This window comes from Tinamus guttatus, unplaced genomic scaffold (assembly GCF_059628265.1).
Source record: "Tinamus guttatus ecotype Peru unplaced genomic scaffold, ASM5962826v1 Tinamus_guttatus_pri_ptg000227l, whole genome shotgun sequence".
In the NCBI taxonomy this organism is placed as follows: domain Eukaryota; kingdom Metazoa; phylum Chordata; class Aves; order Tinamiformes; family Tinamidae; genus Tinamus; species Tinamus guttatus.
In genome coordinates this window covers 1,395-566,177 of record NW_028288761.1, presented here as the reverse complement: position 1 = coordinate 566,177, position 564,783 = coordinate 1,395, and the positions used below count along the sequence as shown (strand labels likewise).

General features: G+C 47.2%; 21 protein-coding genes across 30 annotated transcripts; 8 read left to right on the top strand and 13 right to left on the bottom strand.

Moving 5' to 3' along the window:
• The first annotated feature begins 17,184 nt into the window (after positions 1 to 17,184).
• PTMA (prothymosin alpha) lies at positions 17,185 to 25,916 on the top strand. 4 transcript variants are annotated; one of them, XM_088525484.1, is made up of 5 exons: positions 17,185 to 17,361; positions 21,106 to 21,177; positions 21,885 to 21,978; positions 24,523 to 24,596; positions 25,050 to 25,916. In XM_088525484.1, exons 1-5 carry the CDS (start codon positions 17,185 to 17,187, stop codon positions 25,095 to 25,097), a joined length of 465 nt encoding a protein of 154 aa, XP_088381610.1. In that variant the 3' UTR covers positions 25,098 to 25,916. The 4 variants fall into 4 exon arrangements, with proteins under 4 accessions (XP_088381610.1, XP_088381613.1, XP_088381612.1 ...); XM_088525487.1 differs by having other exon boundaries at positions 17,231 to 17,361; positions 21,885 to 21,972; XM_088525486.1 differs by having other exon boundaries at positions 17,231 to 17,361; positions 21,882 to 21,972.
• A 9,452-nt stretch (positions 25,917 to 35,368) lies between these two features.
• Positions 35,369 to 69,983, bottom strand: PDE6D (phosphodiesterase 6D). Its single transcript, XM_088525483.1, has 5 exons — positions 69,814 to 69,983; positions 42,702 to 42,790; positions 38,946 to 39,071; positions 38,027 to 38,132; positions 35,369 to 35,987 (listed from the first exon to the last, which is right to left on the bottom strand). The coding sequence occupies exons 1-5, from the start codon at positions 69,861 to 69,863 to the stop codon at positions 35,906 to 35,908; spliced, it is 453 nt and encodes a 150-aa protein (XP_088381609.1). The 5' UTR covers positions 69,864 to 69,983; the 3' UTR covers positions 35,369 to 35,905.
• A 6,642-nt stretch (positions 69,984 to 76,625) lies between these two features.
• Positions 76,626 to 86,877, top strand: COPS7B (COP9 signalosome subunit 7B). Its single transcript, XM_088525521.1, has 7 exons — positions 76,626 to 76,715; positions 78,748 to 78,924; positions 80,095 to 80,170; positions 81,908 to 81,996; positions 82,616 to 82,818; positions 83,959 to 84,064; positions 85,512 to 86,877. Exons 2-7 carry the CDS (start codon positions 78,763 to 78,765, stop codon positions 85,668 to 85,670), a joined length of 795 nt encoding a protein of 264 aa, XP_088381647.1. The 5' UTR covers positions 76,626 to 76,715; positions 78,748 to 78,762; the 3' UTR covers positions 85,671 to 86,877.
• Positions 86,878 to 95,739: 8,862 nt separating this feature from the next.
• On the bottom strand, positions 95,740 to 99,945 carry NPPC (natriuretic peptide C). The gene is made up of 3 exons (XM_088525596.1): positions 99,830 to 99,945; positions 98,183 to 98,475; positions 95,740 to 96,137 (listed from the first exon to the last, which is right to left on the bottom strand). Exons 1-2 carry the CDS (start codon positions 99,920 to 99,922, stop codon positions 98,197 to 98,199), a joined length of 372 nt encoding a protein of 123 aa, XP_088381722.1. The 5' UTR covers positions 99,923 to 99,945; the 3' UTR covers positions 95,740 to 96,137; positions 98,183 to 98,196.
• Positions 99,946 to 112,153: 12,208 nt separating this feature from the next.
• DIS3L2 (DIS3 like 3'-5' exoribonuclease 2) lies at positions 112,154 to 298,925 on the top strand. The gene is made up of 22 exons (XM_088525501.1): positions 112,154 to 112,219; positions 114,579 to 115,304; positions 131,225 to 131,383; positions 131,685 to 131,827; positions 136,463 to 136,516; positions 140,642 to 140,743; positions 170,004 to 170,238; positions 183,153 to 183,259; positions 184,448 to 184,695; positions 191,912 to 192,085; positions 206,705 to 206,784; positions 223,805 to 223,917; positions 231,074 to 231,181; positions 236,292 to 236,525; positions 261,197 to 261,276; positions 288,063 to 288,246; positions 289,578 to 289,664; positions 293,792 to 293,939; positions 294,245 to 294,375; positions 294,529 to 294,633; positions 295,423 to 295,524; positions 298,555 to 298,925. The coding sequence occupies exons 2-22, from the start codon at positions 114,599 to 114,601 to the stop codon at positions 298,651 to 298,653; spliced, it is 3,399 nt and encodes a 1,132-aa protein (XP_088381627.1). The 5' UTR covers positions 112,154 to 112,219; positions 114,579 to 114,598; the 3' UTR covers positions 298,654 to 298,925.
• Positions 298,926 to 300,673: 1,748 nt separating this feature from the next.
• On the top strand, positions 300,674 to 304,478 carry LOC104575126 (intestinal-type alkaline phosphatase). The gene is made up of 11 exons (XM_088525517.1): positions 300,674 to 300,746; positions 301,409 to 301,525; positions 302,099 to 302,214; positions 302,288 to 302,462; positions 302,549 to 302,721; positions 302,862 to 302,996; positions 303,084 to 303,150; positions 303,258 to 303,356; positions 303,565 to 303,756; positions 303,903 to 304,019; positions 304,192 to 304,478. The coding sequence occupies exons 1-11, from the start codon at positions 300,674 to 300,676 to the stop codon at positions 304,476 to 304,478; spliced, it is 1,551 nt and encodes a 516-aa protein (XP_088381643.1).
• Positions 304,479 to 305,353: 875 nt separating this feature from the next.
• LOC104575125 (intestinal-type alkaline phosphatase) lies at positions 305,354 to 308,299 on the top strand. The gene is made up of 11 exons (XM_010222452.2): positions 305,354 to 305,423; positions 305,790 to 305,906; positions 306,019 to 306,134; positions 306,250 to 306,424; positions 306,529 to 306,701; positions 306,784 to 306,918; positions 307,005 to 307,077; positions 307,185 to 307,319; positions 307,442 to 307,633; positions 307,835 to 307,948; positions 308,034 to 308,299. The coding sequence occupies exons 1-11, from the start codon at positions 305,354 to 305,356 to the stop codon at positions 308,297 to 308,299; spliced, it is 1,566 nt and encodes a 521-aa protein (XP_010220754.2).
• Positions 308,300 to 309,185: 886 nt separating this feature from the next.
• On the bottom strand, positions 309,186 to 318,252 carry ECEL1 (endothelin converting enzyme like 1). Its single transcript, XM_088525584.1, is given in 20 exon segments — positions 309,186 to 309,307; positions 309,543 to 309,619; positions 309,770 to 309,865; positions 309,958 to 310,023; positions 310,297 to 310,421; positions 310,517 to 310,584; positions 310,701 to 310,752; positions 310,943 to 311,001; positions 311,196 to 311,299; positions 311,804 to 311,878; positions 312,016 to 312,114; positions 312,351 to 312,573; positions 313,086 to 313,210; positions 313,557 to 313,649; positions 314,144 to 314,254; positions 314,351 to 314,419; positions 315,766 to 316,316; positions 316,319 to 316,382; positions 316,384 to 316,507; positions 318,248 to 318,252. Coding segments are annotated over 20 exon segments (2,286 nt in total). The 3' UTR covers positions 309,186 to 309,207.
• Positions 318,253 to 323,090: 4,838 nt separating this feature from the next.
• Positions 323,091 to 334,413, bottom strand: SLC12A9 (solute carrier family 12 member 9). The gene is made up of 13 exons (XM_088525503.1): positions 334,215 to 334,413; positions 331,557 to 331,691; positions 331,236 to 331,373; positions 330,676 to 330,975; positions 330,290 to 330,397; positions 330,047 to 330,158; positions 329,788 to 329,945; positions 329,154 to 329,236; positions 328,099 to 328,223; positions 325,452 to 325,644; positions 325,110 to 325,284; positions 324,149 to 324,295; positions 323,091 to 324,033 (listed from the first exon to the last, which is right to left on the bottom strand). Exons 1-13 carry the CDS (start codon positions 334,411 to 334,413, stop codon positions 323,204 to 323,206), a joined length of 2,703 nt encoding a protein of 900 aa, XP_088381629.1. The 3' UTR covers positions 323,091 to 323,203.
• Positions 334,414 to 337,138: 2,725 nt separating this feature from the next.
• On the top strand, positions 337,139 to 349,212 carry LOC104575121 (uncharacterized). The gene is made up of 29 exons (XM_088525594.1): positions 337,139 to 337,310; positions 337,828 to 337,989; positions 338,518 to 338,718; positions 339,499 to 339,552; positions 339,830 to 340,019; positions 340,102 to 340,210; positions 340,290 to 340,449; positions 340,591 to 340,733; positions 340,815 to 340,974; positions 341,083 to 341,271; positions 341,367 to 341,528; positions 341,626 to 341,698; positions 341,956 to 342,118; positions 342,576 to 342,741; positions 342,823 to 342,915; positions 343,225 to 343,331; positions 343,522 to 343,572; positions 344,874 to 345,009; positions 345,581 to 345,726; positions 345,903 to 345,947; positions 346,112 to 346,221; positions 346,397 to 346,552; positions 346,722 to 346,837; positions 347,181 to 347,381; positions 347,890 to 348,001; positions 348,149 to 348,263; positions 348,492 to 348,693; positions 348,804 to 348,922; positions 349,030 to 349,212. Exons 1-29 carry the CDS (start codon positions 337,139 to 337,141, stop codon positions 349,210 to 349,212), a joined length of 3,996 nt encoding a protein of 1,331 aa, XP_088381720.1.
• An 889-nt stretch (positions 349,213 to 350,101) lies between these two features.
• Positions 350,102 to 354,654, top strand: LOC104575119 (acetylcholine receptor subunit gamma). Its single transcript, XM_010222445.2, has 12 exons — positions 350,102 to 350,144; positions 350,584 to 350,723; positions 350,962 to 351,006; positions 351,215 to 351,324; positions 351,427 to 351,582; positions 351,799 to 351,896; positions 352,700 to 352,903; positions 353,212 to 353,326; positions 353,508 to 353,622; positions 353,921 to 354,128; positions 354,219 to 354,352; positions 354,471 to 354,654. The coding sequence occupies exons 1-12, from the start codon at positions 350,102 to 350,104 to the stop codon at positions 354,633 to 354,635; spliced, it is 1,533 nt and encodes a 510-aa protein (XP_010220747.1). The 3' UTR covers positions 354,636 to 354,654.
• A 2,637-nt stretch (positions 354,655 to 357,291) lies between these two features.
• On the bottom strand, positions 357,292 to 375,205 carry EIF4E2 (eukaryotic translation initiation factor 4E family member 2). Of its 2 annotated transcripts, XM_010222443.2 has the most exons (8): positions 375,092 to 375,205; positions 374,274 to 374,388; positions 372,961 to 373,095; positions 370,768 to 370,872; positions 368,042 to 368,194; positions 367,814 to 367,950; positions 360,330 to 360,408; positions 357,292 to 357,776 (listed from the first exon to the last, which is right to left on the bottom strand). In XM_010222443.2, exons 1-7 carry the CDS (start codon positions 375,109 to 375,111, stop codon positions 360,363 to 360,365), a joined length of 711 nt encoding a protein of 236 aa, XP_010220745.1. In that variant the 5' UTR covers positions 375,112 to 375,205; the 3' UTR covers positions 357,292 to 357,776; positions 360,330 to 360,362. The 2 variants fall into 2 exon arrangements, with proteins under 2 accessions (XP_010220745.1, XP_010220746.1); XM_010222444.2 differs by lacking the exon at positions 360,330 to 360,408.
• An 11,605-nt stretch (positions 375,206 to 386,810) lies between these two features.
• Positions 386,811 to 397,107, bottom strand: LOC104575115 (cytochrome P450 2J6). 2 transcript variants are annotated; one of them, XM_088525481.1, is made up of 9 exons: positions 396,937 to 397,107; positions 395,449 to 395,611; positions 394,349 to 394,498; positions 392,838 to 392,998; positions 392,165 to 392,354; positions 390,640 to 390,792; positions 388,836 to 389,023; positions 387,530 to 387,671; positions 386,811 to 386,992 (listed from the first exon to the last, which is right to left on the bottom strand). In XM_088525481.1, the coding sequence occupies exons 1-9, from the start codon at positions 397,105 to 397,107 to the stop codon at positions 386,814 to 386,816; spliced, it is 1,497 nt and encodes a 498-aa protein (XP_088381607.1). In that variant the 3' UTR covers positions 386,811 to 386,813. The 2 variants fall into 2 exon arrangements, with proteins under 2 accessions (XP_088381607.1, XP_010220743.2); XM_010222441.2 differs by having other exon boundaries at positions 390,640 to 390,781; positions 392,178 to 392,354.
• Positions 397,108 to 411,342: 14,235 nt separating this feature from the next.
• On the bottom strand, positions 411,343 to 424,400 carry LOC104575117 (cytochrome P450 2J2). 2 transcript variants are annotated; one of them, XM_088525593.1, is made up of 9 exons: positions 424,230 to 424,400; positions 422,705 to 422,867; positions 420,558 to 420,707; positions 419,404 to 419,564; positions 416,873 to 417,049; positions 415,451 to 415,616; positions 413,096 to 413,283; positions 412,271 to 412,412; positions 411,343 to 411,570 (listed from the first exon to the last, which is right to left on the bottom strand). In XM_088525593.1, the coding sequence occupies exons 1-9, from the start codon at positions 424,398 to 424,400 to the stop codon at positions 411,392 to 411,394; spliced, it is 1,497 nt and encodes a 498-aa protein (XP_088381719.1). In that variant the 3' UTR covers positions 411,343 to 411,391. The 2 variants fall into 2 exon arrangements, with proteins under 2 accessions (XP_088381719.1, XP_010220744.2); XM_010222442.2 differs by having other exon boundaries at positions 415,451 to 415,592.
• Positions 424,401 to 430,093: 5,693 nt separating this feature from the next.
• Positions 430,094 to 437,734, bottom strand: LOC104575114 (cytochrome P450 2J6). The gene is made up of 9 exons (XM_010222440.2): positions 437,564 to 437,734; positions 435,736 to 435,898; positions 434,826 to 434,975; positions 433,781 to 433,941; positions 432,810 to 432,986; positions 432,221 to 432,362; positions 431,002 to 431,189; positions 430,565 to 430,706; positions 430,094 to 430,272 (listed from the first exon to the last, which is right to left on the bottom strand). The coding sequence occupies exons 1-9, from the start codon at positions 437,732 to 437,734 to the stop codon at positions 430,094 to 430,096; spliced, it is 1,473 nt and encodes a 490-aa protein (XP_010220742.2).
• A 5,508-nt stretch (positions 437,735 to 443,242) lies between these two features.
• LOC104575120 (cytochrome P450 2J6) lies at positions 443,243 to 453,489 on the bottom strand (the record flags this gene model as incomplete). The annotated part of the gene is made up of 10 exons (XM_088525583.1): positions 443,243 to 443,421; positions 444,567 to 444,708; positions 445,578 to 445,765; positions 447,059 to 447,200; positions 447,319 to 447,495; positions 448,146 to 448,306; positions 448,717 to 448,866; positions 449,216 to 449,378; positions 450,719 to 450,832; positions 453,463 to 453,489. Coding segments are annotated over 10 exons (1,443 nt in total), but the record flags the coding sequence as incomplete, so codon positions are not given.
• Positions 453,416 to 461,202, bottom strand: LOC148594563 (cytochrome P450 2J6-like). Its single transcript, XM_088525480.1, has 9 exons — positions 461,032 to 461,202; positions 459,474 to 459,636; positions 458,655 to 458,804; positions 458,239 to 458,399; positions 456,674 to 456,850; positions 455,687 to 455,828; positions 454,744 to 454,931; positions 454,013 to 454,154; positions 453,416 to 453,713 (listed from the first exon to the last, which is right to left on the bottom strand). The coding sequence occupies exons 1-9, from the start codon at positions 461,200 to 461,202 to the stop codon at positions 453,535 to 453,537; spliced, it is 1,473 nt and encodes a 490-aa protein (XP_088381606.1). The 3' UTR covers positions 453,416 to 453,534.
• A 7,951-nt stretch (positions 461,203 to 469,153) lies between these two features.
• LOC104578244 (cytochrome P450 2J2) lies at positions 469,154 to 478,060 on the top strand. 3 transcript variants are annotated; one of them, XM_088525592.1, is made up of 10 exons: positions 469,154 to 469,344; positions 470,363 to 470,525; positions 470,982 to 471,131; positions 472,337 to 472,338; positions 472,734 to 472,925; positions 474,500 to 474,673; positions 474,875 to 475,016; positions 475,627 to 475,814; positions 476,287 to 476,428; positions 477,638 to 478,060. In XM_088525592.1, the coding sequence occupies exons 1-10, from the start codon at positions 469,174 to 469,176 to the stop codon at positions 477,814 to 477,816; spliced, it is 1,503 nt and encodes a 500-aa protein (XP_088381718.1). In that variant the 5' UTR covers positions 469,154 to 469,173; the 3' UTR covers positions 477,817 to 478,060. The 3 variants fall into 3 exon arrangements, with proteins under 3 accessions (XP_088381718.1, XP_010224100.2, XP_088381717.1); XM_010225798.2 differs by lacking the exon at positions 472,337 to 472,338 and having other exon boundaries at positions 472,765 to 472,925; XM_088525591.1 differs by lacking the exon at positions 472,337 to 472,338 and having other exon boundaries at positions 472,765 to 472,925; positions 474,851 to 475,016.
• A 701-nt stretch (positions 478,061 to 478,761) lies between these two features.
• Positions 478,762 to 492,275, bottom strand: CAPN10 (calpain 10). Its single transcript, XM_088525478.1, has 13 exons — positions 492,199 to 492,275; positions 491,901 to 492,108; positions 490,569 to 490,700; positions 490,130 to 490,326; positions 488,665 to 488,882; positions 488,182 to 488,323; positions 486,988 to 487,154; positions 486,367 to 486,650; positions 485,701 to 485,903; positions 483,370 to 483,625; positions 482,114 to 482,313; positions 481,500 to 481,545; positions 478,762 to 479,765 (listed from the first exon to the last, which is right to left on the bottom strand). Exons 2-13 carry the CDS (start codon positions 492,042 to 492,044, stop codon positions 479,736 to 479,738), a joined length of 2,019 nt encoding a protein of 672 aa, XP_088381604.1. The 5' UTR covers positions 492,045 to 492,108; positions 492,199 to 492,275; the 3' UTR covers positions 478,762 to 479,735.
• A 6,196-nt stretch (positions 492,276 to 498,471) lies between these two features.
• Positions 498,472 to 516,284, bottom strand: RNPEPL1 (arginyl aminopeptidase like 1). The gene is made up of 11 exons (XM_088525477.1): positions 515,574 to 516,284; positions 508,822 to 508,962; positions 508,014 to 508,165; positions 507,449 to 507,565; positions 506,522 to 506,757; positions 504,377 to 504,490; positions 503,604 to 503,716; positions 502,535 to 502,643; positions 500,957 to 501,184; positions 500,617 to 500,759; positions 498,472 to 499,933 (listed from the first exon to the last, which is right to left on the bottom strand). Exons 1-11 carry the CDS (start codon positions 516,282 to 516,284, stop codon positions 499,661 to 499,663), a joined length of 2,337 nt encoding a protein of 778 aa, XP_088381603.1. The 3' UTR covers positions 498,472 to 499,660.
• Positions 516,285 to 519,966: 3,682 nt separating this feature from the next.
• LOC104578238 (ATP-binding cassette sub-family C member 5) lies at positions 519,967 to 564,565 on the bottom strand. 2 transcript variants are annotated; one of them, XM_088525476.1, is made up of 30 exons: positions 564,395 to 564,565; positions 551,322 to 551,479; positions 550,922 to 551,077; positions 550,024 to 550,171; positions 545,171 to 545,404; positions 544,883 to 545,056; positions 543,379 to 543,526; positions 542,735 to 542,883; positions 541,964 to 542,071; positions 540,319 to 540,669; positions 539,550 to 539,621; positions 539,278 to 539,402; positions 538,617 to 538,689; positions 537,896 to 538,099; positions 537,105 to 537,248; positions 535,427 to 535,529; positions 534,700 to 534,884; positions 532,186 to 532,332; positions 531,681 to 531,810; positions 531,116 to 531,269; positions 530,844 to 530,972; positions 529,369 to 529,555; positions 528,560 to 528,649; positions 526,993 to 527,182; positions 526,177 to 526,336; positions 525,650 to 525,728; positions 525,172 to 525,285; positions 523,994 to 524,158; positions 522,686 to 522,769; positions 519,967 to 520,055 (listed from the first exon to the last, which is right to left on the bottom strand). In XM_088525476.1, exons 1-30 carry the CDS (start codon positions 564,521 to 564,523, stop codon positions 519,996 to 519,998), a joined length of 4,350 nt encoding a protein of 1,449 aa, XP_088381602.1. In that variant the 5' UTR covers positions 564,524 to 564,565; the 3' UTR covers positions 519,967 to 519,995. The 2 variants fall into 2 exon arrangements, with proteins under 2 accessions (XP_088381602.1, XP_010224091.1); XM_010225789.2 differs by lacking the exon at positions 519,967 to 520,055 and having other exon boundaries at positions 522,050 to 522,769.
• Positions 564,566 to 564,783: the final 218 nt, after the last annotated feature.

Sequence of the window (564,783 nt, the reverse complement as noted above, 5' to 3'; positions counted from 1 at the left end):
TGTGCTAGTGGTTCTCCTAGCTTGGAGAGTAGCTGGTAACAGTCTAGAGGACTGGGCTTACAGTGCAAGAGAAGGGTGCTGAGGAGAAAAAAGCAGTTCAAAAGCAACGTTAGGAATAAAATGAGCCCACGTGGCAAAGGACGTGATTGGAAGAGAGCTTGGTTGCGTATATGCCAGGGTTAGATTTGTGCTTAACAAGACAAAGTAACTGGAAACCCTCACTGATGGGGAAAAAAATGATGCCACTGGTAGGAGTAAAAGCCCTTGGTATGATTCACATGAGCGGAACAATAACCTCTATGGCTGCAGCCTGTTTAAGGACAGTATGCATGAGAGTTGCGTGGGAGGGAGCACTTTATTAACGGGATGTTTCCTTGGTTTAGAATTATTGATAACTGGAAAGTGCAAGATCTGGAACACACATGGACTGATGTGCTAACGTCAACACTTGAGAGCGATCCTGCCTGAGAGTCTGTATACCAAGGAAATGAACTGCAGAGCAAGAACTGTTAATTATTCCTTAAGCATTGGCATGCAAACAGGGGAACTGGGATGAAACCCCCTTGGCTGCCCTAAGGAATTCACTTTGGTGAAGAACATCCTGAAGATCTGACACATCTGCTAACCAAAAAAAAAAAAAAAAAGAGAGAATGAACATTGCTGAAACTGTAGGTAATAATCTAACATCAAAGGAATCACACAGGACACAAAATTATGTGACTTTAGCCCTTGTTATGACAGATCCAGATGAATTAATCACTGGACTGGAAGTTGGTGGTTGCCTAGGGACTAGTTAGCATGACCTGATTCCATTCTTTCTGGGAAAAAAAAAAAGGACAGTTCTAACTCGCTTGCATGTTAGCACATGTGATGCTTCATAGGGTTAATTTTCCAAAGCTGAGAGAAGGTAGGAGAGAAACCGGTTAGGAGGGATAATTTAGAAAAATGTGAAAAAAAAATATTGTGAGATCTTTAGAAATAGTTTTTGGTAGCTGGCAGGTCACAGTGCAAATCAAGAGGAAACGGGTTTGGCTAAAAGCCCATTCTGATTCAGTGGCAAATTGGAAGGCAAAGAGCTACAAATCACAACTGGAGGGGAATGAAGACACAATAAATAAATAAATAAATAAATCAGTCAGTATAAATGGCAACTTAAGAAATTAATCAGGGAAGCTAAAAAAAAAACAAGGATAAACACATGGCAGACAGGGGTAAGGACAACAGGAGAGACAACAGGTAGAAGAACAACAAAAGAAATGACAGCATTGGTACGGTCTCCACCTAACACCACGGAGATGATAAAGCTAATGGTGATGTGTAAAAGTTGTTGTGTTCAGCAAGTATTTCCATTTGGAGAGCAGGAGGGGGGATACACTCATATCAGATGAGATATCATCCAGACCACTGGAATCTTGGAAAGATATTAGAGCACATACAAAAGTAAACTCACAAGCCCAGAAGAGTCCTTAGAGAGCTGGCAGAGGTGTCCTGCCTTACTGATCTTTATTTGTAAGAAGATCAGAGAAATGCTAATGTTTTGCCAGAATTTCTAACAAAAGCAAACAAGATCATTGGATAATTCAGGCTTATTAACCTGGCATCATGCGAAATAATGGAGGAGAATCTGAGTTTGAATACAGAACTAACAGGCAGGAATATAAATAATGAATTGGCCTGCTTTTGCGGCAACAGTTTGACATAACCAAAGCACTGCTGGGTTTAGTGGTGAAGGTCACTATGTGACCATAACATCCTCTTTCAAACTTTTCTCCTGAGGACTCTGTCCCATAGAAATGTGTTTCGTACAAGTGCCAACCACAGACAGGCCTCAAAAATAGTTAGCTCTGTTGACAAACTGGAGTCTTTCCTGGGGGCCTCCCCTGGAAGGTTCATGTTCCTCAATCCTCCTGCTTGTTGGCTTGCTCCTTCGAAGAACTCAACCCATTGAGACCAAATGTCTTAGCAAGCCAAATGGAAGGTGCAACGAAGAGTCTGTGGACTGCACATAGAGTCCGAGAAGATGGAAAGTGTCAGAGCAAACAAGCATGTTAACAAGAGCTCTGACCATGGCATGGGACTAAAAGGGAATCGTGCATATCCACAATTCTTGCATATATGAATGGAAGAGAGATGAGACACGGTATCTCCTCCAGCTATGACACGATACTGAAATTCTGTCTATGGTTCTGTTTTGTGTGTGTGTGTGTGTTTTTGTTGGTGGTGGTTATTTGTTTTGTTTTGTTTTAAAAGGGTTTAAACATTGGAGAAGAGGTAGAAAAAGACCACCACAAGGAAGCATGAGCATGAGAGAGAGCAAGCGAACACAGGCCTAGTCTGGTTAACTAAGAGAAACAGAGATTAAGAGGTATATGACCGTTTTCCTAAGGCCACAGGAAAGCTAATTTCTGTTGTTGTAGGTAACACTGAACACTTACATGGGAGAAACCAACCAGATACAAACTCTATAGGCTGCTGCTTCCATGAAGGACGCGTTTTAACAAAGTAAAACCTCGGGCCGTTTCTCATCGTGTTCCCAATCTCTCCGGCTTGGCAGAAGAAAGATACATCACAGGTGTCAGAGACCTCACCCTGGGAAACAAAACCCTCAGACACACCCTTTGATCCCCTACAGCAATCCAAACGTACATATTCATCTCAACATACCCCAAGCAGGTATCCCACAACACATATTTGGGATACCTACCTCTACTGGTTAACATTATATTCATATCAGTTCTGCATTGGTAGAAGCATTAGAGCCACTTAATGTATCATTATCGGTTCTTGATCTCACAAGTGTCTTATAGCAGTTGGTTTTAACACAGACTGACTTTCGATGCCTGATGCTAAAGTATCCTTATTGCTCCATCTACACCAATTTTAATCTATCACCCTTATACATTGAGAGATTTAGTGTTTTATTGCTCCATTAACACAATCATATTCCTTAGTCGTCATCAGAGGTCCTACGACTCTTTCCTTCACACCAAATGACAAAACCCTTAACTAGGCCTCTCAGGAGCCTAATTGATTCCATCTCAATGCTAAATGCTTTAATATAGGCAACAAACCAATGGCTAAATTCCAAAGCCAGATAAACCCACATTAGAAATGATTATGCTTCCTCAACAAGGAGCATGGTTAATCATTAGAACCAAACAGTAAATGAGAGATTGAGAATCTACATTTTTATCTCCAGATCAAGACTTGGTTCCTTTCTGGAAGAGCTGTTGCTGTCATTTCCCAGATTTGGCATCCGTTGTAGGAGAAAGTGGGCAAAAGAAGTGTTGTAAAAGAAGCCACATGGAGGGATGGCCATTCTTTCTGGCCTGATTTTTCCAAACACAGCCTATCTCCATCTCCTGTTCCAAGAGCTGGAGCTCAGTAACTGGGAGCCCCTAAACAAAGGTCAGGGCAACAGATCACCCACCCTGCCCTACTCTGTATCTTCAAGGGATCCTTTAATATATAGTGTAAAACAGCTAAGGGCAGAGAGCCAAAGCAGGGCTAGCCCCAGCCCAGAGCCAGCTGCGGCTTGGGAGCCTGTCTGGTATGCAGAGCTGTGGCACATGTCTGAAATTGCCCCAATCCCGAAAAACTGAGCAGGTTGTCAGAACAGGGTCTTCCTTGGGTGTACTACCTGGAGGTGCTTGTTGCTTCTCAAAATCCTGGCCTCCAGTGCTGTGCTGTGTTCTGAAGGGCTGTCTCCTTCATCCTTGATGGTAACGTTCTCAGATGGTTATATTAGGAGTGGTAAAATTGCACCTTCAGCTATTGTCTTGAGGGATTCCTCAGTAGAGCTTTGCAGCAGCTGGCAGATTTCTTCTTGTCCCTCTGGATGCATCCACATCTCTGCCATCCGCCTGCTTTAGCACTATTTCTGGCTGCACCTCAGCAGCACAATACCCCAGGCACGAGGGCTGTTGCCCTCAGGAGACACCAGGGAGTATTCGGTGTTGTTATGTTCATCTCCAGCTCTCCAGCGACCCATGTGGAGTACATCAAACTTTTCCAATGCTCTCCATGCCAGCACCTAAGGCTTGAAGGGCTGATGAGAGTGATGAGAATGAATGTTTTGTCCTTGAGGCTGTTATGTAAATGATGACCCAATCTTCAAAATGGGAGTGAGCTTCCAAAAGAGTGGATTTTCAATGTCTTTACTGAAGTGAATTCAAGCTCTGCAAGCTTCCTGTTGGGTTCTCCATGGCATGGAACAATAGTAGGGTCTAAAAGCCAAGGTGAGGACCATCATCTCTTCCTACTGCAGGAAATCTTTCAGGGCAGCCATAATGTCCATCTTCCTACGGGGTCTAGAACCTCCTCAGGGACCACCACAGAATGGTGGAAATTACTTCTCCAAGTGCAATGGGCTGCTCCCAATTTCCCTGCTACCCCGTTGGTGCACAAGAAGTGTTTCCTGAGTCATTTTCTGCAGCATAAGCACAGAGCAGGAGGCATTTCTGTGAAACGCACGCAAGCGTTACCAACACATGCGCCTTTTCCATGGGCTGTCCGTGGCCGAGGAGCTGGTGGGAGAACGAACGTGTGACGGATAGAGGTTGTGTTGCTCTGCTCTGAGAGCCTGGCTGGTTGCTGGAAAGGAGACCCTGGATGGGAGCGCGCGCTGCGTGGGCGCGTGTGCATCTGTGGGTGCCTGAGAGCAAAGCTGCCCCACATGCCTGGAGCTGCAGTCCCACACTTCTAATCAGCACCAAATGTGCATGTGCGTAAAGCGCACGGAGGGAAAGCCTTTGTCAGGCAACAGCTACTCCCGCTGTGGAAACAGCCTGGCTATTGTCTGAGAACCATTTTCGCCTTAAAGTTTACTACTTTTACTACTAGTCTGGCCCGGAAGGCTTTATTGTTCCGAATGAAGCTGGGAGTTTTTTTCTCTAAAGCAAACAAACCAGAAGCGTCTGAAAACCTGCATATATGTGCGTGTGCTTGCAGGGCTCCGTGTGTGGGTGCCCGTGTGTGTGCGAGCGCGCGGAGGGTGGAGCGGCGCGCAGCTCCGCGCGCGGGCCGGGCCGGGGGGCTGCGTCTGCAGCGGCGCTCGCCCGCAGCTGCACGCTCCCTCCTGCCGTTACGAGGCTCAGGGGGAAGCTCGACACTTCTGCAAACAGAGGCCTCTCTCAGAAACGCCGCCAGCCACTTCAGGGGCAGGTTTTCAAAGGGGCTCGGCGCCCGTTGCGGCGCTGAGAAGAAGCAGGCTGCTTTTCCAGGGAGCTCAGCACCAGCAAATCTCCACCTCCCCTGCGAGGCGTGGAAGGAGCCAAGCTCTTTGGAGGGTCTGCCTGCCATCCAGGGCGGCGGTTTGGTGATCAACATCTGCCCACGAAGCGGTGGGTGCCGAGCGGCTCCGTGAGGGCACCGCTTGGACCTACCCTGGGAGAATCACCCGTCTAACCGCCGCGGTTGGTCTCTGGAGCACCCCGGTCAGGAAGAAGGTATCTGCACCCCAGGGAGCTGAGAAAGGTGCTGTCAGCGCTCAGGCACCCTGGAAGGGAAGTTTTCTTCACCGATGCTTATAGCAAAGCTCCCCCAGGCTTCAGGGGAGATGCAAACCGACCTCAGCAGCCACAGGATCAAAACATTCCTCTTTTCGTCTCTTGATGTTAGGCCTCTGTGGACAGCAGGGGAGGTGACTGACAGCTTGTTGCCTTTGGGACTCTCTTGCAGCTTCTTGCTGAGACCTCAGCCCTGCTGTGCAAGGGAGGGGGAGGCACCAGGCACCGTCTAAGGGCAGCTCAGAGCTGAGAAGAGTCCTGGGGCCACAGCTGCCTGGTGGGCATTTCCCCTTTGCCAGGTTCCTGTCCTCAGGGTGCTTTTCCCAGGGCTGGTATCAGCCTGCCCCTGCCCACGGCAGGCAGAGACACTCAACTCTATTTATCTGGTGGTCCAGGTTGGCAACAGAAGCTGAAACGGGGCCTCTGCTGCTGCTTGAGGCCCTGCTGTGGCTCGCAGAGCCGGGGAGCCGAAGCAGCTTGTCCGCTGCAGCACACAGTGTTTCTGCAGGTGAGTAGGCCTTTGAGAGGCCGGGATAATGGCTAATAGTGCTGTTTTCCTCGGCTCTGCTTTGCTTCAAGTGAATTACCAGGACCTTGCTGGGAATTATCCTGCCATTACCCGGCGCTCTGGGGAGCTGCCAGTGATTTACTTAACAGCAAACAACACAAAGAGCCGGACACGGCGGGAGCTACACAGCCCAACAAGCTGAGGAACGTGCAAGTGGAAGGAAAACGCTGTAATAGCAGCCGGGGCACAGGGCTGATCGCAGGGCTCCAGCCGGGGATGCTGGTCAGAGATCGGTGCTTGTTTCCCTGCAGCCCAGCAGGCGCGAGGCTGAGTGCGCCCTGCCAGCGCTTGGCTTCTTTGGCCTCTGCCAAGCAAGGGGCTGCACTTGGGGATGACGAGGAGACTCCGAGCGTGAGGACAGCGGAGGGACAGAGCCCAGGCAGCTCTCCTGCTCTCACAGCTAAACGCAGCCCCAGGGCTGAGTGTCCCCTCCAGCAACCCGCGCTAGGCCCGTGTGGCCACCACGCACCGAGCGCCCTGCCAAGAGGGCCGCGCACCCTCTGCCGAGCGCTGCGCAGCCCTCCGGCGCGGCCGCCGTCCCCCCGCACGCACACAGAGCCCGTTGTGCTCTGGCCCGGCCCGCTCCCCGCACAGCTCTGCACAAACACACCCTCCTCTTGACACTTCGCAGGCGCCGGGCGAAGGAGGGGCTCTGTGGAGCGCTCAAAAGTTGTTCCTGCGCTGGGAGCAACCACATTACTCACGAGTCTCTTTTTAGTGTGTGTACGCGTTTCCCCCCTTCCATCTCCAGTCCATTAGCTACTATGGAAACAACATGTCATTGCCCGGAGGTGGAGTTCAGCCACAGCCAAAACAGCCACAGATAAATTCCTGCACCCGAATTCACATCCTGGGGCAAACGCAGAGCAGCTCAGCTGGGGAACCCGACGGGAGTGCGGGTGGTGTTAAAGTAGCAGACCTAGGCCTGGGCTTGCTGCTTGAGAGACATGTGGGCCGAGGGAAGCGCTGGAGGGACCCTGCTGTCCCAGTGGGGTGGAAATGGCCGGGCTGAGGAAGGCCGGGGTGATTTACTCTTCCGGAGCCCAACCGAGGGTGTGCTAGTCGCGTGGAGATAAACAGCCCGTCTGCAGGGCCTCGGCTGCCTCATTTCCGCTCGCGTCCTGCAGCGCCCACTGCCTGGCCTGTGATTTATCTGCTGGGGAGGGGGGAAGCTGCCCCGCAGCGCAGGGAGCGTGGCCGGACGGCGGGAGGGAGAACGGATGCCCGGGCAGGGGACCCTGCTTCTCCCCAGCACGGGCAGGGCCTGCTCAGGCGAGCGGGAGGCAGCACAGGGAGCTGCTGTCAGGCACAGGAGGCCTCGGAAGGACTTAGCGCCCTTTGAAGTTCATCAGTGCGGGCTAACTTCAAAGCACCCGGCGCCTTCCTGCCTCCCTGCCTTCCCCCATCCCCTCCTCCTGGCAGGTTCCCAGCGCATCGCCCGCACGGAGCCCTCGCTGCTCAGTGGCTGCGGTGCTGAGTCCCCCCTGGGGTGTCCCGGGGGAGGCTCGGTCCCTGAGGGGACTGCGCGCGCCAGGGGTGGCAGGGCAATGGACTCGCCACGCTCACGTGTGCGGAGCCTCCCAGCAGCTCCTTCCACTCCCGCTTCCCGCCTCGCCCATCCAAAGCGAGCGGCCACCACAGCTGTGAGCCGGGACCCAGCGCGGCAGATTTTAGTTGCCGCAGAGATGTGCAGCCTGAACACCACCTCCCCGTCCCTCCTGGCGCAGACGTGGAGAGGCTGAGCTCTGCCGAATCTGCGCAGAGCTTAGCTGCCTGCTTTAGATAAGCTCTTCATTCCCGCTGCAGGGGAGCCGTGGGGAGCGGAGCACCGCGGGGCGCGCGCAGCCCAGACGGTGACCCCGTACCCCGAGTGACCTTCATCTGCGGGAGACACCGCCACGTCCCAGCGCCCGCCTGCCTCTCCCTGCTCATCTCTGCTGGTCCCAAATGACTCCAGGGCTCCCAAGGGAATGGAGGGCATTTATTTGCACCATGACCCTTGTCAGAGAGCAGCTCGCAACACTAGAGCTGTGGTCATCCCTCTCAGCTCCAGGCCACACTTGGAGCAATCAGGCTCCAGGACCCTCACGTGCCCTTTCCAAAACGCCCTCCCTGAGGCCTTGCGTCCCTGTGGCAGGGGAGGCTCAGCTCCAGGGGGAGGTGCAGTTCCAGTGTGGATGCTCCTTGCTGAGCGTCCCCAGGGACACTGGGGAGAAGGAGGGCGGTGGGGATGGGGGCACATCCTGCCTCCGTGCTTTCATGGCAGGAGTGAGGCTCTAAGAGACAGAGCAAGAAAACCTGTTAGTCCCAGGGGCAGCCTGGGAGCAATCCACTGACTTTCGAATTAAAGCAGTGACCTGCGTAAGTGACTGCCTGGATCGGGGCCAGCAGGAGCAACCTCTGGCCATGAAACTCTCTGGTAAGAGCCAGGGAGAGACTGGAGACGAGCGAGGATCCCTTTCCTCGCAGGCAGAGAAAGTGCCCGTTGGGAAGGCTTGTCTGCAAAGCATCAAGTGCTGTGTAGGAATTAGAAATAATGGAAACAAGAAACAATGGAACAAACTTTGTGAGGAGGAGGAGAAAATGCAGGTTTCTAGAGCAGGGATTTTCAGCCTGTGCTGGTCAGCAGGTCTCCAAAAATACTCTGCCTGAGATGCAAGTTCCTTTGTAGCAAACTGATAGCACCTGGCGAGACACTTGCTGACCCAAGTTGCCCTTCCTGAAAAGCCGCCCCCAGAGCCGTGGGGATGCCCCGCCACACAAGCAGTGTGTGCAGGGCAGCGCGGGGCGGTGATGGCCCCTCCTCTCGGTGCCCGGGGTGCCGTCTCCACCGCGCAGCGACCCAGCCGGGCCACAGCCTACACCATAGCACCATCTGCCTACGGGCCCCGTCTTTGCTGGCTCGACTCTCCCAGGCGCTCGCCAGCCAACCTGGGAAGGTTTGGAAAGCCCGATTGAGTCCCCCTGCAAACCGCAGGGCGTTTGCAAGAGCAACGCTTGCCCCGTGCCACTGAAGAGGGGATGGGAGATGCAGCTGAGAGTTGTCCTCAGGGGTGAGCAACGCTAACGGAGCGGCTGAACTTGCAGCAGGCAGCTGCTCTGGGAGTGCCAATGAGCGTGTGCCCCCTGCCTAGCCACCACCGGCAGGAATATTCGGGATCTATCTCCTCCCACACTAGATCTGCTTGAGATTGGTCCCATGGGTTTGCAATGCTTAGAGGGGATCGGGCAGGGAGAAGGGAGGAAGACTCAGGTGCTTACATAGGAAAGTAGATGGAAAGTGCCTAGAAAAAAAAGGAAAGTGGAAATATAGAAAGTAGCTAGGAAAATGCTGGGGGAGGTGGGGATGGACAGGAAAGAAGAATTAAGAAGAGAACAGTCCTACTGCCAGAAGGGCAGCCCCTCTCCAAGATGCTGTTACCACGGGTGTCTCCACTGATGTCTTATGGTGCAATAGGATGTGTGAGCATCCCAGCTTGGCTGGGGACCATCCTGAGATACAGATTTGTTCCCACTACCCAGATCACATCTTTGTACTGGATTTTAGAAATGATCCCCAAGACAGTCCCTTCCAGGGAGGGTTTTTCCCTGGGTCCCTGTTATGAGCTGCAGGCACCGGGACACGGCGTCCCCTCAGCTCTGCAGCTGAGCTGTGTGACAGGGACACAAACCCACCTTGGCCCTGTGTGTGCCACATTCCCGCTCAGATTCCCTTCGCCTGTGGTCACTCCAGCATAAGGAACATCCTCAAAACATACAGATCAGAGGAGTCTCCTCTCCTCTAGCATCCACACAGCCAAATGATTTGGATGAAAATTACCTGTTCCTCCTGAAATAAAAAGCAGTAATATTAGTTTTCAGCCCAATCCGCTCCCTGATCTGACTCACAGTGCGAGGCAGCTGCCAGGAAAGAGCAAGGGCACTCACTGGGGAAGGCTGGACATCTCCTTTGGCAGCAGCACAGATTTCGATCAGCTTGAAGCAATCGTGAAATTGCAGCCTGAACTTCCAGTGACTCACCCAGAGAAAGGAAACTTCCTGGCTTGTGTGTTCTAGCATTTCTGGAAAAACTGCTATATTTGGCATGGAAAATAGGAAGGATTCCTCTGGCCGCTTGAGATGGGAGCAACAGAAATGACTCAATGGGCAGTTTAAGAAGCGAACAAGGATGCGCTTTAAATTATTCATTGTGATTCTCCACATTGTGTGTTTTGCCCACTACAGGCTCAGCAGCCTCTGCACATAGGATGATGCAGACTCCACCGTGACGATGTTGTGTGATTTATTACTCCGAGAGCAACCCCATGAATGCACATTTGCTGTACGTTATTGACTCCGGATGTTATAGGTTGCTTCCCATCTGTTTACCAACAAATACTGCTCCTAAAGGTACGGCATTGTGCTTATCGCTACGCGTTGACCCCGCGTGGAAAATCTGCCAATTTCTATTTTCGTGACATCAGTAGCTAGAAATGCGTTTCTTGCCAGCTTCAAACACTTTCAACTGTTTCATCTACTACGCTAGAAAAAAAAAAAAAAAGGAAAAGGAAGCTGGGGAGGACTCTTTCAGTGGATCTGAAATGGAGTATTTTCTTTTTTTTTCTCTCTCTCTCTCTTTTTTTTTTTTTTAATATTTATCCAAATGGTTATTCAAATAGCTTGTTCATTAAACTCCTGAGCTGGTAAATGAAAATCGCCCTTAACACACACCGTTACAGCATCACAAGGAAAAAATAAAATAGATGTGCACAAATCCCAAGAAAAATATCAATAACTTTTTATGAAGAAAAGAAAAAAAAAGTAAAAAGAGAGAGCTGCAAACATTTTCCGTCGGATAAAATGCCATCCAACTCCTGGTTGGTGTGAATTAAATTAAATATTCAATTTGGTCACGCACCACTTTTATCGCCAGATTAAATATCGACAAACAAATATGTGTCGCTCGGGAAGATGCTTCGCGCTGCAGCCTGGCAAATCCAGAGGCAGCCCGTGCTCGGAACGCTCCTTCCCGCGCGGCGCTGCTGAGGACGCCGTGCGCGGAGGGCCAGGACGTGCCCCGGCCGCTCGCCTCGCGGCACCGCGGTGCCCGCGTGGAGCGACGAGCGGCTCCGCGCGGCGCCCGCCGGAGCGGAGTGACCGGGAAGCGATTCCCTCCCATCAGCCAAGATGCTGCAGCTCGGGGGCTTCCAGAACAGGCAGCGGGAAATTCAGCAGTGCTGAATTTCGTCCCATTTCTGTGCTGCCTCCCACGCGGCAGCGCTCTCATCCCCCTGCCCCTCGTGCCGAGTCCTCCACGAGGCCCCGCAGCGCAGAGAGCCGCTGGGTCTACCAGGGAGCACGGGCCTGTCTGAGGCTCTGCCTCGCTTCCCGAATGGTGCCCCTCGAGAGCCGGGAGCTGCTGGAGGCTTCTGGGCCATCAATTATTTAATTGGCCCGGCCATGTGGTCTCCAGCTCCGTGCCAAATGGCCCTGCACAGGGGAAGCGGGGTTGGGCGGAGGGATGAGGGGCTGGGCAGACGGAGGGACACGGAGGGACGTGGAGACGGGCCCTGGACGTGAGCCGCACGCTTGAGCCAAGCGCCTCGGCCGTCTCCTCTCCCCCTGCTGCACATCAGGGAGGGAGCAGAGGGATCCTCTGGGATTCCCTGGGATGACCCTGGAGAAGCCACTTCCGCACTCTGTGCCTTCCCTTCCTCACCTGGAAAACAGGGTCAAGGATTTCTCAACGGGAATGGAAGGAGGAGTGAGCGTCGGCAGGGCCAAGTTCCTGCCCTACCAGCACACAGATCCCTTCACAGCGAAATAAAACTGCGGCCAGAGAGTCTCCCCCCGACCGGGATGCAGCGACACTCCGGGGGTGTCTGTAGCAGATCCATGAGGGGGAACGGTACCTTCTGGCACCCTTGGGACCCAGCCTCACTGTGGCAGCGTCTCGAGCTAAAGTAGCTGAGCGTGGCGCGGCGGGCGGCTGCTCCGGGCCGGGAGGGACAAGCCGGGACACGTGGGAAGGCTGGAGCCGGGTAGGTGCGTCGCTCTTACCCAATAAATAACACAAGCCCTAAAGCAGCCCATGGTAATTACAGGGGCCCCGCGCAGATTAAAAACGGAGGAGAAGGAGAAAAGAAGGAAATCGAGGTTCTGCCTTTCCAAGGAGGTAGACAGAGCTCCACGGGGAAAGCGATAGAGAGGAGCGGTGATTTATATCTCACCAGTGGAATTCTTTTTTTCCAGGGCTGCCCCAGGCTCCGAACTGCCGCCAGGTTCAGCAGAGTTTCTAATCTGAATATTCATAAGCCAGTAATTAATTCCCTTAGATAACGATCCAGATTTGGGGTTGGTTTCGTGAGTGTGTGTGTGCGTGTCTGCCTGCTCCCAGGTGCGCAGATGTGGCAAGGAGGGACGAGACGAGCGAGTTGGGACTCTCCGCATGGCTGTCCGAGGGGGACCGCAGCCCAGGGCTCCCTGTGGCCAGCAGGGCCGGCTCGGGGGCGCTGGGCGGCCCTTTGGGGTGTCCCACCCTGCAGTGGTGGCAGGGCCATGCTGGGGACAGGGTGTGACCGGGGCCATGCGGCTGGAGAGGCCACGGCAGGCAGCGATCCCTGCCCCGCTGCACGTCCAGCTCCGTGCAGACCCAGGGGACGAGGTTTCCCTCTTCCCAAAGGCGCTGCTGGGACCTCATGTTTGCAAAGCACTGGGGGAGGCAGGGAGGGAGGGAAGAAACTCTGGCCTCGTCCCTTTCTTCTCACTTTCTTTCACTTCTTTAAAATCTCTGTGCATCACGTTTAGCACTGGGGCAGGAGCCCGGAGGAGTGAAACCGCATCCCTGGCCCGAGGCCCAGGCCCGAGAGAGGTGCGGGTGCGTCACCTCCCTTGCCCTGCAGCTGATCCACAGAGCTGCTCACTCACATTCGCAGTCACCACCGATGTTCAAATGCAGGGGGGAAACGGAAAACTGATTAAAAAGGAAAGAGAAACAACTGCTTTGAGGCTTTACCAAGCTCCCACCCAGAGGCAGGCACCTCCTTCCCCTGCCCAGGGAGGACGTGCACACAAGTCAGCAAATGTCGTGGATGTCAAGGGACCACGGCGCCAGCGCACGCAGGGGTGCAGGGACCTGGAGAGGTCCCGCTCCCCTTCCACACACTGTGATCACCGGGATAACCCTCCCGAGGAAGCCGTCCCGTCCCGAGGGTGTCAGCGCTGCGCCCGCTGACGCGACCTGCTCCAGCGCCGGCAGCGGCGGGAAGAGCCCCGAAACGTGCCGGCTGGCTGCGTCCCACCGAAGGGTTCTGCAGAGTCCTCCCAGGCGGCCAGTGCCGGCCCGGGGAACGTCAGTGAGTCAGAGTGCTGTTTTGCAACGCCGGCGCACCGCGTGTGGGAGCAGGGATGGCCGCGAGCTGAGAGCGGGGCCCGCCTGGGCCTTTTGCAATCCGCGGAGGGAAGGCGCTGTGTCTCCAGCCCTTAATTAAACACCCCACGGAGACCTGCTGCCCTGCATTGACGTGGTCTGCGAGCATGGACGGAGGAGCCTCAGGATGTGGGGAGAAGGCCGGCTCATCTCCCCGCCGGTGTCGGACCTTCCTCCCCGAGCTGGGCGGCTGCTGCTTTCCAGCTCTCTGCCTCCTGCTGCAGGACCCCGGCCTCACGAAGCCGCCTTTCGAACCCGCACTCTCCCGCATGAGCCACCTTGGCCACCTCCACACAGCCCTCTGAGCACACGTGAAGCTCATCGCCACCCCTGCTACCATCGCTAAAACCACCCCCTGTGCCATCCCCTTTTCCCCCTAGCTGCTTCCTCCTGCTCCCGCAGTCCCCACGTGCGCCCCCGCTCACAGGGGAGCAGAAGGTGACACAGGCAGGATGTCATCCCCGCTGGCTGCACATCCCGCATCACCAGCCTGACCTAGAAACGCGGACGCGTCTCGTGCGCTGGAGCCCGGGGATGCTGCAGGCTCATCCCTCCGCTTTCCCCGGCGCGCCTGAGTGACAGTTGCCCCTCCCCTGCCTCTCCGAAGAGCGTAATGAGAATTTCCTCCGAGGAGCAGCTTGCCGAGATGAAATAATCGCCCGAGCAGCAGGATCTTCACCGGGGATTAGAGCGACTGCTGCTCGCTGAGCTAGGGAAACGGCTGACGGGCAGCGAGAACTCCTGCCACCTCCTCCAGCAGCCGCTTTGCCGAAGCGATTCCCTCCCGCGGACGGAGCGGGGCAGAGCCCCGCGGTCTGGGCACAGCACAGTCCTGGAAACTTCTGTCTCCGTGTGCAGGCACTTTCGCAAACTGCCCTTCCACTCTGCTCCTCCTCGCTGCTCCCCGCGGAGCCGCTCTCCCTGCTCGCGCTGGCGGCAGGGGTGGAGAAGAGGTAAAGGAGCAGCTGCCTTTTACAGGCAACAGTTTTTTTTGCTGTTTCTTTTTGGACCGCTGAGGCATAAAATGTGAAGCTCTGTCTGCTCCGCTCCGCCTTGCCCGTGCAGGCACACGCCAGCCGGGTTATCCCACTCAACGGAGGGACTGCAGCAAACCAGCTCCGTGTGGATTTCCTACTCCAAGTGGTTTAAGGAAGTTTTGCTTTCGCTCCAAGCCCAGTTGTTTTCTTTTCCTCTCTGACCCTTTCCCTCTCTCTCTATTTGGTGGGATTCTGGTGTGACCATCCCTTGAGGATTCCCATTTTTCTTCTCCAAATATCCCACATCTTTTTTTTTTTTCTTTTTTTCTAAGTCTTTTCCTCTATCCGAGCATTCTCGAAACGTGGGAATCTCAGCCCCAAAAGAACATTCCATGTTTGTGAAGACACACATTAAACCAGGCTGCCGCAGAAGCCCTTTATTTCACGCTCGGCTTTTGGGGCTGGGTCTCTTTCCCGTTTCGGATGCGCTCAGCAGCCGCCAGTCCCCGCTGCAGCCATGGCAGAGGGCGCTCCCGCCGCCAGCCCCGCCAGCGACCTGCCCCAAACCCGCTGTTTACGGCGCGCTCGTATCGGCGAGCAGAAACCAACGGCCCCGTCTCCAGCACGGGAAGCGCCGCCAGCGGCCACCCGAAACCTGCCGCGCGGTCCTGCCCCGGAGCACGTGCACGGGCTCCGCCGCGCGGCTCTGCTTCCCAGCGCCCCGCGGACAGAGCAGGGCCGGGCACCGAAGGCGAGAACCGCCCGTCCCCGTGGCCCGCGGCGCCAACGCTCGCTCGCCACAGGCCCCCGCGAGGCGGGCGCCGTTGGGCCGAGAGCGGCGCTGACGCATAGCGAGAGTTTCCCGTCCCGCCGAGCGCTCGCAGCCGCCAAACAGGCGAGGGGCCGAGGGCGGCGCAAGACGCCCGCCCCGAGGCCGCGCAGAGGGGGTCAGTGACCGACGCAGGGTCACGGGGGCCATGGCCACCCCTCGCCTGCGCACGGCGGGGCAGGATGGGGGCCAAGGTGGCCGGTGTCTGTGGCGGGACCCGGCCCTGCTGTGTGGGGGGACACACGCATGGCCGGGGGAACGCGCTTTGCTCAGAGGGGGTCACAACACCCAGAGGGCGCCTGCCCCTCAGGGCTGGCAGGGAGAGGGCCACCTCGCTGCCACCACGCGCGGAGGCACAGGGTGGGCACAGGGTGGGCACAGCCTCCCAGCAGCTCTCCCAGAGGGAAGCCGGGGCTCCGAGGCCCGGTGCGAGGGGGCGGGAAGCGCCCCTGTCCGCCGCAGCCCCCCGGGGCCTCGCGCCCCCTCGACGGACCCCGTCCCTCGCATTGGGCTCCCCCCGGCTCCGCTCCAAGATTCCTCCTCCCACCCGCTCCGGGTTTTCAAAACCACTCTGTGCTAGACGGACAGGCGCCCCGGCCAATAAGACGCCGCAAAGCGTCAGCACAGCGTTCGCTCGGCCCTGCTGACCAATCCGCATCGCTCGGTCCCTATATCCCGCCCTCCGAGGACAGGCTCTGTGGGCCGCTGTCTTGGTTTGGCAGCCATGTTGAGTGTGGCAGAGGGGGGCTGACGTCTCTGGAGAGTGCTTTTTAGTGTTCTTTAGCCCTTTCCATGGCGCACTTGGCACCGGGAGTCGCTTTCACGTGGTATCATGGTGCCTACAGGGCCGGTAGGGGTTGCGGAGTGGCTCCTGGCTGTTCACAGTGCCGCACGGTTGCCCCGCGAAAAGCTGCCGGCGCCATCTTGAGCGTGGCAGAACCCCCCTCGCCCGGCACCGCGGTGCCCCCGTTGCCCCGCGGCCGGGGGGGACAGGGACGGCCCCGGTGCCCCGGGACGGGCCGAGGCGAGGGCAGGGGGTGGCGCGGCCCCGAGTAGCGACGGGCTGCGGAGGGGGCGCGTGAGAAAACTAACTGTGCCCGCCAGCCATGAGCCCGCGAAAGGTGTGTGAGCAAGGGGGCATGGCGCGGGGGGGCGAGCTGAGGCACTGAAGCGTGTTTTTTTTTTTTTTTTTTTAAGTGCAAAATGAGCAAATTCGTGGGAAACCCCGCATTTCTGCACGTCGGCCGTTCGCCGCGGTAGGCGCTGCTCGCCGCCCCTCCCCCGCTCCCCGCGGTTGTTGTTGTGGCGAAGTTTGCGCGACGGTGACAATAAGCGACACGGGGGAGGGCTGTAATTGGGGGTGACCCCAGGGGCAGCGGGGAGCGCGGGGTCTCCTCCGGTGCCGCCTGCGTGAACCGGCATCGCTGCCCGCGGGTGGCGGCCCCGCGTGGGGGCTGCTGCCTTCCCCCGCAAACCCCGATTCTGGCGCATTAGCTCCTTCCGTTGTGTTTTGCTTTGTTTTAATTATTGTTATTATTGTTAGTATCATTCGGCGCTTCACGAGCACGCGGGCTGCGCGCGGTGTGTGGGGGGAAGGCTACGCCGCCTGCGCCCTCCCGCCGCTTCACAATGCGCCGCGGCCCCTGCGTTTGGCCCGGGGCGTGCGGGGCGGGGCGGGAAGGAGGAGGAGGAGGAGGAAAGAGCGAGGGAGGAGAAAAGGGGAGGAGAGCGCCCGCCGCGCCGCGCTCCCCCCTCCCCGCCGGCGTCGCGCGGCCGCGCTGAGGCCGGGCGCGAACTCATCGCCGCAGTGGCGGCGTCGCCTGCCGCTTTAAGCGGCCGTGCCCATTGTTTGCGGCGCGGCCAATGGGCGCGCGCGGCCGCGGCGCGCGCGGCCAATGGGCGCGGCGCGGGGCAGCGCGCGCGCCGCCCCCGGCTCTATAAGAGGCCCCGCGGCGCCGCGTGAGTCCCCACTGGCTCGCGCAAAGCCATCTTGGCATTGTTCTGCCCGCCGCCGCAGCCCCGCCGCCATGTCCGACACGGCCGTGGACACCAGCTCCGAGATCTCCACCAAGGTGAGCGGCCGCCCCCTCGCCCCGCCGCCCCCGCGCGCTTGTGTCCTTTTTTATTTTTTTCTGCAAAATTTTGCATTTTTTGCATTTTTTCTTTTTTTTTCCTTTTTTCTTTTTTTTTTTCCTCCCTGCGCACCTTGTCCCCCCCTTCGAAGTTCTGCAGCCGCCGTGGTTTTGGGGGGCGGGAGTGGCTGGGGGGAGCCCGTCGCGGTGCCGCCGCTTCGCGCGCGCCGAGCCCGCGCCAGCCCGCGCCGCTCCTTTGTCTGCAGCGTGCGGGAAACGTGCTCGGCGCCCGCCGTGCCGGCCGAGGCGGCGGCTCCGCGGCCGTCCCGCCGCCGAGGGCACGGCGAGCACGGCGGCGCCCCGGCCCCCGCTGCCCGCGCGGGGACGGCGCCGGCGCTCGGCGCGGCGCTCGCTCATTCAACGCGTCCCGCGAGCTTGACAGCCCCGTCCAACTTGGGTCCCGCTCGCGCTCGGCGCCGCTGCGGGGGTGGGGGGTGTCCCGGGCACGCGGCGGGGGAGGGGGGGGTGAGTGGGTTGTTGTTGCGGAGTTGCCCCCCGAAAGGAGCGGGGTGTCGATTTGCTGTTGTCGAGTTGCCCCCGGCGGAGGGGGGGTAGTTGCTGTTGTGGAGAAGCCCCTCCGGGAAGCGGTTGCTGTTTCGGAGATGCCCCCGAGGTGCGGAAGGAGCCGGGGGGGGAGGGGGCAGTAGTGGCGGGGCTGCCCCGACGGGGCTGCCGCGGAGCCGCGCGGGCGCCGGGGCTCCGTTCCCGGGCTCGGCTCCTGGCTGCCAAATAACTTGGCGAGTCGGTGCCGGGCAGCGGCGAGGCGGGGGCGGAGCGGGGAAGGAAGGCGCGGGGCGGGGGGGGGGGGGTCTCTCCCGGGAGCCCCGGTGCGGGTCCCCGCGGCCGCCTTTGTCTGCGCGCGGGAGCCGCTGCCTGGGGCCGCGCCGCGCTCCCCGCGGGGCTGACGGTGCCGCCGCCTCCTGCCGCGGCCGGGAAAGTTGCGCGAGGAGCCGCGTGGGGCCCGCGGGGGCCTCCCCGGCCCGCGCCGCCGGGCACCGGGTCATGTCCGCGGGGGAGGGGGCAGGCAAAACGCCGAGGAGTAGCGTTTAAAAAAAAATAATACCGTTTCTAGGTGATTTCGATTTCACTTCTGTTTCCCGCTCCCGGTACCGCGCGCCCCCTGCTTCCCTCGGTGCCTCCGTCGCGGAGCCGGCGCTCGGCTCCCCGGCGCTCCCGCGCTCGCGGCGCGGGCTGCTCGATGCCCGTGTGCCCCGCAGGGAGCCAGGCCAAGTTAACCTTCCGCTGCCCTTTGCCGCGTGCGCGGGGACGGGGGCTGCTCCGCGGGGGTCTCGCGCGCCGGCACCAAGGTGACCCCCCTCCCAGCTCCCGCCGATCCCGGGGCGGCAGCGGGGCCGTTCCCGCCGCCGCACGGCGGGATGGAGGCTGCAGCGCCGCCCGCCCCGGGCGCGGGGTCCCGCCCGCCCTGCCCGGCCCGGGCGGCGGCTCCGCGCTCAGCGCCGCCCCCGGCCGCCGCCGCGGGGCGCCCACCACGTGCGGCGCTGCCCGCGCCGCGCCGCCCCCTGGGAGCCGTAGTCCGCCGCGCCGCGGGACTACACTTCCCGGCAGCCCGCGGGGCGCCGGCGCGGCGCGCTGGCGGGCGGCCAATGGGAGCGCGCGCGGAGTGGCGCGCGGTTTGAAAGGCGGGAGGGCGCGTGGCGGCGCGCGCGGGGGCCCCCTGGCGGCGGCGCGCGCGGCCCTTCCCGCCGCCGTCCCGGGCTGCCCGTGCCCGGGCGCGCTCCGGGATGCGGGAGCCGCGGCCGCAGGGCTGCGGCGGAGCCCCGGGAGCAGCGCGGGGCAGAAGGTGGCGCTTTCCGGGTGGCTCGTGGATGACTAAACGGCATTGCTATTTTATGGACAAACAGCCTCGCCACACCTATAATTAGAGGCTCTGTCAAAGCACTAGAGCTAAAGCAGTCCTGCTACATGGATTCCTCATTTAGAGGCTGCTTGTGGCTGTTTGTATTGGATGGGTTCTGGCAAACAAGAGAAGCTCTGGTCCTTTCTGCAGCGCAGCTGCTAGCACAGGCTTCATAGCCTGGCATTTTGATTGGAATTAAGCTGAGAGTATCTTGAGTGGGTCAGGAAGGGTCAGGTGTGGACCCTTGCCCAGCTGAAATGCTTCAGAGTGGATTGTTTCTTAACCAGAATAGTTGGTTGTGTTTTGTGCACCGGGAGGTGCACAAAGTCAGGGAGATGTGGAAACTCTGACTGCGTTGGCTTGTGTTGTTTAACTTGGGAAGTGCTCAGCTCCCCTCGTGCTGGAGTGCGGAACGCGAGGCGTTCCGTGCAGCCCGGGAGGTTAAAATGCTCCCAAGCAGCCTCTGGGAGGCCCAGGAGCAGGAGTTGGTGACAGCAGAAAACGCGTGAAGCTGAGCGGCGCGGGGAAGGCGCTTGGGATGTGTATGTGAGCAGCGGGAGCCGCAGAGCGTGCGTTTTTGCGTTAGTCCGATCTCACAGGGTGCAGGTTTAACTTGATGAGGTTGGATCAACAGGTGTAATAACCCAAAAACTTGCTTTAGCGGCAGCCTCCTGTCAGGGCGGCATGGATGCCGCGAGTAACGGTGCCTCTGCGTGTGCCTGCTTGTTTTCCTGGCGCCTGTGTAGGCGCTTGAAACAGCCTAGCGGTCTGAAACGCCCGTGCTGCCAGTCTGCATGGTCTGTCGGAGCCTCTTCTCCAACGGAGAGGCGGCCGCGTTACCTGCGCGCTCGGCGGGAGCGAACGTGGCCGCTCGCTGCGGGGCAGCCGAGCACGGGGGGATGAGGCAGAGCACGGAGCCGCCAGAAGCTCCTGAACCCCTCGTGGTGGCTGCTGCGGCCGCTCTGCGGCTGTTCCGCCGGCCCCGCGGAAGGAAGGGCCCCTCTGCTTTCCTTGGCTGGGGCGATGCTTCTTGTGCTGGAGGAACTTGCTCCAGCTGATGGAGGAACAGAAGGGGAGGCGGATGCGAGCGGAGATGCCAGTGTTAAATCTGACTGTTCTGTATGCGGGAACATCAAGTTGGATCCGCTCAGCCTGTGTGCCGAGCGACTTGGCATGGCGCTTTGACAGTGATCAATAGCAGAAGCTGCTGCTCTTGTTCTGCGCTGCTCACGGTGGAGGTTTGAACCGAGCTAGCCGGGCATAGCTCTTGGAGCAGTGTAAAAATAGACTTCTTCCTCCGCCCCATCCTGTTGCACTCTGAGCTGTGAGCTGGATCCCGGAGTCTCATCTCCACTGCTGCAGGAAAGGCACGGTGTGTAATGTTTGCCGTATGATTTTCCTCAGGCAGAGCAGAGACTGCAGCCTCTGCTAATGATTTCCTGGGATTTGTTCCTGCCGCGAGGGCACGGAGCAGCTGGGGATGTCCGTGGGCACCAGCGGCGGTGCGGGAGCCGCACGGGCTGTGCCAGGTGGGAACTGGCCGGTTCCGTGCTGGGGAGCTTGGAGGTGAAACGGAGCCACCTCTCCTTAGAGAGCCTCTCTGGCGACCTTAACGTGGACCAAGATCCGCCCCGCGCGCTTCCATTCCCAAGGAGGAGCCAGGCCGGGGCGAGCGAATCGCAGAGCAAATAGGTGTGAAGAGAAAGGAGCCCTGGTCTCTCTTGGACTGTATTTCTCACCTGATCTGCAGCTTCTGTAACCCGGGGGTGTGAACGGATCCAAACGCCTGAACGGCCAGTGACTCTCTGCTTTTGTGCTCCCTCCAGGATCTAAAAGAGAAGAAGGAAGTTGTTGAAGAGACGGAAAATGGCAGAGATGCACCGGCCAACGGCAACGCTGTGAGTACTGCTTGATGTGCAGGGAGAGACAGCCCTTATCCAGCACCTTCTTATTTCCCCCTTCTCGCTGCTCCTCCCGTGAGCCTCTTTCCTGGCCCTGTCTGCGGGGGAACCCTGGCGAGTGGCGCTGTCACCACATGCAGAGCCATTGAACCTTTGGCGTGACACGCTCTGCAGAAGCTTCCAAGCCTGCAGGACACTTCCATGGGTGCAAAAAGGCAGGACTGGGCTTGGATCTCTCAAACCTTTCCAGAAGCTGTGTCACATCATGTGTGCACTGCTACTTCTTTCCTAGGCACTGGAATTGAAGAGGGAAGGGCTTGAGAGGAAAAAAAATCTGCTAGATACAGTGTTACAATCTGCTGAGGAGGGAAACACATTGTATACAAATAAATCATGTTGGTTTCCCATTTCTAACCTGGCAGGGGAAATTCATTTTACTGCAGTTTAACGTGTCACGAGAGTCTTTGCCGTCTGACTTGTGTTCAGAGCTGCAGCTCCCAAATTCCTGTCGACTTGAGATATTTAATTCCTGGGCTCTCTGTAGTGCAGAGGCAGAAGGGAAGTGAAATGCAGACCTGGGGCTTAGTGGGTAGGATTTTGCTTTAGGAAGGGAAAGTGGTGACAAACCCTTCTGCTGAACGTCTCTTCCCCCTCCTCCCTTCCCCAGTGCATTTTTTTAAGTGATGTTTTGTTTTGCCAAGGAGAACGAGGAAAACGGAGAGCAGGAGGCTGACAATGAAGTAGACGAAGAGGAGGAAGAAGGTGGCGAGGAAGAGGACGAGGAGGAAGAGGGTGATGGTAACTTTTCCTTGTTTCCCCGTCGCGTTGCTGCGAGCGGAGAGCAGCATCTCCCCCTCGCGGCTGCTCCGGGGCGGCTCCCGGAGCCTCCTCGTGCCCCTAGGAGTGAAGTCAGCCCTTGGCTCTGTTCCAGCAGGTGAAGGGCAGGGCCCTCCCGGCCCGCCGGCCCCGCGCTGCTCAGTAAGCGCATTAGTCTGGCCGTGCGCGCCGTGAAAACTGCCCTTGACTCCACGATGGCAGCGGCTGCCGTGAGCGCTGAGCCCAGGCTGCCGGGGCGGCCAGGGAGAGCCGCGTCCTGCCGAGCCCGTCTGGCTGGCGAGGAGCAGCCCGTCCGCCCGGCCCTCCCCTCTGCCTGCGTGCTGGGTGGAAGCAGGCAGAGGAACCTGTAGGTTTTTCTCAATCATCAGACAATGAAGGTTCAAAACGAGCCAGGGTGTCCCAGGTCTCCCCTCCCTTTCCCATTTCCTGATCTAACCCAGCCTGGAAGCAGGTTTTGGCAGCCATGACCAGAAATCCAGCAGTGACTTGCCAAATAGCTTCTCTTCTTGCCCTCCCCACTATTTTTTTTCCCCCAAGATCTGCCTGGATGAGTAACATTGTTTATTTTTATCACACATTAAGTCTGGGAGAAAACCATTCTTGTTAGGCTTGAATGAACTTGGGGCCTCAATTAGCTGTTACTGGGTTAATCCCTTGTGAATTTTGGGTTAAGTGCTGACCTACTAACCTGTTGAGTAGTTTTGGGAGACGGGGTAGGGCAGACGGGGATGGAAGTGTAATGAGCTTTAGACCAGCACCTTTTCCACCAGAGAATGGAAGGAGTGTAAGCAGGGAAGCCAGGCTGCTCCACTCTTTCCTTAGCAGCTGGCTGTCCTTGGTGCCCTTCGGGTAGGAACTGGTTCACTAGAGAGACTGGGAATTGTGGCCCCGTTTGTACTCTGGATTTTAATCCCTGAGGACAGGGAGCACTGCTGCCGTGCGCTGCCCTGAACCCACCTGCCTTCCACCATCTCCCGGGAGGAAGAATTTTCCTCTCTGTTCCCTGTGGCACAGGGGCTGCACGTGTGTGTGGGGAGGTGTTGCTGGACGCTGCCGTGCCGGGCAGCGCTCGTCCCACGGTGCCAGCCCTGCCCTTCCTGCTGCTGGGAGGCTCTTCAGCTCCCTGGGGTCTGCCCGGGCTCCTGCCTGTCCAGACTGAGCATGCCAGGTGATCCATGCCTGAAGCTGCACTGGAAAAGCTGCACACAGCAGGGGAGGGATGTAAAGGCAGCGAGTGCAGCTTGCGTCAGCTTTCTGCAGCACTGGAACAAACTCCCGTGCTGAGTTTGACAGCAGAGGGGAGCTAAGGGTATATTTTTCTCACCCTTTTCCCCATCCCATCTCATTATTTGCTTTGCTTAAAGCAGCTCAAAGAACTAAAAATGCCCCCAATCAGCTTGGTGCTGTCACCTGACTCGCTGGCCAGCCCCAGGCACGCGGTGGCCAGCAGGGTGTTGATCCGGCGCCGGGAGCTTATCCCGCCGTTCCAGCGCACGGGCCGCGTTGCGCCCAGGATGCGCTGGCGAGAGGAGGAGAAGGGAAGGGAGGATGGGCTGACCTTAATCCCCCGGCTGTCTATACGTGTGGCTCGTGGTGGTTTAAAGCCAGCTTACTGGCCTTAGCACTGTAAGTTTTAGCAGGGTCTCCTGTTACGCAAGGACTTCTCTGCAGCCGAGGCGACGTTCCTGCAGGGCCTCTGATCTTGCCTCTGACCCTCCCCAAAACTGGCCACATGTGAAATACTCAGTCGTTCTGATCCACTGGCCTATTTGAGCTCAAAGTGGGTCAAAGCCCAGAGCTCACTGCTCATCCTCTCTCTTATTTCAGTAAGATAAGTTGGTAGCATTTGTTCGCTGTTCTGATAATTAGAAAGTGTTCTGACTCAGAACTAATGCGTTCTGGCTCTCTTAACTCATTAAAGATGGACTAATAGCTGCGAAGGGAAGCAGAAGTAATCTGGAGCAGTTAGGCGGAGCAGCTACTAGAAAGAGTTTCCCTTTTCTTTTTTTTTTTTTCCCTCCTCTCTCTCCTCCTCTTGCGATGTGATTTCAGTGCTCAGTGAAGGTGCAGGCTTTGCCGTCTGCTGCGTGCGCAGTCGGTGTATATGAATGTGACATGAGCCAGGCTCGATGGAGTTAAATTCTCCTTTTCCCGCCAAAGGGAGGCCCCCTTGACTATCCCGCAGTTGACTGAGGATCAGCTTGACTTGACAGATGCCCTGAAAACCTCTGGCTTCTCCGACCCTGGCTGCCCTGCTAAGAGATTGCTGGAAAGGGACCTGGATGCTGCAGTGTGGGGCTGGGCTAGGCTCTAGACCGGAGGAGAGGTGCCTGATGCCAAGACCTCGGAGCGCCGAGGGAAGCGCTGTGGGTCAGGCTGCTGTTGGAGGGGGCCCTTCCCTGAGCGTTCCGCTGTGCGGCCCTCACCCGCTCCCAAAGTCTCTGCCATCTAGTGTGGTGCTGCCCTGGAGGCTTCATGTTCTTCCCTTTCGCCTGTTCCCTGCAGGTGAGGAAGAGGACGGCGATGAAGATGACGAAGCTGAGGGAGCCACAGGCAAACGGGCAGCGGAGGATGACGAGGTGGGCAGGCCCGCGAGGCGCTCGGAGCCGCCCGTGTCCTGGGGGGCTGGAGATGCCGGGCTGGGCATTGGGACCCCAGTGCGCTCGCCGCGCGCTTCCTGCTCCCGGCACCTTTCGGAGCCCGGCCCTCGGGATACGGCCCAGTTCCATTTATACCCTGGCCTGCTTAGCGGGGTGTCCAGGCAGCCCCACGGGCACCTCGATGCCTCCTGAGCTGACTTTGGTGTTGGGGAAGAGTTGGTTGTGCAGCAGGTCCGTGTCACGATGTGGCTGTGGGAGCAGCCACCCGGGCAGGGAAAACCCGCCCCAGGCTTGCGGGTGCCGGTGCCTTCCCCCCGGAGACGCAATTCCCAGCCCCTGGGTGAGGGATGTGGCGGGAGCCGAGCCCCTCGAGCAGGGGCTGCCCCAGCAGCCGTTCCTGCCCTCTCCCTAACGCCTTTGCTCTCCCCTTAGGACGACGACGTCGATCCCAAGAAGCAGAAAACCGATGAAGATGACTAGGCAGCAAATTATTATTATTTTTTTTTTTAAATAAGGAGGAAAACAACAAAAAAGGCCAGCGCATCCTCTTCACCCTTGGGACCCCTCCCTCCCTTCCCCATCCACCACACAGACACACACGCACCCCCCTTCCTCCCCCTCTGCCGTGGTCATCCTCACCAAGTAGAGTGAAGCCTCGACCCCTGCCCCCGGCGCGGCGCTGCCATGTAACGAACATACGAAACGATTCGCCCGTTAGCGGGGAGAGAAACCCCCCTTCCCCCACAGACCCCTCCCCACCCAAGCACCAAAACTTCAAGGCCCTGCTTTCTTTCTTAAAAGTACTTTAAAGGAGAATTTGTTTGTATTTTTTATTTACATTTTATATTTTTGTACATATTGTTAGGAGGTCCGCCATTTTTAAGTGATCTCGGATTGACCAAAAGGGGGGCTTTGAAGTGTATATCTCTCTTGTTACCTATTTCTGACTTTACTTGTGGTGTGACCAGGCCCAAACCATTATCTCAAAGGAGAATAAAAAAACCTTGTAAAAAAAAAAAAAAAAAGACAAAAATGCAAAAAAAAAAAAATTACAATCTTATTCTGAGCATTCCAGTAACTTTTTTTGTGTATGTACTTTAGCTGTACCATAGATTGTGGTTTGTATGAGGTGGCAAGGCCAAAGATAAAAAGTTTTTTTTCTTTTTTCTTTTTTTTTTCTGTCTATGAAGTTGCTGTTTATTTTTATTTTTTCTTTTTTTTTGGCCTGTTTGATGTATGTGTGAAACAATGTTGTCCAACAATAAACCGGAATTTTATTTTGCTGAGTTGTCCTAACAACGCTGCCTCCCAACTGCTGCTTTTTGTTTTAGTTTTCGTTTGTTTTCCTTTTTGTTTCTTTCTCCCCTTCTTTCTTTCTTTCCTTCCTTCCTTTCTTTGGCTTGGATGGGGGAGAGAGTGAGAGGGGCGGCAGGGGGGAGTGCAGGGGCTCAGGGCTTGGCTGTTTTCTGTAGCTCGGGCTGCCTCGTCCTGGTGCTGCTCGGCTGAAGGCGCCGGGAGCTGCTGCCTGTGGGGAGGGCGGCCCCGGCTCCAGGGCAGTCTCAAACTCACCCACTTTCTCCTGTGCCCTGCGGGACAGGTTAGTGAAGCTGCTGCAAGTGTGGCCTGTGTGCGTGAGCACAGCCGGGTGCCCCTCGTGCTCGCGTGTTTCTGCTCTACGGGGCTTCTGTGAAGTTAAAACTTGCTGGAGGTCGTAGGAGAAACACTCCCCCTTGCTCCAACCGGGCTGTTGAAGAGGGCATGAGAGCTCCAGCCCCCAACCTTCCTTGCAGTGCTGGGTGAGTGACTGCAGCTGTGGGGCAGGGGGTGCTGAGCTGTGCGCAGGAGCTTCCCCTTCCTCAGGGAGTCGCTGCTGTCGGCAGCACAGACCTTGTTTACAGCAGTGCTGGGTTCAACAGGGATGTGGAGCAGCGGGGAGGATTGGTCCCTGAGGGACGCTCGCGCGGTGCGCAAGTCAGCAGGGGCTTTCTTGGTGGCACCGCAGGAAGAAGGGTGGGTGGTTCATTCTTCTTTAACAAATCCCAACCTAAAATGTTGTCTAGACCTCTGCTGCTTTGCTCCTCACCTTCCTCCTCCAACTAATTTTTCCTCCCTCCTCTAGGGTGCTGGAGCCAAGAACAGCTCGGCCTGCTTGGCCAGGTGTGCGGAGGCCTTGCAAGAACCAGCCTCATGTCTGCTCCTCTGAACCCTCCGCGGCCGGCGCGGCCTGAGCGATTCCCCTTTCCGTGCTGGCCCGGGCTGTGACAAACCCCTGCCAGATGCTCTCATTTCCTGCGCTCGCACTTCAATCCTGGCAGTCAGGGGCGAGATAGTGGGGATGGTTTTTGTTAGGAAAACAAGAAACTGCAGTGTGTTTAACGCACTGGCTGCTGCATGGGCTCAGAGCTCATCCCCCGGCCAAGCCTGCTTTCATTCTGTATTTACACCGGTGTCAAATCAGATCTGGGCCCTTGTCCTTAATTATCCAACTTAACGGTAGTGCGAGCTGATAGCTTATCGGATTTACAGCCCTGCTTCTTGGGCCTCGCACACCGTGCTTGTCACCTGGGCGGCGCGAGGGTGCCGAGCAGGGCTGCGGGCGAGCGGTAGATTTGATAAGCGGGAGCTGTGATGTTCCCGGAAGGATGTGACAAGAAGGGCACGGCCCGCAGCTCCGCCAAGTGCCACCGTCTCAGCGCTGTGGGACAGATGCGGGTGGTTGAGGGAGGCAGCAGGACGTGCGTGGCTCCGCCGGGCGCGCGCTGCGCTTCCCGGCTCCGCAGCAGGAATGAGGCCCTGGAGACGGGGCCGTGGCCCAGGTGGCCGTTGCTGCTGAAGGAAGAGGCAGACACAGCCCGGCCCAGGGGACGCCAGCCCTGGCGCTGCGCGGGGCTGCTCTCCCGTGCCCAGGCAACTGTCTCCATGCGGTGGCCCCTTCGCTCTTGCTGTGCTCCATGAGCAGGCAGAGCAGCTGTGCCCAGGCCCGCGGCGGCGCGAGCCCGGCCTCCCCACAGCCTCCTGCACCCTGGGGTTTAGCTCCTCGATGCCATCCCACGGCCTTGCTGTGCCCCGCAAGACGATGGACTCCCCCAGCGCGTTGTTAAAGCTGCTGCTTGCAAATTTGCAAGGTAAATCTCTCATAAATAAGTTTCCGCAGCTGCAGACGGTGAGGGCAGGCTGTGCGTGTGCAGCCAGCACGGGGCTCCTGGCACCGGGCTTCGTCCTGAGGCAGGAGGGGCAGCTCTGGGGGGAGAGGTGGCCTTGTTGCCCCTCACACTGTGCAGCCAGAGCCTGTCCCCGCCTCAGAGGACCCTGGGGTGCTGCTAGGAGCTGCGGTCGGGGCAGGATCCATCTTGGGACAGCGTTGGGCTGAAACCAGAGGCTCTTCCTGCCCCCCTCCCCCCATTGACAATTTAAGGGCAAAGGAAGCTCCCCAAGGAGGCCGGGGCGGGATTGGGAAGGAGCCCGCATCCCCATCCTGCCCCACTCCCAGGTTCCCTGGGGCACTGCCAGCCCCTGGGCCTCCTCTGTGGGAGCCTGGCTGGCCACGGGGGGCGCTGAGCACGGGCGCAGCTCGGTGCATGGCCTGCCCTAGAACCTCCCCCCCACCGCTGCACTGCTGGCCCCAGCCAATCCTCACACAGCAGCACAGCCTCCCAGCCAATCCTGTGCTGCCACTTGGCCTTCCCCTGCTAATCCCCCATTGTTCCCGCCTGCTGCCCTCCACCAATTGCAATCAAGCAGCACCTGGCCCTAGCCAATCTGAAGGCACCACCTGGCTCCCCAACCAACCAACCAGGTGCTGCCATCTGTCTTTGCTGCCAGCCAATCCCATGTTGCCCTTTGTTGCAGCAGCCCACCAATCCCAGGTGGAGTGGGGCTGGTCCCAGCCAATCCAGCTCCACCATCTGTCAGCAGCCCTGGCCAATCAGAGGCAGCCACACCCAGCTGGAGGGTATAAAAGACCGGCCGGGTGAGGGGAGCTCAGGCTGTGGCTTGGGGCTGCTCTGGGGCTGTGTGTGCTGAGCTGGGCAGCCTGGAGCTGCTGCCTCGCAGAGGGGCTCTTGGCTGCTCATCTCACCCCAGCTGATGTCCCACAAAGCTCCTGGGTGCCATCTGCAGCCAGGGAGCTGGGAGGGAGCTCCTGCCTCCGCTATGGATGTACAGAGCTTCCCATCTCCTCTGGGGCTGCCTAGCCAACATCCGTGTTGAAGGTCCACGAAGAAGCTCAAAGCCTTCAGTAAATGTAACCAATTCTTGGGTGTAGGAACCTGTTTAAGTTGCTTTATCTTTTCTGTGGTAGCTGAGGTGTCTGCAAGAATAACTGCCCTCCAGAAGAGCTGCTGTGATCAAGGCCCTAGAGGAGCTGCACATGCAGCAGAGCTTGATGGTGGCTCTTTGCATCAACTGGTGCCCTGGGGCTGCAAAATGCCTTCTGTGTAAATGCGAAGTGCAGACAGGATCTGTGAGCAAGTACTTGGCTGCTGTCTGGGGCTGGGAACTGTGAATTGGAGATCTCCCTCACCTGGAGAAGGCTTGCAAGAGCCAGCCAAAGAGGCTACTGAGGATGTGTCAGAAGTGACTTCAAGTGTGAGCCAGCCTGGTACCCGGAATTGCCTGCTAGCACATGGGGAGCCTGATGCTCAGAAGAAACCATTGAAGCTCATGACCACAGAGCCTGATGCTCAGAAGAAACCCTGCTCGGCAGGGTGCTTCTCCAGGGCTGCACGAAGCCCCTCGCAGGGGCTGGTGATGAGCGTTGTGCAGCTGGACTGCTGCCCCAGCTCTGGAGATGAGGAGCGCCTGGCCTCATGCCCTTCCTGGGAAGGGTGTGACAGGCTTCTTGCAATCTCTGAAGAGCAGGGTATTTGCCTGTAACCTGCAGGGCAGAGTGTTACTAATGCTGACTCTGCCCCTCGCCTTGGCCTGACTGGTACCGTGTCCAACTGATTCTGTTTTGGGCTTCTGATGAAACGTGTCACAGATGTCAACATAGGGCCGCTGGAGATGTTCTGGGATGGACTCTGGCTGTTGACTACTGAAGACTGCCCAGCTAGCCCCCAATCTCAGGGGTCAGGAGAGCTGTTGGGAATGCCCTATGAGGTTATAGGGAGCGTAGTCTGCTGATGGACAAGGGTGACAGCTTCTCTTGGCTTGCTGTGACTCTGTGTGACCCAGCGGAGTCTGTCCCCAGCACTCTGTGGCTGGGCCTCAGCAGGAGCATCACAGTAGTCCGATGTGTGGCTGAACAAGGGGTGAACTGAGAATGACCTCCATGTGGTCCGCCTAAGGTGAAATCCTGATGAAGTCTTGATATTAATCAGTAGCAGTGTAACTAGCTGGAGGCCCCAGCTCACCTGGACAGGCTCTTCCTGAGCCTGTGTGTGTTGTGGACTGAGCCTGTGGGCAGCTGGACTTGGCCTGAGTGAGCTGGATATCACAAATCCTGACTTCCTGCCTGTAGTAAGTGAGGCTCAAGCTGCTAAAACGTGTCCTGTCCTGCACCAGCTGTGGTTTTTGAAACATTGCTAAACTGTTCTTGTTGTGTCTTGACAACCTCCATGTGACTAGAAGGACCTTGAGGCGCTGGCAGAGAACCTGCCCGTAGGACTTTGCCTTCAGACTAGACATGGGCTGGTGCTGCTGGGATGAACAGTGCCTGTGTAGAGTCTGACAAGTGAAACAGCTTTCCAGGCACCGCTCTTGAAGATCATAAAAGCAGAAACACTTCTGGGATGTTGCTGTTGGCAAAAATAAGAGAGGGAAAGAAAGGGGCTCGTTTAGCTCCCTCACAGCCAGCTCAGCGGGTGAGCTGCCCCTGGGGGAGCAGACTGCTGCGATGTGCAAGTGGGCTGAGGAAATCTGGACGGTTTGGCTAAGGTGCACCTAGTTAATGGGTTGCACTTTGCACTTGCCTGATGAAGTGTCTGGGGCAGGCAGGAAAGCCTAGCCCAAGCAGAAGAGCAGATGTGGGCGAGACGGGTCCCATCTCCTTGCCGGGTGCCTTGAGGCCTGTCCTGTGTCTCCCAAAGGCTGTGCAAGCTCTGCACAGGTTGGGGTGGCTCTGGTCACCGTCCTTGGCACCGTCCTGTTCCTTGCCAAGATGAGGTCTTTGTGGTCTGAAACGCAGCTAGGTGCCAGTTCCCACTGCTGGTGTTCTGTGGGGTCTCCATCTCAATACTTTGTCCCTCTTGAGTACCAGTCTTGCAGCCTGTGCCTGTATTTCCTCTTGCTTGGATGTTGGACGGTGTCCGGCCCTGTGCGGGTGGCTGCTGTCCTCGTTGTGCTTGGCTGGGCTGCCCCTGTTCCGAGGGCAGGGGGAAGCAGGGACGTTTCCTTAGCTTTGCAAGACCTTGGAGGGCTGTGGTTCCTGCTGCTCAGGCTGGAGAGCCCCTCGGTGCCAGCGAGGGGGGCTGGATGGGGGAAGAGGCTCCGAGTCTGCTCTGCAGGGCCCCGCTACATGGGACACAGGAAGAGGCTTGTAAAGAAGCAGCGAGTCCCGGCGCTTCGGTGCAGACAGGGGTCTGGAAAGCTTCTTGCGGCGCTTTGCTGAGAAATGTATGAGGCTTGTGTGTGCAAGTCTGTCTGCTGCCTCCGCTGCGCCCACCCTGGCCGTGCTGGGCGGGAGCCGAAGTCACACAGATAAGGTCCTGCAAAGTTTGTGGAAACAGGAGACTGGGGAGGAAAGAGACTCAGTGCTGCAGCTGGAGGATGTAAAGCTTAGCTGTATCAGCCCCTAGAGAATCCTCAGGAACAGTGACCCCAGGCTGCACATCCACATGGATGAGCCTTTGCACTCAGTTTTTCCAGCCCCACGGACAGCTCTGTTGCCCCCCAGCCCCGTGGGGGGCTGTGGGTTCCTCTGCCTGCAGTGGGTGCCAGGGCTCCCTGGTCTCTGAGGGCTCCTCTGCAGCCGGGTGCTGCTCCTGGCCGTGTAGCCAGTGGTCTCTGGGGAGCTGGAACCTGCTGTGCGTCAGCCTGGGGAGACGGGGTCCCTGGAAGCACCAGTGTGAACCTGCAGCGCGAGCTGTGCTGGCAGCGCCGCGTCCCAGGGGACAGGGCAGCCCGTGCCGGGGGTGCTGGTTTCTTGCACATGCTCTAGGCTGGTCCCTCGCTCTCAGCCTGGGCCAAGTCGCCTCCCTGAGCCCTGCTTTCTCCTTCCCCCCAGCATGGGGGAGCTTAACTCTGCAGCAGGGAGCACCCCTATTCCCAAAGGATGCAGCTCTGTGCCCAAAAATACTCCTGGCAGCTCTGCCTGCCCCTAGCCCCCATGCATCCTGGCCAGTCCCTGGGGAGCAGCTGGTGGCCGGTCCCATCCTGGGCAGGTTGGGGACCTACCTGGGGTGCAGAAGGCCCGTGTGAGCTCTCCTTGCGGCGGCCTGGTGGCTCTTTGTGGTCCCCACAGCGGTGACGCCTGCAGAGAGCCCCGTCCCCTCCGTGTCCTGCAGGCCGGGGGATCTTGCTGTATTGCAGCACCATCTAGTGCTGCTGGCCGGGGAAGCCGGGCGCCCTGCCAGGCTGCGCCGTGGTGGAACAGCTCTCCTCCCGCGGCCCAGTTTGAGGCCGGCCACAGTCCCCGGGGTGCGGAGGCCGCAGCGCCCGTGAACCCCGAGCCTGGCTCTGCCTCCCTCCTCCTGGAAATCACTCTGCTTTTCTGACCGGTCAGGTAAATCCGCTCTGCCAGTCCTGCACTGGCTGGCAGGGATTTTGCCTTGGCCAGGATGTTGTTCCTGGGGCTCCTTCCTGCACCCCCTGTGTTTTATCGGTGCTGTTTTGCTGTGGTCAGTATGAGAGACCCCATCCTGCTGGTGCCCTTGGCACCCTGGGGCAATGGCAGCCCCATTGCCGCACTGTCGCGCCGGGTGGCCTCTTTCCTTGCCCCTCGCGTCTCCAGCTCGTCCCCTCCTGGCTCACAGTGCCCGTGCACCCGCGCCCCCTGGTCCTGGAGCGTGAGGAGGCCGGAGCGGCCCCGTTTGGGCCCAGATTGGGGCCCCTCTTGGGGTGCTCTGGAGAGGAGCCGTGGGAGCTTGGCAGGAGCAGCCCTGCTCCCTCCTGAGTCATCTCGTGGAGCCCTCGGAGGGGGCTGTGTTTGCAGGCTGAGTCACGGGGAGAGGTGGAAGCGAGCACGGCGTGGGAAGGGAGCCTGGGGCCGGGGGGAGGCTGGTGCTGCTGGGACGATATGGAGGGGCTAGGGAATGCGGGAGCTCCCACGGGTGCATGTCCCTGTGTGCCAAAGCCCCGTGCCTTTGCTTGCTGCCCCTCGGTGTCCTTGCCCCTGACCTCGGGCATCTCTCCCCTGCTTTGTGCCCCGCTGTGGGGTGTGTGGTTGTTCTATCTGTTGCCCAGGATGTACCTAGCGCGTGTTAGGTGCAAGGTGGGTTCAGGCGGGACCGGCGAAGCCTCTCGATCCCCAGGAGCTGGGTGAGAGCAGGGCCTCCGGGGCTGGTTCTGCACCGGCTCTGCTGCTGCCTGTGGGTGCCCATGGGGACACCCAGGGTCCTGGCATCCAAGCCAGCTGGTGCCTGGCTTGGCAGCGCCGGGAGAACTGATGCCTGCCCTGCCACATCCTTCCGGGACTCCTGCCATCCCGAAGGGCCGGGGACAGCCAGGCCTCGCTGCAGCCGCGGGGCCGGGAAAGGCAGCAGGGCTGAAGGAGCAGGGGCAGAGCGGGCACCTGCACTGCAGCCTGGCCTCCTGCCCGCTGCCCACCCATGGCGGCGGCCGCAAGAGTAGCGAAGCAGCAGCGTAACGTGGCCCCGGGCTGTTTGCTCGCCTTTTGTTCCCGGTAACCTTCACGATTCAGGTAATTAGCTGCGTTAGGGAGGCTCTGCTGCACCGCTGTTGGGCAGGGCAGATTGGGCAGCTCGCCAGCCGCACCGGGACGCGTGTTCCCAGCGGGGCGTTTGCCGCGGGTGACGCTGGAGAGTCACCCCTCGCTGGTGCCAAGGAGCCAGCTCCTTTGCCTGGGCACAATGCAGAGATGGGGTGCATGGATGGACCCAAAACCAAAGCCCCTGACCGCAGGCAGTGAGAAACCCGTGGCCCGTGGCTGTGAGTTGGTGTCTTGGGTGCTGACGGGGCTGATCGTGGCAGCACCGACCCAGCCCGTGTCCTGGAGGGGCGCTGGGCCCGCGGGCCGCTCCAGCCGCCGCCGGGTGTCCCCGCGCCGCCGCCGGCCGGCTCCCCGCAGCCGAAATGGCCGCGCGGCCTGCGCGAGGCTCGGGAGCGGCCGCGGGCTCGTGTGGGCGCGGGGGCCCGGGCGGGCTGCGGCCATCCCGGCGGGAGCCGCTGGGGGGCGGCCGCTCCCCGCGCCACCGCGGGGCCCGCGGCCGGGGGCGACCGGGGCTGCCCGCTTGGGGGCAGCGGGGAGGCCGCGGGGCCTGCGCTGGCCTCCCGCGGCGCAGCGGGGCCGCCCTAGCCCGGCACCTGCAGCAGCGGGGTCACCCCTCCTGCCACAGGCCCTGCCCCGAAGGGTTGGGAGGTGACTTCGAGTCACTGGGGGCTGCAGAGTGGCCAGGCAAGTCCCTTGGGCACGTGGGTCTCCTCCTGGAGGTCCCTCTGGCCCAGGTCACGGCGCTGCCCTGAGCCCCGTGCCCGGCTGTGCTGGGTGTCGCGGGAGCCCAGCGGAGCTCCCGCCGCTGAGTCCGTGCGGAGACCTTGGCCCGACAGCGGGCTGGGCCGCGGCGCCCTCCGAGGAGGGCATCACCCTGCAGCGCCTCCGGTGCCAACAAGGTTAATTAGGTGCAAGAATCCAGAGCTTGTTTGCACAAAAAAAAAAAAAAAAAAAAAAAAAAGCCCTCAGACGAGGCTCAGCTGCTGCTGCTACAAACTGTGCGTGTGTCGCTGTTATTAAGCTCAGGTGCTCCCTGCCATGGGGTTGTAGCTCAGCTTGTCACAAGGAAATGCGGCTCCCATGCGTGTGGCTGAGGGTAAGTGCTCGTGTGCCCTGCTGCAGTCGCAGTTATAAATATCAAAATGCGGCTGTGCGTTTATGTAGTGTAAACGCTGCCGTGGGATAAGACAGCTTAGACCGCAAGTGAATGGGGCTCTGGTACTTATGCCTGGCTTGCAAACCTTTTATATCCTTTCTTTTTTACGTGTCAGAAATGTCTGAGCCTAGGATCTAAAATGATGCATTTAATTTCCCTGTGATTTCTCAGAGACATTCAAGCCCAGCCACAGGACAGGCTGAGCAAGGTGTCAAGTGATCATAAAGCTGCCCATGATATTTAAGAGCAGAAGCTAGAGGTGCTCGGTTCCCGAGGTTGGTATCTATTAACGCTAATTCAAAATGGCCCAACGGGGTAGTGCGGCTGCGAGGTGTGAGGAACCCCTCTGTGGCAGCAGAGTTGCCTCCACATGTCACTAGCGCCACACACACATGCGGATGGGGCACCAGCAATGTCCACCCAACAGGTTTCGTGTAGGCCAGCTCGGCACAACCGGTGCGGGCAGACAGGACAGCCCAGGTTTTGCAGAGCTTTGCGTGTCTCCTGGAACGAGGAAGAGCAGAACAGTGCTCAGCGCTGGCCAAGAAACCAGCTCAGCAGTTTGTTCTGTTCGAGCAGAACAAACTGTCCTGAGGGACTAAAGGACAGAAGTGAAGCCCAGGACAAACCTTGCCCATGGTCACAGAAGTCAGGAAGTTTAGCAAAGACAGAGGGGAGAAGCGAGGCTGTGGCCTGGCGCTGCCGAGGCTGTGTGTGATGTGGGGCACTCTGGTAACAGGGAGAAAAGAACTAACATCTCTTGCCTTCTTTGGACAGTAGGAATGTTTTAATTGAGAAATTGGTTTTAATTACATCAGGTGATATCACAGTCTATTTTACAAGTTCAGGGTAAGAGGACGTGTGGACCAGTTACACAGAAACCCAGTGAAAGGATGAAAAACTAAACCATGAGAAATGAAAAGGTTAACTTAATTCCCAAAAAACCAAAACGCACTGAGAGTTGGTGTGAGTGGAAATGGGAGGTTATACCGAGATCCAGAGAAGTACAAAGGATGAGACTAACATAATTTACAGTATTGGTTCTGCATGACCATTGTTTGCCCGTTTTCAGAGACAGTCTTTATTCCCCAACCCTTCGCTGAGCAGATGGCCATGTCTCTGAGGGTTTGGTCTGGTCTTGTCAGAGGAGAAAGCAAAATAACGGATGGGCAAAGTCACAACCCGCGTTGAGCTGGTCCCCAGGGTCACCGCCTACAGGAAGTGTCTTCCACTGGATAGTCAGGGGGTTCTGCACCAAGAACTGCATGGAGGAAAACTAAAACAGCCCCAAAAAGCCCCATCTCAAACGTAGAAAAGTCTCACTCTGGAAGTGCTTACGAGGAGGTCATCATCATAGAACTTGGTTTCTATAATAACATTACCACTGTGGAAGGAAAAGAGAAAGAAAAGATATTAGAAGAATGCGAAAAACATTAGAAGATGCTCATTTCAATGCTCTCACCAGCCTGGGCTTGCATCTTACACCCCCACAAGATTAGTTTTAGTTTGGAGGCGCTTGCAGTGAGTGCTACATCCCCATCCCAGGCCCCTGGCTCTGAAGGATCACTCCGCTGAATTCCTGCACGGAGCAGTTCTGCCCCTTCTCTAGGCTCTGTACCAGGCAAAGAGCTGTCACAAACATTACACTTCTGAAGTATGATCTGAACTTGTCTAAATAACTTGGTTTTTGGAAATCAAACTGGCAGCTCTGCTGTGGCTCTAGATGTTTGTAACACTGAGCCTGGAAGAGTGTGAGGTTTTTGCTACAGACTGGATATGCTTAAACTCAGCTGTCAGGGAATGTTCTTATTTGATGTTCCCAGTCGTTCTGGGAACCCTCTCTGCAGAGCACCTTGTTTAGCACCAAATGCCACATCTCCATCTTCTCCTGCTGTTGAGGAAACACGCAGACAAACATGAGGTCCTCGGGAGTATCAGAAGGTGAGCGACTCTACAAGGCTCAGCAGCTGAAAGCCGGTATCTCTGGGCTACAGAAATGCTTTGGGTTTCTTTGGGCTGGTGATTTTACTGAATAGCTCTCAAACAATATTTTAGGAGACCTCCAAGAATCAGAGATATGGGCTGCCTAGCAGAAATGTACAGACATCAGGGAAAGAGTGGGAAACTGGAAAAGCCTCATGGTCACTTGTCACCTTCAGAGAGCCCAGTCCAGAAAACTGTTTGACTTCCTTGAGATGCTGAAGGACAGCTTGTCAGATGTCGTTGTCTTTCTTTATTCTGATTCCTAAATTCGGCGCTGCCTGTGCCAACAAAAAGCCGCCAGCTCCAGGAGCCATGGGTGCATGGAGCATCTCCGAGGTTCTGCCCGGTGCACTACTCCAACGCCAACGCGCCCTTCTGAGTCTGCCATTTCCTTGGCACGTGCTGTGCATAGAAATCAGGGATAATTCCCTTCCCGGAGCCTTCTCTGGGCCTGGCTTTTCTCCAGCCATGGGGGCTGGAGAGGGAGGTCTTCCAGAGGACACAGCGACCTTGCAGTGGGGCTGGCTGCTCTCTAACTGCTTTGTGTTGGCAGGAGGAGGCCTGTTCCCTTCTGCCTCTGCTGGCACCGTGCTCCTCGTGTGCCTGCCAGCACCCATCCAGCACCACAGCAGCCACAGCGGGGAGGTGGCTTTTTGTGAACGCGGATTCCCGGAGCCTCCAGCAAGGAGCTTTTCCCCTTCCTCCTGCCACGCTCGTGTGTGGCAGCTCTCCCTGGGCAGCGCCCGCCAGGCACTGCTCATCGAAGGGCTGCAGACAGGTCACCTTCCCAAAGCCCTTGTGCGACCGCAGCCCGGGCTGGATGTATCAGAGGAAGGTGTGTGAGTCCCGTTACAGATGACTGTAAAATAACCTCTTTTCTAGTTGTTAGGGTTTTTTTTTTAATCCCCACATACAATACCATACAACTAAACGCTTATCTTATACCTCAGTGTAAAAGATACAAACATGGCAAAAGGGTACAGTGATGAAACAAACACTGGAGCAACTTCAGTGAGGGACACATCACCTGAATAACACCCACCTTCAACAAGATTCACTTATCAGTAGCTGGATTTGAAATTGGCCCAAATACTGTTTTTTTTTTTTTTTTTTTTTGCCTGGATGTGAAGGGCACTGGCTGCAAAACATATTTAAATCCTTTCACAGATCACTTTTCAAAAAAAAAAAACCCAGCTCTGACAAAGGATCGGTTCCAGTTTCTCCAATTTTCTACTGCTGTATGAATGCAAATCGCACCTATGGGAAGGAAGGTAATAAGGCTGCCTTAGCCCCTTTCATCTCTCAAGAGCTGGCACTAGTGGGCTTGAATCAGTGTTGGTAGCAGCTCCCTCTCCTCATTCCCACCGTGGCCCGCAAGGAAGTGTCATGCACTGCGTTTTCTTTGCCTGCTCTCAGATTCTCTAGCCCCAAGACACTCACGTTAAAACGTTAGCTGGCATCATCTGTGATTCAGGTGCTGCCTCTATCAAGGACTGCCAAGTGTTTGTGGAGTTAGGAATCACAAAACCGAATTCAAAGAACCATTCTGCAAAGTAAAAAGAACATCCAGAGGCACATGAAAGGGGGGAAATCTGCAAATGGGCCTTTTGCTTTTCACGTGACAGGCAGGAGAACTCCCTGAACTGCCCTGCTGGGCTGCCGATATTTTACATTTGAATTATTTGGTACAGCTTAAACTGTACTGAACCCTGCCTTCTTCCTAAAGCAGATGCTCCCTTTCTAAAATGCAGTAGTCATGCAACCTCCTTAGCACTGAGCAGAAACCTCACCACGCTTAATCTGAGACAGGGAAATCACATTCCCCCTCTTGTAGACATCCCCCAGATCTAGCTTAGACTAAGTGTACAACCGGTTGCCCAAAATACAAGAAGCTCCATGTTTTATTTCCTCCCCTCCCTGTAATTAAGAGTGCAGTGGAGGGGCTCAGATATGTGGCTCTGGAGCCAATGTATCTCAGTGGAATGAGCCACTCGGTGGCACAAGGAGAGGAGAGCAGCGCCCGGGCATCTCCCGCGGGCTGGATGAGCACGAGGTGCCCGAGGAAGACGCACGAATCCCCGTAACGGGCGCCTCTAAAATAGCCTCTCTCCTAGCCCCAGGCAGCCTGTGGTGGCTGTATGCCCTGCAGCATGATTACCCAGATTTTTCCTTACATAACTAAGTGTTAATACACTTATGAAATGCTTTGCCTAATACTGTGGCCCATTAGTCCTGACGAGCGCTTCAGTGCTACTCTGAAAAATTAAAATGACCACGTTTAACTCATCCTAGTCCCCGCAATCCCCGCGTCCCGGGGCATTCCCTGCGCTGCGGGCCTGCACGCACAGCACACACATACCTTCTAGACACTGCCCTTTGAAATAAACTTTCTGTTCCAGTCGGAATTTTTCCATTTGTTCTGCTGAAGAGAAGTTTAACTCCCGAGACACTGCTTTGCATTTCAGGATTTTTTTAGGAACTCGAGCTGTCAAACAGATAAACAACCATTATTTTAGGCACAGTAAAGCCAACATTGCTGCTTCATGGGCTTTTATACTATACTTTGAAATAAGGATTGGTGCCAGTCCAAGAGCATGGCAGGAGAAACACAGGCCCAAAGGAGTCCCTCTGCTTCTCTTTACGCTGGTGAAAACTGAGGTGCAAACACATTAAGTACCTTGTCCAAAGCCAGGAATGAAACTTGTGACAGAACCAGGAGTACAACACTGGGCTTTCAAACTCCTGGTTCATAGCCATTTTCTTACTAAAACCCACAATCCCTCAAGTCAAAGGATGTGACTTAGATTTCTACACCAGGAAGTGTGCTGAGGGTCAGCGCAGCCCAGAGCCTGCTGTGTAGATCCACTGTGGAAACTCTTATCAATTCCGCTTCCATTCTAGACTGCACATCCCAATGAAACCACAAATGGGTATTCCTCAGAGCAGCAGCAGTTCTGATCATCTCATATATTCCCCAGGAGTCATCCTGGAAAGTGTCTGTTCCCCAACATCCAGCCCTGAATAGGCAATACAGTTGATACCGGGCTATAGAGTTGAAGAGAGTAAAAATCAAATCAAATCAAATCAAATCAAATCAAATCAAATAAGATAAGATATTTAAGTACCAAAGTTCTCTAATTGTTTTTAGTCTTTCTTTCTGTACAGAATTCTACCCGGCAGCATCCTTTACTGCCCTCACACGTACAGACTGTAGCCTGCTATGAATAAACTTCCCCTTTGTAGCTAAGTGTACAAGGACTTGTTAAAACTATTCCACAATTTAGTAATCACATTTCTTTCACCCCCAAGACAGACTACTGAGAAAGCTTATGCTAATACTGTGAAACTGCAAAATAAAAGGTTATTTTTAATACAAGTAGGATCATGAAGTCTTTAAAGCCCTGATCTGAGAGATTTTAACAGTTATTTAAGCCATGAATTATTATTTCAACTTCACTTTACTTTTTTACCTCTTTTGCTTCAAAAAGATACAAGAGGGTAAAGTCTGATTCTCACTGGTTCGGACATAGACTTTATCCTACACATAGTACTGTTTATTGTTAATCGGGGCATACACTATACCTGCAATTGATTTAAGCATGTATATAACTAGCACACATTCACTCAGGTAGGAATTCGGATTAGATTAGAAAGTGATGAATGGAACATTTATTATTTACCAAACGACTGGTTTGGGGCCAAACTGCACTTGGCTAGAAAACAAAATTTAATTAAAATTTCAATATCATTATGTTTTTAGATAGTTAAACAAATCTACCTTAAACATTTGGGTCAAGAAAGAAAAAAGCCCGTTTATCCTAACACATGTTGTGTTTAAAACTATCTGTTTTCTTATTCAATGGAAGGACTATTTGTGTTTCGTGAATGAGAGCTCACTGTGCTGACTAGAAACAAGCCAGATCCAGCTGCAAGTGTGGGATCTCAGCAGCCCAATTCTAGTTTTGTGTATTGGAAAAAAGCAAACTTTACTGTATTGCATTTCCCAGACTGCCTGCCAGTTTTGAACGCACTGTTACTGAATTGGAAAAACTGGATATGTCCTGCTATCAAAAAGCTGCCTGGGCTCACAGTAAATTTGAGTTTCAGGTGCTTAGGCAGTGATTTGTAACAACTTCCAGTGTCCTGGCTTTCAACCTTCATCTGCAATCCAATACCATGGGAATACTCTTTTTATTTAGTGTAAGTGGTAACAGTAAGTTTAGATATTTGTAGAATATCATGATTTGAAATTTGAGAATTCATTTTTGTAAAGAAACTGGTGCTTATATCAAATAGAAATCTTGCTTAAGTGGAGAATATTTCATTCACTCTCCTGTCACTTGGTGCTTGCTGTTTGCTGTGTCCCAGCTGTACTTTGCCAGAGCAGAGCACAGACCTGGCCCTCTGCAAGGTCCTTGGGACGCCGCGGTGCCCGTCCTGACCCTGCTGCCCTGTCTGCCTTCGCTGGCTCTGCTGCAGAATCTCATTTCCTCACCCCTCCTTTGAATTCATGATCAGATTATTCTCCTTTTTGGAAACCTCTCCCCTTTCCCTGCCTATTTATTCAGAATAATCCATCCATCTCAGTCTTCTTATTGTGCTATGCTGTACATGAATGTCTTTCCTTCTCTCTCCCAGGGAAGACCATCCTCCCCTTAATCTTCTCAGTGGCCCTTCCTAATAGCTCTTCTCTGCATCTCTTGCAGTTTGCAGACACACATCTTGAAGATGGATGACCAGGCCGGCACACCAGGTAAGTTCTTTGTACAGTGGCATTAATCTCATGCCAAAGTATGTTATAATTAATTCCCCAGGCTCCTTTGATGGAGGTGAGGGTTCCTGTTTTATATGGAGCAAAACCTGAGACACGGGGAGGTTATACGATTTCCTAGAGTGAGAACGATGGCAGGTGGGAAACAGGGCAAAACGAACACTCATGAGACACAGCTCCAACCATTCCCTCTGTCCCAAAACACCTTCCTGTAGTTCGTGTCAAACCAAGGCCGTGTAACTGTCTGTTGAGACAGAGTGAAGAGCATTCAGAGACTATATCTGCCTCCAAGGAGCTTTTATAACACAAGATCTGGGAAGAATGGGATTATTTCTTGATTCAGGCCTGATTCCTCATTCCTCCGAGTTCTCTTTTTAGCTGCTTGGGACACTGATGCCCAGAATTATACACTGATTTCAGGATAGTAAAGCAACTAGCCCACAGTTTAAGAAATGAGGTATCACACTCATTAATTACCTCATTTCCTTTGGAAGTCGTGTTTCAATGCCTCTAGTACAGTCTTATTTGAAAGTGCTGGAATGTCTTCCTTAAATGCAGGCACCAGTGGGCACAGTAACACCTGTTAAGGCACAGGGACAGAGCTGTTTCCTGTTGGGCAGCACCGGTGCGAGACGGGGAGCGCGGATTAGCCAGGCCGAAGGAGACAAAGCTCGGAAAATGCTCTGCAGCATCGCCCAGACACAGCTCTGCCTTCCTCCCCCTCTGACCTGCACCCTCCATTTCCAGCATCAGGTCACTCTTGAGCTGAAACAACTTATTGGGCCCAATAATTAACTCTTTTCAGAACGCAGCTGATTTTGCCTGTGCCTTACACTAGCTCTGAAGCCAGGTACCTTGCTGGAAGACTCCTGGGCTCACAGTGTTCTGCCGCAGATCCCTGTATGTTCTCTGGGAACACAAGGATCTTTATAAGCCATTTGCCTCCTTCAGACACAGCAGATTTTCCAGCTTACAGAAGATGTATGACCTGGTACTGCAAGGCAGAACTCAGGCCTTGATGTTTGACCAAAAATACATCAATGTCACCAACGTAATTAAATGATCAAGTTCACTCCAGGTGCTGGAGATTGGCTGTGTGCTATGTGATACTCAACTACCAGAAAAGCCTTCACGGTTAATTCAGTGAGGTCGCACTCCACCGAGCCAGAGCGGAGCTGGTGGCAGGGGACATTGCCTAGCGCAGTGTTTGGTCACCAACAGGAAGGGCAGCGTGGGCAGACGTAGGAGGGGAACGGGCCTCCCGCGTGTTCCCCAGGGCACGCCGGGCAGTTTGTCCTTCACCGCGGGCCGCTCCACCCAGCCCCCAGCACGGCCACACGGTACCTTCGTGCTCCACTCCGGGTACAGACAGATCTTCTGTTCCTTGCCAGAGGATTTTCCCTGTTTCTGCATCTCGGAGGTTCATCCAATTTCTGATTGGGAAGCAGTTAAGGAAAACAAGCCATCCGCATCCCTAAGTACCGAGCTTACAATTCTTTGCTAAGCCCTGAAATAGGCCACTCCAGCAGAGTTACAGCAATCTTCCAATTCTCAGGAGACCGAGATGCTTTTATTCCTAGAAAATAAATGAACAAACCAGTCCTTGACCAGGATGAATGCGGCAAGAGTTGTATACTCACAGATTCAGTTTCCCCTTTAGACTGAAGCTTGCTAACCTCATTTCTCATTTCCCACTGCTTCTAAAGGATAAAGGCAATGCCATCATGCTGCGGTCAGGCAAGAACTTACTAACAGCAACAGATACTTCTACACAAACACTGTTCTCCATTCCCCCTTCCCGAGAGGAAAAGGAAAAAAAGAGGTACTTCCTATATGACGTGAGAAAAGGGGTAATACCAGATTGAACTTTCCTAATTTACAAAAAAAAGTAAGATCAATGGTTGTTCTGTGGTTGTTGACCTGGTAACTCCCCTCGCTGGGACTCTGCAGAGCACTCAGGTGAAACTCCCTTCTCCCTGTCGCCAAGCGGGGCCGTGCCGGCTTTCCACATGCCTGGCTCAGTGAATTAGGCATGAAAGTTCCGAAGCCTGAAACACTCCGATTTTCAAAGGCGCAATTAGTGATGATCTTAAGCATTCCTTTGAAAAATCCCTCCCGTTACATGACTCCGATATCTACACGTCAGAACAAGGAGTCTGCACAGCTGCCGGTACCCTCTGGAACAGGCTCCTTCAGGAAGGCCCGGGCCCCGCAGCAGCTCCAGCCCAAGCTTAGCGCGCTCGGAGCAGTCCCCAGTATAAGCACAGGCATCTAAATAAAGCAGGATCTGCGAGATCAAGGGCACACGAATCGGCTCCTTTCTGCCAGCAAGGCTCCACAGGCCTCTCTTGCTTGTGGCAGCACAACCTTTGTGCTCAGTAACTTCCAAATTTCCACAACAAGAGAAGCAGCAGAGTCTAAAAGGACAGGGGAAAAACAGTGCAGAGCTTTCAGTGCAGCCTGGCAGGAAGCCCCTTGGACAAAACCCTGGAAATTCTGTGGGAGAGGGAGAGGCAGCAGCTGCTCAAGGACCTGACGACAGGGAAGGCAGAGGAAGAGGCAGCATGGACCTTGACAAAGGTATAAATAGGAGCTGTCAGAGATGTGCATGTATAATTCATTCTCTAACATTCCTAGCTTCCATGCAGACTCACACAGACTCTTCACATTGATCAATTTTCTTCCAAAGCTTCAGGAAAGAAACAGATGCTTTAGCAAATTTTGTTTTACGTGCTAACATGTGTTGTAGAATGATGCCTGTAGAGGAGCGAAGGGAAGGTGGCTGCTTCCAACTGCTGAGAGGAGCCTTTCCCTGCTGAGGGCCAGCCAGGCTTCCCAAGTGTCCCGAGAGAGCAAGGGGAGAAGGGAGGATGCGGGCCCAGGGCATGTTTAGTGAGACGTGGCCCTGCGGCTTCCAAACCTGGCAACAACTGGGAGTGCAGCAAAGGACCATGTGTTACCTCTGCGTCCCGCCTAGCACATGGAAACTGCTCCCCAACTTTGGGACAGACTGGAAATCCACAGCTATGAAGACTTGTGCTGATGGCAAGAAAGGGGCCTCCCATGAACGTCAGGACCCCAAACCTCTTCCTGACCTCGGCTAGAAGGTGTCAGCAGAGCAGCGGGAGCTGCGGCTGCCGGCAGGCGCTAGCGGGGGACAAGGAGCATCAGGACAGCAGGACCCTGCCCAGGGCCACGCACCCCGGCGGCTGCGCGCTGGGACCAGCCAAGCCCCAAGCCAACCATCCCAGCCCTCATTTAAAATGGCAACGAACCCAGCGTTTTTAGACACATCTTCCCACAGACACACATACACACTAGCCACGGTGAAGCTATTTGCATAGAAAGCGGCGCACCATCTATCAAGTGCCACGTACGAGAGAAAAGTAACAAATGAGACAATCTGAGCATCTCACAAATTCATTGATCTTCACAACCCCCCAGTGCAAACACCCTTGACTATTAGCAGTACAGTCATTCAGTAAATTGGGCACTTGTTTGTCAAAAATCTTTATTAACTTCAGAAAAGAGGCTCTCCAGAGTATGTACTTGCTATTTGTTCACGAGGAGCTCCCGGGCCGGCCGCAGCCGCGCAGCGCCCACGCTGCTTCCCGCCGGGGCTGAGCTGTGCTGAACACACTATCCAGAACGGCAAAGCCAGGATGGATCCGGTTCCCAAGTGCTCTACCCATCCTCTAACTAACAACCACCTTGCTTTTTTCCATCCTTCTCTCCGTCCTTCCTTTCCCTCTCCTCCTTCACCCTTTCCTTTATTTCTTTTGAATCTTTAAAAAGAAACAGAAATCTGAAAACAATTTCCTAAATCAAAATTTAGATCATTTATAGAACTTACTCTAATGTAATTAAAAAAAAGAGCAAAACCCATCACTAGTGATTTTTCCTTTCTGGCAAGGGAATACCTGACAAAGCAGCAGCTGTGCTGCTTACCTAGTTAGCAGCTTATCACACTATTTCTGTCAATTTGGATAGAAAGGCTGGTACTAGGACATACATTAGCACAAAGAAAATGGAGATCTTGAACCAAACCCACACACAGAGTTATCTTCTAATGTGTTTAATTGGTTTAAGATTCTTCCATCCCAGCATGGGAGATATTGTTACTAAAAATAAAAAGTGCTCCATCTTCTGCGCCGCAGCGGAGACCTGCCGGCAGGATGAAGAGGGCATTTTAAGTACTACTGAACAGGAGAAAGTTCATTCATATGGATTTAACACCATTATTCTTTGTGAAGATGCTCACGTAGAGTCACCTAGCAGGGGTGGCTAAGGAAAGCAGCAGAGAGCCAGGGAGTTGTAAGTTTGTGAAGTTAAGATGAATTTAAAAGGGAATAACAAGAGTGTATCTCTAATTCAGTTTCTCATTCTAAATCACAAGAACAGTCTTTCACCATTAAATTTTAATTCTCCTGGCTTTGGGGGATTTTTTTTTTTTTAATGGGAAACAACGCCTGACTTAAGACTCAATAGATCAAATACACTTCAATCCTGAAGGCAAGGAAGGATTAGGCAGAAGAGCAGAAGGAAGGGTGTACTGTTGATCTATTTATATGCCACCACCTATTGGGTCAGCAAAGTCTTACATAAAAGCTTTGTAGTAGCTGGAATTTGACTTGCTTTATATACATGACATGAATTAGCTTCCTTGCAGACCTACTTTGCTTAGCCCGATGAAGGAGAGAGTTCTGTATTTCCAAATCCAAGTTTTTTTTGTCCTGAATGCTTCTGATCTCGGGGCAAAAATTCTTTCTTTTTTCCATATCTGTCATAGACATCACTTCCTTCAAACAATTCAAAATATACAAGCTTATCTCTAAATGTTTTAGCATTGCAAAAATTCTCAGTGTATTACCACACTGGTAATTACGAATAGCCTTGAAGGATGAGGATGAGTACAAACAAAATGAATCATTTAAAGTGGCATGGAGCTAAAGAAGTTTTGCCTCGATCTCCCTGACTACTCTTTGTGCTTTGTAATGTTTAGCATTTTGACTATTCTAAAGGCTGCAGCAAATGATAAGTGTCATTTCTGCCATTAAAGATCAGTCCATTTTCATTTTGTTCCTTGCTGTCTAAACCATTCCAAAACCTCAGGAAGTTCTGAACTCTTATCTTTCATAAAAGCAAGCCTAATGCTCATAACCACTCCTGGAAGGGAAAATCTTTCATCATCTTTCCCAGCTTTTTTGTACTTGAAGTGCATCATTAAGAACAGTTCATACATGTCAAGTGCAAACAGGATCTCGAAAACTGGGAGGAAATAAGAATTTTCCTATGGGATGACTGACAAAGAGAAGGTGGAGCTGAAAGCCCTGAGCAACTCAGACCTACATATTTGTGGCAGATCCAGGGAAGCTTCTGAATTATCCAACTTTCTTTCTGGATTTGCCATTGTCTCTTGCGAAAAGCAGGTACAACCAGGCGCTCATGACATGCGTGCTACTGCTAAGTAAAGATCAACCTTTGGGGGGTATTTATATCAGATATATATTTTCCCAGAACATCTGCATCTCAGCTATATAATTTATATCAACAGTTGGAGGAGCGAGAACCAAAAGAAGCTATGCAAAATAACTAGAAAAATGACAGAATTAAGGAGTAGACCACCCAAAGGGCCCTATGAGTCTACCCCACTCATGTTATTCATCCTCTAATCTTCCCAATCTCTAATCTCACTTTTTATTACAACTCCCAAATCCCTCTTCAACAGAACTCTTAATCATGTGCTTACATTTAAGCATGTGCATCCATACTCTGAAGAATCAGGCCCTTGAATTCACTTTGTTTGCACACAAGAGAAATGCTGCTGTCTTTAGTGTTTAATAAACCTCAACGATAAATGTCTTGGCAGTGTGTTTAGCAAACAGGCGTCTTTCCTCCTTGCTTAAGGCTGAAATTCTGTATAAAATCGTATTTAAATGAACTAAATGAGTGCCCATCCATTTTGTCTAATAATAAAAGCACAGGAAGAAAACAAAAACTGGAAGCTATTCCTCAAAGGTTACTGGCACCCACAGAGCACTGTCACCTTCTCCTGCTTGTGGAGAGCAGCTACTCTCTTGGGTTTGCTCCAGCCTAGGCAGGCTGCATGGCAGCTCTTACAGAAGCACACAGATATTTTTTAAACTTTGCTATTATAAATGAACTTCTCTGGAGCTGTGCACAAAATACTGGTCACTGTGCTTCTCCAAAGAGTGTGAGGTGCTGGGGACTAGAAAGGTGCTCCACTAAATCCTCAAATGGAAGGCAGCCAATTATTGCTTCAAAGCACTCCTGACACGCCACTGTCACTCAAAGAGAGGCTGCTTTTAAACTCTCCTGCACAGAACAAATTGCTGTGCAACAGAAGCCAGGGAAATCCAAAGATTAATGAGAAACACACGATAAAATGCAGCAAAGATCCACTGCAACCAACAAAGTAATTTCACAGCAAGTTATGTATTTGGAGGGATATATTTAAGAGCTATTGCATCACAGCCAAAACTCCAACATGATATCAAGCACTTAGTAAACATTCTACTATTCTTATTTTTACCTTTCCCCTTACACCTTTGCCTGCAGGTGCTGCCTATATGGATCTTATATTGCCACAATAAATTTTTACCTAACATCTGGCAGTTCTGGATTAAGCCATTCTCAGACCATCCTTGGAAGGACAGCCACACATATTACTGAACACTATGTCAACCTTCCATGAATTTTAATAGAAAGTTATGCTAATAGGGCTGAAGTTAATATTATCACATTATATTGTGTTAAGTGACTTCCAATCATTTTGGCTCTGCGGACAGGCTGCTCCTGTTGTCAAGCTATAGTATGTCAAGCTATAGCACTCACTGCTGTATGTCATATTCTTCCTGTGAGAACATAACAAAGAAACTCTTTATATCTTGAGTGACTTTTTTGAAGATGAGCTATGTTTCCACCATGAAAGCTTTTCCAGATGAACTTCTTTATATATGTAATGTTAGTAGCACTCACCTTGATGCAGACTGTGAAAGGCTACAGCAAGAAGGCAGCGCAGGTCACGCTGCAGCCAGATCAGCTCCAAAGGGATGCTGAGCGCGCCGGAGAACGCCAGCTAACTCGGCATGCCTTGGAAATGCAGTAAAGTCAAATTTAATGTTTGCCACTAACATTTTTAAAACACAGTGGATTACCCAGTTTAACATCTGTGCCTTACAAATGATTTAGGTTCAATAATAAAATGATTATTCACTGTTTTCACCAAAATGGGTAAGTTAAGAAACCCCTCTATAGCACAGTGTGATGTCATCTAACAGAGTAAGGCTCAGTGTTTGCTTCCTATTAGTCTACCCCTAATTGTTACTCCTACTCATTTACTGCTTGAAACTGTTCAGAGTGATTTTTCTCCCAATTTAAAATATTTAAAACAGATTTAGTGATGCCTGTAGCAGGCAAAACAAAAGCAAGTATTCTCACAAAAACGATGGTGAGCTCCTCTCTCAGAAGCATCCAGCATGGGCAGCAGGATGGGAGAATGCTTTTTTTGCAATACTGTTAATTAAGCCAGGTTTCCATTTCACTGACTTTTCCCTTCTTCCTCAAATCAAAGGAGCAAGAAAGGGCTGCGGATTTTTACGGAAAGAGTTACAGACCTAGCGAGGTGAGGCTGAGAGACATCAGGAGGGAAAAGAGCCAACAGGAATACGTTCCAGGGGTTGAACAAATTATTAGAAAACCAACATTGTTTACAGGAGCATCTCAAAAGCATGAACTGCACAAAGATGAGCACATCTCTTTTCCAATACGGTAACACTTACTTTCTCCCCATCTTCTCTGCATTTTAAATTGACCTCAAAAATTAGCATGTTAGAAAAGCTCGAACTCATGCTAAGCAACCTTGGAGTTTTAACATAATTAATGTCATCAGTAATGCTCAGAGTTTGCAGAAACAGCAGGTGAATCAAGAGGAATGACGCGTGCGCTTGGGAAAAGAACGTGCCCTTTAAATTCATACAGCTTTATGAGAGGTTTGAGGTGTAGCTAAGGAGAAAACTAACACCATAGACACAAGGAAAACTACACCAACTATAAGGGACCCCTGGCAGAAGATGCTGTGCACAGAAAGGGGAAGCTGCTTGCTGGATAGTTTTGGAAGCCACCCCAAAGAGTAGCACGATGAAAAATGCAATTAAAACCCAAATATTCCTGCTATCCAAATCTGTTTGGAAAGAGATTTTTTTTCAAAAAAACTTTCAAAATTAGGTAGAATGCTTTAACCCCTTAATAATTTGGAGGAAAAAAAGAAAGTGTGTGATTCAGTTTGCCCACTCTTTAATTTTAGTATATCAAACCATTTTCCTCTTTGCGAGTGAACTCTCAAAGTGATTCAGCGGTTGAAACAACTTCATTTTGTCTGAACTACTTTAGAGCATTCAATCACTTCAGGAGAGCTGAACTGTTATGATAATATTTCAAGGCTTTTAGCAATAAGTGAACTATAGGGACCTTCACTGAAATAATCTATCAGGGGGTTCTGGTGAACAACTTCATTTTCATAGATGAGGCTGTAACCAGAAGCCCTCAGAGGAATCTACCTCCCTGTAAATCATTAGGGCCTATTGTTCTTTGCACAGCTGAAACACGGGGTGTCATGATAGTCATGCAAAGAAATCAGCGTTAATGGAATGAGGTATTTTGAATGCTGATATGCCCCTTTATTTGATACCACTATTTGATTGCTTTAAAATGTGATTGATATTAGTTTGCTTACAAAAGAAAGATTGGCTTGATTTCATTTGTGGGTTTTTTTTGTAATACTCTAGTACTAGATTTTTTTTACATCTTAAAAGGATCTTCACATTTCCCCATGCTGACAGAGCACCCACTTAAGCAGAAAAACAAAGAAATCTTTGACAGAATATTTAAATGGGATAAATATGGCTAGTGTTTTAATATAGTCTCACTTCAATGGCCTGAAGTGTGGAAAAAAAGCTCGAAAGGTTTAGAAAAGGCAGTTCTACCTAGCACTGTTTGTGGCCAGTCAATGCCTGTGTTCCCCAAAACCCTTTGCAGTAATTTCTGTGTTGCATGAAGTGCTGTTTAGGGAAGGTGGCAGCGCTGACTGTCAGCAGGTTCTGCATCCTCCGAACTCCACGCAACGTCTCGGGCAGGAGGTCCCTCTGCTAGAATGAGCAAGGGACAACGGGAAAAGCCTGGAGCACTTCCCGCTGCCAGCGCTTCCGTAGTGTCTACACACTCTCTCCCTATTAATGTTTTTTTTTCCTCCTTTACCACGTCTCCTCTTACAGAGCTCTCTACTCTCTATCCAAGCTCTCTATCCAAGACTATTGATTGCCACGAAACTACTTCTGAAAATCCACAGGTTTAACAGGTTCAGGTAGTTTAGAAGAAGATGTGTCTTACTGGAGGTATTAACATATCATGTAATTCTTAGAACAGATCTGCAGACTGGAAATTGGGGACAGGTTTTGGCATGAAGTCATCCTCGGTGCTTCCACCTCGTGCAGCTCTGCGCTCTCAGCATCCCCTACCTTGGGCCACCCCAGACAGAAGCTGAATCACCCCATTTAGCTAGTCTAAAAGAATGGAATAGACAGAGGGCTACAGCTGAGGGACCAATACATTAACCTTGTAATCATCATTATAAGTACATAGTTCCTACTTATATAATTATATACAGCTATATAATTAATATCATATAATTAAAATTAGTCATACAACTATACTTAATTATACCTAAGCACAGCTGTAACAACTGCACAACTGGGTAGCAAACACGGAGTGCCCTCCCTCCGTGGGGTTCCTGCTTTCCAGTGGTTTCCCATTCGCCCTTAGCCAGAGTGGGGCAGCTGGGAACGGCTGCCGGGCCTTGCTGGTGGCACTGGGGACAGGAAGGCCGAGGGGCTGCAGAATTAGAAGGACTTTTTAGTGTGTAAAATGGCACCCTAAAGCAGCATAAAAAATAGACATGCAGACAGGGCTAGCAGAATGTTTCTAGCTAGAAAAATGAGTAAACATATAAAATATATCAACAGTGTTCTTATTCATTAAGACAATTTTAAAAGAGCAGAAACATAAGATAAGAGGGTTGCAGAGGAAAACATTGCATTTGTTCCTTTGCTTGGGCTATTTTAATTCAAATAGAATCCTGGTGAAAATGCTTGATTTTCCTTTAAACACTTCTCTTTTTTTCTTTTGAACTTGGCGGTACTTGGGGTACTTTTGAACTTGGGGTGCTTTCATCAAGCATGTTTTGAGTTCAGACATATTGAAGTTCTTCAATAAAGTCCATCAGTGGTCATGTTTAATACCACAAGCTGGATTTTTTTTATTAATTTGTGACAAAACTAAGAGAAAAAAACTCATCTTTCCTTCCCTAAAATCTAGGGATGCCCTTAATACTCAGTTTCTAACATATTTTTATCTTCCACAAAATTTCTTTGGGTATAAAAGGGAGCCCAATGAATGACTGAAGACACAGCACTTTTTAAATGTATTCAAACTGTCCTCAAAATGGCCAGCTCCAGGAACTGTAATACTAATTTTGCAAAATGCACTCAGCAGTTAATCTGCAAGGATGAAAGCTTAGGATAAAACACTAGGGCTGTTCATTTCTGGCAGGCACCAGTTTGTACAAAATCACCATCCATTTTGTACAGAATGACAGTCAGAGACTGCCATGCAAAGCACTCTTTAAGAGCTGAACCAATACAAACACCATCTGCTTAAGGAAGGCCAGAGAGCCCCAGATCACCTTCTCCCTGCCAGCCCTGCCAAAATGAGATACCCTGAACGCGGCCAGTCGGGGATGCTGAGGGTGAGGGGCTGCAGCCTTCAGTGCAGAGTTCCTTGTTTCAGACAAAAGGCCAAGTTTTGACACTGTTCAGTTAAAATATTAAAAATAAACTCTCCGTCTGAGGCAGAGTTTGGCAAAATGCATGCCCTCTGTTACAGGGACCCACGAATGATGCCGTAACACTGGGATATTCCATTACGCGACTGTATTTTGGAACAAGCTGTTCCCATCTCCCATGAGGACTCCTGGAGTCCGAGCGCAAGCAGGAAGCCACTCCAGGGAAGTGTCCACTAAGCTGCATCTTGCCTTGTTTGCTTTTGGTGTTACGTTCTCCCAGGATCTGTTGGGATCACAGCCCTAAAATAAAATACTTCTGCAAAAAAAGAGCAAGCAGTTCCACTCACTGACAAGTTTCTCATTTAACGTGGCTTTCCTTGAAAAAGTTTCCAGTAGTTCCAGCCTACCCTATCCAGCTGGGAATGGGAAAATAACTTGGAACTCAGATTTTCACTCGTACTGTTTTAATGCAATCTATTAAGGCATTAAGGAATTAAGTTCCTCATTTTAGTGGGAAAATTTCCAACTCTAGATATCTATTGTAAACTGAACACCTAAATATAGTACTGCATGCAGAAGCATGTATATTTGTCCCAATGGAATTCCTCTATTTGTCCAGAATGTCTGAAAATATGTGAGCCTGATCAGATCAGGTAGCTCCACACAGGGCAATTATAACCAGACACAGCAGATGTGTTAGCAAAGATGCAACTGCAGCTGCTCTCCTGGCACCCGGAATACAGGCTGACGATGACACGGCGGCCCTGCACAGATCTGAGCGCTCGAGCTCCCTATTGAACCTCTCCTGTCAAATCTTTGGGGGACACTGCCCTTGCTTTCTCACTGTCCACCGGGTAACTTCTTATACAAATATCGGCTATGTTGTTGCACAAATTCATAAAAAAAAATAGAAAAGTCTCAAACAAGCCACCAAAAGGAGAACTGAAATTCCTGCTTGAAGTCAGAAGACCTATAGGAAAGGCAGTTTGTGTGGAGAGCATTTTAGTTCAGCTGAGATGAGCTGCTTGGCTTCCTAACACTTGTTCTATTTATTCCTCTACTACAATCTTCTCAGTGTGACGTCTTTAACGAGGAGATCACAACATCCTCTGTGCTGGCCAGGGAGATGAAGCACCACACACACACGCAGCACGAAAGCAAGAGTCCCACAGATGTAACTCCAAACCTAAGCATGCAGCTTTGCCATAAAGATCCGATGCTTAAATGACTGAATAATGTAAATCTACCATTAATATTGACTGCTGTTATGTGTTGGCATTACGAGATAAAACAAATGATTTCCTTTTAAAATATGCTTCTTTATCTCTCTATAAAAGATGTCTGCTGATTTTCCCTAGGGATCCTTGTGATCCTGGAAGATATGAATTTAACGGTGAGGTTGATAATGCCCAGCTGGCACTTGGACCACAAGCTACAGAACAAGAAGTTTGAGGGTTTTTTTTTTTTTTAAATTCATAATGATCAATGCATACATTGATCCCTACTAGAATGACTAGTGATATACAAGCAGAACATAGTCCAGCTATTTTTGAACCAAGCAGTACCAGAATTTCGAGTATTTCCTTTCAAGATTCATTGATGAAACACGGAGCCCAAGAACACAACGGAAGCAGTTAACCTCTCATTTCATGCTCACATTGGGGGAAGAAGCAGGGAGAGAGAAACGCAGATCACAGCTGAAACAAGACAGAATTTATCTCTTGTCAGTAGTCTGGCTTCACTACAAAGCAAGTTCACAGAGCACCAAGGTCTTTCTTTTTGTTTTTGTTTTTAATAGAAAAACGGACTAAACATTTTACCTAGAACTGCAGAGTTGAATGGTCAGATGTGCAGCATCAGAACCACCTACGTTTCAACAAGACTGTTTTAATTGCTTATTTTCTACTCATTGTAAGGCAAAGATGCCATGCAGGATGCATCTCCCCTGGTAAGGCAATCAGAACATGAGCCTGCAATTACTGTAATATTTTGCATAAAGGCTTCCCTTACATTTGTTAATTCAAAAGAGCTCTAATTTTGGTAACGACTATTTTACTATGTTGTCATACTCAAATCTGGAAAAATTCATCTGGATTCTTTGTGCCTGTATTTCAGGATAGTAAATAGGGCCTTCAGTCTTTAGAGGACCTTTGTTTACTCCATTTCCAAGGATACAGCAGGCATGGTATGTTAGCATCCCTGAAAGTCCAGCAGTTCAACAACATATGAAGAACATGGTTCTTCATATTACCATTCCTTGGGACTACTCCTTGGGCCCAAAGATAAGCACCATGTGGTTCACACGTACAGGACACATGTACCATCTCTGTTTGAAAAGCCTCCCATTAATCACTTCTGTATTACTATAAATTAGCATTAAACAGGTGATTAGAGCATTCTCTAAGGAAACAGCCCTGCTAGGCTGGTTACTGCCCTCAGATGTATAGTGTTTGTTCAAGAATTTTACTGTAATCTCTTTTGGGAAAAAATATTCCACACAGAGCAAACACATATTCCACCCTTTCAGTAGAATTATTTTTATTCAGGCTTCAGGAAAAAAAAAAAAAAGAAGTTTTTATAGCAGCTGCACACCTCCAACTTCTGCAAACTAAGAGGAAGATGCACACAAGTACTTTTAGACTGAACTGCACATCCCTTAAATATCCCTTAAACACTGTTCTGGGGGAACTAGAGGAAGGGGAAGTAAACTTCCTTCCATGAAACTGTTCCCACACAGATGCACATACCAAGAGAAGATAAAAGAAAGAGCTAATTTACCACAGCAGCAGCCTTCTCTAAAGTACCCTACTGATAGAGTGCAGAGAACAGAGGAACATGGTAACATGTAAGTGAGATAGTGGAAATCTGCACAGGAAGATCATCGGTTGTTTGCAGCAGTTGAGTCTTTATTCTTCCCTGAATAAACTGAACGGATGTCTTGGCCATTCAGGCTCTAAATTTTAAAAAGGGCTAATTGCAATCTCTTTGCAAACCCACTTCAGTTCAATGATGGAAAAGAGGTAGCAAATAATTTCCTGGATACTTGTTACCCTGTGTTATCTATAAATTTCAGATCAGATTTCATACTTGGTCTTTCAATACCAATAGAAATATTTCTTCCTGTTAAATGTTTGGGTTAATAGAGTAAGTTGATTCACTCTGTTAAAATAAAACTAAAGGAATTCTACTTGCTGAAGCCTTATCAAGAAGTAATGCTTCCATGAGTAAGAAAACAAGCAATCAAACAACAACAAAAGATTTCCAAAGCAATCTAAAAAAAGCTCTCACAGAATTCCTGAGATTCCAGAATTCCTTAAAATGTAACTTCTACAATCTTTCTAACAGCTTCTGTAGTAACATTATTCTCTGTAACCACTGTTATTAAAAAAAAAAAAAAAAAAAGAAAGAAAGAAAAAGAAGAAGCCTTCTTCAGTCATTCTATCCGGCCTAAAGCATTTCTTCAGATATGTAAGAAAAACTAGATCGTATGTGCACATATAGAAAAATTATTGAGATATTTTTTTCTTTTGAAGCTCAGCACTATGTCCACGAAGATATGCAAAGCTGATAAAAATTACTATACACAGAAAAAAATATATATTAGCTTATTGGCAAAGCAATCATAGCCAATGTTACTGAACACTAATTTCTTCTCAGCAGCCAGCAACAGAAAGAAATCTGAACCCAGGGCAGTGAATAGAGAGGTTCAGAGATCAGCTGCATGGGATCAGGGCTGTTAAGGCCCCTCTAGCACTTATAAGAACTTTTATTCTGCCTAATCAATCTTCCTCATAATTCAGATACTCATTACATCCCCAAAGGAACAGACGGGCAAGTGCTCTGTGCCTGCTTTTGTGGAGTAATTCACTTGGCACCTGTGATTTTGTTTGGACATAACGAAGTCTGTAACGGGATGGCCCATCTATAACAGATGGCACTGATGCTGTGAGCTTACAGAACTGCTTCTGTACACCCTTGGAGCTCTGCTAGGCAAGCTTGTCTTCTCCAGAGTACGAGACGGACCTGTTATTGAGCATGGTATGTTGTGTGTCCTCTGGTAGCAGCTAGAAATGCACTTGTCCCTTCTCTGCAGATCATGTGGGAAAGGAGAGATCTGTGGCTACTTCCTGCACAGAAGAGAAAGAAGATAAATAGAAAGATCCACAACTTCGCTCTGAGCTCCAAAAGACTCTGGCTCCCTGGACTCCTTGATATTCCACAATATACTCCCAGGCAATGGGAACTCCACACCAAGTTGGAGGTAACAGTGGGCAATGAGATGTTCTGAGAAAAAAAAAAAAAAGAGCACAGTAAATTGTGTATGAGTCAATGCCTAGGGCCATATTATCAAGAACTGTGACACAGATTGGCAAATATCAGATCGAACATCTGTAAGAGGCTGTAATTTCTGAAAATCTTCTACAGTGGCCTAGTACAGACCTAAGGGCAGAGATTCTGTAAATTTGAAAGATTTTTCACAGCTGGTTAGTTGTCCAAAAGCTGGACGAGGCTACAAGTATATATAAGACTTACTGGAGAGCTATTCTGTTCTGAACTAGCCCTTCAAACACTCCTCCATGCACAGGAGGGCAGATGTCCCTAACGCTGGAATACAGCAGCTATTGTGAAAGCCTTGAGCTTTGTGGGGCCATGAGCAAGTTTAAAGGGAGAACACTCAGGCAGTAGTGTGCATTCCTCCAGGAGTTTTACAGAACTGTCTATAACTTCCATACTACTTACATAACTGGTGAATGTCTAACACGTGGAAGGCAGCATCTGTCACACCAAGAGCTGTTCACCCACTTCTTTCACATGAGGGACAGATCATTGTCCTGCCTTGGAAAATCCTGCCTTAGAAAATCCTGCCTTGGACTGTCTATTTCTGTTGTGGTTCATGTCTCAGAGTATTGTTCTTCCAAGGGATCAGCAAAGAGCATGAATAAAACTGCCTTCAAAAGTATCCTGCACTTGTGCTGCTGAGAACAGACCACAGACCAGAGGGGAATTCAGTTATTGGCAAGTGAGGTGTCAGCCTTTAAAGAACAAAGCAAAATAACACCGTCGAGCAAGCCTGCTTATAAACCTGTCTTTATGGGCAAATCTGCAGCCCTGCCAGCACAGAGCCATGTCAAGAATCAGTGAGACCCGTGAAAGAGGAGGGAGTCATTTGTGCAGAGGATTGCAGGGATTTTCTCTTGGCAGTGGAACCTTTCCCCTCTCAGTCAGCACTCCAAAGCCAAAAGTCATTACGACTGATAGCTTCTACCTTCCAGGAAATGAACTTGTGAGTTTTATTCTTTTTGTTAATAGGCAGGTGTTCACACCACCAAGATGAACAGAAGCACTTACAGATTGTCGCTGGCAATTTCAGAGAGGGTAAGAATGAAAGCTCAAGCACTGAATTTCTCTTGCGTGCAGACAGATTCTATCTAAACTCTCCTTGCTCTCTGGAGTGAGAATTTCTGCTCCTCAGAACCTTATCAACACAACACTATTTTTTAAACAGTACTTTCCACCCACAACTGAATTAACTAGGGATTTGTAAATGCAGAGGAATTAATTCAGATTAAAGCAGAGGGTGAATTTTGAGTTGTGCAAACCATCCCTTATTTAACCCTTCCCTAAATATTCTTATTCTCCACTAAGTGTGTCAGATTCCAGAACAGCTTGATCTGCTTTTAAGACTTCTGCTGATTCAGAGCAGGACCCACTCACCCCAAAATGAAGGTATTCACAGAGGCAGAAACAACTGCATAAGGGTAAATTTTAGGCAGATAAACCCTCAGGTTCTACCTACATTAGAGCTTTTTGTGGCAGTGTAGCTACTTTTTTGACACTTGGGAAAAGATGCACAGACAGTGCTGTAACTCAGTGCTGCTGCATATTTACACAGTGTAGCTACATCGGTGCAAAATTTCCTGGCACAGACAAGCTCCATATTGCCCAAGCCAGTTGGCATAAATACGGTGTGCATTTCCTCAGGGTGGGATTACAGCCCTACAAGCTATTCAGGAAAATAGGCCAGGCAATCAAACCTCCCTTTGCAGGTGTGCTCATGTGTCTTCTCTCACAAGTAATGCTTAAAAAAATGACAGAAAGAAAATAAACCTTGAAAAGATACTCTTTACGTAGCTTTCAAAGCAAATGCCAATTGCAGCCTGCAGGGAAAAGGTGAAAGGAGTGTCACCCTTGTGGTACAGCTGTTAATTAGTCTACAAGGATTTGTGTTTATAACAAGAGTAAAAACTATCTAGTGCAACAGAAGTAACAGCGCCTGAACAGTTTTCCATCTTATAGCCATACTAAGCATATCTGCAACATAAAAGTGACACTGGAATTGCTAGGGAGGAGGAAACTTATTTTTACCAAAGGCAGTTTACAGAGTGAACTCCAGGAAGACCTCAGCACCTTAGCACTGCTGTGGAATATCTCACACAAGGCATATCCCTCACCGTTCCAATCCGGTGTAACCTGGAGCACATTTAGAGATCACAGGAGGTTCTCTGGGAAAACAATACAATATTCCTGGAATCTAGTTAAGGAATCACAAGGGGATTTGGTCTTAATGAGATTTTACAGTAAAATAGTACTTAGCCCTGGCACCAATACTCTTCCCCTAAAGAAGGAAATAAATATCCAAATCAGCCAGAGAAAGTGCTATGAGAAGCACCTCCATAAAGTCCACGCTAACAAATGCTCAGCCTCCTACTTGCTGACATGGTACAGCAGGGAAACGACCCTTTTCCTGGCATTAGTTTAGACTGTACCTCTGATATACAATCCATGAGGACAGTAATGGCTTGAATTTTCTTGAACTACAAATGCATATGCTTTCTAAGTTAGGCCTTGTGTGTTTGAGAAATAGACACACTTAAGCCATGCAAGTAAGTACAGCCCTTACAGCCAGAGGCCCCATGACTAAAAACAAAAATCATCTTCACAGCCAGTCAAAAACTGGCAAAATTGACTATGAACACTCTCTACACCCCGTCACGGTTGTAAGTAAAGCTATGAATAGCTAGGTTAATGTTAGCCCTCAACTCAAAGGACAAGACCACAGTGAGAGCTGGAGGTTCTCCAAGTGCGCATAGAAAAGGAGGCCACAGACTGGAGCTACTACAGGTCTCTCTGGAGCACAACACAAGCCACCGCAAGTACCATTTTGTGGTATCTTTTAGGGAATTATCTTTCCTTCCTCTGCTGACATGGCACTGCTATTTCTCAAAGCAATGAACAATTTCCACTGACGTGATATGAGGCTGCTATACAAATGAGAGTTTGACAACTCGTTTCAGTAAACATGGTATTAAAACACAGGATATAAAATCAATAACTGCTACACGGGACACAAGTAAGCACTTTAACAAAATGAAAGCAGTCCATTAGCCTAATGGCAAGGCTACATGGTGCAATATAGATTCAACAATTCTTGGTCTTCCACTTGCAACTGACAGCACTAAGATTTCCCACAGAAAACAAGTTCATTATCCTGTCTCTTCTGAGGAGGGGAGGAAAACTTGGAGCATATGGGCCAAGCAGAGAGTAAAACTGATTTGCAAATACAGGCAGAAGGAATGACTGATCTTTTAATCTTGCAAATGGACCAGAGGCCACAGAAAACAGCCAAAGAAGGAAAGAATAAAGAGGAATTTACAGAGACAGAGACAGAACTCCCAAGAACAAGGGCTCCATGTGCTTTTTTTAGGAACCTGCTAAAACAGAAGTGCTTAAATCTGCAATCTGGATCAGCAATTTGACTATTTAACCACTCCACAATTTTACGCTGTGCTAAGTAGTCAAAATAGCAGTTTAGAAAAGCACTCTAGCAAAACCACGCTATTGTAAGTAAAACTTAACTTTAATTCTAAACTGGTTTAGAGTTGCTAAATTATTAATATTTGGTTCTGGATAACGTACATAGGAGATCTACAGATATACTACTATACTTATACGCAACTCCTCAGTATGTCCCTAGGGGATCTCTCCAAGAGGGAGATTCAGTACCCAGGCCAAGCACCTGTCCTAGCACCTACTGGAATTCAGGTCAAAAATATTATTGTAGCAATACTGAAATTTCTCTGAATTGACAAAAAATCATGAACTGTATTACTTTCAAGTAATTACTATGACTTTCATTATTAAAGAAACCTAACATTATGTTTACAGTGTGATTTGCATTTTAATTTCCTATTTCAACAAGCTTGTAACTACACATTAAATTCTCAGATACTGATTGCTTGAGATCTTATTTTGAAAAAGTTTGATAAAAGTGTATTGATGTACCTTTCAGCTGAAACAATGAAATACATTATGTCTGCTGTGAAGGATAACATGTATAAATAATATAATCAGCTGGAGCTCACAGTTCTTTCAGGTTACTAATTTTTACTGACAATTGAACTTAAATTAATGTGAAAAATCTCACAGCATAGTTATTAAGAGGCTAGATTTACACATATGTGGTACAAATATAATGATTTTTGAAGTATTAGTTTGATGTTTCAAACTAATTTATATTAAAGAGAATGATAAAGCTTTGAGGTTACATGCACAAAACTCAGAAAATGCTGTAATTAACATTATCTGCAGTGCATTTACTGCATTTATTGTTACAGAAAGGGCAAAGCTGGGATCTGTGTATAAAACACAACTAAGTAATGATACTTCCAGTACTTCAAGAGGAAAGTACGGAGTCAATGTTTTGCCAATGAAACAAATGCAAAAAGCCTTTGTGGTGACCTGTGTGAAACGTTTTCACCTGCCTCTGACAGGAGAGTATTTAAATGAGGGTGAGAGGCCTAGCAAAGAGGACAGGATGGAGTTGCTGCAGGAGGTGGATGTGGCCAGGCTGTCTGCCTGCCTCAGGGCACTGCTGAGGTGAGCATGGATTTAGCTGTGGGAGCAGTCCTGCAGTCCAGGCTATTTTAAAAACAGGAAAGCTCTTAATTCTTAAATTTTGAGGCTTTTGGAGTCTAGAACTATTGAGCTTATTCTAATGGTGGGCTAAAAGCTAGTGGTAGGGCTAGTTTTTTCTTTTTCTTGAAGCAGCTACATGTTTTTTCATATGTGTTTAAAGTCAAAATTATAATGATGTAATGTGGTTTCTGTTGAAGGAGTTACAAGGGGGAAGCACATAAAATAACTCTTTCCTGGAGCTGTTTAAATACTGCATTTTTATGGCAACAGTGTAATTGTAATGATTCCTTATGGATTAACTCAGATGCTGTGAACAGCCCCAACTGGAATACATTTAGTATAAACTAGATTCAGCAACATGTTATTTTAAAACATTTGCTCTAGACAAGGGAAAAAAGCTGACATGTGCTTTTCAAGGTTGCTCATGACCCAAATGCTTCCTGTGTTTGTCCCATGAGAGCTATGGGATACCATGTCTCTAAAAATGCTTGCTACATGTTTCCAGGTTTTGCCTGTGACTTTGCCTGGGGCAGTAACTTGCCACACAGCACTAATGCTAGAGATCTGATGTGCAGAGCAAGTCTGAAGAATAGATGACTGCCTTACTGAAGTTGTAAGAAATGTGTTTTTGAGAAACTGTGTTACTATTGTGTGGCAATGCGCTGTTAGCATGTCCACCTAACAGTAGCAACCTGATTCCAGAGACTTGGTGCTGCAATAGTAACTAAGCATGCTAATACAAGGTGAGAAATAGGGAAGTGAGTGCTAGAAAAAGTGGCACAAGGCTGCACTGAGGAAAACCTTAACCTGATGCAAGGCCGAGGCTGTGAACAAGACACCTGACACAGCAGCTGGCTGACAGCAGTGCTGCTGTTCACAGCTCTCCCCAGCTGCCTGTTACTTTCTCCCTCAAATCTAACAGCTGAGCTGTTTGTAAAACTGCTAACCTGATCTACTTGACTACCACAGGTCTCTGCTCCTTAACCTACTGCTTAAGCTGTTTAAGCTACTGTGCCTCATCCTGACAAACAGGAGGTGCTCAGTGCTCAGCTGGGCAGCTCCGCTCGCAAATGCGAGAGGGTAACAAGCAGCTATTTCTAAGAAAAGAAACCCTCAGCCAGCCCTGCTGCTGCTGTGGAGGTACCTGCATCACAAAGAGCAAGGACAGGTATTTTCCAGGTGTCCTCCTTCTTTCAAGAGCAACGAAGCCATATTATTCCTCTCCTTAAACATCACCTTAAGGCTAATAAGGTTTAAAGAAAGGGGGAAGGAGTCCTTCCAATTACATTCATCTTGGACACTTTTTATAAGAGAAAAGCTGTAATTTGCACTGTGACTAGCAGATATGAGTCTTTTTAATGTACTAAAGAGCCTCCCCTATAGATTTCTAAATTGGAATCAATGTCTACAGTATCTCCATAAAGGGCCCCTATATGATAGGTTGGTAGATCTTTGTCCTAGCATCCAAATTCCAGAGGGGCTGGCCTGGTCCATCATGTAGGGATAAACTTGGATAAGAAGTACTTCTTTCTGTAATTTTGCTCAAATGTTTCCCTGCAAGAAGGGTATGAGCACTGCAGAGCTAGCAATGGGCCTTGTTAACAGATGAATGGAGAAAAGGATCTTTCCTAGGGGGGCTTTAAGAGTGTGTGGGGGTGTGTGTTTGTGTTTTTTTTTTTTTTTTTCCCCTACCCAGAATTTGTATTTGAGGTAATGCAGATAAGACTTTTCCTTCACTGTCTCCTGGAATAGAATTTCCTTTGCCTTTGTAAGCCAGACTTCAGAAATTAACTCCCTGCTTGCCCAGCAGGCTGTCCCTGATTAAAGTTTCTGACACTTAATAAAACATCAAATGTTTTCTTTATTTTGTTTTGAGTACATGTAACCTTCAGTTAGGAAAGGCTTAAAGCCCTCTGAAGTGGGGAGGAGAGAAGCAGACAATCTGCTCGGGTGGGGTGTACATTAATTTAAAGTGAAAGGGCAAGATCCCCTACTACCTCGATAGCATATATGGGGGGTGAGGGAAGAGCAATACCTGCTGTTCTCAGGACCAGCAAACCTCTGACTTGGGCAGAGCAGATGAAGCTCATGTACACATGCAGCGTATGGACTGGTCCATATAAAGACTCCTCAATAAAATCGAGAGAAGGAAAATCCTTGCCACTTCCATTCTATCTAATGCAAGACAATATTGCTCCAAGCTAGTTAATCCTTTCAATATTAAATCTATCCATTCCTATAATCTGATGCTTTTGTGCTTGGTTATCCTAAAAGCTGAGTGAATGTAAAAATGACACTTTTTCTTGCTCTTGCCTTTTACCTAAGCCTGTCTTCTGGAAGAATGTCTTTGGATAGCCTAGTCACAAATGTAATCAAATCAAAGGTTTACTCATGCCTAAATCTTCTGAAGACTTAAAGGAAACCATATTTTGGATCAGTGAAATGTGGTATAAGAAAAACATGATAATGGAACTTCATGTTCATAATTTAGAGTGAAAACTCTGGCAGTCAAACAAGCATTTTGCAATATGCAGCTGGGCCCCTGATTGCTAATGCTCTTCTAGAGTTCTTCAGTAATGGTATGTGTCCTCAGGACAGCCTTCCTCCCAGTAGTCTTCCTGGGATGCAAAGTCAAATAGATGTGACACCTTAACACTGAATAAGTGATGGTTTTCTAAACTATTGTTTCTTTGAACTATTGAACTAATTTTGAGCAAAACTATTGTTTTAATGATTTTGTGATGTTCTGGGAGTGATGTTACCCATGTGGAACCTCCTTTTATTGTGGGTGTTCCTGAATCTGTCTTGGAAGATGAAATGGCAGAGTCCAATGCTTTTTTTGTATTGTTCATTCTGCAGCTTGTTGCACATAAGTATAAACACTGCTGCTCCTTAGGTGTGTGAATGTATGCAACAAGTCACCTCTCCTGCCGCTTACAGAACTAACACTTGATGACACTTAGCTACACTGACATGCAGAGGAAAAACCACAATTAAATACAGGATGATCTGTTTAGGTTCCACCTCCAAGCTCTCTGCTTCTTGCCTACCTATGGGAGACTAGCAATGAATCCCCCTACTTCTACAGAGTTTGATTATCTAGACATAAACGAAACATTAGCTTATCTTTAAAGGATGGTGTGGACTCAAATTCAAAATTGCCTTGGAATTTGCCAGCTTGCAGACCAGGAAACAGAAGAGGCTCATGTATCACATGATATAAGTTGAAGGCAGAATTCAAAATATAATAGCCTGCTACCTTGCTAACTCCATGTGGAATCACACACTCCTGTTCTTTCCAGATTGGCTTGAACTCAGAGATGCCTTAACCCATCACTGGTAGCCATGACTTTTGTCAATTACAGTGAATGGGAGTGAGGGTGGAGCAGGAAGTCTTAACGATCAAAGAACCAGGCAGAGTGACTTTCTAAAAAAGAAAAAGCTGACCTGAAATTAGTTCTTGCATTATTGACAAATAGGCCTTATTATCTAGAATAAGAAATGTGGAGAGTTTTTTCATCTACTCTACTAGAGTCACAGTTTATCAAACTGCAGAATAAACCAGTGAGCACTAGAAATGATTCTAATATGGTAAAGATATCTTGACCATGATTACACTTGAATGACAAATACAACCTGGCTGGAGCTGCTATATGAAACATATGCCTCTCTGAAACAGACCTTCTGATGCTGAAGCTATGGGAACTTGCCCTCTTCGGTTGGAGCAGCTGGAAAGCATTGACAACTCTTGTATCTGTAAAGCACTTTGCCACTTTGTTATCAATAACTTCAATGCAAGTTCAAGAGCAACGGAAGACCAAGCTTCCAGATGGCAAAAATGACAAGCTGTATATCTTGCAGAGGAAAAACCTTTCCAGTTTCTAAGAAGAAAGCAGTAAAAAAAAAAAAAAAAAAGTGTGTGTGGGGGCAGGGAGAGGTGCTGAGCACAAACTTCTTGTTTTCTATAGGCTTTCTCTGAATTATCATGCAAACTAGCTGGGAGTTTAGGAGAGTTTTGGCTCTCTAGAAGATGTTTCCCACCTTCTAGGGAGCCTGTTCCCTCTGCTAGCTGTCTGGTGTCTCCTTTTATCCAAGGAGACTGGTGACTCATCTTTATTAAACTGCAGGAAGTCTTAAACTAAGATCTGAGGACAAGCACTCAAACCTCAGATCAAAGTATTTTAAAGGGCAATTAAAGCTGCTACCTTGCTTTGTAAATAAGGCAATAAATGACCATTTTTAGTTAAGCAGTTAAAAATCTACTGACCTAATAAATTGGTTGGAGACTCAGCTTTATGGAACTCTTGTTTGGCTTTAACTTCTGAATGCTGCATAAAATCAGGCCAAAACCCTGGGGACTGTTCTAGGGACTGACAGGCAAGACTTCCGTTGGTTAGACATCTCTGTGTGCATAGGGCAGAGGCAGGGTAAAAAGGGAGGAAAGAAATGTCATTGTTTGCAAAACAATACAATGTTCATGGAAGTTGCTAATAGTTTCTGGTATAATTATTCCTCATTTCAGCTCTTGGAAGGAGGGAGAGAGATAAATGAGTTACTCTGCTAGAGTCATTTTCTACACAGAAAAACAATGGCAAGGACATTGGAGAAAGTGTTGGGAGACAGGAGGATGTCATACAGGGAACTTCAGGGATTTTAAGAACGAAAAGCTCTGCCTACAAATACTGTAGAGTATGAGCTATAGCTGTGGGCTAATACTGATCATAAACATATTTCAGATCAGGTTTGTGATGGAGTTATGAATGTTGTGTTGTTGTGCTCAAGTTCAGCATATCAACCTGTTTTAGGAGACTTCTCAATTAGCACTGTATAGTTCAAGCTGTGTAGCTTGAGATAGAGGTCTACATACTACTGTACCCTGTACTAAGAAATGTCTACGGGGCAAATAACACTGTGGAGGTCCAGTTCTGATGAGATTCCTCTGTACAGAGGTAAAATAGGTTAAAGCTTATACTTAGATTTAGAACTGTGAAAAATGGGTGTGCTTACTCATCTTGGAAGGCTAGGCCTAGTACCTTAACTATGCTATGAGGCTTGAGTAGCTCTTTAGCTTTTAGTTTACTGGGGTTTTCTTCCTATTCAGGTTCCTTATGCATTTCTTCCTGTAATGCTTCTGCCAGAACTGTGGTCCCTCAAGAGCTGGACATGATTTAGCTGTTGCAGCCCAAGACCTGGTATTTCTAATCTACACACTAAATCTTTAAGAAAGCAAAGCACATGCTTTCTGACTGCTGGCGAACTGGGGTAAATATAGAAGTTTTCTGCAGGCTCCTTATTCTAGTGAACATAATGCAATAAAACAACTGTTACTTTATATTGGAACAAAGATATAAAAGCAACTCTCAAATTACTTTCCAATGGCTTTTTCAATCCCCTGGGTAACTCCTCAATACTGGATTTTGACTATTCCAGGGAAACATTCAATGTTACTCTTCAATGAAAAAAGATGTTAAACATGCATTTAATGGTAGTACACACGCAGTACACTCATTGTGAAGATAAAATGGTAGAATGGAACCTAAGAATGTTAAATATAAAAGTAGGTTAAAAAAATCTGTTCTTAAATTGACAGAACAACTGTCTCTGGAAACAAGCAAAGTTAAGCCTCCTGCAGTACAGGCCCAGTTGTGCATAAATACCTGCAGAAATTAACTTGCATAGTATTCCAGAGGAATAAGCTGCCACCTGAACTGACATTGCTTACAGATGAATAACCAGCCTGCATTCACAGAATACTAAGCTATCATAGATACTGTGTCTTCTTCCTAGTAGAAGCTGTACTGCTTAGAGTGCCTCCAAAACAGAATTCATGAACATACTGTAAGTATTTTTTTAACAAATACAGACCACAAGAAATGACAAGCTATAAAAGTTGCTGGCTAGCTGCTTTCCATCTGTTGCTATGCAGCAAACTTACAAATTGAATAATGACAGCATCCTAACTGATGCCATAACAATTCTTAAGATGAGTATAATATCCTTGCAAACGCTAAATACTTCTAGCTTTCTTCATCTTAGGAAATAGTAAAATTTGAGAAGGGAGAAAGTGTTTCTGGTTTGGATTTAAGGACACTAGCCACAACATGTTTCTGTACTTGTGTCACAGAGGAAGGAAGGAGTATCTATGTACTGAAGTCAGGGGGTGGACTGCAGATATAATCCAATTTCCACAGCACATGTCCCAGTCAGCTGGAAAGCTGGTAGTCACCCTCTTGGGAGCCACATGCATGCTGAACTTGTTTGAGGCAAACCTAAACTACCCTGAATTTTCACAGGAAGAGACTTTTAGGTGTTAAAATAGGCAAGTATTTCAGAGATCTGCTCCTTCAGTGACACCCTCTAACCTACCTACTGACCTAACTACACAAGGAATGTAGTACATTCATACCCTAGGTACCACTGTGCTAGTTTCTTGTGCTATAGCAAGCACAGCTTCAGGTGCCAAGTTTTCAAGGTTTGCTTAAGTTGGAGTTAAATCCTCCTCCCTGTGCCAGGAGGAAGAATTGAAGTACTCCAAATTTACAGCTTTTGAGGACATGTTCCTTCCTTTCTATCTTAAGCAAATTAAGATAGCAGATATAGCAGTAAAGTGGGCAGAAAAATAAAGCATTTATTTAAAAGGTAATATTGTTTGCAATACGTATTTGCTCTTAGAAAAGGAAATGGAAGTCTGAGTGGATGGCTGTCTTGCAGCGAGCATGGTCAGATCTGGGCATGAGTAGTTTCCTGTGTGGATGGTGCAGTGTCTCAAGGCTTTCTTCTCTCATAAATGAGGAATGTGTGTTCAGCCACACTTCTTTTTGGCTTATTAAAGACATATCAAGACTGTTCTTTGACTATTTTAATTTCATATAAAAATTCCAAGTTTTTCTGTTGCTGTTTTTTTGTTGTTGTTGTTGTTGCTTTGGAGAAAAGCTTTCCTGTTCTTTAGTCTTACAGTTTTTATGCTGTCAGGTCTTTATGATAGACCATAATCTTCAGCTATCATTCTAGTATGTTCTTAGAGAAACATGATCCAGATTTTTATTGCCTAAAAACATACTGTCATTTGTTTCCCAAGGGATGATAATACTGATTTTCAATAATCACATAAAGGAAGACTGAACTTGAGGTTTTTCAGCCTGGAAGTGCAGAATATTTCCATTAAAGGCTTTTGCCTACACTATAGCTGAATGAGAACGTTTACCTTAGGTTTGTCTGACATAACATCTCAAAGGTTTAAACAAAATAAAAGCCCAACACTTTGTATTTAAGCCAACGAACTACAGAATTAGTTATTCCACCCAAAGCTATACAAAGCCAAACTTAAATTTTGAAAACCACATACAAATACATACATACAGCAGTCAGAAGTTTGTTCTCTAAGCTTAACTTTCCAACTGCTCTTCATTTCTACCAACCTGCTAGGCTGATCTTGCTGGGAGCTTATTATTTAGCTAACTGTATCTCAAGGCTGGTCAAGCATTTTTGACAACTAAAATATTACATAATAAAGCAATTATTAAAAGAATTATAAATATTGCTACTGTATCTACACAATATTGCTACTGTAGCTGCACTACTAGGCTAGGGGAGGGGACAGTGATTCAAAAGTTGAGAAGTGAGAAACATTTTATTATACTTTGATAGCAGCTATCTGGCTAAATCAAACCTAGAGCATCTTGGATGCTGCTACAGATGGCATTCAGATTACAAACAGCTCGCTGACAAAAATAGCAGAAACATCAGTATTAGTCAAAGACAGCACTTCTGTCCTTTTCAGTTTAAGTGATTTTACCCTATTTGTAAAAAAAATCAGACTGGGAAGTCTGCATCTTTCTTCTACGCTTAGCATATGTTACAATAAAATACAGTAACTGCATTTTAGAATGGTGGTATAGCCCACGTGTGGTTTGTGCACGAACCTTTGCACTGAGCCTTTCTCTATCAAAATCCTGGGTTGGAGGGTGTGTGCAGAGTCTCATCTCTCTTCCAAGCTCAAATCTGCCTCACTTGTTCAGGATTATATCTACATCCAAATAATATATGTGGGTGTAGGAGGAGAAGGTTTTTTGAAAGCTGCAGCGCTCAAGTTGCAGGACAGACAGCACAGCCAGGCATCGGCCCCTGTAGTACGTTAGCAGCAGCACAAAAAGACACCTGACAGCCAACAAAACACGTGCCAGTACCTGGCGAGGAGAAACGCCCCGGGACGGAGCTGCTGCTGGGCTCGAAGGCGGGAGCTTCCTTGGGAACGCAGGAAACGAGGCGGCTGCGGCTCCGGGAAAGGCAGCGGCTCCTGGGGGGACCCGGCCCCTCGGGGGCTCCCGCTGCTCCTCAGCAGCCTCCCGTGGACGGCGCCGGGTCCCGAAGCCCAGCCGGACCCCGCGGCGAAGGAGGAGGCGGGGAGGGGTCTCCATCCCTCCCTGCGCTCCCATGGGATGCAGTGTCCCCCCATCCCCGCCCCGCGGGGACCCCTGCGCTCCTCCGCGCGGCGGGAGGGGCGGGCGCCGCCGGGAACAGCCACGCCGTGCGTGGGGGGGGGGGCGGTCTCCATGACAACCGCCCGCCCCGGGTGGGGCCTCGCCGCCGCCCTCGGGCGAACCCCGCGCGCCGCCTCCGCCGCCTCCCCCCACCACGGCAGCCCGGGCCCGCCCGCCCCGCGGCCCCCCGTCGGGCGGATACAGCTTGAAGCCCCTGAGGATCTCCTTGGCCCGCTCGTCCGTGGCCGACATGGTGGCGCCGCGCCGCGCCGCGGGCGGACGGGGCTGCGCCGGGCTCGCCTGGCTCCGCGGGCCTGGGCGGGAAGGCGGCGGTGACAGCGGCGCCTCAGGACCCCCCCTCCCCTCCCCCCGCGCTCCCCTCGCACCCGCCACTGGCCGGCGCAGCCAACCCGGGCGGCCCGGCGGCGCCCCGCCCCCCGCCTCCCCGCCGCGGCCAATGAGCAACGGGCGGCGCGGCGGCGCCCCGCCCCCTGCCGCCGGAATGACGGCACGGGTGGCCAATCGGACGGCGCCTCCCCACCCCGTCCCGCCTTCCCCTCCATTCAAGGGCGACTGCGCAGCGGTCGCTAAGGCGCGGCGCCCCTGCCGGCCCTGACGTCGCCGCGGGACGGGAGTCGCCGCAGGACAAACCTGGCGCGGCCGGCGGCGTCCGCGCGGGGGCGCCCTCTGGCGGCGGGCGGCGGGGCGCCCTCTGGCGGCGGGAGGCCGAGGCCTGAGGCGCGTGAGGGGCGGGCGGCAGCGGCCCGTGAGGGGCGGAGGCGGGAGGAGCCACCCGCGGCTGCCCCGGTGTCCCGTAGCTAAGGGCAAAGCGGCAGAGCGGGGCTGGAAGGGGCCGCTCAGCCCCGGCAGAACCCCCCGTGTGCTCTGGTCAGCTCTCAGGTCCGCTGAGCTCTGGAACTGGATGTTATCAGTGCGAATCTGCAGGCTGGGAGGAAAAGTGAGGTCTGAAGAGCTCTGGAAGAGAGAAAATCCCCCTGCTTGAGAATAAACCCTGTCTGTGATTGCTGCTTTCACCCAGGGGTGCTGTCTGACACAAGTTAAATTGAGCTCAAGTCATGGATTAAGTTTGTAGATTTGTAGACCTGGCTGATTGTGTTACACCACTGCTCCCACTGCCTCTGTTTTAACCTGTGGAGCGACGGCTCTTCTGTATGTACCAAGACTGGAACCAAAAGGACCAGCATTATGGAGAAAGTTTAACATGAATGGACCACAAAAGCAGCCTTCTCTGTACTGCAGAGATCTGGCCTTTGTGTGCAATAAAGTGGATACTGGGAGAAAGTCCCTGGCTAATCAGCACATCCCAGAAGCCAGACTATTCTTTAATATGAGCATGACAAATTAACTCCTCCATTAACAACCCAAGCAGAGCTAATACAAAACATTAATAAACCATGAGGAAAATAAACGCAGCAGTTGTAATCTGGCCCTCCTCAAAGCGCCTCAGAGCAGGACCGGCTCATAATCACCGTGCCATCAACACATTTATGGCTCTGCTTGCTTCAAAATCACCCCCTGTACAAATGAGGAGAACATGAACATTAATAAAGGTCACATTTAATGCATAAAGACAAGGCCACTGGCAGTATAACCAATAAGTGATCTTAATAATAAAAATAGGTAGCATTTATTTTCCTGACGTATGTGATCCATGCTCAGTTCCACACCATCAGTTTAAAAGTGTATGAACAGATCATTTTGAATCTGGGCAGCAAGCCAGGGGCACGCTATGCTAATATATATCTATCTTTTATTAAGGGTCCTTCCTGGGTTCCAGATAGCGGGCAATTACATACCCTATCTAAGGAAGAGTGATTAACGCTCCATGAGGAGAAAAGACTGGTATGGAGAAAAGGTGAGCAAGGGAAAAGGCAGATGTGAAGAAGGCCAAAGCAAATGGTTAGGTGTTCATGAAGAGGCTGCTAGGTGGAAGTAGGACCTGCTGGATTAGGGAAGACATCAGGAGCTCAATCCTGCCTCTACGCAGACTGCAGGGAGATGAAAGAGCCAGTGAACAGATCTCAGAGCTAGGAGATCCTGCAGCATTAAAGGACTTCTTGGCCATGTAGGGCTGATACAGCGTTGTCAACAAATCCCTGTTGTTCACAGGGGAGCTGTGAGGAGACAGGAGAACAGGGGTAGGGGGGTTTCTGAAATATAGTGTCGGTGCATTTTCTGATCAAATCCTGGAGTTCCCAAATTCACCTTGCAGTGCAGGGAGGTAGATGCACTTTCTGCATTGCTCACATCTGAACTCCCCCACATCACAAACCGCTGAAACGTTGAGCTCTTGGGACTGCTCTGGGCATGAGTAGCAGTGAAACATGGGACACTAAGGCAGTGACAGAAACCCTGGGATCTCTCTCCTCTCAAAATCCTTCGGTTGCATTCGCGCAATAACACCCTTGAGCACATCACCTCTCCAACTCACTTGCAAGAGGGTTGCTGCAAGTCTCACCATCCCTTTGTGCCACCTTCACACTGAAAACTTCCCCCTTTTCCCTGTCTCTGGAGCACAAGTTGCTGGCAGGTGTCACAGTCTCTGAGCTATCGTTGCAGGTGAGAAGATGCCTCCAGCTGCTTTCTGCTTCCCCAGAACGCAGGCGCTGCTGCTCCCCAAGGTGCACGTAAATGAAGTGCTGTTCTGCCAGCTCAGCATGGCTGGGAGATGGTTTCATAAACTGGGACCTCATCCCATGCCACTCCTGATGGAAGAGGTTGCACAGCTGCTTCATCTCTAGCATGGCCATGGCTGCAATATTTTATTTCATTTCACTTTAAGTTGGGAAGTAAAATTATTACAGATGCCTTAGAATCAAATCCTAATCCTGTTGGATAAATCTAGCCTAATTTATGACTTCTTAATACAAAGTGTTTTATTTGGGTTACTGGTAAACTCCCATGTTGACCTAACACATCTCTCTCCACAAGTTTTTAATTAAATCCACCTTATTGAAATGAATGAAATGTGAGACAAAGAACAAAAACCATAAAAACGCGTTTACTGCTTTTAGCCCTCCTTTTGGAGATGGCCGGTGGAAATTTTCTTGCCAGTGACACCTCGGTACTGGGATTCAGGAGGGGACTCTATAAATGTGTCCTGGAACACAGCGATGTGCATGCAAAGAAGGGGCAGAGCTGGTGCTGTCTGCCTGGCAGGATCAGCAGCTGGAGAAGAGCTCTGTAAAGCCTTGAGGAACAAGACACTCAACCCTACGTGATGGCAGCTGCAAGACAGAGGGAGTCCCTGTGCTGCTAATCACGCTCTTCCAGCTGTCTGTCCCTCACAGGTGACTTTGCAGCCTCAGGCATCGCTTTCTGAGGGAAACCGTGTTCTCAGAGCCTCCCCCTGGGGCTCCATGACCCCACTGCATGGGGAGATTACCCTGGATTATAGTCTCTTTGCTCAGGCAGGACTGGGAAATAAGGTGAATTATCTGCTGCCTAAAAGGGACGTGATTGCAGAATCACAAGGGGAAGAGATGGGGTGAGTCAAGAGATAATGCCAACATTAAAAGATAAAATGGATTAACATCTCCCGGCATGCAGAAAGCTGCGTGGGTGTAGGCGAGAGCTTGCAATAGCAGTTTAAAGGGGGATGAGACAGCTGGGCATCCCCTTGTCTCTTAAAAAAAAAAAAAAAAAAAAAAAAAAAGGAAACGCATCTCCAAAGCCGAGGTTAGCTGCGATGTCCTCCAGAGCCAGGCTCAGCAGTCAGGAGGCAGCAGCATGGCCTAAGCGCCAGTCCCCTGGCTGACCTAAAAGGGGCTAATGCAGCAGGACTTGGTAGAAGCTGATTGATTTTTACCTACAGGCTCCAACTAGATGTTGCAAAAAATGATCCATGGGAAATAGCTCGCAATCATGTATTTCCATTCCTATTTCAGTCCTGGATTTGAGCTTGAACAGCTCTCGAGACAAATGCTGGTGTGCCCTGCTCTCCAGGGTAACTGTATCTGCGGGGTAATGGGAACTGTGGTGGAGGGCCTGTTTAGGATGTGATTAAGGAGGTAATTCTCTCTCCCTGTGCAGATGAGATATAAGTGTGGCTTAAGCAAATTACTGAATGGCTTGTTATAGCCCTGGCTGAGTTCCCTTGCTGTGCAAGGCCTAGTCTTTTCACATCCAATTTGCTGCGAAGACCAGAGTGTCTCAGCAGCAACCCAGCACCTGCAGCTCTCTGCTCATGTGACACCCCTTCCCTCGACGGTGCCACCCCAGGGACCGGCTGTAGCAAACTCGGGGACAAAGGCGAAGCCCCATTGCCTTCCTAATAGTTTCTGATGTTCATTCCTTGAAAGTTCCTCCCTCCTGGCCAACGCCAGTTTAGTTTGATTTTCAGGGACTGGCTGACTTAAAGCTAGGAACACCTTGCCCTTAGCTAAAGAACTGTTAACAGAAGCATCCTGTATTCTCAGAGTAGCAGATTAGGGTACAGAGCTTGGGAAGGACCCCCTAAAAGCCCTCTTGTTCCTGCTGCTTTCCCACCTCCTCAGAGTCTTTTGGCTCCTGGTCCTGAGAGGACTTCAATGGCCCCCATCATGGACTGTGCTCTATTGAGTGGTTTATTGCTTATGGGGACCCCTTTGCTAGAGAATCTCCAACCACTTCTAGCGCCTCATGATCCTTCACTGCATTTCTTGGCATTTTTCCATTCCCATCCCAGGAGGACTGGCCAGAGGAGCAGTCAATGGCTCAGCTGGCAGCCTCCATTGTCCGTCTGTTCGGTTGTTTATTGCCATTAATAGCCCCATTTCAGTTTCTCAGGCATTATCTGTTTCTTGCCATAAAATGGAAGATTTAATCCGTTCTGAAGGCTGTAGCATATGCAAGGATTCAAAAGATGAATGGAACCTGTAAGGGTAATATAGACCCAAACTGTCACGCCATCGAAACAAAGCACGCACTAAAAACGTAGCTTTGAAATGTTACCCCTTTGCACAGGTCATTTGGCAGCGCAAATACCCCGAGACGCTGCTGCAGTGTCATATCCCAAATGACTGCTGTGCCCTCAAGAGAGATGGAAACTTTGCTTGCTTTTAATTAAACTGTTTTCCAGGAAATGACAGAGCCTGAGAGAGAACAGCTGCTCTAGGGGATTGCTGTGTCATGGCTAAATGAGACCCACTGCCCGCAGACAGAGCACAAGGGACGTTTTGCTACTGCCAGGGATGCCACAAGTCTAGCCAGGCTCTGCCCACCTCAGTAAATGAGCGTGCACCAGCCAATGCACATTAATTGCAGTCTACAGACAGATGTCATTACACAAATGAGATGATGAGAAGCTAGGCATGGCAGCCAGCCACAGGGCACCTAAAGCGCAGTAACCTGCGCCACGTCCTGCCTGTGGCAGTGCCAGGATCTGCTCTCCCAGACAAAGCAGGAGTGGGAGAGCCAGGGATGCGGATGGGGAAATGGGAGGCGCAGAGGGAAGGGAGTTTAGTGCCTGAGATTTGGGTTCTCATATGGAGATGTGAGATTTGCCACAGAGAAAGGGGGTTTAATTGGCTTTCAGGAAGGGACAGGCAGGTGTAGGTGCACAGGCCACAGTAATTCTGGGTGTGACCCTGCATTGTCATGAGCAGGCCATGCAGGCCGGGACTCCAGCTGGCAAAACAGGCAACGGACTGTTTGCAGCCCCCAGCTGTAAATCCTCATTTGGGGCTTCCCACTTGATCATTGAAGGCCCAGCAGGTCTCCTTGCAATCATTAATCCAACCATCCCACCCTCAGTTTCCACCCTCTCCCCCACCACAGAGCATTACATCAAATCCTGTCCATCGTGTCCAGCTGTCTTCAGAAAAAGGGCTCGAGCACAAAAGAGAAGTGCCGGTTGCAAAGAGTCTCTAAGGGTCAAGGCAAGGACAACTGGCTAAAAGCATTATCTTGAAATTCTCTTGCTGTCTGGGGCTTGGAAATTTACTCCCAATCCCTCAGGGTAGACCAGGGAAATTAAATAGATTGATATCATGCTTCCTGCTTTTCACTGTCACCCAAATCCACAAGTTCCTTTTTGATCCCATTGCTGTAACCCTCTCTCACACCTCACTCATCTGTCATCTACCTTATTGTAATCTTTGCCTCCCAGACTGGTTGGCATTTTATCCAGCCCGCATTTTGGAAAGATGACAGATTATCTGGGGTCAGGATAGGGACATGTTTGTAATTTTGGAGCCCTCAGCTACAAGAAGAACTGGATTATGAATTGCTTTTCCCTGCAGCCTCCTAGGTGGAGAATGAGACTAAGCGGTCTCAGAGCTTGGCACAGCAGTGTGTGTTCCTTAAAACACAGGCTTCCAAGTGATTACATGTATTACCGGGGTAAATGTTAAGATCTGAATCAGCAGATCCCTTCTCCCAGTAGATCTTTCTCTTGAAGCACTAGAGTTCAGTTTGATGTCAGTCTCCATATTTGAATGAAAACTGACCTTCTGCTTTTAGATAGTTCTTACTATTTAAAGCTGTGTTTATTTTACCATGCAATTGTCCTGAAGAAGCAGTAGGCACTGCCCATTGCACTTATTAAATGCACTCCAGGCCGAGGTGGTGCCCCCATCAGAATCAGATTTAAAATTGTCTTGTAGCTGCAGTTCCTCCCCGTCTGGAGAAAGTCATCCCGCCTTGCTGCACCACGACGGATTTGTAGAGCCAAAAACACAGGAAGGGGATGAGCAGCAGCCTGTGGATGCAAACCCCAAGATGGGGATTTGCAGAGGGGCCTGTTGCTCCTACACGGTATGAGCGGGGGACCTCGTCCCCTCAGGCCCCGCCATTTGCCCCCTGCCACCATTTCCCCTCACCCCCCCGCCTTTGCCCCCGCTGCCGCTCGGGGCAGCGAGCAGGGCCGGGGGGTACCGACCCCCGCAGCCCTCGCCCCGGCCGCCCGCGGCGTGGAGCGGGGCCGGGGCCTCCCGCGCCCGGGAGGCGGCGGCGGGGCCGGAACGCTCGGCGCGCGGAAGCGCGTTCCGGGGGAAGGGGCCGGGCGCGGGACACCGGCGCCGCCATCATGGCGGCCTGAGGCGCGGCGGGGCGGGCGCCGGGAGCCGCAGGGCGGGAGGAAGGCGGCGAGGCCGGCGCGGGCAGGTAACGGCGGGCAGGGCGCGGAGCGGAGCGGCCGCCCCCTCCTTCGCTGCTCCGCGCACCGCGCCCTTCCCCGCGCCGGCAGCGGCTCCCCAGCCCTGAGGCGAGCGGGACGGGGGCGGGACGGCGCCGCGGCGGGAGCGCGCGGACACCGGCCCCAGGGAAGACGGGAGGGCCGGGGCCCCCCTTACCTGCGGGGGCCTGGCCGCCCTCTGCCCGGAGCTGCCTCCTCTGGTGCCGCTTCCTCCCTTAGGGCACCTCAAAGCAGAGAGAAGTAGGGCTGGCGTGGGGGATTGGGGCAGTTCATCCCTCTGCAGGGATTTTTGCAGCCTTTGGGCAAGCTCCTTCTTTAACGTGTCTTCCACCACTTTTTTGTCAGGGTGAGTCGGTTGGGGAGAGCAGAGGGGCAGCCCAGCAGCAGCAGCGTTGCACGTGAGCGCAGCAGTGATGCGGCCGCCTGAGCGAGCGCTCGGGGCCAGCAGCAGAGTTGCATTCCTCTCTTAATAAGGCATGGATAAACCCACGGGCCTTTTGTGGTCTTATGCACCAGTCTGTGGTTTCAAACAGGGAGACAGGACAGCAGCCTGAAATCTGAAATTGCCAACTCTGGATTAAATTCCCTGTTTTGTCACTTCATGCGCAATCCTGAGCAAATGTGTTTGTCCTGCATGTTTGTTTCCCTGTCTGTGCATGGGGAGAAGAGCAACGATGTGCTGCTGGGTGTATTAGAATGTCCAACAAAGTGTTACTGTATTGCAGGGATTTCTCAGGTGGAAATTGTCAGGCTGCACATGTGCCTTTACTGAAAAGATGCACCAAGAGATTTTAAGCTGAGAACCTTGAAATCTGTGCAAAAAGATTGTGCAAAATATTGCTTTCTGAGGTTGACACCATTTATAACTAGAGATGTGGAGTAAAGCCTGTTTTCAGGAGCTGGCTAAAAGCTGAAGCCATCTCTATTGTTTTCAAAAGTTTTAATTTGTCCAGGTATGCCAAAACAATGTAAACACCAGTGTGACTGTACAGCCCTCTAAAAGGTCAGCCACAGTCCCGGCAGTCAGCCAGAGTGACACATAGGTTCTCCGGTGTCCAACTTCTTCACCAGAGTAAAGGCTAGATACCAAACTTGAAAATTATCCAATATAATCATAACGTGAAGGAACCCATGTCTGGTAAGGTTTCTGTTTGGTGCGTGAATAACATGCTTTGGAAATCGTATCTTAGCTGTTTTTAAAAAATAACTTACATTGTTGAAATTATTAACAAGGAGTGTTTTACATTGCAAATGCAAAGTGTTGGTGCTGGGAGCCAACATGCACATCAAAAATGTCAGGCAACAGCTGAAGACAAAGGCCTGTCTTCACAAGCACTTAAATAGAGCCTTTGTAGAAAGGGTATTTTTATCACTTAAGCTTCCTGGTTAACCCAAAATGCTTTAACTGTGCAAAGTAGACCAGTTAGGTGTTTACCCACCAGAGCTACTCTTCTTCTTTTAGGCTAAGAATAGCAGTTTTATGTTCACATGTGGTCTGTAGCTAACCTTAAAGAGAAAGGTGCAATATGTGGGCCTACAAGGAGGATAAATTCTATGCAGAGTTTGAGTGACTTTCTGTTTCAGTGTTATGGAATAAGTTTTGAGAAGGAGGAAGACTTAGCTCGCCTCTAGTAGTCATAATAAAAAATATCTTTGCAGTTCTCATTATTTGCCAACATCAGTAGAATAAAAAGCCTGAAAATGGTGCAAAAGTTAAACCCTTCTCCCACTAGCAGGAATGGATCCTGGAGGGAACTGACCAGACAGTCTACAAGAATTTTGCCCAAATATTGTTCCTGCTCCACAAATAAATTGTTCCTGCTCCACAAATAAATAGCAATTTAGTCTGCTGGGGTTTTTGGCTTGCCCTCTGAATTCCAAAGAAAAACATGGCAAAACTAATGCTAAAATGTTACTACATTGAGTACATACATTCATATATCTTCCAATCCACTGTCAGATAGGATTAATTAATACTATATATATATATTTTTTTAACAGATTCAAAAACCTAGAATGGCAGGAGAACAGAAGCCATCCTGCAATCTTCTTGAACAGTTTATTTTACTAGCCAAAGGCACAAGTGGCTCAGCTCTGACTGCTCTTATAAACCAAGTGCTGGAGGCTCCTGGGGTTTATGTCTTTGGAGAGCTGCTGGAGTTAACAAATGTGCAAGAGGTAAGAGAGGAATTTGTCTCCTAATGCCCCTTCTGCGCTCCCAGAAATTTCCACAGACACCCTGTGTTTGTAAAATTGTTGTTTCAGGAAGAGTCTGATGTGACTTACCTGGGTTCTGAGATACCTGTGTCATACAAGGGTCCTACAGAAATTTGGAGGGATCTGATGAATATGAGATTGGCATTGCTTTTGTTTGTATATATTTAGATATTAAAAAGATAACTCTATAAAGTTTTGCTATCCTATGTGATTCCTCTCAAAGTCCTGGCAGCAGCATAGTAACAATTTCAAGAAGGCATTTAGCCAGCCAGCAACAACAACAACAAAAAATCTTTCTGCTCCTTCATTGTCCTGGAAAGCATAACCTTGATGCTCTCCAAAACTCTTTGTGAACAGATGTCTAGTGTATCAGGCCTGCGTGGTAACCAAGCCCAAACCCTTTCAAACCAAGATGCAAAACAAGTTCCAGAGCTTTTAAAGAAAATGTCTTGCCAGTAATCCCCTTTACTACAGTGAGGGAAACCACTCCAGCTGCAGAGATACTCAACCTAACGTGGCATAGAGCAAGTTCAGCTCTCCACATGGGCTCATAGGTGTGTCTAAAAATGCCCCTATGGTTATGGATCGGTGAGTAGCAAGCGATACTTAAAAAACAACAACATCTCAACAAAATTCACTCATTAATGCTGAATTTTTTTCCACAGCGTATTTTTCTGTGAGAGCAGAGCTGTTAGTTTCAAATTTAAAATGTTCCAGCTTGTTTTGCTATCAAGTCTTCTGTCGCTCTGCAGGTAGCTGTCTTAGCTTTCCCAGTAAGACCATGGGTGCTTAACTGGCCGACACAGGTATCTGCTGGCCTGTCATGTGATGAGAAGAGCTGGTGTCCTGCAGGCCAAAATTAAGAGTTGCTTTATTTTATATATATATTTTTTTACCTCCCGAGATGCTATATAAACTAATTGACAGTCCAGGCTGCATTTAAACTCTGGTACATGGTTGCATCATCTTGAGTCTGAAACTGCTGGGAAAGGGTCTGCTTCTCTAAGATCTGGATGTAGTTCCTTTTCTAAGTGTTACTTGTTATTTGTAGACCTAAAATGTGCTCTGCAGAAGCCATCTACCACTTAATATTGTGTTAAATGGAATTTCTTCCATTTTCTTTCCATCCAGCTTGCTGAAGGGCCTAATGCTGCTTATTTCCAGTTGCTGAATCTGTTTGCATATGGAACATATCCAGACTATGTAGGTAAGAGCCTGTCTGGTGGTTGCAGATGATGAGACCCGATTGCACTTTATAACTGTCAGAGGCAGTTCTGGGTTTTTTATGGTACTTGGTGTGGTGAGATGAAAAGGTCGAAGCACAAAATGTGCTTGGAAGGAGAGCTGTTTGCCACTCCCTGGATCATAGGTGCTTTTCATTTACGGAAACGTGGAGGAAGGGCTATAGTCAGGCTAGAGACTGTTGGTATTCTATTAGTTTGGCTTGGTTTGCAGTGCTGAGCTGAGCTGATTTGTACTAGTATTCAGTGAAGTTCATAGGCTACTTACCTCTGTACAGAGCAGTTGCAGGCATCTGCTTTGAAATTTAGATGATGCTGGCTATGGAAGTTGCTGAAAACTTTAACCAAGTTCTTCTGTGTTATTTCTAAAATCCTACGTGGTTTTAGAATAAGCTTTTATTTTGTGAGTCTTTTACTGAAGCAAAATGAAAAAATGCTTAACCAGAATATAAATTGGAATAATGACTTTTATACAGCTTCAAAGGGGTGGTGTGTGAATCATCCAACTGTCTGTCTGACGGTACCCTGTTATTTGTGCCCATGCTTCCATTTTGCATTCTACAATGCAGTACTTATTTTTGGATAGCAGCCTGAATTCAAAGTATGACAGAGTGTGACAAATAATTCCATCATAAGCTATGCTAGTTATGACTGTGGTGGATGAGTTATCTAGTTCCTCTAAGCAAAACTGGCATCAATAAGTGCAAGAGTTGGAAGCTTCATTGGCAGTGGAGCAGTGAGTCTCATTAATTCTGTAGCTGATGAGAGGGTGTTTGCTTTGCACGGGTTTTACATCCCAGCGTGTGACCGTGCAGTTCTTCCTTTACAATTTCTTGTGTAGTGTGTTTTGTTGTGGCTGCTACCGTTCACCACACAGCACCCCAGACAAAGTTCACACGGCAGTTTTGCCTGCCCAGAGAAATCCACTTCTAATACATCATGTCTGTGTATGGAATGAGCACTCTGCTTCTGAAGAGGGAGAGGGAGGAGTTGAGGAGGAGTGGGAAAAAAAGAAAGGAAGAAAAGTAGACAAAATGTAGAGCATTGAATGAGATGGGAAGGGTGGGAGAGCTTGAATGTCCCCGAAACACTCATTTTCATTAAAGCAGATACTTTGAAGAGTATCTTTGCTTTGGAAAGCAGCCAGTCGTCATTCTGCTTTTAAATATTCATGAGGCACGTGGCTGTAATACAGTGACAGTGAGGCCATATAACTGTCTAGATTAATAATTTCTCCTGTTCTCCTCGGCCTGCCAATTAACACTTTCAACCCTAAATTCTATAGCTCTTCAGAGAAATAAAGCCAACTGTATTTTACAACCGGAACAGCAGAGAGGAAAGGTTTTATTCTGTCAGCTCACTAATGAAGTAAAAATGTCTTGGTGATAGGAACAAAGCATTGACCAACTGCTTTGGCAGGATGCTACTTGTGTAGATGTGAATTACATTCTAATTCCAGAACCAGAATTACTAACAAAATGGTGAGGAATGAAATTGTCAACTTGCTTTTTAATTTTTTTTCTCTCTCTCCAATGCGTATGGTGATCTGTCATCAGTGGCAGCTCACTCTGCTCATCAGCACCCGCAGTAGCTGGGGAAGTGCAGCCTTTCAGGATTGTGTGTAGTTTATTTGCCTACGGTTCTGCAGTCTGAATTACTTAATTCCTGAAGTTATTAATCTTGTTTTTCTTTCACTTTAACAGCAAGCAAAGATAACCTGCCTGAATTGACAGTGACTCAGAAAAACAAGTTGAAACACTTGACGATTGTAAGCCTAGCTTCTAGAATGAAGGTAAAGTACATCCTGACTGATAACAGATATATTTTTTTAAATTATTATTTTAATTGACATGTATTCTATAGTACTGTAGTTGTATCAAATTGCAAGAGTACCCTCAAAGAACCCTGCAGCTAGGAAAGTCCCTGTAATACATAGTTTTCTATCCTGGTGCATTTGGGACACAAACTTAATGGACTTTCATGGATGAGAAGGGTGGGTGTTTAAACAACCATGAAAATTGTTTAGTAGAACCTGGGGCACTTTGTGTGACTTGTTTCACTGCTGGGGATGGAGAATCTTTGAAACACTGTTTTTTCTTTTTCTTTTTTTTTTTCTTTTCTGGAGGACATAATTGGCACTCCCAAATTTATTTGACAATTCCAGTACCTCTTGCCTCCAGAATATACTGTGCCAAAGCTTCAGGAATTACCTAAATTGTGTCAGAATATGATGTAACGTAATACTGCATGGTGGTTCTGCTGTAATCAATCACTGCAGTGCTTGCAGGCTGCAGTGTAGAATACAAAAAACATCTGGCCATTGAGCTTCTGCAACCCTACCTACTTCTGTTTGAGACTTAGCTGTTCTGCCTCTAGGATTGATAACTTATTTTTGGACTTGCTACTTCTAGTGTATTCCCTACTCTGTGTTGCTGAAGGACCTGGACATGAGGAATCTGAGGGAGCTGGAAGATCTCATTATTGAAGCGGTTTATACAGACATTATCCAGGGGAAGCTGGATCAGCGCAACCAGGTGCTAGAGGTCGATTTTTGTATCGGCAGAGACATTCAGAAGAAGGACATCAGTAACATTGTCAAAACACTCCAGGAATGGTGAGGCAAGCTTCTCCAGCTTGCTTATTCCCTGTGCATAGTCTATGCTGCCTTTTTCTGACTCCTCAAAAGTTTCAATTACTGGCTCAATTTTAGCATAGCCCATTAATCAACAGTCTTACGCTGTGAGCAGGCCCTTGGTAATCTTGCTCAGCAGACACTTTCTCAAAGATCCCATCTAGGATTCATTCTGTGTTCATGTATCAAACCAAGTCGTACTAGCTCTTAATGTTTTGCTGTCACTTTGTTTTTTACCTGGCAGAACTGTAGCTAGGAATGAAGGGCTTTACCAAACAGTCGTGCCAAACTGGAATCTTAGTGATATGGTATGAGGCCCTTCCCGCCTCTTTTGTCACACTTAATAACAAAACAGAACCGGCTGTTAGTTTTCTGCTTTTTCGCTGTGATGGGAACTTATGGGCATATCTGATACTATCATAGTTCCCTGAAGCTGAAGTCTCTTCAAATGTGAAGTTCCAGATGCCTTTTTTTGCCTCTTTCCTTTGTCCTCCAAATGCAGTTTGCCTGCAGCCAGCATATTTGGGTTGTGGTATTATATTTTTTTTTCCCTGGAGGAAAAAAAAACCTTTTTCCAGGAAGCTTCCAGCCAGGAAGCTGCTTCTCACCTTTTGGTAGGATTTCCTTCCCATCTAGACAAATTCCCTTCTTTGGTGTAGAGCCTGGGGCAGGTTCTGAGCTAACTAAGGATTTTTTGCCTAGTTGCTATGGTAATGGATGCATGAAAAGTCACTAAACTGCATTGAAAATGGGCTGTTCTGAGGAGGAGACAAGTTTTTTTGCTTCTCTACTGCAGCTCCCTCAATCTTCTTTTTGGAGGGAGGGCTGTAGCAGCTTCCAGGGCCCTAAAGCATTGTCTGGAAGATAGCAATGAAGCCTCTGCAGACTCCCTTTCTGTCCTTTTCAGTTATGACCTTTGTGTTGGAGGAGGCTTGTTTTATGTCTTACTCAGCAAGCAGGGGGCAATTCTTTCAATGTGACCTTTTTTTTTTTTTTTTTGGCCTAATTTTAAATTTTATTAACTCTTGAAAAATGTCTTACACTTCTCTCTTAGGAGGTAATTCTGATTTAAAAGGAGACTGAAAGCTTTTCATGAATGTTATTTGACACTGTATTTTGCAGGTGCGATGGTTGTGAAGCGGTTCTTTTAGGAATTGAGCAGCAAGTACTTAGAGCCAACCAATACAAAGAGAACCACCACCGAACTCAGCAACAGGTCGAGATAGAGGTGGGTATAGTGTCATTTGGGGCTGCTTTTTGCTTTTGATTTAAAAAAAAAAGTGCTTACTGAAAAAAATAACCTGGTAAAACCTGATTAATGACCATGGCTTCTCTGAAGGAGGCCAGCAGTCATGCAAGTCAACTGTGCTCTGTGTGTGTTTGGGTAGAAAAAAAAAACACATGTCCTCCCATGTTCTAGTTCTAAATCTGCATCAAATCTGACCAGTGAGTAAGTAGTGTTGAAATTTTCTTTATAAAAGTGGGCCAGATGGGCGCGCTAGCTGTTGTTCCCTGAATGATTCATTAAGGAACAAGCTCTTTTAACACAGAGCTAGGATTCTGTTCCTTTTGTGTAATGAGGGAAGGATAAATCAGTTTGCTTTTGTTTTAAATCTGAGAGTGTAATTAAAAATCTCTCGAGTCTTATTGCAAAAAGTGCCCTTAGCAGTTTTCTTCAGGGTCTTCCTTTTGGTGTTGAGCATCCAGAAAGGGCCCTCAACAACCTGTCTTGGGAAGCATGTCCTGGGAATGCTCCTGCTCCCTGTTCCTCTCTCAGTTGCTCAGTAGATGGCAGCATCAGCACACGAGTTCAGCCCGGCACGTGGGGGCTTGCTTGGGAAGAACAGATCTTGGCTAATACAGCTGTAAAGGTGAAAATGGTCCTCCAGAGACACTTGTTCAGGGCTAATTTCTTGCAGAGTGCTGCCTCCCTGCAGGTTTACATTTGCCTTTTGAAGCAATTTGTGCTCGACGGCTTGATTGGCATCCATAGCTCATTTGTTTTGCCAGATGCCTTTGGCCTGGAGTTACCACACCTGATTTCTAGACTTGTTTTGACCCATGGGATTTTTGTTTTATTTGTTTGCTCGTATACTGATTTGTATTTCTGGTCAGCTCTGCAGGGCTCTGGGGCAGGATACGATGCTATGCTGTATCTCTCCTCAAGCAGAGCAGCAGAAACACTACCTTCCATGGGCTAATTCCTGTTCCTACTTCTAGCAGATATCTGTGACTCAACCAGCCAGGCCAAGTGTCATTTTCCCTTTTCCTTTCTGACAACTGTCCTAAGTGCCAGCCTGCTTCTTTCCTTCTCCTCTGTCCTTGCTGCTTCTGGCCAGTGTCACAGTCAGATGGCTGCTTTCAGCACCAAAGCAGTAGTAGGTCCTTCCAACCAGCTGTGTTGTGCCAGTATCTCCTAGAAGGTGTAAGTAACCTCCAGTTGATTCTAGCCCAGGTCCAGTATGGAATATTAAAAACTCTGACCCTAAGTAAGGATAAAATGTTGCCTTTAATAACATTGAATGTAGAGCAGTGAGACTGTTTCTGGTGGGACAGTTTATTGTAGAACCTGCACTCTGTGCTCCAGAGGTTTTTCAATGTTTTTATGAATGGAGCTTCTACTGCAAGGGGAGGAGGAAGAAGGAGGTGCTCATTCACTGTCTCTTCTTGGCCAGGTCACAAACATAAAGAAAACATTAAAAGCCACAGCCTCGTCGTCGGCACAGGAGATGGAGCAGCAGCTGGTAGAGCGAGAGTGCCCTCCACATGCAGAACAAAGGCAGCCCACAAAGAAGATGTCCAAAGTCAAAGGGCTGGTCTCCAGCCGTCACTAGAATATACCACCTGAATGTCATTCAGCTGGAATGGCAGCCGGAACAGCAGAAAAGGGCCTGTGTCTCCTTTTTCAGTGGGTCCTGGGCCAGTCCCTTCCAGGCTGGCAAATAAAAGCCCAGTTTGAGTACAGCTCCCAGCTAGCAGCACCTGGCTAAGTTACACTGTGCAGGCCCTATTTGTTTCCAGGATGTTTTCCTGGTCCTTTGAAGAGGGACTTCTAAAGAGAAGGACTAACCAAAGGGGCAGAAAAAGGAATCTGTGGACAGTTTTACTCCCTCCCAGCCACTCTCACTGCTGCTCAACTTTGAGGAAGCTGCTCTACTAAGTCAGATCTTGGGAGAAGTTCTATAGCACGTGCCTGAATTCCAGGGCTGAAATGTGGCTGCCAAAGCCAGGCTGGGAGCGAGGAAGCCATCGACACAGATCTCTCCATTCCCAAAGGGAGCACAGAAAGGTTTCTAGGCCAGGAACTGCTTTACATGGAAGTCTTCAGCCTTTCCGCTACCCCTGTCTATTTTAAACTGGGGTGAAATTCACACTACCTCGCTCTGTGAAGATGAGATCCAGTGCTGGGCTGTTTACTTAACTGTCTGTTTACTGCCCTTACTAAGCCCTTTAATCTCTCACAGATTTAAAGCACTGCTTTGCATCTCTGAGGCATCAGCGCAAGGAGGAGGAAGCGGCTGCTCTCTCAAGCCTCCCTTCTTACAGGTAGATAGGGGCCTCGTGGCAGTGGGTTCCTTCGGAGTGTGATGTGATCTCTCAGAGCTGCTGCGAGCTGTTCCCCCACGAGCACCGCTAAAGGGTAACGCGTTCGCTTTTCCTCGGATGCTGACGACAGTGGGCTGCGTCGGAGAAGGGTCCGGTGAGCGCGTGGCAGCCTGGTGGCCCAGGACCCACTGGCAGGGGTCGCAGCAGCATCCCCTTGCTGAAGCAACGGACTTGATTAGTCTCTCTGAATTTTGAACACTTTCAGGTTGTATTTTCCTCCCCCTTTTTTTGTACATTGTTGTGATTCTAAAGCATTTCAGCCTTTGTTTTGTTTTTGTTTTTTTTTTTATTTGTTACAGACTAACTTCAGATGATTTACACCTAGTTTGGCAAGGTGTGGATTTTTTTTTAAGGGGGGATGGGATTGGCATTGAAACAGCAATTGACAAAAAGCACATTTTTGAAAAAAAAATTAAAAATGCCAATTTAATGTCAGAGCCTGGAGTCTTGGCTTCGGGATCGCTTTAGTCTTGTAGTGCAGGAGCGCTTGTGTGCATAAGTGTTCCTTGGGTTTTGGTGTTTGGTGTCAGCGTCTGCTCGCATCTCCTTGCCGTGTCTGCGGGGCAGCCAGGTGCTCTGCCCAGTTTGTCAGGAGCTCCTCCTTGTCCAAGTTTGTGCAGAAGGGTCTGGGGCAAAGCCACAGCTGAGCCAGATCTCCTGAGCAAAAACACCTTCACTGCCTAATTTGGGAGATTTGAAGTTCAGTTCTTAGGACAAGTAGATTCTTTACTTTGGGTCTAACAGTGCCGTTTTGCAGCTTGGCCCCTCCATTTAACTTTACAGTGTAAAGAGAAGGGCTTTCCATGAGCAGGAAGGGGAGCTCTCTAAGCAGGGGACCGTGGTTAAGCTCCGTTTCCAAAGCCAGCTGGGACCTGCATGTACCTTGTGCAGCGCGCGTGCCTTCCTCTGGCTGCTACCAGGGCTCTTTGCCACCTGTGTGTGTTCAGGCCCTGGCTGTGGGCCTCGTGTGTCACCTTGTGAAAGGGGACAACTCGCTCTCCTCCTGTCGTGCAGACACACCAGCTTTGAATCCTAAGGCAGATCGAAATACCTCCCAGCCAGTTGCCTCTGGGTCAAGTCTCTTGATTTCTGATTCTTCCCCAGCTCGTTGTGCCCTAAAAGTGCTAGCTCAAAAGTTCTAATGACGGATGTCAAGTGACTAAGCCCAAAGCATGAAGCCCTCTCCTGCATCTCAAGGGGTTTCCTTCCCAAGCAGCACTTGGCTTACTTTGTACTTGCTTCTCCCAGTGCTTAGCTGACAAGCTCTCAGGAGGTGCAGATGGGCTTCATGTACCCGCGTCTGATAGACCAGTGTGATGAAGATGGACTGAGTTCTTTTGTGGCTTCTTGGGTGGGTTCTGCAGTGTGCTGGTCATCCAGCTCCTCACAAGATTTGACTAGTGAGAAAAGGTTCTCTGGTCATCACTGAACTTTATTGTCGCCCTCCCCTTTCTAATGTCAGTGCCACAAAGAGGCAGGAGCAATGCAAATGCCTTTGGAAATAGGTTTTACCCCCCCAGCAAGCCGCAGCCTGCTGGGGAATTTGGTGTGAATTTGGCATCCTTGGTGTTTGTTCCCTGCCTGCTAAGGGAGCCACGTTAGTTTGCTGAAGCTTCTTTAATATGTTGGAAGTTCTTAAGTTTGTTCTTATGTTCTTGGTGTTCCTGAAGCCTGGCTGTGGGAGGAGGGCTTATTTGCACTTTGCTGTGCATTGCCTTTGATCAGCAAAGAAACAAGGGAGGAGACAGCTCTTTGAACAAAGATCTGTCCCATGCTTGACGGTGCGAGAGATGGGGAAGGATAGAGGAGGGATGGGGTGTCGGAGAGAGCCAAGTTGTTCTGCGTGCGCCGCTTTCCTGGCGCGCTGGCCGCGTCTCCGTGTCGCAAAAGGAAGGGGGTGTCTTTGCAACGAGCTGGTCTGAAATGAGTCATTAACAGATGACACGCAGAGAGTACCTGGGGGAGGCAAACAGCTCCGCAGCAGCTGGTTAATGAACCTGCCTGGAAGGAAAGAGTTAGAAGCTGTTCCAGGAATGGAGCAGAAGGCAGAGTTGCTAATGGGGAGGATGCGGGGAGGTGCCGGGCTGTATGAGGAGGACAACAGATAAAGACCGTGCTGATCCCCTTGGCTGCAGGGAGGGCAGCAACTCGGAGCAGTTACGTGAATGAGGGGCTGCTGGGGGTTGAATCACAGACAGTTTGGAGGGGAGTCTTTGGAGAGCCGAGTCCTGCAGTGAGAGGGAGATGGAAGCAGGGCTGGATTTGCTGCAGTCCAGTGTGTTGCATGTGCCTCCTGGGGACAGCTAACAGTGCCCGTCTGAGCCCTGCTGGCTGCTGCTGCCTGCTGTGGGGAGAGCACCCTGCTCTGTGCAGCGATGGGCTCCTCTCGCTGCACCTCCCCTGGAGGCTGCAGCACGATGGAGTTCAAGCTCTCCTGCTTGCCTGGTCCACCCGGAGGGAGGCAGAGTCGATGGGGCTGCCTTCCCTGTGCTCTTGGGGGCTTGATTATCCAGCCTCATATTCTGCAGCTCTGCTTGTACGAGTGCTTGTTTAATATGGAGCTGAGCACTGAGCTGGAAAATGGAAGAGAGGATCTGGGCTGATTGCAGTGCTGGTAGACTGCCCTAGCCCTAAAGCTCTGCCTCGTGCTAACAAATGTCGCTGGCATTCCTGCTGCGGCTCAGCTTATACCAGCTAACATTAGGCAATTCTGGAACATAGCAAAGCAATGCTGGTGACATTTTTTTTTCTTTTAAAGAAAGCAATTCCGGCTCAAAACCAGCCCCCGCTTTAGATAATTTTATTGGTAGCTCAGTGTCCTGTTGGGAGCAGGAAGGATTTGCTGACAGCCCCTTCTTGGTTCACATTTGAGAGCCATCCTGTGAGCAGCCCCGTGCAGACCTGTGAGTGCCCCTGGATGCCCGTGGAGCTTCGTGCAGGCTTGGAGGTCTGCCCTGCTAGGGCCACAGTTGCAGTGAGTGCCCGTTCTCAGACTGACAGCCAAGGGGCACAGAGCCGACGGCTGACTGCGAGGTCTCTCCATAGATCAGGGACAGGGACAGGGGCTGCAGAGCTGCTTTCTGGAGTCACTGTGGGGAGAGGGAAGCTTTCCTTCGTACAACGGAGCGGTGGTAGGAGATGGCTGCTCTCCTGCCAGCCCTGTGAAGTGAATTTTATTGAATAACATTAAGTTCCTGAAAGAATGGAAAATGATACAGCATGTTTTTTTTTTCTTCAGCATTTTGCTTATCTTCACGTGGTGGGGGGAGTGCATTGAAACATGCGCTCAGAAAAAGGGAAGCTGAATTTATTCCCTGCAGGGAGTGCAGAAGTGAGAGGACCGTCAGCTTGGATAGCTCTATTAGAATGTGACAAATTGCTTGGATACATCAGACTTGCAGAAGTTCAGTTCTTCCAGGTTTATGAGTACTCTCTCAGCTGTCTAGAGAGGCCTCGGGTATTAAAAAACAAAGTGAGCCCATTTTTGTCCTGGAGTAAAACAATAAAAGTACATGTATTTGTAGGTTTGTGCGTGCTTTTTTGTTTTGTTTTGTTTTTTTATTTTGTGAGCCTTTTGCAAAAGTTGCAATGAGACTCTTTATATTCTGAAGATGGGGAAATAGATTAAATAACATTCCTGATGGTTATGTAGACCCAGTTAGTTAGGCCACTGAGAACTAGTCTCATATAATGTTTGATGTTGTTTATTTCCCTCACCAAGCGCTCTACAGCATCTGACCTAATACAAAGAAAGCAGCTAATGGAACTGTTTAACTTATTTTTACGCAGTTTGAGACAGAGTAACCCACAGACATCAGGAAGGGTTAGTTAAAGTTTAAAGTGATCCTGCTTCCTATTTGTAACCTCAACCTTTTATTTTCATTGTGGAATTTTAACCTAACAGTCTGATTGAATTTACCAGCATTTTTTTTCCTAGAAATATGTCATTGTTTCACCCTGCTCTGTGGCAGAGGTCAGTGTCTCTCGGGGCCTGTTGACATTTTGCTGATATTTCGCCGGTTGTGGCCCCGTCACAGAGGGAGGAGGTGGAAGCTGCAGAGCTGTGCTGTTAACGGAGCAGGTATTTACCCCCCAGCCTGCCTGGCTGCCCCTGCTTCTTAGCAGCTTGGTGCTGGTGTCCCCATCTCTGATCAACGACCCAGGCAAAGGACTAGGTAGAGCAGATAGATACATATATATACACACACACGCACACACACACACACACATATATATATATTTGTATATATGTATCTTTGTGTGTATATATATATACACACACACACACACACACATATATATATACACACACACACACACACAGATACACACTATATTTGTGTAGTCTCCAAATATGCAGGCACATGTGCTTCATTTCCCACAATATATAGATCTCAAGAGGTGACTTGATGTATCTGTTACAGGCTGCAAGTTACCTGAGTGTGATAGCAGCGATCATGGCTTTTCCACCTCAGGAAAAGGGAAGATGCTCCTGCACTAGTGACTGAACATGCACACTGCAAGTGCTGGATAGTAAAGGGCTGCCACAAGGTCATTTAGAAGTCCTGAGATGTGCGTTCCTGCAGGGCTCAGAACGGTTGGTACCAGTAGACCTTGCTTGATGTAGTTCAGTGGTCGATAGGAGACCCTTCCACAGGTCTACGTCTCCTGTAGAAACTTGTGAATCTCAATATTGGGATATTTTTCCAATGCCCCCACACAGATATCTGTTTCAAAAAGAGCTGGTTGCATTGGCGAGGGGAACTTTGCACTTTCAGGGATTTCCCTCTGAGGTTTCTGAGCTTCCCTGGAAGCAGGGCGGGATCCTCATGGGCGTGCAGTCTGGAGCGGTGCTGCCCGGCGCTCCAGACTCTTCCCGAAGCTGTTATCCTGCCAGCCCTGGTGTTGCAGTCCCTGTCTCATGATCGGCAGAGTCCTGAGGCCGCCTTGCTCTGATGCAGTAAGTAACATCTTGGCGTTTCGTTGTCACCTTCACAGCTGTTAGAGAGCCCCAGTTCCTACGGGTCACCTGCCAGCTGTGATTCATTTTGCGTCACAGGGAGATGACACCTCTCCAGACTGGCAGACGAGGCAGGTGGGTACGCGCTGCTCCTCAGAGCTGTTCTGCATCTAGGGGACGAAGGCCACTGCCTGGTTTAGCAAAATGGAGATCAAGGACAAGGACACCGTGTGGTGCCGTAAACACGGGGCGAAGCACAGGGCTGTGTCCTCGTCCCGCTCTGCTACAGATGCGGAGAGTAACCTTGGGCACATCAGCCCGTTGTCACCTGAGTTTTCCAGGACAGCATCTTTCATGTCTGATGGCTGTGGCAGAGGTTTTTGACGTGCTTTGGTCTCCTGGCTGGGCAGAGGTTTGTTATGGAATTAATTAAGGAAGATGCAGCGCATGTGTATGGGAGGGGAGAACCTGAAAGCTTTTTAAGCTTTTTGGAAGTCTTCTTCCTCAGGTGAACCATACCCTGCTTTTCCCCCGGTACAAATAAGTTGGCCCATGGTGGGAATATAAATCTGGAGTATTATGGGTAATATGCCAGGTTAATTATGGAGGGGGCAGGAAAATAGCCTGTGCTGTTTTCAGCAATATCAAAGGGATGCTACCTAATGATTTTCCTATTAGCTCTTTTCCCAGCTTGCCGGAGTCGCTGCAGAAGTGTCATTTACAAAGGCAGTTTGCAACTCATTACGTGGGATTCTCACTGAAGTTCTGCTCCGCAGACTGTGGGCTTTTGCTGCGTGCCCCAACCTAATGAATTGCCTGATTTCGTTAGCGCTGCCGTCCCTGCTGACAAGGTTAGCTGCTGACTGACAGGAAGGGGCCCGCATTCAATTCCCTTCTTGCCTGCCTCTTGTGCTTGTGGCAGGAGAAGGCTCCCTCTGGAAGCTGCCCTGTGATCCCTTCCCTTTGTTTTTGCTGCGTTCAGAGGGAAGCAGTTGGTGCTTGGAGAAGTCCTAGAGCAAGTGACAGGGGCTTGTGTGCTGCTGCCCCCGGCAGTCCCTGCTTGGGGTCTCAAGTCCCTTTCCAGCTGGAAAATTCCACTGCTCTCTTCTTTCAGGGCTCTGGGCTTTTTTTTCTCGTCATTCGTTGGGGACCTGCTGTCACCTGAGCTGGGTTTTGTAACCCCTCAGTAATAAGTACAGTGGAAAAGCTACATTAATAATATGGGGGGAAAAGCATGTAACTTGGGCTGGGAAAACAGCTGATTTCCAGTGTTGTACAAGGCAGTTGTGTGTCCTGTTGTGGGAGCTCCAAGGTCTGGCCTGGCCTCCCCAGGCTTTGTAAGGCACTGGGACAACAGCCCTAGGGAAAACACCGTGCCCTTTCTCACTAGAGTGCACTGTGCTCTTCCAGGTTAAGGACTTCCAGCTCATCTTGCACTGTGAATGGCCCCTGAAGAGGGGAAATCAAGGCTGTTGCTCCCCATGCCATAAGTGCTCCCACTTGGAAGCTGGATGTGGTGCTGCTCATTTGCTTGCAGGTTGGATGGGTGTTACAGTTTGGTTCTCCAGCCCCGCTGGGTTCCAGCTGTGTGTTTGCATGTGTGTCCACCCCTGCTAAATGCCATCCCTGCCTTTGAGAAGTCAGGTTGCACTTTCGGAGGTACCACTCAGCTCCACACTTTGCTTGCTGGGTTGGCGAGGGGGGTTTCTCATGCTGGGCCTGGATCCTTTTGCTGGATTTAGCCTGGCTGATGCACAGAGGAGGCAGAGAGCTGAGCTGGACTTGCTGCCGCTACAGGTGATGCCTCCTCCCCTTCCAACTGCATCCTTGTGTCCCCTCTCTTTCCTCCTGGGCTTGTTTCCTACAGTGCCCCTGTCAAGACGACCTAATTGTGGCCTTATCAGACGCTTGCTGTGCACTAATGAGCTGCCTCCCTTCCCCGCTCTGGCCTGTGTGCCAGGCTGAGGGGGGTGCCTGGTGTCGCTCGGGGAGCTGCCCTTGGCTTCCAGCCCCTGGAAACAGCTTCCTGCTGATCCCGCTGGCTGGGCCACGCGGGCGCTGAGCTGGAGCTGGTCGTTAAGGCTTCCCAAGCGCTCGTGCAGCCCTGGCTGCTGCCTGCTCTCTCGTACATCGTGCTGGCACGGGCAGAGTGGATGTTCCCGTCCCGCAGGTGGGAAAGCAGCTTGCTGAGGGACAGGGCGACTTTAGGCAGAAAGGAAGTGGCAAAGCAAGGAGCCAAGCTGGTTCCCTTCTGCACGGGGAGCTCCTAGTGCGCTCTCTCCTGCTGCCCAGCTAGCACCCTGCTGGCATGCAGCTCTGCCTTTTCCTTTAGACTTGCTCCTCCCCAGGAAGCCCACGGGAGAGGAGGAACCCGCACCTCAGACTGTGCTCTGCAGAGGAGCAAAGGGAACCCAGGCCCCATGTGACGCCACGCTCCGATCCCTCCGAGGTCTCCCAGCCTGAGCTCAGGGTGCTGTGCCCTGCATAGGCTGACAATTTGGTGGTACAAATTCCTAGGATCAAAAGCTCCATCTGCTCTGGGCTCCAGGGCCCCTATCACCAGGCAGATGGCTTCATTCCAGCTCTGCTTTTGCAAGAGAAAGCTAAAGCTGAAAGGAAATCTGCTGTGGTCCCAGCCTGATGCCAGGGAACAAGACCCTGAAGGGGGACCAACAGCAGCATCTGCTTGCGCTGCTGTTCAGAGCTGGAGTGCAAGGCTGTGACACCAGGTGGTTCCTTACGGTCTCCCAGGTACTCTGGATGATGCTCGACAATCTCCCCTGGGCATTTCTTAAGGTGCATAGTCCCTCCTTTCCTCTAAAGCTGTGCAGAGCAAGTAAGGTGAGCTTTGTGGGTGTTAAATCTGCCTTACAAGCACTTAGGTCCCTGGCAGTGGATTGTCTTTACTTGGGGACATCTCTGGAGGGCGCCCTTGACTCTGAGGCAGGGCACTAGGCTGCCCTTCCAGCCCCTCCAGCCCTGCCTTTGGGGATCTCGAATTTGGTCCATCAGCTGCTGCTTCCCGTCCAGCTGGGCTCTCTGGGCCCTGTGAGGTAGGAGCCTGTTGCTGGTGGAGGGTTGTCCTTACGAGACTAGACATGTCCCGGGCACCCTTTAACGTGATGCTTGAGCTGCTGCGTGTCAGCAGGGATCCTCTTCCTCTGCAAACCTGGTGTCCTCCAACGCCTGCGAGAGGCTGCCTGGAGGCTCCTGGTGTCCTGGTGGTTGCTAAGGGAGGGAATCTCTTGGCCTCCAGGTCTTGGTGACCTTCTTTTTGCCCTAGTGCAGGCACTGGCACCCTGCGGTATGTAAAACTCGTCGTTTCCCAGCCCACCACAATGGTCAGGGTGTTATTTGTGGCTCTCCTCGTGGCTCTGCTGGGCACTTGCCACTCTTCTAAGGCCTCTTTGAAGAACGAGGCCAAAGAACCTTCATACAGGAGTTTTGCTTGTTTGCTTGCTCCCCGCCCCCTTGCTTGCTGTTTCCTTTAGAGTTGCGAGTCATTTTAATGATTTATTTCATGCACTTTACATAGAAAGAAGCTGTAGCAACAGCCGTGTTCATGAATCCTTACCAGGCAGCTCGCAGTATATTTTGATCTATGTATTGTCCCAGGCACAGTTAAATAAATCTCTCTGCTGGAGAAAAGAGAGACTTTACAGTTTAGCGATGACTGGTAGCAGAGTGGGAATATCAAGGATATATTTAACAAGCCGCTGGATCCTAGACAAACAGCTCCTGCAGCCCAGGGCTCTGCTCCTGCTGGCGCAGCCGGGGCCGGTGCCGGTGCCTTTGCTTTCGGCAGGGACCGCGTCTCCGTGCGCGCTCACGCAGCACCCAGTGACACGGCTATTTCTACGGACTGAAATTTGGACCCAAACCCGCAGACTGGGAGCGGTTAAAACACTCCCAGGCCGAACGCTGCTCTTGTCACATCGCTCTCGATCCGGATTTGGGCCGTTGCGCGCGATGGGCCTGTTTCCCTGCGCGCGCTTCAGGACGTGGGCGATGCACGAGGTGGCCCGGGCTCCCGCAGGGAATTCGGGCCGTTCCACACGGTCGGCAGCCACGCTCAGCGCTGGGCAGGCTTCGCTCCCTCCAAACACCACGGGGTTGGACACAAGTTTCCTTTGCATTAGGGATCAAAGCTTAAAGTATCAGCTGTCCTTTCTCTTGCTCTTGACTTTTCTAAAACATCTGAGCAACTTCTTCTTTAACTTTGTTAAAATCAATCAATCTGACATTTAAATTGTAAGTGAATTTGATAAATAAAGACAGGTTACAAAATGCCACACAATATTTTTTTTTTTAACTTTTCAACTACTTAGGACAAAAAATGTTACAATGCTTGACTTTTCATTTAGTTACATAAATAATTTTTTTATAAATATCTCTTTATAAACAATATATAAATAGCTTTACAACATAAATACATTTATGCATGACATGAATTTACAAACAGCAACGTTATACAGCTGGCTTCATCAGTCTCTTGGAAAAGCACTGTCCCTTGTCTTGGTGAGTGTTTGTATATATAATATATATAAGATAGAGAGCGCTTTTTAAAAAAATAACAAAACCAAAACAGCTGGTGCCATGACTCCTCGTACCGAAAAGAAAAACACAGCCACATCTTTTGTCCATTTCGGGAGGGGGTCTCTGCTCTTCTAGGCGTTGCCTGGGGGATGGCCCTGCACGGCCACGGTGGGAAAAAATGGACTACTGCTCCAACGCCCTGCAAGGAGCAAGAACAAAGTGCCCGTTAGTACTTGCCATGCAGCACCCGTCGCATGTCCCGCGCTGAAACCCCCGCATTAGAATAACCCGGGCGTGGGGGGAGATTTTGCAGTCAGCAGAGGACTCCTCCAAGCCTCTTGCTCATGCTAGTGCTAGAAAGGAGCTAACCGGCTGCTTTCCAGCTCACTGGAAATGGCAGAGATGGAGGGAAGCTGCCTGCTCTGCGCAGTCCTGAGTGTGGCAGGAATCCTGAGGGTCTCGACAGAGCTTCGCTGTTCATCCTGTGCCCCTCTGCCTTAGCCAGACTTTCCACCTGTCTAAAGCTTTGCAGGCCGGAAGGGACTGGATTCAGATGCTGAACGTGGGAGCTCGAAGGGAGCGTGACCCCGGGATCGTTCCACCCCGTCCAGCCCCAAGGTCTCCAGCCCTCGTGCCCGGTAAGGAAGCAGCCGAGGGACCGGGCTGTGGCTGGGGAGGGTCGGACCTGGCCGGGACGGGAGCTAGGCAGGGATGCAGTAAGAATAGGGAAGCATTTTTCCTCATGAGAATTTAATGCAAGAGGATGGTTGTGAGCTGCATCCACAGGACGTGTTTGCCTTTCAGAGCCCTGGGCCGGGTGCTTCCTTGGGAATACTGAGGAGCAGCTGGACAAGGGTCAACGGCAGCAGAGAACCAGCGCCAGCCCCTCCGGGCAGAGCCATGGACCGCGCTAATGTCCTGCACACCCGGCTCTTCCCGCTGCGCTCTCCAGCACACCGGCAGCCCTGGATCCGCTCCTCTCCATGCCCGTCGTGCTGCGGCCCCACAGGAGCCCATTTCTTACAGCGCGGCAGGACCCTGCCAGCTAAGGCCACAGCAAGAGCGTTCACCGCCCTGGGCTGCATGGGGCTGAGGGAGTTTTTGCATAAAACCTGCTGCCAGGGCCAAGGCCCGGGCACAGCTGGCACAGGAGGAGCTGCTGTGTTTCTCCCGCGCTGGTCCCTGTGGGGAAGTGACACTTTCCTTTCTCATCAGTCCCTAAACACCCTGCTGGTAGAGCGCTGTGGGAGAACGCACAGCTCCTCAAGACTTGGTCAGGTGCAGAGGCTGGGTGAGCACAGCACTTTTTTAGGTGTCCTGACATGAGGAGACACCTGAGCAACTTACACGAATATATATATATATATATATTTCTTTTCAGATAAATGATTCAGAGAATGGCTGAGACAGGTGCCTTGCTAATCCTCCTGCCCCAGCAGTGGATTCTTCCCCACTAACTGCCCAGTTACGAGGTCCTGGGTCACCTGTGCCTGACAAGCGTGCGGTGCTCAGCGCAATGGCAGCGTAGGGCTGCGCTGGGGGCCCCTTCTGCAGCCTTCCTGGGGTCTGTGGGTCCAGTTCATGGGGAAAGGGAGCCCTGGGGCCTCCAAGCATCATCGCTTGAGGAAGCTGTTAACTAAGGCAGCGCTTCCAGCGTGTCCTGGGTTGTAGGGGAAGCAGCAGGGGCATCAGCAGGAGGGCATCATTGCAGTTAAGGCCAACGCTGGGGCCCTCCTCTTGGCCAACCAGCGCTCACCAAGGAGGACTCTCTCAGCTGGAAACTCGTTATCTCCAGCCCTGCTGCGCAGCGTCTCCTGCCCGGCAGTGCGGCCGTGGGACATGCCGGCCCCATGCGCCCTGCGGCCGCGCCGGCGTGGAGCTGCTGGCACGGCAGGGATGAGGGCAGATGCTGATGGGAGGCTGCTGCTGGGCAGCGTGCTGGGGAGGTCTTGCTCTGTGCACAGTCTATGCTGCATCTATAGTCTATATGCTGCATCTATAGTCTATATGCTGCGTCTTTAGGGCAGCAGTGGCACTGTGTATAATTACCCCTCACCTTCGGTTTAAAGTGGCTATTTTTAAAGTGGATCTGTGAGATCTCCCCGTGTTACAGGGGACGTGTTTCCGTGTCTTACAGCGGACACGGCCCGTGTGTTTCCGCACGGTGCGCGCCGCAGGGTCGCGGCCGAGCCCCGCGCCGCTCCGCGCCTCCCGCCCGCCCGCCCGCCGCGCGCCCGCACTCACCGCCAGGGGGCGGCCTAGCAGCCGAGGCCGCTCATGGCGCCGATGCGGTCGAGCTTGAGGCCGAAGCAGCCCTTGCCCAGGCCCTTCTTGTGGAGGCCCTTGTGGCGGCGGGCGGGCGGGTCCTGCAGCAGGCGCGTCCAGCCCGCCCGCGGCCGCGCCTCGCCGCGCGCCTCCCGCGCCTCCCGCGGGCCCTGCCCGCCGCCGCCGCCGCGGCCCTTCTCCTTGTCGCGCTCGGCGCCCGCCGCCTCAGGCGACGCCGCCGCCGCTGCCGCCGCCGCTGCGCCGCGGGAGCCCTGCGGGGGAAGAGTGTCAGGGGCCGGCGCCACCACCCCGGCCCCGCGGCGGGTCCCCTTCCCGCCGCTGCCCCCGGTTCGGGTCCCTGCGCCCCCCCAGCGGGCCCCGGGACGGGGGTCTCTACACCCCCCAGTGCTGGGGTCGGTGTCCCCCATTGCACCCCCTGCACAGCATCCCCCCCGTGCTGCGCTTGCCCCCGCATAGGGTCAGTGCCCCCCATAGCACCCCCTGGGTTCGGGGGTCGCTTCTGCCCCCCAGCGGGGGTCAGGACATCCCACCCCCTAACGCCCTCCCCGGCAATGGCTCCCACCACCCCAACCTGCGCACCCTCTACCCGCCTCTCCGAACCAGGACGTCCCACCCGATGCTCCTTGTCCTAGGGCAATTAATGCCCCCCTTCAGGGTCAGGGCATGCCCCTGGGGGTCGCTGCAGCCTCTGTGGGGACTTTCAGGCCCCTTGAGGCTGGCGGGACCCATTGCCGCCCCCAGCCCCGCGCCGGGGGTCGCTGCGCGCGGCCCGGCGGTGACGGACGCCGAGGTCACTGCCCCCGTGCCGGGGTCGCTGACCCTGCGTGGGGCCTCGCTGACCCTGCGTGGGGCCCCCAGTCCTGCAGTTCTGGCTCCCAATTACTGCCCTCCCGCTCGTCACTGCCCCCTTTAACCTCCCAGTCCCATCTCTCTCGGGCTGCAAGCCCTGGGGCCGCTCATCCTCATTTATCTGCCCTTCTCCCTAGCCTGCTCCCCAGGTCCCTATAGAGACCCCCCTCGCTGTCCCACGGATCCTACCCCAGCGCTGTCCAGGGCTCCCTCCCCGGTCCCTGACCCTGCGCCACTGCCAGGCCCCCGGGGCAGTGCCCCCCGTGGCCTCCGGTTCATCCCTCCTTCCCGCGTGGAGCTGCCTTGACACCCGTCCCTGTGGGGCACCCTAGCAGGGGGTGCCCCTTCCCGGGGGGATCCCCCGAGTGCCGCTGCCTGGGGCTGGGTTCCCCGGAGGGGTCCGGCCTCGCACCCAGTGCTCCGTGCACCTGCTCCAGCCCCGCTCCTTCCCGGAGCTCCCGGCGCTCCGGAGAGCCCCGGGGCAAAGCCGCAGAGCAGACGGCTTCCCTGCCTGGCCCCGATGCCGGGGTGAGGGGCGCTCGGCATCCTCCCCCAGCGTGTCCCCGGCCGCGCACCCTGCAGCGGTGCCTGGGACGGGGCGCAGGAGCAGGGGGTCCCCTGGCACCCGCGGAGCTGCAGGGCGGGATGCTTTGCTCTGCCGTGCCCTGCTCGCTGGGGAGGACGGTGTCCCCCCGTGTCCCGCAGCCCCGGGGAGCCCCGGGCGCGAGCGGAGCGGCGGGACGCAGCCCCCCTTACCTTCTGCGGGAGCTGGGACGCCGGCTTCGCCTCCAGCCGCACGGAGAGCAGCGCAAGTAAAAGTCCACCAGCCAGCAAGGGTGAGATCTGCATCCTGCGCGGCAGGGCGAGCGGGGGGCAGCGGCGAGCGGGCGGGAGCCGCGAGAGGCCGGCACCGGCGGCGACTCAAAGTTCGGAGCGGAGCCCCGAGGTGCCTCCTGCCGCCCGCGATGCGCCGAGCTAGTGAACTTGGGCTTTCTGCTTCATTCATTTTATAACCCAACCTGCTTGGTGATGTCATCTAAACAACCAGGTCCAACCCGGCCTCCCACTTCACAATAGCAGGATTTAAGACGGGGGGGGTCGTTCTCCCCTGGCAGGAACAAATGACACATCAGCCCCCGGCGACCGGCTTGGGGAGGTGGAGGGGAAAGACCTAGAAAGAGGGGGGCATTCGGGTGCCTCCCCCTCCACGCCCAGCCCCTCTGCAAGCTGCCCGCCCTCCCCCGGCCCGGCCGAGCTGCCCCCGGCGCCTCTGCCCCCCGCTGTCCCCAGTGACCCCCCGGTGAGGACTACGGGCCAGCCCGGAGCTGGTTCCAGCAGGCGGGGGGCGGGGGGTGCTCTGGGGGGCCTGGAGTCCAAAAGAGAGAAATGAGGGCAAAACACGCTCTTCTGGACACCCAGGGTTAAACCACAATGTGCCCAACCATCACCCCCCAACTTCTCTGGCGAGTCCCCCTTTTCTCTGGGGTGGGGGGACACACTGCCCTCCCCAGCAGTGACTTTGGGGCTTGGGGACGCGAGGGATGCCGGGGGCAGTGGTGCTGCCGTGGGACGCACAGGTGAATCCCTCGGCTTGTGGGGGGGACCAGGGTCCCGGCCAGGATCGGGGTGCTGGATGTTGCCTGGAGGAGGGGGCCCCACAGCTGCTGCCATCCCCCTTTGGTGCCACATGGTCCCTGCTGGGGACAGGAGTGCAGGGGATGAGCCCGCCGGGCTGCAGCGCGGAGGGAGCAGCGCGGCCTCGGGCGCTCCCACCTGTTGTGGGAGCTGGCGACTGGGTGCGGGAGCGGGTTTAATCCTGGAGGAGCCCAGCACCTTGCAGGGGCTCCGGGGCCGCGGGCTCCCCGGGCGCTCGTCCCTTCCCGATTTGGGGACAGGATTTGTGCCCTGCACCAGCCAGGAGCAGCTCTGGGGCTCCAGAGGGGCTGGCGGGAGCTGCCCCTGCTGTGGGTCTGGGGCTCTTGGGGTCCTGGGCATTTCTGCTTGGGAGCAGGGAGGTGTTTCCTGCCCCGCAGCCCGGGCTGCTGGGCATGGGACACTTTGAAGAAGATCGTCTATTTAGCTCCACGTGAACAGGAGCTGGAAAGAGAAGGTCTCGGTGGTTTTTCCATTGTGCCTGCCAGGTGGAGACAATTTGGGCTTTTTGGAGTGCAAAGTTGGGCTTGGGCATTTGTCTGTGTGTAGGCAGATTGAGGCGACGGAGTTAATATATAGCTGAGCCCCAGCGCCAGGTAACTGTGGGTGCCCGCAAAGAGCACAGGGGCCCCCTCACCTCTCTCCTGGGCTGAGCTCTCCCCTGCTCAGAGCTCAGCCCTGCAAAGCCTGGCCTGGAAGGAGGGACAACTTTCCAAGGGCTCCGCAGCACTGCCCCGTCCCCGAGGAGGAAAGGGCTGCACCCCTGGACCCCTCTGCACCCCAGGGATGGCAGTGCCAGCAGCCTGGATGTCACCAGCAGCAGGGGCAGCTCTGTGGCCGGCGGCTGGGCCGGGCTCCTGCTGCCACCCAGCCCGTGCTGGCCCAGGCGCTGCGGGCAGCGGGACAGCGCGCGGAAGGGAAGGGGACAAGGTGCGCGCCCGAAGGGCACATACTTGGGCACATCCGGGGAGGAGAGCGCGGAGCGGGGATCGCGGCAGGCGCCCGGGAACCGCTGGGACACGGCGCAGGGAGCCGGCGGCCGCTCCGCGCTGGCAGCTCCTCCCGGGAGGATTAGAGCATCGCCACAAATCCCACAGCATGGTCAGGTCTCAGCCAGCGCCTGCCCACACGAGGCTCGCGTCGCGCGCTCTTCTGGGGTTTTTGCAAGCGTGGTTTTCATTAGTGTGTTTTCTTTGTCACACTGTGTGGAGCCTCAGTTTTGTGGGGGGGGGAACTGCTCTTTATAAATCCAATTAGTGTTGTTATTCAAATTACCCTGCCTTTTCTGCTGGAACGCGCTGGAGTCGGAGCCGGCACACACAAAGCCATCCCCTTAACTAAAACCAGATCAAATCCACCAGAGCTGTTTCACGGTGACAGGGAGGAGAAGGGGCAGGCGGGAAGGGGCAACAGCTGGTGATTCCTTTGCTTTGTGGCATGAGGGGGGAGCTTGGAAACCTTTACCCCTTGAAGGGCTTGGCAGGATGTTTGTCCAAACTGAGAAGTGGCAGCCTCAGCTCACGTGTGGAAGTACCTGCGTGTGGAGGAGTGGAAGGGACCGGGTCACTGAGGAGGCTGCATCCACTGCTGACTCCCCTGGGCTCCCTCTGTAGCTGTGGAGAGCGAGGAGGGCCCGGGGCGCCTGGGGACGGCTCCCGCTCTCTGGAGGAGCCTCTTGCCTCTGTCCCACTGATGGGGGGACGGACGGAGACTGGCGGCCCCGCTGTGACGCACCAGAGACCCAGGTGGAGCCAAGAACTCTGGGGGAGAGGGGGCATCTCAGGGCTTTTCTGACCCAGGGAAATTGCAGGGTCACCCCGAGGTCTGACGGCTCCTGCTGGGACGGGTTGCTGGGCATCACCCAGAACCAGGACGTTTTGCCTCGCTCTGGAGCGTGCCAGGGTGGGATGGCAAGCTGCAAGTGCTGGAAACTGCCTCCAAGCAGAAAACAGCCCTGCCATAGGGCTAAAAATGGGGAAAACCGAACTGGCAAGTCTTGCCAAAGTAGGGCGAGCCCCTGAGAACGGGGCTGCCTTGGGAGCCGGGGCAGTTGTGAAAACAGCATGAGGTGATTCTGTGGAAAGGGTTTATCACAAGGAAGGGGTGAGCAATCCTTGGGGGCGGGGGTGGATCTTACTGGGTAACACTGGGACTCCAGCTCCTCCTGCTGAAGCTGAGAGCCAAGTTTCAGGCATCTTCCTGAGAATGACTCCCCCAAAGGTTCAAAACCTGACTGATGTCTTCCCACCTCAACCTGTTTAAAAGCAGGACAAAAACATGCTCACAGCAGCAGCAGCAAACAGCCATCCCCCTTTTTTCCCCACTTGCTCTTCATTAGTGTGCGTGTTTCTATATAGATTTGGCTAAATCATTGCCCAGGTTTAAGTTTTTTCTGCTAGAGTGGAAGCTGACTGTAGTATGAGGATTTCTAGCTGATGCCACGTGATAAGACCGTTTGTTTCTTTGCATAAAGGGACATCAGGACAGTGTGTGGACATGATGGAGGCACTGGAACAGCACGCATTTCCCTGCAAGCAATGGCCAACATTAAAAGCCATCAGTTAAGCGGGTTTCAAGCACTATCCCAAAGCCCAGAGGTGCTAATAACAGAGTCTTTGGGACAAACTCTTGAAACTTTGCTGCACGTTAATCTGCATGGGAAGCAAGCCATAGGAAGCAGTTTTCAGCTGCGAGGCTTTTTGGCCCCATCGAGCGTTTGCCCTGAAATCCCTTGAGGAGGCAGGTGCCCAGGGTCTGGGCTGCAGAACTGGGTACGAGGAGGGGAGCAGCCAAATCTCCATCAGCCTTTGATGCTCCTGGAGTGAGCGAATGAAAGTACCCTGAGGTGCTGCAGAAGTGTAAAGAGGGGCTTGGCGGCAGGTGGACGCAGAAAGGCACCAGGGGTTGTTGGGCTCCCTGTACATCAGTGAATGGGTTTTACCCATTTGAAACCCATCCATGTGCAGCGAATGGGTTTTACCCTAGAGGAATGTGCCAAGGTGGGCAGAGGCATCAAGAGGAAGGGAAGGGAGCAGCAAACCTTGCAGGCACGCGCTGATGGGGAACACAGCAGGCACAAGGAGGTAGGAGCTAATTCCTCTCCAGCACAGGCACTAGGTACCAGCCCCTGGGAGCACAGTATGCGGGTCCTGGTCTTTGCCAGGAGAATGCTGTTCAGGGCTGGAGGTCACACGGCAGCGTTTTATTACAAACCTCATCAAGGTGGGACTAGATGGGAAGCAAAGTGTGCTGGGGGATCTCGGTGGGGCAGGGAGCCGGGGGCCAGGGCCTGCACGCTGCCATGACTGTGCTCTTTGGGAGCAGGAAGGTGCCAGCAGGGGTAGGGAGATGATTAACTGCTCTAGGAGATACAAGATTTTCTCTCTGAGAGGTTGTTTTTCAAATTTTGTCCTGTTTCGGTTTTGCAGTGCCTTTCCGTGTGCCGTGATGGCAGCAGGTTCAATGAAAAGCAGGGCTGTGTGGGGATTTCAGACTCAGCTGCAAGGCCAAACAAGCGGCCCCCGCCATGCATGGTGGTGGCAGTGAGCAGGGTGACACGAGCTGTGACAGATCCGTGTGGTTCCAGTGCCCAGGCAGGATGCAGTGGGCAGTGCACCTCGGGAAGAACCTCTCTCGGGTGCTTTTCTGCAGAACGATCTTGTTGCCCCCAGCTGGCCTTCTTCTCCCATCCCAAGGGCAGGAATAACCAGGCAGAGGGCTCACGTGCACCTTCGAGGAGCGCTGAATCTGCACACCAAGGTGGATGGTGAGCGGGCAGCATCGCCCGGCTCTCCGCAGTGCTCCCAGTTCACGTTGCACAGGGTGCCCTGCTTCACCTAGGAGCCCAAGTCCCTGCCTCCGAAATGCTGAGGGCGGCTTTCGGCCTGTTTGAACATCCCTGGTGTTTGTTTTGGATGTTTCTGCTGCATGAGGTATTACAGGAAGCCGTAAGTGATTTTACACTTTCCCCTGTCTCCTTTTGGGTCTAGAAGAGGGCACGGGTCCAGGACACACACGTGTCCGACATCTCCTGTTCCCAGAAGGGGGCTGTGATGGGGATGAGGCCCTGCAGGATTGCCCTGAGTGGCCAGGCTGGGCATGGAGCTGCAGCTGTGTTGTTGGGAATATGGGAGAGACATCCCTGTCCCTTCCCACTGCCCCAGGGCAGCACATCTAGGAGCCAAGGAGGAAGTCCCAGGGAGAAGCACCCAGGACCTTTGCTAGCAGGGCAACAGCATCTGGGCAGGGGGCAGAGACACGTGGTCAGGTGCTGCTCAGTGGCGCCAGTGCATTTACCTCCAGGGGTCCTAAGAAATAACCTATTAAAGTTCATTTCTCATAAGTGAGTCCTGTGGTGAGTGGTGACTGCTGTCCATAGGTCCAAATGGGCTGGTTGGAGGCCATGGAGCTGCTCATGACAAGGGAGCCCCACGGAAGGCTTGTCCTCGTGCCTTCCTGGGCACTCATCTCCAGCTGATGCTGTGGCCTGTGGCATTTTGTCTGGCTACCTGGGGGGATCCAGCCTGCTCCTGATTTCTGGGTGTTTCTTTTCCTTGGGGCTGAGCTGGAATGGCTGCGCTCCAGGGCTGAGTTGCCTCACTGGGTTGGCTGGAGTGGGAACATGACATTTTAGGTTTTTGTTGAACACAGAGAAAATTAAGCAATTATAATTCACTGGTGAGTACATGCTGTGAGTCTAGCTCTGTGTCAGTCCACAGAGGATATGAATTGCATTGCCTCCAGCTGTCGGCGGCTTTGGCTCCTTAGCTAGAGTAGGAGCAGGTCATTGGGATTTTCCAAGCTACATGCTCTGTTGTTCCTCTTTGTTCCCAGATGGTTCCCCCCAAAGTGGGGCTCTAACAGCATCTCCTCTGCCCGGAGGTCCCAATATCAGCCCATTTGTGGCTCTGAACATCCCCGTTGCAAGAGCTATTGCCCGAAGAGATGACCCGGAGAGGCCAAAGCACAGGTTGTTGCCACCATGTTTGTCACCCCAGAGGCTGAGGGAGATGTGTCTTGTGCCGGGCACCCAGGGAAGGGGCCTGCAGACCCTGCAGCGCCCACAGGGGATGCTGGTCCCTCCCTTGTGGCCCCGGGGCGGTCGGTGCCGTCACGCGCTGCGTGTGCATCCTGCGCGGGGAGCAGGCTGCCGCTAGCCCCGCGGCTCCCGGCTTGGCAGGAGCCGCTGCCACCTGGTTGGGCTGCGGGAAGCGGCCTCGCTCTTGAAGAAACAGCTCCCTGCCAGCTCTGCTCCCGGCAAGCCCTGCCAGGCCCTGCTCTCCCTCCACAGGATTTCCAGGGAAGCCGGTACAGGGCCATGGGAAGCCCCTTTTGGCCCGATTCCTCTGGCGCGAAGCCTTTGGGGTTCCCCAGCCGTTCCTCAGAGCACTGCGGGTCTGGGGGGATGTGAGGGACGCGGGAAGTCCTGCGAGGGGAGAGCGCTTTGCTGGCGGCCAAACCAGAGGCCTCTCAGGGACTCCGAGTCCCTGGGAATGGGTCCTCCCGGGTTGTGCACCCGCTGAGGCCAAAGCTGGGCTTCTCGTGTTTCCCTTGACAGGGGCTTGCATGGACGTCGGGTGCGAGTGGCCTCAGGTGGCCGCACGCAGCGCCCTGGCTGGGGTGACGGGAAGGCGCCAGCTTGGCCAGGCCGTGACTGGCGGCCGGGTGGATTTACGTGCCCTGGCCAGGGCAGATAACGGTTCACTTGGGCCTCGGCCGTGCCTGGGAAAGGCCAGGGAGCACTGACGGCCGCGGCGGTGCCCGCCGCCCCGCACGGCGGCCCGTGTGGACGTGCGGGGCTCCACAGCCCTCAGCCCTCGCGAGCAGACGGAATAACAATGCGCGCCCGCTCGCACAGAATGGCCACTGTTTGCTTGAGATACAGCGGCGCAGGGCTTTCACATGAGGTAATACTGATAAGTTACGCTCTCATTCAGCGCTCCGCCTGCCAGCAGGCAGCAGGGCCGGCGGCTGCCCCCGCTCGCCTTCGCTGCGCCGCCGCCATGGGCCCTGCCCGAGCGCGACCCGCGGCCGCCCCACAGCGCTCGCTCCCCCGGCCGGGCAGCTGAGCGGGCGCTTCCCCGTGTGCGGGGCAGGGGATGGGGTGGTGGGGACGTGGGGGGCTCTGCAAGGGGGGCTGCGAGGATGGGGCAGCTGCAGCAGTGTGGGCTGGTGGCCCCCACTGGCCTCAGAAGTGCCTTTGCTGCTTCCCTGTGAGCATCAGACCAGGCTGGAACTCACTGCCTGTGCCCTGCGCCTGCTCTGGGCCCCCGGGAGGTTCCCCACAGCTCTGCACCTGCAGGGCAGCTCCCTGGCTCCACAGGAGCTGTGGAAACCTCCCCCAAATTCCTGGTGGGGTCTCCGTGTGCCCCATCCTCGCGGGAGCCGACAGCTTTCTCTCCCCACGCTGCCTGGAGCACCACTGGGAGGCTTGGCCCTTTGCTGGCTCTGGGGAGAGGGACTAAAGGAAACCAAGGGCCACGTGGAAGAGAGATTTGAGCAGCCAGAGCCAGGGAGGATTTCAGGGGAAGAGATTTGAATATAACTGGGAGAAGAATCCAGGAGTCCTCAGGTAGAGCTGGAGGCAGCAAGGCATCGAACCCGCTGCCCCGACACCCTGCCCTAGCATCCCATCTCTTTCCTCCTCTGTCTCCTTCACGTCTTTCTCGGCCTGTTTATTCCTCCCTGGTGCTTGTCCTTTCTCTTTGCTGGACAAACAGCCAGATCAGGTGTCTCCCCCTGCCCAAGGCAGAACTGCCGGCCTTGCTCCAGGCACTGTTTTGTCTGAAGGAGATGGGAACCCATCAGTCCTGATCCTTTGTGGTAATATTTCCCAATGCAGAGGTATGGAGGGCTCGGGAGAAAACTGGAGAAGCTGAAGGACAGGTGGGGCAAGACCACTTTTGTTGTGACATAACGAGCAGATAGGGATCTGTCTTGGAAAGAGATGTTTTTGACTTATTTATGGTAATAAATCTACCTCCCTCTCCTCAACCTCCCGAGCATGCCTCGTTTCTTTAGGTCAAGGTCTCAGACAGCTCTCCATGCCTGAGCAATGTCAAAACAGGCAAGATTCTGGCATAATTTTATGGGAGATGCTGCAACTGAAACATTTTCAAGAGTGTTTGGAGGTCCAGAGCAAGCCTATGGCCAGGCTCTGCTCTGCTTTTGAGTATGTCTGCACTGTGTGGTCTAGCTTCTGACACCAGAGAGTTGCAGGCAGAGCACCACTGCTCTCAATCCCCACTTGGCTTCCTGCAACCCAAAATATTTCATATCCATGAAAGATGACATCAGGATTTGCAAGGGAGACTTCTGTCTCACACGCCGTAGTGTCTGCACCCATTGGATAGGCAGACTGGAGGCAGACAGGCTCCTAAGGGGAATTACTCTGCTCTCATCCACAGGGTTCCCCTTTTTTAGTCATCTTGGGGTGGTTCCATCCACTTGGCCAGCCACTCCTCATGAGCACTGATGTAAACGAATTCAGGGCAGGCCCCTGCTCCTCAGAAAACCCACAAGAAGCAGAAGAGCCAAAGCCTTCGTAAGCAGGGAGCTTCCATCCAGCGAGCCCCACAACGCTCTCGCCTTGGCCGAGGTGCTGCAACACGTTCCAGCCATGAGTGTTGGGAGCAGCTACCAGTCACTGCCTGAGGGAAGACAGTGAGATAATCCCGAGCTGTGGGAAAGCAAGCCGGGACACTAGACTGGGCTTGCTGCTACAGGACCCTGGGGAAAGAGAGACGGGGCAAAAAATCTACTCATGGACCTGCTCCCTTCCGGAAAGCTCACGAGCTGCTCTCGAGGTTTGCGAGAACGGCAAGGAGGTGAGTGATCTGTTCTGCTCTGCAGCCATGAGGACGGTGTGGATGGAAGATAGCATGGAAGACAAGCAAGCCTGAAGTAGTGCAGGCTTCCCCGCAAGGCCAGGGGGGAATTCGATTTGGTGAGATCCTGTGTTGGTGCCCAACGCACCGGTGCGTCTGCTTGTGCCCCCTTTCATAAGGTGTGAAGGGAGGTATGTGCCATGCAGGGTCTGCTGTGGGCCCACTGGCCCTGGGAAGGTGGCACCTACTTGTGCTGTCTCTTGTCCCTCTTAGCCAGCGAGGGGCTCAGCCCAGGATGGGGCACAAACACAGTCCCTACCCCATGGACCAGGCCAAATTTACAAGCCCTCAGCCGCTGCTGGGAGAGGGGATCTGGGCAGCGCGCTGCAAATCCGCGGGGGCTGTGCCGGCTCCTTGTGCAGCACAGGCCCAGCTGGAGGCAGGGGGTGAGGATGCTGGCGGCGTCCAGCCGCGCGGCCGCATCCCTCCCACCGCGCGTGATATCACCGCTCAGCCGTGGGCGCGAGCAGCGACGCCGACAGACACCGAACCCTCCGCTCCCCCCGCCCCAGACTGTCATCTCCGGTGGGACGAACATGGAGCGCTGAAGCCCTTGCAGCTGGTGGTACCACCTGGTGAACCAGGGAGCCTGGCCAAGGCTCGGCTGCATCCCCACGGGGGATGAGGGAGAGCGGAGACGCAGCGTGACTCAGCGGCGAGGAGAGGCGAGAGGAGCTGCCTGCTCCCACCTGGCTTGCGCAGCCGGGGGCGGTGGGCTCGGGGCTCGGAGTCCTCCCTGTCCCATCTCCGGCTCTCTGGGCTGGATGAGCTCCTCGCATCTCCCTGTGGGGACCGAGGGACGGCACAGGCCAGCCTGGTGCAGCTGGGGAGGTGCAACTGGAGCACATGCCAATCGCTTTGCTTAGGTGGTGGCTGCGAGAGTGGGAGGAGAGGGAAGAGGCTGCCCCTTCCACTGAAAGGGTGATCCCATACTCTCCCCAGAGCCTGCTCCGGCCGGGAATGCGCATGCCCTCTGTCCTCGGAGCCGAGGAAACCAGCTGTTTGCAACGGCAGCTCTGCTCGCGCGGAGGAGGGACGATGGCTCTCACTGCCCGGCTTGTGCAGAGGCTGCTGCTCCCTGCGTGCCGGGCGCGGGGGCTGCTGCCCCCTCAGCCCTCTCTCTCCTCCAGGGGATGGTTGAGGCTGCCAGAGTGAGGGTGCCTGGCAGGGTGGGCGCCTCTCTCAGCCCGGTGCAGGCAGTGGTGCCGGCAGGCAGGACCGCGGGCTTCACCTGGCTCTGCGCGGTTCACGCGGTGCCATTGCTGGGGTGTCCAGTGAGTGGGATCCCAGTGGGCTTTTGAAGGCGGGTGGGTGGCGTATTCCCCTTGCTTCCCATGGGAAAACCCCTGTGCGGTGCTTGCCTGGCCCCGGGGCTGCAGCCAGAGCGGTGTGTGTGCAGCACGGGCTGGGAAGCCTGTCCCCACAGCCGCTGCGAGCGGGCAGCCGCCGGGGAGAAGCTGTGTGTGCTGTGAGCCTGGGCTGCAGGGGCCGCAGCCCCAACCCACAGTGTGTCCACGAGAGGAAGCCCATGCAGATCTCACCCACGGAAGCCGCATTGCAGCGAGGCGCATCGCTCACACTGGCAGAGCTCACACCAGAGGATTCCCATCCAGCCTGTGGGGCTCCAAGATCCTCCCAGAGCAGCGCGTGAGACCAGGACAAACCTTCAGAGAGAGGGAAGTGCGATGGCTGCAGCTAGTGCTGTTGGCCTCCCTTGGTCCCTACTGTATTGAAAAGTGAACTTTTGAGGCTGGTGCTCCTTGAGAGTGAAACATCCCTGGCTCCGGCAGGACAACCACAGCCCAGCTGGGAGCTGCCTCCGGGGCTCTGTGGGTGGCTTTGCATGGGGGGTAGCCCGCTGGAGCTTGGCTGCTGTGGGGAGCTTCACCTCCAGCTTTTCATCTCCAGCTTTCTCGACATGGCTTCAGGGAGGGCTCGGCAGCGCCAGCTGGCAGGAGGGTCTCGGGGTAAGTGCGTGTCCAGGAGGAACAGGGCTGGCAGCCGCAGGTGATGCAGAGCAGACACCACGGAGAGCCCTGTGGCACCCATGGGCAATGCCCGCCGGGCGCTGCGGGCACAGGCCTGCTCGATGCAGGGCACCACACACCCACCCGGAGCCAAGGGGCAGCCACTTGGACCCACATTCCTGCTGAATGAAAGGCTGGACGCCGCACACCTTCCCCGCCAGAGCCCTGCTAGGCCCCTTCAAACCCTTCCTCCATGTCCTGGGGGCTGCCCCAGGCACAGAGCTCAGAAGAGGCTGATTTGTTTTTTCCCAGCAGTGGCGCCATGAAGCTGGTTTCTTGCGCCCCAGTTTCTCTTCTGGCTGAAATTCTTTGGCAAATCCAGGCTGAATCTGCAGAAAACAACAGGACGACCAAACCACCTATTCCCAGCCAGCTAAGGCCTGGATCTGCCTCTGCTATAAATCCCTGTGGGAGGCTTGCAGCCACAGACAGGGAAGGGAGTAAAAGACCCAGCTTGGGAGTCCTGTTGCTTGCTTTAATGTCACCCTGTCATGTGAAGGCTCTGACTTATCCCAGCAGAAATCAGGCTGCTGCCACTCAAAACTGTGACTGTCATTTGCTTGGATGATACAGCGCGGATGGGCTGAACGGGTTCAGCGGGTTGAATGGCCTCACTGCAGGGGAGCAGGAAAGCCAATGGCTCAGCAAGCAGGGGCCGGGAGCCCGTCCTGCCCTCCTTTGCAAGGACAGTGGGGCCATGTGCTCCGGGAGGCTTTGGGAAGCACTGCCTTTGGAGGCACAGACGCCCTCAGAGCTCTGAGGGTCTCTGAGGTATTGAAACACCAATTTTGCCTCTTTATAACCTCAAATTATAATCTCAGATCATCTGAAACTGCGGGGTTTTGCTCTTGCCTTCCTGACTGGAAGCTCTGACTGGAGCAGGCGCCTCTGGCAGGGGGCTGGACCAGAAGCACGGCCGAGGCTTCAGCGGGCACCGTAACGTGTGGGATGGGGAGCTCGGCCGTGTGCCCGCCGCGGCACCGGCCATGCTCTGCCCCCCGTGCTGCCCCGGCCCTGCGGGTGCCAAGGCTCGCTGCCCACTGCGTGGAGCGAGAGACGGGGTGCAGGGCAGGTGCCTGCCTGCACGTGGACTCCAGCTCCAGCCCCGGGGACTGTGCAGCGCCTGCCGCGGCTGCGGGGCTCATCCACGGGCCCTGCCTGCAGGTGAGAGAGGGGCTGGGGCACCCTGACCCCCTCTTGGACACCCTGACCCCCCTCACGGTCACGAACCCTTTGGGGACATCGTGCTGCCACCATGGGCAACCTGACACCCTATGGGGGCTCCCTCGTGGCCCCTTTCCCTCAGCAGAGGCCCCCAGGCCTGGGGCTGTGCGAGGGGCCGCCGGGGCTGCCGGGGCTCCCGCGGGGCTGGGGGCACCGGGGCGGGTTCAGCCCCATCTCGGCCCGCGGGTGCGACGGGTCGGGAACCCGCGCCAGCGCCGCCGGCTCGGGAGAGAGCGCTTCGCACCTGAGGCCTTCTGGGCCCTGCCGCGGCCCGTAGCCCGCCCCTGACCCGGAAGCGGACGGGGTGCGTTGGGACATTTAAACGGCGCGGAGCGGCGCGCGGAGCGGCCGGGCCGGTGAGTGGCGGGGCTGGGCGGGGGGGCCGGCGCGGCCGCCCCCGGGACCCCCTGCGGGTCCGCGAGGCGCAGAGCAGCTGCTCCCCGCACGCGTCTGGTGCCGCCCGGGGCCGTGAGCGACGGCGCCGCCGCCGCCATCCCGGCGCTCGGGCCGGACCCCGGTTTGTGCCCGGGGCGGCTCCTCCTCCTCGCCAGGGGAGCCGAGCAGTGAGCGGGGCTCGAGGGGCAGCGGCCTCCCCAGGGCTCGGGGGGTCCTCGGCCGCGCTGGGCAACGTCCCGCCGCCGCCGCGGGGGTGGCGGGGCCGGCGCGGAGCCCCCGGGGCAGCCGAGGGAGCGTCTTCCCCCGGGCCTGCCTGGGGTGCGGGGCAGCGTGTCCTGCTGCCGGGCGCGTCCCCACCGGGACGAGGTGAGTGGGGGTCACCCTCCCCTGCCCTCGCCGCGCAGCCCCCTGAGGAGGCTGTGGGCTCGTGACCCTCATACTGAAACCAAAGGGCTCAGGGCTCTTGTCAAAACCTCTCCGTGCTGCAGTTGTCCATCGCTAACGTGATGACGGTGACGTAAGCTCTAGTGGTGGCGAGAAGCAGATTTTTATCCTTGTAGGTAAAGACGGCAAGCTCGGCTCTGCTGGCGTGAGCGTTTGGAGAGGCTCTTGCTGGCTCTTACAGGCACTATCTACCTCTGCTGGACTGGCAGCTGCTGCAGATGACGTTAAGGGAGAGTTTGCTGCAGACCTACCCGTGTGAGGGTTTTGTAATAGCTCTGTAGCAGGTCAGTCTATTAGCAAAGTTTAGTTATTGGCCAGCAACAATGGAAAATCTTAGAAAAAAGAATCACAAACCGCACAAAGAATTTTTCCTATTTATTCAGGGATTTTTTATTTTTGCTTTGTATTGGGAAGTCTGTTCACATCCGTGCTCAATTACTTAATAAATCAAGTTACAATGTGTGTTGTTTCTCTGAAAGGGCCAAAGCAGGCCCTCCAAGGGGACCAGCAAAGTGCCCAAATCCGTTGCATGGCCGGTTCCCAGGCCATGTGTCTGGGGAGGAAAATGCCTGGGTGCTCGTGCCCTGTGCGGCCACAGCCAAAGAGAGCAGAGAGGTAACTAGGGAAGAAGGCAAAATCCAGGTGTGGGAGCAGGGAAGGACCATGTATTTCTTCCCTGTTGAACCCTGTGCTCTGTCCTGCCAGCACCCCTGTCCTTAGAGAAGCAAAGAAAGTAAGAGGGTTAATGGAAAGTGTTTCAGCACAGTCCAGTGCCTGTCAGTTCTGGCATACAGGAGATCGCAGTGAGACCCCAAAGTTCTCAACATAATAGTTGGGGCGAAATACAGCAGTTCAGCTTCAAATATGTCTTGAAAGGGACAAAAAAAGATGTTTTATAAAACTCTGCAGAAGACAGACGGCGATTGCTCAGAGATGTGTCAACACAAGGCTTCGTTATCAGTATTTGTATTTTTCCTTCATATTAGATACATCAAAAAGTCATTGGTTTGTCCTGTTCCTGCCTGTAATGTTCCTTAGTAGCGCAGAGGAAAATGCGCTAGACTGTTTCCTTTCAAAAACTTAAAAACTAGAGAGCTGAGACAGAAGCAAAAGATGCTTGATCCTCCCTCGTGCAAAAAAGGTGCGAGTGTGATGATGTCTACAGAAACGTGCTGCGTGGAGTGGTAGTCAGTGTGCCTTAATCATGAAGGATGAGGAGCGCTCGCAATGTTGTGCTGGGGAATTCCAGTTAAGTCAGTTACCCTGAGAGTGGGTTTATGGCCAGAAAGACCAGCTAAAATGGTTAGGCTTGATATGTGAAACAAGTGCCCTATTTTATTTGGTGGAGTCAATTACTGTAGAAACACATTATGTGAAGTGAGGTAAGAGGCAATGTGTAGTCTTTTTACTGCAACATTTAAGCACTTCAGTAAGGATGCAATTTTTGAAGCCTCCAGGTCGAACATGATGAGATTTTCCTCTTGGTAACCTCTTAAGCTCATGCGTCTAATACTGCCCGTCAGTTGCTGCCTTTATTTGCTGGGCTTTTTCAAGGAAGAGAGGATTATAGGAATCACTTATATTTGGGATATAAGGATCTGGACAGAATCCCTGTTTTGTGTGGCTTATGGACAGGGCTGGCTTACAGACTCAATCCTAGGCCACTGACAATGATTTAATGCTGGGCAGTTGATAACTTCCTTATGCTTTAATACTGTTGTCCCCAGTGTAGGTTCTCGTTCTACCATTTCTGTAAAGATCAATGCATTCTTACTGAGTGAACTTTCATGTCTATTAGCATGATCAATTCTTTGGCCCTTTATTTTTGAGAAAATAACCCTTTTTTCCCCTGTGTCTATTTACAAATCTCTGAAGTCTGGGCCTTTTACTGCACTATGGATCAGCCGGGGTATGTAAGAAGTGCTTCTGCCCAAGGTACCAGAGAAGGGTTAAGCAAGGCCGGCGCTCCCCAGAAGAACGCGTACGCCAGGCTGGTGCAAAGGCACCACAGCGGCCGCTTCCGCTCCTACCTGAATCACATCGCACAGAAGATGCAACTGGAAGAAAGTGCTCCCAGTGACTCCGGCTCCGATCTGGATCCCTCTCTGAAGAGAGGCCTGGGGAAAGATGATGTAGCAAGGAACGGCTTGGACGTGCACAGCTATTCACCGCTGAGAACGTCTCACCTGGAGCACCCCCTGCCTGGAGGATTTGAGAAACTGAATGAAGATAAAGCCCAACCTGCTCGGAGAAGGTGTCACTATAAAAAAGATGCCAGTGTTAATCCAGAAGGTGACCTGGAGGTGGAGGAAGACTACTGCCTAAACAAGCACGGAGCTGAAGCTGACTTGTTAAACATGAGTGATGGCCTGGGTGGGAGAGCGTCGAACAGCCTGAGACACGGTGCTGCCCTGCAGAAGTCGTCTGGCTCTGAAGAGAGGGACGAGGAGGACATGTGGAAGAAGAAACACAAGAAACGAGGCAGGTGTCCTGCCAACACAGGCACAGCAGCTGGACGCTTATTGACTGAGCAGTTTAGTGGGGATGTGCTGGCAGCAAATGCCAGGAAAACAAGTCACTTGTCTGCAGGTCAAATCCAAGGTGAGTGCTTGCTAATGAACTGTTTGGTGCGTTTGCTACAATTACTGGGGAACTGAGTGTGGTGTCTGTTAGTCATGAGTGAGTTAACGTGTGCCAGTTCTGCTCAGTCCAAGTTAGTCAGCCCTTAGTTACCTGTGGGTGGCTTTGTCCTGGTTTACAAGCAAGCCATGCGGTGTGTGCAAACGTGTCCGAGCGGCTTTGTGTGGAGCCAGCTCGGTTCTGGCAGGACCTGATCCTCTTGGCGCAGGCTCTGTGAATGTGGCTGTGTGGCTTCCAGGAGCGGCTCAAGACTTCGAGAGCCTGATTTCTGTGGTATAGTGTCCAGATTAAGAGTGCTGGATCTGAGCTGCTTCAGGGCAGAGCTGTGGTTCCCTCTGCATCTCCTCCTTGGATTCCAAGTGCTATTCAGCCTGTGCAGCAAGCCTAAGTCCATGGAGTACTTGGGGGCTGAGGTGCTGTCTAATTCCTGATTTTGGGTATGGAGTGCTGACACCAATGGTTTTGCTGTTAGTAAAGAGATCACGTCTTGTTGCACAGTGAATGTCTCAAGTGCGATGTTCGGGGAGGGAGTCTGCTTATGGACATACATAAAATGCTTTATTAATAAAAATCGACAAGCAATAAAAGCCAGGCACTTTACATCTCTTGGCGCAAGGGGTTAAAACTTCCTCTGAATGGTATTTATGGTGAAATACTTGGATAGCTTGCGTTTATACAAGCTCCTACTGCAGAAACTCATAAATGTCACTGCATTAAATTCTCTGTAACAAGTTGTGTAGAGATCAATTTCTTAGCTGGGTAAGATGGGCCTGAGACCTATCACAACTCTGGGATTGGAAATCAAGTAAATTTTTAACTAAATTAGTCTTGTAAAACTATGCTCTATTACTCGAGAGTGGCAAGTAATACACTTCTTACATGGTTTGGTGTGTTTTTGAGGCTGTGAAAGTATATTGTGTTCTTAAGTTGGTAAACTTTCATGAGTTCTTGCAAGACAAATTGTAATCAGACATTTAACATGAGCAGATTATGTTAATGTTTGTTGATGAGCCTAATTTTGGGAAATATATTTTTTTGCATGCCTTATTGTAACATTTCTGTATTAAACAAGTCTGTTTTAATAGGTTTTACTGCCTTTTACTCTTCAGCGAACCTCGTAGCTTTTGGTGAGTGGGGAAGAGCAGTTAATAGACATTCCATGCTAATGTTTAATTTGGACTAGTTGGCTTGTTAATGCTAAATGACGCACTTTACAGAGGTTTAATTTGACACTCTGCAGAGTAATTGCATGGGTGTTACATGAGGCTGGAGTCTTGGCCATCTAAATTGGCGATCTAAATTGGGGCTGCTGTGGCTCTAAACTCTGCTTCTCTTTTCTTCCTTCTGCCAACACAGGTGCCTGCTTGATCCTGCAGTGAGTTGGTTCAGGAATGAAACCATCAGAAAGCAAACAGCCAAAAGCAAAGTAAATAGCTTTCTGGTTGCACACTGGTGCAGGGGCCTTCACTTTTGTGGGCAAGCCTGAATTAGGGCACCTGTCTTAGGGTGGTGCTCCCATGGGACAGGTCTCGAACACAGCTGCATCTGTCCCATATGTCTTGCCATTCACACCCTGTTGTGACAGGTTGTTGCTGCAGCCCTGAGCCCTCTCCTGGGATGGTCACTCCCAACTGGAGAGCTGGAGAGCTTCCTGGAAGCAGCCTGGCTTGAGCACTACCCTGGCTGAGCAGTTCTGAGAAGTGCCCTGACCTTGGTGGAAGGCCTACCTGGTGTTTCTTGTATTCCTGATCCAAAGCCAACCCTGCACCTTGGAAACAGTGTCAGGTTCTCTAGTTTTTCTTCTGAAATAAACACAAGGGCCTGCATCGAGCTGATCATCAGCTCATGAAGCAGTACCCCCTGGGGAGATGATGGTTTCCCCAGTAATCCCCTGGGAAGAAGTTAGGCAATAGAATGTGCTGTAAAGCCCTCATACTGCTGTTATACTTTTTATACTCCAGCTCCTTTCCACCCTGAAGGATCAAAGTTGATTCAGATGATTTTTTTAGACTCAAATTTGGCCTGAATTGATAGGCTTGTTCAAAGTAGTGTCTCTTTCATGGATTCACTGTGTGCATGGAGCAGTCTGCAGTGGTTTGTGTCTTGTTTTCTATGGCTTGCTTAAGCTGATGTGGAAGATGTGTTTTTCTGCTGTGGGAGGAATGTGATCTTATCAACCCCTTCCACTCCTCCTGGAAAGCCCCTCTTGTATTAGGAAAACAAAAATTACCTGTTTAAAGAGCGAGTCTAGTAAAGGTGTAAGTGGATTAAAAAGACTTTTTGTCACCACAAATGAAAAGGTCCCAAATTTCAAGAAATTGCATTTGTAAAATGTCTATTAAATGGAAAGTCTGGAAGACTTAAAAGTGTAGCTGTGAAAATGATAGGTGTATATGTGATTTTTTTTTTTTTTAGCCTAAAACAAAACTCTAGCCTAACTTTCAAAGCAAGCACCTGCAGCTCTCTACAGCTCTAGCTGGGAATCGGGTTGTCCAAACACTCTGAAAGCCAATTATTTATTTAGAAACTTAGTAGAAAGAGCTAGAGCAGAAAATGTTGACCCTGATGTTTGACCTCCCAGGTGGAAAACTCACACTGTGGGAAAGATTATTGGAAAATTATTTGCTTTACAGTGACACCCTTCCTTTTCTTCCCCCTGCATAGTTGAGACTGGTTGCGCTCCAGAACACTTGGAGGGACATGAAAACAGTTTCTTGGGGAGGAAAGAAAAAGAGAAAAAAAAAACATATCCGATTCACAGAAACCTCTTTCCTGCTGTTTCAATTTGAGCGCATTTTAGCACTCTCGCTCAACTGAAGTGAAGGTTTTACAATATGCAAGTGCTTAGGCATAAGAACTCGTACATCACAGTACCAGATTAATATTCTTTCACTTCAAAGCTCATCTTTTTCTCTTGATGCAGATATAAGTCATACTGCTTTGCATAGGCAGGTGTCTGATTTGATCAGTTTAAATCAAGGCTTGTGAAACTATGGTGGCAAGAATCACTTCTGTCGTATCGGTGAGGCATATCAGCTTTGCAGTAGTGACATTTCCTCACAAATTAACTTTGTTCAGGCTGTTGTAGGCTTTCCAAAATGCTCTTGGAGCTAATCTCAAAGCAAGCATCTGCCTTCATATTGGTTTGTTCCATTATCCTCTTATTAACAGTTCTTCAGTTCAGCCTTAGCCATAGTCAGGTTTACAGTGACCCTAAAATTGAAAATGCTAAAATGAGGGCAGATGTGCCGAAGGCTGAGGAGCCCCTTTGGGTGCCATGGAGCAGGCTGGGGAGCAGGGTTGCTCCTCGTCAGCACCCCCTCGAGGGTGCAGCACTTTTTCCGTGGGAAAGCGGAGCAGTCGGTGGAGTCGCAGCAACACGCGGCTCTCCCTGGAAGCAGAGGGGCCCTGGTCGTGGTCTGCGAGTGCCCAAAGTTTGAGCAAGCAAAAGAAAATCAGCAAGGTGTAAAATGGGCAGAATTACTGGCTCTTCTACCTGGTGTCTCACCCGTGATTCAGCTGGTTCCTTTCTCCGCTGCCCCCGAGCTGGTTTATCTCAGTCAGGCTGTGGCAGAGGGAGAAGTCAAGCACAGGAGATTGCATCTGGTGGGCTGCTTCACCTGAGAAGCTGACTTTAAACTCTGCATAATGTGATGCTGTCATGACTGCCTTTGCCATTCTGCAGTGTACAGCCCCGAGTTTTACCTTGAGGGGTAGAAATTATTTAATACCAGATAGTCAGGAGGCAGTGAATGTGCCGGTCTCTTCTGGTGCTGCCTTTTGCTGAGTATTGGTCTTCAGTGGCTTGCCCAGCTGTGCTGACATACTGCCCTAAAGAGTAGTGAAGGGTAAATTAAAGGGCTGACTTCAGAGCTCTGGGTTTGTGTGAATTTGGCAATATGTTTAAAACTTAAAAGTAGCACTGCCCTGTGCCATCTCTAATTGCTAAATGGACCTTTGCTGTTGGAAACATCAAAGTGAAAATCGTGATGTGCTTCAGAGTACTGATGTGGACGATGAGGACACCCATGATTTGGTGTTAGGATAGGAAGAAGGATTCCAGCTTGGAAAAGGAAAGCATCTCTCTGGGCTTCAAAGAGTATTTTTGACCTTGCTAACTGGTGCTTGCATCTTTGAAATACTGGATATTGCTTCTTTGAGCTTGGGTGCCCATAGATTTTCATATAATGCAATTTCCCTACCTAGTATTTTTGCCTGATTCTCTAGGTTTTTTTTTTAGTGTTAAGATTTGGTTAAATTTTCTGCTAGAAAAAAATCTTTTATAAAGTTCTCAGGGTTGCTTTGTTTGTTTATTGTTGATCAAAAACTCTAAGGGTTTGCCTACTTCAATCAGGGTTTCCTACTAATCAGAAGTTAGTCATCAGAATCTCTTTTTTTAAGGCTGATTACTGACTGATGTCCCTAAAATAAAGGACTTACAACCCCTCAGTCCTCCTTTCCTTGAGGACCGAAGTACGAGCTGTTTCTGCAGCCATCTGTCACATGCTTGTAGTTGAGACCTCACGGCTGCTGCATGGAACTTCATCTTAAGTATTTTTGCAATATTGCTTTTATCAGTAAGGAGTTTAGACCAAGCTGCATGCTTTATTTGGGACAGCAGCATCTCAGGTGCATTTTGTGCTTCTCACTCCTGTTTTGGAGGGAGTGTTGCCGTTAAATAACATGTTCCAGAGTCTACTGGAAAGCCTAAAGAGCATTTGCATGGAAGCACTGCTGTCCAAAGATGGGATGCAGCATGATCTTTGGAAACAGTCTTCCAGCTGCACCAGAACTTCAGGCTCTCGAGTACCCGAGAGAGAGGGGGTGACTTTATTGCTGCCGAAGCTCGGGTGCAGCGAGGTGCTCGTGTTCCTCGGTGGCTGGGAAGCAAGGTCGGATATTGCAGGGCTGAGTGCCCAGTGGGTCACTGCAGCACCCTCCTCGTGACGAGCAGCACCACCAGCTTTGCTGGGTCGCCTCCTGAGGCTCCTCTCACTAAAAGCTTCACAGGTTTATGATGTGATTGAGGTATCTGGTCCATCCGTCAGGGTCAGCATGCCCCCTGAGTAGAACCAGGCACCTCTTGGGTAACAACGGGTCTCAACAGAGAAGATTTCCATGGCCTTTTCAGATTTATTGCCTGTCCAATGCTTGGCATTTATGTGCCCAGCCTGTGGTGCTTGGCAACTTCCATAGAGGAGTGTCTCTGGCAGCCAGGCTGATGCTTGCTATCCTGACTTAAAAAATAGCACTGCTGGAGGCTGTTAATGAGCTTGGGGCTGCAGCTCTGACATTTGTAAGTGCTGGACAGGTAAAGGATAAGTCCAGAAATGTCTTGTTGGGATGTTTGTGGGCACAACTGGCCAAGAAGTACCAGGCTGAGCAAGAAGGCAAAATCTCAGGGGTTTGGTCTTTCCATCATACGCTTGATTTTGTATTTGTCTTTGTTCCTCTGAAGGAGGAGCCACTTCTGCTTTTCTTTCATACGGCAAATGTAAGATAACATAACTTTCTAGGGATGAACCTTCCAGTTCTTGTGTGGGGAAATTCAGTGCTCAAGAATGCTGTTATCTCTCTATCTGGCACCAGTAAATATGAGCCAGCAATCTAGAAAGGCCACAGAATCAACTCAATAAATGGAGAATGTTGGTTGCTGTGGAAATCTTTGCAAAGTCGATAAGTTTTGCCAGGTCCAATGTAATGTTCTGTAGATGACGTTAATCACAGTAATAAGATATGGGAGAGGAGAGCGAGCTGAATTTACTGTATGGCCTCATCTGAGAAACACATGAAAAATAGGATGCTTGTTTCTCTAACGGTTTAGCAACGTCATCGCAAACATAAATTTCTGTGTTGCTTTTGATAGAAAATAATGTTGCATTCCTGAACTTTGTGCAACTGTAATGCCTTTGGCTAGGACCAGCTACAGTATGTGAGTTAATATGTGATGTATCCTCTCCTGGGGAGACGAGACCCTGCCCTTGCAGGCACTGCTTTTGTCTGTGAGTTAGTAACTGCCATTCCCATCGCCAGAGTCTTCTGTACATAGTGGTGCACCAGGACCGAACTATGTAGCACAAGCCCTTATATTTGGCTGTAAAATTATTTTATCTCCATGAAGTAACTTTCTGTCATATGAAAATGTTCACATGAAAATATGCATCTGTGAAAATACCTTTTTACAGGCTGTCATTAACTTATTTTTCTATTTTAACTTGTTTTCTCTTTGGCCCCAATCTCTGGCATTAAGCCTTCCTTATTTAGCTGAGGCGACTCAACCTGTCAATCTGATGTCTGTCCCAGGAAAATAATGAGCAGATACAAGAATTGATTTAAATCTTTAATTTGTGCTAAATTTGTTCTTTATTGTGAATTGGCATGAGGTTATGTAGTACAGATCCTGTTGAAATCCCTCAATATCAATTTTTAATGAGATTACAAGTTGATGAAATGCGGATGTGTTAGCGTATGAGAATCACAGTGTAGCTATGATGGCTTAAAAACAGTTCAATTGATATAATTAAGTGCAGCTATAAATTGAGAGCTGTAACCAACAGGTGTGTCTGGTGGTTCTTGCAGGATTGTATTCCGATTCTGTGCTCTTTAACACTTTTGTCAATGATCAAGAAGAAAACATACAAGTTTGAGAGTTTTTCTGGATGACTTGAAGGCTTCAGGGAATAGTGAGTAATGGGGGCAGTTACTGGGAGCCGCCTGGATCATTTGGCAGCCTGGGAGCAGGTGAAACAAACTCCATTTATTGGGTCTGTGCAGAGCCATGCTAGCAGTGCAAGGAACCTGCTGTGGGAAGCAGCAGCTGGGAAAAAAGAAAAAAAAAGTTTTGAGCTCTTGATGGATTAATCAACTGAATATCCCCCTCCTGTGCAAGTTGGCTGAAAGGGTAATGTATCAGCATGAGATGTATGAGCTTGGGGACTGCATGCGGGTCTGGCCACGACAGCAGCGGCGTCCGCAGTGTTGTGTCCTGCGGTGATGCCCTCTGTTCGGGGAGCTTGGTAATGGATTGATGAATGCTCGGAGGAGAGCCACGAGGAAGATTAAAACCCTGGGATCATCAGTGAATGGTTTGAGGAACTCTGTGTTCCTTATCCCAGAGGTGCTGGGGGAAGGGCGCGTTCAGTAAATTGCCTGCATGGGGAACAGATGTTTGATAATAGGCTGCTCAGTTGAGCAGATTATGATATAACACATTTGAGGCTAAACAAATCCAGGCTTGAAATAAAGTGCGATTTAACAGTGAGGGTAAATGACCATTGGAAGAGTCTCACCAAGGGCTGTGGAATGTGGACTGTTACTAGCAAGTTGAAAAGCCTTGGTAGCAAATTCTACCAGAACTAAACAAAAACAACAACCTGAGCTTCAAGCGGGAATGAATTTGAAAAAGCCTCCTTGAAAAACCTCTGTCCTCTGCTCTCCCTGAGGTCAGCACACCCTGATCACCTTGGACTTTTTGTGCTGAGAATCTTCAAAACGCCTCTTTTACCGCGGGCATCAAGGTAGGACGGATGCTTCGCAGCCGGTTCAGCAACTAACTGCATTTGCTCCCAGGCCTTAACTGGTGCAGGGATCTCGCTGCAGCCTGTGCTTCTGCCTGTCCTGTTGCATGTGCCGGTGTCCATCTCTTGCCCTCCTGCCTCCAGCCCCGCGTCGCTCCGTGAAATGCGGTGGGATGCGTGTCCCTACCTCCCTCTTGTGGGGAAATCCAAGCTACAGAGAGTTGAAGCTTGGCTAGGGGCAGGATGGAAGACAAGATGTCGGAAACCTATTGCATGACAAAGTCTTTGGTGACAAAAATACCTATTTCGAGAATGCCCAAGAAAATGTCAACAGAAGCAGCTGCAGCCTACGGATGTGTGGGGCACATCATCTCTTGGAAAGTATTTCAGGCTCTTTACAGATACAAGCTGGCAGCAGTGAGGTGTTTTTATTCAGTTGGTGTTTTCCTGGACATCTTCCACCACAGTCTGAAGGATTCTCCATTACATTGAATGGGGAGAGTTTAAGGTAGACTTCTTCAAGTGTTGTCTTCTGCAACTCATTTTAGCCTCAGGATCTGAACATCTGAAAACACTTCTTTCATTTCTTCATCTGCTAACATCATCTGATGCGTTAGCACCTCCCGTGAAGTACCTCCCTTCCAAGGCCTCATGGCTTCCTCTTCCAGCCACTGGCTTCGCAAAGTCCTGAAGCCCAGAGGAGTCAGAGAGCTTCCTCAGTATCATGTTCGAGTGTTTTTCTTGAAGTGCTTTTCCTGAAGTCTTGACCAAGCCTTTTCAAAGCATAGCTGCTATATAAAACAGAGGAAAGTACCGCCCGGGGTGATTTATGAGAAAGCAAGAAGAGGAGGCAGTGGCAGCAGCCCTGACCCGCATCTCGAGGCAGGAGCGGGAGGCTGGAGCAGTGCAGTCATCAGGCGGAGGAGGTGGCCGGGAGGTCACCACCAGGGTGGAGCAGGTTCACAGAGAGTCCTGCAAACCAGAAGAGCTCCATCCCCTCCCTGACAACGCCGCGGTGCCGCTGCACGCAGCTGGAGCACAGTAACTATTTTGATAAACTTTTACTCTATTGCTACTAAATGAGTTTCGTCACCAATCCTTAGTTCGATGTCTGGAATGATATCTTTGGCTCTTGTAGCCTTACAGTATTCCTATAACCCAAAACCCTGCTGAGGAATTGAATAAAACTGCATTTATTGTCTGTGAGTTACTGAAGTCAAAGTGCTGCAGCATCAGGACGCTTGGAGGCGTTTTGCAAAAGGAGGAGTCGTGTAGCCGGCCCATGATCTTGGGGGTTGGGAGCAGTCTCTGCAGTGTAGTTGTCCACAGCAAGAATAACACATTGCTCTTTTTAAATTCAGTGTTTCAAGTCATGGACTCTTTCAGAAAGTCCAAGTCAGCACGAACGCTTTTGCTTTTCCAAATTCCCTGTTGAAATCTAAGGGCATGCAGCACCACGCTGCTAACGAAGCATGTATGGCTTAAGGAGAAGAGGCCTGACCACGGCGAGCAGAGCGCGGAGCAGGGATGTGGCGGCGCACGGGGGGCTCAGCCTGTGTCCTGGCACGCAGAGGGGGCCGCGCTGCTGCCCGAGCTGCTGCCGCTGGCTCCTTGCGACCACTCGCGTTGCTGCTGGAGCAACCCATTGCTTTGAACCACTTCTAAAGTCACATGTAAGAGCTGTGCAGAGAGGCCTGCAGGTTAAGTGCTGTCGTCTCGTGTTGGTTTTGGTTTGTCCAGGCTCTGGCAAGTTACTGCTCAGAGGAGGGCCGGGGCTGAGCGCTCTTGGGCCCATCGTGTTGGGTTGATTAGTGGGAGCTGGTGATCATTGGAGATGGTTCTGGCCAGTGAACTTCCATGCATCGTCCCCTCAGTTCAGGACATTTGCATAGAATTTACATTTTGGCTGAGGCCACGCATGGGAATGTAAGTCTACATTGGTTCTCCTCTTTGACTGTTTAATTAACTTTTAACGTAATTAACGCCATCTGCCTAAAACCTTATAATACTGCCATATCACCGTCTTTTTCCACTTCCACCGAGATATTTCTTTCACAGTAGTTTCTCCTACTTTGAAATCTTTAAGATAATTTCAAATCAGGTGCATTTTTGGTTATTTTTGAAGACTCACAGTAGTGTTTTATAAACTGCTTTTAGCTGCGTAAGTCTTGAATTAGGTGCTGGGAACAAGTCTGTAAAGTACATTTTCCTTATGGAGCAACATGTTGCAGGACCTTCAGTTTAGATTCTTTGGGTTTACATTTAATCCAGAAGGATATTTTATTGTTATTTACTTGCTCATGGCCAGGAGAATGTGCTCTTTGACATTTCTTAAACCACAGACTGAATATCTGAAATTTGCCTGCCACATTCTGTCTCCCGAACATCTCTCAAAGAAACCTCCCTGACCTTGTATGTGCAATGGAAATGAGAGATTCTGAGGCAAAAACTGCGAGGAATTTTATTCCATGATGTTCTCGTTTCTCTCTATTGCTTCGTCTTTATTCTTCAGGCATCTGTTGCATTTAAGCTGTTTGCTCTAAGACATTGTGGCATAGGCTGAAGTGGTTGTTTCAAGGCTAGTGCTGAATTCTGAACTCAGTTGATGCAGAAAGCAGTGCTGAAGCAGTTCTTAGGGCAGGCTGCAGTGGAGCTGTGTTCACTAGGAGCCTCCTAAATGGCTTTTGATATTGCTTGTATTATCAGGGCACTACCACAGAATTGGCTTAATATCTTCCAACCAGTATCTTTTCCCTTCGCGATACTGAGCTCTTTCATCAGCTATACCAGCACCTGCCTTTGTGTTTTCACTTTGAAAACAAAACAGAACAAAAGTACTTGGCTGTTGCCATTAGTGGGACATTTAATCTCTTAAATCCTCAAAATATTTTGCTAAACATAAATAGCTGGCTGCTTCTGACCTGTCTACGACTAGTGTTTTTATTGATATAACTCATGTTTGAGATCACTTCATTGACGGTTGTTGTTTTTGCCTGCATGCAGCAATTTGATCCTAGATGTTACAGTAGTCATTTAAGTGCTTGGAGTCTGAGTAAGTCACTTATATAATATGGTGTATACTGGAAGTCTCCAATGCATTAGAAATTAAAACCTGTGCAACAGACATGTACTTCAGCCTTTCATCTTTGATAGGAAACTCTTTAGAAGCTTCTTTGAGCAGGGGAAAATATCAAACAGCTTTTAAATTGCCTGATTAAGCATGTGAAAGGGGGAAGACATGAGGATCCTAGCAAAACCTCCCTGATACAAATGCAGCTTTTACTGGCAAAAGCGTGCTTTGCTAGTAGAGTTTATTTGACTTTGGAGAACGAAATAAATAGTTGCCTGGTACAACTGTGTCAACACTAGGTTTGTGCCTATCTAGCAAAAAACTGCATCCCACCTAACTTGTCAAAACTGCCAGACAACAAGATTCATAAAAGTACCTGGGTCGGGCTGCCAGGGATCTTTGGATTTGGTACTTTTTCTGTTCTAGACATCTTTGCCAAACCAGTTTCTGTAGGCTCACCTTTTGTGTTGAGACTATTAATATGTATTATTGCAATATGTCTTCTTGCACATCAGTAGTGCTCAAAGCTCCAGCTAGAACTTCTGAGGAGCCAAAGGGTCAAGGTGAATTTGCAGAACTGTGTGGTGATGCCCTGGGCTGTTGCATGGTTGGCCTGTGATTTCCATAGGTAAAGGGAAGGAGGAGGAACATGCTTTTAGTTTTCATGCTGTGATTAAGTTAGTCTGGTTTAAATGGGAGCATAGGACTAAGCAGAAGCTGGTGTCAGTCATTCTCATTGCCTGTAGTTGGTCGATTTCTACATTAGCTGGGAGGGAATATTGGGTGACCCGTCATAAGATAGTTGACATCTTACAGCTCATGGATGTATCCTTAGAGTATTTTATTTAACACGTAGCTGGGTTGCCTTGAAGGGAAACTCTTGAAAGCTGTGATGAAGCTTGGTTAAGTCATTGAGATCTGTCAGCAGTGAAGTGAAAAATTGTAGAAATATAGGCAAATATTTAGTAACTATGTGTTGAAAGTCTCATTAGCTGATAACAAATTGTTCCATTGAATTTTATCAGTTCCGTGGATTTGCTTGTTTCTTTTCATGCTTAGGCTGACTGGAGAAGTGTGGGTGTTTGAAAGATCCCTTCACAACTCGATTATGATCTAGTACTGGGAAGCAATGAAAATTTCCTTAGCAATCTCAGAGTTAGCGGAAGAAGTACTGGATGGACCAAGCAGCAAGTGGTGGATGGAAGGGTTTTGACTTGAAAAAGTTACAGAGCAATGGGAGGACTTGGTCTCTTTGACTGTTTCAACAGGGTCTTTTTTTTTTTTTTTTTTTTTTTTTTTAATACAAAGAGAATAATTATGCGCTGAGATATCCGTCAGTGGGGCAGGATTCCTGAGCTTGTCGGGATGTTACCAGGTAACCAGGCAATTGTTATGATGCTCCTGGCCACCTCTGCCCGCACCAGGAGAGCTGCGTTCAGCACAGCCAATGTGGCCACTAACAAAGCTGAGAGTTCAGTGAGAGGTAAAAATGCCTAATGATTAATTACCTGCCCTTTGACAGGAAGGGGGGAGCTCTCCCGAGATGCCCACGTATTAGAATTTACTCAGGTCTCTCAAGTAAATCTAGTTCATTCTGGCTCCTGCATGGGAGATATGTAAGGATTCATGCATGTGCTGATAAAAAAAATAGTAAGAAATATTTTCCTTCTGTGCTGGTAATAATCAAATGACTTTTTGGCAGGTGTTAGAAGGCAGTTGGAAATGTTTTCAGTAAATCAAATTTAGGGTCTTGGTCTTTTTCATAAAGCAATATGTGAATTTCTGACCATGCTAAATTTCATATATTTGAACATGTTAGTTGATTTAATTGAACGTGTTGTTGATCAACTAATATATTTAATTAAATACAGTGCTTTTCAAATATAAACTATTGAGTGATTTTGTGCAACTGTCAAAATAAGTTGATTTAAAACATCCAGAGTCCTCTCTTCCTGTAAGCCAGGTCAATTATGCTGGGAAGCTGCTTGCAAACCTTTTTTTTTTTTTAATCCAGAATATGAAAAGATGATTAGATGGGGGTGGACAGAGGCTTAAAGACCAAAGGGCACTGCTGCGAGATGTCACCGCGGGTTGTGGCAGCGGTGAAGTGTCCTGTGTTGGGTTCCGGGTTGGTCTCCAGCGGCCGCTCTTGCCTGTGCCCAGGGTGCTGGACCCGGAGCTCCTGGTCAGCGTCAGCCTCCACCTCGAGCCTTTCCGCTCCTATTGCTGGCAAACTGCAGCAGGAAAAAGTGAGTCGGGGATTGTGCTTGTTGGGAAAGCCCAGGGAATGTCACCCCTTTTTCATTCCGTTTGGTGCCTCTGCACTGGTGAAGAGGTGGTGCCTTGTGGATAGGTCAGGCACCTTCAGCTGCAGCCACTGCACTTGACTCTCCCTTATATTAAAGTTGAGATCCCTCCCACACTCCCTGTTTTTTCTCTCTAAATAGTTTCTTCCGCTTTGGGTTGCAGCGACCAGTTCGCTTTCTTCAAAATAAATTGATTCAGCTTCTTTATCTCAAATCATTTAGATGTCTAGAAGTATTTGTTATTTTGCATGTTATCTATGTGTTGCTCCTTAGGAGATTTCTGTATATCTTCTAAATTGCACAACTATAAAACCGTAGAAAAAGAAAGACATCAGATGCACCTAGTGTTGAAAAACAGTTAAACTAATTTAGCAGTGACAGTTATTTTAGAATCTTTAGCCTCAGAATGCTATGCTATCTAGCCACAATTTGCTTTTTAGAATGATGTCTGTTTATCCACTGAAATATTAATGCTGGGTGGGGGAACAGCAGAAAAGCATGTCAAAAAATTATTTTAGCTTCTTTTAACTTTTAAATAGAGCTGTGATGGAGGTAAGTATTGAGTCTAGCTGAGATGGAGGACAGTGTGGAGTTAGCTGTCATCTTTTATAGAAAGAAACAGGAAAAACGTTGCTCTCGTGCGGAATGGCATGCGTTCCTTTTGACTGCTTATTGTGACAGTTCTCCGTGGCCTCCTACCAGGGGGTGTTTTGGGTTAGCCATAAATGTCATGGCCAGTGTAGTAAAATATTGATGCAGAGCGGCTCTGTGTAAACTTGCAAGCCAGCTATGTTGAACCTGAGTTTCTTCATCTGCATAAATTTTGTCTTTTAAGTGTTTGTGTCACAGTCTGAGTGCTGAAAAAGACCCCCGGAGAGCAAACCAAAGCTTTTCACGTGTTGCAAACATGCAAGTGCTGCTCTGCTAGTCTTGCATGGGAAGGTGCTTCCCTACATTTTGCTGTTGCTGTGCATTATTTTTGGTTCAGAACTTTCTGAAATGTCCTGAAAGGGCTGCTACAACTCTGTCATTGCTAATTCTTATTCCCAGCTCACTTCCAAATTTACTAGACTTTTTTTGCTCCTTTTTCCTAAATTTTGATTTTGTGCTCTTTTTTTTTTTTTTTTTTTCCAGCTCCTCCCTAATTACGTGCTAAAATGTAACCTCCTTTTTATCACAGGTTCTTTAGTTCATGGTAGTATTTTCTATGACTTGCTGTCATAGAAACTGAGGCCTTAGAGGGCCTCAGGAGCTCGTGTAATCCGTTCTACTACCTCAAGGGAAAAACAACTCTTGACCATCCTTGACAGACGTTTATCTCACCTTTTTTAAGAACCTCCAGCGATGCTGGTTCCATGACCCCTCAAGGTGACCAGTTTAGTGCCTCACTAATTTAACATTTTCAGAGATTCATCCTCCTTTTCCCTTGTTGCAGTTTAAGCAAGATCCTTTCCTCAAAATCTTACTGCAAGAGCCAAGACTGTTGCCAGTTCTAGTGCTTTTCTACTCGCATCTCTCTGGTCTGTGCTTTTAGTTTCAGTATCTGTTCTGACCTTCATCTCTTGACCACTAGGTCATTTGCAAATCTGCTAATCTGGTGATGTGGTCTGTACATGTAGTGTTGCCTCTCTAGATCTGCTGAAATCAGAGGCTGTGGCTTCACCCTTGCTGTGTTACAGTTGCAATCTCTGTTCTCACTTTGTCCTCAGCCTCTGCTATCAGGAGCGTATGAAGAGCTTGCTCATGTGGAAAGAAACCAAACTATGCTGCTCTTATCCTTATCTCTGCTTAACACATAGGCTCCCTCTCATTTCAGCATCCCATATAGCGATACTGCTCAGGCATTTAATCTTCTCTTGGGCTGGTTTGAGGCAATACCTCAAGTTGTCTGTCTCCCTATCTTGTTTTTCCCCTTTTGAATTAGGAGGATCTCTCCTCTTGGTGATTTGTCTGTTATTGTATGTGAAAGTTGTTCTCAGCTTGTGACTGGGTAGGGTAGCAGAATTCTCTTACTGAGACATATTTTTAAAGATTTCTGCTAAAATACTTTTTATTCCCACTGCCACAGTTTTAACTCTATGAAGCAATTAGGGATTAAGTTTGTGAAAGATCCCATACAGAGAAGATTTTGCCTTGTAACTTGGCTAGCCCCGTAGCAAATAAGCTGGCATTGTACATTTTCTGACTTGCAGGTACAAGCTTGGACCCGGGGAACATAGCCAGGAGGGGCTGGAAGGCAAAGCTGTGATGACATGTTCAGTATCCAGGTGGAGGGCCAAGAGGGCAGCTGCGTTGCGTTGCATTCCAATGTGCTGATCCGTGGAACAGCATTGGCATAAACTTTGGAAGCTGCTGCTTGCTCTCCTGGCTGTAGGGAAGGGTCTGAGTTGATGGCAGGGAAGAAAGGGGTGAGTCTTTTCAGAATATTTTGTTTGATCGTGGCTTATTTTGAGCAGGCTGGACGCTTGCAAGCCTGGCTGTTCTTTGCAGTTCACTCTAAGGAGCTCCATTGGTTCTGCCTCTGGTAGCTCTGAAGTTAACTAGTCCAGAGCTGTGGGGTTTGATTTCTGCCCTCTCCCTGCCCTACCCCCCAAAATAGCTAAGTTGCCTGTGACTTGCATTTAAAACTCTATTTTCTCACTGTTTGGGGGCTTAACGAGGTGGAGGGTAGGGGGTTGGAAACAGCTTAACAACTTCATTTTATACACTAATGAATTTCCCAGCATTTTGGCAAGATTGTATCCAACTTTAATATAGTAATTTCCAGAGTTTTGTTTATGCTAAAGTTAGCTAATGGTGGGATTAAGAGGCATGAAGAGCCAACAGATTGCAGATGAACTAATGAAGATGTTGTTTCCTTTGGGCAAAGAGCATGACACAATTGTGACTTATACCGAAATGCTGCAGACTGAGCATCACCAGGGCCACAAGCTGGCAGTGGGGTTTCTCCTCCTTCCCCTGTTATTTCAAACCTGTGTTTGATTTCAGGTGCAGAAAAAAGAGGGTTTGCAAGGACCAGAAACAACTCTGAATCCAGCAGAGCTCCCCAGCACTTCGAGAGGAAGAGGCAACTCTCTGAATCGCAGACAGAAACAATGAACCATTCAGACAGCAGAATAAATCCTAGACAACTGGGAACTCCCAGAGGTATTAAAGCAGAGTGCGTACACGCTTCAGGAATAAGCTGCCTTGAAGCATGTGCTCAGTGCTATTAAAAGATGGGCTGGGATGAATGGTCTTAACTCTAAAGTGAGCTGTAAAAGATTGTTAGTTTTTTGTAAAATATGACCATTACAGGCATGTTGGTATTCTGAAGTCGGGAGCCAGTATTTCTAGGCAAACTGTTCTCAAAAGTTCAGCTTTGAATACAAAACTTCTGTACAACTGCTGTTAAAATACACAGGCAAGTTTGGCTGGCAAGGTAACTCTTATGAGTTTCTGTTTGCAGGAGGATCCTATGGTGGTACCCTAACACCAGATGATAGGAAGAGTCGAAATAAACCCACTCGAGGGCGGAAGAAGAGTATATTTGAAGCCTACATGTCAAAGGAAGATGTTTCAGCAGGATTGAAAAGGGGAGAATTAATTCAGGTGCTTGGAATATAAAATAACCTTGCTTTTGTGTTAAGCCTGTGGAAATTATAGACATAAATGTCACTTGGTTGCATGTCAAAGAATGGATGTGCCTGTTGGAGATGCTGGAGGAGGATTCTTCCTTTTTTTTCCCCAGGAGATTCTAGAAGTGGAATGAACACTTTCATGTTCAGCTCAAGTCTAGATTTTAGCTTGGCTGCATGTTGGGAGAAATTCCTGATCCAAGGATGTGGCGCATTGTAAAATTCTCATTGGATGATAAGGATGAAGTCATTACTGTACAGTGATGCTCTAAAACATAAGGAGGACTGGGAGAACTCACCTGAAATAGTAGTAAATAAGCATTTCCTGTCTCTGTAAGAGTAAGCAAAAATGACAGAAGAGTAAGTAAAAATGACAACCTGGAGAAGCTGGCTAGTCCTCAGCAGATGCTTCCCCTTTTCTGTGTCAGGTTTTTTATCAGCTCTTTTCGGAAGTCTCCCTCCCACAAGAAAAGGGAGAGTGATGGTGCAGGTAACGCTGCAGTCCCTGGAGTCTGATAGAGCTCTGCCTAACAGGGCATTGCAGTAGTGTTTTGAACTGCAGCAGAACTGGTTAAAATAACGTGAAAGTGCCAGTCAGTCAGGCCAGATCCTTGATTTACTTGTGTAATGTTGTTTTTACACTTCTGTAAAATGATATGTCATGTCAGACTATTGCTGTTACCTGAGAGTTCCATGGAAATATGAAGTCCCAGAGGACCTGTGAGTGCATACTATTCCAGCAAGAGAAGCCCTAATTCTTGTAAATGACTAGTATCTCCTTCAGGTCATGTGCTCTGCAACAGGAAGAGTCATGTGCTTTCTTAGTTCACCCAGTTCCACGTTTCAGGGAAAGCTGAGTCTGTAGATGCTGCATTTGATCATTTACACTGAGCTGGGATGCTCATGACCGGTATCTCATTCTGAACTCATTCATCCTCATGATCTCATCAGGATTGCTTGTGCTTGCGGATTTGAGCAGGATAGGTGAGATCCTGACAACAGTTTCAGTGGATGGACAGATATTGAGGGCAGCTCTTTGTGACGGGGGCAATAGTGAACAAAGACCTGTTGTGTTAATCCCAAAGAGCATTGAAACAGTCTGGCATGGTGACCTGCAAAAATGCACTGCAAGAAGCTATGGAAGAGACAAATTTACTGGTCTGAATCTCATGGTCCCAAACAAGCTCCAGGCTAGGCAGTCAGAATCATGACCCCCTGAGCAGGGCAGTCCCCTGGAGTATCTTGGAAACATTAGATCTGCATATGTCTGAATGAGAACAGGGTTTCTTATAGGAGAGGGGAAAAACCCTCCTGTAGCTCTGAGGCTGCCATGGGCCCTAGCAGTGGAGTTACGTAACTAACTGCTGTAAGCTCGAACCAGGGAATCTCCTGGCAAACATGGGAGATTTCCGAGATAAAACATGAGTGTCATGAAAATTAAGCAGTCCTAATCAGGAGGAACAAACGGTTTATCTTTACAGTTGCTGAAGTCTGTCAATAGTAGTCGTGGTGACATCGGGCTCTGTGTTTGACATAACCCAGTATTCAGTAAGTAGCATGGAGCAGGGTGCCCATAAGGATTCCTGCATCCACTTAATCGTGGGGCATGTGCAGGAGTGTCTTTCCACAGGAATGGTATTTTTGCGCAGGTGCTTAAGAATGCAGAGGCTGCTTCCCACCCCGTAAAACTGCGCAGTGAGCAAACCCAGCAGGCATCTGGTTGCCTGGAATGATACAGGCCGGTCTGAAGGCAAACAAGATTAAACAACTTCTGCGCAGTTACGTAACTGCCCGATGTTGGCTCTACGCTACGGATGAAGTCAGGTTATGTAGTGAGGAGCATTGACCCAAAGGACAGGAATCATCTTGCGAAGCGGCAGCCAGAAACCCCTGTCTGCCGCCTCCAGTGTCTCCCAGCCCTCCCTGCTGGGACGCCAGGGTCAGGCGGAATGAGGATTTGGAACGTACTGGATGCTGGGCCGCCTCTGCCGTAAGCTGATGTGATCCTTTGGAAAGCCGCTCGTGGGTACGGTGGCTGGGGTTTCCCTGATCCCATGGGTTGCTTTTTTACAAAGGTGGCCTTGGCAGAGTGGGTAGATGCTTGAGCTTGGCCTTCTCCAGTGTTTCACACACAAGCCAATCAAGGCATGCATGTTATGGGGGTTGATGTGAACTGCGTGATTTGAGATGCTTCATGTTTATTCTGAGTCCTTCCTGCTCTGGTTCTTGCAGAGCAGCTTGAGAAATCATGACCTTTTTGTGTTTTGCTGGAGGAGCTTAATAAGGTTAGAAACTTTTTCTGGCAACTGTCTTTGAAGCTGACCTGAATCATTAGAAAATGTTTTAGAGACTTTCCTGCAGACCTTTCTCTTCCTTTCAAAACACAGGCCCTACTGACACAAAAACACTGATAAATATAGCAGCTATTGTTTGCAAGCTATTGTAAAATAATACAGCATTAGTGTGACATCATGAGACTCTGCAGCCAGAGCCTCAGCCCCTAATACACATATGAGAACAGTTGTTCGTTGCAGATGGGGAGAGTGACTGGTTCCAGATATGATATCACAGCGTGAAATGTACGACATTGTAAATACGATTTTCATAGGCACAGATAATAGGGCCCATCTGCTTTCTAAGATAAACTTTGGGAGTTCCTTGCTTAAAGGAAAGAGCTAAAGTATTTTAATGTTCCTTGATGTAAGAATTCTACTGCTGGTCATAATTAGATGGGACGTGTGAAATGCAGAGGTACCCAGTGTGCGGGAAGCGCAGGAAGACTCTGCTCCGTTGTGGATTTGCTTGAGCTGGGTACCCGTGTGCACACAGCCACTTGGTGCCTTATGGGCCAAGGAGGCAAAACCTGATTTTTCATGCACATATTGGGCATTTGCACCTGGCTGATTGACAGCTGTCCCAAAGGAGCCAAGAGGGGTTCTCCAGAGTAACACAAGATATCCCCTCATCTGCTTTATGTTGCTGGATAGATTCTGGATATGGGAATTATTTCACTCATTTTTTCAAGCAAAGCAGCCATCCCTTTTCATTTATTTCCTCACTTGGGTCTCTCCATAGCAGCATCATTTCCTGCTGATTCTGGGAGAGAGAGTGGGGGGAAGACTTGGAGATTTCTGTCAGAAGGCACCAGTGCTAATAGAGGCTGCTGACAGCAGGTTAGCTCTGACTTTGCCTAACCATAAAGTATTCCCAGGGTTGAGTCCAGCCATCATCTTTCTTTTCTTGCCATTGTCCTGGGTGGTGCTTGCTGTGTGGCCAGTCTGCACATTAATAACTGTTAAATAAGGTGTAAAATAAGACATTGCAGAAAAGTGCCCAAATAAAATGTCATGAATAGAGAGCATGGGGTGCTGGTATTTCCAAACCCAAGCAAATAAATACCTAAGCAAATAAAAACAACAGAAAATCTTCATAAATTTGCAGAGCCTTCTTCAAGGCAGCAAGTCTTTCATGTGCAATCAGCTTTATTATTCTATTGTCTAAGTGTTTCCCAGAATACATAAAATATTATATGCTGCGGTAAATTTTAAAGGAAGCAATTCCTGTGAGAGGTTCCTCTGATTGCTTAACACAGAAGTGCAAACAGATGGAATCTGTTCGTATAACAAATTGGCCAACATTATTTCCAATACAGAGATAAAGAAAGTTTTACATTTTCAGAGCAAAGCAACAGCCTTTACGCAGGCAGATGCCTGGTTAACAGAGCTGCCTTTCCAGAAGAATCAAATGTTGTCAGGTTTAATGGCCACCTGAATCACAGTTCCCAGGCCCCTTTTAGGGTGGAAACAGCACTTTTGCATAGTCTGTAATTCACTGGTTCTCCCTTTCTCTTGTTAACTGTGGTGTACCTCAGTGCAAGCAGAAAACGGGTTGGTTTACTTTGGAGGGGTCATAGGTATTTGTTGCAAGGATTTGAATCTTGAGTTGGCAGATAACAAAGTTGAAATAGATACACCCAGGACTTTCAAATGTTTTCAAAATGGTTTGACTTTAAAAGTGTTTAAACAGTATTTAATCTTTTGGACCTTAAATGTTTGTTTTTGGAAAATCCTTTCTATTCATCTTAGAAAATGTTCTTTATCACTGAGTTATTGCTACTGTGTCTACTGGAACAGCCAGAGCCCCGCACGGCTCACACCCGCTGCCATGCTACTTTAGCAGCTCAGCTTCTGCCCTTTTCCTCCTGCCCTCCAAAATAAGCAAAATTAATACTTTCCCTTTCTAAACCAGAGCAAAACAAACTGTTTCTGACTGTCAGTTTGTTAATAAAGGTGGTGAAATCTTTAAACTTGGGAGAGAATGTGCGAAGGGAACAGCAGGACTTGGATCCTCGGTTCATCCAGTAGCAGCAGCTAATGAATCAACATCTCTTTGGTGGCAGACTGCAGTAGATCAGCTTAAGCCTATCATGAAACTGCCTTTTGGCTTGAAATTGCTCGGATGCAAACTTGACAAGACTTGTACTGTATAATGAAAATTTAGATAGATCTCTTGTGTTTCACAGTAGATATATTACAGCTCTAATTTAACTGATGTTGTATAAAGTTAATAAGATTCATGCATAATCTTTCTTGTTCTTCTCTTTTTTAAGGGGCCCTTGAGAATAAATCCTAAGAAATACCACGAAGCCTTCATTCCATCCCCAGTAAGTGTAATTATGTAATGCTTTATAGTTCATAAGTGAAGGTGTATTAGGATACAAGTTATGCTGTTTATGAAAGGTCACTCAGAGGCGAATGAGTTGGGAATCAATGAACATGATATGGATGTTTTTCATCACATGTTCCCAAGCAAATCTTGCTTTTTCATATGACAAAGAATGTCTTATTTAGCATGTACTGAAATGGGAGCTACAACTGCATCCTAGAGAAGCCAGCTGAACTCAGGTTTGAGGACCACTAGATAGTGTAATTGAAAACCCTTGGTTTATGGCTACAGAGGTTTTATAGATTTTCCACTGATTTAAGTTAATCTTCCCTAAACAAATATGCTCTCCATTTTCGATCTGCTGTATGAGCTAATTTGGAAAGTCATTCCAAAAGTAATGCACGTGATTCCTTTTCATGTCCCTGCTTTTACGTTCACTGTGTATTGGTTGGCTTGGGATGTACTCACATGGGACTGGTTTGTCCTCTTCTCTTTTCTTATTTTGACAGAAAAGAAGGGCTTTTGCAATTTCAAGGACTTTCAGTAGAGAAGTGACCTCACAGCTGGCACAGCCAAAGCTTTTTATCTGGAACTGACTTGGTCAAAATGTTTCTATCAATGAGAGAGCGAGTTTCATATTGAAATGTTTGTTGGTATGCAGAGTGAGAACACAACGCCTGCACTGAGTGAAACACTGACTCTCATGTCCCTGCTGCTGCCAGCACTCTTGTGTTGGAGTTCAGTTGAAAGTCTTGAAATTTGTGGTAGGGTCATTTCATGTTGTTTAGTGGAGGTCATGGAGCCCCTTTCCTAGGAAGATTATTAGCTGTTTAGGGGTGGAGAAAGAACAGAGGTGTATGAGATAGGTTTTTAGGATTAATTGGAGGCGGAGGTGCAAAGCAGCTCTTTGGTATTTCAAGGAAGCAGTACTGACTGTGTAATGTGGCAGCAAAGGTTAGAACAAGTGTAGGCTGTTAAGATACTGTCTGCAATTACAAAATGCAAGGTTAAGTGATGTCTGTCTAAAGACAAGTTTAACTGGATGTGAGACTTTACCCCTAGCTGCCCTAGTGCCCAGCTCTTGCCTCGTGCGAGAGATTACTGCTCGTGGGAATACATCTGCAGTAGGAGGGCTAGTTGAGGTTAGTATCCCATTCATCCTTTTAATTTTTCTTTCTTTTGTGGAGCTGAACCAGCCTCATCCCTAATCACAAGTAGACTCAACACTTGGATGAAGCTGGAAGTGGCTGGTGTGGACATTGTCATTGTAAGGGGAGAGAAAGAGTCTGGGAATTTTATCCTTCATAGAGCATTATTTGCCACTGAGGCCTTGGTGTTCTGCAGGACTTCCCAGCATTGCCAGATGATGCAAGAGCTGCAGCTGTGAAAAATCACCCTTTTTCTCCTGCTGTTGACTAAGGCTCTGCACCCCTTTCTGTTCAGTTCTCACTTGGCTACGACCTCATGGAGTTCAAATACAACAGCTGTTCACCTTTTAACACCAGAAGTCCCAGGGAATTTCTTGCTGCAACTGTGCTCTGCTTGTCTCACTGTTGCAGAGAGCTGAGGGGAAGACCCAGGGCCTTTATCCTTAAGGCCTCCCAGTGAATGGGCACAGAGCACTGAAATCTCTGCCTCCTGTCTTGTGTCTTGTGTGCTCGCAGTCCTGTGACGTTTGAAATTGTGGCTTTGTCATTTTGAAGAATGAGGTTCCTGAGCGTGAGGGAGGAGCGTCTTAGGTGGCTGGACTGCAATTTTGGAATGTGCTTCCAGAGTAGATTAAAGTAGATTCTGTGATTCTGCAAAGGATTGCAGGTGTTTTTTTTGTGTTAGATGGGTATAGAGTGCACTACTTTGATATTCCCAGAAGGCCACTGGGGAATGAAAGCACCTTGCTACCTGGAGAGGGCTGCAGGAGTCCTGAAGCTATTGCAAGTAATACATGGTACGAATCAAGGGGCACTTGAAACTTTGCAAATGATTGTGTTGCATTTCAGCACTTTAATTGCTTGAGTAACCTAAAAGAGCAACTGTGCAGGGGTGCGGAGTTGGGCACTGAAGGAAAGAGGAGTATAAAGTGTTCTTGGAAATGTGCAAGTTCACCCAGCAGCCCTGAGGCAAGAACTCTAGGCACAGAGATATTTCTATTTTGGGACAAAAATAAAATTACTGGCCAGTTTCTAGTTTCTTATGTAAGAGGTATGCAAATTAATTGTTGTAAAATTGCACTACATATTTTATGCATGTTACATATATGTGTGTATATATATATATGAGTATATTAAGATGAGAATAATTGTCTGCAATTCAAGACAAGACTCTTGCCTAGTACAGACAAGCAGCTTTAGCTTTCTAGTGTGACACACCGGGTGCCTTTGTAAGGGGTGGAGGAATGGCCTTGCCTTCCATTTTCTTGGACAAAGAAGGAGAAAGAAAACAGCAATAAGTGTAGAACAATGAAATTGCAACAAATGCCAGCCTGTGGCCTGCAACCAGCAGCTACATGTACAGATATTTAAAACGCAAACAAAAACATGCACTTTATTTAAAAAGTGTCTTTGAACTTTTCTTTTTATATACGTAGTGGATTTAGGTCAGAAGTTGGAAGAGAAGAGAGGATGGGGAGAAAAGAGTAGGACCATGTGTAAAAAATCTGGCTTTTTGAAAAGAACGGTTTCCAATTTGAATTATGCTGGTCCAAGACGCTTTGCAATTTTTCTGCATCTTGTCATGGGAGGCAGCTTTCACACAGCTGTTGAGCTGCTGCTGCTGCTGCTTTTCTTTCTAAGAGTAATTTGGTTTCTTGGAAGATAGCCTTAGTTTCACATCATGGCATGGTTCTGTCGTTTTATTGTTCTGGTATCTAAGCAGAATAAGATATTTATGTGTTATTAAGGCCTCATGTTTTCAGGTTATAAAATAAGTTTTTCTTGGAGGCTGAATATACAGCTATTTCTGATTGGATTTACTCAAGCATTTGATCTTCAGGAGTGTGCAACTGAAGTCACTAGAGTTGTGATTAAGATTTTATTTTTCTTGAGGCTGTTTTTTGTTGTTGTGAAGAAAGAAATGAAGAGCTGTAGTGTAAAGAAACTTTTCCTTTTTGCATCTCAAATTTATGAAACGGTAGCTCTCTGTAGAAAAACTGTACTGAGTGCTCAAGTTGATACTAAATACTCATGCTGTTTGACATGTTCGTGGCACTGTAAACAGCCACATGGAATTCTCCATGTACTGAAGTATGAGGAAACGGAAATGAAAGCAGCAAGAGCACTGCAGATAATTAGCCAAAAAAGGACAAAATTGGCAGTCATTTAAAACCCCAAGCCTCTGTGTTGACATCTTTATAAAGCTTCATCTTTATTCATCCCTATGAAGAAAATCTTCCAAATGAAGTCTAGATTAGCAGAATGCCAAACATTTCTGGGGCAGGTAGTCATGGGGTGTTCGGTTGGTAGAGGCTACCACAGTGCAGTGAGAGACACCTGCAACATCAGGTGTCCTGACACGTCTCTTCCCATCAAAGATCTGGTTTGCGCTTGCCACCTGTGGTCACCATTTTGAATCTATTCTAGCAACAGTTGTGCCCAAACCAGGATATACTGTGGTACCTTATTTAAAAAGGAAACCGTTCCTCATTGGAAAGGCAACGTGTGGATCTTTGTGCTGCTCGTCCCATCCATGCTGTTTTCCCAACCTGCTCAGGAGAGCAGCTTGCGCAGGGATTGCCATGGAAACATGTTCTCAACAAACTTGGTTTCTATATGGCTTGAGGTGGGCACTTAATATGAGAAGAAGGGTGACTGCAGAAAACTGTCTAGCTGTTCCCAAGAGTGACTGTGGAGGAACTGAGCAGACTTTGCAGGCAACACGTTTGGAAGGCTTGGCTCTGCCTTGAGTAAATACTGTGCAACTACTGTGTTGGCACAGGCTCCCAAAGGAGGTTATTTGCTGAAAGACATTGTGTATCAGAGGACATGTGATGAAACCATTTCATTTGCATGCACAACTGTAGGATGTTTGTCTCCCCAGGGTATGTGTCTTTTTTGATTATAGTGTTTTAAACTTCGTAACAACTGTAACTTAATCTGTTTTGCTGTGGCATTTCTTCCTCTTTCTCTAGGATGGGTATCGTGATATCTTTATTGATGGAGTGGTTGCTCGCAACAGAGCTCTGAATGGTGACATTGTGGTAGTGAAGCTGCTTCCCAAGGAGCAATGGAAGGTCAGTTCAGTATGTTTTTTTGTGATTTGACAACATCGTTTATTTATTGTTTTCTTCACTTAAAGTCTAAGCCAGAGAATAATTTCCTACAAATCAGATCAGCTAAATTATGGTCTATACTGCTATAGATTAAAATGCAAATCCTCTGCAACATTTGGAAGAAATAATATCTGAAATGTTGAAGTTTCACTGTTTGCATGGAATTGTCTTCTCTATCAGAATATGGAGAGGTCTTTAGTTTGACCTAAAGGCCATTTTCAAGGCATGAGTGTCAAAGGTGACTTTTGATGTCTGTTAGTCTTCATGCTATGGCTTGAAATGTGCTATTTGTGCAGTTTTAGTAATGATGAGCCATCTCTAGCTTGTGGGTCGTCAGTCCATGGAAAATCATCTTGTTCCAGCTCCAGGTCTCATGGTAGTACCCATCTTTACCCGAAAGAAGAATGTGCAAAGTAGCTGGAGGAGTGCAAGTATGGAGCACCCTGTTTTTTATTTTTAAGTTTGAGAAATTCACTCATTTTGCATTTTTTCTTTCACAGATAAAGCTCAAAGTCTTTTCGGGTATATCTCTAATCACCTTTAGGCATATAAAGTTCTTTATTCCCCTTTTTTTTTTTTTTTTCCAGTTACTGAAAGATGTAAGCTACAGTTAGTGTTTGCAACGTGGGATTTTAGATATGAACAGAATTGCCATAGATTATATTCCAAGCAAGATTTTTGAATTCTTTGTGAGAACTTAAAAACTCTTGTATATCCTTTGCATAAAAGTAGTAAGAACACTTCAAGCAGGGGGGGAACTAGTCTGAATTCTGACCTCTCTGCCCTCGTTTGAAGCTACATTGTGTGGCTTGCAAACGCAAGGTCTTCAGTTTACTTATTCACTGAACTTCTGCTTTCCCTGTTTAAATCTAACAGCATTTGGAATCATGTTTTGAAACACTGTAGAGCTTTTCTTTTAAGAAAAAAATGCTTATGTATATACTGACACATGTAAGTGTAAAACTACTTTCTTCAGCTGTTTAAGAGTACAAGTCTGAATTCAGAAGACCTGTAAGTCCGGATCACCAAATCCATGTGCATAAATTACTGCGGAAAGAATGGAATAATTTGGGTGTTGGATCATTTGCCAGGATCTGCCAGCACAAGGACTTCTTTGTAGGTTTGATGTAGGTTGCCTGATCTGGAAAGCTTGTCTATAGGCTTCCTAACAACCATGCTGCTTCTCTTGTTTCCTCGTGCTTTCATATCTGCAATAGTAACGTTCTTTGATGAATAGATAGTTTTATAAGAAGGGTTTGGAATATTTTCTAGTTGCAAATGATTCCTGCTATGGACCTTCCGAGCCCGAAGCCCCAGCGTACTGCTGCTTCCAAGCAGTGGCAGGACTTTCTTGGCTGGAATATCACTTCAGTTTACCTGTGTGTGTGGGAGAGGAAGGGGGAAACATTAATGGTGAAACTAGGGATTTGGGATGCAGACATCCGTATGTTTGCAGGAAGCTTTGAGGACTTTCGAGTGCCCAAGGAGTTGGCCCTGTTGTGTCCGAGAGCCCCAGAGAGGGATGTTCTCCGGAGAGCAGTTTCCGCAGGGAAGGCCTGGGTTGTGCTGAGCCTGAAGCAGCAATACCATCTTGCAGGCAGGTATAAATGGCACAGTGAAGCATAAAGGAATGTTGAGATATTCTAGATGTGCAGTTAGGCTTTTATGTAATATCTTCTAGAGAGGGAAAGCAATATTTTCTTTGTCCAGCCTTCCACTTCCTGGCTCAATAGTGGGAAATTTGTCAGGCTTGAATTTCTCAACATCATGTCCTTCTCAGTGTGTGCATCAAGTAGTTGGATGAGCTACTGTAGTCTTTCCTGTGCTTATTCTGTCTGCTCTTAAAGCTCCATTTGTTCATGCATCCTCTGGGAGAGCTACTCGCTGTTCAGTGATGATCAGTTTGTCAGTTCATATTTCTGTGCTTACTATAAGTTCTGATCAAGAGCCAACAATTTCAATGTGGCACCAGTTGCTTGAGAAACAGATGTTTTTGTCCTGGAATTTTGTTATCTTGCACTCCTGAAGAAGGTAGCCCTTGGGTTCCTGCCAGAATTGAGTGGTATGTATTGCAATGACCACATTTGGAGGCTGTATTTCAGAGTTTCTCTTCTGTCCTCTTGCCGTACATCTTGGGAATATTGAGGTACTATGGTAACTTTCAAATATTTAGCTTTTGCAAAGTAAGGTATTTGACTTAGACTGTTTTTCCAGGTATTTAACCTACTCATAACTTATGAAGTCAGAGGAATCATTGTCCTCTTCCTAATTCAAGCTGTAGCATTTTCCTGAATCTATGCCTTAATCTTCTGGACAAACATTGTGATAAAAGATATCCAGTAATGGAGAATATACTTTAGTCCTCGTTAATTACTCTGATAAGAAAAACTGTGTTTTATTTCCGGACCGTTTTCTTCCTTGTTTATCTTCCACCCATAGGTTCTTACTATGTTTTATAGAGTTGTGCTTGCATCAATCTCAGGAGCTTCAATTATACAGTGACATAATTACTAGAAGGCAAAAAAACGCTGATATTATTACAGCAATATTTCTGTAGCTCATCAGGAAGGAAAGCAGAGTGTCAATATAAAATATACAACTAACCTGTGTTTTCTTGCATCCTATTTTTTAGTCTTTTATCTTAATTGCCATATACAATTTAGTTTCAGGTGTCTATTTTGTTGTTTCTTGCAAAATGTGATTTCTTTGATGGAAGGAAATAGCATAAGAAGTCACTTGATATCACTTGGGGATTAGATTCCTGGCCCAATTTTTGGTGCTTTTAGAATAATAGTTCATAATGTGGAATGTTTTTCATGACAACCGTCTCATGTGTTGCATGCTATGGTTGAAATTTTAGAGTCTTAGCCTGAAAATAGTACCCAGGCATGGACTGGATGCTGCGTATTTACCTCATTCTGCTCCAGACTGAAACGTATTTTGAGGTTTGATCCTGCATCTCTTGGTCCCATATGCAGGAGGTATCTCGTATTCTGCATCTGCTTGTAGCAGTGGTACATTTAAAAACAAAACAAAAAAAAATCCCCCCCTCCCCAAACTAATTTCTGCAGAAATCAATGCCTGCCTGTGGTATCTGCTGTCATTGCTGCTGCTTCATGAACTGTTTCCTCCTCAAAGTGTTCCTTTCAGCAGGTCTATGGATCTTGTTGGAAGCTGTCCGAGCTCAAGGACATAGAACTGTTGGTTTATGTACGGTGTGTGCTGCTAGGTCACGAGTCCAACATTTTAGTCATGAAGTGTCAGAAATAACAGAAATAGTCAATCTTTATAGCCCCTGAAAGCACGTGTTGTGTTTGGTGCGTTGAGGTTGTCAGATGTAATAAGGCAGCAGGAGGACCTTTCAGCTTGCTCTTATAGCTCTGGAGCTGTCTGTCAGACAAACACTTAGCTTTCCATACAGAAGAGGAATTACAGTTCACTTTTCCCAGCTGTGGCTGTTATTGGTACAATCACCAACAGAGAAGGAACAATTGCATCCAAGCAGATGTCACAAATATCATGTACAGTATGAACAGTGCTACATATCCTGGCAAACCACCACCTCCCACTGTTGGTGTAACCTGTGAACCATTGGTTGTCCAGAAGAAATGCTAGCTTTGAGTTTGCTCAAGTGAGCAATGATTTGTTTCAACCCAGTTCTTCTGCGAGTCAGTTCCTTCTCCAAGTGTCCTAGCTGATGTAAGGATAACAGGAACTCAGGAGGGGAAAGGGTTCTTAGAGGGTTATCACAGCAATACAGCTCAAGTCTAACAATCAAGAATGTTGTTTGGAAACATTACATTCATAATAAAAGAAAAAAAAATCTGGAGAAGTCATTATTGAAATAGTAAGTGTTCTGGCATGTTAAAAGCGTTCAAGCGTAATTCATGATATCCAGGAGTAAAGTGGGAAGCCTGAGAAGCCAGCTAGGAACATGTCCAGGAAAGCAGAGCTCTAACAAATCTGAAAGGTTGATGGATGCTGCGGGGAGGAAGGGCAGTTGCGGTTTGTTTCTTTCCTTGCTGTTTTGCTTTAGTCTTTAGTGGCAGCTGTATGTTGATGGCTGAACATATGTGTGCAGCCTCCCCATGCTCTTCCAGGGAGGCCTCCAAACCACGAGTAGGTAAAAGCTGGGTAAGCTGCAGTACCTGCTTACTGGCTTCTGGTGCCCTTCTCTGGATATCCCTTTCTGTTCTGCGGTGTTGGGTTAGGTGGGCTCTGAGCATGTGTGGCTCTTTCTGCTCTCTTTAGCTCCAGATTGACTAGATTTAGTTAGAACAGTGGTATAGAAGATAAACAATAAGAAAGCTGAAGTGTTTTTTGTTGAGAGAGATGTGGCGTTAAATTTGTTCTTGTAGATGTTGCTTTCACATTTTGTTAATCAAATATCCCTTGAAGGGAGTGAGAAAAAATCTTAACACAATGAATTTTTAATAGCAAGACCTGGCATGCTTTTTATGATGCATCATAGTAGAGTTATTGAATGGACCTTGATTGAGTGAGACTGCAGTGATATGGTGTCGTGGAAGGGGTGCTTCATACTCACCTCCTGCCTCCCCCAGGTATGCAAAAGAGAGGCAGACAGGCAAGACCCGTGACTGAATTAGATCCCACTGTATTTCAGTGCATATTCCTGGAAGAGCTACATTTTGAATGGAAGGAAGTGTTTGTGAGGGCATATGAACTTACTTTAGAATAAGAGTCAAGCCAACATGTAGTACCTGATCCTCTCTTTCTGATATTTTCTCTTTTTTTCTTGGTTGTATGAATATAATCTAGTATAGCAAATTGTTTCCTCCAAGAGCTGACTTTTCTTTAAGTGATTGCTTTAAACTCTGTTCTTCCAAGTCTTTTGTAAATATGCACACATCACACTAGATTATTTTTAATTCAATCTCTTATATAAGCACTATCATTTAGGACTTTTCTTAGACCTTGATTCCTGTGGAATTAGTATTTCTTAGAACTGTTTGCTTTTTGCCAGTTTAGAGACTTATTTGATGATATCGCATGAGCATTTGGAGCCTACACCTTATAAGAGAGTCAAGATACCTGTTGTTGTGATGGGATTGTTTTTTGGAATGTCATCCACATTAAACTCACTTAACTTTTTATAAAAGCTTTCTTGAAAGACTGTCCAGCCTTTTGATAGTTTTGGTTACTTTCAGATCCACACAATTAGAAGCGAGTTTAAATAAAGTGTACTGATGATAAAAGCCCCATCTGGCCTAGGATTTGTGCAGTCAATGTTATATTATGAAGAAAAGGGCTCAAGTGAACGAAGTTGGTTGGTTGGTTTGTTTTTGTAAGGAGATTGTGCCCCTGATTTAACTTGATGGCAAAAGAAACAAAGAGCTGCTATGGCAGTAAAAAGCAGTTAATCCTCAAAATCCCTAGAAGAAGTGTTTTTGGAGAACATCCTAAGTTCTGAAGAGAAGGAAAAGTGTTACCTATCTGTTTGCATGTTTGTTCTTGTTATTGGCTGGCAGAGGAGCATCAACTGACCACAATATTTACAAATGTGGGCAACATTACTAAAGTTCTGTTAACTCTTTTCCTTTATTTCCTTGAACATGTTTATTTTTCTTAAGGCCATAAATCCAAGGGATTGGGAATTTAAAATACAGGTGATTTATGTAAATGGAAAATTGCAGCAAGTGGAGGTAGAAGAGCTGTAAGGATTTTTCTACAGTGGATTCTTTGGAACAAGATGTGGGATCCCACTTATAACCAAGTGGTCCTTGAAGGTAAGGAAGGTATTTGTCCTCACGATTGCAGTGCCCTTAATTGGTTGGCAAGAAGTAACTGTCTAAGATAAAGTTGGCCTTTAAGTCTAATGGGCTCAGACTCGGTGTGCAACTGGCTTCAGAAGCTCAGGACTGTTACACCTCTCCTCAATGCTGTTCCTGTGTCTTTCCCAGTAAGATGAAGTGTAGCCAGGTTGAGGAGGATACCTGGCCTCCCGCTCCCTCCTCTCCTACCTTGATGACATTATGGGGAGGGTTCCCTTTTCCTCTATTTCTGAAGCTGATGGCATAACTGTTATGCACTTTAAAAGAGCTGGGAACAGTCTATTCCTGGTGCCCCATCATACAGTGGCAGGGAGCCAGTGATTTGGAAATCAGGATATATGTGTTTGTATACAGCAATAGTGGTCATCTTACCTAACATTGCAAACGTGTTATAACAAATCTTACTTTGATTACTATTCGGTATTATCCTTCACGCAATTAACTTGCAAATCAATGCCTTGGCATCTCTGTCTGTGTCAGTATATTTATTTCTGCAGCATCTTGAAGAATTGCAAATGATTCTCTTAATCATATTTCTTGTTTAAAAGTTGCCACTGAAAACACTGAAAGATAAATTAAGGTTCTCCCTCATTATTTTTTCCCCAAAATTCCTCAGTGCTTTCAGTAGTTGTGTGCTGGACATCATTGCTCAGGCTGTGCTTATTGACAAGAAAGCTGCTGTGTGTTTTGGGGGTCCTAGACTCTATTGGCACTTCAGTTTCTTTCCCAACCTTAACTTACCTGGGGACTTTTAAAAAAGATTTGATAGTAACTCTAGAAAATACAGCAGGGAGAACTAGTGACCTACTAATGTTGCAGGAAAAGGCAGTCTGCTTTATGTGGCTTTTCTTTCCCACTGTGTTTCTATTCATTTACTTTTGTTTTCTCTCTTCTGTCAGGTCAGGCAATAACTGGTTCAGAAAAGTAGGTCTGTGTGTCTGTTAATGTCCGCTGCCCCCCTCCGTATGCTAATGATTCATCCATCTTCAGCTCTATTATTTCCTGGGGTTGAAGCTTTTCTTTGTTTTTAGCTTTGTCTAAATTATTTTAAAACAGAGAGCAGTGCCAAAACACATATTTTTAATTGAGCAGCCCTGGAAGTGTGAAAATGAAGACTTGGCACGGTCTAATTAGCGCTTGTATACTTTGGGCGCCAAAAGTGACCGGTTAAGAATTCCCTAGGTGTCATTCTCTGTTCTGGCTGAAAAAAAAATTCCCTTCTGTGTTTCTGCTGGACGGCTGTGGAGCGGTGCTTCTCCTCCTGCAGTTCTTGCTGGTCCTTGAAGTCCCCTCTGCAGTGCTGCTTAGCAGCTTGTCCTGAAATCTTCCTGTTCTCCTTCTCCTTAGGTTTTGCTTGCCTCTTGGAATGGCCACTTTTGTGTGTAAGCTGTGCAGAAGCTGGCGCATCTCCTTCTGTGGTCTCTTTAATGCCTTCGTGGCATCCAGTTTGCCAGGTTGCTACTGTCTGGGAAAGACAGAAGGAGCTGCGGAACGTGGAAGCGCCACGTCCGTACCTTCCCCTTCCGCCTTCCTGCCCTGTGGATTGCACGGCAGGAGGCTGCTTGGAGGTGGTTCTGGTAAAACATTTAGCACTGGAGGCAGGTAACTCGCTCTTAAGCCCCATTTCATTTATTTTCCTTTAAAGTGAAAATAAAACATCTCTGTGGTGTTTCATCACCCTTTTTGAGGTCAAATTGTTTATTTTTTTCCTTCTCTGCAGAGCAGGTCTGTGGCTGTAACCCCTGTAGTAACGACAGCTGCCAGAGTGGTCAGTGAGGTCCGGATCTGTAACTCTCCTGCCCTCAGACGTGAGGATGAGGAGGGTGTGTGGTGACAAACATCCCCCAGACCGGCTCCCACCTGCAGCAGGTGTGGGGAGAGCCCCGCGGCCCGCACAGCCTCGCTGCCCCGGGACCGCGCGCTGACCAAGCGGCCTCCCTCGATCTTCAGCTCGCAGTCTTGGCAACGCAGCCTGGCGACTGCGGACCTTGGAAAATGCCTCTCCATTCAGCCGTTGTCTCACAGTTGTCCCTTAAATGTGTAATTGGCCGCTGTTTTCATAGCGGCAGCCTGTGGTCTCCCCGCTGATTTCTTTCAGCGTCTTCACGTCAGAGCTGTGCTGCCAGACGGACCAAGCCGCGCGGGGACCGTGCCCGCCCGTGCGGCACCGCGCCGCGCTCGCTGCCGCCGGCTCCTGCGGCGGACGGAGCCCTCCTGCCGGCTGCAGTTTGTTTCTTGGGGCGAGCAGGGCCTGTAATGCCACCCCAAATGCTGTGCTGGCACTCGGGCTCACCCCTCTGGGGCTCCGTTGCACCATGCAGCCATTCCCAAGGTTAATGCATGGCCATTAGTTTAGTCTGGCTAAGTACAGTAGTTATACTTCATACATACTTGAGCAGTGTTTTGACAGCAGCGCATTACATATCTACCCTTCCTGTTTTTTTTCTCCCATATTCCTGAAATTTTCTCTGAAACTGTTTATTCTTTTTTATTTTCTGCACAGTTGTTGAACTGTGGATGTAGTACTTTTATCAGCTTAGATTTGCAGCTTGGAAACTTAATTTACCTTTTTATGTAATGCTTTATCAGTAATGCATGGTAATGTTTCCTGGCAGGATATACACTGTTACAGTTCATTTGTATAAAAAAAGTGAAAGCGGATGGCTGCCCTCTTGTGTGGTTCAAAAGCTTGTAAAAAAAAGGAAAAATGGTTTTTGTGATACCTGCAATCGCTTCAGTCCCACCATCCTGCTTTCCCAAGGGGTGACTCCTGTCAGTGGCTGAGATATAACAGAGCCCAAGGACGAGGTGTGGTGGCAGCTGCTCTGTCAAATAAAGGAAAGGCAGGGAGGGGGCAGCTGCCCTTGTCAGGGCAGTGTCTCCATCTATAAAGTAATTTCCTCTGAGCTGGCTGAGACCTCAGGCAGACTTTGCTAGTGGTAACAAAACCACTAGTACACACCAAAACTGATAGTTTTTGCCTCACTGTCTTTGTAGCTAAAGCAGTCTGTGTAGTACAGCGGTCAGCTGGGCAGCTGTCTGTCCTTCTCCTCCAGCAAAACCACTTAAGTTAAACATTGCTTTTTAGTGGTGGCTGAAGCAGCCAACTTTGTTGACTTGGGAATGGGCCTGGGGCCTGAGATTGTCTTTGAAAAATTAGTTGCTATGACCATAAATAAACTGTTATGCTGTGCTTCAGAGCCCCAAGAGCCAAGCACTAATTTCTTCTAAGTGCTCTGGGAAAGGGAAATAATAATAATAAAATCTACAGTTAAACTAATTTTCTCTAACCGTGTATAGGGATGGATTCTGAGGACCAGTGCTCAAGGGACGGGCATGGTACAGCGGGAAAGACAGTATCTTTGTGCAGGGTTTTTATCGTAGTAGGCAATACAGCTCTAGACTTTTGCTTGTCATTTTCTGATTAAACACTGTGGTTTGCCCAACTGAGGATCGATTAGCTTAGAAAGTGGTAAGTATTTGTGAAATAATCTTCGGAAATTCCTCTTCCTCATCCTTTGGTCTTCACAGACTTGCCTCAACACGGTTGCTTCCTACTGCCCCACGTCATGAACTGAATGTCATTGTGTACCTTTCCTCAACTTGAGCTTCATACAAAAGTTAGATTGCACGGGTGACCCACGGCAGTTGGGTGAGGTGAGGAGCAGGGATAAGAGCACACACCTGGCTCTGCTCAACAGCCCTATGTCCTTGTCTCTGTTAAGGAAACTCTTTTCCCTCTTAGCAAGTGGTGTGAAGGAGGTACAGAACAGGGCTGTAAGTCCTGTCTAACAAGAAACCTCTCTGTTTTGAGGCAATGCTCTTTACTTGGGCTGCTGTGAACCATTCTTACAGTGTCAAGTGTTTGTCCAGCTGAGTCTGTGGCTGGACATACTGTACATTCTAGGATTACGATATTAAAAATTGAAATGAAAACCATCAGCATTTTTTAATTGTCCCAGGTGCTGGTTTTATCAGTTGATGCTATCTTTTCTTTTCTTTTTTTTTATTTCCTAAGATTTGTCAGAATGGCATCAGCTTAAATACCTTCCTGCCTGCTTCCTATGCTCTCCTCTGAAGTGAAAAGTAATGCAGGCTTATCAGAAAACTTCTCTTTCCCAGGATATCACGGGGGAATATTTATTTAGTTCCTTAGCCAGTTACACATAAACTAAAAAAGCTTCAAAGCACTATAGTGCTGATGGTTTTCTGATACATGGTTGTGAAAATAAGCCTAATCATAAGCTGAGATTTTTAAGCACAGTTTTGCTGGTATTCCCCCAGTGCAGAAGTAAATGCAGAATAAGTGAGTGAGTTTGCAACAGAAAAGCCTGGGTCATGTTTATTTCATAAATGACAATGAATATAGAGAAGGATTATTTTTAAACTTTCACTGAAGAGGATTTAATGTCTTATGCATTGCACATTAGAGCATATGCCTGCTTCTCCAAACACTGTGCTTACTGAGGGCAGTCAACCTGTTTGTGTTACAAGCTCAGAAAACTGAGTGTAATTCTACACTAAAACTTGTTCTGGGCAGAAAACTAGCTGTAGAGGTTTGTTTTGAAGGCAATATTTTATGGACAAAATTTGTTAAGTCTGTTCAGTGATTTTTCAATTAAACTGTGCATGTTGAAGCGGTTTCATATCACTTTATGCCTATGGAAGGTCTTAGCTGAACTGAACAATTTTCTTTTAGGATGAAGCCTTGCAAGTGTCAACTCCAGGATATGAACCTGATATGTTCAAGTAGTGCTTGGATTAAGAGAAAGAAAAAAGGAAAGACCCTAAGCCTTGAGGATGTGTTTAAATTTATTGGCAGTTTAGGGTTTTTCTTTGGAAAAGCTAATATTCATTACAAGCAAGTACCACTAGAATCTAGTAAATCTAAGTGCATGTGGTAGTTCTGCTATGATAGATCAGCGGGTTAGGCCAGTGATGGGAAAACTTCATTTTAAGCAGTTGTTGGCATTTTAGACAGGAATGAGCTGTTCCCTGTAAAGGTCAAGAGCACATAAGTATTTGTGTGGCAATTTTCAACTGTTCTGAAGAAATGAGAAGGACTTAAAATCCCAAGTAATGGATAGTGGCATGAACTGTTGTATCCAGCACAGTTTCCAGATAATATGCTTGAAAAATTTATACTTTTAAAAGTTCTATATTTCTTCATTAAAGAAGAATAAGATAAACTTCCTCTGGTATTGGACGGTTGTCTGTGTCACTATGCCTGTTATAACATCTGTATATTACATGACTTTCTGCAAAATACTGATTCAAGTGAGAACAGTTTCTGCAGTGAGGTTCAACTGTGTATTAATTTAGCTTCATTCCAATTTCAAACAACTCCAGCAACTTTTCCTTTTGGAGCATTAGTCAAGTGCTTGTAGAGCTTGTTGCTCATCCTGACATGTTATTTTATATCTTGGGCAGTCTTGATGCTTTAAATATTTAAGTTGCATCCTTCTGTTCCCACTTCATACCTTTTCTGCCATTGGAAGTTGGAATTGATTTGGGCAGGTGCAAAAATTGTTGAGAGAGGATAAAGTAAGAAATATGGAAGTTGGATGGTGTAAGGAGTAAAGTTGGTTTTCATCAAGCTTTGAGTATTTGCTTTTTAAAAAATGGAGGTAATTGGTCTATGCTGGGGAAAGAAAACAAAATTCTGTCAAGACTTTAGGAAAACTTGATATGGCCAAGCTTGGGTAGAACTTTTTAATTGTACTTTTTAATTGTAGGGCTGTGCATAATGTTGTAAAATGACTTCTAAGAGGCTTTCAGACAGCTCTACGATGTGGTCAAACTAGAAAATAATACTAGTGAAGAATGGAGTAACATTGTCTTATTTATGGTGGTGTTCCATGAAGTATTGACAAGGAAGCAGGTTGGATCATGTGCTGGCTTTGAGGTCAGGTTGGTGCCGCGTGGAACCTTTTCCTGAAGCCCTTCTTGGTTGGCTGGAATGTGCTCCTAAAGGGAACACCTTGGGTAGGTGATGGGCTGTGACTGTCCAAGGCAAGCTCAGCAGGTGCTGTGGGGTGGGAAGGAGCTGGGAGATGTGGTGTGAACCGGTAGGTTATCGATAACCTTTTGTGTGTTTCAGGAGACAAATCCTTCCGGTTAATTGTTTCACAGTGAACAGGCACTTATCACCGGATGTTTTTGGACTTGTACCCCTAAATTTGTTTTGGATCGGGGACTGTAAAAGCGATTTAATCATCTGGGAAATGCAACCAAAGCACTAGCTCCAAAACAACAGGAGAGGACAGGAGCTGGGGTTTCCGAAGGCTGCTGCAGCAGCAGAGCTCCTGTGAAACTGCTGCTGAAGGTGGGGACTGCTGCCTGGCAGGAACAAGCCTTCTGGCTTGTGCTTGCCCAAGAAAGAACTGGGGCTACCCCAGTGCCTCGTGTAAGTTCCCCTGGTGTCATTTGGGTTTGCAGTGCTGTGTAATTGGGAGGTTATGGGTTATGAAGTACTTCAGTGGGTGAAATAATGTAGGGGAGAGTGTGCCTGCTTCAACACCTTGCCAACCTCTGCCCCTGTGTTGCCTTCTTGACTTACCTGTTTTCTGCCATCGGGGTGCCTGGGCCCAGCAGAGCCAGGCTGAATGGGGAAGGTGGTGCCCTCAGGTCCCAAATGAAGAAAGGGGATTTGAAATTGCATCCCCAGCAGTCCAAGAAGGAGCAGCTGTGTGAAGTGGTTTTCTCCCTCAGACATGGGTAAATGGGGGTGTCGGCTCAGGCATAGGGTGATGCTGCGGTTGCTAGAACAGCAAAGGAGCTTGAGGGATGAGTAGACATTTAAAAATGAGGCAGAGAGTTTAAGGAGGTGTTAAGCGAAAAGGAAATGAAGACTTGAAAAATACTTTCCTCAAGAGGGTGTTTGCTTGCTTTTCACACATCCTCCACTCTGCAAGCAGCAGGGATGCTTTGTGTACTAAATGTTTTGGCGTGGCAGCTATGGTCCGCAGAATGGGAGTGTGCAAGTGGAAAGCCAGCAAATACAGTGGTTTTGCTGGTGAGAAAGCAAAATGGGTCCCCTAAAGCAGTGGACTGACCAGAGGAGGAGCTGAGAGCTTTGTCCTTCTTCTTTTGTTTTATCAGCCTGAGAGGAATGGTGAGTCACTGTTAGCTACACGCTGTGCTGCATTATTGGAGACCTGTCAGAAGATTTGATTAATAATCCAGAGCACTTGGATTCAGTGTGATAAAACTAATCAAAACAAAACTTACATGCCTAACTTGAAGCTCTGAAGAAAATCCTGTTATCTTAGCAGTGGTGTATATGAAAGGGCTATATATATATATGTATATATACATAAACATAAACTCACTTGGTGAGTTGCAGAGCAGCAGTACTGTTTCTAAAGGCTGCTCTCCAAACCTTCCTGTGATGAAGTGGAGTTGAGATTTAGTCCTGTCACCTAATGAGTTTCAAGAAAATTTCCCAAGGTTTCTTGATTAAGTTACATGACAGAAGCTGTTATGGAAAGAGTTAAATAAATGATATATAAACACTATTAATGAATACACGTTTATTTTCTTCCTAGTTTTACAGAAAGGCCTGACTTTTTGCTAAGTGCAGAATCATCTTTCTTGATTTGTGATTTTTTTTGAGTTTCTTAAAATTAAAAAACAAGTAAATAAAATCACCAACACATTTACTATATTACAGTTTACTTTTGTAGATACGTTTGGAGTAATTCCTTACAGGTAAGGAAAATTGTTAAATTTAATCTCATATTGATTTTAGCCCAAAGGGGAAAATTGAACAAGTCAAGATTATTTTGAGTTCGAGTTGTATGATAAGCTTTGAATTTACTGCAGTGTTTAACCAGTGTAGTGAAAGACCAAGTAGTTGCCTCTTTCAAAGTTAATTTTTGACTTTGTGATACATTATATTTATGTACATATTTTTATGTAATATATTCTGAGGAAGAACAAGTCCCCTCCCTGCTAGCAATTTGTAATTTTTATTAATGAATATTTGCAGGCAGCACAGTCCAAATCTATCGTTTGCGCTGTCTGCCTTGCTAAACTTTGATTTGTTATCACTGCTTTGTAGCTTCCAGTACGGAAGTGAGAGATCAGGTTGGTTGCAAGATTAATCCATTTCGGTGTCTGTAAAGCACTTTTGAAGACCTAGTGTTCTTAATAACTTACTATATTAAATACCTTGTATGAGGTGGTGTCAGGGCTGGTTCATAGGATCACGGATATCTCAGCTGTGCTTCTGAATTTCGTCATTCCCAGATTCACTCTGCGTAAATATCAAGTGGGTTAGTGTCTGTACATCGCAGGGGTCAAGCTGTTGAGCTTTCCCATGTGGACTGTTACTTACTTGATTTTGTATTGGCACAATCAAGTGCACAATTCTTCTGTTTCTAATTTTTGCTAAAAATTCTGTTTCTAATGGTTGGCCTTGCTTGTTAAGAGAAGCAGAGGGATGTGTGGGCACTGATTCTCTGACTCGTTTCTCTCCCAGTCCTGGGCAGCCTCATCACCACATTTACAAGGGAGTCTCTGAGATTCAGTTTGGTAGAATATGTATCCCTTCATTTCTTACTGGAGCATAGTTAACAGTTACCTTGAGAAGATTGGGAAAAAACAAAGTTTGTGGACCAAGACTTTACTCTCTGCACAGGGAATAGCTGTTTTTGGTGTAACCTTCCAGGCTGCAAAGCGGAACTTTTTGGTAATACCTGCATATAATGGTGAACTTCCCCAGACTGAGCCAAGAGATAGAACAAAGCTGAGTATAGATTGCTGTGTTAATCATTTATGAGAATGGCTAAGCTATTAGAATTTGGAAGCACAAATCAAAGGTTTGCACACAGCCTGTGATGGCCACTAAAAAAAAAAAGAAGTTTGCCCAGGAGAAAAATGAGTTATAATGTAATTAAAGACTTAAAAAAAAAAAAAAAAAAAAAAAAAAAAAAAAAACTCTTGCATAATCAGTTTAATGACCAAGGTGGTGGCTTCATATTGCCATCATCAGTGTTTAAATCCCCAGTATTTTTCTCTTTGCACCTGTTTTTACTGATCTCATAACTGGCCATTGTTACAGAATAAAAATGGAATTTGGTTGTGAGACCAACTTTTCTGTTCTTTTTGGATGGGATAGGAACTACCTATCACAATAGTGTTTCTGCACTTGTGATTATGGGCACTGTCAGTATTTCCATTATAAATTTCTGGATTTTTTAAAATACATTTAAAAGTCAGTTGTAAAAATTTGTTCTTGGCAAAAAAATTGTATACAAGATCTCGGCTCAAATAAGGCTTTTAAATGAGTTTTGAGAGAAGGAAAGAAAACCTGGGTGGCTCTGTAAGTTATGGTTGCAGAGGAGAAGCATACCCTGAAACCTCTTGTGTGGTGCTCCGTCTGTAGAGAAGTAGAATAAACCCTCTAGGGTTTAGTCCCTTGGAAGAGACTCAACTAGTCAGCTGAAATTTGACTAATAACAGTTAAGCTTAATTTTTCATTTATTTTATGGGAAAGTTTTTAGTAGAGTGACATCCATTTCCAGTGAACTTTTCTGCTTGAATCTCTCTGCTTCAGCTTCTATCTGATGGTTTGACTATATAAAGCATAAGAATATTTTTATGCAACTTTCCTGTTGCTTTTCTTTGCCAAGCAGGTGATCCAGATTCAGTCTGGTTGCTGTCTGCATCCAAGATCTCTTTGGTGGCAATGTTTATTCAGGCTTAGCTGTCACTGTTACTATACACAGGTATAATACACATATGGAAAAGACTGAAAGAGGAGGTGGTGGTCCCCTGGAAGCCTGTTATATGGCCTTAGCTGAGCAGGTCATGCAAGTCTTCCCTGGGCTGTTTAGCAGCTGCTTTTCCCTGCGTTTGCCTGGGGAACAGATGAATCACTGTTATTCAACTATTAGAGATGCTAATGTGCTTTACAAGCTTGATCTTTCCTGGAGGTAGCGGAGGCATTTGGGACAGTCTGACTGCTGCAAGAACACGTGAACCTCAGCTGTGCCTGGTCCCTGTGGCTGGGGAGAGCCTCGCTGGGTGAGTTTGAGCCCCACGGGCTGGGAGCAGGAGGTGCAGTGGGTGGTGAACCCACATCCCTGGCCCACAACACTGATCCATGTGTTTCTTCGGGGTAACACGAAGTGTGGGGACCTGGAGGGCTCAGGCGAAGCAGGGAAGCTCTTGGCATAAGTGCTCTGGTTTGAGGTTGTTTGGTGGCATCTCCTAGCGGGAGAAGCCACCACAACTCTTCTGCTCCTGAACTATCAGATAAGAGTGTCACTTGATAATATGTCTGGGAGCTGCTTGTGTGAATTCTGTGTTTTCCAGTCAGGAGGGAAATTGCCCATGCAAGAGAAACAGGCCAGGAGGACATCTTGCTTGAAAAAAAGGCAATGAACTCTATGGTGTCCAGTATTTCTAAGTGCTTCTGCAGGAAGATGCATTGCAAATTACTGGTCACAAAGGTGTGACGTGAGTCGCTCATGGAAATGGTAAATCTTACTTCGAAGGAAAGAAGTAAAAACAGGCTGCTGCTATTTAGTGAGCTTTCAGTGCTGCAGGAGATGCTCCAAGACCAAGTTTAATCAATGTATATTTTCACTGGATTAAATAAACTTAAATACTGACGTCAGGAAGATAAGCTGAGAAGCCTTGTAGAGGATACTGATGCGCTTTACTCTTCTAATAAACACTGCTTCAAAATTTAATGAAGCATACGGTGTTGCTAAAGGTAAATGCAAGCAAACTAAGCTGCTGACATTATACTTGAGGCGCTTGCTTTTTAATAAGGTTCGTCACTAAGTAATGTGAGCAGATCCATATGACGCAAATGCCAAGTTGTTTCCCAGTCACCATTTCAAGAGGAAACCTGGTGATGCTGAGTGTTTTCACTAGAAGGAGGGAAAACACTGTGCAGCACCACATATCCTCAGCAAAATGCTGAGCATCACCCTCTGTTTCATGAAGTTTTTGCTGTAGCTGGAGCCACTAGTCAAAAATGCAAACTCAAGTGAGTTTGCTTTAATTCCATTAAAGTGGACTTATTTCAAAGGCAATCTATGTGCATCCTTATTTTTCCTATCTAATCTCTCCTGTTGGTGTGCATTATCCTTAAAAACTCCATAAAAATCAATGGAGAATTGACAATGTTGTATGTGTTGTACAGCACTTGGTACTGTGCGTCTCTGGTTCTGAATGGGACTGCTGAGCACAGCTGGGTAACAAATAACCCTGGAAAAGATATATTTTGTCAAAGATAATCGCGTATGGGATATATGCCTTTAATGTGCGATTCCCTCCCTTCTGACATGAAAAAAGACACATCTATTCCCTGGAGACATCCCACCTAGGGTGCCCTTGTGCCTTTCTTTGTACCTTCTGTTGCGGCAGATACGCAACTTTCTTTGGTTGAAGATTGGCACCTTGGTGGTTCTGCTGTTATGTAGATGGAGATGAAGCTACATAAGAGGAAAACAAGGCCATATAACTCTAGTTCCCTTTTTATTATAAAAGGCAACTAACTAAGTATTTCCAATTCAGGTAGTTTGTATCTAAACTCATTGAATGTTTAATATGTAAATATTTTGACCAAGGGATGAGCTAATTTTGAAGAGACATGGATAACCGTATTGTTAAGAATTCTTATTAGTAAGTGCCTTAAATATATGAGCAGGTAGCTGTGCTGTGGTTATAACTGGGGCAGTTCATGATTTTGCTTCATTTTTGCTATTGTGGTGATAATTCCCAAATGTGATACAACAGAGTAATGTTTCAGGTCATATGTAAATAGGAATTCAGTAATTGTTCTAAGTGATAAGGCTGTGATCTTTGACATATGCAGAAGTAGGAAATTGCTTTCTGCTAACTGCAGAAATGGGATTCATTTTGGAACTGTGAAAAAGCTGGTTCCCATCACATTTTATTGATTCCAAATAGTGACTGTAAATAATACTGACCTTCAGTAGTGTATGCACTTACTGTCAAAGTCAGGTCTACAGCTGTGAAGTGCAGAACACTGAGTGGTTAATCCTTAGTTCCTAATAGGAAGAGAAAGTATCCTTCAGCTCGTAGTTTACTGGTGTGTCAATGTTTCTGTTATCCCCTTAGAGCTATGTGACACTTTGAATGTGAAACATAAATTCTCACCTCTGTATGAGCCAAGTGCCATCCCCATTTTTGTGGATGGAGAAATACCCCCTTCATCCTTTGACATCTTTGTCACCCAACTGACTTAATGTATTTTTGCTTTGTCTTGCCCAAGATGCAGAGCAACTTAAGATAATTAATTTATGAAAACTATTCAGGGAGTTGTGATGTTACTGCATATCCATGCAGCTGCTTTGCTATTCTCAGGCTTCCCACTTGCTGTCTGCCTTGTTGGCCAAGTGAAATTCAACTCTCTCGATTCATCTTTAGGACAAAATATACACATCTGCCTAGCGCAGTGTCAGGCAGCGTAAACCAAGCAAGGCGCTTGAATGACTTACTACCAAAAGTCAGGGAGGATTGAGAGGATTATTCTCCTTATGTACTTTGTAAGAAATCTGCTGTCAGTCTAAGATAGCTTTGGAAGTCCAGGATCTCCTGGCTGTAATAGTTATTTAATATAAATTCTGTTCTGTCTATGCTTTGTAGCTGGATGGTCAAAAACTCAGTCCTCTGTGAACCTGAATGAAATGGTGTCTATTCAGGAAGCCCAAGTGAATGGATGTTTGTAGCAGATTTAGCTCACAGATGGAGAACCTTCCCAGTCCAGTCGGGTATTTATAGGAGTCTTTGAGCAAAACGTTCATCTCCCCTCTTCTCACTGGCACTTGGTGCTTTATGTTGCAGTGAGATGCTGTCCAGGGTTTAAATTTGCCAGTACTGAGTGTGATGGAGAACATTTGGCTCTTGGCTTGTCTTCTCTTCAGAAATGTCTCTGAGGGACACAAACTCAACAGCAGAGAGGAAGCTGTTAAAATTTCTCCCCAGGGCATCACCTGATTTCCTATCCTCCCCCTTACCCTGCTTGCAGGGACTTTGTCCTCCAGCTCCTTCCCTCTGGGGACAGTCCTTCTCTCCTCCAGCAGTGTCTGTCTCTGCTCTGGCATAGCTACCGCTGAGCACAGAGGCCTTCAGTGCCTGTCCTGGGGTGATGGTGAAAGTCCCATGATCCTGGTGTGCCTGGCCGGGGTTGGCAGCAGGGCACCATGCTGGAACACAGTTAACCTGGTGGTCAGTCGATATCTCAACCCCTTTTCTAGGGAACAGAGGTGCAAGGAGTAAGAAACTGCTCTTGCAGATGGTACCTGGTAGCTCATGTATGAAAAATCAAGTGTTAAAATGGGTTTACAATCCTCTGATGCTAAAAATGTCTCAGTTTCCCAGGATAGTACTCTAGCACCTGTCATGCAATCCCTTTACCTTCATGAAATCCCTTTACCTCCGCACCGAAGCATGGGTACCTGCAAAGAAAGCCCCGGCTGTGTGTGTGCCATGTGCTCTGGCAGCATCCTGCTGGCATTGCCTGCTGCTGCCGTTCTTAATGGGAGCCTTATTTTGATGCAGTTGATTTCGGATTTAGGAATCGTCGCAGGTGCCAGTTTCCTTTCTGCGACAGGTTAGTGACTGGAAGTGGGATCTGATTTTGCCAGGCTTGTTGGTCGGGATGCAGTCAGCCCAGAGCAGCAGCGTTTGGCTGCCTTTGTCCTCAAGGCAGCGGCTGATCACAATGTCTGTGCAAGAGACAGTTTCTGCAGAGAACGCAATGAAATAAAAACTAGGCAGCCCAGCTGTTGACTGACTGCAGCCGTAAAGATGAGTGACCGAGAGGGAGAACAAGGAGCTGAGATGTATTTGAAGTACTCGAAGCGTGAGTCTTGCAGACACTTCAGCAATGACTTGTGTAGGTTCCTGATGCTCTTCTCCCACTGCATAAATAAATTAGCAGCCCTGGTTTGATGGAACACACCAGTCAAAGGAAGCTCCCACTGGGGCATATATATGCTGAGAACTTCCATAAATTGTTCTTTAATATGACAGTTTCCAATTACAGGTTTTCATAATAAGAAGCTTATTGGCAACCAGCAAGGCGAGTTAACTGTGGAAATTTCTATTGCTTTTCTTGGCCCCAGCGCGCTTCCTGAGCAGTGTGCGCTGCGTCCCAGGTGTGCCATTGTGGGCTTTGAAAGTGTGTCAAAACATGTGCAGGGCTGAGACCCCCGGGAACTGGCACTCAGAGCCTCATCAAAGGGAACCAGAAAAGAAAACAGGGACTCCAGGCACGAGCTCCAGTGCGTTAGCTGATTTGTTTGCTTCCTGCCTTGATAAGTTAAGTGCTGATCATCAATAAGAGATTATCTTGGACACGTGAGAAATCATTCGGAGACAGATCTGAACAGAGCTTCAAGCCTGCGTAGCCTTGGGGGGCAGAGTGATGCAAATATCTTGGAGAACCCTCGTGGTTCATTGCCATCAGCTTCCGTTGTCAACCCACCTTCCTCTTAAGAGCACGTGCGGGTGCAGGCTTGTTTGGTTTGTGAAATGTTAAATAAGCCTTCAAAGAGTATCACTGTTTCCAGGAAATATGTTTTTCATACATACTTGTAAAGTTTTTTCTAAAAAAAAAAAAAAAAAAAAAAAAAAAGGGCAGTAATGGATAATACGTTGGGTTTGTGTGAGCCAACTGTGTGGATTTGCCTGGCATTGAAGCTCTCAAATGAAACAGCTCAAGTAGATTCTTTTCTGATTACATGCAAATACTATGTAATAATTGCATCTTTTAAAATATATTGATTCATGATACTATTTTAGCATTGTTAATAATCCAAAACCCTGCCCGCTGCTTAATATCAGATACTGGATATCTTTCTGCAGTAGTTTGTTGAAACGGCAGTGATTTCAGAGAATGATATCTTTGAAGGTATAACCTTTCGTTGCTCTCTTACTCTAATCCACCCCTCTTGAGCGATTTATTCTAGGGATTGTGCATCATAGGTTTTGTCCTGGCACCCGTTGCTGTAGTGTTGCTGTGCCTGTCCACATTACCAGAAGAAGATGGCTGAGACACAGTTTTTTTTTTTTTTAAATATGCTAAACTAAAAAGAAAAGAACACACACGCAAAGAAAAGAAACCCAGTTCCAGTTAGCAGGGAGGGTTTGCTGCCAGTGTGGATGGGGCATAATTTGATTTAAATGACTTTTGAAAAACAGTTCTCAAAATTGTTCCATGCATTTTCTTCCTGGCTACAGTTGAAAATATGGAGCCGAATATTTTCTGTGATGTTTCAAACCAGTATGTTCTGGCAACCTCAGTGCTGGGCCCTGTGCATTACACTCTTGTTTCCAGTTCGCTGTGGCCTGGAGTGCAACGCTCAGCTCATGAGATGCACCAAAGTGGGAGGTCTTGCAAGGAGCAGCAATAGAAAGACCCAAGGTATAAGGAACATTTCACCAGGGTCCAGCAGGGAGGCTGCCAGTTCCAAGGGCCTCTTTGCAGAAAGGGTTGGCTTCAGGTGACAGGAGGAACGGCTTGTGCTTAATGGGGCTTTGTGAGCCTGGCTGGGGGGTGCATGTGTAGGAGAAGGTCGATTCCTGTGTGTTAAAGATCGGATGCTGAGCTAGATTTCTTGCACCTAATCTGGGTCACACTTCTCACTTGAAAGATTTGTTGCAGATAGTGGATATCAGTGTTTTAAGCTGTGACAGCCTGTAGGTGTGCAGGAGAACAGCGTGTGTGTTGGGAACCCGTGGCTGGGGGGTAGGGTGTTTGCTGTACCCCTTCGGTTCCAGGGAATCCTGGAGCCTGGGGAGCGTGAGCAGGAAGGTCAGTGTGGGAAGTCTGTTTCTTTGGCCATAGTAACACACAGCTCCTTCTAAGGCTGTTGGAGTCCTTCATAGTTGCCTTGCTGTCTGCACAGTAGATGAGATGCTCCCTGCAAGCGTGAGGATGTTGCTTCCCCCCGTCTCACTGGCACTGTTACCTTCAATGTGTCCAAATACTGCACAGTGACTGTAGGTTGCAAGTCCCATCATGATATCTCTCACTGGTATCCTCAAATATTCCTTGGGAAAGACTGTAGACACCTACTGTGGGCCTCATGAACCTTTAATCACTTGGCTTTCAAGGCAGCTTGGGGTGAGAGTCTACTTTGTGTCCAAATATTTCCCCTGCGGGAAATAGCTCCAGAAGCTCTTCTGGAGCTGTGGTGAGAACGGAGAGCGTGGGATGTTGGGATCCTCACCACGGATGGTGCAGTGGCCTTGGGTACTTGTGCTGGGCAGGGGGCAGCCCTTTCCCTTGGGCTGCTCCTTCTATGCCTGCTGCAAAGCAGTCGGCCAGGGGCACAGAAGACAGGAACATGCAGATGGAGCAGCTGAATTTATGGTTGTAGGACAACCAGATGAAGGAGACTTGAGGAGAGACGGGGGCAGAGGCAACTGTCTCCTGCTTGGTGATAATGAAGTGTTGATAAACAGTTTCAGAGACAGACTGTAGGTGTGGGACAAGGGCCAGGGCAATGTGACTATGGAGTGTGCAGAGGGAAATAATAAGTCAGAGCCCAGAGAGGGAGTGGAGATGCATGGGGAGGTGACAGTTTTTGTTTTGGCTTTAGGATTCAGAAAGGTCAGTCAGGAGTATTTTCCCTGTTGTTGGCTTTTCACTTTCTTATTCTAGCTATTTGCAGAAGGTGGTGGGTGAAGGATTTTAGCTGCATTTGGAAGGGGACTGTGATGGTTAAATAGAGGCTGGAGGAGGGAGGGAGCCGTTCTGGAAGAGAGGCCGGCTGGCTGCTGCAGGATGAATTGGTGGGAAGAGGAGGACACCTGGAGTTACGGCTCTATGGTGGTTGATAAGATGTTGCACGTATGTCCCGACGTGTGGGGCAGCCGAGGCCGCCTCTGCTTGCACTGTGCAGCACCGTGGTGCAAACAGCGATGGGGTGCAGCTACCCGGGGGCAGGATGGCTGACGAAAGCCGGGGAGGTAACTTGGAGGTTTGCATGTTTATCGGGTGAATTGACCACCTCGCTGTACATCTGGTTTTGAAAATCCATATGTTAGGTCTTGTTTGTGGTGTTCCTCTCACCTCCTGCAGCAGGGCCGGGTCGGAGAGGAGCTCTGAAAAGGGTCGACAGTTAATGGAGCTGCCTCCCTCGCGCAGCTGCTGGCGGCTGCTTCCAAAAAGCCTTTGCGCGCTCAGCGCCCTGACCCCCGTCGGATCCGCGGGCGGGAGGGCTGCGGGTGACTACCGTGACAGAAGTGTGTGTGGGACATCTGGGAACAGCGGAGCCCCGGGGAGCAGCACACGGCCTCTGCCAATCGAGGAGGGCTTTGGGTTGGGATGTTTGTACGCTTATTGCATCCAGTGTGATGTGCCTGGAATGTAAACTATACTGTGCTGTATAATATAAAATAGCTATGCTGTTGGCTGTTAGCAAGTGTTTCCAGTGATTTAGAATTAAAAGTTTGTTTTAAAAAAAAAAAGCTAACTTTATTGTTATTTTAAAAGTAATCCCATAACTTCTCATACAGAGACTTTTCACTTTTATTGAGCTCTTATTTGGCAGAGCTGGTTGGTGTATGTGAAATTACAAAGAGAAGGAAAGGTGGTTTTCCTCTTATTGGAAGTATCTTCTTTTATTTAGCCAAGAATGAGCTACAGAGTACCAACCTTTTGGTTGCTTTTTTCAGAGAAGCAAAGCTCTTCCTTGTTAATATTTATGATCGCTTGGCTCCAGTGCGTATGTGTGAGCTGTAACAGCATCCTCGTGTTAGCCAGGCTCCATTCCTGCTCCCTCATGAGAGAACATTAGGGAACCAGCTTTTAAGTGTAGCCTGTTTAATATGGCAAAAGCTGGGAGACTAATAGTTGCAGGTGTTCATGATATTGGTATGAAATGTGGTGTTTGTATTAGTGTTGTGGTAGCAACGGTCATTTTAAGGGTGAGATGCTGATTTGGTTCAAAGTCCCCATTTTTAGCTGTCTTCCTTATGAAATAACCTTTCGTCCTGTTGCTGTTTCTCAAACTTTTTGCCTATCTTCTGACCAAAACTTTTGTCTCTTTATCCAGTATTGAGCATAACAAACTATCGGTACCTACAGCAGAACTTGTTTGGTTAAAATATTTTTGCAAGAAAGGCATCCTACCTTGATCTGCAGACCTCAAGAGAGGCTTCAGACTGAAGATGTCATTTCCTGTATAGCTATATTTTCTCTGTTAAGATGTCTGCTTTCTGCCTGAAATGGATCTTCCTGTCTTTAGCTTCCTCCCACAGGTGAACCCAGCTCTGCCTTTCAGTGGTAGCTTGGAGGGGACCCTCTTGGACCTGGTCTGTTTGCCTCGCTGAAGATAGTTACCATTAATAGCTCGTTGCTTCTCAGATCTTCAGAAGTTGCACAATTTGGGGTTTAATTGCGTATTATGAGGTGTTTCCAGAGTTTTGACCAGCTTTGGGAGAAGAAGTGTTATATTGTGTCATCTCCAGTTGTCCCTGATGTCCTTATGGAAATGTGCACTGCGCGAATCTGGTTTCTGTTTTGCCAGTGCAGAGCTAAGATTGCGTTTCTGTTTCTATGACCAAGGATGCTATTGCTGAGAGTTTTGTTCATTAGGATCCTTTTGCATTCTTTCAGAGTCAATGGTTTCCAGGGCAGGCCCATTCACAGGCTTGTGTTGCATATTCTTAGATATTTGAGTTTGCTTTTGGCTATTCTCAAATGTTCTGGAGTCAGATCAGCCTGATTCACTGATTGGACTTGACTGCTCTGCAAGTCTTTGTCATTTGCAAGTTTTATTACCAGTGACTTAATGCTTAGTTTCAGATTATTGGGAATGCTTGGCCTGGTACAGACCTCTACAAAATCCCACCCAACATCCAATTGCCGGCGGATTGTTCCGCGGCCTGTTGTACTACATGGATTTGTGAGTTCCCCACTGCACGTTCATTGCAAGACCTCATCTTTGGGGACTATCTCCCAGGGCTTATTGCTGACCAAGTTTGGCTAATCGGAAAAATACCACAACCGTACTCCTTCATTGTGTAATCAAAATCCATTTAATAGCTTAGAATTAGTCATGTAGCTATTTGCTGTTTCATTTTAAATGGAGGCAAATGCTGTCCTTGAACTTCTGAAGCAGTTTTGCTTTAGAAAAGAGTGCGGCAGTTTTGAAAACTGAATGCCTTTAGTTGGATATTTTAATAAGGATTTAAGATAAACTTTCTGCTTCAAGTAATGATTATGTCCCGGAGCATATGGGACAAGTTTGCCCTGAAGAATTCCAGTAACAGTGTTCTGCTGGAAACATCTAAAATCCAGTATCTTTAGTTCATCTTTAATGTCAGCATTTTGACTAAAATGAAAGACTTCATAGTTCTTGAATCTGAGGCCAAAATAACTGTATAAAGATGGTTCCACTTTCTAACCTACTGGATATTTCCAGTGGAGAGGTCTCTCCATGCCTCTCTCCTCTAGCTTCCCCTGTTCAAGGTAGCTCCGTCTGTGGAAGGTGCAGAGGTCCAGCTGCGTCGGAAGCCCAGTGCTCAGCCACGCTTCCTCCTCAGATCTGTGGGGATCCGCAGGTGCCTCACATCTCAGATCCATACATTGCTTTAACAACCAGAGCTGAGCAATAAGGAAAAGCAGCCCTAGTGGAGTTCTCCGTGTGGGATTGGTGTCTCTTTTGGAAAATGTCTGGGGTAAATAGCCCAAAGACAGCTGAACTTCACTGGTTTTGTCCAGTAGTCTGATATTCCAGACGCACTGTATGAGTTGGTAACTATTGCCATTGAGGAGGCAGCAGTAGAAAGGCCGTAAATGTGGTGGGAATAAGGATGGAGCTGTGTCCGTGTGTGGATGGGATGCTGTGGAATGCCTGGAGCTAATGGAGCACTGCAGGATTTCTCCTGACCAGGAAAGCAGTTTCTACTGCACTCAGCAGGTAGCCCCTACTGCCCTCACATGCAGAGGTTTTGGGTCTGTGTTCGACTGGATCAGTTGCCTCATGAGTAAGATCAGTTGTTCATTTGATGGTCACTTCTAGACTGGGCTGGATACAGCGAGGTCATCATCACGCTGTCCAGATCGTACACGTGTTCATGCCAGGATGCAATTGCCCACTAGCTGTTTTTATTATGTTTATGGTTGAAATGGGGCTTTCAAGCAAAGATCTGGTGCTCAGTCAGCTATGACTTGAGAAACTGATCACTGTAGGGCAGAAACTTGATGCTTGTTCAGCGACGGATGTTGAAAGTTGGAGGAAAATCTATTCAGCCATTATCTCGAGGAGCAAACATTCAAATAAGCAATTGTCTCTTGACCTTTTTTTAATATAGAGCATGCAAAAATAATGCAAACATAAGGCTGACATTTGACTTCACAAGTCAGAAAGTTTGGGTTCTTTGAGAGACTTAACTTTATATCCTGGAATGTGAGCATGGTTATAGGATTGTTCATTTCATGAATATGCAACAGGGGGAGATTCCCTTCTTTTGGGTCCATGCAGAGGAAAAGAGCTAAATCTGTACTGCACAAACTTAGTCATTTGTGTATTGATTTCATTCTGCATCCCTGCTAAGTACTGATGTGCTCTAGCTGTATGCATTGTTGCATGTAGGAGCTTCAGTAGTATAATAGGAAATAAGAGTACAATATCATAAATTTCTGGTTTTTGGAAATGCTACTCTTAAGAAACTTAATCTGTACCGTTCAAATGTGCTGCTGCTCAAATACAGAATGATCCTGCTTTTTAGCATCTGCGTAATGCACTCTTTGGCTGACGACTCTTTGATCACATTAAATGGAATAATTATATCCATCGAGTGTCTGATTTTGCAAAATCTTATGCAGCTTTCCAATCTTGTGATGTGCAGCTTCTGTGAATTTTTGGTGTGATCTAAGAATTTTTGGGTGAAATTCCCTGCTCCGTTATGTATGAGGTCAGCCTAAATGATCTCTCTTGGCCCTCAAAGGAAAACAAAATCCTACGAATCCATGCTTGACAGCATCTGGACACTCTTGCTCTACGCTGTATGGAGATCATGGTTTTGCGGACTATGGAAAAGTTTACTTAAAAATCCATTTGCAAATCCATGAGGAAATGTGTGACTAGGGGCTTAGGTAGCTGCAGGGGGAGTATTATGCTACCTAGTGACAGCAGTGTCTGTCCTCTAGCTCGGGGCAAGCATGGTAATGTTAGTGTATGCTGTTTAAAAGGAAACCTCCCTCTGCCGTCTTATTTAATGTAACATAAACTCTCCAAGCACTCTTCAACCAAGCGTTAGAAAAGCTCTATCATTCAAATATCTTTGTTGTGTATTGCATATAGAAAGGTCTGTAATTTAGCACCCGGAACACATCTTTTACTGCCTAAAGAACGGCTTGGAAAGAAAGAAATTCAGGCAGAGCCTGAAGGGTTGAGGAAAATGAACTCCTGCTGCAGTTGCACACTTGCACACATCTGGTGCAATTGAAATTTAAGAGCTGAATACATCTACATCTGACCATGGTAAGGTCCAAACATTACTGTTGACGCTAGTTTTCTTTTTGGATAGGCACACTGGCAGAGTCAGTAGTGTGTGGAGCCTTGTCAGCTCTCTAATCTAATAGACTGTTCTTGCCCAGACCATTGTGTGTGAGTATTTTATGTACCGAGTGCAGCCAGGTTTAATAATCGGCCATTTTACCACCTTCTGCCAAACTTCCCCCTTTTTTTCAGGATTTAATGTTTGATTCAAAATCTGCTATGGTAACAAATTATATACATGTTTAAAAAATGAAAATAAAGATGGAAAGCAGAGTCACAGAAGGTAACAGGAGTTCAGAATAATGTCATTTTAGAGCTTTTTTAAGAGACTTGAATTCAACCCCATTTTAAAATTGATTTTATTTCTGTTACGTATTGTGAAAAGCTCAAAAATAAATTGGTACTGCTTGAAATCATGACTGCAGCTCTGTGTATTTAAAGTTGTGAAAGTCTTGCCTGTCCAGCTTTGATTTGATCTATCTGTTTTTCAGCTGCTAGATTAGAATTTGTGAAGTTTTGGGGGGCATTTTTCTCACTTGATATAGTTGTCTTCAACTATGACCTATTGAGGCTATTTCTGCTTATTGCTAATGACTGAATCTATTATATAAATTGTTACTAGAAAGCTTTCTCCTTATATTTTTAACGGACCCTTTACTCACATTTCTGGCAATGTGAGTTGCTGCTGTCATGTTCTGGGTGAGTGATCCTGGGAACTCTGGAGAAATGTCTCCTGGGAGTTTCTTATTCTGTGCTGATCTGAATTTCACACTGAATTACTGCAGCTGGAGTGGACTGGAAGCTTTTGAAACAAAGACCTGTCTCTAGGTTCAAGGGACAGATGAGTGCCTGCAACTAGCTGTTGGTTGCACGAAGGATGCTAGTAAAGACATATTTATGCAAGGTGTGAACTACCTTAATCTTTATAACCCGAGATGACGGAATTTCCTGCCCTCGGTCATGTGCAGTGAAGGATGTCAACCGGGTCTGTTGGCTGCCTTACTTATTCGGAAGAGGCTTCTTCGTGGCTTTTCTTGACGTGTTTTATTTTGCACATTTTTTTTTCCTTTTGCTGCTGTTCCACATCAGTGGAAAAGCAGCTACAAATCTACAGCCATGGTCAGTTCCTTGTGTGGATTATCAGTTAGCTAATGGTTAACTAGTATGTGCTCTGAGTTCATTCCTCTGGAGGATTTAATTGGCCCATTTGTATAGGCAACAGCAATAATTCAATGCCTTTAACAAAAAGATAGGAGCCTAAAAGAAATGTAAAAGTTGGTGCTTTACCAAGCTTCCTCCATGCGTTTCCTCCTCAGGTTGCAGGACAGAATGTTCTCTGGTGTGTGTGCATATATATGTGTGTGTATATATAGAGAGAGACAGACACACTCACATACATATATTTAAATATATATAATTTCAGACTAACCATGTGTTGGGGAGGTCTCCCCAAGATAAACCTCGACATGGTCCTGGCATTCACTGGAACTGCTCGAGCTTGGGGACATCTCAGGTTGATTAGTTTATCTTGCTTAACAATGGCCTAAGCAACTCATTAAATTGTAGTGTGTCCTCCTCCTTGTCTCTGTTTACTCCCAACTTCTGGAAGGCCGATTAGAGGCTTGGCAGGAACTGTCTGGTTACGCTCTAGATACGCTTTGGATACATTATTGTCACAGTTGAGGTATTACAAAAGCCGTGCCGTTCCCATCTTTTTCTTACTGAGGTACCTCTTTTGATTGTGCAATATCTGTGGCTAATTACATGGCAATTGCAGTTTGCCACCAGCCACCCATAACTCACTCTCAGCTCCTCGGGGATGCAGATGAGAAAGGAAAGATAATGTTTTCTTTCTTCAGTCCAGTGATTTAGCTTGCCTATTTTTTTTTTCTTTCTTTTTTTTTTTTTTTTAATCCCTTGTTCCTTCAGGTAATAAAGCCAGATGGTAGTGACAAAGAAACAGAAGCCACACATGAATCAGATGTCCCTGAGGATATGCTGGGGACTTGCCTTCCTCGAGAGACTGTGAAAGGCGATGCTCAAAGTCCGGATGTCATTACAGAAGCTCAGTTTGATGATAATGATGCTGAGCATGGACAAGACCATTTGCAGGATCTGCTGGCTGAAGACATTAAGAAACTTTCCCTGGATACTGGTGAAAAGGGTGAGTAGATCAGATAGCTGATTTCAACCTTTATTTGAGCAAACTGTTGACGTATTACTTTGTTGCCTTGCTTTGCTCCAAGATATAAAGTACAGGCGTAAAACCTTAATGCCTTAGCATTTCTATCCCTTTCTGCTAAACTGCCTTCATGGTTTTGAATGGATGTTAAGGACTGGGTTTTATGCAGCTTTGATTGAGGAAAGTAAATCTGTGAAGCAGAAGTCACACCTCTGGCTGTGCAGTTCTCGGGGCTGTCTGGGGATGGCTAGTTGCTGTTTTGTTCAAGATGCTGCTGTAGCAGTTTCCTTCATCACAGTTTGGCTGGCCAATCTGTGCATCTTAGTTTGGGGATAAGAATATATTTCCTTGGGGGCAATTAGGTTTGTTGCTGTTTTCAAACAATTGACTTAAAGATTTGGTCCATTTAAAAAGAAAATTGCACTAAAACCTAAAGCCAATTATGCGATCTGTTTTGAAGGCAAACTTATTTTATTGTGAACCTGAATTCCATTCAAACCATCAAATGTTGCTTAGGGCAAGATAAAATAGGCTCCCCTTTTCCAAACTATGCTGTGTTGCCTTTTTTGCGTGTCCTTTGTGGTACTAAATCCCTTAAGATCTCCTCCTCCTGAAGGATTGTGGTGAAAAGATTCTGACAGTTGGGCTGATACTTGCCTTCAGTTGCTGGGGAGAAATCCAGCAGCAGAGACCTTCTGGTCCATTCTTAATGCACATTGCTGTTATCCAGCAAAGATGATGGTTGGAGACTTGGGTCTCAAGCACTTGTTGATGTCTGACAGATCTTGCTGTTTGTTGTCAAGCTCTCCTTCGGGCAGACCTCTGCCCATGCTGTTGGTACATTTCCATTTTCACACCCATCTGGTAAGAGAAATGGAAATAACATTTGAGTAGGAGTGTTGTACTGTGTGTTACAAAACACTGGTTTCAGCTGATGAATGGAGCTGCCACCTCACCAGCTGATGATGCTGTTTCCTTTTCTGAGTTACTGCCAGGGTGTGTGAATCAACTTCCACCTTGCTCCTTTACCTTCTAGCATAAAGCTCGAGTTGGGAGTTGCTGGGATTGTCAGCTGGTGTTTTACACAAGTATTTATTAACCCCATCCATTTTGCAGTGTTGGCCAGTTGATTCTAGTTGTGTACTGCTGAGCTGCCACTTCGATTCCACAGTTCAAAATCTCCTGATGTGCTCTAGACTCTCAGTCTGCATCTCCCATTTTGCTTCTAGAAGCAATTCCGAATCAAGGGTCAGAGAATGCATTCTAGTTTGCCAGTATCTCAAATAAATGCAGACTGAGCAAATGTTTTATTTTACCTCTGATTGTTTTGGGAAGAACTTATGCTTTGTTGGAGTTACTTTTCTTGCTGCTTTATAATCCCTCAAGATGTTCTGGCATAAGCTGTGCTGAAGTTTCTCAAGTTGTCTCTTAAAATCTATGCCACTTGAGTCTATTTTGCCATTTAGTTCTATCTTTGGAGAATATTTGTAGGGAAGACATTAGATCATCTTATCTACACATTTGAAATCCAAACTACCTCTCCATTAGAACTGCCTAAGCCAGCTGTTTTCTTCTAAATCTTCTCTTTGCTCATCCTTAACAGGCCTTCTGGTTGGTGTGGATGTGCCAGTTAAAGTTTTGCTGAGTTTGTATTTTGCTATCACCTCTTTTAATAGCTGTTTCAGCTTCTTTGGCTATATCACCCATACAAATTTTTCTCTAGTTTCTTCTTGCGCTGCTTTTTAGTGCCCTCTTTTTTTATACTTACAAAGTTTATGATGCTGCTTTTTCTGAAGGTGTTTTTGAGCAGCTGATGATTGCTTTGGCTTGTTTCCTGTCTTTCATGCAATTTCTCATATCATCACTTACCCAGATTTTAAGTCTTGCCTGGAAAACAGCTATAGCTATTCTAGCATCACTGATAACTGTCATGAAAAAAAAAATCCTGCCAAATTCTACCCTCAAGACAGCCAGGTGTGGCTCCAATGCTTTTTAAAAGGACTAAATATACACTCAAAGCCAGAATTTAGCCTCAAAGGATTATAACTGCTGGACTACCTAAGGCCGGGCACTGGTCTGTTGTATCAGCACGTGAGGGCAGAGCGATCTGCAGGGTTGGACTGTGGTTGTAGGTGCCCTTCCCCGTGTAAGGTTGACGCCTTCTGAGGATGCTTCCCGGCTGATGATGCCTGTTGTATTTCTCCTTAAAGCTAAGCTGCTCATGAGGCTTCTTTTATCCTACCTTCCTTCTGCTGGAAGCAACTACTGCAGCAGAATAGAAGTGAAATGGAAATTAAATGAAAAGAGGAAATGAAATCCCAGGTGCAAATTCCTGGTGCCGCCGAGATCAGTGTTGTATTTGCTTCCTCTGAGAGTCTAGCTTTGTAGAACCCATTGCACAGAGAAATAATCTGTGGTCAGTTCAGTTCTCCAATTAACATTTGTAACTCAACATAATTAAGTCAGGCTTTGAGCTGAATGAAGATGCAGTCAAGGAATTCTTATTTAATAAAATCAAGAGACAATCCCTTGTTTCTCTCCCCCACCTGCTCTCAGCCATGCATGCTCTCTCTTGACCTACGTGCATGTATATGTAAAACAAAATCTAAAACTACCAAAACCACCACAGATTTCTGTGAGTGAAAAAATATAATAGGTATTGATAATAAAATAGAAAAAAATAAAAATCTTGTTCACTCTGGGAAAACAGAGGGAAAACTAAGAGGGAAAACAGAGCCAGTTGGCTCTAGGCCTTACTAGATGAAGTTCACATCTTTGTGTCTGGATACACCTTCTGCACATTGGTGTGTCTCAGTTGTAAGATGGCTTTTGTCCTTTCTGTTGGAGGAGTGCAATTACGTAACATCTTTGTCTCATTTGTTCTGCTGTTGGTGGTCAGAATGAACCATGACCAATAAAAGTAGATGTGTCATTAGGCTGGGAGCGCTCGGGGTCACTCTGGAAATGCAGGCTGTTTTGATATCTTTTCTGCCCAGGCCTGCATCACCTTCCTCGTGGCAGCTCTGTTCCTCTTCAGAGCACCAGCTCCTCTCTCTGTGCCTGGTTTCATCCTGGCGCAAAGGATACCAGGTTGGCTGTTGCTTTGAGAAGTTCTTAAGCATGAAACTTCGTATACACTGATTATTATGGTCCAGGTAGGCAGAATTTCTCTGAAGTCAATAGATCTTGGGCTTCTTATGCTGCTTTGGAACTTCAAGCAAACTGCTAGGCATTCTTGGGCTTGGTGCTACGGGCTGAGACCCAGATGTCTCACTTCTCAATGCTGAGGTCTCTGCTTCCTGTCTATTTTCTTCCTACAACCTCGTAGAGATGGAATAAATCTGAGTGAAGTCCACAAAACTGTGGAGAGACCAGTACACTCACAAAATCACAGAACAGTCGAGATTGGAAGGGACTTCTGGAGATCTAGTCCAACCTCCTGTGCTCAAGAAGGATCACCAAGAGCACATTGCACGGGATGGCATCCAGGTGGGCTTTGGATATCTTGAGAGAAGGGGACTCCACAGCCTCTGTAGGCAGCCTGCTTTGGAGCTCTGTCACCCACACAGTAAACTTTTCCCCATATTCAGATAAAATTTCCTGTGTTTCAGTGTGTGCCTGTTGCTGGGTGCTACTGAAGATAGGCTGGCCCCATTATCTTGACACCTTCCCTTCAGATATCTATACACTCAATTAAGATCCCCCCTCAGCCTTTTATCCAGGCTCAACAGGTCCAGCTCTCTTGGTGTTTCCTCATAAGAGAGATGCTCCAGTCCCTTAGTTATCTTTGTAGCCCCACACTGGACTCTCTGCAGCAGTTCCATCTCTCTCATACTGGGAAGCCCAGAACTGGTCACTACTCCAAATGTGGCCTCACCAAGGCTGAGCAGAGGCTGGCAGAGCTCTCCCTTTTGCAGCCTTGGCCTTTGCCTTTGGCCTTGGCCACAAGGGCCTGCTGCTGGCTCATGGTCGGGCTGCAGTGCACCAGGCCTCCACGGTCCTTCTTTGCAGAGCTGCTTTTCAGCAGGTCAGCCTGATGTAGTTTATGAAAGTTCTCATGCTCGTAAAAGTGACTTAGTCTTGCTCTGCTCAAAGATGTTTCAACGAAAGCTTGTAATTGATGTCTCTGCCACTGTCCTTGTTGATCTAGTTTGCTTCGCTTTTCTCATCTCTTCTTGCTAAGTTGGGCTGAAGATTATCTTCAGAAAAGTGTCTGATCTAGGAATTGATGAGCCCTTTTCTCCAGCAAGTAGTTTCACACAGAGGAACAGTATTTTCTTGCTTAATGTTAAGTTCTAGTTATTGGATGCAGATTGGTCTTAGCATAGTTGGCAGTCCCTTTCCTCTTGATTTTCACCTGTTATTTCCTAGGTGTGAATTTCTCATCTTTGCTGACCAAACCTTCTCTCTGTTTTCTCCTAACAAAGAAGGAATGAGCCTTCTGAATGTCAGATCTGAAGAATGTTTCTTAGCACCCTTGTTTGTGTCCTTGGAAGCCACTCTAGAGTTTCGATGTCCTCTCAAAATGCGCAGGCAGAGAACCAAGCAGACTATCCCAGCATTAGTCATAAAGATTACTTCCAAATCCTTGGTATTTCTTTTTTTTTTTCTTTTTTTTTTTTTGCTTGCAAGTCCTTTGTGCCTTAGTTTGACTTACTCTGTGTCACTGCTTTCCAGAACAGTCATCTACCCCTGGATATAACCTTTGCCAGACGTTTGATTTCTTTCCTCACTCCTCATTCATGTTCACTATTGGAACAGAGGTAGCCTTGCTTTATCTTATCAAGTGATGTCAGCAACTTGTCACTGCTATAGAAGGGTGTTTATTATGCTATATTTCAATATATAATAAAGAATAGAAACTTCTCTCTATCCATCCAACTTAGGAATAGTGCAAGATGTTCTGTACAGAATATTTTATGATACTATATCCCTCCCTAGACTGTCATGTGAGTTTCATGCAAATGTGAGCTGCCTCTTGTTAAATATTGGAATCAGATTATTCTGTTAAAGAAACATCAGCAATCAAACAGTAGTAGCTACTTGTACTCTTGAGAATGGCAGCTGCACTCATAAAAGTGCCTTAGTCTTTCTTTGCTAAAGGATACTCAATAAAAGTTTGTAAAATTGTGTCACTGTGCCAAAAGCTCTCCTTGTCAAACTAGTTTGCTCTGCTTTTTTCAGCTCTTTTCATGAGTGATCTTACTTTATCAGATGCACAGAATATCCTGCTTCCCACGGGGCGGCTCACAGAAGTAATCACGTTGGTGGAGCGGCTGCCCTGGCCGCAGTCAGATAGTGGTGTTTGTTCAGGATTTCCACTTGCTTGCACCCACGCTTCTGCAAGACAGGCTGTGTAAACGTCCCAGGCTTGCTCCCTGCCTCAAAGTAACAAAGTCTGAATAGAAATAGCTTGTTTGCAAGCAGAGTAAACTGAGATCAAACTCAGCCAATTGTATGAGGAAAGAACAGATCGAATAACTAATAGTAACTAGGTAAAGTCAACACAATTTGAGTTGGAGCTGCTGTTGGACTTGGTCCTCTCTGCCTACCTGCTTAGCAGTGGCCAGGTGGACTCTGGTCAGGCTCTTTTAAAGTCAAATGCGACTGTCACAGTCTCTAGAAGCTTTAGAAAGTCAGAAGTTATAAATTAAGATTGCCTGGTGACCAAATTGCTGTTGGCTTGAGGTTGCTACTGAACGGCCGCGGGGCCGCCTGACTCGGCGGTGAAGGGCAGTCTGCGCCGCGTCGCCCTTCCGCAGCAGGGCCGTGGAATAACGAGGAAGGGCGTCCGTGCTCCTGGGATCCTCCAGCAAGGGGGAGAAGTGTCTTTATAATCTAGAATATAATTCTCCATATTTTCTGCTCATGCATCCATGCTCTATTTTGTGCTCTCCCTCACTCTCTAAGTTTGAGCAGATGCCTTTTTATTTATTCATTGTGCCTTTGGATGCTTCTCTTTACACCAGTTCAGCAGTTAGTGTCTCGTGTGTTAGTGTCTTTGCTAAAAGGTAGGGAAAGGAAGATGATAGTGAGAGTCTGTGTCTGTGCAATGTCCCTCCACTCTGCTTTTGTTCCTCTTTTTGCCTGGCTGCCATGAAATCTGTGACGAACTCAGAGCCCACCAGCCTCACTGGCTGCTAGAAGGAATAAATGTTCTTCTCCCTCCTCTTCAGAGACTCTGATGCACCGAGTGCTGTTAAGGAGTCTTCTCTCTTTTTTCCTAGCCTCCAGCTTTCTGGAGATGGATTGTCTCCACTGCATAACTCTTAACGTTTCTAGGCCACAGCAGAGTGAAAGCTCACCAGGAAATCTTCTCAGTTACATGGCTTTTAATAGAAATCCTTGAGGTGGAACTGTCAAAAATCAGATCAGTTTCACTCTGCTGAAGCTTGGAAAACCAGCAGTGAAGCTGGAGCTGTTTCAGCTGCTCGAGACAGCTCCACATTAGTTTATCCTAAGTTCATGCTTGCAAATCTCTGGTGTTAGCTCTTTTGATGGTTACTATAAATTATCTTAAAAAGAGCATAGAGTTCTTAAAAGATAAACAGCACAACTGAACAACAACTGAAGAAAAGTGTTCTTCTGATGTTGAAGAAATAGGACTGTACTGTAACATTGAGTAAATGCTACAGGCTGAGGAAGCCTCAGTCATTCTCTTGCTGTGTGGCTGACTCCTGCAATGGAAGTAAATGTTGTAACAGCTTGTGTGCTGCTTTCCTAGGAAGTTATCTTAACCCCCAAATGACTTTTCAAGCAAGGTAAAGGGGAAAAAAATCATGCATTTAGGTAATAGGCCAAGTTCAGCACATGGCCACATGTCCCTGAATTCACCTGTGTTTCTCCCTTGAGTTACAAGTTTAGGTCATGTAAGTGAAAGGGCATGATAATGAGAATGAATGGTGGGTGTAAAGATAAACATATTAGAGTAGGATCATTGTTAGCAGTAAGATTTCCAGGATGAATCAGATCAAGATTCATTCAACGAACATTTTCCAAATGGTAAATTTGGACACAAACACTTCAGGAACAAATGCACATACAGGAAGGAAGAACATTTTAACAGACAAAATATTCAATGGAAATGTTTTTGTAATGTTTTAATTTTACTCATCCTTAATTTAATAAAACTGTGCTTACAGAGGCTGCAACACTACCTGATTTTCTAGATTTAATTCTGTTGCAGCAGAGCTTCCCACCACCAAATTGACTGGCAGCTTCTCATGGACATTAGAGTATCAGGAGGCCTGAATACCAGTGCTGTGCTCGTTGTAATTGGGGGATGTGACTAAAGAGACAGATACTGCTTGATCCTTTGGGCTAGATGTCAGGTTCCCCAAATGATCTGGATTCTTTGTAGTGAATCAGACTTGGAGGAGTGTAAGGAGAAGTGACACTTGTGTCTCGTTCTGCCATGTCGTCCATAATGCCAAATGGAGGTAGCTAAACATAAGTAAATAATGATATGCTTGTCTGAGTTATGTGTGTGTGTTTGTGTGTGTAAGGAAGCCAGTTGTACTCACCTGTTCATATTGCTTTTGTTCTCTTATTGCACATGTATTTTTTGCTATGTAGATCTATTACCCTGCCCTTCCTTTTCCTCTCTGAGGATTTCCACCTATTTGTGCATCTTTAGGAATCTTGCTAATCATAGGAATCTCCTGCTTCTTGTGTTTGGAGCACCTTTGGGCGTGCAGATGTGTAAACTCAGGTGTTCAGACATGAACAGCTGTGGCAGGGTGAGTCTTTAAATGAATAGTTGAAGAAGACATCCAAGTTATTTCTCCTCTTTAAGCACACACAATTCCAGGTCGGTTGCCATTGCGTGTGCTGTTCCTGCCCAGCTGCTGATGTGGTGAGCACCCTTGTAGCCTCGGCTAGCGAGGGGGAGGCTTGCAGAGGGCCTGCTGTCACCTGCTGTACGTGGTGGCTTTCCAGCCTGGTTCCCCACAGAAATGTGGCTTCTGTGACTGTGTTGGACAGCCAAGTGCATCTCACACACAGATTTTAAAAATCGGCGAAATTTGCGGAGGGGAAGCAGTCCTCAAGACGTGGAGTTGCTGTCGGTAGTGTGGCAGTGGGTAGCTGGGGAGGGGGAATATACTGAATGAGTTCACTTTTTACCTGTGTTTTGTAGATTCCATGCAGGAGAATTTCTCGTTATTAAAATACAGGCTTGTTTTGATTATCAGATCCCCCTCTTTTTTTTTTTTTTTTTGGAAAGCAGGACCAGGTAGGAATGTGAGCCATTGCCTAACACCAGCAATTCTGTGTGTTAAAGAAAAAGGCTATTTTGTGCCAATAAATACTGGTGACAGATTGTTGTATTTACTTCTAAACTGCAACACTTTTTATTCTTATTATCCCTTGAAAGGAAGATTGCAGCAGTATGGTGTAATTTAGGACAAATCTGTGCAAGTATGTTCATACTGTTTCTTTGGTTTAAGTGAATTTTCATTTCCATGTGTCTCTTGTCTTCATATAGCCCAAATTTCCAAAAATTAATATTTTGAGTGTGGTATACTATCCTTGAGAGGAAATTTATAATGAATGTGTTTACATCACTTTGTTTATATGTCTGGTACTAAAACACAGTGTGATGAAAACTGTAAGGAAACAGACATCAGAAAACCTAAGTGGTGTTGCTTCTTTTGCAAAGCAAGCTTTGCTTTTAAAAGGTTTACAGATGTTCTGGAATCTGTGCCTTAAGAAAAAGTGTAGTACTTGTTTTTTTAAAAAGCTTCATATCAGCTGTGTCCTCTGATGCGATTCTTAGATGTATCAATGTGAATTAAAACAACTACCTTAAAGGTTTTTTAGCTGAAGCAGCAAACCTTGAACTCTTTTTTAACTTTCTGTTCAGAGTGGGAGTTTTTTCTTCCAGTTGGGTGTTTTTGAGATCTTTAGCTGTGATATATTTTCTCCTGCAAGTGGATATTGCATCTTTAATTGTATTCTTTTTGAACAGAATTATGAATTTCCAGTGACCAATGCAGACCTAGTGAAAATAATTTTGGATCTGTCACAATTAATCAGAATTCTAGTCCGATGACTTTTGGTCCAGTTTGGCCACCCTTTAATGTCATGGTAATCTAATTGTAAGAGGAGATTTTGGGGGCTTAAAAGAAAGAGTTTGATCTAGGAATGGCTGTCAGGCAAATCTAACTGTACATTAGAGCTGCCTAAACTGATCCCTTAAAGAAAGAGGCAAATTCCACAATGCCCTGAATCTGCTTTGTTGGTAATAACTAATTTGAGAGACTTTCTTATTTAGTGCCTATTTTTTTTAAGTAAAACTTTTAAAATTTTGGTTTGTTGGATAATCGCTGAAAGAAAACGCTAAAGTTATAATATAGTTTTACTGGATCCTAGCAGCTTAAGTGTGTTTTCACTGTAAGATAAGCTTATGAAGTATTGCCCAAGCTAACATAGTAAATCTTTTTCAAAAAACACATCTTTTCTTAGGGTGGAAATATTGAATGGTCATTGGATAACCACTGCAGTAAAGGGGTCAGAATAATTCATTTTTAGTTTGGAACATAAACCAAAGAGTTTTTTCCCCCACCTCCTCTGCCCCAAATGCTACTTCTCTTGCCAGTTAACTCTCCTTTAGGATTGCCTCTGTGGATATATTCTCTTGTGGGAGATGTCACAGCTCCCAGCTCAGATTTTCTAAAATGTCAGTTTCTGGTAGGGTCCTGATACCTCTCTGTCCACCCATACATAAAATTCCAGCCTCAGTGGGAAGGAAAAGGTAAAACAGGTAATGAAAGAGAGGGTCTATCATAACCATATTTGTTGGGAGTTGGGTATCGGACTCTCTGTGAAAGTTTATTGCTGTCTTGATACTGAGGCTTCCAACTAGTCATTTCACAACTGAGCCAGATGGACTTGGGTCTGGGTTATAATTCTCTTTTAAATGGAGAGATTTGTCATTACAGAGCCCTGCTGATGCTGACCTGTAATCATTAGATGCAGTTTCAGTGCCAGTAAATTTTTGACTTCAGAAGGAGCCAGCTACAAACTATAGGAAAGCCAGGAGTAGAGAATTCCTCAGGTGTTTTCTTGCCTCTCCCTTATTTCAGGAGGTTTGCCCATCAGTAAATGTATCCAATGACACTAAAGCTAGATTAACATGTGCAAGAATGACTATGTGCCTGGAATAGTTTTTCTTCATTTGCTCTCTTGACAGTTTAGGTGTGGATCCTAGCTTGTATCTGCTGGCATCTCATTGTGGGAAGGATACCGAAATTGAGGGAGACCCCTGAGGAAGAAGGTCCTCTCCAGCTGGCCAAGGGCCCAGAGGGTGATCTTGACTGTGAAATAAAAAGGGGAGGTTCTACTGTGTGCTACAGTGAGAATTTGGATGTCTTCTAGTACTCGTAGTAAGTTCCCAGGGGCTCAGCTTTGGCAGACTGAGGAGGAATGCTCCAGTCCTACCTGTTCTTCATCCCAGTGACCCATACTCTGTCCTCCTAATGGCAGCTCTGGGGTGCTGTGCTTTCACCTGTGGCTGTGTGATATCTTCCAGGGACACAGCTGCTGGGTCTTTTTTTTTTTTTTTTTAAGCAGGGAAAACTGCTTCAGCAAAAGAAGTGCAAGAGACTTTTGGAGAAATAGGAATTAGAAAGTGGAAAGAAGTTGTTACTAAGGACCTATTCCTAGATCAAGGCTTCTGGTGCTTTTCCCTTTCTCCTTCTTGTCCACTGTACCTTAAGCCGATGCTGTCATTCCACTACGCTCTGAAAGCAGCGAATGCCAACCTTGTTTTCCATGTGCATTTAGATCTGGTTTCTCTTCCAACCACTCCGTGCTGTTCAGTGGGAAGAGCTCAACTCAGTAACGCCGGGCGTGGGTCAGGTGTGCCTGAACCGTATGGTCTCTGGAAGGCTCCCAGATCCTCACTGCCCACTGCGCCTGCCAGCGCTGCTCTGTTTCGGATCGTCCCGTTCTTTGTCCTCGCTGTCTCCATGGCTGGCACGCAGTAAACTCATGACTATTAACTGATGGCGTGCAAAAATTTTTACGAAAACAAAGGCAGCTCCTTGCTTTTATTCTTACTAATTTATTTCCTGATACAATCTCCATCTGGCAGAGACCTTACAGGAGCTGAACAAATGAGGTGCACCACTGAGGTATCCCCGTATTTCAAGCTGTTGTAGTTACCCAAGCAATTTTCTCAAACTTGCTTGTCACCATGAAACACTATGGTGGTCTTACCCTTTAGTAACCCTTGTTATTCCAACTTGAGTCCAGTTCATGCAGAGAAATACAAAAGAAATTTTAAGGATTTAAATTTTTTAAACTGCTGCGTATCTATAGCTGGTGGTTCTCAGCCTTGCTGGGAAGTCATTAAAGATAGGATAAATGAGATGGAGTGTCTCAGTTTCTTCTGAAAGAGCAGCATCTGTGGGGAGAGCCCAAATCTGAAGAGCTCTGTATCAAAAGGCAGACCTGGGGATAATTAGCAGCATATGAAAACATGAGAGTGTCATTAGGGCTGTAGCCATCATTGTCAAGCGACTGCTGCTCTAATGTTGCCTGAAGGCAAGGCAGCCCATTGGAGACACCGCAACCATCTGTGAGGGTGCCCTCAAGATGGCAGCGCGCAGCCGCAACCCTCAGGGCTGGTTGCTGGGGGAAGAGCGGCCCTCCTGGCCCTGCATTAGCTCCTGCGCGCACTCGGGCCCATGTTCCCCATGGCCGCTGTGGTGCTCCCCACGTGGGGCCTGCTCGCCCTTCATCCTTCACATCACCGGCAGCTTCTGCCAGCGGGGCAGATGGGTGTCGCCCGGGGCCGGGTGTCACTGCTCTTCTCCTTGAGGGTTTTTGGAGCGAGTGCCACCGTCCTCCTGGATCGCGCTTGTCAGCGCAGCGTCGCTTTGTCTCACGTCTTGTAAGGGAAGCAGTGACATCTCCTTCCCTTAGAACTTGCAGGGTTTTTCAGACAGCAAATTTCTTTTGAATGTTTGAGACCCAATTTTAGCCTGTGTGCTTGACGTGGACACAACTTCCATAGCAGTGGAGAAAGGCACAGGTGTCTTCCACAAGCCCTCTAGCAAAGAACTCATGGATGTCTCCATCCTTAAAAATAACTCCCAGTTGACAACCATGGGCTCCCAGCAGCAATTTAGCCTGTGAGGGCCTGGTCCCGGAGTCCCACGTCGTGGCAAAGATCACTTAGGCTGTTGGTAAATACTGGAAAGCCTTTGGTGTGCCAGCTACCTATAACAGATGCTTCCTAATGGAGGTACTTGAATATTTGAAAACTGCAAACTAGAATTTGGCAGTTGGTTAAATATTCTTGGTATCTGGTGAAGGAATGTCAGGGAAGCGCGGCTGTTTGTCATACACAGGGATTACTTTCCTACGGCTTTTTAATAATCTTGGTCTGGAGCCGAGGAGGGTCAACTTAGTAGATGCGGTTTTAGTTTCTAAGATAAACATACATTTTATAACTTTGCATAACATTTTTTAAGGAAATTAAATATTAAATGCATGTATGTATGTTATGGACTATTTATATAATATTAATGACTCCAACTAAGAAATGCCAGGAAATTCATGCAGTTCTTAGTATTTAATAAATATAATGTGTTTTCCACCATTTTGTTTATTATGGCTGGTGTAGGGGTACTTGTAAAGTTTGGGTTTATTTTGATTTTTTTGTTGTTTTTCAGCAGATGTGCGCAATAAGCGACTGTATATCTGCTCTTGATTGTAGTCTGGAGAAATGATAAATGTTGTTTAATGTCTGGCTCTTCTTAACACTTGCGATCTTTCTTATTTCAGTTAGGACTAGGATATGCACCTTGTATTACAGTTTACAAAGGACTAATGTAAACTGGTGATGGAAATGTACTACAGTAACTTGTGTTTTTTCCTGTTTGACACAGTGAAGGCTGCTGGGATTGGTGGTGTGCATAAAACAAAGCAAGATGATGCGCCCAAAGTGAATGATTCCAAGCTCCTTCCAGATAAGTTTCTTCAAAGGACAGCTAAGGTAAGTCCATTTAGGATGACAGGAATGTGTGTGCATGTGTATCAGAAGGATATTCATGCTCCAAAAAGCTGAACCAAGGGACCACCCTTGGCTTCCCTGTTGTCTTCTGTCTGTTGGTCTTTGAATCTTGTTCCCTGTTGCAAGGAGAATTATTATTTGATCTGATAAAATTTAAGTGTCTTATTATTTTTATCAGTTATCCGAGTTTAAATTTATTTTTTTGCTGGGCAAAATTATTTAGGAAGATTCAGAGAAAGATTGAATGCTAATAAGAATATCAAGATTTCCAGAGTTGTTAGAATTAATTCTTGCAGTCTTTGGAAAGATTTAGGGCTGTTGGTTCAAGTTCTAAGTCAGTCTCTGAATATTGAATCAAAAAAAGACCACTGAGTCAGACCAGATCAAGTTTTTCCCACATCTCGCGCTTTCCTCTTCAGCGTTTTGTCCTGGTCCCTGTTCTGCACTGGAGTGCTCTTTGGTTTCATGCAGTGTGGCAATTCCAGTGCTCATAATTGCACAGAGGTGCCACTCCTGAGGCCTTCTGGGAGGATTCTTCTATGTAAGTTTGGGAAATTAGCTATATTTCTGTTATCCAGTGATTTATAAAGTCTACAAAAATATAGTCTGGATGAACACCTCTGTAGAACAATTACTTAATGATATTGTAATTTATTATTCTTTTCAAAACCGTCCTTTACAAAGGTAAAATAACCCCTAACTTCAGAAAGCACAGAGAGAAGAGAACTGCCAAATTCCGCACAGCACATCCTTTCCTGTGGTTAGCATTGGATCAGCCAAAAGCACCGTTTTTGAACTGGCCTGTTCTGCACTGAATGTTGAAATCACAGACTGAGGATACAAATGAAAGATTTTACAGGAGTTGCTTGTATATTGTGGCTAATTCTCTGCGTTTGGAAGCATCTGCTTCTTGTCTGGTTTTGTTCTGTAATCAAGAAAGTTGCTGTAGAGAGCTAGCACTTGGAAGGCACTTAGGTCTTCTGTAGCCCTGAGCAAGATGGCAAAAAAAAAAAAAATTGTAAATAGGTACTCAACTAAGAAATAGCGTGTGCACGCACAGAAAACATGGTAAAGACTTTTTGTGAACTTTCCAGATATTCTGCTGAGTCCCTTTGTGTCTCTATTAAGTTTCTCTGAAGGTGTTAGCTCTAGAAACCTTTCTTCTTCCAGGTGGTCTATATTTTGGAGAAGAAACATTCCCGAGCAGCTACAGGCTTCATCAAGCTTCTGGCAGACAAGAACAGTGAACTCTTCAAGAAGTGTGCCATGTTCTCACCTGTGGACCATAGAGTGCCTAGGGCCTATGTGTCTTTGGCTGATTGCCCTTCAGACTTTCCATCCAGACCTGAGGACTATTCAAATACGCTCTTCATCTGTCGCATAGTAGACTGGAAAGAAGACAGCAACTTTGCAACGGGGTATGTGACTGCTATTGGAAGTAGAGATAAGATTTCTAGCCAGGTTTCTTTTACTTGGTCTTACTTCTTTTACTTGGGTTTACTTGGTCTGATACATACTGTAGAAGCAGAAATCTGTTGACAAGAAGGTGTCTAACATCACTCGTAGCTGGTAAGGTAGCAGTGATGATGATAAGGATAACTCCTTGATGGTTAGATCTTATGGCTACATAAAGCTTCTTTTGATGCTTGCTTCAGTGCACATGGCAGCCTAAAGGAGCATAGGGTCTATGCTGAGGTGAGCTTTTAGTCTGGAGGGAGAACACACGAACGCTTGGCACACCAGGGAGCTGGGCAGCCTCTTGGCCTTTCCTCCCTTTGAGCAAGAAGAGTATGAAGCAGGCAGGTGTTTCAGTCTGGTCAGAGGAGTGTCACTGTGAGAATCATTTGTCTTTTTAAGCCCTTACTGAAATGAAGTAGGAAGTCAAAAATGTGATATTTAAATTTGCTTTGAAGAGTGCTAGAAACCAAGTTGTTGCTCTCTAAAACAGAAGGGCACTGCACAGTGTGCTGCTTAGGAGGGAATATAAGGCCTTCCATGTTGTCCAGAGTTCATATCAGAGGCGCTTCCGTGAAGGAAGAAGTTTTAAGACAGGACTACTCAAATGGCTGTGCTGGGTTGCATCCAGTTAGCAAGTTTTTGCCTTTCCTTGGGGAAGACCCTGTATTTGGGATCTTTTGGGAAAAGCTGCAGTGTACTACGTACCCAGCTGGAGCAGTTCACTATTTCCTGTAGAGTAGCCCTCGCTAAATAAAGGACATGAGTAAGTTTATGCAGTTATCTTGGGAAAAACTGAGTAGTCTTGGGTTGTTTAGTGATACAGAGTAGATAATTCTGAGCTATGGCAGTGCTGTGGTGAAATCGTAAAGGTGGTGAGGATCTGGATGTGATTTGGATGTAATCTGGAGTATGTGCTGTACTTGGAGAGATAATGGGAGCTGGGAGTAAAGCCACCTTTCTCTTCTTGCAAAGCTGTTCTGGTGGGGTAGCATGGATGATGCACAGTGTCCGATAGAGAGTTTTTTACTGAGTCATCTCAAAACACCTGGTAAAACTTAAATTTTATATAAAATCTTTTTAAAAGTATGTGTACTGGCACAGTTCTGTCGGCTCTAAAACTACAAGTAAATTAAACTGAAGCCCCCATTTTGAGTTTTGTGTTTGTTATCAGTTGTGGCTGCTTTGTGTGCCCAGTAATAGCAAGTTCCATGTGTACTTCTTGAGAAACACATGAGCAGCTGTCACTCAGTATTTCCTAGCTAAACTGCAGTGCATGAACTGAAGTGGCCTCTCTTGGAGCCCACTTAACTAGGGGCTGGCTGTGCTGTGATCTTCCCTATGACTAAGTTTGTTACTGGCGGAGATATTTTGTCTTCCTCTGACTCCAAAAGAGGAAAGACTGGAGGGTGTTTGTACCGCTTGGCTTCTTGTTGTGAACATCCCCTCTTGTCAGTACAACTGGGGGGAATTAGGAGAACTGGCTATTGTCTTGTTTCATTGGCTAATGAGTGCTGTCTAACTTGTGCTTCTGATGGCATTATATATTCCCATGTGGTTGCTTCACTAGTTTCCAAGACGTGAAGGGTGTTGTCAGGAAAGAAAACTTCAATGATTATCTTCATATGTAGTCGTTTCCTCTGGGATTCAGCTGCCCTTCAGTAAGAGCCTTGTGGAGATGGGAGCATAAAACCTTGGTGACCTATTGTTTTTAGCTATAAATACATGCTTGTTTAAACACTGAAACACAATGAAACTTCTTGCAGGTCCTTAAAGATCTTGTTTGTTTTGGGACTTGTTTATCAGCTGGCCATGTTACTAGTTGTGGGCCACCTGAAGGAAAGATGAGGAGCTGATCAGTTCACTGCACACTTGCTTTTCTCTACTTTCTTGCCTTGGTGAGGAATTGGACCCTCTAGCCATGGTTGGGTTGCCAGGATAACTGTCACCAGACCTTTCTGCATATTTCTTCTTGCACAGCCACCTTGGTGAAGTCGTTCAGGCTGGTTTCATAGAAGGGGACATTAGTATCACAGACACACCCCAGTCTGGCAGCTGAGCAAGTTTTCCTTCCTGTCTGTGCTGCCCCTCGTGTCAGTGCCATGCTGCTTGGGCTCTGGTGCTCCTTTCCCCTGCTGCACACATTAGAGGAATTGGGAATATGAGTCACTTGTAGCTCCAGGGACACTGTGTGCTGGGACTGTGCTCCCCTTAGCTCTGCCCACAGATTTAATGATATCCCTTTCGCCACACACCACTTTGGGTTTGCAAATATCTGGACTACGGAGCCTACAACTCAGCACCATCTAAAGTCTGGAAGTACCACAAGGAAAACTCCCTCAGTAGCTTAGCGGTCCTTTCTCCTGGATGCCTTGGACATTTTCAGGGAGTTTGCATCCTGTAGCTGATCTTTCACAACTGGATATGCACCTTCCTTTCTTTCCTTTTCTCTGGGAGGTTCAGTGCTGTGTTTCCTGGTACAATTCACAGGATGCTCTTGGTCTTCATGGGGACTGTCAGGTTGCTCTGCGGGGTGGTCACCTGCATTGAGGAACCCAGCAGTCCCTAGAAGTCCCCTTGGGGTAGGGGTGTGTTTCTGTGACCCATGATTGCCACCTGGTGGTCACCAATGAGACACTGTCCCCTCTGATGGCCACTCTGCCACCCCTGAGTATGTTTGTTCACCTGTGGCTTTCGTTGGGTTCTGGTAGGTAGAAAGGAGCAAGGGAGGAACTAATGTTTCCATGTCCAGCTAGTGATGCTGTAGGTGCGTTGTGCTGCTGCCGCACTCCTTCCGTGCATGGCTGCACAAGAAGTGATTTTACTGTGGCAGTGAAATGTCCTTTAATTATATCTAGTCTAGGTAGCAGATAAAGCAAGATAGTTGAAAATGTTGTCATTTTTTTTCGGATAAATACAGTACAGTCATTTTCTGGAGACTTGCCTTTTAGTTTTGGGGTATTGCTCCAAATCTCTCCGGACCTTTGGAGGTGGTTAGGGTATATTATTTTCTTGCTCATGCAGTATGAAGATGGATGAGACTGTTTAGAAGAAGAAGAGGAAAAAAGTAAAAATGTAGTCACTGTTTAGACACAGTGATACATGGGGCTTGTGTGGCTGTTCCACCTCAGGGCCTTAGATACTGGGGTCTGTCAAAGTGACAAGCTTAGCCATGGGATTTGCAATAAAATGAAGCCTTGTACTCTGATCTTTCTCTTATTGCTCTTTCCAGAGCCATCCAAGTGATTTGAATTCTTTATATCTCTGGACATATATATAAACACATGTACATTTACATGTGTGTGTGTACATGTGTGTGTACATATGTGTACATATATCTGCATACATATACACACATACCTATGTTTAGATCAAAGTGTGTTTGGTTCGAGGGGAAATGATGAGATAACCTTGGGTAGCTGCTTATTGTAAGGCATGAGGAAGGGTTTGATCTCCAGCCAATATAGCTGTTTTGGAAAAAGACCTGCTTGCAAACGTGCCTGTCTCAGTAGAGCCGTGTGTCCCTGGCGCTGCTGATCGTGCAGGCATGGAGCACGGGATGGCTCCGTTTCCGCAGGGAGTCCGGGACGGGCAGCACGGCGGGAGGCAGCTTGGCACCGCGGCCGAGCCGCATCGAGCCCTTTGGAGCTCGGGGCTGCTCCGTGATGCAGCTTAGCCTCGCGCTGCTGCTCAGCCCTGCAGTTGTCTTCCTGTGGGGCCTTTGGGCGCTTCCAAGATTGGCACTCTGGTGTCTCCACTCTGCTGGTACCTTGTACCCTGGGCAGCTCCAGGCCCAGAGTGGAGGGAGCAGCTGTGTGGCCTCCTTTTCTCTCCCCTCTCCTGCTGCTCTGTGCCCTCCCCTCACATGTAGAGGCTTGTGACTGTGGAAGATATTCCACTGCTGCTGGAAGACCCTCCTGGTCAGGTCATGGTGAGCAAGTCTCTTCTAGAGAGAGAGATTGAAAAAGGTTGTTGAATCCCCATGGAAGCTGTTCAGTCCCATTTGCGAGCCTGTCCGGTTTTCCAAAGGAAATGAGCCTTATGTAATTGTGCCTTGTCTTTTTGGACAGTTCTTATCGCCTAATCTTTGAACACGATGGCCAGTTTTAGGTGAACTTGGGGAGGCGAGAGGGCTTGAGCGTGTCCTCGTGGAAGGGGCTGGCTGCGTGATGGGGATCCCGGGAAGGGGAACGTGGAGCACATGTGGCTCTGCCCTGGACACTCACTCATGGGAAACCAAGTCCCAGTGAGGCTGCAGCTCCCAGGGCCGCTGCAACTGCTTTGGAGAAATACTCTTTGGACAACACTTACGCTGTGCACGCTTCCCAAAATCCTAATCGCAGCACATTCCCTTCCAGGGCTTTCCATGCCTGGATACTACCGCTGTGTCTGATGTCAGTACGAGGATATTAAGGGATCTCTGCAGGGTACTCTAATACTCTTCTATCAGCATCATAGAAAATAAATGTTTGTCTAACCATTATAACTTTTTAAATACATTTTAACGTAAAAAGAATCTGGGGTGTCCTAGACATGCTGGCTCCCTGGGAGCAAATGTCTGGCTGCTGCTGGACCACGTGCTGCTTGTTGTGCAGAAACCTCTGAGTTACTCTTGCTGCTGTTAGTGGCTGCAGAAGCCCATGAGCAATTTGCAGCCTGGCTCTCACTCCGGGACCATCTATGATCCTATATGTGTTACCTTTGATCACATGCTGTCCTGTCAGATTTTGCTCTGATGCAAGTCATCATGTCTGTGTGACTGCAGCATGGCCCCAATTAAAGTCCGTTGCATGCTTTTTTATTTCAAGGTACTTGGGAAATGCTCCCTGGAATGCTGTAAATCAAATGTTAATTACTATTAAAACATTAGTCCTATATCAAACCTCTGGGTAAACCCCTTATGGTTCATAATCTAATTTCGGTAAACGGATCAAGAAAACATGAATTTCCAAACCGAGCTGGAAAGCCTTCTGGCAGTGAAAGGTGCTGCCCATGCCTGGTAGCACAGGTGCCCAGCCACGCTCTTGGTGTTTCCCTTCCCTGCTCTGCCCTTCCAAGAGAAGGAGCACCTGCAAGTTCAACCCTTGCTGTGCCTTTTCATTTTTGGTAGCGCAGCATGTTGCTTCTCTTCCTTTTTATTCTATTTTTTTCTCTATTCATCCTTCTGGCCATGAAAATTGAGTCAAGATGCCTTTTCCTTAGTGTTTAGTGAGAGGCATAAGGTTCAAGCCCAGGGCCCCAGGCTTGAGAGTGGTCCTTGTGAGAGAGCTACTGGTGGTCCTGAAGACCCGTAGACTCGTCCTCACCGAGTCTCCCAACCCTGCACTAACTTTTGGGAACAAAATGGCAATTCCTATGGTTTATTGCTGCTGCTGAGAGTGAGGGAGCTAAAGCTGATGTCTCGTTTATTTACATGAAAATAAGAATCAGCCTGGGACCAAGCTGCAGGAACAGAGAATTATACCTAGATGCCAAATGTACACGTATTTCTGCCATACAGTTTGTACATAAAATTGAAACAATGGAGGGAAATATCTTTTATCCTTGTTTTCATTTTTATTTTAAAGCCGGGCAATGTGAACTCTACAATTTACCGCGCTGCAAAGTGCACAATCCTTTTCAGCATATTACCCAGTGTGACAGGTTTATTGCCCAGCCCTTCCCATTGCGCAGAGAGACGGCCTCGCTCCCATAAAGGAGATGGGCTCGCTCGCGCGGCGGCGATGGGGCTTGTTCTGTGGCTTTATGGCACATTTGAAGCACTGAGAGCATCTCGCTTGTCCAAATGACAAGTACTCTATTTTGGCCCCGATTTAGGAAAGTAATTAGTGCCTGTTCTCACTCATTAGAATTAAAGCAGAAGGATCAATATAATGATTGTGCATTTTATGCAGTGGAAAAACACTTATTAGAGTGGCTGTATTTGCATTGTGTTATTACCCAGCTCTTCTGCGTCGTATTTTGATGGATTTGCCTAAAATTCAGCTGTAATTTCCTTGCGCCAGGAATGTTATCTCTATTGTGTAAAGTGCCATTCATCCTAATGGCAGCGTGTATAGCTCTGTGTGTGTGTATAAATATGTATATTTGTATGAAAACAAGAGCAAAGCAAAAAAAAAAAAAAAAAAAAAGGAATAAGAAAGGGGGCCAGGAGAGCTACCATGGGGCACAGGTTCTCATCTCGCACTGGTAACCAGATAGGGAGGGATTTCTTGTGTGTGCAGGACCGAGTCCTCCCCTGACACCAGCACTCCTGGACAAACGCTCGCTGGGGTTTGCGCTGGAGCAGATGGAAACTTCCTCCGGGCAGGACAGAGCAGCAGTCTCATCTGCACATGGGCGGATACTTCGTCAAAGATGATCAGTATGTGGGGACACGATGTTTCCCCTGTCTAGACTTGCTCCTAGGTAGCTGGCTCCCCTGCAGTTGGAGGATGGACCAGAGGCTTCTCCTTAGGAGAGAAGGGACAGACTACTGGGAGCATTCAGGTCCCTGAAAGAGCCTAGAAAGTGGTTGAAAAGACAACCCATGTGCTCGTTTGTGCCACTTGTGGGAAAAGCCATTAGGGTTCTGCAGCCCTCTCCCTGCATGAGACTTGTTCTCTGGGATAGAGAGCAGTGCCATGAGCTGCCTTCTGCAGAACTGCCTGAGGTCTGGTGGGACCTGCACATGCACAGCTCAGTGGAGATGAGTGGAGATGAGTTGTGTTTTTGTAATGGTAAGGAGACAAAGGGGAATTTCAACTCTTTCTTTTTTGGTAGCATGGGTTCACTGCATGAAAGAGTTCGGGAACCAGCCGTTTATAAAGTGAGAACAGCTTGTGTGGGGAGTTGCGCTTTTGTTGTTCCTATTGGACATTGCTATATTTACTGTTTTGTTTCTGTAATCGAACACTCTCCTTCCTCTACAAAAAGCTATTAATAAAAAACATCATCTTAAAATGAGATGCACGAAGTCACCCAGGGTACTGTCTGGCTGGTGTTTTACATCTCCAGCAGACTCAAGTCATGATATGTCCTGAATTCCTGCCAAGTCCTCTGCCAAAACTAAGGGAGAAGTGAATGGGTGAAAGAATATGAGGGCTTGCTCACAAACTCAGCAGCCTCTCTGGAGGGGACAATAACAACAGGATAGTTCTAATTATACACTTAACATCATCCCTTTCTTTCTTTCTGCAGGCAGATGGCCAAATCTCTTGGTCAGGCAGGGGAGATTGAGCCGGAAACAGAGGGGATCCTGACAGAATATGGTGTGGATTTCTCTGACTTTTCCTCTGAAGTTCTGGAATGTCTTCCCCAGAACCTGCCCTGGGTTATCTCATCGGAGGAGCTGGCCAAGAGAAGAGATTTAAGGTAATAGAGAAAAGCCTGATCTTTCACTTTGTGAATTAGTTCAGGGTTTTGTTTTACTTTCATTACAATGTGAAAAGGCACTGACTTACTATGTGCTACCTGTGCTAGCTTGGAAAGAGACTGCTTTCCAAAGCACCTGCAAAACCAAAAGTTCAGTTATTTGGAAAAGTCTTTTTTGAGGAGTAGAAGCTTTCTGGACTATTGGCTTTCAACACTGTTGAAAATTGAAAATTTGATGTTTGGCTCCTAATCTGAAAACTTTATGTTTTTGTCTGGAATGTATTACGTATTTTAGTGATAGTTTTATAGAGATTTTTTGAATGCCTGGCAGATGAAATGATTCTGGACATCGTTGCTCTAAAACTGAAGCACAGAGAGAGCCTGACCTATGTTTGCCTGTCCAATGTTCTTCACCATTCAGAAGAACTGGTATCGTGTGGAGCTCACGACAGCTCTCAATCAGCTTAGCATTTGGCAACCACTATTTCCGTGCAATCTGGCACCTTTGCGTGTCCACCTACCTCATGTTACCCGTCCCTGCAGTTTTGTGATCCTCCCACCAGCTTCCAGGAACTCCACAGTCTGTTGGATGATGGACACTCTGGCTCTGCCAGTCTACTCAAAAGAAATGGACTTGCTAAACCTTGAAATATTATATTAAAGATTACCTTTTCACTAGACAAGACTTCAGGGCAAAAGAGTAGTTCAATTAAAACCTTGCCTAGCAATAAAAGAAGCTGCAAAAAGCAAAGCAATAAATGGGTTATTAAGATGCTCCGGTGTGTTCCACTCCCACGCTTGCTTAGGTTAGAGCATCCTGTCTCCGTTGGCAGATCTCACTGTGTTGTGGGGGACGGATTCAACAGTTCAGTGTAATGATGCTTCTTTGTGTATTGCTGAGGTAAAACAGTTTGATTCCCCAAGACAGATTTCCCCTGTTTGCAGTGGTACTAGCACTTGCATGTGTATGTGGTGAGCCCCTCTTCGTTTCGCTGTGTTATTCACACAGTGTTAACAAATTGGGTGGATGTGGGTAAACTGCAGCTGTTTTTGTCCCTGTCTGGATGTCAGTTGGTTACTTTGGGCCTAATTCTGCACTGCAGCCTGTAACCTTCTAACTGCTTCCCTTAACAGGGCTGCAGTTGCTGTACAGGGGAGCGACTCCGGAAAGAGTCGCACTTCTGTCTGAGCAGTGAGTGGTAGCCCTCGGGTATCAGATCCAGACTGTAGCCTTGTAGTAGCTTAAAAGGGAAAAAAAATACATATTCATTTTAAGTCTCCAGTTCAGAAGTCACTGGAAAGTGCTTATTTGTACTTTTTTGACTACATTTCAGTAGCATTCTCTGTTTCTTCGACCCAAGTTCTTTCAAGCAAATAAAGAGCTTGACTTGTTTCCAGTTAGACAATCATTTTTGGAAGCAAACTTTAAATACATTTCTTCTTTTTATTGCTGAATTACTGCACTGGGACTTATCAAGGTGATAACAGTTTTGCAGTTAAGTCATTTAAATCCTTTTCTGCCCCTTCCTGACCATAGTGCATGCTACAAAGTAGATTTCCTTTTGATCCTCTCAAATATAAACATTTAACAGTCAAGGTTTTCAAGACAATTATTTGAGCTTATTTTCCTAATCCTTTTAATGTCAAGTGCCGCACTGATGACTAGTCTGTGGTCGAAACACATATGAAGATAACATGAGACTTCTCTGGCTATGAAAAACAAATTACAAGCAAATCTTAGTTGTTTCCTCACAGCGAGAGGTTTGTCTGCCTAGAAAAAAGATGAGTTTCCTTAGTAAAAGTAGCATGAGTCATTGCTGAGCAGAGTCCCGCACTTGGACACCTGGCTGCCTTCTCCTCTGGTCTCACCCGTCAGACCTTGACACTGTTCCTGATGACTGTGCAGTCACAAGGTGACTTGACCTCACCTTTGTATTAAATGCTGCCTTTCACGTTGGCAATCAGTACCTTGCGGTCTGCCAGGGTGCTACAAATAGCGTGTGTGCCCTGGCATGGGGTGGCATCCGATGGGAGATGTCTGGGCATACACAGGAGTTGAGCCCTCCTTGACCAGTGCTCGGTGGCACCTGCCTCTGCAAGTGCCCATCTTTCCTGCACTTAGTACGTGGTGACCTGTCAGGCTGTTGGGATTACTGCAGTGCACAGTAAATGCTTGTGAGAGTACAATATAAAATAAGTGACAGTGAAATAAAGGCTTTGAATTTCCCATTAACACTCCAAAATAGCTCATCCTGATACAGTTTGCATGTTACTTGCCTGACTAGAGTAAACATAAATTAGTTTGGCTTAAAATACTCTTGTCTATACTAAAGCCTTTCCAGGTGTGTAGCAGCACTGGGAGTTCTGTTGGGTCATGAGTTACTGGCAAGCCTTTGGAACTGAAACCTGAGCAAAATGTTAGGTTTTCTGGTGTTTCCTCCTTCAGAGATAACCTTCTCTTGTTTCTTCTCACCATGTGCAATGACCCTTTCCTTCTTAAAAGATAACTTCTGTGATCTGCTAGAGTTAGTCTCTCTATAATAGAGGGATTTGTGGACATAGTTTTAGACAAAAAGGAGACAATGTGTTTCGCTGGTCTGCTGAGGCTGGGAAGATGAGGGAATACTGTTTTGTTCATGCCATCTTGTAAATATGTTCCTTGGTCTTTCTGCAAGTCTTTCAGTTTTGCAGGAAGCGTGTTCTTGCCATGCCTGCTGTGTTTGGATAGCAACTGTGATCTCACCTACATAGCCTGTGCAGAATTGCTTCCAAGACATTTCTTTCCTTCATTTCTCCAGTAATGGCTCTCAAAGAGCGTTTACATAATATTTTAATATTTCTTAAGGCAGAAAAGATCCAAACCTTGTGGATAGCTTTGAAGTCTTCTAGCTGATTTAAAACTATGCACCAGAGCAGAGAGTTACTTTGGACATCTGCTTTAGCTACCTTGGTTTATCTGTCTGGAAAATTAGCTGTGTATTTCCTGTGCCCTTCTAGCCTAGTTGTTTGTAAAAAGCACTGAAGACCTTTAAGGAAAAGCACAAGGCAAGTACTGGGATTGTTGTAATTTAAATTAGAGAAGGAAGTTTCATAAAATATTAGAATTGTGAAGCTGAGGAAACTTCCCTTCTTCACTTTAAATATGATGATACAGATAGGACCAGAATTCTTATTGTATTATTCAGGTTAACTGGAATTGGTGTTTCTTCATTAAAATGAGAAGGTAGGTTGAGGAGAGCAGTGTTTGTCTTGCTGGTTTTGGAGGAGCATTACAGCATTAGTGTCAGAAACAAAGCGTTGATGGGAACAGAGTTTCAGCCATTTTCCAGTCTTCTCCAGAGTTTCAACATGCAATTTTCATTTCCTTGTTTGCTTTGCCCTTGGTGTTTCAGTGAGGCGGGACAAAATGTGGCTAGTGAACCTTAGAAGAGGGTCAGGGCGATGGAGGAAATGCAAATTTTGGAGGTGGGTGCAGCAGAGAGGGGGATTGGAGGAGGAAGCCATTCGAAGAGGTGTAGCCAGGAATCTAAGAAACCCAAAAGCTATTTCTAAGACTTGTTCCAAATGTTTCTAATTTCATTCATATCTTTTTGTTTCCTTTACTGCTTAACTGGGACAAGAAACTAAAGCCAGGAAAGTCCGATCATAGTGGGAAACAAAAACCTAAATATTGGAGAGAGAAAAAAGGCCGTTCTTTGCAAAGCAGTTCTGCCTTTTCCGTGTGCCCTATTGTTGGTGTTACTGTGGAAAATGTATAACATCACCCTTTTGGATAGCACTACAGCCTGTTCAAGTAGGGATGGTTTATACAGTCTAACATGGAAGAACTTGAGAATATCTATTTCTTTACCATTTGCCTAATAATAAGTGAGCCTGTTGACCTCCGCTGGACTATTACAAATGTGAAACTTGGCACTCAAAATTGCTTGCTCTAAATTTTCCAGTTGCTTTCTCTTTTTCCATTTGATGTCATCCTGCCAACTAGTGATTTTATTATTATAAACAGGACATTGTATTCACTTTTAAGAAGAAATATGAAGCTGAAGGTAAAATTACAAACTGCAGTTTCTCAGCTGGCAAAAAAACAAAACAATGAGCTAAAAATACTGAGCAGAGAAAGGGTGCTGTGGCAAGAAACCGAAATATCTGCAAGATGGATATTGTCTGAAGAGCAGAAACTGACTTTAACCCAGGAACTCAGAACTCATGAGACTCATGGAATGGTTGAGGATGGAAGGGACCTCTGTGCATCATCTAATCCAACCCCTCTGCTCAAAAATTAGAGCAGCTTCAGTTGAGTTTTGAATATCCCTAAGCATGGAGAGTCCTCTACTTCTCCAGGTGACGTTCCAGTGTTCATTTACCCTTACATGAAAAGATTATTTTTTCTTACGCTTACATGGATTTTCCTGTATTTCAGTTTGTGCTCATTGACTCTTGTCCCATCACTGGATACTACTGGCGAGGGTTGCTCTCAATTATTTATTTTTATTTTTTTCTACAACTTCCATCTGTGTGTATAAATACAGATTGATAAGATCCCTCCTGAGCCTTCTCCAGGCTGAGCATTCCAGCCTTCATAGCCTCTGCATGTCGGTGTGCATGCATGTCGGATGCTCCAATCCCTTAATCAACTTAAGGGACTTCTTATGTCTGTGTGTGTCTTGTACTGGAGAGCCCTGAACATGGGCCCAGCACTCCAGAAGTGTCAGGAGTGCTGAGCAGAGGGGAAGGATCACCTCCCTCAGCCTGCTCTTCCACCATTCCTCTCATGAGGAGCATGAGTATCGCTCCTGGTTGCTAAAAGGCCGAAGAGCATCCGAGTGAGGGGACCGCGAGGATCCAGAGCCTTGTGAGGGAACAGTTGATGCACGCTTGCTTCCCCGGAGGGCAGAGCTGATGAACTTGGATACTGCAGGCAAAGAGCACAGCGAAGCCTTCAGCTAACGTTTGTATCTTGATGTTCTAGCTTATGACCTGAATTGACGCCGTGCTGCTTTGAAGGGCTACCACACACTGAAAGATATCAAAGCTATTGAAGGCTAAACTGTAACTTTGGTTGCCCTTTGAGAAATGTAGCATCTTGCCTTTGGTTGGTAAGGTTGGAAGAGTGGAGGTAGGTGTTTCTGTCCAGCTGGGGAGGGGAAGCTTTGTTCTTAGTACTGTTTGTAATTGGAAATCACTGGCAACAGGACAGTTCCTGCGCTGTGGTCCTGCCCACTATTTATGTCCTTCTTGACGAATGGTGCAGCTAGTAACAGGGATTAGCAGTGCTTGTAGCAAAGATTTAGCAACATGCTCTTTGCTCTTGTTGCTCAAGGAGATTATTGGTTCATAAAATCAGAGGTGATGATAAAAATGGCAGCCTTGAGTTGAGGGGGTTGGAGGGGAAGCAGTCAGCAGCCTCTAAAACAGATGTCTGTTCTCGGCAGGTGGAAGATTTTAGTTTGAAATGAGCGCAAGTCAGATAAAATATCATCAAACAGCTTGTTTCCTGGAGATTTTCCACTACAAAAAGCTAGTGTTAAGTAGAGCAAGACTTACTCAGCTATAATAGGATATGTAAAAATGCTCTGCTTTCTGATGGGAACTGAGAAATAGCTTGTTTAGTGAATGTATAAGCAGCATTGCTACAGACCTGAATGTCATCTTGGCATGGAGTAGACACACAAACAGGGCCAGATTATGATCTCTCCCCTCTCCCTGGGCACCGAACTGGTCTGTGACTAATTTAGTGGTCTCCATGGGGAGATATAACATGCACAAGAGATGACTCAGCAGTGTATCGTGGTGTCAGATCTAGTCCCTTCCTGACTGGGTTGCCTCGAGGAGATGGTGGTGGTGGCTGTACCTGCTCCGGGTGGTTCTGCTATCCCGGCAGTCTGGGGAACAGTGCCCTTTCTCCATCAGTGAGAAGATGTAGCATTAGTTCAATACTCAGCTGTTAGATTCAGTTCAATACTCAGCTGTTCAGTGAAACTCAGAACAAGATGGTGCTCCTGTCAGGCTGATATGATTCAGTTCCTTGTTTCCCATGTTCAGCTGGCTTTTTCAAAACCACCTCTCTGTTTTCATAACATTTCGTACTACACTACATCGAAGAAAACAGCAATTGTAGTGGCACTGTTTTGTGCAGAATGATGCTGGTACGAGTGGCTGATGCGCTTGGACACACGGACAACTTCACTGTTTTTTTTGAATGCACATGTGGTCTTTGGAAGCACAGCTTTAAACTGAATCAGTTGATTATCATTATTGTGTTCTGATATTGGAGGCCATCAAAACTCAGCTTGCTTAGTTAAGAACTTGTTCTGCTGAAGAAACCAGGGATAACTTTGCAACTAAGTTTTTATATATACAATTTTATTCTTTCCAGCTCCCTATTTTGTGGAGACTATTATAGAATAGGAAGAGATTAGGATAAATTCTTAGATCTGTTGGAAAATATGTTCATTTCTTACTTGATTCTATGGTGTTACAATAGCTTTATCTGGGTGTGATGGGCAGAAGGTGTCCTGTCCTCTCATTTTCACATATCTAGAGTCCTCCAGAGTTACCAACTACTTCTGCTGACACTGGAGCAGGAGCTGTTGTCTCTCTGCAGGCTGTTTATCGTGTGGGTAGGTACAGGGTAGGGACACAAGTGTCTGTCCACCCCGCTATTTTTCTGGTGCTGTAGCTGAAGAACCGCACAAGCCCTTCAGGTTGTGAGGCCACACATTCCCATCATGGCATTTCAGGGATAATCTCTTTAGGACAGGCTCGTTGTTACGAGGAACATCCTTTTCCTTATGGTCCCATTCTGTTTGGAATGCTGGGAGCCCTCTTTACACCTATAACCAAATCTAGTGTTTGCATTAGGGCCTTATCCCAGTGTCATGGTTCCTTGTGTTACAGGAGAGGACACTGTTGTCATCCAAACCATGTAAAGACAAAGAATAAATTCCCTTTCTCAGCATCTTTGTTGTAAAGTTTCTTCAGAGGTCTAAAGTAGGCCTGACCTGTCCATGTTCCCTGAAGATTTAGGGTGATGGTTGTTGTTCCTTGGTTATTGCTGCATCGTCACTCTAACGAGAAAAGAAAACTGAGCCATAACGTAGATGGCATGGATGGAAATGTTCTGGCTGAGGCAGAGTTGGGCTTCAGACATCACAGCATGCATAGGAAGGGGGCAGTCCAGAAAAGACTAACAAACTATTCTGGGAGATGAGAGATTGATTTACAGGGAAGGATTAACTGTTCAATGTATGTTTGCCAACGTTGAAACTAAAAGTTTGTGAAAGATGTAGTAGTTAATAGTTAAAATATGCAGACCAAAGTGAAGAAGCGAGAATCATTTAGGGTGGTAGAAGGATAAAAGTGGGTGTTATGAGGACAAGAAAATATAAAACACAGCTAACCTTTCTTGTCCATCCCAAAATAGACTGTATCTTTACACTACTAAAGGCTGCATTGGAAACTCCCTCCCTAAAGACACTTCATATGATCCTGGAGAAAGTCCTTGCAGGCGTATTGTCAGGAGTAGCCCAGCTCTGACCTATGGGGGTTGGATGACCTAATGTCTCTTCCATTTCTAGCTCTGTGCATCTATGATTAAAGTAGTTTATATAATGCAAGTGCATTTTCAATTACACTCCACCTTCTTGCGTGGGATAGCGGTGGTGCAGAGACCTCATTATATTTGTGGCACAATTACAGCATTGGTAGGAAATATTGGTGGTACTTGGTCTCTCAGGCTCTCTGATCTCTTTTATATATGTTGGCTTTTCAAATAACTTAGTTTTCTTACAAGGCTGCAGTGGTCTTTTTTCTACTTCTTCCTTACTTTGAGACCATAAATATATAGCAGGAATAATTGATTCTGGTTCCGCTGTCCAGCGAGCACTCCTTGGAAATGCAAATGTTTTGTACTGTAGATGTGTAATAATATATCAGGAGTCACTGTTGACTGTTCTTTTGGACCAAAGTCTGCTTTCTGAACCAGAACAGGACATTAGCTAAAACATAAATGCAGGGGTATTAAAAAGATCGGTATTGACTTGAGTTAAAGTTGAGCTTTTATATGTTGTGCGCAGTGCTAAGTCTTTCTGGGGCTTATACAAATAGTCTGGCGAGGGCAGTTTCTTTGCTTCCAGTTATTTTATAATTTTAGTTCATTTTGAAACTTATGCACCATGTGGAAGGATAAAGTTTTGTGATAGGTCACGTGTTTTGGTTGATATGCTACAGGGCATTGGGTGCCATCGGAATATGTCAGGGTACTTCTGTTCCATGCAGCTCTTTTTTTTTTTTTTTTTTTTTTTTTTTTTACCACATCCCTTTTAAGAATCTGTCCTGGAAGTTAGGGTTTTAACTAAAACCTGCCAACATCAAGTGTGACAAATGTAGTAGACATTGCACGTCATAGATGTCTTCAGGAGTGGGAGGTTAAAGTCTCCAAAATGTTCAGGCATGGGTTGTTCTCTGCAACTTCTTCCAGTGAAAGAGCACTTCATACCCCCTGCGTGATGGACATGGGTGCAGTTGGTCTCATGTTGACTGACACTTTATCACAAACCTGTGCAGGCACCGGCCTCGAGCCGGGTTTGCTTGTGATGGAGGCATGAGGGTGATTTTTGTGGTTGCCATAACAATTGGACTGTTGTGTGAAAAAATGTTTGTAGCTTTCACTGCAGTGAGTTGACAGCTCTAGGATGCCTATTTCCAAATTAAAACAACTGCTTCCAGCCCTGAGAAATGATGTCTGTTTAACTTTTCCAAGATGGAGCTCAGCAGGGTCTTAGAAATGACCTGAAAAGCTTAAAGTTTCTAAAAGTGCCTTTGCTGCTTCATTTTAAAATGCCAGCTCTGAGCTGAAGTTAATAAGGGCAAGCCGGGGTGCTGAGCCTCGCTCCCACCAGGCTATTGTGTGTACTCACAAAGTGGAGAGAACAGGACAATCTGGACAATCCCTACCAGAATGTAAATGCATCGCAAGCGTCTAGACATGCGGTCACTCTTGCCGTAAATATCTTAGAGAAGACTTGCAGTGCCTAAACCTTGATAAACAAAATGGTCGGTACCTTCTCCCCTCCATCTGCTGTTCTGCAGCAGTCTGAATGCGAAATGCTGCTGCAGAGGGTTCGACTTCGGTGCCTCAGGAGCCACCCAAGGGCTGGAGGGCCTGGAAGCCCCAAGCGTGGGGCAGGACAGGGTGGCTACGTGTGGGCAGCCCCGAGCTGTGCGTGCATCTGCCCATGTTCCCTGTGCGAAGGTGGGGACCCCCAGGCAGCAGGTTTCAACCGTGCTTTCCATGCATGGAGAGCATGGAAATTTCCATTCCCCAGAGGCCGTGGCTCTGGGGAATTCCCTGCTCCGGTTTATAGTTGTTTTGGATACACTTGTTTTCATGAGTGGCCAGTGAGTGTTGCAGGAGACTGCCTTGGTCTGAAGGCTGCCCTGGGGAGAAGGCCAGGGCAGGAAGGTGACGAAGGGCTGTGTTCTGGCACATTAATGTTCCACCGAAGCTGCTCTGCTGGGGTCTCCCGTTGGGTTTTGGGGGCTCCTTGCTCAGCCCCTTCCTCGTGGCTGTCAGGCACCAGCTCTCAAGAGCCCGGACGCTCGGCAGTGTCGGTGCTGCCTGTGACCCCCACCCGGCTGAGTCCTGCCTGGGTAGGTGGTAGATCTGGGACATGGAGTGACTTGTGTCAGTGGCTGCTTTGGCCAAGGGCAGGAAGGGTGGCGATGCCCAGCACACGGGGAGCCTGTGGGCACACATAGCCTGCCTTGAGGGGTCTCTGATGCTCTCATGGGTACGTGCAGTTCTCTGAATTGATGGTTGTTTTGGTGGTGACAATTTGAGCTCAGCACCTCCACTGACAGCTGGAATCACCCGCGTGCCGCTGGCCGGCAAAGCCGCGCGGTTGTGTTGGGCTTGCGTGGCCGCTTCATCCTCTGGGTGCCGGCTGTCACTGCTCCACCAGCGGCGTCGAGCTGCTCTACGGAAAATCCCCCGGGAACACCCAGATCGGCCCAGGAGCGGCCGGCAGGCACCTCGCCTCGGAGGCAGCCTGAGCCCGGGCTCACAAACGCGGTGCTTCATCCTCGTCCAAGCAGCCTTCCACTTGAATGAAGAAGGAGCCCCGGCCGGTGGGACTTGTAATCTCCTTGGGTCGTAGACGTTGATGTTTCATGGCTAAGCTCCAACTGAGCTGTTGAATTCTGAATAGTTTAGCTGGCAAAAAGCTAATAGAATTGATACATTGTGCTAAACCTCGTGACACCAACTGTACAGTATTTTTTCTTCTGATTCTTGCAAGCACCAGTTCAGACGTACATATTTGCACAGAAAAAAAGCAACTACTTGTGCAGTCCTGTGATCTGTGAGCTTTTTAATTACCATGATGGTAATTCCAGCACATTGACTGACTGCTCTTACTTTTAGTGCTGCACTAGCCATTTGCTTTATGTCCTGTTAAAGGTAAAAAGACTAACTGCTCTGTAGATATGCTTGTCCGCTTTCATTAAGCTTCCTTAAGCTGTGCAAAAAAAGCCGCACTTAATTAGCTTTCCTTAAATTAGGATTGATATACCGTCCTGTATGTGTGCATGCTGTCGTTACTGTCTAATAAATGGAGCCGTCTGTTCCGTGAGGCTTTTCCCAGGTGGTTGGTTTGAAGGATGGCAGTGGAGGGAGCGCGGGCCGTGTCTCTAGGCCGTGCCCAGCCTGGCGGGGACGCGGTGGTGGCCGTCGCTCTATGTCAGGGCTCCCACATCCCGGCTGGGCATGGCAGGCTCCGTGCAGTGCGCGGGGCAGGTCCTTTGCCATCCTTTTCCTGCAGGTCCACCGTGCTCGGTGCGAGTTGTGCCTCTAGCTCATAGGCAGCTCTCAGCTCGAGTGCCCAAAAGCCTCTGGCAGCAGGAGAGGAGAGATTTTATTCTTCCATCAACAGGAGCTCCATGCCAGAGCAGTCTCCCTCTGTGAACTTGCATCAAACAAGTTTTGGATGATGGTTTTCTTGAAAGCCCACGTTGATCTCTGAAGATGCATCTATAGAAATCCACAGAGTGTAAGTGGAATATGAAGACCGGAAAATCTTTTACACTCCATGTGTGTCTTTATCTCCTAAGCCAGTTTCCTTTAACTAACCAAGTTGTGTGTATGTTGGAACGAGTGGAGTTGGAACATCTCATTACTTTTGCAAAGTATGTTTTGACGATTTTAAATGAATAAAACAGATTTTTATTAGGTGTAATGACAATGAGAGATGGCTCCTTCGGGGCTTTTGAAGAGGGAAGAGAGAGGGATGATCAAGCTTCAAAATGCACAGGGTCACCTTGGCAGCCTTCCAGAAGCTAGAGACAGCTGCCAATTTGTATTTATCTGTGGTCAATGCAAATATGCATGAATGCAGCCATGATATTCGCTTGTGCTTAAGCAACGTCTTGGTTAGCAGGTGCATAAAAAGTACTGTTGCTTTGAGGTTTAGTCATACAACTTAACTGCAGGTTGGCTTGGTCATACTCAAAAATGTGGTCCGATATCTCTGCAATCCTTTGTGCCGCAGCCTTAGGGATGTTGTTCTGACAGGCAGTGTGGTCAGCAGAGCAATTTGAACGGTCACGAGAGGATTCACCACATAGCAGGGAGCAATGTTATTTCTTCACCCACATGGTTTTTAGCCGCTGCCTCCAGGGTCCTCTCTGTGGGTTTGCACAGGAGTGTTGGAGCCGGGGGACGGGGACAGTTTGCAGAGCAGTGGGCAGGCTGCCCTGCGCCCACCCAGCCTTTGCTCCCTTTGCTCTGCCTTGGGATGAGACATGGATTTCAGGCAGTCTGCAGATAGCAGTAGACACTGACAGCACTGCAGGAAAAGCAGGAGGAGGTGGTTGAGGCTGCGCCTTCTCTGAGACCGTGCCCTGGAGGAGCATCTGAGCTGGGCGCCGCGCTCGCTGCCTTACGTACCAGCTCGCCCAGTGCGATTACCAGTGAGCAGAATTTGCCCAGGAAACTCTCACTGGGTGCATTTCTGTGCACCAGTGATCTCACAGCTAGGAATTTCAAGCTCTACTCGAGGATCAGTGTTTCTGGTTCCCTTGGCCACCAGTTCTGCAGCTTGTCCGTGGGGTCCTCCTGTCAGAGAGCATCATCCCTGGGTTCCTTGCACAGTGACTTTCCTACCTCACCTTGCAGTCTGTGCCCGAATTAACTGCCTGTGACAAGCTACGAGCTCAAGTCCCCTAGCAGTTTTAAAGAAGCCAGTTTGAGCCTGGTGGTAAAAATGCATCCCAGCTGTGCTGCATATAGAGGCTTGTGAGAAATGCTAAATTGTATCCGTATCTGTCCGGACACCTTTGCTTGTGACGTTAAGTATCTGAGCCTGTTTGTGCCTGCAGCTTGCAGGCCGAGAGGCCGCTCCAAGCAGGACCAGCGTGTCCTCAGCTGCAGCGAGCGCTGCAGGGGCTGCATGGGGTGTCTGCACCACCGTCCCCCTGCGTTTGGGCTCTCTGAGCTGGGGCCCATCATTGACCTCCACAGCAGGTCCGACTCGCCAAATCCATCTCAGCAAAGCAGCTCTTTAACTGCTACAGTTGTATAAATGTGCTCGGAACTTGGCACCCGTGTATTCATGCTCGCTTCTTTCCAGGGCAGACTGCAAATATGCACTTTGTTGAAACCAGCCTGCTAATTTTTAAACTGCCTGCCCGGAGCTGCGATTCGCGATGGGTGGCAGATGCTTGTGGCTGCAGGCCCCAAACATCTGGGCTAAACTATCTGTTCCATTGACACAGGAACTTGCATTTTCTTTGAAGAAGCTCTTAAAAGTTTTTTCATGGATACTTGTCAGTGTAAAGCAAGCCATCCGTTTCCGTTCAGTGCTGTTCTTTTAAATTAAGTAACTTAAAGGAAGATTTACGAGATGTGGCTGTGGGGTGGTTACAGTGCCAGGCTGCTGTTGCTGTTAGCCTGCGTGTGCTAGTGGAACCTGGTGCAGCAGAACCTGCACCCTGGCCAACGTATGTGCTGGCATACCCTGCTCATGCTATGTCTGCTATGTATCTATACACATGTGCTTAGAAATAGGGCTTTTTTATGTGTGTTTTTTTCTTTTCAAGCCTTTAGGTTTGTTCCCGGTGCTGGAGAGCTAGACAGCAACAGATCAAAGTGCTGGTAGTGTTGAAAAGACTTTATATCTTTCAGTATTACAATCTGTGATTTGTTTGGATGCAAGTGAAGGATCAGACACCCCCGTGTGTGCCGGGGATTAAGGCGGCTTTGCTATCCCGTCGGAAAGCTCACGTATTCTAAAAGACTTTCAAAGTCTCCAAAGGGAGTGAAGTGCTTTAGTGATTTTTATGTCTTTGAAAGCCTCTGTTTAGTGGGCCTGGTGGAATTACCTAAATGTGCTGCCAGCTGTCTGCCACCAAGCACTGCCACCCAAGCATCCGAGCGCCGGAGCGATGGGCCTGCAGAGACTGAGCCCTGGCTCTCGCTGTGCAAACGCCCATGCAAAATGCCCGGGATGTGCTAATTCCATGGGACACTCGTTCCTTTAAATGTTCACTGTGATTTCTTCCCTCCAACCTCTCTGACCCTGGGAGTACATTGATGGTTATGGTGTAAGAAAAATAATATACGTGCTCATTAAGTATCCGCAGTTGCTGGGCCTTCCTGTGGCAAAAAGAAAAGGGGAAAGGGAGCCGTGCAACATCTGTTCTATGGCACGGTTGCTTTATCCTGCTGTGCTTGGGGATTTTTTTTTAACTGGGGAAGAGCTGAGCTGTTCTCAAGATCGAGGCAGCATCAGAATCACCCATCTTCATTTGCTCCTGGTGTCCCTGCTGTGCAGTGTACACAATTGCATATGGGTATAAGTGATCCAGGACAGGGACCATGTATTCAAGGTAGTGTCTCTTATATTACTTTATGAAAGCGGTTCAGCTTCAGCTTTTCCTAAGCATCAAGAACTTGATTTGCTAAATTCAGTTGATTTGAAGATCTTTGTGTAATTTTCTTACTGTTTCCTATTGAACCTGCTTTTCTTTGCTGTGTAACATGTGGCACAGTTGTTGTAAAACACTGCACACTTGGAGTGTCTTTGCTGAGACCAAAACTCCCAATTTAGTCACCATGCAGCTTGTTTTGTCATATTTCACAGCCTTTACTCTATGCTAGTTGTGTTCATGGAGTTACAGCTGCTACAATATCTGCTCTTATGCACTGGGGTGTGGGTTATTTGTTTCCAAGGTAGTTTTGCAATTAGTAATGATGTTTTTTCCCTCTAGCTGGAAGGCATCAAGATTTTTTTCTGCATGCTGCTTTAGAGTTTATTTGATGTGTAAATTGTTTAGGTTTTGTGGAAGAAAATCAGTAATGGGATAAATGCTATTATAGGTAAACTGTTCTACCAAAAATAAAAACAAACAAAAAAGCTTCACTTGTCCAAGACGCTTTTATTTTTTTTAAGATTAGATTTAGACTTTCAGATGAAATGGAAAAATATTTCAACAGCCTGAATCTTCTGAAAACAATACTGTTGTTGTCTCAATGTCTCTGATAGTCTTTCTGTTTTGATGTCGTCTTAATGACCAGAAGATAAATTTTATTTCTTTGGGGTTTTTCTTTTCTTTTTTGGATAGGAAAGAATGTATCTTCACCATCGACCCATCAACTGCCAAAGATCTCGATGATGCTTTGTCCTGTAAACAACTCCCTGACGGTAAGAGAGAGATTTTACAAAACATTTCTCAGTGTTTATATTCAGCAGTTGACACATTCATGTATGTAATTTGTCATGAGGTATTCTTTACCAAATACGAGTGGAGCGATAAACTAGTTTTTCTCCTGTTGTTGTAATTGCCTGTTTTGAGAAACCTTAGAGCAGATATCTTCAAGCTGCAGTCTGACAATGTCTTGGTAGCAAGAAATACAGACCCAAATCGCTTTGCATAATCAGAGCTGTAATTTGATTTGAGCAGATCTCAGCTGTCTCCTGTCATTATGGGAGCTGCAGCTGAATAGGTAATATTCCACTCTGGCGTACTAAAGTTTAGTGGAACTTTGACCCTGACTACGCAATTCCTGGATAAAGGAACCCAGTATTTTGAAGGTCATTGGCTGAACTGCTTCTTGGTCTTTGTTTATGGGATGCTGGGAGTTGTCAGATGAGCAGCATGTGCTTTCTAAGTTGTGTTACTCTTCTCACTGCCTTTCAAGTTTTGTGTTCTGCCTTATTTGCACTTTGATTATGCTAGAAGGTAACAGAACAGAAAGCAAAGCTCCAGAAGCCAAATGTTGATGATTCTGACTTCAGAAACTTCTGTCTTGTAAGCTTGCTTTGCCATCCAAGTTCTGCTCACTTAATTTGATGAGATCCAGTAACAGACTTGGTTTAGAAATACTGGATGACTTGATTAGCACATCCCCTACTAATAAAGAAGAAAAAGTGACTTTTTTGTGTGCCTGGATTTCCCCGTTCTTGTTAATCATCACAGTATAATACTATCAAAACTATGATTTCCTGTTTTTTCTTTTTTTGATTAATTTCTGTGCAATGTCACTAATAAATTGTTTTGTCACTTAGACACAACTACAGTATAGTATGATAAAGCTGTTAAGTTGTTAAAAAATCAGAGATGAAAAAAATTCAGGCCAATGAAATTATTTCCAATTGTATGGAAGCAGTTTTGAGGCAATGCTAAGAAACAAAAATGTGCTTCTATCCCACAGAAAATTTACACAGTGTCTCAAGAGTTCCTAACCTTAACTCTGTTCTCCCCCTTTCCCCTTTTTCTAAATTATCTGTAGATTTATAGCAGCATTGTGTGCCCACAGTCACCCAGAACAAAGGTACTGAAACTGCCTGCTGAGGCTACACTAATCACATATGCTTGGGGCTTAGAAGCTGCATTAAAGGGTTTTTGGTACATATATCTGTATTTTTATCTTATCCATAAGGCATTTGGAGAATGGTTTTAAGGAAGGTGTCTGTTCGAACAGGATTTCTTTCTTTCTGGAGACATCCTACAAAGCCAGTGCAGGAATATTGCTCGTGCTTGCGACCTGATGGCCTATGTGTCACCTAGGGATATTGCTGCACTCTAAAGTCTGCCTATTGCTCAGACCCCAGCTGCAGAAGATGCTCCATTAGGCCTCATGCTGTGATCTAAAAGGAAAGCAAGATCATTCCACAGAAAGGCTTCGCCTTACTTGCAGTATTGAGCCAAGAGGGTTCTAGACGTTACTGGGCTGTTACTTGGCCTGGTTGAACTTCTTTAGAGCAAATGCCTCCCATGCAAGCAAATGGAGACCACAAATGGAAGAAGTCTTTAAAGAAATCTCCTCTGAGTGGATTTCATCGGGTTGTTTCTGTGCCCTGCCAGCCTTCCCTGCCTTCTTAGTGTTTGGTCTTCCCTGTACAGGCGCAGGGCATAGGGAGCAGCCTGTGCATGCAGGAGAAAGAAAACGCCCGGGTCTTCTTGACCCATTTGTTTCTGACTCATCATCAGGCCTGTGCTGGCTTCCTGTATCCTCCAGATGAGGATTTTTCCTGCCCTTCCCTGAACATCTGTGAAGGCCAAGGAGTGTGTAGAAAGATCATGTCAAAGCCATGCTTTCAAGAATTCTGTTTATTTGTATTTAGCACAGGACTTGGTACGATTCTCTCCTCTAGGATATCCTGTTATCTCAAAGGAGGAGGCAGTGCTTGTCTGGTCCACTTGTACTGAGAGGACAGGGGATGCTTCCACACAGATGTACTTCTGCTTGCCAGAAATAAGTCATTTGGGATAAAAAGATAAAATAGACAAGTGTAGGCATTACTGAGCCTGACTGCAGGGAGGAGCCCTTAGCACTGAGAAGATTTGCCCTAGAAAGTACAGGAACTTTTTTCTTCTTTCTGGTCTCCTAAATACCTGTTGCCAACATAGGTGTTTTAGAAGGAACATGAAGAGACCCAGGAAGAGCAGGAACCTGTGCATAAATGTCTTCCAGAGAGTAAATCAAAGATATATGAGTGGGAGATCTAGTGTATTTAGTCTATTTAGTGCTCTTGAAGGTTTGAAGTCCTCCTTAGAGCCATTATGCACATTACCCTTTCATCCAGATGAGCCTGAAATAAGGAAATCCAGGCGGAAGTGTGAAAGCAGACAAGCGACTGCACGCGTAGGTGGCTGTCCCAGCCCTAAGGCCTTTGTTCTCCCCCACGTATCAGTTTCTATGAATCATTAAGTGCAAGTCTGCTTGGAGCTCTGCCTCTTGGCTGGAGCCGTGTGTTCTCCAAGAGGCTTGTTGTTCCAGCCGGGACTTTTCACACAAGACGGTCTGAGCCAGAGCCGCCTTCGAGAGATCTAATCTTGGCCTGTCGTGGGCATCATGCCCTCTGCCTCTCCGTGTGGTGTGAGATCTGCCATGAGAGCAGTGCCCGTGCCTCATCCCAGCGCTGCTGCTACCTTAGACCAAGGAAAATCAGATCATCTAAAAAGGTTTTCTTTGCAGGGGGATGTCCCAGGAGACCTGGTCTTAAGTGACAGTAGAAAGAACTATCATGGAAATCTGCGTTCTTTTGTTTTGAAATCTCTTCATTGTTGGTTGTTTTGAGAAGACCTTGTGGCTCAGAAGGAAGTACAGACAGGAAAATGGATCTTGATGGTCTTTGATGTGATTAGGAACAATTAGGGAGGGAGCAGAGGAGTCAAGTGGAAGCAACTAGCATAAAATGCAGGAGAGGTGCTGCAGGAAACCCCTCTGCATTCTTCAAGGAGACGTGTCCCCTGTTTGGCCCATTCAGGGAGGGTTTCCAAAGGCGAAGAGGAAGGAAATCTCGCTGTTGTATCTGCACTGTAACATTTGTTTAAACAGTGAATAAATCTGAAACAAAGATGTCCAGCCTGGTAAGTGGAATCACATGCGTCTCCATAATTAGAGCCACTGATGTCCTTCAAGGAAGTGCTTGCAGGATCCTTTAGTAGAAAGATGAGTAATAAGGGCAATGTAAGAGCCATACTGATGAAGGACTCTATTCTCCTCCCGATGCGCTGCTATTTCACTGGCACAAACTTCATTCAGGAGCATTTGCTGGTCTAGATGTTGTGCTGTAAGCCTCATGTTAAGGGTATTTCTTTCGCGGGCAGTTGGCAGTACTTGTTATGTTCTGTTCACCCTTCTGAGGTGTCACCTCAGAGACGTAGCTGCAGAGTTTGTCATCCAAGATGTAATACACCACCAGAGCTTCATCTACAAGGTATCTTCAGCCCCAGGGCATGAGCATCTAATAATCTGTTTCTAGCAGAAGAAAATAATCAAGGCGTATGCACATGTGTTAACTGGTGCTTGTGCTCTTCCCCACAGTCCTTATTTTGCATTCTTGTGGGGAAATTGGCATTTGGAGCTAGTTCATCATCATCTGCCTGTTCCTGGAAGGCACTGGTCTGTGTCTAAGGATGAGGAATCTCTCTGAATCCCATCACTGGGGATTTCAGTCCTGTCCTTTGCAGCTGGCAGGAGACATCTAAATCTTGGAGCACAATTTCCTAGAATGTTTTTTTTTTTTAATGTGTTCTTGTCCACTCAATGTGGATCTGTTACTTTCTGGCCCACAAGAAGGTTATAGTCTCATTTTGGTCTGTGGTCCATGGGCTAGTGTAAGACTACATGGGCTGCTCCTAGTATCAGTCCACCAAATGTAACTGAGAAAAGCCAGTACATAATGTCATCAATATGTGTGAACTTTTTTTTTTTTTTTTAAACAATTGCACTTTTGACTGCTGCATTTTCAGAAAATTATACATCTAGAATTATTCAAAACCAATGCTGAAACTCCTTTGGGCTCACTTTTTTGTGTTTGCTTACTTTCAAAGCAACTTTTGCTTTCAAGTCTTCTCCCTTAAGGAGAGCACCTCAATCTTGTGCTTACTAGAACCACTTGATATATTCTAGAGGTACCCTGAGGATTTCTGCCTTTAAAGTTGCTGTACTAGCTGCAGTTATTTTGACAAAGAATTGTTTTAGAGGTTAAGAGCTCATCCAGGGCTGGCAAGTCTGCATCTCATGAGGGCAAAGTTGTACTAAGAGTTAACACAGATTTTATTCCAAACGTAAACCCAGTTACAAGAAATTATTATTTTTTCCATCTTTTTTGCCCATATGTAAAACACTTTTTTTTTTTAAGAAAAAGCATGAACTAACCACATATCTGGCATCCTCATGATGTCAGGAGATCTCCAGAAATCAACAGCAAAAGCAAGTACCCTTTTCAGAAAATGTCTATCTTAGAAAATTTGTAGCACCTCTAAGAACTACAAGAAAAAAGGAACCATACATTGCCAAAACTCCTGCTATCAGAGAGCTGAATGAATGCATTTCATAAGAATTTTAAGCAAAATTGCATTTGTCCTCGAGCATTTGTTGCTAAGTTACTCATGACTGGCAGGTTATTTGACTTCGAAGGATCTTGTGCAAGAAGCAGAGAGAAAGGAGACTGTTCTCCCACCTTAGCTTCATTTTAAAACTTGGCAATGTAACATTTTCTGGTTTCGACCACTGGATGGAGGGTTTGCTTACGCTGCGTGCTCCCTGAACGATGGAAGGGAATGTTTTTGCACAAGTAGTCCACAAATTTTTCCTGAGAGAGCTGCCCAGTAGCAGAGTGTCACTAGGAAAGGAAACATGGGACGATTGTGGGAATAGCTGTATTTTTAATGGAGCTCACAGTAAGATACTGTAGCAGTTGGAAACTTTTCAGGGATGTATGTCTTAAATGAGCCAGTCTGGTTTTAAGAGCACTTTGTATTGCAGTCTGCTTTTGATTAAGTGTCATGCTCCTCGTTGTTGTTTAATGATAGCATTATGGAGCTAAGTTTGCTGTTTACATCTATGTATGTGTTTAAAAAGATCAGCCTCAATAAAGAAAAAAAATAGGGTTCTTTATGTAACAACTTTAGAAATACGAACAAACGGTTTTCCATTTAGATGACTCGGCATAATCTCGGAGTAGAAGGTGGATCTGGGCTGCAGCTCATTTCTACAGCATTTGTAGAGTTGTTTCAGGGTAGCTTTGAGGTTTTAAACAAGTTCATTTGAGTCGATACTCCTTTGCAATGCTTTCTGCACAGATTCTAGCAAGTTCCTGCAGCTAGAAGCAAGTAACAGCATTTTTCAATTTCTACAAGTGTTGCAGAATATTTGGGGAACAAACCTCAGATTTTTCAAGCTCAAATATTTTCCTTCTGGAATGTAAAGTTTTAAAGATTGATTTTTTTTTTTTCATTGTATATGAGCATGTGACCTGCATGTCCAAACAAAGCCAGGCAAATTTCATACATTTGCCAAACTTCTGGGAATTATTTGCAAGTGTTGCTTGGTATATTTCCACTAATGCAAACAGTCTATACAGTTGTGCTTGAAAGCTACTTACTAGTAGGCACAGAGATCAAGTTTGAGAAATTTAAAGGCAGATAGTCCATCTAATGTAATCTCAGTCTGTGACAGGAAAGGAATTATCAAAATCACTGTGATGTGTTTCTGAGGGGTTGTTTTACCTGGGTCCAGATGATGATGGTCCAGAAGATCCATCTTGATGGTGATTTCAAAGCAGTATTATGGACTGTACAGGCAGTGTTTCTGTACATTTTTTTGTGTGCTGACTGGTGACTAGGATGGCTATCACTGCCGTTTTACCACTTCTATATCCCTATACTATTCCGTAAATCAAGTAACTTAAATCTCTTGAAATAAATGTGATACTGTAGAATAAAATGAATTGCACATGCTGTTTGTCTTAGGTTTTTCCCTCTGTGACATCAGCTGTTTGTATTTTGGAGCAGGATCCCATATATAGATACCTTGAATGACCAGATCAAATCAATTTTTACAATGTGCCGCCCCCAGTTTACTCTTACCTTCAAATTACCTTGGTGGTGAATTTAAATATACCCTATGGAAATAGTGTAAAAATCTCATTGTATTTCTCTAAGCATCATGAAAATTGTTTCTAAACAAATCTACAATGAGCTGCGGTTTTCCAAAACAGAGCTGAAGAGGATTTGCATCTCTCATACTTGGTGAAACCAGCCATCATTTTGTCAAATGGTCAAATTATCCCTTGTCTACTGCAAGTCTGCTGACACTACGGCTGCTTTGCTTAGTCCTCATGGACACCTTAGTAGACAGCACCTTGTGAGTGACTCTGAAGATTTATGGCTGGAGTAGGTTTGTAGAGCCCCAATGGCCTTACGATGTTCTCTGCCATCTGCCCTTCTGCTTCTTCTGCCTTCATTCTGAAATAAGTTGTTTTCACTTTACAAAAATTCTATGCACTTGTGTTTTGCTTTTTAGCACAAATATTTCCTTTTCCATTCATCTTTCTCCTTCTAGCTCCTTCTGGACTGCAGAGTAAAGCTTTATCTGCTTTAGCATACTGATATGGGCACTTTCAGCAAATCCATTTGGTTCTTGAAGCACAGAGTATAGGAGGAATTTGGCATTTGAGTTTTGTTGGATTGAGTGGCTTAAGATAAACACTGAAAAATGGACTAGTGTTGGAGCAAAAGTTGCATTATGAAATTACTGTGCTTCCTTCTTTGTAAGGTAAGTGTTTAAGATCAACACATACCAGACAGTTTAGGGAGAAAATGAGAGAAATGCCACATCAATACATAAATATAAAATGACCATAAATACAATTTACTTGAGATGTATTGCTAGAGTCAAATATGGGATAAGTAAAGACAGCATACAAGAAGCACAATTGTGCATTATATTTGGTCAGATTTTCCTATGGTATCAGAAATAATTAGCTCAGCTCTCCTGTTACCTGATGATTAGTGTACTGTGTTTTTGTTCAGGATCTGTGTTGTATCCCTAGGAAGGAAAAAGCCATATTGCGGTGATTAGAAGCAGGTACATTTCTTTCCATCAAGAGTTTGTGGTTGCAGATTCTCTGAAATACGCAAATACACTCAGGGCTGTGCCAAATCCAGATCAGTGCTGTGTGTGGTGTGTTCCCATGTAGTGCTGGAGGAATTGCACCAGGTACAGTTACGTCTTGCCTCTTGCTTTGAAGTGCCAGCGTTGTCTCTGGCAATGCATCACTTCCAATTCCCAAGGACACGGTTGAATGGAATCAGAGGGCTGGATTTGCATCATCGTGCTTCAACTAAGCATTTCTCTTGAAATCAATGATACAACTCAATGGCATAGGGTTCCCCTCAGCTTGAATGAAAGATAGAACACACTGCTCCAAACTAATGGTAGTTGAAAGGAGAATAGACTGAGCTTAAGCACCAGACATGTCATTAAAGTAAGTGGTAAAGAATATTGGGAACAGATAAAAAAGAGTCTGGATTTGGTCGAAACCTTGGTTGCTAGAACACAATTGGTTTAACCATTTCTTGCATATATTTTAAAGCTATTTATTAAAAGATTGGAAAGATGGATATTTTCTTAGTTGTTGATGATGATCTCTATTGTAACATAAATTTGGGCTGTGTATAGATACTTGGTAAAGATCTCATCCTTCTAAAACCTTTACATTTGAAAACAGCTATGAAATGAAGACAAGATGCAAAGAAGGCAATAGGGAAAAGTAGTGAATTTAAAACAGTGTGAATACTAAGCTGTCTGTGAAGGGCTGATCTAATGACCATGGCTGTAGTAAATGCAAATAGACATGCAGGTGCCAGTAGGATCATTCTAAAAGTGCATTTATTTTCCTGCAACGAAGAGAGATGCTCCAGGCTAAAGCATTTTTGGATCATTGTGATTCATAAATTCAGGACCTGGGACAATTCCACAAAGTATTCATGGATATGGGCTTGCAAACAATAGTGTCTAATTGTATACTGAAGAAAATGAAAATATAGAATTGCCAATAAGGAAATGGGTAGTGGGAAGAAGGTCCAGAAATTCCTGTCCAAACAGACCTAGTAGCACTGGTCCTCCCTATAGGATTTTTGTTCACTGCAGAGGACCTCAGGGAGAAGGAGGGTCCCCAGAGAAGAACCACAAATAATAGATGATAACCAGATAGAGCCAGAGAAAACAGGATTTTTCAGTAAATTACGCAGATAAGAATCAGAAGATATGTGAAGACGATGAACTTTAAAGAAGATACAAATGGCTAAGTACAAATTTCCACACAGTTAACTTCAGTCATGTGTTCTGTTGCATGCAGGCATCCAAGATGTTACTGCTGAAGCATTGTGTTTTATTATCAGCTTTCTAAAATGACAGAATCCCTCATAAACTGGGTTCTAAATTGACAGGATCCCTCATAAATTGGGCTCTTGTTTTGATTTTAGTTGCGATTAAGGAGTTTAAGAACCTAACTGAACAGGGAGAATGTCTTCTTACAGCATAAATCACTACAGTATGCAATTGCTAACTATTATGAAGGTATGCAGAAAGTGTGAAACCAGGTGCAGATAGAAATATTTTGGAAATGTTTCCAAAAATAAATAAAAAGTTGGATAGCTAAAAGTAAAATCTCAGCAGCTGCCTTCTGTTCTTGAAGTTGAAATGTCAGGGCTGTTCAGTGCAGTGTGTTTGGCCTAGTACTAATTTCCAAGGTCTCTTTGAATGCCCGGGAGCATTCACTTTTGGCCCAGGTTGACTGTGTTTGGCAGAGATATGACAAAAGAGACTGACTTAGCATAAGAGGCTGGTTCCTCCCCAGTCCAAACCTTCATTTCAGGAACAGGATGACATCCTACACCCAAAATTACTGTAATTCATGTTGAAAGCTGCTGGGTGCCACTTCCCATCTCTTTAAACTCAAAGACCTCTGGTTTCCTGATAGAGTTATCCTCTTGAACAGGATAATGCAAACAATTCGTGACGTGGATGCCTGAAATTGCCTGCTTAACCTTCATCACATTGGCTGGGAGCCTCACTCTTGATAGAGCATTAAAGAGAGCTAATCTCGGTCTCCTTTGGTCACTTCTATCTACCATTAAGGATTGCGTGCTGGGATGGGAATGTGAGTTCATAGAAGCACCCTAATCACCTCTGTGACCTGCTTGATAACTTGTCTTGTGAAGGGCTGAAGATCATCTGCCAAGTGTTTGGGAAGGAGTCAAAGTAGCAAAGGTTCATGTTGGGACTAAGTTGCAAATAGTTATTTAGATGTTCTCCACAAGATGACCATATATCAAGGAAATGGGTGGATAAATTAGATATATTTGGCGTTCTTATCTCCTCTTCATTTTATTCATTGCACTTGGATCTTGTGAAGAAATCAATACAGTTCATAACCCATCTCTGTGGAACCTGCTGTTTTGGCACCCTATGAAGTTTGCCAGGCACTTGTGCAGACACAGGGAAAAATAGCTGGAAGCTCAGGGACCACTGCCACCAATGATGGATCTAGCCAGTGTTCCTGCCATAGGGTTGACCCTCCTGCTCTCCTGAGAGCCCACGAAAACCTCATTCTGACCAAGAGCCTTCTCAGAGCTCGGGAGAAGTGCATTCCTCACAGCGACTTTAAATACTAACCTTAGCCAAAGTGTTTGAAACTGGACTTAAGTGATTTGGCTGTTTTGTGTATAAGATTCAGGGACCTGTAATGGGCTATGTGTAAAGCGCCAGGAGAACTCCTGCTATGGAGATGTGCTGGCTTTGTTTTGCAGGACAAAAGGTAACTTTTAAACTGTATTAACAAGTGGTTTTAGTGAACTGTGTGCTTAATTTATTAGCTGCTGTGGACAAAAAACATACACAATTCATATGGAAGACCTGCTCCCAGCATTTAACTTAGTAATAGATAAAGTCTCCTCTTAATTCTGAAACTATTTAAAGAATTACTGATAGCTTATGGAAAGCTCTGGAAAATGTTCCACTTAAAAACAATTTCTTTCCTAGGCCATATTTCTGCTTTTCGTCTTGGCTTGTCCTTCATTGCTAAGAGCATTTAATGAACAGGTGATTTCTATTTTACCTACCTGAAGCCAATCCTAAACTGGTTTGTAAGATCTTAGTCATTTCCATAATATTCAGTAAAGATGAAACAACCAACGTTCAGAGTAGTTATGAGACCTCTCCAAGTAAAATAGTGCCCTAAAAGTACAAAGCAGACAGGAGTTATTCTAGATTTTACTCATATCCCTCATTGACCTTCTAACTTAAAGAGCCAAACAGAAAACCTGTAATGGTTTATTTTTGTGAAATGCTCCGAGTATTTCCTTGTTCTCCCAAGAGCTCTGAGAGCATCACTTTGTGCCATTGCTGTTTGTGTGGGTGAGGTCTCGGGTGCTTCCAGAAGTGAAGGAAGTGCCAAGAAGTTCAGTTTGGGAGAACTTAACCTTGGAAGATGTTTTTTTCTCCCCCCCCCCTTGTTCTCTCATGCTGTTTCTCAGCTCGCAACAGAGGGCAATGTCATTCTGTTGACTTAAGGATTTGGTCTATCTTGCAACTCCTGGTTTTGTGCAATTAAATGAGAAAAAGCTCTGCTTCCATTGCCCGTGTGTTCCCACAGCCCAGTTCTTGAAGAAACGAATCTAATGTGATCTGTACAGGCGAAATGCTAAGAGATAAAAAGGAAGCCATTAAAAAAAAAAAAAAGAGTGTTCTAAAAAGCGACCCAAAAGCCCAGGCCCAGCCCAGCCCTTTTGCTGTTTTTAGGGTGATTCACGCTCCTGGAGTGGCCGGTTGACGGCTCCGTGTGTGGCTGCTCCCTTTCCCTCTGCGTGGGAATGTGCAGGCTGAGGAGCTGGAGGCCAATGTTGGCCGAGGCTCCAGGGGCTCCAGCCCCAGAACAAAATGACTAAGCCGAGGTCAGAGAAGGGCTCAAATATCTTGAGGCCTTGGCCAGGCTGCTCCTCACGGTCTCAGTGTCCCCCCGGGCCTGGTGAGCAAAGGGAGCTCTTTCTGTGGTGCATTTCTTGTGCAGACCTTTAGTAGAGGGGCTTGCGTGGGCACATTTTTTGTAGACCAGGCTATCAACAGTGTCTGGAAGTACATAGGATTTTACGGATCTTCACCATTTAGAGGGGCTCCTTATTTGTGTGTGCAAAGAGTTCTTCCCCTTTTCTAGTTGTTGCAACATCTGCTAAAGTTGGAAAGTCTCCTTTCTGGAGAGCCTGAGTCTGCTGCTGTTCAGGTCTGCAAGTCCAAGAATTGGAATAACCATAGCGTCCTTGGAAGAGCCATGGGGCCTGGGACTATCCTGCTCATGGGCAATGCAGAGCTCTGACCCCTTGTCCAGAGTCTTCTTTTAAAGTTATGTTGATGAAGAAGCCTTATGAGAAACACAAAAACTATTAATTGCTTAAAGAAAAGGTGATGGTGTAATTAGTGGCGTTTCAGTTGGCTAAAGGAGCAACTTGTGATAATTTTAGAACTTCAGCTTCTTGTTAAGCCGGTAAATGAATTCATGCTCAGTTGCACGGTGCTTTGAGAAAGCAAAATGGCCCTAGGGCACACAAGTAAAATTTAAGCACTTTCCCTGTTATTTTTAACTAAGTAAAATTAAACACACTGTCTGATTTTTCTGAACAATAGCTTGGCTTCCTGGGGTGGAAAAGTAGCCTCAGCTGAGAATTAAAGCCACCCACCTTTGTCTTTAGGCTTCAGAGCAGACGCATAACTTGCTCTTTCCATGGTTTGGCTTTTATTTTTGTCTTTTTCCCTCTCTCTCCTCCTCTCTCTCATGTTGTTTCTCCTCCCCCTCCTTTCTCTTCTCCCTCCTTTTTCTTCTCTCACCCTCTCTTTTTTTCTCCTCTTTTCTCTCGCAACTTTTCTCCCCGTTGTCTCTCTTTTCTCCCCCTTTCTCTCCCTCTTTTCACTCCCTCCCAAGAGGGGGGGATGCAACACTTGAAACTTGAACTTGTTCTGCAACATTTGAAACTTGGATATATTGGCATAGCCTCTATAGACAAACCAAAGAGAGAGAGAGGTGTTTGTATGAACTCGAGACAGGTTACAGGAGACATTTGCAGACATGTGTTAAAAGATCTGTGGCGGTCTGCAGCGGCTTCCAGCAGCTTCTTCAAGTCTCAGTGCCATTTTCTTCCTCTGTGCAACTTTTTGTATTGTTTTCCTAATGCTGTGTCCTGCCCTGTCTGCCTGTGGTCCCCTATCTGTCCTTTTGCAACTGGAGGCTCTCCGTGCTGGAGACTCTCTGCCCCCCTTGTTTGGACAGGACCAGGCACGGGAACCTCAGCCTTGATGGGGCTCCATGCTGTGGCACTGCTAACGCACACAAATGTGCGTGTAAAGTATGAAAAACCTGTATAAATACTGCTTTGCAGGTAAGAAAGCAGCAATGTGGTACCTCGAGGGCAGAGGAATGGGAAAGAGCTGTAATTATTTGCAGCTAGAATTGGACTAGTCAGAGAGCAGCCGACTGCCTCTCATTGCTGGCAGCAGCTGGGTAGTTGGCTGTTTGTTGGCTAGAGCGAGTGCTCTGCAATCTCCTTGGAACGCTGCAGTATCTCCCTAATTGAGGGGTGGCCAACAGTTTGAGAAATATTGGTTAATACAAAATACTTGGCATTGTATTTTAAGTTGACTTTACACTCTACTAGTGTTTGTCTTCTCTCTCGAGATTGATGATGCTTGAAGGTGAGGTAGAAATAAAGGGAAGTGTGTCTGAGTGCTAGAGAATGATTTGCTGTTTTATCCTTGATCTTGATTCTTTTTTTTTTTTTTTTTTTTAGTTGCATGATCCTAAAATTTGCATATGCCAAGGTATGAAATGAACTTGCTTGGTCGTCTCTCTAAATTTGTGCAGATTAGAATTGCAGAAGAGAAGAGGGCTTTACTGCCATCGTGCTCTCTTGCATGCTATTCAAATATATTCAGTTCAACTTTCTGATTCCCGGGGCAATTCTTTGCTGCAACTTGCTGTGTGGGCAATTTTTATAGAGTCATTACAGACTGAAAGGGCCATTTCCCTCTCTTTGAGACCTTTCTTGCTAATCCTTTTTTGTTTTTAATATTTCTCTATAAAGAATGGGAAAAAAAGCACTTTGAACTGTTTTGTCATAGAGGATGAGATCACCAGCGAAAGAAGTGGAAACCCCAAACAGCCTCCTCTTTGTTCTGCTGTAAGGTGACACACTTGAACCGTTCTCCTTTGATTTTAACATCGTGTCGCTGTTAGGCACACAGCGTCCTGGAGGGCGTTCAAAGAAGCCAGATGCTCAGATCAAGGAGCTGAACCCTCTAAAAACTGCCTCGTGCAGCATCGTGCCGGGGAGCGTTGCTGTTAGGGGCTCCGATGCTCAGTAAGGACCACGATGAGACCCAGGCTCCAGGAAACCCTGCAAACATTCAGGCTGCTCCGTTCTGCCGGGGCGTTGCAGGCTGGATGGTGAACGATGCACGATTGTCCCTGTGGGCGCTCTAGTGCTGCGGGGGTATCGGACCCAACCGGCCGCTTGCCCTATGGTAGCCACAAATCCTGGACCCCTTGTGGAGAGCGTTAGCCCAGAGGAGCTTGGCTGGCCGCGTGCCCGGCCGTTTCCCCGTGTCTAGCTCGGAAAGCTCCTCTTGGCTTCATTGCTGGGCTTGGCAAAGCTGGAGCATCACTGCAAGCAAGACTCCTCTCTCCCGTGTGACATCTGTGGCCTGGCCAGGGAGCCTCTGTATTAACAGGGTACAGCCAGCTGGTAAAACACACACTGCTTGATCCCAAACTGTGCTCCCCATTGCTAAATATTTCCCACGTAGCAGCTTTGTAGTCGCAGGGTTGGAATGGGATGACAGTAGCACCCACTTTCAGAAGAAATAATTTTGAATGAAATCTCAGCAGTCTTGAATGTAAGAAGTTACCTGAGTGCCTTCAGCATTTTTTGTTGAAATAGATGCTTATGTCAGCTCTTGCTTAAATGTCAGCTATATAAAGCATTTCACTTAATCCCTTATACGTTCTTATGTAGATGGCATTTTTTAATATCCTTAAACCAGTAGTTTATATATATGCTTAAGGGTTGCAGTGCTGCTGTTTTAGCTTTCTTGTACATAGGAGAATGTTAATTTGGGGTGAAGCAAAGCTGTGGTTTGTAAAGCAGCCTCTTTTTTGTAAGGGATGTAGAGTCTATCAAGATGGAAAGCAACATGCCAAGACTTGAAGCCTCAGTTTGCTGGAAGGATTGATTTCTTCATCAAAGTGAAGGTGGAATAGGCCTTGTGCAGCACATTGTGGTGTGTGGTCCATGTGGTGTCCACCCTTTTCCTCAAGCTCTGCTCTCTGCAACAACTCTTTTTTATTCAATAAGTGCTGTTTTAACTCTTTTCAGGTCACATTTCCTTTTAGTTTGGGAAATAACATAAGACAGATCATGCAAAGTGTTCCTTTTGTGACTTTGTCATTAAAATTAATGAGACTAGAAAAACTATTTAGGAACCTGAAAAGAGAATCCTAGTGACTAGTATTTCTCTATCCACACAACTTTTTCATTTTAATTAGCAAATAAACCAGGAGAGAGCAATAGGCAAGTATTTTTGTGCGGAATTAGCATGGTATTTTGTCTAGTCTGTTCAAAAGTAGTTATTTGAGAGGATTCTGTTTGGTTGATGAGTGCTGTATCTTCAGGGTTTTTGAGGGGGACGAGGGAGATAGAGTGAGTCATACTTGAGCAAGACAAACCCAAGAGCTGCCAGTTTGCATTATGTCAATGTATGTAACAAAATATTTAGATAGAATTTCCATTAAAGGTTCAAAAGCAGGGGGCTCATGCTGACCCTGGCTTTCAGAACCTCTGGTGGGAAACCTGAGTGAAATTTAATTCCGCTCAGTATGTTTTCATTGGCTAACTCCATGTTTTATTATCTCATGCAATGAGATCTTTCTTGGTTTGTCGATTTTCTACTGAGGACAAAAAGTTCATGTATGTAACAGTGCACATATTGAATTAAAGCACGATTAAAGGCATGATGTAATGACCCCCTCTCCTTTTCCTTTGGTCAATATTTGTCTGTAGGGTCAATACATTACAATATTGACTTCAAAGTATTCGGTATTTTTTTACCTTCCGAGTGTGTTGGCTTCAAGTGCGTGTAATACTAAACCCGTTGGTTGAACTGTTGGTCTAAGACTTACTGTCTAAGTAGTTGCAGGCTTGGATGCCTAATCCATGTCGAGCAGCTTTCAAGGCATCTGATAATATCACAACACAGCTGTAGGCAGCTTTCTGAGGTGAACCATTTAATCCGTGGCCTTTTCTCCCAGCTTTCTAATGAGTGGTGGAATTTGTCCCTCGGTGTGCAATGGGATTATTACACTCTCTCCCTGCTGCCGTGATATTTACTCTCTGCAGGGCCTTTCAGTGGAATAGAGCTTATATGGACAAATCTAAACCCCACTGCTCCTGTCTTTCATGTGCTTTTCAGCTGCCTCTACATCTCTGCTCTATGAAGTCTAGAAAAGCAGCACCAAAGAAAGATAATACTTTACATGCTGTAAGTGCTGTGCAAACATGGCTTAATAAACCTGGCTGGATGAATTGTTAAAAATTCAAACTATCACACACTGGGTGTTGTTGCTTATTTATCTGAACTCGCAGCTGGTGGCAAAGCAAGTTGGGTGGCTCTCCCAACATAAGCTTGGACCTTCTCATGCTTCCTCTTCACCTGTATAACTTTCCATTCTCATTGTGCTGACATACTGCATGATGACCGCAGCTATTACCAATTTATTCATTAAAAACATGACACTCTAGAGAGAGGTTCTTTGAAAGAAGGTGTAGAAATAAATGGGATTTCCACCAGTATAGTGTTTTATTAGAATGGATTAAAAAAAAATCAAGCAAAGACATTTGTAGATATTAAGAAGTTAGTGAATTCTATAAAGAACTAAACATTTTAATTAGGAACCCACCACACTTAGAAATAGTCTACAAATAAGCACTTCAAATGTAGCCCAGTCCTTCCACAGTGTACAAAGGCCGGCAAGGTTCGTGAGTATTGCAAGCCAGAATTTCTTGGAATAATGTACTAATTACTTCCAAAGCTGAGGATGGTCATTACTTCCAAATTCAAATTATTGCCAAAACCTCATGGTAAACCTCAATAATATTCTTCTCTCTAGCCTAACTTTTCAATTAAGATACTTGTAGACCAGACTCCTTCATCTGTGGAGTGGGAATATTCTGCTCGTGGAAAGCTGCACTTCCAGACAGCCCAATCCTAAGTCATTTAAGACTTGTCAAGTCACCAGCAGCAATTTGGTCTTGACCCCAAGCATGTGTGAGCTGCTGCTTCATACCTGGGGAATGGGGTCCTGGCTAAGTTGTCACAGTGGCTGTGAACTGGTAGAGCCTGAGGGGCCACAGTTTTCATCTCAGATGGGAAGAGGCGATCAGAGGTATCGATTTTGTGAGGTCTAGGCATCGAGCAAATGGGTTATGGTAGCATTTTGCAGGTGAGTGGGAAAGGGTGGAGGGGAGCAGAATTCAATACGTCAACAACTAAATGCAATAAATAAGTCAACGGAAGCTCTGCACAGAAGTATAAAGACCTACCAGAAAGGGAAAAGGTTTGTGAAAATTGCATGTTGTCACTTTCTTTTCCTTTTCTTCGCTGTCTCATTACCCCTGCCTCTGGGATAGCTCACAGACCTCATACATCACAGGTAATTGCTCTGCCAGAAGTGACCCCGTAGAAAGTACCAAGATTGTAAAATTGTTAGTTTTTCTCGTTTTCTTTGAAAATTGACGTCTGGATGCACTTATTTCCTTCTTCCCAAGCTCTCTAAACCCCTCCGTTTCCATCTGCAGTCTGCTGACGTCCTTGTGTAATTGCAGGGAACTTTGAAGTGGGTGTTCACATCGCGGACGTGAGCTACTTCGTCAAGGAAGAAACAGCACTGGACAAAATGGCCAGCGAACGGGCAACTAGTGTCTATCTAGTGCAAAAGGTAAGCCTGTTTTTTTGTTCTTCTGCGGACAGCGTCTCCCTTTTACCATGAGTTCATTACAAAGGATCGTTATCAGATACCATCAATCAAAATCCAGCCAATAGTGTGGCAAACCTATGAGGAAGCTGATGTACCACACACCACAGGTAATGAAGGTGTGCACCAGCTCTGAACTTCTGAAGCGTTGCAGTCCACAATAGCTCATGACCTTGGGTAGGCTGGGAGCAGAGCTGTGCAAACAGGGCTCTGCTGATCTGGAGCTGGTTCAGGTCCTCAAACCATACAGAAAAGTTGGTACCTGCTCAGCCTGAGTTCAGCCTGAGGGACTGAAGATGGTTCATCTGCTTTGTAGTTGTGGCGTGGAGTTTGGAGCCTTGGTGGTGATGGAGAGTTCATGGTTTTTTTTTTTTTTTTTTTTTGTCTTCACTGCTGTAACTCTGAGTAGATGCACAGCAAAGTATAATATAACCCCCACGCTAGCAACTAAGAAGTGCAAGAGTATTTCACAGACTTACCTGAGTGTTCTGGATGTTGGAGACATAATGCTCTTCCATCATGTGGATGGAAGGTACTTAAAATTGTACAAACTTCAGCATAACAGGAACAAATATTGAACTCTGGAAGTTCAAAAACAACTTCTAAGCTTTGAAGATAAATGAGTGGAGGTTTAACATTATTGGAAAAATGGCGAAAGATAGGAAAGATCCAGATTTCTTTTGTCTATTTTTTAGTGAAGTGTGCAGAAACACTTCCCCGCTCATTGGGTGTTGCAGGCACTATGCACTGAGGAGAGCCAGGAGGTTTGGCTGTGAGATTCCTGTGTAGGCTTTAAGCAGCATCTGCATGAGGAGGAATACTGAGAACAGCTCATTCTGTCTCTCTCCTCACCCCCATTCTGTCAGGCTATAGAAGAGCTTTTTTCCACCACCCTTCCCCAGATGACAGGGCATCTGTGGTATAATAAACAAATGTATCCTACTTACTGCTTAGGATCAGGGGCGATTCTTCCCCTCCCTTCCTGACTGTTCCCATGATTGCTGTCCAGGGAGGGTCTTGCAGTGATGCATGCTCCATAGCTTCCTGCGTCCTCTCCATTCTTTCCAGTAGCCCCAGGGAATTTAAATGATTTATTTTGCACTGTTGAAATCAAACTAATGGGCTGATATCAAGCTTTTAACCTTTAGTGGATATTCCATAACTTTACAAAGGATCCGTTTGGGTCAAATGAGCAAGGCATAGATGGAGGAGGTCTCAGGGTGTTGGTGGCCTTTTATATGTGTGTGTGTGCACAGGTCCTGTGGAATAGCCATGGCCACAATGCCAAGGTGCCCATCGATCGCAGTGGGGCAACACAGTTGGAGCTGTGCTGTGGGACTGAGGAGTCGCCGCTTTGGGAAAGAGCAATTCCCAGTGGCTTGCTGTTCTCTGGGAGTGGGAAGCAGTGCACATCTCATGGAAACAGCAGCTCTGGCACCAGTGGCTTCCCAATCCTACAGTGTCTCTCACAATGAGCCCTTGGCCTCTGCAGTGCTCCTCTTCCATCTCTGTTCGATGACCCAGCGGCTGCAGCTCACTGCAGGAGATGGGGTTGGCTCAGGGCAAATGCCACTGCATGACAACAGAGCTGGAAGGTGTGGCAGTATTTCCATGTCAAAATATTGTGATTTGCAGGCATGTAGGGTTTTTTTGAGGGGAAAGAAGATTTTTTTATATAGAAAGGAGACATTTTTTTTCATAAAAATTTAGTCAAAATTGAAAGCTAATTGAATTTTCTTTCAAAAGTGTTTTTTTTTTCCCTCAACACTACCAGTCAGTTGTCATGTTTGATACCAGCATAACTTATCTGTTGCCTTTTCATACCCATAACCTCCAATTGCTCTTCAACTATTTTGGCAAAGCAGTCAGCATCAGTATTTTACGTACCCTTTTGCCCTGCAAATTATATATTTTAAAAGCGTAAACCAGCTTAGATAATGAAAACACGGTGTTGGTCAGTGTTTTAACTGCAAGAGATGAAAAGGAGAGAGGTGATGGGAAAGGGAAAGCAGCCAGACTCGCTGAAACAAGATGGTAGTGTGACTGTAGTAGAAAATATGCTTTGCTTTGGTGGAATTGTTTCCTAAGACAGCTGTGATTCTGCTAGGGGTTAGCACCATGCTAATCCTCCTAGAGAAGTTAAATAAAGCCACATATTTAGTTTTCCTCCACCAGCTATCCAGAAGAGGAGTTATTGTGTAATGGCTAGCGGTCTATTTAATAAAAGTCGAAAGTTTTAGAAATAAGAGTGTATCAGGTTTTAAGAAGCAAGAAAACCTAAACAATTTCCTCTTTTTTGGCACATCTTCTAGTGTTATTTTAGGTGTGAAGCAGCTCAAGTGAGAGGTCAGCCATAAATCCCTATAATATTTTATTGGTACTATTTTATACTGGAGATCAAAGATTGGAATTGTAAGCCTATCTTCACATTGAATCCAAGGACTTTGAGACATTCACTTTTGACACCAGCAGGTTGTCAGGGTGTTGATATTTTGATAATCTCAGACCGAGTAACAAAGAGTTGCTCAAAATCTGAATTCATGGAAGTGTTGATACAACTCTTAAGCAGAAATCTTGGCGCACAAACAAATTGCCTATTTCCTTTGAGTGTCTTTTAGTGTGTAAGCAAGAAGCTTGCGGAGCGCTCGCCATTGTTAGACGGCGACGTCCTCCTCCCAGCTCCGGGGAGAACGGCCGATGGAAACTCGCGGAGTTGGCGACGGTCCCTCCGCGGTGGGTCAGTGGTGGGAGAAGGGGTCACCTCTGGATGTCTGCAGTGGTCGTAGGCAGCGTGGCCCGAGACCGCGCAGGCAGCCAAGGCGGGGAGCCAGCAGAGCGGGATTGTTTGATGGGAACAAAACTGTCTGCGTGACTTTGTGAAAGTGCCAGGGGTTATTCTTAACCAGAGTTTGTTCCCTGTTTTCCTTTGTCTTGTTGACTGATTTTCCCTTTCTCTTGAAAAGCCACTACAGCAAGTCCGTTGATTACAGAGCTGCCCTGGCTAATAACTTGCTCTGAACTTGGCCAGTGAGTCACTCATGACTACAGCAGATGTTTCTGATTTTAAAGGGAACGGGGAGTTCAGTCATCCCAGCATGTGTGTATGCTCCCTCCCACTGCCCGGCTCCGTAGGAATGAGTCCTAGCCTGGAAAGTCGCACTTGGATTCTGGAAGCAGTTCATTAGCTTAAGAGGTAAAACAACAACGGGCTGTCACATGCAGGGGGTTAGATATTCCCCTCGCCAAAGCGAGTCCACCATGCAAAGGAGCCAGCTGTTAAGCAACGTGGCAAGCCACGCTAGCAGGTGCCCGTGTTTTATAACGACAGTTGGTTGGAAGCAGCCCCCAGGGCCTCCGTGCTGTCGCTCACTTTGGGGTCCCCGTGCTGCCCGTGCTCTTTGGTGCGCCGGGGCGCGTGGCTGCCTGCCGGGAGAGCAGGGACCGTGGAAGGGGTTGGCAGTGCTAAAGGCCAAGCCGCGTGCAGCAGCGCTGGGCCTAAAGAGATTTCACCTGGATCGCTTGGAAATGTGGAGAGGGAAATCCTCTGTGGGGAATTTGATTTGAAATGCAGATCCGCAGCTGTGAGCACTGTGGATATCAGCTGTTTGCTTAAAAAAAAAAAAAAAAAAACACTCTTTCCACTATTGCTTGGACCCTCCTAGATCCAGCAGAGATGCCTTTTATCAGTCTGATTGATAGAGAGGGAGAAAACCAGCCAAGCTCTCACCACACAAGCCTTTCCCCAGGTCTGGTTCCCGTAACACGCTCATTAGGAAGGCTTCTCTGGGGAGCTCTAGGTCCCCTTCATTTTTTCATTTGCAAAGTTTTTTCCCTCTGGCCCTGCTGGAACTCTCCAACTGCATTTCTAGCTTCAACTACATTCACTTGCCTTCTGTTTCCAGTTTTATGATCCCTGTGTAAGCACAGGTGACCTTATTTCCTCCTGCAATAAAGTCAAGGTGAATGATGTGATTCCCCACCATAGGCACATGTTAAACTATTTGCCAGGGAAACCACATCCCATTGGAGGCCGTGTTCTTCAGCGTCGACGCAGCCAGCTGGATTCCTGCGTGCCGAGGCGGTCACAGGGCAGCTGGCAGACGCTGCTATCGCTTGGCAGACGGTCACTCTAAGGACAAAGCGTTTAAAAGATGCGAGGCAGCCTCTGGCTTTGCACATCTTCCGTGAGCTTTGAAGATGTACTTGGGGAAATCTCCCCTCATCCCTCTTCTCCTTCAGAAAGAAACAGCAATAATCCTATTGCAGAATTTCCTTCTGGGCAGCCCCTGAGACAACTCTTAAAATATCCCAATCCCAAATTTGACATGTTTGTGACATCTTTATATGTTGAATGCTGTGCTTGCAATTACTAAATCCTTTCAGCCTGTAACCATATCATGTTAATGGTCAGACCATAAGAGGAAATGACCGTTTATGACTTAGAAACCTCTGTACTTCGTAACAGTTGGTTTATTCTACAAGTAGAGTATGAAGAGGAGTCCTGGTGTTAAAGCAGATGGAGGCAGTTAGCCAGGACTGTCTTGATGTTGAAAACAGGTCTCTTAATTCAGTAAGGTTGATAAAACTGAAATACCTTCAATGTAAGGTCACATTGTCTTAGGTTACATATGTATTTGCTGAGCCCAGAGAAAGGTTGGTTGAATTCTCGCTCTCCCGTGAGACTTCTTCTGTGGCTTGGATTAAACTGCTTTGCCTGAAGTTTTTCTCCTGTAAAACAAGAGTAACATGGGGATGATATCTCTCTGTTTAACAGTAGGTTCGTTACAGCTAATTGCTTGGTGAGTTTAGTACTGTAATTACAAGCCGAGTTAAAGCTTTGCTTGCATTTCACATCACTGAGACCCTTTCCATGAATTATAGCCTCTTGAATTGGGTATCAATTCTCCTCAAGTGCACTTAAAGCAAGCATCCTGTTGCTTCATCTGGACTATTCTTTGTGGATGGGCTTCCATATTTCATGTAGTATTTTTCTAGCAGTCTGTTATTGATTCAGGAGACATGGAGGGAAAGAGGACACAGAAGTATTCAGCAAGTATAAAGTGTTATGAGTATGAACCCAAATTTCATGTCGGAAAACTGTTTGGGGGCTTTCATTGAATTAGTAGCGTTTAGCTCACCGTGACCTGAACTTTGGGGTCTCGCAGTGGTCATGGGAGATCTTAGGCCGGCAGGAATTTCCGATAGTCTATAATGCATCCTCGCTGGCTGCTATTTTCTCTCCTTTCTGGCATGGGTTGGCACGACTCATTCTAAATTTATAACCCTGTGGTATGGGCCTTTCCAGGCAACATGGCAGACCTCACGTACTGTATCTGTGAATTATGAATGTATTAGTATTGTTAATGTACTTCTCACAACTGGAATAACAGAGCTGGCGGCCTTTGTGTTGGGGGAAACGGCTTATCATAATGTGCGCCCTTGTGACCTTCCAGTTGAACCAGTGCTGCTGATTCATGTTGAAGGCGGCTCCTCGGCTGCCAGAGGCTGCACAGTTAACCTTCTGGCATTAATATGCAGTGCAATTAGAATGGATTTATAGCCACAATCTGGTGCCAAACCACAAATGTGATTAAATATTTTAAGAGTTTTTCCTTCAAAGCAAGAGGTAAATATGAGGCATGTGGACTTGAGGAGTAAAGAGACACCTGAGATTCCAAATAGAAAATGTTATCTCTGAAATAATCAAATCAGTCCCTCGGAGATCGGACAAGCTGGGCTTTGCATTGCAAGTTGACTTGTTGCTGTTCTTATATTTAACAGGATGGTACGGCCAGAGAATCAGAAATGGAAACTGAGTAATTAAATAGCTAAAATATTTTGAAGGCAAGTTCAACAAAATATAGCATTTCTCTTGGTATTTTTCTGGAAAGCACCAACCCCCATTACTGTTGAGAGTAACAGGAAAAGTAGCCAAGTGCATTTACTGCTTCTTCAGAAAAGTTAGCAATGAGAAGGGAAATAAGAATGTGAAATTTTAAGTAATTGGATTTGCTTCACCAAATGGCTGTTGAAGATTATCTTTACTGCAAACCTCTGGGAAATGGCACATCTGGAAACATTTGGAGCCACTCACCTTTGCTCTCAAGCCATTGCGCTCCAAGCTCTTGCTGTAGCCAGGTGAGCAAGGTGCTGTTTGGTAACTCAGTGTTCAGCACCTGAGGGAGGTATTGATTGATTAGATATAAAGAATGGTGGCACAGGTTAAAAAATAACTGCCAAAAACTTCTGTTGACTCACATGTATGGGGATATTTTCTTAAGTCAGAGCTGAGCATAGGAAGATAATTACTGTTCTCCCTGTGTTTGCAAAGACTGTCCTGAATAGTCATAAAAGGGGTACTTTTTGGTTATCTCACTGCCATCTACACATTCCTGTCTCTATGTTACAAAGCATGGCTCAATCTTTATTAAAGCCAGGCTCCATTCCTGTGTCTCAAAGGAGAACTTTTATACCGGCTTAGCAGGGAGTGGGCTGAATTTCCCTTGCTTACCTGGTTGCACAGTCTTTAGCAGTAAAGCAGGGAATGTAGTTCCCAAATCCACTTCCCAACTGCTGAGTCTGTGTTCCTTCAACATCACATTTCCTGATCTGCTCAGCCTTCCACGTTCTTCCCAATGTCAAAAGGGTAGTGGGAAGGCAGTGGAAAACACAAAACAATTTTCATTGCATCAAAACTGCAGAGCCAAGTGTTTGTGTAGCTGAGACCTGCTGGATGCCCACCCTGCCCTTGGAGGGGAGTGATGGGAGGGATGCTCAAGCATCAAGGGAGATGGTGACAGCTTCTTCTCTTCCCGCTGGGAACCAAGGCTGCTCCAAGTGTTGGTAGTCTCAGCAGCATCTTGCTTCCTTAGCAGAGGATTTGGGTTATCCATTCTCTGCTGGTGTAGTGTTCACTGTGTGATATAGCTCTGACCTGAGTGATGGGTCCCAAAACCACAGCGTAGCCACTCCTGTCTTGGAGGCCATGAGCTTGAACATTTAACATTTTCTCCTTTTGTGAATTGCTCAGCCTCTCTTTTGCCAACTGGCCAGGGAAGTTTGGCCACAGACAGATCTTCAGTAAAAGCCTGTGTCTCACTAAGGCTCTTTTCTCTTCCAGGTGATCCCGATGCTTCCCAAGCTGCTCTGTGAGGAGTTGTGCAGTCTCAATCCCATGCGAGATAGGCTGACGTTCTCAGTGATATGGAAGGTGACCCCAGAAGGCAAGGTAACTGCAGTGGTGACTGGCCATCCTGCTAAGCAGGTCTGCTTCGGTGACCCTATTCTTGCAAACAGCAGTAAAAATGCAATAACACCCAGGTGTATAGCAGAGAATTTGCTGGTAATGTAGGAGTATCCCTGTATCATGTTTTACTGATGAGATATCATGGAGTTGGCAACTGGATTAATTTCAAAACATGTTGGGGAAAGGAAAAATATCTGTATGAATCTCAGGAATGGGGGAGAGCCTGCTCCTTGCACTGTTATTTATCCTTGTAATGTCTCATTTGCAGCAGTTCACTGCTAGTGTTTCAGAGCTGCAGTTTCCTCTGCCCCAACGCTGCCTTGTGCTTGAAGATATTTATGCAGGGCAGTGGATGAGGGCAGTATCCCTCCATGGCCTCTTTGGTGAATAGGTTGTTTTATTCTTCTTTAGAGCTGCAAATTGCATCAATGGGTATAAAGTGCAGTAGTTCTTTGGCAAAGGCACAGCTCTGTGCTCTGCATGTGTTTTGCCTCCATATCTACAAAAAAGTTTCTTTGGAGGGTTGTTCCCAGGGAGAAGTTGTAGGGTCTGCCTATCGGTGCAGCAAGTTCTCTTCATCTATCTGCCTGCCAGCTATTTTGAGGCCTTGGTTCCTCTACCTGTTCCTCTCCTACATATTGGATATCCCTACACATCTCCTCTTTGGTGACCATAGGGTCCCCTCAGTAATCTAAAAGGGCTAAAGAGGAGGCTAAATGTCTCAGAGGACTTTGGGAAACTGTCAGCGAAAGCACACTTTTTGTACTTTGTTTTTCAGCAGTATTGTGCTCATATACAAGTAGCTGTGGAGTATCTCTTATGTTAATTTGGTAATTTTGTGTGAAGTTTAGCTTTACTTCTCTATAATTGTCCATGCTGCTCCAAAGGAGGCTGAATCTTGTTTTGCACTTCAAGAAAATATAGTTGTAGTCTTGTAGCTATTCTCCATTCCTCCAGAGAGTCCCAGATCTGTCACTGAGGTGGATTTTATTTATTGTAAAAACTGTTCCATTTCCAGTAGTGATTATTGCCAATGGGATCTTTCAAATAGTGGCCTTCATTGACTCTGAATAGTCTTTGAAGCATTAACAGTGTAGTCTTAATGAAAATAAACCTTTAATTAAATCTTACCCATGATCCCTTGGAATCTATACATTAATTGCTTTTCAGACAGGGTCAGATCCACCCTGTGTGGCTAGAGAGAAGGCAGAGGTGTTGCAGCATCTCCCTCCCGCCTGCCCAGGGCCGTGACCGTGCTGCCCCTTGCAGAGCAGGCTCTCAGCAAACAGGTTTCTCCTGGGAGGCCCTTCAAGACTGCAGTGGTCCTCAGGGTCACTCGGTTTGAACGCGCATTGAGGGCCACAGAAGAATTGACTCCTTCCAAGAGGGAAGGTGCCCAGAGGGCTTTTGGCCGGCGGGACATTCTTGTAAGAGCTTATCTTTGGGCAGGGGCAGAATATAGTCTCCTGTATCTCTAGGTGTTACTTCAGCCTAGGGTTAGTGTAAACGGATCACTAGTCCCCAGGCACCACTGGGTGAAAGGGAAGAGAGCCAGAGGCCCCTGCCCTGTGTCACCTTTGAACTTCAGCCGGTGGCCTCAGAGGGCACTAACGCTGAGGACAGGGTATTCCTTGGCGTGGGGGACACCAGGGCAAAGAGCACTTTGTGTCTCGTATTCAAAGCAGCATCATAACCTTGAGCTTGCAGAGCCTCAAAGCACTCCTCGAGGTGAGTGCTGCTCTGAGCTCCCATTATTGCTCTTCCAAGGCAAATAAATCTCTAGCTAATGCACCTCACAAGGAAAAGCCCTGCAGATTCCTCACGCGAATGTGACTAGTGATTAGTTGTTGGGGGGTTGTTTGTAGTTTCTTTAAGAAAAGTAATGGCAGGCTCAGCCCTTTGGGAGATGGACACTTTCTTGTTTTTACTGCTTTTGCATTCTGGAGTTTTTATCCTCTAGTTTCTCATGAGTGTAAGCGGGTGTTGCCTGAGCCACTTTCCACACAGCTCCAGGGACTCTCTAGTGGGATGGTGTGATATGCTGTGTCCAAGATGTCCTTCCAAGGGCAGAGGTGTCAACCAGATTGTTGCACCTGGGCTATTCCTCAGCAGCTGATCTGCATATTTATAAGAGCAAAGCAGCATGTTCTTGTTCAGATGCAGTCAAGATAAGGTTATTTGGAAACAGACAATGCAATTTTCTTTTAAAGTCATTGTCTTCTGATGTTTGAAGTATAACCCTGCTGACTCCTTCCGCCAACATGGAAGAAAAATTGCTTCAGTCTGAAACACCCTGTGCAGGCAACGTGTCTCCCAAGCTCAAAACTGGTGTCATCATCCCAGCTCTTAAAAAGCCACTGTCTGCATGGAGAGAGACCTCAGCCACATGCACAGCTAAATTGCACTCTCAAATTACCCATAGCACTGGGGACATGGTTGATAGAAGGGTGTCAGTCAGGCCCAGTGTTTTCCATGAGAAATTCTGCTGCAGGTTCCAGCTAGTTCTCAAAAGCTACCAGAGCCAGGGAGGAAAATGTTAGTGTAATGCTGGAAATGCCTCAGATTGCCTTGCAGGCTGCTCCACGTAATCCCCCTGCACCAGCTCCGAGCCCCCGTGTGCTGCTCCTCAGCTCTGCTTTGCCGGTCCCGCAGCTGCCGGTGCGTTGGCCAACCAGCCTTCGTGGCCTTCCCCACACAAGCAGAGCTTGCTCCTTCCTCTGGAGGGGCTTCCAAACCAGGGACGCAAGGCTGCGGTTACCCAAATTCTGCTTGAATGGCCCCGAAGGCAGAAACGAAGAACATTTCCAGGAAATACTTGGACCTAAGGTAGAGCTAACTTCGCCTGCCCTCACAAGCCTCAGTCTGGCAGCTCTGTTCACTGTGCACAGGGATTACTGGACTGCACGGGGCAAGATGCATCCAAAACTCCATTCCTGTGTTTGTGTGAAGTGTTTAATGCATCCAGGCAATCTTGGTGTGACAAGTGGTTTAGTGAGCGTTATTAGTAAGAGACTTCTCACAGGGTTGTTGCTGTCCATTTTTATACCTGTTAGAGTGACACCGGAATGGAAATTGAGTGTTTTGCGTCATGGTGCTTCGTTGCCTTCAAAAAACCAAGGACAAAATAGTCACTGAGGAAATAAAGAAGTAAGGGAAGTTTAACATCTGCTAATATTGGGCTGCTTGTCCTGACACCTTGCCCTGAATGTAGCCAGCATGAGATTTGATGTTCTAATTATATTCCTGGGGCCCAAAACGCTGCATCTCTCATCTTACAAGGAAGTGAGTGGAGCTCTGAAATATTTGGCCTCTTCTAGACAAGCAGAAAAATGAGATTTTGTTGAAAGCTTCAAGTTCAGACAGTGAAGTGGAAATCCGGCCCATTGCCTCCTGCAAGGGACAGCGAGTGCTCCTGGAAGTCAGTGGCAGAAGCACTGTGGCTTCAGACCTGGCTTCAGAGATAGCCCAGGTGTTGGAGAAAAAGCTGCTTCTGGGAATGACTCTTCTGGTTTATGTCCAGTCCCTAACCCTTTTCAGCATAGATGTTCCTTTAACGGAATTGTTCCACCTAGGTTATTAAAAAAAAAAAAAAAAAGTGACACTGCTTTTCAAACACAAAATATTTAGCTTGAGATCATAGACTATGCTACCAAACTTAACAGGATGCAGCAGAGCATAGAGCAGGTGCTGCCAGTATCACTGAAATGTCTCTGCATCCTGCTATGTGACTTTCCCTTCCTTTCTTTCTCTATGTATTTAGATATAGAGACACATACAGAATAACCATGAGCCTCAAATCTGAGCACTTTACGTCACAAAACATCACTTGCTGCATCCCAGCTACGGGGACACTTTCTAATTGGAAGTGGGTGAAGTGCCCTGTGACTTTCAGAGCTCTGAGCCACTGACTTATGCTGCACATATATTCTGTGGAGCGCACAGGAGGGAAATGGCAAAGGTGCCATGGAGATCAATCCTTTGCTGTTAAAAGGAGGATTTGCCTTTCTGAAGCAATAGTCTTGATGAGCCTGTGTTAGAGCCGATTGCTCTCCCCAAGCACCATGTCCTGTTGTGCTGGTGAAGGGGTAGAATTATAATTCTCCACTGGCTCTTTGAGCACTTGTGCTTTGAATAGTTTATTGCAGGCTGCTCTCCTCTCCAGAGCACTTGTGCCGATGCTCTTGACTTTTCTGCAGAGCCTTTTGCCCTCTGCGCTCTCTTCCTGCCATGATGAGCTTTTGGAGTCTCTTACCTGAAAACAGATTTTCATTTCTGCTTTAAGAAATAATTCTGAGTTACCAGTTCTACATTGGTGTTCGGTTACAGAGTTTAAATGTGAGTAGCTTCTGATTTAATTGTTTCAAAATAAAGTGATGTTATATGCATTTGTAGATGATTTTTTCTTTGGAGAGCAGAAGAATTTGGAAGCTTTCAGAACATTTTCTGGGTTTGATTTGGGCCTAGGACCCACCAGCACTAGGTGTTACCAGAGAAACGAGGGGGTCAGGAACCAGGCCATCTCTCCTCCAAATCCCCTGGAGTCCTACTCGGGCACTTCTGCAAGCACTAGGCAGACATGGGGGTCCCTGCAGCTTTCTCCCTGCTGTGCTCCTGACAGGCTGGTACTTGAAGATGAGCATTTTGGGGCCATCCCCATGTGCCATTCTGGCCACACTTTAACTGAAGATGGGAAATGTACTCTGTGTTTTAGGTACAGGAGCCTCCTCTTGGCATGTGTGTGTGCCTGTCTGTGCTCCTGCACCCTGCTAACTTTTGTATCAGCTGACTGATTTCAGTCCCCAGATGGTCTGCCCTTCTTTTGAGCCTTAAGAAGAAGGGCATCCAGGCAGACGAGGGAGATCCAAGCAGTGCCTCATATGAAGGAAAGACTTTATTGTGCACAAACACATTGCTGGAAACTAGGGAATCTTTATGGGCAAAAACCGATGGCCTCAGCCAGAGATCTTCATTTGTAGATCACAGTCAGTCTCAAGGTTGGGTGTCATTCATGCCAGTGTTTGTAGAACTTCCTGAGCTTTTATGCACTGCCATAATAAGTCCTCAGATCTGTTTACATTTTCCCATTTTGTAGATCCTTGATGAGTGGTTTGGACGGACAGTCATCTGCTCCTGTGCGAAGCTAAGCTACGACCACGCGCAGAGCATGATTGAAAGCCCTGGGAAGGTGTTCTTGCCTGAAGAGCTGCCTCCTGTTTCCCCTCAGCATTCAATAGATGAGATTCACCAAGCTGTGCTCAGTTTGCACCGAATCGCCAAACACCTCCGCAAGCAGCGTTTCGTCGATGGAGCTCTGCGCTTAGACCAGGTGAGGAATGCCACAGCTTTAAGGGGCTCCCACTTCCCTGCACTGAAGCAGTTTCTGATTGACCTCCCCAAGAATTTCCTCATCAATCCAAAAACTCGAAGGGGAAAGTCAGGTTGGAATAGAAAGGCAGGCTTGTGTGGCAATGTTTTCGTAAAATGGCAACAAATTTTGTAGCTAAAGCACTATACAAAGTAGGATTAACAAAAAAAAAAAAAAAGTTCCTGTTTTGTTAAGAGTGATCCATCTTCTAACATTTTTCAAAATCCTAAGGCTCTAGCAGACTGGGTAAGTAACCTGCACAATGCAGCAAATGATGACAGTGTAATTCATTATCAGGCAGTTCAGATATCTTTAGTGCGTATTTCACTGCAAAAGACTCTTCCTCCACATTCATTCCTGACTTGCAATACTCAACGTTTTCCACAACTTTCATAGCAGTTGTCTGGGCAGGGAAAATAACTAAAATGTTATCTAAGTTAATATTTATAGGTGTTGGGTGCATTTCAGGGAAAAAAATCAAATGAGGAGGTTTTCTGTCTAGGGCAGTTTAAATAATCTTGTATTAGCTGTGGTATGTGTCATTCCTACTTTACAAGTAGATCCAGATACTTTGGATTACCACAGCAAAAAATATTTTTGTCTTTGAGATTCAGCTGCTGTGGGGTTGCTTCTGGCTGTTTTGTGGGTAGGAGGTTCCTGTAATTTATAGAACCCACTAGCTGTCCAGACCAGGAGACAGAGTCCTCTCTCTTTCTCAGTGTAAAGGAAGCTCTATTGTTTCATGTTGCAAAATGAACGTGAGTCAACACATGATACTGCTGGGAAAGAAAGCATATCAAGATGTATAAACAGGACTGTTGTTCTTAAGAGGTATGTTGTAATGCTTCCATTTTACTCAATGCTTTAGCATTGTCTCCAATTCCAGGAAAATACAGTTGAATTGTAGAGGCTTCAGAGCAACACAAGCAACGAGTGTCTAGAGTCTGTGACCCTCCCTGAGGTGGCTTAGTTTGGAGAAGTTGCTGTGGAGTGGAGGCTGTGTGGTGTTCTCCATGTCTAAAGTGGACAGGATGAGACCTGTGTCTTGAATTTCAGTAGAGGAGATTAAATTTATGCTTTAGAACAAGCTCTCTGATGTAAGAATTGTAGCACCTAAGGCTAGTTTACTTAAAGTTGTTGGAAGACTTTAAGGACTGCTTAGTCATACACCAGTGAAGGTAGGGGAAGGACAATTTGCTCAAGGTCCAACCTTGCTCAAAGGTCTGTTCTTGAAACTTTACTTGATTTTTGAAAATTAGACTTTTGCTTTGAACACATGCAGAGTTTGCTTAAACCTTTTATAGCAGAGGCTTCCCCATTTGAGGTTTATCATGTGATGACTAATAAGATGGGCTTTCGCATACACTGAATGCTAGAGGAATATAAAGAACAGCCTTTGCACTTCCAGAGTGGTGAACTGAAAAGCCTTGGAGATATCCACCTAGGAACAGCCCAGGATGAGTGGGAGCTGTGCTCCAGGAAGGTCACCGGCTGTGTTACACAGGTCTCACGTTGTGTTGTGCTGAGCAGTCACCACGTGTGCCTGAGTTCAGTACCTGTTATCAAACCAATAAGGGGAGGGTAACTTCTAGAACACTCGGGACGTTTTAAATGGGAGGGTTTGGCCAGGGAAGCATCCTGTGATACCCTGTAAAAATTAGTGGTGTTTTCATTTGCCTTGTGCTGTTAAAGAGATCCCACTGGAGCACCGTATCAGAGATCTGGGTTAAAATCCCTGCTGAGAGCAGGGAAAATGGCTGACTTGACCAAAGCTAGTGCCTAGCAGACAGAACATACTGACTTCTGTTGCATGGGTGGCATTTTGTGCTGTGCAGAATCTCTCTCCTCTAGCAAGAACATCACAGTAAGAGTAATGAGCTTTAAGAACAACGTGTATTTTAATTCAAAGGACACTTTCACTGTTCTTTTTCTTTTCTTTTATACTACTTTCATACTTAGATTGTGATAAAACCACAGAGTCCTCCAGTGCGTGCAGAAAGCAGTTACAGTCAGGTCTGAATACAACCAGAGCTGAGGGGCATGTGGACATGTCCAACATATATGGCAGGACAAAGCAATCTGTAGCTTTTAATAGAATGAGATTAGTCCTTGTGCCTTTGTTCCCCCACTTCCTCTCGTTCCCATGAAACGGTTTTGCCGCTGGGTCCCACTTCCAGCCCTGGGCGAGTGAGCAAGGGTGGGCCCAAAGGGGAACACACCTTTCTAATCGCTGGACCTCTCACTGATTTCCCGTTGAGTAATGTAAATCCCGAACAATGGAAGACAAACTCCAGCAGGAAACTAGGGGCAATGAATTATCAGATTCCAAATAAACATATGAGCAAAGGAAATGATCATCTGATGGTATTAAGGGAAGGGGGTGGCTGGACATGGGTGACTCCTGGATTTCTTTTTCCAAGGGATGTGAGCCCTCTTCCTATAAATCATATTTGAGTTCTACCTTCACTCCACTTCTGGTAGAACAGCCGTAAGTCTTTCCTCATCTCTGTGGTGTGATGTGTTCTTGTTCCTCCTATTAATATTAAGAAAACTGTTAAGGGGAGAATCTCCCTTCCTGCTTTGTCATTGACCATGGTGGCCTTGGGCTGGTGGTCATATTTTCTCAGTTTCTCCTTTGGAATGATATTTTATATCCCCTACAGGACCAATATTGTTTAGTTTTGATTGTCACAAACTGAGGACATATCTCACTTGAAGCTGTTCACTTTTCGTCATATTTTCGTAATAGCACAAATAATAGTTGGCCAGTCAAGCCCTTGCACCCAATATAGGGTGGCTTCGGTAAGATGCAGCAATATCAGACTGGATGTGCTGTGGTGTTGGCAATGCTTCCTGTTGAAATGTCACTGCTGTGTTTTTATGACCTAGTGTCAGAGCAGCATCTGCTTGCCTAGGGCTTTACCTTTTAGCAGGAGTTTTAGAAACAGGAACCTCTACTGCTGGACAGATGATGAATATTTCTGGGGTAAGGTGAGAATTACAGATCTGAGTGACACAGAAAAATGGGACAAATCAGACAGGTACTGCAGGGTCTTGTAAGATAAAATGGCCTTTGGATTTTGGGTTTTTATCTCTATGAGTTTGTCTCTTTGAAGCTGTGTAATGGAATCCTGGCCATGGCTACGGGTATTTCTGATGCTTCTTTTTGCCCCAGTCCCTTTCATCCCTGTGCAGGGGTCTGCAGGAGGGAAATTCTGAGCACTGAGCTTTAAAAGTTTTAAGCCCTTGTACCTTCAGCAACTAAGGAGCTTATGAAACTTTTGTCTACTCAGACAGAGGTTAATATATTTCTTTTTCTTCTCATTTGCAGCAGAAGTTCTTAGATGTCAAGGCAAGAGGTGCCTTATGCCATAATTTACAGTATTGCTCAAGCCCCCACCAGTCCTTTCTGTCCCTGCTGTGAAATGCCACCCCTGTGTCCTGTCACAGCTCTTGGTAAACCTGCACTGTGAACTGGAGCAGAGATATGACCTGGTTTAAAGACCAAACAACCCTACAACCTCCTTTATTTTTTTTTTTCCTGGCTAGGTTACTTTGAAGCTGGATCAGTTCCCCAAACCACAGCTTTTAGAAAAGCTAGCCAGAGAAACAGATAGAAACTTGCCTTTAAAAAAACCTTGCACAAGCTCAGGTTTGCACAAAAGCTCCTTAGCTCGAGCCTGCCTAGAAGAGACCTGCTGATAAAGTGATTCTCTTTTTGGCCTCCACTGTTTATAAATGAATAATGGGGACAGATGCCTACAGAAGAAGACAGGTTAAAAAGGAATTCTTGTGCATATGTGGAAGAAGAACACCCGGGGATGCCGATCCATCTCTGTGACAACTCAGAGAGTTGAGTTGTGGCTTCTGTTGTTCTGTGATGCTGCCTTTGCCACCTTGCACCTGTGAGCTCCAAACGTGGCTTTGACCAAAGTTCACAGTGAGAACTATTCAAAGTGGATTTGTGCTAGACCAGCTGGTAGCACTGAATTATTTGCTAGACTAGCTTGTCTCCTTGTTTTCCTCACAACAGACATTCAGCTCTTCTGGTGGTTGCGAAAGGGGAAGAAGGAAGGATAGTGATGGTAAAGAGGAGTGTTACTCAAATATAAGAACGGGGCTGCAGGTGAAACTGTCTCATTTCTGTTTGTTTACAGCCTGTGTGCTGAGCAACTGTCCTGTAACCCGAGCAGGGAGCGCTTTCCTCTGTGGGGCTCTTATTGCTTTGAGTAACCAAAGGTTGTAAAAATTGTATTATTGTAGCTCTGCCCCATGCTGGAGAACTTACTCTGAGCCTGTTCACTGACTTCTGGCAATAAGTAAATGAGTGGTCTTTGCAAATCTGGGCTTTATTTAGTTAAGGTTGATGGGATTCCTGTAGTAAAGGGGTATTGCTGCCCCAGGAGACATAGGAATTGAGCAACAAGACCGTGACCACCACAGTATATGCTAGCAGTGTGCCAGTTCCAGAATACCTGAAGTTGCTTGGAATGCTGAATAAGTTCACTAGATCTGTACCATTGTTGAAGCTCACAGAATTGACTTTTCTCGCATTTATCTGTCTGCATGATGCAAGCAGTTCTGACAGGTTGACCCAAGTCATCCTCATTCAGCAAATAAGAAGGAAGAGGGTCACTTTATGTGCAGGATATGACATTGTACGTTGGGAACTTTCCTATTTAGTTGCAATTAATGGGATAGGACAGAAACCCATATTTTTAGACAGTCGTTTTCTGCTAATGCTGTCTAATTGGATCTCTCAAGAGCCAGAGATTAATTACTATCTCCATTAAAATTTTCCCATATGAATTACAGCTGGATATAATTATGGGAAACTGTTTTGTCACATTTCCTGCCTCGTATCTGTGTGATAAGCATTCAGCACTTCTCTTCTTGCTGTGTGGAAGTAGTAAATGTCTCTACCCGTGTTAGTCAGCCATTGTACATGAAGTACGGGATAGCAGGGTGGGAATGGGAAGCACTTTGCCTGGAAGAACTGTTTAGCTGTGGACAGCAAATGGCTATAATGTTGTAGAGATCTCAGTTAACTGAAAGCTTCCATGTTTTCTGTAAGAGCATGATCTGAATTTATGTCCTAAAACGCCACTGATGCAGGGAGACCATCTCAGCTCGAGAATTCCCCGAAACGATGCTTAGGTTTTCTAGGAGTCCCAGCTGCAGCTCCATGTTCCATCCCCTCCCTCTCTTGCCTGAGTCCAGGCAGCTTTTGGGGAAGGTGGAAAAGTCTTTGCTCCAAGCACTGACTCTTGGCTGCCCTCGCGTCTCTCCCGGGGAGTGTCGCATTGTTGGGTTTTTGGCCAGGCTCGAAGGGAAAGCCCTGCTGCTTGTCACCTGGGACGTGGCAGTGCTACCAAATTCATCTTGGGTCTGATTCCCTCGGGGTAGGTGCACAGCAGCACTTTGGCCCAGGAGAAATTCAAAAAGGCCCATTTGTAAAATCCTGAAAACTGTCACGATACCTCCATAAAGACCTTGTTACAGCAATGATGTATGAACATAACAGCACAGGCAGGATGGGCTGTACGTATGGTGCTATAAGATAAATGGAAATGCAGACTGACAAGGCGCTTTCACTATTCACTTCCTATCACAATTCCACCATTGTCTGCTCATTTTCTTTGATGTCTGCTTAAAGAGGCATCACTGATAGCCAGAATGGGGACAGCAGGTGTTGTACGATCATTATGGACAGTTGCTTATACTGTGATACATAAGGCTGCTGAAAGGATGTTGGATGTGTTCGGAGATTAATTTCCTTTGAGGATTTTACCCTTTTGCCCAGCCCCAGCTAGCAAGTCCTAAATGAGCATCTAAAGCTGCAGCCAACTACTGAGGAATACTGCACTTTCCAGCCTACGCAATGAAAATGCATTTCAAAGGTGTGTTAGTGAGGTGGGCATGATTGAAACATCCTTCCTGCAGCACCACCAGGGAACATGGTGCTTTGCAGGCAAATCTGAAATGTCATCGTTGCCGTCAGGAAGCGCCAACGGCTTGGTCAGGCAACTTGTGCATGCACAGAGTGTGCGCAGGGGAATGAGATATTGCAGGATCATGTTATGAAAAGGGTCTGTGTTGGCTTAACGTCCTTCAGCTTGCATTGGGATGTTTGCATTGCCGGTAAGTTTCCAAGCATTTTGATTAAATTAGGATTTTGAATGGAAAGCCCTTGCAATCTAATTGTGGTGGGTCTTTTGCCCTGGGGTTTTAATGAAGTCCTCCCAGGGGTGTGAGTAGGATTGATGTCCTCGCACATGTCCCTCCATTCGCCCATCGTTCTTTTAAAGCCGAGCAGCTGTGTCCCAGCAGGAGCAGGTGGTGAAGTGGTGGAGCTGGCTCTGGTAGGAGGGGGGAGTCGGACGCTGGAGCGCAGGGCTCGACTGCGGAGCGTCGTGTTGGGAGCCGCCGCAGCCAGATGTCTGGGCAAATGCGGCCGGGAAGGAGCTCCCCACACAGTGGTGCTCTGGCATTAATTTTCTGCCAGTAATGCAAGAGTGGGTTGTGAATTGTTTGATTCTTCTCGGAATATTTCAGCCGCCAGCTCAGATATGCAAACTCTCTAGTCACGTGCAAGCGACTTGCTTTTAAACAAACGCGGCTTAGCCCTCGAGTTTTATTAAATCCACTACCTACCTGGAAGCTTAGAAGCCCCTCCAAGAAAAGGGGGCTTGTGCGCTTAATTTTGATGTGCTGTCGGTCTCAGCAATAGCTTTTGTTGCCTGCCGGCCTCAGAGCAAGTGTTGGAAGAGAGACTGGCCTCATCCTTTCTGGCCGTGGGAAGGGACTGCAGAGGTGCAGCAGTTGCCTGTGCTCATGCAGTGAGTCAGTGGCAGAGCTGGCAAGACAACTTTTTCCTGATTCCCAGGCCAAATGCAATGCCTCGGGCCAAAACTGACCATTCTGTTCCGCTCACGTTTATTACTGACAGCTTTGGAGTAAGAATGGCAGCTACTGAATGAGAGTCAATGCTTTTCTTGCTTCTGCTGTCAGTTGCTGGCCCGGTTACGGTCAGTTTGTCAACTCCCCTCTTGTGGCCCAGGGCAGAGAACTAAACTTCATCAGTGCGAGAGGCTGAGCTGGGGCTGGTGCTTCTCTGCAGCACGGGATAAGGAGCACGTTTCACAGGGGATCCCTCTTCCCAGTGCGTGCAGCTCGCTCAGGCTTTGGCAGCACACAGCTCACCAGCACGCGTCGGGACCAAAACAGGCATCTGATATCCCACAGAAGCCTTATCTTGCTTGAACAGGGCAGAGTTGCAATGGGCAGTACTTCCTTACGCTCTGCAAAATGCTTGGCTTTTGCTGGTAAGTGATTCCAGTTGCTGCTTGGGCAATGTCCGCGCATGAAGTAGGGGCATCTTGGTTTCCTAGACTAGCTGGATGCGAATGCTGTGTCTGCATGATGGGCAGCCTGGGGGGGATCACTTGCAGGGAGCTCAACCAGTGCCCAATGGTATCTCTGTCCGAGGAAGAAGACCTCTGTGGGAAGTAGCATCTTAGTGCAAAGGGATGTGTCCCAAATGTGACGGTGATAGCCAAGCTGAGTAGGGGATTCAGTGTTTGATCTAGCTGAACAAGCATCTCTGGTATTTTTGAAATTTTTGAGGCTGAGAGAAATGGTGGCTTTTGCTTGTTATGGTGCATGAGGGTTAAGGCAGAAATATGAGTTCTGTCGATGGAACAGAAAACAATTTGGTTCTTGAGTGTGATGATAAGCCAGATGAAAGACTGGACAATATGTGTTTGTGTGGAGGTGCGCATAGGGGTGAGTGTTTGAGTAAAGTTCTGATTTTATTTTATTCTTTATTGGAGAAACAATCCTTGCTCCCAGAGTTGTGCCCTCCAGTTTATTGTTGGTGTTTTTCTTCCCTAGCAATGAGCAAACGTCATCAGAAGGTATTTGTTGTTTCAGATTCCATTTAGCACTTATTTGAACAGAGACTTGACAGGGGTTTTTCTGTTTGGCTTTTTGGGGTATTAATTATAGCTGACTGTGTGGCTAATCCATCATTCTCCTTAGATGGAGTCACTGTGTGCTGAGTGCTGCAACTTCAAAAGTGATCAGTCTGCCATAGGTGAGAGTGTCGCAGCTCTTGGTCAGAGCTGGTCCTGTTTTGCCTAACAAGAAATGGAAGAAAAGGTAATTGTATAATGACGGAAGACAACATTTGGAAGGAGATGAAGACCCTCCAGTTCTGTGCAATTCCAAAGCAAGAGTGAGGAGGAAAAATCTTGCCTTCAAAGGCCACAGCTCATTTTACCAGGTGTCTGGGAATGACCAGTCCTTCTGAGTGCTGCTACACTTTCTTCTGTTCATATTTGTAGCTTAGGGATGCTGAGGCACAAAGCTCAGAGAGCACCTGTTGCTCCCAGAGCCCTCTGAAATGTGGTTATGAGAGTCTTAGCCAAGCTCCCAGCAGCTGAGCTGTGAGTGGCGCTGACTTTCCCCAATCCAAGGCAGCTAACTCCTGCTGAAGTCCATCACCTTGTTTATCTTTAAATGTTCCAAGTCCAAACCCATGTTTTTTTGAAGTTATATGAACTACTAAAGTTTATAGTGACTCATTCAGGGTGTATTTTGTTGAGCAACCTCTTGCTTTTGTTTTCAAAAGCAAATGTTGTGATTCTGTCTTTAGTAGTCTAGATTGTTTATCTCACGCTTCTGTGCATCTTCATACAATAATAAGGAAACTCTTCAAGCGTGAGTGTAATTCAGAGTGGATTTCCCATGAACGCCTGTTTGTGTAAAACAGGAGCATGAAGCATGACATCCCAGATAAGGGTGTCAGTCTACGTTGCACTTCCAAGATTTGTCGACACTTGAGATTTCGGAGCAACCTCCTCCCTGAATGCAGCTCCTTCTTTGTACACTGCTGTGTTGAGCTATGAGAGAGACTTCCTAATTCCTCATCTTGGGACACAGTGATTCCTCCCCAAAGTTATGAATTCACTTCAACATCATCTTAAAACTCGTAGTTTTAAAATTTGCCCTCTGAAGATAGTGTGTTCTGCAGTTCAAAGCTGATAGAAGATTTTGATCATCTGGATCAAAGCTGATAGCACAAATGCTAGAAATCTTCTATTAGTTACCAACTGAGTCAGTCATGGTCCGTTGCCCATCTGTGATGGGCTGCCATTAAATTGATGGTCCCTTGAAAACTGAGCAAGAGGCGGTGACAAAGTAGTTCTCAGTCAGCTGGACTAGAGTGGTCTGAGCAGCTTCACTGACATCCAGACGAAACTGGTCATGAAAAATCACTGTGAGGGGGTTTTTGTGGAAAATTCCTTTAACTGCACCTGAAAACTTGCCCCTGCTACAGAAGTACAAACCAACCAGTCTCGTTGTGATTCGGTTGTTTTTTAAAGCAATACAGCCTGAAAGAAACAATATATAATTTCTGCTCTTTTTCGGGCAAATGACAATTTGTCAAATATTTTTTCAATTTGTTAAAATACTAGCCATGTTGTTGGTTAGGTCCCTCCAGTCCTGTTTACCATGGCAGGACTGCAGAGCAGAGCTGTAGTTTTGGGGGTGTCTCATGGCTGTGTTGACACCAGCCCTCCAATGGAGAAATTCTCACTATTGTGAATTAACAGTCTGTGTATTAGTTAAGGCCACAGTTTCACCTCAATTTCCAGCTTTTCCAAATTCTCTGTTTCAATGGTAAGATTCTTCTTCACTTTCTGCGAGAAAGCAGTTGATTCAGCTACAGCTCTTTGCTCTGAATTACCACATTAGAGTAGAACCTGACCCACAGTACTAGGAAATAAAATGCTTAAATGGCTAAAATGGGATTTTTTTAAAGCAATTTATTAAATGATTTCTCTCAGTGATGTGTTTAGCAGGTATAGAAGATGGAATGAACTAAAGCAGGCTTTGGCATTTAGGAAAGTGAGTCATTTTTTCTGTTGCATCATGTATAAACTTTCCCTTCTCCTGTATGTATGGTTGAAATTACTTTGAGGTTTTGAATTTTCACTTCAGCTCTCTGGTTTTTATTATTTTCAAACAGTACTGAAAGTGATGGTCAATAGTCCTTAATACTGTGCTCACATTGCCTTGCTCTTTAGTTAGTTTTTAAAATAAGCTAATGGACAACATAAAGGGAGTTAAATGGTCTGGGGAGTTAATCTGCAAAATAATATAAAATGCTGTAGAATGGACAAATCATTCAGAAGAGGTTCTTGCTTTTGGGGTTGTTCAACCCTCCATCCTGGAGGAGCGTTATTGCTCAATGGTGAAGAGTTCAAGGAGTTGCAATGGGAACTTCCCATCCTCCTGGGTCTTGCTCTGCTTATCTTTCTGTGTCACGGAGTTGCTGCCACAAACCTTTCTAGGACTAATATGGCTTTTAGTCCACCTTGTCTCATTAGAAACTGGCTTGGTCTTTTTTGGCAGTTCCTGTCAAAGTCTGTGTGATCTTTCTCTATTAGAGCTATTAGAAGGTTCCAAGGTGGCTCTTCCTTGAATATTTCTAAGCCTGTTGAGTATGTGAGTATGCACTCTTGCCTGGAATGTGCTATATCAAAGGCTGAGACAGAGTTACAGCATCCTGGAAAATTAAAGCTGGAGTGGACTTCAGCTGATCCTTTCTTTTTCCTGGTAGCAGCAGGAGCTCAGGTGGCAATGCTCCTATTTGTGACTGTGACTGCAGTGTCACTGCATTGTAGCTGCTGGGACTTGTGTAGCCAGAGCAAGTTTCTCCTTTGGTTGTCTGCATGAGTTTCCCATTCACGTGGATGCAAATTGTGTGCAAGAAGTTTGCCCTGAGGCGCAACCCTTCTGTGCACCTGATTAGTCATTGCCTGGAATCTGAAATAACTAAAAGCCTGCGGAGACCTTGCGAGGAGGTCCGAGTGTGCTAGGGTCCACTGGGGTATGGTTCAGCAGCCCGAAAGGCTAACCTGATTACAGCAAAGGTAGTCATGCAAAGTGACTCACATGAGATTATCTTTAATCTCGTTATCAGGTGTTTTTTTCATTATAGTCATTAAGACAACCTGCTGGCTACTGTTGTTGTAATTGGGTTTTATTTGAAATAGCTGCAGCGCGCGGAGAAATGCTGAGGAGCAAGATGTCCTCAGCACAACTCCATGACCCCGGAGCTGGTGGCATCGCTATCACCATACCGGGTGGCACACGCGGCGTGGCAGATAGCTGTGCAATAGCTGCCAGGGCCTTTGCTCTTCAGCTTTAAGTGCGGATTTTGGTGTTTGGTCGGGTTTATGAAAGGCAGCACGAGGCTTGGTTTAAGGGAGAAAAAAAAAAATAGTCCTTTTGAAAGGCAATTTGTTTCTGCTTTCGGTGAGCAAGGCTTCCAAACGGACTCAGTCAATCCTGCAGTACAGTCAACAGGACTGGAAAAAAGTACCAAGTGAAGTAACACAGTGGCTGTGGTAAACATGAACTGAGGCCTTGGAAGTAGCTAATGGCATACCACAAAAGAGTCTCCTTTCACCCACCACGGGCCCTGCCAGCAGCACGCGCTGCCAGCGCTGGCTTCGAGCAGAGGAAAGCATCATTTGGCTCCTTTTTGGATTTCATTACTCTTCCTGCGCTCCCTCCTGCTCGCAGCAAAAGCCTTTCCAGTTGTAAAGAAGTGAATTAATTCCCTCCATGTCAGTGATGGATGAGGCGCTTTCTGCCTCTTCAAAGCGGCGAGCCGTGCCGGGGAAGGCCGGCCAGAGGAGTTGAAAAGTCCAAGCAGAAGAGGGGAGCCCGCGGGGCGACCCAGCTGCCAGGCCGGGCACCCTGGGGACGGCTCCCGCTGGTGCCCCGCGAGGCGGCAACAAAGGCCCTCCCGGGGCGCTCGCCGGCCCCAGGGCTTTTTTCTCTTTCTTTTTTTTTGTCCCGTTTTCAAAGGCCTTGGGCACATCACTTACCACACAGCAGCCGTTTGTGCCGGACGCGCAGAGCCGAAAAGGCTTTCGGAGGGCGCTGCGCTGCCCGGCACAATGAGGTGCGGCGCGTCGGGCCGGGGAGATCTCGTTTCAGGCGCCCATGGCTAATCATATTAAAGGTGACCTCGTGAGCAGCGCTTTCCATTCTTGCCATATGTTTTGTCCAGTGCTTGAGTGATGTTGTGCATTGGAATGTATTCATGCATCACCTAATTTAATCACCAGACTTAATCCCTTCTCCTGTTCTACACTCCTAGAATTTACTAGCTCCTTCTGAGCTTCCCTTGCATTGTCTGTGTCTGCCTCACAAGCCAGTGCAGATGCCTGGAGATACTTTATTTATTTACTTTCAGAGTGTGTTTAAAATAAAAAAAATAACCCAGCAACAAACCTAGCAACTTCTCCAAAGAGTGAGTGGATGCTCTAGGAGGCTGTCTCTTCTTCCCTGTGATCTTTTTCTTCCATCTTTTCCATGGAGAACTTAAGGATTAGGCTCATGAGTTTAAAAAAACAAAACAAAATACTACGAATGGAAAAATGACTGAGAAAGCTGTGTGTCTCCTTTTAATATTGTTGGAATAAATAACTAATTTTAAGAACTTGAATGTCTCTGTAAAATATGGTGTTGGTTTCTGCTCTTTAAAGCTTACTGGTTTGGTATGGACAACTTCAAGTCCAGGGCTGACCAAATAAATTTAACCCAACAAAGTCCCCAAGACTTTCAAGCTCGGAAGTTGGAAAGTCTAAATTAGGTCAGATTATGGAAAAAAAAAGAAGAAAAAAAAAAAAGCGAGCTGTGCGAAAGCTGACATGGTCCACAAGTCAGGCATCTATACAGAGCATTGCTTTTTAGACCATCTTTTGGGGATAATTTCTAAAGATTTTTCTAATACTGGCCTGCTACAGTTGACTACAGTTTGGAAGTGTATGTTAAAGTAGGACTTAGAGATTCAGTTGTCTTTTGCGACTTGCTTTAGGAGTGGATGGGGTCTGCCCTGGCATGGGAAGGCAGCGATGAGGCTTTAGGATGATGCACGATCAGGTTGCCAATATGCTGAGCTCCCAGTGGCAGGAAGCCTTTTAATTTCCTTACACTTGCTGAGGCAGATTGTTGATAAATTCCTCATGGGTTGGTTCAGTTCTTAGCTTCTCCTTCTCCGCATGCAGAGTGCTGGTACCCGCAATGCTAAATAGTGGAACACATCCCGGCTGTCTTTGAAGCCTTAAACATAACTTGTACCAATTTAACTGAAATGATGTTTTGAGTTTTTCTTCTGTGTGTGTGTGCGCGTATTCACGTGGTTCTTGCAGCTGGGTTCTCACATCTGAGCTCGCTGATCTTTTGTGAATGTGTGCTACGGCTTAGGGTTGATAGGAGGAAGGAGGAATGACGTAAAAGATTGCAAATTTGTGACTGGTTTTAAAAATAGTTTAAAAATATTATGTATCTTCATTTTGAAGAAATGCAATACCGCCTGGAAACCACAACTACTGAACATAAACCATGTCAAGCCCCTTACATATGTTAAATAACAGTGTCAAATAGAGGGTTATAAACAGCCTGCTGTGCATTAATGCTGGAAGAAGATCACTAATCTCACCCCCCGCGCTACAACCCCGTGATTGACAGCGACATCGCGGACTCTGACGTCGGCTTGGCTGTATAAACATACTTTACATTTCGTGCTGCACCTTTTCAGAGCGAACCTTGCCAGAGCCCTTTCCGAAACGCGTACATGCAGAAATCGCTTCCCCGCCGGCGCGCAGCCCCGTCCAGACGGCAGCTCCGGAGCCGCTCCGACAGCAGCCGGTGGGCTCCAGAGGCTGCCTGCAGGGCAGGGTGCCCACCCTGCCGCCAGCGGGATCTTTGCGGCTCGCTGGGACAAGTCACCTGGCCCCCGTCCATTCCCGCTTCCTTCTTTTCCCAGGCCGTGACAGAGGAGCTGTAAGGTCCCTAGGAAAGTGTGAGCGGCAGCAGGTCACTGCCAGAGGAATTCCACCAAGCCACAGCCAGCCCGTTCCTGAGGGAGCCCGGCAGCCAGCGGCAGTTGTGCTAGCGCCGGCAGCCTGCTCTTGCCGCCCATGGGAAATGCAGGGATGTCCTTGGAAAGCTTTGGATGTAGCGCGCGCGTGCCGCGCGATCCGGTTAAGTAACCGGGAAGAGGTCGTGGCGCGCAGCCCGCCTCTGCCAGCGGAGGAGAGAGCTGGCGCGGCCCTCGCGGGGTGGCGGGAGGCGTTTGTGGCGTGTGGAGAAGATGCTCTGCGGCCGGCCGCGCGCCGCCTGTGGCTTGCGGGAGATCCCTTCCCATCCCATGCTGCTAACCGTGTGTGGGGGAGAAGTTTTGGCCAAGGACACGGAACAGCTGCCTGCTATTTTGTGAATGATGTCTCGCAATCTAGGAGCGTGTGGAATAGGCAAGTCCTGGCAGGTTGTAGCGAGCTGTGAGAGAGTCCAGATCTCTCCCAGAGAACAAGCAAAGCTTGACGCAGCAGGGCTAGAACTGGGTTTGGGGTCTTCCAGGTGTTTCACAGCACCGCCCCAAAGGATGGGCAAGAAGGGCACAGAGTTTAAACTGAAACCAGCATCCTGTAATCAGGGTGTTTGCAACTTCATTGTCCCAGCTCTGTCTTAATGGCTTGCAGAGATAACTAGACCTGGAAGTACAGTTGGGATCTCTCCTTACCTGGCAGAGTTCTTATCATGACAGCGCAGGGCTGTTCATATTTTAATGGGTTTATCTCTCGGGTGGAGGGTATTACAAGCTTTCCTCTGTCTTCCAGCGCAACTCTGCGGAAATCCCTCTAGGCATGAGACAGTACCTGGACACTGAATTAATCTGTGCCCCTGGGTCCTCGCAGCTCCATTAGTGGCTTAGCAGGGGAAGCGGCTAGCGTTAACAAACTTAAGAAAATAGGATTTGCCGTGTTTGATCTGCCCTCGACTCCTCGTATCCTCCTACCGGCAATGACAGAGAACGGGCACATTACAGGAAGACACAGAACAGCCGTAATGCCAGGATTAATTTATAAAATGTGTGTTCTCAAAAGCTCTTGGAGAAGTTCATGGTGCTGTACCCTGGTGAATACCCTGAATGCTGCTGCCGCGTGCACAGGCGCACAGGATACCCACAGCTCTTACCTTGTGCATCGCTGCGGCTGGAGCTGTTTGACGTGCAGCGTGGTGCCCCCTCCGCTTTCCTGCTTCTGGTGCCTGCAGGTTGCAGCAGCCTCAGAGTCTGGCAGTGCTCGGGGGCTTCATGACGGGCTGTTTGCTCTGTCACTCTTCATCAAACACATCTTCTCTGGTCTCAACTTCCACCATTGCCCGTGTTCTTGTCCTGCTTTCCATTAAACAATGTGTCTGTGGCTGTGTGACGGGTTTCACCCGGGGCGCTGCGTTCCTCAGCAGAGCTGCACATCGATCAGTGTCTGGATCTGCCGTCTCTCTTCAGGAGCTGCTCGCTGCTGCCTGGTGATTCCCAGCTGACTTCAGGTTCTCACAAAAACAGCAGTGCCAAGTGTAAAACTAAACTTCAGATTGCTTAGGCTCGTGGTTGGTAAATTGAGACCTGTTTTCAGACATGACAATCAGGTGCATGAAAATCAGCTGTTGGGGATAATGACCTGTTACCTGGAGTACCTTCTAATAATGACATACCAAGCAGCGGTGTAGGGGGGTTTTGACTCAGTCGTGTCACATTTTTGTCTAAAGCAAACATGGAACATACTGCTTTGTTTTCTTAAATCTTTCAAGCCCTCATGTTCACGTGTCCGTTTTGGGGCAGAAACGTCTTTAGGGATCTCTTTCTGATCAGGCTTTGTTTTTCTTCACCAGATCAGTATGGCATCCACGTAGACTTCAGCACTGCTTACGCTGTGAAAAGGCCGTTGTTGTCCCAGCAGAAAGCCTCAGGTCTTGGGCACAGCCTCAGCAGGCTGCGGACGCAGGGGCTATGCAGAAATGTGTGTCTGTTCTTCTGCTGACACTTGTCATCTTAGAAGAAATTTTACGTCAGCCGTATGCTTAAAATTTTGCTCCATGTCAGTATCAAGAAATATTTCCCTTTTTCATGGTTACTTAAACTCACTTGGTCTATTTGCTCCAGGATTTTCGGAGCAGTGAACGTATTTGCTGCTCTGCCAGCCTCTGTGGTACGGTGACCTTTCCTACGAGCCAGAGATTATGGGGCCCAGCGTGCCTTCCAGTCCTAGTCTCTGCATGGTCTCAATCTTGGCTCTTCATAACAGAAAGAGAGATATGACACAGTCAGGGTGTAAGTGGCACTGTTCCCCGTGTGTTTTTCCAGCTCCCCCTTTTCCTTTCCCCATCCATCTAGTTCATCTGTTCCCTTAGTGGGGAGAGCCCCATTAATGATCAGTCCAGATTCCTTGCCATGAAGGCTCCTCTCTCTTACTTGTGCCTTCTGCTTTAGCCTCTGTTTTGCAGCAGCGTCGGGGACAGCAGCAGCAGATGGAGACTGATTTCTTGCTGTTTGCCCGTGGCTGATGCCCGCGACGGGCGCTGCTCCAGCTGTGCTGCCTGCCCAGGCTCTGCCCCGCTGCTGCCTCTCGGGAGCTTCTGCAGCACCAGCCGCTGCCTTTCCCCTCGTAAGCAACACACCCCACTCCAGCCTGTTCCCCTTCGTGGTGCTTATGGGTCCCCATGTGGCTCTGCTGGTGTTTGGCTTTTTGCTCTGCCTGTCACCTCTGGTGTCTTGTGGGGAATTCCCAGTCCCTCATGAGGTGCGTGGTGTCAGAGCGCTGCGCTCCGGCCACCTGCGTCCTTGCAAACGGGACACGGCGCTTGCTGGCCAACGTTTGATTGCTTTGTGAAGGGGTGGTCCTGCTTCCGCACAAGTCATGGGTTCTCCTCGGGTCTCTTATTAAAGTCTCCATCTTCCCTCCCAGATTCCTACACCTCAGATTTCCCAAGTGAATTCTCTTGTCTCCCGGTTGGTGAAGAGCCCGTGAGGACACAGCAGCACCTAAGTGTTCCCATCATGGCCCAGCAAAGCCTGTAAATCACCCCCAGCCTTCCAATGCAAGGATTTTCTGTAGCCCTAAGGCCTCCTTTCCTTTAAGGCTGGTAAACCCGGGCTTGTGAAGGAACCAGTGTTGTTGGAGATATTCTTGCACACACAGTGAGATCAGTCAAATTGTCTTTTGTCCTTTTCAGAGCACCAGCAGGGTTGGGAGACATGCTGGGAGATCACCAAGACTGTGGAATGCTTTAAAGAAAAGCTAGGAGACAGGCTGTGAGTAACATGAAACGGCTAAACCGTCAGGTCTAGCACGTGTCTTGTTAGTGTCACTGTTTTTTTATGTGGCATTTCCTAGGGATGTTTTGCTTTTATTTTAAAATTGGTGTATGTGTAGAAAATTCGTTAGCTTCGATGACGCTTCCCTAGTGGTCTACAACTTACTGTGCTGTGTCATGATTCATTAGTCTCTGAAGAAGATATTTTTAATCCACCAGCATAAACCCTTTGCAATTGTTTAATCTTTCTTTTAGTCCCATGGTTTCATGCATCTAGCGAATGAGCTCATGCAGTTTGTAAGCACAAATAAAGCAAGTGGAAATATTCAGCTCTCCTTTCCGGATAGGTCTGGATCCATTTCTTTGTGTGATTTAACCAGATGGTTAAATTCATCTCCTGCCTCTGTGTTTCCAGAAAAGCTCCTCAGCTTTGAGTTGGGTAATGAAGTAGCAGCCAAGGGTGCAAGGCCATCCTGCCATGACAGTGTCCACATAAAAGCCTTCATAACGCATCCAGTAAGAGCCAGGCTTCTCTCTGATTTTGTGGTAATATCTGACCACCTGTGCAGTGGTTCTGGGGCTCACAGGGCAGCAACACAGCAGTCCTGTGTGGAGGGAACGTGTTGGTGACTCAGCTCCTGTGCTGGGAAGGGACCTGGGTCCTTACTGTGTCCCAGGAGACACCTTTGAAGAGCAAAGGAACTGTGGCTTGTAGGGTTGTTTTGTGGTCGCTTGTGGCATTGGGGCTCAGGCTGGGAATCTCTGATCTGTGAGACTGGCTCATTTAAAAAGGAGAGGGGGAGCATCAGAGACCTGCTATCTTCTATCCTCCTGTTTGTTTGGAGATTTGCAGGCTTTGCATGTATTTGTATGCAGTTACGTGTGTGTGTGTGTAGGAGGGGAGTTGCTGCAGGCAGGAACAGAGGAGAATAATTGAGTAAAACAGTGGAATTGTAGATGCAGAGTGGGCAGAAGGATTCAGGCCAGAATAATACCCAAAATGAGTTTCAGCTCCTTTTCCCAGGCAGCGATAGGTTTCAGGTTGACATTGTACGTTTTTCCGCAGGCATGCAGCTCGTAGCCCGCTAGCAGAGGTAGGTTTCTGGCTAATGTCCTGGGAGGGAAGAGTCGTTAGAGGGGTGTGCTGCTTGGGTAGTGCAGAAGGAGTAAAACCCAAGATGATGGGTTGTATCACAGCAAGTAAGAGAGAGCCTTCCCACACAGGAGACTCGGAGACTGCGAAACAGAATAGGAATGAAGATGTTCACCCTGACAAATAAGTCACCCTATGTTCTGCTCTTGGTTCACACAAGACTGTTCACCATTAGCATGCAAGAAGTGATAACCTTGGCTGCCAGCGAGTTTTGTCAAACCTGGCCCTGTTATCTCACCCAAAAGCTTCAGGGTCTGTATGTTGGCTGCTCGTGGAGCGTGCTGGGTGCCCATGAGCACAATCATTGCTGACTCCTTGGGAGTTGAGATGTCTCAGGAGAGGATGATAGTGAGGCAGGAAGAGTGGAGAGAAGCCATAGCCAGAAATATTCCCTTCAGAGCAAACTTTCTCCAAGGAACAGGCTTTTGAGACAGCTGATTTTACCATTCTGTTTGTCTCCATTTCCCTGTGCTGAAGACTCTGGGGCAGCATGAATCCTTCGCCAGTTTCCTAGAGAATTTAAACCACCACCTGGAAAAAAAGGTGAATTTAGAGATGAGGGAAAGGAGCCTTAATAAGGAGGCAGTGGGTGAGATGGGACCAGTTCAGAACTGGAGCAAGATCTCCAACCAGTAGGAACAGCAGTTCCATAACTAGGTGCTGAGATTGGCCAAATATCCAGTGTTAGCAAAGCCAAAAAAGAGAGACCACCCCAGGCCAGTGTGACAGGTAGTGAGCTGGGCTTCCCTGTGCCTCCTCTTTCTACACTGTAGGACCTTTAGTCTTTCCTTTACTAGCCCTGCTCTGTCCCTGTCACATTCCGCTCTAGAGAAGGGGGCAACCAAGAATTGCAGTCTTTATCTAGGGTCTTCCTCCAGCAGTTTCGAACTTCAGTGCAAATAGCAAACTCTCTGGAAGAGCAGTTTCTTTAAGTGAAAACACAGCTGTGAGGTTTGCAGGCTGCGCTTCTGTAAGGGCTCATCCAGTCGGCACAGCCAGCCCTGCTGCAGTCCTTCCAGCACACAGGAATTGGGAAATCCATTGTGAACAAGATTGAGTTTGATGGCCTGTGCGCAGGCAGATGGATGTATTTTTAAGGGACGAGGTGCCAGAAAGCTCTGTGATTACGTTACTGGAGCATGGCTCGTTTTTTGTGGTTTTAAAAGTGAGTGTCAGAACTTCAGGGTTGGGTTTTTTTTTTTTTTTTTTTTTTTTCTCTCGGGTCAAAACCAAAGTTTGGGCGGGGCATGAAAACCTGCTTGGTGACTAAGTTTATTCTTAAAAAGCTTTCTAGAGCTTGCTGGAGAGGGGAGCTTCTGTTCTGAGAGGGATCTGATAGCACTCTTTCTGGACTTACTTGAAAATGGGGTTAAAATTGAATGAATGCCAATAGTAGAAGGAACCCATGCTTTCCAGAGGACTGTTTTGGTGTGATCTTTAAGTCCAGTCCCCTGCATTTTGTCCTGTGGGCTCATATTCTGCCTATCCTCCTTGTTCTCGGTGATCTCTTGCTGCTTTAATACTCCACCGCACTGGTCAAATTACCTTGAGCAGTATTACCAAGCCTGGCAGAAACTAGCCTTTATGTTGCCCCAGAACTGGGACATCTGAACTGTTTGACCTGGTTATACAGCTGAACTGATAATACCTCTCTGATACTGAGCACGCACAGAGAAAACTGTCTGCTGACAGAGGTTTGCTGCTTGGAGCCAGGGCTGGGAACAAGGGGGATCCAAGCCAAACCATTTGCTCCAGGGGCATGCAGAATATGCCCAGGCAAGTCTATATAGGTACTGGCAGCATTTCAGGAGGCAGAAAGTTGCTGCTTAGACTCTCTCCTCGTTGGAGCTCCCAAGCTTTATCACATGCCTGGGCCCCTAATTGCTGCAGAGCTGAATTTTCTTTAAAAGGGGGATGGCTGCTGGCTGCAGCAAATCCAGGCAAGCTTGGAGGTCCACAGGAGTGTTAAGCTCTCCCTTTCTGAAAAACCTCTTTATGGCCTTGCTGGTGGTGGGGAAGCCTCTCATAGGCTTCAAGGTGTAGGAATAGAGGTGGGTGGAAGTTTCTGCTCCAGAGAGGGGAGTCATGGCATGAATGAATGTCATGTGCCTTTCTGGACATGACGTAGTTTTAGTTTGAGGCGTGCACGTGCAAGGGGCTGTGTAAGTGCCCGTGTGCCCAGGCAGGCCCCGCTCTCTCACGCACAACCCACCGTGTGCAGTGGTCACTGTGGATAGGAGATCCCTTCCCTCAAGGAGGAGTCTTCACATTCACCTCAAGGCTGCTGCACACGCCATCAAATGTTACCACGTATCGGCCACCTGCTGTAAGTTCATTCTCTTTCTCCATTCGCCTGGGTCCTGTTCCTGCAGCTACTTGCTACCACGGGCACGACCTCCTCCTCCCCGGAGGGAACTGTGTCCTGCCCATCAAGCAGGAACGGCTCCAGCCCCTGGGAATTTCAGCACCCCTGCTCCGCTGCTGTTTGGCTGTGATGCACTTGCGTCTGACGGCGACAGAGCCTATCCATCACTGTACCCATGTGGATCCCAATTACTCCTTTGGACAGCTCTTATTCACACACCTCCCGGTGCCTGTGACATGTGAGTTATTGATGGGGCTCGCCTGGTAGGCAGCGCTGTGCTCCCAGCGTGGCCGCCTTCCAGCTCCCTTTCCCGTGGAGCTCGCACGCACCATGCCCGGTGTTTTGCAGTGGGCAGAGCTCCTGAAGTGGAAAGGGCTGCTCATTGGCACGGGAGCTTCAGGCCATGCCACCGACGGGGCAGGGCAAGCCAAAGGCCAGGGCAGTACCACGTGCTGCAGAATTTCCTCTCCCCCTCCTCTCCCAGTGAACCCGGCAGTGTCTTGCAAAATGAAATGGTCTCGTGTGTTTAATGCTGAGGATCCTTTGATCTGATGGGCCCTTCTTGTGATGGGGTCACCCTGTACTTGCATTTCAGTAGGAAACATCAGTTCCCCGCAGCCCCTGCAGGCATAAAACTGTATTTTGCAAAACGGTGGCCTTTCCTTTGCCTTGCTATTAGATTGCTGGTTCTGTGGTATTGTTGGTATCTTGGTATTATTGTTGTTGACTCTATGGCAAGTCTTTGTGTTGCGACAAGGAGGCACTGTAAAAGGAAAGGAGCTTCAATGCAGGATGCTGTGTTGGAGCAACGCTGACATTGGTTAAGAGTGAGAGCCGGGTCAGAGAGGGCATTGCAAAAGCCTGTTTGTTTTGTAGATCCCTCTGTCTCTGGGAGGCTCTGGATGTCTCGTGACATTGCTATAGCTGAAGTCAGATGGGAAGATTGATAAGGGGTTCAATCAGCTCCTGACATCTCCTTTGCTGACCCCAGCCTTGCCCTGCAACCTTTTGTAATCAGGAGTGCATAGGTTTTGTGATGTGTTAGTAGGAGAAGGCAGAAGGAGAGGGTGGCTGCTGGATCATGGGTACAACCTTGGCAAGCTTAGAAAGCAGCTTTCCCTCACTAGGTCCCACTTTGCCCCCTGAAGGCACTCAGCTGCTCCTTCTCTACCTGCTCTTCCAACCCATGACAAGTTTTGCCTGTGAGCACTCTACTCCCTGCAAAGATCAACCACCGCCACCAAAGGGGGTTAGAGCGTCACACCTGGCAATGAACAGGCAGAGCTTGGCTGTTCGCCGAGGCCTCCTCGCCTGGGTGACAGTCACAGACTGTGTCCCAATGCCCGGCTGGCCGTGACAGCGCGTCGGCAGAGCAGGTCTGCAGGAGAGCAGGGATTGCAAGTCAGCAGCATCACCTGTGCTGCGAGCAGCGATGGCCAGGAAGGGTCTGCAGTTATACATCTCTGTGACACAGCCTGACCCTGGCGTTTCTCTGAGTGAGATCCTGTTGTTGCTGAACCCACGGGTGACAACACCAGCCTCTTACCTGACGGTGTTGCCCTAAGAGATCAAGCTGCACATGGTCCCCATTACACAGGCTTCACTGACACTGGCTGGTAAGCAGAGAGCACTGAGTCTGCCAGGCAGGGTGTGTTTTATTTGTCTGGAATACCAGAAGCAGAGACAGGAGGGTTAAAATAACAGAAAGTTGAAAGCACCTTATCTTAGGGAACTGCGGTCTTTCCTTTTTGGGTAGGCAGGTTCCATGGGACCTTGTCCCCAGATAGTGGGAAGGTCACCCTCCCATACCTGGTCCTCCACATAGCTTTCCCTTGCGGCCTGTCCAAACAAGGCTCTTTTCCTTCCCAGCCCTTTTCCTTCCTTCCTTTGCACTGGACTTGTCTCCTCTCACAGAGGTGGCTCCAACCATGGAGGGTATGGAGGGGAAAAACCCAGGTGTGCTGTAAGCAAAAGCGCTCAATTAGCACAACCCCAAAGGCCGTTTAACCACGAGAGCTGTCAGTGAGAGGGACTCGAGTAATCCTGCATTTGTGTCAAAAGAAAAATCACTTTGGGCAGTTTCCAGTTCCTCCTCCAGTTCACCAAGCCAGGACAAGCTCACTTGGAAAAGCTCTAGTCCAGATAGGGACAAGTCACCTTCATCTGTGCCACAGCAGGGCACTCACTGGGCTCCCTCTGGGAGACGGCTCAATTCTTACCCGCCTCCTGCTCCCGTGGGGCAGCTGCCGTGTGCCCTTGGAGTGCTGGGAAAGGCAGGAGTCCTGCCTTGTCCAGGAGTGTCAGAAACAGATCTTAGCAACGTGCTGAGCAGTGGTGGAGATCAGAGCTTGCAGCAAGACGTAGCTGCGGAGAGCGCAACAGGCTGCGTGTGAACAGCAGTGTCTGCTGTGCTCCTTGTGTCACGGGCACACATGGGTGTGTGGGTTTCTTGCTGTCCCAGGAATGTGTGTTTCACGGTGACTTATAGAGTTAGGGGCATGGAAGTCGCAAGAGATGGGTACGGCCTCAGCTCAGTTCTTAACTCAGTACCGAGGATGGTGAAGTTTGTGGTGGTTTTATGGTATACAGCTTTATTGGGGCCAGCGAGAGCACAATGCTTGACTTTGTTACCTTGCATGGAAGAAAAAATCCGCGTGCCGGCTAATGGCTCAACACAGAGGGGTTCAGCACATAGGTGCTGGAGGGAGATGTTTTAATTTGATGTTCTTTTCTGAATAGGCCATTAATCCGAGTTAGCAATTTCACAGGAGTCTGGAGGAGTCTGTGATCAATGGAGTGGCTCAGCACCTCTCTTCTCCCTTTCTAAAAATATCAGGCCCATCACATAAAGTTACTTCTAGTTTTAACCATTCTCCTGGTCTTCCCTGACCATTTAGAGAGTCCTGCACAATCCACAAGTGGAAATGGCACTACCATTAATGTTTTCTCCCTAACCCAAACAAAAACTAGAATGCTCAGTGCATAAAGATTGGAGCTATCTCCTCCAAAGGATGCTGCCCCTCGTACCCAGCCTGCTGTGTCCTCATCAGGGTCTTTTTAGGACATTGGAGACTACAGCCATAACATGGAAACACTTTTTTTTAGGGCCCCAGCAGCTTTCTCCTGGGTAAAGAGGGTCTGCTCAGATGTGCCCCCACTTCAAGGGTCAGCCCTGTGCTGTTCTCTAGACAGCTTAGCATGGGAAATCACTGGTGGCATTTTCACCAAAAGAGTCTCCCTGCAGAGCTGTTCTGTTGCTTGTTGAAAGAGGATTAATTTTTCCCCCTTAAATAAAATAAGCTGAAGCTGTAGTTGAAATCTGAAGGCTCTTGCTGAATGCCGCCTTGGAGCTGCAAAGAAAGCAGCTTCCAGGTCACATCATAGCCTCCTGCCGGACACTGATCCAAACTGCAAACCCTTCTAACAGCTCTTTAATAACTCTGCACAGAAGGAAAAATCTGTCACCTTTCCCTCTGTGGTTTCTCCTCTGTTCTAATGCACTGGAGGAACGAGATGGAACCGGGAAAGTTTTCAGAGAAAGACTCGTGGGAACTACAGCTGCTGATGGAGAACACTCATTTCTTTAGTGTCTGAGGGGAACCGCAATCGCTTTGGTGAAGGGTGGTGTGTGTGGGTGGGTTTGGAGGGGTGAACTGTTATGACCCATGCATTTCAGAAGAACCACAAACACTTTATAGTAACAAAGGGTGGAAAAAGCGAGAGGTTTCTGCAATGCATGTGACTTTTCCCTGAGGTTTGGAGCCCTGCGTTATGTTCCAGGCCACAGTGTTTGCGTGTCAGCCTTGGTGAGTTCTCTTTCTCCCACAAGCCGTGCTTGAAGGCGCTGTAATGACTGAGAATGCAGCCTAAAATGTTGCTTTTTTTTTTTTTTTCTTCTCTCTCTGTTTGTTATCCCCCACCCGCTCCTCTCTGCAGCTGAAGCTCTCGTTTACATTGGACCAGGAGAGTGGGATGCCTCAAGGCTGTTATATCTATCAGTACCGGGACAGCAACAAGTAAGTCCCGCGGGAGATTGCACACAGCAGATAGGGGAAGGTGCACTGAAAGAAACTTCCCTGCCTTCTCACTTGCTGGCAGAGGTATCACAACTGCTTGTACCACTTAAAAGTAGATTAAAACAGGCTTCAGCCTTGACCTGAAACTGGGAACAGCTCCTAAAAAAAGGCCAGATCCTTTAAAATGCACGAGGCCCTGCTGCCCCCTTTGTTCTGCAGCGCTGGAAAGGCTGGCTGCTGCTTTGATTTGGCTAAAAGTCCAGCTCTGGGTGCCATGTGCTCTGGCAGGTCTGACTCAGGCTCTTCCTAAGGGTGTTTGCAGCTCAAACTCTGCGCTGTTTTGTACTGGGGTGTCTCTGGGGAGAGCAGGCTTGGGTAGATGTCCAAGGCTGCATAGCCCCAAAGAGGGCAGCCCTTACCCCTGCTCAGCTCCAGAGAGACCCTGCTCCCCATCTCTCTCTGCTCAAGTTCATAACTGGGTTCACTGAGTGGTCTCTCACTTGTGGGTACTGCAGCCCAAGCCCAACATGCACTCTGTTTTTGTAAGATGCCATATGATATTCAAGCTTTAGATGTGTTTGGAGCAGAGAGTCCTCAATTTCTAGGTATTCTGCCTATTTTTACTAGCTGCTGCACTGAATTGGCACCCAAGTTGTTTTTATTTCAAATCACATTCTCATTATCAAATTGACAGCAGCAGTACTACTCAGATATTTTTGTGTTCGCGCTGGTTTGCTCTGCATGAAAACCAGTGTGTCATGAATCCGTAGCCAGTCACCTCCACCCATATCGTTCTGCCTCTTGCCAATTATCGCAGGTTAACCTAAAAAGGAGGGTACATGAAACTGTTAATGATGAAACTGTTAATGAGTGACACACCTTGTTGTTAGATCTGCTTTGAAATGCTGAAGAGTCCCAACAAGGAAGAAATCCAGCCGCAAACAGTAACCCTTTCTAAACTGAGATCTAGATCTGATGGGTTTTGTTTTAGGGATGTTTATGGATCCAGTGTTTCTAATACTGGTGTATATCTCAAAAATCAGCAGCCTTGTTTTCAACTACAGACCCTCCTCTCCCCAGGCTTTTGTGTGTTTTGTGCCATTGTTTGAAGAAACTCCAGGGATGGGAGTGGAGCTATTTTGTTTAAGCTTTAAGACCAATAGCAATTCAGCTTGGAAACCTTGTTTTTAGCTCTGAATGGTCCAGCATGTAACAAGGTAGCTGCAGTATGGTGGCAGCTGTTGATTTAGAGATGTATGGCTGTGACCTGGGTTTCTGGCAACCGTAGGAGCCGAGATGCTCGGAGAAATGCCAGCTGGGGTCGTGGATTTGAAAAATACAGGGAAGGCAAGATGAGAGGAATCACAAGTAAATGCAGACTTTGTACGTGTCTGACAAACCCAAACTACAATTATAACTCCATGCGGGGCCCCGCGTTTTTTGTGTTTTGTAGCTTGCTTAACTAACCTGGGGGGGAGACAGGAGCAGGATATCCATTTCCCAAGGAGAACTTTGCTAAGTTCACACTTCTTATCCCCGCTGAACCCCCTGCACACAGTCCGGGGGCTCTGAGAATACCTGTCAGATGGTTTGGGGGGTGAAGCTCTGCGCTATAGCTGACGTACAGCGGCAGGGAAATTACCACGGAGGCCAACGTGTGCTTGTCCTGGGCCGTATCCCCTGATGGTTTTGGAGGCATCCACGTGCCCCACACCGCTGGGGCTGACAGTGTTGCATGTGAACTGCAGGTAGTGCAGTGAAGCTTTGGACGTGGTGCTGCTTTCCTCTTTCCCCCACCTGCTCAGCCATGCAGAGCCTTCTCAAGCACTGCTCATTTTATAGGGTTAATTTGTGATCCATCGCACAGTGTGGTAGTTGTCGTAACTATTTTTCCTTAACAGCTTTCTAGGGTAGATTGTAGACCTGGTGTTCTCACAAGGCTAGTCAGGACTTAACCCATCAGGACCCCCAGGGATAATAGCTCTTCCACATTATTTGAATGTGTCTAGGAGGTAAAACAACATAACGTTTGTGTCTGCACCGCAGTTTAGAGCTGTGTATAGCCCAGAGAAGAGATGCTATCACTATACTGTGCATCTCTGCATGATCAGGCACGAGAAGGGCTCAAGATGTGCGTCCTCAAGCCCTCGCGTCCTTCACAGAGCATCGGTCTGTGGCCAACGGTGGGGATAGACTCGCAACAGGACCGCACGTACCTGAAGCTCTGGAGTGGTAGCTTCGACGGGAAGAAGCGGGTGTGATCCCAGCCGATGGGAAGCTTTGTGTTCCCTGTGAACTGGGCTCTGGAGAGGGGCTCTGTGTCACTGAGGTGCCCAGAGCGTTGTCCCTTCCCCTCCAAGTGGCAAATGCTGTTCCAAGCTGCAGCCAGACGGGGCCACCGGAGAACAGTGTATATTGGCCTCGGCTTGCAGAACAAAGGGCTGGGCTGTTTCTGAAAGTGTAATTACCAAAGCAATTAAAATTTCTATTGCTTAGGCTGGAAGTGCAAGTACCATGCAGGCTTTTACAAGGGCAATCAACTGGAATTTGTTCCCTTTAAAGTGATAAACCCTGCCAAGGAAGTTGGGCTTGCTCCCGGCAACCGTTCATACCTGCAACGCCAGTGTGTCCCTGGCACCATGCTGGCTCCTGCACCCGTGTGTGCAGAGCACTTTGGAGAGAGCAGACTCGATGCCACGTTTTCCTTGGCACTGTTTGTATGTGGGAGCTGAGCATCCTGTTCAACAGAGCTGGTCCCTTTGCGTAGGCTCTAGGTTCGTCTGTTAGCTTTTGGTCTCTTAGAGCCTAGCACTGAGACCAGAAGATGTTGAGCAGCCAACCAGACTCCCTTTAAACCTCTGCTTTAATGCATTTGTATCCGTCATTTAATAGTCACAGCAGAGAGCGAATCCTGTGCTTGGAGCTGTATGGAGGAGAGTGGCTGTCACTGCCTGCCAGCCAGCTGCAGGGGTGACACCAGGGGGTCATCACATCTCCTTTTTCTTGCTCCAACCCAGACACTGTCCTCTCTCCAGCTGCCTGTCTTTCCCCACCCTTCAGTCTTTCCTGGCCCCAGAGGAAATTACTTGACCTCACACAGATGAAAGCAGTCTGCTTTCTCATTTTTGAGCTGTGTTGCTTAATTCCCCCTAATGGGGATAAGCGAATATAATCTTAGGAGGACAGGACTGCTGCAGGAAGGCTGTCCCCCGTCATCAGGAGATCAGGAGTGTCATGCTGTGACATGGGGTATGGCCTAGTGACATGTGCTCGGTGACGTTCTGAACAGGAGCACGTCGTCAGCCTTCGCGTGCCTGCAAGACGGTCACGTCCAAAAAACAAAGGTCTTGCAAATGATGCTGTGCTCTGACTGCTGCAAGAACGTGGTGCTTAGGTGGCAGGTGACAAGTGTGATCCCAGCTGTGCTGAGAGGTGTCTGGTGCCCAGCACCAAGTTCCAGAGGCTCCGGCAGTGCCGCCTGCTAGTGCCTGTGTGTGTCCCATCCCCTCCTGCAGGGCAGCGGGAAGGACGAGATGGAGAAGGTGGAAGGTAGGCATGGAAGACTTCTCCCAGCACCACTATAGGAAGAGCTGAAGCCACCTTGAGATCCCTGGGACTTGAGATAAGAAATGAATGGCAGCTTTAGTATCCTTTGGCTGTAACCAAGGAGAAGACTCGGAACTGCTTTCCATATTCTCTGTATTCTCCATATCCAAACGCTTCTTCAGAGACCTGAGTCTGCTCACCTGTGCAGAGCAAGCCCAGCCCTTCAAGCCCCTTCATCTTTCCCTTTGAGCTTTTTGATCAGCGTCACCTTTCTCAGGTGAGGGGGTCGCTGCCCTCCCCGTTGCGGCCTGGAGCTGTGCATCCCTGTCACGATCCCTCCTGGTCCCTGGGCCATATTGCAGGAGGCTGTGGTGCTTCCTGGCTCTCCCCTGACATGGTTCCTCTGCTCCCACAGGCTCTAGGTACTGCTCTCTTGCCTAGGTTTCTTCCTCACATTATGAATGCCTTTTCTTCTGATACACCAGCCTGCGGTTCCTCAACGAGATTTTCATTTTAATTCCTTGCTGTGGTTGGGGTTTGTGTCAGGATTACAAATTTGCAGTGGGGGCTTTCTTGTTCTCTTCAGAGTAATTTCTAAACCCAGAGGAACAGCGTCTCACATAGAAGCACTTAGAGACCTCTTAGAAGAGCAGCGTTGGAGTATTGATCATTTCTCCTCTCCGGGGACCCAGTGCGTTACACGCGGAGCTGCTGTGCTGTGTAGCCACTTGCGGGCAGCACCACACAGCTCTTCAGGATGAGAAGTGAAAAATAACTCCGGTTGATAGGACTGCGGTGCCCCTTTTATAGAGAGATCAATGATGCCTGGTACATTGGATTATCGCTTAAAACACCAGGACTTCAAATGCCAGGGTGCATGCACTCCTGCTGACAGCCCGTGATGCATGCTGCTGTTTGGGCTCCAGCTGAGCTCCTCTGTGCAGTCTTTCCATAAGGTGAATATAATGTGTGCAGTGATGTACCCGGTGTTGCATCAGGAGAGCTAGCCTATAATTATGCTTGAAATGTTTGAACAGGTTATTTGTCACTAACACATTAGCTCACTCCATTTAATGCTGCCGCTCAGCGCTGCAGTGGGTTTGGTGTATCTACAACTTGGGTAGAGGGCTTGTGGGTTTTTTTGTCTAAATGCTGCAAAGCCACGTTGCTTTGGGTTTATTCTTTTTTGCAGGGAGAGCTGTTAGCTCGGAGCGATAGGCACCAAATGTGTCAACGAGCTGACGTGGCGTGAGTGATTTGTTTTCAAATGTCTCTCAGGTGCACAGCACACGATGGACTTTAACATGGAGCTGGTTGCTTTGCAGTGAGCTGGCAGGTTCCCCACAGTCTGTTTTGTTCTTTTTGAGGAATTGAGGCTGTCAGGGTGGTCGGTGTGTGCAGAAGGCTGCCGCACAGCTCGTGCAGTCGCTGGGTCCCTGACTGGCCTTGTGGCCCGTGGTTTCATGGCAAGCATCCCTGGCTCGTGTTGGTGTGAGGACAGCAGTGCCTGTCTCTCCTCGTGCTGGTTAGTGCTGCTCTGTCCGGCTCTGGCCTGGAAGGTGCGGGCGGCTCCTCTCTGGTGTCCCTTGCGATGCCGACTGGGATTTCACGGGGGAAGTCCACGCACATGTAAACCCCTGACAGGCTTGGAGGGATGGTGTCGAGGAGGAATTGTTAGCCTGAAGCTTATGAAACGCCTTGTTTAGATTTCAGATCAAAAGAAAATTAATCCCCGGCATGTAGCGTTGGATCTGCCAGCTACTGTCAGATGCTCCGAGGGGGGATTTCCACGTCAGGGTGCCCTCCTGGTAGAGCCGGCGCCGCCGAGCGGAGGCCAGGCCGGGCGCGCTGCAGCCGTGTGCTGGACCCCGCGCGCTCCCGCTGCCCTCCGCGCGCTGCCGGCTGCAGGGAGCACTTCCCCAGCCCGGCTGCAGGCAGCTGAGCGCCCTGGGACCCTTTCCTGGGGAGCTGGGGCACCCTCTGGTTGTCCTTGGGACCATAAGGAAGAAACCTCGGGGGAACTAAGCCTGTATTTCCATTGCTGAGTCGGAAGAATACCCGTTTGCCTCTAACTAGCCCCTGGGTTTGAAACCAGGCCAGCCTTCGTTGGGTTTAAAGCTCTCCCAAGCTCTGGTGGAAGGGGCCTCTGCATGGACGGGGATGCAATTAGAAACAAAACGCAAGCCAGGGCTTGGGGCAGCGCGGCTGGGGAGATGCACTCTGAAAAAGAGATGACTAAGCAGGTTGGAGCTTTTCTTTTGATTCAGTGTCTTGTTTTCTGTTTGACTTGTTGGCACCAAACTTTATCCAAGTCAGCAGGTGATGTATGTTCTTCACCTGCCAAAGAATAAAGCCCTGGAGTTGGCTGGACAAGGCTGGTGAATTATTCTGTCACCGTGTGTGGAGATAATCCAGTCCTCCTGGCTTTGGCATAGGTTCAGTGTAGGGTAAATTGTCCAGGAGAATTAGTCAGGATGTTGCACTATAAAACTCCAAGGAAACATAATCCTTCCTGGATGAGATACGAGCTCAGTTTTCTGTACACCACAAACAAAGTTTGCTGGGACATATATTGCAAAATAGCCTTGTCACCTGGGACTGAGCAGCTGTGACGTTGTTCCTTCCCTCCAGAAGGGATCCTATGGCAATTTCTATCTGAGGAAGAAGGGCTCTTGCAAAGGGCTCTGCACAGGGTACCACTTAGCCTCTTTACCCAGCACAGATCTGCCTCCTCCTACTGCCACCTTGCTACTTAAATGACAGGTTTTGCTGTAGGAATAGTAACTGCAGGCTGCTTGGAGTCCCACTGTCGTGTGGGGGCTGTGTGGAAAAGGTGAGCAGGGAGAACTGCCTTTCCCTCGCACGAGCAGGCAGGATTTGGGGATGACCTGTGTCCTTCCAAATGAATGTCCTACACAGTGTCCCCCCAACACCAGTAAGTCTCTCTCTAAATCCTCATGTGGTCCCTGTGCGGACAGGGTTTGCATCTTCCACAGCTGGGAGGAAGCACTGGGCTCTTAGACCTGGCTGAGTACATCACCTCCCAGGTCTGCCCCTGCTCCCCCTGTGCTGGACCAGGAGTTTGTCTTCTCATGTATTGCACAGTGTTTGCCTGCAGAGGAGCTGTAAAACCTCTTTGCCAGTGTTAGATGTCTTGGTATTCAGTGGCAGTCAAGTAGGTGAGAATTTCAGCTGTAATTAAAATTGAGTCAGAGATGCTGTCTCCGCGTGTCATCCCTGGAAATCTGTTTATAAATTCATTTGCTTAACAATATGTTTGAAAGGCCTTGGTATTTCAGCACCATTTCCCTGGCCTACTGCCCAGTGAGCTGCATCTGGGCTAGAATTGCTAACCTATGGATTGGTTTTGTTTTAGTAGCCTGGAGTCAGACAAATCTCTGATTAGCCTTTAGAAACATAGGGGAGGGCACGTCTTATGTGGGTATGAAAAATAAATAATCCTTCCACAAGAAGGCTCTCTCACTTTCATCTTGAAACCAAAGTATTGGATTGACTCTGTGTCCAGAAAGAGCCCAGCTCCGAGCTGTGATCTGGCTATAAAATTGCCAGTCCTCCCTTCCCTATCTCCAGACAGCATCTCTGGGCACAGTTTTTCATAACAAATATGGACAAGCAATCTTTGATTTGACAAAGCTTCCGTGTCCTTCACTGGTCAAGGGTCCCAAGACCTTTGCCAGATGAATGGCCAGGGTATTTCTTTTGGAGTGGCTTTCTAGGCCAGACACACATACTCTGCCATCAGAGTGAACATGCCCAGGGTGGTGGTTTTTCTGGTGGATCTAGATTTTGCTGTTTGCTGTTCTCTTTATGGTGTTACAAGCAGAGAGCACTGGGACCAGAGCACAAGTCTATGTGCACCCTTCTGTTGCTTCCACAGTATGTGCTTGAGGTGCAAACGACCAGTGGAGAGATCCAAGCAGCAGCAGATGGTGACGTCTGCGCAGAGACGCTGAAGGGGTTGCTGAGCACTTGGAGCACATGTTGTGCTGGTGGTAACCAAAGGAGCTCTGCTCCAACATAGACCTTCCAGTGCTGCTCACCAGCCTGCTGCATCTAATCTGTGCTGTCTGCCTAACAGAGCAAGGGCTCTGTGTGCCGTGGGCAGGACCTCCACAGTCTGCTCAGCACTAAGTGCTGCCGTTCCTCCGGGGAGCAGCAAAGCAAGCTGGAGTAACCGGGTGGGCTGCCAGCCAGCTGGGATTGCTCTCTATTAAACAGCTACAGGCTGGAAGCTGAAGCGTTTAGAAGTAAAGCACACATTTGAAAGGCAAGAAAGATTAACCACTGGCAAAATGTGCCAGGAAGAAACCAATGGGTTCTCCGTCTCTCAAGGGCAAGAGTGCACTTGTAGAAGATGCTTTAGACCCTACAAGGTAATGGGTTGCACAGAGCAATAGCCATCCAGGCAGAGTCCAATGCCATAATGATTTTCCTAGTCTTAAAATCCTGGCATACTGCTCTGTGTCGGCGCAAAGGATGGGTTTTGTGTTGACACCACTCACTTCTTTGCAAAGCTGGGTTTTGCCAGCTGCCTGGCCTGGAAGAACGGGAGTATTTGCTTTGAGTCCCGCTGAGCAAAAACAGCTTCTTGTTTGAAATGATGTCCTTGTAAATTAGAAGGTGAGAGAGGAAGCCCCTCTCGTGAGCAGCAAGGACAAGGGGCTTAACTTTCCTGGTTACTGCCTGCCTTGCCCTGGGGCCTGCTGCTGCTTCAGCTGTTTCTTCAAAGTTCAGAACAGCTAAGTCCATATAGCAATGAAAGCTGTTTCCTCCCCACTTCTCTCCTTCTTTTCCATCACTTTACCAGCCAGCTGAATTTCTTTGAAAAGAGCTTCAAATCACAAGCACGTTTCTGTGCTCAGCTCCTCACAGTGTCACACTCACCCTGGATTGGGTTCCCATTACAGTTTAGCACTTTCACCTCTTTCAATTTGCCATGCATTAGTCAATCTGGAGTCTAATGGATTTGTAACCTGACTTTGCCCGTATCGTCTGAGAGGTTCACGGCAGTGTAAGAGGATTTGGGCACAACTTCCTTTCAACTTAATGGAAAGATCTCAGGAGAAGTGGAACCTGCTTAAGGATCTCAGCATACTTTGCATTAATGTCCCATAATTTTAATGGGAAATGGCTCTAAAGGCCTGCAAATCAGCTTTGAACACCTTCAATCTTGTATCCTTCACTTTCCCCATTGAAAATGTAGAAGTGAAGTGAACAGCGTCATTATTGGTCAAGAAAAACTGCAGGTGTTTGGACCTCCATTGATTTTTCTGGGAATGCCCGGTTTCCTGGAGATAACTGACCATGCTGGGCTGCTCACCACACTCCTCAGCTCAGAAACGCCAGGGTCTCCTCCCAGCTTAGTGGCCATCTATTGCATGGGCTTTGGTAAGTCACATACCTGTCTGTGAGTCGGATGCAGCACAAAGCCTGGCCCTGCATGCTCACACTGAGCTGGGCCACCGTGAGGTCAGTTCCAGCCCCCAGCAATTAGCAAGACAGATTGAATCCAGATTGATCTAGCTATTTGCACAGAGTGAGGCCAATTCCAGCAAGAAATTCTCCTCTCCCCTTGTCTCCATGTTAAAAGGAAGGGCACGTTGTCAGAACTCCTGGAGTAATGGGAAGTGCAAGGCAAGATGGAAATAAATGTTGTGCTAATGCGTAGGAAGAATCATTAGGGCAGAAAGACTTCAGTGATACAGCCAAACTGCAGCTGATCTGCACTGCTGTGCTCAGGCTGTGTCCTGTGGTACTCCTGATGCAAAAAGCAGAATTCAGCAGGGTCTGTGCTATTTACTGAGCACTTGGAGCAGGTTGCAGGGGAGTGCAGAGATGCAGAACTGGTTCAGAGTACGGGCTTTCAGCACGGTTAGTGGGCTGGGGCAGTGATGCAGCAGGGAGCTCCTGGGAAGTACCCCTTGGTGCAGCTGTTTGGTAGATGTAGTCGGGTCGCTCACATTGTCACAGTCCGTGTCCCAGTCAAGAGAAAACTGAGGCCCCAGGAAGGCAAGGGAGAAAGGATGTGTTGCTTCAGCGAAACATGTGAGCAGGAGTCTGGTGCTGAACTAAGGTGGTGTTCGGAGGCCTTTTGGGGGCATAGCTTTCAGAAGAGTGAATAGGATGGCGAGGAGCAGAAGGTCAGTCCCTAGGGAAGGCAGGCAGAGAGATCACACATGCACTGTTGTGCCATGTGTCACACCAGCCGTTCCCACCAAATTACCGTGACACCAGCACTGGCCTGGCCCTCTCACAGCTCCATCTCCCTGCTCTGCTGTTATCAGCTGGGGCAGCAAGGAGGCTCAGTCAGAAAACAGGGCAGCACGTTTCCGAGGAGGGCTGGTAACCCCAGAGAGTTCAGTGGTCTGGTTCACAGCCCAGCTCCCGAGCTGCTTTGCTGAGGGGGGGACCTTAAAATAACAGGGTTCTTCCACACCAGGAGCTGCACTCAGTTTTTCAGGGACACTCTAGAGAGCAACCTGAGGAATAAGACACAGCACAGGGGCCAAACCAGCAGACTGTCACTACGGCAGAGAACAACGTGCAGGCTGAGAAAACACCCTGCGAGCTGCCTGCAGCTCCACAGAGCGGGCAGAGAGAAGGGATGCTTGTCCCAAGACCACGGCGAGCGCAGCCATCCTCGAGCTCCCCGGAGCGTGAGCGGCTGCCCTGGGAGCTGGCAGCACGGCGCGCTTTGCGCGTGGTTGTCCGCAGCGCTCGTCTGCCCGGTGCCAGCGCGAAAGCGCCTGTTTATACTTGACAGCCCAGCTATTGTTGCAAAGTATGATTTAATAGCAAGACTTGATTACAACATGCAAATGTAGCTGCTGGGGGACTATCGCAGAGGTTTGTGAAGATTAGCTGTTAAATTGGCCAGTGCAAAAACATTATTAAGCAGGGAAGATAATTATTCATCTTGTGCTTCTGTAGTGTATAGAAGAGACAGATTTGTTTAAAAGCCAGCAAATCCTGTACGGAGAAAAGACTTGTGTAAATGCCACATCATGTCCTACTGTATGTTGCAGCATATTTTATTGGAGAAGCAATGCTTAATAACAACATTTGGGAACTTGTGGAAGGAATGCATTATATTACTCTGCATCGTAAAAGCAAACCTAATGCCTAGTGTGTGTGAAGGCTGTGCAGATATTGAAACATCTCCTTTTGGTGGTGGTTGATTGCTTTTATGGAGATTGTATCATATGGATATAAACAAATCAGGCACTTGACGTGAAATCTGGGAGCAGGGCTTTAGACTCACACATATATCTTCTATCTGTGCCTGTTCCCTCTGAAATGCATCAAGGTTCCCATTAACACCTTAAACGTGGAAAGTAGGATTAAAGGGAGACTGTCAGCACATTCAAAATGAAAATCTAGGTTTGCAGCACTGTCAGTTTTTACCTTTCAGTCTGAGAGAAATGCGTAGGGCTTCTGGAATAAAAAAGCTCCTGTGCTGGGAGCCTGTGGGGGGAGTGTGGGCACTTTGTTCGTGCCGCAGGGTTGGTTTCCAGAGCAGTTTGTGGTGTAAGGAATTCCTTCTGCTCCCGAGGCCCTAAGCAGCATAGACCAGACTTGCAGGGAGCAGTGTGGTGACTGTGCTGTGTACCTGGTGGCCAGGGGACACTTTGTACCACTCTTGGTGCCTCTGCTGTACTGACCACAAGAGTCTTTCAGCAGCAGGTACAGGCTTCAGTCCTTCGAAATGGGGAAAAGCAAAAGCTAGCAGGTGGAACTTGGGCCAAGACTGGGAATGGCTATAGGAAACACATTTCATTTAAAAAAAAAAAAAAAAGTCATAATGAATGAGTGGATGTGTCTTGCTGTGAGATGAATGCAAGTAGGGCTCAACCCCAATGGTGTCAGCTGTCCCTAAGGCTAGGGAGTGAGAGCCACCAGGGTCTTCGACTTCTGCAGATATCCCAGTGCCAGGCAAGTGTCATGGTGCCCCCATGACAGGGGAATTGACTAGAGGAGCTCGTTGGTCACCCGGCTGCACTGGTTGGTCTGGCTGTCCAGGCGTCGTCCTGCTCTGGGGTTTGGCTGCCGGCGGGTCCCGAGCTCCGCTCCAGTGAGCGGTTGTAGCTGAAGTCAACTTCAAAAATAGAATTGACTGGTCAAAGCCACAGACAATTTCAGGAAAATCTTCTTTAGCAAAGGAGTCCAAAGGGCTGAATTTGAGGAAAAACGCATTCACAGCGGAGCACAGAGCAGTGACAAGTGCCACCATAGGGAGCATGGTGACACTGACAGCGAATGTCCCGGCCGTGACTGCTGCTTGTCCCTGGGTGTTTCCTGGCCAGTATCTCCAGCTGCCACAGGATGCTTTGCTGTGGCTTCACTTGTCAAAGCAGGAGGAAGGACCCTCCCAAGCTTCATAAGGGAGATAAAGACTTCAAGGCTTTTCAGTGGGAAACTCCTCTCTGTCACTTTGTTGCAGCTCAAGAGCTTTTGTGCAGTAGTGATTGCTCTCCAGGCTAGTTCCTGTGTGACTCAGAGCTCATGCGGAGCAGCCAGGATTGTGTCAATCTCAGCATCCCTGGATAATCTGTCCCAATCACTGTGCATTTGGATTTGCTGTCAGTCCTTCTTCCTCCTTTACAATGTGTCTGTCTGTGCAACCACACTGCCTTTTTCCTTTCTGGCTGTGAATTTGTCATGGCTGGAGTATAATTTCATGAGGACCTTGTATATTCAAGGTGCTCTTGTCTCTTAAGAACATGTTCACACTTTCAAGCTGCGTATCCAGGGATCAGTTTTGTTAATTGCAATAAAGTTCATAGGGCAGCAGGAGCAGTGTTAACAGAAGGGTTATCTGATAGCAAGAGAAGGCAGAAGTGATGAATTTGTCTGTTAAGCTCCTTTTTTGTGTGTGCATATGGCCTGGATGTGCAACAGATGTATCTGTTAAACAGCCTTAACCTGTTCCTAGACTCTCATGTGCAAGAAGTCATTTCTGTAATCCCCTTTTCTGGCAGTATTGATGCTGCCTGTGGGAGATAGCTGCAAACCCAGTACCGTAGTATAGTTGCATTAGCTCTCACTTTTGTGAATGGCAGAGTTTTGCTGCCCGGAGTGGAACAGCACAGTTTGAGACAGAACCTGCTCATAACTGGTCCTAGGAGTTTGCCACTGCTGCTCTGAAACCTGGGCTGGAATAAGGCTGTGGTAATTAATGGAGGTTAAAGTACTCCTCTCTGTCAGCTGGTTGGAAATGGAAAAGAAGAACTTGTCACAATTGTGACTGGCTCTAAAGTGCTGTCAGGCTCTCCTCCTTCCCTTCCCCTGCCCCAAGTGGAAAATTGTATTGGAAAGCAGCGGTTAAAGCACTTAAATCTTTCCACAGTTCGTTTCAAGCTCCCTTTCTTCTTCCCAGCCATTCCCAGGCCAGTTCGGAGCGCCGATGGAAGGGAGAGCGTGTCTCTGGCTGGAGCTCGCAGGATGTTGAGTAACAATGGGAGAGCGGCGCTCGGAGCGGGTGTGATGTGCTGGGGTTGCACGTACCACGAGCTGCTCCTCCACGCCTCCGCAGCCCGGCCAAACCGTGCACTGCTCCTGAACCGCTTCCCCGCGCTATGGGAATTCTCTGGGTATGTTACAGTGCCAGGTCAGGCAGAAACGGGCTTGGTACCACTGCTACTGTGCAGGGACTTGCTCCCACCAGCCCTTCAGGAGCTGCTCATGTGTGTCCGGACGGCAGTAGGTGAGCACATGAAACGTGGGCAGCGCCAGAAGCTGTTGTACCTCCTGCTGTGTGTCACCGTTCACGTAACCCATGTCCCTGCCAGGGCACTTGCATCGTGTGCTCTACCTGGTGGGTGGGTGCTCCCTGTCTCTTTGCACCTCTCGGCCCAGCCCTTTTGCTGCTGCAGGCGGTTCTTGGTGGCTGTTCCCTGCGCAGTGGCTCAGTGGAGGGTGTGTGATGCAAGCTCAGCTTCACTGGCCTCCTCTGCAGCTGTCTGGATTTAACAAGCTGACCAGTTGGAGGAAGCTCCCAAGCCCCCTGCTCTGACCCTATTGAACAACTCATGGCACAGGGCAGCCCCACACCAGGAATCTTGGTGTCAGACTCTGAGACATGACACTGCGTTTCCATTCCCTGAGTGAGCACTGTGTGTCCCGCCTGTGTGACCTGAGCTTCAGAGATCTGCTAAAAGGTTTCAGTCATCACAGCCACTTGCTCTTCTCCCATCCCACAGTGTTTTCAGGCTTTGGGGAGGAGAGGGTGTCCATCAGCTGTGTCTGAGCTCGAAGGTTGCCGGGAACTTGTCACGTGAGTTATTTCAGGTTGGCACAGTCATATTTGGGAAGTGTCTGCCCAGCATGTACACCTGGTGGCCAGAGATCTAGGGCCTGGTTCATTCACACTTGACTGCTGAGTACGAAGGCATGACAAGCCACGCTGTCAGGAGGGAGTAGAGCTGGTTGGGGCCCAACCACCATGAGAGTCTGAGTCACTCATGTAGGTGTCTGTAGCACTGAGGTCCTGCGGTGCCAGGGCTGGAGCCACCAGTGCAATTTCAACACCAGGGTCTTTGCAGATTTTTTTTTTTTTTTTTCTGATGGTTCCCATCACAGAATGACAGACAGACACTAAGAACAGAGTGCTGCAGTTCAGTCCAAGTTGGAGATTTTGATATCAAAGATTTAGTGTTGTGCTTCCTGCTTCTAAACGTACGGTGGTGTTCATAGCAGAGAACTCTGTTCATACAAGGGTCAAGCTGTCTGGGAAATGCAACACCCAGGGCCAAGTGTCTGTCAGACCTGGACTGGAGGATCACCAAGATATTAGGATATATATGGTTTTATTTCAGTTGTGTCATGTGGAGATTGTTATTCAATGTCTGTAGGACAGGAAGACTCCAGGGCATCTTAGGATAAACCCCATGCTCCAAAAGAGGTTCTTGTTTTGGCTTTGCCACACTCCAAAGCAAAGACAACTATCAATGCCTGCAATGCTCTTCTCCTAAGGATTAAAGGCGCATAGTTCTGCCAAGATGAAAATGTTGCAGATCTTATTGGGATCCAGTGTTGAGATCTGTGGGTTTTAGCAATGCAAACATGCTGACAGGGCTGCGTGTCTGTGTTTCTGGTGAGGGTAGATTTTTGCAGAAGGCCGATCTGTTCTACTGAGCTCCAGTTGCACCTCTCAGGTCAAAGGCTGGAAGGCAGCATTGCAAGGTCTCTCTTTCATGAAACTTGTGTCTTGCACTTTAATAAGTTTTTCTTGATTCAGTAAAACCTTGACTCAAAGGAGTGGTTTCAGAATGCCTTAGTGTTTTTGTTATGATTCCTCTGCTCTTAAAAGTAGCTCAAGGTCTTAAAAAGCTGGTGGAGGACCTAGCAGACTAGACTTTACATTGTGGCAGTCGTGGATTAACGCATTTGCTACCTTCACCCAGCAGCATGCGAGGCTTGGTAGACCTCAGTGTGAACAGAGCTTGTTCTTTCTTTTCTACAACCCCAGCAGCACAGCAAGAAGCAAAGTCCTCTCCTGCTAAGCCAGCTCTGGAGAGTCCTCATACCCACCTGTGGGCTTTAGGGACACAATTCTTCCTAGTTGATAGCTGGCCACCCATCCTTCTCTATCCTCAGTGAACTGTCTGTCCGTACGTAGCTCCCGCTGGCGGTGAGCAAACCGGTGTCCCCGCAGCTGCACGCGCTGCCTTGGCCCTGCTCTGGTGGCCACGCGCTGTTAGAGCCTGCTCTCCTGCTGTGTGGCTTCCTCTGGCGTGTGCTGAGCTTGGTGCAACGTTTAGCTGATTCTTCTCAATCCCGTTGCACAGACGAGGCTGATTTCAGCCTGCCGTGATGTGTGGGCTCACTGGAACGTGACTGTAAATCCAGGCCTGCACATTTTCTTGTAATGGACAGGGTGGTGAAACTGCGTTGCTGTCTTTAACCTCAGGCTGTCCTTAGACCAAACCCGACTCTTCAGAGCCGTATGCCAGTAAATCAAATAGCTTTTGAATCAATGCACATAAAAGTCAAGAGAGAGAAATTACAGATGGAAAGGGCCTATTGTACCTCGAGTGTGTCCTGCTGCAAAGGGGGCAAGGCAGAGTCAGGAATTTACAGCGTAACTCCAGGAGTCGTCCCAGCCTGTCTGCTGAGGCCACGCGGGGTGATCATCAGATGACCTAAATTTCCTACAACTTTTCCACCCTGCTCATCAATCTGCATTTCATTCCATTGGCTTTATTTTTAGGTGGGGGAAAAAAAAAAAAAAAAACTTGTTGATTGTACATGCAAAAAATCTGATACGTTAGTTCTCCTGCTCATTGTTTTTCACTCAGGGCTCTGCCTAACTCTTTTCTTTAGAAGCATGTTTTTCTCACCTAATATTTAGTTTAAGATTGTAGGAGCTGGATATAAAATCTTCTGGGACGCTTTAATCTGCCAAAAGGCTGCCCAAAAACAGAAACTTTCCAGGCTAGTTCAGTAGTCCTTATTTAGAAAACAGCACCCCCGAATGCTGTGTTGCCTATTTGCCTTTCATCTCCTTGCCAACAGGTATTGGTTGTTTTACCCCGATGTGCTGTTCATGTCCCTTGTGTCTTGCTCCCCTCCCCCTAGGGTTTCCATGTCTTTGAAAGTCGTGGTAACCAGAACTTTCATGTGTTGTGCTTCACAATAGTTTCAGACCAAGAATAATATAGTTGGAGCCAGCTGGATCCCTCATTCCATATTGATACAACTATTCCCCTTAACCTGCCCACACTCAGTGCTGCAACTGCAGATCTGAGGCTGACGCGGTGCAGTGATGGGCAGTGCTGTGATCCGCGCTCCACGGCCACAGCTCCACCTGGAAAGCGCCCTCAGCGGAGCGTCCCACAGCCAGGAACCAGCTGGATTTGGGTGTCCATTAGGAACCTTGCTCGGTTGAAATGTATTTGCCAGACATAGATCTTCTCAGACTCAGTGGTCCTGCTGATGACTCCAATTCCCTTGATCTGCAGCCACTTTCTCCAGAGAAATGTGTCTCCAGCAAGGCCCTTTCTAAAGGCTGGCCAGTCTGGGTGAGTTGCTCTTCCCAGAGCTCTCTTCCTAAGAGTCCAAACAACACTCCTGCTACCCCTGCTTTCCACGATGAGAGTGGTTAAGAACTAGAACAGGAACGCAGAGGGGCTGTGGTGTGGCTTGATGATTTCCAGAGCTCAGCTGGAAAAGGCCAACTTGATGTAGCTTTGAGGTTATCCTGCTTTGAGCAAGAGGTTGGACCAGGGGCCGCCAAAGAAAGAGGACATTACTTAGGAAACCACTGCCTGGGTGGCAGTGAGGTTGTCACTGAGTTGTCCTGCCGTTGCTGCCTCTGGTTGCTAGGTTGTTTAGGTGACTCTCTATGCACTAATTTATTATTTTGCTGTCTTGTTGTCCATGTGTTTGCGGGCTCCTGCAGACTCCTGTTTGTTCCCCAGGGTCACATCCCAGCTGGGAGATGGATGCTCTCCCCACTGGCCATCTCACACTCCCAGTCTGGCAAGTTCATCCCTTTGTTATTTCTCCTTTATCCATCAATTTGTTTCCCACTTTAAAAGTAAATAACTCTCTAATTCCAGATAAGCGGAAAGTAACCAAGCCAAAAAGTAAGGGAAAAAGGCATGCATCCCCTTACCTGGGACAGCTTTAGCTACTGGATGGAGGGTCATGGTATGTGAAGGGCAGCTGGGTTCCTATGGCACTGTAATTTCTCTGGACAATTAACTGTTTGTTTCTGCCATACAGAAAGCTCATCCCAGATTAATCTTAACCAAAAGCTCAGCTTCTGAAGCGATCCCAAGTGCAGGTTAATAAGTACAAGCTTTGATTTTATCTCCATCCTTCACTAGTGTGGAGATAAAATCCTTTTAAAAATCCTTTCTGATCTTTCTGCTTCACAACATGGCTTTTAAAGACATTTTCCATATGGAACTGGCAAATGCTTTAATGAAAATGTAAGTTTTTCTTATTCTTTCAAGGGTTGGTAGCAGATGAGAAGTCCCTGCTTACAAGGGTCATGGTGTGATAATGGGGCAGAAGAGATGGACACTTTCTCCCCAGGATACTCCTGCTAGGAAATGTCAGAGTGTTATTTCTGCTTTGATGGCTTAAGATCATCTGTTTACCTAATGGACTTGCATTTGCATTTTGCAGGTGTTATGTTAATATTAATGTGTTGTCTGAATTGTTAATATTCCGTCACTTCAATGTTACATTAATGAAGGCTGCGGGGGATAGAAAAGAGACCTAACTAATTAATTAAATGGGCAAAAAGCATCTTTACCTCACCATTGTGCTGCCCTTTGCTTCCACCTAATGGGTCTTGACATTTGTGGTCAGCAGCCATGTAACACACGCTGTTGTAGGGAGCACTCAGCCACAGACTTGCTAATTTTTCTGACCTATAAATCACTCTTGTAAACTTTAACTGCAAGGAAAAGTGTTTTTCATTCCTGTTTCCTCATTTTAGTGGGAAACGCAGTCTGATATGAGGCAGGGCTGTCCTGATGTGTGGGGCTGGAGACTTGCACGTCAGGAGAGAGGCTGTCTGCATTTCTTCAGGAATTCTTTCCATTCCCCTCTTAGCCGGACTCTGGATGACGCTAATACTATGTGTCTAGGAGAATATTCTTGACATAAGCTCTGCTTTCGGAGCCAGTTGCATATCAGGCTGTAATCCTGGGAACGTGGCCTGCCCGTCTCTGCTTTGGGAGCCGTGTTTGCAGGGTGTTTCCCCTGTCCTGCACACTCTCTCGGGCCTGGCTTGGCTGTGGGCTCTCTTTTCTCTAGGATTCTTGTGGGCCAGAGAAAACTGTTTTGGGTAGGTGGTCTGAGGCCAGGGTGCCCTGCTTGAGAACCCCCTGTCATGGTTCCCCAAGGCTTCACAGCGCAGGCAATGATCCCCCAGCCAAACCCCATCAGTCTGAACACACCGTTTGGGTCTGGGCACTAGTGGTGGCTGCTTATCCCTCCCCAGCAACATTGCGGAGAGCAAGGGAGGCCTTGGCTTGCGTCTCGGAGCTCCCTCAGAGATGATGCCTCCATGAGCTGGTGGCTCTCTGGAATGACAAGATGGATCTGGTGGGCTCCACAGGGGCAGAGCTGGGATTGTAAACTGAGCAGCTCCTGGAGCTGTCTGCAATGATCTCAAACCTTTATAAAGCTGCATCTTCTACATCTTTATAAAGCTAAATCTTCATGTTGAGGTGAGGAAGTTGTGTTTCAAAGGAGGACTCAAAAAGTGCTACTGCTTCTGTGCACAGCCAGGGAGACTGGCACGGTCCTGTCTGCTGGAGGCATTTCTAGGTCTTGGTATCACTGTGGGGCTCCAAGCCCATGCTGAGTGAATAGCACCCTGGGGGCTGTGTTGGGACCCCTCAAAAAAGTGTAGAAAAGAGAGGTTTTCTGGCTTAGCAAACCTGTTCATGGAGGGCAAGCTGCCTGTGTTTGTCATGCTGGGGGTGAATGTCCCCTGCCTTGGGCTCAGAAATTTGGTAATCCCAAGAAAATTTTGGAGGATGTCACAGCTGGGACTGAGGGAGTCTACTGTAGTTGTCCTGTGTGTCCTTGTCATGAGTGGATGAGTGCGTGCTGGCTGGTCTGAGCTTTCAGGCCTGGCCCATGGCAGCCAAAGATGCTGTCTTGGCACAGAGGGACACTTCAGCATCCTGACAGGAGTCTGAAGGTTACCAGTGGTTCGCATGAAAAGCAGACTGCAGTCGTATTAACATTTAATGAGAGGGCACAGCCCACAGAGGCTGTGTCCTCTGCTACAGGCTCTCTTTTCAATTAGATGACATTTCCTTTCCTGCTTGGATCAATGTGGGACATGGGGTGGTGGGACGGGCAGGCTTTGCCTTTATCTCTTTAATGCAAACCACAGCAGATCTGAAGAGCTGCCAGGCTGGGAGGCGTTTGCCATCCGCTTGTGCCGTCTTCAACACTTCAACGTCTGACCTGGCGTTGTTCTGCCAGATTAAGGCAGCTCTGTTATGTAACAGCACTGCAAAATGGTGTCAATAATTTCAAAGGAATTCAGGCAAATGGTTGAGGTTTTTCTAGTGGTGTAAATCCCCGTGTGCAAACCAAGCACATCAGACTTTAAGCAATTAATTCCTAATCATGCCAAATGCCTTCAGTAGCCCAGCTTTAGCACTGAGAGCTTAAGCAGTTTTCCACTGTACCGCACTTAATTTGGATAAAGTGAAGAAACTGGTATCATGGCATTTCTAGCCTAAAGGTGCAGGAGTGGCCAGTAAAATGACATTTGAATTGAGAAAAATCCCCCTTTCATTTGTGTTCTAGGCATCTATTACTGGGAAGACACCATAGCTAATAAAAAAGGCATTCATTATACTCTAGAAAGGGAGTTCATTAGAGAGAAAAGCCATTCTAGCTTAGTAAGAAATGCATCTGCAACTGCCTCAGAGCTGTTATTCTCATCAAGTTTCAATGTTAGCAATTTTAACCAAGAGTTAATTGAGCAATCTCAGAAAGCAGAGTAATTCCTTTACTCAGCTAAGCTTTGTAAGGCTACCACGCACAAGGCAAAAGGAGCACAAATGACTTTCATTAAGCCAGGAACCGCCAGTGTTCTTGCCTATTACTACTTTTTCTTTTTTTAAAAAAGTAGGGCTTTGGGGCTTTTGGCAACTGTCTTTGGCAAAGGGAGCTCCACACCGGTATTACAAAGCTCATATATAACCGTGCCATCCAATTTTTTGGATAGTAGAGGGTTTAATTTTCATAACTCACCAAGCAGCAGTCCTCTTCTGGAGGGCACGGCTGAAGATGCTTGTGGCCTTTGGACTGGTACAGTGTCCCCAGGAAGACAGTACATCTTTCTTGCAGGATTTTGCGTGGAAAAGGGCCATCCTAAGCTCCGTTCCGGCTACTGTCCAAAGAGCATGATTCTGTCATTGGCTGCACTCTCAAGAGATGCAAGGTTAGCTAATGTTGCTTTTAGAAGAGCGTTTATAGAAACCTCCCCAGTTCCTTTGCTTCATGGAAGAGCTGTAATCAAAAATAAACTTACTTGATTTAAAGAAAAGAAGAAATAGTCACACTGTATCCAGGGCACTAGACTAAGTCTTTGGAGAGAGTGTGTTGGTTGAACCGTGGAGCTGTTTTTCTTGCTGTTGTCCTTCAACGAGTTCTACTACTCCTGCTGCTGTTGGGCCCCTGAGCACTGGAGTGTTTGCATCCTTCTGTGGAAGTGACTTTCTCTTGGTGAGCTCAGCAGGATTTAGTCTGTTCCCCAGAGGTGGCTGGAGGTCCCTTTTTGTCACGAGATTGCTCTGCAGTGATGATCCTTTCATGCTAGCACAGAACTAGGGCTCTTATTACATACCGCTCTTAGCAAACAGATAGTTATCCATCAGTGTCTTTGCAGCCTACAAAAGGCACTATTTGCTCTACAGAGCTTCCAAAGCCTGTTCCCATCTCTCAAAATGTGAGGGAGGAGATGCTCTAACACCTGCAAGTGCTGTTGTGTTTCAGTGTCGAGCTCTGCATGGGGCTGTCTGCCAAGAAGGGCAGTGCTGTTCATCTGGAGGCCACATTCAAAGGAGGCCAGAGCTTCCTTTTCTCAGTGCTAACTTCTCATCGTACCACTTGGTTCGACCACAGGCCAAGTCTGAGACGTAATGAGTTGGGGAAACAGAGCAGGCCCTGCAGGCCCTGCTAGGCAAAGCACAGACCTGTGCTGAGCAGGGGGTGTAAACCCATCTGCACAGTCACCCGGAGCTTGGGAAGGAGCTTGAACAAGTGCTGTGGGAGGGAGGCAGGATGGAGATGGATCCTGGATCGGATAGGGGAAGGAAAATCAGTACCTTTGCAGAAGGGGTTCAGGCATACCTGGCTCGAGTCTGAGATGCTGAAAGGATGTTGGGAAGCTTTAAATTATGTCAACTCACCCAGCTGGATGGAGCGCCTGTTGAAAGGCAAGCTCTGACTCCAGTGCAGGGCAGTTCAGCTGCATCCAGTTGTGAGCAGATTGCCCCAGTGAACAACAGGCAAAGAGGGGACCGACTTCCCACAACATGTCAAAAGTATGGAAAATCCAGTCATAGTGTTTGGGGTTTGATCTCCGTATCTGTGTCTCAGCATTGAAAACACTTCAATGCGTGGAATATACCCAGCAGTTACATCGTCCGGGAACCCATGGAGGTGAATAAGGAAGCACAGGGAAAGAGCTGTGCTCATCTGTTTGGCCATACCTCGCTGTCATTTGTTCTGAGCTAAGGTGTGTGTTACACTGGTGGAATGTTTGAATGTGTCTGTGCTCTAACCAGCCTGCCTGCCTCGTTCCTGCACTTACTGGATTACAAAGCACTTCTTGTCCCTCCCTGTGCAGCAAACCTTGATTTGCTAATGTCATTTGTCAAGTTAATCAGGGAGAGTGGGCACTTAGATGGCTATTGTACAGCCCGGCTGCATTGCCATGGAAACACGGCAGCCAAACAGACATTCCACTTGCCTGCTTTGCTCCGCTGAGGTTCGGCATGGAAACCCAGGATTTTATTTGCCATCTACAAAACAACTTGCTGGGGATGTGGATAGCTTTTTGAGGTTCCTGTAAAGAAATCAGGACAAGTTTCGCTAATCTTTTATGGACCGTATGGTATGACTGTTACTAAAGCAGTTCCAGAGTTTGAACGTTTAGCGCCTCTTTCCGTGTCCCACAGACGTTTGGCTCTGGTAGGAGCTGGGTGAGGGGAGTTACAGCCTGGCAGCTTGCACTGGAGGCAGCCGTCAGAGCATTATCAGTCTCCCTCAGCTGGATGCTTTCCAAGAAGGTTATTCTTTGCCTGCAGGAGCAAAGACCATCAGTTAAGGTACTTTGAAAAGCACCAAGTCTAAGAACATCTCAGGAGCCTGAAATCCCCCCAGCAGTTGTGGGGATTTAGAAGCTGATGTGCCACAATCATGTTTGAAACGAGGAGGCGAGTGCTTCTGAAAACCCTACCCTCCGCCTGACCTCTTGCATAATGCAGACTATAGAATTTCACCCACGAACTCCTGCACCGAGCCCATAACTCATAGGCGAAATCTGGGTACTGAAAGAGGCAGCAGAAGATGCTTGCGCGTGTCACAGACCTCTCGAGCTGTCCTGACTCTCCCTCTCCTCCCTCTCACGTGTGCACGCGCTAAATGATGCGTTGAACAGGTTTGGAAACGCTCCCTCCTGCCGGCCCGGCGAGCAGGACAGCTGGAATCCCGAGCACCTATGTGAGGCAGAGCCACCTGCTACCCCCGCCGTGCCGCGCAGGACAGCGGAGGAAGCCTCGCCTGAGCACGGAGAGGGCAAAAGTTCAGACCATATTGTTTATGGGATTTTGTGGAGCCGGGAGCCAAGGATAGCTCAGCTAATCCAGAGGAAACTGTAGCGATGGCATTAGAATGCGTTTCACATGGGATTCATTCAGCGCGCGTTCAGAGGGACTCGTCTTTCTGTCTCCATTTTTTTAGCCATGAAATATTTTTCTTTGCACTCCGCTCTGCCAGCCGCACTGAGCCAAACTCCAAGCTGGGCTGTTTTAAGAGAAGAAAAACTCTTGTCGTTTGACCTGCCGACGAGCTCGCGGGGTTTCAGCGCTGCTCCCGGTAACGACAGCGCCAGGCGCTCATCTGGCCCCCGGCCGCTGCCAGCCGCGCTCCCGCTCCAGGCTGCCTGATGATCCGCTGCTTTTTTCCAAGCCGCGGAGTAGCGCTTGCTGAGGTGAAAGCCCCACGAGGACACTCGCCCCAAGAGCATCACGTGGCAGCTGTCTTTGAAAACGGGCTAGGGAAAACATGAGAGGATCCCGACTTCAGGAGCAACGTGGGGTTTCCGGCAACGCGTCGCAGTGCTGGATGGCAGCGGGGAAGGCTCCCCGGCGGATGAGAAGGCAGCGGCTCAGCCGTGCTCTGCTGCTCCTGAGCAGCTCAACCCGTGCTGGTTTCAGCTGCCCTCCGAGCCCTGGGCTTGTCCTCCTGTCTGTGCTGTGTCCCGTGCGAGGTCTCGGTGCGGGCCCCACAGCGGGACCTCCACGCTGAGCTGCTCTTTGCAGATCTCGGCCTCCCGCCCCGAGGGAGCTGCCCCCACAGAGCCCCTTTCTCTGCTGGACGAGGTGACCTGGTTTGACTCTGGGTGCAGGTGCCAGCTTGTTTGCTGTCCCAGCCCCTTCCATCAGACCCTCTCACGTGCTCTGGATTAGCCCAGCTGTGACTGTTCCCTTCAGAGAGCTGCCACACAGAGGGGGTGTTTTCCTCTCCCTGGGGACTATATCTTGGGGAATCACATTTAAAACAAACCTATCTGGGAGTTACCACAGAACACCCCTCTCTTGTTCCTACAGCAATGACTGGATTGCTCAAATGGGGTGCGTTTGGGGAGTAGCTCAGTGACTCCCATGGCACTGGAAGCTGGGAAGGACCCTCTATGTCCGCAGGGCACGCGCATGGGGGTCCTGGGCTTCTCTTCCCACCTGGATATGTGTGTAGCATGGTGTCCAGCCTCGGCTGTGCCACCGGCTTCTCGGAAGCACCAAAGCAAGCCGTGTTCCCCCAAAGCCGCGTGCTCAGGTGAGGATGCTCCAGAGCTGCTGGGAACAAAGACTGTCTCTCCAGCCATAGAGGTTTCTTCTGGATGTTGCTCTGGTAAGGGGAACGACTGTTGGAGCCCTTGGTTTTTGGAAGGTTTCTCCGCGGCAGGGCACTGCCCTCAGACTGATTTCTCTTCTGTAGTGTTTCTAGTTTGGCTTTTGGGGCAGAGAGTGATACAAGCAGCTTTTGAGCTCTGAGTTTCTAAGGGTTTCATCCTGCGTCCTGTCATGGGTGTAAAGCTCCTCATAAGATTTTCCTGTCTGTGTTGCTGGATTCATCCCTGTGCTGGATATCTCTCCTTGGTGCAAGGTTTCTGGGGCTAGTGCTCCTTCCAGGTGTGGACCTGAAGAAAGCAAAGAGGTGGTGATTTTGCAGAGCGTGGGACATATGTACTTTTTTTTTCAAGTGTAAAAACACTTCTGACACAAGCTTCAGTTCAGTGCTGCCTGCAATATCAGAACAGCAGTAGCCCCAGAAAAGTTAAAAGGCCAAGCCCCTCAAATGGCAAAACAAAATGCGGAATTTAATAATCTGGAGTGACAAGCGAGGGGCCTCACACTCTTGTGAGCGCCAGGAACCAGCTGGATCGCAGGGGTGCCTCAGTGCTCGGTTACAGTGTTTGTGTCGAGGCGTGAGACAAACACGCTTGCCCACAACAGGGAGGCAGTGTTGTTTGTGGATGGGGTTACTGCTTTTCCTTCAGAAAGGTTTTACAGCTCACTCCGAAGGTCCCGATCGCCACCGTGTTTCAAGGGAGGCAGAGAGGCTCCATGGCCTCCGCCCGCGCATGCATCTGCGTAGCCAGGGCCAGCGCTGGAAACCCGTTTGCACCAAAAAACCCAGTCCCCCTTTGCACCAAAGCCCGAGGAAAGGAGCGACACCGCCTTTCTCGGCCTGCCCATTGCCATGTGCTGCCCACGAGCGTGTCCGGGAGGTGGGGACAGCCGCACCACAACCCGCTGGGCCCTTCGGTGCCCTCGCAGGGCAGGGCCAGCCGGGGTGCCCAGCGCCCTTGGGCCGTGCTGTCCCGTAGCCCCTGGTGCCAGGGGCCAAAGAGGGACCGATGTTGCCATCTGCTGGCTTAGCTGCACAGGAGCAGCAAGGTCTGCGCTCAGCCGTTGGGAAAGGGGCTGTCACGAGCGTGTCCGGACCGTGCGCGGTGCCCGCAGCCCTGGTCGCTCCTGTGCTGGGCCGTAGGCAGCCTCACACTGTGCTGACTGATCCATCGGCCTCCTCGTAGCATCTGCTTGTCCAATGGGTGTTTCTGGGGACAGGATCAGTGGTCTCTTCCCATCCCATCTGAGGCTCCCCTGTTCCTCACGCCTTTCCTTTCACTGTCTCTGTGACAGTGACCCTCCTGCCTTCCCCGCTGGTTTGAAGCGTTGTCCTCTTCAGGGCACTCTCCTCCCTGCCCAGGGAGCCTCTGCGGAGCCCTTCTTGACAGCGCTTGTTCCTCTGAACGATGAACATTTCCACTGCTGATTACAGCTGTCATGCGCTTATTCCTCCTCTGGGCTTGTCTTTAATTATTTCCTTTCTCTTTTGTGTTCTTGGCAAGTGCTTGATGGCTGGGAACACATCACTGCCATAGCGAGTGCCCTGGGAATGCAGGACCTTGCTCATCTGGCCAGCCTATCACGATGAGAGCTGCAGGTTCCTCATCCCTGTCCCAGGTGCTCCCTGGTGCCCCTCAAATTACCACTGCGTGTGCAGGAGCAGTGGGAACATGCCAGCATAATCAGTGGCAGCTCGCTTGGGCATCGCTTGGAGCATGTGGTTACTTTTGTAGCTCTATTATCTTTCTAGGCAATTAGCACGAGTTAGGAGCCATGGGGACTGTGACAGCAAAGCGCGGGAAGCCCGGTTAAGCGCTTCTCAACACTTATCTAAGCCCAGTTAAACGGGTCTCCTGCGAGCCAGCCCTACAGCTGGTAGCGTAACTCGTAACACACCAGAGATGCTTTCTAGCCTGGAGATTGCTTTTCTTCGAGGCAGATACCCCAGAGCTTTCCATTCAATGGCCGTGCGAGGAAGAGGAAGGCTGCTCACGCAGCCCGGGTGAGCCCAGCAGTGTCCGCAGCGGAGCAGACCGGAGCAGCCGCGGAGAGCCCGGATAGCGCGCGGTTGCCGGTGCAGCCCCGCGGCTGCCGTGGCGGGAGCGAAGGCAGCGCCGCGCGCCCGGGCCCGGCCACACATGTCGATCTCGGGATGGGGGAGCAAGTGAGACGCTGTTTTCTCTGGCCCGGGAACACAGCGACGCGTGTTTGTTTTCCGTGCTATCTCTTGCACTGCGTTTGTTATGCTTGTCGAGCACTTTGGGAGATAAAATGACCTGAAAGGAGATTATTTTCTCCTAAATTAAGCTATCAGTTTATCCTTGACTTCTGCCTGTCTGCACTAGCAGGTTGGCCTTCTCCGAGTCCGTGGGGATACCTCAGCTAGAAAACGAGAATATGAGGGGGGATTTGCTGCAGTCTCAGGTCTAATCTTCTTTTCTAACGGCAACTTGAAGCTGTTCCCCCATCTGTGTTCCCATCCTAGTTCTCCTCCTCGTTCCCATCATGGTATGTTTGACTGGTGCCGAGTGTACGGCTTTGCCTCCTAGGGCGCACGCGGCTCTGACGGGGACCTGGGGGTGTTTTTCTCTCCTGCAGGCTGGTGGAGGAGTTCATGCTGCTCGCCAACATGGCCGTGGCCCATCAGATCTACCGCTCCTTCCCCGAGCAGGCGCTGCTGCGCCGCCACCCGCCGCCCCACACCAAGCTGCTCAACGACCTCATGGAGTTCTGCGACCAAGTCGGCCTCGACATCGACTTCAGCAGCGCGGGGGCCCTGCACGTGAGCGCGCCGGGGCCGCGGGGCGTTGTGTGGCTGCGTTGTGTGTCGGCCGTGCACGTCTCTTGAGGGGTTCTGAAACTGTTGGAGCCTCAAGGCACGGAACGTGTGTGAGGGGGAGCTGCCATCTCTGCAGCTCCTGCGGCACGGGTGGGAGAGAACTGCTGTTGAGGAAGGGGAAGGAAAGAGAGACTCCTAAAACCAAGCAGCTTTTGGGGTGAAGAGCAGCAGTGCAGTCACCCTGGCCTTTGCCCAAGCAGTGCCTACAGCTAGTCCATCCCAAAATGAAATTCCTGCTGTAGCAGCGTTTGACTCCAGCAGCACTGGGCAAAGGTAGCCCAGCCAGTCCTTGCCGGCTGTGATGTGCACAAAGCATAGAGCAGGGTCTGGGAGACCTTGCAAGCGACCCAAGTTACTGCTCTCCCTGCCATACAGGGCAACAGAGAGCACGTCCCAGGGCAGGGCGCTCCCTGGACACCCAGATTTGCTTTGCAGGAGATCGTGAGCCAGTCGCTTGCTCTGTACCACAGGAAAAGGAGCCCTGAAAGGGGGTGTTTCTGTATGGACTGCTGAAGGTCTCAGGGAGCGGAGGGTGGGGAATGGGGACTGGGAAGGACCCGAGAGCGGTGCTGGGAAAGGTCAGACACAGCCAGTGAAGGAAGTATCGAACCAATCCTCTGCTGAGCGTGTCCCAAGACTGAACTCAAGCAGAACAGCCCAGTACAGGTTCCAGGATTTTCTTTCCCCACTACCACTGGACTGTGGATAATCCTCTGTTAATCCTATCCGTGCTGGCCTCCCTCGCACGGCTCCATCAGCTGGGGCTGCTTTCCCTGCTCGCTGGCTGTGCCGAGGCTAAGTCAGCAGACACAGGACTGTGCAGCTTCTCTTCTCTCAGCTTCTCTTCTGCACTTTGAACCCTCTCCTCTCTTCCTTGCTGCTGGCCCCAAGCAGTGACCTCTCATACCTGCATCGCTCCGGAGTCCATGCACTGAAGCTCTCGGTGTTGGACAGGAGCCAGGCAGGGGTCAGGGAGAGGGCTCGCGGTGCCCCAGCACGCTGCCTGTCTGCAGATGGAGCCAGTGGCCCCTGTGCACTCACTGCACTGGCCCTGGCAGGTGGGTCAGTGCTTGGCAGTGCTGTGTGCCCAATCCTGCCAGGATGCACTCGCTGCCACAGCCAGAGCCCAGCTCCTCACGCGCTTTCTGCACTTTTCAAGGGGATTTGTAAGGAATCAGGGCAATTTGCTCTGACAAACTGCGGATTTGTCCCAGTGAGGTCTGTTGGGGTCCTCCAGCCACCACTGCTTGCCAACACTCTCTTTTCTTCTCCAGAAAAGCTTAAATGAAACGTTTGGTGCTGACAAATACTCCGAAGCCAGGAAAGAAGTGCTGACCAACATGTTCTCCAGGCCCATGCAGGTAAGGTTGGCACCATGCACCTGGATGGAGCTACCTGCTGTGCCCCATCTCCCCCCAGGGCTCCTTCTGCATTACTGTAGTGGTTGGGACATAAAGGGAAGGTGAATCAACACTGAACGTGGTATTGTGGGGCTCCCAGCAGCTCCCAGCCAGTGTTTCAACCCCACGCTGAAGACCCAGGGCAGCAGAGCTTTTCTGGATGAATCTTCCCACCCCAAACCTACAAATAACAGTTGAAGCATTTCATGCTTGAAGAGGGTGTGTTGGCAGACCCTGCTGCACAAGTAGCTGGTGACAGACTCCAGGGCTGTTCATGCCAGCTCCTCAGGTTGTAGTATCCAAACTGGCTTCTTGGACAAAGAAAGAATAAGGAGTCCAGATGATGCAGACTGATCGTAACGCACAGTCTGACCCTCCGGCTCATGCTCTTAGGCAGGAATGCTCTGGAAACCCTTAGTTTCTCTCCAGATGAGGGAAAACCTTCTGTAAAACTCTCTGTGATGGAGTCTTGTGCTCTTTTCCCTGATTGCTGTGTTTGGTGTGTCTCCAGCTCAGGACACTTATTTGGGTGCTTATCAACATCAAAAATAGTTTTTATGAAACATCTGTGTTTCTACATTTGCATTGGGGCACAACACGGCCTCTTCTGAGGGAAGTCCTACCCCACAGGGAGAAGGAGCATGTTCCTGAAATGGTCTCTCTGTTGTGGCCTGCTTATCGCTGCAGGAATGAATTATCTTCCTAACATCGCTCATTTGACTGTCACTCTTCTAATTAGCTCATTTGCTCCATTTACTCATTAGCAGTTGCCTGAAGTCCTGCTGTACTTTCACGGCTTAACGCTTGCTTGCAAGTGGATTTGGGGACTGAAGCCACGTGGCAAAATGTGGTCAGCTCAGTAGTGCTGCTTTCCAAAGAGCAGGCAGCGTTTTGTGCAGAGGGCTGTGTTGCCCCCCATCCTGTGTTTGACTTGTCCTGGTCCTTTCTGTCTCATCTTCCTCTTCTGAAAGATGATGCTGACAGGTGAATGCAGTGGTGCGATACCATCGTCAGAAGGTCAAGGTGCTCTTGTGTACAGGTGTGCTGTGTTGAAGCAGCCCACCCCTGTCTGGCAAACCTGCTTCCTGCCTACACTCAGCTTTGCAACCTGCAGACACAATGGGCCCAGTTTAGCACCGAGCCCTTGTCAGCAGCCTGTCTCTAAGTGACGAGTGTCTTTCCCTTCTGCATTTCCTGGCAGGTGCAGATGTTTGTGATATTCTTCTTGTTGAGGGTGATACAGGAAACAAAAGAAGTTGAGTTCTGTCTTGATCCTAGGATGAATTATGCAATTGGTCATTAGCTGATTCACTGCTTAGCTTGTAAGTGGAATTTCAAACTTGCTGGAAGCCACCAGCCAGGTGAATGCACACATGCTCTCACCTTTAGGGTCATTTTCCAATGTGATCCAGCACGTACCTGCAGCAGTGTGTCCATATGACCTATAGTTTGTCTGGAAGGACCACGGTGCTGCTGGGGTGAGAGACATCAGTGTTATTCTCTGCACTCTGTCTCCTGGTCATGCTTGTTGCGTGCTGGCCAGGAGGTTGATACTGTTATTCCTACTGCTAAATGCAGAGGATGGATAGTGCAAACCCCTGTTAATACCCCTAGGAAAGGACAGAGAGCTACCAAGTGGAAAGAGCTTTCCCGGGGAGGACGACTTTTTCCTGTCTGCCGCTGGTCCCCGTACAGATAGAGCAGATGGAAGAATCACCCCCATCCTGCCCATCTGCCCGGGCGTCCCGGTCAGAGCCCGGCTCTGGGCACTGGCAGCTGCAGAGCAGGGCCGTGCTCCAGACGCCGGGGCCGAGCGGGCGTTGAGGGCTGCGCTCTCGCTCTGACAGATGGTGTTGAGAGACCGTCCAGGCCCAGGGCGCTGAGGAATGACCCATATTCCTGCACGCGTTTCAGGTCCCAAAGCTTGTGTTTCACGAACAAGATTGCAGATATATCAGCCAAAATAAGCTGCCCCTAGCCATGCTCACAACAAGTGACCATCTTCCATCTCTCCTGTATTTCGGTGGTCAAGATATCAACCTCCTGGAGAAGGAGGGAGCTGGGGAGCAACTAGTAACGCGTGTCTGCAGGAGCGCTTGGATTGCCATGCGAGGAGTTTTGTAACAGATGAAGGAGCAGTGACATGCCATTTTTCAGAGGCTCAGTCACTCAGGGATTCAATCTGTCTGTAAGAGCAAAGTCGCCCCTGGTTGGCTGGGGGTAATTTATTTCCAGGCTCCTTGCAGTTCTCCCAGGGACTGCAGCAGTCAGACCCTGAGGATTTGAGACCATTTGTCAGAGGAAGTTGCTAATGAGCAAACATCTGCCTTACATCAGGCTGGTGTCACTGGTGCTATTATGGTGGCAAGGGCAGGTGTCAGGAAGGTATCAGATTGGACTCCTTGCACTATGTATCCTTGCCACAGCCTAGAGAAGTATTTTCACAATGATAGCCAAGCTGTTTCCAACCTCTGTGAGGGTCATGAGCTGCCAACAGGGCATTGGAAGGGGTCCTGGATGCAAAACAGCACAGGACGTTTAGCATCTTGATAACTTGAAAGATGGGATGTTGCCTTGTGCTCCAGGAGGAGCATAAGCCCTTTCTTTATAAGGGACTTTCTGTTATAAGGGATTTGGACCCAAGCTAGCCTTGCACCACCAGGCTGGCATGCTCTGCTGTCAAACCCGGATGCCTCTCTACCTCCTGGCACTGCAGGGACCTTCCTTCAGTGGCCAGGCGTCCTCCCACCCAGGAGCCTGACTTCAGCACCCTTAGACACCCCTGCAGTATTATGCTTTTCTAAGCACAAGCTGCTCATCCTGTCCCGCGCCAGCCTCCAGGGCGCGGAAACGCAGCGCGGGGAGCGCGCGCGTCTCCCTGCGCAGCCGCGCCGAGCCCTGTTCGGTGGGAGCTGAGCTAATTGAGTGGAGATCGTGCTTTGTGGAGTCCATCAGAAACAATTTAGTTCTGGGTTGTGGAAATTGGCAGCCATCAGAGATCCTATCCCAGCTCTTGGGTCTCATAATAAGGCTGGGACCAATGCTGCTTTTTTTAACCTGCTCTATTTACTTGCCCGGATCAGTGCGCTGCAGCTCAGCAGGAGCTGGCTGTGCCGCTGGGCTGGAGAGCGGAGGAGACAGCTGCCCAAACCGTGGATCCCAAGGCAGCTCTGTAATCAGAGCCAGCTACTCCTGTTGTTTTTAAATCTTTTGCTCTTATTTTTAAACGGGTTCATTCAATCACCACCGTGCCATGACCCCAGGGCAACCCCGCCGACCTGCCCGCCCTCCCCTCCCCGTTGGGCTCTGGCCCTATTGTTTTCCCAGCCCCGAGGGCTGGTGTTTCGCAGATGTAAAAATAAAGGCTGTAACATGTGTGATAACAGGGGTGGCGTGGCCAGGCGAGGCTCCCGTTGAAGAGGCTGCTGGGCAGCGCGGGGCCGGCACAGGCCGGGGCTTGGCGTAGCCGGGCGTCCGGCCACGCTGCTTCCCAGCTGCCGCTGCGGAAGGACGCAAGGGGCATCACAGCGGGGCCGGCTCCTGCACGGAGGTGAGGGGCGAGCTGCTCGTGCAGGCAGAGACGAGGGGTGTGCAGAGCCTGTGGCCTCAACAGGGCCAGTACGGAGTCTGGCGCAGGAGCTGCTCGTCGGGAGAGCATCCGCTGTCGGATCGTGGCTGCTGCAGCACTTACCTTGTGTCTGTGCAGCTGAACGGGACGGTGGGTGAAGGACCATCGGCTGCTTGGCTCGGAGCAGCTGGATCCCCCATCTCGCAGGCACGGATCCCTGCAGGCTTGAGCAGAGACCTGCACCATCCCTTCATCTTGTCCTTCAGGAAAATGTGGCAGGAAAGCCCACCAGGGAACATAAGGATGAGCTGATGGGGCTGATGGTTCATCAGCAATGCAGGGCCGGTGTCTCTTAGGACAGAAACAGATCCATGTCATCACTCAAGGATAGAAGGACAAGTTCTCTGCAGCACTGTAAAACTCTCCTGGCTTTCACTGCCCAGCAAAACTGCCACACACGGGGATGCAGGAAGGTTTGCATCCGTGCTCACACCCTTCCCTTGCTTCCCACCGCTTCCAGATGGCTCTGTACTTCTGCACTGGAGTCCTGGAGGACGAGACCCTCTTCCGCCACTATGCCCTCAACGTGCCCTTCTACACGCACTTCACGTCGCCCATCCGCCGCTACGCAGACGTCGTTGTGCACCGGCTCCTCTCGGCCTCGCTGGGTGAGTGCTGCTCGGTGAGGGCCGCGCTCTGCCGCGTGTCCCGGTGCCACCTGGCAGCTCTGGGCAGCGGGAGGGCAGGCGGAGGCTCTGCCCGGCCCGGCGGGACTCCTGGCCTCCTGCCTTGCCTGCCATAGCTGCAGGAGACCTGGAGGCTGCTTCCCACTGGTGCAGCTCCCTCACGTGGGGATGCCTGTGACCCGGCAGCGGGACAGGGGAGAGCTGGGTGTCCAAATCCAGGCTGTTATGGGGCATGTCTGCAATGAGAGGGAGGACGGGCCCCTCACCATTGCTCGTCTCGCTCCCAGGCACCAGCCCTCCCATCAAGATGGAGAAAGATGCCATCCAGCTCCAGGCAGACCACTGCAACGACCGGAAGATGGCTTCCAAGAGGGTGCAGGAGCTCAGCGCCGACCTCTTCTTTGCCATCTTTGTCAGGGTAAGAGCTGTGAGTTCCGCAAAGCATCTTCGGGTCTCCCCATGAAGGCCCAGCTGAGACCATCCATTCCTTGGGAACACTGTCATATGGGGCTCCCTGTGGGGATGGCTGGATGTGGGGTGCTGCTGTAGTGACAGCGCTGTCTCTTGACAGGAGTGTGGTCCTCTGGAGTCAGAGGCCATGGTGATGGGTGTCCTGAACGAGGCCTTTGATGTCCTGGTGCTGAAGTTTGGAGTACAGAAGCGCATTTACTGCAATGTAAGTGCCTCGGTCTAGCTGGTTGCCTCACGCTCACGCAGCCTCCCTGGAGACAGCCGCAGCACAACTGGCAGCAGCCTGGGCTGTCGGAGCAGGCCGCAAATGTCCTGGGGTCCTCTGGGGGAGCCCTGCTGCCCCAGAGCTGATCTGGAGCTGGGACGGCCACAGGGGTGGGAGCCAGGGGACAGGTGAGGAAACTGCAGCCTCTGAGAACAGAGCCCAGGCAGAAGCTCCCCCGTTGGCTCTGCCTGGCATTTCTGCTGACAGCAGAGCATGAGGAGACAGAGAGATCTGGAGCCGCCCGGTCTCTGAGACCAGCTTCTCCCCACTCTGTTTTGTGGGTTATCTCATCCCGGAAAAGGAAATAAAGGCAAGTTTGTGGGGACAGAGATCAGCATGGTCTAAAGCAAGGAAAGGGAGCAAGGCTAGTTTTCATTTCACTTAATCGCACAGTGCATCTAGGACTATGACAGCTCCACTGTAGGCCAGCACCTGCAGTTAGTGGCAGCATCTTTGCTTAATAACCTGGTTATACAGCTGACGATGACATCTTTAAACAGGATATACAGCGTGATGTATGGGCGGTTTGTGTATCGCAGCCACCCCTGATTTACATGCTCAGCTCACACTCATGGGCTGCAGCATGCTGGCTGTTGCAGAGCTGCAGAGGGCTTCATGCAGTGCCCTGGGCAAAAGCAAATCCATGAGGGGGACAGTGGCATGGGGAGGTGTCACTGGGGGAACAGGACCAGGGGTACAGGCTGTTCCCAACGTGCTCCCTGCCTGCAGGCGCTGCCCTTGTTGGGCTTCCAATTCCAGAAGGTGGGCAGGAAGCCGGAGCTGACACTCATGTGGGAGCCAGAGAGGCCGGAGCAGGAGGCTGTGTCCCAGGTAAGGATGCTCACAGTGCCAGGAGCAGGAGTGGAGGCCGTGTCCCACACAGGGATCCCGTGCTCTCTGCAGGGCTGCATCTGGGAGGCCTCATCACCTCCTGGGCTGGGGGGTCCTGCTGCCCTCCCCAGCAAACCTGACTTCGGCCTTTCCTGTCCCATCAGGGCTTGTCCCCAGCCCTGCTCCGTCCCCCGGCCGGCCTGTGCCTGACCCCTCCGTGGCCTTCAGACTCAGCCCTGCCTGCTGTGTGCACTGCCTCCCAATTTAGTTTCCTTCATGAATTTAATTAACATGCTGTTTACTTCCCTCTTCCAGATCATCAATTAAGATGTTAAATAAGATCAGGCCTACGGCGGCTCCTGTCTAGGCCCTTCCCCCTGTTTTGGCATTTCTTTCCTCCTCCGTGGCACAGCTTTCCCATTAGGTTTCCATCCATGTGACAGGACAATTGCCCAATTAGAAGGAATTTTTTAAGTCAAACTTCCTGAGTTGTGGTGTCAAATGGTTTAGTATCATCTAGCTATCTTTCTCTTGTGTCTCTGTCATCTATTAACTCGGTAACTCAATCAAGGGAGCAATCACATTTGTCTGACTTGATTAAGTGGTGCCTCTTTGCCAACTTTTGTCTGGTGTTGCTGTAAAATCACAGCTGTGTTGATTGCTGGTGATCTCTGCTTGGCTCCTGGTGGAGACAGGAGATTTGAATCCAAATCTGTTCCTGCACAGATCTGTGCTCTGGGTGGCTCCGGGTTTGAACCCCATCTTTCCAGCCCAGCAAAATTCTCTGAGTGTGCAGAGCCAGGTGTCAGTGTGGTCAGCCCTGGAGGTTTCGCACACAGGGCTGGAAAGGGATGAAAGGGACTCTCGATCCAGGGTCAGGCTGACTCTTCCAGCTGATATGACACATGTCCTTCAAAATTCCTTCCTTTCCAAGGAGGATCTTGCAGGCGTGGAGAGGTCAAAGTCAGCAGAGCTCTTCAGCTGCTGGAAGCCTTCCTGCAGGACTGGCCTCCCTTTGGAGCCGAGCTTTCTTTTCTAATCTTGTTTGGCTCAAGGAGCCCTCTGGACACATCCCGAAGTGGCCTTGGTTCCTCTTTTCCTACAGGAGCAGGTATTACTTACACACTAGCAGGGTCCTGCATGAAAAATGATGCCCCAGCATGAGCAGGGCCCATTTTGGTTAAGTAAACACTTGGCGATGGAGGAAACTCCTCCACGAATCCTCCACGCCTCCTAAGAAAACACTGGAGCCTTCTCCTGGGAGCACGCGCTGCGCCGGCCTCCGAGCCAGCGGAGCCCTGAGTCAATAAATCTCCAAGGCCGGGACCAGCCAGACCCTCGGAGATTTGTGCTGAACCAGCGAGAAATGTCACTCTGACATCCCGTGGTGCGGAGCACCCCTTCTCCCCGCCTGGCCCCCGCGCTTGGCACCCGCTCCCCAGCTTGGCTGAACCCAGGCAGCAACGGGAACATCTGGGAAGGCTGTTTGCGGAAAGCCGTGCCGCGCGCCGGGATCCGGGCCGGCCGGCCCCGCTGCGGAGGGGCGCGTGGGCTCCTGCCCCACGCGTTCCCCCCCTTCCCTCCCCCAGCTCCGGGATGCTGTCAGGATATTAGCAGTTGTTAGGGCTTGGCTATGAAGTGGATCTCAGAGGCAGAGGGTTTGATGCGGGATCAGGCAGCTCCTGGCAGTTCAGCAGAGGGATGAGGCAGGATCTTGCAGGGGAGCCCTCCTGGGGGCCTGGCCCCATTCGCTCCCCCAGGCTTGGGGGCTTGCCCCATGGCCGCAGCCCCATGCACGTGCTGAGCGGGCAGAGGGAATTGCTGCTGTGGAGGAGACACGTTCAAGCCGGCCAGGCCGGCCATTTTCAGGATAGCTGTCTGCAAGAGGAGTTCCCTGGAGTTTGCTCGTCACCAGCCACTTGGATACCGTGAAGACTCAGTGACGTTGTCCTGCTGTGAATGTTAGTGTGGAGTGGCAGGAGCTGCCTGGCCCAGCCTGGGTCACCCGGGCTGGCTCCGCGCTGGCTCCTCGTGGCATCCGGAGCAGGGAACACAGACATCAAGAGGCTGGCCCTGCAAGTGCCGAGCCGTGGCCCTGCAGTGGCCACCGGGGCCTGCTCAGGGCCGTGGAGTTTGGGACTGAGGAGCAGGTGCTCGCGAAGGCAGTGGTGACACAGGCTGGCTGGGATGCGGCTGCCTCTTGCTCCCTCTCTGCATGGAGATAATCCTGTGACCTCTGCAGAAGGGGCTGCGTTGGCCCCTCTTGATGTCCCAGCCAGCCCGTTAACCACTGTGAGCAGAGCTGATCGATGCTTCAGGTTTCTAATCTGCACAATTGCATGCGTAGATTGATTCAGAGGGCAGGGGAGGCAGTGGCAGGCAGCAGTGCATTCCTGAGCAGGAGGAATTGATTTTCTGGAGTCTTTATTCCCTTGTGTCTCATCCAATACGCTCCCAGCCCGGGTCCCCTCTCACTACACAGTCAAGAGAGGTCATTACCTCATTGTGGGGATGCTGAGAAAATGCCTAAGATCATTTGGAAAACCCTTCTCACTGCTGCTCTGCTTTGGCGCTTGGCCAAGTCACTTTATTAAGTGATATTCTGCATTTTCTGGATGGAAGTGAGGCACAGACGGGCTTTAGGGGAGACTGGGACCTAAAGACAAGGGCAGAGTCACACACTGTCCTGCACAAGAACAAACTGGGGGCCTTATTGAGATGGCCTAAGTGCAGAGGTGGTTTGAGAGGCTCCCTTGGTCACTCTGGGTTTCCTGGGTCTGCCCTGCGCTGCTGCCTGTGGAGATGCTGTGTGGGCCAACAGGAGCCGCAGCGGCACAGACCTGCTCAGCCCCGGCCCCGTGAGCACCTCCATCCCAGCAGAGTGTCCCAGGTTTTAGGCCATCCTGCCCCCTTGCCCATCTCTTTGGGGGATGTTGCTGAAGGGGCAGCAAAAGCCAGCGCGGCTCTAACCAAACCCTGGGTCGGCGCTAATCCAGAACCCCCCTTCTCTCTCTGTCCGCCTCGCTGAAGGTAATCACCATTTTCACGCTGGTGGACGTCGTGCTGAAGTCAGACGGGGTCCCGCTCAAGTACAGCGCCGTGATGAAGAGACCGGGCTCGGAGAAGTGAGTGTGTGCGGCCTCCGCTAGTGCCCTGCTGCCAGCAGTTTGTCACCAGCCAGGCCGTACCTGCCGCACGGACACCCACGGGAGATGGAGAGGACTGATGAGGGGTTCAGGGTTTTGTTTTTTAACCCAAAGGTATTTTATTTCTCGTTTGGATTTTAACTTGGCCTGTCAGACTGGGAGCAGGGCTCAAGGCCTGAACCTGCCCTTGGACAGAGCCTTTCTATTCTCAGATATTTTTAGCTTTACGTTTTGGGGATTTTTTTTTAAGGCAGTGAACATCCCTTGTGTCCTTGGGTGCGTGCAGCGGGGGCCGCGCGGGGACTGGCGTCCCCGGGAGCAGAGAGGGGCTGCCACGCTCCACGCTTGGCTCCAGGCTCCCATCGGCCTGACGTGGGAGGAGGCCGAGGGGCCGCGCGAGAGGGTTTCGTGCTGGGTTGTGCATCATGTAATAAAAGCCGGGTCAGCAGCCGTGTGGGGGACTGCGTGCAGGTTTTATTTGGTCTCCTCCGCGTTCCCCAGCCAGGAATCCGAGCAATAACTCATCTCCCGGGCAGCCCTGTGCCTTCCCCTGCTTGCCGCTGCCCGGGCGGTTGTGAAATCCAAGCGGCGCCGCCCGCCTCCCCCCAGCCCCGTGTTTGCTCAGCCGGAGGGTGGGGGATCAGGTGGACGTGTGCGCTCCCGGCTCGCGCTCCAGCGGCTAATCCCGCGGGCTGGTCCTGCACCAGGAGCTCGGGCTGCTGCTCTGGCCGCTCGCGCCCTGGCCCCCAGCCGAGTCCCGCTCAGGGTCCCTCCTGCCGGAGATGGGGCTGTCCCGGGCTCTGCGCCCGCCCCGAGGCCGCACTTCGCCTGTTTCGACACTCGCGTACAGATCATCCCAGGACACCGACAAACACGTGCCACGTCCTCGCTTCTCTCGTCCATTCGATAGAGCAAGCGCCCAGCACCTTCCCCGCGCTGGTCCCACTGCTGCCCCCATGTCCCCCATCCACTCTGTCCCACACCAGCCTTCACCCGGCTGCCACCACAGCTGGTGGTCACCGTGGCCAGAGGCTGGCACTGGCCTGCAACATGGCCACATGGCTGAGAGGAGACCAAGTCCTTCCCTGCAAGCCAGAACAGCTCTCAGACTCCTCTCCCTTTTCTTCCTGGCTGATCAGTGTCTGTAAGTACCTCAAGGGAGGCATCCTCCTCAAGGGAGGAGGATGGTGCTGGCCTCTTTTCAGCGGTGGCCACCAACAGAATTAGAGGAAACGGCCGGAAACTGAAACACCAAAAGTTCCACAGGAGCTTAAGGAAAAATTTCTTAACAGTGAGGGTGACAGAGCACTGGAACAGGCTGCCCAGAGAGGTTGTGGAGTCTCCTTCTCTGGAGATCTTCCAAACCCGTTTGGACACAGTCCTGTGCCACGTGCTCTAGTGACCCTGCGTGTGCAGGAGGGTTGAACTAGATGACCTCTAGAGTTCCCTTCCAACCTTAATGCATCTATGATTCTATGATTCTATCCCAGCATCCTGGCAGGTTTGTCTGCAACTTTGTCCCCTGGGAAAGGGGACCTGAGGACATGGATACCAAAGGTGAGGTGTCCTGGCCCTGCCCATCAGCCCAGTGTCCTCTCTCCTTGGGTTCGTGCACTATCTCTCCAGGGAAACAAGCTAAATCCAGCCGGGTCCAGCTCCTGGGCTCAGTGTATCTCCAATAACAGCCCTTTGCCCTGCGCCCTCCCTCCCTGCCCAGGGTCTCTGCAGAGGTGGCCTGGCCAGCACAGGAGGCCCCGGGACACCCCAAACAGCCACAGGGGCCCAGCCTGCCCCAGGGCCAGGCTGAAGGGCCTCCAGCCCTGGGGGGTTGGTCCCAGCGAGGCCTGGGGACACGGGGAGGGTCCTGGGCAGGGCTGGGAGACAGTCCCTGAATGTTATCAGCCCCATCGTCTCGCCCACAGCGGGGCTCAGCCCTCCGGCGGGACAGGTGAGGGCCATAAAGGGCTGCCCCTTGGCCGGGCCGCGGACGGCGGTGCAGGAACATGGAGCGGCCGCTCTCCCCGCGGAGCTGCCTCCTCCTCTGCCTCCTCGCCCGGCTCTCGGCCGCGGCCTCAGGTGAGAGCTCCAGTGGGGCGGGAGGGTGGGAGCCCCAGGAAAGGAGGTGCTGGGGCGCCCTGTGACCTCCCCGGGGGGCTGGTGGCCAGCGGGATGGGACTATCCTCCCCCGCCGTAGGGAGTTCGCCCCAAGCACCAGGGGAGGAGCAGCCCTCTTGGCCTCAGGGGGCTTTGGGAGCCCAGCCTCTGAGGGGGTTGTCTCAGCCCTGACCAAGCCATGCTCGGTCCTGGCCGTCCCCAGCCCTGCAGCCCCCTCATGTCCCCCTCATTGCTAGGATTAACCAAATCGTTTGGATGAACAGCCGTGGCTAGTCATGGTTTCCATAGCGCACTTGCTGCACGGGACTGGCACTTGCGTGGCCTGTTCCCTCAGCAGAGAGGTGTAAGGCACTTCCCAACCAAGCCATGCCTCAGTTTCCCCCTCTACAGACGGACACAGGACAATGCTGTGGTTGCCAAAGGCCTGGCTGATCCCCAAATGGTTCCTGGTCCCTCCAGGGCCCCTAGAGAATAGGACTAAATGGGCTAAATTCACTTGGGTGGCGATGCCCCCTCTGGTCCCCCAGCGGGACTTGTCCTGAGGACGCTCGGGGAGCCCAGGGCCATGGCGGTGCCACCAGCACTGTGCTCAGCATCCCCTCGAGCCCCCTGCTTGCCTCCAGGCACTGAGAAGACGCCGGACTACTGGAATGAAGGGGCCAGGAGGAGGCTGGAGTTGGCCCTGGCTTTGCAGCCTATGACGCAACGAGCCAAAAACATCGTTCTCTTCATGGGTGACGGTGAGTCCCCCAGACCAGGGACCTGATCTGTCTCAAAGACCCTCCTGGTGCCCAGCTGGGAGCCAAGACACAGAGCCAGCCCAGGGATGGCTCTAGCAAGACATCTCCAAAGCTGTGAACCATAGCAGGGTGCCAAATGCATCAGCTCACTCTTGGTGGGGCAGGGGGGAGGTCCATGCAACAAGGGGCGAGTTGGTACCTGGAGTCCTTAAGGAAACTGGAGTACGTCGGAGCCTTGGGGAGGGAAAAGCGGGGGACTTTACTCATTCCCCAGTTCCCTCATCACCTGTACCCTGCGGACAAGTCTGTCCTCCATCTGACACCTCTCTCTTTTTCTCCTTATCCATCTCCTTGATTGTCCCAGTCTTTGGGCCTTGACTCCATACAGGGCCTCAGTGCCCAGGGCCATTGCTCAGCTCTTCTCGGAGGCTGGTAGCTCAGAGCAGCAGCAACCGTGACACCAGAACCCTGGGTCAGCCCAGCTGTGTTCCACAAGCCACCTGGAAGCTGGGTTTGTAAGCCCAGGTCCCGGTCTTGGCCCTTTGCCACCCCGCAGCTCTGCTGTGCCCACAGGCATGGGGCTGCCCACAGTCTCTGCAGCTCGGATCTACCAGGGGCAGCTTGCTGGTGGCTCAGGCGAAGACAGCGTCCTGGCCATGGAGACCTTCCCCCATGTGGCGCTGGCCAAGGTGAGTGGGGCAGTGCCGGTGGTGGCACCTGTGCTACCCACTGCTCCAAACACTCACCCCCGCTGGCTTGCAGACCTACACCATCGACCGTCAGGTGCCTGACAGCGCTGGCACAGGCACTGCCTACCTGTGTGGGGTGAAAACCAATGCCAAGACCTTGGGGCTGAGCGGAGCAGCTGTCTATGGCAAATGCCACACCACTTTTGGCAATGAGGTGGACTCCATTCTGCACCGGGCCAGGCTGGCAGGTACAGGGCCCTGGGTGCCCCTGTCATCTTGGTGGGTCAGTTGGGATCTCTGTCCACCTGGCTGTAAACCCCAACCCATGTTGCAGGCAAGTCTGTGGGCATCGTGACAACCACGCGGGTGCAACATGCGTCCCCCGGGGCCACCTACGCCCACTCGGTCAGCCGGAGCTGGTATGCTGATGCCAACATGCCCAAAGAGGCACTGCAGGACGGCTGCAAGGACATTGCCTACCAGCTGGTGCACAACACGGACATCAATGTGAGCTGGGGAGTCGGGCTGGTATCACTCTGTGGGGGATGTCAGTGACCGAGGGACTTGCAGAGGTGATCTGTGAGCTGCAAGGCTGGGACCTCCAAGCAGTGGCAGTGCAGGTCATAGTGACCTTGGTCCCCTGGCAGGTGATCCTGGGCGGCGGGCGGATGTACATGACACCCAAGGAAACTCCGGATCCCGAGTACCCGGGTGACCCAGCACAGAATGGCATCAGGAAGGACGGCCTTGATTTGATCACCAAGTGGCTCAGCTCCAAGGAGGTACCCAAGCTGTGGCAGAGGGGAGCTGTCCCGGGGCACCACAGGGTGGGTATGAGCTATCAGCACCGTGTCTGTCCTTGCTGACAGGGTGCACAGTACGTCTGGGACAAGAAGGGCCTGGATGCTGTCAATGACTCCGTGAGCCACCTCATGGGTGAGAGCATCACTGCCTTCATCGCAGGCAATGACACCTGCAGGACACAACCTGTCCCGGGTGCTGTGACATGCTACCTACCACTGTCCCTTGCTCCACTCCCCCAGGCCTCTTTGAGCCCAAAGACATGAAGTATGAGCTGAACCGCAACACCTCCACAGACCCTTCCATCGTGGACATGACGGAAAAGGCCATTCGCATCCTCCGCAAGAACCCCAAAGGCTTCTTCCTCTTTGTGGAAGATGAGTAGCCCCACGCAGCCTCAAGTGGGGGCAGAGAAGGCAGGATGCGGGGCCTGGGTGGTGGGCAGGTGTCTAGGAAATGCAGGGTGGGATGTGGGTCCCCAGTGGTGGGTGGGCATCCCCAGGGCCGAGTGCAGCAGGTGAGGCTGTGACAGCCGCGTTGCCCATGCAGGTGGCAGGATCGATCATGGCCACCACAGCGGCCGGGCGAAGCAGGCGCTGATGGAGACCATCATGCTGGATCAAGCCGTGGCACGGGCAGGCGAGCTCACAGACCCTTCCGACACCCTCACAGTGGTCACAGCCGATCACTCCCACGTCTTCAGCTTTGGCGGCAACACACTGCGTGGCAGCTCCATCTTTGGTGGGTGCTGGCGAGGGGCAGCCCGTCTCCCTGCTCTGGTACCTCCATTTTGCTCCCACTGGAGGCTAGACCAGGTGGGAGTGCTTGGGAGAGGCATCTGGCTGGGATAGGGAGGTGACTGTGCTTCTTCCCAACCCCGGTGCCAGGACTGGCCCCCAAGAAAGCCAAGGACAAGCGAGCCTACACCAGCATCCTCTATGGCAACGGGCCTGGCTACAGCATCCGTGACGGGGGCCGCCCAGCCGCCAGCCTCCCTGCTGCAGGTAGGAGCTGAGGGAAGGCCGTGGGGAGGCTGGGGAGCTGCATCCCACAGCCACCCTGGCCACCTGCGGTCCCAGGGTCACCGGGGCAGGAACTGGAGACCCAGGACCAAGGGCGCTGTTGCCTCAAGGCAAGTTGCTGCCACCCAGCCCCGTATTTCTTGCCTCCTTCCAGAGGACAAGGACTACCGGCAGCAGGCGGCCGTTCCCCTGGAGACAGAGACACACAGCGGTGAGGATGTGGCCGTGCTGGCCAAGGGCCCCATGGCGCACCTCTTCCACGGCGTGCAGGAGCAGCACTACATCGCCCACGTCCTGGCCTACGCCGCCTGCCTCGAGCCCTACGCCGCCGAGCCCGCCTGTAGCACGTCCCGCAGGGCGTCCCGCAGCCCCCGCTGCTCCCCACAGCCCCTGCTCGCTCTCCTGGCCCTCTGTGTGGCCTCGTACCTGGCAGGGGGCTAAGAGCAGCTACCCCCCCATCATCCTCATCTGCAGTCTTGATGGTCAAGTCCCCACTGTGGTCAGCCTCAGGGAATGCAATAAAACTCAGGTCACTCAACTTCATCTCCCTTTTGGGGGTTTGCAGCTTGGTCACATCTTAAGGAGTCACACGTGCCTCCATTTCCCTTGTTGGTCATGGCTCATGGGACCTGCCAGGATGCCTACAACCCTGGTGGCATCAGGATGAACAAAGGATGAGGAAAGGTCCTGTGTCCCCAGCCTCAGGCCTGGATGCTGGGAGCTCTTCCACTGCAGGATGGTTGGAGGGAGCCCACTGGGCCTCGAGCTGCTGCAGCAGCCTGGGACAACCTACACAAGGGTTGGCACCATCCTGGCAACGGGCAAACGAGCACTCTGAGTCCATATGAAGGGACTTTGTTGCTCGGTGCACAAGCGACCCCTCCAAGAAGCTCTCCTGGCACTCTCGCTGCCCCAGGGCCAGCGCTCAGCCCTGCCAGCTGCAGTGCCCTGGCCAGAGCATCCCCACCATGAGGGGATGACCCTGTCACCTCCTCACCTGGCCCTTGCTGAATGACCAAGGAGCCAAATAGCCCTGCCAGACATTGCTCATCCTCACAGTCCTTTGGCCTCTGTTTTAATCTCAAATCCACCCAGCCATTTCTCAAGCTATTAGCAAAATGATAATGAGGTGTCAGTAGCCCATCCCCATGGCCTTTGTGCTGTCTTCTCAGACTTACCTCAGGCTAGCAGAGAAAGGCCTGGCCCCTCCACACCCCGCCACGTACCCCCACTTATCTGAGTACAAAGTCTCCCTGGTTCCAGCCTCTTTTAGAGCTGGAGGCTCTGCCGGCTGCTTCGAGCACCCAGATACCATCATGCAGCGCCTGGCACCTCTCCTGCTCTGCCTGGGCCTCTGGGCTGGGCTGGGCAGCACCGTCATCCCAGGCAGGAACTGGCCCCCGGAGCTTTCCCTGGAGGGGGGAAAGGGGGCACCTGGCAGAGCATGGGCTGCTCTAGGGAGGAGCAGGGACCACACTGCTCCAAGAGGGTTAATGAGGCCTCTGTGTTGGGGGTATCCCTGCCTTTTCTGGGGACATTGGGCTTGTTTTCCCAGGGGATTAAGGGTTTGGGGAGGGGCGTGAGGTGCCGGTAACCCCCTCACCATGGCTTTGGCCACTTGGTTTCTGTGGCTTTGCACTCCCGGCTGTGTTTTCCTGGGGTGGAGGCAGTGGGACTGGATACCCCAGGATGTGAGAGTCCCAGGCAGTGGGTGCTGCTGAGCCAGCTCTGAGGGGAGCTGCTTGCTCACAGTGGAGGAGGAGGATCCATCCTTCTGGAACAAGCAGGCAGCCGAAGCCATCGAAGCCTCCTTCCAGCTGGAGCCCCGTTTGGTCCAAGCCAAAAACCTCATCATCTTCCTCGGGGACGGTGAGTGCTACCGGGCACCTCTCGGCGAGCACAGCTGGTGCCACCTGGAGCTGGGGTGCAGGGAGGGCTCCTGATCTGGAAGGCGACTCAGGACCACTCTCCTTGGGGCCAGGCTTCGGGGTCCCATCCCTCACGGCCACGCGGATCCTAAAGGCTCAGATGCAGGGGAAGCTCGGCCCCGAGACCCCTCTCTTCATGGATTCCTTCCCCTATGTGGCTCTCTCCAAGGTAAATACTCTCTGCCACAGGCACACGGGGAGGGCACATGGAGGGAGCCCGTGTGGGGCTTTGCCCTTGGGCATGGCATGGGGGGGGGCTGAGCCATCTCCCACGACCTTGGCAGACCTACAACGTGGACCGGCAAGTGGCCGACAGCGCGGGCACAGCCACGGCATACCTCTGCGGCGTGAAGGGCAACTACAAGACGATAGGAGTGAGCGCGGCTGCCCGTTACCAGCAGTGCAACACCACGGCGGGCAACGAGGTGATCTCGGTGCTGCAGCGAGCCCGCAATGCTGGTAATAGCAGGGACAGGGGGATGACTGGTGATGGGGAGGCTGGGAGCGGGCACCACGCGGGTCAGGAGCCGGGTGCGCAGGCTGACGCGGGCGCTGCGCGGCAGGGAAGGCGGTGGGCATCGTGACGACGTCGCGGGTGCAGCACGCGTCGCCCTCGGGTGCCTACGCGCACGTGGTGGACCGCAACTGGTACGCGGATGCCAGCATGCCGGCCGAGGCCCTGGATCAGGGCTGCAAGGACATCGCCTGGCAGCTCGTCCACAACGTTGACATCAACGTGAGTACCTGGCGGAGCCACTCCTGCCACCCCAGTCCTCCCCATGGGACCCCTGTGACACTGGGCCGCTCTCCTCCCTCAGGTGATCATGGGAGGTGGACGCATCTACATGACCCCCGCGGGGACGCTGGACCCTGAGTATCCCAACGTCGCCAACACGAGTGGTGTGCGCCTGGATGGCGTCAACCTCATCGATGAGTGGCTGAACGCCAGGCCGGTGGGTGAGACGCAGCAATGGCTCTGCTGGTGGCCATCCCCTTGCGGGGGCTCAGCACCCACTGACCCCCCAGGCATTGCCCACAGGGTGCCCGCTATGCCTGGAATAGGACGGAGATGCTAGCAGCAGCCGATGACCCCGAAGTGACTTATTTGATGGGTAACAACCCCTTCCACTCCCTTACTGGCCCTGGCGCCTGCCGGTGCTCAGCACCACGGCTGAGCCTGTCCCCTCCATGTGTCTCCCCTTCCCACTGCTGATCCCAGGGCTGTTTGAGCCCAGCGACTTCAAGTATGAAGTGCAGCGCAACACCCTTGTGGACCCCACTCTCAGCGAGATGACGGAGACGGCCATCAAGATCCTGAGCAGGAACCCCAAGGGCTTCTACCTCTTCGTAGAAGGTATGTCGGGGTCAGTGGCACAGGGATGGCTGAGAGCCAGGGATGCAGGGCACTGAGGTGGGAAGGGGTATTGGGGCTGACACTGGTGCCCCCTCCATCCCATGCATGACACCCATCTGCAGGCGGCAGGATCGACCACGGCCACCACGAGGGCGCAGCCCACAAGGCGCTGACGGAGGCAGTGGCGTTCGATGATGCCATCGAGCGGGCAAGTGACCTCACGGACGAGTCGGAGACCCTCACTGTGGTCACTGCTGACCATTCGCATGTCTTCTCCTTCGGCGGCTACACGCTGCGGGGCAGCTCCATCTTCGGTAGGCAGAGGTGGGAGCTGGGTGCTCAGTGCCATGCCATGGGGGCATTTTTCTTCTCTTGGAAGCTCCATCTTGGCCATCCAAGGCCTTCAAGTGATGCTGAGAGCAGGGCTGGGCGTTGCCTGCTTGGGCCACCTTGGTTGTGCCCAGCCGAGTTCATCCAGGGGCTTCTGGCTGATGGCCCCAATCTTCACTCCACAGGCCTGGCCCCCAGCAAAGCCACTGACGGGATGTACTACACGTCCATCCTCTACGGCAACGGACCCGGCTACCCAGGGACGTCCGGCAGGCCCAATGTGAACAGCAGCGAGGCCGGTGAGGGCACGGGAGCCACGGCCTGTGGCGGGATGGTGCTGGCTGCCGGTGCTGCCCTCTCCTCACCCCCTGTTCTCCTCCTCAGAGATGTACGACTACAAGCAGCAGGCGGCCGTGCCCCTCAATTCTGAGACCCATGGCGGCGAGGACGTGGCCATCCTGGCCAAGGGCCCCATGGCGCACCTCTTCCATGGTGTGCAGGAGCAGACCTACGTGGCCCACGCCATGGCCTACGCTGCCTGCATCGAGCCCTACACCTCGTGCCGTCAGCTGAACTCGGCACCCAGCGCCCGGGCCAGCCCCCTGGCCCTGCTCCTGGCTCCCCTCCTCCTGCTGCGCCTCCTCTGCTAGCCCCACGGCCCCTCCGGAGTGCTGCTGGACAGCAGCTCTTCGGAGCATCCCTGGTCCGGATGCGACGGCTGCTCCCCTGAGAGGACCTTGGTGTTCAATAAATGTGGCCTGTGATGACCAGCAGCAGGAGAGACGTGTTTCAAGCCTCCTGCATGGATGGGGACTGGTGCTATTTACACACATGTCTCTCTGTCACCCGTGACCAGGTAGGAGTGTGTCCCACCACTTCACCCCCCTCACAGCACCCAGTCACAGCCCTGGCCACCTGCCCTGTATATCCAGTGCTTTATTGACCAGAAACAGCAGCGAAAAAACACAGCGCGCATCCATGCGCAAGCACCACGGCTCTCCGCGCTCCGGGCAGGCCGGTGTCGCCCCGGCCCGGAGCCCCGCTGGGCTCTGCCCTCCCAGGCAGGAGTGATGCTCATGGACAGGATGGGGCTGGCACAGGGTTTTCCCCAGGGAGGAGATGGAAAGTGCGAGTTGGGGGGGAAGGGGGAGCCTTTGGCACTGACAGTCTCGAGGAGTCTGGATGAGGACTGTGATGTTGAGCCCAGGGCTGTGCTGGATGTTTTAGGGCCTGGAGAAGGATTCGGGATGGGTGAATGGAAAGGGGATGTCCTGCCTCTGCCCCTCCATGGGGACTCTGGGATGCAGCCCCCTCCTACACAATCCTTGGGTACCGGGTAGGAAGGGATGGGCAGGAGGTGGATGACTCTGGAGTGGAGCTGCCACCAATCCCAAGTGCTTCCATCCAGCCTCTCCTGGGGGAAGTAACCCCCTGTGGCACGCAGGAGTGCCATGAAGCTGGAGCAGGGACAGGCAGAGGGGGACAGGGAGGGGAGCGGCTGCAGGGTGGCACTTGGGCACAGGCGGCAGGAGGGTGCCAGCCGGCCGGGGGTTCCTCCTCACCACACCGAGCACTTGCGAGCCGGGTTCATGGGTGAGTTCTTGGGGCAGTGGAAAACCCGGCCGAACTCCTCGAACTGTGAGACGCTGCCCAGGACCCTGGTGGGAGACGGGGCAAGTCTCAGAGCTGGGCACCCCCAGCCCTGGCCCTGCCAAGACCCAGCCCTGGGGAAGATGTCCCCATTCCACCCCCTTCCCCATCTCCCCCCACCTCCCAATCCCCCTGCAATGCCAACCCCAGATTTAACCCTTTCCTGCTCTCCCCAGCACCCAAAAAGGGGCAATTTACCCTCCTGGGTCACAGCAGCACAGGTTTTGCCAACATTTCAGATACCTGTAGTGCTCTGGGGCGTGTTTGTCCGTCAGCACCTGCAGGTAGATGGACTGGGATCGCCTCTTGATGCACCAGTTCTGCAGGGAGGAATGGTCCCGGAGTGGGAGCCGGGGGATGCCCGGTGAGGGACTGGGCAGTGGTGCCCTGGTTGTGCTTGTTATTGCCAGGTCTCCTGCGAACACAGGGGCTGCAGGTGCAGGCGGGGTGGGAGAGCGCGGGGGGCTCACCTGGGCGAAGGCAATGAAGAAGAGCTGGTCGTGGGTGTATTTCAGGTGGTGCAGGGGGTGCTCGGGGCCGTGCTCCCGCACCCACTTCTGGTAGGCCTGGAGAGCAAGGCCATGGCCTGGTTGCCAGCCCACCCCGCTGTGCCCCCGACACGGCAGCAGCTCCGGGACACCCCGGCGAGGGCACTTACGTAGTAGGCGAGCTTGAGCCCCCCCATGTCGGCGATGTTCTCCCCCAGGGTGTGTTTGCCATTCACCTGTCCAGAGAGGAGACACGGGGTAAGCAGAGATGGCTCCAGCCAGGAACCTTCTCCTTTCATCACCAAGGCACCAAGACGGTGCCTCAGTTTCCCCTGGGACCCAAGGAATTTCCCAGCTGAGGTGTGATGAGTTGTTGGTCTCAGTTGGGCGTGAGCACAGCTTGCTCTGTTCAACTTGGCTCTAGGGAAGGAGCAACTCTTTGCAGTGGGGACCCCCGAAGTGGGGCTGTGGGTCTGGGTAGTGCCTGGAAGGTGAGACAGGGGTCTCACCCGCTGGTTGTAGACAGTGAAGTTGTCGTAGAGGTTGACGATGCACTGGGCCTTCTTCAGGAACTTGCTGTATGACGTGTCTGTCCACCAATGCACCAGGTTCCCATGCCGGTCGTACTGTCCCCCTGCCAAGACAATCACCAGCCACGGGTCATGCCAGGGGACCCAGGTGTTCTGTCACCCTCTCCTCCCACCCCAGGGCAGGGTGTGTGTCACTCACCCCAGTCGTCGTAGCCGTGGGTCAGCTCATGCCCGATGATAGTGCCGATCCCACCATAGTTCAGAGATCTGGTGGTGGTGGGAAGAGCTGAGACAGTGAAGGGCACGATGCCGGCCATACCCCAGCCCCATAATGCCCCGGCACCCCCAAACCAACCCATGGCCCTGCCCCAGCCCCTACTCACTGCGGGAATTCAGGATCGTAGAGGGTTGGCTGCAGGATGCCAGCAGGGAACACTGGAGACACAGGAGAGCATTGAAGGGAGGGGGAACCCTGCGCTCTGCCACCAACATCATGGCCTGCACTGGGCCACCCTATGCTGTGCCCACCCCTCCTCCCTGCCCCATGGTTGTGGGGCTGAGCCCAGCTGGCTGGTGGCCCCTGTGCCAGGCTCCAGGCTGGCAGGCCTGGGGGGCAGCTCCTTACCCATTTGGTTCTTGTTGGGCAGGTAGTAGGCGTTCAGAGCCTGGGGGGGCAGCAGCCACCTGCAAGGAGACATGAAGGTGCCAGGAGTGCCAGGCGCCCAGGGGTGCAGGAAATGCCATCCGTTTGCATAGTCAGGGCACTTGCACTGTGCCCTCTTGTGTGTGCCCCATGCGGTGCTGCCCAGTGAGCATTGCTGGGGCTGTGCCATGCTCGGCTTTGCCACCCACATCTCCCCGGGCTCGGCGATACCCACGCAGATTTGTCCACCTCCTGCCGGATCTTCTTCACTGAGAGCCTGATGCTGAAGGCGATGCTGTTCAGGATGTTCTTGAAATAGGTCTTCTCATCCACCTCGAACTGTGGGGGTGCATGGCACGTCCATGGCATGGGGACCCCTGTGTCCCCAAGCTCCTGCATGTGTCCCTCTGCTCCCAGGGGATTTGAGAACAGGATGTGGGTTTGTGGCCATGGGCGGTACATGGCACATGTCTGTGTGTCCCCTGTCCCCAGGAAGGTCCATGCACCATGTGCACAGGCATGTCCCCATGCCACCATCCTTCAAGGCAGTGCCCTCATGAGCTGCTCTATTTCTGGTGCCTGGTCTCTGGGTCCCTCAGCATAAGGTCACCCCCAGCTCTACAATGAGGATGGAGATGAGCCCCACATGTGGGGAAGGAGACCTCAGCTCAGGCTCCAGGACAGCCCAACACTCACATGTGGCCATGACCGTGTGGGAAGCTACTGGAGAATAGCTTGTTCAGAGGCAGAGCCTCCCCTCTCTGTTGCCCCACAGCTGCACCACACCAAAGCGGGCATGGGGCCCGTCTCCCACCGCCCACATGAATCTGGGCCACCCCTTGCCTCATACTCCTTGTCGATGGCCTCCGGTGTTAGCAGGAAATCCGGGTAGCCGATCATCACCATCATGTACTGCAGCTGCAGGGAGAGCGGGCAGCTGGGCAGGGACCTCCCAGCCCTGGTGCCCCAGTGCTGGGGGCAGGTGGGCAAGGGCAGAGGTAGGTGCTCATGGATGAGGCACAAAGGCCTCCGTGCCCCCTGCCTGCAGCTGCTACCTTGGCCCTGGCTGCTCTGCGGGTCTCTTCATCCATCCAGTCCAGCTCATCCAGGCGCTGGTCCAGGATGTACTTGATGTCCTCCACCAGCTGCTGCACCTATGGCAGGATCCATGGCAGGTCACCATGGGCACAGCCACAGCCTCTTCACCACCTGTCACCCCATGCCAACACCCAGGTCACTGCCACTGTGCCTTGGGAGGGCCTGCTGGCATCACTGGAGAGCATTGGCCTGAGGAAGCCACCCCTAGTCCCAAGCAGTCATGGTGCACTGCCAAGGACTGGTCACCTTGGCGAGGCACCACGGTGCCATGTCCCTGGGCAGCAGCACCTACCTTGGCCTTGCTGGCAGAGGAGAAGTACTCCTCGACGAAGAGGGCACCCAGGGCCATGCCAAAGTGCTTATTGGCCTGGCTCAGGCAGATCTTTCCCCGCTCGAGCTGCTTCTCGTTGCCCTCCATCTCCTTGGAGAGCTCATGGATGGCGTCGCGGAAGGGTGTCGAGAGGTGCTCACTCAGCACCACCACGATGCGCCACAGCATATAGTTGTGCAGGATCCTGGCCAAGACAGGCCAGGATCAGACCGCCTTGGCTTGGCACCTTGGCAGGCCTGCCACATGGAGCACGTGCCGGGGGGCACATCAGCCCGTGCAGCTGCCTGGGACTCTACCAGGACTTATCTAGGGCCCCCAAGACAGGCCTGGGCTCCCTGGGATGAGGGCGATGAGGGGACCAGTCCCATCCCCCACGTATCTCCCCATTGCCACCTTTTTGCCAGGCTGAGTAAGGTGCCACCCCACAACCCTCCTCACCCCATGTCCTGCAGCAAGGAGACCCCTAAATGCTGGGGCAAAGCAGCCCCAGTGCCAGTCTCATGTCTAGGGCTGACCCTGAGTGGTGGTGGGGTCTGGACAACACAGGCATCTGGGGCACAGCCTGGCATCTGCACAGGGGGACACTGCTGAGCCAGGGCATGGGGCCATCATCTGGGGGTCCCCCAGGCAGGCTGATGTCTGTGGTCCTGGTGTGGGGAAGCCCTGGCACACAGAGGGGTGTCAGCATCCCCTCACCTGCTGGGTGTCACGCGGATGAGGTCGGACACCTTGTGCATGTAGTCGGTGGCCAGCAGCACCACCTCCTCGTCCTCCGAGAAGTTGTCGTGGAAGATGCGGTCCAGCAAGCGCTTCCACTTGAGCTGGCAGGGTGGGCAAGGGGCACCGTCAGCACAGGCACGGGGACACTCTCCCATGTCACTCCCCCAGCACCCCTTTTGCCAGGAGTGAAACCTGGCCCTAGAGTGGCACCTGGCACTTAGGAAAGTGTGGGCTGGACTTTTACCCTTCCTGGGCAGACTGATGAGGGGCTGTTGGGGCAGAGGGGGCATTTCTGGGGGCATGGAGGCACTGGGGTGGGTGTAGTGTTGTGTTACAGCAACTGTGGGGCAGATTTGGCAGCAGGGAAGAACCTGGGGGTACAGGGACAGCTGTGGGGCATGGTGCAGGCAGGGGATGGGGTGGTGGGGTGGGTGCAGAAGTGCTCACAGTGGGGGTGATGCGCTGCAGCTCGCCCAGGGTCACTTTGTGGTACATGGTGCTGACGTCCCTCCGCACGTCATCGTACTCTGACACGGTGATCTGCACAGGGTGGGCACGGCCGTGCTCCTGGGGCCCAGCTCCTGGGCTGTTGACCTGCATCCCACCCGGCTCACCGCCCCACGTCCCCCTGTGCTGCCAGCGGTGTCCCCAAAGTCAGGGCTGGGGTCCCCAATGGCTGGGCATGGCCTTCCCCTAAGAGCTGGAGTCCCTAAGGACTAGGGTGGGGGGAGTCCCCGAGGGCTGCTCATAGGGTTCCCAGTGGCTGTGGTCCCTCATGGCTGAATATGGAGCAGGGTGTGGGGGGAGGTATCTCCAGGGTCTGGGGTCCCCAGGGTCTGGGTATGAGGGTCCCCAAAGGACTGAGGTGGTTGTCTCAAGGGTTGGATATGGGGCAGAGGGGCCTCCCTTGGGCACAGGAGTCCTCAAGAGGCTGGAGGAGATTCTCCAGGGGCTGGGACTGTGGTCCCCAGGGCTCAGGAATCCCCTTGGCTTGGACATATGTGTCGCCAAGGCCCCAGGGGCCCCTGCCTCACGTTGGCGAGGTGCTGCTCCAGCTGCAGGATCTCCTGGGCCTTCTGCTCCACATGCTCAGCCCCCAGGAGGGTGAGCAGCTTCTCCATGAACACCCGGTACGCAGCCAGGATCTGCCAACGCAGGGCTGGTGAGGGCCACCTGCATCGCCCAGCTGGGTGCCCTCCTGAGCCCTGGGGGCCCTGGCTGAGCCCTGGTGCCCCTGTCACCTTCTCGCTTTCCTCATCCTGCCCCAGATACAGGGTCCGTTCAGGCAGCGTCAGCCCATCCTGGTCAATCTGCGGGAGGAGATGGGGCAGCAGGTGAGTAGGACCCCCATGGCAGGGGTCAGGGCACCCCAGAGTAAGGGACCATGCTGGGCAATAGGGTTATTGCAGGGCTGCAAGGGGCAGAAAGCTCCCAAATAACACCTTGGGGACCCTCCCATAGCACAAGAGCACCCTGGGGCACCTTCTCCCCAGCACAGACACCAGTGGGCCCCAGCTCCCCTACCTGCCACTGTGGCACAGGGATCCTGGGGGGGCAGCAGGGATGAGCCCCAGAGCACAGGCTCACACCCCCGCACACAGCCGTGTGTGCGCACACACACCCACCACTGCCCCGCCTCACATACACCCCTTCTCATACACACACACACACACACACACACACACAAAACCCCTCATACTCCTCTCTTGCCCACAGGACCTCGCTGTCACACCCATCGCGTACCCCATGGCACCCATGTCACACCTGCGCCCTCCCGATCACAGCCCAGCAGACGCACAAAACCTTTCCCTTTGACACATGCTCCCTCTAGTGTGCGCACACCCGCACACAAGCACACCCGCACTCCCGCACACCCGCACACCTCTTCCCCATCGCACCCTCTCGCCTTCTCACTGCTCTGCACACACACACACACACCTGCCTCACACCCATCACACACACACACACACACACACACACCTGCCTCACACCCATCACACACACACACACACACACCCGTCTCACATGCACAAGCTCACAGGGAATAAGAGGGACAGGATGGCCCAGCTGTGCCTGGCACCGTTTCCCCTCCCTGCCCACCGTCACGTCCCCATAGTGCCATCACCGTGCCCGAACCATACCCACCACTGTCCCTGCCATACCATTGCTGCACCACCACTGTGGCCCCATTACACCCATCCCTGTGTCACTGATGCACCCACCACCATGTCCCTGGTGTGCCCCCACAGCGCTCCTGCTGCACCCACCAGGGTGCCCCCATTGTTCCACCCCAGTGCCTGCCATTCAGTTGCCCAAATAAAGCCCCTTTGTGCCTCCAGGTACAGTGCGGCACCGGGCTTGCCCCGACGAGATACAGATGACCGCCTTGATGCCAGGGTGAGGGGCTCGAGAGTGCCCCGTGCTGTCTCACCAGCAAGGCACCACTCTCCTCTGTATGTCCCCTTACCCGCATCCTCCTTGCCTGCCTAAGAGGTGACAACCTGTCACAGCACAGCCTCCTACCACTAGCACAGGGACAGTGTGACATTAGGGCCCCGTGGTGAGAAGATGGGTGGGCTGTAGCACCCCGCGTTGCCCCCATACTCCTGCCACCCGAGCTGAGGACAGCGGGGCCCCTGGCAGGAGCAACCCTCACCCGGATGACGTAGCGCGAGGTGTTCCTGTCGTCCAGGCTCACGGTGAGCGAGAAGAGCACGGCGGCGCTGTAGACCCCCTGCGTCTTGTAGAGCAGCTCATTGAGGTCGCTGTGGCCCGGCGCGGCGTCCCAGCCGCCGCACTCCCCGATCACCTCCAGCATGGGCCGCGGTCCCAGCCTGTCAATCTCAGCCCGGTCGAGGCACGAGCGGAAAAACTCCTTGACCTTCCTCTCGGCCGAGGCGCGGGCGCGACGCCGCACCGGGCGGCTCAGCAGCGCCCGCAGCTTCGCCTCGTTCTGCTCGGCGATGGCGCCGATGGTGCCGTACACCAGCTTGTCCTCGGGGATGCCGTGCCGCCGGAGCCAGCCGCCGCACGCGAATGAGTAGAAGTCCTGGCACGGGTCGATGGTGGCGTCCATGTTGGCGCTGAGGAAGCGCGAGGCCCGCAGGAAGGCCTTCTTCTCCTGGCAGCCCTCCAGGCAGTAGCTGTCCCCTTCGGCCGCCAGGTACTTGAGCACCAACATGCACGTCAGGATGACGCAGAGGCTGCGGCGAACACCAGCCCCGAGAGCAGGCAGATCTCCCGGCGGCTCAGCGCGCAGCCCCCGCGGCGCTTCTTGGCCCCGACGCCCCAGCTGGAGGGCGAAGCCGTTGGGCAGGGTGCCGCTCTGGTACTTGCTCACGTACTTCACCTCCTGGAACTCGTCGTAGTGGGCCGTCAGTGAGTACGTCTTCTCATGGCTGGGCGCCGGGGGGCTCCGCGCAGGCGGGGGCAGACGCAGGTGCCCCGCGATTCACGCTGGAACCATCTGTGCTCCGAGGAGGTGGTGGACGGTGCCTGGGTGAGTCAGGCAGCTCCTGGAAAAAGCGGATGAAGTGATTCAGGGGGGTTTGGGGAGGAGCAAGGAGAGCGCTGCTCACCGTCATCACCGCCCGCATCCTGCTCCCTGCCTGGATGACCCACTGGCGGCACTGGGACCGGCTGTGGTGCCAGCAGCGCAGCCCTCTCCCCCCAGCTGCCCCTTTGCAGCCCACCAGTGCCCAGGGCAGGTGCCCACCTGACTGTTTCCAGTCACCCCCATCTCTCAGAGCAAGTTCCACAGCACACTGTGACCACTCCCTTCCTGTGGGGTGGGGACAGGCACAGGCTCCCAACACCTCTAGATGGGAGTATCAGGGTGGGGGAGATTGGGAAGGAGCTTGGGAGGGAGTGTTGGATCGGGGAGAGCCGCGTGGGGTTTCAGTGGGCTGTGCTGCCTTGCGGGGCATTGTGCCGTGTTGCATTTCCTTGCATTGCGTTGGGCGCCTTGGGTTGCCTTGGGTGGGGTTGAATCATGCTGGGTTGGGTCGTGTTGCACCGCATGGTGACAAACTGTGTTGCATTGGGCTGTGGGTGCAAAGTCAACTCCAGTGTGGGGGCTCCCAACCCTATCAGCATCTCACAGAGACCCCCCCAGCTCCACAACCTCCCTCCAGCAGCCAGTGCTGGCTGCTGCGGGTGCTGGATTCTGGCAGGGGGGCTGTGCCGGGGAGAACAGGGGCTGCTGTGAGGAAGTGGGAGCGGGGAAATGGATGAGTCTGGGGTGGGGGCTTCCAAAGCGGACACAAGTCCCTGCTCAGCAATGCCCTTGGGAGCCCCTGGATGTGGCATCGTGGGAGGACGCGGCAGGGACTCCGAGCCGCGGAAGAGGAGGGGGAGAAGCAGCTGGTACCCCCGCGGCGGATCCCCTCCCCAGCCCCCAAAGCGGGTGCCCTCCGCAACTTGGGCAAAGTTGTGTCGCTGCTGCCACCGGGCTGCGTCGCGACGGGAGGAGCCGGCGGCGGCAGCACCGAAAGTTTGCGGGGCCAGGAGCAGGCACGGGAGCGGGCGAGGGGCTGCCGGGTGCGTGGGTGCTCGCAGGGTGCTGAGGGGTGCCCGGGATGCTGAGGGGAGCTCTCCGGGCTGCGCGCGGGGATGCTGATGAGCAGGCAGCTCGGCGGATGCTCCCCGGGATGCTCCGGGAGCGCCCAGCGGGAAGCTCGGGGGATGCTGGCGGGGAGGCTCCCCGGGCTGCTCGCGGGGAGCTCCCGGGGCTGCTGCCCGGGGGCTGCTCGGGGGCTGCTCCCCAGGGCTCCCGAGGGCTGCTCGGGGGCGGCTCGCCCCAGCGCTCCTCGGGGGTGGCCGGGCGGGGGGCTCCCGGGGATGCTCGGGGGGGTGGGCGCCGGGAGGCTGCCGGGGGGGGGTCGCCAGGAGGCTGCCGGGGGTGCGGGGGTGCTCACCGCGCTGCTGGGGGTGCTCGGTGGCTCCCGGGGCGCCCGTCCTCGCGCGCGCCCCGCGCTCCGCTGCGCGCCCCGCGCCGCGGCTGCCGGAGCGGCGGGGCCGGAGGGAGGCAGCGGGGCGGGGAGGGGGTGGCGTCTCCAGCCCGGCTCTCCCGCACGCCGGGCTCCATTAACGAGATTATTATGCAAATGGAGCAGCCCCGTGCCACCCGCCAGCCTTACCTCATCCCCGCGGCGGGGGAGGCAGGGCCGGGGTCCCCCGAGCCCCCCGCCGCCGGGCTGACGGCGGGCTGGCAGTGCCACCCGTCCCGCCACCCCCGAGCAGCCGAGCAGGGGCACTCGGGCTGGTCCCTGTGCCAGGGGCATCGCGGCTGCTGGGCACCCCCGCCGTGCCCGGGCACCTGTGGGGCCCGTCCCATCCCGTGCTGTTCCGTGCTGTCCTGCCGGGGTGGCTGCAGCTGCAGGACTTGTGGGGTGCAGAGGAGACGAAATGGAGCCCGGGCTGCTCCGGGTGCCGGGGTGGGCAGGGGGTGACAGGGCGGGGGGCATGGGGAGGGGGGGGGGGACACACGCACCTACACGCACGCACGCTGAGGTCCGGGAATATTAAACTGCATTGCAGATAAATCCCCAACATAAATATCGTGAGCTGCTCTGCCGCGCGGGGGGCTGCAAGGAGATTTATAACCCATCAATTCCCACCGCCCGCAGCAGCCGCGGCCGCCCCCCTCCCCGGTCCACATCAGCCGTCCTGCTTGCCCTGCTCGCGGTGCCCTGCCATGCTCGCCCACCTCACCCGTATGGCCCTGAGTGCCTTGATGGGGGCACTGGGTTTTCCTGGGTGCTGGGGGGAGAACCCTAGGCTGGCATGTGCTGGGCAGGGGTGCTGTGCCACGCTTGCCCCCAGCCACAGGGAGCTCCCACTTGGCACTGGATGGGTGGCTCAGCTGGTGGCTGCCACCTTGACACACACCACTGTGGCACCACGCCTGCACACATTGACACACGAGTGGGCACATGGACACCCATGCAGGGTCATGTGTGCCAGCGCAGAGGCAGTGACCTGCCACACACGTGCCCTGCCACACACCAGCTCCACAGGTGCCATCGTGCTCGTTCACACGCTGCCACACTCACATGCTCCCTCAGCACCAAAGTTTCTCCATGGGGCACGGACCGGCCACACCGTCTGAACCCTGGCAGGGGGACATCCCAAGGGGGTCACCACCCTGGCGGGTGTCACCACCCCAGCAGCGTGCTGGGCATGGGGATGCAGCCCTGGGAGGGATTGATGGATGAGCGTGGCAGGGAGGGAGGGGGGACTGGCGTTATTAACAGCCCTGGGTACTGTTCGAGCAGGGCTGTAAAAATTAAAGGCGTGTGGATATAAAATAATGGATAAATCTGCGCTGGCCGCAGAGCGCTGCGGCGTCCCGCTGGGGCGGGCGCCTTGGGGAGCCCGGGCACAAGGGGTGCCGGGGCAGGGGTGGGCAGGCAGCACCTGCACCAAATTCCCTCTCCACCCCACTTATGGGGCACGTGGGCAGGGGCAGCTGCTGGACCTGGCACTCTGGAGCCCAGGCACAGGGAGAGGAGAGAGGCAGGAGGCCATGGGATGTGTGGGCCGAAGGAGTCCTCATCCCGGCACGGCGGGCAGGGTCTGTGCCTCGTGCCCCAGCACCAGCCCCAGGAGCCCGGCTCCTGCAATGTCCCCATGGGTGCCACCCTGTGGACACCCTGTGCCCTCGGCCCCGTGTCTGGGACAGAACCTGGTGCCAGGCTGTGCCCCCTGTGGCGCTGGCATCACTCCACAGCGCCTGCTGCGCGGGCCACCCCGCCGGCAGCCTCATTTTCCCCGAGATTAGCCGCGGCGCAGGAGCCTCCGCGCACCGCCAGCAGGTGACAAATAAGATTTTTCCACTCTCCCGAGCACCCGGCATGGGACTGTCATTGAAAATGCAAAGCAGCGCGGTGCCAACCTCCACCACCCCCTTCCCCACAACCAGGCCCTCCGTGCCAATCCCTTGCCTGGCCAACACCCTCTCCATGGCCAGCACCCATCCAAGCCCATATAAAGCACTGGCTCCCAGCCGGGCATGGGAAGTGGGTGCCCTCTTGCTCCATATGGCACCAGTCCTGGGGTCTGCAGGAGAAGGGGGCACGGGTGGGTGCTGGGATGCCGCTCTGAGCTGGCACCGGGGATTTGCACCCTCCTATTGCTGCCCTGTCAGCACCTGCCTCCCCGCAGGGCCCTGGCAATCGACCCGGAGGTGCCTGGTGGGAAAAGGCCGACCCGGGAGCTGCCCCTTGTGGTGCGGGAATCGCCCCCCCGGCAGCCCCCAGCCGGTGTCCCCATCCCAGCACTGCGGCCCCCAGCCCGGGAGCTGCCGCCGCCGCCTCTCCCCCTCGCTATTGTAGCGGGGCTGCCTCTGCCGCCGTCTGCGAAATTAATTCGGAGGTGGAGAGGGAGAATTATGTAAAGTGTGGTTATTCTGGAGCGGCGGGGGAAGCGCGGCTGATGGCAAAGTGCCTTTTTGTGTGTTTAATATGCATTTTTTTTTCCAGCGGTGCATTTTCAGGCGGGTAATTTGCTGTCTTTTCAGACCCCGATCAGTATCATTTCTCCGGCAATGACAGCTTTTATTTGCGCTGAAATGAATGCTGCGAAATTTCCAAGAAATGGCCAAGGCCCCATTGTGCGCCGGCCCCGCCGTGCCCCCCGCCCGCCGCCCTCTGCCCCGCGGGTGCCCGTGAAGCGCCCGGCTTTGCGGACCCCCCCCGGCGCCCAGCCCGCCTCGGGGGCAGCGTGTGCGTTACCGCAGCAGCCGCACACGCGCGTGCACACACATCTGAGCGCTGCGAGCTGGACACGTGTTCATACACGCACACGCAAGGAGCCGCGTGTGTGTGTGTGTGTGTGTGCGCATTGACCTCCTGGTGTGCACACATGCATGTAGCCTTGCACACGTGTGCATGCCCCCACGCACCTATATAGCCCCTTCTCACGCACCCTGCACACACACCCTTGTGCATACACATATATACCCTTGTATGTGTGTGCGTGTGTATGTGTGTATATGTATTACACCCCCTATGCACACCTACACCTTGTGCATGCACACGCTGATCATTGCACATGCATGTGCACACACACACACAGACCCTCCCTGTGCCTGTACTCATATACACCCCCATGCACACACCTGCACGCGCACACATACACCCCCTCCCGCACGCACACCTACCTCTGGCTGTGCATCTACCCCCTTGCACACACACACACACACACACACACGTACCCACAACCCACAACCTTGCCGTGCCCGCAACACGCACCAAGCACAGCCCCAGTTGGGGCAGGGGGCACATCATGCCCTCAGTGCAGCCCCCCCACGTCCCAGGGCACCCCCCGCTGCACACGCAGCCTGGGCTGGCACTCGCTCCTGGCACGGCCGAGGTTAACTCTGCCGCCGCCCGGGCTTTGCGATGCGGGGAAGCTTTAATTTAATGAAGTGTGAGGCTTTTTATGGGCTTTTAATTACGCGGTGATAATTAACATTATAGGCCGCTGGGTCCCGCTGGTGCCCGGCTGCCCTGTGCCAGCTCCCGCCTGTTTGTAAATAAAACCAGTGGGCCGCGGCAGGCACGGTCTGGGCGACGCGTTTTGCTTCATAGTTGGGTGCTCCTGCACCTGGCCTGGATGGTAATGGGTGTCCTGGAGGGCCACCAGGGATGTACTTGCTCCCATGCCAAGCAGAAGCCTCTCCTAAGGGTGGGAATTTGGGTGCCAAGAGCTGCCCCAGGGGTGTAAGGAGATATTGGTATCCCCCTACCCACTGCAAGAGGTGCGGGGTGCCCCACTCTTTCCCTCCAGCAGCGCCCGGACACTTGGGCTCATCTGCCCCTCTGGATGCCAGAGCCAGCAGCTGGCACTGCCCAGGGCCAGGCTTGGTGGCACGGGTGGCTGTGCCATGGTGCCGAGGGGGCTGGCCCAGTCCCCACGGTGCCCCGAGCGCCAGGGCTAAGAGGAAGTGATCCATCACGCGGCGCCCGGGCGCGCTGCCCGCCTGCCAGGCACCTAATAGATTTATCGCCCGTCACCCAGGCAATTTGCTGCCCTCCCCTAATCAATACCGTGGGGCTGGAGGGCAGCACCTGGGGGTGACAGCAGCCACAGCAGGGGGGCGGGCAATGCTGTTTCCACGGGGAATAGTGCTGTGAAGTGGGGGGCAGTGGGGAAGATGCCCATGAGGACCCAGCCTCGGGGCAGAGCCGGTGCCTCCCAGCAGCTTTTCCCCTTGTTTGCTGGGGAGGAAAAGGGCTTGGATAGGACCCCCACCCAGCCCAGTATGTCCTGCGCCCCCTCCCCTCTGAGGGGGTCCTGCCAGGGTGCCCACAGGAGCACCAGGGGGTGGGGAAGGACGGGGGTGTCAGAGCCCAGGGCTGGCGGCACCAGCACCCAGCGCACCCGCCTTGCTCCCCCTTCTCCCTCCCCGCAGGCAGCACAGAGGGAGCCCAGGCGTCCGGGCTCCCCTCCCCCACCCCTTCCCATTTAATTTTCCCTAATGAAAGGCACGGAGGATGGCGGGGAGCCGGGGCACCAAGGTCGAGGCTGCCTTTAATCAATGGCTGCGGCTGGCAGGGCGCCGGCAGGCGGGGGAGCGGCGGCGGAGCGCGGGGGCTGCTGCGGGCGCAGGAGCCAGGCTGGGGGTATCGTACCTGCCCCTGGGGAAACTGAGGCACACAGGGCCCGAGCTCCCCAGGACACGAGTGTCCCTCGCCCCCAGGAAGGGCCCATCACCCACCGCAAAGACGACGCACCCTTAATGCACTGAGGGGTCCAGTGTGGGGGCTGTGCCCCGGTCCTGCCAGGGCAACTTTTAATTGTGCCACCTACCAAGGTCTTGGTACACGCAAGCGCCCGCCAAGCCCTTGTGTCCACACTGGTAGCCCCTGGCACGGCCGGGCAGGGCCCTGGCTCCTCCGGCTGGCTCACCTGAGCCGGGCAGGAGTCACTGCCAGCCGGAGGGCACCATGGCCGGGGCACCCGTCCCCGTGTCCCGGTGCCCAGCCTCGGGCTGCTAAAGGCACTGGCCGAAAGAGAACCCAGGAGTCCGCAGTGGGCAGGGTGCCCATCCCTGAGCTACGAGTGCTGGGGACGGGGTCCCCCAGTGTCCCCTAGAGCTGGGTGCTGGTGACGGCACTCACCCCATGCACCAGCACCGTGGGGCCCAGGTCCCGGGTGAGCAAATCCAGGTGGTGCAGGTAGAGCGGGTAGAGGCTGGTGTCGGCGGGCGGCCGCGGCAGGTAGAGGAAGCGCACGGCAGGCGCGGGGCTCTGCTCCAGGACGAGCTTGTTGGCGGCACACACGTACTCATCCGACACCTGGCTGGCGTTGGCCGGGAAGTTCATGGCGCTCTCCTCCTCGGCCAGCGCCGGGCCCCCCGGCGGCGCCCGCTGGGCCTGCCAGTGCAGGCCGACCACGGCGTCCCAGGGCACCAGCTGGATTTGGGCCTGGATGCGCAAGTCCTTGAGCAGCTGGCGCAGCTTGTCCTCCTGCGCGTGGGGCATGGCGCCCGCCTCGACGCACAGGAAGAGGCGGAGGCGCGCGCGGCGCCAGGCCCGCGTCATGTTGAGCACGCAGGCCATCTGGAGCAGGAAGAGGCTGCAGGTGTCGGCGTAGCGGGCGCTGTCGGGCCGCAGCAGGTTGACGGGCCACACGTGGATGGCGGGCGCCGAGCCGGCGGCGCGCCGCAGCTCCCAGGCCTTGTCCAGGCTCTCCAGGTGCCGGGCCAGCAGGACGTTGCGCAGCATCTTCAGGGCGTCAGCCACGATGCCCACGTACTCGCGGGCCGAGAGCAGCTTGGGCGCCGCGGGCGCCCGCAGCGGGGGGAAGCCCAGGGGCACCTCCTCGCGGGCGCTCGTGAACGCCGGGTGCTGCGCCAGCCCGTCCTGCGGCGCCGCGTCGTCGTAGAAGCCCAGCACGAGCGTGTTGGGCCGCATGCCGCCTGCCGGGGAGAGCGCGCAAGCCCGGCGTGAGTGTAGGGGAAGGGGGGGCCCTGCTCAGCCTGGGCACTGCCCTCCCTAAGGGGTTGAAGCGGGGTTGAAGCGGGTGCGACTCACCGAGGCCGGAGGTGAAGAGGAGCTGGCGGACGCCGTGCCGCACCGAGGGCGCCAGCGTGAGGCTCACGAACGCCTTCACGTTGAGCTTGTCCACCAAGCCCAGCCACGAGTCCTGCTGCGCCTGCAGCGGGTCCGAGGGCAGCGCGTCTGTGCCGGGGGAGCGGGGCGTGAGGCAGGCGGGCACCCCGGGCCAGGGGGCCAGGAGATCTCACTGCCATCCCTGCAGCACCCCAGCATGGTGCTGAGCACCCCCAAACTAATGTCAACCCCCCTGCCCATCCCCGGCACCCAGGCGAGGCGGGGAGGTAGAATCGGATTCTTTCAGCCAGAGAGATGAAATTACACATAAATACATAAAAAAAAAATACGCAGACGGCTCCACCCCCCCTCCCCAATTTCAGGCCATTAGTCACCACGGCAACGGCGAGGCAGGGGGAGCAGAGCTGGTGCATCCGCGAGGGGAGGGCACGGCCACGACGGGGCGAGGGCGGCGGGTGCAAGGGGGACACGCGCGTGTGGAAGGGGGACACGCGCGTGCGAACGGGCAGGGCAGCGTGGCCGGACGGCGAGGCTGGGCACGGGCGCACACTCGTGCCAGGCTGGGCACACGCGCGAGGCTGCACGCACGCATGAGGCTCCATTGCATGGTGGCTCAAGGGGGCCCGGGTGCAGGAGCTGTTAATATTTCTCCCCTGCACCCACAGTGCCCAGACAGGCACCAGCGTCACCGCAGTGTCACGTCAGCACCCTGGGGAAGGACCCCAACCACTATCCGCCTGCCCAGAGGTAGGGAGGGCTGGCTCGGGCCCTCCTGCCCTCATCCAGGGTAGCAGAGAGCACCCAAAGGGGCATCACCCACCACCTTGCGCCCAACGGGGTCCTGCTGCCCTGGGGACTTTGTGACACTGCAGGGAGAGGCAGAGGCTGGCGCTGGCAGCCCCAGGAAGGAGCAAGCCCTCACCTAAGTCCTGCAGCTCCACGTGGCCCAGGATGTAGAGGCCGCTCTTCTTGAGGTCGTTGACGAAGTCGATGAGGCGGGCGCTGCCCCGCGGGTTCTGCACCATCAGCAGCATCTGCGGGCGCCAGAACTTGACGTGGTCCTTCCGCACGTCCAGCATCAGCAGGTACTTCCGCACCTGGCCGCAGGGAAGCCGGGGCGTCAGGAGAGCCACCCTCCCGCAGGGGTGGCGTTAGGGCTGTCTTTAACAGCCTGCCGTGGGGATGCCAACCCCAAGGAGCTGCAAGACTGGCAAAGGGGCCAGCAGAGGAGGGCAAGGCAGCGGGCATGACTGGCACAGCTCACCTGGTGGAAGATGAGGGCCTGGCTGATGTAGCCCCAGGTGCTGCTGGGTGAGAGGTAGTGCAGGGCGAGGAGGAGGAGGAGGAGGAAGCCCAGGCTTGCTGAGGCCGACACAGGGCTGATGAGGAACATCATGACGCAGCAGCCCGCAATGCCCAGCAGGCACGTGTGCCAGGTGAAGTACCGGAAGGTGGGCCTGGAGCAAGGAGAAGAGACACTCGATATTGCCCGGGCATTCATGCCAGCTGCAAGGTGGGCACAACAACAGCACAAGTGGCAGGAGGTTGCACCAAGGTCCAACCAACCACCCACAATGAACCCTGCTGTGCCAGCCCAGGGCACGTCAGCCACCCCAGATGCCTGTGGCAGTGGGCAAAGCCCTGCCAAACACCCGACACTCTAGGTCCTGCTGTGAGACTAACAGAAACTGGCTGCCCCAGTGCTGCTGGCTGGAAGCAACTGGGAATGGGGCCTGATGGCTCCTGCTAGCAGAGCTGGGCCACAGCTAACAGGCACCTCGCAAAAATGAAGCAGCAAACAAGCAAATCACAGGGGACACAGGGGCACAAGGAGCTGGCGCTGCCTCTGTCCTCATCAGTGGCACCAGGGGGTACAAAGCCCCTGGCATTCGACCATGCTCAGCTGGCAGAGGAAAGTCCCACAGGGAGTGCCAGGCTGCAGAGGGGATCGTTAGCTAATTACACTGGGGATAGTGACAAGGAAGTGCTCCCTAGCACTGCCTGCTAATGCTGCACCCCGGCTGCCCCACGCCACATCGTGGGGTGGCACAGGTACACGGATGCACGGTGCCAGGGCTGCTTTCTGGAGCCCCTTAGCCCACTGAGGGCAGGCGGCCCTGGCAGCAGTGCTCAGCACAACGGGCACACGGGCCGGCTGGGCACAGAGGGAAGGGCTGCCTGTGGCACCGCTGGCCAGCAGGGCTGCCCCCTGCACATCCCTCTCCCTGCGCCCACCTTCCACCTCTCCCCACTGGCACCTCATCACAGCATGCACCAGGGCGGGGCACAGAAATGGCATTTTCCATCTCAATCAGCCCCTTCCCGGCACCGCCACTGCTAGCAGTGGAGCCCGCAGCCTCCTGCCCCATGCCAGGGCTCCCACCTCCCCGGCAGGGGCATCGAGCTTCCCACGCCTCTCCGAGGGCAATGGGGAATGGGGTTGGTGCCAGGGGAATGGGGTCAGAGGAATGGGGTCAGAGGAGGGCACAGGAGGCTACAGGGGGTGGTGGGCACAGTGCACCCCTCTGTTGCAGGGCAAACATTTTGTGTCAGTGGAGCACAGAGACAAGTTGGCATCCACCCTGGGGGCACTAGGCAACCCCCTGCTACCCGTCCTGGCAAAACGGGGTAACCTGAGGCAGGGGAGGTGTCCAAGGGACCGGGTGCAGCGATTGCCATGGCCCGGAGGAGCGAGGCTGTGTCAGGAAACGCGTGGCAGCGCCAGCAGCCGGGCACACGGCTCAGCCTGGCGCAGGGACGCGGAGGCGGGTAGGCGAGAAGCTGTTATTTTCTCTAATTGTTGTTTTTGCTGAAAGGTAATTAAAATCCTTTTCCGCTGCGTTTGATGGAGACCTCAGCATGGGGGGGAGCAGGGGTAGGAACAGCAGGGGCCATTAGAGAGCAGGGTGGGTGAAGGCACCCGTTGCTGCCCAGCTGCAGCACCCTCCTCCACAGCGGGCACCATTCAGCCCCCATGTGCCCCACGTGAGGAGGAGGCTGCAGGGGCCGAGCCCTGGCCTGGCATAGACACCAGCTCTCGCTCGGCACCGAGGCGCTCTCAGGGACACTCTGCCCTCCTGCACCCTCGGTGTTGGCACCCAGCCCTGCTGGCACCATGTCCGCCCCCACCTCTGGGGCTCCTCGTTTCAGATGAGCAGCACCTTGGGCAGCAGCACCGCTCCTGAAAGCCACAGCTGGCACAGCCCCAGCCCCTCTGTGCCATCCCCGAAATCAGGTGGCTCCCACATCCCAAGGGCACTGTGACAGGGAAACACGGCTTGACCAGGCGGGGAGGGCTGTGCCCAGCTCACTTGCAAAGGGCACGAGACAGACGAGGCTGCCCGAATCACCCTGCTGCTTCCCCGCAGTGGCGGGAGCAGCTCTGCCAGGCCAGGCCCGTGCCAGGGCAGCCCCAGGCTCCCCCGGACTAGCGCTGCCTGTCGTACGCACTCATCCTTCCTGGAAGATCTCTTCTCCTCCCCCCTGCTCAGGATCCCCCTCCTCCCCCTTCCCCGTTAGTTTAATTAGCACTAATGGAAAGTGGGCTCCATCACCGCTTGGCAGGCTGCCCGGGGGATGCCGGGCGGGCACAGGCTATAAATTACCTCCGGAAAGCCTAGGGGGAGGGGGAGGGATCCAGCTAGTGCTTGATGCATCGATACCTCCTCGATAAAGCAGTGAGAGGGCAGAGGGGACAGTGCCACGCTCCCTCTTCCATCCCATGGGGAAGGGGCAGTCTCTGCCCTTCTGCCCTCTGTCCCCCAGGAGAGCGGCTGCTTTGCATCTCTGTCCTACTGAGGGGCAGAGGTTCTGGGGAGATGGCAGTGGAGGGGCAGACAGACAGACTGATGGATGGACAAGTGCCCACCCAGCACCTCAGAGCAGCCTCCCTCCTCTGCACCAGTGAGTACCTGAAGTTGGGGGCCGATGCCCACTCCAGCGCCAGGCAGGCCAGGTTGACAGTAGCATAAACCAGGAGGAAGAAAGTGGTGACGACGCCCGCGATGGTGTTGAGCTTCCCAGAGAAGAGCACCAGCTGCAGGGAGCACAGAGGGGCACAGCGTTGGTGCTGCCAGTGTCCTGCATGACAGCACCTCTGTCACCAGCCCAAGCCCAGCAACCTGCTCACTGTCCCCAGCACAACTGCCCCAGAGCGAGTGCAGGGGCTGGCACGGAGCAGACGTGTGCCAGGGAAGGGCAGGGACAGGGCCAGGCTGGGCATGAGTTTCCCATGCCAGGAGGGGCAGCCCAGTGCAGAGGGTGCTGGGGCACTGCCTGGGTGCCCAGCTTTGTGCCGGTGCCGCAGGCTGCTGCTCACAGCCCCGCGAGTTTGGCTCACTGGGAGTTAACAGCCCGCTCAGTCCGTAATGGATCCCCCGCCCAGGAGCGCCTGCACTCAGCCCTTTGCTGTGATTTATCCTTCAGTCATTGCACGGGGAGGGACAGGTCGCTGCAGGCAGGGAAGGCAGGCGTGGGGCCAGGGGTCCTGGGGGCCTCCAGGGCATGCAGGCGAATGGGCAGCTCTCGGCTCCCCCTTCCAGCCTCGGAGGTGCCCTCGAGGGCAGCACTGCACCCTTCTTGTCCCAAATGCCTCCCCACAGCCCCTCCTGCCCGTGACCCCCAGCAGCCACGCAATGCCCCCCGCTCCAGAGTACTCCAGTGTGCCCAGCTGAGCCCCATTGTTCAGCTGCCCCTCAGCTCTGCCGTGTTTGCCCGAGGCACAAGCTGCCCCCAGCCCCACAACAGGCTGCGGGAGCAGCCCTGGCGTGGGGACAGCTCCCCCCTTGCCCAGCTTGGCTGAGGGGACACACACCAGCAACACTGGAAGTGCCGGGCTCTGGCTCCGCAGTGCCCAGCTCAGGAGCCAACCCACCTTCAGTCGGTGGCACTGGGAAAAGGAGCATGGCAGGGCACTCCCGCGGGAGACGCGACCCAAGCGAGCGGGCGCTGCTCCGGCCAAGCTCACCTGCACCACCAGCCAGGAGAGGATCACAGCCATGATGGGGTTCCCGCTGGCAGACGTCTTCTTGGCGAGCGCCAGCGCCCGACCTGTGGAAAAGGGAGAAGCGGAGCTGAGGCAAGGCAGGAGGTGTCCAGACTGGCCCCAAGGGGCACCTGAGACACAAACCTGGAGTGCTGTCCCCCCACAGTGGGTACCAACACATGGGCATACAGATAATATCACTGCCCGCATCTCTGCGGCCTGGCTGGCATGCGGGTATATGCCCGAGGTGATGGTACCAGGGGTGCTCCCAGAGTGCTGATCTAGGGTACATCTAGGGGGGAAGAGTTGTGCCATGGGCTGTCAATCCAGCCTCCTGCAGTTTCCCCCACTCTGGGTGCTGCAAACAAGACACCCTGGGCATGAAGAGCAAAGCAGCCAACCCTGCACCCATGTAACACAGCAGGGACTGGGCATCAGTCAACTGTCAACCCAGGCTCAGGACCCCAGTCCCCATATCCCTCAGAATAGGCACAGGCCAACTCCAAAATGTCACCCCCACAACAGGAAGGGGACTCGCTGGTCCCAGGACTGTTCTCAGTCAATGTCAACCTTCTGGATGGGCTGTGGCAGGTGCCAGCATGCCCTGGGCACTCACCAAAGAGATCATCCCGGGCCAGGGCATAGAGGATGCGGGATGCTCCGATGAGGTTGCTCATGGCTGCAGAGAGGGTGGCAGCGTAGATGCCCACTGTGACCAGGGGTGGGAAGATACTGATGTCACGCAAGAAACCGTAATCGTTCTGCAGGAGAGTCCTGGGGAGAGACATGCAGATGCTGGCACCCACGTCAGCCCACGCCAGCACATCCTGGCATGGGGCACACCTTGGCAATGATGACAGGGCAGGCGGCCGTACCTGTTGCAGGTAGCACACATGAGGAAAGCCAACAGGTTGTAGACGAGGTAGGTGAAGAGCACGGCAGAAATGGTGCCCCGGGGGATGGAGTAGCTCGGGCGCTTCAGGTCCCCTGCGTGGAGGAGAGGGCAACATTAGCACCCTGAGGGCACAGCACCTCTCGCTCTGCTCCAGCCTTCTCTGCCCAGCTGCAGCTCCCTCTCCTCACTCCTAGCACCACCGTGACACCTTTCTTTTCCTTACCCGACATGTTGGAGCCTGCCATGATGCCAGTGCAGCCGTTGAACATCACTGCGAAGACGGTGCTGAAACTCATAATTTGCCCCGTGGTGTAGTCCACGCTGTACCTACCTGCAGGACACAGGGGCACAGGCTACAACAGGCTGTTTGGGGTGGCACAGCTCTGCCATATATCCTCTCCTCAATGCTCTCTGTGCTCAGACAGCAGCCACCATGGAATAAACCACCCCTGACACCTGCTTTGTGCCCAGAAGCTCTCCCCACTCTCCTGCACTTCCCAGCTACCAGGCCATGGGGCAGTGCCAGTCATCTCTGGCCTGGCAGGTAAGCTTGGGGCACACACATCACAGCAGGAACCACGGCCAGGGCTGGGGAAAGCCATTCCTCACCACCCAGGTTATCCCGCAGGGTAGCGAGCGAGAAGCCTGTGAAGAGGCCGTTCGCAGTCTCCGAGCTGTTGGGGAGCGGCAGATGGATGGGCACTCCGACGGGCTGTGTGGCAAAAAAGCTGATGAGGATGGTGGCCAGCACACCCATGACGATAAGGAAGATGAGGAAGGTGGCTTTGGCGTAGATGGAGGCGCCCACGAGGCACACCACGAGGCACAGGGCAAGCAGGATGGTGCCGTAGAGCAGCTCGTACCAGTAGCTCTGGGGCAGGACGTGGACGCCTGTGCCCACTTCTTGCCCTGGACAGAGAGATAAGCAGGAATCAGCAAGGCTCAGAGCAGTCACTGCCTGCAGCTGAGAGCCACCAGCTTCATGCCACACATATGGGACAGATGATGGGGTACCAACTCAAGGGGCAGAGGGCTGAGTGAGCCATGCCAGAAGGCATCATGTTCCAGCTCTGTGCCACACACCCACCTTGGCAAGCCTGGCAGGGTGACAGAGCTGCTCAGGGAGGGGATCCCCACTGCCCCCCGCCACCACACACCCAAGCACTCACCAGGCGGAATCCCAAAGCTGTCCACGACTGCCTCCACCAGCCCCAGCACGTAAAGGGCACTTCCACACACATTGGCCAGGAAGAACATGATCCCGATGCTGCCCCCAAATTCTGGGCCCAAGGCACGACTGATCATATCTTGCTTAAGTTAAGGGAAGATGCCAGCAACCCAAACTAATGCCCATAGGCACCTTTGGGTTCTCCTACCACCCCAAGCCAGGGCAGCTGCAGTCCCAACACGGTACCCCAGAGCCACCTCTCGGCTGTCACCCAATTTTGGCTCCTGCCCCCTGCCCCAGCAACACCCACAGCAAAGGATACAGTAGGCTCCTCCAGCATCCAGTGCCCCGTTGGTGGCGATGGCACACACAGACAGCACCGTCATGCCAATGATGAAGTAGGCCACTGCAAACATGGCCAGAGCTTGGTACAATCCAGCGTGACCCACGACAAACCCTGCCAAGGACCAAAAAGTGACCAATATCTCTGTTAGCTGAGCATGAACCACCCCATAACCTTCCCAGGAGAGCCAGGGCCCGCAGGCACAGCCATCCCCCAGACCTGCGGCACACAGGTTGCTCCATCCCCACGCCCACATCTTCCCCATTGCCATCAGCACAACACCTTTTCCCTGCTGAGACTGGGACTTCACCACCCTGTGCCACCCATGGGCATCCCATGGTGCAGCCCTCATGCTGCTCCACCACACGTGTGTGCAAGCTGAGACCTGGCTCCACAACACGCCAGCCTGGGCAAGGCAGGGACCCCCATCTCCTGCCACCCACCTTGGTGGGCGGCAGGTCCTTTGCCCCAGCTCCAGCATCTAGAGGGGATGGAGGCAAAGCAGGACCAGGACAAGCCCACAAGGCCCCACTGGGGGACCCATGGGTGCCCTCCTCCAAGGAGGCAGAGAGCCAGAGGGCAGCACTGGAGCTTGGCACAGGGCTGGAAAGCCCCAGGACAAACCAGGCGCATGCACCCCATGCCCTCCCTGCTCCCCCATGCCCTTGCATCACTGCCAAGCCTCTGACTTGGAGGGGTTGGTGGCACAGGGGGAAGGGGACATTTGACACCCCCTGGCAATGAGCCCCTCTCCAGCTCCTGGCATGGCCCCAGCAGGCACTCGGCACTGCAGAGCTTTGTGCTCTGTGTTTTCCTGCTGCAAAGCAGGAAGTAAAAGCCGCCCTGGCTGCTCATGGGGCCCCACGTCCCAGCCCACCCCGAGCCCCTCGGGCACGGCAGGCTGCCCAGAAGCCTCATAGGCAGCACCTGAGCGGGGGCAGCACCCGACCGTGGCCTTGTTTGGGGCGGTGACAGTGTTGTGGGAAGCGAGTGAGTCCAGGCCACAGCGGCGGGCAGGAAGGAGCTGCCCGCGGCTGTTGCGAGGTGCCCTATCTCGGCCACAAGAGCAGCCGCAGAGTTATCGGCGGTGGGCGCCCGGGGACAGCCCGCGGCCAACGCGAGCCCCAGCGAGCCCTCGCGGAGCCAGCGCGCCGCTGAGCTGCCAGCCGGCTGCTTTTGGGGCACCGTGGCAGCAGGGTGCCCAGGCCCAAGGGTGGCCAGGAGGAGGAGGAGGAGGAGGAGGGAGGAAGAGGGGCCAGGCAAAGCCTGGCCGGGCTGGGGGAAGCTGGAGCACGGAGGGTGCCTTTGAGCCATGCTGGAAGGGGTTGGGGTAGCCAGGGCGGGTCGGGGGCTGTCCATGGGCCCGGGGGGTTGGGCGCCACAGCCCGGCCGGGCCGGTTCCTCTTCCCGGCAGCTCCCCTCCCCCTCGGCTCTGTGCTCCTCTTCCTGCTCCAGCCCGGCCGCCCTGGGGCGATGCCAGCCCTGGTAGGGGTCTTGGTTTGCAAGGGGACCCCCGTGATACTGCTGGGTAGGGCAGGGGAGGCAACGGGACAAGGATACAGAGTTTCTGCCAGGACCCAAACCAGGATAGAGCAGGGGGGTAAAGGGGGGCAAATGATGCCAGGGCAAATGATGCCAGGGCAAACAGTGCCTCCATCCCACAGCTCCGGGTGTCCCCAGGGGACAGGCAAGGGGCTCATAGCCCCCCAGGGTCTGCCCAGGCTCCCCCCGCCTGTCCGGGCATGCCGCCAGCTCCCGCCCCTGGATTTTCATGGGCGGAAAGCGAGAGAGGAAAAGCCTTCCCCATTCCCGAGATGCCAGGCGGACACAGACCGCCCCGGGCCTGCCTGCCCCAGGCCAGGCCAGGGGCATCTCCCCTCCCAGGGTACCCCAAAGGCCCCCTCCTTTCTTGGGCCATGCCCAGCCTGCCCCTCTCTGCTCCCAGTTCTCCCAGACTGTCCAGTGACAGGCCCACAGCACAGACCGGGAGCCGGGAGCCCCTAGTCTGCTCCCGAAGCGAACCTCCGAACAGGGGGAGGACAGCAGAGAGTGCGAGGGCATCAAGAGCCTGGTCTCAGATCGGGGTGGTGGTGGGGAAACCAGGAAGGGACATGGGACACAGATGGGGGACACTGGGATCTTGCACTAGGGGAGCTGGTGAGGGATGGAGGGCTCAAGGGTTTCAGTGGAGGGGCACCAAGTGCACTGGGATCCCCCACTGGGAAGAACTGGGAGATCACTGAGATGCCCTGGAGGGGTCCAGGCCCGGGCATCCATCGGGAGCCCGAGCCCCAGACTGCAGGAGCTGGTGGCGGGGAGACTGGGACCCCAAACTGGGGGGGCACTGGGAGGGCACCTGGACCCCAGACTGGGACGAGGGTACGAGGGCACTGAAGGCCCCAGTCAGGGGGTTTTGGGTGGGCAGCGGGGTGGGGGGGCACCGAGGCTTAGGCCTGGAGGTTCGCGGGAGACACCAGGGGGCCCCGGGGCCCCAGCCCGGCAGCTCTCGGAGGCCGGCGCGGGAGTCACAGGGCGAACTCCGGACCCCAGACTGGCGGTGCCGGCAGCGGCACCGGGAGGACACGGTGCCGCGGCGGGGGGGAGCCCGGGGGCGCGGGCCGGGCCGGGGGCACTCACCGAGGCGCAGGAAGAGGACGACGCTGAACATGGAGAGCAGCGTGGGCACCACGACGCCCAGGAAGGTGGGCAGCTTGCGGGGGGCGGCGGCGGCGGCCGCGCGGGCCCTGCCGCGGGCCCGCTCCCGGCCCCGCTCCTCCTCGCCCGAGCCGCCGCACAGGCGGTACGTGAGCAGCGCGCTCCGCTCCGAGCTCGCCATGGCCCGGCCGGCCCGGCCCGCTGCGGCCCCGCGCCCGAAACGCGCCCGGCCCCGGCCCCGGCCCCGCCGCCGACCCGGGCCCGCCCCGCGCCGAGGCCCCGCCCCCGCGCCGAGGCCCCGCCCCTAAGCTCAGCCCCCGAGACGACCACGCCCCGCTGTCGTGGCCCCTCCCCTTCATTTGGCCCCGCCCCCTCGCCCTGGCCCCCTCGCCCCGCGCTGGCCCCAAACCCCAAACGCGGAGCCCCCCGAGGCTGCTCCCGCCTGACACCCCGGTACGAGCCCCGAGCCCCCCCACGCCCTGCAGCGCCCGGCAGGGACCCCGCATCCCCCGTGCGGCCCCCCACGCTGCCCCCACCCCCCTGAGTGACCCCACAGCCAGCCCCCCCACACTGGCCCCGGGCCCCCAAACTGCCCCCGACACCCCAGCACGGACCGTTCTGCACCCCCCCCCCCACACACACACACACACCCTGACCCCCATCCCCGAGGGGCAGCCTGCCCCCACACTGAGCCCTTGTGCCCCAAACTCCCCAGCACCCTCAAAGCCGGTGCCTGGGGAGCCCAACATGCAGCATCGCCCCATCTGCACCCCATCAGCGTGACAACAGCGGCACGCACACGGGTTCCCCACACCTGGGCCACCAAGCAGCGGCCGTTAGCGGGACCGGTGCCCCAGGCCGGTTCCCAGCACGGCCCCCCCGCCGGTGCCCGCCGGGCTCCGCTGCCCACACCAATTACCGGACAATCGGGGCCGCTGGGCCGCCCTGCTGCCGTCCCCGCCAAAGGGCTGGGATCTGCCGGGGCCCCGGGGTCCCACTGCCACCGCGGCCCCGCGGACGGCTGAGAGCCTCGCCAATTAGGTTAATGGGGTTGGCACAGGCAGCGGGGGCCAGGGTGGGGGTGGCACAGGCGGTGCCGTGGGACCAGGGGCAAGTGTCCTGCAGGCGTCACTCGGCATGGGGAAGGGGACCTGGATGGGGGGGGAAGGAGCGGGTGACCCTACTGCCTGCGCTGGCCTGGACGTCTCCATCAGCTGATGCTGGCCTTGGTTAAACAAAAAGTTGGCCCATTGGAGCCAACATTACCTGGACAAGGGGGACAATTTGGACAGTGCTTGCCAGGACACCCAGTGGTCCCCTCGTTGGAGGGGATCTATCCCAGGGATGCTCCCCAGGATATGGTGGCACCTGCTCCTTCTTTGCTGCACCCCAGACTCCCCCTGGGGTGCTGTGGGGTGAAGGAGGAGTTGGCAGGGTGCCCACAGTGGTGGGGCAGGCGAGGGGGGGTTGCCCCCCAGCTGGCAGCGGAGGCAGGGGCCGAGGTGGGAGCGCATCGGGGAGCACGGCATGGGCCGGGGCTTTCATCTCAGCTGGGGCCTGTCCCGGTGCCAGCGGGAGCCTGTGCCCGCAGCCAGCGCTGCGCCTTTGATGTGCCACTGAAGCAGCATTGTCGCCCCGCTGGCACCACGGAGGCCGAGGCGGGAGTGGGAAGGGGAGCGTGGCCGGGGCTGCCAGCACAGAGGCACCCGCTGCTCCTGATGGGGATGGGCATGGGTGCTTCCTGAATAAGCATGGGCACCTCCTGCCCCTAAGCGGGATAGACATCTGCATGGGACCCCTCAAAAGGGCATGGGCACCCTTTTCCCCTAGCAGAAACATGAAGACCTCCTGCCTCGTAGCAGGGATAGAGACCTAGGCTTGAGCACCCCCACCCCGCAAATGGACATGGGGACCTGGGCACCCCGTTCCCCATAACTGGGACAGAAATGACCCTAACATGGATGGTGAGTGGCACAGGTGCCCCTTGCTCCGGGGATGAGCATGGAGACAGGGACACTCCTTAACAGGGGAGGAAATGGGGACAGGGGTCTCCAAATTGGCAGTGGGGATGCAGACACCCTCTGCCCCTCAGAAGAAGGTGAGGACGGGCACATGGGCATCAGGGAGTAACAAAAGGGGCAGGAGGGGGGCATGGGCGCCCGTAAAAGTGTGGGGCAGATGCCATGCTGAGCTGCAGAGCTGGAGGAGAGCGGGGGGCACCCTCTGCAGCTGCATGGGCGAATGGCACCCCACTTCCTAGAGTCCCCAGCGCCCCAGATGTGATGCCACCAGAGGGGCACATATGTCCCCCAGACCCCTCGGTTCTCCCCCTCCTGCAATCTCTGCCTTGCCCGCTCACCCACCCGCCTTTGAAGTGCCCGGTGCATCGCATGCCCGCACGGAGGCCCCTCGCATCCCAGTGCGTTCCCAGTCGCTTGACGCCACCTCCTGCTCCCTCTCATCCCCACCCCCCCCAAAAACCCCTCCTTGACTGGCCCCGCTCCCAGCTGGCCCCCTCCCAGAGCCCCTGGCCAGGCGAGGGGGGCACGGGCGGCCGGGCAGCAGAGGAGGGAGAGTTTCGCGTCCGAGATTGGCGTGAAAATGATCAAGGGCTGCGGGCAGCGCTGGAGCGCAGGGCCCGTCTGATGCTGCCCGCCCGGAGGCCCCGTCAAACAAAGGCGGCATTGAGGCCGTGGCTGGGCCCCCCCCCCCCCCCCCCCCCGCTGCCCCCGCGTCCCCCCACCCCGAGCTGGCATCTTGGCGCGACATTAATGAACTCGCCTGTTTGCACTCCCCTGGCCCCTCTCTCCTCCCACCGCCCGGGGGGCACCGTATATATCCGCCTCTCCTTAGCCGCCTCGGGCACTTCGGGGGCTCCCCCCTGCTGCCCCCCTCGCCCGCCAGGGATGGAGCGAGGAGCAAAGAGGACGGGGCTGGCGGGGCCGGCTCTCCCCGCCGCCCGCTCCGGTGCCCACCTGTGGCCCCCCGTGCTCCTGCCTCTCCTGCAGCTCTTGCAGCTGGCGGGGGGGGCCCCGCTGGGCCCGGTGCTCTACCTCATGCCGCCCGGCGTCCTGCAAGGTCAGTGCCTGCCTTTGCCACGGGACATGGGGGCAAACAGATGGGGATGGGGGCTATGAGAACCGGGACTTCAGGGTTCTTTCTCTGGGGAGGGGGCAGCAAAGCAGGATGCCTAGGTCCTTTTTCTGGGACAGGACAAGCCTCCCCAAGCCCTGCAGATGCCCTTGCTGCCCAGACTGGGTGTCAAGCGCTATCTGCTGAAAATGGGGGGGGAAATGAGGTTGCATTTGAGGAAATGAGGAGGTATTTTGAGCCCCAAGACCACTGAGATCTTCCTCCTGTCCCGGCTAGCTGCACCAGCCCCATGGGACCCTCTGCCAGGAGACACTGGGAGCAGGAGAGTGGTGATGAAGGCACAGGCATGGGCACATCTTCAGACATGGGTTACAGGCGCGGGCACATGCGGCCGTGAGCACGGGCACACCTGCGAGGCACAAGCACTGCACACCACATTCGGGGGCGTGCGTGGGTGCTCTGCGGTGCCATGGGTCTGAGCGCCCTGCCGTGTGCCCGCCAGCGCTGTCGAGCCGGGGGACGCTGGTGCTGGAGGCGGCGCTGAGGAGTGCCCTGCTGGCGCTGGAGGGGGCCCTGGCTGAGCACCAGCGGCAGCGTGGCGCCTGCGGGCTCTGTGCCCCCTGCCTCTTCCCTCCCTGCGCCAACATCACCCATCGCTGCCCACGTGAGTCACGGCCCCGCCGGCCCTTCCCAGGCACCACCCCATCCTCAGGAGACCCTACTCAAACACCGCCCTGGGGTCGCTACCCAACCTCCCCATCCTCATGAGATGAGACCCAACTGCCCCCTACCCTATAGACTACCTGTCTCCCTGGGAGACCTTCCCAAAACCTTGTCCTACCTGCTAGAGATGCTACCGAAAAACCACCAAGACTCTGCCCAAACACTGCTGGGAAACTCAAAACACCCCATCTATCCCCCACATCCCATCTTCTCAAGACCCTACCCAAATATCACCTGAACATCTTAACCAAAAAGTGCCCCATCCCCTGTAGACCCTCCCCAAACACTGCCTGATGCCCTCTCTGCTCCCGAGACCCTCCCCAAGCAGACCCAGCAACCTGGAGGCTCTACCCAACCAGGCCCCCTCAGAGCCTCGCCGTGCCCGCTCCTCGTCCACCCCAGAGCAGAGCCCTGGGGATGGCGAGGGCAGGGATGGCAGAGAGATGCCCATGTCTCTGCTGTCCTGCAGCACCAGCCGTACCCCCCACCATGCCCCCCAGCTGCCAGACCCTGCTTGATGCCCAGGCACTGCCCGAGCTGTCCCAGCGCAACTGGGCGCTGAGCCAGGCATGTGCCCCCTACCAGCGCCTGTGCCCATCTGAGGGGGCCCAGGGGGATGCCTGTGTCCCACTCAGCGCTGGGCATTGCCACCGCCGCCTCCAGGAGTGCCGTGAGTGGGCACCCGCATCAAGATTCCCCAAAGAGGGATAACAAATGGGGTGTCCTGGTGGGGAGTCATTGCTGGTGCAGGGAGGGAATGGAGGATGGTGGGGGTGAGGAGCATTGGGGTGGGATGGGGAGATTGGGCATGGCAGGGATGGAGCATGGCACAAGGGAGGTCTGGAGTGGGGTGGGCAAACTGGAAGGATGGAGGCATTGGGAGGCGATGTGGGAACTGGAGTGGAATGGGAAGACTGGGGAGATGGGTGGTGATGGTGGTGGTGGATCTGGGATGAGAAAGGGAGATTGGGAGGATGGGGCATTGGAGGTGAAGAGAAGACTGGAGGGATGGAAACTCTGGGGGGTGATGAGGGACAGGAGGGATCTGAGGCCAGACAGGAAGGCTTGGTGATGGGGGGCATTGGTGGTGATGGGGCATTGGTGGTGATGGAGAATCTGAGGGGATCCAGGGGGGGGACAGAGCATTACGGAGGGCTGGAGAGATCTGGGGTGGAGCCGGGTGGGGAAGCTGGGCAGGAGGGAACAGACAACTGAGGTGTCTGAAGTGATAGAAAAGACTGGGGGCAATGAGGGGACCTGGGATGGGACAGGGGACTGGGTGGTGCTCACAGGGAGATCTGCGGTGAATGGGACAACTAGGGGGACAGGGGCATGGCAGGCACTGTGAGAAACTGGGGCACGTGAAGGGGATTCATGGGCACCAGGGACAAGGGGGACAGGGGGGACAGCAGCAGGGAACCCCATATGGCATGATGGCCCATTCCCGCAGGGTTGGCGACCACAGCCCCGAGCCCCGAGGCAGCAGCAGAGGCGGCGACACCAGGTGAGGCGGCGAGGCCGGGCGACGCTCACGCCGCCCCCCTCCCGCGGCCGGCGTCCCCGTCCCCCGGGCTGCCTGCTGTGCCGGGGGGCAGAGGTTAGCGTCGGCAGCTGCCGGGCCGCGGGGCGCCCCCGGCCCGCCGCCCACTCGCCTCTGTGAGCACGATGAGGCTTGACAGCGCGCCCGGCGCAGCCTGCCCCCCGTCCCTGTGGGCCGCACGCCATCCCCGCTGCTGCTGCCGCCTCTCACCCCCCCCTTTGTGTGTCCCCCACCTACACAGGGAGCTGCGGGCACCGAGCGGGTCCCCGCACCAACGCCACGGCCCCCCGAGGACGTATCATGGGCGGCAGCACGGCGGCGCAGGGGGCCTGGCCCTGGCTCGTGTCGGTGCGGCTGCACGGGGAGCTCATGTGCGGAGGGGTGCTGGTGGGACCCGCCTGGGCGCTCACTGCTGCCCACTGCTTCGCTGGGTACGGTGCGGGCACGGCAACGGGGTAGGCTGGCCACTGTCCCCGCTAACATCCCCACTCATGTCCCTGCTGCTCCCAGCAGGCACCAGAATGAGCTGGCGTGGACTGTGGTGGTGGGCGACCATGAGCTGAGCAAGACTGACGTGGGCGAGCAGGCTGTGCCCGTACGGCGCATCCTGCCTCACCCCAAGGTGGGTGAAGGAGGGCAGCCCCCAGGCCTCCCCTTGGTGCTTTCCGCTCCCCAGCCCACACCATCCCTTCTCCTTCCAGTTCAACCCCAAGACGTTTCATGGTGACCTGGCACTGCTGGAGCTGGCAGTACCCCTGGCACTGTCACCCACCGTGAGCCCCGTGTGCCTGCCCAGCAGCCCCACCGAGCCTGGCCCTGGCACCACCTGCTACATCGCCGGTTGGGGCTCCCTCTATGAAGGTGGGTGCCCACATCGGGTGCTTGGGGCATCCCTCTTGGTTGGGCACCCTTGGTTGTTGCCCCCCTGCCTGGCATGGAGATGCTGGTGAAGGGCGAGGCCAGGGAGCAGGGCACACTGTGACGGGAGCCTCACCCCGGCAGAGGGGCCGTCGGCCGAGGTGGTGATGGAGGCGCAGGTGCCACTGCTCAGCCAGGAAACGTGCCGCGGCGCCCTGGGCAAGGAGCTGCTCACCAGCACCATGTTCTGCGCCGGCTACTTGTCCGGTGGCATCGACTCCTGCCAGGTAACGCCTGGTGCCAGGGTGAGGACACCGGCAGCAGTGCTGGAGCTGCCTGGTGCTGACATGAAGACATCCCTCCCACAGGGCGACTCGGGGGGCCCGCTGGTGTGCCAGGACCCCTCCTCGCACCGCTTCGTCCTCTACGGCATCACCTCATGGGGCGACGGGTGTGGCGAGAGGGGCAAGCCGGGCGTCTACACCCGCGTTGCCACCTTCACCGACTGGCTCAGCCTCCAAATGGACCGTGGGTGCTCGCCAGGGGTGGCCCAGGGGCACGGGATGGCTGTGGGGAGGGCGTCGTTGGGACACTCAAGGGGTGCAGCACCTCACACCAGTCCCGGTGCTCCCGCAGCCTCGCACACCAGCCGGGAACCCAGCTGCTTCGACCTGCTGGCGCTGGCCCAGCTGCCCCCCAAGCAGCAGCCGGCTGAGCGCACCCGCCTCTGCGCCTTCTATGCCGGCGCCTGCCCAGCGCCCCTGAGCCGGGCTGCGTGTGCCAGCCGCGCCGAGGAGACGTGTCGAGCCAGGAGGCGGCGGTGCGGTGAGTGGCAGGGCCAGCGGTGCCCAGAGCCAGGTCCAGAGCCCGCTCCTTGTGGCGTGATGACTGGGGATGCTGTTCACCCGCTGCACCCGCAGAGCTGCACGCCTATGCCCAGACCTTGGTGGATCTTCTGCGCCAAGCTGGGGACTTCTTCCGAAACCAGCTTGACTTCTCCTTCCTCACCCGCACCCTGCCCCAGCTCGTGGGCAACATCTACAGACACTTCTTCCCTGCCCGCGTCCGCAGGGACACCCCAGGTACCCTCCTGGGTTGTGCTGCTCCAGACCCGCTGTCTGTCCTAGCACTGCCACTGGGCTCTCTTACCCCCTACTTCCCCACACCTCGTCCACACAGGTCTGGCTGTGGTAGGGGGGCAGCCTAGCCCCATGGCAGAGGGTAACGTGGGACACCGCACATCCCCCACCAGGTAAGGGGGGATGAGAGGGCACAGGGGGCTGAAGGGTTTGGGGAGATGCCCCAAGGTGGGCGAGATTCTTTGGGCATCACCATGGGCCTGCCCAAAGCATTGGAGTCTCCCTCACCTGGGCAGACCTGGAGGGAGGTGAACACAGCCTCCCCCTGTGCAGCTATGGATGCTGGGGTTCCCGATGTGGGTGGCACTGCCCGGGGGGACGGTGTCGCCTGCCAGGCACCCACATGAACTGTCCCCCACTGTGCTTGCAGACAGGGCGCCAGGCAGTCACCCCCTTTCACTGGGCTCTTCGGGACTGTGGGGCCTCAGCTGCAGGACTGGGTGGAGGCGCTGAGGGCCATGGCAGGGGGCAGCTCCTCATCACCCCCCTCAGATGGGGAGAAGATGCCTGGAGAGACGTGGCTCTTCCTGCAGGTATTTGGAGAGGGGTGAGCTGGGAATCCCCCAGCTCCTTTGGTGACCAGTGCATTAGGGACCAAATCCCTATAGCTCCACCATGTCCCTCCCACTGTCTCTTGGCCCCAGTATTCCTTGGGCAGCCGTGGAGGTGGCATCCAGTTGCCACCACCACAGAGAGAGTGTCTTGCCCTCCCCAGCTGAAACCAGTGCTCCTAGTCCAACCACTGCAGAGCCAGCTTCAGGTCCAACCCCGCAGTCAGGGGTCCTAACCCGTAGTCACCTGTCCAACCCCACCCACGTGAGTCTGACTCCATAGCTTTGACTCTGGACCAAAGTGGCCATAAGGCCACTAAAAACCCATGAGATACCAGTCCTGCCATACCCTGTGCTCTGCTGCCATGTGCCTTGGACAGTGCCCGAGGGCAGTGCCACATGTGCCCCACAGCCCGCTCTGTGCCCTCATCCCTTTCAGCAGGGTGAGGAGGCAGTGGAGGAGCTGGTGGGCCAAGGCAGAGCCTTCCTCACCCAGCTGCGAGCAGAGCTGGGCCTGGTCGCCCACCTCAAAGCCACGGAGCTGCAACAAGCACCCGGAGACCCGTCGGGGACCCCTGTGCTGAAGCGTGAGCGCCGGGCGGCAGGCAGGTTGGGGATGATGGGGCACCAGGGTTGGCACTCACTGTCCGTCTCCTCTGGGATTTTCACACCTCTCTCTGTGGCAGAGTTCACAGTGGGCAGGCAGCTGCAGGAGAAACATGATCCGGTGCCCACATCGCCCGGGGTGGAAGAGGAGGAGGAGAATGTTAAGAACCAAGGTAGGGGCCCTGACCACTGCAGGAACAGGTGCCAACATGCCCAGAAGGACCCAAGTCACCTGCTGCCCCCAGCTATGGGGTTGGTGGCAAGCCCAGACGCAGATTTGCACCCCCGTCCCAGGGAAGCTCAGCCTGTGGGTCATGACAGACCTCCCACATCCCTGCAGGTCCTCTCCCCTGTCCCGTCGGCTTACCGAGGTGGCCAGGGAAGAGCCCAGTTGCTCCTGGTCACAGTGGGGTTCCCTGGCAGAGCCCGTTGGCTTCCGCAATCACTCCGTAATCCCTGACATCCCCGTTCTGCAGTTCCAGGCTGTGCCGGCCTCAACGAGTCAGCAGCGCGAGTCAGCGCGGTTCAAGAGCTGTACGCCTGGGTGCTGCGGGTGCCCGAGTCGGACCTGGCCATGACTTTCCAGGAGGTGAGTGCCCGGGCCCAGCCTGGCTCTCCCAGCGCCCTCCTGGCTGCAAAGTCTGGGGGATCAGATGCTGGTTTGAGTCCCTCCCAGGGAGCCAGGTGGTGCCCACCCTGCAGAGGGACAGTTGCCATCCCCCCACGCTCCCTTTCTCAGCAGCCTCCCAGGACTTCCCAGTGTTCTTCTCTCTCCACAGATCCTGGTGGACTTAGGCTCCAAAAATGCCAAGGGGCTGTACCGGGCACATGTGCGGGCCACGGTGGGGGGCCGCCCCACGGCTTTCGCCGGTCTCGTGGGCCTGGAGAGTGACTCGCTGGCCCGCAGCATGCCTGGCCTGGTGGCCTTGGCACTCGAGGCCTTGAAAACCTAACGGTACTCGCTGTGCCCTGGGCCCTGTGCCAGCCAGGGGACACATGGGGACTGAGGCAGGGGTCTCTCATGTCCCGGTGCCCCCAGGCTCAGGCAGTTTCATGGTCTTGTCCCATTCCGTGCCTCAGTTTCCTTTTCACTGCCAGCACCCCCTGACCTCCCCTAGGGCTATGGAGCATCTTGGCCAGGATTGAAACCCTCCCTCGCCCCAGGGCCCCTGCCTTGGCCAAATCCCATCCCCCAGCACCACCCAGGCTGTTATTTATTTGTACAGAAAAGGGTTTATTTTTCAATAAAGAAGGGCTCTATTTTCTAGTAGCTCACGAGTCTAAGGGGGTGCTGCGCCACGCGGAGCCCGCGAGGCAGGCGCTGGGGGAGCCTTGTGCGCGTGATGCAGCACCCTGACGCAGCTCTCTCCCGTCGCCCCATGCCCCCGAGCCATGCACACCCCCCTAGCATCGGTTCACAGCCCTGGCATTGGTGCTGAGCTCCATTCCCCTGGCCAGGGGGGTCATGCACCCTTTCCTGCCCACCAGGCACCCAGGGAGGCCTCCCATGCCTAACATCACCTTCCCAGGTCCAAGGCAGGACCCTGGAGGGCTCTGCCGCGTGGCATGGAGATGCAAAGGGGGTGCAGGGGGACATATGTGGTGGCTATGGACTAAGTTGTGCTTTGGAGCTGCAGGGCAAGGGGTGTCCCCTGCTAACCCTGCCCCCGGACTCTCCCTCTAGCAATACCACTCTTTCTGCAAAAGACCCAGCCACCCAGTACCACCCGTGAGGGGTGGCCAGCCGCCAGCCCCTGCCCATGAGCACCTTTGGCTGTCAGCACGTTTGTCCCCTTGCTTTCAGAGAGTCTGGGCCCCTTCATTGCCCCCCACACCCACTCGCCTGCCTCAAGCAGCATCCCTGGACCTGCTGAGCTGCAGGAAGGCTCCTCACTCCATCAAGAGTTCAGCAGTGCAAGTCCTGGAGCGGGCAAGGGAGCCGTCTCCGGCTGCTGGGCAAGGGGCGACAGGGTGACCACCACTGTGCGCCCGGCGACACCAGCTGTGCCTGCCCATCTCCCCTCCTCCGAGCATGAGGGTGCCGGAAGAGCAGGGGCTGGAGACGCTCTCCGGTCTCGTCCCCCTTCCCCCTCAGCACCTGGCACCATCCATCTCCCCTGTCCTGCTGCAGCCGGACATCCGTCCCCTGACGGCAGGCGGCGAGGTGGCAGGGAGCCCGGTGCAGTGCGGGACGGGTGGGCCCAGCAGGCACCACATGGAGAACCTCCCAGCACGGCTGGTCCTGCTCGGGGCGCTGGTGCTGGCGGGTGAGCATACGGCTGGGGCTGTGCCCTGTTGGTGGGGGGGCCTGAGCCCCCTTGGTGGGGGTCAGGGCCAGGAGCAAAGCTGGCAGGATGACACTGGGCACAAGTGTCCCCAGGGGCTGCTGGCACGCAGCAGATTTGCATGGCTGAGTGTTGTCCTCGCTGCCATCCTGCCTGTGCTGCGTCCCTGCCTGAGCTGTGTGTGTGTGTGTGTGTGTGTGTGTGTGCGCTGTGCCACTGCATCCCTTTGTCCCTGTGTCTGTCCTTGCATGTGTGCATCCACATGTACTGTGCCACCACGCTGTGTCTCTGTGTGTCTTCTGCATGCAGAGTCAATATCTGTGTGTCCATGTGTTCCTGCATGTCCGTGCCCATGTCTGTGTCCCTGGCCAGGTGTGCCCACGTGCCCCATGCCTGGATCTATTCCTGCATGTCCACCTCCATGCCTCAGCGTGCGATACACATACCAGGACCCTGGTCTGTCCCTGCATCATTACACTACCCTGCCATCACCACATGTCCTCATGGGGCATCACTGGCTAGATGGGGCCGGGCCTGACCCTGCGCCCCCCAGGAGGGCTCTGTGTGAACCAGGAGGAACGGCTCATCCACCACCTTTTTGAGGAGAAGGGCTACGACAAGGAGCTGCGCCCCGTCGTCTCCAGCGATGAGACTGTGGATGTCTACCTCGCCCTCACCCTCTCCAACCTGGTCTCGCTGGTGAGCCCCCCCCACAAGCATTCCTGCCGTTAACCTCATCTTATCCCATGGGGTGGGTTTGCGGGGTAGGTACTCGGATCGCTGTCCTGGATACCCTGCCTGGCAGTGGTGCCTGAGCTGGGCCAAGGCTGAGCTATATGGCCCTGTCATCCCACTGTGCTGTGCTGTTGTTGCAGAAAGAGGTGGATGAGACGCTCACCACCAACCTGTGGATTGAACATGTGAGTAAGAGAAGGGGGGGGTCCAGCACTGCCAAATTCCTCCCTGCTTCCTTCCTCCACACCCCCTGCCCTAGGGAGCGGCCTTGCAGTGTGCTACTGTGCCCTGGGGCATGGGGACAGGGCAGCCCATGTGCTGAGGGGTGACCAGGGATCCTCCCTGCCAGGGCTGGACAGATTACCGTCTGCAGTGGAACGAGTCTGAGTTTGGGGACATCACGGTGCTCCGCCTGCCCCCAGACATGCTGTGGCTGCCCGAGATCGTCATGGAGAACAAGTGAGATGTGCCTCAATTTCCCCTCCTGCACCCCAACCTGGGCTGGCCGAGGCCCCCACCAGCAATGGGGTGGCTGGCGTCCTTGACCAAAGAGGCTGAGCCCTCCCCAGCACCAAGGGGACCACCCCGCATTGCCCGCTGGCCGTGGTGCCCACCTTGCTCTCTCTCTGCGCAGCAATGACGGCCTCTTCCAGATCGCCTACTACTGCAACGTGCTCGTCTACAGCACGGGCTATGTCTACTGGTTGCCGCCCGCCATCTTCCGCACCACCTGCCCCATCAACGTCGACTTCTTCCCCTTCGACTGGCAGAACTGCACCCTCAAATTCAGGTGCTGCGGGGCTGGCAGGCCAGGGTAGCGTGGGCAGGAGGGCAGGGCAGCCAGGGAGGGTTCTGTGGGGTGACTAGGAGGGCCCTTGGCCTTGTGCGGGAGACTTGGGCCAGGGGCAGCCAGGAGATGACAGTGGGCACAGAAAGTCACTGTCTGTTCTCTGGGCCAGCTCACTGGCATACAATGCTGAGGAGATCACCATGCACTTGAAGGAGGAGTCTGACATGGAGACGGGAAAGAAATACCTAGTAGAGTGGATCATCATCGACCCTGAAGGCTTCACAGGTAGCGTGCACCTCTTTCTGTGCCCTGTGGGAGGAGCACAGTCTGTACAGAGTTCAGGGGTGCTCTGCCACCAGGACACCACATATAGGGCACAGGGGAGCCCCATATAGGGCCCAGGAGCAGCCCACCACCAGGACACACTGCAAGGGGCTCAGGGACACCCCATTGCCAAGACACCCTTGTATGCAGGGCTTTGGCACTCAGGCCTGGTGCTATCTCTGCTTGGGGTGGTGAGGATGGGGACAACACTAAAGAATGGTGAAACCGCAGGTGGGCTGGGCTTGTGGAGGACAGGCAGGGCTGGTTTCCCCCATGCCATTTTCTATCCTGTGCATCCTGACAGAAAATGGGGAATGGGAAATCATCCATCGCCCAGCCCGCAAGAACATCCACCCCGAAAACCCCCGTGATAGCAGTGAGTACCAGGACATCACCTTCTACCTCATCATCAAGCGCAAGCCACTTTTCTACGTCATCAACATCGTCACGCCATGTGTCCTCATCGCCTTCATGGCCATCCTCGTCTTCTACCTGCCTGCTGACAGTGAGCAAGTCCTGTGACACCAGTGCTGGGCATGGGGACATCCTGCAGGGCACGCTACATCCCGTACCTGCTTGGGCCCTGGAACATGGGGTCACCTCAAAATTCACATGAGATTTTGGGGCAGAGGGGCACCCCAACAACCAGCACAAGGTACCCTGGCACAGTCACACCTCAGAGGGACTCTGGCACCAGAACACCCCGAACAAGGGACCAGGAACCCATTATCTTGTCTAGAGACTCTGCCAAAGGGCACCATGACCAGGGCACAAGATACACCATATGAGACACCCCTAAACCAGAACACCCTACACGAGGCACTCTATCCCAGAATGGGACACTGATGGGGAGATCCTGGCAATGGGGACACTGGGAGGGTAATCCCAGCAACTGGGAACACTGGGAAGGATCCTGATACAGGGGGCAGTAAGAGGCATCATGGCACTGGGGGTCCAGGAGGGGACCGTAGCCTCCTGAGGACCAGAACTGACCTGGGCTCACCGCTCTCCAGGTGGGGAGAAGATGACGCTGGTGATCTCCGTGTTCCTGGCCCAGTCCGTCTTCCTCCTGCTTGTCTCCCAGCGCCTGCCCCCCACCTCTCATGCCATTCCACTCATCGGCAAGTGAGTCTAGGCCACCACCCGGCATCTTGGGGGTCATAGGGTGGCAGAGGGTGACTCTGCCTGCGCTTGTGCCCAGTGGCGATGCCAGCCCTGCAAATGGGTAAAACAGAATTGAGCGGAGTGGTCTGTATGTCCCCCCACGCCCAGGTACCTGCTTTTCGTCATGATACTGGTGACGGCTGTGGTGGTGATCTGCGTTGTGATTCTCAACTTCCATTTCCGCACTCCCAGCACCCATATCATGTCCAACTGGGTCAAAGAGGTGAGTGGGGTGCTGGGGGAAGAGGAGCTATGGCTCTTGGTGGGTGTAGCAGGGCTCCACAGAGGGTATAGGGCAGCACTTCCCAGGCACGACATCGGCGTGCCCCATCCTCACCACCCCAAAGGACTCAGTGTCTTCTGCTGCTCACCTGGCTGGGGCTGGAGGGAGAGAACAAGGAGGGCATCCAGGGTGGGCACTGGGGGCCTGACGTCTTGTCCCGTGCCCTAGGTCTTCCTGGAGACCCTGCCCCCACTGCTGCGCATGTCGCAGCCGGCCGAGAGCTCAGCGGGCGCCCCGCACGTCCGGCGCTGCAGCTCGGCCGGCTACATCGCCAAGGCGGAGGAGTACTTCAGCGTCAAGTCCCGCAGCGAGCTCATGTTTGAGAAGCAGTCGGAGCGGCACGGGTTGGCCAGCCGCGTCACCCCTGCCCGTGAGGACCAGGGGGACATGGGAGGGCAGCAGGACCAGGATGCCCAGAGGGGGCACCTCTCCTTTGGGGCCACCTTTTGGGTGTCCATCTCATGGCTCCTGTGCCTCCAGGCATGGCACCACCTCGCACAGACACAGGCCACGGCCAGGTCTATGAGCAGCTGAAGTCGGCCATTGATGAGGCCAACTACATCGTGCAGTACATGCGGGAGAAGAACAGCTACAATGAGGTGGGTGCCACGGGCACGGCAGAGGTGGACGATGCCCACGGCATTGCCCTCCTCGGCTGTGGCCAGTCCCCCTGCCTGCTGTGCCACCCGCTGCCCATCTCCCCTAGGAGAAGGACAACTGGTACCGCGTGGCCCGCACCATGGACCGGCTCTGCCTCTTCCTCATCACACCTGTGCTGGTGTTGGGCACCCTCTGGATCTTCCTCATGGGCATCTACAACCACCCGCCGCCGCTGCCCTTCGCTGGAGACCCCTACGACTACAGCGAGCAGAACAAGCGCTACATCTAGAGTCCCAGCGAGGCGGGTGGGGGAGACCCAGGTGCCAGCCCATGGTTCCCACTCAGATGCATTGGCTGGTGCTGCCACCTGGGAGAATAAAGACAAGTTTTTCTTGCCATGGGTTGCTAAGTTGATGGCTCCTCTCTGCCCCTGGGCACAGGACACCCCAAAACACATCACACACGCTGGGAAGGGCCATGCCAGGCATGGAGGGTGCTCAGGGAAGGGGACAGGCTCCCCATGTAACACCATGTAACACCAACCCAGCCACGAAACCAGCAGTCAGAGAAGTGCCATCAGGGCCCATATTCCATCCCTGTGCCTGTCGGGGAACCAGAACCCCCCCATCTCCCCTCCTGTCTAGAGGCACCAGCATCTCCCTCCTGACATGCCCCATCCCACGGCACGGGGCTGGAGGGGACCAGAGTGTTCCCCTGCCCAGTTCAGTGGCAGGAGGCCAGGGCTCGGGTTTCAAGGGACACAGCTGACATTCCCACCAGCAGTGGCCTGGACAGCTGTCACCTCCCCTCCACAGAGCCAGGAATCCACAGGCCCGGAGGGGGGTGGGATTCTAACTCTGGCCTTTGAGGGAGGTGCTCAGGGGGGCACAGCCCCCTCTCCCACTGGTGCTACCCCCATGGGCATCACCCTCCTGGCCGGGAACCAAATAGCCACGCCTGGGCAGGACGGGGCACTGCTGGAGGTACTCGCCCATCAGCCTCTTTTCCGTGGCCCCTGTGTGCAGAGGTTTCCACTGGTCCCCTGTCCCGCCCTGGCCGCATCGTTCTGGGGAGCAGCTGACGGCGGTGGGGACAGCTGGCCCGCCCAGGCGCCAGGCCCAGAATAGCTCCACGCAGCACTGAGCGGAGCCGCGGTCCTGCCACGCTGCGGCCCCGCCATGCGCTGCCCTGGGCTCCTCCTCGCGCTCTGCACCCTGGCAGGTAAGGGGTGCCCACCCTGGGGGGGTGGCCTGGAGGGGGCCCCCAGCCATGTCCCCACCTTGGCCCCGGCAGTCCTTGGGGCGGGGAGGTTGTAGCACCCATTCACTGCCACCCCTGGGGGGGGTGGTCCCCATGCTGACAGCCCTGTGTCCAGCCCGGGGGGGTGCTGGGGATGCATGGGGTTGTACACAAGTGCACAGCACCCTCGAGGTGCAGCCACAACGCCCACGGACACAGTGCTGTGCCCACGTGCTGCACAAGCATGGGTGCATGCTGGCACACCGGGTCACTGCTGCATGCCATCAGGCACATACGGACGTATACAGCAACACACACAACACCTCCAGGTCATGCCAGTGGCTCCCAGGGGCAGCAGAACCCAGGTAGCCCCACAGGTGCCCCCATACCCTGGGGACACCATGGTACTTGCCCTCCCCAGGTGTGAGCTGCAGGAACCAGGAGGAAAAGCTGCTCCAGGACCTCATGGACAACTACAATCGCCACCTGCGCCCAGCGCTGCATGGGGACCAGCTCATCAATGTCACCCTCAAGCTCACCCTCACCAACCTCATCTCCTTGGTGAGGTACCCCTCGCGCTAGTCTCTGTTGCCCGCTTACCTGCATAGCAACCTGCTAGGAGAGTAAGGCCACCCTGAGGCAGGTGCCCAGGTCTACCATGTCCCCATCCCACACCATCACGATGCCAGGGCACTGCGTGGGAGAGGCTCTGCCCTTGCCCCATGTCAGAGGGCAGTGGGAGATGGGGGAGCTGAGGCGGGCAGGGTGCTGATGCTACTCTCTCCCCCTTCCTTCCCAGAACGAGCGGGAGGAGACCCTCACCACCAATGTTTGGATCGAGATGGTGAGACCCGAGGCGTTGCCCATCCTGGGCAGGAGGCCCATGCCCCTTTTGCCTCTGAAGGGTGGCACCCCATAGAGGGCTGGCACTGAAAACCCTTTTGTGGGTACCCCCAGATGCAAGGGGCAGCATGGGCCAGGGGGGCTCGTGAGCACCCTTGGCCCAGGGTGAGTGAGTGTGGCCAAGATCTGCCTCTGTTCCCTTGCCCCAGCAATGGTGCGATTACCGCCTGCGCTGGGACCCTCAGAAGTACGACAACATCGAGCTGCTGCGAGTGCCCTCCACCATGGTCTGGCTGCCCGATGTCGTCCTAGAGAACAAGTGAGGCCGGGCAGGGCTTGCTGCGTGGGCACCAGGGGCATTTCCCCATGCGGGAGCTAGTGGGAGACATGGTTTGAGGCTGATCCTGCCCTTTCTGCCCAGCATCGACGGGACCTTCGAAATCACCCTCTACACCAATGTGCTGGTATCCCCTGACGGCTGCATCTACTGGCTGCCCCCTGCCATCTACCGCAGCTCCTGCTCCATCCACGTCACCTACTTCCCCTTCGACTGGCAGAACTGCACCATGGTCTTCCAGTGAGCGTGGGGTGGGCACCGCGGTGCGTCTGGCTGGGACACGGGGCAGAAGGACAGCCCAGACCCCCTCGAACACTGCAACATGGCCCCAGCACCCAATGGTCCATCAGGGTCCCGCCAGGGACCCGCAGGCTGGGGATAGGGGTGGCCTTTCCCAGGCTGGCACCATGCATCCCCTGCCAGTGCCAGCCTCAGACACCCCTTCTCCCTCCCCAGGTCCCAGACCTACAGTGCCAACGAAATCAACCTGCTGCTGACGGAGGAGGACGGCCGCACCGTGGAGTGGATTTCCATCGATCCCGAGGCTTTCACAGGTAGCGCCGCTGCCCGGCGCTGGGTCGGGCCAGCCCCATGGCACAGGGAAGAGCATCCGTCGAGGCGGGCAGGGAGCAGGCCCGGGAGGAGGCTGGTGGCTGCCAAAAGCAGGGCTGTGGGGAGCTATTAGCAGCTCTCGCCATTACATGGGCACTTAAGTTATTAGTCAAAGCGGGTGCGCGGATGAGATTTGTTTTGCTAACCCCCCCGGTCGCGGGGCTCTCACTGCCTGGCAATCTCTCCTGGAGAACAGTGCTCCACAGCGCTTGATTGATGCTGGGAACGTAACTGTCACGGCCAAACGATGACGTTTTCCATCACATTTTAATTGCATATTGAAGGAACAAAATGCTTTTCGGGCAGTGAGATTTATTTTTTCATTACCAGCCTGAGCTGCGATCTTGATTGGGAAAAATCTATTGCTCCCGCTGGCAACGGGGGGAAAACAACGTGCCGTAATCAAGGGTCATGCTTGGCTTCCCCCACGGCTCCCCAGCACCTGAGGGACTCCCAGCCCCCTGAGCAACTTGCTCTAGGAGCCCCTGAGCCTGCGGCGCCCAACGTGTCCTACGGATGCCCACCTGCCCCTTCCTATAGCTTTCAAGGATGACATTTTGCCCTGGCACCCTCTGGTCTTCTCCAATACCTCCACAAAACAACTCTAGCTCTGTTCTCCGAGCCCAGAACAGTGCCCATGTCAAGCAATGGGCTTTTCCCTCCTCCCCACCGCACTGCAACAGGGACTATTGGCCCAAGGAAGGGTAGGGGGTACAGGGACTCATGTGGCACCACTGCATGGCAGAGAATGGCGAGTGGGCCATCAAGCACCGTCCTGCTCGGAAGATCATCAACGCAGGGCGCTTCACCCCAGACGACATCCAGTACCAGCAGATCGTCTTCTACCTCATCATCCAGCGCAAGCCGCTCTTCTACATCATCAACATCATCGTGCCCTGTGTCCTCATCTCCTCCATGGCTGTGCTGGTCTACTTTCTGCCTGCCAAAGGTATGTGCTGGCACTGTGCCCTCAGCGGGGACTCTACAGGCAGGGGGTGAGGAAAGGTCTGTACTCTCATGTTTGGGGACCAGCTGCACCATCTTGCTCCCACTTATGGTGTGGCTTGCAGGTGCCCTCTCATGCTGCAATATTTGGGTGAGAGGGATGAGTTTCTGGATACCCCAGAGTTAAACTCCTGTATTAGGATGTGGCTGGTTCAGCTTTGGGGCTGGTGTCAGGGCAGGCCCTTTGCCAAAGGAGGGTCGTGCCTGCACCACTGCCCTGGGCCGACTTCTGCCTTTGCCCCTTCTCGATAGCGGGGGGACAGAAATGCACCGTCTCCATCAACGTGCTCCTGGCCCAGACCGTCTTCCTCTTCCTCATTGCCCAGAAGGTGCCCGAGACATCCCAGGCCGTGCCCCTCATTGGGAAGTAAGTGACGGCATAGGGATGTGGTGCCAGTCCTGCCAGCCCCCCAAGCAAGGGGGAGCAGAGCAGAGGACACAGGCAACCACGTCCCCTCCTTCCACACACAGGGCTGGTACAAGGTTACCACATGCCCACAGGGCCCCAAAAGCCCCCCAGCTAGCGTGGCCCCATGCCCCGTTTCCAGGTACCTGACCTTCCTCATGGTGGTGACTGTGGTGATCGTGGTGAATGCCGTCATTGTCCTCAACATCTCGCTGAGAACATCCAACACTCATTCCATGTCGGACAGAGTGCGCCAGGTATCTGCCTCTACCCCAGCCCCCTTATTCATGGGGCAGGGGGGTAACTGAGGACGTGTGGCCCCCCTCAAGGACCAGGGTGGTGGCATGCGTTAATCTGAGCACAAGTCGTGGTGCAAGTGGGGGCATCCCTAGATGTTCCCAAGGGACTGCACTAAGCCACCAGGCCACTACCAAGGACACTTCTCCCAGCATCCCACTAGCATGTGGAGATGCCCTGGGCGATGCGGGGTCCTGCTCACACCCACGAGGTGGGTCGGGGCTGAGGCCGCTGTCCCACGGACGCCGCTGTGCCCAGGTGTGCCTGCACGTCCTGCCCCGCTACCTGGGCATGCACATGCCGCGCGAGGAGGCGGCGGGGCCGCCGCGGGCCGCCCGCCGGCGCAGCTCCCTGGGGCTCATGGTGAAAGCCGACGAGTACATGCTCTGGAAAGCCCGCACCGAGCTGCTCTTCGAGAAGCAGAAGGAGAGGGACGGGCTGATGAAAACCGTGATGGAAAAGATTGGTGAGTGCCCCAGGTGCCCTGGGCAGCATGGCAAATCCCTGCCTGCCCAGGTGCCTGCTGGTGACCACTGGCTGTCCATCCTGCACGTAGGACACGGCCTGGAGAGCGGCAATGACCAAGATTTCTGCCACAGCCTGGAGGAGGCAGGCCCTGAGATCCGTGCCTGCGTGGACGCCTGCAACCACATCGCCAACGCCACGCGGAAGCAGAACGATTTCAGCAGTGTGAGTTAGGGCCAGGGCAGCTTGGAAGGGCACCTGGGAGGGCACCCAGGGCCAGCACCACAGTGCCATGAGGGGGGTGCCCCTAGCAGCCCATCACCGCTCCCTGTTCCACCTGCAGGAGAACGAAGAGTGGATCCTGGTGGGCCGGGTGATCGACCGTGTCTGTTTCTTCATCATGGCCACGCTCTTCGTGTGTGGCACCATTGGCATCTTCCTCGTGGCTCACTTCAACCAAGCGCCTGCCCTGCCCTTCCCCGGGGATCCCAAGAATTACCTGCCATAGCGATGCCTCCACGTGTCCACCAGCAGTCCAGCCCCGGGGACCATTTGAGAAGGATGCCAGCTCCCAGCTGGGGCTCAGCTGAGACCTCTGCAGACACAGCGGCTCCCAGTGCCACACACAGCACCGGGAGGAGCGGGGACACGGAGCTCTGGGCAGCGCTGGTGGCGCTGAGCAGTGCTTGTGCTGAACATGGAAGTAAAGCCAAGGTGCTCTCGCAGAGCTCTGGGGTGTCTTTGCTGCGTGCCCGCTGATCAGCCCTCCTTGGATCACCCCTCTTGGACAGCTGGGTTGTGCTTCCCACAGGCACTGAGGGCTGGCACACGGCTGAGGACTGAGCACATCTGCCACTCACACAGGCAGGCCCCATCATCCGGACCATGTCCCCAGGCCAGGGTTTGCTGTGCATCAAGTGTCTGGGGGATGGAGACACGGAGGGGACACTCACTCCTGGCTTGGCCACACACCCAGGACACAGCCCGGACGGGGGTGGGGGTCCCAGCACAGCCCCCCTCTCTGCTTACCCCATGGTGGGGCCGGCAGCTGGTGCCTGCCCCTCTGCAGTCCCACGGGCAGCGCTGGCACACGCTGCCTCTCCAGGGCCCCCTGGCACCTCCGCTGCTACCGGGAGATGAGCGTCCCCACCGCCCGCACGCAGCTCCTGAGCGCTGTGCCGGAGCGGGGGCACCGCGGGCACGCACAGAGTGAACAGCAGCCAAGCCATCCCTGCCAGCTCCTGGCTCTCTGCCAGGGACTTCTCCTACCCCCCGGCCAAAGAGCATTCTCCTACTGACCCCAAGAAAGTTGTCACATTAAGGAGCATGAGCTCCATAAACCAACCAGCTTGCTGCTCTTACTCCGAGCGAGGGGAAGCAGCGCCGAGCACTCCCAATCCCAACCACCGCAGCAGCAGGACAGGAACAATCTGCCAGGGAAGGGCCCTTTTGCCGCTCACTCACAGGCAGCATTTAAAGTTAATCCCAGCAGGATTGCAGCATTTGGGGATTTAATAGCAACCCTGTGCTCCTCAGTGCCAGCTTCAACATGCAGAGTCAGAGGGGGGAAGTGGGCGAGAACATGAAATAGCAGAGGTGGCCACGACGCACAGCTGGGCTCAGCAACAGGACTAAAGTCCTCCGTGATGTCATCTGCAAGGAGCAAAACGCGCTGGGGAGAAAAGGAGCCTGCAGCTAGTACTCCAGCCCTGCCTCGCAAGCTATTTTTGCTTAGATTGCCGAAATGTAATTACAACTAAATCCCCCTAACAAATATCAGAGAGCAGCAGGGGAGAGCTGTATTTAAAAGGAATTTTAAGTAGCAGCCATAGTAGTACCTGATCGCAGCAGGAAAAACAAACTGTGCCTGTAATAGAGCACTTGGCTGAAAGCTGCTGGCAAACACGTGGCAAGGAGAAGAATGGGACCGCGAGGCCTCGAGAAACGAGAGGAAGGACGAGACAGCCAGAGCAGTTGTGCCCTGACACCCTCTTTTGCCCCCTGCCAACAGGCAGGGACTGCAGGACCGCGGATACCTGAGGACCGACATCCTCAACGGGGTAAGGGAAAACGAGCCCATCAGAGGGCTGGGAATATTTTAGACCGTCCTGGCTGCTTTCAATCCAGACTCCAATAACGTGCGGAATCTGTAATCAGAGCCACGAGGCTGAAAGTCCCCTGGTCCCCAAGGCCGATAATTGTCCCAGACACGGGCTGCCAGCTCCACGGTCGCTACCAAATTGGCCCAAGCAGCCCTGGGGGACTGTGCAGAACGTGGGGGGCGGGAGCTGGGCCTCAGCTCTGGCTGCCAGTGCCCCCTCCCAGCCCCCACAAAGGCTCTGTTAAAAATGAAAAGCGATCACATAGACTCCCCAAGGAAGAGGGGGAAAGGGTAGAGCTGTTAATGAGCACAATTAGCGTTGTAGCTGAACACAATCAGAGGAAGTAATTAGCTCCTATTGTTTCTGTGGTATCTCAGTTGCAGACATGCTGGCTTTTCAGGCAACAACCCATCCATCTAGCCTTGCCCTGGAGGACAGGGTCACTTGCTGTCCACTTTCTCACCCTCCCCACAGCTTTCATGCAGCTATAAGTGACAAAACCTGGGCCATCGCCCTCTTCTGCTGCAGCCACTGTGGGTGGCAGCCCATTTCTCAGACAGCTGAGGACTTGCAAACCTCAGGACAGCACACACCTCAGCCCAGCCAAACACCCACGGCTCTGCGAGCAGCCTTTCCATGAAGCCCCAAAACAGGCAGAGCTGTTGGTTCTCCACCAAGAAAACCACCAAGAAGTCAGGGCAATTAAGCAACACCAAATATCTCCTTGTGCTAGTTTAAAAGCAACTTGCACCCCTCTGCACTGCAGGGAGGGCTGGACACATGACCCTACTAACCCCAGAGCATAAAAACGAGCAGGAGCAAAGGAAGCACCTCCTTTTTAAGCAAGGTGGTGCATCCACCACTCTTGTGCCCATTTAATTTCACACACACTGGAGTTAATTCAATGCAGGCACTTGGGATGCTTTGCTTGCAGGGGACCAAGCAGGTCAGCCAATGTCAGAAGCAGACCTGAAGCAGGACCACAGACTACAGAAATACCATCACTGACTGTGGCGCCCTTTTTTTTTTTTTTTTAGACAAAGCAAAGAAAAGATACTGAAAGAAACAAAGAGACCCAATAATTTATTGGCAGAGCTGAAAGGGGTGCATTTGCAAACCATGGGGCTGACTCTCAACCGGGAAGCTCCTCCCAGCTGCAGAGAGATTTTTAATACTGGTATCCCTCAGCAAAAGGCTCTGACGTCAAGGCAGGATCCCAGAGATCCTGCAGGCCGTGGAGAAAAAGAGAGGAAAGTGCTGCGAGATGCGGCCCCAAGGGCACGCTGCTAATTGAAAGGTTGGCCTGCCGCCCCACTGCTAAAAAACGTTTGTGTGTGACAAGATCAGCCTCTGTGATCACCGCTGCTGGAGGGCGTCGGATGGATCCTTCCTCCAAGGAGGAGCGCAAGAGAGTGGCCCAGGAGTCCCTTCAGAGGTCGGAGAGCACTGGCGCAGGCCTCTCAGTGCTTTCAGCACGGAGAGAGGAGCTTAGTGCCAACTCTTGTTCTCACAATGTGATTTTTGTATTTCGAAAGCTGGAGTTATCCCTGGAAAACAGAGGAGAAACAAGGGTTAAAGATAGGCTTTCTTTCAAATCACCATGCCCCCCATTCCACCCAGCACAGCTAGCGAGTGTTGCCATCCTAGTCCTGTTGCCCATATCAATGCTAGTTAAGCCTCCCACTTTCTATCTGGAGACTTTCCACTTAAGTCAACCTGATATTCCAGAATACTTGGAGCACAAGGAGATCCTGGTTCATTCCCATCCGTCAGGGAGCAAAAAGTGATATTCTCTGTGAGTAAAGGATATGACAGGCACTGATAAACCTCCCTGAGGTATCTTAAACAACTCACAAGGCCTCCTGCTTCCCAGGGAGTTGTCCTCAGGGACTCTGCTTGGAGCACAAATATCCTGGCAGTGCAACCTCTCCTGCCTCTCGTCCCTCTTATCTAAGCTCCTTTTGTCATGCTGTTAACAAGGTTAGGCATCTGGTTTCTCCTACCTTAAAAGAACATTTAATCTAAGAAGGACATTTTCTCCAAGTTTAAATGGAAGAGATTTTCCAGCAGCTTTTGCTCACATAAGTACTCACATAAGACATGTGAGTCACAGGGGTTACCGACACAAAAAGGACTGCTGGTCCATGATCTTCATTTCTACAGTCCTGCGACACAGCAGTGATTGAAGATGGGGCAGCTTACAGAAACCTCTGCATTGGTGCTTACTGCTGGCCTGGAAGCAGCAGCAATAAGTAAGGCATATTTACACATTAATAAGTTGTTCGTTTTAAACACAAAATTGAAATAAGTGAGACCACAATTATTTTGAGAGGATGGCTTTGACAGCTGTCTGAATGTGCATCCCTTCCCCTGGTAGGAAAAGGGCAGTAAACCAACCACTCTGCAGTGCCCGAGCACACATCAAACCAAACCTGCAGTTTTGCTGGAGAGTGAAGGCAGCTCATAGCTTTGGGAACAAAACAGACTATAGAACTGTAAAAACCTGCTGAAACCCTTGACTGTGACACTAAGAGCCATGTGGTAGCTGCAACATCACAGCCCAGTGTATGCTGAAATATCTCCAGGAGGCAGGTTGGAGACTTGGAGGAGCAGAAAGAACTAAAACAAACTTTAGGGAGTTAAATAAGTTACTTTGACAGCAAAACCCATGCCGGAGGTCATCCGCAGAAGACCTTTGTATTTGTGAGCAAAATAGGCTGTACTGTAATTTGGGAACTTGATTCAGGATTCATTAACTGGAATCCAGTTAATCTGCAACAGTGGTTTGGTTTCTCATCCTCAGCTGTACTTTCACCTCTGTCATCTACCTTGGAAGGACAGCACACTCTAGTTACGTCTGTTGTGCACAGATTCCTGCATCTGCCCTTCATTTGCCTTTATCAGGGTGGCAGCTGGCCACTACTCTCCCTGGTTAGCACAGGTAACCCAACAGAGTTGAAAGCTAAATGAACCCTGTCACTGTTTACCAATAAACTTGGCATATTTACTGCCTGCCAAGACGGCTGTTTCACTAAGTGAGCTGGCTTTCTCTTCCGGAAGGTCACCTGAATGTCATCTAACAATAAAAACACTACTAGCTGCTTGTGCAACACTTTGTAACCATTAATCCTCACAAAAAGCCAATGCTGTGAGGAAGGAAGGAGGTTATTTTCACCCACGATTTCAAAGCGAGTTAGCAGGAGCACTGCTTGCCCAAAGCTGCAGAGGGAGGTTTGGGGAGCACTTCATTCCCACAGCCCCTCAGAGCTCAGCGGTGCTGGGGCAGCCACACACCACGGTGGGACGGGAAACGGGCACCGTGGGACAGGGAACAGGCAACGTAACCTGCCCTCCTGCACTCAGCCATGGAGCAGCGACCACCTAAGCACAGCTCCCATCACGGGCCTTGTGCTAGCACTTTGTCAGGAAGGGTCTGCCATCAGGTAAGTGGGTATTAGAGGCAAAAAAAAACCATGTAGGCTGCAAGGCTGACAATAGCACTGAGTCCACGTCAGCTATTTTCTCTGTGTGTGGCTGGTTGCCATTAGCAGAGGTGGCGGGTGGTTTCATCTCGTTAGCCACAGCATTATTATTTTTAAATGCAGTAGCTACCGTGTGCCCTTCCTGAACAAGCTTTTATTGACAGATGACTTTATTCTGCCCCAGCCCACTGTCGAGAGCAAAGGCACGAGTGCCATCTCTAGCACCTCTCTCCGTGTCCATCACGTGGATGTGCTCAGTGATCATTTACCTCTCCATATCTGCTAGCAGCCAACCCTAGGCAAGAGCCCCGAGCTGCAGACATACCTCTCAGCCTCCCGGGACCAGGTCTGGAGCACAACTGCCTTTCAAAGGAGGAGGACGCATTATCAAAACAGCACACAGCATCGCAACAGAAAAATGCTGAGTGAATGGACACCGCTATCAATGTGGGTGTCTTTGGTCCGAAGAATCGTTTTGACCTTTGGGAAAGAGCCAGCAACAGAATGGATCCACCAGCGGGGCCACAAGGCAAGAGGAGAACGTGGCAGCCCTCGGGAAGGGGGTTGGAAGCTGAGAGGTATGCCATGAACCACGAAGGAAGAAAGATGAGGCCCTACCCTGGGTGTGACAGAGGGAAGGGGAGCGCTCGATCAGCGGCCACTGCTGTTCACCAGGCCATGAAACTCCTCCCAGGCCCTGGCAAGCCAGAGGGAAAAAAAAAAATGAAGAAAAAAAAACCAGCACTTCAGATCAAAGGCTTCTTAACTTTTAACGAGAGCAGAAACATTCAATGGCGTTTGAAAGGCACTTGTCTTCGGAGAGCAAGGCAATATTCTCTGATAGCCCTAGTGGATAGAAGCATCCTTAAAACCCAGCCAAACATCTGACAGCACAAGGCAGCCTTAACGTTGTGCACAGACATGAAGAGTTCCCACTGGCTGCTGGTGATACAGCCACATTAATACCCAGAGACAGGTATGACCTTCCCAGGCACAAATAGAGTATCTATTTCCTATTGCTAATAAAATAGCTGATGTTACATTTTTCTGGAAGATTATCACACTCCTTGGCTGGTTAAACTCAGCCAGTTACTGGGCTCATGCTTTACCACATACCTGTATATGCAGTAATCCCCCCAAAAGGCACTTTTTCCCAAGCCACACAGATAAGTTATTAGGCTATTCTTCAATCAGGCAGCAGAATCCAATTGTTATTAGAAAGTCCTATTTCCTGCGTTGTTAATGACAAGCACAATAAAAACTCTACAGCTATTGGAAATGAAAATGTTTTTAGATAAGTTAGAGGGACAGGCCTAACACCGCATTCCCCCGTGGAAAACCTGTTCCTGACGGACAAAGCTAGCAGACTGAAAAATTGCTGTCTGTTTTACAGAGGCAGCATACTGAAAGCCCTCTCGGGGAAAAGAGGCTGAGGTTAATGTGAGCACGGCTATTACCTTCTGGGATCAGAGACACAAAAAAAACTCAAGAGCTCTGTGGGCCCAGCAAAACAGCGCTGGTGCTCGCAGCAAACACGAAGCCATTTACTGATCCCCCCAAACCCCACGGAGCTGGACAGAGCTTAAAGAGAACACAAGTCAGTTACAAACCCAGGCTGCCCTGCAGATTTTCTTGCTAGTACTTGCCAGCTACCTCACATCTCTTTGAGCTGCCTCTTTGGGTGCAAAAGCAGCTCAGTTACCATATGCTTTTTCCCAGCAAAGTTACAGACAACGTCCAAGCAGAGCTTGGGTCGTGTACTCTAACAGACCATCTCATGCATGTTCTTGCTAGGAACTGAACAAAGAAGGCACAAGCACAAAGCTTGTCACTGTGGTGCCCAACTTGGACTATGTGGCATTGCCTTCCTAGAAGGCAGGACAGCTAATTCCTCTTTTGAAGGAGTCCCTCTGGCTGCTGAACACCAGGTGGAATGCTGTCCATACCTCCAGCATAGTGAAAGTCTCTCTACCTTTGTGTCTTCCCTCCAACCATCCACACTTTGTATTTCCACCCTTCCCTCACCCTTAGTTGCATCTTTTCTTTCCTCTCTCACGCTCCTCCCCAGACTTATGACTTTCGTCTGCACAAGGGACACAAGAGCAGATTATTCATCAGCACAATTATCGTTTACCAGCTCTTTGAAACCAAGCAGTTCCGTGTTCCAACATCCCAATAACATCATGCACACAGTCCTGCTGCTGCCAAGTCCTTCTCACAGACCTACAGCAAAAGCTCTTCCAGCCAAGGATTTCTTTTAGCTAAGACCCTTATACATATTATAGTACTAATTACTCCACCTCTCTGCTGACTCAAGTGAAAAATCCATGAGGATGAGCCTGCCCTAATGCACCTAAGCTGTGCTAGCGGAGCAAACTGCCCTCCATTTCGCACCGAACGAGGCTGCCACTTTATTTCAGCTGGAATCTTTATGACCTGTGATGTGCCAAAGGCACAGTGCCAGAGTCTGAGAGGTTATTTTTATGTATAGCCATTTTTAGTACCTTATTGCTCTACTGTCCGTGTGGCAATCAGATACTTGGTGAATTGATCCTCGACACTTAGGTTATTCCCATTGAACAGATGGGAAATGGAAACATTAGCTGGCTAAATAAAGCCAGCCCGAGTTCTTCTTCCGCTCTCGCTCCTGACCCACAACTGCTGAAGCTTCCCACTCCCTCCTCTACTGCCCAGGGTCAAGGCCCAGGAGGGGCACCCATTCTCCCATCAGGTACAAGTTGGGGAAAATGCATAAAAAGTAGCTACTACCTGAAACTCCACCAAAAAGAGGAAGAGTCACTACTGCTTCAAGGGACTTTCCAAAGCGAGGATTGTGCAAGCAACACAAGCTGTTCACACTGCCCTCAATCACTAAACCCTAGCAGTTCCCCTCAGTGCTTTCCTCTGCTACCCTGCTTCCCTTCCAACTCCTTCCCCAGCTACAGGGGACAGAAAGCTGCCGCAGTGCACGCTGCAGTCACAACACTCACCAAGGCCTGCCCCTTCCAGCACCACGGGTGCTTCTTGGCACACCGAGCACCGACAGGCCCAGTTCAACACAGCCTCTTCTGGGAGCCCCACACTCTTAACTGGGTAACTGGGCTTAAAGCATCAGCCTAAAAGCCAGGCAAGAACTTGTGGCAGGCCTAAAACCAGAGAGCTTTAAAAGACCTGGAATATTTTTCTCACCTCTTAAAATAATTTTAAATATCTGGCAGCATCTGCAGCTAAGGCAAGCAGGGAGGCTATCCTGACTTTGAAAGAGACACATCTGAACTGCCCTCCTTGGAAAGAAACATGAAATAAACAGGTTATAGCCCCTTCTTTGGCAAGGGGCAGGCCACCAAGATACCAGAGCTTGACGAAGTCACAAACACTTTGAATAAACTATTCTGTGGTGACAGGGAACGAATCAGTGAATCTATCATTTCAAAGACCAGATCCATGGAAGTGCTCTTAGACCGGTACCAACCACTGGAAATGTTATGAAACTGGAAAATGGAGTGATAAATGAACTAACCCAGGAGAAGGCAGCTGGCGGTTCTGGAACCTTGCTGCTCTTCCCCAGCTTTTATGTCTGCCCTCAGACTTGACGGGACGAGCAGAAGCAGCGCAGCTCTCTGGAGATGGCAGCATCCAAGACAACCTATGATTTCAGTGACAGGCATCAGGCGGCATGTACACGTCCCATCTGCAAACCACCTAACTTTAGAAAAGGTTAACCCCGCCTACGCCATTTAAGTCAAAGATAAAGCCAGCAACAACTGCAGGAGGAATTGAGAAATGTCACTTCCTAATGCTGCTGGAAATAGCAAGCGGGAACTGGTGCTACAGGAACACAATAGGTTGCAGAATCAGCTAAGCTCTGATGTAACAACACCCGCGTCTTCTCGCAAGCACGCGATACCAGTCGCTGTCTCGCAGACACAGAGACCTTCTTGACAGACACCTACCACTTGAGTCAGGATTTCTCTCTTCATCCGTTTCACCTCAAATTCAAGATCTCATTCCCCACTTTTTCCTGGTCCAAAGAACCTTCCCATTTTGTTTTCTTCACAGTGCATAACTCTACCTCCAGAGGATATCTGTTTATTTCCTAGCCAAAATATGGTCTGGGGTCATTTTCTCCAGTTGCCTGTGCCGGAATGAACCCAGTGCTGCCCCTACTAAGATCACCCATTCTTCTCATTTACTCAAACTGTCCCATTAGTTATCAGTGGTGCCTCTGAAAGTAAGGGAGAGTTTTATACTCTGCTCAGCTCCCACTGCAGCAGCACTCACAAAAAAACGAAGCTTTGTTTTCAAAAAAAGCAGCCTGCTTTAGAGCTGACAGGACAATCCATAAAGTCACACGGCAACCAAAACACCAGCCAGCTCAGTGGAAGGCGGCTGTATGGCCACAAACCCCATGTGTGTTCTCTCTGGGCATATGAGGCAACATTGTTGAATTTGCCTAGGCATTTTCACATCTCAAAGTTAAATAAATAAATAAAATCAGACTTTACAGCAATCACTTCCATAAACCTCTCTTCCAACTTCAATTCACTCACTACAGATGCCTGAATGTTTTTGGTGGCTTCAGTGAGACACAACTGGGCTGGGGCCAGGGACAACCCTGTTTTCAAAAGAGCCCAGTGTACATTGCACAACAGCAAAAGCAAGTGGCTGTGTTTTTTTGGTGTAGTGTTTAAATCAAACAAACAAAAAACCACAACAGCAAAAACGCATCACCACACAAAACCACAGGACTGCCACTTTCTAACCCACTAGCACTCCTAAACTATGTCACCTCCAAGACTAACAGCACAGGTCAGCAGAAAATCTTACACATTTCGCTACCGGTCAGCGCAGCAGAAACAGTATTACAAGTTCTCTTGACCTTCAGCTTAAGAGCTGAGGTGGTTTAAGAACAATAGCCCTAAAGGATGATTTCTGAGGGAACAAAGAGGAAAGGTTTCTCTCCCGCTACTGAAACAGAGTAGCCCACAAAATGTCACACAATTTCTCCAGGCGCCCAGCACTGTAACACCTGAGGTACTATAAACCCCCTGGAATTAAGCAGGGTCCAAGAGATTGCTGTAGCTCTTCTAGAGAGATTGGAAACTAATACAGACTAGGCTGATCCTTCCACTCGTGGGGATTTGGGCAGCTTGTCAATATCCCGAAGCATGAGAAAGGCCAAACACAGCAAAATAGCAATGAAAGATCTGCTTGTCTGCCTAAATGTGCAAGTCCCAACACCAAGAGCAGGAAGGACAGAATGCAGAATAGCTTCTTGGAATAGCTCTGAAGCAACAGATACTTTTCAAATGCAGCTTGGCAGCTCCACCACTTTCCGAAACAAAGGGGTCTGCAGCCTCACTGACAACTCATGAAAAATGGTGTCTAAAAATGAGTTAATGTGAAATGTAACATCACAAAAGGAATGTATAAAACCTGAACAACAGTGCTTAGGTTCCACAGCAAGGAGCACACTAGTAATTTCTACAGAAACGTTCATTTACACTGTGTCAAAAGCTAATCCAGGTCAATTCACTACCCAAAGTCAAGGTTTTGAGAAACGCCTGCTCTTTTCTTGCTAAGCGCACTCCCTTCCCTGAAGCACAATCAATGCCAATCAAACCCTGCACATGAGCAGAGCTCTAGTGAAGAGATGCAGCCCATACAAATGAAAAATGCCACAGGCCCTCTGGAAAGGCAGCAGTGACAAAGCCTACAGCACCACTCTTCCATTAGAGCCTTTCATAAAACACAGCCAGAGTGTGAATAGAAAGTGCTGGCTAGAAAGCCCTCCCGAGTCATAAATCACATGGTACATGTGCAGCATAAGTGGAGTTTATTCATGACAGACAGGATTTCAACAGGGCTTGATGGATGGGTGAGGAAAAGGAGCCAGGCTTTATGGAAGATGAAACTAGTTACACAAGAGATTCTTCATTAGCGAGAAAACCCTAATGAACCAGGGCAGAGCCAAGTGAAGTCAAAACTGAAAACTTGGTCTGTCCTGCTCTCTCCTGTCAACACAGCAGGCACTGTCACTTCTCTGCTGCCACTGCTGCTTGCTGCCTGCAATTCCTCCATGCTCGCACTGGTACCAGGCAAGAAAGGCACACTACGTTGTTCCATGCATCACTACACAGACTCCACTGACAAGCAGTTCTGCTCTGAATTTACACTACTGCCATTAGAAGGAAATGCTGCACGGAATCAGACCAGGGCAGCTCAAGAAAAGCAACGGGGGAAAAAAACGTTCTCATGATTCCCTACATGGCTCAAGGTTAATTGCTTACATCTACTTCACTAGGAAGCTACCAAACCAACTTCTGACTACAAATCAAATTCCAACTATCACTCCAACTCACAGGAGAACAAGTAGGAGACAAGCCACGCTGCTCCTACTCAAGGATTGTTTCCAGCTGTAATCTGAGCTACACTTGATTCCTCAAACACCTGTTATTCATGAACAGGCTCATCCCGTACCATACGTCAGCAGAACAAAACGAAGCTCTTATGCTATGTTAGAGAGGGCCATAGCACAACCTATTGCAGGGAAATAAAACAAGAGGAACAGATGCACCATCACGCTGCAGTTCACACAGCCATAGCAAAACCAGTTAGAGAACTGTAATAGCAGCAATTCTCTGTCCTGGGAAGTCTAAAGGGGATAGTGTATATGGGAAAGGTCACATAGTTTTCATTGCAACCGTGCTACACAAAACCACCACACAGCTGGACACTAGGTTATGACACAGCTCTCCTTACAGAGCCTGGGAGAGTAGAAACGTCTCCTTCCTCACACAAAGCCTCCCCATTGCAGTCTGCTACTGCTGCACAGAAGTAAAATGTTTGCATGAGCACTTGGACACATCAAAACATGGACAGAGTGAACAGTGCCCTCTCCTGGCAGCGAGGGCACGAGAAATGCTACTGCAAGACCATGAGTAAAAAGGATTCTGACAGTAGAAGCAAGCAGGAACTTGTAGAAACTGAAGCTGCCTGTGAAAGATTTGGTTTCATAGCAATAACTTCCCCTCACAAACAGGGCAGGGGGCCATATGGAGCACTACATGCCTAAAGGCATCTCAACAAGTCTTCTGCATTACTGCTAGGATGACCCACACTGAAAATCGGAAGCAACTAGAACCTACTTTCTGCTAAAAACACGATTTTTGAGCTCAACCTGTTGGGGAGAGCACTGAAGAAAGACTGACCATGGTGCAAGCAGAAAGGACAAACCAGTGTAAAGAAAGGAAATCTTGAAATGTACTTGCACCCTGATTACAGGCTGCATTGGAAAACTCACTGGTCTATCAATGCCTTATTAATTTGATCCATTTTTTTTTCAGTGTACACCATTCCAAGCGTTAATCTAAACAACATGATCTAATCACTGTATTGGTTTATAATGCACTTAAAAAAGGGATTCACCTTATTCACTTATAACTAATACCTATATATGCAATTCTTTGCCACTTTGTGGGAAATAAAAGTCACCCTGAATAGCCTGGCATGGTAAGCTATAATGCATTTATTTAAAAATACAGCTGTCCTCTCTGTGTACCATGATCTTCTAGTGTAAAGAGCCGTGGTCACCAGGGTCTAGAAAACTTAATATACGGCATTTATTATGATTAGAAATCATTTGTACAGCACTGTAAATTCACACAGCACTTTCACAAGAACATTTATAAGTCTAATGGCACAATAAATCCCTGTTAGCTTCCGCACTTTACTCCCCAGAATCTCTGTTCATTCAAATGGTCTCATCCCCCCACTGCAATCCCACCTTTGAGAACACCAAGCTGCAGCTCCACATCGGGCTGCCCAGCCACTAAGCGACGGGCTAGGTGGATTGCTAACAAAGCCCAGGACTGCACCACTCAGAAATTAAGTCTTTCCTATTAGAACCAAATATCCCTAACAACAGCTTGATAATGACACAGATATTTGGCTTTCCAAGTGCACTGGCAACAGCTGCCGCTGTTCGCAACGAACAGCCCCAACGCACACAAGCAGTTCTCCAAATCCTCATGATTTGCATTAAAACGCTCGAGCCCCTGTGCCACCAGCAGCAGGCCCTCCCCGTGCCCCACCACACGTACTTGATGCTGTCGGTGTGCGTTTTGTATTCCATGATGGTGTTGGGAGGTAGGTTTAGCACTCTTCGTAACGTGTCGCGTATCCGGGCTGTCGTGGCCTGGTCGCTGGCCGTCTTGTTCCATATCGAGATAATATCCTCCTACAGAAGAGCGGGCAAGGGGTTGAAGCAGATGGCATTTTTTGTGGCCTTGCCAAAGGGAAGGACCTGCCAGTCCTCGTTAACAGCTTACCTGGAACCGGACAGAGACGACTGCCCCACAGATTTCTTCTCCCACCATAAACTGTTCTCCCAGCATTGCCAGAATGAGATTCTCCCAGCATCGTGACGCTAAGCCCTTTCGCAGGCGGATAATCCATTTACCACCATTTTTGTTGGCATCATCCTAGGAAGAGGGGCAAGAAATCGATTTGTTTTCTTCTAGCTATTTTTCTGCTTTTCACAAGACAGCCGAGCCACAGATGGGAGCAGATATTGATTGGGTGGGGCATTAGGGACAGAATGAAGGTATTTTCAAGCTAAAGCATTATTATTTCTCCCTTACACAAGCAGAAAGGGAGGTGTACCACTTATTTTGAATACAAAATATTTGAAACAGTGACTTTCAACTTTCCAGATAAAACTTTCTGTGCTGAAAACCTGAGCTCTAGCGTTTTGGTTCCACCAGCAAAGACTCTACACTAGGCCTACTAGTCTGCACACAATAATCAGAAGGTAACAACCACAAAATAGTATTTCTAAACCCAAGACAATTCTCCCTCTGTCTAAAGTGAAGTAACTTTACTGTATGTATGATTCTACTTGTAAAACTGGAATATCCCTCACCACAGAACATGAAAAGCAGGAAAACACTTTGCATAGTGTTATTTAAAAGCAGAGTGCAGAAACACTTTCCTTCCACATTCCCAGCAATGTCCATTCAAATTCAAGTTCTTTTTGCTCACAGATTCAACCCTTATTCTGGGAGCCATTGGTTTTGTCACACATACAGCTGAAGGGTTGGTCCAGATTGTAGTGGCCCAAGGCAACCCCCAAAGTGGGGGGAAGAAAGAGGGACAAATTTAGGCTAAGCATTAAATTTGTCATCTCGAAATTTCATATGTTGCACCTGAAAAAGAAAAAAAACTCCTAGAGACAACCTGCAAAGCACACACAGTCCCACCAAAGGGCACAATATTGTGGGATTCCCTTGTAGGGCACTGGAACTGGAAGGGGAGAAGGCACCAGCTCTGGGCAAAACCCTGAAGCACAACAGCAGTCCCACAGAAGGTGAAGAATCCAAATCAACACAAGCTCTAGGAATGTGGCAGATTACCAACGCAAACTGTATCCTGATTAAGTATCCTTGTTTTCCAAGTGTGAACATTCCACTCTTAAGAATGTAGCCATCTAGACTTCAACTGTTAAGCAAGGAGTTGAGTAACTCCTCCAAAGACTTTCCACACTGACCGATAGAGACACAAAAGTCAGAAGAGAAAATGCTATAGCTCAAAAATACCTTAAAGGTGTTTTAAGCAGGTTCAAAGCTAGAGAAAAAAAAAAAGAACAAAAAAAAAGAACAGCACTTGGAAGGCAGATGCTGTATTATATGTTTTATGGCTATTGTTAGTTTTCTTTCAGGTTAAACAAGCTTCAGTTCAGTCAAGCATTTGATTTCCCTTTACCAGAATAACAATGACCTGCAGCACAGTAAATCACAGGGGAACATAATGCTTAGTGCTTCTGTCTTTACCTAGAAAAGGAAAGATGGATCCAGAAAAAGATCAGAGCCACATACAGAATTTATGTGTGAGAATGGCTCCTCATATATGCACCTACAGAGATGACAGTAGGTAGGATTAGTTCGGAAGAGAAAGGATCATAAACAAAGAAAGTCCTACAAAGCAAGCAGCAAAGAGAAGGCCAGCAGTAAGATTCCAGGTCCCCTTCTGCAGACATAAAATAAATTCAAGAAGGGAATGGAAACAAGCTTAAAATAATAATAATAATAATAATAATAATAATAATAATAATAATAATAATAATAATAATAAAATAAACCAATCCTCCTAATTGGGGGGGCTACAAAAAAGGCTACAAAATAATGTTTGTAGAAATTTTGCTATCATTAAGTTGTGAAATTTCTGGTTGACATATCAGAGCAAGTAGCTCACTAGCAGCCCAAAGAGGGTTAAATATTTTATATAAATTGTATTTGCAGTAACTGGCTATAAAACACCTTGCTTAAAATAATTGCCAACTAGGGTCACATATAAATTTCTCAGGACCAAGCAGCATAATTAGGTACTTCAGAGCAACACATAAAATTCTCATATCGCGAATGGTATTGGTCATTGCTGGAAGCAGGCCAGGAACTAGAAAAACGATTCGCTGGGCAAAGATTTTTTTTCCTTTTAACAGATTTGGATATGAACGAACAGATGCAAAGTGCCTTGAAAAAAAGAAAGAGAATGAAGGACTAAGCCATTTTTTTAACCCCCAGATCTACAGGGCTTTTATCCATGTGCACTTCTTCCTTCCTTCATCTGAAAGAGGAGGACTGGCTTCTTACAGTTGTTGAATTCCACTTAAAGACTCACCCCTTTTAGAGGAAAGACCCACACTGCTGTCATTGAGCAAGGCCAAGAGGCAAGATGACAATATTTATGAGGGCCAATCTGGGATCCTTCTGGCAATGCTGCCTAGAGACCCTCCAAAACTCACAAACAAAAGCAGTTCGGCAGCCTTCGCAGGGGAGCTGCTAGCACCCCTCTGCATTTGCTTTCTCTGCCAGCAGCTCACAGAGCTGCCAGGTTAGATGGGACACGGCTCTGAGGAGAGATTTAAGGGCAACTCAAAAGGAAGGCTGCATCCAGAAGTCTGGCACACCATTTAATGACAAGAGTCCTTTCTCTGCAGAAAGCTTCTTCCAGAACACTCAGAGAAAACAATAAGGCAGATAGAAGAGCTCCAACTCACCTCCCACATGGGTTTGATCCCCTCTTTGAAAAGATGGAAGTCACTATGGCCTGTCAGGTCCCCAGGACGTACCATGTGACTGTAAAACCGCCAGAACTGCTCCACCTGCAATGACACAAACCAGGCAATCAGGCTGCTCACATCGCTCAGGGCTGAGACTCCAACCAAAACAGACTCTTTGTTCTATCCCAGCTTAACAGAGCCACCTTCCCCTCTTGTTTTCTACTTCCTTGGCACTAGGGTGTTGATCAAAACACCCAGAAGGCAGCCATGGAATGGGAGCTGTTTCCGACTGGCAGAAAACCATCTGAATTATTCAGCAGTTGCCTCCAAAAGCTACTTGGTTTTGTTTAAAGAAATCTACGCTGGGATAATCATTCCTCTGGAGGACAGTATCTTATAAATCCTACCTCCAAAGTTTCAATTAGTGGAATATATCAAATGCACCAAGTACAAACCAGCTTCTTTACATACAGAAGATTACATTAGCCCTGCATTAACCATTGCTGTCTGCCATAACAGTGACTGCAGAAACTTAGCCTCCAAATAAAGCACATTTTATATTCTATTTATTCTACCCAGGTTTTAATACAACAGATACATTCTAGCTGAAAATTTTGGAGGCATCACCTAAAGCTTTTATGTAAATATATCTTATTTCCTTTTACAGTCCATCACAGCATACCTCGACCACTTCAAAAACACCAGTTTTCATCACATCTCCATTCCCACTTCAAACGATCTGGCCCGAAGGGCCTTTCTTAATTCTTAAAAATAAAATATTTATCCTTTGAGATTCTCTGAATGAGAAAGGATTTTAGAGAGACTGGATCTTTAAAACAAAACAAGGCACCAGGGAAAGATTCTAGTAATTTCCTCATCTGAAGAGGACTGTACTCAGTAAGACAATAGCTATTAAGCAGACGAGCAGTGAAGCCGCAGGCAGTAGAAACCTCCTGAGTACTTTATCAAAGAAACCCTGATGACTTGGCCACCACTTGGAATTCTGCTCCAATCTCTGATCTCTGACCATCCAAGACGGAATTTCCTTTTGCAAGCAATATAATTATGAACCAAGACTGAGGTAGGGTCAGCAGCAATCTATTTTTGCCAGACTCATCCAAATGCGATGTAGAAATTAAATTCTTACACTGAGTGAACATGCCCTCTAGTGGTTAACATGCAAAGGCTTTGAGGGCTTTCTAATCAAAAGCAAGAATAAATTTGAACCCAGATTTAGCTCGGACACTTCTTCCTGGAATCCTTTTTTCCTCTCCTCCATTCAAAATCAAAACATCAACAGATCTTCTGGCCAATGTCCCCATCGCAGCTGAAATCAAGCATTTCTAGTCCACAACAACCACAGATTCTTTGCAGTAAAGAGCAGACAGCAAAATGTGTGAAGCTTGTCCTCTGAGAAGCTAAAAATCAATTTTAAGCCTATATTGATTAAAAAAAAAAAAAAAAAAACAGACTGAAAAGTTATTGTCAGATCATCACACAGCAGCCACTACTCAGCCCAAGCAATTCGGGCTTGCTCCCATGACAGGTAGGAGAATACATATATATATATTGTCATCCACTAAAGCAAAAATAATTGATAGCATGGGAGCATACGAGCAGGAGCTACCTGTGATTCAACATGCTTAAAGCTATTCTTCCCACTCTTACCCTCTGTAGATGCAGTAACACAAGCTAGCTGCCTATACAGGGCTGTTTCTTTGCAGCTTCCTAAAGGAATATTTAAAAAAACTCTAGGACAGCAAAAGAGAGATTTACCAGTGGTCAAATCAACATTTGCAAGAGATCCTGGAAAATCTGGACAAAATACAGTATTTTTTATGAAGTAATTCTTCTCTTGCCCTGACAATCAAGTTTCTGAAATAACCCAGGCACACACTAAGCAGCTAATGGACTTGAGAATAATATTAAATTTGGTGCCTATATAACTAAGGACATGCTTTGTTTTTTCCTGCATCTCGTGGGATTTTAATGACAATTTCAGACTGCCACTATTATGCAACAACCTAACACCGCCTTCCAAGGCACATTCAAGTAATTCTGGAAACAAATCACCTAAATATTAGGAGAGGAAAGGGAGAGCAGTTCACCTTTTAACAAGCTAAGGTGTTAACAAGCTAGGGAGGACCACACCATGCCCAGGTGACAGGAGGAGAACAGGAACGTACTCACCGAGGCAAAGGTGCCAATCTGTTTGATGTTCTGCTCATAACTCTGCGAGCTGGTGGGTCTCCCAGGTGTCCGTCTGGAGTACCAAAATGTGTAATTATACTGCAGGGGGTGCTCGGCTGGCCCTGGCACAACAGCCTGCAGAAGAGAAAAGCCCTCACTGGGTGTAAAAAACTCATTTCCACAGAAAAATCCCATCTCTGAAGGTGTTTGACATGGACCACTAGGCTAATAGCAGCTGACTATTTCAAAAGAATATTAGAAATCTGCAGTACAGGGATGGCTAAGAAAGTAATATCTTATGCTTGAGGGAGTGTCACACAAAGCAACCCTCATCTTAATTAAAGACAGTAATATTAAGTTTCAGTCTCTGACTGTGACTGTATCAAAATAAATAAACAAACCAACCAAGTACAAGGGCAGTATAAGAGGTTAAATTTTAATTAGGAAAAAAAATAAATCATTCTCATTCCCTGGGAGGAGCAAAACCCATTTACACTGCACTATGATTCAAAAGCAATTAAACTCCCTGGTGACAGCAACTCCTCTAAGCAACCAACACCCTAAGACTCTGTGAGGATTAGTCTGTCTTAGAACTTGTTATGTCAGTGTTGGCAGAACCCACTGCTAGCAGCAGACACTGATCATCTTTTAGCTTCAGCCATTTGTAATAAAAAAGTTTCTAATAAGCATAAAATGGGCAAACAAGAAGTCAAAGAGGGCCCCAAATGCCAGAAAAAAAATAAACAATAAACATCTGTCTCCTCGTGTCACTTGATATTGTTACAAGAATAAGTAGGTTTTAAACCCTACTCTCCACTTACACAAGGATTGCATTACTCAAGCAAGGTTAGTCTAAGCACAAAAAAACTCCAGAAGGTGGTTATTTGCCTTCCTAACTAGGCTACTTTACATTCACACAGATCCCATGTTCTGGATTATGTCAATAATGGCACAAATATGGCTTGGCAAACCAATATCAAGCTGCTACTCAGTCAGTCATTTCTTGACCCCACCTCTAAATATTGTTGGGGGGAGGGAGGGGGAAATAAAGCTTTACTTCTCATTTCTACTCAAAGGCCAGGCAAACTACTAGCTGAACTTGTGAAAGGAGCATTCGCACCACAGATTATATATTCCCCAAGCTATGTCAAGTTAACCACATGCTAACGCAGCCCCTCTACCTTCATTACAGCAGTAAGAGCACATTGAGTGACCACAGCACTAAGTTATGTGCTTCTTGTTGCCGGACAGAGAACACTCCAGCGTTTCCACATCACATCCTGGTGACAGAATAGGGGGGACCAGCCCCTTACCTTCCTCTTGGTACTACTCTGTGGTTTCTCGCGGTCATTCTTTTCCTTCTCACTGTCTTTCTGTGTGTTGTTCTCCTCATTCTGGTCATGGTCTCCGCTATCATCATCTTTCAAACTGGTAAACAAAAATGGAGAAAAACGGAGTTTCGCATCCCACAATCAGGAAGCCTCAGCATCAGGCCCTGCTCTAAACTCCTACGTCACACAGAAGCCACCAGCATTTGGAGACCTACAAATGCCAATCCACCAAGCGCCAACCGCAGGAGGGGCTTGGCATGGGTAGTTGGGACTTTGCATGCACAGAGCCCATCACAAGCACTTCAGGTACACACTTGCAAGCACAACTGTGCAACAAAATGCTGCTTCAGGGCGAACTCCAGCACTTTGCACCAGCAGAGATCTGCTGCACAAGGAGCAGGCAGGTAGACAAGGAGGCCGAGCCCCACAGTTTTGCCGACTCAGCCACCCAGCCCCACACTCCAGGGGCAGCCAGCCACCCCACGGGCACCTTGTGCTCCCCCAGGCCTCTCCACCCGCCCCCTGCCCCACGCCGGGCCAGTAAAAAGAAGCAAGAAGCGAGACCAGAAAGAGACCCGCAGCCCTCCTCGCCACGAGCAGGGCCTTGTACCGCCAGACCGCCCCGCAGCGGCCCACGCGGGGTCCACGCGGGGCCCGGACCGGGCCGCCCTGAGGAGGCAGAGTGGGGCTGCGCGCGGCGCCGTGACTCATCGCGTCCCGTCTCAACGGCGCCGGGACAGCGGCGGCGCCCGCGGGAACCGGGTGTGCCGGGCGCGGGGGCGGCGGCGCCGCGGACTCACGCGTCGAATTTGTTGTTCATCGTCGCTCGCGGCCGTCGCCTCCGTCCACCTCAGCGACTTCCGCTCTGCCGAGTCCTCCTGCCACAGCTTTCCGCCACTTCCGGCGGCACGCGCGGCCGGCGCGCGGCGCCGCGCTTCCACCCGGCCACATAAGCGAGGAGCACGTCGGAAATGAGAAGGAGGAATGCACCACCCCCGGCGCCATCTTGAGTGCTGACTCCCTCGGCATCCCGGAGCGAGCGCCATCTTGAGCGTGGCGGTGTGCGCCGCACTGACGTCTGGAGTAGCCGCCATCTTGAGCGTGCGGAGGAGCAGGGCTGCCATCTTGAGCGTACGGAGGAGGAGAGTCGCCATGTTGGGTGTGGCGTGAGCCGAGTCCGTTGCCAAAAAGGCGGGAAGGCGCCTGAGGCGAGGCGAGAGACACAGCCCGAGGGGTGGCGGTGCCTGCTGCTCTGCGCACCGTGTTCCTCCCTCGCCTTCGTGAGGCCGAGTTAGAAGACACAGATATCCCAACAGTCTCTCAGAAGAGGAGGTGGCCATGCACACACAAGTATTTCAAATACACAGCAGCTGCTCAAGAGACAGTTATTTGCTACCTTTATATCCAAGCTAGATAGGCACCAACAAAATCCCATGGCTTTCCAGGCATCCTGCTCTTCTTGTGGTTCCCGATCCCATAACTATACATAGATCTCACAAGTGCCACCAGCAATCTGACTAACACAGGCACCAAAGGCTTCAACAGTGATGGAAAAGTGTCACAGAGCTGCACGTGTAAGTGCAAGAACAAGGAAAATCACGTTATCTTAGCTACTCTTTAAAGTCTCAGTGCTCCCAGCTGACCCAGGACTAACCATGCTTACAATCCAGGTATACTACATGTTAAACTATAAGAAATAAATTACCTTTTTATTGTCTGTTTTCTATGCACAAAGTGCTTAAAGGAGGACTGTTATCATATAGTTACTTTCCGTATTACCTGCTTTTCATTGGTATCATTCAGATTTGGGAAATTTTAATCCCCTACAGTACAGCTTTTCCTACATTTTCCAAAGGAAGCGTTTCCCCATTTGTCTGTTCCTTTGTACACCTTAACTCAGCACTTTGCTGTAGATCTCAAAGCCACAGCGATATTAGCTTGCTGCATTTTTCTGCATGGTTTGGCAAGATCCCAGGAAATGTGGGCTATTGCAGAAACCTTCAAGGAAAAAGCTAAGAGGAAAAAACTTGTGATGTTGAATAATCTTAATAAAAAGCCAAATCTAGCGTTCCTGTTAGACCACGGCTCAAAGATCACTTCTCTTACAGAAGGGCAGGTTTGGAGTTTGTCTGGGACATTGCTCAGGAAAGGGAAGGGAGAACTTTTGTCCTGCTGTTATGAAATAAAAAAGGACAGACTAAGGTTTTGCTATTAAAATTGTAGAGTGTAAAGTGTAAAATTGTCACTGTAATTACTACATTGCATTATTATTTATGATCTTCATTATTTGTGTATTTGCAGTGTAGATAGCCAACAGCCATGTCATATTAGCCAGGAGCACTTTGACAAGACTTTTCTCATTTATGTTGCCCTACCAGAGGGGCTGGAATGATACTGCAAAATCATAAATATTGCTTTTATTATCTTGACATGTTTTTTTCTAAACATGTTGCTATTTCAGTGTATCAATAATCACACAAGAAAAAGCCTTAATTATTAAAACAGAAATTATAGTTGCAGTTAACACGCGTAGCCATTAGATGGTAACGTTTGCTTGCTACTGCACTGAGCTTTGTGCTTGCCGTGCAGCACAGTGAGGCAACAGAGCAAAACTTCGAAGTGTAGCTATTTATTTGGGGTGTCTTATTTGAGATGTGTTCGGTATCGTATGATGCCTGGGAAGTGCTGAGCTCCTACAGAGCCTGGTGGATGCAGCCAGAGTTTGGGCTCTCGGTAGCTCTGCAAATCAAGTCTCAGAAATCAGAGGCCAGCTTTGAACTCTTGACCTTGGGGATATGTAGAAGACCTAATTGTACACAGAGAGGGAGAACAGAGTGGTACTAAACTGCTCAAGGACCTAGGGGTTCAAATAGCAACAACACTAACTAGGCTATATGGGATAGAAGGACACCAGAGGTAAGGATTTCTGAATATGTGTAGCACGGATTTTAAAGTATGAAGCAGGAAGATGAAAAAGGATAGTGCCCACACATACTTTTGGTATTACATATAAACATTACAATACCAATATTTTGATATTACATAGAAACACATATATAACTGTATATAAATATAAGTATTTTTATATAATATAAATCAAAGTGCTGCAACCACTCAGAATAAAGTTGTACAATGTTTACATATATGCACACACATATTTATAGATGGTTATATGTGTTGCAGCACTTTGATAGTGTATGATGGACACCTGAAGGTTGAAGAGGCATATCTGAGCCATGGGGATTTTCTGCAAACTGGTAAAACAGGTCATTTGTAAAGCTGTTAACAGTTTGACTAAGCACAATTTCCACACGTGCCCTGACTTCTGCAGTTTGCTCTTGGGAACCCAATGGTTACGTTGTGTTGTTGAACTCAAAGTATGTAGCTCAGAAATATCTACAAGCAGGACTGCATCTCTCTGCAGGTGAGTGCAGGCCCCCTCTCCATGTTGGAGGAAATAAAGAAAAAAGGCAACCAGGAATTCTGAAATTTTCCTGGAAATGGGAGAGTAAGTCAAAAAGACCAGGGAAAGAGAGTAATTTTAAGATCTGTTTCCACAGCGGTCAGAAGTCAAGACTATTGCCATTAAGTCCCAAGTAAGGTGGAGAGGGAAAAAAAAAAAACAGGTTCTTGGATTCCGTCTAATACCTGAGGGAACTTCAGAGCTCCCATTTTCTCATTTGCACACAAGAAAATAGGGAAACTTGATGGTACATCTTGTGTCACGCACCTTTCAGGCTTTCTAATTTCACTTTCCACCAACATTGCTTCAAAGAGAGTTTTCTAGGAGAGAGAGAGATGGGGACATGGGAATTCTTCACACAAATCCTTCCTGGCTCACCTTCCAGCACCACATGGGGAAAGCAGAGAGTCTTGTTTGGCAGATGTGCAGGAACCACATTAAGGAACATCAGCACCATTACTGATGCATCCCTTCCATGCCTCTGTACCAAATAGTACCTACAGTGTCACCTAACTGTGGTTCTGTACAGCTGCTTGCTCACGCAGACAAATGCTTAAGACTTTAATCTATCTGCTTGATTGTTTCGCAGTGAATATCTGATGATTACTGATGCTTGCAACACCCTCCCAAAACAAGCAGACCTCTGAGGATGAGAAACTCTTGTCTCAGCCCAGTCTTTGAAATCTGACACCACAGGTAACAAAGCTTTTCTTTGTCCTTTCTCTTAAAAGTAATTAATTAATTCCCATCCCCAATTGCAAGGACCAGCCTGGAGCAGTGATACCTCCATTGTGCTGCAAAACTCACCCCTTTGCTGTTTGTGCATTGGCCAGGAAATAAGGACTGCCGTGTTTCACAGAATGGCAAAATGGTTGAGGTTATAAGGGACTCTTAAAGGTCAGCTAGTCCAGTTCCCTTCCCAAGCAGGGCCACCTAGAGCAAGTTGCCCAGGAGCCTGTCCCGATGGCTTTTGAATGTCTCCACAACCTCTCCTTGTGGAGGTCTGGGAGATGGTTCACGAGCCAGAGCAAAATACCATAAACCCATAGGACACACACATATAGAGCAGCAGACCTGCCTTTATTCTTCCTACTTACATTTATAGCAGCTGATGAAAATTAATAAAGTATCCAAGATAAATTTTGGCAGTAAGGTGATTTAATTATACTGAAATGTATTTCGCCACCAGAAGGCCTATTTAGTTTCAGAACTAATTAGCAGCATCTAAAAATACACCACTGGGAAACATCTGCAGCACCTAACCTGAATGACTAGAAAAAATGAGTGTCAAGAAAAATAAGATTAAAAGAAAGCAAAATCTTAAGAAATTGCTGCTTCTGATCTGACAGAGAGCTATACTGTCAGTTAGAATCTAATAGCTGCTGTAGCTCTGTTTTCAGTTACTGCAGGATCTTTCATCCTTTTCTGCTTTCCATGTTTTACCCTACAGGTCATACCTGGATTCAGCATTCCTCCCTTTGTGGTGTCCGTACTTTCAGTTTTCTGTTCCTCTTGTGGGACTTTACTGCCTTGACTTTTCTGCATCTGCAGGAGATGTTCTGGATCTCCTGGAAATAGCTGCACAGAACCAAAGATACTTACAAGAGATTGTCAGATGGGTCATGAATGAACCAGATTTCCACTTTCTCTGTATGATTTTTAATCTCTACATAATACAGAGAAAGAACAGTTGCGTGCCTAGCAGGGAGACTGAGCAGCCAGTATTTTTCAGGATGTGCTGTGCCCGGTTGTACCAGTGCATCTTCTGAAGGTGATGACAGAGAAAAGCAGACCAAAAATAGAGCACATGTACAACAGAAAGGGTAATCCAGGCAGCTTTGAGAAGAGATGGTAAGAAGATAGGTAAGCCTCCATAGTACTATTTGCTGTCCAAGACTCTAATCATAAGGAAACAGAAAGAAATTTTTCTTAAGCAGAAAAGCACCTATGTGCTTTTATGCTACTTTTTTTTTTTTTTAATATAGCCTTACTGTACTATTGCAAGCTATGTTTTCAGGAAAGTTTATTCTCTCATTCCTAAATCTTTCCATAGTGATATGACCAAATCTACATGGTCTGCCTCAAAATAATATGTCAGAAGAAGCTACAAACAAGAAACCTCTCTGAAGGAATTTCCAATGTGATGTATGACAGTACAGGTTGTTCCCAGGTTTACCAACACTGGCTTGTTGACACTGAGTAACACTGGAACTGGGGAAATTTCTCAAAACTCGGTAATAAAATCCCTGAAAATGCCTTGCAATCTGGAGGGGCTTTCTGGAACCCCTCCAGTCTGGCTTGCTGGCACACCATGGGTTTGTACTTAGCAAACACTGCCTGGTGTGGGTTTGTCCCTTCAGGACTCTGCAGCTCTTTGATTGACCCAAGTGCACAACAGTTGCCAAAGCAGCTCAAAAATGAAAAGACCAGTTAATTTTGGTGACTGCAATGTTAGAAACAGCAATAAAAAATGAAGTAGGCAAATGTGCGTGAAGTAGATCCCTATTGCAGGCTGAGCCCAGGTCTCCTCTGGGTTGTCTCCTTATTGCCTGAGCTATGAGCCAGGAGAAGCAAGTCCTGCCTTGGGTAGCTCTTGACAGACAGAGCTCCATTATGAGTCTCCATGGCTCTGGTGACAAATTCCTAAAGTCCAGATCTCACTGTAGGCAATAGGTCTCTGCATTATTCCTCCTTCTGCATGCGTTTAAATACATTTATCATCACTTACTGCTCTGATTGGCAGCAGACGCATGGGAGGGTGCAAAGAAAATATCCTTTCTGTTTGTCTGTGTGTGTGTTCTTAGACATGCAAAGCCCCTGCAACCTGTTGATTTCTCTTCCTGGGAACCGGTTAGAAAATCGTTCACTAGTGGCTTATCTGATCTCTCATCTGACAGGATGATATGATGCCTTCTCCTAGACACAGCTTTCACTGTAACAGTCTTCATGGCTTTGTGACAACAAACAACATTTGTATTTGGGAAAAAAAAATAATGTCTATATAGCACTTCTGATTACTTTTGAATCAAGATGCTGGATTTCCGTGAAAATAAACACCTATCTTATTAAAGTTACCAGTCACTCTTTCCTCCTCTGGCATTTTGAGGACTCAGGTCACTCCACGACATCTTCAAATAAACTCTCTCATTTTGCCTGATTCAGGAGAGTATTTCTTCCTGAAAATTTCTTATCTATGAGACCTCATTAGAGAGCAATAGGTCTTAAAGGATAGTGAGCTTGGAAAAAAATGAGTCCTTATCTGAGGCACACAAGCAGATGTACTGGTTGCCAAGCACATATAATAAGTTAAGTGGGTATTTTTTTGACAGGAGAGGCTTAAATAAATCTGTATTTATGGGGATTTCTTTGGAAGTTCAGTACTGCTAAATACCATATCACTTTGTTGCTTTTTAGTCACTGTAGCTTTACAGTGAACTTGGAAATCTCTCCTTTAGGCTGCTTGTGTTTGCAACAACATAGTAAACAGCTTTCAGATTGACTTAATTGTTTCCCTGAGGGTGAAAATGCTGCTTTCTTAACTGTCTTTTGGCTGAGTCACTAACTCTCCATTTTCATTCCTGCTCAGGCTCAGAAGGGTTCCCTAAATCCACATTTTTCCATAGGCTTACACTGCAATATATGTTTCTGCAAGAATAAATTGCAGATACAGCATTACTCACATATAAACATCTATTTTACAGCACATATTTACATCATTTTTTTATTCATCTGCCAACTACTTTTAAATGCATAGGTGGTACAACTTCCTCCAGGAGGGGCATGCGTTGGCATCTGAAAACAACAGGCAACAGGTGTCCAGTGATGGGCAGAAATGCTGGGACAGGGTCTGGACTCTTTGCTAATCACAGCTTAGATGCTGCAAAGCTAGGAAAGAAAAACTGGAGCTGCTAAAGAATTCCTCATCTCACTGCTCCTTGTCTATCCTCAAGATGGACCAGGGAGGAGAGAAGAACTTCTGTTGCTCCAACAGTAGGACACAGCCTTTCTTCCTCGCACCACTTCTCTCCTCTCCCTGTATTTTTTCCTTTATGGACTCACCAGCAGGGCTGGGGCTAATGGGCCAAGATGTGTTTAGTTCATGAGAGCTTTCCAACAGCTCTTTCATGCCTACTGCGGTTTAATCTGTCAGGTCCCACTGTTACTTGTCTTGCTCCCCTCAGGGGAGAATTGTAAAAGCTATTCTGAATGGAAGTTTCATTCCATGTACACAGAGGGAGGAAAATGCTAAAACCAAAACCCTTTTAGATTGGGCTAAATAGACTTCTCTGGGGTTTTTGTTTGTTTGCTTTTGATTTATTTCCTGTGGGTGTCTCTGGAACAAGGAAGATCATCCACTTAAAAACAAACATTTTTTTTCTTCATTTTTATGTTTTCATGTCATATGAAGACAAGGGTTAAACTCTTTTTCTATTAGGGGTCTGTAAGGAGCTTAGACTTATTTTAAAATGTCACATTGCAACATTAGTTCTACTCCTCTGCATCATCATTAAGACATCAAGTCAAGTGAAACCTAATGCTAGATCACCTTGCACCATCCCTGCAAATATAGCTTACCTCAGCCTGGGTTCAGCAAGCACTCAGCCATGTCTGTGGGTTCTTATACAGACTAATCAAAATTAATTTTTCCATGCACATATAATAAAGCATTATGAAATAGTCAACACAAAGCCAGCTCATAGCACTCAGCACAGTAAAGCAGGTGTATCTAAATGCCAGGAGGCTGTTCCTAGCAGATACTGCTCTGAAAGGATCTGCTGCCAATAAACACCACAGGTTTCTGGTCACGCATTGTGTCTTGAAACCTTGGCAGTCCAAAGGAATCTGAAGATGGAGGCTGCTGCGAGGAGGAACCATATGGACAGTGTTACCAATTCCCAAGGGAACAGGTTCAAACTCAGCTTAATAGACAAGCAACAGAATCATGAAAACCAAATAAAATTTCAAAACAACCTGGGACTTGCAGTAGCTGCCTGAAGCTCAAAGCATCCTTGTCCCTCCTGAGAGGCCAAAAGCTGATCTAGGAACAAAAAGTTTAGCAGACTGGAAAGAAGTTGGACAGCAAATTTGCCAAGGCCATGTCTTGGGCCTGAAAAAATGCTATCATTATAGCTGGTGACAGCAGAGATGCCACATCAGAGCCTGAAGAAAAACATCTCTTTCACAAGAGAAGGGAGAGAACTGCACAAAGACCCAACTCTGGAGGCAGCTGAGGCAGCAGCTTTTGCCATGGAGGCTGGGAATTGCCTTTGCCTCAGACAGCTGAACAGGCAGGAGGCAGAGTGAGTTTTCACCAGCCTGCAATATAAATAACCACGTACCAGTTCCTGTAACATCCTTACAGACAAGCACCTGAAACTCTGTCTTCCCCAGTATGTGTCAAAACTAGAAAAAGAGGTCTGTCAGCTTCGATGATAAGCTACAGCAGGGCGTGTGATAAGAAACACCAGTCCATATCTCATATCACGGCTCTTAGCCAGCCCAACTAGGCTCCTTACGGGCTCTCCTGACAAAGTACCAACCTCAGCAAAGTGGCACTGGCTTTCTACCAGTTGTGGCCACTTCTCTCTTTTCCCTGGTTCATTCTTGTTTTCTTCTTTTGCTCTCTTACTGTCAGCACTGTTTTCTGCTCACCTCTTGCCTTTCTGCAAGCTGTCAGGAGAGACTGTGTTACAAGGATTGCACAGAGCCGCAGAGCCCGGCTGCTTCACGCACATTCCCATCCAAACCGGTCAGTGCTGCGTAACACACGCCTTGCTCAGGCTGTGGTGAGAAGGCTCTTTGAGAAGCAGCTACCCACATCTCCCTTCTTTGGCCAAACACAGCACTATTAGTATTGTCCCCTTAAAAGTTAGCTCTATTTTACTCCTGCTGGGCACTGGAAGTGCATTGTTAGATCAGAAAGTTAGGGTTCCACTATTGAAAAGGGAAAGGAAGATTAAAAATTGGCATTTGTTAATAATTACACTGACAACTGAGATACATGAGCCTTACTTCCTACAAAGTTCACCCAGCTCGAAGGCACTGGTGGGCATGGGAAGCAATTACATCCTGGCACACTGTCTTGTGATTCGTGTGCCCTCACTTGAGGATTTAGTCTACCACCGAGCCAAGTGTGTTAGTGATGGTTCTGGGTACTGGCTTTTTAAATGCTTTAAACAAGCTCTCTATAGCTGGCTAGCTGCTTGTGCTTTGCCTCCACATTATACCCTCACACCTTCTATAGAATCATAAACTGGTCCCTTACTGTTCCTTTATAAATCATGAATGTGAATGCGCTTGAAATCCCTCGAGCTAAAAAAAGAAAAAAAGGCAAAAAATGTTGGCACCTTAAGTATGAAGTACTTTGACCTCCTGTGCTGAGTTCCCTGAAAAGCAAATGGGCACCATTGTGTATTCCCCTCAACAAATGAGAACAAATTCAAACCTTTGTAAAAGGTTAAAGGGCTAGCTTTTTTTTTCCTTAGTTATGATTTTTAACTAGAAATCTAATCTAACAAAATGAGCTGCTTCAGATGATAGTACCCATATCTCCAATCATTTGATTTACACATAAACCTGACTTGTTCTTAACGTTTTGAGCTAAGACACCAAAATCTGTTCTTCAGATTTCAAAGTTGCCGTTTCTCATCCGCCACTATTCATCTGATCTGCCTGATCTGTATCAGTAGCTATCACAGGCAGCAGGGTTGAACCAGTATTCCTTGTACAGGAATGTACTTTTGGAAGGATGTCCCTGCTTTATTCTGCAGTAAGTTTCTGTCTGTCGCACTGAACATTTGAGTTCAGGATGATTTTTTCCAATACATTAATTGTATTTTTGGACATTGGAACTCAGCTATTTTAGTGCTTCATCTATCTCCAAATTGCCATAAATCATTTATTTCATGTTACCCAGATTCATTGTTCCTTTCAATTAAAGAGTCATCTGCAATTTTTATTCATGTGGTATTTCACAATGGTAACAATAGTGGAAACACTGAACATATAGAGGTAGGCAGGTAATGACATTTATAGCCAAAGAATTGTTTGGAGAGGAGGAAAAGGGATTTCCTCACTTTGGGTTACCACAGTTCTCTGTTCAAGGCTAATTTGACAGCATGTGCTTGGCTCCAGATCTCACACCTGATAATACATGCTCGTAAAAAATGCATTAAAGGAAATGTCTACAACTCCACTTTCACTAGCATATTGTCAGTTTTTTGGGACAAGAAAATACATTCTAGTACTAAACAAAATTTGATTTATTGTTCACAGTGCATTTTTCTCACCTGAAGATGTCAGACAAATGAATAAATTAAATTTTGAAAAGAGCCAGCGGCAAGACTTTTAATCAAAGGCCAATGAATAACATAAAGTGCATTCTGGCTTGTGCTCTAGGATTACAAATTGCTTGAATGAGCCCAATTCCTAGTCTCCCCAGGTGCATCGCAGCAGGCCCTTGATCAGAGAACTAGCTGAAAGTAAGAAAAAAAAGCAGGAAAAAAAAGATCATAACATGCTATATCTTACTTCAGTTTGAACATATGTAACTGAAGTAACTTTAATCCTGAATAAGAGGCATAAAATATAAGCACAGCCATACTGTGTCAGGCGAAAGATTTAGCTACTCTAATGTCCTTGTTTCTGACAGCATGTGGTATGAGATGCCTTTGGAAAGCATTTAAGAAAAAGGAAAAAAAAAAAAAAAAAGACTGTGTTGGTGTTAAATAACCCCCCCAAAACATTTTCCTTCTGGAAGTTTATCCAAGTCCTTTTTGAATAGACGCAAACATTTAGTACAACATGCTGCGGTGAGGAGATGCACAGCTTACCCGCAAGGTGTACACGGTACCACCCTTCCTGCTCTTTTGAGCAAGCCCTCATTTGCTGCCTTTGACCCTGTCCAGGCTTTCTGTTGGGGCGACAGTGAATATTTCTCTTTCACCTCCCGTGTCTTCTCAGACTTTTCTGGACCTTTTCTGAACTACAAAACAGCTTCTCCGAGTGTGTCATACTGGTTCAAGGCACAATATTATTTCAAAATTGTGCCTGGGGGCTCTAACCAGTGGGCAGCAAAGTGATGACGACCAGAAAAGACAGCAGCCCTGGGAGGTGGGGACAGGGAGGGCTGTGGGCAGCACCTTAGAGAAGCCAGCTCAGCAAACCCTGTTACTACTGAGTTGGCTCTGGGCCAACTAATGGCTCTGGACTTTTAGTAATAAGCTCCCTTCCGCTACCAGTTACTGTACTAATTCCACAAGTCGAAGGCTTGATAACAGATCTGAAGGTCCCAGCTTTCTAATGACCCATAGGGAAAGTCGGCATGATTCCATATCACAGAAAGCTGATCTGTATATATATATATATATATATATAAATGATAGTACATTATAACATTGATCAAAGCTGCTATGTGATGCACTCACATGCTAGCAAATACCTAATTTAAATTTATTTCTTCAACTTTAAATTGATCTTCTTCATCTTATATGTGGAAATTATTTACATCAAACTCAGACATTAATAACCTCAGTGTTTCCTTTATGCTTTTATTATTAGAATTGTTTCCAATCTATCAATCAATTACAGTGTCTAAGTTCAGAAAAGTAAAACTAAACTAGGACCTTGAAGGTGCATTTTCCAGAACTAAATGACTTGAAGTCATGAAACCGCTCACAGGAATGAAGCTACTAGACTCTTGCAAGGTCCTCTGTCACACTGTATCCAGGTTTTCTCAGGAATGAGCATCACAATGATCCTGCTCAGCAAGGACAAGGAGGCACAGCACACTGTGTTCATAGCTGGCAAGCACAGTAGCTTGCTGCAGGTGCTCTCCAAGAGGAGAAAAATGGTTAAAATCTCTGAAACTCTTCTGGGATCTTCACAAGGACCAGGCCAAAAGTCGTGGTGGTCTGAATCTCTGTTGGCATCCACTTTCTGAATAGTCCTGGATAGATTAATATCAATATCCAGTCTAGGAAAAGAAGATTTATACATTTGAGAGGGAATTCATCAAGGTAAGAAGAACTGTCTCATTCTGGTCTCGGATGTGCTGCATCCTAGCGCGGGATGGCACAAAGCCTGTATGGGTGGGGCTGCAGGGTGCCCCCCAAAATGGGCTCTGTGTTGATCGTTGTCACTCCCTCGGGGAGCTGGAAGGTGAAAGCCCGCAGCAGGTTGGCAAAGAAAATGAAGAGCTCAGTCCTGGCTAGGTGCTCCCCCAAACACACACGGTGCCCTGCAGAAAGACGAGGCCAAGGTCAGTGAGCATCCAGGAGTATTCTAACTTCATAATCACTTTGTTCACTCATACTGTAATGACAGGGGATGCTCTCTTATTTTCTTTCAGCTTAGTCCTTTAAGAGAGATTGCTAGCAGCTCTAATAAATGCAAAGCACATTACTTCTCAAGGAAAAAATATATAAATATATATATATGTATATCTATATATGCATGTGTGTGTATATATATATATATGTGTGTATATATATATATATATATATATATATGAAGAATACTGCAGATGAAACCTCTGGATTACTGCAAACTATAACTGCCCAGAAAGTTCAGAAGCAGGGATGGGATTCCCACCACAGTGTACTAAGAACAATTCGAGGTCTGACACCACAGAACCATACGCCTTGGCAGATAGAAGCCAGCACTGTTCTTAAAAAGATAGACATCTAGCAGCTATCTGAGAAAACATCACATTTTCGCATTTCTCTCTCTTCTTCATCTAATCCACTGGTTCAGTTTGAATTGTCAGTGCATTTACCTGCCGAGAATGGTAGGAAAGCTTCACGGTTTATGAAGTTTCCATCTTTATCAAGGAAATGGCCAGGGTTGAACTGTCGAGGTGTCTCCCACTGCTCAGGATCATACAGGACGGAGGCTATATTTGGAATGATAATGGTTCCCTGCAAGGAAGAAACTTGTTGGTTAAATTCTGCCTGCCATTCTCTCAGCCCTCAGTCTCTGCCTGGTGGGTAAGACCGCTGCTTGTTGGCATTTTATTGCAATGTGCAAATATCATGTGGTGAGAAGTCCATTTTCCTAGAGAGAAAATGGAAGTCTGTGGACATTTTCTTATTTGGAAGTTCTACTTCCCAACTCTGCAGCTATGCCAATTTGTGTTAATGATACAACTTCCTTATGACCACTTTTGCTACTAGTTTTAACAGCACCTCTGGTAGGATTCTTTGTTGATATTCAGGTCTCAACTTTGGAAACTCACTTTCAGGCTTAAGAGAGAGGCAGAAAACCAGAAATCCTCACAATATTTATCACTTCATTAACAACAACCTCTGAATCCTTTTGTTATTAGTCCTTCAGACCTTGTCCATACTGGTCCCGACTATTTTAGCTACCTGGCTGTTGAATTCAGACAGAAGAAAGTGTGAAGCTGTCACCACACGGAGTTAGGTGGGGCTGATTTCAGGTGCCAGGAATGGTGATGGACTCTCCCGTCTCTCTTGCAATAAAAGTACCTGGTGCTTTTACCTTTTACCTGAATGAAAAGGCATTTAGCATTGCTGATGTCCCTCTCCAAAATGCCCTGCTGGCTGTGAACTCCTGTCTCAGGCAACACCTGGGGAGGAGTCCCTCACAGCTACAGCTGCCAGTCTCTTAGGCGCCACAGAACCAGGCAGGTCCCTGTGCCTTCCTCAGCCCGTGCAGTCCCTGTAAGAAGACTCATTCTCTTCCAGACTTTCTTCCATTCCTGTGGCAGTGCTGAGAGGGACAGGGACTTCTTAGACAGTGCTTTGGCAAGCTGGTTAAGAATAAAAATAAGTCTCCTCTCAGTCCAGCCCCAGTCAAGCAGAACTGGGCTCTGCTCTTGGGCCATTGATCTGTAGGGCAGGAACTCAAGGCTCTGATGGCAGCTAGAAAAGTTTCATCACCTCTCTGAGCATCAGTACATTAAGTGAGAGACATTTCATTTATGGTAACTCTCCCCTGCTCACAGTGTTTCAGGGTTATATGGACAACCGTTTATATACGGAAAACAGGTTATAAATCTGGAATAGAAGCTGAACGTTTCTCTGATAAAGAAAGAGCAGAGGCTGAAAATGTTTCTGTACCTTTTTGAGGGGAAAGCCCAGCAACGTTGTGTTCCTCACGCACACTCTGGGCATGCCAACAAAGACGATGTTGCTGAAGCGCTGAATCTCATGAACCACAGCGTTTGTATAGGGCAGTCTTCTGCGATCCTCATAGCAGATTAACTGGGAAGGTCCCAAAACAGCATCCAGCTCCTTCTGCACTTTCTCTGTGGAGAAATATGCACCATTTTAGACAGGAAAATGTACAAAACATTTTAACTGGTCTGTTTTCTTGGAGCAATAGGAAAACCTAATATCTCAGCATAGCCCATGAAGTCTACAACATATGTTTTAATATGATTTGATATGATTTAATGCCTGAGTTTAATATATACAAATAAACAAACAAACAAAATAAAAACAAAAAAGTGTAGTACAGAGTCTCAACCAGGACTACAGTGTTTTTATACCAGTTCTGACATTTATCTCACTGTATGTTTTTTTACTGTATATGGAGTCACTTAGCCCCAGATTTTGAAGGTGTTTTAGGATTGCTTATTTTAGTCTATGTCAAAATCAAAATCTCATTTCCAGAATTGATGTAAATGCCTTGGCTATTACCCCCCTCCCATGCTAAGGAGGAGTGGAGCAGAGGCAGTCCAAGTTACAGCAACACTGAACAAACAACACATGAATCAGCTTAAAACCTCGGATGAGATCATGTGTTCAGTGACGCCGTTGGGGAGGCCTCAGCCATGGTGGCAATCAGACATCTCCTCCTCTTCCAGCACCTGAGCACAACAGAAAGACCACCAGCTCCAGGGGTACCTGAGTCTCCCTTAAGCTTTGGACCTATCCTTTCTCTTCCTGACATGGCTGTGACTGGAGAAACAGCCTGGATGCACAGCGACATTCACCTGCAGTGGTGCTAATTAGCTGAGCAATCTCTTTTGCAGCATTAACTAAGACAGCAACAGTCGTTGTGTAGTACCAGCAGTTCTTGCCTGAGAGCAACCTCGCTGCATATCAGGCAGCCACATCCCTCCCCTTAAGCTTCTTTCCCTATTCCTGCAGTTTCCCTGTTCCTTGCAGATATTTCACACTCACCTTTGTTATCTCCTAAGGTTTGTTTTCTGCTCAGTGAGAAAACTGCAACAAACATTTCTCACTATTTAAATATTAGGCGCTAACACCCCCGGCTTGTTACATGGTTCGTTACATGCACCACCTGTTGCACTGAAACCCAGAAGCCAGCCCAGATCAACGTGTGCTGCAGGGTGCCCCTTGCCTGGGCTTGCATGTGAGACACTTGGCAAAGGCAGGAAAGAATCACTGAGTTTCTGAATTTCCATGTGCCAAATTACCCTTAGTGCATCTCCTTACCTTACTCTTTTTTTTTTTTTTTTTTTCCCCTGACAGGAAGGATACAGAAAGAGACAGTTGTCTCTACTAGGACCACATGAATGAAAGGGCATTCTGCAGCCCTTTATAAGCTGCCAAGGTTAGACAAGGCAGCAGCTGCAAGGGAGATGGTGAGTTGTAAGGAGTGGGAAGAGAAGGTAGGTGAAATGTGTGACAACCACAACAAGGTGTGTTAGCATCCCTCATGCCTGAAACAGTCAGACAGGACTTTAGTTAGAGCTCTAACTTCAGGCACCAGATTAGATCAGAGCAGAGACTGGACTCTGTCTTTCTCTGTGCTATAAACTCAGCATGCTGTTGTCAGCGCTTTGGGAGAGCGAGAGCCAAGCTCAGGCTGGCTTTTGTAGCTGCACGTCATTCTATTTAGTCATCATTAACATTTGCAGTAGCTCCAGTGTTTCACAGCAAGTCTCCCTCTCACCTTGGATGTCTGGATTCACCACCATATAGAGCAGCCCCCAATACAAGGTTGTGCTTGAGGTCTCTGATCCACCAAGGAAAAGGTCATTTATAATATACATCAAATTGTCTTCATCGTATTTGGGTTTGGGCCCATCTTTAGACTGTAGAAGATGATAAAAAGTTGAAGTTAAAAAGTATGAAAGTTAGGGCATCATCTGCAGGTGTAAGAGTTATTATTTTGTGATTTCTGTAGGTGTCATGTACAAGAATATTCAAAATTACAGTTATTATCATTTTTGCAATTACAGTTATTGCAAAGCCTGTACCACTGAGACCAGAAAAAAGCTGTATCATGGCCTCTAAAATGAATATTTTAGTAAATCATTGATTCAGACGTAATGAGCAAGAGAACTCCAGAGGCTGTTAGGCAACACTATCAGAACATGGTGGCCTGACTCTCTGGAAGCTGATGAGCAAAGGTAGTAGCTACACGGACTTCATCTACCCTAAGAAAGAGGCGTTTTCTTTAGTTCCTAAAGGTATCTCCAAATGACTGAATTTGAAGCAGAAATTCTGGTGCCCTTAAGAGAATCTCTCTGCCTCATTAACCCCTCCTGCTATGGAAAAGATACCTGGGCAGGATAGAAGAACAGTGCATTATGTCATTGAGTGTTTCTGAGCAATCATTTCCAGACCTTCTAATTTAAGCCTAAGTGTCTGGCCACCTGCATCCCAAACTATGTGCAAATTAGAGGTAACAGAAGAGATAAAAGGCTTAGGATCCCCAAACACACCCCATTTAGGACCTGCTAGTGGCAACATCTATCTGTTGAGGAAGTAGGCAAATAATATGTGATACCTAAAGTACAGATTTCAGGGTTGGTCAAATGATTGAGTAGGCTGAAAATACTGAGGTGCAGCTGTTGAAAGAGCCTGGGCTGGACCTGGAAGGATTGCTCTCTTTAAATTCCAAGGGATTGAAGAATGGCCTGGGAATTTTTTAGAGTATAGAACCTCCTCAGATCTGGACCTAATGATAAAGCCTCCTCCCATCAAGGGCAGATCTTCATCTTTCCTTAGGGAGACCAGCATTCTGCATCAGCTAGATGCAATAGCCAGTGTTGGCATGCACAGAAAGTCATGTAAAGAAGCACGTCACCTATATCAGGACAATTATCTGTGCGCATGCCTTCAATCCTATTGTAAGCATGAAGCACCTTGCCCTGAGATGCTCTACCAAAGTTTTCTAGGTTGAGGTGGAAACAGTCTCATACTTACTACAGGAGTGAAGCACACACTTTGATATTTATGGAAAGCAGATGACAGCCCATGAATTCACACCCTTACGTACTTTATGGTAACTCATTTCTGCAACCAGATCATAAAACTGGATGCCTTTCTGGAAGACATGAGTTAGTAAGCTCCAGGTTGCTATATTCGCATTAAGAAACCTATGAAATATAAGAAACTGTAATATGAGGGGGTTAATTGTATTATATCTTGGCCTATTTAGATATAAGCCCCATGAATGTATGGTCAGGCAGAACGATCACTTACTTTTTCCATTTCAGCCAGGTAAAAGTCAATGAAATCCTGTGGTTCATTTGGGATACCTCTCTCCACATGTCTTCTGATCTCCTTCCTTGCGAAAGAACTCAGGACATCATAGCAAGACAAGGCCTTTTTATGAGGACCAGGGAGATGGCACATCAGCCAGGGAAGGATTTCATACAACTGTGGAAGTGACAAAACAAGAGGTAGCATGAGTTATCTGTCAGTTACAAAGATGGTTTAGAAACACCAAAAGACTAAGTTGTCCCGTCTGGAAATATTGATAGTGGAGTAAAAAAACTGTAATTTCTCTGAGTTCATTTTTGCCCTTTTGGGAAAATGTTTTGTAATTTTGGCACACTCCTGAATCTGGGGTCCCAAGCAGTACTGCCAACACTCTGCTCATGCTAGGAAGCTTGTTTGACTAAGATCACTAGAAGACCCTGTTTCTGCACAGGTTGGAATCCCCTGCTCCCTCACAGAATCAAAATTCAGCCTTCCTTCTGTGTGGCTACTAAGAATAGTAGGATAGTTGGGTAGTTCTCTAGCCAGGCATCAGCAGAAGGATGAAAATTTAACTTTCTATTTGCATTTGTCAATTTCTATTATTGCATCTGCACCTTAATTTTACACATATTGGAAAAAAAGAGCGTATTATTTAATCACCTGATGAATGAAGCTGCCTACAAATCTGAATAAATTCTCTGTAGCGCTGATCATATCATGGAAGGTTTTGTCCTCATCAGAGAAGTGATATCCAAAAACCAGAGCACAAATTACATTTGAAATAGAGTGAAAAAGAGGGAAAGAAGGATCCACGGGTTTTCCTGCAAAGACAATAATTAATATTCACTCTTAATGCTTTCTTTGGTTGTTCCTTATTCAGGTAGGGCAAGATACTATCAGAGATTATGTAAAATACACTTTTTATCCAGTTGGAGTGTGAAGGGAGAGGACATATGGTGTTAATATGTATTCTTGAATATAAACAGTGTTAAAGCAAAGGACACTGTTAAACTACCAACTTATAGCCTTAAAACAACCTTTTCCTGTGAAGTGACATTGCACAGCTAAGATCCATCAGAGGATGTCATATAAAATTTACTGTCCTCAGGTGAGTGGGAGAAGTCAGGCAATATGCAAAGCAAGAACTATCACAGGAAGTAGATTAACTGAAGAGAGTGACAGAAATGTTCAAAACCATAAAAACCTTAGGGAAAAAAAATGAAGAACCTGGGGAAGGTTCAAGAGGTAGAATAGATAAGAACTGAAGCAGGAAATAAAATAATTAAAAGTGTCAACTGTGAACAATAGACCATCAGATCTCTGTCTGATGATATTTTAATAGATACAAGACAGATGTGCATTAGAAATGATTTGGGTAGAAGTGACCCAGGCTTGGATTCAAGGATGAACTAGCTAATCTAGTGAAGTCATCTCCCCATTTTCTTTGATTTCTTCTGCCAGAAGTTACTTAGACAGACAGTGAAATATCCTGCACCATTATGGGAGAATTCCTTAACTACACCCCCAAAATTTTAACAGATGAATTTGTTTTTGGGTTTTTTTTTTGTTTGTTTGTTTTTTTAGTTCTGTACTGTGTTCAAAGAATCAGCTAATAGTTTATACAATCGCACATTAACTCAGCAGTGCTTACATGCTAGACTCTCATGTTTTCCCAGAGTCGGGTGAGAGAGAAAACCAACACCTAGCTGAAAAAGCCTGATATCTTCAGCTGTAGAAATTGAGAAAATAACCAAGTCACATCACGAGATCTCCTTGTATTTAGAGACTGACGTCAGGTCCAAGAATATCAAAGGTATTGTGGTCTAGGCTGGAATTTAGAGAATTAGAGAACTGATTAAGTTCTACCACACCTAGGTTGTCTATCACAGGCAGTATGAGGACTCCCTGGCTGTGCAAGTCTGTGACATCATATTATAAACACAGTTAAATAGAAGCCAAAAGAGAAGGGATCTCTGAAGCTTCCGACTTCGTTAGGTTCAGATAGAGCTTTTTAGGAAAGAAATTTACACATCTGATACTGAGTTCTATCTACACTTCCTTGGATACCTCAAACTGGACCCATCCTTGCTCTAGAAAGGGGTACATAAGTTTGCCTACTGACGAGATGAAGCCACGCTTGGAAAGCATCTAATTCCTTAAGAGAAACATACCTTTCAGGTTGACAAAGAACTCCACCAAGTGAGAGGCCTCCTCTTGCACTCGATACTCCAGGCCTTTTTTCCCCATTCCTAGATTGCGGAGAGTCATTATACCAAAGCGTCTCTGTTGTTTCCAGGAATGACCACTTGCCAGGATAATACCTGAGGATATTTCCTGATATATTAATATTTGTCATAGACCTGAACTATTCATTTAAAAATATGTTATAAAATACATAGAGTATATTGGGGAATGCTCTGTGATACAAGTACATTTAGGAGAAAAAAAGATCAGTGACCAGAAACCTTAGTGAAACTTGCAGTTAGTCTTTGAAAAGAGCCATCTAAGGGTTTTCTAACTGTTCCATTTCCTCATGTCTTCAGAAAATAATTAAAGATGCTTTTTTAGGGATCTGCTTTAGCCAAACCCAGGTATTTATGCTCAATAAAGGAGTAAGGAGGTGAATTCCTATGGGGTGAAATTTCATACAGGACTTGCCTATGTTTATAGGATAGAATTTCAGCAAATGTGATGTTTCTAGGCAGCGATGATGAAGGTGAGGACCAAGTGACATTTGGATCCTGTTTCTCCTCTGAAAGAAAGATCACTCCCCTGGTTGTTCAATTGCAGGTGGTTACCTGGAGAGCCTTGGTGGTTTACCTGGCCGTAAGCAATGTGAGTTCTCTTTGGCATAGTGAACTCAAAGGAAGGAAGAAAAAGACATATAAGCTTCTAAAGTACTCTAAGGAGAAATGCAATTTAACGTGATGAAGACACCCTTACAATGAAAGGGTACTCATCAAGCCTTTAAGACTGTCAGCAAACGCTGCCATGAGCCTTCTGGAGGAAGTCTCTTGCTCATGATGGAAGCTATTTGGCAATCATATAGTATATATAGCTGCCAAACAGATAAGCACTCTTTGCGTTTATGTAACAACATACAGCTCAGTTGTACATCAGAACACATTATTCTGTGAAGAAAGTGAGATCTGAAGTGATGGCACATGCCTGAGCTCTGAGGTGACCTAGAAACAAACTCATTTGGAGCGTTTCCCAAGCGTGGACAAGCTCAGGACAAAAGTGACCATGGGAAATAATAAACAAAGCTCACCTTTTCCTTTGGCTATTGCTTTGAAGAAAGGAGACACCATCCTCCCGGAAACATCTTCAGGGTGTGTGGTCATGCCATCCTTCACTGCTTGAAACCCATTCAGTATGATCACGGGCGTCCACCCGAACCACAAAGTATATATGTTGCCATGAGTTTTTGCCAGCTGTAGATGGGAAAGAAGGCGCCAAAAAAGCACAGATGAAACGCCACAGATCTTAAAGAAGATGAGCACACTATTGACTAGCCAAATGGCCAGCTCTGTGCTGAGATCATGACTCTTATTGATATAATTGTAGCTGGCAGCAGGAGAAAAAAAAAAAAAAGAGTTGTTTTTTCCTAAGAGCTAGGCTTTCAGTAGCCAATTTTATCTACCCCAGGGAAGTGATTTCCCCTTTCAAAGCATAGGCTACCGCAGCATTTCAGAAAACTTCAAATTTTAGGTTGCATCACATCCAATACCCACATTTGTACCTTGTTAATGCAACAGAAACGCTCTGCCCCCTCCAGGCTCTGTGCCTCAGCCAGCCCTTCCTTTGCAATAGCAGAGCAAGTGATTAATCCTGCTTCCTCTGAGCGCTCCAGGAGAGGAGACGCAGCCAGGAATTAAGCCCTGGAGTGGACTGCAGCCGAGTGAAGGCAGTGGTGTTTCCTCATACTACTGAGGAAAACATAGCTCGCTGGAGAAATATGCAGGGCTGAAGCAGGGAGAGATGTAAGACAGAGGAAATGCAGAGAAAAGAAGAGCTTCCAGAAAGATTTGGTTTATGCTCCCACACACACACGATAATAAAAAAGGGACGGTAGAAGATATTTAAAGTGCCAGTAGAATTATATCCAGTTGATCACACTAGTCACTCTTTTCTGCTTATAATCCTTTGGACACTGGCTTTATCCTTCCTTTCATAGCATCACTGCCTGTCAGGCTGCATTGTGCTCACAAAGATTTGTGTGTAATATCTCAAGCCGCAGATCTGAATTAGAGGTCTACTGCAAACCATGAGAATAATCACTGCCAGAGGACAGGAAGAGACTTTGATGGCCCAGGGAGGAGCAACTCCCTCAAAAAATAAGCGGCAAACAGATAGTTCTGAGGACAACCCTTCAGTATGACAGACATACACAATGTACACGGTGTTACTCATTCAGTAATCAAACCAGGTAATGCCAGTTCTTCAGAAGTTAAAAAAGTAGCATATATGATGTCACCAACAATGGGGAGCCCCTCTTCAATTTGGTATTCACCTCCTGTAATCACAAGGCAAAAACCCTGTCCCCAAGTTTATTTGGTTCTTAAGGGCATCAAGGTTCTCATGAAGCTCTCATATTCCACACAAGAAAGTTACCTGAATTTAGAAATCAAATTGATCTTTGCATGCCTATATCTTGTCTAACTTTCCTGAGTCTTAAAACTTGGTTTTGATATTAATATATCAGTTTCATTTAAGATGTCAGTAAATTAACCGTCTAGAAGTATCTGAAAAGAAATACCTCCATCAGAAGATCCCGATGAAACTGAAAGTTCAGGTGCACCAAGTTTCCAAGCAATGGGAGAGGGGTTGGTCCAGGAGGCAGTTGCTGACTTGCCTTTCTCAATTTGAGAAACTGAACAATTAACAGAAAAATGACCAGGGCTACAAAAGCCTGGCTTATAGTCAGCATTTCAGAGTTGCTTTACTAGCTTGTCTCTGTCCAAAAGAATGTACTAGAATTTGGAAAAGTTGGTCTACCTTCTTGCTCCACCAGGTCTCTCTGCAGACTGAGGTCTGAGGAGTCTCCGTTCTTTTCCCTCCCTCTGTCCCTCCCCTTCTTTATCGCTGCCTTCCCTTGTCCTGCACTCCTTACATGTCCCCTACTGCAGTGCATCAAGCTGATCCCTAACCAAAGGCACATTTAGCTGGTTGCAGCAACCACAGCATAAAAATGTGGAAGCACTTGAGCTCAAGGTACTTGTCCTGGGGCTTGTGTTAGGAAACTGCCGGTGTGTTTGGGAAGGGTTGGCGTGGAAGGACACCGGGATGCGTCTATCTTGACCACTGATTACAAATGAAACATCTGCCTTGGGAAGCCTAAAACCACACACAGTTCATCTGAGTATCCCAAACTCACTAAACCCAGATTACCTACAAGCAGTAAGTTAGATTTTCCAGGCAATGCATTTAAGCACAAACATTTCACAGGTTATTTTAGCATGTGGTTGTAAATTCAGATTTGCCTGCCAGTACACATAAGTACTTGGCTCACACAGACAAAACAACAAGAGGTGGGGACTGGGCATAGAATTAGAAGAGGAAATTGTTATATGCAATTTCTGAAAAACTTAGGCGTTCAGTCTATGTTTTTCTACATTAAGGCAGTAGCAATAACAATTTAATTGAGTGAGGATCAATGACAAGGAGATAACAGTTAAAAGCTCACATTAAATAATCAAAATCAGAATATAAAAGTATGCTATTATTTAAAATTTAAAGTATAAAATTCTAAATTGTCACTATTTTAGATTTCTGGAGTATGCAACCTAATTAACGACATCATTTACCTTGCTTTAGTTCATACCTTTTGACCTGAATTTCAAAATCCATGATGTTATGATCAATGGTCAATAAGTTTACAGCACACATTGAATATCTGGTCTCTGGTAAGTGAGAGATTGACAACTCATATAAAAAACAGAAAGGGGAAAGTAATTGGTGTCAGTTATCAGGGAATCTGATCTTGCATTGCAAAGGCAAAGCGTCTACACTAGAACTGTGCGAGTCTGAACAAGATACTGCCCTACCCTCCTACGTGTACATAAATGCAGTATTTTGCAAACTGGGCAGCATTAAGTAATGTGACTCAGTGATATCAATCCATCTCCTTCATCCAGCCGTAACTTTGTAGCTATTGTAGGTATGTTCAAGCCAGCATTATAGGATGAAGACAATCTGGAAAGGTAGTTTTATTGTGACTGTGTTTGTGCAAACCCGACAAGTGCTCATCGTGGGCAGAGCGCGTGGGATGGGGGCTGGCGTGGGGTTCGTGGCACTGCTAACCCCAGTGTAAGTCAGGCATAGGAACCCGCTCTGAAGCTGCAAACAGTGCAACAGGAATCAGAAAACCAGGAAAAACAGTGTCTTCAAAACAACATACCAAGTTTAAAAATGAGAGAAAATTATTTTTGTGCAGATGAAGTCAGGAGGAATGTTGAATTTCATAAATCTAGGGAATAGACTAAATATATTCATTTCTTGCTTGGTCAAAGTCCTTTTGCTTAGTCTTAGACATTTCATATTTGGTATAATATTTTGACATCAGTGAATGAAATTCACTTTTTTCAGTACATAACTCAGACATAACTTCTGACTAGTGTCAGAAGCAAATGAAGCAAATGAGCAAGTCAGCAGCTTATCCTACCAGATGTTACCCCTGCCTGCCTTTATTTTTAGTGTATTCAGAGTTTCCCTACTCTCCAAAACTCATGTGCATAAACAGTTACTTATAACAGAGCCTGATGTCACCAGATAAACTGTCTAGAAAACAAAGCCAGGTAAAAAGGTGCTTGTGTTGGCACAAACTGTTCTTCTTTCAAGCCTCCTCTTCTGGACAAACAAAAAATTGACAGAATTTGCTGGATTTATATTTCTGGAAAGAAGATCAATTTTCAAAAAAAAACAAGTTTTCCAGAGAAATATTTTGTTTTCCCATGATGTTTCAATTTTGTCAGACTGTAGAAGGTGAAATATTTAATTTCATACCAGCTCGGTTCACAGTGAAACACAGCCTTTAGACGAACCAAAAAAAATCACTAGCCACCTTTCTGAATTAGGGCATTTTTTTAATGAAAATTATAAGGCTTTAAAGTTTTATATTAGCCTTCCAGGCATCCTGGTTAAGAGCTGAGTACAAACTAACTCTTCTCCAAGAAGAATTTTTACAAAGCAAAGAGCAGTCCAAAAATGGATTCTGAAGTGAAAAAAGAGTTGCTTTTAATGGAAGCCATCAAGAAGCCAAACTTCAGGATGATTTTTGATGAATGTAAAAACAATCTGCAGAGTAGGTTTCATAGAGATTAGTACACTGCTTGCAAAATTAAAGCTGTGCGAGTAATGTGACAGCCAAACAAGCATGATCCTGATATCCTTGAGCAAGAAAATGTTTAATTTCATCTCTTGGCCATCAATCCTTACGTACTAAGGACACATTTGGCAAGAGAGATATCAGGAATTAGGATTTCCAAAGCGCAAGGACTGATCATGGACAGGGAAGCGAGTGACAACCTATTTAAATGAGGCTTCAGTACACAGAAATAGAAATTATACAACACATCCCTACTGCATTTTAACTCATCACCTATTGTAACTGTCAGAAACTTGCAAAATTCACTAGTCTTACATCTGCCTAGTAACTGTGAACATTAATGCTTAATTTGAGGCGGCAAAAATAGAAAGAAGTAATGGATGTGGCATTAATGCCCAAAATAAAAACTGAGAAAGACAAGAGAACGGTGCCTGATATCCCAGATGCTAACTGAGTCACAAACGTTTCTTGCAGAAAGGCTGCCAAGGAGTAACTTGACCAGGAAGAGAATGATGTGAATGATGTGAAATGGGTGAGTTTGGGATGAATTATTTGGGTTTCAAGAACATGCAAAATAGCTGAAATTTGTCTGTAATTTCCCTATAACAAACTGAGCATCAAATTCACTGCAAATAAAGTCAACCCCAAAAGTTAGGAAAATCAACATGAAAAGAGTGGTAAAAAAGATCTTATAGGATAAATTTTAAAACATAAAAGAGAAAAATAGATTTCTTGGTTTACAAAATAACATAAAATCTATATTCTTACAGCAGAATTCCTTTTGCTGCTTAGTAGGTACTGCATCATTGCAGCAAGTGAATAACTAAGGATGTACAGACCTGTGTGAACAAAATTAAAAGTTCAAAGCCCACAAGTTAATACCCAAGAAAAGCAGCAGCAAATATCTGGCTAAAACAGCAAAATACAATGCTAGTATTATCAGCTAAAGCATTTTGTCCTCTCAACCTGTACCAATGATTTCTTCACATCATTCTCAAGGACTGTCAAGAAGAAGGAAAGCAGTGATGACAAGACTGGCACTTTCAGAGGAGTTGAACAAACAAGCTTCACAAGAGACTCCCATAGTCAAGCACCTGAAAGTGTGTGTCATAATATCTTGTCCTTAAAAGAAAAAGTGACATTAAAACCCAGGAAAGTTACAAATAAAGAACAAATAACTAGGTAAATGTGAAAAGCTTATAATGACCACATATAAAAATATTTTTATTGGTATAGGAGTAGGGAAAATCCAGCAGAACAGAGGAAAAATTATATTTAAATACAAACACAAGGATATAATTACCATAATATGCAAAACTGGTAAGTAAAAACCACTAGGGTATCACTGTAAGTGTGATAAAGAAACTGGATGAGGCAAAGTCCAAATAGAAATATAAAGTGACTGCCGTATTTTTCAAACTAATAACAACCCAAAAAAGCATTACATGGCAAAAGCTATTCCTTTACAATCTCAGAATTGCACAAATTTAAGAAAACAATCTGCGACAAAATAGATCACATAGTAGTTATTTGAATTCTTTATTTGAAAAGATTACAGGTATTACAGGGCTTTTTCTTTAAGCAACTAGAACAAAATAGGCTGAACACAGACGTGACACAGACTAATCAAAAGGTAAGCAAGGAACCATATTCCCACACATATTTTTAAAATATTCACAGAGATCTGCTCTTGACTCTACACTCCTTAATGTGTTTTTCAATTACCTGAAACCATTAATTTAAGAAAAACTAAAAATGCTATTTATAAAGCTTCTAAATTTCACAAAGATTGAGAGGATAGCGCAATTTAAGAGGCCAGATCACAGAGATGGCAAGTATAGCGTCAGCTCAACATACATAATACATAATACATAATAATCAATACATAAACATTGTGCTTCAGTACAACCAAATGCAAAGCCACACAGCGTGCAAGGTACATTGTCCAAGTGGGAAGATACAACAACCTGGGGCTCTGCACAAAGTCTTGGTACCAAACCTGCCTCAGCCACTTGCGGGCTAAAGACTAACGAGCCTCAGTCTCACTGAGTGAATGAATGATCATAAGAGGAGCTGGAGGACACATGTATATCAGCATGCTGGACCAAGGGATTATAAACACATCCTGGAGAGTTGGCCCCAGAAGATCCCCAGCCCTAGAATATGGCCCTGAGGATGGTATCTCCCCCTGCGGCTCTTGATCCAACAGCCTGAGCAGAACTGGTCAGTCCGTCTGTGTGTTCAAGGGTAAGAACAGATAACCGCAGAGATGGTGACCTCTCAACTTAATGCACCAGCTCCCAGCACTGAACTGAGATAGCTGCATTATTTCAGAACCAAAAACAGGGCATTTGAGATAGGTCCTGATTTACTCAGGCTGGTTAGATCCAATATGAAGGCGAGTGATTTACTCAGCAGGGAGTGTTGCGAAGGAGCCGTTCGCTCTTGACACTCACCACGACAAGGACTGCGGATAGTGAGTTTGGCAGGTAAGTGCCTGGAAGAATATAGGCAGAAACGGGACTGGCTGACCCCAGGAAGAAAGCAACACAAAGCTGACAGTTTCCAGAAAAGGAACATGCAGGGAAAACTCAAGGGGAATAGCCGCAGGAAAGAGACACATTTTGAAAGAATACAGCGGTGTGGAGATACCAGTGATGCAAAATCTGAAGTAGTTTTAAAATAGGAGAAGACCTGGAGGCCAGTAAAGGGTGACAAGACTGCAATAGTATACAATTATAGTGAACAAGCCAGCTAATTAATAGATACTGCAAGACTAATGAGAAGAATCTCCTCCACCCCAGTCTTTGTTTTTAAACAATTTGTATGAAAAAGATACAGAACTAATTAACTTCTCTTAGCATTTTATGGAAGGGGAAATAGAAAACAAGGAAAAGGTCAAATTGATAGAAGAATCTTCTTCAAAACCAAGCCTGAGACACACAGGAGTTTACAAAGTGTGTACTTCTAAGGAAGCCCTTTAAAAAAAGCACAAGATATGAACACTGACATACAACTGAAATTTATTTTATATAATACAAATGATAAGCAATGCTTTATTTGCTACCCCATCAAGTATCGCAGAGTGCTTTATCATTCTTAAGTAGATTTTAGGTTTGCCAAGACAAAGATATCTATTCCTACATATGATGATGAGAAATGATACAGTGCTACAAGATTATTGATATTTAAAATGTATAATGGAGCAGACTTGGTAATGAGACACATATGAATAACTCTACAATTACAAGCCAGGAATTTAAATGATAGTGAGCTGCAAAACATAAAAGGCAGAATCAGCCCAAGTCAGCAATATATTGTAATTACCACACTCATCTTGAAGAAATACATCCTCCCGGATTAGTGTAAGTGGAGCTGTACCTCCCGCACTACCTACATCCACCAGCACTTCTCCATGCAAATCCTTTGTCAGGTGATTACGAGTCACTGAAGTTTTAACTCAGGGTGTGAGAACAAAGGAACAGGAGGTAGAAGCCAAGGGAAGGTTGAAACAGAGGTAGCCACATGCATGTTACAGAGAGGCAGGATGGCTTGTAACCATCAGAGGATAAAACATCCTCTGAGCAAGACTGCAATTGGGCCTGGCAGCTCAGTCTTTAATTACACCATCAGTCCTGTTTTCTGTCCTCACAGAGAGAACTCAAGGAGGGCTATTTTCCCTGGAATTTCAGGTTTGACAGCTTGACTCAACAGTCTAACTGAGCCTCTAAAATGGTATGAATAAAGGACTTAAGTGAGATTTCTGTATTTAATTTTATGTATCTTAAGGGGAAAAAAAAAACAAGCCGTAGCATGGAAGCTTGCTAATCCTCCATCCCACAGCACTCCTGAATCTCCAGCCTAGTGGCAGAGGCAGCAACCTTTTTGAAATATAGGACAAACTGTGTTAAGTTGCTATCAGATCTGTTTTGCTGGAGTAGCTAAATCCAGTTCAGGTCTTTCCCCTCTGTACAGGGAGATTTTTCTTCTGCAAGGACAGCTGGATGATGGCAACTTGCACTGCAAGGCGCTCGTGTGAAAGAATGAGGGACTGGGGCTTACACAGCAGGTGCGGGAAGAAATTCCCTTCACAGTTGATCTTACAGCATGAACAACAAAGCCTTGTTACCCACCTTCAGTCAGGTTCCTCATTGCTTTTCTGCTGACTCCCTGGGGCAGGGAGGGACATGGCTAACCAGAGCCGCTCCGTGTTTACCCGAATGAACACTGGAAAAAACCCTTCAGGCGATGTTGCTTCCAGCTTGCCTTTTAGCTGCCCACCTCGGAGAAAGAGCTTCCAGCATCTACAGCAATTCCACTGGTGTGACTTTCAGGAAAGACAGTAAGGAGACTCTGCAGCTTTTGATATTGAGAAATGCTGCTTCAGATCAAAAGTGTTGCTCCTCTTCTACCTATCATTCCATGAGCAATTGCTTGCATTAGTACTGCCAAGAGGTTTCAGACCTTCTGACATAAACTCGGAAGCCACCTCTGAGCACAGAAAATAATGATGATCACTCACGTTTATGTATTGTCCCTGCCAGGTCCTCTGTGGTGTCTGCATCAATGCCGAGCGAGCAGGAGACAGGACGAAGCAGCAGCTCTGAACCTGGGGCACAGGGAGAGACGCAGCACCCTCAAGGGCTGGGGAACTATTGTACAAGTGGGGAAAAGTGGAAAGCAGGAGAAACAGCCTTTTCTTCAGAATATCTTAGAAATCATTTAACTAACTGGAAAATCCATTGCGTTTGGAGGGATTCCTGGGACATGAGCTACCCATTCTCAAAACATCCCCTGTGAACCTGCTCTATGAAGCCTTCAGATGCTTCTCTCAGTCCTTTCACCTCAGCAATTTGCCCTTTCTCTCATTTTTCTTGTATTTCTCAGCAGTCCTTTCTGCCAGAACATCCACTCACAGAAATTATCTCTAAGCAGTTCTAACAGGCCGTTAACATTAACACAGCGGTGCTGGAAACAACAGTACCAAGCACCTAAAAAGACAGTTCGGTTTCCATGACAAGATGGTCTCACCTTCCATAGACTTTTAACCAGTTTCAGCTGGATCAATGCTCTGAAAACACGAATTAGAGAAAAAACCTTCAATGAACAAATAGAAAGAATCAATCCCTTCATTGACCTGTGAGCTTCACAGTCTTTGTTACTAGGAAATGCGTCCCCATCTCATCTATTAAATATTTATAGAAACTGCCAGATTCTGCTGTTGAACTTGATATTTCCTGTGCATTTTTATAAACCAGGAGACAAAACAGCATGGAAAGAAAATGTTGATTTGTAGAATTCCAGAGACGGTACAGCTCACAGACACGATGAAATGCAGGAACATCATATTTTTCCAGCATTTCATGTCTGGTTTCGCCCACTCATCTAGATAAAAAATGTGAACGCCAAACTTCTATTTCTACTAGTTCTTCCTACAGAGATTTAAATTCATAAAATACATGCAATTCACATATCCTGTTTTCATAATTCATCTCTTCCCCATTTTACTGCACATTCCAGGCTGAACAGAATGACATTAATTGTCACAAGCAAATTTCTCCTGCCTCACTCCTCAGATGTGCCCTGCCTGAGCTCTATTAAGGCAAAAATCTTCTAAACAGTGTGTCACAACTGCATGACAAATTTCACAACTGTTTTTAATGAGTACATGTTTCATCCCCAGAGATCTTCCTAATGTTCAGTTTATGGATATGGAAGAGATAACTTCATGATTAAACGAGAAATTAAACCATAAATAGACATTGCAAACACTGGGTTTTGAAAAGTTAGCCTTATATTCGTGAAAATCTCATCTACAATTTGTAATAAAAATGAAATTTCTTTTACTGACAGAATGAACATGTAATATGCAAAACAAGGGTCTAAATTTTAGAAAACCTAAAAAGCTATTTATATTTTCAAAATTAGCTTTTGTTTTCTGGTCAGACTTTCAGAAATTCTACACTACAATGTGAGGCTGAGCAACAGCACAGAACTGGTGGACAAAAAATTGAAATATCAAGGAAAAAATACTTGTCAGCTAAGCACTGTAATAAAGTTTTATGCCTCCTTTATTGTAGGTCTCAATACAATTGTATTAAAACAAGCAGTACCAGCAGCACGTGTAGGAAGGCAGCACCCTAGAAAGTTTTATTTTCAGACTAACAGAACTATTGTAGATGTCAAACCAAATTTCTTTATGAAGTTCAGTGAAAGGCAGACAAGAGCATCCATTAACAAGGATTGGTTCTCCCATGCTCATTTCAGACATAACGTGGAAAAAGTCAAGCGTTTGATTAGGAGACACACGCTACCACAGCACTGTGTCAGTGCCTGGGCAGTGCCTGCTCTGTGAACAAACCCGGGTCTGAATGCCAACACTGTTGTGAAGAGATAGAGAACAGCAAGACAATCTTCCAGCTAGAATAACAGTAAACCACTTGGAGAGCTGTCTTCAGAAAAATAAACAAGCTCAGGATTGAAAATGCATTAAGTAGTTGTGGTATCAAGCACATAGGACTCAAAGCTATAAAGAAAACCTGGGCATCCTAAGTGCAAGGTCCTCCAGTCCCATGGGATCATGTGAGTAACTGTGTGAACAAACAGTAACAGAATTTTGGCATGTCTCCTAATGAGGAGCTACAAAGAACTTAAGACCATGAAGAATCAAATGCAGAATTCCCTAACACATGAAAATTCCACTATGCAGCTGTAACAAAGCAGATATTTCCAGTTGCTCCATACAAGCACAAAGGAAAAATTGAGCAATAGACCTGGCATAGAGGTGTTAAATTACCCTCCTTGTGACCTGTATTTACCACAAGCCATGTCTTCAACTTCTGAGCTTCCAGGCTAACCCACTCAGGAGTCAGCTCTCAACACTGACCTTTCCGAAGGAGAAGACAGAAATGTAGTTTTCCATATTTTGCCGCTGAACACATTGGGCTGAGCGGTGAAGACATCTTCTGCCTTTCTGATTCAGGGAGGGAGAGCTTTTTTTGACCAAATGATCAAAAGCAAGTAATTTTCATTTTTAACTGATTTCACCTCCACTCTGACACACACACACACACACAGAAGCTCAGATACAAAACTGTACGAAAACCACCAACAGGCTACTGATGAATAATAGCCAGATTCTTTTCTATTTAGCACTTCTTGTGTGTGTGTGTTTTTTTTTTTTAAAAAAAAAACTTATAGCACAGTTCTCCCCTCTCGCTTGGCAGTATTTAACAGTAGATAAAGAAAAGAAGCAAAGTAAATGGATCAAATGTTCTCCTTCCAAGCCTAATGGATGCAATTTCCACACTGCTTTGGTTTTACAACATCTGGGTCTGGTCTGATGTCACTATCTCACCTAGAGAAAATCAACATTAATGCAAGACATATTAATTTATTTGGAAGCCTCCTCACTGCCCTGTGTTCCCTTCTGTGGAAGAGGCTATAAACGCAGAGCACATACAAACCTCTGATTGGAGGGCAGAACGTCAACTCCACCGTGAATAACCTCCATGCACCTACTCTGAGAGCCAGCACAGAGACACTTTCACAAAGCCCCCAGGAATTAAGAACATTGTGTTGCATTAGAATTTCAGTGTTTGTGTACAGCAGATTCTCCTCACCATCAACCAGTCTAATATTCACGGCAAATAAACGTGCAGCGGAGGGAAACGGGCGCCTCTGCGGCTCCCCCTGGCGCTGCGCTGCCCACAGCAGCCCTCGCGATGCAGACGAGGCCCTCCGAGGATCTTTGCTGCCCTCTGCCTGGTTCACCAGAGGATGCACTGCTGAAATACAAGAAGCGAAGGTTTTAGTTGGGTTTGCTTTTTTCTGAACTAAACTGCCTTCCCTCCAGCTACCACTAATATTTTTCCTGGCCGGGCTGGACAGTGCCCAGAAATGGCTTCCCTACAGCATCATGCCAAATACATGCATTACCACCAGACATCTACATTTAGACAGCGAATTCCTGCAAAGTTGTGACCTTGGCTGTCATTACTCAGGCTCAAAGACACACCAAGGATCCTATGTATGTCTAACAGCAGGTGCCATAATTCAAGAGTGGTCTTAAAACATATAACATCATTTTAAAAGTGCAATATGGGCTGCATTTCTACATGACATACTTGCTGTCTTTGAGTGCTGGAGCTAGTAATACTCTAATGATCCCAGGAGAGTGGTTCCTGGGATATTTTACCTGCCTAAAACTACTCAAGAATGAAAATATAGTTTCAGATAGCCCCTCTCAGACCTTTATGAAAGAAAACTTTCTGCTTATCCCACTAAGTCTTTTATTCAGGAAAGCTTAAGGAAAACATATGAAAACCTGAAGAAAACAGACACTCTTAGTGTTCAGACATTGAACTTCAGATGGAAAACTGCCTTATTGAGGCATTTTGAGTCACTGCAATATTAAAATGTGTTTTTCCGCTAAAATTTACTGCTGCGTGGGAAACATAAAGCTCAAGATCAGCAGAGGGAGGATGCAAATTCAATAAACTCCATCAGAACATTGGCATCTGGGAAGAAAAGAAGGAAGGAAGGGAAATGTTGGAATAAGGTCACCCTCATCTCCCCATCTATCTCCTGGATCTTCCATCAGTAGATCCAACAAGGAGGACACCAGTGTTAAGAGGGTCTTGGGACTGTCTCCCACTCCTCGTACCTCATCTTTTCCAGTCAATAATCCAAATCACAGCCTCCATACTCTCAGAAAGTAACAAATCCAAATACAACGGTATTGCCTTTAAGCATCTGTGAACAAAGACAAGTTTAGGAACACATGTTTTTCAACCAGCTTGGGAACTGATAGCATCAAGAGAACAAGTCTTACTCAGCTGTGGTGTTTATTTAACCATGAAGGTACTTAATTACATGCGGGATGGTCCTAGGAGCAGGACAGACTCCCGTTCAGCGTATCCAGGTTGACAGAGTACAGCTCGTAAGTGTTTCCTGAGATCTTGTTTCACCCACTAGATTCTCACGGAGATTATATCAAAGCTGCATTACAGTAAATTACATTAACAGATCCTCTACTAACAACAGACCGCATTTCATGTCATCAAAGAAAACTAAGTTAGTTTAATGTTATTTGATGACTCCTGACTTGACGGTTTTCCTCCTTGTGCTTCCTATTTGCTGATTTTTGCTGGGACTCTCTGAGAAGTGCAATGGGGCTGATTTATCAACTTCAAGTTCCTCCTACCTTTTGAAGGCAAAGGTTTGACCTTTTCCCATCCTCCACCAGCTCTCAGAGATAACTGCTAATTGCTTGAGGTTGATAGTGTTCTCCGAGTACCCTGGGATGAATCAGCCCAGCAAAATTGAAAACATCCAACTTATCTAATTATTCTCTAATCTTTTCTTCCTAATCTAGACAAAAAATCTTAAATGCATGTCCCTGGGGTTAAGTGCATCATCCTCCAGATCACCACTGCCATTTCTATGGACAACCAAAGCCAAACAAGACATTAAGCACTCTATTCAACACAGAGGCTTCCTGACATACTAAAGCTGTCAGAAATCAGCACTTCCCCTTGGTCCTCATTTTACTACCAAAACAGAGAATTTATGTTCTTTATTACTCACAATACTTATTTACGAAGTAAATTTAAATATCTACTGACTGAGCAGATTTTCCAAGAAACACATCAAGAAGTTCTGGATCTCACAATTTTCATCTCATCTCGATATTCACTGGCAAATTCTTTAAGGAATAAGACAGTGCAGAAGGATTTACATTATGCTTCTGGCACTGTGCAGACACGGGAATGTTTGATGCAAGTGCTTGAATATGTATTTTTTTTCGGTGCACTCTCTCCTGCCACCAAAGTGATGCATTTTGTGTGTTCCTCTTGTTCCATTACAGCTGTACTTTCTGTACTCCCAAGTCATGACATTTATTATCACATTTTGTCATTGATACAAAAGGAAGGTAACATTGGTCAGTTATAAGTTTAGGAGCCACACAACAAGAAGAAAAAGAAACAAAACTATTTAAGATATTCTCCATTCTCATGTCTCTTTACTGCTTTATCTGTCTCCAATCTGATACTGTGCAAATTTAACCTCTTACTATCTCTAAGGTAAGGCTTACTACAAAGGCTTATTTTATTCATCTTTCTCTTTTCCTTAGAAATCTTCTTTATCATGCTCACCAGACCAAAAAAAAAAAAAAAAAAAAAAAAAGAGAGAGAGAGAGAGACTGCTAGACCAAGTTATATTTAATAAGATCTCTGCATTAACTATGTGAACTTGCTGTGGATGTGTATGGGCCTTGCTGGGCGAGCATCCTTCTTAGGGCTGCTAATGAGCTCCCTTTCTGCAAGGATGTCTGAAAGGGGAAGGCTCTGACCATTGGGGTGACAGCACCCTGCAGTCACACGTTAATCCTTGTGACACTGCTGCAGTTTGCAGCCTTGTTTTTAAGAAGCGCTGATACCTCCGGTGTCCCCACATCACTGCTCTTTCTGCCTTGCCTTATCTGTCCGTGCACGCATGCTAATCCACAGAGACTTTTGCATCAGGTTTTAACAGTGAAAACTGCCAAATCAAATGTCAGGCTGAGATGCTCCATATTTCACTAATGCTGTTGTGTCATTTAATTTAATAACAGCTAAATATCAAGTGCTTTACTATTTTGATGCCATGTTCCATCAACTATTGAATTAGAAATAATGAGACAGGCCTAAATTCGTGATTCATTGTGAACTGCCTAAGCACATCTCAATCACACAGTAGTCAAGATCTAGTGATGACTGATTTAACAGATGATGGTCGGGGTAGCTGTTCTATTCTCTCAGCAAGATAGGAATATTAATGAAGGATCAATTCACTTGTGTTTTATAATTCTTTTCCAGACAATACAAACATATTTGTATTTATGTGGGAAGGTTTTTTTTTTTTCTGCTCTGCTCTCATAAACTCTTTCACTCCATTTGACCAGTACTTTATGTATATGAGAAGCCTTTGCAGCTTCAGTTATACCATTTCAGAGGTAATTACAAGACCTTGCTAGTGTTTTCCATGCATGTTTTTCCATGTAGAGTCAGCTCTCCAGCTCTTCTAGCAGGCTCCTCAATCCAAACTGTTTCATGAAAGATTTCCTGGCACCTGCAGCAGTAGCTGCCCAGTGCTGATCCTGACAGGAGTCAATCCACAGACAGGACTAAACACTTGATCTGTTAGAAATGTCTTTTTAAAAAGTAACTTGGCAGTATTTCAAAACATTAAAAATATCTTCCCTAAAATAAATCCTCCATAATAGATCTTCAGCATGCAACCTTTCTCAATCCTGCTCCCACCAAATATCCCCTGGCAGATTTAAAGATGCCTTACAAATATTCAGCCGGATCAAATCTCATAACTCAGAGTGACCTGTAAATGAGTAATAAATAAAAACAGCTGATAATTTTTCTGTCATATCTTTTATTAGTGACCACAAACAAAAAACTGATTGAATTGTTATGAGTCATGACAGGCAGAATTTTGCAGAAAAGTTTTTCAGAACTCCACTGCTTTTGACAACAGGATCACTCAGAGCTAATGAATTCATTTTTGAAGTCTGCCAGCCAATTTCATGAACATCTGCTCACCAGATGGTTCTAACTCTGCCAGACCAGCCAGCAACCAAACGGTGCCTTCACAGCTACGAGCAGTGGTGAGCTGCAGAGCAGAAGAGCAATTACAAGAAGAGACCACCTTCCAGAGTGGGCAACAAGGTCTGAACAGAATTATCTGATGTAGATAATGGTGCCTTTTGGAGCAGTCCAGGGATAGACAGAAAATACTATCTGAGACAGAAAAAAAAAAAGACTTTATGGATTCAAGATGATATTTATAAAATTAAATAGTATTGCTTTATAGATGGCCCACATCACACTGCATCCTAGCGCGGGATGGCACAAAGCCTGTATGGGTGGGGCTGCAGGGTGCCCCCCAAAATGGGCTCTGTGTTGATCGTTGTCACTCCCTCGGGGAGCTGCAAGGTGAAAGCCCGCAGCAGGTTGGCAAAGAAAATGAAGAGCTCAGTCCTGGCTAGGTGCTCCCCCAAACACACACGGTGCCCTGCAGAAGGGACAAGCGGAAGACAGTGAGTACCCAGGAATTTTCTATTTGCACAGATCACCTTGATCTCAAAAGGAATCTTCACTCATGCCCACCACAAAGCAAAGGTGCTTTTGCCGAGCCTGGAATTTCTTCTGAACATAATCCAATCAGTGACACAAAACCTTCTACCTTAAAACCCTATTTGCCACCATAGATAAATGCGCCTCTTCTGCTTTGAGTTTCACTTCAATTACCTCAAAAACCTCATCTTTATCTGATTGAGAACTTTAAAGCAATTAATTCAATCATGTAAATGAAGGATAAGGACACGTTCTTCCTGAAAGATGTCACGCTCCAGTTACATATGCATGAAGCATCAGCACAGCTGCTTTCAAATGCCTTCCAAATGTATGCGCCTGGGATTGAAACATATGCCCCAAATCAATAACTGTAATCATTAGCAGAGAATTTCCTTCCAGAAATAGGACAAGTCAGATGTATACATTATTCACTGTATGTCTGCTTTTTCATGCTATTATTCGCTTAGAAGAACAGATGTTTACTGTTGGACTGGGAAATACTGCGGAAAATTGTGTTGATTTTATCACTGTTTTCCACAAAGAAGGTTTAAAATAAACAACCAGTAGGTTTTTAATAGACATCTTAATTTTACTGTCCCAACACAAAGCATTAACTTTTGTGCTGTCAGCCCATTTACCTATTGAGAATGGTAAAAAGGCTTCTGGGCTCACAAAGTTTCCATCCTTATCCAAGAAATGACCAGGGTTGAACTGTCGAGGCGTTTCCCACTGCTCTGGATCATACAAAGAAGAAGCAATATTTGCGAGAACAGTGGTACCCTGAAAGAAAAGAAAAATAAAACAAAACACTCAATTGGTTCTGGCTGTCAATCATCTTCTGGCAGCCAGAAACGTAAAGGTGAGACCAGGGCTGGTCCCTGTTCTTTTTTAGTGTCTGGTGTGTTGTATGGCAATAGCAGTAGGAAGAGAGGACTTGACAGGAGCATGAAGTCTTTTTAATTCCAATGTCAGGCCTGACACCAGAAATGGCCTTGTGAACAGAAACTAAGGGCATGACTGCAAACTCACCTGCACTTCTAACATTAGAAGTTTCTGTAATCTAGTCTCAACAGAAGCTGAAACCCTTCATGCTTATCCCTAGACAAATCTTCTACAGGCTTCCTACAGGCTTCCTGGAGACAGATATCCAGTCGGAAATCTTTCATCATGCCTCATGCAAAATCAATCACAGGATCCTCCAGTGCCAGTCTCTAAGGTTTTATTCTCATTTTTTGTAGAAACACTGCTAAAATTGCCTCTTTTGAACAGTGACATCTTTCACTGCTAATAACCCTCTCCCAAGAGCTGTATCAGCCACCTCAGCTTGGCAGATTGTTTCTTGTCCTCCTCCCCATTCAGCTTCTGACACAGAGGTGCCCAAACCAGCACAAACGTATTTGAGTCTGCCCCCCGCTGTACTGACGCAGCAAAGGTCAGTAATGACTGAGAAAGCATTTCAGTACCTTTCTGAGGGGAAAGCCCAGCAACGTTGTGTTCCTCACACACACTCTGGGCATGCCAACCGAGATGATGTTGCTGAAGCGCTGAATCTCATGAACCACAGCGTTTGTATAGGGCAGTCTTCTGCGATCCTCATAGCAGATTAACTGGGAAGGTCCTAAAACAGCATCCAGCTCCTTCTGCACTTTCTCTATAGAAAAATATTCACCATTTCAGGTGGAAAAATATATGCAAAATATAGATGAAAAATTACTGTCAAAATACAAATAATTTTTATAAAGAAAACAAAGGCAATGTGGTGTTCCAACAACTTAAGCACTTGGGAGCTCTACTTCTTGGTCTTGAATTATTTGCTTTAGTTTAAGGCAGGACATCTGTTGCTTAGAATTGTAAACATCATTAAGCATTGTCCTGTTAATAGTCAAATGCAACAATTAATGCATTTATCTTTGTCTTTTCTTTAGGCAGGCTGCCTTTGGACACCTAGAGCCAGTTAGAACCACCTGGCGCATAATTATGTGGAATTTAAGCCAGATGAACTTGACTCTTAAAAATCTAATTCCTATTAAAAAGAAATGGATCTCATGCAGGACATCTGTTATGTGAAGTCATGCCAACCAGAACAATGCCCAAATTCCTCCTTTAAAAAACTGATCTGACTCTTGACATCTGACTTTTCATCAAGAATAGAGTATTTTAAATTACTTACGGAATAGAGGTGTTGGAAGCATTAATTGAAGTATATAGATATATATATTTTGTAAACCTCAACGCATGCAGCACACACACAGTAAAAATGTCCTAATTTTTCTAACAAATGATACAATCTTTCTCCAAGCTAGGGGCCCTTTAAAGCCCTTTAAGTTGCAGCAAAGTCTTCCTATTGCTCATTCCACAGTGGTCAGGGTTTGTGCTCATTCACATGAAACCTGGCTAGTGATTGCTAGTGGGCCCTTCCCAAACCCAGGTTAAATATCTGTTTTGAGGGCCTGGCTTAAGAACCTTATAGAATTTAAAATACATGTCCATATTTTTTCTATTTTTAGATAAAGTTTTTTGAACAACTAGCTTGCAAGATCAAGGACATAACTACGTGGGGATCCAATATAGCCAGAAGTGAATGGTCTCTGCAAAAGTCTAAAGACACATCTCTGTTCCAGCTGTATCAGAGGCACAACCCAATTCCATGATCAGGCAACAGATTTAAATAACCAATAGGTGGAGTTTTTCAATACGGAACTTAATGGACTAGTGCAGCATTGTCACTGGTGTCACACAGGCAAAACTACAAATGGATTCCATAAGCAAAAATCAATGAGGGGACAGATCTGCTGGTACCTGGTACTGGTACCTGTTCATAATGAGATTCAGGGTGTGATGTGTGGCTCGAGAAGCTAGGAATGGATCATTTTGCACACACCCTGCTTTCCTAAATACATGCAAGGCATTATAAATAAAGCTATGTAGGCGAGTCAGAACTTTCATAACCTTAATTACAACAGGTGCTAATACACATGCAATAACACAAGACTAAGCAGACCTTCTTGTTTGACAGCTATCTGTTGAGCAAATTTTCTCTTACCATCACATCCTTCCTCCAATTACAATCCTGCTCTCCTCTGGGTGTTTGCAGATATTCTGCTATCTAACAACAGGATTTCGGTTACCCTGCACATGAGAAAATTCTCTCTTTGATTTTATTTAGTATTTTCAGAAAGCAACTGATGCTTGTTTAAAAGTTAAATTTGAAAATAATCTACTTAAATATACACAGACACTGATACACAGATAAGTCATTAAATTTTCCTCCCAAATAGAATCTAACACATCTAACACATCACAGAGTCACTAACTGATTAAATGGGAACCTTTAAACCTCAAGATCGTAAGTAGACCAATGGCCAAAAATAAGAAGGCATCAATCAGCCCTTAGATGTTGCTGTCTAATACAGAATGAAACTCAGTTTCTCCAAATATCACCACCACCATTACAAGGCTAAACCTCTAGTTTCCCAAACATAGTTCCCAGTCTGTATCAACCATCTTACCACAATCCCTCATTTTCCCCCACGAAGGCCTCAGCCCTCACATGCTCAGTCAGCCCCAGCCCCCATTACACACCCCTACTCCCAGCAGCAGCTCTGAGAGCTGCCTGATGTCTGTGCCTATTGCAGAGATTTATACAGAGCATCTGAAGCTACTCCTATGTCCAGCACAGATCCACCACTACAGAGTTCTGTGTGCCACTAACCACATACCAGAGTCTAGAAATAATCCCCAATCCATGAAAATGTTACCACTAGGCAGTTACAAGTGCAACAGAGGTACTTGTGATTTGCTTACCCTCTTCCTCTCACCTTGAATGTCTGGATTCACCACCATATAGAGCAGTCCCCAGTTCAAAGTAGTACTGCTTGTCTCTGATCCACCCAAGAAAAGGTCATTTATAGAATAAACCATGTTGTCATCATCATATGTAGACATGGGTTCATCTTTGGACTGCAAGTGATAGGAAGCAGCAGAGGTTTAAACGTAAAATTTAGCATAACCTGAATGTGATGTTATTATTGGTTTCAAAATGCAGTGGGTTCTGCCTATAGCATGAAGCACAGACACAGACACAGGACACATACACAGACACAGGAATACTAAAAACTAAAGATGATTATCAATAAAAAATGCTACCCTTGCACAGATGGACAAGGAATATTTACTCTCCCTTTAATAATGAAGTTGAATCATGTGTTCACCACAGAGAAGGGTTGTTGGCTTAATAATGAAAATAGTGGTACATTTGGAATGTTTCATGAATTAAGTGTTCTTCCGAAGATGTGCACCTGCAAGTCATTCTTCATGCCTCAAAGTCGTATTTCTATCACTTAGCTGTTCTGCCAGGCAATACAGTGAACAGATAATGAACACTGAGCTGCAAGAACAGTTTTTAATCTGTGATCTTCAGATTCCTGATGCACTACAAGGCCATGATGACTCACAGCTGGTCTGGGGAACAATATTGTTATTATGATGCTTTCAGTTTAAAGTGTGAGGATATTTTTGCTGTGATGAAACCATCCATTGCTTAAATGTAGGGATCTTGAATGTCAAAAAAAAAACAAAATCCCTTTGAAATTTAGGGATCTTCTGCCAATGGAGCAATCATAGGGTGGGAAGAACAATGTTTTTTCTTATTGTAATATCTAGTCTTTTTATGCAGTTCTTGCTACTACATGCTTTTTTTCCTTTTAATAACCAAACTTGGATAATTTTCTTCTAGCAGAGTTAGAGAGGAGCTGGTTGAAAGAATTTCTGGACCACTGATGTCCACGTTCCATTAAACTTCGAATAGCAGTTAGAGATTTCAGAAGACTGCAGAAGACCTCAACTGTTAATCCCGAGCCAGTATCAAAAACCTTAAAGGAAAAGGTAAATAAAGAACTAGAAGGCAGTTAGACTGACGTCAATGCTGAGTGAAACAGCATAGCAACAGATATGGAATTTAATTAATAAAGAATTACTAGATAGAAATACAAGAGTGCTATTTATCATTATATACAAAACTGATCTTGCCAAAGAGACCTGATTTGATTCTTCGAGAGAATTATCAGCTTGGACAATAATGAAATCTTACATTGGCAACACACCCTGGCAACCCTGTGGTATTTGCTTTTTTTCTCCCTCACAAAACAGTACTGTAATAAGAAATCAAGTACTAGCTGCTTTAATCATCCATTTGACCATATACCTCAATAAACAGATGACCAGGCAGAACAAATACTTACTTTTTCAATATGAGCTAGGTAAAAGTCAATGAAATCTTGTGGCTCCTCTGGTATCCCTCTCTCCTTATGCCTTCTGATCTCCCTCCTTGTAAAAGAGCTGAGGATCTCATAGCTGGCCAAGGCCTTCTCATGAGGACCAGGGAGATGGCAGATCAGCCGGGGAAAAAGTTCGTACAGCTGTGAGTGACATACAAGAGGTACCATGAAATCTCTATCACTAGAGAAAACATTGGAGATCAAATAGAGACAGAAGTTGATGTCCTTGTTAGCACGTGTTTTGGTATGACATAGCAAAATATCCTGACAGGGCGTGCTAATGTTTTGGAGCTGTGAAACATCAAAGTATGTAATATTTAGATACATGGTAGTAAAATTCAGTTACACAGGCTTTCAGCTCCACAATTCAAATTAAAATGATTAACATGACTGTATTCACTGCATTTAACAAGTGAGCTCCTGCCCTCAAGTGGCGAATACTGGAAAAAGAGCAAGAAAGGCCACTGTAAACTGTCCTCACTGGAAAAAAGCAATTGATAAATTGCACAAAGAGGGCTGACTCCCAGAGGCTGGTTTAGACCTCAGTGATTCCCCAAAAGAGTCACTAACAACCCAGCACTCAGGAATCCTCATTAACACTTGAAATACCTGCTGTCTGCCTGAAACCTGGAAAGGCTGAAACAGCTACCTGACCTTCTTAAATGCTGTCTTCCAGAAAAAGTGACACCATCAGATATGTCAACAAATTGTCAATAAATTTTCTCACCATGCATCCCGTCTTCTGCTATTAATGAAATAATTAAATAAAATCTATCTCAAGACAAAGCCTTGAAAAACCCTAGTAAGTTCCTTTCAGCCTGATTTGTCCCAACTGACTGTTCACTCTCTGATGGCCAGTTCCTTATTCTCTCTACATATTTTGTGCTCTTTTCATTACACCATGGAAAGCACTGTATCAGGTTTTCACTTGAGACTGCCCTGAATTAGATACATGATACTTCTGTCTTTTTTGAAAATCAGTTTTCTTCAGACAGACCATTATCCATTAATTAGCCAATTATCAATTAATTATCAAGTAATCCTTGGTACATACATGTTGCACTTCATATGATTTTTGTTTAGGTACATTGCTGGTATTTTTCTTTCCTTTAAAACATGCTCAGAAGTATTACAAACAACTGTGGTCTGAATGATTACGAATGGTTGCCTGAATTATGTGCATTCCCACCCTTAAATATATGCATTTTCTGCCTATTCTGGCATCCTAATTGCAAGTGGAATTTAACTGCCAAAGTTGAAGAGGGGAACTGAGACCATCCACCTTCCTGGCTATCTGTCCTGAAACTTCGATTTCTGGAGGGGCCCAGGGGGGTTTCCTCTTTCAGCACCCAACAGTGTGGGAGCCTGTTATAACCCCGGGATGTGGACACAGCCAGGCCCACATTTGGATAACACTGAGAAACACCCTTGCATCTAGGGAGTGGTAAAATTGTTCTCCTCATTCTGAGATGGTTTGAATGCACTGTTCTCATTTCACAGAAGAACATCTTATTCAGCTGAGTAGAGCAAAGCCAGGATGGGAAGGAGAGAGGGAAAGGAGGTATATATTCTATCCCAAAAGCAGGTTTCATCTGCCACCACCACGTACAATTCCTAGGTCCAAAGACAGCAAAAAGAAATTTGATCTTAGCTCAGTGAAAATAATGCTTCCTGGAAAGTTGGGGGATCTCTGCATTCCAGGGACTGCAATACATTTTGCATTAAAAAGTTGCCAAACAAGATGTATGAACAAGATTAGAAACTGGGACCAGGACCAGGACTCCTTGACAGCTATTCAAGCCACTACCCTGCTGTGCAATGCAAGCTTCTTCTCTTGTCAGATGCTTGACTCTCAGAAAAGCATTGATGATTCCTAATGCCAAGGCTACAGCGGTCATGGCTGGAATTAGTATCTCCTTTCTGCTGCTGCCTGCCTCAAAGGCTGCTCCTCACACACACAGGACGAGAATTTCTTTGAGAAGTCTTAAGTCCCTGTTTACTCTCGAAGAGTTAGCAATAGGTAGGTGCAGGCACAACACTGATGAACCAATCTTCTCTCTGAAAAGAAGACTTCTCTCTTTTTTTCCATGTATGAAAACTTGTATCTAAACTTAGGACTGTGGATCACACTTTTAGACGTAATGTTTGGTATTTAAGAATCATGATGCCCAAGGCAGGCATCTGTTGCAGCAGATTGAGCAACTGAGTAACAAACATGGCCCAGAATGAGTCCATAGTCTGTGCCTTGCTGCAAAGATAATCGAGGTGCATTGAAATACAGGACAAGGGACATTAATGACCAAGGTCACTAGGTAGGCACATTAGGGGCCCACTTTGAGATAGTGCCATGCTCAGGAAAGCTGTATGGGACATGACTCACCAATTCTAAAATTGTTTTGCCTAACAGCCACTTCTTGCATCAGCATTTCTCACTTTCTATTCTGTTTGAAACAACAACAACAACAACAACAAAAAAAACCAGGTTATTTACTTACATGATGAAAAAAGCTGCCTCCAAATCTGAATATACATTCTGTAGCTCTAATCAGCTCATGGAAGGTTTCATCCTCACTGGAGAAGCGATGGCCAAAAACGACAGCACAAATTACATTGGAGACTGAATGAAAGAGCGGGAAAGAAGGATCCAAAGGCTTCTCTGCAACCGTAATAATAAACAGTCACTCTTAATGTATCCTATTCTGCTTTAGTGAAGTGAAGTGATATTACAAGTTACCCAAAGCGCTTTACATATACAAGCATCGCATTTCCCAGAGATGAAGCAAGCTTCCTAGAAAACTGTAGTATCAAACAGATTCTTCACAATGATGGTGTAATCTTATAACCCCAGCAATGAGTGGCACTCTAAAGAACTAGGAGACATGTAAAATATATTGTATTTTGATAGAGCACATTTAGAGTTAAGAGAAAAAAAAAAAACACCCTGGTAATATACCCATATCTTCAGGCACCAGCACTTTATACGAGCTAGAAACGTGTCTTGTGGCAAAGACGGCAGAGAGCACCCTGGGCTGCACAGTCAGCGGGCCGAGGGAGATGGTCCTCCTGCTCTGCGCAGCGCTACTGAGGCTGGTCTGGAGTTCTGGGAGCAGCTCCCACCAGGACAGCGAGACACGGACTCACTTTGCCGGGGCGAGTCCAACAACGGGCACGGACTGGAAATCTGACATACAAGATAGGCTGAGAGAGCTGAGATTGTTTAGCCTGAATCTTCTTCAGCCTGAAGCCTGAATTAGCTTGAATTTTCCTAGCCTGAATTTTCTTGTAAGGGGCTCAGGGGGGACCTCATTAATGTGTATAAATATCTGATGGGAGGGTGTAAAGAATACAGTTCCTATCCAACCTTAACCATTCTGTGATCCTATGACATAAATAATATATAAGGTCAGCTCCAGTTTTACTTCCCTACTGTAATAGTTTTATAAATAATTTTGAGCAATAATAGGCTCCCACTGGGTTTGAAAACACAGAAGGGGGTTCATTTTCAGTCCATCCCACATAGATACTTCAATACTCTGTATACTCTGTTATTGAACAGAAGCTGCCCTTGATTTCAGAGCAGGAGGCTCTGAAAATTGTACACTAACAATATCAGATTAATAATAGAAAAGCATCTATATTTTGCAGTTACCTTTCGTATTCGCAAAGAACTCTACCAGGTAGTGGGCCTCCTCCTGAACTCGACGCTCAAGGTCTCTCTTGCCCAGACCCAAGTTGCATAGAGCCCTCAGTGCAAACCTCCTTTGCTGCTTCCAGGTGTGACCGGTTGCCAGCATAATCCCTGAGGCAGTTCAGTAAAGAGTTCTTTATTGTGGTAATACTTATTATAGACACAGATTATGTTAAAAGGTTTAATAAAGCATAGATTACTATCAAATTTTGTATTGCCTGTGAACACAAAACCACAGAGGAATAAACAAGAGGGGCTGCAAATATAGGGCAAGGCAGAAGGGGACAAACTGAACTGTGCAAAATAAGCCTAGCATGACTAAGCAAGATCCGGGACAACTACATAATCAAAAAGTTCAAGAGTTGCTTCTCTAGATGCTCTCTGACATGCTCATCTCATGCTCTTCGCCACATTTGCAGCACACCTGACCGGGATAACGATTTTTGCAAAGGGAGGAAGGGGAAAGGGTTATTCTGACTGTCCATAGTGCAGGACAGTTTGGTGCTTGGGCTTCATAACAGGTATCTTCATGGGGAAAAAACATCATATATTAATGGGATCTTGCATGTAGTGTAAGAAGGACATAAGGCCGTAAAGCTTTCAAGTATCAGGGTTTGATGGAGCCAGACCCCTCTCCCTTCAGCACCACCAGATTCTACCTTGGGTTGAAGCAGCATTGTATGACAGCACAGAGTACTACATGGGAAACAGATCCTTGCATCCAGGGCCAAATTTCAAGCTATATCGGGACAATTCCATCCAAGTCCAGATCCCATCCCCTCATAAACCATCAACAGGGAATACAATGAAGCTGTGACGTGCCTGTGAAGGCTCAAGGGATGCCCATGAATAAGGATTCATGCAAGCGCACGGAGAAGCACTGCCTGCGAGGGGTACAGGAGCCTAGGCTGGGTGTGTCTCTATCCTCAGTTCCAGAGCTCAGGCAGTTTGTAAATATTCCCAGGCTTTACAACAACCTGATAGCAATAACATGCAAAATTGTTGTGTATCTACCTTTTCATTTTCTGAATGGCTTTCATTAATACAGCTAGCTACGGCGCTCCCTTACCCCAAGGAACATTTCCACTCCTAAATATCAGAGGATTGCTGCAAGTGGAGATGTACAGGTTTGGCAGGAAATGTTGCACAAGGCGAACTCCAGTGTAGGTGTTACAATTACTTCAGATAGCATCACAAGCAGAATCCTATCCTGACATATACCGAGTATAAGCTTTTTGTGTGTGTGTGCAAAAGAGCGAAAATGCAGACCAGTGAGGTAGTTGTGATCTTCATAAATAGCAGGAAACAGTGAAAAAAGTTAGAAGAGCCAGAACTGAGTTCTCCACCCATAAGTCTTGATCAAGGTAGAAGATATCAGAAAAACATATTTCTTGTGTTGCCACAGCAAGTACAACTGCGGAAATCACATGGTAAAACAAGCAATTAGTGAGCAGTTCTCAGCAGCTGTAAAATGCTCTTAGGGGTACATGTAAATCTTTGAACATGAAATTTCGTAGTTCGAAAATATTCTCTCTGCTTAGCAAATTCACTTAGTCTAAAAATCATCCAGGCTAACTACAGTCCTAAGTTGTCTGAGACAATGTAGGAAATAAGAGAATCAGGAGCTTGGGAATTTCCACTACGAGTGGGGAGTATGAAAGCAGCAGAAAGGTTAAAGCAGAAGTGTATTAAACTTTAAGACATAACTTGTCAGACTAAGCAAGTTGCTTAAGGCTGGGAAAGGAATAGGAAGAAGTTCCTACCACCAAGCTTGGTCTTAATTGTGGTAGGAGACAGTGAGTTCAGGGCAAGTTGTCGTTGTTTCTTCCTCTACTTCTCTGCAGGACAAGCTGCCACTGCCTCATACCATCACTTCTGAGTCTGCTCCAGTGCCTATTTCACACAAAGCTTTATGGATCTTTCTTCTTTACTGGTCATTTCCTCCAGTTACTGTCAAAGACTATTTCATCTCTCCCTGCTTTGCAGTTCATCTAGCAGTCATTTCTCATAGGCAAATCCTGCCACTACAGTATTTTTAAGAGTGCTTATAAGCTGTAGAATTGCCAAGACAAAGTTTTTGTGCAATATTTATGGAAGGCAAATCTCACCTTTTCCTTTGGCCATTGCTTTGAAGAAAGGAGACACCGGTCTGCCAGAAACATCTTCAGGGTGCATAGTCATACCATCCTTCACTGCCTGAAACCCATTCAGTATGACGACTGGGACCCGGCCAAACCATAAAGTGAACACGTTGCCATGAATTTTTGCCAGCTACAGATGGGAGAAAAGCCAAAAAAGCACAGAAGAAATCTCGCATACCTCAAACACTGGATGAACCTGTTTCTACACTGATTATGGGACCAGTCTAACCTTGGAGTCATGCTTCCCACATTTTTCATTAGATTACAGTTATCTGTGAGATGCTGTGAATATCTTTTCCTGTGTTCAATGTTGAAACAACTTTATATTCCAGCATTTCACAGCTGTAAACCTTTGCCATTAAGGCAATAAACATCAGGTAGGTTTTATTACTATACACAAGCCCAGGCTCAGTTCATAACACCACCTTCATTTCTCTTTCCAGACCCATATCATGTGTTCCAGTAAATCTTCTATGCAAAAGACCTTCCCTTGAATTTGTTTCAAGAACATTTCTATCATTTGTACTACTAGACGGACAAAGGAAGAGAGTAAAAATCAGAGAAATGACCAAATATCACTTCCTTCAGAAACGGTGTTATTTAACTTCTAAATACCCTCCTCACTTGCCTTCCTCAGTATTAGCATATTTTGTAAAATACTGGCAACAGCACAACTACCTGGTAAAAACTGGACCAGTCACATTTCTCTCTCTCTCTCTCACACACACACACACACACACACACACACACACACACACACACTGCATATTTAAAACTGGAACTTGACATTTTCTTTCACAATGTAGTTTTACTTTCCGTCCAAATCTGCGGCCTGGTCCCCAAAACTGGTGAGCCTTGTCCGAATGGCAGGGACAGCAGCCACTGTGAAGTTATCTAAAGAGAATTATGAAAGCAGTGGGACAGGCAACAGAATCAGATAGAGATGGCCTTGCATGTAGAAATACTCCTCAAAAGACAAGTAATGAAAGACTCGTGGTTTTTTTTAATTCTGTCAGAACAGCAAGCATATACAATATACAGCATACCTTAAATACCTGTTTCCTGATCAAATGAGAAAGTGCTCACGTTCTGAAAATCAAAAATTCATGCTGTTTGTCTTTCAAATTGTAGCCCTCTCCCTCTCTACAAATCTGATACATTATCTGTAAAAGTATTTAATTCTAACAAGTATTACTTTTCACACACATTTGTCAAATTCATTTTTACAAGTTGATGAGCTTAGCATCAGATTGATTTTTGCACATTCAATATTTTCAATACAAGTTTCCTTAGCTTGGAAAACTACTTTATCCTGCAAGCAGTTTCTCATATTTTGTCATCCAAATCAGCAGTTTCAAAACAAACTGAGTGCAGTTTCACAGTGGTCAGTTGACAGTTATTGGGAGAGGATGTTTTCACACAGTAAACAACAAGAGAAATGGGAAATTACAAGGCTGTTAATCATTCAATGAAGAGACCTGAAAATAAATACCTTCATGAGGAGATCACGATTCAACTGAAAGTTCATCTGCAGGAAAGTTCCAAGAATTGGGAGAGGGACGGGTCCTGGAGGAAATTTTCTCCGGGCTCGTTGCAATTTTAAAAACTGCATAATCAGAAGAAATACAACCAAACCTAAAAGAACTTGACTTATGGTCAGCATTTTAACTGCTGCTTTTATCGGCTTGTCTTTATTGAATACAGTCTGTGCAGACTGGCCACTTAACCAGGTTGTTCATGAGTTTAAAATTCATGCAACTATTTATTCCCGCCCTCATCCCTCCCTCCTCAATAACAACCACTCCTTTTCCATCCTACTTATTATATTTTCATGCTGAAGCATATTTAATAGATGTATACCCTTCTATTCTCACTTAGATTGTATTTATCAAATACAAATCACTGGATTTGTAGGACTGGAATCTTTATATTCCAGATTTCCTAGGCAAGGTAGGTATACACAACCACGTGCAAATCTTCCAGCTAGCTTTCTGAAACAGTTGTAGATGTGTGCGCTCCTATAAATTCTTCATGAATGCTTTTAGAAAAGCAATAGCCATATCTACAAATTAAGCATGCAATTATAAGTTAATAGTAAATCTTGGACTTTTAAAAATGTTTGGTATATATTTCATTTATACTTATATCCAGCAGAGTCATTGATTAAAGGCAGTGGCAAGTGTGATAAAAGCTAAAAGCCCACATTTGTCATAAAATGCATATGAGTGTCAAACGCTCAATATACACTACAAAACTTTTTAAGCTTTCAAATTTAAATCAAAACGTAAGTATATTAATATTTAATCTACTTTTTTCTAACTTGTTTGCAATAACTAACTTTTCTGAGAACTTCGCTTGTCTCTATCATTTTTCCACTTTCAATTCCAACATAAAAGTGGATGCTGTAAAGGATATTTTGACCAATTTTCAGAAAGCTTGCCAGGTGAATAAAATATATACACAGCAAGCAGGGAAATACATAAAGAACAAGTGCAGGGAAAAGCCATTAGGAATCCTGAGCTATGCCAAAAGCAAAGCACCTTCATCAAGTTTGAAAACCAGTCAGAACATGAATGTGCCCTGCCTGAAAACTCAATAATAAATGCAGGATGTAGCAAAGTGCTTTGTCAAGCCTCAACACATGCAAAAAGTATAAATATATTAGCAGGGGAGTTTACATGCCTTTAATCAGAACACAAACCCACACAAGGATTCTGGGGATGAAACATCGATAGCAGCAATAGTTTTGTTTTACAGCTCCCGACGGAAACACTATGCGTAAATGCTTCTCTCTGAAAGGAAAATACTAATAAAACCAATCAATTTTCATCCATCTTCTGAAAACCTGCGGAAAAGGCTTTTACATCAGCCTCCTTCTTTCAACTGCTCCCGTCTTTGGGGCAAAACTTGGTCATGAGATCTGTGGCACCAGATCCATGAGGAACAGCCTGGAGAGCACCACACCATGATTTCTAGTGAAATCAATTAGCTTCCAATCATGCCAGTTTGTTACTACTGAAACATCATTTATTAAGCTTATTAACTGAGAAAGGGCTATTTCTGCTCTTCTCCAAACATTCTGGTTGTTTACAGAGTAAGCAAAATTAATCTGAATAAGCCTCACAGCTTATTTTTCAAGGCGTTCAATTCTAATGTAGCTGCCCCTATCCTTCACAAGGAAAATAGGATGTAAGGGGCTCAGGACACATGTGGCCTCCATTCTTCCCTCTTCTCAGGTGCAAAAGACAGGACAGGTAAAGCTCTGAGCTGCTCCAGGGTTACCTACAGCAGCCAAGTCTCACCAGCTCCTCAGCATGGCACCTTGCCATCTCCCAGCCACATCCAGACCATGCAGACTCACTAAAAGACAAAGCCTGGATTAGGCAAAAGCCTTCAGACCGACCTTGGGGCAAAGCCTCCCAAGGCTGCCTCACCTGCAGCGCTGGCTTTAAAACATGGCTTTAAACCCCATTTTCCTGGTGATGTTTTCTTGCAGGAGGTAGATATTCCGTCTTTTTCAGACTTTGAGGCCCTCCATGAGGCTGAGGCTCTCCATGGCTCCAGGCATGTCCTCTTTCTCCAATCTAAAATGGAGGCTTGTAGCTGACGGCAGGGAGGGAGGAGCGGTCAGGAAAAATAAAAGGGCAGGCAACCTAGGCAGCGGAATGCAGGTCAGCATGCAGAGCTGCAGCAGTTCTGAAGGAAGGAGTGAGCACGAGATGGCACTGCCCAGCTCGTCTCCCCTTTGTTGTGCGGCCATGGCAGGGAGCGGCTCTGTTAAACACTGTGCACAGCCCTCCCTGGGAGGCTGCTGACAGCATTGCAAAAGCGGTTACACATGGAGCATGCCACCCACCTTCCCCTCGGGTCGTCTCCCAGGCTCCGGCACAGATGCTTTTTACTTTTGTTTTTTGGCAGCTTGCTCTGCCACAGCTGCCCTGCCACCCTCTGCTTCGTCCACCCAAGATGGCGGCTCCTGGCTCCTAAAATGGCTTCCTTGCATCCTGCCCTTCTGTGGGGAGGTGCAAGCTGGGACAGCCGCCCACACCATGGTAGCCAGTACGCTTGGGTTTTGCCGTCTTGTAGCAGATATTATAGATGTTGATAGATGTTAAAGAATTTAGTAGATATAACTTATGCATGGTTTTATAAAAATATTTCAAAAATATGTTAATATATCCTTTTATATTGCTAGAGCAGGCCAAAAAAATGTTTTAAATTATGGCAACCAGCTTTGATCAATATCAATCACAGAATCACAGAAGGGTTGAGGGTGGAAGAGATTCTTGGAGATCATCTGTTCCAACCACCCTCCTCAAGCAGGGTCCCCTAGAGCACTTGCCCAGGGCTGTGTCCAGGCAGCTTTCGAGTATCTCCGAAGATGGAGACTCCACAGAGCCCCTGGCAACCCACTCTAGCACTGTCATCCTCACAGTAAATAAGTTTTTCCTTATGTTCAGACAGAATTTCCTGTGTTTCAGTTTGTGCCCATTGCCTCTCATTGCTGAGCACCACTGAAAAGAGTCTGGCTCCATCCTCTTTGCACCTTCCCCTCAGATATTTATACACACTGATGAGATCTCCTCAAGCCTTCTCTTCTCCAGGCTGAGCAGTCCCAGTTTGTGTAGCCTTTCCTCATGTGAGAGATGCCTCGCACCTTAATGATCTTAATAGCCCTTATCTGGGGAGACATGGAGCTCCCTGCACCTTCCGCACATGGAAATGAAGCAGCTGCAATTCATATTGCTGTTATCTTATTATCTTAATGCATATAAAGTAAAGCTGCTGTGGAACTAACTACAGCTACTCTATATGCAGTTTAAGAAACTGCATAGAACAGAGCAAGAAAAAAGACTGCATATGCATATTTTGAGTTGTTAGAATCTCTTTGTTCTGTGTCCTTCTACAAACAGTACCATCTCCTGAAGGCAGAAAGAAGCCGCCTGCGTGATTCTTGTAGTAACTTCAGTTGGCTGCTGTCCTTCAGCAGGCACCCAAAAACACAGCCAGGAGAGAATGCTCCAAGGCAAACAAGATTATCATTTAGAATATTTTGTTCTTTAATTTGCTCTTGACCCTCAGAAAAGGCAAATGTGAGTGGAAATAGTGACATTTTAGCTTTTTTTTTTTCCCTCTCCTTCCTGAAGTGTGACCAGAGCTTCCTTTAGAGCTACAAAACATGCTCTGCATTGCAAGCATGTTCAGAGTGGAATTTCACACTTAGAAATGTTTGCATTTAATCTGTACGTGTAATTTTCCCTTTGGAGTATGAACAGACACTTACCACAGATGACTACAGTGTAACAATATGCAATTCTTGTATTAGGTGACACTGTAAGGACTACATTCCAGTTTACTTTGGAATATTTTGCAATTGTTGGAGATCCTTAAGGCTCAAATATTCAAGGCAAAATTAGAAGAATCTGAAAAGAAAAATAAAATAATTAATTCTTAAATTAAACAATAATTTTTCTAGAGACTGGGCTCAAAACTATGTTTTTAATCAACTTTTATTATCCCATCTAAGACAATGAGAGCTACCTTACTCCCTCTGCCATGAAACTGAATAGCATCTGGTGGAAGAGTAGTCAAGGGAGCGTGTGGCACTCAAGGACAAAAACAAGTAGCAGGAAAACTAGGATAGAGCAGACAATGTGGAAGGTTGCAAGGATCGTACAGACTGTAGAGATAACAGAACACTTGGGAGAGGTGAGCCAAAGTTGTGGGAGAAAGAGGAGGTTCTGGAGCAAACCAAGCTATTGCAGAGGTGAGGACAGAAGCATTAGCTGACCTTTGATAGATGCAAAACTGGTGCCAGCAGTGGTATCTGCCAGCTATACTTCAGGATTAAGTAATATTAACAATGATGCTAAAGGCAAGGATCTGCTGCTGTTACTGACTCTCTTCTTGATGTGCATCTGGACACATATGAGGTACCCTCTTGCCTACGTGGAGTTACTGAGCAGGGAACTTTTGCAGTTCCAGCATGGAGAGACTTCACACGAGTCTTCCAGCTCTGTGGATATGCTGCCATGAAGCCCACAGTTGAGAGGAGTGTTGCACCAACTCATCAAAGTAAACCTGCAGGGGAAAATACTAGCAACACAGGTTACATTTTGCATAAAGATTAGTGATTTCACACATCTTTACCTGTTAAACTGGGGTTCTTTAGATCTAAAGAGGTGCTGAAACAAATAGAGATTATAACGACTTTAATCCCATAGAAAGGTTAATCAGTGTATACAAATAACCCTTCGGATGTAGGCATACAGTATGCACTTTTTATCTCATACAGGAAAAAAACTATTCCCAATGCTGGCAAGAAATTGCTTGTTAAATGTTTGTAACAGAACTATGAAAAGTGAATAGCCACATTTGCAGGTATTTAGTGACCATGCTTATAAGGGGCTTCAAGAAGTCCTTAACAGTGCCAAATTGCTTATTGCTGGTGATTCGCTAATCTACACTGACTGATGTCAAATCAGCTAACTCTGAGAAAGATTTGATTAAGCACCTGAAAATAATAAAGTAAACTGAATAAATTATTGGAAGATTTGGGACAAACACCACCAGATAGGCCATCTGTCTGTCATGAAAAAAAACACATTATCGTGTTGCTGTTAACCACTGGGATCATAACAGGAACAATTAATCATCACTTTCTGTCCCCTTGCTGCTGTCATTTCTCTTGCAGTACACACCTCCTTCCCTGTCTTATGAAAGGTTCTCCACACCTTACCTGATGAAGACACCACTATATTTTCATCCCAAAGACTGAAATACCACCTATTTTAGCGGGTGAAACCTGAACTGTCTTGTCAGGAGGCAATGATAGAGTTGCACAGCAAGCTTGCATAAAGCTAAACTTGACTACTCTAAGGAAATGGACTTACTCAGATCTCTGCTTCAGTTTACAGTTCCTTTTATTTTTGGTACATGTATCTCCCCAAATGCAACTATAACTTATGAAAAAGAATGTACCAGTTTTTAATCCAGAGATTTCTAATGTATAGCCTTTGCTTTAAATTCTTTCTGTTTTAATCTCATTTCCAGTTAGCAATAATCAAACAATAATTAAGCAATAATTCCAGTTCAAATTGTTGCCTTTATGCTTTTATTTATTATGCTTTAGGAGAATTTTACCAGGACTTTCCAAGCAGAAAACAAGAATGAAAGATTAACTCTTCCTAGGTACAGGTCTTCAGAATGCAACTGTTTGAAAAGTATCTATCAGGGAAGAGACCAATATAAATGTTGTCCTAAGGAAAGGAAAAATCATAAGATATGCAAAATGAATTCACATGCATAAACATTCTTGCAGCACAAGTACTCCCTGAATCTGCGGGGCACCGTTGCCTACCGAGGAATGGCACGGAGCTGGTATGGAGGTGGCTTCATTGTGCCCCCAAAAACAAATTTTGTGTTGACTTCTTTCACTCCTTCTGGCAGGATGAACCTGAAGGCTTGTAACAAGGTGGAGATGATAATAAAGAGCTCCATCCTTGCCAGAAGCTCCCCCATGCATACTCGGTGTCCTGTAAAAATACAGAAAAGGGCAATCAGTTCAAGTTTTACATCTTTATATTTCACTTTCTAACTTCAGAAACACTATCTATTCTCAGTCAGCTAAGGATCTTTTGTTTACTTTCTGCAGACTTTGTCTTTTCCCCCCATAATTAACTTAATTTGTCATTTAATGATTCAGATCTTTAAAACAGTGGAATGTGACTATATACCTTTTTATAGATGCTTCCCCATCTATGCTGAGGAATGAATGAATCTTAAGTTACTTAGATTACTATCACATGAAATAAATTGTGCAATTACCTATTGAGAAGGGTAAGAAAGCTTCTCTGTTTACAAAATTTCCATCTTCATCCAGAAAGTGGCCTGGATTGAACTGTTGAGGTGTCTCCCATTTTTCGGGATCAGACAGAACAGAGTCAATATTGGCTACAATTGGAGTGTTCTGCAAAAAAGGAGCAGCTACGTCAATTCAGTCTTACAGTTCATATTCATCACATAAGCACATACTGCCAGAGAAACAGGCAATTTAAAGATTTAATTAAAGTCTCATCTTGCAAAATGACAACAAGGTTTAAAACATTTCATAAGAAGTTTAAGCTTTTGAGAATGTTATGATTTCTTCATTTTCTTTATTATTTGCTACCAATAAATTCAATAAAATAAGTGTCTAGGGCTTTACCTTTAAAACTTTTTGAAGTTTTAGAAATAAGACATTCAAATATAAAGCATCTTTGTACCTTTGGAATATGAAATCCCAGCAGCTCTGTGTCTTTCACACTCATTCTGGGAAGGGCAATTAATACAATATTACTGTATCGCTGGATCTCATGAATTACAGCATTTGTATAGGGTACCTTCTTTCTGTCTTCATAACATATTATATGGGAGGGACCCAGAACAGTGTCCAGCTCCTTCTGGACTTTCTCTAAGGAGAAATATTCATTTTTAAATATACAGTAGACAATCTATGAGCTCTGTATTCATACATTTATCCTATTACTTTTGATAATAACAACACCGTACAAAATGAAATTTTTGTTTTATAAAAATAAGAATCCCTTCAAATTTCAATACAGTTGACATAGATAAAATTTGCCATTGAATTTGTTTAAACATTGCATATCCAAGCAGATTTTAAAAGTAATAGTAGGAGACAAAGTCCTGTTATAAGAACAAGGTCCTTGGGCTCTTATTTCATACGCTGCTTTGGTTAATCTATAAAAAGGCTTTTATTTATTTATTTATTTATTTATGAAGCTTCTGGGAGCAAACCATAAAATAAAATATTAATCATGTACTAGGAGATCCTTTCTCCTTACTACTCCTACCACTCTCTTCTTGCCAGTCTTCTTGTGCATATGGTCCCCAGCTCACCTAAGACTCTCAAATGTGAAACCTTTGAAGTGATTTACATACCTTTTAATCTTTTGTTATCCAACATGCTCAGTTCTTCCTTTCCACTTATTTTTACCCTGCCAACTTATATATATCTTTTTTTCTGTAAATATCATTATTAAAAGCACACAGCTTCAACTACTCATCTCAGTCTTTCTTTTATATCTGTGTATATATATACATACATATAGTTATGTATGTATGAGATTTTAAGTTAATGTGTGTTTATTCTATGAAACACCTGCATTGACAGCAGCATTGACCTGCAAAGAAGCTGGAGCACATCAAAGAGAAGCAGTCATGGATCAAAGAGGATGGTCTATACTTTGACTAGTCACATAAAGACTCCGTTTTGTGCTCAGCAGAAGTCTAAACAGTATTATCAGTGTCACCTAAAATGATTAAGCTTCATGTTAAGAAAGATATATATCAAAAATATGATTCAATTCATCTGATTCATTAGTTACTAATTTCTGCCTCTGCTGTTCTTTGAACAAGCTCTACTAATATTTTAGCCTTTATGTTTTCTAAAAAGTAGCAGAATTGTTTAGGCACACTCACCTTGAATCTCTGGATAAACTACCATATAAAGAAATGCCCAACGCAAAGTGGTAGCTGTAGTTTCTGTACCTGCCAGAAAGAGGTCAAAAACAGTCTGAGTCAAGTTTGCTTCATCATATGTTGCATCAGCGTCTCCTTTAGTCTGCAGATATGAATGAAAAACATGAGATTAAGGCACAAAAAGAAGTGCATCACAAGAATATATACTGATTAAAACAGTAGAAAGAACTAGAAAATTAAGCTTTTTGAATAATATAACATCCTTATACACATTTTGTTCTTCAGCAGTGACAAAGCTAGTGAGCTTTTCTCCTTTCCTTTCTTGCTGTGAGTCCCAACATAATAGTCATTCCTACTTGTATCTTATCATATGCAGATCTGATACTGTCAATCCGCTAACATTATTATTTCTATTCCTGCCATAAAATCATTTCAAATTTTCTTTTTTAAATATCCAACTGTAAGCTTTTCTAGGGACAGATTGTATATTCCTTTTTTTTGGTTTTAGATACTATCATAATCATAGTGGCACTTAAAATCCCTAGTTGCTCAATGCAGCCAAAGATAAGTTGAAAGCAGAGATACTCACTTTGGCTATCTCATCCAAATAGAAATCAACAAAATCTCGATTTTCATCTGTTTTTCTATTTTCCTTGTGTCTTTCAATCTCTTTTGTTACTAAAGCATTCAGAAAACTTATGGCAGACTGGGTCTTCCTGCATGATCCTAGGAAAAGTGTTGCAAACCGGGGAAACATTTCATATACCTATAGAAGAGAGATTTAAGAGATGCTGTGCATTACTGAGATTAGCCAACTAAATCTGAATCCTAACATAGGCCTGTGGGTAGTGGAAAAATGAATGAAAGACTCTGATTACTACATCTTCACCCAGTGATCCATTAAAACCTTTCTTAATCCCATTTTTTTCCCAAAGCAGAATTTCCCTTAGTTTTATGCTACAGGTTTTCCAATATAATGTAAAAAGGATAAGTGAGATTGTGTATTAGGTTATAACTCCATGGTCCTCCTATTTAAATGGCAGCTAAAGTACAAATGTACATCTTCCCACAAAGGTATTCAGATTCCTTATTTGTTTCTTTTTTTGTCCCACTGCAAAATTTTACATACAGTTATCTGTCCACTCTCTAGGAAAATAAGTTAGAACAGGCAATTATTAAATGATTTTATGTCTCTATGGAAGCACTGTAGACAGTAGGATAGAGTTAAACACTAGACTATAATGCTTTGGTTGGCTGTAGACACACCATTAATATAGTTGTGAAGAACAAGCTCTACAAATATCTACTGAGAGTAATTCAGAAATAATTGATCCTTCATTTGCCTTGATTAGATGATAGCTTAACGATTATTTCACCTGCATCTTCTGAGAGAAAAATTAAAAGCATTTTGATCTTTTTACCAAAAGTATCAAATTAATCCTCAAATTCTGTAGGACCAGAATGCATTGGTATCTATTCTTGTTATAAAACCATCTAGAAAGTTGCCTTTTTCATTGTCTCTCTATATAAAAGACAGATACAAATAATAATTTTCCTTACAAAAAAAGAGATGCTGTTCGCAAATGCTGCTATATCATCAGTGGCTTCAACCAAGTGGTGAAAGTTTTCATCTTCTATAGAGAAGCGATGTCCAAAAACCATAGCACAAATCACATTACAGACAACATGAACAAGAGGCACAGTGGGATCCAGAGGTTTTGCTGTAAACACAATGAATAGCACTAATTGTTCCTGCTTGTCCCCCTGAACAGAAAGATAACATTTTATCAAATACTTGCTGCTTGGAAAATTGCAATTTACCAGGAAAAAAAAAAAAAGTAAAATTTAACTTTGGATACCTAAAAAAAAAAAAAAGACATTCAGAAGAGTGGAGACTGCTCATAGGAACAAAAATAGCAAAAGTAACAAAACCACTCAGACACTGTGACAAAAACACACAGATTTTATAACATCTTGGATCAATAGATCTCATGTTTGTGTATTCTGGATAGAAAAATGGTGATCTGAGACAGTGTATGAATGAACAACTGAATTTAAAAGGGACCTCCTATACCTGAAAAATTGAGAGTAGCTATAAACCTACTCTTCAGCAGTGCAAACTGCCTCTAATTAAAGAGGTTGCCACAAGCCTCATGAGGTCAATTTTTCCCACAGCTATTGACAGAGCAGAGCCATGGGATTGCAGAGCCTTGGCCAAGGCTTTTTATATTTTGTGCCTTGTTTTTCTTTTCTATAGAGGAATATGAGGTGTTAGTGTTTGCTGTTATCCAGATTCTGTGACCAGAAGTAATGTAGAACTGGCTAAGCGCTAACACTAACAGACAGGGAGCCTGGAGTCTCTGTTCTAAATTCATACACTCAGGATTCACACATAGCACTTGTGCAAGGAAGTGTCTCACACAGATCACAAAATACAGGCTCTTGACACTCAGCTCCACAGGTCCTTTTTTAACTCATTTTAAGTAACAAAATAATTTCAAAAGCTAAAGGTCACCCACTCCTAAGCTAAATCAGTCAGCACTGCTACACTCATTGCACAGATGGACTTGCAGAGGAAGTACAAGGATTATTAAAAAGCACATACCATCTGTTTTCTGGAAGTATTCCACCAGGTGACGGACCTCCTCTTGTAGTTGGTGCTCCTGACTCCTTTTCCCTACTCCCAGTTTCCTCATTGTTATGATTCCAAAGCGCCTCTGTTGCTTCCAGAGATGACCATTAGAGAACATAACACCTAGGATTATAATGAATCTATTATATGACACATTAATATTTACTAAATGCAAAATGACATATACAGAAAGAATTGTATCTTCATATAATGTCCCATTTTTGAAATATATTTTTCCCATTTTCCTCACTAGTTTCTGAGAGGTAAAATTATATGAATTGAAGCCAACTTCAGAAATCAGTTGAGCGGGTGTAAGTCCAGGGGCTGAAAAGCTCTGATCAGTGTTAGATACTCACTAGAAGTTTTGCTTGTTTTCCAAACTTACTTGCTAAGCTATATTAGGCATATTCCATTTTTCTATCATGATGTTGCTATTTTTGCTTAATTTGACATTTAAAAATGACTGAAACCTAAGGAAGATATAGATGTTCCTGTTTTGGAAGGTTAGGCAAAGAAAGTTCAGTGTTCAAGAAAATACAGGTGGGTGCTATGGTGCAGTCCCTCCTATATATGACCAATGTATCCATAGCAGCAACATATCCATATCCACTTATATATATATATATATAATGCAGTCCTGTAATATTCATCTTTCCCCTCCTTTCTAGTCATTTAGCTCCTGTACAGGAACTCTTACAATAGCTATGCTCTGCCATTACTGTTCAGATAGTACTCACCTAAAAGAGGTGTTTCATGAACTCACCAAACATACATATATATATAAATGTGTGTATATACATATTTACACTGCAAATTATGCATCTTGAGGTTCTAAATCATTTTCCAAAAACAGGCATAGATCACATAATTACCAGATAATTACCATTTCCTCCAGTCAACATCCTAAAGACCAGGTTTGTTGGCCTTCCAGCCACCTCTTCAGGATGGGCAGTCATACCCTCCTTCACCGCCTGGAAGCCTTGCAGGACAATGACAGGAAGGTCTGAAAGCCATAATGTGAAAATGTTGCCATGACTTTTGGCCATCTGCAGAACAGAGTAGCACCACAAAAACATGGGTGAGAACCTGCACATTTAAATCAAACATAGAGAACATTTTTTTTTTCCTTAGCAGATGCCCCAGGAATGCCTGACCTTGAAAAGAGAGTATGAAACCTATTTCTTAATATATCTCAAAGCCAGATTTCTATTTAAAAAGAGCAGGATTATTAAAGCGCAGGATGTTCCTAAAATTCCCTATATCAAATACAGCCAACATCTATATTGTTATTTATTGCATGTCTTACAAACATATAAGATGTCATCTGCAGCAAGTATGAATTGTAAAAAGACAGTGTTAGTACCTGACTTTTACATGAACCATCTATGTGTTCCCCTTTGTGGGGAAAGGGCAGGAAAAACCTCTAAATAGGTGGGTAAAGGAGGATTCTCCCTCTCCTTTCTAACTGAGTGATAGCTTTGTCTCCATTACACAGTGCATGCAGCCACTGCTAAGGCAGGTGGGCAGAATGGCCCTTTCCCTGGCTGCACAATCAGGAGCTGGAATAGTAAAAGCAAGAGAGTACAAGACTGAGGGATGTGCAAGGGTGTAGGGCAAAGTAGCAAGTCCGTGGGGCAGTCTGTTGGGAAAGGGGAAGAGTGGGGAGCTGTCACAACGTCCTAAGGACTGCAGGACCAGAGGAGTACAAAATTTTGCTGCCTGTGAACAAACAAGAGGGAGCAAATACAAATGTTGAGCAAAAATTTGTCGAGGGCTTGCAGATTTGGTATCTATCTAAGGTAGAATTTCACTTTCAGAGAAATGAATTCATGGTCATTGAATCTTGGAATAAGCAATACTTCTCTTCAAGTTTGGGAGATCAAAAGTAAAAGAAATCACAACAGATACTGTGCATGATTGTGTGTGGTGAGTCACATTAGCTCACTTTGCAATATGCAAGTCAGGAGAAGAGAATTGACAGAACAGGGAAGAACCAGAGGAAAAAGCAGGCTGAGATTGAGGAAGGAAAGTGAGATGCTATTTCTCACAGATTTAAATGTTTAATACCTAATATATATTTTAAGCATATAAAACATTAGGATAACATTTCTAGAAGTGCTCTGTTTACAAGAGCACTTTACAAGGACATAGAAAAGAGTTTATTTCCAGTTCAGGCCCATAATTGAATTAGTTCAGCTACTTAAAAGCTCAGCCAAGCTCAGCAAACTGACATGTCTCTTGAAAATCTGCTCAAATCATGTGTCATCAACAATTTTTTAAAGTGTCTTTTGAAAATATGTTCAGTAAGCATAAAAATATTATTTCTATACCAAAAGCACACATGCATTCACCACTATTTCTTGGGAAATCTAGAAGCTGACAATATGACAACAGTCAAAAAGCAAACATTTGAAATTCTCCACAATACAAAAGTCTCTCTTTTAAAATATATCTTTTTCCTATTCATAAAACAAAAGTACTAGCATCAGTATTATTTTATTTATGTGTACCTAAGGTTCCATTGACACATTTTATAATAAGTTGGCAAGTTTCAGACCAATAGGTTATTTCATGATCCCTATCAATTCTCATGCTCACACAATACAGAATAAATCCTTTCCTAGCATTCAGAAGACTGTGTTATCAAATTTGTATTCATTCTTCAGTCAACTTATGAGTCCATATAATACATACTGTCTGAGAATACATACTTTTCTAAGGAGCTCATGATGAATTCTGAAGTTCATCTGCAGCAGATTTCCGAAGAAAGGATATGGAATTGGACCAGGAGGAAGTCTTCTTCGTAGCCATTGCAGTTTCAAAAACTGCAGAAAGGCCAGGGACACAACAAAAAGTATGAGTGTCACACTTGCTGCTAACATTTTACTTCTGATGGATTCAGGAGACTACTTTGTGTCTGAAGAACTTCTGTTTGCGTAGAGGACAAATCCAGTTTATCTTACTTTGCTGGTACCTCCCAAAAAGAAAAAAAAAAAAAAAAAAGTTGTTTGAGCTTCTGTGTCACTCAGCCCTTTCCTTTGCATCACTTCCTTACGCTTTCTGATCCCAAAGAATGAAGCGTCAGCACTTATTTTTAAGCATATATGACATTAACCTATTACATTGCAGCTACAAATCTGGCAGGTGTGGCCTTTGAGGGGAGACAAAATGGAGGTTAATTATATGTCTCTATGTCCAGTGACCAAAATCCCTGCCCACGGTGCTGGCTTCATGAGGAGCCTCTTGCAAGAAGAGAGAAATCTGGAAAACTTTCCTGAGGGTTGGTTACATGCCTAAGCACTGCAGGCTGAGTGAAAAGTTGACGCACGTCATTCCTGTGCAAAGCCTGTATCAGCCATGCACTCTGCTCCTGCACTCACCTCACAGTATTGCTCCATTCCTGTGTTCTCTCCTATTCCTTTCAGATGGTTTAAATTTTAAGGTCTTCAGGAGATGGTCAGACCTTTTAACTTCACGTCTTGAGTATATGAAACAATACAAAAAAAATAGTCCTCAATCTGTCACTGGGTGAAAACTTGACAGTTATAATGGCACAACATGCAAGTGTCCACACTCTTTAGCCGCACATAGGTGGGGCTGCAAGACCTTCATGAACAGGAAGAAAGGGGTATTTCTTCACCCCCTCCAACTGCCTCCCAGCTAATTCCCACTGCATTGCCTGCAGCAGGAATAAAGATTACAACCTTTGCTAGCTTTTTCACAATCAATTTCGTTCTCATGCAGAAGCAATTCAGTTCAAGAGCCATGAACTTCGGAGACCATCCTCAGGTACAGCATATGCCTCTGGGAATAGGGTCATTTCAGATAACGCAGCTTTGGGGCTTCTTTGGCACTTGCTCAAGATCAGCACTAGCTTAGATGCAGTTTACGGGGCTTGGACGGCAGCACTTGAAAGCCCAAGAAGTCACCCAGATGGCTCAGCTCCTCGCATGCCAACCCTACAGACCTTTGATTTCAGAATTCTATAAGGACATTTTATTACTGTGCGTTTTTGATGTGCAGCAACTGAAATGAAGCAAGACCAAACACATCAGATTGTATGTGCCTGAGAAGGGCTGTAAATGTCTTCATCTCTCCCGAGGTTCAACCTGCCTTGCCCGCTGGCAGCAGCACCCAGCCCCCATGGTTCTCAGCAAGCCTTGCTGGGCGTTCAGCGTGTCCCCTCTAGGCACCCTTGACTTTTTCACACACCTTTGCCATATGTGGCAAGGTGTGATTGCACCTCACAAGTTGAGACATAAACTACTTGTCTTTGGAAAGGCATCTGCACCACTCTCCCATGCCATCAGGAAAAGAGGTTGAGGGGGATTTATTTTCTTTCCTCGTCATGGTCCTGGAGGAGGCATTAGCACCCTGTTTACACTGGGCCATAAGACAGCATCCTGCGGCCCCACTCCCACTGCTCCTGTATGGCATGTCCCAGCTGAAGCCCATCTGCAAGATGCCTCCAGAAACTGGGGATGGAACCAACTTTGGACCCAGTACCCTTCCTGTGAGCCTTCAGTGGCTGCTTAGTGCTGTGCAGGGTGTCCGTGCCTGGCTGTAGGACACGCATGGCTTGGGGGAAGTCACTGTAGCAGGTCATGCTGCTCTGCTTATATTCAGTATCTGAGCAAGGGTGAGTGGAGCCTGCTAACCCAAATGCCGAGCTTCAGGCTGTGCTCAGGTAGTGAGAGCAGCCACATTCACAGTCCCTCCACAGACCTGAGACGGAAGCGTTTGCTCCACCGGGATCCTCATGCGACTCCTCCTAAAGCTAGGCTTAGAAAAACAATATATTTGCCCAGGCTGAAATCATAACTCCTGCACAGAAGGGATGCTGAGACTGGCCATGGTGGGAAGTGAGCACAAAGATTCCCTGGAATACGTGCTGCCACCCTTTCCTTGAATTTTATACAGTTCTGGTCACTCACCCCATCTTGGTGACAGGAATAAGATGAGCAGTCTCCAAAAACAGTCCTCAGATCACTCCTCCTCTGGAGGACATTTTGGCAGGCAGATGTTGTCAGGAATTGCAGCGCATGAGATGGTCCTGCTAAGAACGGCAGGAATTCCATATGGAAAGGGCTACAACAGACCTATTTGCGAAAACAAACAACAACAACAACAAGATGAGAGATTGAGGTATAGATTAAATATCATGAAAACTGTCAAAAATACATGCTATTTTCAACTGCCTTCATTTTCCGTCTTGGCTTTAAGGATTCGCAATGATTAAGGCACTAATTAACAACTAACTAGGCTCAAGCCTCAAGGGTCATGTAGGAGTTGCTTACGGGATAAAAACAAAAATAGGATAAATACAATTTTTGAAATAGTTTTTAACATAGGCCAAAAAAAAATTCATCTCCTCATTTGTTCTGCAGAAGAAATGAGCAAACCTACTTGAAATTTTCTATAAGCAAAAAACAATTGGGTAAGAAAGATAGAAAAACACATTTCAGTTGTAATTTGGATTAAAGGTTTATGAAGCTAATAAAGTTAATACTGTTTACATATGACAACTCCTATCACAACTAAGGGCTCAAACACTAATCTGCACTATTCAAGCCGATACTCAGAATTTTGCTGACCTAGCTGTATTGGTTTGAGCTGTGAAAATGTTCATCTATCAATACAAATTAATAAATTAATTATTATTAATAAAACCTGTTTTGTAGCTAGAACCATGTTGACAGACAGATTTGTTTGATTTTGCCTTTTGGGCATGAGGTACCACTGTGTTGGCAGAAAGGCTCTACACTAAAGGACACTGCTCAAGAAGGTCCTCAGCCCAGACAAGGCTAAAGAGGCAGAAAGATTTACCTGCCAGCTCATAAAAATGGAATGAGACTGGAGTATTCATCTGCCTCTGACATGGGCCACAAATGTTACAGCCATTTATAAATATTATCAATAACTTTTGGAACACAAAAGATTTGAAGAGAGTTGCATCATCCCTCATTGCCAGATGCTCCTAATCAAACTGGATCCTCTCCCCTTTGTATCAAGTTCTTATTTTTCATACACTGATTTCTATTTTTTTTTATTGTTAAATGAGCTACATTTTCTTTACTTCATGACCATTTCTCAGCATTGCAAAGCACCTGAAAGAGCAGGCCAATTTCCAATTAGGAGAAGCATAACTATACAGACCTCGGTTTGTGACAAACAAGTATGAATTTTAGTGTAGAAAAATACCAGAATAACAATGATACAAAAAACTCAGTACTGTTTGGAATAGAAAATAGGAATGAGAGCACCCTTTCATGTTGCACTGGCAAAGACACTCGCCCAAACTAATTCTTACTGAAGGTTTTCACACTAAATAAAGTGCTACAGAGAAAAAGACTGAAAGGGCTGAAGATTTGGAAGTCCTTTTAAAAGCAGAGTTAAATAGACCAGTTTCCTTCTGAGTGATAACCCTCTTCTGGTGCCAGCTAGTTTCTTGCTTTGCCTACAGTGCTTCCTTTTGCCTACCAGAGCTACTATCGCATTTTGGAGATAAAATCTGACTACTGACAGCAGAAATAATGAGATCCAGAAGAGCAGTTTTTGTTTGTGGTCCTAGGCCTCAGTGAGTCCATAGATGACTTCAAAAATAGTGGAAAGATGACTAAGAAATACAAGTTCATGAGACTGTTTCACAATGTATATGAATAAAATTTGCTGAAGGACCTGTATCTTCACTGGAAATACTTTGACAGTCTACATCTGAACATCTGAAAAAAGGTTTAAAGCGATATAAATCCTGCATGCCTCACTGCATGTTCCCAGGTCTCCCTTCTTCTTCACTCTCTTCTAAGCCCTATATTCACACATGCTTGAGAAATGGGTATCAACAGAACAGACACCACGTAAACCTCTCACATACCTACTTTTGCAAGACTATTTTTACAGTTGTAGAAAAACTGAATCCTTGTTTTGCACCACCCTCTCCACTAGCAACAAAATCTGCACCAATTCAATACCATACAGCACCATGCAGATATACCTGAGCTATAGATGGACTAGAAAGCAGGAGAGCCCCATCAGCTCTATGTGCTTAAACCACTGAGCTTACGTATCCTCTTCTGCCAAGCCTTGCCTGGTAGCAGTGGCAAGAGCCATGTTTAAATATAAGGCAGTCATGACAAAATTAACTATGCGACTCCCAACAAAGAAGCCTAAGAAAAGACTGGTAAAACTTCAGGAACTGATCTCCCTTACAAACATGAATCACATTAACTGGCAACAAACCGGCAGAAGAGGGTTTGCTACTTCTGCTGGTAGCCCTGACTCCGAGTTTGAATTTTAAATCTTGCTGGTAACAAGGCCCATCTATCTCAAAGTGCGAGTGGTTTTTCTGGCACCTGCTCTTCACTAGGTGCACCTGCTCACGCTGCTTGGGCACCGCTCCTGTTTCTGCCAGCTGCATTAGCACAGCTCCTTCCTCAGCCTAAATACATGACTCTGAACACGAGCAGCTCCGCTAACAGCCTCCACTAGCTGAGAGGGTGTGTGTGACATGAGAGCGAGCCCTGATGATCACAGAAAGCTCTCAAGCACCTTGCTTTCCACATGCCTGTCAAAACTCTGCTCTTCCAAACTTGTTGTGCGTGTTCCTCTTTTGCAAGTGCCAATCATCATTTTGCAAGACTGAAAAAATTGTGCTTCTAGCCTTAACAGACATGCACCACTATAAATGCATCTTTCTCCACTCCTGATAGAGCTCCCTCTTTAATAGAAATGCTTCTCAGATAGTCTACAACAATATAGCCAAAACAAACATTTTCTGCCCAGCTCCCTGGTCCTTAACCATTTATGCCCCCTTTGATTCACCTGCATTGAGGCTCCCTGCCAGCCTGAGTCACCGGCCACACACTCAAGCTGCACTGATGCAGCTCAGTCCCCTTCCTTCCTTCCCCCCCATACTACCATTCCCACGTGGCTCTGGACTGTGTAGATGAACCAGCTGTTCCCTCCACAACTCTATTGCCCTGTATAAAACACACCAAAGGGCTCTAGAAACACACACAGACACCAGCTCTCAGAAACATATTTCTATATCCTGCTCAAGAACTACGAATACCTCCCACTTATTTTCAAGGCCTCGATTTTATATTCCTTCACCTCTGGTAAGATTTGTGTTGAGGCTCCAGTAAGATCAGACACTATAATTATTTTCTATCTTTATTTCATTTACAATACAAAGAAAAACATACAGAGATTTTCTAAACATGAAGTGAAGACAGTATTTTTCAGTGCCTATTTCTTTGACACATGACATGACAACGATAGATTCACACTGAATTTGTGCTAGAAATAAGGAACATAAAAGCTGCACAGAAGATCACCTCATTAGCAAACCTCTGGAAATGCCTCTCCCCAAATCTGTGATACGTTGCAGCCTAGCGAAGAACTGCACAGATCTTATATGGATGTGGTTTCATTGTGGCCCCGAAGACAAACTGTGTGTTGACTTCCTTAACTCCTTCTGGCAGGGTGAGCTTGAATGTTTGCAACAGATTGCAGAAGACGATGAAAAGCTCCATCCTGGCCAGCACCTCTCCCAGACACACACGGTGGCCTGCAGAGAGAGAAAGGCAAGAGCAGTCAGTCCCCACAGAGGGCTATAATGAACGCTTGTTCCTCACCTTTTCCAAAGAGCTTCAGGCAGCCTTGTCAGGAAACAAAGTCTTTGCCGGCTTGACATGTTCTCTCAGATTGAGCTGACCAAACAATTACTATGCAAGAATGTAATTATTCTTTGCAGAATCTAGACAGAATTACATAGAAAGATTCCAGAGATGCTTCTCAATAGTTTCCTACTTTACCTTGTGATACTATGAACTCACTTACAGTCTCTTGATGTTAAATAAGAGTAATAAGGAAGCATCTTTAGATTTCTTCCCTGCTTTCACTTTACGCAAGTACAACATAACTTTTCTTCACTAACGGTTTTGAAAAGTCGGGATAGAGAGGACAATTTACAGTTCACTGGATAACTTTCTACACGTTGTTTTCAGAGAAAACAAGAAAAAAATGTTTCCCAATTTATCAATTAACTTTGTGTCCAGGATATAACTTCTGGTTTGAGAAAAACAATGACTTTAAAGCTTAGTGGTTAGGCCATGCAGCTGGGATGTGAGAAATCAATGTTCAAATTCCTGTTCCGCCCAGCATAGACCAGCAACCTAAATCAGACACTTCCACATCCCAGCTGAGAGCTCTGACAACCAGGCTATTCATAACCCTGGCGTGATCCCCAATAGCTTTTGTTGAAGCTGCGTCATGCATGCACACAGTGAAAGAGTGACTATAGAAGCATCCCAGAAATGACATACCCATCTGTGATGTATTTCATCCAGGCTCAAATTCCTGCACCAATGACTACTGAAATTACTTATACAAAGTAAATCAGCTCCAGCAGAGCATCCTGCCACAGAACAGCCACTGCAGCATAGCTTGGCATATGCTAAGGACTCAGCTCCCCAAATTACTAGCAATTCTGGAGCCTTAGTCCTTTTACTTCTCTGCTTTTTCACAAAAATCTACACTAAAGCAATTACACAATTACTAAATAACTTCTAATCAAAATATTTTCATGGACTGGGAAAGCCACATGCTCCTAATTTTGGATTACGCTACATTCGGTCTTTTCTGCAATGAAAATAATACTGTGTTACACAATGTCTAACCCCCACAGATGGCTTTATCTGTCAAAGAACTTACCTGCTGAAAAGGCTAAAAAGGCTTCTCTGGCCACAAAATTTCCATTCTTGTCCAAGAAGTGACTGGGGTTAAACTCATGAGGGGTCTCCCAGTATTTAGGGTCGAAAAGAGCTGAGTCTAGGTTTGGCACAATGAGAGTACCCTGCAAGGAAGATTTTGGTGATTTAGTTCTGTCTCTTAGGGCTATGTAGGACTTTTGCAGAACACAGGTTTAATTGTTGTGAAATTGCACTTTTGGCAAGCACTTTCACTCACGTTGTATGAGAAACAGTCATGACCAGAGGACATGGGAGGGGAAAAGTACTATGTGTCAGTGCTGTCACCCAGACCTATGTCAGTCCTTAACTGGAGGGAAAAGGAGATGAGGGAAAACACAACTACAAGAAACTTTATTTTGCTAATGCCAAACGCTAGATTCTGGGTGCAGAGATTGCTGCCACCTTTGCCAGTCCTGAGACAGTGAAGGAGGACTGTTAAACTAGGGACAAGACGGGAGTGATACATTTAAATGGTTTATCTCCGTGTCCTAAGAAGTGGGATAGCATCACCATAAACTGTCTCTACCTCTGTGGAGGCACCCAGCCTATATGTGCCTCTTCAAAGGGAAAGCAGCAAACCCAGAACGATTGGCACATCTCTGAAAAACCTCAGAGTGAAAGTGGAAGTCTGAGGTGCTTAAACATTGGTGAGAAGAGGGGAAAATCAGGAATGAGTGCAATGGTTTAACTTTAACTTAAGTTAATAACTTAACTTTAGTTACTTTTGGAAGTGTGTTATTTCACTGGAATTAAAGCATCTTTGTAGTGATCTGCATAAACATGAACTCTTCTCCAAACTATAAGTGGAAAAAAAAAAAAGTCTCATATAGGAATGTATTTTGTATTAAGATTTGAAGTTATGTCCTACTAAGTCATCTTCAGTGAAACAGAAGGTTAGACATGTAGAGTCTGCAGTGTTTCCACAGCTGTAAGATGAATAATGATCACACTGGAGTGGGTGGGATAGCTGTACCTTTGGAATCTGATACCCCAACATAGTTGTATTCTTCACTGCTTGTCTAGGAATTGTGATTAAAACAATGCTACCATAGCGCATGATCTCATGAATCACAGCATTTGTATAAGGCAGATTCTTCCGATCTTCATAGCAGATTAGATGGGAGGGATCCAGCACAGCATCCAGCTCTTTCTGGACTTTTTCTAGGAAACAAACAAACAAAGTCCATTATAGATAGAAAAACATTGTGTTTTGCATGAAATGGAGACCTCACATTTGCTTTGTGGATTATAGAAGTTATAGAATATGTACAATATACTTATCACAGCTAAAAATAGAGATACAACTAGCTGTTATTTGACTATAATCCATTATTTCCTAGTTTATAGGTTCTATATTCAGATCACCTTTGCACAAGCCCACAACACATTCATTGAGCTTTATAGTAAAAGACAGGACAATGAGATGTAAATAAAACAATAAACCTATCAAGTTAACATTTTTAGTCAGTCAGTCTGAATACAAATTGGAAGCATATTAATCAGTATATTGCAAGAGATCCATTGCATCAAGCTCATACACATATGTAACGCTGACATTTGAAACAACATAACATTACTTAACTATCACCAAATGTTAATCTCTTTTGGCTGTTCTGTATGCTTCAATAAGTAGAACAGTTTACACAATCTCAGAAGAGTCAGGGTCAGATCTTATGTCTAAAAAAATAAACTAATAGCTTAAGAAGCTGTGTTTGTTTTTTTTTAAATTTGATTAAAATTTGAAATTTGTGTGTTTGTGCACAGGGCTCTCTTCTAGCATTGTAGCATGAAAAGAAGCATTTAGAGCGTAGCTCTAATCTTGACTGTAGTCTTCACAATTATGGTGCAGAGTCAAAATGAAAACATCATTGTGGATTTGTGAAGATATCACAGCTGAGAAGGTAGAGTTTCTTAACTGGGTATCTTTTTCATACCACTAAAACTATGTGATTAAAGCATATACTTTGCTTTGCAGTTCATCACCTCTGAAAGCCTTGTATCAACTGTTTGAAAATAGTGTGCGACTATGCCCTCTGTCTCAAATTTTCTAAATTATCTGTCTCCCAGCTAACATCTCTTCCTCCTCTATCTAACCATCCTATACTTTAGAATGAATATATTTATTATACAGAATTATAATTGATGCCTCAATCAAGGAGCACAAATCATATATTCTTATTACACATCTTGGATACTAAAAAAATTTCATTAGCTCCATCTCCTATTTCACTTTGAGTGCTTTCAGCCAGATTGCATCTTGCTTTATACACACATTGTACTGAAACACTCTGACAATAATCAAGAAGACGAAACACAGTATCAGAAGTTGAGCATCTCTGAAATTATTTAAGAATTGTTGTCTGGAATTCTAGCTTCTTAAAAACAAAGCTTGAAACTGTACTAACAGATGGTTGTTCTACTTGCAACTTATCCGTGTTTGTATCTGCACCTCACCTTGGATGTCAGGATAAACCACCATAAAGAGCAGGGCCCATCTTAGACTGGTGGCAGTGGTCTCTGACCCTGCCAAAAAGAGGTCAAAAACAGACTGCACCATGTTGTCTTCATCAAATGTAGAACTGGGGACATTTTCATTCTACAGGTGCCAATCAAAAAAAAAATAAAAAATAAGAGCACAGAAGGTACATAGGCATAATATCATCTATTCACTGAGACACACAGTGATCACTAGACTCACGGCACAGATTACTCACTTTCACCATCTGATCCAGATAAAAGTCAATGAAATCTTGTGGCTCATCTTTTATGCCTCTTTCTCTGTGGCTTTCTATCTCTTTCCTTATGAAGGAATGGACAAAATCACAGTAAGATGATGCTTTTAGGTGGGGTCCTGGGAGGTACTTCAAAAGCCAGGGAAAAATTTCGCATAGCTGTGGAGCAGGAATTCAACACAGGCACTGTCAGTCACACGGCACGAGTAAAGCCGTTACAGAGCTACAACATGGGTATTTTTCATGCTGAATTGCTATTGCTTAATTTCTCTAAGAATACTATAGTGTCAAAGAGAAATATCATGTTGAGGATAGGATCATGCACTAAAAATTATAAATTAAAGACGATGTGATTTCCACTCTTGAAAGGTATGTTTATGGCATATTCTGCTTGTATTTGCCCTGTCTGTTCTTTCACCAACAAAAGGATCAAGACTACTTGATACATCAATTTAATGCATGCCATCCGGACACATTCAAGCCTTCCCCCTATCCCAAACTCAGACTATTTCCCTTAAAGATTAAATGCTAATATATAGTACTAGCTTGGAATGCATGCACAAAAAAGCAAACTCTGGTACTTTGACACAAAGAACACCACTTGCCACCTTAATAACGAGAGATTCCATTATAAAAAAGTTCATCTTAAGCATGTTGCCTTTGCTATGAAATCTTGATAAAGAGTATTAACGTAACATTCAAATGGAGGAAGATTCAAAGTACTCCTCATCCAATTTATATTCATAGTCAAAATTTCTGTTTGCATTTACTACTTAAAAGTAAAGAAATAAAACATAGAATTTGCTCACAACGTAAAGGTAACTATTCCCAAAAGCTACTATATAATTGTATGCTTCAATCAGCTCGTGGAAGGTTTTATCTTCTAGGGAGAATCGATGTCCAAAAACCACAGCACAGATCACATTAGAGACAGCATGAACAATCGGGTAGGAAGGGTCAACAGCTTTTCCTAAAAGCAAAGAGAAACACTCATTCATCAGTAAAATACTTAGGTCATCCCTATTTTGCAAGCAAGGCCACAACGGCATTTCATAATACATGTCTCCTATAAATTGTTTTACCAAAATACCCAAAATGCAACAAGGCAACACTGGATAAACTTTATTCAGAAATGAAGTCCTCAAAGTCTTTAACTCCCAGCCTTGCTTTTCTTTTTCTTCATCTTGATCTTGGTGCTGATAACAAAATACAGGCTGTTGAGATCTAACTGTCCATACAGGTTCTACTGCAGTCTAAGCAATCCAGTTTATGCTCCAAAGCCATTTTTTTTTCTGGAGCAAGAGTCTTCTGTCACCCTCAGACTGTACAACATGAGAAAAGAAAAGAATATAATTCACAAGCACTTTGCAAATGACTTACCATTTGTGTCCCTAAAGAATTTAACTAGATAATGAGCTTCTGTTTGTATTCCACGTTCCATTCCTTTATTCCCCATTCCCAGCTTTCGGAGAGTCCCAATTCCAAAACGTCTCTGATTTTTCCAGATGAGCCCATTTGAGAGAAGGATACCTTTAGCCATCAAGAATCAATTTTACGTTATGTTAATATTCATATAATAGTAAAAATATATATACTAAGAATCTTACTTTCGTCATGCTCTCAAGTGTGAGAAGTGGGGAGCCACATTAGGTACTGCTTTATTTTTACCACTCCTGCAAAAAACCTTCCCAACTTGTGAGATTTTATCACTGTTACCAAAATTGGAAAAAGCTATCCTTTAATGTCAAGATTTGCTATTACAGGGCACTACAGAGCCATCCAGATAGGACAGCAGTGTGACATCAAGATTTAAATGATATATATATTTTTAAAGCACGTGCAACTTTCCATAATCTTCCCACAGATATGAACATCTTACCCTTTCCATTTGCCATTCGCTTTAAGACATAAGACTCTAGTCGTCCAGAAACATCTTCTGAGTGAGTGGTCAGACCGTCCTTCACAGCCTGGAATCCATGCAGTACCACAAAAGGTTTGTGACCCAGCCACACCGTGCTGATGTTGCCATACATTTTTGCCAGCTGCAGATTTTATCAATGCCAAAAAAATATGCATGGAGACAAATCAACCCAGTTGCTTACATAATGAGCTGCTTTGCTCCAGTATGACATTACTCAGGGATTTGGGAATGGAAAAGGGTGTGTGGCTTTGTTTTGTGATGGCAGCATTTACCACAGCAGGGTCCCTGGGATCTACCCTTCCACAGCAGTATGAATGATAACAGAAATAAATAATAAGTGGAGGCTATGTTCACTTTTTCTGTAGAAGCAGATCATAGATCAAAGCAGACACACTTTCCGTTTTTAAAGCTTGGTTTGAGTTGTTTCGGTGATATTAACAATGAGGAAAATGCCTCTGACTGTTTACAGATCTGTAGTAGGTGACACATGAAACTTCAACACACCTACCCCTTCTAAGCTCCGTTTTCTAATTCTCCTTTCGTTACCTCATTAAAAAAGTGGAACTTCTTGGAATTGCCTATTTCCAGCATCTATCTCCTCCTAGTACTGCAGATTCCAATATTCAATGACAGGACCTCTTCCCCTCTCATATGAAAATATTGTCATTTCAGGAATCTGAACAGAGATCCCACATCTTGTCTAGTGTTGGACACTGTTCTCAGGCAACCAGCCTGTAAGCATCCAGCAGGGACAAAGACTCCATCTTTACACAGAGGAGCTGCACATCTCTCTACTCCCAGAGTGATGAAGTACCCAGAGAAGTTTGGCATCAAGATCTTAAGGGCTGACTTTCCAACGCCAGTGTTTTCCAGCCACAGCCTGGTACCCCTTAGCATGCAAGTTGCATTTAGCATCTACAGAGAGATTGGGACTTTGAAGACGACATCAACATATTGGATTCTTTTGTGAAGTTCAGAAAACAATGAGCAAAGGTTTTGGCTACATATAGGATACAATTTAATTTGCCCCCGCTGTGGCAGCAAGAGGCACACATTTTTCATATCTTCTGAATTCTAGACACTCCTTGTTTAAGGAGGAGTCTTCTCTCAAAACACTTTTCTCTTTTCTCGCAAAACAAAAATCCTGTCTTAAAAAAAAAAAAAAGCCCTCCATTCTCTCACTTTTCTCTCAAAGCAAAAATCTTGTCTTTAAAATCTGTATTTTTAAAGGCAAAATTACTGTCCTCAGTTCTAACTTGCATGCAGTTAGAACTAACAGTTCTAACATTAGCTTTCACATGAATTAGACGTTTTGTAGATTCTACTTAAACTTTTTTAAGCACCTAATTTGACTTCCATGATCCATCTTAACTCCAGGTGAAGTTCTCCCTATTATTATATTATCAACAGCCATCAGTAGGAATATCAATAGCTCCTTAGTTCATATCTGTAAATGCTTACCTTACTCAGACTTTCATGATCAGCTCTAAACTTTATCCACCACAGGCTTCCAATGATGGGAAATGGGGTCGGTCCAGGAGGAAATCGACGACTTTTCCACTGTAGGCTCAGGAACTGCACACCCAGAAGAAACAAAAGCAGGGATAGGAGAATTATACTTATTGTTGGCATTTCAACGCCCCTACAACTACTCTATTGCTGAGAAAACTATTATGGATCTACCAGTAAAACTGACTCTATATTGTTCTACTTAACACTCCCAAAGAGAACCCTGTCACATTTAGTCTTTCTTTCTTTGCTATGAGGCTTATTGACTGCAGAACACGCGGAGTGTTCCTCCTGTTCTTGGGTGTCTTTAATACATCACTGTGCTGCAATATGTTAATAGCTGGAGGATGCAGTAGAGGCTCACAGGCAGGAACCTTATTTAACCTCCTCAAGAAAACAATGAAACACCCATTGGACAATCGGTGTGAAGGAGCATGTCCCTCAAAGCTCTAACTACATGCAAGCCCAGAAGAAGTCACAGATACAAAGCTGCAGCTGTTATTCAGGTACTGGTTACAAAGACAAGGACTGGAGAACTCACCAGGCAGTGCTCTCAGAGGCAGAGATGCAAGGAGGTAGTTGGTAGCCTTCTATTAAGAGTGGCTGGAATTGCAGATTTGGGAATCAGGATCTCTTCAGTTTCTATGGTAAATAATACAGATGCAATGCAACTGCGAATAAAACAGTGAAGAATCAAATATAGCTAATACTATCAAGAAAAACAAAGCATGACAACAGATCCTGTGTGGAAAGAAATACACAGTCACACCAAGTTCATCACATCCCAAGAAACACCTCAGTTTTCTTGACTTGACTGCATAGAATCAAAATCTTCTTCCACCCACCAACAGACTGGCTGCATACTTAATCTTTGCTTTTCTTGGCAGCCTCTGGTCTATATAGTGGAGCTCACCCACAACTGCCTGCAAGCACCGTCCAACCTAAAGACGCCAGCTGAGTGTCCCTCTGGGATTCCTGCACCCCCACACAAACTCTGCAGGGGATGCTTGGGCATAAGAGACTGAGAAGGGTTACCTCAGAGACAGCATCACTTCAGAAAGATAAGGAACCAGTGATCAGTATGTTCCAAACATCCTTTTCTTCTTTCCTGCATCCCCCGCAGTCGCCCATTATGACTCATCTAAGACTGGAGTGAGCCCCAGCTTGGTAAGCAAACTAAAGAAACAACAGAAGTGTTTGTGGGCAAGACTGCAATAATTCACAGAAATGCAAATTCGTTTTGAACTTTCCTCCAGTTCTAACTAGCACAAACTTTTTACATCATGAACCCCCTACCTGCCTACAACTGCAAACACAAGTCACACATGTTTTCCCTACGGCCTAGGCACACAAACCTTCCCAGTAGCAAACAAACAAGCAGGATGTAGATGGAGGCAGGAGAAAGGGATAATCTGCTGCTCAAGAGGAAATTATATCCACATGGTGGCTACATACAGGATGACACTGGAGTTATGAGGAGCATGGACTAGGCTTTAGGCAAAAAGGGTGAAATCTTCCAGTTATGGAGTAGCCAAGGGGACTGTTTATTTTCATATGCTCTCCCAGCTGCTCAACTCTGTCCCATTACTGCTGCTATGCAAAGGCATTTTCCCCAAATATCCCCCACAAGAGGTTTCAGATGTGGCTCCAGGTGAGACATTCTCACATCCTAGAACATCATGCTGGGTCAGAGAACCTCACTCTTGCTTGACCAAGAAACCCCTTGCATTATATTTCCTCAGTTTGCAGCCATCTTCTGAACTCAGGGGAGAATTCTGTAACCTACAGGCCACTTAAAAGAGCACAGCGCAGGGACAGGCAGGTTAAGAAAGCGATTTTAGACTAGATGTTGTTAGATCACAGAAGCTGCCTTTTTAAAACACAGATTGCAGCAGCTTGCTAGCCAGCAGTACCAAAGTAGCTGGGCCCTAACACACACTCCACAGTAGCTGCAGCTGTTTAGAGCAGCATATTCTCAGCATGGCTATTCGGGAGCTGCTCAGATGCGAGGAGGAGCAAGTTCCACATCTTTCTTAGAGAACACTGGAATTCCTCAAGTGTTTTGCATTGTGCTTTCTCATGTGTTCTGCAGTGTTTGCAACAACTCCGAGCGAGAAAGTGCTTTTACGTATTCTCATTTTACAGGTAGGAAATGCTGGCTGGGGAAAGGAAGGATGGCATCACCAGAGAGCCTTCTAGCACACGTGTGGGGATGATGGGCTGAAAGCAGCAGTTTACCTTGTGTCCCTGGCTCCAGCTGCAGCAAGGGTCCTGACAAACTGATCACACTGAACACCTCTGCCAAGACAAGGGACTTTGCTTTGGTCTGCCTAAGTTCTGCTAAAGGCAGTAGATTATCTCAAATATACAGAGAACATGGGCCAAGGCTCTCCAGCAGTCTCCAAGTATGGAAGTATGCTTGTTTGCAAGCATAGCCTGACAGTTCTGCTGGCTACTTTTTACATAATGTCTGAAGCAGAATGGTTCCTTCAGCCAACATTTTCAAATTCCCTATTGGAACTAGGCCTCTTGACTACTACAAGGCTTTACACATTACAGTTTCGGTCTTTTCTCAGTAGCAGGATTCCCGTTTAGCCAGAATTAATGCCAGAGTCTGAAATTCTTTGCTTTATTTTTAATCCTCAGCATTTGAAGGAGCACATATGAAGACCCTACACCCACAAGAAACTACATACAGGAGCAGTTTTCAGAAGATTTCCTAAGTGCGATTACTGGAACAGGCAGTTCTGAGGTCAGCACCAAACTGCCTAGCGAAGAAAAGCACAGACCTTGTAGGGATGGAGCTGCATTCTGCTCCCCAAAATATATTGTGTGTTAGCTTCTTTCACTCCATCAGGCAGGGTGAACCTGAATGCCTGCAACAGGCTGCAGAAGACGATGAAGAGCTCCATTCTTGCCAACTGCTCACCCAAACATATACGGAGCCCTGCAGAAAGCAGATGAAGAGAGTAATCATTGATCTGAAATCTGCTCTCATCTACTGTCTACTGTGAACTTCCTAGGAGGATTGCTTTGCATCAAGAGCAAAGATATCCCTGCCAGCAGTCATTCCCTCCCAGGATTCACCATTCACATTATCTCAAACCATCCCTGCAACTCTGCTTGCATAATCTGTACCTGTTACTTAGCTGGCAGAAAGAAAATATTACACGTTTTGAAACATGCTTTCGCATTTTGTTCCATTGCCCATGTCCTTCAGGAGCATTTAAGTGATTATGTGTATACCTGTTGAGAAGGGTAAGAAGGCTTCTCTGCAGAAAAAATTTCCTTCTTCATCCAGAAAGTGACCAGGGTCAAATTCAAAAGGTTTCTCCCAGTACTCAGGATCAGTCAGAACAGAGTATATGTTTGCAATAACCATGCTACCCTGCAAGAAAGGAGAGTTTGTACTAGGCTGTATCTTAGCCTCTCTCTCTCTTTCCAAGCAAAGTCATGCACAGAAAGAGCCAGACAAAATCTGGGTGTAATTTATTGTGCCAAGTAAGCTATACACCATTGCTGCTTTTGTTTGAATTATTTCTGTGCACAAACACAGGCTTTCAATCTCAGTGATTTACTCCTCATGTCCCTGCTATAAGGACAGTGACCACGGAGAACTGATCTGCTTCACTGCCTGCCACAGCAGAGCATTCTGGCTTCAGGGAACCACCTACACTCATCTTTCCTCATGTGCTTGATTTTAAGCTTGAAATCCCAACAATCCTGGTAGTTCAGTATTTCCAATCCTGGAATTTCAGTAGGCATTACTCTCCTGAACGCATATTCCTTCATGTAGCAGGAGATGACAGGGAAATTAAAGAAATAAAAAAAGTTGCTACATGGAGCCTGGAGTTCATGTTGCTGCCTAACAGGCTATACCTCTTCAGTGGAAGAAACAGCTATCGGCATGGGGAGAGAAGATGGGGGACACGTATGATGGCAAATGACAAAAGAGTGTCACACAGGAACCCTTGTACCTTCGGAACTCGATAGCCCAGTAGTGTTGTGTCCCTCACTGCTTCTCTGGGCAATCCAATTAAAATGATGCTACGAAAGCGCATGATCTCGTGAACCACAGCATGGGTGTAGGGCAGCTTCTTCCGATCCTCGTACCAGATTGACTGGGACGAGCCCAGCACAGCGTCCAGTTCCTGCTGCACCTTCTCTGAGGAGAAACACAAACTTTGTAGAGGAGAGAACTCTGCATCCTGTAAGCTTTGTGCTCATCTCCAAATGAATTCTGACTGTTCACAGTATTCCAAACAACAATTCCAACAATTAAATACAAGGCATAAATATAAGCCTAGCTCATGACTATTAAATGTTGACAATTACAATTCCTAGGCAGTCTTCTCTATGATTTTTTTTTCTGAGAACAATTCAGTCACACAACCAGCTAATGTTTCCCACCTTTATTGACTGAGAAATAGCAGCATCTCAGATGACCTGCTGTAAAACAAAAATTACCTTAGCAGAAGAGTAATTCCTGAAATTTTTTGAGGGAGAATATTTTCACCTGTGCACTCCTGATAACTCTAATTAGCACATGTCTCTGTTTTCTGCAGTTTCCCTTTTAAAGTGGAATCATCTAAGGTAATAGAACTAGGTTTGTAAAAGTGGAACAGTAATGGATAATCCGTGTGTGATTTCTTTAATATCTATGGAAGCTTGTGGACAGGAACGTGCACACTTTATGCAGTACTATCAAAGGTGAAGAAACAGTCTCTAGCCCTTCCTATTCCTTTCCCCTCATTCTGTATTCACTCCTTTCTAAATCCTATAAGAGCCTTTACTAATGTGTGTATTTCTGGCTGCAGTGACTGGCAAGCACCAGAATGCATGCCATCTTAAGGAAGAGGGTACAGTCAGTTCTTCTACTGGAAACCTATCTGAGAAGGTCTCTTCATGTCCCCAGCTTACCTTGGACGTCAGGATAGGCTACCATACAGAGCAGAGCCCAGCGCAGAGTGGTGGCAGTGGTCTCTGTGCCACCCAGGAAGAGGTCAAAAACAGACTGCACCATATTGTCTTCATCGTATTTATACGTCGCATTGTTTTTAGCCTACAACAAGGAATAAGATGTTAAAGGATAGGAGATGGACCTGTATAACCATGAGCATGACTACATCCAGGATACTGGTGCATCTCTGGGTACTATTCCCAAACCAAACAACATAATATTACAATCTGAAATAGAGTTGCTGGAATAACAGGAAGAGATAAGCCTGCATTTTTTAAGTCATGCAGGAAGTTTCCCCCTGTCCTCCAATAAGGACTTTTTTCTCTGAACTGCAGAAAGGCAGCTGAGGTACTGCACCTTCAGCTCCTTACCATGCATGGTTTTTCCACAGCCTTCCTGTTAGGTCTCAGGCAGAAACCATAGCAAAACAGGAGGCTTTTCTCTTCCTTGGCCAGTCTGCCCACCTAGCTTCTCCACCAAAGGCTTTCTCCCTTGTATGTTATATTTTCTTGTTAAGACAGACTGGTCCATTTTTGGACTCATAGCATTGTCATCTCTCCTGTCTATCATTATCACCATTACTGTGTATAACTTGACTCCAGCAGGCTCTCCAGAAGAGTTAAGACTGCAGAGTCAGTGGGAATGGGAAGTAGCAATTCCCTAAAGTAGCTGGTATTTGGCACTCCTTTGCTGCAAAGTGTTGCAACAAACTCATAGTCAGCAACACAAAACACATTAAATAATTCTATATAGTAAACATTAGCTTCTTAGTTAAGTTTAAAGCTTTGCATTTGAAACCAAAGAGAAGAGGAAGCAGTTTCCACTTCTGTTTGCAGAATCCATTTGCTCAAGGTGATATGGAAGGATATTCCCAGGAATACAAAGAGGGTAAACGCTGAGAGGTAGGATCAAGCACACCTATCGTCACACACCTAGCATACACTCACTTTAGCAATCTGAGACAGGTAGTAATCAATGAAATCTTCTGGGTCATCTATTTTGTCTCTCTCCTTGTGGATTCTGATCTCTTTTCTTATGAAAGCACGGAAAAAATCACAGAGAACAAACACCTTTTGTTGAGGCCCTGGAAGGTGTCGCATAAGCCATGGGAAAATGTCATAGAGCTGCAGGGCGGAGATGGGAAAGAGATTGCAAATTGTTTGTCATACACATTTGGGCTGATCATTCACCTACAGACACTAAGGAGCTGAGTGATGAGTTGATTACTGCGTGATCCACTCTTGTAAACTTCAGTATCCAAGAACAATGCGGGAGACCTGAAACATATGACTTCGGATCTAAAAGGTATTCATCACTTTAATTATCTTGTTTGTAGAGGATACCTCTGGATAATAGAGATACTATTCCAGCCCAAATATCACTGACACTAGAGTTGCTACAACAACTGCAGAAATAAGGATTTTGAGGCATTGGCAGAAAAAAGCACTCTTCTTCCTGTTGCGTGGCAAAATTCTGTTTTCTTTCCAAAGGAGCTGAAGCATGCAGAAATCAACAACACAACGCACAAGAACTTTAAAATAGGCCTGAACACCTGACAAAGTAGGTACAACATCTTATATTGATTTTGTTGCTTCTGTGTATGTGTGCACATATTATAGCTTAGGGATATAAGGAGATCAGACTGTGAAGAAATTGCTCACATATCTTCCAGACTGAAAACCAGCATTCGTGACATGGAACGAGATTGCCTGCTCTCCATTTCACAGCCACCCAGAGCGAAGAAGAAAAGCTGAAGATGAACATACTCTCCCCGTGGCAAAAAGGCAGGGGAAGGGAAGTGTTATTTACATATCTATCCTGAGAGAGCCAACATGCTCAAGCTAAACTGAGTACTGCCACACTGGCAGTACTGGCAGTACTGCCACTCAGTACTGGCAGCCATGAGGACAGGGCAGTGGTTTTCTGAGCCAGCCTACAAACTCCCCTCCACTACTGGCAGGGCTGCCTACTGCCAGTTCTCAATATTTGCTCCCTTTCTCTCTCGCCTCTCCCAATTAATCTCCTCCCAATTAAGAGGATAAGCCAGAGTATCAGTGATGTCATCACAGCAGCACATTGAGGCACCCTTTTCTCCAGAGGGGACACTGAGATACATATTTCCTCCAGAGGGGACATTGGGGTACGCATTTCCTCCAGAGGCTGAGAGCCTCCTGCCCTTTCACTGCTGACCTGGGGAACAGGGCAGGATCTGCACAACCAAACACAGCCTTTGCCAAAATAAAAATTAAAAATAAAATTGCCTTATTCTATCACTGATCTCCGTCTTGGAGAGATAGTTATTACTGTTGCAATATCCTAGCAGAACACACCATAAATCAGAAGATATATAACAGATATATAACAGATTCTTCCCTGATTAAAATCAGCTAAAGCTAGACCAGCTACTACAGGAATAGAGTGGTAAGAATGGTCAGTTTCTTGTCTGGATTGGTATGAATTCTTCCATTACCATTCCTCTATTTAAGGAATAAAAAATAGAAAGTCTGCTCACTATCTGAGAAGTGCTATTTGCAAAATCCATCAAAAAATGAAGTGCTTTGGCCAACTTCTGAAAAGTTTCATCCTCTAGGGAGAAGCGATGTCCGAAAACCACAGTGCAGATCACATTAAAGACAGCAAGAACAACGGGATAAGCAGGGTCCACAGCTTTTCCTGCAAACACAGCAATTAGCATTCATCATTACTATTCCATGTGCTCCCTTTTAGGGAGGCAGGTCCCAACAGCCAAGTACAACAAATGCTCCCCATGTGTTTGGGTTTTAGGAAGAAGTACCCCCACAAGCTGACACAAGTGACAATAAAGATCAAACAGATGCTCACAAAGAACTAAAAGAGACTGAAGCCTCAAGTCACACAGATGAGCATAGCATGAGCATGAGAATAAAAAGCTCTTTGTACCTTACATACCATCTGTGCTCTGAAAGAACTCTATCAGGTGACGTGCCTCCACTTGTATGCCACGCTCCATCTCTTTATTTCCCATTCCTAGCTTCCGTAGGGTTGCAATCCCAAAACGTCTCTCATGTTTCCAGATGACACCATTTGTGAAAATAATACCTATAGCCATCCAGTTATATCAGTTACATCTCACACTAATATTTATAAATAGAATTATAAATAGTAAGAATAGAAGATTTGCTGACATTACGTTTGATAGCTGAGAAACATAAAGCATGACATTAGATCTCTGCATCCCTCCTAAATGTGTCCTTGCCAGAACAGAAATTACATAGTTTGAGATTCTCTCAGTTCAGAAGGATTCGTGTTGACTCCTGGTAGGAATCTGCTACACTGGATGAGCACAACAGGCCCAAAGAACCACGTTTAGATGTAGGACAGGAAAGTTGCTTCTTTTCCAGTACTGACATTTAAGCAAGAGTGAAACTGCACAGAGAGCTTAAATAGTGACACTGCTCAGTTGGTTCACCTTCCCTAGCACGGCAGAGGAGCAGTGTATGAGAAAGTGAAGGCATGTGAAGACAAGACCACCCAGTTCTTGTTTTAGAGGACATGAAAGAGTAAGAAATGCCCACATGCCTGGGGAAAAGCCATTACAAATAAAACCTTCCTTCCCATTTCTTTTTATTGTCATATCACCAAGCATTTCCTTCTGAAAGGGAAGGGAAGGCAGCAGCTGTCACAGAAGGAGAGAGAATTTCTTCCATCACCCTCCAACTTTCCTCCTCCCTTCTCAAAATGCACTCTCTGTGGAGCAACAGATCTTACCCTTTCCATTTGCCATTCGCTGAAAGGAAGGGGTCTCCAGCCGCCCAGCAACATCATCTGCATGAGTAGTGAGACCATCCTTCACAGCTTGGAATCCATGAAGCATCACTACAGGTTTGTGTCCCAACCACACAGTGTAGATGTTGCCATAGGTTTTTGCGAGCTGTAAGTTGGATCAGTCTCCCCAAAATACCAATGGGAGAAAAACCAATACAATTAGAGTCAGAAGAAACTGCTTTTGAAAAAGTAAGAAAAAGGTTATTTGGGGATTCAAGAATAAACCAGGGCCATATTGTCACGGTTTGCTCGTAAGCACCTATCTTGGTCACCAGATTCCATAGAGCTAAAACAATTTTCATTACAAGAATCATGGAAATGACACAGGATTACAGCCAAAGAAGGGGGTTTTTTATCTTTATTCTTTGAGCTGTCACAAGTAAGCAAGAAATCACAAGTAAGCAAGAAATCACAAGTAAGCAAGAAATCACAAGTAAGCAAGAAATCACAAGTCTTCCTCCTCAACCAGCATTTCCTAGAGATTAGAACGAAGACAGCTATTTCTCTTGAGGCCAGCTTCATCTGCTAAAGCAAACATTTGATCCTTCCTCTTGTTTCCTCACAAAAGAGCCTGGACTTGAAAATTTACATTGCAGAACTTACTGCAAGAAGAATAACGCATCTGCTACTGTGGACATAAACTTTGCTTTTTGGCCTTCCTTCTCATTTGTCCTTTGGAGTAGCAGGGAGGGGAGGCACTTACTGCATTCTGGAACTCCCCTATAGCAAGATTCATAGCTCAGCAATGGCGAAGCGAGAAGCAAACTTGCCCACCACAAGCAGATACAAGACACATACAGCAGGTATCAAAAGTAGCACTTGCCCTGGCAAATCCCAAAGAGCCTTTCACACTGGAGTTGAAGAAATTCAAAAGAATGGCAAATATAGCAATGTCAGTTGTGGGTATCAGGTGGGAGATTCTTACAGATGCAAAAGAAAAATATTTACACAGGAAGTCTTAACTAAGCCTCCTTATAATCTTCACCTTTCCACCATAAAAGCAACTGACAAGAGGCAAAGACAGAACCCCTCAACACACAAGGTACAATGGAAACTTCCCCCTTAGCTCAACAGACTTTGTGTAGCCCCTCTCTCTCTCTCCATGCATCTCAGTTCTCACAATCTAGCTGCAGCCAAGTTTTTTAAGTAGATTGGATTGTAGGTCTTATATTCCCAGAAGCTGAAACATCCAAGCAAAAACTAAATTCTCATGTAAATAAAAGGATAGAACGAAGCTGATCCATATAACACAGCACATAAACACACAAGGTAGAAACCAGGATAAATGTGTCTGTTGCAGGAAACTTCAAAAATATCAAACCACTATGGACTAGACTCAAGCTATTTGAAAGCTTGTACTTTAATATCCCTAAGAGATTGACATCCCCTGCCTATAGCTAATGAGGGTTTTCAGATTTACAAAAGTGTTTTTCAGAGGTGTTTCTATGCCTCTAACTGTGGTAGTACTTATCACACCCAGTAATTGCCTGGAAGCACATACCTTGTCAAGGATATTGCGATCAATCTTTAAAGATACCTGCAAGAAATTTCCAATGAAGGGAATTGGCACTGGTCCAGGAGGAAGTGGCTTGCGTGCCCACTGCAACTTCAGAAACTGCACTGTAAGAAGACAAAACACAAAGATGATGAGAACTTCACTCAGGGTCACCATTTTCCTCCAATTTTAGGAAACTCCTGTGTCCAAAGAGTGATCACACTCTATCCTGTTCTACTTGTTCTATCCTAAGAGAATTTTCCTATATTTGGTTTCTGCATCTATTGCGCCTTCTCATCCTCATCACCTCTGATGCAAAAAGACTAGGATTGTTAACCTCTGGAGTTTCCTTAAGTAGATTACTGTGCTGCAATATGCTAATAACTCAGTCCTTCATTAATATGCATAAAATGAATCAGTATGCATATTTTTATTCAGGTTAACTGGTATCACAAACTGAAGAGATTTAGATTTATTTGTGAAAATATCATACAGACAGCTCAACCACAGGGCTTGGCATGGGTGCTCTTCGGCAGTGGCATGTATCCATATGTTCAGTTCAGACTCTGCATCTGACAGGACAGTGAGTGCATTGCAATTTCTGATTAGTTCTTTAAGTCCAGTTGCTTCAGTTTTGCACTTTTTCCTCTAGTGGATTTTCATGCTTCTGTTTTGCACTTTTTCCTCTAGGTTATGAATTTCTCAGAATAGCCTAACTCTTATTTTGGACAGGTAAAACCAATGTAGAGGATCCTGATCAAACTGGAAGTAGGCAAAGGTCTACGGCTGAAAAATGGGAGATACTGTAAAATGTGAAGTTAATATGATACTTTTAAAATTAATTCTTTGCCTGCTAGGTATAGGGAGATGCATTTCTGCTTATTTTGTTGAGTTTATTTTATATATATATACATATATATATATACACATATACATATGTATATGTGTGTATATATATATGTATATATATATATATAAAACTTCACTCACAAATTCTGGTTTTAAATAACCAGTATTATTACTATGATTTCACAGTGACAAACATTTATTGTGGCTTTGCGCAATGTTGGAGTTCTTGCAAAATAACTATGTATGCAATAATTGTTTTGCATACAGAAGTATTTCCTGGAAAAATAGGTGTTGCTGGAGATTTACACATAACAGCATTGCTATATCTCCCTCAGGCTACAAGAAGCTGACAGAGAAGGATAAAAATAAACAAACAAATGAAATAAATGAATAAATCTCAGTAAATATTGCAAGTAATAACAGTGTTTTAAAGTTAATCCCAACAGGATAAAGTACTTACAGGCTTTCGGCAACCAACCAGCTGATCAAAAGGATCACTGCAAAACAGACTTGATCTGGGAAAGTTTTGTTCCTATTAACAGGTAAAGAAAATATTTCAGAAAACTAACAGGAAACTTTAGTACAAGATCATATCATGCAAAGAATAACATCATAAGCAATAAGGTAAAGTTCTGAATAAAAGAAAAAACACCTTCAGCACCAGTTCATTTTTAACAATAGCACACTGTAGCACTCCTTGTTGAGCTTTAAAACATTTATAGAGAAATAACTTAAACCCTGAAGCTACTAACACATCTTTCAGCCCAGTATTTCAACTCTGACTGATATATTGCTTTGCATGAGGCAAAGTGGACAAAATTCTTCAGCCCTGGAAAACAAAGGTTCTACTTTGTTGTGTACTCTGAGGCAATTTCATACTAAAAGAAATCTTTAGAGGCTTTAGGAATGCACTTTTATTTCAGAGACTTACATTGGTCCCATCAGCTTTAGCCACCTCGGTCTTGAATTAGAATTCAGCACAGCTAGACCCAAGTTCTTTCTGCATTATGTGTTGTGGATTTATCCATATCATACCTGCTTGCTCCTTCTGTCCTCCAAGGGCTATGCTTTTCTCAGTCATTTTCCAGTTCTGTCTGTTCTGTTTTTAGCCAGAGTCACTATGGTTTTTCCTGGCTCCTGAAATCTCACCCATTCTCATAAAACCGTTGTAAAGGTGACAAATGTTATTGATGGTTTTGGCACAGCTTCATGCAAGACTACAGTTAGCTCAGGGTGATATTCCATCGTATTTGGTTAAGTTGAAACCAGTCATCTTACCTAAGCAGTCTTTAGCCTGCTATATCCTCATTCTGTCTAGCTTTTTTGTCATCATTTTTTGCGTTTATCCTCAGATCATAATCACTCATTTAGGCAAACAGTGGAGAAGAAATTTTAACTGAAAAGCTTCATAACTGGATATCAGTTTTCACTGTAGTATGACCAAAAGTTTCATTCTGATACTGCAAGAGCTGAAGCAAACACAAAAACAGCCACATTTTATCCTCTTTCCTCTCAGCATCCCCCCCATCTCCCTGCTCCAAACCAGCTGGAGAGTTTAGCTTTACTACTACTTTCCCTGGAGGGGATGAGAAAAACTGCATTTGTGACAGAAGATCCCAGTAAACTGTTTTCTGGCATCAGCTTCAATTACCCATTAACCATTCCCCATGACCAGAGAATCTGTTGTTCATCTTCAATTACAAATTAGGTCTTTCACGAGACGCCCCCAGGCAGGAAGGAATATGCTTGTATTACCTTCCTCTGCTTTTATGATCTGTGGGGTACAGGCTACAGATGGTCATTCCTTTATGAAGCTTATAAACTTATGAAATTATTCCCTTTTCCAAACTAAATGGTCTCTTTCTAAAGAGATCTGGTTCTTCTCCAAATATCTCTGGAAGAGAATTGCTGGCCTGGCCTTACTGGATACCATAGGTACATATGGTGGACAGTACCTACATCCCTTATCTTTTAAGTTTTCAAACTGATCACTGTTGAATCCAGTTGGAGAGTATCTGTGTTCAAAGAACAAAGGGCTCATTTAAACAATGGGTCACAACTAAATCAACTGTAAATATACTTCTAAAGCTAATCACTTACTTTGCATCCTCGGAACCTGGATGTCCCCTTTCTTAAACAAAGTCTGAATGCTACTATAACACAAATTCTGCAAATAGGCAACCTGCAGATACTGCAGCTTTGAGGCTGGAATATTAATAGCAAACATGTCTCAAATAATAGCATTTTTTACAACACTGCTAGCAGCAAACAGTCTTGGAAATGACATTATCTTCCATGCTGTGCACTCCTCTTACACGCTACCAAGCTGCAAGTCTTGGTCAAGGAGTCCAGCTGTTACCTAAGACCTAGACTAAGACAGCAGAGCTGCACAACCTCTGCTCAATTATACTGAGAAGATTAAGTGCAAGAAGGTAACATTAGCTGAAATGCTTCAGAGTAAGCAAAAACAAACAGAAATGTAATTGCTGAGTTTGTAATAGCTAGCAGCTCAAGGACTGATGAGAAAAAGTACTGGCAAGATAAGAGTAAAACCTCAAAAGCAGAGATTTGGAAATCAGCAGTTCCGTAAAGCTGAGAACAAGATAGATCCAAAGAGGAGCTTTTATTTCCCAAACTGATGCCTATTTGGTGAGCAGAGACTGATGAAGTGTCTCAATAGTGGAGGTAAGGATGTTAATGCCTAGCCCAGGAACATTTAATCATAGCTAGCCATTATATTAGCCAACAGATAATTCCTTTGTGGTTTTAAATTGTGTATATTCTGCTTGCAGAGTCTGTCTGCATGGTAAAAGATGCCTGCACAAAAGTGATCCAGTGAGGGTAGGTTACAATGCAGCTGTTTATAAAAAGGGGAAAGTAAATCACTAGGATTATGAATTTGTTTCAGTTTCAGAAGGTTTGAAAGAGCATATTTGCAAGAAGGTTGTTTGAAATGAATATAGGCTTTCATTTTTTTTCCATTTTCTTTAACATTGAAAGGAAGAAAAGGAACACTATATTCAAAAATTTCATATTTTCCTCCAAGATGTTAATTTCCTGGTTTCTACTCTGCAGTTATTGAGAATTTCTGCAGCTATTGCTCACCATGTTATATTCAATTACCAAACTAAAGACAGGAGGGGAGAAAGACAACATCAAAGATAACATCTTCACAAAACAAGTCTCAGAAAAATAATATCCTTTCAATTGCTCCTAGACAAGTTCCCTTGAAAGTCCATACTCTGTGTTTTTCAGCTATAAAGGATATATACAAACACTGGCTTCTCTGAATGCAGACCTCTGTGAGCTGCTGTTTGGAGGGCACTGTCACACAGCAGAAAATGGATTGCATCTTTTTCAGTCCTGAGCAATCAGAAACTCTTCAGCATGTCAGTCTGGATTTCTTCCTGAATGAGAATGGCATGAACAGTGTTACCTTTTCTCCATTCTCAAAGAGTAAAGCATTTCTTAACTACCATTTTAGAATCCAGGGTTACCACACCCCTTTCAAGAAAAAAAAATATGCCAAGAAAACCTCTAATGCCCAGAACATCTTATCTCGAATGTTCCGTTCTGTTCATGATTCTAGAATTTCAAATGCAGCAGAAAAAAATAAAATAAAATAAAATAAAAAATGTTGAGGCTGACTCAGAAAATAGGAAATGCCATAAGGAAGGCTGTCTGCACATGACTGGAAGGCCACTAGACCTCTCTAGCTCCCACTTCATCATGATATGCAGTGCCCAAGAGCATGAATAAGGCTTGCCTTACTTCAGTACAGACAACACTGCATTCCAAAACTAACAGAAAACAAAAATACAAGGAATGGCTTCCACAGTCCATTTCCTCCCTAGTATATGCACTCCAGCTTTCACTAACCTTGTTCTCAAAGCATGCTCACAACACACAGGAGCTTACAGGGAAGTAAAATCATGTTTTTCTATAGGAATTCAGTTTTGCTTATTCTAGTATCTTCAGATGGGCAGCTCCTTTCCATGCAAATTTTGCTTGCTCATCTGGCAAATATTATTGCCAGAGCTCACCAGTAAAGATAACAGAGATGCTAAGTCCAGTTAGATATTGTCAGGTGAAAAAATTTACTTTTGTAATGAATGTGCCAATCTCACAGCTCTTTTGAAAAGGGAACTTCAAGGATGACAAGGCCCAGAGAGATGAAACAAGTTCCTCACATTTATAGACAAGCTATGAACAGATCTGCAAACTCATTTTGAATCTCTCAAGGCCCATTGCCCCATGTGTGACCTCAAAGTCTCATGATTATTCAGGTCCCAACAATACACTTTAGAGTAGGAGGCAAAACCAAATAATGTGACTGGTATGCTGTGTGGTTTATTTACAATATACACATGTGAAGTTTTCTTTCTCTGAACACAATAGAAAGAAAGAACGGGAATTTTCTTTGTTCACACATTCAATCTTTTTTTTTTCCTTTACACTCTTTCCGTGCTCTAAGCAACACTCAACTTCTTCCCTTAGTGCTTGTCTGAACATCCTGTGCCTTAATTATTCCCTTCCCACAAGGAATTCTGACTCCACTGACCCAAGTTGTGAAGCTCTGAAATTTTACTGGTGGCAGAGTTGAGAAATCTAAACATCTAAGTGAGCGTCTCCACTGAAGGAAACCCTGCAGGGGAGCTTAACCCTCATCTGCTCTGTTTAGCTTGTCAGCAAGGTGGGCAGCAGATTTGCACTACCTTGTGAGCAATTTATGCACAGCCTGGAACCATTCAGTGTTTTCTATGTTTTCTAATATACACTGGGGCTGTATTTGCAACCTGCACCAAAAAAACACCCCAAACTCTGTTTTTTAAAATAGGGCAGATGACACGCTCTCGGCAGAGGCCCACCCCCAACCTTTGGCATTCTTGCACCCCACACTCACATGTTTCTGGTGATGCTGTTCTTTCCCTACTCCCTGCTGTCATTGCTCTTGCTTCCCACTCCAAAAGCCTGAAATCTCCATTACAAAAGTAAACTCCCTTATCTGTTCTGATTTAATACCTCTACCACCTTTATTGGTGAGCTCTTGTAATATAGTATTTACTAGATGAAAGCGAGCATGATTTGCGTGGAGAGGAGCTGCTCACACATACTACAGATATTAGTATAATTTATTTCCCCTAAAAGGGTTTGTCTGCTTTTTGCTTCCTTGTAAACTTCAGCCTAAACTTTTGTGAGATAACGTGACCTCACCCAGCTCAGCACGCTTGCAGCTCGCACCCATCCCATCACTAAGAGCACACACTGCTCAGTGTGAAAAAGCCAGACCAGACTTAGCCCAGGCCAGATCTACCCTTCAGAAAGGTGCAGAAGGGCAGCCAGCAGGCAGAGGGATCACATCACTTTGCAAATAGCAGCACTCTAAAGCGCAGGATACACCATAACACTGTGACACAAAGTACACAGGGAAAAATAAAAGTGGGTCAGGCCAGGAATAGAGTATGCTGCATGCTGATGAAAGCTTTATGTCATATTAACAAAGTAATCATGCAAATAAGAGTTATAACCTAAAAATTTAATCCAAACAGAGTAAAATACTGGACCTAAGCATGAAAGACATAGTATTAGATCTGCTATTGATGTCCATGCTCCAAGCAAGATGGCAATACACACTACAGCAATGATCAGAGGGGCTGCAAGGGCAAGAAATGTCACAGTAATTGCAGAATTCAACTATACCATGCAAACTGGCAAACCCCACACTGTGCCACGATGCTGAGACTCTATTTTTGGAGATTGTCAAAGACTGCTTTGAGAAACATAGGAAGCAAATGCATGCTACCTACTACAGAGAACTGGCAAAAGAAAAAAGCAGGTTAACGTGGTTACACACTCTCCAGTGGGTTTCCCACTCCTTGTGCAAGTGGAACAAAGCTTTTATTCCTTGCTGAGGCTTTCTGCAAAGGGCTCAATGTTCAAACTCAAAAGATTAAGAGTTTTCCAAGACCAGTGACCTGCTCTCTCTGTTTTCACCTCTAGCTTGCCAGAGTTTGAGCCCTTCCATATGTTTCAACTAGATGTGAGTCACTTTCTTTTAAAAAACACCATCTTATTCTGTTAATTGCAGTGATCAAGTCTATCAAGAACGAAAGTCTATAAGGGTAATTGAAACTTCAGCTCACAGGATTCAGCATGTCTGCTCAGAGAATTTGTGAAAGAAAGTTAAAACAGACAAATTATAAATTGTAAAAAATCCATTAATCTCTCATACTGACTTAAAAACATAAGATAACATTACCAGGCTCTTGATCAATTTAAAAAAATATTTACTGTTTGTACTACTTTGAAAAAAAAATAATAAGGTGAAGAAGATTTGAGGCTCGGAGAGACTAAATCCATCTAAATCCATCATCTTGTCCCAAAACTCTGTAACTGTGCCATTACTGTTTGTTTTCTGGTGAGGTAGATTCACAGATTTTTCAAGAGAAACCGCCACAGTCCACAAATTGCATAAAGAAGTCAGTGAAAAGCAGCTAAAAAAATTAGACCTCTTTCTAAAGTAAATTTATACATGCACACACACGTATATATATCTACCTACATACATGATTGATGCATTTTTTCACCTCCAAAATTTGCGTAATAAAATTTGAATTTTAGCATTTAGAAAGCAGCATACAATTAATTGGACAGAGCAATAATCTTTCCATTGCAATTAGCTTAATATTATAACTTTAACTTGTAAAATATAACAAAAGGGGAAGTACATATCTTCCTATATTTTGTTTAATAAGACGTTAAACTAGCCTTATGCTGCAGATATTCCATTGTTTATCATTTCAGAGTGCAAACTAGCAGAGTATTGTGCAGATGCTTCTTCTTCTTCTATAAAAGAAGCCACATAATAACTGCAGTGCTTTAGACAGGTCATAAATAATGCATCAATAGTATTTTAATGTTGTTTAACTGCTGGGAACTACAAGAAGTTTTGACCCCTATGCAAGACACCCGATATCTCAGGATAACTGTTTAGATGTCTAATTACTATTTAGACCCTGTATCAACACTAAAAGGAACAGAACGTTGAGTAAAGAGAGATCACCAAAGAGAGTAGGTGTGGCTTGGCTAACTGCAAGGGGTCACGTATTTCTAAGATTTCCAAAGACTTCAGCTGGGGAAATTGTAAACTGCATCATAGAGAGACTGACTGAAAGCAAGTGCTACAGCAGGCAAATATTCTGTAGACAGCAGTAGAGGTGGCTTATCTATACGACTCCAGATTTCCAGAGAAAATCATACGCAGAAAGAAGACTAACAAGACACGAAAGCTTTGAGAAGATGTTGGGGATTGGTGAAGTTTTTATAGTTCTGGTAGCATCTCTTCTGATTTTGCAATTCCTAAAGTTGCAATGGATGCGTAGCCAGTTTCCTCCAGGACCAGTTCCCCTCCCTGTCTTTGGAAACCTGTGGCTCCTGAACTTCAAACTTCAACGAGAAAATCTTGCTGAGGTATTTATTTATTTCTGCAACTGAAAATTAATTTATATGTATTTTAAATTATATATTGCATACAAATAGACTAAAATTAGAAAATAATTTTATCATCCACAGGTTTAATTAGCAGCCAATTTTCAAAGAATATATAAGTTCTTCCACTGGCAAAAAATAGTTCCAATTAAAAAAGCTTTTTTGTAATTGCTTTATTCATCATTTTCTCTTTTGGATACATAACATCTTTATATATTATTGTCACAAGCTCTAAATATCAGCAGCACGACAATCGATTGCCAGTTTTATTCTCTGTTACATTTTGTGTTTGTATCACATCTTGTAAACCATCTCTGGGAGAACTAACACTGATGTCACTGGAAGTTCTCCAGGCTGGGAGCAGTCTGATCTCTGTTAGATACCCTAAACTCGCTCCCTTTGGCTTATTCATACAAAATTTTGCAATACCTCAATACTTACTGAAATGGAGCAGGAAAAAAAAAAAAAAAAGTGGCTCCTGCTTGGAATACAGTATTATCACTTTATAAGCCAATTTAGACTTTTACAAAGATAAGGAACTTGCTTCAAACTCCATTTTAAGGGTAAATATGAACATGATTTGAGGAAAGATAAGAGAAAAACCACTGAGAAGTTGTACATGCAAAAATATTTCTTTGCTTTCTTCAGAAAGAGTCAAGAAAACACAGTAATTTTAGTTAAAACAAACGAAAAAATAGCCCTGGAATTTTGCCTTTGTTCATTTGTTCTTTGATTCTGAGCTGACAGAGAGAATGTTTGTGGTATGTTCACAAAGATGTTCTTTTGAGAGTTCTTCGTGTTTTTTCCATAATATGAGATGTAACTATCTTCTGCACCCAAAGCATGCAATAACAGAAGGGTAAGTTTTGATGAAATCCTGAATTCAGTTTGTTGGTGGCAAACAGGTTTTGTTACAATTTCAGAAAACTCTAAAAAGCAATTTTAATATATGTATATGTGCCTATTTATATTTGTTAATGCACTATTATTATCTCCCCAGTTAACCAACATCTATGGAAATATCTACACAGTGTGGCTAGGACAGTCACCTGTGGTTGTACTGAACGGATACAAAGCGGTCAAAGATGGCCTAGTCACGCATTCAGAAGAGCTTTCTGGTCGACCTCTCACTCCTTTCTATGCAGATATGATGGGTGAAAAAGGTACAAGACATTGAAGTCCTAAAAAATAAGGATGACATTGTAAAGAAGAAATATGCTTTCCCCATACATGAGCATACAGAATTTACTGCCACACAGTTACTAACTGGGCAAACAGGCTGCATGCAGAGCTAATATACTAAGAAAGTGAAAACCAAAAGTTGGCCTCTTATATAGCAGATTGTTGGCTTCTTTCCTGGTGGATTCAAGGAACCCCCAGAAGAGAAGCCCTTCAGTTGCATCAGTTCTAAAACAGTTCTCACTCAGTTTTCAGAGTCACACTTATAAGCGACTCTGTCGTCAGTCACAAAAAATCCTATTAGAAAACAAAAGCAATATCTGAAATAATTCTACTCTGTTTTTTTACTGAAATAGATCTTAATTTCAATTTCATTTTGTTTCCTGCAGTGAAAGGATTTCCCTTCCCAGCAATGAAATAAATCTTTCTGTTTACTTCAGGCATTTTTCTGACAAGTGGACACACCTGGAAGCAACAAAGACGCTTTGGCATGACAATTATAAGAAGCCTGGGACTTGGTAAGAACAACTTGGAGCATCAAATACAAATGGAGGCCTGTCACCTCGTGAACAACTTTGCAAACACAAAAGGTAAATCCATTAAAAGAAAAAAACTTGGAGCTTTTTCTGAAATAAGTGGATTCTGGGAGTGAAATTCTCAGCACGCGTTTTATGAGCAATACAGATACAATTTTACGCTTTCACTGGCTTCTTAATTGCATTCTTGGAAAAAAAACAAAAAATGTTTTGTCTGCAGAGTTGGTAATATAAAATTGTTTTTAAAATAAGGAGAATGAAAAAATGTTTATTATCAACACAGTCTTGAGGACAGCTGGTAGCAATTCCTACCAATGAGGGAATTTTGAAACAACCTTTGTTTTTCTCCATAAAAACACAATTTGTGACCTGCAAAGTTGCGACCTCCTAGTTCTAGCGTAGCAGAGCTTTAGGATTTGGCAAAGGAAGAACCCCGACAAGTAATTTATTTTCAGTCTTCTAACTTTTTTTTTGAGATCTAGACGAAATAGAAACCAACAAGATTTTAGTATGAGGCCAAAGTAAATCAACTAAATATAAATATCCTGAACAGCCAAATCCCTCATCCACATCATGTTCCATACTGACAGAAAAATGCATAAAAGTTGCCTGAAGTCTCTCTCTGCCAAGAGGGAAATCGCCATCTACCCTTGTCTTTGATTAATTCACCTGTTCTTTTCCTGAATGATTCCAAAACAGTGTGGCACCATGCTGGATGGAATATCTCTGCTTCATAATAATCACAGATATATACTCCAGCTATATTTTAAAAGTTTTAATTACACTTTATTATGGGCTGGGAAAAAAATATTAAAAAACCTTCATGTCATAAAATCACTAATATCTTAGGACTCACTGTGAATTAGATTTCTCGAATCGCTCTATTACACACACTCCCTTATAAAATTGCAAAAATTTCCTTCATACTCTGTATCATGCATTTAGTTTATTTGGAATATACCAATTTCATTCGCTTTCTCTTTACCCTTACTTTTTCAATTCAGCTATTCTCCTCTCTTGCCTATACATTTCAGCTAGCTTCCAAGATTATTCCTACTGTCTACAGACCTAAATGTTATTATGTTAATACAGATTTTTATACATTTTACCTATCTAAATGGAAGGTAGGAATTTATAAAGTGGAAAAAATTAAATTTAAATGTGAAGAATATTTTAGAAATATGAATATAAGCATACACTTATATATCTACATAACTCTTCATGTTAACAACTGCTGCTTTTACCCTTTTTCATAGGAGCTGTTTTCCACTCTAATATAAGTATCACACAAGTTCTCTCCTTGCAGTCTGTGAAAAGATTACAGTTGAAAGCTCAGCTAAACAAACCTGAATATCTGCCTTCAGATTTAAGAACATATGTTCCAACCCACTGTTAGTGCTTTCACACAACACAGACTGCAGGTCAGATGGTAAAAGAGACCTAACACCTAAAACCAAATTATTCACTGAATCTTACAAGAGTTAAAAGCAGATTTTTCTCTACGCTTACAATCTTTCCCCTTAATTCTTACTAAACTAGAGTTCACTTGTGCAAAATTTCCCTAGGAGTGTGATCTTCTATTCTCTGAACTTCTGTCACTGTTCATGTGAAAAAAATCTTTGTCTTCTTTTGTTTTCCCCACTTTGCTCTATTCAGAGATATTCACTATTACTTGCTATATTCACAGGCAATCCTTTTGACCCCCATACTTTCATTGTCCACGCTGTTGCAAATGTAATCTGTGCTGTTGTTTTTGGTCATCGCTTCTCCAGTGAGGATGAATCTTTCAGCAAGCTTATCAAAGCCGTCCATTTTGTGATCTATTTTCAAGCTACTATCTGGGGAAGGGTAAGAATTTAATTTTCTTATTCTTATTCCTTTAAAGTAAATTACTGCGTCATAAGTAAAATGAATGGATTAAATGCCAGCAAGCATTATTCCCCAGACCTTTCCACACCATTGCTCTGCAAAATACTGTGCAGTAGTAAATTAATATCTACCTTGTAGATCTCATGACTTCCTCATAGTCCTCCTCTATGCCACGAGTCCACAAGTCCTAAAATTCAAGTTCTAAATCATTATTGTTTTTAGCAGAGATCCAAAATACACAATGAATTTCAATTCAGGAACCATTTGCAGTGTAGTGTGCACATAAAATTCTTAAGTCCTCAATTAAAGCAAATTTTCATAATTTTCATTTAGACATCAGAAGTTGTTAATAAGAACTACACTTTCCAAATCCTATCCTTTAGAGGAGGTATCTTATTTCTCAGGCACTTTATGATACCAAGACCTGAGTTAATCTGAACTCCCCTAAGACACAGACAACATGACAGGAGAATACTCTAAAAGTTCTTTAAAGCCTAATTACTGCTCAGGTTGTGCTGACATGGGATGTTGGCATTTTTAGCTGTAACGGGTTCTCCAAAACTTCCCTATAAAGGTAATTTTTGCTCTGTTTTTAAGGCAAGGTTGGGAAAGCCTCCTGCTGGTAAGCCAGATTCGGCCCGCAATTGCTCTAATTCACCCATTTTTTGCATTAGATATGCATCAGAAAAGGCAAAACGTAATCATTCCCCTGCTCATCTGTGACCTGGCATCCACTCACCACATGGTGTAGACACTTCAGTTGTGATGGGGAAGTCATGTGTGAACAGATCCTCATCACAGGCATAAATTAAATAAAGGCCTTGGCAACAGTCCTAGACACTGAAGCCCATTCATAGAACATACACAATACAAACACGTGGAGGGAAGATAAATAAATAACAAAAATCTTTTCCTTAACCACATACTTGCCAGTCTCTCTTAGAGGAAACCCTTCTAAGACTGGGATGTCAGATCAGCTTCTGTACAACTATTTAGTCTCCAACTTCTCTGTTGAGGATAAAAAGTTCATTAAATGGATATTGACTCTTTCATAAAGTCTAATTACACATTAAACTACTCAATGTTATCAATAGGTCATTAATAAACCTCAAAAGTTTTCCTGAAGACAAGTTTACTTACAGGGCAACCTAAAGATTTCACAAATTGCATTAGAAATTTATGATAATTTATAGTTAGAAGGTTCCTCTAAAGGTCATCAAGTCCAACAACCTGCTTTAGGCTGTTGAACCAAGTAGATCAGGTTGCTCAGCAACTTCTTTAATCAAGTTTTGAACATCTCTGTGACTGGAGGTTCCACACAGCCTCTCTGGGCAACGTGCTTCAGTATACAACCACTCTCATGGTTAAATAAACAGACAAATAAAAGTCTTTATGTCTACTTAGAAGTTCCCATGCTCCAACTTACATCTGATGCCTCTCATCCTAATGAAGAGCCTGTGCATTGCAATGATCCTGCACAGTTATCAGGAAATCAGAACTGGTTTCTCAACTTAAGAGAGCTCCTGTTCTTTTCTTTCTGTTCAAAATCCCAGATGTATGATGCTTTTCCATGGCTTATGCAGTATTTCCCAGGACCTCATCAGGAAGTGTTCGCATACAGTCATTTCATGCACAACTTAGTTATGGATGAGGTCCGGATTCATGAGAGACACAACACAGGTGATCCACGGGATCTCATTGACTTCTACCTGGCTCAAATAGCAAAAGTAAGTATTTATTTATCACACTAACCCTTCCTTGGCCTTAATGGCTACTAAAAATAGTTTTTCTCCAAATATTACTATAGAATTTTTACTTGGGTATTTAATTTGTTACAGACAGAAGACTGTTCATTCTTTTCATCAGGTAATACCATTTTCACATGATCATATCTAAAATGATCCATTTCTTGTGAATTTTCCCTACAGACCAAAGATGACCCTACCTCTACTTTTAACACTGACAACATGGTTCAAACTGTGGTTGATCTTTTGCTGGGAGGGACAGAAACAACGAGTACCACCCTTCTCTGGGCACTGCTCTATATGGTGAAATTCCCAGAAATACAAGGTGAGCGAAAAGCATTTTTAGAGAGGACTGCATTCAACATTACACTAAAATGATGTTCATTATGATGCAAGTAATAGTTCACTCATTTAGAAATACATCAAAATCAATTATTAATAATGAAAAATATAAATGGGGATATGTCAGTAATTGAAATCTAAGAAATTAAAGTTTAATCAATGAAAGAAACATGAATTTTCCCCACCGGCTCTGTAAGAGAACACCAAGATAAAGGCAGAATAGCAAAGACATAATTTCATATATAACTAAGATTCTTCCCAAACTTCAAAGTAGAGAAGCTTTAAAAAGGCATCTAGTCTGATATGAATTTATAAAGAGAAATGGTGCTTGTCATTTCAAAGTTGAATGTGTTTTGGAAACACATTCATCAAGTGGAATGTGTCTTAAGCACAAGATCATCCTGTGCTCTGGGTACATGCCCTTTCTTAAACAGAAACCAACACAGCAGTCAAACCACATGCCAAGGCATTTCATGGCAACACAAGGTCTTTTTTTTCCCCATTCATGGATTGCATCCAGAAATCTGCTGTGAAAAAAGTAAAATATTTTCATTCCTCTGAATGAAATTGCACTTTCATTTCATTTCATGCAGAAAGGGTTCATAGAGAGATAGAAGCTGTTCTGGAACCCTCCCAACTAATCAGCTACGAAGACCGCAAAAAGCTGCCGTATACGAACACTGTCATTCACGAAACCTTGCGCTACAGCAACATCACTTCCATTGGGGTCCCTCGACAGTGTGTGAGAAACACAACTTTGCTGGGCTTTCCCATCAAAAAGGTACAGAGGGCATATTCACGGTTCTTATGGCTTTCACTTATTAATATTTAGTATTTATATCACAGTAACATCTGTAATTCTTAATGTGGCTTTGGAAGCATGTGGCAGCACATCACAGACAGGAAATAAAGCCGACTGCCCTGAAGGAGGGATAAGTCTATGTAATGACAGGCAGAAGAAAGCTTGGGAGAAGGCTAGCAGCACAAGTAGCAAGCAGAGAAACTGAAGTCTCCTATCCCAGTATCGAGGTAGAGTTAATGTCTGGGAATTACCTTTCACCAGACAGGTAATACACTAGTTTCTTATGCCTGTAAATCCAGGCATAAAATGAAAAGGCAAAACAGAATCCAAACACTGGGCTCTAGATGCAGGATAGTACATTATCCACTACAGAGAAGGAAAGGCCTTCTCTGTGGGATTGAATCCTCATTCAATCACACACGGAAAACTGAATCTCTGCTTCTTTTCAAAGGGTACACTCATACTGCCCAATCTGCACTCCGTCGTGTATGACTCTGAGCACTGGGAGACCCCTTGGAAATTCAATCCAGATCATTTCCTTGATTTGGATGGCAACTTTGTGAATAAAGAAGCATTCTTACCTTTTTCAGCAGGTAATGGCCCAACATTTTAAACTTGTTCACAGTGTCTTGGAGGAAGAACTAAAAATTAATCAATCTGTTTCTAAACTTCTCAGTTCTGCAACTTAAGAAATACACCTTTAAATCTTTGTGTCAAACACACTTTTATAAAGTCAGGTTGTCTGCTGCAAGGGCTGTACATATTATCTTCCATTTTCTGTTCGTATATGTTCAGAGGACCTACATGGCTAGGAGACATTCAATAAGAAATACCAAACTTGCAATGCAAAGATACAAAGAAAAGCAGAACAAAACATAGTCCAGAAAATATTCTCATCAGCCTCTTCAGTAATCAGATTATAAGGAAATATAATACAACACAGGAAGCTGGCATTATATCCTCAAAAAATAAATATAAAAAAATAAGCAATAAAACACTGTTTTCATGAAACACTGTTTCTCATGTTACAGTGAAAGATAACACCATTGTTCATTAATTGAAGATAAAAAAGAAGCAATTACTAAACAGCGTACAAAATCAGTTTAAACAGTGAATCCAATTTTCAAAACCAATGCCCAAATTGCCTGTAAATCCTAAACATATATTTGCAAAATAATTTCGCATCTTACCTCATTTGCTCACCAAATGTCTGCCCAAGAGTTTACATGAAGACAACTAATTTAAGTTACCATTTTAACCAGGGCATAGGAAGTTTCTCTTTTACTTGCTTTGTTGGTAGTTCTGTTTATAATAATCTGCCAATGCTGAAATACACCGTGAAAACAATTTACCAAAATGAGTCACCGAGTCTATACACTGCTTCATACACAGCTAGGTTTCATTCCCATACTGCAAATATCCTCTCCTGGACAGAGAATCTTCTGCTATATGGACCAAATCCAGCAGTTATTACTTTCTAACAACATTGCAATAAGCCCAATTACATCTTTCTATTTATCTTCAGAACTGTGTCCACAGTGTTCCAGCTCTTTCCCCTCAGCTCCCACAAACAAGTTTCTATTATATATGAAGAAAAAAATGGATGTTGGCATCATCAAGGATACAGTTTCCTCGATGAAATAAAAGTAAATATTCCTTCCCAAAAGCATCTTCTCTCTTTATGTGAAAGAAAAATAAGCTTAAATAAACAGAATTAATGGAACTCAATGTATTTTTTTTCTCAAGTTCTTTTTCAAAAATTAGCTTTAATACAATTAACTTCCTTTCTCTATTTTCTACAGGGCACCGTGTATGTTTGGGGGAACAGATGGCACGGGTTGAACTGTTCATCTTCTTTACCAACCTGCTTCGGGCATTCACATTCCAGATCCCCGAGGGAGTAAAAGATATCAATTTGGAATACATTTTGGGTGCAATACTGCAACCACATCCATATAAACTCTGCGCTATTCCACGCTAGTCTGTAACATTCTACAAAGCAAAAGCACTTCTGCCAGTCATTATAGATATGATTAAAAAAAAAAAAAAAAAACACTATCTCATTTGAATTTAGGTAGTTCCACATAGCAAATGAATATGAATATATTTAGGAAGTCTGACTTTGTACGTGTAAGCTTTTTGCAATTAAAATAAATGTACTTGCTAAAGCTCATATAATCACGTCTTAGGTGTATAAAAGTACACAACAATATGTTAGGAAAAAAGGCATTTATATACTTAGAGTAGCAAAAGACTACATTAAAACAGTAGAACAGTAGAACTTGCAGCAAAGATGCAAAAATTAAAATTTTATTTCAGCAGGCTGTTAGTCACTCTACTGTGTCCATGAAAGTTCTTTTTTCCAAAGTTTTCTTGCCTTTTTTTTTGCAAAAGTTACCAATGTACATGCCCTCATTTTTACTCCTTTTCCCTACCACTCTGTGGTAACTTTATGTAACGGGACAAACTCCAGCACACTCACAAGCGTTTGCAAAATAGGGCCAATTATAATGACAGTTCTTTTGGAAAGCCTTTCAACTACTATGTCAGTATCTGTTCCCTGTTTTACCGGCTCTTTTAAATCCAGGTGCTTTTCTTAGGTTTCCTTCTTTTACAAGGCTATCTTCTACTGAGAAACACTATTGTTTCAATGATTTACTATTGGAAAATAACCTCCCCAGAGGATGTTATTGGCATCAATAAGAAACGCCAATATTGGTTAAAATAAGCACCAGACGGTCTTTGCACATCAGGGATTCGGCACTCCTGATCTTTCCTTTTGTTGCCTCATCCTTCCACAACAGATGTGCAAAGATCTGACCTTTTGAGATTCAGTTGCAAGGTGCTTTCACTTGTCAAAGTTCAAGGGGACCAAGAGCGAATTATGCTGGGATGTAACTTAAAGTGAAAGTAAAATAACAGTATGTTAGAGAGGAGAATCAAGTCTTCTATTTCCAGTGTTCATCTCCTGTTTGGTAAGAACACCAGGGCTCTAACACATTGCAAAGTTTACTATTACGAAACAAAGACATAATTGGCAGTTTTCACATTTTTAATAAGACACATTTTAAAAGTTTGCGATATTACTTCATTTTTATTGAGGAAAATATAACATCTAAAAAACCCTCCTTGAGTAAGAAATACTAACAGAAATTGAGAAAAAAAAATCTCTTAAATTTTGATTTTCTTACAGTGAGGGAAATCTTGCCTAAAACACCATTCTTAGAGGTTTATAAAAGCAGTTCTGCATCACAGTTCATAAACAAAAGTTTTCAAGTCTTACATTTTTCCTTTGTGGTGGCTCATTAAAGAAAAACTCACCAAAAATCTTCCTTCCCAACCTACCAGTTGCATGGTTAGCAAAAGGTCCATGATAAAGTGCTCAGCAGCATGACTGGCAGTGTAGATTATCCCCTTGAACTTTCTCTACTCCAGTGTATTTTGATGGTTCTTGAGGTATATCCTGCGGTAAAAAAAGGGACTCCAGTTTCTTTCCTCTATGTTCCTGAAGCTACTCTGCAAGTTCAATTATTTCTTTCCCAAATATTATTTCATTATGCACATCCATTTTTGTGTTCTTCTTCCAAAAAGTCATAGCATGGATTAAAACATGCACATATTCTCCACTTGTATTTGTGACGAACTGAGGTACCTTATGAAGACCTGCTGTACAATGCTGGTTCTAAAAAGTACAGAAAGAACAAATATTCAAAGTGCATATGATTATGGAGGTTTTGCTTTCTTTATAAAACAGAGATATCACTGTAGGCCTGACAGTTGGTACCAGTGAAAAACTGGATTAAATTTTTCTTCTTGTAACTCCATTTAAAATTGAAACAGCAAGAGATGAGGTGTTCCTCAGCTTCCCAATGCTTCCCAAAATTATGTGAGAACTGCAAGTTACTTTTTCATCACAGTTGTAATGGAGACCTGCAAGAAAATGAACAGGAAGAGAAAAAAAAAAAACACACAACTATTACATGAGCTAAGTCTTATTTAGATGTCAAGAAAGAAGAGAATTTCATAAAGAATTAAAGCAAAACAGAGAGAAGACAGACTTGGGAATTAAGGCCAATAACATCACTCAAAGACTTCCTGTCATACAACTTCAAAAAAAAAAAAAAAATCACTTCAGTAGTGAGAAACCTATAGGGAAATCCACTGACATCCAGTTCTGCTCTGATGCCCAAGATTAGCCCATCTTCTCAGTAAGACAGACTATCTAACCCTTCAGAGGTTAACTCTCTGAAAGCCTTAAATGGTTTATACTCCAGCCAATAGAAAAGCCCTTCTATTAAGGAATCAACAAGATTTGTCACTTGCCATTTCTATATTCATCCAAAAAATCACGGATTGTTTTTTCCCTTGATTTCAGCAGTTACCATTTTCTCTAATCTAGCTACTTTTATGGACCAGTATAAGAACATATCTCTGCATATATCTTTCCTTCTGTACTAATGGCCTCGCAATGTTTTGTTTCCAAAACAACAACAATAAAGGATTCATTACATGCTTTAGCTGCTAAATACTAAAAACAACAGGCACCAGGAGAAAAGTACATACAGGTCCTGGCCAGTTTCTGTGAAGCACACAAAATCCATAATGTTTGTGTGGTTTTAAGAACAAAATGTAATGACTGGTCAACATGACCTAGAACAGGAAAATTAGTAAGCCAATTCTAATCTTGAGTGAGGAGAATTTATCCTAGGATTCTGTTTTGTTTTGGCCAAAGCCTCAAAGGGTCAAGTACCTAGATGGTCCTGATGCCACATAACTAGAAAGACCATGCTTTGATCCAACAACTAAATCAGATATCTTTGAACAGTTGTTAAAATAATCCATTCAAAGCTCTTCTTTTCACCAAGTAAAAATGCCATAAATGTCAACAAGTCAGAACTTGCATTCAACCCTTTAAGGAACACATATCTATGCATATCTAAAAGAGCCAAATGTCATCATCAACATCTTAAATAGGTTAACTGTATGTAAACAGTTCACACATGAATGAAGATGATAATTACCAAGATAATTTGTGGGCAGACTTGTGAAGAAAACTCTGTAAGATATGAGACTGGTATGTTTCAAATTAGTCTTTGGTCTGCTCTTTCCCTTTTCTTTTGAGTCTTTACAACATTTTAGTATCATTGGATTTTCTAAATACCAAAATCTAGGAGTTCCAATCAATATCAGAGTCAATCAGATGGAAGAACACAGTATATAACTAAAACAAGCAGATTTGTGGTGACACAACGAATGCATCAAACACAAATGCATTTTTGCACAAATACAAATTTTAAGTACTATATCATGTACTCATCACTAATTATCCTACTTCTCACAGACATTACAGCAGAAGGAAGGGCTGAGGAAGGACTTGAAGGAGAAAATAATGACTTGAGAAAATAGCCATTGAGAAGCTTCCACATATTTTAGTGCGAGAAGATAAAGTCTGTTAGTTGCTAACAACTGCTACTCTGCTGCTTGAGAAATAAAGAAAAACAAAGATTAACTGTTTTACTGATTACCAGTGTGCAAGAAGTAATTGAGAACACTAAAAGTCCCATCTGCTAGTGTACGACTCTCAATACTAGCTAATATGTAAGCTTTGATCATGTTTCTGCATCACCTTTAAAGTAACTGAACAAATGACAAGGTAACACTCACTTCTTGCAATACTTGTCCGAGCGTCTCCCGGCTCTGAATGCGTTTCCTGTCAAAATCCAAAACCACATTTATTTCTACTCAAGGTATCAGGAGATTTTGCAAACATCAATCACTTTATCCCATTTTAAAAAGAGGAAAATGTTAAGCTAGGTTTTGCTCTACAACCTTACCCACAAGGAATGTTAGAGAACCTACCACCTCCAATTCATACCTATTATTATTCACATGAGGAGAAACTACCTGGAATAAGGCTTACAACTTATTATAGTTTCTCAGAAACAATCCCATTTATTAAACAATAGTAATATTTTGACATAAATCCTAATATCTGGATATAGCTGATATTTTGTTACTTCAGTGCCATCTTTTCCAGCAATAGGCATCTGTTACTCAGCAACTGATACAAGATTAACAAATACTTCTTATTTAGTTATGCTAATTTAGTTTGCTACAGTCAAAGCTGTAAATGGCGCGTGTGAATGAAATGTTAATACAAAGGCTAAAAAGAGTTTTACAACAAACAAAAACATTACTACAGTTACTGTACCCCAACATTCCACAATACAAGCACTTGACAATATTATAAATGCAAACAAAAGGCAACCTATTTTTACCTGTCTATCTTGATTGCTATGATTACTGTAAAACTGCCTTCTGTATTTGGCAGGTAGGTAGAAGGTATAACAACGTAATTTCCTGCAGGAAGTCTGCAAAGTTGGCTTACTTCCTGTGAATAGCAGTGAGGTACACAGCTAACCAGTGGTTCTAAGTGTATAAAAGAGGAAGTATGGGGTTTCCAGTTTCTGTTAGGTACCTGCAAAAGAAAGAACAAAAAAAAAATGCACATCTTTTAAACTATTTTGGATCTCACAAGGTTAAGGTGTTATTTTCCACATCTATTCCACTCCAAATGTTCACCCTTACATACAAAACTATAGGAAACAAGAATGGGGTTGGGAGGGAGGCCTTCAAGAAATCTAGTTCATGCTCCCTATCATAAGGCAGTAGTAAATAAAGTAAATTCATTCCTAACATGTTTGTATACAGTTTATACAGCACACTACACATATAGCACTAAAGCTTTATTTCAAATGTTTAACTTCATTCTTTCTTGCTGCACCCTAATGCCCTCATCCTCCACCTCCATGCATCAGGTGAACAAACTAGGCCCTTGCTCTTCCCAGTTGCATTTCCTGTACTAAAAATCTTTACTATATTTCTCTTCAGTCTCCTATTAAAAAGTTGCATTTGGCAGAACAGTCACCTAACCTGATGTCTCTAACTCTGTTTATACACTTAAGGAGATGTGCACATACTCAGAACCTGCACTTGTCAACACCAGATCATACTTGCTTTTTCAGATCATCTCTTCAACCTAACAAAGTCTTTTTGAATTCTGATTCTATAGGTTCAACATTGCTTGTCAATAGAAAAGCAAATAATTAATGAGTTGATGAAGAGTTGATATTAATTTTTTTATAAGAATTACCAAGAAGTTTGGTCCCCTGCCAATAAGACGCTAAGAATACTTTGTGCTTGTCAAAAATTGAAAAAAAAAAAAAATCAAAACCTCTTAAAAAAAAAAAATCATCTGCACAGTTTTATTCAAGTTCAGTTTTATTAGCTAAAGCATTAAAAGTCATCCTAAAAGCCATCTCCAAGAGTTAATCATTTCGGAACTAATTCAGGATTTTGGAAGGATTCAATGGAATCAGATTACAACTAATATTTTTTTTTCATATCCATTGCTTCACACGATCAGCCTACATTTTTCTTAGAAACAGCATTTTTCTTAACCAGAGCAAAAGGCAGTGAACTGACAAGCTTACCTTTATATTTGACAAATGAGCAAATTAACCACAAGTCTCACCTGAAAAATATGAAAACCTATTGGCCGACACTTGCTATCTTGACAGTGCTGACGGAGGGTAACTTTCACACTGCTTTTTCCTGATCCTGCAGGAATGGAGAGGGGAAAGCAGGGATTGATATGGAAGGAGGGAAAGTTCCTGCTACCTCCTGCACTGAGACCATTTTTCCAGCATCCCTGCAGCTGCACTGTCTCCCATTCACCTGCTGGGAATTCTTCACAGAAGGTAGCATCAGTGGGTGGTGGTTTTATCTCACTATCAAATGTAAAAGAGAAAAAAGAACTAAATGTACAAAATGCAACTTAAATCCACAGATCTAGGCACTGAGTTCACAGAAATTGAACTAGTATTGCGTAAGCTTAAATAAAAACAATTCAATTCCTGCAGAAGGAGCATAAAACTCAGAGTCCTTAGATAATTTGCAGAACTCCAAAAGAACAACGTAGCACACATGAACTCTGGCATAAAGCCACATACATTTTTGTACAATTATGCAATAATACAGTTTACACATCAGTACTTTTGTGTTGTGCTTCATGGTTGAAAGTGACACAATTGAGAGATTCTTGAGTACATATCAGCAAATCTAGAGTAAGAACTGCATTTTTTTTATATATATTCACTATATATTTAACCAGAGAAGACTATCATTTTGCTTGCTGACTTCATCACTGTTTGTAACATTATCCTACATTTTGCTCTTAGTTCAGTGTTGCTTCTCACAACCATAGAAACTATTTTGTGTCAGTTCTGCAGTGTTTGAAACCACGCTTCAGCATAACTTCAGGCATTTCATCCATTCTTATCTCCTATTTGGCAGAGAAATACTTTTGCTGAGAACATGTTAGAAACTTTCTGATGCTGTAAGGATTGCCCGTTCTAAACACATATCAATGCTGGCAAGTCTGGTTTAGTCTTGGAAGACTGTTATACTTAACCACTATTGCAAAATTTACTCCATCACCTAAAGTGCAAATGATGCAATTTATCCAAAACTATATTTTGCTGACAAAGTCCACATCCAGAACCCATTCAGTAAAATCAGCATCACAGCTTTGCAGACCTTTATATAGTTTAAATCTTGATTTCAAATCCCGCAGAGTAAATGATTAATGTATGTTTTGTAGTATGACTTGCCAGCTCCTGTCAAAGAAATACGATGTGGTAGTGCATTACCAGCATATCAACAAATTCTCACATCTTTTGAAGTTGTTGCCAACATTGCATTTTGCCTCTGTGTATGGCTTACCTGCTGCAAGCTGCCACTAGATAACCTCAGATTCTTTCAGTTTTATTGGAAGAAGGTATAACTTTGCTAATTCCACACAAATACTCATCACTACATCTTCTTAAGTATTCCCTTCAAGACTATGGTCATCAACAAATTGACTTAAATATATTGAGATAGCTCTGTAGTTTGCTACGGTCAAAAAAATAGAACCAATCAGGAGCTATTTGGCTGACACTGCTCACTTCTCCTGTTGGATTAGCAAGCACTGTTATACACAAAGTCTGCCCTGAGTCCAGTAAAAAAAAGCCTGTTCTGTGTTACAAGATATATGAATAGACTGGAAAGGACACAATATGCAGTGATCCTTTCAAGCATGTTATCATAATGCTGGTAAACTTCCTCAGGCCTTCACAATTAGGAATTTCAGCCGTATGTCAGTGTTGAATGCATTAATTCAAATTCCAGTCCTTACACAACTAAAGACAACAGCATAAAGGTCAGTGCTATTTTCCATGCCTCTCCTGCAAAGAAGAGCTGAGAATATTATGTCATCCATGTCCACTGCCGACGTTCCACATGCATTTGAAGCTGTGCTGCTCACTGCCAATGTTGTGTGTCAGGCATATTTTGTTAGCATATGCACCAAGTTTTTTTCCAGCCTACATGATAATATACTTACTGTTTTTCTTTTCTGTCACTGATTATAGCAATAATAGCATATTTTGAGTCCTGTGGTACATCTTAATTTTTCCAGACATTAAAACAGAACTTCAACACATTGAGACATGCACTCTGAAGAAAGTTACACAGTACCTTTAGGAAACGTGCTTTCTCAAAATACTACACGGTGACTACTAGAGTCAAAATGCAACTTATCTGACTGCTTCCAGTTCCCTGAGGTACTCTCAGGTATTTAACAAAGGATCATAGCAGCTTCATGCTAGAGATAGCAACTACTTGCCTGTATTCCAAGACAAAACAATGCTGCTGTCTAGTACTCTGCACAACTTTCAAATTATTCTGAACTTTAACATATAGTGCCAAAAGTCACGTTCAGGCCCAGAGTTTTATGAAATTTTCCATTTCTCTCAAAACCTACCTGAGTGAGATCCTTCCTGTTGAAAATACACGAAGCAAGAAATGCCCTACTTCATCCTTTAGAAAAGTGCTGGGAACAACAAGGTAATACCCAGGGGAAAGGTCGCAGCACACGTGCACTTCTCTGTCATAGGAATGGCAGATGGTACCTACAACTGGAGGAGCAGAGAGGGTCTTTGGAAGGTTAAATCGCTTCTTCTCCACCTAGAATAGATGCATAATGATGCATGGTGTTTTAGGAAAAGTTACAAGGTTTAATAAAATTGAACATAATTAAGTATTGTTCAGACACGCACACTTATACAAGAAGGAACAAGAAAGGAACAGAGCATCAGAAAACAAGCTGAACATCAGAGACAACAGAAAAATTTAACAACCAGAAGAAGGAAATCAGGAATTGTCATCAAATAGTTAGCCTGAAATGTCATACACTAATTCAGAACAGTTCTGCTACTTGGCACTCAAATATGAGAACAAAGTACCAGTACACTATTAGGTTGTACAGACAGTAACTGCTTTATGAGATAAACAGGATCACTCTAGCATAAATCAGAGATGCAAAATATCTGAACAATTGAATCTTATCACTGCCATAGAAAAAGGATTTAGTCAGATATTTGAGTACAAACTTCTACTTGCTAAGAGAAAAATGTCATTTTCAAATTACCTTCCAGACATGCAGACCCACTGCCTGATAATTCTTTCTTTGCATGCCTTCAGCCAAAGAGAGATTCTTCTCTGCTAAGTTAGTCAGATTTTGAATTCTTCCAGCCCAGTCAGGACTGTATTTCCTGTGTTTTTGCAGCAGAGCAATGCACACCTCACTCTTCTCACAGACTCTCAGCCAGAATTTAGGATTGGTAGGGAAGCTGCTGTTGTTTCGGCAACCCCCTGCAGACTGACCTCTCACCCAGGATCCAAAAAGATTCTGAGAGTGGAACAGCACTTTCTCTAACAGAAGAGAATAATAAATAAATAAATAAACAAATAAATAAATAAATAAATAAAATCAACCCCTGGAAATGATTTAATTTCGTATAAGAGAATTTTGGTAGATTCCCCAGCACAGAAAAACAAACACTGTGAAAACCCTGACACTTTCTCCAAATAGATATTCATGACCAAGATTTGAGAGGTCCCAGAGACAAAGACAGAAAAGGCCTACTGGTCAGGAACAGAGGGAGAGACGGGGAAAGAGTAATTATTGTCTTGTTACAGGAATTCAAATCAGTCTTTCCCCTTGAAATAAGATAATTTGTACAAAAACAGATCTTTCTGTATACCATACCTGTATAGAGACTCTGAAGTTGTCCTTCCTCATTGATTGGAAAGCCCATGGTAATCTCATCAAATTCTCTAAAAAATTCTTCCTCATCAACCCAGAACTCTCCCTCTTGGATCTGAGAGAGCAATTCTGAGGTGACTACTGGATCCAGTTGGCTCCATCCTTGACCACTGCACATAGTAAGACAGATTCCAAAGTTAGTTCTTTTGTCCATAAAGTTCTGTAACCGTCTTCTATCAACTATTCCATGTAGCACAACAATGAAACCAGGTTTCTGCATTTTATTATCAAGCACTTGCATACAATACTTCCTGCATGCACAGTGCTAGCGAGTGAGATGGACAATAGAAAGTACAAATCACAAAAACCAGAAACTGCACTTTACTAAGGCTGGATTCTAAAGCTGCTGGATGAAACAAAATCCTCTTGCAACTGTTTGGCAAGTCACTCTTTGGCAATCAAGCTACTACAAGAGGCTTGTAGTTAAAAAAAAAAAAAAAAAAAAAAAACCCTCAACCAAACCAAAATACATTAAAGAACTTCACAAAACAAATGTTTTAAATAAACCAACAGGGCCTGTCCCTTCATTCTCAATATTTTAATCTGTTTGTCTACTCAATACAGTTCTGCATTTCCTTTAAAACACCTGTTTTACACCAACTCTGCACCAAATCCAGCTTCTCCTGCTCATATTAATCTGCAGCTTGAGAACACACAAGTATTCTTCCTACTGTTACATTTGTGTCATACATACACCCTTATTTACATTTGGCAACTCTGTAACAAGTCATATGATAAGATCCAAGTGAGCACTTTTAAGTCATAGCCTTAGACCAACTGCAGAGCAAAAGACAAAAAACAACCCCCCAAAATGGGAGACAGAAGAACACTAACATACTAAGCCTGTAACTTTACCTCTAAAAATGGCATGATGCTTTGAGATACAAAAGCTAGTCAATATTTGAACTAATAGATGAAAATGGCCTTACAACCTTACACCCTTTGGCCTTACATCCAAAGAATTGCAGGAATTGCAGAATTCTCAAAAAACAAGCAAACAGAAAGAAAAACAAGCAAACAAAAAAACCCCTTATAAACTGAAGTCTCTTCATTACAGTATATGAGCAACATTCACCTTCGCAATATGTAGATATGCTTTTTGCCTCAAAAAACTCTTTCACAAATAAAACTACTCACCCCTCACACCAGGGACCCTTCCAGCACCGCCTCCCCCAAGGATTTCGTATCCGTAGTAGGAAGATCTCCTTGCCTGACACTTTAGAAAGATTCAAGATGTCTATCACAATAAAGGCATGAAATTCTCCTAGTTCCCTTGCCCCTAAATAGAAAAACAATACAATATCAGAAGGCAGACTAAAGTACTTAATATTTTCCAGCAAAGGACATTGAACTATTTTGTGAAAGTGATTTTGAGCTAAAATGATTAAATCAGTATAAAAACAGCATTAGAAACAAGCAGCTCATTTTATTTGTGACTATATAGAAAAAAAAACACTTTATTTTACTTGTTGATTCAAACTTCTACAAATCCCTTTTTTTTTTTTCCTTCACCATATATTTGCACCATAAGACAGCAGAATCAACACTACACTACCACTGGCAGCCTGGCACTGCTAAATTGAGAATTTAGCTTAAAAATGTCGAGATTTTTACTATTACCTTCTCTGGAATTGAGGACCGAGCAGCTTATTACACACTGTTCCTTCAGGTTCATTAATCTCCTAAACACTGTCTTCTCCAAAACCATACCAGTCCTCTCCTTCTCCATGTTTCTTCCAGGGTCTTTCAGGGTCCATCTTTCAGCAATACCTCCAGTCAAATCAACTAAAGCATCTGCCACCTGTCCTGCCCATAAGTGTTCATAAGATCCATGCAGCCTTGGAAAAAAAAAAGGGGGGGGGAGGGGAAAAGAAAAAAGAAAAAAAAAAAAAAAGGGTGTTTTTTTTTGTGAATAGCACAACGAAATAAAGGTAGGTGTATATTTTCAGTACTGCTCTATACTCCAATAATGACTGTACCCTACCTCATCCCATATCAGACAGATCAGAAACTGCTCACAACTCTAGTTACCTGTACCTTATAATCTGTGTAATATATCATCCTTCATATATAATTGCATTTTATATAAGTGACAGTTCTTCCTCTTCTTAAAGCAATCTTTATTCACTGTGCAACAAACAACCAAACTTCTATTTCCTTCCAAAAGACTATTCTGTCTGATGCGGTCGTTGCAAAACCGAACAAAATACATCAGAGAAGCATCACTAAAATAGAATGAGAAGATTCTACAGAAAACAAGCAAATAAAGAATATTACTTTTCAAGCTTACAATACAGAAAAGTTTTAACGTGCTATACCTGCTTTACAGCTTAGGCTCACCATAACTACAGCTGAAGAAATTACTTCATAATTAAAGTCTTTTTCTGCCCTCTGCTGGCAATCACAAACTTTCTTTCGAGTCCTTCTGGACCCCTGGTGCCTATCTTACCAGCAAGCTTTGACTTCAAATTGTTTTGTCTGCCTGAACTAACTACAGCATTTTGCTAGTTTCACAAAATACTCAGTGGCTACATTGTCAAACATGTTAATAACATAGCTCTTTTTTTCCCCTCAAAACTTATGTTTCCTTCTTCTGTCAAAAATAAATAAATGAAAAAGCTAAATAAGCAAAAGCAGCAGTGAAATACCCACAACCAGAGCTTTTATTAGCATGAACAGGCATAACGTTGTTTTCAGCTAATATATTTCATGCTGGCTGACTGTTTTGCACTCAGCTCTCAGTTATCCTCAAATATTGCATTAGTAAAATCTTTGATTTTCATAAATTAGATGACAAATGGATACTGTTTGAATCCACGAGGTAATAAATAGTTTCACTTATTACTTTTCACCCCAGTTCTCTCTGTAAGAGTATTTTACTCTGTAGGCAGTTAGAAAAACATCATACAGATTTACAGTTTAAAGAGAGGACTCTAAATACTCCAACATGGAAAAACTGGCAACCGTTGCACTTATGCAAATTATATGCAAATTAAATACCCCCCAAAGACTTAGGTAAAATAAGCGGGGGCAAGATAAGGTATTCTACCTCCTCCTACCTCCCCCAGTAACACTGTTCACCTACTTTGCATAAGCTTTTTCCAATAGTGGAAGCCAAAACAAATCTTCCGTCTGACACTGGGAAAAGCAGAGTTTACCACCCAGGCAAGGCAAGCGATCGTCAATGGTTACTTCCACCCAGTGGCCAAACCGCCAGATCCGACAAGTGAAACAGCCTTGATAGGATTCATCTGTCCAGCTGGGCTGACCCGGAGGGATTACCTGCAGAGAAAGATGCCAAGGTTAATGCAAATAGTGATTTTTTTTTTTGAAGGAAGTCAACACTTTAAAATGTACTAAATGTTTTGAACAGATCATAGGAAAAAGATACCACAACAGAAGCAGTAAAAGCTGAACATAAGAAAATCTAGATTCAAATGGATGCTACAGATTCAAGAAGAACATGCAAATATAATCCTGATGAAGAAAACTTCTGAAATGCAAAACAAGAAACTTCTCTTTACCTTATTTAGTAGGTATTTACTCTTTTGCAACGCTATACAGGCACACAGGAACCAACAGTCTCCCAAAATCCCTTGTTTCACTTGCACATCCTGTGGCTTGTCTGAAAATAACCGAGGAGTAGAACAGATTTCCTAAAACGAGAAAAAGCGGGGGCCTTAAAGCTGAATCCTGCAGGACACTATAAGAAAGGCTGTTTCAGGGAACAGGAAAGCTCCAGAGACTCTTCACAAAAGAGGGGAGCTTTTACCCCTAGAACATTTCTCCTTTAGGCACCGGCTAAGACAACAATAACAAAATTATTGCTTTACTGCTATTTAGCAGTTTCTTTATGAGAGGTGAGTCTAGTTCCCTGAGACTTTAGTACACAGATACCACTATCAAGAGCAACCTCAACAGAGAAGCCGGTAAGTAAAACACAACATAATTAATCGGCTTCTTGTTAAGAGATTTTGACAGTGACAAAATTGAGGTCATTCACATACCATTGCATACCACAAGCTAAAAAAAAAATTCAAAATTCCCATAAGAGAACAGTTTCTAGGACGTGTGAAAAAATAGATTACTTGATTAGATAATTACTTAATATAAACTTAAACTAAAACTTGAAATAGATTACTTAATCTACTTGAAAGATGATTTCAAATGCAAAGTCCTGAAGCATATACACCTGCAAATACCACAAGAGATGAAGATTAACTGATCGGTCCTCAACAGTGGTCAAGGTGTAAGGTAGAAAAGCAGAAAGTTACACCCCAAGCTCTGTGAAATTATATTTGTTAATTCCATTTGGCCAAATAAAAAAGCTTGAAAAAAAAAATCTCTTAGAAGTTCAATTGTGAGATCGACACCAAGACCTGAAAAATTAGCTTGTTTTTATCTTCAGTAGTTCTGTCATTTATTGTTCCATCAATCAATACACGTCTGCCAGTGGCTCCATAACTGTTCTACAATTCTTCTAACAACCTTTAAAATTCAACTATCTGCTTTCAAGGCAGTTATGCAATACACAGAAAAAGTAGGGAGTTGCATAATACTCTTTTAAGTTTTTATGTACATAATTTCATTATGAAATGCATTTCTCATAAAACATCTGAATTGTTATTATAGTCCTAGGATTCAAAAGTTCCACATCAAAATTTAAAATGAACTTACAAGCAAGTACACAGTCTTAAATGTAACTTACATTGTTAACACTGATGTGCACTGCTTTTATCATCTTCACATTTCAAAATAAAAAACAGTCAAAAGCAATGATTTAATACTACCCACCATGTGCTACCTTTAGGTCCAGATCTGCTAAACATCTCAGGTTTTCATATTTTAAAACTTACCTGTGGTCTCAACCATGAGATCTCGCCTCTGAATTGTGCAAGTGGGGTACAATAGTTAAAATACACAGAGGCATCACTGGCTGGAAACGTGGGGTCTGTGTAGAGATCTCTTTTCACAATTAATTGCTTTTTCTCTCCCAGCATTTTCAATACAATCCCAAGCACCCCTGCTGGCTATTTCCAAGGCTTCATATTTTCGAGCTCCAACCTACAACATGAACGTGTGTTAATCAGGAATTGCAACGGAGAAACAAATAAACAAGGGGGAAAGGTTTACAGGAGACAGAAAGCCCCTCACTTCTTGCAGATGGAGCCTTGAACCACGCCATTGCCCGCTTCTTTCAGCATCAGAGGCTACCCTTGAAATCCCCCGCTCTGCTAGAAAAGAAAAGGGTCTCAGGGGCTCCAGGGGTGGCTCGCGGGGACCTTCCCTCTGCAGCGCCCGAGGCACCCGGTGACCGACTGTGACTTGACACGCAGGAGCCGCTCAGGGCCCTCCCCACCGCGGCCCCCCCTCCACCGCACCGCGCTCCCAGCGGCACCCGCCCCGCTCGCCGGCCCCTCGAGGCCGCCCGAGCCCTCCTCACCGCGGGGCCCGCCCCGCCGCCATGCCCGGGGCCGCCGTTACCGCAGCAACCCCGCGCGCCTCCGCCCGGCCCGCAGGTAACGGACCGCGTCTGCAGCCAATGAGGAGGCGGCGCGCCGGCACGTGCTGCCCCGCGGCCAATCCGCGGCCGCCACACCCTGCGGACCGAGAGAACGACAAGTCCCAGCGCGCTCCGCGGCGGGCGCGGCCGCAGGGGCCTCGCACGGGCCCTGCGGGGCTGGGCGGTGCTGCTGCCGCCCTGACCGCAGCACGCAGAAAAGAGGCCTCCGAGGGTGCAGGTTTTGTCTCCAAACAAGCCTACAACAATATTTAAACGTAGAGGTTAAAGAGGGTCATCCAGTCCTGGGCTGGTTTGAGGCAGCGGGTTGACAAGGTTCTGGGGTAGGAAGGGGCAACCACCAGCCCCCAGGGTATTTCATACTCGGGGATAACCAGGAAGGACAGGGAAGGTCACTGGAGAAGATCAATGTCCACCTGAACCTCTCCTGTGCTCGGAGGGGGAAAAAAAAATCCAGACAAATATCTGTGATTCTCCAGGATACCCGCAGGGCCCACAGCTGTAGAAACTCTCAGTCTTCACTACTGCAAATGATTTCCAAATATAATGGTATAAATCTGAAAGCTTATCACAAAGTAGAAGTCAAAGCACAGAGCTGACAAAGGAAATAGGGCGACTCCCATCTTTTGATAAATACCACTATTAAAAAAAAAAAAAAAAAAAAGGAAAATAAAAATAGCATTTCCACAAAAAAGTGAGACATCAATAAAGGAAAGAAATACAGGAATTCGTCTCCTCCAGACCTGCCTTCACTAACCCCCCCACTAGCCCTGAGCACTCAGGTGGGTCAGGCCAAAGGGCTGTGTCACCCCATTCCTGTGTACAGACGTTCTTTTAAGAGATCTACAGAGCGAGTTGTGCTCTCCTGCATTCATTTCTTAAAGAAGTGACTCAATTTCCTCTCTTAAGCTTCAGCCCTAATAGGGTGGAAGCAAGCAGGTAACCAACAGATCATCCACTAGCTGTCCAACAACAGCAACCGAGGTAGAAACACACTCTTTGCTCCTCATATATGCCAATTTTACAGACACGGGGCTTCCCCCACTGCCTTCAGCAAGTCTCATCAACAAACAAGACTTCCCACATTTGAGTTTTGACCTCCGGGGAGCAAAGGGAACATTGTTGTCAGTAAGAATAAGGACCCTTCTGTCTAGTGCTCAGGCAATAGCGTTGCAGCTGCATGGGCTGTGCTGGCACAGGACAGGTCTCTGCTGGGGGAGGGAAAGGAAAAATAAAAATAAAAAAGAGCTCTGTCTCAGAAACAGCAAGGCCAACATCTGTGCGACTTCACCCTTGCTGCTTTCTTCTGGAAACTGCAATCACAGAGCACATTTGTAAAAAATCCATTACAAGGTAGACTACAGGAAGCAGTGTGAACGCTGCGCTCTAACACTGTAAATATAGTAGATGCTGCCTGGAACTGTGAACTAGTTAAACATCTACATGTATTTATCTGTGATTCTGTGAGAAGAAGGAAGGGGATGGAAGCTTCTTGGTCTCTAAGATATTAAATATACTTTACTTACACTGCAAAGCTGGCAACAGGCAGTGATATTTATCTGTTATGCAAGCAGTGTTTTGTTTCTACTAACCCCAAAGCTCTTCAGAACAAAGGCCGCAGAGAATCTTCTCTGTTGCCCTCCTGGCCATACTGCTGGATTTATCTATTCCTGAAGATAGAAACACAAGCATATTTACAGAGCAAGTCCAGAAGGGGATACGTTAAGACAAAATGACACTTGCCTTTATGTCTGTTTCTCAACACACTTCAAGTAGGTTGAGTAGGCTTCATATTTCCATGTAAAAGAGAACAGATACCAAGAGGCTGATCCAGTTTCTGTGGAAATTGAAACAGCTGAAAGGAATTCCATGTGGTTAAGTAACAAGCTAATTTCAACGTGAAGACCATCCTTTGTTAGATGTGTATTTGATGATATTTTCATGATTATCTTACACAGTCTTTAGGTTTCATCCACCTTGGTCATTTGTCTCCAAGTGCAGATGGTTCCAGGAGAGGGAGACAAGTAGAAAGTGATGTGAGCAATGCTGTTTACACACATTCTCACCTATGTCTTCTAAAAAGGAAGATTAATTTGGCTTATAGATGAGGCCTCTTCCTAGGATTCCCTCCCTACCACCCAGGCAAATTCTGACACATAGACGGTCCTTAAATTATACAGGGGAGCTCTTCCAATCCTTTAGATCCCAATAGCAAGACTGGGTAGGCACAAAGTCTCTGGCGCATTCCTAGTCCTTGCAATACCCATAGGCTGACAGTGGCCCATGCTGGGTCAGAGGGATAGCACAGAATCTCACTGTGTGGCTTAAGGGAGATGTTAGAGGGGAGACTGGAGTTTTATGCTAAGTGTGGAAGAAGTCCCTGACAGTCTTCAGACAACCCAAAGCAGCTTGGTAATACAGCACACTCTTCAGCTAGTGGGAGGTCTCACCCTTCTTCTAAAAATGGTGGGGGTGGCTCAGCCTGAGGAGGTCACCCACTGCTAGACAAAAACTTCCACCACTACCTCAGACACACCATGAGGCAGAACACAACTCCAGGCTTCCATGCTGCTTACAACAATGCCCAAGAATAACATGATGAAAGATATTAAAACAATGCAAGAAGCTGATGCTTCCACAGGTCGTATGCAGCATGTCAACCATTTATGACTTGGACTCATTAATCCCTGTACCACTTTTAGCCAAATCACAGAGGCACGAAGAATACTTCAGTTTCCCATCTTTAGATATCACCTCTCACTCTTCCTTAAGCCCCAGCACTTCACTAAGTATGCTTTTGCAATGGGGTCCAATACTCTGAAAACTTATTTATGTCATTTCTCAAATTTTGAAGACAGACTTCTTTTTACTATAACAAAACATTGTCTTTGTGGAGCACAAAGCGTGCCATGTTCATCACACTCCGAGCTCTCTGGACAACAGAGGTAAAAGACATGAGTTTTCAAGTGCAAAAGATGCATGCAAATGGTGAAGCATTTCCATTGAATGGTGGTCAGTATTCACGCAGGGACAATAATTTAACTCAACTAGCTAGTCTTTCTCTGTAGACAATGAAAAGAGACACACCTCCAGAGTATGGAATAAATTCTCTCTACAGCCCTCGGGTAACAGGGAAAAGGTTACCATGTCAATATACAACGTCTTCTAACCGGTACCCAAGTTACAACTGTAATTATTGAAAGAACAAGATTCATCCAACAACATTAATAAAAATCTCTTTTTAACTTGGTGCAGAATATACAGACAGCAGCATTCGAGGTAATTTTTGAGAAACAGTAGGCAATTCTGGCAATTCCACTTCAAAATGATGCTGAAACATTGTGTTCCACATGAGAACTAAAGCGGTACATGAAGTGTGGAAAATATACCTTGCAGCAAGAGACTAAACAACTCCATTTGTTTTCTCTGAGAATCAAGAGGTACTTGCACAGGAAATAGGTTTCTATCAGTAAACAGTTCCTGTATTTGTCAAACAAGGCAGTAGCTTCAAGACCTGGAAGCTGAAACTAGACAAATTCAAACTAGAAATCAGGTAGACATTTTCAGAAGGGCATATAATGAACTAGAACAATTTATACAGGGCTTCAGCAAATTCAGTGTCTTCAAAATAGAAAAATAATTCTGTATTCAGATGCTAGCAGTTTCATAAGATCTCACCATGTAATTTCACTGTGGCTTATTTTATACAGAAAATAGTGACTTTAAGCTTTTACTAATCTATGATTGAAAGTGTGAAGTGTCTTGGATACGTAAGTGTTCCTTGTATTGAGGTATTTTAACTTTGAACAAACACAAGCAGAGGAAGCAGAGAGAAGTGTGCCTGACCTAAGTGAACAGCACCGTAGGTAATCACAGAAGGTCTCCTGGTATCCAAAATAGGCAATGGTCAAGGTCACTGTAGTGAGAATGTGACAAAACCTTGGTTAAACCCTGTTTGAGATGCCTGCTAGAATTGCACTTGGTTAATAGAGAGTGCACAGTTAGGATTTCATAATAAAACCATGGCAGCATAATTACTGATATAAGCTTGACAGAGTAATGCGTGCAGCTAACAGGAATTATACTTAATATATCATCCAACATGATTATGAAATGCTAAAAAGATAAGTTAGTGATATTCCATTTTATTAAAGCTTTCAGAGCTTTTCCACAAGTGATATTTCTAGATCCCATATCACCCTGTTGAAGGCCACAATGAAATAAGGTAAACAATAGCTTTGATTTTCAGAAAAGGGAAGATAACCGTACCTCTTGCCATCTACTTAAATAAAACTGATTTGCCGAATTTACTTTAACATATCAGGAAGAAAAAAAAAAAAACAGCAAAGATAGGGCCCATAAACAGTTTCCATTTAATCTCAATCTAATTTTCCAGTCAAAGTCTATGATAGATCATGATAGAAACTAGCCTGAAGCATTAATTTATTCTGTATCAGCAAGATGAAGGCTTCTCTCCACAAACACGCTTCCAATTATTTATGTCTTCAAAATAAAAATGCACTCCTTGTTCACAAGGAGAGCGAACGTACCTGAAGAAGCACAGAATATTTTCAACAAATCTTACTCTGCTTCTGTGTTTTAGAGAACAAATCTTATGAAAATAGCTATCTGATGGGATCTCAGAGATGAGAACAGAAACACTAAAAATCTTGCATTTTTTAATCAGAAAATGGTCTGTTAGGTTCAGCCAACATTTCCCTGTTCTGATGCATGTGTATGCAAACATAAAGCTGATCTGATGCATTTCAGACAGTTGTAATACAACAAATAATTTTTACTTTTGATTATTTTGCTTTGCCCCCTCTCCAAGTGTTTGCTGCGCAGCTTTTAAGCAGCTTCCAAACCCCTTATGTGCTCACTCCAGAAAAGAACAAAACAAAGACAAGGTACCAAGTTAGCTCTTCCACGTGCCTCTAGCGGGGACACTGAAAAACGGCCAAAAGGGCTAAACTTGCCACAAAGCTTAGTTTAATTTGACAATCATCATAAGGCATCCGTGTAAATTAAAAATTCCCACCAGGGTGCCATACATTCTCCCACAAAATAAAACATGATAAAATGGAGGGCTGTGATTCCAAATGATGCTAGTGGTTACTGGTCTTGGCCAGGCTGCCGCTGCTGGCAGTGGGGTCTAGGAGACCGATAGTGGCAACTCAGGAAGTGGAAAGTCAGTTTGCACAAATCTCTTTCAACAAAGCAACAAATAAAAGGGAAAGAGATTTGTACAGAAAACATCATTCTCCACCCTCTCTAGGAAAACTAAACAGAACAAAAAAGATTATTCCATTCAAGGCGTATAGGGCAGAGCTTGGAAATCTCAAGCCCAGCAACGCAGGGGGCCCATTTTGAAACCTAATGAAGCACTAAAGAGGCCTGAGTTTATTATTGCTTTATCCCAGTTCATCCCAGGCTAAGGCTATAGTGAAATCCAAATTAATTTAAAGCCAGAAAATGCAGATCCAGTAACAGCACCTAAGTCCCCATCCACACATGGGTGTAAACAGATTTTTTGGTGAAAAAAAAATCTCCCAAATTTCCCCTCTCTTGCTGTGCTATATAGATCCTCATAGCAGTGCTAAGGTTTCCCAAAAAGGATGCAACAGATTCTCTCATGTGTCCTTCAGCTGTGCCTGTTCCAAAGGTCTGCCCTTTTATTTAAAATATCGTGGTCATGTATCAGCCCAGAGACCATTACTGGGAGCTCACCAAGAGGCACACAAATGGCCCACGTTTTAAAGAAGGTGGCACGGAGTACATCACTTGTACTGTGCAATTCCCCCGGGCAGCACCAGTAACCCCAACTCGGCCCGTAGCACTTGTAGGCCAGATGGCACAGGCAGGAGAATCTCTCCATGCCCTGGGCCTGGCTAGTGATCAGGAGCTGGGCAAGGGAATTGGCATCTTCCACGTCCGTGAGTCACAGAACAGACTCAGGGAAAGTGGGGCTTAAAAGTTTCACATCAAGAAAGAGGGTGCTTCCCTCAGACTATCATATGACTAAGAGGACTGAGCGACAGTTATTCAGGCAATTGTTATTCAAGGCAATAAAATTTTAGCATGGATATCTCCATGGTTGTCTTCCAGGCCCGGCACATGCTAAGGCTCTTATAAAAATTAAACAAAAGGTCCTGTTAATTCTTCCAAAAGGACAGAATGGAAAATCCACAGTGCATCTGAAGAACGCACATGCTACAAATCCTTAGACGCCAACAAAGGTTGCAGCTAGACTTGTCAAAACAGTTAAAAAGATTTAGGCATTCAGTCATTACCAGACTTGATGGCATTTGGGCACCTAATTTTTAAACTTTTTCTGAAAATTTGAGCTTAAATGTTTCATTATTGCTTGTCACAATGAGTGCAAATGAGGGTAGAGTTAATTATGAAGGATTTCAAATCCTTTATAAGATTTCCCTGCTCTTCATATATATATGAATATATATATACACACATCTATATATTCATGTATATAGATATGTATATACATAAAACATTATTATTTATTCATCTGGGGAAAAAACCCAGGCATTATTTAAAATTAGTTACTCAATTATTTAAGCATTAGTCCCCTACCTCCCAAATCACAACACTTCTGTCACAGTAAGGAGCATAACATGAAAACATTTTCCTGCCACTTAAAATTCCTGAGTCGCTCCTTTGCAGAACCCTGCCCCAAATATCAGGATAATGGCAGATACATATACACTCCCCAGCAACACAGACACAGCAAGCAGGATGTGCCTCAGTGGCCTCAAACAAAGGAAACTCAGAGAAATCATCCAGAAGAGCCTCAGGAATGAGAACTATCAATTTTCCCTGCAGAAACAACTGCCCCGGAGTCCCTGCTCTGTATAAACTGAATCAAAATACCCATCCCACAGCTGAAGGAGATCTCTGAAGCCTGGCAGTGTCACATGCTGTGTACTTGAAGGCACATTTGTTTTGTGTTTTGGGAAAAGAAATCCAGTTACACCAATACACTGCAGCTGCAGGGCTGAGGGAAAGAGGTGACACACTGTATCCTTCCTGTGTTCCTGTCCCCATTTTCAAGCTTCATGGCTGGCATGAGCTGGTGATCTAAGCAGACACATTAACATCCCTGAGTGAAATGGCACCATTAGTGGCCTCTGAGACTTTGTCCTCAAGCACCATTGCTGGTGTGTCTGTAGTGACTGCTGTAGTGTCTATGGCAGGAAGTGGATTCAAGCCCTGGGATAAGATCTGCTGGATGGTTTTCCGCAAATTGGGGTGCAGCTGGTTTTGGGTCTGGTAAAAAATTTCTAAGGCAAAAGACTTCAGGGTGCCAGTGCAAAGGTCCTCATAAAGTGGAATTGTGTACATCCGAGACATCTGCAAAAAAGGAAAACTGGATAATACCACTTCAGCGAAAGGCAAGAGATTCAGCCATTCTACAACTACTCAGACAGCCTTAAATAACTTCAGGTTGGAGACTAATGTCACCTTTCTCACAACGTGGACAAGTCTGTTCTAAATAAATTTAATACAATGATTTTTACAAATGATAATAAAAAGCACTTGTTCTCTAAGAGACTGAGCTATTTCCACAAATAACAATTGCTAAAAAGCCCAGGGAGAACAAGCCACAGCAAATGCCTGCATTAACCTTTTGCTCCTGCACAACAAAACAACTATTGAATTTGATGAGCCCTCGCCTTGCCTGACGTGTAAATATTCACAGAAAAAAAAAAAATCACGTGATTCAGTACTGTGAAAAATTCCGCTCTAGAAAGCCAGGGCTGCTACAAAGCAACACAAAAAAATAGGCACTGGGCAGAGCTGGGACGAGGGTATTGAGTTAGGCTAGAAAAGCAGAGATTAATGGTAGGCAATTCAAATGACATCTGCCCATTCCTCCCCACCCGCTAGCAGGTGAGCCACGCTCGGCCCTCTCGCAACACACCTGGTCTACACTTGGCCAGGAAGCAGAAGTTCCAAGGTCTTTCACGTCGCATGTCTCATGCACATGTCTCATGCACTGAGAGGTGCAGTGATTTTAATCCAGCAGTTAGTACCTGGTTTTCCAAGAAGCAACGGACTTTGTAAAGGTCTGGATAATAGTCATTTCGGACTACAATCTGCAGCCAGCGGATACGGATCTCTGCATTCATGGAGTCCAGCTGAGAGGAGTAGCATTCCGAAAGCTTTTTTATCACCGCTGAAGAGAGCAGATACACAGAGAACACATTACTGCGACATATTTTGTCATGTTTGAGAGTTATTAGACAATGAATGAATGATAAAGCAACTTGGGGTGGTTTTCTTTTTTTTTTTTTTTTTGTGATAGTTGAAGAAAATAAAGAATTCGAGTCTTTAACCCAGAAATACTTTTCTACCACTCTGATAAATACCTACCGTGTGGCAGTGGTGACCCATCCAGCAATCTGTCCAAGAAGAGCACAGTTTGAAATGTCCTCCACTTAGTGAGGTCAGCACTGCTGGCAGCAGCAGCAGAATCCAGCGGCTCGGTGGTCCAGAGTTTGAAGAGATTCTCCACTGGTCTGGTCAGACTGGATCCCTGAGATAAATCTGGCTCAGCTAAAGGAGGTCCTGTAGCATTGAGCCAACGTTCAAACTCCAGGCCTGGAATAAGGAGCACCAAAATGTGTCAAGCAGCAGTCTCCACAGATGGCTGGGCAGTCTCAGGGTTCAGAACTGCTTCTAGCACAGTTTTATAGAGAGATTCTAATGATATCAAAACAGATCAACCTATAGTTACAGTGTCACACCAGAAGGAGGATTCTGAGCCAGCCCCAATCATTCTTGGCAGATTCATCAGGGTAGTCTATACACCTGGGGAAGTACCAGCAAAACCTCTGCCAAATTTAACCATGACATTATCTAGTTCTTGCAGATAAGTTATTGATAGTGATAAGTTCTTGAGAAACAAGTCTGCAATTCAAAAAAAAAAAAAAAAAAAAAAGAAAAAATTTGCTTCATAATAAAAGGAGGTGAAAGGGCTGATTAAATCCCATCTACCCCAAACAGCAAAAATATAAGCAATTTTTAGATTCATTTATATCACCTGGAACTAAAAACTTTCTTGATGAGTGACAGAACCAGAGCCTGTTTTCCAACAGAGCTGTCCCTCCTTAACTATCTATGAGGGAGTCCTCAGTGATTTCCTACCCTTCAAAACCCTTTTAGTTTCACACCATCTCCCCTAAACTCCTCTCTTGCATCCCCTGAATAGCAGCCAAGCAGAATTAGCACAGACTGTGGTTCTCTCATTAGCCAACTGGCAGGCCAAAGAAAACACAGCAGTGCTGAGCTCACGCTGCAGCCTTCGCCACAGTAGGAGCATTAATCCACGTGTCTCTGCAGGCAGCTTCCACAGAGCTTGCAGAAACTTAGCAGAGCTGCATGTCCTCCACTGCCAATTTGATTTAAACTGACCAAATGGGTTTGATGCCGATTTGCAAGGGCAGACACATGGTGTAATCACAGCAGTCTCGCTTCTTTAAGAAAAGAGGCTAATAATCATCTAGTAGCCTACAGACCTTTGCAAATCCACCCACAAACAGAGGTTATAAGGAGAGGACAGCAAGAGAGAAATCATCGTGGAAGAGAGTTTACATGGATAAAGGATCGTGGGAACTTGACAGTTTTCAAAGCATTTTTCTTGTAATAAAAATGCACTGAATTTTCAGTGCAAGTTCCCATTGTCATCTCCCATTGTAATAATGATGATTTTCACTTGAACATGTGTAAATGCCATATACACTGATCACTCTGCAGAGTGGAAGACAATCAGAACATTAACCAAGGGATACTCAGATGATTAAACTGATTTTAACGTAAATATCTGGCTTCTGACAAAGGGTTTTGTTTGCTTCAGACTTAGAATTTGCTCACACGTTCTAAGCCAAGAACTAAATTTATTGTCTAGAGTTTCTACAGTTTCAGCAGTTAGCTAGGAAGTTTCCTCTCTACCTGCTTTGCTCTCAACACATTGCTCTTTCAGCTCTGGAAAATAATTCAGGAAGGAATCCAGAAGATCTTGAGCCACAACACTGGTAAATTTGTATTTCTCAATGTAGGCCTGAAAAAGCACAGGTGACAAAGTATGGTTAGAAGAAAGCTTTCAGTTGATGGAGATCCATTGCACATAATAATAATAATTTAAAAAGGGACAGAAGAATATTAAGAGGCATTTGAAGGGCAGGTGAGAGTTTAAAATCAAGAAAATGTCCCCCCCCCGCCCCCGACTGTAAGATGAGGAAAGAACCATAACAGAAAAAAGCTAAGGTAGCTGCAAAGATACTGAGAGCCGAGTAGAGATTTTTTTTTTTTCTGATCCAGATCAAGGACACACTAGCATACCTAGGGCAGGAAGGGTTTTATTGCACTTGTGGAAGTCAAGAGCACAACTTGCTACCATATTATTCACAGAGACTATGGATTAAAGTGATACTGATGAAACTATGCAGACGAGAAAGACAGAACAGGGGATGGATGGAAAAAGGAGAAGAAAAAAAAATGCATGCAGCAAAAAGCAATGAGTTGTGTCACTTTTCAAAAAGAAATCAATAGGTGACAATTTTCAAAAGAATTTTGCAAATGTGCTCCAAGATAAGGAAAGTAAGAAATGATGCCTTTTGCAGGGAGTTGGTTTTCCATTCACACTGGCTTAAAAAGCAAATGCTGATAATTTTTAGTATTGAATAAAGTCACATAATTCCAGTTATAACTAATCTGGGATGAAGCAGATTTTTAATTATTTGGAACACAGAAATAGAGAGAAAAAATATTATTTTCTGTGTACTTGGCAACCTCATAAGCTCAGAATCTGAGATGTAAGAAGAGCATGGGTGCAAGCACTGAGAGAATCACCCCAGCATGGCAGAGGGGCCACACTATTCTTCCATCTCAGACATCCTTGTATTTTCCTTTAACATTAATCACCATGACATTTAGCCACAGTGACAAAACCTAAAACCAAATCAATTCAAAATCTCAAGAGAGCACATTTTAGGTGTTGTAGGTACATATTCATACTAACTCTTAGGAAGGAGTCAAAGTGCCTTGGGTCTCCACAGAGCTGAGACAGGTAGTAAACAAAGCAGTAGCCTTTCTCATAGGTGAAGAGGTTCATTAGATTACTAGGATTTACACCTGAAAGGAGAAAGCGACAGCATTACAAAACACTTAAATGAGGACACTAGTTTCTAACTCTTCTACATGTGTCAACTATGAGCTAAAGGGTTCATAGTTGAGGTACAGTGACTTAAAAGCAAAACAAGTCTGTTACCAGTACATTTAATTTACTACTCAGTGTCATCTGAGAAGCAGTCCAAGCATACAACTGAAAAAAGTCAATGTCTGTAGGATAAATATTAATTCCCTTGTTCCCTAGTGGAATGAGCCACTTCAAATTCCTGGTATAGTTTTAGTGTCTCCTCATTTTAAAACAAAACCTCTTTTTTCAGACCCAAACTTGAAAACATCTGATAAACTACTACAGAAGTTTTTCACCCTTTGTTTCTGCCCAAGGAGTCTGCACATTCTATTTTTAAATAGAATATTCATATAGATGAGTTAGCAAAATTTGAGGAAAATTTCACCCTAACTTCAGAAGCTGAAAATCAGAACATTCAGCTCATTGAAAGCAAGTTCCTTTATTTACCTATAGACTGTTTTACAAGCTAATTTCTTTTACAAATGGTATGTAAAAATTAGCCTTTTTCGGTCCATATCCCACACCGGTTTGGTCCATATTCCAGCATCTGTATATGGTGTATATAGAAATTCTATGTACAGTAGCTCCAGTAATACCTGGCTCCAGTTTAACCTGAAGCTTGCTGACAGGGTTGTCTTCTCCAAGGAGCTTCATCTGTCTGTGGAGAGCATCAAGGCGGAATGCAGTCTCCAAGCACGTGAAGGCAGCTCCTATCCCAGAAGGAAATAGGTTAGTTCTGGAAAAATGACTCCTGAATTACTACATGTACAAAATACTGACTACTGAAAAAAGTGAAAGACAATAGCAAGAGAGAATCACAAATCTAATGGCAAGGAAACGGACTGTAAAAATTCCTTGTCAGGGATACTATGAGAATGTTACCTCTTGGGTGCAAACAGAAAGGATTTAGGCTTAGCAAGTCTATTAAAGATCCTTCACATATTTCTGAAGCTTTCACTAGCATCTTGGCCATATTGAATCATATAGTTTTCACTATCCACTCATCAGGATTTCATTAGTAGTTGCAGCTGAGCTGGCTACTCTTCCTCCAAGTGCTCATGGTCCATGCTGCTAAAAGTGTTTCTACTCTCAAGTCAAAACTAGCTGTACTACACTGGAAAGTCAAGAGACCTCTTGCAGATGTAGAAAAGTTTGGGAAATGGATTAAGTTTTAGAAAATGCCTAACATCCAGGACCATTAACACAGCTTTCTTTGCTAAGTCTTAAATTTCACTGATAGTGCTAGTTACATAGGTATGATCTCAGAGTCTCACTGAACACAGAAGTTGAAAAGAGAATCAGAATGAAGAACCAGGATATGTCTGTAAGATGGAAGAATCTCTATGGAGAAGAAAGGGGCAGATCTGCCTCTTGGGAGGAAGCAAGAGCCAAGACTTTAGGGCAACTACTTCAAGCTAGAAATAGGGAGGAGGATTAGGCAGGATCCAGAGCTATGGTGGTCACTAGACTCCTATTTCTGTAAACAATGCCATTGTACAGATGCCTTTCTAAATAGCAGCAGAAGACACTCAAGAAATGACTTCAGAAAGGGTAAGATTTAGATTTGGAAATAAAACAGATTGCAGAAAAAAAGAGTTACATAAAGAATGACACAGGAAGTAACAGTTCTCAGCTTCCTGAACAATTGCTTTTTCAAACAACCAGTTTCAAATTTCAAGAGAACAGGCCCAAATCAGCAATGATCATATCCTATGCCAGACAGAAGCTAAGATGGGATAGATGATGCGAGAATATGCGCCCAAAGATATTTTTTGACCTACTCATATCATTGTCATGTGTAACATAACATGACTTAATAGAAGAGAGTCCTAAACATTGGGAATTACTCAACATACAACATCTTTCAAAGACTATACTTTCTAATGCTATGTAATACTTTCTAATTCTATGTAAATACTCATAGCAATTTGTTCCCTACAAGTTCAGTATCATTATATCTCATCTCCAAAAACAATATACATGAATAAACAAAGACATCCTTCTAAACATTCCTGCTGCCAAGATTTTCAGGAAGATGAAATAAAATAAGATCATTTAAGAAAACATGTAGCAATACATATGGCACAGACTTCTAGGAAAAAAGTCAGTATCGAGTAGCAAAATGTACATTCCTATTAATCACTTCAAGAAAAGTCCCATTAAACTGAAAGGCAATAAGAATGATTTATATATTCTAAAGACACTACCACCCACTGACCTGTAAATTCACTGATATAAGGTGTAAAAGTTTGGGTTCTACAAAAGAGTTAGCTAGGCAGGCATGTACATTTTATTTGATACCATCATTCTTTCCAACAGCAGCTAACCACTAGCTAACCATTATTAGAAAGATACTTGTTCAGAGGATAGTTATTTCACAATGTAACTATAATAAGATTTCTTACGTCTATCTCTGAAGCATCCCCTACTCACCTTGGTCTGACAGATGAACCCCTGCCAGGTGTCTGTAATTCCAAAACTGCTGCAAAGCTTCTTATAATATCATACACATTTCAAATAAACCCTCTATTACATATCAAGTGCTGAATCCACCCAAAGCCAAACTTCATATCCTATGTATCCAAAATGATCAGTGCAAAGTCTAGGGCCATGCATATTCCAGAACAACAAAGCAAAGCAGCTTCATACAGACTCTTCCAGCTCCCAAGGCAAGTATTTGATCCAATCAACTCTCAGTTATGATTAGACACATCATAAGGAAAACACTTCTGCAGCTATACCATAGGTCTCGGTGGTGATCCGGCGCTGGGCATACGTGGCTAGCCCCTCACTCAGCCACATCTCTTCCCAAGTAGCATTGGTGACCGCATTTCCAAACCAGCTGTGCGCAACTTCATGAATGACATCAATTATTAGAAATTCATCGCTCTCCAGAATGGAAGAGATTATGAAGGTCAGGCATGGGTTTTCCATGGCAACGATAGGGAAGGATGGAGGAAGAAAAACAATGTCATATCTAAAATATGAGAGAGAGAGAGAGAAAGAGAGAGAGAGAGAGAGAGAGAGAGGGAGGGAGAGAGACAGAGAGAAAAAGAGGAAGAGAGGAGATAGGTAAATTACAGCTATTTCAAAAGACATGCACAGAAACATTTCTTATCGTGAGGGAAAGCTCTTCTGACAGTCTTTGTGAGTCCAGAATTAAACCTTCTAGGCCAATGGGCCTAATTCTTCTGGTCAGTGGATCACAGATTTTATTTTGATAGCCAAGGAACTGCACAGCTTTCGACATAAGATTAGACATTCTTTTCATGTGCAGCAGGTCCAACAGTCACCAGAAGCATCAGGCTCCCTTCATAGAGGCAAACTGATCAAAATTTGTGTGTCCAATAGCCAGAACTACTAAGTTTACTCTACATGTATTGCTCACATACATACACAGATTCTTGTCCCATCCCTGAAGGCTCCCAGCAAAAAGAGAAGCCGGGAGGCTGTAGAGTGGTTGAACTGCCCCAGGAGAACACCACCCACTTCCATGATCCCTTCTGCCAAGGGGAGGGCCAAGACTCCAGAGTTTGTTTCTGACTACTACATTGTCACCCATGAGATGCTGGCTTTCCCGCTATTACCAACATAGGGAGAAAGCACCGTCATTTCTTAGATTGCTTTACTTTGTCCCCAGTACACATCCCTGGGAGACTTAAACTCACCTTCCCCATATATAAGGCCCATAAAGACTCTCTGCAGCGCTCAACCAACGCTCTACCATGCCGGAAAGCTTGCTGATGGCTGTCGGCAGCAGGCAGGGCTCTGCCCACACTCTGCTCCTGTCAGGAAACAAGAAACATCACGTGATACTTCCATAAATCAAATTCTCTCTCAAACAGAATAACCTGTCTTCTTGCCAAACTTCTGTGTATGACAATATTGCTAAGGGGCTTCACCTCAATCATCCTTCTTTAGGCTAACGCTCTGTGGATGCATGGCAAAAGATGATCAATGATTCAAAGATCATTTGATTCACCTGAAGGCAATAAAGCACATAGCTGTAATGACTAAGGTGGACAATAAGATATATCTATGAAAGAGGAATCTCTTTCATCTTACAGTGCAATATTGTAATTTTTCTTTACATCTAAACAAAGTTTAAGCTCTCCAAAGGTTCACAGCTCCTGGTCCTGTCTGTTCCTTTACCAATGACTCAAAGTATCCCAAATGGCCCCACAGCAACCCACAGAGACCTGAAAAGCAGAATCAACTGGCTGTAAATCTTACCTTGGGCCTATGTCTGCATGTATAAGATCTCCTGCCACCAGGGCCACTAGGTAGGCAGGAACTGGATATTCCATGTAAAACTGGTATACACCTTCCTCTTCTAAGTAGGTACTTTGAGTAGCACTCATCAACACCTGGATGCCTGCTGGAGCCTGAAGAAACAAAAATCATACACACCAACTCACCAGATGATCACAGCTGAGGTGCGATACCATCGACCTCTCTTTTTTAATGTAAATCCTTTTAGGAATGGATTAACAAAAATCATTTCGATAATATATAAAACATAAGGCTTCTGTGGTTTTTGTACCACAAACTATCCCCCATGAAAATGGACCAGCCAAATATACTACTGCTCAGTTGTGTGGGAACTCATAACATTATTTTATCTACCCAAAATACAACATTATTTGATGTTGCTTTCATAAACATGTTTTTTGTTCTCTCAAGAACTGTTTAAATATATAATTTAAACAATTATTTAAAATTTGAATATTGTCATCAGTAACCACTACTGAAAGTGACCAACCCAATTCTCTCTCTTTCATATTATCTATTTCAGGGTTATTCTTTCAGTGTGGGGTTCCGAGAATGCAAGACCCAAGTGTAATAGGCAATACCGTCACTTTTATGACACTACTGTGCTTTTGTCTGGAGAACCAGACTATGAAATCTAAAAATCCTGTAATTTATATTGTATTAGTTATGGTATATAGTTATATTTTATATAATATATACATACACAACATGCTTCCATAAAGTAAGGGCAGTAAAGCGCCTGATTAACCACTTATATCACTTCACCTACCTTAACAGTAGCTGAGTAGGTGCATTTCACTGCTGGTGTGTCAAAGCAGGGGAAGAAGGAGCGGTTACACACCGAGTGGCCCTGCGTGAAGACGAACGGCTTGGCATTGCCGTACGTCAGCTCTGGATCCAGCCACCAAATCTGTTGGCACAGAGGTGAGGGAAAGGCACAAAATGAAAAGGGATGCACTGAAATTAAGGGGGCTGTTAGGGAGGACAGATTCTCCATCTGCTTCGCTAACCATTAGTTCCTCACATACATACGTAGCACAGGGCACTTTTTCACTTCTGAGAAGCCACCTTCCTGCTCCTGCTTCTCCACCATGATGCTCAGGGTGGTTTTGCACTGTCTGAACACTGGGTGATGCTGCACAACACAGCATCTTCCAGGCCCCTATTTCCATTATATTGATTTGCTTGATTAACAGGAGCTCCCTAAGAGCTCTTAATAAAAGCTCCCTTCTGAGACTGAGTACCCTGAATAGCTCCATGTCATTATTCAACATGAACAGGAATACGGGGGTAAGGTAGTACAAGCTGAAAAAAAAGAGAGGCCGAACAGCGTACACAACATTATCTGTGACCCTGAGAGTGCCCTTCTGGCTGAAGCACCGAATATTTTGCCACTATGCAAAAGAGGCAGCATATGCAAGAAACATCTGGTCAGGGACACTGGAAGCCTCTTTCTAAAGAAGGAATAAGGAGATGGTGGGTGGTCACACACACACAAAAAAAAAAAAAAAAAAAGGCAAACAAACCCAGACACTGAGCTTGTCTCTATTTTTGGTATCAAACAGCAAATAAATAATCATTTGGAACTTCAGCAAATCATTAGAAGAGATTAAGAATAATACGAAGTGCAGCTTTTTTTGTGTATTTTTCTATTTCAAATGTGGTATTTGTGCTTTTACTTACTCCCTGCCCCCAGCTTTGAAGGGCAGGAACAATTGTAAATAAGGATTTTCTTATAATCCTGCAACTCTGGAGATGAACTTCTATAGAAAATATCAACTATTATGAAGCTTCCCATAAAGCTGGAACCGCTAGAAATCCTTGGAACAGTCAAGCAGAAGGAATAAAGCTGTTGAGTCTGCTAAATTCTTAGATCAAAGTAGCCAATAAATCTAAATTTAAGGAACAGCAGTTAGCACAGACACTAGTTCAGTTCTGATTCACAAGAGAAAGCTATGAAATACTTGGAAAGAGAAGCCTGGGTACTCGGCCTCCTCCTGGTTTAATGGCATGGTACTGTTTTGTCTCCTACTATTCAGTTAACCCCTGCGTGTTCCAAATACCAGAGGCTTCTCTCTCCCCCTCTGTCCTACAAGGTTATTCCAGTCAGGTTATTCTTCCCCTGCCTTTAGATCCTTCTCAGATGCCACCGTGAGCCTCTCCCAAGTCACCTGCTCCAGCAGAAACTTTGGGGATCAGTAAAAGCTTTGGAAAGGAAAGCTACTTTCGTCAGCTTTCCATTCTTTGTATAGAAGCTCACATTTCTGCTGGGAAATGGCTATTTGGGAGTGAGAGGCACCAACATAATTTAAAACGCTTATCTAAAACTCACAGCATCGTTCTCAATGTGGAATTTGTTTTAAAACTACTCTTTCTGTTTCAATGCTGCAGACCAGAAACTGGCCCCTTTCAAAGGATCCCATCTCCTGACAGATGTTACCTCACTTGCATGCGAGAGCAGGGACTGTCACTCTTCAAATCCATGTGCTGTATTTCAGCACGTCACTGGCCAAACCCCGGCATTGCAGCTGACCTCCCACTCCATGGATACCTGCGCTTCATGGCAAGGAGCATTCCCTCTACAGTATGATATTGTGGACATTTGGGGACAGATCTGTCATTAAAATCACCTGCTTGAAACTTAAAGCTTCTCCCCAGAACATACGTTCAAATGAACTACAATTTCTGCATATACTTCTACTAGAAAAACATTTTCTTTGCGGCGAGAGGCCCAACGAAATCTAAAAACAAAAGTAAAAATAGTCTCAGAGCAATATTCTGTACTTGGAATTTGTTTTAAGACAGCCCTTCTTGCTGCAATCCTGCAGGCCAAACACTGCCTCACTCGCACCATGAGAGCTGAGGATGCAGAAAATACAATGTGAAAGACCTGTCCCATTACCAACTTTCAGAAACACACTTCTGACCCGTCTTTTTGGGTTCACAGCACAATTTACGATTTGTTTTCTTGGCCTCGCTGGACAGCCACCTTGAAGAGGTTCTGCTTCCTTTGCTTTCTGAGAGACAGAAAAGGCCAACAAAGAAAACGGAAACAAGATGTCACTAGAACTCAGTTACAGCACTAGAGTAGGAAGGGAGAAGGATTGACAGACAATGTCTTTAAAGCAGGGAGAGATAAAGGGGAAGTTCTCTCTGATCAGCACAGGAAGAAAACATAAGCAGGAAGGCAAAAGGGAACCAAGAAGTTGATTCTTGTTTACAAGAAACTCCATAAATTAGAGACAACTTATTTTCAGCCAGTCACCCCTTATCTGACAACTGGCTGAAGTTAAATGAAGCACCAGCCTCAGTCCTATGGGCCAAGAAGGAAAATGTTTTTCAGAGGATGAAGTATTTTTTCCCTGTTCCCTAATGTCTGCTGCTACATTGCGAGCCTCAGTCTCTCTTTCCAGATGCACTTGGAACAATGATGAAAGTTATCCTGAAACAATATAAATAGACCTGCAGTATAAATAGACCAGGCAACACTGCCAGACAGAGGCAGGGCTAGAACTGGGAAAAATGAGTCGAAGCAGGAACTCGGAAAGGAGGACGAGTAGCAGGAGCAGCTCAGGGCAGGTAGAGCAGTATCTGAGGCCATATCATCTACTCAACACCCCAGCCCTGCCTGTGTTCCCTCTAGGAACACATGCTCATCATTTTCATCTAGTTTTTCACATATAGAGGAGAGCAGCTGTTTCAAATGTTAAAATACCCCACAAGAACTGCTAGGTAACAACTGCCTCTTTTCCCCCTGCTGAAAAACAGGTGGCTTTGGACGGTTCAGGTTTCTTCCTGCCCACATACTGCAAAGCAGCATGTATTTTATAACACACCACCCTAGAACATGATTTTTATTGACTTAGATTATAATCTTTTACGTGAATCTGGCAAACGCAAGAGGCAACTAGCTGAGCTCCTTTCAATCTAAAATCTCTCCTTGTTACTACCTGCATATTACGAACCAAGCTCCTCAGAAGAGAGGCAATGCCACAGCTTCTATTCCAGTGGGAAACAGCTGGTTACAAGTAAACTGCGCATCTGAGACGTAGAAGATGTGACAGAAGAGACAAACTTAGGAGCAAGTCATTCCAGGAGGTCTGAAGAATCAGGACAACCCTAATGGAACAACAGGGAAGCTTCCAGCCCTGCAGAAAGGCTGTCCTTCTTGCTAAACCATACGGATGAGGAAATGCTATCACTTTTCATACCAGAACAGGCCAAGGTTTGCATTTAAGGTTGTCATGGAAAGAAAATAGCATTGGTGTTAATATATCCACTGCCAAATCAGAGGCGTGACACAGTGGGAAAGAGACACATGCATATTTTTCTCTCCGGGAAAGGAGAAAAGTCTGAGGAAAGAATATCCATAGTACTGAGAAGTAAGAGGCAGGGGAGAGGAAGGAGGAGCTGGGCTACTCTCACCAATACACCTGCTCTGAGTTTGCCCTCAGCCCACACCACGACATATCCACAGTGTTTAAGATTTCTGAAGTGAAAAGGTGACGTACAGAGCACGTGGCTTCCTAACAGCACAGGGCACTGGAACGTTCTGTGAAAGGCAGATTTAATCTCTCAGCTGTCTCTCAATGTCCATCAAACACTAAAGATCTTGGCTCCTTTTTCTACATGAGAAATAATGGGCAGTCCAATAACGCAAACCAAGTTTATCAAGGCAGCAGGTTTCCAATTTTAAACAGACTACTCTCTAATCTAGTGATCCTGCTGCCAGTAATATCTTCACTGAACATTAATTTACTGTTTTATAGGTCCCAAAACTGGCCCAAAGAAAGCAAATCCTGCCATAAAAAGATCATATTCAGAGAAAGGCCCAAGAAGAAAGAACTTGCAGAAGAGAAAGGTCTGACACTGTAAACTTGCTTCATTTGTACAGAGAAAAGAGTCTGCGAGGACACGCACTAGGTGTGAATACAAACCAGGCGCCCTTACACACACACACAGGTTGCTCATACCCATTGAAGGGCAACACTAGGCTTAAAAAACAGCAGCACCACAATAGCACCAAAAAGCTTGGGAGCCAAAAATATAGCTTGAAGTGCTCCAAGAAACATTAAGGGCTAGAACAGGTGCTATTCAAGCACAAATGTTTTGCCTGTGTCTACAATAACATGTGCAAGCTAGAAAACACAGCCCAGTTTATGTCAGTAATGCCTGCCGCTGCCTTGAGGAGCACTTGAAAAGGGCAGCACATGCCCCGACTTTGCAATCATCAATAACCTTTTGACACTAGTCCTTATAGTTTTATTTCAGCTGAAGCAGTAGGTGCTGTTAAAGGCACAACAAAGACTTTGCAAGCCCAGGTGAAGAGTAGCTCACATCTGATCCAGGGAAGCAAGACAAACAAGATGGGGAATGGAAAAAATCCTCAGATACGTAACCTTTGCACTGGATGGCACGCAGGGTCAAGGAGAGAGCGTGCTGAAGCAAGGTGAGACTAAACGAGCACATCAGTGCTCCACACTTCCCAGTAGTTCTCCAATCTCTCAAAGCAAAGCCTCAGTCAGGATTCAGGCACATCCGTGATCATTCCTCAATGCAACCAGCAAGATAATTGTCCACAGAGCTGGCAAAACCCAGGAGAAAACCCAGGCCAGGCTGAAATAAAGCCACTTGTTCAACAGGAGAGGAGCACAGCACGGGGTGCTGCCGGAGGCTCAGCCCAGCCAGATCAGAGTCATCCTACGGGGCACAGCTACATCTGACTGCACAGCCCTCCCCATAAACAAAGCGCTCGGAGGGCGAAACAAGCAGGTTTCTCCAGAAAATTGTGCAAGAATAAAGAACAGAATCTTCCGAGAGCAGCACAGTCCCTGACAGACAGCTCCAACGTTTCTCCTTAGTGCAGAGAAACTACAGCAAAGCACTGTGCAAGGAAACAGCACAACAAGGAATTCAGAGGTAAAAAGAAAGAATATCCTCACGTAACAAGTGGGTTATAATTAAAAAGGTATCAGAATATCATCTCACACTTCCTTTTTTTAAAAAGAAGGGGCAGCACTTTAAAAGTCAACTAATTTATAGCAAAAGGAAACCCTTAGTGGAATCACTACTCCAACTCAGCCAGTGTATTAAAACTGTCCAGATAATTCTGAAGATCAAATTACTTTTGTGGATTTCAACACAGTATCAAAGTTAGGCAGAAAAAGATGTGGCAAGCTCATGCTATTCAGCAGTCTCCTTTGTTTTTTTTTTTAATAAATTCATGGCCCAGCACATGCAGGCTATATGGTTACTCCTCCTGGTCCTGATATGGTCAATTCTTGTCCTCCTGAAGTACGCTGCAATAGTCAAACCAATGCACAGGTTTGCTGGTTTGGACCAAAGCAACAGTGACACCAAACCAGCAGGCTGGGAGTCAGTTCCATGAGGTAAGATAGAGGTTATTAAAGCTGTGCAAGGCTGCAAAAGGAATGATGCTTCCTGAAAGTGATTCAGGAGCCACACGACATTTTAGTGTACTTCCCAACAACGGATAGACCATACAGCAACAGAAGGAGCTGACGTCTTGGTGCTTATTTTTATATTTTTTGATGTCAAAACCTCTTTAAAACTCAAAATCCACCAGATAGTATCTAAAAGTGTCAGGAGTTTTTTCCAAGTATCAGGGATTTAAAGTAAGCAACAGAATTTATAAGATATTTCACAACTGAAACAGGCTACTCAGAGACAAGCAAGCACCTCCCTGGGCCACATCTAGACGGGTGCTTGTGGCCTTCTCTCATTTTTTTTTCCATGGATCATGTGTAGCAATAAGTGGAACCTCCCTGTGCTCTTCTAAAAGCTTCTGACTCTTACTCATTAGAATGTAAACCGAGGTGCATAAGGCCTGATTTTGTAATCATCTGGCAAAAAAAACACAGGAAAAGTGATTTATTTGCAGATTATGTAACTTGTTCTGAAGAATTCAGACGGGGCAGGAGATTTAAAAATTTCACGTTCGTTGCCAGCCACTACAACATGCTTCAAGCATAGGAAGCCTTAACAGGACCATCCTGATCAGTGACAACTGCCCTGGAGGCAGAGAGGATGGCAGATAAAGACGGGTGACGGCCCAGGCAGCCCTGGCATCGCTGCCGAGGAAGACTGGTGGCCACCAGGGCCACTGCGGGAGTGGATGAGCCCCATGGAGTGGGAACGGCCACGGGAAGAGGACAGGGGTGGCTTCACCATGAGCTTGGCTGTCCAGGGAGAAGACAGGGGAGAGGAGAGGGTGTGAAAGCAGAAACTCGATGGTGAAATATTTAGCGTGGCCTTTGCTGTGGTGCGCACCCAGAAAGCCGGTGAACGCGGCCGGGCGGGTGACACACGAGGGTGTCGCGAGGCGTCGTGGCCTGCGTGGCCTCCCTGCTCCCGACACCCGCGGTGGCCCCGTCCCCTCGGCGGAGCCCCCTGCCCACCACAGCCCCGCCAGGCGCCGAGCTCCGCGCTGGGCTCGGGACAGCCCTAGGGCGGCCGGGCCGGGCCGGGGTCCCGCCATGGCGGCGCCGCGCCGGTACTCACGGCGGGCCCGTCGGCCGTGGTGTAGCGCACGACGATCTGGAAGGGCTGGTGCGGCTGCAGGGCGGCGGGCAGCGAGACGGTGAGCGAGGAGCCGTAGTCGGTGAAGGGGTCCACCCTGAAGGCGAGCGGGCAGGCGGCGCCCGGCGGCCGCGCGAAGACGGGCAGCGGCGGCGGCGGCGGCTCCGCGGCGGGCGGCGCGCGCGCGGGCGGCTCCCCCGGCGGCGCCGCGGCCGCGATGCAGGGCGCCGAGAGGAAGGTGGTGGTGGAGGGCGGGTTGGCGGCGCAGGGCGGCGCGCAGGGCGGCGGCGGCGGCGCCGGGCAGGGCGGCGGGGGCAGCGGGGCCGGCGCGGCGGCGGCGGCGGCCTCGGCGGGCGAGAAGGCGAAGGAGCAGGGCGGCTCGCCGGCCGCGGCGCGGCGGTAGGCGGCCGAGAGGACGCGCAGCGCCGGGTGCACGTCGAGCACCAGCGCGCGGGGCTGCGGGCGCAGCGCGCACAGCTCGAGCACCAGGCAGCCCGCGAGCGCGCGCGCCTCCGGCCGCAGCTCCAGCCCCAGGTGCAGGTGGCGCAGGCTGAAGAGCTGCGAGCTCGAGGCCGACGCCACGTCCGGAGGCGGCTCGGGCGGCGGCGGCGGGGCCGGCGGCGCCTCCGGCCCGCCCGGGGAGCCCTTGCGGCAGCAGCACAGGCCGGGCGGCCGCGGAGCCGGAGCCGCCATGGAGCGGAGGAGGAGGAGGAAGAGGAGGAGGTGGCGGCCGCTGCTATGTGAAATCCATGGGCGGGCGGGGAGGAGGGAGGCCCCGGCGGCCGGAGGGACCGGGGCGGGGACCGGCCCAGGGGAGCGCAGGGCCCGGGCCCGGAGCAGCCGGGGCTGGCGGGGCCGCCAGGCGGCAGCGCGGGGCGCTCGGGGGCAGCGCCGCCCCCGTCCCGCCCGCTGCGCGCGCACCGGGGCGCGCGCCCGCCCCGCCCGCCGCGCGTGGCGCCTGCGCCGGGGCGGGCCGGCTGCGCGCGCACCCCGGGGGGGAGCGCGCCCAGGGGCAGGTGCGCGGTGCGGGGCGCGGCGCGTGTGCGCGCCCAGCGCTGCACCCGGTGTGTGCGCGCACCCAGCGCTGCACTCGGTGTGTGTGTGCGCACCCAGTGCTGCACCTGGTGTGCGTGTGCGCGCACTCAGTGCTGCACCCGGTGTGTGCGCGCACCCAGTGCTGCACCCGGTGTGCGTGTGCGCGCACTCAGTGGTGCACCCGGTGTGTGTGCGCGCCCAGCGCTGCACCCGGTGTGTGCGCGCCCAGTGCTGCACCCGGTGTGTGCGCGCCCAGCGCTGCACCCGGTGTGTGCGTGCACCCAGCGCTGCACCCAGTGTGTGCGCGCACCCAGTGCTGCACTCCATGTGTATGCGCGCACCCACTGCTGCACCCGGTGTGTGTGTGCGCACCCACTGCATGTGCAGCCACTGCCGTACCCGCTGTGCGCAGACCCAGTGGGCTACCCAGTGCATGCACCCACTGCTGTACCCGGTGTGTGCACACCCAGTGGGTGCACCCAGCACTGCACTCGCTGCATGCACAGCCCGTGCTGCACCCACTGCGTACACACCCAGGCCAGGTGTGCTGCCAGCACACCCAGTGCTACAGCGGCTGTGCGCACACCCAGGCCTGGTGCGCACCCTGCGCACACCGTGCTGCAGCCTGCCTGCCCCGTGCACACATACCTAGGGGTGGCTGCGGTTCTTGTGCATCTTGTGCATCCCCTCCCACTCTCTGCAGTCACATCCAGCCAGGGCATTGCCCTGCGCACACGCCTCTGCCACAGGCACACGTGGGGCTCGGCGCCCTCCACCTGGAGCAGGGCTGGCATCAGCTCAGACATGCACCTCAGCACAGCCCTACAGCCCCCACACAGGCACATTCCCCTCCTGGCACACACATCCACACCAACACCCCTGTGCACCCCCCTCACCCACAAGTGCTGCTCTGTTCCCAGCCCCACTGGGGCACCACCACACAGCCCTCTCTGTGCCCTCCGTGCAGCCGTCACAGGCAATGCCCCAGCCTCTCCCTGCTCCTCCTGCCCTCATGCTCTGCTCAGCTGCCTCACACCCAGCTGGGAATCCTCCCTAGAGGCAGCACCTCCATCCCCCCTTTCTGACACCCTCCCACTGCTGCACCGTGTGTGTGTGTGTGTGTGTGTGTACCCACTGCATGCACAGCCACTGCTGCACCCACTGTGCGCACACCCAGTGGGGTACCCACACACACACACACCGGGTGCAGCTTGGCTCAGAGGTACCGCACTTCTCCCAACCCTCCTCCTCTCCTCTTACAGGGAATCAGATTCATCCCCGGCTGCCTTCCCAGATCGGAAAATACAGAAACCACAACACTACTAGCTTCGTACGGCTGCCTGTTTCGCTGGGTTGTAACACAAGGTGACAGTAATCTGGAAGGAAGGGGGTTTGCAGGAACTACGTGTGACGCAGCCCCAGGACGGCGGACAGGAGATCACAACACCCTGCGCTGGTGCTTCTGTCAGGCAGCCATTCAGTGCAGCGCTCAGCCCTGCTTCGGGCATGTGGCGAGTGGCCGAGGCAGAGCCTTAGGGTGACACAGGAACAACAACGTGTTGGTTGCGGGTTTATTGAACCTGCAGCAATACATTCAAAAAGCTTCTCGAGCCTAGTGCCTGCGACAGCAGCATCTGCAGCATTTTCCAGTTGAGTTTCCACTAGTATCATCAAGCTCAAGGTGGAAACTGTAGCACCAGGACAAGGCAGCTCCTGACTCCAGCTGAACCCAAGGACAAAACTGTATTAACCTAAACCAACCTGAAGCTGGGACTTTGTGTGATTGCTTGTAGGAGAACCCGTGCTGCGGTTGCACTGAAAAATGACCTGGTACAAGGAAATTTCATTCACGGTGATGCAGCTGATAATGGTTTTGTAATCATCCTGCATCATCTCACTCTGCTCTTTTGAAGCATCTTCAAGAAGTAATTTGGTCTCCTCACTCCATCCCCTTCTACCCAGTAAGAATTTTCTATTCTACCATCTTTTCTTCCACATCCTCCTGTTACAAATCCAGGTCTTTCCCTTTCTCCTTCCCTCCCAATACCCCGTTTCTCAGATCGCAGTTGTATCCATTCACTCTCTGAAATAGCTGCACTTGTCCCAGCTATTGCTCTCAGCCAGGCAGCAAACCACTCGCCCTCCCTGTGGGCTTCATCCGGGGATAATGTGCAGAACCCTGGGCCCTTTGGACCTCGCCCTGTGGATCTTCACCACAGGAAAAGGTGAAGTCCCTCAGGTGTTCGAATCAGCACAACTTCAAGGTTCAACTTCGGATTTACTGTGCATTTAGATCAGCAAAATTACCTAGTGTAGTTAATTTTAGAAGAATCCTACTGGCATTTTGACTGAAGTCCCAAGCAAGTACAATGTTTCCACTCATGAAATAAATGAGTGGAGCAGGAATACAGTCTTTTTAAATAAAGAACTTCTAAGCTTATGGCAACAAATCAGGATCAGTTGCACTCACTGCAAGTGAGCAGAATAAGCAAAACCGATGCAACTAAATTCCCCAGGGCAGGAGCAGTACCGCATATATCCCTCTCAAGCTGCACGTCCACTGGTCTTGGTCTGTGTCTTTTGCTGCATACTCAGAATGATGCTATTTTGGGCAGGATCTCATCAAGGAAATGCCCTGACCTGATCCTACAGTATCATTCTGTGCCTTGCAGGATAAAATCTTCTACTGGGCACCATGCGATAAATCCTAAAGCAGGATCTGATTCCTGATAGTTCCCATAATCATCACCCCTTTGTAGAATACTTCAAAGATAAACATATTTCAGTCTCATTGTAAATATTGGTTTCTTACTTCCACTTCAATCGCAGGGCCCTGGGCCAGGCCTCAGTTTACTCCCAAGACTCAGGACAAAAAGTCAGTAAAAAAATAACCGCCACCTTGTGAGAAACGATACTTCTGTACCATCCATGTGAGGGAAGTGCTAAAGCAGGTTAGAGATCACACCATACAGAACGTTTTCCTCTGGCAAGCTATCTCCTTACAGCCAAAGCAACAGTGCTGAGGCTGAAGTTTATGAAATGGTTGAGCTAATCCATGCTGCCCACAGGGGACCATTTGCTTGCTTCATCTCCAGCACTCGTTTGACACCATCTTGAGCCATTTCAGCTTGCTGAACCAGGAGAAAACCGTTCCCTTTCTTGGGGAGAGTGCAACCGGGAAGCAGCAATTTGGCGCACTGAATCCCGAGCAGAGTTTCATGTCACGGCTATGCCAGTGTTAGAGCTAGCACCTACTGGACAGAGTAGCCCCACTTCTGCCCTCCAGATGTGCTTTTCCTGTCCCCTTCTTTGTGCAGCATTCCTGCTTTTGGAGGGTGACTGTTCTGCCAGTCAGATTTCTGAACTGGGTCAGTCCAGGACCAGGCAAGAGCCAGTGCTGGCATCAGGGAAGCGGAGGGAACTCCCAGCCTGGAAGGAGAAGGAGGACAAGATCAGGATAGCTCCTTTTTGCCTGGATTTCCATTAGCTCAGGTTAGCTGCAAAATGAAGCCACCCTCTAACCACAGCAGCACTTGAGCAATAACATTTTATCCCTTTTTTTTTCTAGGGAAGTTTATTGAAGTTTATGACCTCAGTTCTGCAGAGCCCAAGACAGTCTCGTCCTTGGCACAGCTGCTGATGACAACTGAACTTTTTAACTTCAGACCAAGGCAAAGACACCTCACATTCTCCTCCTCTGCTTGGGGTATTCAGTCTTTAGGGAAGAAGCAGGACTCCATCTCTTTGGCTATCACCCCTGCTCCCTCAGGCCTTCTCCCACCTCATCACTCATCTTCCATCTTTATTGTCCTCGAGTTCTTATTCAAACAGCAAGTTCCCTATAGCTGGGTATTCTTTGCAGACAGACTATTACTTGTCCCTTTCCTATCTGCAATACACAGTCATTCTGCTCCTTGAATTGAGCAACATTGACAAGAACTGTGGCTGGTCCCTGACACACACAATAAATTTGGTGCCAGGTCCACAAGCAAGATAAGATTTATGCTGGTTAGTTCTTCCTTGGCACAAGGTGAACAAAAGATAACTACAAACTAGCGATGCTTCATGAGCTGCTATCTTCAAGCCACAGCCCCAGTTCTGTTAACGTCTTCATGTGCCTGGGGTACTAGTAGGTACAAAAGGTTCTTTCTCCTCAGTATCTCCCATATTACACTTGTTTCTGTGAGTTTTCAGAAGTGTCGTATACATACATTACATGAAGAGTAACTCCCTAAAAAAAGAAAGTGGAAAAACCTGGGCCTAAAGAGGACCTTCTTCACTCCATCTGACTGTCCTCTTGCTACTTGGCTTGAGTTCCTGCACTGTGAACTGTTACTGCATGTTCTACCAAACACGTAAGCACACATATATTGCAACTCACCCTAATTTTGGAGAGCACAGAAATAACCCACAATATTTTAAAAACAATATGTCTACTCTGAAGAAAAAATTAAACTCCGAGTACATAGACAAGGAAAAGACCCAGCCTGCAAAAACTGTCCCCTCCAGGTTCAGAAAGGTGAGAAGTGATTTATGTGCCCAAAATAAACAAGCCAATAAAATTTACAAAACCCAAAATAGTTTTATTTACCTTTCAGATTTTTGCCTCGACGAGACATTTTGCAAACATGCTAAGGCTACAAAATGTCCAAGTTGACAAAGACATGCAACGCTGACCATTCAATAAGTCACAGCTATTATAGTAGTGACCGGGCCCCCCTGGGCCACAGGTCCCACGGAACAGGGATGGTGAACAGTGATTCATGGCAATGGACTACACAGGACCCAGTACCCTGAGGTAGGTCTCTTTACAGTAAGAAAACAATGTCCTACACCAGTGTTACATCCTGATCAGTAAGAACCTGTTTAAGGTTCCCGAAGACTTGGGATGGGGACTGTTTCCTTAACAAGTGTGCAATAAAGAAACAGGAAATATTGATGCAATTTAACCTTAGTATAAGTGAGCAGAAAAACAGGTTAGTGTCACCCATGCCAATGAAAGCCAACCTAAACCTCTGAGGAGCATTAGCAGATTTAAGATAAGGAGGCAGTCAGCTGGAGCAACTCTGGAAAGCCTTTCCTGCTAGCATACAGGGTAGGATTTGACCTTATAATTAATTTGTTATAGATCATTCCATGAGCATTTAGATTCTGATCGCATGTCAGATCAGCAAAGCAGGAAGCGCTTGCTCTGGTATTAAAGGGTTATCTTGTATTAAAACAAACCCTGCTGATACAGTAAGAAATATTGTACCAGGACACTGAGAAAATGAGGCCTTAACATGACCCAAAAGTGGTTCTCTCCCCCAAATCACTGAAGAGATCACCAAAACCCTGCTTTGGGAAAGCATCATGGGCGGCGGCAGCTGCTGCCAAGGTGAACATTAGCAATGCTCCAGCTGATAAATTGATAAATTACAATGCAATAGAGTTACACCACAGAGCTCTTCTCCTCTGCGCTAGACAACAATGATGGGACAATAAAAGACACTATTGCAAAGCTTCACTTCCACTCAGACACACAGAAAATCTGGCACTAGGAAAAGACCAACTGTAAGAGACAAAATAGTGTCTGATACAGTTTGATAACAAAGCCAGACCTCTGGTACCGTAAACTGTACAAAAATGATAGAAAAGAATATGCACTGTTATTAATACAGTGCTTATTTTAATATAAAATAAACAGCTTACATTTCCACTGTAAATATAGGCTATATACAGAATTATGTATAGATATAGCTACACGTATAAAGCTTCATTATAGGCCTCTGATACATTTATAACTATGGCTCCCTGAGCCATTTGTAGAGTGCATTTAATAACAAAAAAATTAGTAATATGATTATGGAATAAATACAGTAATAAAACCATGAAGAATTCTTCTAACAGGGTTTTAAAAACTCTCTGGCTTTGACACACTGTGCTAAAAATTAAAACATGAAAAGGCAATAATCTGCTTGGAGGAGAAAGAGTAAGAAGAGCTGGCCTGCCACAGGCAGGGAGTGGAGCCCTCCAAAATAAAAGTGACTTTGCCCTGAATTTTAGCCCTTGACAGCAACCTTGTTCTCCGCAGCAGCAAACATAGCGTAGAAGCGCGAGTTCTCGTTGGCCAGCAGGGCGGATGGCGTGTCGAATTCCACGACCTAAAAGCAAACAAGACAGGTAAAGTTCATTAGTAAAACCCAGCAGAAAGTGGGTTCCCATCTTTGAACTTATGACATTGCAGTAGAGAAGCCAAAATATAGTGGGTAGTATCCTAAGCATGTTTAGAGTCCAGCTTCAAACTGTAATAGACTTTTGTCCTGGAGCTATGCTGTTTCGGGGCAACAAGCAATCTGCTTTGGTTGTCTTGTAATTTTATTAGCATACCAAGATTTTTTTTTCTAATTTAAAATAAAGATGTTCTACTTCAATAGCACTGTGTCAATCTACAAATACACATGGGGATAATTAAGAGAAGTTAAACTCCCTCATTAGTAAATAATTTAATTCCTTGGAGAAATGAAGATGGCTCCTGACTGGCTCCCAGCATCAACTACAACATGAAAAAGGATTGATGTTCCTAGTTTCCTATTAATTTAGGATGCAAGCATAAATTTGTGTCTCCTCATTACAGCCTGGTAAATCGCTGCATGCCTGTAGAATACAAACAGCAAGAAGCAATCAAGAAAGCTCAGGCCATAATTGCCAAGAATGAGGGACATCCAGAACACTGAGACTGTGTTTCAAAAAAAAAAAAAAAAATGCTTCCTGTGACAAAGTCTTGCTTAGATGAGATGTCAGGCAGTAAAAGTGTGTGTTTATGCATACGCACTGTACCTGGGATGCTTCAAACTAGATCAGAAAAACACTGGGACTGCCCAGGAGGAAACAGCCCTCAGTGCCTCTGGCAAACAGACTGAGGCAGATGCTATGGTCTTTTCCCTCTCTGCCCCAAGAGGCTTGCCAAATTTCTTACACTTAACTGTTTAAAGGCCCCACATGGAAGCCTGAAAAGGGGGAGATGTACCTCTCATATGCCTGTTTGATAGACATACTTCACAAAAATAACTGGAAGAAATAAAATAAATAAATCACTCGGCCATAGCAGAGATGCTTACATTAATGTACCCACTGGGTCTTTAAAACTGTTTAAATGAGACTGATCCTCAAAGGTACTTTTCTGTAGTGTAAATCAAATTTTGCCCTCCTTGAGCTTGTCATAATGAGATAATCACTGACTTTGATGGAGAAGTATTGCCAAGAGCGGGAATGAACATACTGCATTTTCTACAGCACAATACGGGCTGTTCTTTTAGCTCAGCTTACATATATGGCACCAGCAGAGAGAGCACCAGGAACTGCAGCCACAAGGTTTGTCCACTCACCTGTCCTTGTGTTAGCACCATGATCCGATCGGAGCCCAGCACGGTGTGCAGGCGGTGAGCGATTGTTAGCATAGTACAGTCTGCAAATGCCTCTCTGATGGTTTCCTGGATGAGTAAATCGGTCTCTGTGTCCATAGCAGCTGTAGCTTCATCCAGTATCAAAATCTGAAAGCAACACACAATCCTGTTTGTTACTCCACAGGAGCCCTTTCCCTCCCTGAACATAAAAATATGCAGAGTAGGCAGAATTATCCAAGAGTTGCCATAGCTGGCAACCCTTACACATTCTGCAGTCAAAAAGGCCGTTTTCATAATGCATCCTTTTAGATTTTCCTTATGTAGGATGTAGTTGCCATCCACAAAGTTATCCCCTATGGATCACACGTGCATTTTACAGCCACATCCTGCAGCCATAAGGCATGTCTAATCAAGGCCTTCTAACCTTGAAGTCCAGGTTAACTTTCCTCTCCATCTCAGATCTACATCAGTTTAGAGGATTGTCTTGATGAAGTTTTAGTGGTGTTGTTGAAGCTATACTAGATTTGTTTCGGGCACCTACTACAGACAGATTAAAACTAACTCCTAATAAGCAGCCTGGCTTGCCTCAAAAGGATATTTTTTATATCCTTCTTTAAATCAGATGCAGAGAAAATCTTGAAATATTATGGGATACATTCTTAAGAAAAAAGAATCGAGAGTCCTGACAAGTTTCAATCCAACTAAAGGTCCCTTTTCACTGAAGCTATTATCTGACTTCCATTCCTGAACAATAAAGACCTCTCCAACTTCACTGGCACAGAGTGGTCCCAAATTCTGCTTGGAAATTGCATTTTAGAGAAACACCAAGCAGAAGGAAAGTGCTTGGCTTACACCTGCAAAAGGTAGAAGAGAAGATTCCCATGGTCATCTGTATCAGGACAAACACTACAGCTAAATCACTAGGCCTGTCTGACACACAATTATGAACACTAACAAGCAATGCATTTCTGACAGCAGGACATTGCAGCACCTGGTAGATGGCTACCAACACCTTCCTACTTCTTCTAAACCCTACACTCTTCTCTTAGCTGTGCTGTTGGTGTGATCCCTCTGATGGAATGAATTCAGCACAGAAAACAGGCTTTGCTCAGTGCTGTTCATCTGATATCACCAGCTACTTCTTCCATCCATACACTCACCTTGCAGCGACGCAGCAGAGCTCTAGCTATGCACAGTAACTGTCTCTCCCCGACTGAAAAGTTTTCCCCATTTTCCATCACTTCTGATTCAAGTTTCATGTGCAGCTGGGCAACCTGTGTGAAAAGCAGAGGGGAGAAACTTAGAGCATTGCGTGGGTTTGCTGGATCTCCACAGCATGAGACAAATAGTTGCAGGTGTCTGACTACCTACACATCCAGAAAAACATCACTCCTTAGGAGTCCCTGTGATAAAGCAACACCCTGCTGCACTAGATACTAAAGTAAATATCCAAAATACAGTACTTTCTCCAAAAAGTTCACAATTGCATTATTAGAAAATTAAGCATAGCCAGTTAGAGGAAAAAAAAAAAAAAGCACAAATAACTTTATCTGAATGTCCCTGAAAGCAGCTATCAATGGAAAATATATGTTTGAAAGCCAAAACATAAACTCGTCTCACAGGACCCATCATACTTACACACTCCTTCATGTGAGTCCTTTCCAAAGCATCCCAGATTTGTTCCTCACTATATTGATTGAAAGGATCTAAGTTTGACCTAGAGGGGAAAGAAGAAAGCATAACCAGAATTTGAACTGCTTCAGCAATGAATAACGGAACTGCAGCGTCTGTGTGCCCATGTGGATAGCTCATATCTAGTCCTCCCCAACAGAATTTCCTTGTCAAGGAAATCAGCTCTCCCAGTACAGTAGGATTAAAGCAGGCAAACAACAGAGAAATGTAATAGCATAGATGCAAAAATATCAAGCAAGCTTAAAGGAAAGGCAAAGGTTCCTTAGAGGAATATCACACCCAGTTCTGCCTTGGGCCAACTAAACAATATACCTGCTTTATTTTTTTGTGTCAAAAATGGAGAAGAGATGCAGACAGCCCTTGAATACCCAGATTCTATGCCCAAACTAACACATCTCACCAGGCAACTATTTGAATTCAGTATGAGCTGATAGCCGTCTTTGTCCTTTGTGTTATTTTATGATCTCACTAACCTCACAGTACCACTGAACAGCACAGGTTCCTGAGGAATTATTGAGAGTTTGCTGCGAAGATCTGCTAAACCAATGTCATTTATTTTCACTCCATCAATTTTAATGCACCCTCCAGACAGTTCAACCAGACGAAAGAGTGCCATTCCAAGAGAAGATTTCCCTAAAAACAAGAGAGAAAAATAGGTTTTAGTCATAGTAGCCAGCAGAGATGAGACTGCATTTTAAAAGCACTGGGGTAAGAAACATTAGAAGGATTTAAAAATATCATAAAGTCGATGGCAAACAATGCTGGTAAGTAATCCAGATAGGAAAGGGGTTCAGCATTTAGACTTCTAAGCCATATTAATTGCTCATTTAGCAATTCCAATTTGCACCTGGTTTAAACCATCTCACCTTCTAAGTTTTTTTTTTTTGATTCTTTACATTATAGCTTTGTAAGACATATTAGAGTCACATGCAGCTGACAGCATCTGTATAAACAACTTTCAGAAAGTCAACCAAGGTGTCATAAGCATTCTGGAGATAGTGTTCTGTGCAGATCAACAGCTTTGGATGCTAAGCATAAGCACACTAGCACAATAGAAGAATTTAAACCTTTTTTTTTTTTCTTATTGCTTATGAAGATCCTGTTCACACATATGCACAACAACAGAATCCATTGATAGCAGTGTACTGAACCATTCCTGGGTAGTTAAGAATCAATTCAATCAATTCTTTCAGTTACTCAGAGAGAGAAAAAAAAACCCTACTATAACTGCCCAGCTCTGTTACCATTCTGTAAAGGCAGTGATTTAGCTGCCAAGCATTTTTCCTCACCTGAGCCCGTCCGTCCCACAATGCCAATCTTTTCCTTTGGTTTGATGGTAAAGGACACTTTCTTCAGCACTAGAGGGAGGTTCTCTCGGTACCGCATCTCTGCATTTTCAAAAACAACTTCACCTTCCTGTGGCCAGTCCAGAGGAGGAGCTTTATTCTTAATTCGAGCTGGAGCTTCCAAGGAAAGAGTCTTTAAAACAGAAACAAAGTCCACTTTCCAGCAAACAAAACACCAGAGAAAAAAATATCATCTGTGGCTTTCAGCAGGAGTTCTTCCCTGCAGAGTCAGCCCATGTCAGTGTAATGGCAGTTTACGATTAGCAGTGTGGCTGGATGCTGGCCCAGTGAGTCAGAAGGGATATCCCAATCTCTTACTGGTTTCCTGCGTTACACTCAACACACTGCTATTCCCCTCCTGCTGCTCCCATGACAATGCCAGCCTTCAACAACAATGCTTTTATGTAACCCATTTTGAAATCTATCTTAACTGTATTATTTATTGGGGCAATTCTTATGAGTTTGTGGAAGTTTCAAAGACTGACTGGCTTCTGGAAGCGCTACCTGCAGAATTTCTGTGTCTCATTATGGCAAGCCACAATCATGTATCTCAGGTCTGACCTTTAATAGGTTCCTGGTTAAGCAGTTCAGATGAAACAGGGGGAAACAAAAAAAAAAAAGTCTGAAAATCAAGCAATCAAGCATACACCTTCAGGTTAGAAAGAGCCAAGGTCACTTTCCCATGTTTGGCACCAGCAGTCTGAGTGAACAACAAATCCTAGCAGGAGATTAACTTTGCACACCTAGAAAGTAAGCACTTCCTGCTGAATCAGGCCCATCAACTCCTTTATAGTCTCTATAAAGAAACTAGCATTTCAGGAGCATGTTCTTCCTCATTGTAATATAAGTGTCTAGAATAGGTTGGATGAATTGCCCTCTGGAAGCTGCCATTTCCTAAACTGACTATAGAGTGATGCTGCAAGGACTCTGTCAGTTGTGGACACTTGCAGCACCTCAAGTTAAAGGCAGATTAATTACACTCTGAAGATTTGACAGAAACGCTGCTCCTTTACAACAGCACTCCAGATCTTGGTGCCGACAAAAGCAGTATCTGCTCCCACAGGGAAAGAAATCAAACCTAGGACTTGGTAAGGCACAACGTGCAGGATGTTTCACTGTTTGACCACCCTTAATTTTAGAGTCAAACTTGTTTTATACTGTTCCATAATAACATTGTTATCTAGAGACCAAGATAAGAAAAGTTGTGGAAAGTGTTGCTTAGTAAGTAAGCCATAATCATAGATGTTCAAACAGCCTACAGCTATCATTTTGCCACCGAAAGCCTGGAAGTGGCAAATACTACAACCTCACAATGGGAGATATCAGGTACTATTTGCAAAAGCACAGGTGTCACAAATCCACTCTAGAGTGTTGCAAACACTTTTACCTGTAGTGTAAGATCCGAAACACTTTCTGTATGCAGGCAGACCACAGACAACTTCCTTTTGCCAACAACATCGACAGCAACAAGAAATTTTACAACATGCAGTCAGAAGCATCGTTGTCATACCTTGATGTAGTGATCAATTCTCTCCACTGAGGTGAAGCGAGCTTCTGTTTCTGAAGCAAGTCTGACTGTAAACTGGAATAATCCTGTTAACTAGAGCAATGGGAAGAAACGGACAAAAGTTTAGAGAGCTATGATGGAATTTATTATTGTATAGAGAGACTAATCTAATCAGTACTTAATAAAACTTGGATGCCTTGATGGAAAGCAGTCTTTCTGAAACAGTTTAAAATAACAATAATTCATGAATCGTTTGGAAAGACAGCAGCTTAGTCTAGTTCCCCATAAGAAATGGCTTAGAAAATTATCAAGTTAAATTTTGCATTTTCTCTTTATTACCACAAGGAGGCAGAAAAGCCAAACAACAGATCAAAATGGGCACACTGAGCCCCAGAGTGTAAAATCCCACAGGGCTGAGGTAAGGGATGTTATGTGCTGTGTACTTACAACACAGGCAATACAACCACAATGCACTAAGGCTTCAGCTTGGCAGATGTCTAATGGACCATGAATCTGGGAAAATTGTGCGGCATTCTACAGAGAGCTTCACATGCTTCCTAATTCAGCATTTAGAAGGCAGCTCCCCAAAACAACAACCTGAAGTAACTAGCTCCTCAGACGAAGCTAGCAAAAAGTTCTTGACCATAAATCACTTTGCTTCCTTCACCCCTCTCACCCCCTTTTCAAAGAGATCTAACATTATCTTTTTTCATTATAGGAGAATTTCACTGGGTGAGGGGAGAGGTGGCTCTTGATTACTGTTATTTACATTAAATCCACACATTATATATTATAGCATACAACAAACTCACCTGTACAGCATATGAGATCGCTAACCCAGCATAGGCAGGAGGAATCTGGCCATGCATTAAGACAATCATAAGGCCAGTGGTTGTAATGAGAGCGATGCTGATAATGTCCAGGCGTACAGCCAGCCAGCGCATCGCGCAGCTGAACAGGTAAAATGGTGCCTGATTGTCATCCAGCAGCTCCTGATACCTGCGTAAAAACAGGAGACAGTAGCAGACTGCAACCAGCCTGAAATTCTACAAATAGCTGCTTTCATTCCTGCTCTGGTATCAGAATTCAGAGTGCGGAGACTAGTTTTTAGCAATTCTTCAGCAAATAAAGTCTCATGTCAAGCCATCGATATATTTACAAACATTCCCAAATAATGTAGGGTATCTAGTTATTTCAGACTTGCCAAAATAAGTGTCTGCGTACAAGTTACTGAGGTGAATTAGTGTTTAGGGACATTACAGACACTTTCATCAAACAACCTATACGAAATTTTCCCAAGGACAACGAATACCTAGAAATTATTCCACATATAAAAGCAGCAGTGGAGTAAGAATAGGATATGTAATATTTTACACAAAGGGGTAAAAGTTAAGTTACAGGATTGGACTGGTAACACTAATTAAAACACACTAGTAACCATTTCATTTACAATCCTGAATCTGTGAAGCTGAGAAAGAATGTTTAGAGGGAGATGGCTTGAGAGATTCACAAAGCCAGCAAACCAGCTCTTCTGATGCTGCAACACAGTGTCACACGAGCCAGTTGCACAAGTGCCTGAAGGGCCCCAGTGCCCCAGCATCAGCTGTGCCAAGGGACGGCGATAGCAACTCTGTAACTTTCCATTCAAGCTGCTGTGGCAGTTTTCTCTGTTCCCCAAGCTGTTGTTCTGATGACCTTGCAGCTTCAAAACTCTGATACTGTTACAGCACATTCTCATGGGAAGCAACCACCAGCAGCCTGAGAAACATCTCGGTTTCTTTCACTTCTTGTTTTGCAGATTTAGGTTTACGGTGGAGAAAACGAAGCACAATGCTCAAGATAGTTGTAGTCACTTAAAAACTTGATAAATGCAATCCAATAACACAGGTGCAAAGAGATTTAAACTCATCATATTGACACTGAGGCCTAACTGGCATTGCACAAATTCTAAGAGCATTAAATGCAGAAACAATCTAAAAGAAGTATGAGCAGGTCCTGCTGAAAAAGCCTGTAATACTCGGAGGAAATCATGGCTAAAGAGCTGCCTGCCTCCTGCACAGGAGAGAATCCCCAGAGGAGACCACTCATATGAGACCCTGCTCCTGCTCTTCTGGGTTGGCCTTTGGGAAGTTTTCTCTTTCTCTTTTCTATTTTTCCCCCAAAACAACTTTCACCATTAGAGTCAATGTGTGCTATCAACTACACCCCCTGCTAACACATTTCTCTGTTAGCAAACCTCTCTGGCACTGCTTTGCACCACTGCTCTTTGCCAGCTATCTGGACTGACCTGTGCAGGAATTCTTGTCCTTTGTGATAGGCATGGATTGTGGAGAGACCCTGTATGCTAGATGTAATGTGTGACAGAAACGGAGATTGTGTGATGTTGTCCAGACGCTTCAGCTCTCGGATAAAAACTCTGGAAGAAAAGAAACAGTTTTAAGCAACATGAACAACCGTCGCCTGCAATGATTATACTGTTGTGTGTATACCTGAAGAACCACATGTCCCTAACAGGTCACAGCATCTCTACTGTTAATTAAAGCAGTCAGGTACACTTACCTAGACACAACATGCAGAATGGTGAACAGGACAACGAGGGGCCCCACTGCCACCAGGAACCAGGGAAAAACTCCAGAAATCACCCCCACACAGAAGAACACAAGGATGACATTCTGGATGAACATCTCAGCTTGAAATGGCAAGCGAACATCAACTAGAAAAGATGGAAGGGAGCATCTTGAGAACAGAAGACTAAAACAACCTAAATAAAGTAATTCAGCCCAACAGTATAGCATTATTCACAAGGACAACAGTTCCTTATGGCTTATTTAAATGTGAACATTTTCATTAGGTGTGCTTTTATCTTTTGAAGGGCCAGTGATCTTCCTAATGATGTCCATTTGCAAGAAAAGCATTGATGCCACTCTGATCTAATTACCAGCTTTACTGTGCATCGGCTTCACCCTGATACTCCAAGCTCCCCTCCGCATTAACTGCCAAGTGTCTATGTGCAGCCTATGGGCATGAAAACATATTTTCTTTAAGAGAACAGTCTGACTTCGGATATCAGCTTCTTCCTACAAGGGTAACCCTGATATGCCCTGATATGTCGTGAAAGACATACCTTCATCCATGTCTTTGGAAAATCTGTTAAGAATCCGTCCTGTTGGTGTAGTGTCGAAGAATTTCATGGGGCTACGCAGAATCCGTCGGAAGAGTTCATCGTGGAGCCTTGAGGACGCTCTGAGAGTTCCCTGTAACATAGCAAACATTACAGTATTACCAGAAGGTGTCTGCCTGTCATGTTTGCCTTCACATCAGAAAACAAGACATTTCACTGATATTCACTCTCAAACTGTAAGTATAGATTTTTTTTTTCTTGCATTCTGGGCTTCCAACCAGTAGAAGGAAGCTACTAATTCAAGCAGATGTTTAACAATAAACATGATGTAGCCCCAAGAGATGACTTGATGGAAATCTTGCCACCCACAGTCTAACTTCCTTAGGTTCAGAAGTCTGTGGGAGGTGGCCCAAAAAACACTAGCAACAACAATTCTGTATTCAGAGAAGTTGGCAGAAGGGGAGAGAGAGGGAATAGAAGAAAAGCAAAACATGGTGCTGGCACCCACCTTCACAAAGACAACGCCACGAACCGCCTTCAGGATCAACATGACTGCCATGGACAGAGCATAGATGCCAGCATAGTAATGCATGTGAGGATTATCTTTCATACTGTTGCTCAAGACAGTGTCATTTCCCAACGTCACAGTGGTGTTCTGCGAGAAATTGAAGGGTTCAGTGAATAGTTGGTTAAGAGAAGGATTAAGCAAGTAACTCTTTATACATTGTGGAATTTAACTGTTGTCCCCTCATTATTTTTGACGTTTCTTTAAAGAAAGCTCTTTACTTTTTATTTCAAATTATGGTGAAAAATCTGTTGCCATTTTAGAAAAACAGAAACATCCCAATTTTGAAATCTGGAAGTCTCTCAGAGAAGAGTGGTCTGCCTAGGTACTAAGTTCTGTTTGGGCCGTTTTTCGGTCTGTGTGCACTTCGCTGGCTTCTCACCCGAGTTTCAGTGAGTCTCACACTGTGTCCGCTGAGCTGCTGCAGAGCCCAGAGGAAACACCACTCGACTTAGACACATAGCCCCTTTCATGCTTAATGCAGCTGCGCACAAGTTCAGTATTTAAGAGCAGAATCATAAACAGGCTCAGATGCTTTTCTCCACTGTTAGCTAATTTAGCAGCACCTACACTCTTTTTTTTTCCACCTTTTGCACGTCATATATTAGACTCAAAGATCTATAGGTTACTGGGAGAATTTCAGGATGGCTCTCAAATCACAGGCATTCCTTTCCTAAGGGACCGGTGCTTCCTGAAAAGGTGTCTCTGTCTCATGCTCACAGCGCTCAACCCAGAGCAACCCCAATTGCTTTCAAGTGGTGGGAGGCTTCTCTCTCATGAAACACTGCAGACCAATTTGATAACTGATTTCACTGGGCATCTCTTAGAGAAGACATCTCTTATGTGCAGGTGCTGGCTAGAATGCCTTCACGTAACAGGATAGCAGGAAAATGCCCTAATTCCCAAGGTTTCTTCTAAACTGCCTTAGTACAATATGACTGTTTCAATTCTTCATACAGCACCAATGCATAGATCACACTTGATGTGTTCAAACTGCCATTAAAAACACACTAATTCCAATCACCTCCATTAATTCATTAGCCAGGTGGTTATTTGGAATGATTACACAGCATTTTTTTTTCTTGTGAAACTGTACCAAGTACTAAATCAGCCTTCTCACATAAAAATTGCCAGTAAGGTCAGACCTGTGGCATTTCTGACTCTACTCTGACTTTAAACAGTGCCAGTGATCAAATACTGCAAACACAGAAGGCGCAAAATTTCCAGAATATGTGGATGCATCTTAAACCATATTAACCAGAAATAACTCAAATCTTAAAGCACTTTTTTTTTTTCATTTTTCAAATAATTAACTCTAAATACTTTTAATATTCCTATTCACTGCACAATCTCTCTTTGAGCTGTATTTCAGGTAAGTTATGTTTTCATTTAACAATCATGCCAAATCATTCAGCATAATTTATCTCTCACAAACCTAAGCCATTCAATCAACTGAAAAGAACCATGCTTTTCCAGTACGACTTTAATGAACCATGAATATTTCAGAAAGCTTTCCCTAGCACAGGTACTTGACTCACACATTTGTATTCCTCAGCCTTTTTCCTAGAATATCCTTGACAATGCTATTGCAATAGGCACTTTCTTTCACCATCTTCCTGCAAATGCTGTGGTAGCAACAGCTCCTTCCTAGCCTTCCATTTCATGCCTGCTATTTCTTGTGCTCTTCTGAACAGTGTCAGATACCTGCATGACACCATTCCTATTCCACAGGACAATTCACTTTGGATGTGCTGCGAGCTGTCTTATCAAATACTGTTGTTATTTTCTGCCAGGAGCCCAATAACATTCTGTACTGGAACAGTTACAGATTCTAATTCTCTCTCTCTCCTTTTTTTTTTTTTTTTAAATCCTTCAGTATATTTAAGGTTCCCATTGTTTATTTAAGCCTTGCTGGCCATCTGTGCTTCATTATCCATTCTCTGAGGGGTTTTTCTTTAATTCTGCTAAATTTGGATCTTTAAAAGCTACAAGACTCACAATCAAAGTCCCTAGAGCGGGAAGAATCCCAAAGCATCCCAGGTCATCATATTCTTCAAAGAAACTCCCACTAGTCATTTGACTTGAAGCCATAAACTTTGACAAGAAAGAATTACCCTGTTAGGTGTAAGGTCACATGCAAGTTAACACAGTCACTAAAATCAGTAACTCCCTCTTGCAGCTTGTTGGCTCCCTTTATATTTTCCCTTCCTTTTCTTAGGCCAACTAAGAAAGAACAAAAGGGCCCCATAAGATTTCACAAGCTGTTACATCTTTCTTTTAATGGAACTCTCATTCTTGGAGATAACTTCTCTCTGATAAGATTACCTCTTAGGGAGCCTTATATCTTGTTTACATTATGAAGTACCACTTTGTTCCATAGGACTGTTTAGGAATAGTGTCAGTGAGAAATCCCCCTACCCCTTATTCATAAAAGAGTAGAAACGCTATTAATCTTACTCCGCTGCCTTGCTTGATCCAGAAACTCAGCCACCAGTTGCTAAAAGCTGTGCTGCCCACATTCAGCACAAAGAGTGCCATGATGATGAGAAACGCAAAGGGGCCTCCAGCTGCCTGAATGTAGATGCCATAGACAGACCAGGGGACAGAGCCTTTGCCTTTCTCTTCCAGCTGCACCAACTGGCCTGTGAAAGAAAACAGAAGGGAAAAAAGTGAGGAAAGAAAAGTTGTTCCATGGAACTTCTGCAAGTTTAAGAACATCTGAGGGGCTAAAGTAATTTTCACACTCTACAGCATAGGTTCAAAAGCTCGGCCATTACTGAACCGGAAGTTCAATGGTTCAGATACATTTGCAAAAAAGTCACATTTTACCAATATAATCATTTGCATCATGGTAGGACTGAGAAAGCTTGGTCAGCACAGACTCACTAGGCTGGTATCAACTCCATCATTGATTCTCTTAATTGCACCAAAGTTCAAAATTAACATTAAATAGAGAGAACCCAAAGGTAGGGTCACACCATCATATTCCTCAAACAAAGATGGCGTGGTCTCCCCAGGAGTCCACAGGTGTGTAGCTATATGCACTGCCCTCTTGGGACAGGGAGGGAGAGGTGGTGTGGGAGAAGAAACTTTGAAGGCACATTCACAACATGCTTTGAAAGCCAAAGTTTTGAACTTATTGGGTATAAGGCAATTACAGCCAGAAATCTGATTACATAGTTACCCTCTTCCTTCTTCACAACTTTCTCCTTCTTCACAGACCCTGCTTTGGTACTTTTATCCTGAGGTCTTTTCAGTGAACTGTTTGTGTTCTTCTTTATATTAATCTGTAGGAAAACAATGTCACTGAACAAACTGGAATAATTTTCTTTGATATATTCATAAAGATATAATTTGCCTTTGCAATAACAATTTACATTTTTATTAAGAGGTTTTTTTCTGTCCACACACACACCATAGAATACCTCTCAGGAAACCTCATATGAAATGTTTCTCTCTTCCAAAATCTGTCATGTTAAAAAAAAAAAAAAAAGAAAAAAAGAGCTCAAGCAGTATCTAAGGAGTCAGTTAACCTGGACTTCCAGAAATCAACTGGCCAAAAGTTCAGAATTACCATTCTAAACTTCCCACAAATGGAAATGACTATCTGTCCTGCAGCTGCCTAGATCTGTTAATTGAACTCCCCTATACCCCATGTTCTGAGTCATCTTCTCATCCTTTCCATGGCAACTCTTTAGAGTGACAGATCTTCCACGTGGCTAACCACAGAGTGCCCAACTTCCACATCCCTTTCTTCCAGCCCCACAGGGAATACAAACCAACGTTCCTTCCGTGTGTGGCAGAGCTTACAAAGAGTGAAGGTCAGCCAAGCAAGCAGGCTGGAAGATCTCATGTTAACTGTCATTACATTAATTTTAGAATGGCCAGACTATAATCTTCATGCCTGAGAAAGGATATGCAGGGTAATGCTTTACATTCCTTTGCTTCTTTCATCTCCCAGGAGAAAACCCTACCAAAAAAATCCTACTCCATTTATTACAATGCCACCTTTTCAGAAACTTCTATTTTCTATGTTTGTACTTATTAATAGAGAGCTTGTCACTTTTTAAAAATAAACTGATGGGCTTTTTAGTCTCTTATTAAGAAAAAACACACGCAACTTTCAAGCAGAGAAAATTCTAGAATCAAAGTAGCAAAGTTACTAACTCTAAAAAATATCTTTAAGAAACAAGCAGGGGAAGGCAGGAAAATTAAATAGCTTAAGCTTTAAATACATGTCCTAGTGAATGGTTCTCATTATTTTACAGTTCATTATTTACATTTTTTTTGTAAACATGAAAGGATGATCCATTGACTAGAAGACAAAAACACAAATCCAGTTTTCATTTAGAGCATTTACTTCAAAACAGAAGCAGTTCCAAGCAACAGGATTTTTTTTCCCTCAAACTCCACGAAACAAAGCATTTTCAGAGTCACATTTCCAAGTTACGGTCACAAACAATTTTTGGACAAGTTGTATCATTGTTGCTGTGCCTCAATAGTCACATGCTATGTGAAAAAAGAGGGGAATATCTAGAAAGAACTTGTTGGACAAAGGCTGGGCCCCATCAGACAGTTTGAAGGCAAGTTAAAAAATGAGGTGTACAACAGAAGAGAGGAGAAGTTTTCTGCTCTGAGCATCACCAGAAGAAATGACAGGTTTATTTCAGGTTCATTTCAGCTTGCTAGCAGAATTAATATCTTTATAATAGAACCCTTAAGTACAAATACAAGTTAGAACTTCAAAAGGAAATCTATGGTCAGATCAAGACATGAAGCCATTTTCCAGTCATCTTTGAACTACGTCATTTGGTTAATCTCATTAGAAGAGTCAAAGTGCTTTAAAATGGAAAAACAAGTACCTCAATATGTGGTGTTTCTCCCAGCTGCAGGTTATTAAAAATGGTTGCATAGTCACCATTTAAATTCATCAGTTCTTCGTGACTTCCTCGCTCAGTAATGCAGCCTTCTTTCATGAAAACCACCTCATCACAATCAACAAGATACTGTAGAAAATGGCAGTGAGAACAAGCTTTTATCATTCTGCCCAATTATCAGGCACAAGCCTACACGAGCTTTTTCGGTAACTTAGAAACATTTGGCAATGGGGAGAGGAGTGAAGTAACAAACCTCCCAGGTACCAGACACCTGATCGTTTTTGAAGGGCCTGTGCTGACTAATGTGATTAGTCTCACTTTACACGCACAAAAATTGTGTGTTCTATCACAGACAATCCGTTATGCAAGACAGAATTCAGGATATTGAAACCCTGCAAATCCTGATATATCAATTAGTAATATTTCTATGCATAGAAAGGACAAAAAATTGCAGAATACATCATTGATATGAAAACTAAACATTTCTGATGTGATAAACAAAACTCATGGAAAAAAAAATGTTTCTGAATAAGATATTTGTGTTTCTGGTAAAATTTCTTTAGCTAAATGTTGCCAGTTCCCATCAGCCAAATACGCACCACTATCAGCCAAAGGATCAGACTGTGTTCTGTGCACAGTTGCAAACCTAGGTTGTAAACCTAAACGATGCATCCTAGAGAAATAGGATTGTGCTGTAATGGGTCACAGCACAGAAACATTCAATAGGAAAGCTAACACACCACCTCAGAAAACTCAAAGAAAGAGCAATGTAGTACCTGAAGTTGATGCGTGATGAAGAGGACAGTCTTTGACTTCAGGTGCTTCCTTATTGCACTGTTAAAAATGTGATTTCCCACATGAGCATCTAAGGCACTGAGGGGATCATCAAGGATATAAATGCTCCTGTCACTGTACAGTGCTCGAGCCAGACTGATTCTCTGACGCTGGCCTCCGCTCAGGTTAGCCCCTCGTTCACCAATCTGCACAGATGCAATAACAGCTGTTAGTTTGGTTCTACAACACCGCAACACAGAAAAACCCACTGAGTTTGTGAGGTGCCTGAAACGGAACAGCCCATTCAATACTACATGTATTTTATAGACATAAGTGTCCACTTCTCTGTGAAATGTATTATATGACCAAATCAAGGCTAATATGCTTCACATATGACAGTAGCTTTTTGCTTATTTTACTCTTATTGTATTAATACGGCCATAATTTTCATAGCTATTTTAAATAAAATTCAAATAGGGCCTGTAAAGGCAACTAAATTTACAATACAATGAAAAAATTCCCAACTATCAACTTCCAAATCCAAAACTCAACACAATTCAGTATCAGTAGTCCAGGACTATATTGATAAGCTCAGTAAGGTGCAATAAGTCATTTGGCAGCTCGACTTGTATGAATAACAGACTGATGTCCCCCTCACCCCACACTGGTATGCCAAGCCAAAATCCGGATTTCCTCTATCTTTATTACAAATAAAATCTGTACCTCTGTCAGGTCTCCATTTGGAAGGATGGCTAGATCAGGTCTCAGACAGCAACCATTCAACACAGTATTATATCTAAAGAATATGAGTTAGATCAGCAGTAAGTTTTTTTTCTTCTTCTTCTCTCAAAGCGTCTAGGTAACACAGCATTATCTCACTTTTTACATAAATATCAGACATTCCAGCAGTCTAAAGCAGATGATCTGTCTTGGATTCCCAAGAAACTGAGGACAGCACTTCATTACCTACTTCTGAAATACTATGCAGGTAAAGAGGCAAATTCTTTCCAGAGATAACCAGCACAGACCCAAGAGAAGGTGCACACTGGGAAAGGGCTGAATGAAGTGCCAGCACATTACAAGTAGCAGTTGTTTAGAAGGCACAAGGCCAGGACAGCAAGGGCAAAAGACACAGCAGCTGCTACAAGCAGAGGTCACACAGTACTCGAACATGAGCTACAGCCACCACTGCAAAAGAGTGATGACAGAAGCCCTGAGAGCCACCAGCCACGGTGACCACACATAAGGGTGGGAGGCTCTCAAAGGAGACTCATTTGAGTCCTAAAGGCAGACCCTAAAGGAGAGAGAGGCAACATGAAATTTTTCCACCTTGGGTCAAGAATTACTGAGCTGTTAGAAAAATCAGCAAGCGGTTCTGACAAACCTTTCTTCATCATATTCCTTTCCAAACAGAATGTTGTCTCTAAGTGTCGCGTTGAGAATCCAGGCCTGCTGGGCCACATAAGCAAATGTTCCACTTACTGCAATGCTGCCTTCCAGCAGGGTCATCTGGATCAGAAGACAAAAATCTGAAAATTAATCTGTGTTTAGAACGGCCTTTCCTCTATAGGGTATAACGGCAATGAACTTTTCCAAAATAAGTGAAATAGGATATAGGAAAGAGAAGAGCATGGAAACCAAAACAGAATTTCTCACCTGTCCTAAAATAGCTGAAATAAGTGAAGTTTTTCCGCTCCCCACACTACCACAGATTCCAACAAGTTTTCCCTAGGCAGGGGGAAGAAAAAAAAAAAAAAGATATTTATTATTTACATTCCACCATCCTATTCAGAATTTGAACAAGCTACCATATTTCAGAGGGGACAGTAAGACACTATGTCACATAAAAAAGCCAATATTTTAACTTAAGAAAAAAAACAGACAGTGATCACTGTCCCATTATAGGCTAAAGCTGAATAAATAACACAGATGAAAAACTTTCACAGGTTTAACATCAGCTTACTCTGATTTGGAGCTCTCAAGGAATAGTGAACTCAGCTCAAAACACCAAGGCCTGTCTCAGCAGAAGCTCATCCAGAGTATGGGTGAAAGTCCACAAAATTATTAAACGGTTACAGGAATAAACCCTCTACTGATACACTGGTATCTTTTGCCTTACTGATTCTTTAAGTTCAGTGGTCATGCACTATTTTGGGTGCTACAAACAGCAAAATCCTGACTTAAATGCAACAGTGTGACAGCTATACATCCTACAGTGCTTCAGATGCTGTTTGCAGGGTTTGCTTGCAAAAAAAAAAAGGAGCACTGCTGTTCACATCAAGATCAGGTACAGCACCCTAGCTACTGCAGTTGCCATGGATATTACAGAAGTGTACAAATAGCAACATGCTCCATTTTGTGCAAAATACACAGACTCTGTTCCACAGGTGTTTTGAGAGACCAGATCAATTTCTCTTTCTCTCACCTTTTCTATCTCCAAGTCAATGTTGTAGAGAGCCCTCTGAAGCCGAAGGTTAACCAGGTGGATGATTTTGTTCTCCTCTTCAGGACTAGGATGGTCATCATTGTCCACTAGAAGATGGCCCTTCTGCTCTGCCAGCACAGCTTGCTGTCCCTCACTTTGCAGCTTCATTTTCTCCTTCTTGCTCTTTGCGACTTTCTTGTCTTTTTTCACTTTGGGGGTCAACTTTGGTGAGCTCTGGACGCTGGCGTGGGAGAAGTCCCAAGCCAAAGTAGCATTTTTCACCTCTATCGCGGTTTGAGGATTGGCTGGTTTTTTCTTTATCATATGAACCTCTTCCATTAGAAATAAACTCTGATAGGAGTTGTGAGAGAGGTGTAAAGATGAGACACCTGGTCAAGACTGGGAGACAAGCCTACGGCACACTCACGCAGCAAAACACATCAGGCTATACAGTGGGAGGAAGCTGAAGAGCAAAAGGTAGCTCATTAGTGTAAACTAACTCCAGGCCTGCTAAGTGGCCTGGGCATTCCTGGATGTGGTGGAAGCACTTGGATACAGTAAGGGCTTCACTGAACTGCAATATTCTGGATGTTGCATGAGGGCTTATTTTTCTAACACTGTTTGCAATTCTGATTTCCAGGCACAAAACACACAAGCAAAATACAGGGGTTGGAGAGCAGAGGTCACCAGGAGGGAAAGCAAGTGACTTGCTCTGCACACCGGCTCATTACAGGAGTTGTAATGACTGCCTGCAGCCCCCTGCAAAAGGGGTATATCTGTTACTGGCAAATAGTAATCAGATTTGGACGACCTAAGATTGCATGAAAATAAAAAACCATTAAGCCCATCGTATCATGTTCTCCACCACATCCATCAATTTTCATAATCAACAGATTAGGAAAAGTTTTCACACAATTACAAAATAAAATACAATCATTTCCACTTACACATCCTATATTTTGAACTAAAAAGTCTTTGCAATTACAGAAGTGTCAAGTTCCAGTCTTAATCTTGTGCTTGCTACACCTGAATCATACATCCGTAAGAAAGCTCATACTCATTTACACAACCAGAAAGCCAGTTACATTTTTGTGACATGACAGCATCCCCACTTTGTGTTACATTCCCTAAACAAACTATTCTGTTTACAGTCTTAATATATAAACACTTTCACCTCTCCCTGTCTTCTAAAACTTCCCCCAAAACTCCTATCAGTGTAACTGGACTTAAGACTGGTTTAGGATGACTCCTACAAAAAAATTAAATACAAAATTTAGTCACAGGCATGTTGTGCCTTTATTTTTTTTAAAGGATAGTGTTAGAAGAGACTAAGAATTATTATTCTGTGAGCCACTATCCCATCTAGCCCAGTATCCCATTTCCAGCAGGGGTCAACCTCAAACCCCTGCAATCATTAAATGAGAATATCTTGCTTGGCACAGTCATTACCTTAAACATTTAATATTCCTGGACTGGATTTGTACCCCTTACGCAGGATAATTATATCTGGAGTTTTAAGTGCAAAGAAAAAGAACTGCTCAGACATTAAAACAGAATTGGCTGTAAACTGTCTCCTTAGTGTCCTTTATACACATACAACGCTCCACGCTGACAGATAAAAGCACAAGGCCAAAGAACTGCTTACCTTAAATCTGTCAACAGACACAGATGCCTCAGATAGAGACTTCACTGAGAAAGGTGTTACTTTTAGAGCAAAAGTCATTGAATTAAAGACAGTAACCACTGTGAATGCCTAAAAACAAGACAAGGAAGAGAATCATATTTGGATGCAACATACCCAACCAGCAATTCCAACCATCTAAAGGCACACAGCAGCAATTCAAAGCCATGGAAAAGAAAACACAATTTAAGAACAGCCATTTCAAGACTGAACACATTCTGGAGCAGCAAAAAGCAGCAGATCCCTATGACACTTTCCCCAGTGCTTTCTAACCAAGACAAATATGTTTCAAAATGTCATCAGTGTTTGCAAGTCCACTGAAAATGGCAGACAGCAAAATTCTGCTTCAGCCTGACTTTTGAAAGCCTGTGTTCAAATCTCATCTTAACTCAGTGAGACACAGTTCTGTGCTGTTTGCATCCAAACACCTTATGCAGAAATTCCAGTGTCCAATTGAAATAGCAGCCACGAAGGCTGGTTCATATTCAGCTCAAAACCTGTTCTGGGGAAGGCCAGGGCTTCCAACAGCACTTGGCTTTTTTTTTTTTTTTTTCCCACAAAATGCAACAATATATCTGCTGTTGTCACATCCATTAGATGTTCAATTTTGTGGGCCAGGTGAGGAACAAAGAACATGCTAAAGAGATTGCATGTATCTTTATTGCAGCTTAACAGAAAAGCAACCGTAGTAATCTTGTAAAGAATATTTTCAACATCGACAAGCTAACCAGTTACCTGAGCTGCTGTAAGATCGTAGCCAAGGATCATATGGACAGAAAACGTCACCACACTGGCAATAACTACAACTATGGGAGCCACACCCACAGTGATGCTCTGGAAGTAGCCTGCACGCTCTAAGATTTTACGTTCTTCCTCCCGAATTTCTAGAAATATAAATAGGGGCACCACGTTTGAAGTAGGATTCAGAGGATTACATACACAGCAGACACTATCCACAACACTAGAAACACCAAAAGAGGCCTAACTTTGTGCTTTAGCATTTATCACATTACATACTTCCCTGAAAGAATCACAGTAACAGAGGCAAATATAATTGTCTGTAAATCTCCATAAAAATAGAAATCTTTTTACTTTTATCAAAAATAGGCGCAGACCACACACTTAAATGACTTATAAGTAGACCAAAATTTAAAAATTAGAGCAAAGTTTCAAACACTATTATGCTAGAAAGTGAAACTTCAGAAACAGGACTGTTCTTCCAACCCATCAGGCATGAGAGAAACAGGGAGCGTGAGGGATGGCTGTGCTATTACACTGCGTTTGCATCAACAGCCCTGGTGCTAAGCTAGAAAGATTCACCAGAATACTAAGCAATGGAGCATTTGTACAAAAGGGGAACAGAAGTTGTACCAACTCACTTTGAACATTCTGAGAAAATGCTTTAACCCAGGCATACATTTTAATGAACTTAATGTAATTAAGAACTTCATTCATCTTCTGCACGCGCTCATCTGTTGTTGCTACACATTTTCTTCTGAAATAAGCCGTGAGGCGCGATACGAACATCTGAAATGAAGCATCACCACAAAACATTAGCAGCAACTCTGAAATGGCAACTACAAAGTCCTCCTCACTACCAGGAAAAGCAAATTCTGATTCTGAAACAGGATCTCAATTATGGGCCGAAAGGCAGTCATTTTGACATAAACAGCAGGATAAAAGTGCTCTTCATTCTCCCGCATCATCTGCACTGAACACTAAACTCATGACAGGAAGTCTACATGAAAATGGTGAAAACAAAGCAATGGGCTTTTACCATTAATATTGAATAGTCATAGTACTAGTTCTTTAAAGTTTCTGAAGTACAAAAAATACAAACACAAGAGCCTCAAGACAAACTAAATTAATCCTCATAATCAAATGGACATTAGAACTCCCTTTAATCAACCATTTAACCTGAACTTTTATTAGGCATAAAAAAGAGCTAGAGTTTGCACAGCCAGGTCAAGTTTTATAATATGCCAGTGCTAGGAGAGTGTGAAAACAATATTAACATCTTTACTAAACTAATCTGAAAAGAACCAGTTGTTCATATGTTCCTAGCTATTTTTATTCACACTTTCCTGAAATCCGAAAGGAACACACTACATTAGTAAGTTTCCTGCTCTTTGCCACCTCTTGTCAATTCCCCTTCAACACAAGAAGGCTGCTGAAAACAACTGAATATAATCAAATTCTACCCCTTATCATTACTTTTTTGCTGGGGAGCTGAAGAGGCGGGAAATAATTCCCAATATATTCATCCTTTCTGTTCTGCAGATAAATTAGACTGAAGTGGACTTCAAAGTATTCCACCTCTCTGCTCTTTTAAACTGAAGACTCTGAAAAACATTAACAAATATTCAGCAGCCTCACAACACACTTTCGAGGCAAGAAGATTTTGGCTCAGGCCAGCCTACTTTACAGTTCAGCAGAGTAGAGGCAGCAGTATCTAAACCAAGGGCACTTCTCTCACTAATGGGTGCTCTTCAGCATCTTTTGTAGAACTCAGGAGTGGTTAGTTCTTGTCTGAAACACGTAGCACTGAGCAGCGGCTTTGCACAACCTGAAGGTCTTCTGTCTCCCCAGAGTCAACCGCAAATGCTCGAGCTCTGCTCATTTCAGTGTAACTTAGCTATGCATATTTATCTCAAAGCCCAAGCTATTCACTTTCCCAGTTCCATCTTCTAATTCACTTTAGCACTTTTGAATTTCAGATTTCCAGATTTCTGCTTTTTATGCCATCTTTGGGAACAACTTCAGTATCATGCAGCATCATAAATAGGCTTAATCTAGCACTTTTCAACACCTGTTCAGGACTATACATGTCTAAACTAAGAAAAATGAAGCATTCAAAGGATTACTGAAGTTTCTTCAACTCACCATTGCTGGGTAGAACAGGATGAAGACAGCAGAGCCCAAGAAGCCTGTTGGACCCAGGATGATCACATTATAAACCATTCCCAAGATGGCCACAATAGGGCCCCCAGCCAACAAACTGCCAACTGCTGCAGCTTCAAACATCCTTTGACCATCATTGGAGCATACATTTATGAGCTGAAAAAACACACATACCATAGATTATTTAGATTTAGGACACAACTCATCCTCAAAGGAATGAACTGCATATTCCTTTTCATCCAGCTGTTTCCAAGAGACACTGTGGCTTACCTCTCCAAGAGACTTCTCCTTGATATTCTTCAGCTTGAGAATTTTTTTAAATGCCATAGTCAAGATAGCTCCACGCAGTCTAACCCCCGTGCGGTAATTTAAAGCCCAAGTTAGTGCAAGGGACCAGGATCGCACAATTTCCGTCATAAAGATGCCAAAAACTAAAAACAAGCTGTACTGCAGGTTGGACTCACTCTGCTGTGTATATTCCAAGAGATGTTTCACAACGAAGGCCTACAGGAAGAAATGCAAACTTGCATGAACACCCATCATCGCAGAGGACCATGCAACAACTTTATGTTAAGTTAGAAATAAGTAGGCTACTTTGCTTTTAAAAGAGCCATTTGAAATAGAAAGCGGCTTCTTTCTAGAAGTAAAAGATGTCAATAAAAGGCGTACTGTAACACAAAGCCCTGCTGAGAGCCAGGCACTGGGGCAAATTTAGTAAGTAAAGAAAGTTTAATTTGGAACCACATTTCTTGCAGAAGACTTCTAATCTTCCATGTCTTCTAACTTAACATAAATCTGTCAGCTAGCTGAAAGCAATGCATTATCATATAGAAGAGTTGTAAAATATAGTTGCTACTTATACATCTGAGCACATTAAGAGACATTCCTTTATATGATATTAAGACCTTTTTTATTTTATCTTTGGTTTGCTTCAAACGTGCTTATTTGATAAAAAGGAACAATGTACCTACAGTTGTAGTGGGGAAGAGTGAGAAGGACATTTGCAAAACATTCCTGGAAATAAACATCAGCAGTTTAATAGTAAAGAAAAAAACAAGCAGAAAGCACAAGGTACGCAATACCATAAATCATTGGGGAACAGGGAAAAAGAAAAAGGAAAAAAACATTAACCATTCACTCCCTCCCCACCCCATCTCCCTCCAAAACCATAAACATTTTACCTCAGGAATCAACATTTCAAACATCACCTGCAGAAAGATGGTAGCCCCCAAGCCACTGATTCCCACTTCCAGCTCTTTGTGGTCCAACAACACAATATAGCATCATATAAGTCAAAATCACCAACAATGTAAGTACTATTGACTGAGGAACAACAAGCTTTTATTTGAAACAAAGTGCCATCTTCAAATGGTAACATCTCACAAACACCGTACAAAAGGTAAAGCATTGTATAAAAATACAATCTGCACATACAGGATAATTATAAAAGGCTAGTATCTAACAATCAGTCTTAACCTCAAAAACAAACTGGAATTGAAACTACACACACAAAAAAATTAAAGATACAAAATCAGAATAAATATATGTTTATGAAGTCCAAAAGGAAGTCAAACTTGCAGATGCCAGTGCGGGGCTTCCAAGGCTGCACAGATTCTGAAATCTGGTTTAAAAGTATGCTACAGTAAGGCTTCACAGATAATGAAAGGAGATTTCTTAGGGAGCTTTTTAATAAATGATACTTTAAGATGCTGGTGCTTGTATTAGCATATCATAAGTGGAGAATTACCTTTGCCCACAACGAAAACAGAAAAAAAAAAATCTGAGACCAAAGAAAATATTCTAGAAGCCTTTCACAGTCCGTTGAAGTCCTCTTGGCTAAACCAGGCTTTGCAAATAAGAGTTCTCTACAGTATGAAGAGAGAGGAAAAAAACCAAACCCGCTATTTCAGCAAAGGTATCAATAGCTATAGCCCAGCACCAAACAACAGAAAAAAAAATGGAGATAAAACTCGTCTGTTCTGAGGAAAGTAAATCTGCATGTCAGAACCAAGGAAACATGCTGTAAATAATTTGATCTTTCATTTTCCCAGGTGTGAATTAAAGCCAGATGTCCATGAGGTTCTAGAGTGGCCACTGAGAATTTGCGCACTGATCCCTGAACAAATGTGAGGGGCTCACATTCACAGATCTACTGCATTCCAGCTTTATCTTTACTTGGATTTAGTTTTACATCCACTGTTTGGGACCACAACTGCATACAGTTGGTTTGCAGTTACTAAGAAGAATACTGACTTCTTTTTCCATTATTCAATCCAACATATGCAACTGAGTCACTGAGCAGTGGGGTGAAAATCCCCCTTTTTCCTCATGAGCTGTAACTCAACATGGTCGCAGACTGCAAGCACTTTCTCACACACCACAGCATTGCTGAAAGTCTCCAAGAGAGGATGTATAAAGATAGCAGATGTTTCCTGGGGTCTCATTCCTCTCAAAACTTTTTAGTGCATTTTTTTTCAGCATTATTTTATAGCATCATCATTCTCCAGTGATGAAATAGAGACCAGCTTACATTATAGCTTTTTTATTTTTTTTCTCCTCCACAAGAAAGAGATGAAACAACAAAATTAAAGAATTTTGAAAAGGGAGAGGGAAAGAAGTCGCACAAAGTTAACATTTACATCTGAGAACATTCTGTTTGAATTCAAACTAATTTAATGAAAAAAAAATCCAGCACAAAGTTCTTTACAAAACAAGCAAATTACAGTACAAATCGATTTCAGACTAAAGGGGAAAAAGAATTTGTGCGGCTATCACCGTAGTAGTTGGTACTAGCTGCTCGGCTGTCTTAAGCATTCCCATGGAATAAACATTACCTTACCTTTGCTCTTGGCGGCGGCTCTGCCCAGCAGGACTGCCTCATCCTGATGCAGAAAACAGCCATCCTGGAAATTCTAAAGAACAGCTTCTGTCACTGGTCCCACTGCAGCGCGGGCGGCCCCACCGCAGCCAGTGCACGGGGCGGGCTGCAACTGGAGCCAGCTGGGAAAGTGGGAAACTTACCTCCAGCAGCTGACCACCCCCCTCCAAAAACTGACCAAACTGTCAAGCTGTGCTCCACTGAGATGGCAAGGTTCCCCATCTCCCAAACTGGAAGACTAGCTCTGAACAGTTGCAAACAGGTACATTGTTCAGACCCAGAGTTAAACTGATTGTCTTCAGTGAATCAAATAACTTGGTTGCTTCTCAACTCAAATAGGGAAGTTTTGGTAGTTGGTTAACTGGCAAGTCTCTCACTGAAGATAAATATTATCTCACTCTAGTAGTGCATTCTGATGGTTATTACAAGACAGTCTGACACAGGTGGCTGTATTCACCAGGCTACAGGTTGAGTCACTGGGCCAGATGCAGCATTTATCAAAATAAAAGGCAGAAGATCCTTGAAGGAGCTGTCTGATATCAAAACACAGAGACAGGATGTCTGCAACAGCTCCCTCACAGCTATAACCATCACAGTGCTCATTCGCAAAGCCACAGCTGCAGGCTGGCGCTCCAAGCTCATAAAAATTCTACTCGAAATTTTAACCAAGTTTAACATAGTGTTTAACTCAATTTTGATTGCTTTTGCCAATGCACAAAGTCAAATCAAGTGCTTTTCCTGAACTCCCTTTTCACCTTCAGGTGAGTGGAAGGGTATAGCACCGCAGGAAAGCACTGACACGTCAGAGGAGACAGCGCAGGCACAGCCACGAGGCATGCCGGTTCGGAAAACGAGGAGGGGTGGTACAGACTCATTTTTCATGCCAAATAATGGAACCAAAAACACATGGTTCTTTAGAGAGAGGAAAATATGCCTGTAAATAGGCAAGTGTCTATAGATAATTTCAAATCATCCAAATCAAGCATCAACAGCAACCTCAGCTCCCAACCTAGTCAAGTTTGTTTTTTGACTCCTTCTCCCCCACCATTTAGTAGTTTGGTTGTGACAGATTGAGGAAATCACTCTAAGGAAATTAGGGGCAACCCTGCTGCAAGTTCCCTGCTTAACACAAAAGCAGCTACTAAAGCCCTGTAGTGAAACAATGACAGAAGCTCTTCTTGGGGAAAGCTAGTGCTGTTAAAAACTTAATCATGATTTATTGTTAATTAACAAAGTATGTTCAGATGTTTTATAAACAACACAAACTACTATAAATTATTACTGTGAAAACAGGACCACAAAAACATTTATTGTTATTCATATTACATGAAATAAAGCAAACTTTAAAAAAAGGTTTAAAAAGCAGAACATTTTTTATAAGAAATTTATAAGCAGGACATCATTTTAAAAAGACATTTCACCTAACAGTGCACCCAAGTGTACTTACCCAAGAAATGAACCTTCAGCTTACCAGCACACTGAAACGTGTACTACAAGCAGTAATATTGGTCCTACTCCTCAAGGGAAATGCGCAGAGAATAAATTTAGTCAAAATTTCAACTGCAAATCTGCACAGTACGTGCAACAAACAGGTGACAAAAATGGCGTGAATGTCAAGTCCCATATGTTGTATCTTCATTATGACCCACAGCAACAAACAGCAGCAGTTCCTAGAGGCAATAATGTACTAACACTCCTACTTGGAACCTCTCTGACCATTCTCTGGAAGATCGGTAAATACTATCCACAGATTTCTCAAGACCTGCTTACTTTAGTTTTAATTAGCGCGCTAATAAAATTGTTTGGTTCCACTTCTTGAAGACTGTGCTATTAATGCCAATAATCTAAGTGTTTTACCGTACTGAATTTTATTACAAAATAAATTTACAAAAATCAAAAAGAAAACACAAAAGATCTCCACGTAAGAATTTTATGCAAAAGAGACAACAAAGTAGTTGAAGAACTTTAAACTAAGCTCAAAACCAAAGAGAAAAACCAAGCATACATTTCTTCCAAGATACCTAAACTTCTCCTCCCTTCCCCAAAAATGTGGCCTCAGTATTCAGCAACTGATCCAGCAGCTGTAGGAAATCTATCTTGGATTACCGACTCTGGAATTTTGCCCCACCAGAATTTCTAACTACTCAAAACATTTAAGTGACTTTGCATGAAATTTTAATATTACACATTTGGGCATGAAATGGAGCCCTCTGGGGTTGCTAAAAAAAGGATGGATATTACTTACTGGTCCGCTAAAACCTGCGAGCTGCGTGATCATCAGACACACTATGGAAATGATGAGTCTGGTGCGGCAGAAAACCCACACAACCCTCCGGAGAGAAGCGTCATCAGGTCCAGTTTCTTTCAGTTCTTCCTGCCACAACCTCTCCAGCCTAATAAAAACACAAGTCCTCCTGGTAAAAATCTTTAGCCAACATTAAGAGGTACAAGCTCACAGGCACTTGCTCTGACATTTCCAAGCACTTCCTAGCTAAGAGCAACAGAAAACACTAGATTTTAAAAGAAATACATAGATGGTTCACTCTCTGAGTTAGAGAAGTATTTCCATCTTGAAATCTTTATTTTGTGTTAATTCTTCCTGAAAGAGGGATGGAAAATAAAATGCCTTTTGCTTTGTGTAGAGTTGTTTTTACCATCTTAACCCATTGATTTATCGCCACCTTTCCTTTCTAATCTGGCATAAGTGATGAGAAATCAAAACTTGAGAAAAATTCTCATTAGTCATTAGCAGGCTAGCCTAATTGTAAGATCTGAGTCATATACAAATAGCCTTGCTAGTTACAATATTTATCATTATTTCAGTACAATATTTCTTTCAAACTAATTATTGAGAGACAGCTTTGCATAAGAAAGAAATAGTTTGAAGATGCAAAACCAGAAAAGCAATTGCAAAACACTCCTGGACACAAAATCTTCGACAAAACTCACTGAAATCAGTGAGATTACAGAGGAAGTGTAGCAAGAGTAAGCAATCTGTGAAAGATAAAGAACTAAATCACATTCTTCTAATGGAGAAAGGCAAAACCAAATTATCAGTGCTGCTTTTCTAGGGCAGTATAGCATCATCACTTATGAAATACATATAAAGGAAATAAAAATAAAATGGACCAACATATCTCTACCTTCTACAGTTGACATCTGAAGACTCATGCCTTGACAAAGACCACACATCATCCATAAACAATTCCCCTTTTTTGTATGCTTTGTGGGCCAAAGGAGTGAGCCAGGAGAAGGTCATGCAGGAAAAAAGCCCAGCATTATCAACAGGGTGCGGGTGTCTAAAAGAAAGAAAAGATAAATCAAAAACACAAAAAACACAGCCAAATGAAGAAGGAAACAGTATTGTAACCCCCAAGGAAACCAAAGTCTCCTCCCATTACAGGTACATAAAGTTCCACCTGACCTTATTATAATATTATAAATTATGATGTTTTCAGCTTCAGAGACCTACAGGTGCAATCCTGTTTTGGGACTGGTTTGAAACACAGACATTGCACCAGTTCCTCTTCAGCTGAGACTCACTTGGAAGTCGTCCGTATGGGCTTCAGCGCATTCAGGCCGTGGTGGTATTTGCCCTTGTGATGCTCCTCGTCGAGCATCCTCAGCTGGGAGTGCACAGAGGTGTCCAGGGGGAGGCCCTCTGCGCGAGCCGCCGCTTCCAAGGCATCCTGGCATTCAACCTGCTTCCACGGGAGAGACACCAGAGATCAAAGCTCTGTTGGAAGCCACCAGCTCCTGACAGCTGCAACTTCAGAGCTCTTATTGCTGTAAATCATTGCGACATCGGTCAGCACTGTTTAAACATCTCGAGGACAAGCAAAGACACGGAAGGCACGTGCTATAGATCTGCTTTAGATTGCTGCTTGGGAAACAAATTAATGCCAGCACTGCGGCGGCGCAGTCAAAGGGTAAGCGGATAGACCAGCCTAGTCTTGTCTGTCAAGTTTTGGATATTGCCGCGGGACAAATGTTTCAGGGAAAGGAAATACAAAGGAGGAAAATTATGAAACTAAGCGTCTTATGATGGCAACTCTTCATAAATCCAGAAAGTCAGGCACTGGCTTGTGCCCTAAAGTTAGGCATACATGCTTGAGAAACTTAAACTCTCTTAGCATAATTCAGATATTCATAGGCACAGAAATCCAAATTATTTTCAGAATCCTATAGAACATGGCCTCAAAAATTGCCTGGATTAGATCAAAAAATATAAATCCATATTATGCAGAAGAATCCTTTCCTCTTTTTTTTTTTTTTTTAAATCATGTTTGGTGCTTTTTCCTTAAACTAAAGGAAGCAAAGACAAAGATTTTTTTGTGCTCCCAGCCATACTTCTCAATGCCTCATCAGTTTTAGTAGTAATTGTTTAAAAGGCAAACTGTATCTCAGCAGAGCTTTTCCACAGTCCTAACACAATGCAGATTTAAAATTTTAACAGAAGAAAGGAAACAGCAATGATAGGGAGAAGCCAAAATGTTGGAGAGTTCAAATAAACGTTTTGACCAAAAGCCAGAGGTGACAAAACTATCTGAAGATATGAGCTTGCTATCCACCCCACAGAGGGCCCAGCACTGCTTCTCGTAGCTCAATGGACCATTTATTGCAGTCTTATATTATTTGTTGTATTCTAACTCTTTGAAATTGAGCTACTTTGTGGATGAGCCCAGTTCTGACTTAAAAACATATTCCTGTCTCAAACAAATAGATACTGTATTTACTCTTGTTAGTTGCTTTGCTAGAACAAGGTTATTTTATTCCTCTGCAAACAGCAACTGTAACTACCTCATGGATTCCTTTAAACACAATAGCCACAAAGCATTAACTGCTGTCAACAAGTATTCAATTCCTGAACTCTCGTTATGTTTTTTTTTTTTACCCACAAAAATGACATCGTTTATCTGAGACTCAGTTCATACTATGTTAACACCTAAGCACACAGTATATTAAGCCACCAACTAGCTTTCACTCATGTGAAGAACAGGAAACTGATAACAGTTTTAATCTGTTCTTTGCTTAAGTAAGGTACTTAAGTATTGCTTAAGCTTGTCATAAACTACCCATGGTCCTTGCCTCAGAAAACTTACTATCTGAATCTAAAGCTGGGATTACAAAAGAAGACAGCAGAGTAACAAGAAAACAAGGGAACGGAACACAATGATACATGAAGTGACTCAGAAATGTGCAACGCTTCAAGGCTGAACTGAACATAAATTAAATGAGAAATCTTTTAACCACTCACTCACTGAGGGCAGTAACTTCTTACTAAATCTATGCTAAACAGCATAAATACAGGACTGGCCAAAGATGGCTCAAAGGATTCGGTGTGGGGTAAGAACTTTTGTACCCACCCATGCTTTCCTGAGCACAGAACACACTCAAAGCTGCAGCTGGCTGCGCTGCCCATGTGCACGACGCCGGGCAGACCTGCCTAGTGCCAGTAACGGGCCCTGCCACCACCTACTCCCAGAATTACCTTTTTTCAGAGTAGAGCTACCAGCTCCTACTAGGATAAGGGCCTACGTCCCCCAAAAAGCGATCCAAAAAATCAAAAACACAGCATTAGTGTAAAGTTCTTCACCATTTACAAACAAGAGCTTTTTTAAAAAAATAAGAAAACCCAATTACACAATACTGCATTTTTAGACAATTCAAAGACAATGATCTTAAGCACTTGCATCTAAAACAATTAATTACACTCTCCTGAGGCAGAAACATGGATCAAATATGTATTTATGTGTGTATACACACACACACACATAGATGCACACACGCACAGGAATAGCACCCAGCACTGTTAACCTTAAACCTAAGGTCCAAGTTCCTATTATGTTTATAAATGTTCTTCAACTGGCATCATGATTGTCTGCAAAATTGGTTTTCATGGCAGATAGCAATGCAATAAAATAAGCTCCAGCAGTGTTACTGAAATGTATACCTAATAAATCACAGATGTGCTATCAAAGATCAGACAGAACTTTTGCTAATTCACTAATGGCTAATATCAACAGAAATAATAAAACAGTTGATAATCCTACCAATGCCAACAGAAAATAATAAAACAGGTGATAATCTCCCCAATTAACAAAAGCAAAGTAGCATTCACAGAATCAAAACAAGCTTAAATCAGATATTAACTAAAAAAGTCTACAGAGTTATTCAGGCATTTCTCAAAAAACAGCAGTTTACCACTCAGCATCATCAAAAAGGTAAAAAAAAAAAAAAAGTTTATGAAAATAATGTTAGGAAAGACACATAGGACAAAGCAGAAGACATTAGCACAGCATTTCAAAATTGCCCCTGGTTTGCCTCCTTTTTGAATATCACAGTCACTTCCCAGATGCTTCAGCTCAAAAAGAATACCATGCTTAAATGACCATCAGCAAGGAGTACGACTGGGGTTACCACAGCTTCGGCACAAAGAGAAATGTAACGCACTGCAACTCTTCTGCTGAGTGGGGCGGGCAGAAATAAGACACAGTAGCTCTATAAAGTCACAAATGGCACAAAGAGAACTAATGAATAATCAATTGTTTTTGTAAAAAAAAGAACTGAGATACTGATATAATTCTATTTAAATTCAGAATTCTGCATGCTGTAAAATTCAAACACATAAATGGATATTGGAGCTCATCAAACACACATCAGAGGGCAACCAGGGATCACTTGCTCAGCATCTCTTACTGAGAGACACCGGCCTCCAACTAAAGCTTCAGACCTGTGGGCAAATCTAACAAGGGTGATGGTGCCACACTCCTAGTGTGGTGAAGCAGTAGCACATATGGTTGCAAGTTAATATGATTCAACAGATAACTAGGAAAATTAACTGAAGGAACAATACAGTTTAAGTTTTAAACCCTAGCTGAGCCTATTGAGAAAACTTGAGGCTGTTACCACCACACACCTATGATCTTGTCTCATTCTTATACGTCAGTATTTAGCAAACAGATGGGCAGGGAAGGAGAAGCTTGTGCTGCTGCCATAGAGAACTGCCCCTCGCCAAGGGATCTCCCTTCTGCGAAATGGGAGGATGATAAAACCCTACCCACATCTTTTATCACGATTGCCCTGCCTACAGTCAATAAATTGACTGTATTGACAGTGCTGTGAGGAAGCTCCAGAACAGAGCCATGGCTGGCTCGAGACACGCCGGAACAGAAAGACTGGGCAAGGGCAGGAAAAGGAGTTCAAGGGCAAGCAGAGAGAATCACTCCTACAAGCAGACACAAGTACCAGCTGCACAATCTCTTGCCAAGGTCATGGCAGGGGGCCAAGAAAGTACACGAAATCCAGCAGAGCTACAAAGTTGTCAATTTTACAAGATGTCAAAGGGAAGCAAGAGAGTCACCAGGAAGATTAGGTAAGAAAGCAAACGAACCTCACAGGAGGTTGCAGATATGGAAAAAACAGTGAGATGCCAACACTTCACACAGGCAGCAGCGTCATATTTGAGAGAGCAAACAGCAGCAGCAACTTATTGATTGTCATCCAGAGAACAGGATGACTTATATCACCAGACAGGCCTGGAGGCCAAACACATCACACTTCCCACCCCCTCTTGCAGAGCAAAGGTATGATTTGTGTGCATTCCAAGAGCCAAATCCCACCCACCAACCATAGCCTCTTCCACGAGGCAGAACATCTCCCAGGCCTAAAGCAATCAGCATTGAAGTGAGAGGAGATCTATCTTCCTGCCTGCAACACACAGGAAACTAGAGGAGACTCATGAAGTCTTTCACTCACCCTTACAACTGGGAAAGAAAAGTTGCTACAGTTTATTTAATATAATAGGAAGTTACAATCCCTTTCAGATGAAGCCGATTTGGGCACTGTTGCAGAACAGGAACTCCCACCCCTTATTTGCACAGCAGGGCTCATCAGGCCTCACTCCTACCTTCAAGTTCCTGGTATGAGGTGGCAAAGGGAGAACCAGCAGATCAGAGTAGAACTCAATAGGAGGGTATTGTGGCAAGGAATAAAATCAGATATTCAGTCTGTCTTGTCAGTGCTTAGGATGTGGGCTAAACAGCCCTTTAACAGGCTTCCTTTCTTTATTATAAGATTGATGTTTTTTAAAAAAGATAGTAATTAGCTTTCATAGGCTGGGGAAGAACAGGATCAACAGTTCCACTTAGTTTCAGGATAATTAAAAACAGCACACACAAGTTCAAGGAACACTTTGAAATTTTAATTGCATTCTTCTCACCAGAAATTCTTCTGGCTCTCCCAAGGCATATTCTCACTTGAAAGGGGTTTTGATGCACTGTTTTTGCAGGTAGCACAGGTGATCCCTATGTCACTGCTGCCCAAATTCCTAAGTGAATAAATCCAGGAACATGCAGAAAGAATGTGTGCAGGTCTGCAGCTCCCAGCACAGTCATAGCTGCACCTGCCTGCTGAAGCAGGTGCAGTAACTTTGTGCTCCATCCGCTCTCCTCACTTGAGATTTGATGCAGTGTACTTCATAAAAGCAGTAATAAGGACCTTTGTAGCATTAGATTCCCAGTCTTCTGTGTAGCTAGAATGCTTTATAATATTGTAATCAGAGCATGAGCCCATTCAGGACTAGATTGTTTTATTATTCACCCCTTCCAGCTGCCTCGCTGAAGCAAAGGCAGGAAGCTAAGGCACTGAGGGGGCACAGAGGGAGCCATTCAGCCTTTAGACACTTGCATGCATTGATCGACAGGCAGCATTGCTGAGTTCCCACGGCACAAAGTCACAGCAACTACCACACAGTTTTAGATTCCCAGGGGTTACAGCTTCCATATCTGCTGCAACAAACCACACTGGGGAATTAGGGCCTCCATGTTCTCTTACCTTCTCAGAATTGGGGCATAAATGAAAGCTCATGTCTCTGCTGCCTCCCCAGCTTCTGCTACAGAGTTAAAACAGCTCTTTACCAAACCTAGAGACAAGTGAAGCTGTGCTACATTCCCCTTAGGTGAAAAAGCTCATCAGCAGCTTTTCATCTGTGCTCTGACTTGCCATAAGAGCTCCAAGATTACACCTAAAAACAGTCATTCACTAACAGTTACATGTAGCCTCATTAGAGGAGACCTTGGCAGTTGCTCATTTCTGAGCTAGAATTAGCACAAGTTGAAGCTGGCATTTTAGTCAGTTTTGAAGCTAACCAGGGCTTATACACCCTCATATTAGAGAAGTCTCCAGTGATGCTTGATGCTGATAAGGCTCTGCAAGCTCAACAACGGCATTTGTGACAGACCCAAATGTTCTAGTAAGGACAGCTGTAGAGTGAGCGCTCCAGTGCACGGAGCCCTTGCTGAGGACAGGTACAGCACCAGGTTCTCCCACAAACACTGCTCCTTTGACCTCACACTCAAGTTCTGGCAAGAATAGCTCACTTCAATGCTAATTCTAAACTTTTCCCTGGCAAATCCACTCACCCACAGAATCCAAAAAATACATGGCTTTGCTCAGTGTGTTTTAGGATTTTTTTTTTTTAGTAGTTCCTATGTATGTATTTGATCAGCAGCTGTGTACCAAACTGGCATCCGATACACATAAATCATGTCCTCTGCGCACTAACTAGTGTATGATCAGGTAATTACAGGATATAGAACTTATTCCACAGAGCTGAGGTTGTATACTTTATCCAGGACATGAGCTACAACTTAGTATACACTAACAGTGCAGAAACAGTAGACCCCTGTGGAATGAGAAATAATGATCAGCCCTACCAAGTTGCCCTTTAAAATTAGCTCCCTAAATAGGCTCTGACCACAAAGCTGGAAAACTGAAGTCTTCACTAAGCAGATCACAAACTGGCAGAGCACAGGCTGAGGATTTGGCTCCTAGCTTGCTCATACATTATCTTGGCCTACATGCCAACTGCTGTGGGATGCTGGCAGCATTCTTCACTCAGGCCATATTGAGCTGGGTCATAGCAGAAGGCATATACATTAATTTAATACATCAGGAATATCTGAAGATTCTTTAAAATCAAGTTTCTCTGGAATGAAACCATCACTGAATGACAGCACAAGGCTTGAAACCGCATTTGCCCATCCTGATGGAACAGTTCCATTCCCTTTCCTGTACCAACAGGTTTTAAGATGTAAGGGGCAACCCAACCAGAAAAAAAATGAATGATTAGTAAGCTAGAAGTAAACACCCCAGGGCTCCAAACATAGGACAACTTTGATTCATCTTTCAGTTCAGAGGCTTATTCCTCTCATGGGAATGAAATACAAATAGAACAGTGGTCAGAGCAGCCAGACCAGGACTTGAGCCAACCGTTCCTTTGTACTAGACTAGGGATGTTCAAAAAATCAGTAACAATCTCGGTACCTAAAGGTATCAGTACTCCCTAAACACAAGTGATTTTTGCCTCAATTCAAACTAAACTACTAGCTTGGGTAGTTCTATTAGCTCCTTGTGGCAGTTCTTAGAAATTCAGTCTAGAACTTTAAGACTACATGGCAGAAGGCTTCAACACTAAAATCCTATGAAGTAAAAGATGCTGCAAGTTTTCCTTAAGTGATGTTAATCAGCTGTCTGCCTACCTTTGATCATGAGCAGGCTGGTTTACAAGTCTGCTCTGGACAAAGGAACAGCAGACAGACAATACTGGCACACAGCCAGAATTGGGGTTTTCATGTGGCTGACTTTAGACAAAGGATGGTTAGTGCATCAATGAAAACTGTTGAATTAAAGCAGAGGCCTTGAATAAGCCAGGGCACTGGTGTACATACAAGTGCCTTGCACAAGGACAAATTCAGACTTGGCAACAGAAGGGCCAAAAAGGCAAATATGTTTCAGGTAGTCAGCCCTCCAACTTTGAGGGGAGCTCTTAGAACTTGGTAGGCAGATGAGTATGTTCTGTTCCCAGTTGAGGGTAAGTAGAGGTAAACAGAAGCAGCAGGGTAGAGAACATCATTGCTTCAAAAATCATTAAAATCATCATGAAAAATTAACCCACAACTGAAGTGCTTCAGCAGTAGTGGCAGAAGTCTAACTGGAAAGAGTTAAGACAACCTGACAGAACATGATTCTAATTAAGGTAGCAGGCTTAGTTCTTTGGGCATATCATGGAATTAATCTCTAGCAAGCAGCATGTACACATGCTTTCACATGCTCCAGTTCTATCAGTGGTGAAATCTTTGAATATAATTGCACTATTAACTGTTGACATCATGGATTTTAAAAATATAGCTCCCATTTGATACCTAACTAAAATATTAACTTTCTAGAAGAAATATCTTCAATATGTAGGCACTTATCTAGAATTTGCCTTCCTGAGTTCATTGAGAATCTCACTGAAGATTCTCAATATAACCAATAGAAGTTGGAATTCAGAGGTAAGTTTCTGAAGCACTAAATAGCTGAGCTTTGAACTCTAGATGATGTTACAAGCTCCAGATATGGCTGCACTGTGTCCTTACCTCAAACACTTGGAAGATGGGATCATTGTAAACCACAGCTAAAGCGTTAATGGAAGCAGACGGATGCCTGCCTTTCCACTAGTCAAATATGGAATATCATCCACATCACTTTAGCAAAGGTACCTACACCAGATCCAGTTTCAGTGGTCAAACTGTCCTGATAGTATTTACTGAAATGTATTTGAAGCATGCTATCCTTCAGATTGCTTTATCCATTTACCCTTGTCTCCTTCAGCATGGGAAAATATTCCAGCTCTAACCTTCCCTTACTTATAGACTCTGGCTCCATTTACTTTTTCCTTAATTCTTTCCTTCTATGTCCTTTTCTCAGCACAACATATTGTATTTGCCATCCTCCCCCCAAGTATCCAGGAGTGGCCTGTGCCCACAGTGACTTCCATTTGCCCGAGGACCCCAGCATCCCAGCATTTCACCATGCAGATGGTCACCCATCTGAAGCAATGGGAAGTGGTGTACCCTGCAGGAAAGCCTTTCCTCTGAAGACGGGCATTCAGACTGGCCAGTCCCCCTGCTCCCTAGAGCTTTAGCACAATACACTTGCCATCTACCATACTACATGTAGACACACCTCAGAAGGATGAGAAGACTCCAGTGCAGTTAAAGAAATTGTATAGGCTGCATCATGCTTTGTTCTTATTGACTATTTATCAGCTACTTGTTGTTCAGTTAAAACTTTATCCATGAAGGGAACAAGGACATGCAGCACCTCTCATGGACACTATTCACAGAATGGATATAGCCAGACATACCTAAGTTTCCTACTACTACAGCTGCTCATTACAACACTAAACTATCAATCTATAGGTAACATCTGATGCACTTCCTCCATATGCATGGTCTGTTGTTAACAGAAAACAGATCCTCAAGCTGCAAAGTTTAGCCACAGACATGCAGATAGGATGGCAGCAATTGCAAGTCTGAACAGAAGTGCAGTCATTTTGCTCCAGCATCAAGAACCCACTCCTAAACACCACATCTAGTCAAAACTTAACTGTTTGGAGCATGTTATTTGTGAATTTGTACCCTAGCACTATTAATTCAGAGTTTAGAATTAAGAGTGAAGTTCAAAAACATTGCTTAAAATGAGAATAAGCTTCTTCATCTTCAGTTGCTCTTAATTAATGGGAGGAGCAAAACACTCATTTACATGCTATTCCAGCAAATGTTCCTTTGCAGAGGCCTGTATTTGAAAAGCACCCATCTCCAAAACCACTTTCAGAACAAATTATTTCCTTTCTTCATCTGTCATTTTATAGGAGATTTCACCGACACAATGGGGTCTGCTTGCTTCCTCGGGGCACACCACCTCCATTAGAGGAAGAAAAGTGCAATTATTTCAGATATAACTTTAGGAGCATGCTAGTATTTTGAGAACAAAGAATCCTAAAGGCACAAGTAGATACTAGTATTTAAAAACATCCTTTAGTTTCTTCAGCAGGAAGAGTAGCTTTTTATATTAAAGCTTACTGCATATAGTGCTAAGCAGCAAGTACACCTAGAAGTTATTTCCATTTGGAAGATGAGTGCTTCTATAGACAGAAACTGCAATTAGTGTGGTATTATGCACTAGGCAGGTGTAACTAATACCTTTTGTAAGCTACATCAAGACCAAAAAAATAGGAGCACACTGCAGAGACATTTGTGAATATTTATTCACAAGGAAAATAAAAAGTTTTGTGAAATTTCAGTCCCAAAGTATCCAACTATTTCAGGGATTCAAATATCCATAGCAACATTCCCATTAACATCAGGAAGTGTTGGATTAGACCTACTTATATTGCACCATGATTTGAATTGTGATTCAAAGAATCCTGCTTGAAAAGCTCCTGTTTTTCAAAGTAGCACCCTAAGGCCACAACTCAGTGGGCTCCTAAGGAAAGGACAAGAAGTTCCTTCTTCCACTATGGCCACAAAGTCAGTCTTAAGCTTCTTTGGACATGAAACCTGCACAACAGTAAAGAGGTTTCAGGACAGAGTGAAGATAAGCAAAACCTTTCTGCAAAATAAAGGAAGATGTAGAAGTAGCTTTGGAACCTTGGCTCAGCAGTAAAACAAGTCTTTCATCTACACAAATCCACCTTAGGACATCAGCTAGTCTCTTCCACTTCAGTTCAGTGGAAAACACTGTAATACACAAATACTAATAAAGTTCCTCTGCTATAGCCCATAAGCCATGTCATTAATTGGTCAAAAGCACCTGCTGCCCTGCTAGGAATCACTGCCCATGTGGGCAATTAACCAGCATTCCCTGATTAACAGAGGCAGCATATTGCTCTATCATCTTCACTGGGAAGACTGTAGGCCTACCTCCTTCCACAGCAGACAAAAGCAACACATTGGCAAGACCACCATACACAGGTTTATTGCAACAGTCTCATACAACCAAGAACTGAGAGTAGTCATGAAATAGCCTTAACTACTTGCAGCTTTACCTTGTCATAAGCAATAGAGAATGTGCTTACAAGCATCATTTTCTGGTCAAGCTAGTTCAAACCCAAAGTTATAATTTTGTTTCTCCAAGAAACTTGGGAGTCACAAAAGTTTATGTTGGCACACCAGATTCAGTTGCTCAAAGGACAGCACCACCATAATCTGGCTTCTTTGTACTCCAGATTCAGTTGCAATCTCATCTTTCTTATCAGCTCTCCCTCGTGTTATCGCCTGCTGATATCAGAACTGAGGGACCTGACTTGGCCTCAAGTTCAATGAAAGTTTTAGTAGTAAAGGACATAGCCACTTCTTCCTTTAAAGTGTTGGTTTTCTTAACTGATAAGATGAAGCTTCCACCCTTATTACAAGGCAGGGAACAAGTAACAGGCAAAGGTTAAGTCTTATGAAAAGTCTTTATTACCTTTGTTACCAGAAGAACAAAACATACTAAGACATGAGGCCAATAATGCTGCTGCAGTTTATTTCAACTAAAAAGATGCTTAGTATACAAAACAAGTGCAAGCACGCAATCTAGCTAAGGTGTTATAAAAACAGCTCCTTTTAACCTCAGTATTTTGCAAGTTAGCAGGATGTAATCTGACATACAGCAAGCTCAATACTGTTTACAGTCTGCAATATATCTTTCACTAATTTTATAGCTTGTGTAAAGTACAGATTTTTTCATGCTAAAGTTAACTCAGCCCTAATATTGAACTAGATTACTAACAAGTGCCCAACACTAATTTGTCAGAACCAGCTGATTCCACTAATTAAACACATCCCCTCCTCTAAGCAAAATGAACAAGGCACTTAAAGTTCCAGATTAAGGTGGAAAAAACACATTATTGCACCAGGAATTCAAATACTATAGAATTCCTGTTTCTTAGGGAGCTCAGTTACCTACACCTACAACCCAGCAATCACAGTCTATTAACAAGTATAGAAGGAAGAGTAGGACCACAGCCACTCACAGTGGTGTTGACTTGATGTTACCTCTAAATTTGAGGTTCTATACCGCACTAGAGATTGCAAGGTTTAGCTTAAAAAAAAAAGACTGGCTTCATTTCATTCTTTTAAAAGACTCAAGTAAGACACTATGAGGACCACAGCCGAGTTCCATGATTGTCCTCAGAAACTATACCAGACATGAATACAATGCAAGGATGCAGAGCAGCAATAAGAGACATCATGCTATGATTACTGTGCAACACCACTGCTGTGCTTGAAAAACACAGCAACCCACCAAAGGCATCACTGTTGTCACCAGCAATTTGAGAGACCTTTTCCCACAGGGTGATGTGGGCTGCACGGTGAGCCAATTACATTAACATAAGTGCTGGGAAGAAGCTGTGCCATGACTCCAGAGGGTTCCCAAGCCGGCACCAGTGTCTGCTTTAATGCAGTCAGATGCTCTGCCTCCTCCAAACACCATCAGCAATAGACTGCTGAGTCATAGAGCCCTGGAGGGACACTAGGAGCTGCAGAGCCTGCAGGTACAAGCTGCATGCAGGCTGCTGCAGACCCAAACCACTCCAGCAGCCTCCCAAGAGCAAAGCAGCACTGCTAGCCCACATTAAAGCCACCTGGCAAGCACCAACTGCCTTCAGGTTTATCTTGTTTCACTGGGGGCTTTAATTTGAAGTACACTGTATTTCAATTTCCAGTATAAAGGTAGCAACCCTGATGTCTGAAAAAATCTTCACAATTCAATATAAACAAGAAGAGTTTTCCCCATTTCCAACCCTCATGTAGCAGAGCTGTCACAAGTGACCTACACAGAATGCTTCAGATTTTTGCAAGCACCTTGTCATCTCACAGAAATTCAGACATAGGGAGGATTAGCTTTTAGTTTGTCTTCAAGATAGTCTACTATAACTTAGTAAGAAAACTTACTTTTAAATCAGAACATGAAGGAAAATATTTCAGAATTTAAATGGTCAAAGTACCTACTATTCTTAACCACCTTGAACTGGCACAGGTTAAAGGTTACTAGCTCCAGACCACCCTTCCTCAGTGTAAGGTCTCCATTTACTTATCTGAGCATCTATATTCACCTTACTGCACTTAAGTGCTAGTACTTGCAGTACTGAACTTGCTAGTATTTGCACCCTGTTTGGGGAGAAAAAGCTTTAAAAGTGACAAGCTCAGAGCAATGCCATACCAGCTCCCAGACAGTGCTTATTGCAAAATCAGCTCTTAAGACTAAACTACAAGTGATCTTGAGTGCACCACAGCATACTAGGCATAGAGATGTACAAGAAAGTATTCACCACATTCTTTTTTCTCTAAGATGAAGTAATCTTACTGCTAGAGCAAACTAGACATCTGTCTCAGAACTATAACCCTGTAAAAACAAAACAATTAAGGTTCTTTTTCATTACCAACACTGAATAGTGCATGATTAGATTTGAGCTTCTCACTGCTTTTACTTGGTTGTGATCATTCTCTTAAACACAAGATCTTACATTTTTCTTGTATTCTAATCAAGACCTAAACAGTAGGAAAAGCTTGCTCTGTTTTTACTAAATAGCCCTTACATTTAAAAGTATAAAATGCTTAGTAAATGCCCACTTTAATTACTAGAACTACAGCATCCCTTGGAATGACCTCTTAAGGACAAGGGAGTATATTCATCATTGACCTTCAAGGTAATGAACCTTTCTTGAGCTGGCACAGCAAGAAAACGCACTGCTGCATGTAATTTAATAAGCAGAGACAATAAAAACAGTGAAAAGGTAAGCTGACCTTATGTTTGGCATGCTGAAATTTTGACCCTTCCTGCTCTTCATGCTGCCCCGAGCTGGCTCTCTCCCTTACACTTCTATACCCAGGACTGGGTATAATGTACTCTTTTCCTATGTCGATGTCTTTCATCTTCTGTAAACGCCAGGGTTTACACGTGTATTTTCACGTTGAAGACCTGAAAAAAATAAATAAATCCCACATCATTATATGCCATGTCCAACATGAGTTTAATCAGCTATTTTAAAAGTCTTCCCCCCTCCCCTCAAGTAAGAAAGCAGTTGTAAAGAAGTTGGCATAATAGTACTAAAAAAATACCACTCTGGAATCCTGCAGAAGACTCCAGCTTCCCCTGAACTAGTTTAAATGTGTCCTGAGGTAAAAAGGGAGTA

Bases quoted from the DNA above. Each gene is read 5' to 3' on its own strand.
- LOC104575114 (XM_010222440.2), bottom strand. From the start codon at position 437,734: ATGTTAGCAGCAAGTGTGACACTCATACTTTTTGTTGTGTCCCTGGCC. The intron at 432,987-433,780 runs GTAAGGAAAATT...TCTCTTCTATAG, and splicing joins CGAACAGCATCTCTTTTTTT to GTATATGAAATGTTTCCCCG. The intron at 430,707-431,001 runs GTACAAAGATGC...CCTTTTTTGCAG, and splicing joins TGGGATTTCATATTCCAAAG to AACACTCCAATTGTAGCCAA.
- LOC104578244 (XM_088525592.1), top strand. From the start codon at position 469,174: ATGTTGGGGATTGGTGAAGTTTTTATAGTTCTGGTAGCATCTCTTCTG. The intron at 470,526-470,981 runs GTACAAGACATT...TGTTTACTTCAG, and splicing joins AGATATGATGGGTGAAAAAG to GCATTTTTCTGACAAGTGGA. The intron at 474,674-474,874 runs GTAAGTATTTAT...TTTTCCCTACAG, and splicing joins ACCTGGCTCAAATAGCAAAA to ACCAAAGATGACCCTACCTC.
- COPS7B (XM_088525521.1), top strand. From the start codon at position 78,763: ATGGCAGGAGAACAGAAGCCATCCTGCAATCTTCTTGAACAGTTTATT. The intron at 78,925-80,094 runs GTAAGAGAGGAA...CTTTCCATCCAG, and splicing joins AGTTAACAAATGTGCAAGAG to CTTGCTGAAGGGCCTAATGC. The intron at 81,997-82,615 runs GTAAAGTACATC...TGCTACTTCTAG, and splicing joins GCCTAGCTTCTAGAATGAAG to TGTATTCCCTACTCTGTGTT.
- LOC104575119 (XM_010222445.2), top strand. From the start codon at position 350,102: ATGCGCTGCCCTGGGCTCCTCCTCGCGCTCTGCACCCTGGCAG. The intron at 350,724-350,961 runs GTGAGGTACCCC...CTTCCTTCCCAG, and splicing joins TCACCAACCTCATCTCCTTG to AACGAGCGGGAGGAGACCCT. The intron at 353,327-353,507 runs GTAAGTGACGGC...CCCCGTTTCCAG, and splicing joins GCCGTGCCCCTCATTGGGAA to GTACCTGACCTTCCTCATGG.
- LOC104575121 (XM_088525594.1), top strand. From the start codon at position 337,139: ATGGAGCGAGGAGCAAAGAGGACGGGGCTGGCGGGGCCGGCTCTCCCC. The intron at 340,975-341,082 runs GTGGGTGCTCGC...GTGCTCCCGCAG, and splicing joins GCTCAGCCTCCAAATGGACC to CCTCGCACACCAGCCGGGAA. The intron at 345,010-345,580 runs GTGAGCATACGG...TGCGCCCCCCAG, and splicing joins CGGGGCGCTGGTGCTGGCGG to GAGGGCTCTGTGTGAACCAG.
- CAPN10 (XM_088525478.1), bottom strand. From the start codon at position 492,044: ATGCTGGGAGAGAAAAAGCAATTAATTGTGAAAAGAGATCTCTACACA. The intron at 483,626-485,700 runs GTAGGTTTTGAG...TACATTTGATAG, and splicing joins ACAGGAAGGATCTCACTCAG to TGAGATAAAACCACCACCCA. The intron at 482,314-483,369 runs GTGAGACTTGTG...TTTCTTTTGCAG, and splicing joins TAGGTTTTCATATTTTTCAG to GTACCTAACAGAAACTGGAA.
- SLC12A9 (XM_088525503.1), bottom strand. From the start codon at position 334,413: ATGGCGAGCTCGGAGCGGAGCGCGCTGCTCACGTACCGCCTGTGCGGC. The intron at 331,692-334,214 runs GTGAGTGCCCCC...GGTCCTTGGCAG, and splicing joins CGTCCTCTTCCTGCGCCTCG to GGTTTGTCGTGGGTCACGCT. The intron at 330,976-331,235 runs GTGAGTGCTTGG...CTCTCTGTCCAG, and splicing joins CAGCTTTGGGATTCCGCCTG to GGCAAGAAGTGGGCACAGGC.
- LOC104575117 (XM_088525593.1), bottom strand. From the start codon at position 424,400: ATGCTGACCATAAGTCAAGTTCTTTTAGGTTTGGTTGTATTTCTTCTG. The intron at 419,565-420,557 runs GTAACTGCAAAA...TTACGGTTGCAG, and splicing joins GTTCTTTGCGAATACGAAAG to AGAAGCCTTTGGATCCTTCT. The intron at 412,413-413,095 runs GTACTGAAATGC...CTTTTCTTTCAG, and splicing joins TGGGCTTTCCCCTCAGAAAG to GGTACCACTGTTCTCGCAAA.
- RNPEPL1 (XM_088525477.1), bottom strand. From the start codon at position 516,284: ATGGCGGCTCCGGCTCCGCGGCCGCCCGGCCTGTGCTGCTGCCGCAAG. The intron at 508,963-515,573 runs GTGAGTACCGGC...CTGTGCCAACAG, and splicing joins CCACGGCCGACGGGCCCGCC to ATTTGGTGGCTGGATCCAGA. The intron at 499,934-500,616 runs GTACTAACTGCT...CCTTTTTTGCAG, and splicing joins GTTGCTTCTTGGAAAACCAG to ATGTCTCGGATGTACACAAT.
- NPPC (XM_088525596.1), bottom strand. From the start codon at position 99,922: ATGCAGATCTCACCCTTGCTGGCTGGTGGACTTTTACTTGCGCTGCTC. The intron at 98,476-99,829 runs GTAAGGGGGGCT...CTTCCCCCGCAG, and splicing joins CGTCCCAGCTCCCGCAGAAG to GGCTCCCGCGGCGCAGCGGC.
- EIF4E2 (XM_010222443.2), bottom strand. From the start codon at position 375,111: ATGAACAACAAATTCGACGC. The intron at 373,096-374,273 runs GTAAGGGGCTGG...TCTCTTCTGCAG, and splicing joins AGAGTAGTACCAAGAGGAAG to GCTGTTGTGCCAGGGCCAGC. The intron at 370,873-372,960 runs GTGAGTACGTTC...GTGTCATTGCAG, and splicing joins AGATTGGCACCTTTGCCTCG to GTGGAGCAGTTCTGGCGGTT.
- PDE6D (XM_088525483.1), bottom strand. From the start codon at position 69,863: ATGTCGGCCACGGACGAGCGGGCCAAGGAGATCCTCAGGGGCTTCAAG. The intron at 39,072-42,701 runs GTACCGTGTGGC...TCTGTTTGACAG, and splicing joins ACCCGGAGTGGAGCACGAAG to CTCGAGTTCCTAAAAAAATC. The intron at 35,988-38,026 runs GTGAGTGTCTTG...TTCCTTCCACAG, and splicing joins ATGCCAGCTAACGTTTTAAC to TGGTAATGTTATTATAGAAA.
- LOC104575126 (XM_088525517.1), top strand. From the start codon at position 300,674: ATGGAGCGGCCGCTCTCCCCGCGGAGCTGCCTCCTCCTCTGCCTCCTC. The intron at 301,526-302,098 runs GTGAGTCCCCCA...CTGTGCCCACAG, and splicing joins CGTTCTCTTCATGGGTGACG to GCATGGGGCTGCCCACAGTC. The intron at 303,357-303,564 runs GCAAGAACCCCA...TTGCCCATGCAG, and splicing joins AAAGGCCATTCGCATCCTCC to GTGGCAGGATCGATCATGGC.
- PTMA (XM_088525484.1), top strand. From the start codon at position 17,185: ATGGGCGCGGCGCGGGGCAGCGCGCGCGCCGCCCCCGGCTCTATAAGA. The intron at 17,362-21,105 runs GTGAGCGGCCGC...TGCTCCCTCCAG, and splicing joins GCTCCGAGATCTCCACCAAG to GATCTAAAAGAGAAGAAGGA. The intron at 21,178-21,884 runs GTGAGTACTGCT...TTTGCCAAGGAG, and splicing joins CACCGGCCAACGGCAACGCT to AACGAGGAAAACGGAGAGCA.
- LOC148594563 (XM_088525480.1), bottom strand. From the start codon at position 461,202: ATGGTGACCCTGAGTGAAGTTCTCATCATCTTTGTGTTTTGTCTTCTT. The intron at 459,637-461,031 runs GTATGTGCTTCC...TCCAACTTACAG, and splicing joins ATCGCAATATCCTTGACAAG to CTCGCAAAAACCTATGGCAA. The intron at 453,714-454,012 runs GTATACACATAA...TGCTTTCTGCAG, and splicing joins CTTCTTACCCTTCTCAACAG to GGCTCCGTATATGTTTGGGT.
- DIS3L2 (XM_088525501.1), top strand. From the start codon at position 114,599: ATGGATCAGCCGGGGTATGTAAGAAGTGCTTCTGCCCAAGGTACCAGA. The intron at 223,918-231,073 runs GTAAGCCTGTTT...TTTCTCTTCCAG, and splicing joins GTGTCTATCTAGTGCAAAAG to GTGATCCCGATGCTTCCCAA. The intron at 261,277-288,062 runs GTAAGTCCCGCG...TCTCTCCTGCAG, and splicing joins CAGTACCGGGACAGCAACAA to GCTGGTGGAGGAGTTCATGC.
- LOC104575125 (XM_010222452.2), top strand. From the start codon at position 305,354: ATGCAGCGCCTGGCACCTCTCCTGCTCTGCCTGGGCCTCTGGGCTGGG. The intron at 305,424-305,789 runs GCAGGAACTGGC...GCTTGCTCACAG, and splicing joins GGGCAGCACCGTCATCCCAG to TGGAGGAGGAGGATCCATCC. The intron at 306,702-306,783 runs GTGAGTACCTGG...CTCCTCCCTCAG, and splicing joins TCCACAACGTTGACATCAAC to GTGATCATGGGAGGTGGACG.
- LOC104578238 (XM_088525476.1), bottom strand. From the start codon at position 564,523: ATGAAAGACATCGACATAGGAAAAGAGTACATTATACCCAGTCCTGGG. The intron at 531,811-532,185 runs GTGGGTGCCAGC...GCTATGTTACAG, and splicing joins GTGGCGTTGTCTTTGTGAAG to GGAACTCTCAGAGCGTCCTC. The intron at 525,729-526,176 runs GTTAGTGAGATC...TTTCCCCTCTAG, and splicing joins CTGTTCAGTGGTACTGTGAG to GTCAAACTTAGATCCTTTCA.
- LOC104575115 (XM_088525481.1), bottom strand. From the start codon at position 397,107: ATGCTGACTATAAGCCAGGCTTTTGTAGCCCTGGTCATTTTTCTGTTA. The intron at 395,612-396,936 runs GTATTTCTTTTC...TCCCATCTACAG, and splicing joins ATCGGGATCTTCTGATGGAG to CTGGCAAAAACTCATGGCAA. The intron at 390,793-392,164 runs CTGCCTGACCAT...CAACTTTTTATC, and splicing joins GGAAAAAGTAAGTGATCGTT to ATCTTCTACAGTCTAAAGAT.